Raw genomic sequence first — 576,716 nt, 5'->3', positions numbered from 1 at the left:
GAAAGAAGCAATAGAATAAGTGAGTCAACTGACTAATCTATCCATAGAAGTAATAACTAAGCCCCAAAAAACAAACCATGTGGAATATTATTCAGGAATAAAAAGAAATGAAACAACATCATGATTCTGAAAATTTTTATGCTGAGTGAAAGAGGCTATACTAAAAAGACGATACACTAGATGATTTCATTGATATAAAATTGCACCTACAAAATATAATCAATTGTAACAGAAAGTAGATCATTGGTTGCCTGGGTCCTGGGAATGGAGAGGCAGGGATTAGTAAGGGGCATAAGAAAACTTTTAGGGGGCTGGGGATGTGCCTCGAGCGGTAGCGCGCTCGCCTGGCAGGCGTGCGGCCTGGGTTCTATCCTCAGCACCACATACAAACAAAGATGTTGCGTCTGCCGAAAACTAAAAAAATAAATATTAAAAAAAAAATTCTCTCTCTCTCCCTCTCTCTCTCTCTCACACTCTCTCTTTAAAAAAAAAAAAAAGAAAAAACTTTTAGGGATGATGCATATGCTCAGTGACTTAATTGTCATGACAGTTTCACAGGTGTGTGTATAAATCAAAACTCATCATATTGCACATTTAAAATATGTGCCTTTTATCACATGTCAATAAAACTGAAAATGCAAAAACAGTATATTTTAGTTCTTTAATCAAGAAGAACTATCCTTTGAGTGCCCAACAATCAGCTGAACTGATTATTTTGATTCTCATTTTCCTTTGCCCTACCTCATCAAGATCTCAACAGAAGTAATCAAGTAAATACCCAATAAACTGGTTTTATGAAGTATATTTATGCTCATCATGATATAATTTAGGTTTTTATTTCAGGAACAAAAACGTATCATAACTATGATCAATAGACCTTTTGTCTTATAACCTATTTTACCAATTTCATTTTCTTCAGAAATACCTTACATTGTTTTATCATATTCAAAAGGCATCTAATATATATATATATATATATATATATATATATATATATATATATAATTTTTTTCTTTATTAATGAATCCTTTTACAATTTTCTCTGATCTCTTTTGAATTTTGATCCTGTATTTCAAAGGCTATGTACCCAACTCCCATCCTCCTCTCTCTGTAAGCTGATCTTAAAATCTGGTAAACAGGTTTTTTTCTTCCAACATCTAAGTCACTGATAAAATGATGAACACCAGGCCCTTGAAAGAAGATAAGGAAGAATTACCAAAGCTGTTTATTAAGAAAGCAACCTCTGTCATTTAAATCCTGAACTTTGCCCCAAGGTGGGGTCTCCTTCAAAAACACTGTCAATTCCTACTGGTTTTCCATCCAACCAACAAACTCAGTGAGTTCAGTGCCAAGGGATATGTCATAAACAGGAATAACTACTTAAAAGTGAGAAGAAACAGGAAATGTTGATCTTTGCTTGACATAAACCCAGATCAATTTTCTGCTTGGCATTCCTTCTGTGTAGGCTTCACCTTTTTTCCAGATGGTGCAGTGGCTTGTGTTTGGGCCATTCCCATGAACATTGTGATTTACTAGCTCACGTTCACACCCTAGTCAGTCTATAAGCTAGCATGTCAATGAATTGTCTTTCTTTTTTTAGATATGAAAATTATACATTTTCATTCCCTACTCTCATTCTTACTTTTAATAAATTATATGTGAAATCATCTTTCCCCAGTGAGCCTGGTGAAGGTATGCCGGTAATGTAAGCTGGATGTGCTGAAGTCCCAGGTACTAGGTTTAAGTCCTGGCCTTGAAGACATTAGAATTACTGATGGTTCTCAGAGCCTCAGCTTCTTTATCTGTAAAATGGGGCACATAATACCAACTTACATTTATTAAAACACAGGATTTTTTTTAAATACCTTTACTTTATTTTTGATGTGGTGCTGAGGATAGAACCCAGTGCCTTCCACATGCGAGGCGAGTGCTCTGCCACTGAGCTACAACCTCAGCCCTGTAACATAGGATTTTATTGATACCAACCTAGGCACATTAGGCAACTACTCTACCCATCCCTGGATTCTTAACTACATTGGTAGTTTTGCTTGTGTTTTTGGATTTGGCTTTGTTTGGAGCTTGGAGTTTTGTTCCTTCCTTGTTTCCAATTGGGTATGTCACTAAGCCTATGAGGTCTTGGTTGTAGAGAGGTCTAAATTTCCAATGCTGTACTAGTGATAATAACCTATGATGCTGTTGATCTAATTATACAAAAGACATCTGGGGCACGTTAGGCATTTCATTAATTGTGTTTTATCTAAGACCATGGGGAAGTCTGGTGGTTTCCTTGGAAATACCCAAGCTTAGAGATCTAGGTCATGGATTTTTTGCAGCTTTCTTACAGGGAAAAAGCCTGTGTCCTAGTGATTGAAAGTCTTATATTCAAGTCAGTTCTTGCATCCTTCTAATCACTTACTAGAAATCTAACTGGTACTGTATGGCCTTGAACACTGCAGCCCAGACTGAATAGGCTTTGCAGATAAGATGGCTTTCTATGTTTATTCTTATATCAGAATCTCTCCCTTTCTCTCCCCACCCTCTTCTCTCTTTTTTGTAGACTGGTCTACAATCATGATCTGCAGAGGATGGCAGGGCTGACCCATAATCTGCTGTATTATGATCTATGCATCTTTTCATTGTTAAAAAGAAGATCCTAAAATAAGCCAAGACAAGAGGGTGGAGCAGCTGTTGCATGCCAACGCAGGCTGTCTTATAAATGTGGACAGTTAAGGACCAGGAGAAGCCACCTTTTTTCATGGTTACCAATCAAACCGTCATAAATGACCATCCATACTCAATTTCAGAAAGTCTTCTGCAATGGAAGGAAGTCTATCAGACCACTTTACATTTGCAAACACTCACCACTGGACAGCAGCTCTCAGAGATCCAGAAAGATGGAAAACTCATTAGGCGCCTATTGAATTCAAGAGGAAATAGGCATTTCCCTCAGATCTGCAGGCCTAGAAGACGGGTTCCTTTTCATGTGTAAACACCAACTGCTCGTGGTCATTGTAGGTCTGCAAACAGGCCTGGAGCATCCTCCCATTCTCTTCTGGAGGGGAAGAAAAGAGAACAATTGGGTGAAACGTGGAAAGAGAAAAAAAGAAGGGCCCATACAATGCACTGATTTGGACATAATGTCCTTCAGTGAGTACATCTTGTGTAAAGCAGGGAAAAAGCTGTCTTGGTAAACAACTATCTAATCCCCTGAACTAAGTGGATTTTTTTCCATATTTTTATAGAGTGGCACATAATGGCAGGATTTGTTGTTACAAATTCATACATGCATATGATATGACAATATAATTTGGCCAATATCTTTTCCTAGTATTTCCCCTTTCTCTTCCCTCCTCCTTCCTCCCTACTGATCTCTCTTTGATTTTTGTGAGATCCCTCTACCATGCCTTTGTTTTCTTTTCTCCTCTCTAGCTTCCACATGTGGGAGAAAACATATGACCCTTGAATTTCTGAGTCTGGCTTATTTTGCTTAACATAATGTTCTTGTTTTCTATCCATTTTCCTGTAATTATTCTATCCATTTTCCTGTAAATGACATAAAACATTCTTTGTGGCTGAATAAAACTCCATTATGTATATATATATATCACATTTTCTTTATTCATTCATCCATCGCAGACTGATTCCATAGTTTCACAATTGTGAATTGTGCTCCTATAAACATGGGTATGCATGTATGCCTGTAGTATGCTGATTTTAATTCTTTAGGATAAATATCCAGGAGTGCTACAGTTAGGTCATATGGTGGTTCCACTCCTAGTCTTTTGAGGAAACTCCACATACTAATTTCCATAGTGGTTTTACTAATTTACAATCCCATTGGGTAGATTTTATATTTGCTTTTGTCTACTTGTCCAGGGTTGCTTAGTGAATCATACAGACCCACAGGACATTGTAAATCACTTCCTACTACATAGGGTATTCACACTCTCCCTGCATAAGAAAGAGACAGGCCCATCCTTCACCAGTGAGGGAGAGGAAGTTATTTGACATAGAGCACTCCAGACTCCCCTTTCCTTTGATATTCTGCCATTCCAAGATAGGCCCTCAGCAGGAAAACAGCCTGAAGGAGCCCAGGGAGCAATCAAGAAATGGGAGGAGTCTTAAAATGCTACCAGGCTGTTGGGGTTTGGTCTCTACAACAAAACAACAGGCTAAAAAGGGAAAGATATATTCAATTATAAGACTGTGGCTATGTTTACTTGACACCAAATCCTTGTTTTGACTGGCTTCCTTTCCCTTCTATTGAGCAGATATTTGACTAAATTGATCCACTGTGATTTTAGCATAGAAACAGCTTTAGAGTGGAATGTTCAGAGGGAGTCAAGTCATTGGAATTTGATGCCCAAAATTTATGCAATCAGATGAGAGGAGAGAGAGTTGCAACAGTTTATAGAAGGGCTAAAGCAAAACAGGGAAGAGTCCATGATGAAAATAGGAGTCTGAACTGCAAGGCTGGTGACCCAGTCTCAGTTTAGTTCATGCTGATCTTGTCTAGGTTAAAGTGCAGATTGACCTTATAATTTCAGAATTGTAGGGAGCTGGCAAGTCTTGCTCTAAGGAATTTTCCATTTCAGGTAAACAAGCTGTTGTTGTCTCAGGAGTGTTTCCTTTCAAATTTCTCTTATCTTTTACCATGGCCAGAGGGCAAAACAAAAGTGACCCTAAAGGGAAGCCAACAATAGAGCATGAAATCTGACTGTTGCCACCCTGATGCCCAGGCCTGCTCCCTATCCTTCCTTGCTGGGCCATTAGCACCATCAGTTCCTGGATTGAGTCTCTTTGACTATACCTCCAGTTCAGGGGAACTTTCCTAATCCTATTAGAAGAGTGATAGTTCAAAAATGATCATAATAGCTACACTCTACCATTATTATTATGAAACATCAAATCATGTCACTTCCCTGCTTTGAAATTCCCTTTGGCTGTCTCTGGCATGAGAATAAGATCCAAATGGCATGAGGCCTGTAAGTGGGGCCATTAGTTTTTCCTCCTTTTCTGCAACCCAGGAATCAGTCTCAGGTCTCCAGGGCATTCTCATTTGCTGCCCCTCAGCCATTTTTTTTTCATACTTTTTTTTTTCATACTTTTGTCTCTTAATTCCTCTCCTGGATGGCTCTCTCTTGTCCTAGCTCTACTTTTCCATCTCTTCAGTGAGGCTATCCCAGACTACCCTCCGACCTCCCACCCTACCCTATAGCACATTGCCTTGGCTTTCATCCTTCATGGTACTTGTTGCACTTAGTGATTTTCTACCTTAAATTTTATTCCAGAGGGCAGGAATCTGCCTGACTTTTTCAAGTTACATTTATTGAATGAATAAATGTCAGTATACACAAGCAAACAGTCTCTGACTGCCATCCTTCTATCCAAGAATCAGCTTAGAGGTCATCGATTCCTACAAACTTCTACTTTACATCCTCTTTCACCCTTCCCACACTGTTTCATCCATCTTCCTACCATCTAGGAGTTCTGGATGTATCTAGAGTAGTCCTTAACAGATTGAATTGTAGTTTCTCAAATCCTTTGAGCAACTTGATGGGGGGACTGTATCTTATTCATAATGTTGATCCCTAGCATATGCTCAGTCTATATGCCCAATAAATACTTGGTGAGTGTATAAATTAAATTAATGCATTGGTGAAAAGAATTTATTTGCATAGCCGATGGCCTATTTTCATTTCCAAAACACTTGTTTGGCTTATTCCTTTTTTTAAAAGTCAACCTCATATGTAAATATTATAAAAACAATAACTCTAAACAATTACAAATGTCTCTGCTAAATAATAAATATAGTGGAAGTTAAACACACATGCAAAATGTTACAGTTAACTAGTCTACATTTCCTATATGTGTATTCATGTACATGATTGCCCCCAACAAAACCTTTAAGTCTTGCATTAGACTTACCCTCTGTTGTTATCACTATATTCTAAGCATGAGCTTCTCATTGAATTTTCTTTTACCTGAATAAAAAATAGCTAGGAGATGTTCTTCTTTGATCTAAATACTGGTTCAGTTTCCCCCAAATCTATAATGCCATACTAATTTCATACTGATTTTAGATTTCAGAAATCTACTTCCCAGCCCACCAAAACTAAGAAATCTCTTTTCGATAATCTATTTTTCTAAAGGGTTTTTCTGAGAATCAGAAAACTTTTTATAAAGGGCCAGTGAATATTGTATGGTTTTCAGGTCATGCTATCTCTGTCACAACTACATATTCAACTCTGCCATTGAGACAGGAATGTAGCCAGAGACAACATGTAACCAAATGGGCATGACTGGGTGCCAAGAAAACATTTAACAAAAGAGGTGATGGGTTGGATTTGGTAGCTATTTGCCTTATTTAACCAAAAAATCCCATTCATGTAGATATTCTAATTACTTCCTTCCTATGGATGAAGAAATTGAAATTCAGAGGACTTGCAGAACTTGATCCAAGTGATAGAACCAACATGACAGTTCCAGAGCTGATACCCAAAGATTCAAGGAATAATCTAGGCATAAGGAGGTGCTCATCAACTGGAAAAGAGTGAGAAGGCAAAGATGACCACTAAGATGGGGCTGCAGATCTAGCTCAGTTGATAGAGTGCTTACCTTGCATGCACAAGGCCCTGAGTTCTAATCCCTAGTACTGTGAAAAAAAAAAAGAACACTAAGATGAGCTAGAAAGTTTCAAGGGCAAAACCAAGCATTTTTTTTTCTTTGCTATTTGGAGATGTGGAACATTCAAGTGCTTTAAAAGAAAAATAAATTTCCAATGTGCCTTAGATTTAGAGACAGTCTTGAGCTCTTGTCTGGCACCAAATTCTAAAAAGTCCCTGAACTTTCTGGGCCTGGAAATCTGGCCAAGGAGGGTTTCAGGGTAGGTGGCTGCCAGCATCTATGAGTACCTGCTCTGCACACTTAGTTGCATCTGATTCTCAGCATTTCCCTTCAGTCTTTATAGTGGTCTCCCCCAAAAAAGGAACTAGTTCAGATTTCTGCATGGACCACAGGGACATATCTGCTAAAAACATGTCAATCTGGATATGCCAGAGACAATAACTCCATTTGACCTTAGAGGGATTTTCCCCCATGATTCTTGTCTGCCTTTGTTTCAATACTACCAAACACATTCCCTACAATGTGTGATGTTAAAAATGTGTTATTGTTTTTATAATATTTACATATAAGGTTGACTTTTTAAAAAAGGAATAAGCCAAACAAGTCTTTTGGAAATGAAAATAGGCTATCGGCTATGCTAATAAGTTCTTTTCTCCAATGCATTAATTTAATTTACACACTCACCTAAAACCCAGAAACTAAAAAAGAAAACTAAACTAATCTAAACTAAAAATCACTTAAAGAACAAGGCACAATGGAGCTAAGTTGCTTTTGTAGTTATACATTCAACTGGGCTTAACTGAACAATCTTCTTCCTTCAACACAGAAATAAACACTATCTCTCTAAGCTAGGGCACACAATGTTGAAAATTTGTAGGATTCATGTTGAAATTTGTTTCTCTCTGTAATGATGGAGAAGGAAGGGAGGAAAGGAGAAAAAACATGGCCCTACTAACCCTTTGGATCCCCTATCACCTCTGACTCTATAACCTCAAACAAGTTACTTACTGTTTTTGTGTCTCAGTTTCCTCTCTGTAAGATGATCATAATGATACTGATATCAGTAACCGCACACCTCTGATCCCAGAAGCTCAGGAGGCTGAGGCAGGAGGATTGCAAATTCAAAGCCAGCCTCAGCAATTTAGTGAGGCCCTAAGCAACTTAGTGAGACCCTATCTCTAAATAAAAAAAAAAAAAAGGTTGGGGACATGGCTCAGTGGCTAAGTGCCCCTGGATCCTGGATTCAATTCCCAGTACCAAAAGGGGAAAAAAACTAACAAAACTTATAACATGTCATTCCTATGAGAGAGAAAGAGGCCTCTGGTAATTACGATCTGTTGATAAAAGGGAGTGTGAAATCAGAGTTGTTAGATCTGAAATACACCTGACTTTCCAGTCCCTCAATGTAAAAATAAGGAAACTGAGAGAAAAATATGTTAGTGACACAGCATTTAGATGCAAAGCTGAGTTGTCTTTATAAAGCTTTATCCTGAAGATTTTAGGATGTTTTTAAAAAGCATGTTTTCAACTGTGTGTTTTTATAATGGACAAACTTACTGCTGATTAATTTAGTAACATAAAAAATACCTTATAGAATGAGTTTTATAAACAGCTTCTCTGCACATATTTCTTTAAAAAATGATGCACAGTTGAGTGAAAAGCATCCAGCTTGTTCCTAGAGCAAGACAGATGAATTAGAAATGGTCCATTAGAGGCTGGTGTTGTGGCTCAGTGGTAGAGTGCTTGCCTAGCATGCACAAGGCACTGGGTTCGATCCTCAGCACCACATAAATGTAAAATGAAGATATTGTGTCCACCTAAAACTTAAGAATAAATATTAAAAAAAGAAATGGTCCCTGGGATAAATCTCATCTAATCAATTATTGCTTTATGATTACAAATTTGCACAATCTTTTAGAAGTATTTTTTAACCAATATCTATTAAATGTAAAGTGATTAAGTTTTTGCAATGATGAATTCCATTTCTGGGAATATATGCTATAGAACTTCTTGCATATGTGTACAGTACAAAGGTTTAAGGAAGCATTGTGAATTTTCCATAACTTAAAATACTCCTCCATACATCTCATTTTAATAGGTGTTTCATACCCCATCTTGTTGTATCTGATAACTGTCTTTGACTTGTATATTCAGTTTATTTCAAACTTTCTCTTACTGTATTTGGGTACTATGAAAATTCTTGGAAATTCTTGTAGGAAATGCTCATGCAGAATAGCTTATCTGAGGAGAGAAAAATGGTGAGTTGTATTTCTGAAACCAGAACACATACATCACACAGAGAAGAAAACAAAGGGCACAATTAGTAAGTTAATTTAAAAAACCAATACACACTGCATGGTATCCTCAGAAAACAGAGGGTAGCTCCAGGGCACTGAAAGCCACCCCTAATGAATAAAGGAATCATCCCAGGGCTGACAGAGTGTCATTCTAGCTGTTGATCTGTCAGAAGCTGATTCTGTGGTAATTTATGAAGAGAAAAATGTACCCCATAGCTCTCTCCCCTGGGAGAAGCACATCTGGAGAAATTACCATGCAGGAAATCTCATACATTCTTTGTCCAGGGTACAAAATAACAGAAACATAATGGGAGGGCTGCTTGTGGTATTTGTCACACAATATTCCCAACTTGAAGATTTTAATGAGACAAATGGAACAGAGGTTGACAAGTCATGGTAAACCTCTTACCACAGAGTTTCGAACATGTTCATGTTCCCCAGAATTGAATCCATAAGCAGACCCTATTAGTGGTGTTTCTGGGAATTGTACACTAGTAACAAAATAAATGTAAAATTCACTTTAGAACAAAAGCATCCATTGTAATCAGTGATGTTAAAAATGTGAGTTATTTTTAGAGGGAAACAGGAAATAAATGGGTCATTTTGGCTTGCACTATCAATTGCTCTCTTGGTGCCACAGAGACACACCCACCTAAAGAAGGGGGAGAAGGATGCCGATTATTGGAAAGCCAAAGTGTATGTAAGTAGCCAAAATGAATTTTGACATATAGATTAGTTAAGACAAATTTATCAACTCAATTTATTGATTCATCCATTGTATAGATATTTTATACCAGTATCTCCATATCAGTTTAGAAGTAAAATGTAAAAAATAGCAGAAAGAACTTTTAAACACAGGGTTATTTGTTATGTTAGTCAAACAAATCAAATTTTAGACAGGAGCTGTATTGTACTACAGTTTTCAGCAGGAAGGATTTACAGCTCGTAGCTTTAAGATAGTGAGTTTCTCCCTCCTTTTCTCTATTTGTTTGGTTGTCATGGACGTCGGTGTTTATGGGGAAATTCTGAATGCATTTGCTACAAGGAGCCATCTCTGATTTCTTAGACCAATGTTCTTCCAAAGTAAAAATAGCTGAGAGGGAGTGGATTTATTGAATGTGAGTTCAGCAATAGCACATTTAAAAAATATTAGATTCAAACAGAAAGATGTTTATTGGAGATTAAAAGCACCGTCTAAGTCATCAGGTAGAATATTTGAATTCTGTTCAAATGGATCTTATAATTTGAAAGTCTACCTGAAACCTTATAATTCTGAAAAGCATGTGAAGAATGACTTCCTGACACACCCAGCACAGCTAGGGATAGATGAAAATATGTGTGCAAATTATTGTCCAATGGCCCAAGCTGTCTCAGAGAGAATCAGGTTCTTCAGAATACTAACTGTACTTTCTGAGTGTAGATAAAAGGCAAAGAAGGGAGTCCCTGAACCCCACCCTGCTAAACCCAAACACTAGGGCGGAAAAGCACATGGCTGGGAGGTCGGACATCCTGGCTCCACTGTGGGAAAGTTACTTCATCTTTCTGGCTCTCAGTTTCCTTACTTGTAAAATGAAAGACAAACATCCCTTCTTTAAGACTCCTGTAAGAATTGAGATAGTGTGTAGCCGGAGTCAGCCCTGTGGTCTCTGCTCAATAGCAGGAACCTAGTTATTTCTGCTCAACCTCTGTGCCTCATCCAGGTTCCAGCAGCACCAGCCCCTAAGTGGCTCTGCACCAGTGCATTTGGTCAGTGAGACACTTGGAGTGCTGGTCTGTGTGTGCCTATGAACAATTTCAGCCCATCACTGCTTTGGAAACCCATCAGTACTCCCAAGTAGGTTTTCTTTTTCCTGAACCCTCGAACATGCTAGGCAAGTGCTCTACCACTGAGCAACATCTCCACCTACCCACCCACCCCACCTTGTTTTGAAATAGAGTCTCACTGTGTTGCCCAGGCTGATTAAGTGATCCTGACTCAAGTGATCCTCTTGCCTTAGTCTCCTGAGTAGCTAAAAATTTCTCATGTTTTAGCATAACATTATATGGAGTTACCTGACTGGTCCTTTTCTGTTTTTTTTTTTTTTTTCCATCCCATAAAAGACACTAATGACATTAGCACAGTTACCTTATGAATAATAATAGCTAAATGCATTCACTGCTTACTGTGTCAGGCATTGTAGTAGCTGTTTTACATGTTTGACCTCATTCATGCTATCAACAACTCTTTGAAATTAGCATCATTCTTATTTCAGAGATGAGAAAAATGAGTCTTGAAAAAGCGAATTCAGAAGGTGGGTTGGTGGTGCATATATGTAATCCCAGTGACTCTGGAGGTTGAGGCAGAAGGATCTCAAGTTCAAGGCCAGCCTCAACAGCTTAAACAGACCCTCAGCAACTTAGCTATCCCCTGTCTCAAAATAAAAAATAAAGAAGACTGGGGATGTAGTTCAGTAGTAAAGTACCCCTGCGTTCAGTTCCCAGTACAAAAATAATAATTAAAAAAATTTAAAAATAATAAAATAAAAACAGAAAGGAAGGAAGGAAAAAAAAGAGTGTACTCATGCAACTTCATCCAGCCAGAAAGCAGAAATATTGCCTTTGGAATCCAGGTCTGATATCAAACCTAACTTGCTTTTCCCTGTATCACACCACAACAAGAAAAAGGAGATGCTTAGAATGTTGGCAGTAGAAAGTACTTACCATGTGATCCAATCTCCTCTCTCTAAGGTTATGGGAGAAAATGCTATTTCTAGGCTGAGACAGAAAGTGGGACCTGATATAGGCAGAGAAAAGTAATGAATGGTGGGAGAGAGACATTCCAAGAAGACCTGGCTATGATCTTCCCCCTTGGAAATGCTGACCACTGAAGAGCAATTTTTCTATGGTATCCAGAATAAGTCAAAGACTAGTGAATAAAAATGACCTGACAAGAGCAATTTTCAATCCTCCTATGAATTGTATCACAGATGAGGCCCCAAAGGTTCAATCTAGCTGTGAAAGGCCAGGACAATATGCAATTAAGTGAGGCAATTGAGTAACCTCCCCCACAGAGAATGGATTCCCAAGCCTTCAGCATGAACTTCATCCAGAAAAAAATGAAAATGCTTATTGCCATTACTTGTCTCTGCCGGGGTCCTGCACCCCATCATAACAGGTGAGGGTCATGCCTTCTTTATTTTTCCCAGGCAATTTGCTCAAAATAGAATATTTTACACTGTCCTGCAATCCCCTACAAAAGGAACTTGGTCACCATGTTCCCTGGAGACCACAAAGGAAGCAAACTCTATGACCCACTAAACCTGAAATTAAAAGGAATTAAAGCAGGTCTGTTCTCTTTTCGCCTGTTTTACTTCCTTGTACACTACATCCCACCATGAGAAATGAGCTCATGGTTTCACTTCCAATGTAGTCAACAGGCTGAGCACCAAGGACACAGCACTGAAATAGAACCAAAGTCTGGAGGTGTGAAGGAGTCCTGCCAGGATTCACAACAATGAGGGTCCACTGGAGATTGACACATTATCTATAGTGCCATTAGTGTGTTTGAGTGCAGGGGTAACCTGCCTCTTATAGCTCCCTAACTATTGAATCAATGTAAATGTCAATAAATATTGACACTCATGGTAAATTCTCAACAGTGTCAGGCTTGAGATTTGAATTTGAAAGATAATTTAGAGAATACAAAATGTATATCTAATCCCTTTCCTGGAATAAGAAACCAAACTCTAGAAGTTAAACAATGGTGGAGTGAGAATACAGTAAATAGCACAGACTTTCATTGCTAGAAGAATGGTGTCTCCAGTATTTGGTAGGGCACATGGTAAACAAGTTGAAGACCTGGGATTTAGCTTGTCACAGTGGTGCACACCTGTAATCCCAGCTACTCTGGAGGCTGAGGCATGAGGATAGCAAGTTCAAGGCCAGCCTGGACAGCTTAGTGAGACTCTGTCTCAAAATAAAACAATAAATCGGGCTAGAGGTATTGCTGAGTTATAAAGCATCCCGGATTTAATATTCTGTACCACAAAAAAAGGAAAGAAATCATGAATTTACATCCATTCTGTTTAATCAAAATGGCTAACATTGATTTGGCATTTATATCACCAGGCACAATTCTACAGACTTCATATATTGCCTTAATTCTCACTACAACAACATAAGTGGTACCACTAAATGTGAGAAAACTGAAACATAGAGAAGTGAGTTAACTTAGTGAACTCACACCATATGATGAGGGAGCCCACCCTCTGTTCCCTAACCTGAAAAACCCCGTTGCTGAAAACAAAACTAGATAGTTGATTATTGATCCAATGAGATATCCAAGAAGTCTCTTCAGTTGTGCATTGCATTTTACATGTCAGAGCAGCCCCAAATGTTACTCATGCTAAGAAGGATACAGGTAGGTTATCATGCCTCCTGTCAAGCTCAAAATGTTCCTTACCAATCCCCTGGCTGACCCTCCAGGTGAGTTGGCTATACAGTTTTCATGGCATTTGTGGTGGAAGTTACATGACAAGAGAGACATGAACCAAATTCCTTTTTTAAAGGATTATACTGGCTTTCGTAGCCCCTGGCTGAGCGGTGACAACTAATACACGCTGTGGGGAGGTCCCTGGTGAGTGCTTATCCCTTTAAGCCGCTTTAATCTGCAGACAAGCAAAGAGCATACACAGGAATAAAGGAGATGTTGCATATTCAATAATATTATATCCAAAAGATATTCCTGAAATTAAAAAAAAGCTTTATCATATCTGCAGGAACAAGTGTTCACTTCTTTTCCCCTCATCGATTTCACTGTGCAGTCAAGGGTCTTGGCTTGTGTAACATGGAGGAACCAAGAATGCTGCTTCCTCATTACAGCACAAGATCCTGCAGCCCCCCAGGCATTATGAAAGAGCCTTCAGCTTCACAACAGGAAGTACAATCCGTGGCCAGTAAATAAAGCCTTTCCTTCCCTTTTAAGAGGTCTCAGAACTTCCTTATCCTCAGTTCCAAATCCTTTTACAGATGTTTACTTAGGAATTGGGATTTTTCTCTCCTTCTCTTAGCTCCTTCAGGGTAACCAAGCAGTGGCCTCAATGCTTCTTTCATGTTAAAAGTAAGCAAAAGGCAAAGCTACTGCATCCTTGTGCTCTCAGGAAAACCTTGACATCACAGGGAAAGAAAGAGACCCACTTAACCCTACCCTTCTTTTTTCTCTAAATATTTTGAGTTGTAATCTCTCAACATCACTTTGCCCTTGATTGGAATTTCCCTTTTCATTCAGCCCTGGCACACCCTGTTCAAGACCAAACCAGGGAGCCTGAATCAGGCAATAATATTTTGTGTGTACATCTCTGCAAACACAATAGAAACTGTAAAAGGAGCTCCGCAAATAGCTACTCTGGGTTGGCAACCACAATTCCTGCCAGGCAAATGAGGGGAAATACGAATTCATCTATGATTATACACACATGAAAAGAGGTGCAAAGGAGTCTCCTGGAAAACTATACAGCTGAAAAACATTTAATTCCTATGTCCAAGAAGGGCTGCTGGGACCATTTACCAGAAATGGATGGCCTTAAAACAACACTATTTTCCATCTTACAGCTCTGTAGATCAGAGGTCTGACATGAATCTCACTAGGTCAAGAGCATAATGTCAATAGGGCTGCATTCATTCCTTTGTTCAGGATCTTAGTGCCAATCCACTTCTTTGCCTTTTCCAGCCTCCATAGGCTGCCTGCATTCCTTGACTCGGGCCACCCTCCCTCCATCTTCGTTGCCAACAAGGCTAGGTCAGGTCTTTCCCATTGCTACCATCTCTCTTCCATAGTCACATCTTCCTTTTCCACATTTTTTTTGATACTGGAAATTTAACCCAGGGATGCTTTACCCCCGAGCTACAGCCTCAGTCCCTTTTAATTTTTATTTTGAGACAGGGTTTGACTAAGAGGATCTGTCTAAGTTGCTGAGGCTAGCTTTGAACTCAAGATCATCCTACTTCACCCTCCAGAGTCACTGGGGTTACAACTGGACCACCATGCCCCGCTTCCCTTTTCACTTTTTAAGGCTCCTTGCAATTACATTGCCACACCCAAATAGCTTAGGAGAGTCACCCTACTTTAAGGCCATCTGATTAGGAACTTTACTTCCATCTGCAACTTAAATTCCCCTTTGAGATACACACACACACATACACACATACTTTGTTTTCTTTTTTACTGCAACAAGACCCTTGCATTTATTAGGAATTCAAATGCAGGAAAACACTCTTTCATGACACATTAAGCAATATGAACAATGGCCATCATTTATCAAGTATTAGTATTCCATACAATGTATCCTACAGTCCTTTGCTGTTTGAATTCTTACTAGAGCCCTAAAAATGGGCAGGGCAGATGATAATATTTCTTCTACAGATGACAAAAATCTGAGGCTCAGAAGGATTAAGGCTCACTCATTTATTGAAGGTGCTCTGGCTTCCCCTCAGCTCTGAACCCACACTTTTTCCTGCCTTCTTAGCCTTCTGCCCTCACCTATGGAGGGCTGACTTCAGGCCTCTTGCCTCTGACATCACCATAGTCCTCCCCATCTGGATGTTCCTCGGTAGCACCTCCACTCTCAAAGTCTGGAATGGCTGGGGAGTGTTTATACGTGGAGAGTACTGTGAGAGACCAGAGTAGAAGAGTGTTGATTCTACATCTTGGCAAATCCTCGTGGGAAAGCTGAAGTTAAGCTTTGAATATGCTTACAGTGAATCCTGCCTGAAATCCTATAAGTCAACACTGCAAGTTCTTCCAACATCAACGGACACCTTGCTTTTGAACAGCACAGATTTCCATAATGTGTTAAGTCTTTCCTCCCCAGTGGGGACCCCATGTTCTTCTGGGACTGAGCTGAACCCGTGTGGAAGTCAGACCAGCCCATGTCCCTGCAACCATTTGGTCTGGGTTGGGAAAAGTGTACTCACTCCACAGCTCAAGCCTCTCCTACATTTGTAGTCAGTATCACTAGGTGGGAAAAGCACATACTTCATAGACACAAGTAAAATTAATGACCAACAAACTCAATGAATGATTTTCTATCTGGGCACTGGCATAGCATAGGTTTTTGGTGTTTTCTTGTGCTTTCAGCCTGAGAACATAGGTACTCTTTCTGTTAGTTCTGTGCTGTAAAATCAAGTAGTTCAACTAGCTACATGGTAAAGGAAAGATCAGGGGATTTCTTCTTAATGAACCCCAACTGCAAAACCTCCCCCATCCTGGCACACACACACACACACACACACACACACACACACACACAGAGATAATTTTTCCAGTGTTACAGTACTTCCCTTCATCATTTCTGGGGACTGGGACATTACCAAATTCTAAACATCCATGATCAACTCAGCACCCCACAGCATTTTTCCATTTCTATTAAAGTTCGATTGGGTGGAACTATTTATCAGTTTGCTGGACTACTGACCCTAGCCCACTACTCCACCTAGGAATGACTTTCTGATTTTACTGGATTCATACAAGTGTTTCCCCAGTGAGTCCCTGAGCAGAGAGAACTATGCCTGTCTTCCATAATCCCATAATCCCTTCATGAACCACTCTACTTCTGGGCATCCCATTGTAGTATGTATGCATTAGCCTTTCCAAAGAGACAGTGAACTGCTTGAGGACTTATTCAACATTATTCCTCAGAGTCTGTCTAACCAGGGCCCTTTAGAGAACAGATGCTTGGGAAAGTCTTTTAAACATCTACTCTACTCAAGTAGAGTTCATTAGAAAAAAGCATGCTACCCAATGCAATATGGCACCTTGGATTGGCTCTTGAAATAGAAGAGGCACATTAAGGGAAAAAATGGTGAAAACCAAATAATGTCTGGAGTACTACACCAATGTTTATTTCTTAGTTTTGACAAATGCACAGTAAAAATGTCAGATATTATCACTGGCAAAAGCTGGGTGAGGAGTGTATGGGAACTCTGTATTAGCAACTTTTCTGAAAATTTAAAATTATCTCAAAGCAAAACATTTATTCAAACAAACAACAAAAAAACATGCTATTTTGCTTTAAAGAAATTACAATGTTTTAAGATGAGTAAGTAATGCAATAAGAAAAATGGATTGAACTCTTCTCTGCCCCTCTCCTCCTCCTTTATCCCATAGGTTGGCTCATTCCAGAGAGTTATAAAATGGCTCCACTGGGGAAGGTCTACTTACATACAGCACATCTGGAAGTGTGGACCATTAAAAATACAAATGTTTTAGCTATTCAAAGTGGCAGTGAGAAGGGCCATTTAAATTAAAAGTGAAAAACATTTTTGTCTTTGCTTTCACAAACAGTGGTTTCCCAGCCAAAATCACAGTGTCATATTAAAATCTCTGGCCAGGGATAGTTGTGTTCCCCCCAGCTCTGCCCAAAGGCTCTAAACTCTGCTGAGCACACACACAAGTGTCTATCAGCACATGAGTCACAGGAGTCTTTTTCTGTGAAAAAGAGAATGTTTGTCTCCCTATTCCCTTCCCAAGGCTGGAAAGCTGTTATGTGGCTGGAGCTGATATAGGCTGAAAGAACTAATCTTTGTTTCCCTCCAATGGCTTATTTGGACTGTGGAAAATCTTTCTAGTAACTGATTAGAAAGTCACACCTCTGTTTGCAGCCTCTCTGGCTCAACATTAAACAAAAGAGACCCACAGAAATTCCCAGGATGAAGTACAACCTGCTGGTCTAGAACATTCCATTTGTCCTTCCTGAGAGTGTGGGGAGATTCCCTACTGTTCCAAGGTGAAGGAACATTTTGTCCAGTGGTAAAAAGATTTGACCCTGAAAAGAGTAAGGCAGCCCTAAAGAGTGGGCCAATGGGGCTGAGGATATAACTCAGTTGTTACAGTACTTGCCTAACAGGAGCAAGGCCTGGCAGGGACAGATTGTCCCCTTAGAAGTAAGATTTTAATTTTAAAAAATTATAATTGTTACCATTTCTCTCTGAGAAGAAACTGAGTTTCCAAAAGGACTTTAGAAGCCAGTGCTCCAAAGCTTAATCAGATCACAGTGTAGGGGCCTTGCTTTTCCCTCCTGAGCTGCCTTCTGAGTCTCCAGGGCTTGTGTTCACATGTTACAGTGGCAGTCAATGTTGTTGACAATGGGAAGTTGTGGTGAGCTAGCAAGTGGGCCCAAATGTAAAGTGCACTAGAAGGCGGACTTTGGAGCTTTGCAGGGCACATCTAAGATCTAAGCCGTCTTGCTCTCTTCATGCTGGTTATGCAATCTGTCCCACTCATTCATACTTGCTCCCTCCTTTTGGATGGCTCAGGCAGAGGCTCTCAACAGTGGACAGTGGCTGATAGAGGAAAAGCCCTGGCATGGTGCATGCTCTTTGCTATTTTTATTTCACAGCCAAGGACAAAACCTTTCATTTGCAGAAGCAGACTGAGTCACTCTTGCAGCCAAGATTAGCATACAGGAGTCTCAGTTTGCAATCTGGTTGGGGAAGGAGAAGCTTCCAAAATTACTTGTGCTGTGCTAACCCTTGCCCACTTCTCACCTTCCTGAGTTTTAGACACCAGTACCCCTTTTTCTTTAGCATATGTTGTGTGGCCTTCAATCTAGGAACTTTATCATTCTGGCCCTGGCTGCCAGCTAAAATAACCCCCAATCTGAGGCATCTGCCTTTGCCCAGATAATTATGTGCCTAACATTGTAATTCAGATTTGGCACTGGCATTTCATAACATTTTCTTTTTTTAATTTGGATTCTTCCAACGGAGGGGAGTAGGGCAATGGGGAAGCGAAGACAGAAAAATGCAAGCTTTAACTTTTACCTTTCTTTCTTGGTTGTACTAAGCAAACTGGAGCAGAGGTACCTAGACCCTCGATACTCAAAGTATGGTCCATGAACCAGCAAACTCAGCATCACCTGGAAGCTCATTAGAAGTGCAGAATCTCAGGCTCACCTAAACATCTTGAATCAGAATCTGCATTTTAACAAGACTCCCAAGTGACTCATGCACATTTAAAGGTGAAGATGCAGTGCTCCATTCCTAAATGTGTCACATCACTGGAAAGTGTGCTGAGTACAGTGTCATGCTCATGAATGCTTGCTTACTGACCACATGGTTGGTCGAGTCAACTCTAGACAAGTCTCACATCACCAATTGATAAATAAATCCTTCGTAAACCTCAGCTACCATTGTTACTGCTATTTACCCATAACAGTCCTTGCTTCCCTGAAGGTTTTATTAAAGGACAGCAGAAAAGACTTCTCCCTGGAGGAAGAAGGGGACCCAAAAGGTAGAATCCATGGAACGGGGAGGTCTTCCCTCTTTTATAGCTAAGGTCTTCTTTCAGCTTTCCCACACTCCTGTCTTTTGTTTCTCATTATCTTGCAGTGATAGAATGCAGGTGGGAAGGCCCAAAAGGTGGGAGATGGGTGGGCTGAAGGAGTAATCTGGGCAGGAAGGGCTTGGGGTGGCTTTTGATTAGCAATTCCCTGTTTGCTGTGAGCTGCTTCATTCTTTAGGATGGGTTCCAGGCCTTGGGGACATTAACATTTCAATTTCCCCAAGTGCTGCTCTGGTTTCCTGGACTCCATTCTCAATAATGGCCTCCATTTTCTTTATCTTACTCTATATTAGACCTGATTTACCTAACTACACTAACTACCTATCTTTAAATCTGTCTTCACCATTACCACTGCCATAAGCTAGTAAAGAAATAGTGTTTGAAATGCCAAATGTCTTCTTTGATATAAGGAGAGTAACTAAGATCAGAGTAGGGAGGAAGAGCAGGAGAAGAAGATTAACATTTAACAGGGATGAGAGGTGGGAGGGAAAGGGAGAGAGAAGGGAAATTGCATGGAAATGGAAGGAGACCCTCAGGGTTATACACTGGAGGGGGTAGAGAGAGAGGAGGGGAGAGGTGGGGAGGGGGGAGGGTGGAGGATGGGAAAGGCAGCGGAGCACAACAGACACTAGTATGGCAATATGTAAATCAATGGATGTGTAACTGATGTGATTCTGCAATCTGTGTATGGGGTGAAGGTGGGAGTTCATAACCCACTTGAATCAAAGTGTGGAATATGATATGTCAAGAAATTTGTAATGTTTTGAACAACCAACAATAAAAAATTTAAAAAAAAAAAAGAAATAGTGTTTGTCAACTCATTTTGTAGTTGTAAGAGAATCAGCAAAAAAATATTATAAAGGGAAGAAATGATAAACTGCAAAATCTGATGGCAACAACTCATCTTCAAGTATGGGCAAGCCTAGTTTTTGAGGCAAGGGTTGAAAAAGCACTGATATTTGGTCAGGAGAACTGAGTTCTTTTTCCTGGTGGGCCACTAGCCAGCTGGAGAATTCTGTGTCATTTATCTCATCCTTCAGGGCCTCAGTTGCTTCATCTGTAAAGAGGGGAAATGAATTCTGGACTTAACCTTTATAATCATAACTGGTATAAAATAACATGGATCTCCAGCCTCCCAGGCCTCCTCTAACCCCTTTACCCTATTTTACTTTTCTCCAAAGTGTTTATCAATATGCCTATCCTGTTGTGTATTTATTTGTTTTTCATGGCTCCTCACTAAAATGCAAGCTCCTTGGGGACAGGGACTCTGTATTTTAGTCACTGTGTATATCCCAAACCTGGACTGGTTCCAGGTATACAATGGACTGTTATGTCAGAATCAATCTTTCCCATCAATAATATTCCATGGGAGAATTATTGAGTATTTAAAAAAAAAAATAGTTTCCAGAACTTTCCAAATCCAAGGGAAAAGTCAACATTAGTTTTAATTCTTATTTATTTTATCTCAGCAATATCTCTTCATTCATCTCTATCCACCAGCATATTATGTTACTTTCTCCATAAAATCCTGCTTCCCTTGAACCCTTCCCCATAAATCAGTACGTCATATTTTCCTTAGATTCTTTCACATGACTAATGATGTTTTTAACTTTGCTATGTGCAGTCATATCCCCTTCCCTTATTTATCACTCTCTGAGAAACAGATGTTCTTCAGGGAGTTCAGTATTTAAACAAGAAAACTAACTTTTTTCTCTACCCACAAAAATCCAAGGAAAACTTGGAATGTCATTTATGGCAAATAAGTAATAACTTCTTTCAAAAAGCCAGATGCAAAGTTTGCAGATCTACAAAATCTTGACTTTTATAGACTCTTCATTTTATACAATGTATAAAAATCAGAGAACTAGCTTAAGACGAATATTTACAACTATGGAAATTCAGGAATGGCCAAAAAAGGAAAAAAATTCCACTGTAATATGGTTATGTTTTTCTTCATTAGTTCCTCCTGTTTAAATACTTAGCATTTCTCTCCATCTTTTCTTCAGACTCTCAAGCTACATTTCAGATCTCCCTGATTCCAATTGGTCTTTGTCTTTCATTTAAAGAAATGAAATAAAAAATGGGCTGGGGTTGTGGCTCAGTGGCAAAGCACTTGCCTAGCATGGGTGAGGCACTGGGTTCGAGTCTCAGCACCACATGTAAATAGATAAATTAAATTAAGGTCCATCAACAACTAAAAAAAAATTATTTAAAAAAATGAAAAAAACCTGATAAAAAATCATGCATATTATCACTTGTCTGGAGCGCATTTGTTAGTTGTGAATCCAAACTATCAGAATTGCAAACATATTATTTGGAGGCAATGAGCTCAGACTCTTGCCTTGGTAAGAGGCTATGTGAAACAATGGTAGTGCACTATCTGCTACCATTTCTGGCCTCACATTGTCATGCATTCCATCTCAAGTGTTACTCAGCCTACAGAACTGCTTCAGAGATGCTAGTGCGTATAAGCCCCAAACCTTTTTCTTTCTTAGAACTGGCTGATATTTTGTTTTGTTTTCTGTGCTGGAGATCAAATGTAGGGTCACACATGCTAAGCAGGTACTCTACCACTGAGCTCCATCTCCAGCCCTATTTTTGAAAGTCTTGAAGACTGTGAGCAAATCTCTTTGCCTCCAATGGCTCAGTATAAACCTCCATCCCAGAAATCACCCTGATATATGCAGATGTGGCAGCATTGGAAGAAGGTAGGTTGGCCAAAGGCCTACATGGATTCACGTGTCAACTTCTATTTCTCTTTGTTTAACAATGCTTCCCATGCTAGGTGGTAGGTTTGTTTCTCTCTCTCATTCTCTCCCTCCCTCCCTCTCCCACCTCTTTTTTTCTCTCTCTTTCATGGTGCTGGTGATTACACTTGTGCATAATAGACAAGTGCTCTACCACTGAGGTACATTCCAGCTTTCTCTCTTTTTTCTCTTCTTCTTATTCTTAACTTTTCTTTTTTTGGCAGTTGAGCTTTGAGCAGTGATGTGTTTTGTTCCAAAAGAGAGTTGTCAACAGAAAGAGAGTGCACATTACTCATCCAACCTCGGGGCTCTCTTTCTGTAGACTTCTTCTGCCCACTTACTGCTTCATATGAAAAGACATTTAAATTCAAAACTCACCAAGTCAGAACTGAAACAACATGGGTTTCAGTTCTCCTTATCCATTTGCCCTTCTTAAAAAATTAGAAAGGTTTCTTTGGAGATGTGCGTTCACTCCAAGCATTGAGGATGAGGAGTTAGGGGACAGTGCTGGAAGTCACCGTGACATGGTTTATCTATTCTTCATAGACCTATAGAGATGGAAAGAACCCTGAAAAGCTTGGAAAGAACCTAACCCAGTTACATCATTTACAAATGAGAAAATCAAAACCAGAGAGAATGACCTACCCAAAGTCACATGGCTAACTAGAAGCCAAGAGTAGACCCAAGAATCTTGGCTGCATTTGGGTGTGGTAACTATTGTATGTCTGAACTTGGAACTACAAATCCCCAGCAAAATCAGAGAAACATGCAATAAAAAAGCCTAAAGCCAGTGGAAAGACCCTGAATCCCCACTTACATTTGAAGAAGGCAGGATCTAGAGACAAAGCAGAGTTCTTGACAACACTTTCATGGAGATACTCATGTAATTCCCTACCAACTCTATGCAAGCATAGTTAGATTTATATTCAACATCTGAAAACATAAAGAATTGAAGTAGTCATGAGGCTTGGGAGCTCATGTGGAGTTCAGGTTCCAGGGTCATCGTCACTTGGATGAAGTCCCTTATAACCAGCTGCAAAGGAAGCATCAGTGATGTAACTGAGAGAAGAGGTATTCCAATGTCCGTATATTCAAAGCAAGCTAATGCCAGCCATATGTAAGAGTAAAGCATGAGGGGGTCAAAGGACAACTTTTGTGCTGAGAATTAATGTTTACGATAACTTGTTGACAAGATGGTTATAGAGACTGTGATGAAAAGACACTAGTAAAAAAAAACAATTGGCAGGCTGGGGTTGTACCTCAGTAGAGCACTTGCCTAGCTTGTGAGAGGCACTGGGTTCAATCCTCAGCACCACATAAAAATAAATAAATAAAATAAAAGTATTGTGTCCATCTACAACTAAAAAATATATTTTTTTAAATTGACAAGTAAAACTAAAGTACAGGTAGAAAAGATGTATAACAAGAACATCTTTTTTTCCCCTGGCTCTTCCAGAAATCAATGGGTCAGGCCTAGATCCCTTATCTATCCAATCAAGTGGTCCTGTTTCTCTCTCAAGAGTGGATCTTTGGAAACTATACTCTCACAAGAAAACCAAAGGATCCTCCAAGTTGAGAAAAGAGAAAGCAAAATAGACTTCAAAGAGCAAAGTCTACAAATTCGGAAAACTGTTGATCCATAAATATTTGGTCACATTCTCATAAAAACGGGGGAAAAAAAGAATGTGACTGAATATTTAAGAATAAACAGTTTTCCATATTTTAATTGATACAGAAAATCATAAAGATTGTACATTTTAATGGGGTACCATGTATTATTTTGCTACTTTACGTAATATTTGAGTCAGGTTATGTAGTCAGATTTTTTTTAGATGTAAATCAACTTATACTAAAATACAAAACAAGTAGCAACACCCAAATATTTATTTGAAAGGTCAGTGCAGTGTATCCTCCCTGCCCCCCCCCCAAAAAATCAAGAGAATGGACCAAACAATAAATGAACAATGAATTTCTGAAGCATTATGTGTGGCCAACCCTGAGAGAGAAAGGATGGCCTAATTCCCATCCTTTAAAACTAAACATGGGGAAGCAATTAGAAGACAATGCAAGGAGGCAACTAAATGGCTGAGTGAACACAACTGAAATTTTTTTACCTGTGGGTCTCAGACTCCTTAAGATATTCAGAGTTATAGCAAGGACTGAGATTCAATATTAGGAACTTTATTTCCCCTATTCCATGAATGTAATTCCTTAGCTAGAAGATCTTTTCTTTTCTAGTACAGTTCTGATTTCTAAAACATAGTTTTAATATCTTGCAGGAAGTCATAAAAAGATCAGGGTAGCAAAAGAAGCGTCACTCTTTTTAAAGTTAGGAACCATATACATAAACAATATAAATTCCACAAAAGGCCCAATCTTTGAAAAGGAGAATTTTTAATTCTTTAGCTAAATTCTTTGGATTCCTCTGATCACAAACGTTCAGCTGGTTTTAAATGTAGATTTAGTTAGGAAAGCAAATGGGCAAAGCAGGAAGAAAGAATCATGAAAATCTATACAAAAACTTTCTTTCCAGCTCAAATGAGAAGAAAATCTGATATTTTTCTACTGTACTAAATAATCCATTCATATAATACACATACTACATGAAGAATTCAGAAAGAGACATAGCTTTACAATGTTTGGGTCTTAATTTTCCAGTTCTAAAATGAGCAAAACATTGTCATATTCATCCTAGAGACAAGAAATATAGTTTAATTGAATTAATACATTTTATGAGACCCCTTGAAATGTTTAGTTATAAATGACCACAGAAACACAAATGACTAACAGGAAGTAACAGAGAGCTATGGTTACCTCACCACCATGATAGCTGAAAGCAGAATTCTCAATAGATACTTGACTCATAGAAGAAAAGGAAAGAAAACAGACCCAGGGCCATGAAGCACACCTGTATCCCAGCATCTTGGGAGGCTGAGGCAGGAGGATTGCAAGGCCAGCCTCAGCAACTTAGCTAGGACCTAATCAACTTAGTGAGACCCTGTGTCAAAATAAAAAAGTAGAAAGGGCTCAGGATTTGGCTCAGTAGTAGAGTGCCCCTGGGTTCAATTCCCAGTACCAAAAGGGAAAAAAAATTATAAATGTATGATCTTCTGACCTTCTCCCCAACTTAATCCTAGTAGTAAAAGTAGTACTACCAACCAAGGGTCTTGTTGTAATTCAGATCTAGCATTATCCTAAATAGAAGATGATTGGATTCAGTAAGAGTAGGATGAAGACTCGTTCATCAAGTGCTACATCACCATGTCTGGTGGTCTGGGACACAAAGGTCAATAAAGTACAACTTCAGTCTGCCTCAGAGCTGCCTCATGGTTTAATTTTGAAAATCTTTAGGGTACTGTAGTAAAGGAAAAAGAAAAAAAGGTCCTTTAGGGCTGGGGTTGTGGCTCAGAGGCACAGTGCTCGCCTACCATGCGTGAGGCACTGGGTTTGATCCTCAGCACCACATAAAAATAAAGATATCGTGTCCACCTATAACTAAAAAATAAAAATATTTCTTAAAAAGTCCTTTAAAATCAGAGGAAAAAAACTAAAATCACTTTATATTTTCTCATTCTAGGTGAAATCTTTTCAATCACTCAATTTTATGTTGTCTTTTTAAAAATCACATGCAGGTATTAGTATTGAGAGCTCTAATAACATAAGTCTGTGTATTAACCTCACATTCCTTTAAAGAGCTAGAACAAATGGATTTGAATCAGTGATATTTGAGCTGAAGCTTTGAAATTCATTATAAGTTGTTCTGGAAGTGATTTTCTTACTCTCTGGAGTTCTTGGTTTTTATTTGCATGTGTTTCTGCTCAGCTTACTGCTGCTGCCTGCTACAGAGGTCAGGAAGAGGAAACACAACCACATGGCTCCAGTCCCCACCATACTTGAGAAATGGCTGAGTGGGCTCCTGGAACAGGCTCCTGCTTCTAGAACACTGTAGGCTGGTCAAGCAGGTCATCATAGTTATATACAATGCTGCAATTTCAAACGCCAAATTTGATATTGTTTTGTTTTGTTTTCATTTCATAGACAAAGAACAGGCACTAAAACAGATACATTTCTTGACTGCAATTTTCAACCCTTTCTTAGCCAATCTTTAGAAGATTGTATGGTCAGGCGTTCCTGCTCCATCTGAAAAAACAAAACAAAACAGCAGTACAGAAGAGTACAAAAGGTTTCACTTCCTTTTCAACCTTTATTGAGCAGAAAAGAGCAATTTGAAACTGCTGTCGCTGGGGGAGTAGAGTCACTTCCTGGCTGCTTTTGTCAAAAGAGCCCCTGCTGCCTGACATGTCTTCAAATAGAATCAAGAAGCACAGTTTATTACACCTTTCACGGAAACATTTAAATAATGTGGGGTTTTGATTTAACATCTTTTCTCCAACATTCCAGGGACTCTCATGGCCAAAGGGCTGTTTAGGCATTGGTTAAAATGTATCTCTACATAAGGTATTCTGAGGCGTTTTAAGAATTACACCCAAGGACAAGCTACTTAAATTGTTCCAACGATTCTGAAATGTAAAATTAAATAGCATCAGAGTTCTCATGGAGTATTCTTCTTAGCAATGATACCACAACTGGTACAAATATATATTAGATTGGTTGCTACTTCAAGAAAAATGCCACAAGTATTCAGAAGGGGAGAGGCAGTTACAAAATACTAGTCATCAAATTAGAAGTTGATAACACAAGATATTTTCTCTCAGACCTTCTTAGCATAATTTGCAATTTGCACTGGCAATATGAACCCCCAGTCATGTCCACTACCACTTGTCTATTGCTGAATGCAATAGCTTCCTAGTTTTTAAAAAGATAAATCTTGAATGTAATCCTGAGCCTCAGATCAAATAAGGTATTTTATCCTATTTTGCCAGCGATGATTAAGAAGAAAGCAAGATGAATGGAATGGGGAAAATATAGCTGTCAAACGTTTAACGAGCAAAACACTCTACAGGAAGTGTGTAGGTGAAACCAAAAACTTGGTTCAGAGGTGAAAACTGCATCTGACTGATTGCAATTCTGCCTTCCTGGGAACAGTTGGCCCATTTGTTTTTTCCTCCAACAGACACAGAAATGACAGACGTAGGTCAGAGAGTTGACTTACTTCTCTTAGAAGCCTTTGGTTTGACTCTTGGTAAACTGGAATTGAGTTAACGACATGTGTTGAATTACCAACCAATTCAGTCTCACTCTTGTGCTTCTCTAAAATTAGACAACCTGTTCAATATTCTTGATTCACTTTTCTGGAAGATGAGAGAGGCATATGGCTGTCAATATGGCTTTGAACCATGTTAGTCCCAGGGTGTGTTATAGTCTCTGGAATAGGACTGCAAAAAAACTGGTCATTTGCATCTAATTTTTTTAATATTTATTTTTTTAGTTCTAATCTCCCCAGCACCACCATTTTTTAAAAAAAGTAATTTTTTTAGTTGTAATTGGACACAATACCTTTGTTTTAATTTATTTATTTGGTGCTGAGGATCAAACCCCGGGCCTTGCACATGCTAGGCGAGTGCTCTACTGCTGAGCTCCCAGCCTCTCATGTGCATCTTTTAGAGTATCTTTTACATAGTAGGTATGTGTATGGAATGAATGAACTATGCTTGTGGCCATGTACCCCAGCACCTCCAAATACATACACATGAATGAATGTGTGAATGAATAAAAATGAGGATAGATAATGAACCCATGTAAAGCCCACATAGGCTGAGTCTATATTTATTTCCACAATGTAAAACACCTGAATGTTTGCCTCCATTCTGCTATTTTCTATCATTATATAATAGTAAGAATGGAAATATTATTTTCAGGGATTCTGAGGTAAGGCAAGACACCATAGAGTCTCTTTTTTTCCACTATCCTCTAAAAACTTGTGAAAATCTCATGCAAAGTTTGATAAGATCTAGATCTGTCACTTTGGATGTTTTCCTAATATCTTGTATGAAATTGAGATTCAAAATGTTACTATATGTTTATGCATTAGCTCTCTTGCTGTCTCTCGCCCTTTCTCTCCAATATCTTTCACCTTTTCCATAAAGCTTTACAATAGGTAGCTTTTTGATTCACTCTCATAAAACTCCACTCCAGAACCCAAACTTTCGCTTTTCCCTGAATTCCAAGAAGATTGAATTATAGGAGCTACTGTACAACCCCTGCTCCTAGGAATTTTCCTTTCCAAGTCTCTGCAGACACCACCTACAGCCACATCAGGCACTCTGAAGAGGCTTTCTCAGCAGTCAGGCGCTCTGCCTATCACCAGGCAAGAAGTGTTGCTGGGGAATGAGATGACAATATATGGAGAAGACAAAAGCCTGCTCTGTGTGCATTTCTGCCTGCCCCATTGTTGTGAGCACGAGGCAACTGGGGCGTTACATTCTCTGCATATCAGGAAGTCTGTAATCAGGGGGAATTGTTTCTTTAAATTTCATGAGCAAATTTAGAGTGATGTTTTCTTTGAGGGTTGATTTCTTACATGGAGGTTTTTGTTTGCTTTTTTTCTCTTCCCCTTCATAGAAGAGATAGTGCAGGCTTTTAACTTGAAACTAGGAGGTAAATAAGAGATCTTTTTCAGTACAGAAACTACAGGTCCTAGATTTGATATTTGTATTTCTCCATTTGCTGTCCAATACTTTATCAAGATCATCACCAAGTGTTCTTACACGGTGATTTTCTCTGTTGGTTTCATATTAACAGGCCTTATCTGCAAGTGGGGAAGATGGGAGGGGCTGCTTGGGCAAACTAAATGTTTGTTAAGTGAAAATAATTTTGTGGGTAACACTAAAGGGAAAAAAAATCATTTGGTTAAGCAAAGGGTTTGCCTTTAAGAAGAAGATAATCAAGTCAATGAATTGAGTAATAATAATTAAGCAAGTACTTCTGTTCAGCTCTTAGTTCAACTAATATGTATGTAGTGCAGGTGCTTTCCCATACCCATGTTAAAGCACTGTTTCATGAACTAGGCATTTTTTTTTTTTTTTTTTTTTTTTTTTTTGGTATTAGGGATTGAACCCAGGGATACTTACCCACCGAGCCACACCCCCAGGCTTTTTTATTTTTTTATTTAGAGACAGTCTTGCTAAGTTACTTAAGGCCTGGCTAAGTTGCTAAGGCTGGCCTCAAACTTGCAATCCTCCTGCCTCAGCCTCCTAAGCCACTGGGATTTCAGGCATGCACCACTGTGCCTTACTGAACTAAGATTTTCTTAATCACCACAGGGTGATATAAAGCCAGAGTTTATTTACATTCTAATCTTCCCCATTCTGGCCTCGCTTTCTTGTAGTTCTAGTGATATTTAATAGTATTTTTTGTGTTGTATGAATAAAAAGCCTAAATGTATGAAAATGAAAATATCTGACTATTGATCACTTGTCAGTCACTGCACTCTACCATTAATAAATATAATTTTATTTAATCCTGGTGCCAGCCCAAAGTGGCAGGTGCTAGAATGCTAGAATGGTGCCAGAATCCCTTCCAGCGTACAGCTGAGAGCACAGAGGCCTAGAGAGGTGAATCCACTTGTACCATTGCATGGCCAGAAGGTGGGAGAGCTAAGATCTGAAGCTGGCTCCCTCTCACTCTTTTCTTGCCCATAAGGTGGTAGCCAAAATCCTAACAGGGTGCCTATAATCTCAGCTCTCTGGTATTATACCATGATTAGATTGTGTCATATCAGAAATGTGGTAGATGTCACTCCCTTGATTACAACCTACAGCAAGGTGGAAGGGATTTTGAAATGTAATTAAGGTCCCAAATCAGTTGACTGTAAGTAATCGAATGGGAGATTATCCTCTGTGGGCCTGATTTATTCAGTTGGACATCCTTTAAAAGAAGGCTTACATCTTCTCTGAGTCACAGAGACTCTCTCTCGTGCAGACCTTTAAGAAGCAAACATCATGGGGCTGGGGTTGTGGCTCAGTGGTAGAGTGCTTTCCTAGCATGTGTGAGGCACTGAGTTAGATCTCCAGCACCAAATAAAAATAAAATAAAGGTATTGTGTCCACCTACAAGTAAAAAATATATATCAATCATGAGTTCTAGAGCATCAAGGAACAGAATTCTGTCAATAACCACTCTAACATGGAAAAGGATCCCAAGCTTCTAGATAAGAATGCAGCCCCAGCTGATAGATCAACTGCAACCTCTTCAGACCCTGTGTCAAGGGTATAGCTGAGCCATTTGTAGAAACCTATTGCATAAAACTGTGAGATAATAAGTGTGTTATGTTAAGTCCCTAAGTTTGTGGTATTTTTTTACATAGCAATAAAAAATTTAGGCTGATACATGTACGCACTGTTAAATAATGAAACTATTGATGAAAAGCTTGAGCACACAAATATAAATAAATGTATTATGTATTTATAAATTATATATATGAGTTACTATACCAAGACATTATTTCAAAATAAAACATTAGACACATACATAATGTGGAAACAAAGGATGACAGTGATTCTTAGGCATATCCCCCCTCCATCACTAATGATTCTCTTCCATCCCGAGCCACTGGGATTACAAATGTGTGCCACCGTGCCTGGCCAGATTTTTATTTACCCTGTTCATATAGGATACTACATTATAACTGTTTTATAAGAAGCTATATTTAAGTTCCATGCTAGTCCATTGTCATTTTCTATGTCCTCACATTTCATCCTATGCCTCAGTTCCCCTGAAAATAGTTTTGTCTGTACCAGAAATCAGAAAACTGTTTCTGAAATGGGACATATAGTAAATTTTTTCTGTGGTCTCTGCCACAGCTACTCAATTCTGCCATTCTAACAAGAGGCAGCCTTAGACTAGCTATAAATGAATGAGTGTGGCACATGACAATAAAACTCTACTTTTGAACATGAAAATTAGAATTTCATATCTTTTTAACATGCCAAGAAATAGCATTTTTCTTTTGTTTTCCAGTCTATTAAAAATGTAAATACTATCAAAATGTGAAATATGATATATCAAGAACTATGTAATGTTTTTAACAACCAACAATAAAAATTATAAAAAAAATGTAAATACTATTCATAGGTCTCAGTTCAGAAAAAATCAGGCCCTTGGACCAGAGTTTGTTCACTCCTGGTTTATAGAAAGATGTTATCAGAGCCAACAGATTAGTTTTTCTCTTTTTTAGAATGAAAAGTTTTATGGATAAAAAATAGGGCTGGGATTGTGGCTCAGCAGTAGAGTGCTTGCCTTGTGTGTGTATGCCACTGGGTTTGATCCTCAGCACCACATAAAAATAAATAAAGATTTTGTGTCCATGTATAACTAAAAATTTTTAAAGAAAAAATTAGCAGTAGGTATAAAGATATGTGTTCTAAATGACCTTATAGGGGCCAGAGTCACAAATTAGGTCACATCTTCAAAAAAAGAGACTGATTTGAATTTGGCTTATGAAACTGTTTTTATTTTTGTTTCAGTACTGGGGATTGGACCCAGGAGTACTCTACCCTTGAGCTGTATTCCCAGCCCATTTTGTTTTTAATTTGAAACAGCATCTCACTAAGTTGCCCAGGTTGGCCTCGAACTTGCATTCCTCTGGCCTAAGCCACTCAAGTAGCTGAGTTTACACCAGCCTTTGTTCTTTATGTACATTTCATTCTGTACAATAAACTCAATTAACCAGAGTGCACCAGAAGACCCAGGTAGTACAATAATATCACCATAGAGTCCTTTGTATTATTTGACATAAATATGTCAATATTTTGAAAAATAACAGAATCATGAGATTTAATTGGTGGCAATCAGTTAAGATAACCAAACTAGGGGTGATCTAGCCATATTCAGACTTCTGTCAACTTAAAGGTAATCACAGGCAAACTCAAATGGCTGGTTTTTCTATATCCTCATTCATTGCTTTGAACATGAAATATACAGTGTTAATCTCTGACACAGCTGCCCATCACATCATATTGACATGTGTAAAACAATCAAGTCTAACATTCAGAGATCTAAAAGATTGTAGTGTTTGCATATTCTTGGAAAAGACATGTTTTTTACCCAATGGGAAACATGGCAGGTGGCAATGCCATTTCTCAGAGTCCCAATTCTTGAGCATTAAATTACTATATGTATGGTTTTGCCTTTTACAAACATCAAAAGGAAGAGAGAAGGGAGGAAGATGTGGATAATTGTTCTAGAATTAGATAGAAAATGTTTTCCTAACTTTGTATTGTCCTAATGAACTGTGAGGTCTTTGCACAGTGCTTAAATACACCATTTTATGTCATTGTATCCATTACGGTGTAATATGTTGATGGATAATGAAGAATTGGGAGTATCAACTTGGGCGGTCTAGCAAGAATTCATGATAAAGTAAATATAAGCTCTCTGGGGATATCTACCTTGAGGAATGTTCTTTTTAAAACTATTGTTTGTTTTAATCCAATAGGGCAGAGGGAAGATAAAAACTGAGAAGTAAACTCTATAAGGAGAAAGTACAAATATTAAGACTGGTGAATAGAAAAAGACAGATAGGGGAAAGACTGAAGATCAAGTTCAACTTTCAGACTGTTCTGGCAAAATTCTCATTAATAGGAAGGATTAAGACCTACCTGACCACAATTCTTTAGTTTAACCCAGACCCTACAAGAGACATATATTCTTTTGATATATGTCCTTATTGTGTTTCCAACTACAGTTTTATATTTTATTTTTCATCATATTAAAGTGATACGATTATGTGTGTGTGTATATCACCATATAATGTAGATGCAGGCATGATGTGTACAAATGTATATACATACAGACATACATGTATTTGGAAATATAAAGTAAAAAGGAGTATATACAACAAAAACCAAACCCACCACTCAAAGATAATTAATGCCTTTAGTTTTGAAAGAGAAGTGGGGTTAGGGAGTATTATTTTCATTATTACAACAACAACAGCAACAAAAAAAAAACTTCAACCTTTTTGAACTGGAAAAGTCAAATAAATAACTAACTAGTAAGATTTGGAAATTCAAATCCAAAAAGTTCATGACATGACCAAGACCACCCAGATTCTCACATATCCAGTGACAATAAGAAATCAGCCTTCTAACTCATAGTCCAGACCATAAAGGAAAAAAAAAATTCAAGCAATAACCCCTAAACAAGAACCATAATTTGTCACCAGCCCTGAAAAGCTTCAATTTGCAAAATACCAGCTTCTTTACAAAATGAGATCTAGACACCATAAAGAATCAGTAACTGAAGTTTTGTAGCTCTCTAATTACAGACAGGAATTTTACAAGTATACCCAGAGGTTCTGACATTGCTACCTTAATTTACAATGATTCTTTACTATTAATAGTCAAATGAAAGTTTTAATTATAATCAAGCAGGTCGTCACACAAAAAGGTAGTACTGCTCGCTCACCTTGAAGAGAACATGTGTTTTCAATTACTTTCTGGGGAACAGTGGACATTTATGCACACTGATTCAAACAGTATACATTTACACAGAATCTCTCTAGAAAAAGTAAGGGCTGAGACAATGACTATGGGATCAATCAGAATTAACAAATCCATGTCAAACCTACAGTCTTGACTTTCACTACCTTATACTCTAAACAGCCTGCCATCTCCAATTACAAATGGAAGACAGGTCTTTACTGTTAACAGTTCATCTGTGGAATCAAAGTATCTGAGGAATATTGAATTATGAAAACAATTCTATGTCAAATACGTTGATTAAAAGATATCATCTTTTTGTTGTCATTTAGCTTCTTTAAATAAACTTTATATTGGAATAACTTCATATTTACCAAAAAATTCAAAGTAGGACAGAGTTCCCAATTATCCCTTCCCCCTTTCCCACACTGTTAACATCTTACATTAACATGGTATATTTGTCATAACTAAGAAACCCACAATGGTACATTATTATTAACAAAAGTCAAGACTTGATTTCAATTTCACCAGTTTTTCCAATAAGCGTTCTCTTTCTGTGCCAGAATTTCTAGGATATCACATTGTATTTAATCATAATATCTCCTTAATCTCCAGAATTTCTTGTCTTTCTATATTTTTTCATGCTCTTGACAATTTTTAGTAGTATCGGGTGTTTTATAGAATGTCCCTCAATTCAGATTTGCCTGATGTGATTTTTTTTTCTCACCAGATCAGGGATGTGGTATTTTTTTTGGAAGGGATGACGTGGCTTTCTTGTCAAAACATATCAGAGGATACTCGATGACTACATGACATTGACGTTACACTTCATCACTTAATTAAGGGGATGTCTGCCAAGTTTCTCCACTCTAATATTACAATTTTTCCCTTGCATTTCCATAGTCAATTCTTTGGAAGAGAGTCACTAAATCTAGTTTATACTGGAGTGTATGTCAAAGGGATGAATCTCTCCCCATTAGAGGGGAGAATGTCTACATACATTATTTGTCTGCTGAGAGAGAAGACTTTTCAGGATGAGGGAAGACAAGTGTTGTCTAGTTGGGCATTTGGATAAGAAAAAGGAAAGGACATTTGTATATTTGTAAGCATTAGTCAATTTTGTTTCGTAAACAATGTCATTTATTGTAAAGGCTGATTTTCTTTAAATTAAAAGAATAATTGTGATGGCATTTTAGTTACCTCTTTACATTCCTTGTTTTAAGATATTTTAAGTGATGATATCTATGTCAGTAGAGGGGTTAAGTCCTCAAAAGGAACTTGGAAGAGATGCTTGGCAAGCCTTATTTTAAAGTATTACCACCATAACAGATATAAGAGATATAATTAACTTCAAGAACATGGATAATAGTAAAATACTTAAACAGTGATAAGCTTTGAGCACTTATTATCTTTCCTTTTAATACAATGTATTTCAACATAAGCTTATATTTATATATCTATGATATATATATATATATATATATATATATATATATATATAGAGAGAGAGAGAGAGAGAGAGAGAGAGATACAAATATACATGTATCTCTTTATCTCTATATATTTGTGTTTGTGTGTGTGGTACTGGGAATCAAGCCCAGGGCCTAGCACATGCCATGGAAACACTCATCCACTGAGCTAAACCCCAGCTCAGCTTATATAATTTTTAGAAGTGACTGTGTTTAACAACCAACCCTCATATTTCTGAAACACTTCACAAGCAGCTCTTGTCATTAGCACCATTATTAGAGTACAACTGTAGTGATTTGCATAAAATTGTTAATGGCTACTTCTGGAAAATGAGTTGGGAGGTCAGAGGAATTTTTTCCTTTAGTCTATTTTATATTGTTTATATTAAGTAAACTTATAATAGAAATTGTGTGAGGAAATAGGAAATTAAAATACATATTTATTTTTGCAGTTATTGGAGGTTAAACAAGAAACTAATAAAAAGTATTACCTAAAAAGAACAAGGAAAATCAGGCGAACGAGAAAGTACCTCTCATATCCTTTTGAGGTTTGAACTGTTACTGAATGAGGCCCATTTTGCCTCCCACACAGCATGTCTATTACTAAAATGACAGATTTTGTCAAAGAAAGTTTATTCATGACACACCAATCATGAGATAGGGTCCAAATCTCCTATCTGCTTCCCTGAGGGCAGGGTGTAGAGATATTTATGGAATAAAGAAAAAGGGTAATCTGAGGTATAAGGAAAGGTGATGGAGGCAGGGAAGATAAAGTAATTAGTGGTCTTTCTATTTCATGGCTCTTTGTAGGGCACATGTTCAGAAAAAAATGGTGGTGTTAGCATGATCTGAGGGGGAAGTTTTGTGCCCTCTCACATCACAAGGTCACCCACTGGATACCGATGCAGGCCCAAATGAAGAGTCAGTGGTTTCAACTGGTTTGAGAGGGATAAAAGAAGATTCCAAGTTTCTGAAAAACAACTCACATAATCATTACCATAAGGACCAGACATAAGAGGTGATATCAACAGCAAAGCTAATTGGGGGTATACTGCTTAGCTACATGACCTCTAAAATTGATGATAAAAGCAAGTAACTAAAAGCAAGCAAAGCTAGAGGGTATATTTAGGGTTTTCCTTGGTTTCAGAATCATATATATGTATTACGGTTAAAAATTTTTTCATAATTCCAAACACTCTTAAAAGATCAGGGCTGGGGATATAGCTCAGTTGTAGAGCATGTAATGAGGCCTTGGTTTCCACTGCCAGTATGGGAGGGGGAATCAGATGATTGTCCTGCAAAAGAAATCTAGAAGAAAGTTATTATTATTATTATTATTATTATTATTATTATTATTACATATTGCAGACTCTTCCTCTTTTGAGGACAAGTCTCCATTGAAATAGATTTTTTTTCCTGGTTTCCAAAACAAATTCATGGTCAGGGTGTCTTTAAAACAACTTTAGGGGCGAGTCATTGTTTAGGTATGTGGCCGTGTTAGCACTGGCCCCAAGATGCAGATAATATAAGGCAATTGTTATAAGCAAACAGCAGTATTTGGATGAAGACATTTTTTCCAGGTAGAAAATGGAAGAGGGCCAGGCATCCTTGAAGCTCTCTGCCTTTTTATTCCTCTCTTGGACTAGGGCTAGGAAGGTGTGTTTGACCAGTAGAACAGGTGGTGTTTGCTTGAGGCTTGCTGAAACACAGGCACTTGACTGAAGTCAAACTCACATTTCTGAAAGTCCCTTCTTGATTCTCAGAGACAGAGCAGAAGCCTTTTTCCTGTGGCACAGTTGCAAAAAAAAAAAAAAAAAACCTTGCTGAAGGCCACACCCAATTACTCCAGTTGTGTTTAGATTTCTTTCATAATGCAAGCATTCATTACCTAGCAGGAACCTAAGGAGGATCTGCCTCTACCAACCCCCAACACCTCATATCTTTGTTGGAACCCCACACAACTAATGACAAGCAATTTCTCTGACAGATCATGGAAGCTAAATAATATTTGTGGTTGATCAAAACTTATATTAAAGATCCAGTGTGATCTGAACATGCATGCTTTTTACACATATTTATCTATATTCTTTTTCTAAATTCACAACCATAACATGTGAGAATGTTGGTTGCAAATAAACCCCAATCTGTGTTGAAGATTAAAATAACAGCACAAACTGGCATCTTGAAAAAGACATTGAAAGTATTCCTTGTAACACGGTACCACTATAATGTTGAGTCCTTCAGCAGAACAAATCCACGGGCCTATATAAGCTATTTTTATTTTTATTATCATTAGTATATAATTTTGTGGGGTTTGGTGCTGAGGATTATTTCTCTTTAGTGATTTGTTTTGTCTTGTTCGTTTTTTATTCTCTTGTTTTTAATGCTGGCAAGATCAACTAAAATTGATTTCCTGAGACAGGGCCTATGGTTTGAAAACCATGTTCTAGGGTGTGGCCTGAAGCTGGGATGAGAAACAGAAGTTAAAATGGTAGTCAGCTGGGTGTTTTGGATACATCAGCTTCAAGTATTTTTTCTTAACTAAGCCTGGGCCTATGACCCAAAACCCTAACTCACCCTCATATCCTAATGAGACCCTATTTGGAACACTTGTGGCACAAAGAATGGTGGCAGGGGGCTGTCACAACTGGCCTTGGCCAAACCTAATGTCCAAGAAATTCTAGTGATACAAAGATGTCAACATGCATAGGTGTCAACCTCCAGGAGAGGAGAAAATAAATTCTAGCTGTTTCAAAGGAAGATGGTTAAAAAAAAAAAAGTCAGTTTCATTTGAGGCCGATGGTTCTTAAAATCTGGTAAATACAATTGACTTTGCCTCTTTCTAGTCTGAAGAATTCATTCTTTGCAATATGGATTGAAGACCTAAAAGGATTTCTGTTTTGCTATCTTTCTTTTCTACTGGAAAATTTTATGACCTATGACAGAAAAGATGCCCTGATAGGATGAAGGTTCAAAACAGTAGCTGCCAATGTTTGTTCTTGATGCATGCATGTATTTTTTATTTCAATTATAAAACAGAGCTTATAAAAAGCTGATTTTAAAAAGTCAGTGGAGGGCAGGGGTTGTGGCTCAGTGTTATAGCGCTCACCTGGCACATGTGAGGCACTGGGTTCAATTCGAGGCACCACATAAAAGTAAAATAAAGTATCACGTCCACCTACAACTAAAAAATATATATTTAAAAAAAGTCAGTGGAACTTTAGAGGAATACCTTAGCCATATGTACAGCCTTGAGAATTTATATTTTTTAATATATGAACTCACAGTGTTCTCACTTTCTGAGCTCAAGTTTCCAATACTTTTGACATTACAAATTGAAGGTTATATATTATAATATTTTCTTCAAAAAAATCCAATGTATATTCTTTCCTTACTTTATTTCTTTTTTGAGTTTTGGGATTGTCCTTTCATCTATTTATAATATATCTTTTTTTTCATATGGTATTTTTAACTCTCCTAAAGGACATTTCAAATTACTGTACCAGCACAATTGCTTTCTTCTATGATCACCTGTGACATTCCCTATAATCACAGGAAACATGTGACCAATCAGAAACCTTTGGTGTTCCTTCTGTTCCTTACCCCTTGTCTCCTAAGTTTTTCCACATTAGTCTTTAAATCATGGAGTAATTTTCTGATTACTGTGAAAAAGTGTCAATTATCTTCTCTCTTTCCACAAACCCACTTGTCCAGTAAAATGTCCCTGCCCATATTCTTGATCACCAGTTGACCACTTCAACCAGCCCCTCTCACACATAAAAGTAAGTCCATACCAAATCCCTAGAACTTGTGAATGTTAACTTATTTGAAAAAGAGTTTTGTTTTTTTTTCCCAGGTGTAATAAGTTAAAGAGCTTGAGATGAGACTATCCTGGGTTATGCAGGTAGGCCCTAAATCCAATACAAAGAACCCTTGCAAGAGACAGAGAAGACAGACAAGACCATCTGAAAGTGGAAGCAGACATTGAAGATATGTGGCCACAAGCTAAGAAATACCTGGAGGTACCTGAAACTGGAAGAGGCAAGGAAAGATTCTCCTCTAGATCCTTTGGAGGGACTGCGGCACTGCTGACACCTTGATAGCATGCTTTTGGTCTCCAGAACTTAGAGAACATAAATTCTGTTTCCATAAGCACCAAAGACTGTGATCATTTGTTCCAGCAGCCTTAACGAACCTAACACATGATTAAAGACCATATATTAATATACAAACCCTAGAAAAAAGCACTTCAAGCCTCAGAGAGCCCATACAAAATAATTTGAACCACTTCAAATCTATTAGCTCTCTGTCCATGTCAGTCTAAAAATGGTAGTAAGTGAACATGAAAAGTGTTTTTAATGTAAAGACATTACAAGCTCATCTTATTGACTAAGCCTAGAAATCCCAATATAAGCAAGATTTATGAGCTTCTGATAACAGCTTACTGTAACACTAATGATCTTAATCTGCTTTTTGATGACAAGTATGGACTGTTTCTTCCTTGCCCGACCTACACATGGCTACACTGCTGAACAGAAAGAGCCTACAAGCTGCCTCATGAGGACTAAATGATTTTAGCTCTGATATCTCACAGTTGCCTAAGGGCAATATTACAACTCCTTAACCAGGTGCAGCAGCCATTCACAGTCTGGTTCCAGTTCATCTCCAGCCCAATATCTTACCTGGCAAAAATAGAAGCTGGGTGAACAGTTGCTGGGTAAGTGAACCGAGGCAAGGCTTATGCTGAACATGGCTGTTCACCCATGCACATGCGCCTCTCACATCGAACTAAGGTCAGACCCAGGACTTATTTCTTTCCCTAGCAAGTAGGAAAGAGCCAGGCATGCAGTAGGTCTGCAATAAATATTTCAGAAGTAAAGAATGACTCTTTCCACTCTCCAAGCAAGTCATTGTTTTTTTTAAATTGTGCATTACAGTTGTACATAATGGTGGGATTTATTGTTACATATTCATACATGCACTTAGTATAATTATAATTTGGTCAATATCATTCCTCAGTATCTCTCCTTTCCCTTGCAAGTCATTGTTCTAAATAAAATCAACCACATGGTCTCTCTCTCTCTCTCTCTCTCTCTCTCTCTCTCTCACACACACACACACACACACACACCCATATCAGACAGACAGATATATATATCTCCTGTGAAATATTTGTTTCTAAATTGAGAGAAACACTATCATGAAGTCTCTGTGTAGTCAAAGGTAATCAGGCACTTACAGAGCTCAGTGTGGTAATGGGGAAAAACATAATTTCCTGTGGTTTGACAGTAATGTGACAGGAATAGTTCCCACTGCTTTGAATAGATCGTACACATAGCTTGTCCCTCTCCATTGACACATCAAGCCATTGAATCCTAATAAAGAAATGTGACCCTCACCCAGGCAGGTGCTATATTTAAGTATAACTTCATGTGGTCCTGACTTTGCTAGGTTCTCTGAGGAATTTCAAAATTGAGCAACCATTTCTGCTCCCCACAATCTTATGGTCTAACAGGAGAGAAAAGGTGAACAGGGGAAAGGTGAAGATTGAGAAATAAGTGTTTTTCCTGGAAATTCAACATCTAAATCACAAAATCCTAACAAATGATAGATTTTCCAAAGGCTATTAGTCCAGTTCATTCCAGGATCTTGGGCATTCCTCAGAAAGGATTGCGAAAAGATAACAGGCAAGAGTCATTTCCAATCTTTGAATGCTGATTAAATATTTTATTTCATTGTGAAGGATCAGTTGGTTTCCATTACATGTCACTCACTATTGAGCTTTGGGAGGATTTGAATGTAATCATTATTGATCCATGTGGAAAAATGTCCAAACTAAAGCAAAGAAAATATCTTAAAATTCTGAGAAATTCAAACCCCTTTAGGTTCATCATGTACCCTAAACACACAAAGAAATATTTTCTTAGCATTTTCCACGCTAGAGTTAGATGGAAAGCAGGGCTCACTGACACACATCTGTAATCCCAGCTACTGGAAGCTGAGGCAGGAGGATTGCAAGTTCAAAGTCAGCTTGGGCAACCTAGTGAGACTTTGTCTCAAAATAAAAAATAAAAAGAGCTGGGGGTGTAGACCCTCAGTGGTATAGCACCACGAGTTCTATCCCCAGTAACCCCTTCCAAAAATAAGGAGTGAGATGGAAAGGACATTTTCTAACTAATGTAGGATACACAAGAGCCAGGGACTGTGTCTTATTTGTAAGTATCTATCTGTGGCAAATAAAATACTTGGAATGTACTAGACAATCAATAAGCATTGGTAGAGTAAACTAATGATCCAGTGCTCTGGCTTAATAATATGAGAATACATAGTTTGCTCTAAGTATTGATTCAAAGTCAGCACAACCGAGGACAGTGGTGAGTTAGTGTTCAAAGCTCTTTATTTTAAAAAATATATTTTAAATTGTGCTGCATAGAATGATAGTCACATGTTCAGAGGCACCTCAAAACAAGAATGTTAAATGAAGTCTCCACCAGTCAAAGGGCAAAAAGTATGTATAAAACCATCATATGTGTCCATTACTATGAGAGGCACTTTTAGACATGAAACAATACATCATGTTTGTCGAACTGTGCCCTCAAAAGCCTCAGAAGCTTAGAGTAGGGATAGCACTTGCAAGACAATGTGACTAGAGATCTAAAACACTGTACAAATATCAAGGGAAATATAAACCAAATAAGTACAGGTTTTAGAAACATGTTTTCTTCTCAGTTTACTTCTTCCTACATCTGTGCCTTAAATTTATAATTTAGCCCTTTCTTGTTACATGCAAATAAAATATAGTTGAATTCCAAATTGGTATGTTTAATTCTCTTACTGCATTGTAAGCCATTCTTAAAAATGTAATCTAAAAAAAAAAGTGAGCATTTTGGGGAGTGGTGAGGAGGGTATTTTTCTTATTTTCTTGCTAAGCTGGAGAAGGCTACAAGGTAAATGAAGCATTAAGTGCCTTTAACCTTATTAATGTTTTGAGTTTACATTCTTGAACTAAGAGAGTCTCAAAGTCTTTTATTTTTAATTTTTGCTTGAAATATGACTTCCAAATGCAGAATTCTTCCTAGTAAGTATGAAAGTTGGCCCCATACATTTAGAAATAATTAAGAAATATATATTTTTGTGTTTTGAGGAATTAGATGCTTCTGTGAGGAATTAAATAGATCTCCCTCATGCACTTAAAGGGACAATACCTAACTGATTATAAGGGATGTAAGAGGTCCGAAAGAGCTGAGAGGCAGCCTGATGTTTGCAAGGCTTTTCAAGCCTGCCTGCCGACCACCCACTCCGCCCCCATGCACACTGAATCGTTGCACACAGCCCAAAAGCTGTGTTGTTCTGAAAGAATAAAAAAGCTTTAAGATTCCAGCCACTGAAAGACCGAAATTCACTGTTGTAATGGTTTGAGAATCTGTGAGATTTAAAAATGAAGACGGTTCTGTCCTAAAGCTGGTTTTAGTAAGCCTCTTGTTATTTTCTCTTGTTTTGTCTTTATCAATTCGAAATTTGCAGAAGTCTCAGACAAAACTGTGTGACCTTCAGCTCTTACTTAAGTTCCTTTGGCCTGTTTCCTCCAGGGTGGAAGATGCAGTAGTGAGGGTCTCCAAATGGAAGATTCTCTCATTCTAATGATAAACTTAATATTCCCTTTGTATCTGTGAAAAATACTGTCAACCCCTAGTTTTCAACTAGCAAGAGCATAAATTCCCACACTGATTCATAAATATCCCCAGCCCTTCTGGGAAGATTCTCCCTTGGGAAGAATAAAGAATCTCCCATCACATTAAAAAACAACAAACAGGCTCTCCTATCCCCCTACAGCAGTTAACTCCAACAGCCGATGACATAGGCAGAGGAGGCTGAATTTCACTGATCTCTCACACCAAGCAGCCAACATTCAGTCATTACTGGATTTCTAATCTTACTTTTTGTTTGCTGTTTTAGTTTTGTCCTCCCAGGAAAGAAAAGTCCTCTTTTCATCACTTGATCTCCTGAGTCATCCCTTTCCCTGAATGTTTTTAAACTGAGGAACACTGGAATTGTATTAATTTCTCAAAATCTTTTTTCATCTTTGCACTGTTTGAAAAATGCATGCAACAAAAACCTCTATGGGTCTGTCAGTGGCTTGGGCATTTTTCACTGGGCCTATATTCTGCCTTGTAGGTAAGAAAAGAAACTGCAAGCTTACAAGGCCAGCTTCATCTCCCTCCCGTTTTCTCCCCTTCAGCAGGCTGGGCCCTTCAGGTTGGCAGCAGCGATACATTCCCCCCCTTGCAACGCAAATAAGGGTTTCTAGCTGATGGTCTACTTGATTGTCTAAACCACAGGTACATGGTTTCCTGTGCATTTCTCAAAAGAAGTGTTAAGCAAAGGAAATGAATTTCAACCAAGTTAATAATGATCAAGAATTTGCCCCTCCCCACTTCCAAAGGGTATTTTCCTAAGTCAGCTTTTAGGGAGAAAAGGTTTGCCTTTGCATTTGCATTGTACATTTTAGCTTTGCTGATATTGAGTGAACTACTTTTTTTTTTTTTTTTTTTTTTTGTACTGGGGATCAAACCCAGGGGCGCTTTACTACTGAGCTCTATTCCCAGCCCTTTTTTTTTTTTTTTTTTTGGAGATAGGGTCTCACTAAGTTCCTGAGGCTGCCCTCAAGCCTGTGATCCTCCTGCCTCAGCCTCCGGAGAAGTTGGCATCACAGGCATGCATCACCGTGCCTGCCTACTATCATTCTTAAATGTTGTTTTGGTTTAATAAAATTGCTTTTAAAAACTCTGCACCTTTCCTTACAGAACCCAGGAACCCATTAAGGAGATTTAAGAACATTTTTTACCCCTAAAAAATTTATTCTTCATTTTCTTCTTGTATGTTTTGGCTTGGAGCAAATGGCGCAAATGAGGTCTTCACTTTTTCCCACCAGTTAAAATACTCTACTTCAGATGTTTGAGAAATTCTTCAGGTCTCCAAAAAGGCAAGACCTGGCTATCAGTCAATTCCCACTGAACTTTAAAGTTAGCACAAATGTCACGGGTGTCCTGCTTATGTCCTTTAAACTCAAACATTCATTACTCAAACCAAGAGGAAGTCCTTAATGGTTAATGCATTTACTTCACAAAAGCAACTTTAAATATTGGATTCTAATTCTAAAGTAGGTAATGAAGAAGCACATGTCACAAATTTATTTTTAAAGCAGCTGTTAAAATTCATTTTTTAGTCTCTTTACCTGATTGCTTAAATAGAATTTGCTCAATGCTAATAATTGGTTAAATAACCCAAGTTCATTTTGATACCTGAGGATGTGCTATAAATTGTCACCTTCCATCTTCTCAAGCATGGGAATAAGTTCAGGGCTGGCTTATTGAAGCCCATAAATATTTCAAACTGCATATATATTGCCAAGAACGCCCTCAAACTCCTGGGCTCAAGTGATCTTCCTCCTTCACCTTCCCGAGTAGCAGGGACAGAAGTACACTACCTTGTCTGGCTTGCAAATAAATTATTATTAAAGCTTTCATGTAACTCATACTAGGAATTTAATCAGCCCAAGAAAATGTTCTTCATTACTTAGTATACACAAGGCATTTCATGGTCCTGGGTGAAAGCCATATTTCTATGCTGTGAGGGAATTTACCAAATCCGCAGATATTTGTCACTTCTCAGAGGCAGGCCCCCCATTGCAAAGGTTTCTTAAGGTATCAAACCGCTCCCTTCAGACACCAAACAAGTCACACAAGCCAGGTTTTAAAACTTTTTATTTGCATATTAAAAAAATTGTGCATTCCAATAATTAAAATCATTTGAACAAAAAAAATGGCACTCTGATTAAACTGCATTTTACAGCCTGCAGGACACCTTGAAACAGCTTGGATCTTACTCTAGATTTCACCATCCTCCCACCCAATATCTTCCTTCACCAACATGCAAGTTCTTTTCTTTCTCTGCCAGCCAGACAGGCAGATGGGAGAGGCAGGCCTGGCCTTCGTTGTCAGTAGTTCTCGATTTTTTGATGTGAAAAGGGGCAGCACAGTCATTTAAACTTGATCCAACCTCTTTGCATCTTACAAAGTTAAACAGCTAAAAGAAGTAAAATAAGAAGGCAATGCTTGTGGAATGTACAGTGCATATTGGCGGTGCACGCCTCATTACGATTCGCCTGCTTGCTTCTCCTGTTCAATCGCTGTGACCGGAAAAAGACAAAAGAGAAAAAAAGATGGAGGCTAAGAGGACGCCATAAGAATCAATACTTTCATTTAAAACATTTTTGCATTTCACAAAAATTCTACAAGTGGTATGTAAATATTCCATAATAAAATAAAATATTTCTTTTAAATATATCAAATCAAAGTACATTTTAATAAATAAATGTATTTGTATATTAATATGGCAGGTTAAATATTCCATTATTAAATCACTAAAGCCCTGTGTTTGCTGGCTATAAACAATTTTTAATTAACCTTTCCAAACCACATTTATCATCATCAAACTGTCGGCTCCACCCCCGCACTCCCCCCCCCCCTTCTCCTTATCGCCCCTCCCATCCTCCTACCCGCCGCTCCCGCCCAGCCTTTTCGGAAGATGGGCGGAGGGTGCGAGCTTACTTTCTTTTGAAGGCAGAGGATTTTTCTCTTGCGTTTCTGTCTTCTTCAATTTCGACTTATCGAATTTCTCGATCTCAGCCATATCGGGTTTGTCAGACATGGTTTCGGAGGAAGCTGGAGGTACAAAGCCAAGAGGAAGACTGAGAAGGAGCCACCCACCCTCGCCTCTACCCGCTCAGCAATGCGCTTCTCCCCTCTAAGTTGCAGCCTGGAAACCCCCCCTCCCTCTTTCCTCGTCCATTCAGGACTAAAGGGATTCCTCTTTCTACAGGGAAAAAAAGATCCAAAAAAAAAGACCTCCCCCTCAATATTTCAAAACGTGGGGGAAGATGGCTTCAAGGCTGGATTTTTCCGAGTAATGGAATTGATCATTGCGGAATGGTAAATCAAAATCCCGTTGAACAAGTAGAGAATAACGAAGCCACTTCCAAGTTAAAATGGGGGAAAATCGAGTAAAAATCCTGAAAATGGAGCCAAGGTGGCAAAAATGTGTTTCCATTTTCTGGATGTGATCTCTCTCTAAAGATGCACGGGGTCTAGTTTTCCCCTCTCACAAAGGCTGCAGCTGCGAGCGTCGGACCACCGCCCTACGCGCTTCCTCTCTCGCGCTCAACAATGCAGCCAGCGGCTCACAAAGCTGCCTCCTCACCACCCCATAAATCAATCCTGATCTGCATTAGGGACAACTAAGCATCCTTTGCTCACACTCCTCTGTAAGAAGGACTTTCAAAATTTGACGATACAGCCCAGCCCACACTAAACCTGGACAGCCCAAGAAGGCATCGGAGGCTAGGGGGATACAGAATCGTTGAAGCTCAAGGCTCGGTAGAACGTGCGTTAGAACAAAGGATCGTTCTGTTTCTGAACTGAAAAGACAATACAGAATGCCTTTAAGGGGGAAAAAATTAAATTTCCCCCTGAACCTGCACGGCAAGACGCCGGATTTTGAGGGTTTAAAAAAAAAAAAAGTCAAGATCGCGTTCCTATTATCTAGCATCTGGAAGGGTTTAACATCCCCACGGTCCCCAAAACGACCTTCCCCCGGACTCGGATTTAGAAACGCCTTAATAGGGGTCGTAGATGAAGGGGTCGAGTGCTGGCGCCCAGCTGGAAGGGTCCCAAGGGACCAAGGAAGGGAAAAAAGGGCCCGGGGGCTCACCGGAGCAAGACGCCTGAACGAGAGAAGTCTGGTCTGCGAAGTGACCGCCGCCGAGTGTCGGGCGGGGCGCGGCGCACGCCACTATATTGGCGCTCCTATGTAAATGAGGTGATGTCACCCACGAGCCCGCTTAACTCTTTCGCGCCGCGTCTCCGGAAAGGCGTCCGGAGGCCTGTGGGGCGTTTGCCACCCTCCCCCACGCCACGCGCACGATGTTCACCCGCGCACCCTAATACAACGATAGCGGAAAAATAAAATGAGCAAATGCCCATCCTGCAAATCTTCTTTCATAATTTATTTTCCTCCCTTAAGTTTCATTATATCATAATGAATTTTTTCAACAACGGTCCTAACGGCTACGGCGGACTAGCGCGTGGTAACTAAGGACCCTGTTGGTACCTAGGGGTACAGGCATTCCTTTACCGTTAAACTGGCTTTGTTTGCTTCAAGACATCCTTAAGCTAGGGTGCCAGTGACCCTCACACAAGGACCTCGCCCGCTGCAGGGGTACGATCCTCTGACTCAGCTTTTAGACCACAGGAGGGCCTTGTCCCCACCCGGTCCTCTTTGTCTTCCTCGCCTGTGTTCTCCCTTGACTTGGGTGGAAAGTGAAGAAGCCTTAAAGGATTTTTTTTTTTTTTAAGTTTCATCGCTGTGGCATCCATATTTTTAATTGCTATGATTTTTGTGAGCACTCAAATCAAATAACCATAGTATATGCTGAGAACAAGGTAATTTGAAATTTTATAGAGTACAATGCCTCCCCCTTAAAAAGATAAGTCAAGTTCAAGCTCTGCTATTGACTTGCTGCCTGACAATGAGGAAGTTCTTTACTTTCCTGTTCCTTATTTTCATAAATTATAAAAGCGATTGCTAAGGAGGACCGTGTTGATTTCTGAAGACTACAGTCCCATTATTTCTAATATCCTCAGGTTAAATTAAAAGTTGAACTCTGTGTTTTGAAGGGGACATTTTCAGCACTTGGACATTTCCGAAGTGCATCTGGAAAATGGAAGATTTAGGTAGAGAAGAACAGCTTTCAAAATGGCACCTGTCTTTGTGAGTAGCAGTGACCCACTTGCTCCTGAAAATTAGTTAGAAATCCCATGTCCTGTGCCTGCAAATGGCTTGTGAAATGAAAAAGTCTCATTACTTATGAAAAGGCCTCCTTGTGATTATTTCTGAGATTCAAAGCAGTGTGCAAAATATTTCTTCTCCTTTTCTGTGTCCTGAGGAAATGTTTCAGAAATCCTGCGCTATTCACTTTTATGGTAGAGGCTTTGGTCTCACTGGGGATCAGCATCGATTATTATATAGACACTTAAATGTCACAGTAGGAACAGTTAGGACTTCCCCATTTCTTGTCTACTTGACTTCCCTTTTCCTGGGGAGGAAGGGGGTGGGGGTTGAGCAGGGCAGGTGACCGTCTGGTTCCCCAGTTAGTACTCTGCTAGGTGACTGGCTGCCTTCCTGCCCTCCAAAAGGGGCCCAGGACCTGTTTCTGTATGCATCAGATGTCACCTCTCTGGTAACACGTTCCTATCATCATTACCCTATGTTGACTGGCCTGGGAGTCTACTTCATTGTTGGAACACAGAAAAGATCGTACACAGTGACTTTTTGGCCTGTTCTACTGGCAGCTGCAGTCACCATTTCTGTCAGTCCTGTGATTCCATTTCCTCTCACCCAGCTGCTGTAGTAAATTCTGTTTTTCCTCCCCACGCTTCCTGAGAACAATGGAATGCCACTATCATCTCCTTGCTGCTTCTGCAAGGACTTTGCCTTAGGAAGGGCTACCCCTTACAGAAGCCACGTCTCCAAAAGAGATAGAGGAGCAGAAATTTGTACACATCTGGAGAAATTTTCTAGTTGGTTACAAACAGCCTTCCATTGTGTGTAGATATTGATAGAAAGAGGGCCAGTGGGTAGATAGAAAGGGAAAAAGGGAGGCAGCTTGCTGAAGTTGTAATTGGCCTTGACTTGCCAATCAGTAAAGGGAATGGAAAGGGAAGGGTGAGGTAAATAAAGGGAAATGCAGACGAAAGGAATACTCTTAAAAGTTGTGTGAATCTAATCATATTAATTAATTGTTCTGACCTGAATTTTCTCATCTGTAAGATGGGTTAATCTCAGTATTTACCTCCGTGGGTTGTGGGAGGATTTAGTGCTTGGGACAGTGTGAGGTTCTGTTAATTAATATTCTCTTTGTACCTTTATTATTATTTTGTGGTACTGGGGATCAAACCCAGGAGTGCTTTACCACTGAGCTACATTCCTAACCCTTTTTGTTGTATTTTGACACAGGGTCTCAATAAGTTACTATGGCTAGCCTTGAACTTACTATCCTCCTGCGTCAGCCTCCTGAGCAGCTAGAATTACAGGTGTGTGCCACTGTACTCGGCATATCATTATTATTATTTAGAATGGAAATTTGAGAAGAAAATAAAATAATGTATGTTTTGGTGTTTGGAATTAATTAAAAGTTTTAGATCTTCTTTCATAGAAATTTAGTATCCTATTATATAGTATTTCTACATAAATAATATATGGCTATATATTGTTTCTCTGATAAAGTATCAATAAAATGTGACCTTGTATTAGTTTTACTGCAAATAAAAAAAACAACATTCCTTGCTTGATGACTTCCAATAGTCGGTCTCCCAATGTAATAAGAGATTTACATTCATTTTCTTCTTTCATGCCCAACAAATGAGGAGAAATTTACAGATGGAGAAACTGAGGCTTCATCATTGGGATTACCCAACAGGTAGTCACTCTCTATTATTTTTGCTAAGGAACTCATAAAAGCCTCCACCTCTAGCCCCTGAGCCTATACCTGAGGACCACCAGAAAAATGGGAGAGGACAGGCTGCTGTTTTCCAAAATGCCTAGTAGATAACACTTGTTCAATAAGTATTTATTATACTGCTTTCAGTTGACTTTCTTAGGTAAGGAAGGTTCTTGAACCCGCCTCCTGAACCTGTGGCTTTAATAACCTTGCTTTCTTCTCTAGGGAGTTAAATCCACTTAGTATCCACATGCCAACCTTAGGGAAGCACCATTTATAAGTGAGTTAGGATGTGCTGGCCATAACCTTGGGTGGGAGTTTTAAATCCTTATTTGAAAGACAGAGACAGAGAGAGGCAAAAGAATTGCCTACTAACTAGGCTTTTTGGCACACACCTGTAATCCCAGCAGCTTGGGAGGCTGAGACAGGAGGATCATGAGTTCAAAGCCAGTCTCAGCAAAAGCAAGGAGCTAAGCAACTCAGTGAGATCCTGTCTCCAAAATACAAAAAAAAAAAGAATTGCCTAACAAAGGTACTTGGTGACTTCAGGTTGCACAATGTGCTCTGACTGCAGGGCTCATCAGGGAAAGATATAGGGAAAGACGAACAAGAGTCCATGTGGCAATTGCCCTGCCTTCCTGGGCTCAGGGCCTCAGCGCCCTATGAAAAATGTGCAACAGAACCCACATGGAAGGGTGGCCCCACCTTCAAGCCAGTGTCCCCTGGAATCAGGAAGAAGGGTTAGGAGACACTGTTTTATTTTGCTTTCCAGGGAGGGCTGAGGCCAGAGTTGGAGCTATTTTCAACTATAGGGAAATAGCCATTAAAGTCAGCATTCATGAAAATGATTTCTGTTATTTTTAACCTATTTCATTTCACGCACAGCACTTACCAGAACAAGAGGAGAAGGAAGAAGAAGAGGAATGGAAACACATGGGGACAACAGCAAATGTCCTAACTCTGAATTCTCAAGCCCAGGTCCCTTTGTCTGGGTTCAAGGCCTCCTAAGTCTCCCCCACCTGCCCACAGCCACATTCCCCTGGGAGCCCTGCAGTCTCCATCTGTTCTTTCTGGTCTCCTTTACAACACAGCCTCCTTCCACCAGCTGGAATCTAAATCCCCTTAAAAACACAGCCCGAGTCCCTGTTAATAACAGGGAGTGGAAAGAAGAAAGGAGGAAAAGGATATTTAGCGCACTGGCTAGATTTGTACCTGGGCTAAGCCCTTTTATACAATGTCTCAGTCAATTCTCATCCCGCACACTGTACTAATCTGATTTTATTGCTAAAGAAACTGAGGCTCAGAGAATTTAAGTGACTCGCTCTAGATCAAACTCCAGTTCTATTTTACAAGTCTCCATCCCTTCCACTGAGACCCATCTCTGCCTTCTGGTTAGCTGAAATAGGTCTTTCTCCAGGATTACCACCATGTCAGCTCCACGTTGTTCTCAGTACCCTGGAACAAAGGGTTCCCCTGTGAGTGTGAAAAAAATGACTGGAGATAACGGGGAAGCCAAGAAGAGTCCAAGAACACCCGGTCAAATGTTGAATGTGGTGCTGCAATTGTCCTGTTCCTGTTATTGATCTGATGGAATCTCAGAGCCAGTTTCCTTTCTGTGGCTGGAGTTCGCCTCGGCAACATCCCCTCCAAGTGGTTACTCAGCCTATAAACAGCCAAGGGATGATTTCAAAGGCAAAGAATATTTGAGTTATACAGGGGGCAATGAATCGCTCAGCTTAGCAGGGGCTTGCATAGGATGAGAGGTGACAGGGAATAATGTTGAGAGGCAGGCAGGGCCAGGTTGTAGAGTAATAATAATACCAATCAGGGCATAATTATAGCAGTGATAATAGCAAGCTTTTTTTTTTTTTTTTTTTAGTTCCTTCCACACACTGGGGAGCTTTCCAATGCAGGATCTCCCTAATCCTTACATAATGGAGGACAGAGGCACCTTTATTTTCCTCACTTTGAGATAAAGGAACCCTAGGGAGATTAAGCAACCTACCCAAGGCCACACAGTGACAGGGCTTGAACTCTGGCTGGTTTGGAATCTGCCTCCTTTAAATATTACATTTTTTTTCTAGAAGCCTACAGTCTGTCGACTTTATTCTATAGGCTTGATAGAATGAAACTATAGTCCATCTTCATAGATCATCCAGTTTAATGTCATTAAAAATTTAAAGCAGGACTGAGGGTGTAGCTCAGAGGTAGAGCACATGGTTAAAATGTTTGAGACCCTGAGTTCTATTCCCAAAAACAAAAAATGGGGGAAAAAGCCTTTAAAACATAGATACTATAATAACATATCATGTGCATCAAATATTTACTTGCCCCAATTTTCAAATTATTTCACAGAAATTCAATCTTGTCTTTTGGCCTCCTTCTACACAGACAATGCACTCAGATTAAAGGTATTTTTGTCATCTTGAACAGAGGTAGTTTCCTCACAATTTTTCACCATTTTAGTATTTTCCTCAGTAGTCATTCATATTTATTTCTATAATGTTTAAAAATCAGTGGGTCAAGTAAAGTCTTGAAAGGGAAGGCATTACATAGTTCTTTTTTTAATATTTATTTTTTAGTTGTAGTTGGACACGTTACCTTTATTTATTTATTTTTATGTGATGCTGGGTCTCGCACATGCTAGGTGAGTGCTCTACTGCTGAGCCACAACCCCGGTCCCCCAACAGTTTTCTTTTCTTTTTTTTTTTTTTGAGAGAGAGAGTTTTTAATATTTATTTTTTAGTTTTCGGTGGACACAACATCTTTATTTTATTTGTATATGGTGCTGAGGATCGAACCCACGCCCTGCGCATGCCAGGCGAGCGCGCTACCGCTTGAGCCACATCCCCAGCACCCCCCCAACAGTTTTCTGTGTTAAAAAATGATAAGCTTTTTATTCCATTGTAAAGTAGATGTATACTTAGGAAGTAACAAGTGTTCGTATATTTTAATGTACTTCTGTGGATGTCAAAACTTTTTTATAAAATATAATTCCCAGGTCATCAACAGAAGGTGGTAATGACATTATGGTAAGAAAATGGAAGTGCATGTAATAGATAATTGGTTCAAATATGAGGGGAAAACCTACGTAGGCTAAGAGCAACCTTTTGGGCTGACCCTGAGGTGCCTGACTTAGTGCTCTGTTGCCACCATCTTGATATTCTTCATAACTTTGAACAAAGGTTCTGCATTTCCCTTTTGCATAGTGTCCCCTGAGTTATGAAGTCAGATACTTCTTCTCAGATACTCCTTCACTGTGTGTGCCAGTGCCACTGGGTTCTCCTGGACCAAGAATGGGTCCATCTACTCATGTGCCCCTTCCTCTGATCACAGTGACCTCCCTCATCATGGCCACCAATGCTGCCCAGGTGTGGAAACATCCTTCTCTGCCTAGTTCAGTTGAGAATGTGGTGGCAATTTTCAAAAGGGCTTTTCATTAGGAAAATAAAGGAAAACACACTTAAAGCACAAAAACAAATGGGATTTGTAATCACACTAAAGTCTAAACGTGCATGCACTCTGGTGGCACAGCTTAAAGGCCACATGGTCTTGGTCCACTTCCCATCCCTAGCCCACATTGGAGGAGGCAAGGATACTGGATCAAGGTTCTCCAGCAGAGCTTGTGGTACCAATGCCAGTACTGGTGATTTTTCATCCCTTTCTCCATTTACTCTCCACTTGAGGCTTAACCTTGCTGACTCAGGACTGAGCTATGCCTGTGCACAGTGTGAACGCGCGCGTGCGCACACACACACACACACACACACACACACACACACGCACCCCTTGCTCCCCAGGAAATCCTGGTCTTTTGACCTGTGTGAGAAAGGAACTTCCCTGAATAACCTCCAGTGGTTCCTTTTCCCAGTTCTTGGATGCCTCATCCTGATTTTGCAGTGAGAAAGATTGTGAGCCTGCTTGAAAGGTTTCTGGGCTCCTCACTTTTAACCCCTTCCTTGTGCTGGAGGGTCAGTGTGGTTGTACACAATAGATGGATGGTTCAGCATCCAGCAAAGCTTCAATCTGTGCCCAGTTACCCTAGGAGCTGGTGACCTTTTTTCTAGGGCTCATGAGAAGTGCATACAGTAGCTCTCTTCTTTTCTGCCAGGTTATTATTATTTTTTTTCTGTCCAAGGGTTACCTGCTTACTTACACATCAGAATAGACTGGAATATACTAAGGCCAATGAAGGAGCAAGCTTTTTCCAGCATCTCTATCCATTTTCCCAGCTCCCTGCTGCCTATACTTACATGAGCCATCCCAGGGGAAGAATTCCAGCTTATAGATATTACCTTATATTTTGGAGTTTAATAATTCTTTATGTAATACAACTCATATTAATCTAGTGTTTGTGAACTTGGTCAAGACGTTTTCTCATCTATTATGTCGTTTTATCCTTAAAGGACCTTTGTGCAAATAAAGAGGCTAGGTAAGAGTATTTTGCAGAGGATGAAATTCCGCATAGAGAGGTTAAGAGAACTGCCCAAGGGTGGTCATTTGATTAACTGAGCCAAGACTACAAACCAAAACTCCTTGTTTTTAACTGTGGCTCCTCTTCCTTTGGGCATGGTTTTAGGTGCTAAAGCTCATGGTATTCATACTTCAGGAGGAAGACTGTACATCTAGGATGGGAGGGGGTCAAATTCAGTTGTTCATGAAGCTCAATCATCAATATTTTACCTAAATATAGAATGGTTTATCAATGCTGGAATTGTTCCCAAAGCTCAGCTAACAATAGTACACCTGATTTTGTTGTGGTAGTGGCAGTTGGTGGGGATAGTCACTCAAGCATCCATTTCTCAAATTTGAAATTGAATGCTTGGATTCCAAAGATGAAATTTCCTCACTCAGGAAAATGACTCTCTCTCTCTCTCTCTCTTTTTTTTTTTTTTTTACTACTTATGGTACTTGGCACAAAGAAATATCATATACTTGGACTTGAATCTTTTTGTTTTTCTACCTATATACAGACATGGACACAATTTTGGTTTGGGCCATGAAGAAGTGTTTTAGTGTCTGAATTTTATATTTTGCATTCTATGAGTATTTTGCACAAATACCTTACTTTTATAGCTAGAATACTGTATTTTGTTTTATGTAATACAGAATTTGGTTAGTCTTTGTTCCTTGTTCTTAGTAGGTAGCTTATAAACCCTCACAATTTCTCAAATGATTGGAGTAACATTTTTATTCATGGTGGGCTCTTTGGACTATGCCTGATTATTTATGATAATGAGTTGCTTTACTGGTGGATAGTTTATGCTAATAGGATGACTAGGATGTGAGGCTGGCTAGGCCAGAAAGACCAATTATGTGATTAGAGAGGTGGGACTTTAAGCCACATGATATCAGCTTAATCTCAGGGAAGGGAAGGGATGGGAAGGGGAGGGAAGGGGAGCTGGAGATAGAGTTCAACCATATAGCCAGTAATTTTTACCAATCATGCCTTTTTAATATGCTTCAATAAGAATTCATGACACCAAAGCTCAAATACATTTCTTTGTTTGACAATACTCTTTGAATATTGTCCCACTTTGATTCTGGGATATTAGCACAGCCCCCTGGATGACAGAAGCTTTGCACTTGGAATGCTCCCAGAGTACACCCTGTGCCTTTCTTCTTTGGGCTGATTCTGCTCTGTTTCATTTGCAACAATAAAACTGTAAGGGGAAGCATAACACTTTCCTGAGTTCTGTGAGTTGGTTTAGCAAATTATTAAACCTGAGGATGGTCATAGGAACCCTTGAATTTTTAGCCAGCTGGTCAGATGAGAGAGTTTTCCTGGGACCCTTGAAGTGTGACTGGTATCTGAAGTGAGGAAATCTTGGGGACTCTGTCCTTAACTTGTGAAGTTGGTCTTAACTCTGCATATTTACAGAATGAAAAAGTGAGGAAAAACTCATACTCCCATTTATTAACCAGTGCCAGATGCTTTGTATCATTTGCAATAATAATTGTTATTTGAATAAGACTCCAGAATCCAGAATAAATACCTTTATTGAAAGATATTAAACATTTATTAAAAGATCCCTGATGGTCCTGCTTATCTTTTATAGCATACATAAAAAGAATGCAACTCTGTTGATCCCTTATGCTTAGTTTAAAAAATAATCTTCATTTGTTCAACAAATACTTATTGAGCAACTAGTTTCTGGTAAGAGTGTTCTAGGAGCCAGGGATATCTTGATAAACAAAACTTCTGCTCTTAATGATATTACATTCTAGTGGGATAGAGAGGAAAAATACATATTTTTTTAAAATGAATAATGTGGATAGTATACTAGAACACGAATATGAAAAATTGAAGCAGGCAGAGGAGAAATAGCAGGAGTCTATATGTAGGAGCGGTGGTCCAGGTAGGCTCCATTGACAAAGTGACATCTGAAGCAAGACTCCAGGGAATGAAAAAGTGACATCTGGGGATGGCATGCCAGGGAGAGGTCATAACCAATGGCAAAGCCCTGAGCAAGGATCACATGCACAGCATGGCTGAAGTAAGGAGAGTAACAATGATCCAAAGATGCACAAGATATGATGTCAAATGGATAAAAATAACTTCATTAAAGTTTGGGATGGGTGGTATAAACATGAGGGACTTTGTAGGCCATTTTAAGAGCCTTGACCTTTCCTTTTTGTGTGAGTTAGGAAGTCTCTGGTAATTTGCAATGGGAGAAGTTCCATGATATGATTTAGGTTTGAAAGTGACCACTCTGGCTTTTGAGTTGAGAATAGACTAGAAGAAGGGAGAGTTCTTGGGTGGTGATTGCAAAGTTCAGGTGAAAGATGGACCCAGATGGGACAGTAGTGTAGGGATGAGTGGACAGATGCTGCATAGAATTTGAGAGTAGAGCCAAGTGGATTTGCTGACTTATAGGATTCATAGGGGAGAAGAAGTGAGTCAAGGATGACACCACAGATTATGGTCTTCCATGGAAGTAGGGAAGGCTGTTGGGGGGGGCACTCAGGTTTTGGGGGGTGGAAGTTTTGGAGCTTAATGGGACGTAAGACATTTGATTTGCCAGGAAAGCACAAGTAGACAGGTCAGGAAGGTTCTTTTTTTGTTTTTTTGTTTTTTTGGTTCTGGGGATTGGACTCAGGGCTCTCAACCACTAAGACACATCTCCAGCCCTATTTTAGTTAGAGATGGGTCTCACTGAGTTGCTTAGCACCTTGCTGTTGCTGAGGCTGTCTTTGAATTTGCAATCCTATAGGTGTGTGCCGTGCACCCACTCAGGAAGTATTTTAATGAAGATTTTTGTTTCTCTTCTTCCCATTCTTCCCACCTCCTCTCCCAAAGGCAACTAGGGGAAGAAGAGACACAACTTTCTATGCCCTTTACTTCTGGTGAGAACAAGAGCTATTAGGATGAGTGTCACTGCTTGACACCTACTGGGTCTTTCATGCATATCCGTTGGATGAAAGAGCTTTACATTATATACTAAGAGAAATTTGAAAGAAACAAAACCAAAACCAAACTGAATTATTCTGTGAACAAGAATGCTAAAACTGGGCTGGGGTTGTGGTAGAGTGCTTGCCTAGCATATTTGAGACACTGGGTTCAATTCTCAGCACCACATAAAAATAAATAAAAATAAAGATCCATTGACAACTAAATATATATATATATAAAGGTCCATCAACAACTAAAAAAATTTAAAAAAAAATGCTGAAACTTTGAAGATAGGGTGTAAACATGGGTGATAAGGAATGGAAGGACCAGTGCTTTGTGTCAGGAGAGAGGTACTATTTGCTTTTTGTTTTAAATTTCTACAACTTTAATATGTTGTTTCCTTTCTTAACTAGGACCCATTTTATTGTTTAATTTGTAATGTACACCATGGTTTGGAATTACCAGATTGTTTTTAAAAATTTACTTTGGCATAATTTCAAACTTAAGGAAAAACTGCACAAATATAACAATTAATTCCAGCAAGCTTTTCACTTGGATTCTCCAATTAATATTCTGTCACATTTTTTAAAATATGTATTTTTTTTTAGTTGTTGGTGGACACAATACCTTTATTTTATTTTTATGTGGTGCTGAGGATCAAACCCAGTGCCTCAAATGTGCCAGGCAAGTGGTCTACCACTGAGCCACAGCCACAGCCCACATTTGTTTTTTAATTCTACCTACCTAGTTACCTATTTTTTTCTAAACCATTTTAGGATAAGTTGTGAATACAACACATTTTTATCCCTGAACACTGAGTGTACATTTACTAAGAGCAAGGACATTCTCCAGGATGGCCTTGGTACAATTATCAGTGCCAGGAAATTTCCTTTTGCTGCAATACAGCTATCTAATCTAAAGATCTGCTTCCAATTTTGTCTATTGGTTTTGATAATATCCTTCCAACAGTTTTTTCTGGTCCAGATTCCAATCCAGGAGCATACATCACATTCAGTTGTCATTTCCTGTCAGTGTCTTTTAATTTAGAACTTCCTCAGCCTCTCTTGGTCTTCCATAAGGCTAATATTTTTTAAGACAGCCCAGTCGTTTTGTGGAATATCTTTCAATCTAGGTTTAACTGATGTTTCTTCATGATTCGATTTGGGCTTTCTCTTTTTGGCAGGCATACTCTGTTAGAGATGCTGTGACCTTCTCAGTGTTTTGCATCAGGAGGCACATGAGATGTTAGTTTGATCCATTATTGGGAATGTTAACTTTGATCACTTGATAAAGGTGTTATTTGCCAGGTTGCTACCCTAGAAAGCTTTTTTTTTTTTTTTTTTTTTGAGGCCTGCTCTTTAATATGTCTCTATTTTCTATGTGGCGTGGTTATTTCAGTTGTCTTTACAAAAAGCCCTTAGCTCAGTTATGAGGGGATTATTTGCAGCCTCCATAGAGTGAATTACTTTCCACAGCATGAGCAAATGCAAATGAGATTCCATGTGGAATGAAGGACACAGAGAAACCACATCAGCATCATCCTCACTTACCAGAAACTCAGCTGACATCTGAGAAACATCAGAGTATTTACCTTGCAAAAATCATTCCAAAGATTTTTTCACAAAGCAGACTCATTTTTTACTAAGCACTAGAGAAAGGGGCTGTTGATGACCTTTTCAGGGGAAATGAAAAACAACAGGGCTGATGTTTCAACCTACTCCCTGAGGCTGAGCATAGCAGGATGTCACTGTATCTAAAACACTGGGCCACAAAGTTGGAGGCATCCTTCTGCAGCACCGTGCCTCAGTGTTTATAGGCTCAATGGGTTTTCCGATAACCTGACAGGTAGTAGGAATTTGATTCACATCTGTTTTAGCTGAGGAGACTCTCCTTTCCTTTTAGCCTCCTGGGGGGATTGGGTCAAGCAGTTTGGGGGATCCTTGCCAAGAATTACAAGAAGAATGACCTATGGAGACCTTGCTAGAGTCAGGCACCACCCTGAGTGCTTCTGAATTCCCCTAGCCACCCTGTTGGCTGGGTGTAATAGACACTTCATTTTTTTGCAGAAAAAGAAACTGGGGCCCAGGGAAGTAGCATGCCCCAGGCAGCTCAACTAGTAAGTCCAACCATTTCATGCGACAGTCTCAAGTTTTATTTTCTAGCATTTTCACTTTCCCCTTCAAACACGGAGCAGCAAGTGAGGAGAAGGTGAGATCTCAGATACTATAAACATTAAATCAGCCATTGACAAAGTCAAAACAGCATATATACATATATAATTTATAATTATATATTACAGATAAATATATAGTATAGATAAATAAGTATATAAACATGTATGTTGCTCTGACGGGAAACACTATTGTTTGTAGTGATCAGTTGTATTGTTTTATTGCAGCCTCTCCAAACCCCCATGAACTTGGTCTTAAGGATGCTCATTTTATAGATGGATCAGCCAAGGCTCTAGGCATCATTGTTGGCAAGCAGTGGACTTGGGATTGTATCCAGTTCTATCTGGTTCCAAAGTCTGGGCCTCCAAGCCCCTCCTCACTGAGCCAGGATCCAGGCAGGAAGATGCCCCTGTAGGGTAGGCTTTCAAATGCAAATCAAACGAGGAGGCCCTCACTGTTCCTTTCAGACCAACAAAAATGAAAAGGTTGAGTAATGCCTGCCTTGGCCAGAATGCAGGGAAAGAAGAGTGAAAGCAGTTCTCACGTATCCTTGTTGGAAGTCTAAATTAGTGTGCACTTTTCAGAGGTACCAGGGGCATTGACAATCAAAAAGGCATTTCCAATTTAACCCAGTAGTGCCACTGTTTACATTTTATCAACAGCCTTACTTTAGACACTTATGCAAAGGTATGGATGTGCGTGTATGGACATGTTTGCAAATACGTATTTTCCCCCCATAGCACTGTAGATGGAGCGAAAGATAGAAGAAAGCAGAGTGTATATGTATATTTTGAGAATGGCAATTTGTAATTTGTTCTTTTTATATACACATGACAGTAGAGTGTATTTAGACATATTATACATACATGGAATATAACTGCCTATTCTTGTGGTTGTACATGATGTGGAGTTACACTGGTCATGAGGTGGAGTGTATAGTAATGAGGAGATTAAGTGCATGATAGAACATCAAACAATGGAAAACCATAGGGGCCTCAGAAAAAGATGAAGGCAGATTTATTCATGGTACTATATTATACTATGTCCGAAGTATATTCTCAAGTAGAAAAAAAGGGAACCTCATAAATAGTGTATGGCCTTCTCTGTAGAATTCAAATATAAGTCAGGTGTATAGAAACAATTTCCAGAAGGGAATTTTAAGAACTGTTAACTAGAGCTTACCTCTGGGGAAAGGGAATGGAAAATCCATTTTACAAAATGGACATTTTTTCCAGAGGCAGATATTCCTTTTCTATTGGTTTTAAATATTGTTTGTGTATGCTCCCATTCAAGCATCTTTTTAAAATATATTTCTTTTTATTGTAGCTGTACATGATACCTTAATTTAATTTATTTATTTTTATCTGGTGCTGAGGATCAAACCCAGTACTTCATACATGGGAAGCAAGCGCTCTACTACTGAGCCACAATCCCAGCCCTCAAGCATCTTTTCACAAAACCAACTCATAGGTGGTTGAGTGTGCCTTTGAAAGAAACAGAATGTGACCCTGGGTTCCTGGTTTCTTTAGGAAGAAAACACCTTTGGAAGGAAGTGAAACTCACCACCCAGACACAGGCCCCAGAGGCAGCCAGAGGAAGGGGACTTCCTGCTTATTTGCAACTGAAGGAACTTGTGTTTTTTTTTTTGGAAACAACGCCTTTATTTATTTATTTATTTTTATTGGTGCTGAGGATCCAACCCAGCGCCTCACAGGTGCTAGGCAAGCACTCTACTGCTGAGCCACAATTCCAGCCCAGAACGTGTGTTCTTAAATGGGCAGGAGGATGGTTATTTTCAAGTCTATCACTCTTACATCCTGAAATGAGGTTAACCCTGACAAGTCTGCAGCAGGCCCTCCTTGTACAATGCTACCTTGTACAATGCTCCCGCAACACACCAAATTTAGTCAGCCAGCCCCCATGCAGGCCCCGCTAAGGGACACCCTTCAACACAGCTGCTATGCATTGGATATTTTTCTGTAAAATGTAGGCAGGACACTACATTTTGGTGAACTTCATCATCTGTATTTTCAGCAGCTTAGGGAAGCTGCTCTTAGGATCATCTAGTGGTGTGTGTGAACATGACTGAATTATTCATGAGAGGGGTTTCTTTAAGTAGAAGCACCTGTAGCCAGGTTGAACCATTATAAAAGTGTATACTTATACAGATGTTAAATTTTTTATTTTGCTGATTGTTTGTGTCTGCTAGCTCATTCTTGTCTCCCCAAAGTTCTGAGGGTGACAGTGGGCAACCAGCTTCCCTCCTATACGTGAAGAAATGAGGCACATGGTAAGTGACTTGCCCAAGGTCTCTGGGCACTTAGTGAGGCCAGAACTGGGTCCCAAGACCAGCAGGGTGGCTTCTGGCCTGGTGCCCCAGTAGGGGAGGAGCTGTGGTTTCCTGAGGTTTCATCACCCCTCAGTGGACCGTTGATGTGGAAGTAACTTTCCACTGACTTTGCCTAGGCCTCCCTCAAGACTGAAGTGCCAATGGGACACTGAGGTGGGGGTGCTACAAGGGAGGGACACATATCGGTGGCAGATGGGGCAAGCCTAGAAAAACAGGTGATGCCAATCTCTGCTCCCATATTAGCCTCTGATTGTAGCCCATAATCCCTGTCCCTCAGACTTGCCTGACTTGTTCTCTGTACAGCATGGGGGATGGAGTCCCATGGGACAGAGAGTGGGGGAGGGGAACAAAGCACTTTCTCATCCCCTGTTCCCTTCCCATGTCTGTCAACTGCTTGTTTCCACACAAATGTTATTAGATAATCACTACACACAGAGGCAGAGGAGAGAAGCCTCATACAACCACTCTATAATCCCTACTGTTCCTGCCATAGCTGGCCTTGATTCTGATGCTCTCTGTCACAGAGAATTATGTAGGCTCCATCCATGCTTTGGTTCTCTGAGAGTGCCAAGTGAGCCTTAAAGGAATCCCATGTTCTCTCTTTTTCCTGCCATTCCCCACCATACCCTGAGACAGGGGTTGTTAGATTTAACCAATAAAAATGCAGGATGCCCGTTAAATTGGAATTTCAGGTAAATAACAAACCACCCTTTAGTATATCAAATGGAATATTTGAAACATTTCTATTGAAAAATATTTTATCTGAAATTGTAATTTAATGGAGAATCCTATATTTTCTGTGGCAACTCTACCCTGGAAGGGAAATCAGCTGGGTGGGGTGGTGCTCACCTGTAATCCCAACGGCTTCACTCTGCTTAAGAGACTGAGGGAGGATTGCAAGTTCAAAGTGAGCCTCAGCAATTTAGAGAGGCCCTAAGCAACTCAGCGAGATCCTGTCTCTAAATAAAATATAAGAAAAGACTGGTGATGTGGCTCAGTGGCCAAGCACCCCTGGGTTCAATCCCCAGTCCAAAAAGAGAGAGAAAACTTAGATCCTTTCAGAGTCCATTGCGACTTCAGTCCCACCCAAACATACCCCCCTACACACACTTCACACACTCACGTACCACCTACCTCAGCAAATCTGAGACCTCTAAGTTCTCCTTTGAGGGGTTCCCACTAGCCCAGGCCCAGTTAGAAAGGGGAAAAGAAAGAGGGGGTGGGAGGAGGAGAGGGAGTAGGGGGAAGTGAGGAGGAGAGGTATTGGGAGAGAGCTGCCTCTGGGAAGATGGCTTAGAGTTCTACCAAGTGGGCTTTGTGAACGACAAGCTTTAAAAGCAAATTGGGAGGGCTGGGGCTGGGGCTCAGCAGTACAGCGCTTGCCTACCACATGTGAGGCCCTGGGTTTGATCCTCAGCACCACATAAAAAATAAAATAAAGGTATTGTGTCCAACTACACTAAAAATAAATATTAAAAAGAAAAAAAAAGCAAACGGGAGACACCAACATGACAAAGGGACCTGGGAGTCTCTGAGTTGGTCCACCCAGCAAAAGCCTGTACTCAGACAAAGCAAGGCTCTGATATTCTTATGGTCACCCAAAAGCAGAGTTCAGAAGCAGGAGCAATGTCCACTAGGCTCCTTGGGATGCACACAGCTTTGGTGCCTCCTCCCCCTGCTCCTCATGGTATCATTCAGCAGAGACTTATTGAGTGTCCACTACTTGCCAGGCAATGTGCTAACACGACAGCATGGTAACTTCCCTTTTGGCAGCTTCACAATCAACTTGATTGAGGTTTATTTACATAAAACAAAATGCATTCATTTTAAGCATGTATTCAATGAATATTGAAAACTATGTACACTCACATATCCATCAGCCCCATACAGATGCAGAACACTTCCATCATCCAGAAGGTTCCTTGTCTCTCAGCCATTTTAGAGATTTGTGCTTTAAATGTTGGCTGGGTGAAGCTTTGACACTCTGAGGCAGGATGTAGGCCCCACACCCCCATGCTTTGGAAAGTCTTCCGTTGTGGTATTATTTGCCCTAGTTGCGGTCATTTGTTGCTGCCCTGTCTCCTCTCCCCATTGGGCTGGGTCTCCTCAGTGGCAGGTGAGGTCTTATTTCTTTTTGAATCTCCAGCACATAGCAATGTCAGCCCTGAATAAATGATGCTTCTTGAACAGATACTGAGGTGGCAGGGTTTGAACTCTGAATCACAAATAGTGGGAAAATTGTGTTTAATCTGGAGAGCTCCTCTTCAGAAACAGGTACAGACATGGGCTGCTTCCCCCTTCCTGTGGCCTCACTAACTCAGGCTTCTGATATTTAGCCAGATACCCTGTTTGTTATTAGCTACGTGGGAGGGAAAGCTCATAAGCCCTTCTTTCTAGATTTCTAGGGCAGTCATAAGGCAACACCCAACCTCTTATCTATGGGGTCTTCATTCTTCCTTGAAACTAAATAGATAGTCATGAAAATCATGATGATTTTATTTAGATGTTTGTGATCTTAAATGTCATTCAGGGTGATTGTAAAAATCTGGAAAGTTTGATAACAGCTATCATTTATAGCCCACTTATTCTATCCTAGAGATTGAGCTAAGCTTTTCTCATTTAATCTTCAGAACATGGTAACAATGTGTAATTGAGATAAGGTTTGGTTGCTCTGACTTCATGGTAGAAAATTGGATTACTTAACTTTTCCAAACTCATATTGCTGGTTAGTGAGAACTGGGATTTGAATGTAGGCAGCTGGGCTTGAGATGTCCTATCCCTCAGTCTCCTACTTAGTTGGAGAGAAGAATCTCAGAAAGACTTGGAAAATTTGTTTTCTTTCTCATTTTGTTTTGTTTTAATTGCACTGTTTGTTTCGTCCAGAGTTTACAATTGTCATTATTATATGATATAATTATATGCAAGGAACATAATCGGAAAGCTGATTATGCCTCTGCAAATTGGAAGGGAGTATTTAGGGAAAAAAGCCCAAATAGAGAAATGCCCAAGTTTATAGCCAGTAACAGCTGTTATTTTAGAAAGTTGCACCCGTTTCTTTTTCTCAAAGAGTTTTTACTACCTAAAGATTTGTACTCTGTAGTGTACTAAAAATATAGTCTGTATGTGATAACACACCAAGATAGGTCTGATGTCCCACCAAACAAAAGACTAGACCAGTAGGTATCATAAGCTTCTCTTTATACCCCCAATACTGTGTGTCCAGATTGTAATGCCAAACATCAACTCTACTTACACGTGGAAGCTGTTCTCTTGTTTCCCTTTCAGACTTTTGCTCTGCTGGGCCAGGGAGTGCTGGAGCAACAGTGTCCTCTAGGGAGTGCCCTGCCCTAGGCAGCTCTGCCCCACACTGCCCCCTAGGGTTACTTCACTGGCGAGGGCCCTGCCATGTCCTGCTTCAAAGCCTTCCAGCACCCCTCATCACTGGCAGTAAGTAATGGACCTCAGGTTGGCAGTCAGAGAGCACCACTGTGGGCAGCTAGGATTATCAACCAGCACATTCAGCTTCCTCCAAGTAACCAAACCCTCAGCCACCAGGGTTTATTATTCCTCCTTCACATTCCTCTACATGCCTACACCTCCAGTTATTCACACTGTTCCCTTGACCAGGAATGCATTAATCTCAATTCCAACTTCACAATGACCTTAAAAGACAGCTATTGTAGCACAGATGTTCAAGTAGAAGTCAAAGTGAACAAAGTGCCAGGATTTGTATGCTAATTCTGCTCAGGGCCAGGTTCATGGCTGTTCCTCCTATGCAGTGACATAGGGGCCTGTACTTAGGAGGGCTCTGGGCTTGGCTTAACATTCCACTGCTGCCATCTTGAAAAATCTTGATTTTTTTTTTTTTTTTTTTTTTGTGGTGTGGGGATCTTCAGCATGCTAAGGAAGTGCTCTACCACCGAGCCACACCCCAAAGCCCATCTCAATCATTTTTGAACAAGGTCACTAGGCTCACAAACTATGTAACTGCTTCCAATTCTGACACTGATGACTTGTATGACTATAAAATAACAGAGAAGGGCTTAGAACAGGGTCAGGCACATTGAACATGCTCCATAAATGGGAACTATCACTATCCTCATCTTGCACAGGAAGAACTACAGGCCCTGAGAGTTGATTAGCACCCCACAGCTGTCACATGATAGAAGCAGTGACGTGGTTCACTTTCACTTCCCGTGTGAATGTGAACTTTGCTATGTAGCCCTGGCTATTCTGAGCACGTGGTCACATCTGCTCTCAGTGTATTGTGTGGCAGTATTCAAAGCCTACTCATACTTCTTTTGTTCCTTTCTTCAGAAGTCTTAGATGTAAGCAGAGCACAGGGCTAGAATTTCTCACATTTGATAAATGAGAACAGTAAATAAGTGACTGGCCTAAAGGCCCAAATCCAATTATGAGCTTTGCTGAGACAAAGATGCCGACAGCAGAGTCTGAGGCTCCTGAACGCATACATCATGCCTGTCTCTGCAGTCTGAGCCAGAATCCCCCACCCTTGCATAAGACCATAGCAGATACACGCTGGTCTCTGGGGGAAGGCCACTTGTGCTAGCCAGTGGGAAGACAAGCAGTCTTGATCTTTCCTAAAGACCCCAGAATGCAGTGCAGAAGGGGGAGGGTGGCTCACACCACCATCGAGAGATGCTCTTGATTATTCTGCAGCTTTGACAGTTCTGCGCCATGAATCCTCGTGGTGATGAGGTGCAGTGCTATTGCTAATGTCAGCTTCCATTCATTCCTTAATTTATTCACATACTCCTATATTCAAAATCTGGCTATTTTGCTCTGATCTTGGGGAAAGCACTGTGCTGGTGGAAAGTGATGCAAAAATGACAAGAATATTCTGCCTGTCCTTAGGGATTAGGCAGAAGAGTGACAGGTATGCAAAGAATCGCAACCATATGGTAAGTGCTAAAAGCCAGGTGTTATGGGAACTCAGGAGACAGCAAAAGACCAGAAAGGGCAAGGAAAAGAAGAATCCCCCTGGAATTTGAGCTGAGACTTGAGCGAGGAGGAGACCTGACTGCCAGGGAGTTTCTTAGCACTGCTGTAACAAATCATCACTAATTTGGCTCAAACACCACACATTTATCATCTTACAGTTCTGTTATTCAGAAGTCTCACTGGGTCAAAGTCAAGGTGGTAGAGGACCTCTTACCTCTGGAGGCCCTAGAAGAGAATTTGTTTTCATGCCTTTCCTGATTCTGAAGACCATTTCTCATTCCTTGGCTCTGGACCTGCCTTCATCTTCAAAGCCAGCAATGTAGCATTTCTGTCTCCGTTCCTCTGCAGTTACATTTTTCTCCAACTCTCTCCTTTTAAAAACCTCTTCCAGTTTTAAGGACCCCTTCATTATATTGGGTATACCTGGATATTCCATAACAATTTCTCTCTTTTAAAGTCAGCTGACTAGCAATCCTAATCCCACCTGCAACCTAATCCCTTTTTGCTGAGTAACCAAAGATAGTCACAAATTTCCAGGAGTAGAATGCTGTCAGCCTTGGGGGGCTCTGTCTTGGTGCCTTACACCCATTTTATGGATTACTTGCTACATAACTGTGAGTGACTTACTCTGATCTCTCTGAGCTGGAGGACTCTCACCCCAAAAACACAAAAATAATATCCACCCTCTCATCTCACAGTGTTATCCTGAGAATTTCATGAGCTAGCATATGTAAAAATGCTTTAAAAATGGTAAAGCCCTATGTGAACATAAATGTTCCTATGAGGGGGAAAGGCAGGGGATATAATCTTTTCTGAGTGCCTGCTACACATTCTAGACAGGTTACTATACAACAGTTTGCTCCAGATGTTGCACATCTCTTCCGAAGTTCTCAGTGATGGCACACTGGTATCTGAAATCAGCCATGATGAGGGTATTTACAGCATGGAAATGGGCCAATACTACAAATCAGTGCTCCCCTCCCCTCACCAAACAGTTGTTAAACAGTTATTAGCACACTGTATGTTTATCCCAGTTATTTAAGAAAACCACCTGAAATGGCCTTTTATTCCTTTATAGTAGAGATAAGCAAAGTAAACCTCAGAGACAGTGATAAATGCACCTAAGATTACCCAGCTGGTGGGTGTTGCAGTAAGCCTGACCTAGCCCAAAGCTTCTGTCATCTTTCCACTCTATCCTCCCTACTATTAAATATTCCTCCAACTCTTCCTATCCTTGGGAGATATGGTGAGCCCAACTGTCCAAGAGAATTATGGGACATAACCACATGTTCAACTGTAACTGTCATGCTTAAAGCTGTCGGAAGGACCATTTTTTGGCTATATACATGACGTTTAATGGAGTTCACTGGGGTCACTGCTGACTTGCCCTAAATTATGTTTGAAGCCTTCCACTTCAGAGCTCAGGCAGCTCTGAAAAGGGGCATTCTCTGCCTTCAATTGGAGAAGTTTAAAGGCATTTGATATAAACAAATTGCTAGGTCACCAAAAGTCAAGTACCACATGACTTCCTCTTAGACAACCTGCAAGTGTTTGAAGGTAACCAAACACAAGTGCTTCATTCAGAAATGGATAAAGTAAATATCAGGTGGATACTATTGACCTTTGGGAACAGAGTTAATGGTGGCAATTTCAGAGGAAAAAAAACGACTTTGCTTTATACTCTATTTTATCTGGGCTCTTATTCTTCTAACTCAGTGCTAATGATTCTTAATAAGTTTTAGGTTTTATTTGTAATGTGCTCAAGGCATAAGGAACTTAAACTGGTTAGAGGTGTGAGGATTTAATTAACCCAGGATCAAAGATTACATGCCTAACAGTGGTTCTCAGCTTTGACTGCACCTGGGACTCACCTGGGGACCTCTCAGAACTCCAGCTGCCCAGACTGGATCCACACTAGGGGTAGGGGGACAAGGCATCAGTTAAGCATATTAAAGCTCTCAGGTGATTCTCAGCTTGCAGCCAAGGTCAAGACCACTAATGCAGTGTATTTGCCCTACTTCTCCTTTGTACTTCTATTTCTTGGATTTTCTGTTGTAGTAAAGAGTCTACTTGGGAAAAGCATTATACTGTATTCAGTTAGGGCAACAGGCCCTCACCCCACAGAGGTGAAAGGCCTCAGGGTGTTTCCTAGTAGGTGTTTCAGATAATAAGGATTCCCACACCTAGGAAACCAGTTCTCCCAGCTTCACTAGAAGTGACATCACCAGGAACCAATAAAAAACTTCCACTGCAGCTGCAGCTTACAAGTTAAGTTCTGAATTGATTCAACCTAGAAATTTCTGGATAGACTGTGCGGGGTTAGATTTCCAAGCAGCGCTCTTTCGTTGAGTCCAGTCTCTGATTTACAGTACATTCAGCGTTTTACCAGTTCTCTTGTTTCCACACATTTCCTCGGTGGTTGTGGTATTGGCAGAGGAGGATTTGAGTTCACAAGGCAGGTGCAGGTGAGGAGCCAGGTTTCAGAGAAAACAATGAAGATTCCACACCCTGAGCTCCTGCTGAGCCTAAAGCCAAAGTGAAGCTTTAGGTAGTCTGTTGCTGCCATCTAGTGGCAGTGATTGGTATTGAGTCGTGAGAGTTGCCAGGGTCCTGCTGTTTCTAAAGCCTGGAGGATCCATGCCCTTGCTCTATATTTTACTACCAATGATGTAGGCAGAAAGGAGCTCCCTTAAATATATCAGATGAGGTAAGTAGCACAGGGATATGCACATGTTTAGCAGTTTATTTTGTCCTTCTACCGTTTTATTGTGAATCTTAAATGAGCCTTCATATTCTGCGATCAGAAAATTATGATCATAGGTTCAGATTAGTGCCTAATTTAAAACTTCTGGCCATCAGAGGCTAGGAGGGTAGGTAACACTGTCCAGATAAGGAAGAGTGACAGAAATAGCAGAAGCTAACTGTTGCAGTTTAAAAGTTGATCAGCAGGTCTTTGCCTAAAGGTCTTCTCCACTGTCCTGGTGTGTTGCTCAAACAGACAGCATTAGAAAGGCTTTCATCTAGCTTTAAGATATGGCCCTCAGGAAACAAAGCTTAGAAACCTCTGTACCATTTGTACAATTTTGCCTGATATCACCTACCAAAGATGATATTCCACTTACCAAAGGTGATATTCTGTTTTCTGACAAGTAAATAATTTCCAGTTTGAGGAAATGTTGGAAAAGGATAAAATCAATTTGCTTAAATAAAGTTAACCCCCAAGTTGATACTCCATAGTTGTGGAAGAGCCATTAGGGGTTGGAAATCTTCTTCTCTGAGTACCTGGAACACATAACTTCTTAAATGCAGTGACTTGAGAGACTGAAGTACAAAGAAGATTTTGGAAAGAGTAATATATTGTGAATACTCTGTCTTTGCACAGTTAAAAGACAAAGGTTAATATGTGCATTATTTATATACCAAACAAATTTATCAGATCACTTTCCAGAATTCTCTTCCACAAGCTTTTATTAAACTACTTCTAAGATGTACTGTGTTTGGTACTCTTGGGGAATCCAGGCATGAGTAAACTGAAATCCCTGTTTCGAGGGATTTAAAATATTGTTGGAGAGGGAAACAAACCTATTATGACCAAGATAGAATACAGATGTGCCATGATACAGGAGCAAAGTGCTGTCAAATGCAGAGATGGAAACCAGGGATTTTGAACAGGGCATGTTGCTAATGTTGAAAACAATGCTTTGCAAAGTATGTTCCCCAACCAGAAACACCAGGCAACCTGTTACAGATGCAACTTGTCAGATATGACCAAGACTGTTTTCATGAGCCCTCCAGGTGAAGCATTCCAAAGTTTGAGAATCAACACTTCAAAAAGAAGATGATGTGGGACATAAAGAGGCATTCAAAAGTTTTTATAATGAGGGGAAGGTAGGAGGGCATTTATACTACACATCTCTTACATTTGCATTGTAATTTATGCCCTGTTATCTAATGCAACTTTTACTATGAAACATAGAAGGAAAGATCAAGTTTAGGTTTGGAGGCAAATAGAAATTGGAGGAAATCCTCACTCTGTCACAAAGCTGTGTAAGTGGGGGCAAGTCCTTTATCCTCCCAGAAGCTATTATCATCTGTAAATGGTAACAGTAATATTCTCTGTGAGGATTTTAGGTAAGGATTCCATACAAAGCAGAGTTGGTGCTCAGTAAATGACTGTTAATTCTACGTGTTATTTTTATTTTTATACACACCTACTGCCCATGAGAAAACCTGGGCTTGCTTGTGGGCATGAAACTGCCATTTGGAATCTTCTCAGTCCTGGTTGGTTTTATTACCGCCTAGTTTTCAATACAGATGGGGCTTCTATAAAGGCTATCATGCTGCTTATAGAGGGATCAGCACATCTGGGTTTACCATCTGTGTCTCTAAAGGGCTTCACTGGTTGGGTGTGGAAATGGCAGCTACTGAGGCAGAGACCCAGACCAGTAGTAACTGCATTTGGAACAGTATAGATGAGAGTTGCATATAAACACCAGTGAACTTCTCATTTTCTCCCCCAAACTAGCCACTTTGGAGAAGAGAGAGATATAAGTCCTCTATGTTTTCCCCAAGTTTGAAGGTAAAATAGGCTGCTTTGTATAACCAGTAGAGATTGGATATAAACTTGGACTTTAAAAATATAGTATGTTTTTTTTCTTATGTATACAATGTACAGCCTGCAGAAGGGGTGCTACTGTCATACAGTGGATCAAAGCCAGAAAAGCTGCCAAACAGACTAAAATGCACAGGACAGCCCCTCTTCCAGTCCCCAACAAAAAATAACCTAGTTGAGCCAGGTGTGGTGGCACAATCCTGTAATCCTAGTGACTTGGAGGCTGAGGAAGGAGGATCACAAGTTCAAGGCCACCCTCAGCAACTTAGTGAGGCCCTGTGTCTAAATAAAAAACAAAAAAGGCTGGGGATGTGGCTCAGATAGTAAAGTGCCCCTGGATTCAAACCCTAGTACCAAAATAAATAAATACATATGTATTTTTAAAAAGGACTGAGGGTATAGCTCAGTAATAGAGTATATCTGGGTTCAGTTGCCAGTACTTAAAAAAAAATCTAGTTGAAAATGTCAACATGTCAAAGTTGAGAAGCCCTGCCCTAAAATATCTCATCACTACTTTACCTCTACGTCAAAAACTCATCAAAGCTCAAGACCATTTCTCCTTGGGTTTGTCTGTTTCTAAAACTGATTCTTCATGTTCTTCTAAATCTTTTAGGATAAAACCTTTAGTGTTACCTTGAACCCACTCAGTCTCCAAGGTGTGTGGATTTTTGTCCCAAAACATATTTCTGATTCGTGTCTTTTCCCCCAAAATTCTTACCAGTCTAGTCAAATACTACTCTCCATTATAGTCTTTCCAGGATTGTCTCAATATGATTTGTACTCCTGGAGTTCAGGAACCTTGGATTTTCCTCTTTGAGTCCTCCCTGGCCAGCACAGTGCCTGGTGAGTGGAATGTATAGGAAGATCTATTTGGGACTACATAGGGAAAAAGATTTCTGGAGGAATATAAACACAAATTTCCAACATTTCACCAAAAATGTATGCAAAATATTTAAATGTATTTTAGTGTGTATGTTTATTAAGGAAAATTTTCTTTTAATTAAACATTCTTCATAAAGAAGGACCAATATGCTGAAATGTATTTTAAATATTTTTTTTAATTAAAAAAAATTTTTAGTTGTTGATAGACCTTTATTTATTTTACATGGTGCTGAGAATTGAACCCAGTGCCTCACACATGCCAGGCAAGTGCGCTACCACTGAGCCACAAACCACAGCCATGAAATGCATTTTTTAAACATGTTTCATAGAAGAAGAATCAATATGCTGGAATACATTTTCAACTTTATTTTGAATATTGTACTCAATCATCTTTATTATTCCTCCTCTCCATCTCTTCATTTGATTATATAGCATGCAAATAATAATTTCCTAGAGTGGTCATAGGTATTTTGTGGGCTCTTTAGCTGTGAAGTAGTTTATTTTCTGTTCCTTCCTTGCTGATTGAGACTTTTCTATTCCAGTCTCTCTTGACTGTGTGCTTACTCATACCCTTCCCAACTCTTTTGACTTCTCTTCCAGACCACCTCACTTCCAACTGCAGCTCATATACTGACTTCTCTAAAAGACATTTAACCTCTCCCTGTAGGATAAGCAGGAATTAGCTAAGTAAAGTTTGGAGGAAGAGGTCCCTCGGGGCAGTACAGTGTGAGTAGGTGCCGAAATGGGAGTTGGGTGTGTTCTCAGCACAAACTAAGGACTAGAGGTGAGGATGCTTAGAGAGGAGGCTGGAGGGGCAGGAGAATGGAAGTCATAGAGGGCCTTGTGGTTTTATTCAGATTTAAAACTGAATTCAGAAAAAGCCATACCTTTTACAAGAATCACTCTAGCTGCTGGAACTAAATTGAATGGACTAAAGTAGATACCAGGAAACCAGTGAGAGATGCATGTGGCTTGGATAAGGGGTGTTGATGGAGATGGAGGTGGAGTATAGAAGGAAGAAGAATTTAGGAGGTCAGATCAAATGTATTTGATATATACTTGGCTGTGGGGGAAAGAAGGAAGCATCAACAATGAGCTCCGGGTATGAGCAACTGCATTTGGGGCTTTCATGAAAATACACACATGATTCTTCATCATCTTTGCATTTCTGGTGGCATCATCATGAGATAACCAGAGAGAGCTCTTCCAAAAATAGTCCAGATATAATCTCAAAGGAGGGAAAGACTGAGGACATGAGAGATGAGTCTTTTCTCTCTACTTCTAGAAATGTGTTCCACGTAAGAAATAAAAATGGCTCAGATTATTAAAAACTTTCCAATGGCAACATTCTACTATTACAAGTGAGTTTTTTTGGTTTTGTTTTTCTGACTATTAGCTGTTGGATTTTAAATCCCAGTCCCTGCCCTTTGCACACTGAAAGGACATGTGTAAAAACTGGTTTTCATTTCAAGTCATTGGCACAGGAAATCCTGAATTGTTCTCCTCAGATTCAAAACACAACTATCCCTTGCCTTGTTCTATCAAGAACACAACATGATTGTTCAGTAAGATATGGAGTTTTACCAATTCCCTCTTTTCATTAAAGCACTCACAGTCAGAAATGAAAACATGGAAATCATGGATACTATAGTGGCTTCAAGTTCAAATATAATGACATTGGAAATCTGACCATAACACTAAAATCACTTTATTAATAACCAACAAGGAAATCACCTTTATTCTTCCAACAATCATAAGTAACTCTTCCATTCACAAAGGAATTTTAAATTTCCATGGAGTTCTGAGTAATTTATAAAAAGAAAAGCCATGGAGGTTGTTATGAGTTAAACTATGTCACCCCCAAATTACAGGTTGAAGTTCTAACTGCTAGTACTTCAGAATGTGACCTCATTTGGAAATAGAGTGGTTGCAAATGTAATTAGTTAAGATGAAATCACAGTGGAGTAGGGTGGAGAAGAGGAGAGAGACATGGAGGGAGGACACCCCTTGTGACAACAGAGGCAGAGATTGGAGTGATACATCTTCAACCTAAAGAATGCAGTAGACTGTTTGTAAACACCAGAAGCTAGAAGAGGTGAGAAAGATCTTCCTTATAGATTTCAAAGGAAGCATGGCCCTGTGGACATCTTGATTTTAGACTTTCAGCTTCCAGACAATAAACTTCAGTTGTCTTAGACCACTGATATTGTGGCATCACTTTCATTAATTTTTGCTCTGTTAGCAGAATACTGCTAAAGTACATGAGCTTCACATAGATTCTTAATTATCAATGCTACTGAAAAAAATTGACATTTTAATTTTACTGAAATAATTAGAGACCATAAGAAAGAACCTCTAGCAGAAAACAAATTAATATGGTATCAACAGAGATGTTACAGTCTGACAGCTTGTATCCCCTTAAATTCATAAGTTGAAAACCTAACCCTCAATGTGATGGTTACCAGAGGTGGGGCCCTTGGGAGGTAATTATATCACTAGTGTAGAACCCTCATGAATGAAATTAATGTCGTTATATTAGATACCCCAGAGTGTTCTCTCACCTTCTGTGCACCATGTGAGGTTACAAGGTGAAGTCAGCAGTCTACAATCAAAAAGAGGACCTTCAGCAAACCCAACCATGCTGGCCCTCTGATCTTGGCTTTCCAAACTTCAGAACTAAGAGAAACAAATTTCTATAGTTTGTAAGTCACCCAGTCTTTGGCATTTTACTATAGTTGTCCAAACTGACTAAGCGGAGGGATGGCTCCAACTGCCCCCTTATCATTCTTGTCTGTTCAATGGAATTATTGGGCCTTTCATTTATTTTTTATTTTGTTATTCTATTTTATTTTTTGATGCAGGAGGTTGAACCTAGGAGTGTTTTCCCACTGAACTACAATGCCAGTCCCTTTTATTTTGATTTTGAGGGAAGGCCTCACTAAGTTGCTGAGGTTGGCCTCAAACTTGTGATCCTCCTGCTTCAGTCTCCCAAGTTGCTGGCATTGTAGGCATGCACCACCACAGATTCAACTCAATCTTGCCTTTTTAAATTTTTATCCCCAGGCCACAACAAGCACAGCCATAAATATCTCCCTAAAAACTTACCATGGCAACAAAATAGGGTTCAATATGACAAAATTAAATTCTCTTTGGCAAACTTGTGTTGATTTTTACTTTGTCCATATTAGATAACATCGTGACATACTGTTTGGGTCAATTGCTTAGACATACACATTTAAAGATAACTCATCCTGCAAGATTAACAAAGAGGCTATTATATTTTAGGAAGAATGATGCAATGGAGGTGATTCTTCTTTTCATGCTGAAGGCCCTTTATTTTCTTATGCTTAGTTAAGGTCCAGTTATTCTCAAGTAGATTTCATAAGCTGATTCAAGATTCATACTGGATTGAGGGTGCAATGACCTGCTGTGCAGGAACTATGGGGCTAGTAGTAGTGGTGAGGAAGCCAAATGGCTTTATTTGGGAAGATTATGTAAAGGGTACCAACAGACACCTGATTTTATATTTTCTGAGTCTGAAATTAAGAAAGAATTAATTTCTGTATTAATAATTATCTTAATATAAAAATGGCTTTTCCTTTGATTTCTACTGATGATATTTTTTTCCAAAAAGAATTCTCAAAAACCCAGCATAGGTGTCAATTTCTTTTATAGTATAGCTTAATTTCCCTATTATATACATATCATACACTTGTCTTGTAAAATGAAGAAAGTTTAATCATTCATCTTAAGATTTACAGCAGTGGGAAATTAACAAATACTCCAAAAGCTTTCAATGTAGATGCATACTTTTTTAAAAAAAATGGTTAAGAAATAAAAGATACTAAAAACCTATCCACTTCAGCCTTTACATGACATCTAAACCTTAAAAGTCAAACATTATAGCCAATATCTCTAAAAGTTATTGTAAAAGAAAGGCTAATTCAATCATAGCATAATATAACCATGTAGCCATAACATTTATGATCAGTCTAATCAGAAACATTAATTAACAGTGCCATAAGTTCTTATATATTAAAAAGCAGGTGTTGTAGGCTGATTGCTAAGAGGCCACAATGATACATACCTCCTGGCATTCACAGTATGACCAAGATGGCAGGCTGGATGGTAGTCCAGGGGAAACTGTTGATGATTGTCTAAGTCAACCACTGATCTGTCATAGACTGATTTCCACAGACTGAGGTGATCACAGTCCCACCAGTTCTGCTGTTTTCCCTGGACTTCAGTGGTCATTCCCATGAAGCTGGTGGGATCTGTGGTTGACTTTTAACAAATAGAATATGGTCCAAGTATTGGGGTATCATTTCCCTGAATAGATCACACATAATTTAATGTCATTTAATTACACATGATTTAATGTCGCTAGCAACCCCTCTCTCTTGCTGGCATTGATGAAACCAGCTGCTTTGTGAAAGAGGTCCACCTGGCAGGTACCTGAGAGCAGCATTTGGTCAATAGTCCAGAAGAAATTGAATCCTGAAAATGACCACATAGATGTGAGCTTGAAAGTGGGTCCCAATCCCAGAGATGTCTGTAGCCCTGGCCAATTCTTGGAATGCTGCCTCTGAGAGACCTTGTGACAAAGGACCCAGTTAGGCTGCATCTGGTCTCTTGACTTCCAGGGACTATGAGATCACAAACATGGATTGTTTTAAGCCTCTAGGTTGTGTGGTAACTTGTTACACAGTAATAGATACCTAAGAGAGAAGGGTCATTGCCTTGAATTTTTATTATGGTGTCAAAACATGGCTTAACATCAGTTAGTATTGCCTAATGGAATCAACATACAGATTATTATATCGTGAGTCATTTTCAGTTAAGACTACATTTTTCAGACTTTGCCAAAACAAGCCTTCTGCCTTGGGGTTGTCAGGCCACTGGAGGATGGAGCTCTTGCAGATCCGCCGTCGCAGTCGCAAGTACTGAGAATGCTGTAGCACTGGCTCTAGCAGGATAAATATAATCACATCCATGTTCTCATCCATTAGCCTCTGTAATGCCAAGTAGAAAGCTGTTTTAAAATTCCAGCTTTTGGCATATTTTTTGGTTAAAATGAATATCGTTTTCTTGCTCTGGTTTATGCTGAGCATGAGGTTATCAATGATGGCCAACCCCGGGTCCCAGTCCCTCTCCTGTAGACAAAGGAGAACATTTTTCCCTTCACTCTCTTCAAGGTGGTAGCGCAGCTCATTGATTACCCAATCAGTAACAGAGGCATCTTTGGTGTCATAAGAAATGTAAGCATCATAGAAAGTTTGGGATGTGGAAAGAGTCCTGTAACCTTTGATCTTTGCAACACACATATGGTAGATAAACCAGACATCCCAGTAGAACAGGTGGTGAGCCAGGGCAGCCAGCATAACCATGGTAGTGATAAAGAATGTGAAGAAAAAGAGTATGGCTGCAATGGTATCTGAAACACATGTTGTCAGCTCTAGGCTCATAATGCTCTTCCCTCTCTGGTCCCCAGGACTGGCACAAATGACATCTATCAATCTAGGAATTGTGACATTTGGATTTTCATCTATCCAACTTCGAAAATCTCCAATGTCACAGGTACAGTCAAAAGGGTTTCTGCCTAGTTCCAAAAGAGCTAAATTGGTAGTGGTCTTTGTCTGAAGTGTGGATTTGTTGATCATTTTTATCAAGTTGAAACTTAAATCGAGGTGCACCAGATGGCTGGCTTCGGAAAAAAAGCCAGAGGGAAGGTGGGCAATCTTGTTCCGGCTCAGCAGCAGTGTCTGAAGAGAAGGTGTAGATTTAGATAGGCTGTTAGGTAAAGAGGACAGCTCGTTTCCACTTAAGTCAAGCAAGAGGAGATATGGAAGCTTCTGGAGTAGTGTCCAGTTAAAGAAATTTAACAGATTATTATTTATGTACAGTTCAGTGAGATTGTCTGGCAAGTTAAGGAATGCTTCATTTGGGATATTCTGGAGGTTATTAGAAGACAGGTGCAGCCGAGTCAGGTTCCTGAGACATTTAAAAATGGACCAGTACCTGTTGTCTTTGGTGTTCCACAAAAGGTCAAGGCGGTTTCCAGTGAAAACTAATTCCTTCAGGGACATGCTCTTCAGTTCCTTCTCCTCTGTTAAAGTATAAATGCTGTTGTAGCTCAGGTTCAAAACTTTGAGCTGTGTCAAATTTTGGATAAATCCTAGACGATGTGTTACCCCTGCTATTTTGAAATAGTGTGCATTATAGCTGAGATCTAGAACTTCCAGGTGGGACAGTTCACGGAGAGCATTGTTATCATCAAAGTCTAGTCTATTGTTGGTCAAATCCAAGTATTTGACCTGAGGCACAGCTAAAAATTCAGTTCCATTAAATACTTGGCCATTGCCATTGGCAGAGAGATTTAAACAGGCAATGTCACTGAAACCTTTGAATTGGTTTTTACCAATAAAGAAAATACTGTTTAAACTTAAATCCAAGGCTTTGCCATAACCAGTACATTGCGGCTTCATTAGAGAATTGGTGTTATGATAAAAATTTGAATGTGGGTCAAACTTGGCATCCATGGAGCGTCGTTTAATGGTATGACTTTGCAAAGAGGAACCATTTGTAGGAGTTTGCCTGATATCACTTACCAATGGTGATATTCTGTTTTCTGACAAGTAAATAATTTCCAGTTTGGGGAATCTTTGGAAAAGGGTAAAATCAATTTGCTTAATAAAGTTAATCCCCAAGTTGATAGTTCGAAGTTGTGGTAGAACCATTAGAGGTCGGAAATCTTCTTCTCTGAGTGTCTGGAACACATAACCTCTTAAATGCAGTGCCTTGAGAGACTGAAGTTTAGAGAAGTTTTTGGAAAGAGTAATATATTGTGAATATTCTGTCTTTACATAGTTAAAAGATAAATCGAGTATTTTTAAATTGGGCAGCTTTGTTAAAAATTCCCCAGAGGCCATTTCTTGCACTAAATAGTTGAATTCGAGATGCAACACTTTCAGGTAGTGCATATTGTCAAACCAGGTGGAAGGAACCTTCCGGAGGGAAGTGCTAGAGAGGTTTAGGTAGAGAAGCTGGGTCAGATTTTGAAAAGCAAGAGGATGTATCTCAATTGCGGCATTTCCATCACAAGGTGTACAAGGAAAAGGTGCATTGAAACATCTTGGACAGTTCCCACTTAAATCTAGTAATCTTAAATTTACCAATCCCTTGAAGTCTTCTTGACCTATAGTTTTGATCTTGGTGTTACTCAGATAAAGTTTTCGAAGGGAGTTGGGTAGTTTGGGTGGCACATGGATAAGAGTGTTGAAAGACAGTGACAGCACCTTCAAGTTTGTAAGGGATTCAAATGTCCCATCTTCAATGTAAAATGTTTCACTACAAACAAAATAGCAGTTCCAGCCCAAATAGAGACTTTCCAAGTTCATAAGTCCCAAAGTGTCATTCTTAGTTATTGAAATTATATTGTTTTGAATTAAACTAAGTTCTCTCAAAGACTCTGGCAAACCAGAGGGTATTCTCTCTAACTGGTTGTCTTCAAGCAGTAGCTCCTGTAGGTTTTTTAGATTGAGGAATGCTCCATCTGTAATATTCATGCCATTTTTATTCATATCAGGATTTTTATTATAGTGCTCTTGATTGGCATTGTGGTTTAGATTTATTTTAGTGACATATGGAAGCTCTGGAAACGATTCATTTGTTATGTGTGTGATGAAATTATCAGACAGGTCGAGTTCTGTCACATATTTGCCCACTGTTTGAGGAACTTCTTGCAGTTGACGGCTGTCACATTCTGCAATAATTGAGTTATTTTGCCTTTTCTCATCACAAGGATAGCTCCTGGAGTAATTCGATTCAGCAAAGAACTCACAGGAATCAGAGATAAGCAGGAAAAGGCAGATCAGAATCGAAGACCAGAAGGACATCTTTTCCTAAAGGAAAAATCAAAAGTAGAAACACAATTTTAGAATAGCAACATTTGCTGGGCATTTCATCATGAAATTAATAATTCTTCCTCACACTCGTATGAGTTTGAACTGGAAGTTCTCTTAAAAGTTAAATAAATTGCCTTAAATGAGGTTCCAAATGATTTTACTTGTTTACCGTGTTCAGCTTCAGGGTACTAAAAGCAGTTGAAAATAAAGTTATATGAGATTAAGGCAGTGAGAAGTTTTTGCAGATGCAATTATCAAGATGCCCCACTACCATATTGAGTCTCAGCTGAATCATGGCTCTGGTTCATATTAAGGCTATAGCATAGCACCTGTGTATTTATAGCATCAACCTGTTGACACAACTCTTGATGAAAATTTTCCAGCCTCAAAGGAGTGATCAGATCCAGTTTCTAATGTGATATCACCTAAGATACTCAAGACAGTATCATTGCCAACAATATCTCTTACTGGCATTTCCCACTATTTTTCCATACCTCTCTGATGATGATACACATCAAGTTCTCTTATCTCCACACAGGACTGGAAAGTGTACATCTTTGTGTGAGCACATGTGTGTGTGTGGGGGGGGGGGCTGGGGATTGAACTCACCAGGGCCTTGCACATGTGAGGCAAGAACTCTACCAACTGAGCTATATCCCCAGCCCAAAAGTGTACATCTTATGCTGATAAAAATAACAAAACAAAGTGCTAAAAACTTCCTCACCCATGTTAAGGCTCACAGGAGCACAATGAGGTAGGTTTCATTTATTATCCATATTCTGCAGATGAAGAAACAAACTCTGAGACTTAAATAACTTTCAGAAGGATGATACATTGTAGTACTGGGACTTGAGCCACTCTGATTCCCAAGTAGGTTTTTTGTTTGTTTGCCACAACTAGCCATCATGCTGCATGATTTTCTTTCGAAATCCTTATGCCATAACGGCCTCAAGTGTAAATAGCACTCAAAAAATGTTAATGGAACAACTACTACTCATATGTCCCTTTTCATGCAAATGGTGACATCAACAGCTATTTGCTAATTTTGAAACTTCTGGAAGACATGGTGCTTTATGCTTTCATGCATCTTCTGCAACACTCAGTAGAGTGCCTCAATGTTTGTGCACATTTCTTAAGATAGAAGAGCTGGAAGTATTACTTTTGGTAACTATTTGCAATGAGCAGATTAATGTGGTTTCATCAGAGGTTATGCTTAAGAGTACTCTAAAAATCTTATTTCACTGGACCTAGAGACCAACTTTACCAAAGTAGAATTTTCACTAAAGCCCAACTCAAGACTGTCTTTATTATGAGTTAAACCCAAAGTTCCTTCTTGTGAAATTCTCCTACAATTTAGGGTTGATGCAATAACACCCTTATACCCTGACTAGGTTACAAAAGATTTTTGATGTGGATGTTGATTATTCTGAGGGTCAATAATTACTGCCCACTTCAAACAGTCAAGGAAAAGCCAGCTCCTTATGAGATGAAAATTGAAATGAAGCAGAACTCTCAGATATTTCCAGACACATGAAGTTATTTTTCAAATACAGCAATATTGAGGTCAAAAGAATGTTTCAGTCAAAGGTAACAGCATATGCAAAGGCCCTGAGTATATCCCAGTGAGTTCCCTATGCGGTGCCTTTAGAGCAACCCTGGGATGGAAATCAAGGGAGTTGTAACATTGGCTGAGACAAAGTACATCAGGTTTCAAGTTTGAGAAGTTGGCTGAAGCTTGCATAGAACTGCTTACAACAGCAGAGTCCAGAGTAAGAGGAAGGACCAAGAGGATTGGGGTGGCACATAGCAGGGAACTAACAGATAATATTGCTGAGGTTCTCAGTATTTCCATATTGCCCCATTCAATGGTCATTTTCCAACCCTCATCTTAGCAAGCATATAAATGTAAAGGACTCAAAGGAAGCCAGGGATTTAAGACAAGAGGAGTGGATTCAAAACAATTATGTTTTTAGCCAGTTGTGGTGTGCACATCTGTAATCCCAGTGACTCAGGAGGCTGAGTCAGGAGAATCACAAGTTTGAGGTCAAACTCAGCAACTTAGAGAGACCCTGTCTCAAAATAAAAACCAAAGAAAGGACTAGAGACATAGCTCAGTGGTAAAGAACCTTGAATTAAATCCCTAGTACCAAATGTAAAAAATTATTTATTTAAATTTACAACTAAAAGTTGTATATATTTCTGATATATAGCAGGACATTTTGAAATATGTATATTGCTATGGTGGAATACCATGTAGCAATTACAAAGGATAAGACAATTCTATGTTTATTCACTAATTTAACAAACATTTATTAAATGTAAATTTTATTTCAGGATCTTTTTCATGCTAGAGATGCAGCAAATAACAAAACAAGTGAAAATGCCTGTCAATTTGGAATGGATGTTGAAAGATAGAATGTTCAATAGTGGAAAGTACCATGGATAAAAATTAAGATGGGAAAGAGGATGGTTATTAAAATGCCCCTCAATTGGACTTGTCTATTGTTTTTGTCAAAATCAGACTGGGGTCATGGGTTTAGGGGAGGAATATCATACTGGTGAAGTGCTCTCCTGTCTCAAGAATACATGCTATCAACCTGGCTTTCCCTGTTGATGTAGACCTTTATCATCAGACTGAGTTAATGTTTTTCAGATCCCTATTACAACTTTTGTCTATAAATTAATAAAACATTAGTTTTTAAAGAGGTCTATGGGGAACATGTCAGGGTAAGGACAGATTCCTGACCCTTCCCTTTGTCTGATAAAAATAGTACCACTGGTAGGTGAGACATCTTTAGGTGAATACTTCAGGGAGTCCAGAGGGCAGGGCAATTCTGTGTGGCCTCCCTAGCCTCTAAGTAAAGTCTCCACATTTAATTTCAAATATAATTCTCTGATACAAATCAGAACAATTGAGGAGAAAAACCTCTAGGGGCCGCTAGAGACCAAGAAAGGAGCCTTTTGAGATTCATGCAAAGTTTTCAGGATGAAAATAACCTCCCAGAGAGTTGGAAGTAACTTAAATTATGGGCCATGGAAATCAATAGAACACTCCACAAGAGATTTCTGAGTGAATAGCTTGAGGTTTCTAGTGTCACTCTTCCAAAAAAGATGACTGAGGTAAGAACATTAGTTGACAAACACCAATAACATGTACACTCATGGACAAGTACATGAATGGCAACAATGGAAAATAGTGAGCAGGTAACTAGCCAAGAAGTTGAGGAGAGCTGGGTTTGATGGCACACACCTGTAATCCCAGCCACTACAGAGGATGAGGCAGGAGGATCTTGAGTTCAAGGCCAGCTTCAGCAACTTAGCGAGACCCTGTTTCAAAAAATAAAAATAAAAAGAGTTTGGGGATGTGGCTCAGTAGTTAACCACCCCTGTGTTCAAACTCCAGTACTAAAAAAAAAAGAAGAAGAAGAAGAAGAAGTTAAGGAGAAATCACTGCTTGTTCAAGCCTTCACATTCCATTCCATTAAGGACCATGGAGTTGGTAGTGCTCATTTTCCTAGGTGCTCAGATGAAATCCAGGGGAGCACCATGTAACAATGCCCAGTAGAGTGAACCCCAGCTCATAACATCCATGTGGATCCTAGAGAGAGCAGAGCCCAAAGAGCCAGCAAGAGCTGTATTTCCTCAGCCAAGTTCTTCGTTTTGGCCACACCTATGCCTCCGACTACCAAAAGTCTCAGGTCCAAAAGGATATCAGTGGGAATCTGATCCCAGATGAAGTGAGAATTCACTCTTTCCCCCCTCCAGTGCTGGGGATGGAACACAGAGCCTCATACATGTTAGATTGGTGTTCTACCACTGAGCTACACCCCTAGCCTCAAAATTTGCTGTCCCTGTGGTATAACTAATAAATAAAAACCACCCAGCCTGGGAAAAGTGAAATGGAAACTATGCAAAGACAATAGAGAAAAAACTGCAACTATGCAAATAGAGAGAGAGAGAGAGAGAGGCTTCCAGCCAGCTTCCATTGGTTGAATATGGCAGCTGAATGCTCCCATTAAACCAAAAGTAAAGGAATAGAACCTACAAAGCAAAGAAAGCTGAAAGGAGACACCAGCAGTGTTTAAATATGTAAGAAGGTTAGGAAAATGGAAAGGAGACAGATGAGTAGTACATGACAGAGCAGACCAGAGAAGGCTAAAGTCTTTGGGCCAAGCTGAGAAAAGTCAATTTACCCCACAGAACCTTGGGAAGATGCAAGACCTGGAGGCAGCAGGCACCTTGGAGGTGACATGCCAGCTGGGGCTGAATGATGTCATAGTCTGTGTATGGAGCCCAATAGCCCTGCCTCAGCTCTGGGAACTCTGATATCTGTTGTCATCTGAACATTCCACTCCAGCATCCGAGACAGAAGATCAGAGGATCTCGCTTTGGGACAACAGAAAATCACAGTAGCAGGGCCAGGGTGAGGCAAAACATAGGGGAGCATTGAAAAACTTGATGATCAAGATGAATAGTCTTGGGCTGGGGATGTGGCTCAAGCGGTAGCACGGTAGCACGCTCACCTGGCATGCATGCCGCCCAGGTTCCATCCTCAGCACCACATACAAACAAAGATGTTGTGTCCGCCAAAAACTAAAAAAATAACTAAATATTAAAAAAAGATGAATAGTCTTTAAAAGAATGAAAATCTATAATGAACAAAAGATACATATTTTTTAAAAAGAGAGGACCTGACCCTGTACTTGCAAGACACTGCTTCGATTGCTCTCCCTCTGTCTGGCTCTTGTTCCAATAAAAATCTGTTTACTAAAATAAGTATGCATTCTGCGATTTTTTTAAAAAATATAGCATTAAAATATCATTAATCTTTTTTTGAAATGTAAAATTACTTATTCACATGTGTTTCATAAAAATGTAAGACACGTTTAAAAGTTTTTCAGAACCAAATGTTGTTTCAGTTCCATTACTCAGCTTTTTGGCTCACTTGTCTCTCCCTTAAATTTTGCACCTAAAATGAGTGCTTCGCTCTCTTCCTCTAGTCCTGGCCCTACATGGTAGCAGATGTCTCCAGATTACATTAGGCACAGCCTGATCAACAAGTGGACTCACAACCCTTATCCATGGTAAGCCTCATCAGGTGGGAGGCCCTGTTCTTACAACTGGAGCTTTAATCAACACTTTATTGGACCACCACTGCTATGAAATGGGCGGCACCAGGCACGAGCATGAAAAACAAAGATGGAAAGAGGCAAAAAGAAAACAATCAGAAGAGAAGCAGTTGGTGGAAGTAGGCCTTCTGACCCCAGGAGGGTGGTTTATTATTTCTTTTTTTTCTTTTTCTTTTCCTTTTTTTTTTTTTTTTTGGTACTGGGGATTGAACTCAGGGGCACTCAACCACTGAGCCACATCCTTAGCCCTGTTTCATATTTTATTTAGAGACAGGGTCTCACTGAGTTGCTTAATACCTCACTGTTGCTGAGACTGGCTTTGAACTTGTGATCTTCCTGTCTCAACCTCCCAAGCTGCTGGGATTACAAGCATGTGCCACTGTACCCAACTTGGCTTATTTTCTTAATACTATTTTTAACAGATTTTCAATCTCCTCTCTGCAATCGTGAAATCTTTAAAGGTCTGAGCACCACAAAAATTTTTCCTCCCATAATTTATTTGGCAGCAAAACCTGATCTGGCTGGGCATTGTGGCACACAACTGTATTTCCAGCAGCTTCGGAGGCTGAGGCAGTAGCACTGCAAAGCTCAAGGCAAGCCTCAGTAACTTAGTAAATAAATAAAAACTAGAAAATTCTGGGTATGTGATTCAGTGATAAAGCACCCCTGTGTTCAATCATCAGTACCCCCATAAAATGTTTAAGAAAATAAGATTGTTTGATGGAACACACTGGTGGACAAATTAAACCTACAAGAAAAGCCTTGTATACTGGCCATATCCATGAACACACTGCATGGAACTCCCTAGAGAGGATGACTAGGCCTGTGTGATTCACATATTTCAAAACAGAACCCATTTCTTTTTTTTTAAAGAATATGAATCATGAAAAAAAAATACCTGCTAACTTCTCTTCTCTCTGACATATAGAGTTGTTGCTACTGAGGAAGTGGTTTCACAGTGTTTTTTTTTTCCCTGTTTCCTGTACATCATCTGTCTTTGGTTGGGTCCATGGTCTACAACCCACCAATTCTCTCCTTCAGGTTCTGAAGGAACCAAGTAACACAAGGATAACAACCACTGTCAGTCCTAACCCAAATATTACATTTCAAATTGGACCCCATAGGACACTTAACATACATTTTAAAGACATCAGAGCAGTTTGAATAGCAGTTCAAAAAGTGTCCCTTATCTGAGGACTTGCTCCCTGAGGGTCAAAGTAAGCTGAGGGGCCATTCCCAGAACCCACCCTGAGGAGGGCCTTAGGTGGGGCAGAGACTAGGTGTGTGGACACAAAAGAAGCAGCACCCCCAGGTGAGACTGAAATAAATCTTACACAATCCACAGTGAATGGTAGGAGGGACCTAGTGCTACCTCCTGGATTATGCCATTTAAAAAAAAAATCTTGTCATAGCCCTTTGTAGGTTGCAGGCAGCAGCCATTTTGCAAAAAATGATTCCTTCCTTCTTCCTTCAAAGGCTTTCTTCAGGATTAGCTGGATTTCTCTTTGCCAGGGTATTATTTTCCTCAGACCATCTCCCTAGGTATACTTGTCTCTAGAGATGGTCCTACTGCTGGTGATGCAGACAGGATTTTATCATGCTACATGAAATTTACAATTAATAGTACATACTTTATTTTATCAATTCCAAATTTTATGGATTCACAAACAGCTTAGGAAGACAAAAGAAAATGTGACATTAAATATATCCATTATGGAAGAGATGGATCCTGATTTCACATACATAAAATATGAAAAATTATGCCATTTGCATCCCAGGAATATGGTAGGGAGTATAGTGGAGGGCTTTATCATGAGGCAAACATTGGGGAAAGTGCAAGTCATGCATTTTCTCATTCAATCCTTAAAAATCAATGAGGTGTGTGGTATCATAAGCCCCTACTTCACAGACATGGAAAGGGAGACTCAGAGAGGTTAATTTACCCAAAGTCACTCAGGTAGCAGAGCTTAAATCAAGCCTAGATCTACCTGAGTACTTAATGAATCAGGAACACTGGAATTGAGGGGCTAGTTTGAAGTGATCTGGTTTAAATTGTCAGTAGAGATATCACAGTCATATCTAGAATCTACAGGATTAAAAAGCTGGGCAGATTTTCCACCTTTCCTTTCTGCACTGATCAGGCTACCAGAGAGAACTTCCAGATTCTCACACATTCTGCAGAAGAACAGTAAATCCACTGATTTTATAGGTATGCACCAACTAGCAGCCATTTGTAACAATTTGTAAAGACAATACAGCTTGTATCTGCTAATGCCTATGTGGAATCACAGGTATGCATTTAAATTTACTCTGTCTTTACAGGTCTTGAATGGTCATCAATTGGAGCCAAGAGTTTAAAAATAACAAGTTCTTCAATTCCATTCAATAATTCATTTGAACTCAAAAGACAATCTTTTGAAAGGCACTCCCTGCCCCCAATGAACCTTTTAGACAACACTAAAATGCCCTTACAAATATTGTCCAACCCAATTTCAAAGACAACCATGGATCACAACCTCTTCCCCTCAAAGACACACCATGATCCTCTGTGAATCTAAGGTTTCCCATAGGACTGCCTCCTCTCTTATCAACTCTCCAGTTTTTAGAATTATTACATGAAAGGAGGAAAAGGTATGCTTGAAGGAAGAGAATGAACTCTATCAATTGCCCTCACCCTTATTCACAGTTTCAGCTTGTAAGATTAGTATGCCCAGAACTTTTATTTTGCTTTCTGAAATCAAACCAAGGTGGTTCTGTAATGAAAAGACCAAAAACTTCCTGGGGTTCTTCACTTTGGCTGCACACTGGAGATGACTGTGAATTTTAAAAGCTACAAATGCATAGACCCACCCTCAGAGATTCTGATTTTGTATGTCTGAGGTTCACCCTCAGCAGCAGGCCTTTGTAAAGTTCTCTGTGATTCTAAAATGTAGCATAAAGGTCCTTGACCTCCATGTACCATCAGAGGGAGCAAGATAGGCATTTTCCCAAGTTTAATTTGATTCTATTATTATTCCATATTTTGCTTTCTTATGATACAATTATATTGATCATCATAGTAACTTATCAAATAGAAATGGGATGATTTCAACTGCAATTTCATATCTGTCATTGGCTGACTTGGGCCACTACAGTCATTTTGTAAAGTGTAATAAAATTTTAGTGCAAAATTAATTCACCTTTAAGATCCATAATGGGCCAGGCACCGTGGCGCACACCTGTAATCCAGCAGCTCAGGAGGTGGAGGCAGGAGGATCATGAGTTCAAAGCCAGCCTCAGCAAAAGTGAGGTGCTAAGCAGTTCAATAAGACCCTGTCTCTAAAATACAAATTAAGGCTGGGGATTTGGCTCAGTGGTTGAGCACTCCTGAGTTCAATCCCTGGTACCAAAAAAAAAAAAAAAAAAAAAAAATCCATTATGGATGTTGAGAATAAACATTAACTTCAAGAAGACTTAAATATACATCAAATTGTTGAAAAATTGTTGCAAAACTCCAAGGACATAAATAAGCACTAAATGATAGAGAAAAAAGCATGTGGTAAATTTTGAATGAAGTTCTCTTGAAATCAGGTTCAATTGCTCTTAAATTTCATTAAATTTTCTATATCATCTTACAAGACTACTAAAGTTTTTCAATCTGAGAGTTTTTTTTTTTTAAAAACTCTATAATTTATTTATTCATGTGGTGGTGAAGATCAAACCCAGTGCCTCACAGGTGCTAGGCAAGCACTCTACCACTGAGCTACAAGCCAGGCCCTTAATCTGAGAGTTTTTGATAATACAAAACAGTATTATAGTTTTGATAATACACAAACTATGACTAGACACTGTAGAATAATAATTCTAGAAGTAGTAATGTTACTTTAAAACTTTGAACAAGAAAAGTAGCCATTAATATTGAACTTTAAGATTTTAGTAATTATATTAAGCACAGCTTCACTAGGCCTCTAGAAACTGATCCACACATGTGAAGGGAGTTTGTCTTTTTCTATAATATAGCAAGATAAAAATTTTTCTCTCCCTCTCTGACTCTTTTGTTCTAGAAGAGAATGTTGGCAGAAAGTAATATTCCAGTTCAATTTCTATCTTGGAATTGTCTTGTTTTCTTGTTCAAAACAATAAGATTATCACTGCATTCAACTTTCTGCATTACTCTTTAATTACTTTATATTAACATCCATACAAATTAAAGCCTTTTTGCCTCCATTCAGGGTTGTTATAATATTTTACCTTTTTATACTTATAAACAATCTATTACTTTCTGCGTTCCTATGAATAACCACCAACCCAGATCTCTGTGACAGAAATTCTATTTTGTTGGAAAGCTTTCATAAAATAATAGGCATGGTTTACCCCTTTTTGTTGATGCCTCTTCTAGTTTCTCACTCCACAACTTGAAGCAGCATCAGCTGGTTTCCTCTGTGCACTAGGCGTATGAAGAGAAGAAACTGGCTCACTTCCTGAAATGGCTCACTTTACCATCAGCAGAACAGAACATGTGGTTTGCAGAAGTTTATGTGGGAAGAAGGGAACTAGTGATTTCTTAACTCTTGCTAAATCATTTATTGACTGTGCTTTAAAATTTGGAAACTGAAATTGGGGAAAAAGTCATTTATAAAATTATATAAATAGAACCCAAATCAGATATAAACAGCACATTTTTTGTGAGTTGGTGTATATGTGTGTGTGTGCATGTATAGATGGGGAGTGGCTCAGAAGATCCTCACCCAAATGGTAATATAATTTTTTCTGGAGAGCAGATTTGGGGGAAAATGAGGGTGAGAAAATGGGAGAACTTTTTCATTGTAGTGAGAAAATTTTAGTTTTTTTTTTTTTTTTTTTTTTTTTGGTAGTGCTAAAATCATGACCACAAACAGAGCATGGTATTGCATGCCTGTAATCTTACAGGCTTAGGAGGCTGAGGCAGGAGGACCACAAATTCAAAGCCAGCCTCAACAACTTAGCAAAGTCCTAAGCAACTTAGTGAGACCTTGTCTCGAAATTTAAAAATAATAATAAAATAAAAAGGGTTGAGAATGTAGCTCAGTGGTTAATGCCTCCAGGTTCAATCCCTGGTACCAAAAACAAACAAACAAAAAATCAACCAACTTTATACTGAATTTATAAACTCATCTTTTGATGTGTAACTCACAGATGTAAGTATATAACCCAAGTATGGCTTCACCTTTCTTCCACATATTTACAAGACAGCACACAACACAGGTGGGTGTGGGTAACCCACCAGGCTATGGCTGCAAAGAGAGTCTTTCCCTTGAGTGACCTTGTACTTCCAGCACCTGGCATATAGTAAAAGTTCAATAATTATTCATTGAATGAATAAGTGAGTGAAGGGTTGATGAACTTTTATGAGGCTGAAGAATCTACTTTTCTTGATCTGGTCTGATAAGTGAATTTGACTTAAGACCCAGGGCCTCAGGTTTAATCAAGAACAGAAGTCAGCAAGCTGCAATGTTTGAGCCAACTCTGATCCACAAGTGAAAAAGAAATTTTATAGATGAACAATTGGCAATTGATCTGATGAAAAGGAACACTAAACTCCAATTAATTAAAATGTTGTCTCCTTCAAAAGTAATTCTATTCTTCCTGTTACTGGACACATACTAAAAGACTGCCTTCAATTATTTTTATTATATTTTAAATTTTTTAAATTAAGGAACTAAATTTGCTTTTCTGTTACTATGTAGGTGTATACATAACCAGAAATTTGCTTCTTGACCTGAGAAGCCTAAATATTTATTATCTGACCTTCTACGAAAAATGTACTGATCCCTGGCCAAAGGAACAATGTTTGGAATGAGATGTAATGTGTTTCACCTTGTTTTACACCCCCTGAATGGGAGAAAATTATGTTGGAGACAAGGTGGACAGGGGTTACACACACACACACACACACAGAGAGAGAGAGAGAGAGAGAGAGAGAGAGAGACAGACAGACAGACAGACAGACAGACTATGAAAAGCCTTATTATGAAGAATGCCTTTCAGAAGTCACAAAATTGCTTGGGTGGCCATTCCCAAAATTGACCTCTAATGACCCAAAACAAATCAAGATATGTTGCATAGTTTGGGGAGCAATTTCCATGACATCAGAGTGTAGCCTGGGTATTTATTTGTGGGCTAACCAAAAGTCTTTTTGATTGTGAGCTCAAAGACATCATCTGGCCACCTCTCAGTCTCTTGGTTTCCCTTGAAACATTTGCTCACAAATAAAGCAGAGAAAGTAAGTAAAAATTACTTCCAGTAGTGGACCGAGTGAGGCTTCTTGGGGCTAGAGTTTTTCAGTCTTTCTAGAAAAGCGAGAGTCTCATGTGCTGGCTTCTAGGCCACCAAGTGCCAGTCAATTGTAGAACAATCAGAGAATCTTATAAAATATGTTTATATATTTGTTATGTGTGTGTATACACATATGTATATATACACATACCATCTAGTGTCTATGCCAGGTGAACTTATAAAAATAAGCTAATTGTTTGCAACAAATGAGTTTTCATGGTTTCCCTTTCCCCCACTATCAGTACTATGGAAGGTGAAAATGAAAATGAAATTGGCAGCAGGCCAGGAAGGGCACTGTGAACCAAAAGTTCCATCCAGTGTGCAAAGCGGTCAGGTGATCTGAGCCTCTGCCCAAGCCCAGAAACTGCCCTTGGTGCCCAGGCCTACTTTGCCTGCCCTGCTCTGCCCTGTGAAGCACAAAGCTTTTAGGAATCTCCTGTGCCAATCTTCCCTTTTTCTCCCCATGCCATCTATGCTGTCACAGGTCTTTATTCCAAAATGGAGGGAAGAAGATCTACCAGATAGCATCCACATCCTAGATACCCACATCACCAGCAGATGAGTCTCTCTGAGCCTCGGTGTTCTCATCTCTTGAATGAAAATAACGTAATAATCATAGTACCTTTCTCATATAGTAGACTTGAGGATTAAATGTGTTCTCACTCATGGAACTCAGAAAAATATGTGGCACAAAGAAAGCATTCAATGAGTATAGCTGTTCTTCTTATTATACCTTTATCCTGTACTAATGCTCACAATTCCCAGCTTATGTCCTCGTCTTACTCTTCCGTCCTCACTCCTGGGTCCCTGTCCTTGTTTGTGCTTCAAAAACAAAATACCACAGACTGGGTAATTTATAAACAATAGAAATTAATTTATCACAGTTCTGGAGGCTGGGAAGGCCAAAATCAAGGGACCAGCAGGTTTGGTTACTTGGTGAGGTTGTTCTCTGCTTCCTAGTAGGTACCTTGTTGCTGCATCTTCTGGAGGGAGGGAGTAAACCCTGTATCCTCCTATAGTGGAAAGGATGGAAGGGGTGGACTTGAGCCTTTTTATAAGGCAGTAATCCATTGATGAGAAGGGAGCCCTTGGGGCCTAATACTGAAGCCCCCACTTCTTTGTACCGTTGCACTGGGAATTAAGTTTCAATGAGAATTTTGGAGGGGACACAAACACTTAAACCATAGAAGCTCCTTAACCCACTCTTCCCGAGCCCTCTCAGTCTTCACACGGACTCTAACTTCCACCCACTCTATTACACTCATCCCCAACCTCTGTTGGTTGTTTTCCATATGTGCTATTATTTTTCAATTGAAATAAAAGCTGAAGGTGATAGCCTATAAAACTTCTCAGTGCCCATTAGAAAATGATGACTCTCTGGATGAACTTGGTAGCTAACAACACTCTTCCTGTGGGTTAATATAGCTCCAAATCAGGGCATGGAGCTGGGCTTGCCTGGCCATATTGCCAAGTAGCCTTGTGCAGAGCCAACTGTGCAACTGTACATGGCGGTCCAGCTAAACCAAACTGAAGCCCATTTCACCATGATGAATGAGTCTGCCCCTTCCAATGGCAACTCTGGCTGCCTAAGTGCAGGGATAAGGCAAGGTATCCACAGTCTTGTACAGATTCCTTTTCTGAGTCCATCTTTATCAGGGTAATTATCTGAAAACCAGAGTCTTCTAAAAATTGTTATATTTTTCTGTATTTTCTCAAGTCAGTGTCTCCCAAATAATGGCCCAAGACACCTCCAAGAACCATAACAGGTTAAAACTGGAAGAGTCCTGTTATCTCATGGATGAGGGAATTGAAACCAAAGGTCAAGGGTGCAATAGTGGGAAAGTGAGTGTTGGAACTCTCACTGCTCAAGTTCTGCTCTTGTGTTCTTTCAGCTCCTCCCTATGTGACTGTCCTAAGTGAAAAGCCAGAAGTTATCAAGTGTTCAGTCAATGTGTTGAGCTGTCAAAGGAGACAGGCAATGAGTACCCCAGGGATGAGAACAAGCCAGAAAAAAGATAAGAGATTTTTCTAGAATGTAGCTCTCACCTCCTGTTTTTAAAAGTTCTTAGGATTTCCCCTGCTTTCAGGATAAAATCTAACCTATTTAGGAAAATGAAGAAGACCCTTCATGATGGGCTCTGGCTTTCTTTCCAGCTCTTGGAGAGACCAGTTCCCCTCCTCAGCCAGTACTATAGTCTTTGAAGTTGCTTTGCATTCTTCCTACCAAGTTGCACCCATGAATGTTCTGCCCCCATGCACACAGCCCCATTTCACTCCTCCATAAAAACTTGGCCTATTATGAAAGGATTGTGGCTACCACCATTTCTCATAGAAAGAAGCTGAAGCAAAAAGACATTTAAAAAAAGTCAGATTACATTGGCTCCAGAGTTTGTGCTCTTAACTTTTATATAATATCCCAACAACGTTAAATATGACAGGGACCTATAAAAAGTCACCTCATTTAGTCAGGAACAGTAGCACACATCCACAATCCCAGCAACTTGGCAGGCCGAGGTGGTGGGATCAACAAGTTCAAGGTCAGTCTGGGCAACTTAGTGAAATCCTGTCTCAAAACTTCAAAAAAGTCACCTAATTTGGCAAACAGAAGGTTACTAATAACATTCAAAAGTTGTTTTGACAGTGTGGTAGAATGAAGCCAGGTGATAGAAGGTTAAACAATAATGACAGCCCTTCTCACTCAGCACCAACCCCACCAACAACCACACAGAACTTCAGATTAACCTTTCCAAATTGTTGCAGCAATTACTATCATCTTAACTCAGACCATCACCATATTTATGAACCAGTGAGCTGGTGGCCAAGTTTCTCTCCAACATACATCAAATTTTTCCCCTTTCCCTCACAATATTCCTGGACTTGAAACCTGTTCAATTGATGTGACTGCTGTTTGCTCCTTGAGAGACCCCAAGTCTTATGCTTCCAAAACAGATGTCTTCCGCCTCCACTTGACCCTAACTCTGTAAATCATGGGGGTTTGCATTCTGTGATCTTGGGGGGCCTCTGTGGCCACAAGCATTTAGGACACAGCCTAACAGTGTCCTGCCCTTCTCTACTGGTACCTTCTCTAACCAGGTCCTTCTGGCAGATGTGAAATCAGAGTTCTCTCCCCAGGTTCCTGCCTAACTCTAAGCAATTTAAGATCAAATGGCATCCGTTGCACAGGGTACCTATCTAAGACTGAACCCATTTTTAATTCATGCTTATTTTTACTTGTTACTATAATCCCATTTTCAGAAGAACAAACAGGCATGCAAAGAATCAATAATATACCCCAATTCAGCAGCAAATCTGAGATTTGAACTGAAAGCTCTATTGCACTTGCCATACTGTGCTCTGGCTTCATTTTGGTGGGTCTGTCTTACATTCTTTTTTAGACTGTAAAAATTTTTGAGCCCGAGGGCTGTTTTAATTATCCAGGCCAGTCTTACACACTTATCATTTGGTAAATATTGGTGAAAATGAAAGGGTGATACAGAGAGGATGGTATTGATAGAATTAAGAAAAATTCTTATCTATAAAATATTCCTGATTGTAACATTTTACCTACATATTTATTACCCTTATGTGGTCCTAAACATCCAAATACAGGAATGTCTAACATATAATATGAAAGCCCTACAAATTCCACTCCACATGGATAATCATTATTAACAGTTTGGTGTATACGCTTCAAGATTTTTTTAATGTATATCCTGGCATACAGAAATGTACAGAATACTTTTGTACAAATGGGCTCATATAATATGTGCTGTTCTGTACCATGTTTTCCTATTTGGGGCACGCAGATCTGTCTTCTGTTGTTGTTGTTTAATGCAATGCAATATTCATTGTTACAGCTGTAAGATTTTATTTAATGAATCTCCTACTTACTGACATTTGTGTTTATACCAGTTTTTAAAAATTACAAGCAAGCTGCCACAAACATCTTTGGAGGGAAGATACTTTAAAAATCAGTGGGTTCAGGTGAGGAGGAAAAGCCAGCACAATGGAAAAGCTTGATTATACAGCAGATGGAATAAAACTGATGAAGCCTGTTTCCCCAGTGGAAGGAGAAAATGGTTATGGGGTAGGTGACATAGAACACATTTTGATGTAGACAGGAAGGAATTTGAGGAAGTGCCTATTGGAGGGCCTCAGATTTCTTGATGAGGTAGGAAATGTGGTGCGGTGTTTACTTGGAGGTTGGAATGAGAAACTGATGTGACTCCATTTTTGTGAAACCAGCCTCTACCTCAGAGCAAAGCCTGTCCAAGGAAGGGGGCGTGACCCCTGTCCTTGGAAAAACCGACAGAGTACTTCTAGGCAGATAGCCACCCTGCTGAGTTTTTTGTCTGCAAATAACAGGAGAGATCTGCTGCGCCAGGTGTCCCTGACTCAGTCAGGTTAGGTGAAGACCCATTGCAACTCCCTAGCAACCACCAATCAGCATGAGACAGAGAAATACCTGGGATGCCAGATGACCCTCCCAGTAGTTTATGGTGGTTGATAACACATTGGGAAACTATGTAGTTGAGCAGGTACAGCCCTCATGGCTTAAACCAATCAGTTCAAACGAATCCCCCTCTTGTACTAACCAATCACCCCTACCCAACTTGTTCCCACCAGTGAATGTGCTAATCATGTTTTAGAGTTGTTTTATGATTTTCCCGTGGTGTGTGATGATTTGCTAAGAGATGCTATGATGTATGTAAAGTCCCTGCCTTCCCCAAAGAGTGTATAAAACTGCTGCAAACCCTTGGCTCAGGGCCTGTCAGCGTCACCAGTTGCTGTGTGTGCACGGAGGACTGAGCTAGCTTGCAATAAACACCTCTTTGCTGCTTACATCAATTTCGGTCTTTGGTGGTCTTTTGGGGGTCCCGAACTCCAGCATATCAGGAAGGGTCAGTGCCATAGGCTGAAAATGCTTGGGAAGATTTTAGGAACAGCCAATCAATTCAAATATATGAAGACACTTTGAAAAGCACAAGAACAATCTGTTAGGTTTAAGGCCCAGGGCTCCATGTGTGGAGATGTAGTTTCTAGAAGGATAATTTCCATCATTTAGATTGTTACATGTTTCTTTCCTCTTTCCTTCTATTTATTTTAAATTACCTTTTTATTTTAGTTATAGGTGGACACAATATCTTTTATTTTTATGTGGTGCTGAGGATTGAACCCAGTGCCCCACACGTGCTAGGAGAGCGCTCTACCACTGAGCCACAACCCCAGCCCCTCCCTCCATTTCTTATTTTCAAATCTTCATATAACCATAAATGGTGCTTGAAGCATTGAATAAGGCCATTTTTGTTTCTTTTTTTCTGTATCGTGCCCCCAAGGAACTGTGGAACCACCTTCACGTGTCAGAAATGACTGGAAGATCTAGTTAAGGGCAAAGGAATTCCTAATCATCCTGCCACCAGATGGCACCAACGCCCAGTATTTCAGACTTCAAATTCAGCAGACAGATGATTTTTTTCATGATACAGGACAAAAATGAGTATAAGATTTTAAACTGTTGTAAAAGTTAGCAAAATATACACATTTACAAACGTTTTATTCTGATTTTAGAGCCAATTCATTTAACACAAGGCATGTTTAAAAAACATTTTATTGATAATTTGTTCTATGGATGTAAAAATGCTAAAGATTTAAGAGAAGCACCACTATGACACAATAATCTTTGGCTCCTCCAATTTTAAAATAGGTAGAGAATTTTAACTAAGTTCTAAGCTAGAGGGTAGTTTATTTTACAAGTGATATGTAATCAAGCTCAGAGATCTCAAAGTACAATCTAAATCTACATACTGAGAAAATAAAACTATATATATATATATATATATATATATATATATATATATATATATATGAAACAGAACTAGGTGGGAAATGTTCAAATACAAATGCAATATATCTGATGTTATTCTCAGTCCACCAACTCAAATGTGCAGAAAGGTGACCATATTTTCTATGACTTGGATTAATTTCTGTCTCTGAGCTTTCATCCTGCTTAACTCTCCAGAAGCCTCAGAAACTCAGTAGGTGGGGAGAGTGAAAGAGTCCTAGCCTGACAGGGTTTGAGCACAGTTTCTGGGTCTGATTGAAAAACCAGAGTGGTGGTGGTGGTGGTGAAAGGGTGGCACAACTGATTTCTTTTTCTCTTTCTTTTTCTTTTCTTTCTTTCTTTTTTTTGGTGGTTCTGTGGACTAAACCAAGAGATTCAACACAATTGATTTCTTAATTGGGCTTACTAATCCCACCTCTATGTAGAAACATTTTCTGCATTAAGTTGACAGTTTCCATCTTTTCTCAGTTCCAGCAGACCTCCTCAGCCTTCCTGGTACCTTCCTTCCCTTCTCTCTTCCTTTCTTTCTCCAAAATGGACACTTCCTGGAGACTCACCCCATTGATGTCATTTAGTATCTTTACTTCCACAAACCTACCTGTATTCCCCTAAGACCATTCAACCTTAAGAAGACAAAATCTAAATAACTTTCTTGCCCTGAACATGTCTCTTGAGACAACAAGTACAGAGCTTATAATCAGCTTGAATGGGAATGAAAGAAAAGGGAAAGAAAAGAGATGACATTTGACTCTGCCTTCCAGTGTCATCTCAGTGCATAAAGTTATGCATTATCTCTAGAGATTTTTATTTAAACTTAAAAGTTCATCTTTAGATTGCTTGGTAGGTTTTTCTTTAAAATGCAGATGTCAGGACTCTGCCTTCAGAGCTATTAATTGAGGAGTTCCAGGATAAGACCTAGAAATCGGCAGGTGAAGAATGAAGTTTGAGAACAACTGAGTAGGGCAAGATCAGTAGCATCAGCATTACCTTGACCCAACTTTTTGGAGATGCAAATTCTCAAGCTGTACTTCCAGATCCAGTGCATCAGAAAGTCTGAGGTGGGGACCTACAATCTAAGTTTTAACATTCACCGCTGGTGATTTTCATGCCTGCTTAAGCTTCAAAACCAATGGTAATAGAGCAATGGTTCTACAGCAGTGGTTCTCAAATTTGTGTGCCTATAAGAATTACCCTTGAGCTTTAAAATACAAAAGCTCAGGCCGAAGCCCAAACTAATGAAATCAGAACCTCCATGGTGAGGCCCAGGAATGAGTATTTTTGAAACTTCCCAGGTAATTTCAAAGTGCAGCCAAAATTAATAACCCCTGCAACAGGCGAGGAATTGCTATCTGAATCACTAGGACTGTCTCACAATAAATATACACTCCACTCTGGGATATTCTGGTATTATGCTCACCCTGAAAGATTCTGCAGTTGTAACCCTTGGGGACAAGGTTATCTTCTACCTGAGTGTTTGCATGAAGAAAAAAAATTGAAAACCAGGCCGGCCACAGTGATGCATGCCTGTAATCCCAGTAACCACTGGGAGATCATGAGTTCAAAGCCAGCCTCAGCAGCAAATTGAGGCACTAGGCAACTCAGTGAGATCCTGTCTCTAAAAAAAACAAAATAGGGCTGAGAATGTGGCTCAGTGGTAGAGTGCCCCTGAGTTCAATCCCTGGTACCCTCCCCAAAACAAATTGAAAAACCACAAATTTAGAGCAATATAGGTCAACTGCATTCCCACCACCATAACAAACAACTTATAAAAAGATTAAGATTTGCATACAGCAAACTACACTAGATATTCTTCTTTTATGAAAACCAAATAGTTACAAACATAGTTGCATTTGTTTTTGAACATGCATTTCCTGAGCAAAAGTATAAAATAACCAGGATACTTGAGAACTTAATAAAATCATACAATTTTAAATCTAGCAAGCATCTCAAAAATAGGAATGCAATCAGAGTTCTGATTTATGAGTTTGTAAATTGCACATTTTTTTTTTACAGATCCAACATGTTCAACCGTATGTGGTTCTTTCAAATCTTTAGAAGGTAATATATTTAAGGCACTCATGTAGCAAACCAGTTGTATAATGTCTGTTTTTTCTTTTCCTTCACTAGCAGATTTAAAGAATTGCCTATTCTGGGGTTCTTCAAACTAAATATTCCAGGGTACAGGAATTACCTGGAAACAAGGGCTCTTGTTCAAGTGCAGATTCTGACTCCATAGTTCTGAGGTGGGACCCAAGAATCTACATTGCTAACAAGCTCCCAGGGGATTCTGATGCTACTGTCTGGGGGCCACATTGAGTATTAAGGAACTAACTCACAGTCTTAGTTTCCCTACCTCCTACTCACCTTAATCTTTTCTCTCTACCAAATAGAACTTATTTTGGGGTCACCAGTAGCCTCCATTTCTCTAAATTAAATGGGCATGTTTTAATCCACATCCTTTTCTTAGCGGCATCCTTACTTCTTTGATTCCCAGACATAATTCTCCTGGGTTTATCTGTGCCCTTCCCCCACCCCACCCCCATTTTCCTCTTCAGGCTCATTCTCATCTACCCACTGTGAAAGATTAGAATTATTCAAATTTCAGTTCTGATCTTCTTCCCACTTTACTTTATATTCTGCCCTTAGGTCAGTGGTTCTCAACTCAGAAGAGGAGCTAGCTGTACTTTATTCCCCAAGGGACATTTGGCATTGTCTGGAAATATTTTGGATTGTCATAACTTGGGGAGGGGAGCATTCTTGGCATCTAATGGGTAGAGGCCAGTGTTGCTACTAAATATTCCAGGATACACAGGACAGCTCTACTCCTTCCCTGACTAAAGAATTTCTGTCCCCAACTGTCAATAGTGATTGAGCAGTGAAATTCTACCATAGAAAGGTACTTCTCAAACTATACTATGTCTGGGAATAACCTGAGCTTCTTGTTAAAATTCAAATTCTGATTTAGCAGGTCTGAGGTGGGGCCTGAGATTTTGCCTTCAAAACAAACCCACAGCAGGTGCTGATGTTGATGGTCAAGGACCACAGTTTGAGTAGTAAGGTCCTACCCAAGGTGCCTATTACTACCATTGCCACAGGAGATTCCAGCTCCATCTCGCCAGCTCAGTTTTCTTCCTTGAGCTCCATTGATTATGGACAACTACTTACTCAGCATCTCCAATTTGGTTATCTGAAGGCCCCCAAGTTCAAAATGACTAAGACATACTTGCTAGCTCCCACCCCCAAATGTGATCCTCCATCTCCATGTTATTGGCCATCCTCAGGGAAACCTACCTCTCCTGTTCCCCAGTTTGACTCAGTTCTTTGACTAATCACATGAAAATTATATATTCTTACAGAAAGTTCTTCCTTTCTTTTCTTTTCCTTCATAGAACTCTTGTCTCCCTCGATGTGATTATCTGATAATGGAACTCTAAATAATCTTTGGAAGGATAGGAAATATCTCTACTTTTGCCTACCTGTGTCTCCTCATCCTAAACACCATGCCTGGCACATGGTAGGCACACAATCAATATTTATTGACTGACTGAGTAAATGAATTAAAGAATGAATGAATGAATGCAGTTCCTCTCTGAATAATACATCTATATAAAGCAGAATACAAATTCCGTAGCTACATTTTGTATCATCTCATTGAGGTAAATAGGAAACTACAGAATTTAATCAATAATAATAAGTCTTATAAATGACACTCTTCTGGAAGGTAGATGCATGATGAGGGAAACCAGTAAACTTTGGTCTCTGCTCAAAAGAGAAGAGTCTTCCTTATCACATTAGTTCAAGCTTGGCATCATATTTTACTGACCTAATTTACCAGTATGAAAACTTAGTTGAGAATTTATTATTAATTTATTGTTGATTCAGAATGGTACTTTTGAGGGAATTTTCTCTTCTCCCTACATTTCAACATCCATCTCTGAAATGAGGAAGGAAGGGAATTTGTCCCTCTTCCCCAACCCTGTGCTTCTCATGAAACATGGAGTGACTTGGTGGATTTGTAACAGTAGGAGAAAGGGTTGCTGCTCTTCTTCACTCCAGTCCCCTGGCTCTTGTTCTCCTGGGACAGTCTGCCCATATGCACCCTCTCTTGGCTTCTGCTTTCATAGGTAAGCTCTCTGTGACAGAGAGCTTTCACTCTGGAGTGAAGTCTTACATTTCTCCTTTTCTATCTGTGACTGAGTGGGTCAACTCAATTGAATGGAGGGACTGGAGCGTTGCAAGATGACAATTGCAAGCTATGGACATCAAATTCCACAAATACTGGCTCTTAACTGCACTTGTCTCTACCACTCATATGGAGAGAGGTATAAGTAACCTGTTCCTTCAAACAACAATTCTGAAAGCTTCAGCCTTTCTAAGTGGAATTGTAAATTCCCAGGTGAACTTCACAAAGGCTGGACTTGGCACAACCTTGGAGGCCAGTGCTTCCCCTGGAGAGACAAACCGTGTCAATTGCATTATCAGAAGAAACCACCTGACAGTTGTTTATATAAAACTTGTTGTGGTCTCCCTCAACATAGCATTTTAAGAAAACAGGCTATATCTGGAAAAATTGAAACTCACTATAACAGTAGAGAAGACCAATTATACCCAGAATTAAAGGAAACAGCATGAAGTGGAGAAGAAAAGACCAGGAAAGCCTTAATTCTGATTCTCACAGGTAAGAAACTATCACTGAATTTTATGCAAACCAACATTTGGCACTACTTCATACTTTTGAATTTTCTTCTTCTTTTTGTGGTATTATAGGAAGATGCAGAACTGGAGAAATCTGGGAACTTGGATATCAACTAAAAGGGACTTTCCCCAGATAAATTTTAAGCAAGAAGTGGCCAGCATTTTTATGGTAGAATATTTGGAAAATAAAAAAAAATTATATAAAAAAAAGCTTACAGAGATGAGCTCTGGGTATCTGGGACATTTCTGGAAAGTTTAATGAACTTAAATCCAGAAAAAGCAAGAGTATATCAAGCAGTGTTTAAGAATATGTAATGTATGGAAGGACTAAATTAAGTGCTATCCTTTAAATTTAAAAAAAAATTATGTAATCTATGAACATAGTACTTGGAATGTTGAGCATAAATTTTATACACAGCAGAAATGGTTAGTAGGAAAAGATTACCAAATATTGTTTGCTAAAATAAAAAGATTAAAATAGTAACTGTATGAAGAACACATAATTATTCTCTTGAGATGATAAAATCGATTATCTAAAGCAATAAAATAAAAATAACAGAAGATAATCTTTATGGAGATCTTGGTAGATGTTATATCTTATGCTGAATACTTTTCGTGGATTTTCTCCCTTAGGTTTACAACTAACCTATGTAGAAGGTGGCATGGACTTCAGATATTCTAATACATGCACACAAACACAAATATATACATACTTGCATAACTACATATGCATATATACACAAACATATATGTACAGATACATATACAATTATATAATAAATATGTGGATACACACACACACACACACACATACAGTTTCAGCAAGTGAGCATTCCATCATCTTTGACTTGATTAACTTTTCAGGAAGCAGGCAGGAAACATCCAAGCATCAAGCCCATTCAGCTTGATCAAGCCCATCCCATTGTCATGAACTGGCACGGAGGAGGATGAAAAAGTTTGCTAACCCTCAGACACTGTCAAGCTACAGCAGGCTTCCAAAATGCCATTTCTAGAGTGGTGGGAGTTAGTGGTAGGAGAGGAGTGTTAATGATTGGATTGTTCAGAAATATGAGAGAGTGCACTCAAGAAGTGAAAATGAAAGAGGGGTTCTATTGATTCTCCAACACAGTTTAATATTGGGGGAGCATGTTCTGTAAAAAAAAAAAGGGAAAAGTGTTGTAGGGGAAAAGAGGGCCACTCATGTAGTTAACTTAGTTACTCATCTACATCTGTGTGGGCAAAGGGACATGCATGATCAGCTCCATCTTGAGACATCAAGCAAAAGCCTTGGAAATAAGTAGGAGAAACCAAACCTTGATGGTGTGTTGTCTTCACCCTTTTATGTTGTCTCCCCACAAGTCAACAATATTTAACACACACCCCTACTGTAATTATACACTGGATATATATGTTATTAATTTCTGTACTAATACACTGGATTTATGATAAAAATAGCCACAAACATATTTTTGAAAAGATGATTACATCTGTTCTTACACAGTATTTTCTTTCCAGATCCCACTTTGGAGACCCAGATAAGGTCTTAGAAGCAGAGCATCAGCACCCATGAAGGGCTTCACGTTCCACTAGATGGCACCCTGTGACATATAGGTAGAACCACATCTGGTATCTACTCATTCAGTAAGACATTTGGAAAAAATATGGTAAAAATATCCTTTCCCACCTTAATTGTAAGTAGTAGCTCCATTTATCAGGAATTATGGGACTGAGATTCAGTTACCCTGAATCTGCCCTTTTCTCTGCCTAAACCAGCACCAGTGTTTTTGTCCAGGTTATCTTCACATTTTAGCCTTGAACACAATTGCCAGACATACCTAAATTATATTCCCCCACCAAAGGTTTCCAGTGGGGAACAATTGGAGTTCAAGTGAAACTCTACTCCCTGGCAATGGACTACAAGCACCAAGGTTTATACACAGAAGGAAAAAGAATAATTGAACATACATTAAGGGATTGGTCTTCCAAAATTGCTTTGCAAGTGAGCTGCTTCATATATACCTGCACTAGTTTTAGAAATGTAGATTCCTGAGCCTAGTTATCAGAATCTCTGGTGTGGGGACTTGGAATCTACATGATTTCCAAGCTCCTTAGTTGATATCAGCTCCTGGTAGAATTCAAGATGCAATTGGACCTTTCGGACAAAGTTAGATCAATTCTTTAGTGTTATCACTTAGTTTCTCTGTGACCTTGGGCAGCTAATGCTCATTTTCTAATGCCCCTTCATCTCTGAGTTAACCCATCATGCTTAAGATGAAGGTACTGAAGATACTAGCCTCGTAGAGGTGATATGAAGATTTAATGGAATAAATTAAACATTTAATTTGCATTTGCTGCATAATATATGTGACTTCCCCCCACTCAATAACATTGTTGGGGTCCCAGAGACTTCATATTGCATCTGTCTTCCTAAAATCCTCCTCAGTTTCTCCTTGTCTGTCATTTCCTTTGTGGATCTGCTCTCATGAGTAGGAACCCAAATTGGGATTATTTTAAAATGCACCTCCCCATTCAAAATGTTCTTCTAGTGTCCAGTTTTCTTAGGTGACCTGTTCTGAAGAGTCGATCATCTCATAAAATAATCAACTAATGATTAAGTACACTGTGTTAGGATAATCCTTGACAGGCTATAAGTTAACTGAGAACTTTGGTTATGATGCCTCAATCCAAAGGCAACTACGTTGTGGCAAATTCAGTCCTAAAAATGAGAGACAGAAGCTGAAAGCTATTTTGTTTAATGCATAACACCAGGTATCTAAGTCCTGTGTATTGGGCCCCACTAGAACCTTGCCCAGAGATGTTATTCACAATCTCAGAGACAACAGCCGGACAACAGCCAAGCCCTAACTCCCAAAACAGCTTAAGAGATCTTAACAGTGTGGTCCCCCTGGACAATGGGCCTCAAATATGGGTTCATGTAGATGTTACTACAAAGTTTGCTCAAGATGTCAATTCATGCAATTCACTGTTACAAAAGTCCCTGGAATCTATATTCCACTGTGCTACCTTCACCGGTGATGTTAAGCCGTCATGTGTATCATGAAAGAGCAGTGTGGCATCCAAGTTGGCCATTTCTGTCTAGGTTTAGCCTTGGGAGTCATCACCAACCAGAAGAACATTAAGAGCCATTTGTTGTCTGTGGAAGAAACTGCCTTCCTCCCCCCGCCCAGTGGTGGGCACTAAGGGATATTTGAAAACTGCCACAAGGGCAGTAGGACTTCCTTTTTCCTCTCCAGATCCCACCAGACTGTTTCCAGAGGGTGCTTATTGTGAGATACTGTGACTCAAACCTCCACGGTCAGTTTAACTCTGTACACTTCTAAAACTTTTAATTAATATAAGTCATCAAGAAGGGGCAAGGATAAACATATGAAGAAATGAAATCACTGAAATGTCATGACAAACATGTGAGAAAAGAATTAAAATCTGAGATTAGGGCAATCCTCAAGGCAGAGCACCAGTTCATATCCAGTTTCTTACCTCCTATGCTTGAAAGTAGAAAAATATGAATTTGAATGTGGCAGAAAATCTAGCCAATGTCACCCAGGAAGTTTTCACCAAGCCAATTATAGAAGGTCATGCTCACTGAAGCAGGTGGGGATTTATTCTGTGTGTGTCAGGAAAGAGAGGTTTTAAACCAAAAGTACACACGTGACCACCTTTCCAAACAGAAGAATCCACCTGCAAGTATAGCTGCCTTCTTTTCATTCTTGTGCATTTCATGAGGCTTGCTGTGTGTATCTATAGCCAAAAAGAAACTGAGAGGGAAGGGGAGGAAAAAGGATGGTGGGAAAGAAAGAAAACATAGAACTGCACAAAAATGCCCTGTTATAATTCCATTCTCACCAGCATGGATGGCCCTTATGTCACCAGGGCTTTTTTCCTTACAATCTTTTTGTGGGCTTGGGACTTTTTCTCCAACATGATTCCCCTTCAATGTGTTGGTTGGTAAATAGGTTGGTTTCATGTTTTCTTCATTAGATTAACCCAATTAAATGGATTAATTTTCTGCTTGGTGTCCTTAAACTTTTGAGTCTCCTCAATCATGTTTGGTTGTTTTCCTCCCACACAGCTGGCTATTTATGTTTCAGATGCTGCAAATAAGTTCCCAATGTTCCTTAGGGCTTAGCACTCAACCTTTCATCAAATACAACTGGCAGCATGTCCCATAACTAACTGCTTCTGGGACCTGGCACCTCAAAATTCCAAGCAGGAGTGATTTCCCAAGTCAATCTTCTCTTCTTACTGAGCATGTGCAGATGAGGTATAGGAAAAACTCCAACCTCAGCTCCACCCCCATTTAATAATTGGACCATAAATAACTAGCAGGATGTGCATCCTGGATTTCTCATTTACCTGGATTAGGATGAAAAGGAAGTAAACAAAAGGCATGTTTTATGGAAGGGAAAAAGACCTCCTCAAAAGAAGAGTGTGTGTCCTTGTTACCTTTACCACAGCTTCCTAGGAGATTAAACAAGATGTCCACATTTTCAGATCACTACATCCCTTCATGTACTCTATACTCCATGACTACAATTGAGAGACCATCTGGACCTAAGAGGGTTCATACAGATATTACTGGAAGTAAACAGGATGCTGGGGCCCAGAGAACCTGAAATAGGCCTACAATCAAATTAATCTTTTCTCTCCCCTAAAAACTTTAGACACTTGTTTTGCTTTTCCCTCAACTGTAATATATGCCCTGCCCAACGTATCCCTTGGCTTGAATCCTAAAAATGTCTAAGTCTTGCTCAGGTGCAGCATTTATCCAAGCAGGAAGAACACACCTTTGCAGGCACAGAGTTGAAAGGACCTGGGGACCAAATATTGATGGTGGAGCAGGATTTATGGAAAAGTTAGGAGTCCCTTCTGGGGTAGAACCAACCAGAGGTGGGTCAGCAGAGAAGCTCTTTATTCTGAGCTTTATGGAGGGACCTAGGAGTCATGTTCTCTTGGAACCTTGAGGTGATGGCTTTTGATCAGAGCCATCCATGGACAGCTCCAGCCCCACAAAACTTCACAGAGGGCCCTCATTTAAAAGTGTGACTTGTCAAAGTCATAAAGGAATTAAACAAAAACCATGATTGGTATGCTCTTGGTTGTTTTCTCTGCATCAAACCACCGTACTTAACTTCATGTCAAAAGAAGCTGTGGTTTCTGAGTTGCCTTATTTTTTTTAATTTCCCTTCTTCTTAATCCATTTCAGAAGATGTTTAAATTGTCTTCAAGTGACTTATGATTTTATAAATCACCAAAATAGTTTAATCTTTATGACTTTATGTTTTAATAGTAGAAAATTTATAATGGCCCAAAGCCAACATTATCTTTGTTTTCACAAAAAAGGAAAATCTATTGAGCACAGCAAAGCTACTAGAAGCTATGAAATAGTTGACTCTAGCAACTTAATCACCTCTCTATCATTCCAAAAATTCCTTTGGGAATGTGTACTCCTATTAATCGATTAAATATCTTGTGCAAGTAATTCAGATACTATGATAATTTATATACTATACTATATTAATTCACATAGTATGCATTCATTTACAGTACAGCTTTTGGCATCTTCACATATGAGGAAAATGCAATTTCTTTAAGCTAATGCTCCAGGATTTGAATATATGCATGCTATTTTTCCAAATGGCACAGATAACTTTGTAGAAATTTTATTTTATAAAATAAAGCAAGTTGGCCAGATTTCAGATTTCAAACTTTGAACTCATGTGAATTTATACTCAGTTTGTCTTAAGAATGTTTTGATTCTTTTTGAAAATGAAACTTTTTCAATGTTAAGATTTATCAACCTCTGATTCTTCTTTTCCTGTCTTCAAAAATAAAAAGGAATTTGTATAGTTGTCAACCATCTAATTGTCATCTCTGATAACTATAAATACATGCCCTTTTCATCCTCTTTTGGGGTTTACCATCAAGACCACATAATATTGGTGCATCAAGTTTGCAGATACTTTTAAATATATAGTGTTAGTTAACAAAGTAGTTTGAAAGATCATTTGATGAGGCTAATTTACTTTGGATATAATATTTTGCAGTTCAGATAAAAGTACTTCACAAGTAAATTATCATCAAAGGTAAAGAACATCATTTTGCATAAAGGTAAATTGTTTTAATTATTTTTCCACCTATAGGTAGACCACGTTCATGGATAGTAATGATGTTTCTTTTTCCCTATGAAGCCCATCAACAGACCCAAGCTACAAGAACAAGAGACACAAAAGCAGTAACTGTCTGTGTGGTACCAACATTTGGTCTTCACAGAAGGGGTGCTAGCAAGCAATTTGTTGAGGAGTTAACTGGGTTTTTATTTCACTAAACTCACTCTGGTATAGTTTGGTATCATAGAGATTTAGTATTTTTACCTATTTCTGAACATACCAAAATCTTTTTAAAAAATGTTTTAGTTGTAGATGGATACAATACCTTTATTTTATTTATTTATTTATATGTGGTGCTGAGAATTGAACCCAGTGCCTCACACATGCTAGGCAAGTGCTCTACCACTGAACTACAGCCCCAGACCATATGCCAACTTCTTAAGGGTAGTAGTATGGTTCTTCTTAATTTCAAGATTGTGCATATATTTAATGATCATAATTGCAGGTGAATCAGAGCCTCATGTTCTCTCCTTGCCATCTGTCTTCCAAAAGTACTTTATACAAGAGTTGATATGAGAAGCTGAAATGTAAATGGAGATACAAAGAAAGAAGAAAGAAGACTTGATATATTACATAAATTCCATCTTTCCAACTTCTTTGTCATACATTGGTGACTTTCCTCCAACATAGGAAATTCTAATTCTTGGAGAATATCAAAGCAGTCTTGTGGTGAAAAATTAATGAGAAAATTCAGGCAACCAGGCACCTCCTGAGTAAGTTAGATAGTCACATTTTGAAAAAAAAAAACTAGGCTGTTTCCTTGAACATCTGACTATAGGACACATGATTGTCAGTGGTCAAAGCATTTTTCAGACATTGCCAGAAGTATGGGTGAGCCTGTGGATTTGTTGGCCACTCAAGGACAGAACTCCCACAGAGCCTCTTCCGGAGCTGGAGAAACTTGGACTTCTTAAGGGGCTTCTCAAGGAATATCAAGATAATCACATCTACTTTTTCATCCATGAGCCTCTGATGGGACAAGTAAAATGCTATCTTGAAATTTTCAGTCTTTGCGTACTTGTCCGTCATCACAAACACTGTCTTTTTGCTAAGCTGTATGCTCTGGGAAAGATTTTCCAGAACTGGCTGCCCTGGTAGCCAGTCTCTCTCCTCCAGACATAAATTAAAATGTTTCTCTCGTGGATCTTCTAATTGGGCCACCAACTCCTCAAAAACCCATTCTGTCACAGCTGGATCTTTAGTGTCATATACAATAAAAGCATCATAGCAAGAACCTGTTGATAGCAGACGCTGATACCCCCTTATCTTGGCCTTACAGAAATGGTAAAAATACCATACATCCCAGAAATAGAGGTGACTTGCTGTCATAACCACCATCAGAAAGAGAGCTGTAGATATGGAAAATGAGAACAGAATCAAGTTAGTGAGATCTAACTCACAGGTATACAGATCCAGAGAGACCACACTCTGGCCTTTGTGTGCTCCTGGCCCCACACAAGTCACTTCTGTGGCCAGGTAAGGAATAGTCACCTCTGTGTGATTAACCCACCAGACAAACCACACAGCATCACAGGTGCACAGAAATCGATTATGGTGCAAAAGCAACATCTGCAGATTGTTAAGGACATTTTCTGGGAAGCTAGTCTTCTGGATAACCTGAATTTTATTTGAACTGAGATCTAGATATCGCAACTGGAAAGCATCTTTTAGAAAATACTTTGTCAGGTGCCTGATTTGATTATTCTTAAGAATCAGTTTCTTGAGACTTTTGGAACAGTTGGATAATCTCTCTGGGACAGTCATCAATTGGTTGTGGCTGAGGTCCAAAATTTCCAGATTCTTCAGAAGATGGAGTCTTCCCCAGTTGAAAGATTTAAGCCTATTTTGGGCCAAGAAGAGAGTCTTTAGGTTTGGAGGCATACCATCAAAAACTCCAGGAGGCAAGAAACTCAGGGAATTTTTAGAGATGTCTAATTCCTCTAAGTTTATCAGATTCTTGAAGAATTGTAAGTATCTATTATCACCATCTCGCCATAAAACATCCAGGTGGTTTCCTCTGAATTCCAGAATTTGAAGAGATTCACTTTCCATGATCCTACTAGTGGAGGTAGAGATGCCATTGTTATTCATCATCAATCTCTTCAGAAACTTTAGGTTCTTGGTAAAGTTAAGCATGTGAGTAATTCCTTCTGATTGAAAATAATGGCTGTTGCTACTTAAGTCCAGAACTTCCAGTTTGTGAAGTTCCTCAAATGCAGTTGAATAGAGTAAATCAAGTCGATTGTTAGAGAAGTCTAAATATTTCAGTTCGACTAATGGTTGGAATTCACTGCCATTAAGAGTTTGGCCAATGTTATTTCCTGACAAGTTAAGGCATTTGAGAAAAGAAAGATGCTTAAAATCAGAAGACTTGATAAAAAATATACTATTTCTACTCAGGTCCAAGGTCTGCCCATACATGTGGCAATCCTCATTAAAAAGCAAGAAAGAAGGAGCCTCTCTGTTTTTGAACCTGCAACTCCTTGCAGACTCATCATATTTGAAATAATGGAATGTTTCAAGTACCTGGGGCCAAGGACTTTCTGCAAAACTTCTGGAGTTAGAGCAGAAGCCAACTTCTCCTGAAGGTGATATTTTATTCATTGAAAGGTCTATCACTTTCAATCCTTCGAACTGTTTAAATATACTAAGATTAGCGATTTTTATAAAGTTAGTGCCAAGATCAAGAACTTCAAGATGACGAAGATCACGTAATGGAGAGAGATTTCTGCTTGTCAGCTCTTTGAAGACATATCCTTGGATCCGCAGAATCTTTAGTTTTTTCAGAGAAGAAAATGCATCTGATAGATTTATAAATGCCTGATAGACCTGAAGTTCATAATTGAAAGACAGATCCAGTTGGATGAGGTTGGGGAGAAAATGCAAAAATTTGGCATCCCCAATTTCTTTGGCCAAGAAGTTTTGGGAAAGATCTAGTTCTTTAAGTTTCTTCATTTTTTGAAACCATGCTGGGGGCACATTCTGAAGAGAGTTACTGTGTAGATGTAAAACTTCTAATTCTGTTAATGCATCAAAAGCATTATCATGGATCTTTAGGGGGGAATTATTTTCACAAGGTGTGCAAGGAAATGGAACATTATAACAACGAGGGCAATTTCCACTTAGATCAAGAATTTGCAATTGGTGGAGGTTACTAAAATCATCTTTTTTGATTTCTGTAATGATGTTGTTGTAAAGATACAGTTCTATTAAATTAGATGGCAAAACAGTGGGGACAGCTGTGATGTTGTTATCTTTCAGGGAGAGCACTTTTAAATTTGTCAGGTTTAGGAAGGCATCTTTCTCAATTGAAAATGAAACATTACAAGGATTGCGATAATAACAGTTTTGGCCCAGGTAGAGCATTTCTATGCTGGCAAGTTCTGTTAAATTCTCTTTCATGATGGAGAAGATGTTGTTGGCCTCAAGGCTCAGAAGCTGTAAGCTGGGAGGAAGATCCTGAGGTATCTCTAGAAGCTGGTTTCCATCCAGGTAAAGGGATTTTAAATAAGTGAGTTTATTAAAGCTTTTAGGTTTAATCTGCAGCCTCCTGGTACACACATTGTTTTTTGGCCCCATTCGAGGAGGTATGCAATTGCATCTGAAATCAATCTCTATCAGATGGTCCAGCCTATGGAAGGAGTCTTGGGAGATGCTGGCTATGTGATTAATGGTGAGGGTGAGGTTGGTGGTGTTGGCAGGGATACCTTCAGGAATTTCTGTCAAATGCTTGTCTGTGCAGTCCACAGTCACTTGGTTCTTTGGAACGTCCAAAGTGACATCACAGGGCAAAGTTTTTGGAAACCATCTATCCCCAAGGAGTTTGGAAATTAGGATCATGTTTAAAAGGATAAGAAATTGTCTCTTCAATGTCCACATTGGAAACACCTGAAAATATAAAAAAAGAACAAACCATTGTTCTAAAATATGCTAGTAATCAGAATTTGAAAGTCCCATTTGTTACCTCTCTGTAAAATAAACAATTTAGATCTTGTTTTTAGCTATCTAAATAGCACACCTCGGGACAGTATTTGTCAATCACTGAGGTTTTCCATAATTTGGTCACATATTCAGTTTTGGGCACCTTAACTTTCTAGCAAAATATCTTTTATTGTGCAAAAGCAGACTTTTTTCTGATTTGTTGTTAAATAGAATACCACAACAAGAAGGAGTCAACAATTAGCTATCGAAGTCTTAAATTTGGGGGGGTCAAGGAATGTGAAAAATGCATATGCATCTGAAAAGAACCACACATTAAGATTTTAGTACAGGCTAGGGATGTAGCTCAGTGGTAAAATATTTGCCTAGTATGTGGGAGGCCCCGGGTTCCATCCCTAGCACGGGAAAAATAAAAGGACTTAAGTACAATTAATGTTTACTTGCTCACCATGCCCTGGTACACATTTCAAGAGACTTTCATAATATTCAAACCTCATAATACTCTAAATAAGAAAATATAAGAGATCCATTTTCCCTATATTACAAATTAAGGCACAGATTAGTAATATTAACTGGTTTTCCCAAGGTCACCCACTTAACAAATGGCATTTGATTATCAAATACACTCCTGCCATTTTGGCACTGCCTTACTGCCATTCTATAAACTGGTTCTTCTCATGGACTGTTTTTGGAAATAATTCCAGAAATCACCTCCAAAATGATTTGAGGATGAATTTTTTTTCCCAATCCATTAGGTTTACATTACATAAATTTACCTGGGTGATCCATAATTAGAGTAATATAATTGATCAAGTGGATACTTACAGGGGATAAGGGGGTCAGTCATAAAGGATTATGCTGAGATTATAAGCATAACCAAAAAATGGCAAAATGGGCAAAATGGGACACACAGGAATCTACCCTGAAAGATGATTCTTGGGCATTTAGGTTTAGCAGGAAAGACACTGCAACCCTGGAAAACTGAGCCTTAAATGGCAAGATGAGAAGCACTGAAGAACTTCGCTGATCAGCATATGAATTTCAAGTGGCCCTGCCTTAGAAGGAGGTTCAAACATGAACTTGTTGTCATATTTCAGGATTTCTATCAGTATTTTACTTTGAAATGCTGGTGTTAGTTTTACTAGTAATTATACATGGAACAATCCAGACTATGTTTCTACAGTAGGCTCTGGCTCAACTAATGATTTTGCACTCCCAATGGACAATCAATCATGTTGATATCTAATAAATCAAATTCCTACTTCCCTTAATTCCACTAAAAGGAGGTAAATAAGCAAAATTTACCCCAGCTTTCTTATTCTCCAATGCAATATAGCTCAGAAGGATCTCAAAATGGCTTTTGAACCCATCTTTACATGCAACCCACAAGTGCATTGAAGGTAAGGGAACAAAATTGTCCTCTTAACCTTTCACAACCCTGTCCTCTCTTCCACATCATTAAAACCATTCATCAATTACAGCTGACCTCCTCCATTACACTTCTCAACACCCTCCTTGCTTTCCCATTTTAGCTGACACAACACCAGCTGGGCCTTGGTCTACTCCAAAGCCTAGTCCCTATGCCCTCACTCTTCCAATCCACATTATCCATCCAGATTCCCAAACATTAATAAGTGATTGTCTTGCTGTGTAGTCTTTAAAATTATTTTCTTTTTCTGTTTTATTCTCACGTTTTATAGCATGAGCTTTTATCATGGATTCTAAGTCTTCCATAACTTTTCCCCTTGCCTCCTTGTCTAGGTCTATCTGATATAACTCCTGTACCAGCTTTTCTTACTGCTAAACCCAAGTTCACTGACTTTCAAGTCCCCCCACTTGCCATACTCTTTCCTACCTTCTTCATCCACCAGAATTATTTAAGGCTATGTTACTCTAACATGCAGATACCTGGGAATATATGGTAATGGGCCAGGGGATACAAGAAGACCTTAGATAAATATGGCACATCTTCCTAGAGCATCACAATTACTCAAACATACAGGGAAAGTGTTCACTACTCAGGGAGGAGAGGATGAGTCAAGATAGGAGGAAATATTTTAGAAGAGAGAAAGGAGAGAAGTAGAGTGAATGTTATGCATGGGCCTTGATTATAGGCTCCCAGGCCTTGGACCCCTACCCTGGCTATGCTTCTTTAAAAAGCATGATGGGTGCTTGGATCATACTATCTGAAGGCAATAGATACTGCTGCTGAGTGATATTGTGGTCCAGGGAGGCACGCTCTATTCCAGAGGAGCCCAACATGAATAAAGGACAATCATGAAACAGGTGCTCTCTTCCCAACCCATTCCCATGAACATATATGAGACCCTAGGTAGAAGTGGGAGTATACCTGAATTAACTGATTTAAAAACATTAAATGATTGAGCCAGTAATTACCAACCAAGCTTCCCAGGGTGTTTCTAGTTTAAGTACTTTTGTGATCAATTAAAATGGAGGCACTAAAGAAGTATTATTATAGAAAATAAAGTCACATCTTAACCAGTGGTGTGCAGATAAATGTTAAATGATTGGCCTTCCTTCTCCCCTGCCAGCAAAATGCTCTCAGTTGTCAAGTCCTGATTCATAGCATGTGTCAATGTCCATGGTGTAAATATTTTCACCATGGCCTATTTCAAGCTACTTGTGCAATGGGGAGAGATCACAGAATTGCTCTTGTAAAGCCTGTATGTACTGAGTGCATCATACCACTTGGTTTAACACACCTGACAATGACTGAAAGTTTTAGCTTTTACATACTGGTGTTATAAATTCAAGTGTAAAATTAATTAGAAAACTTTTACCACCTTCTAAATTTTCTCTTCACGTGTCTACTTTTTTGCTCATCTACTCCCACCTTTCTAATCCAAGTAGTCATTCAATTTTACCTGGACTCCTGCAGTAGACTCCAAATGGATCTCCCTGCTTCCCCTTCTCTAAAATTCATTCATTAATCACCATCAGAGCATTCTCTATAAACACAAATCCAATCAACTAAAATGACTTCCTAATTACACTCTGAATGAAATCCAAAGTTTTTTCCATTCTTTATTGTGTGTATATTCTGCTTCCAACCTACCTCTCTAACCTTGAACCAGCTTTCCCCTCTTTCAACACATATCAGCCATCTGGCCACCTCTTTTCATTTCTGCATTGGAACCAAGCTTGTAACCTTCTCAATCCTGATACTTGGTGTTCCCTCTTTTTGAGATTTTCTTTCTCCTTCTCTTCCCATGGCCAGGTCATTACCACCTCTTAGGTGTCTGCTCAGGTGACAATCTGCAGAGAAGAATTCCCTGACCAATTAATCTAAATAACCTCCCATGTAGTAGTAGTGATGATGATAGTAATAGTAGTGAACTTAGGCAGCATTTACCAGGCATCATTTTAAGTACTTTATATATACTAACTCATTTAATCCTCACAATAACCAAATGAGAGGGTTCTAATGGTTTTCAGTCGCTTATCCAAAACCTTTGTGTTTTGGATTTCAGATTTTTACTGATTTCAGAAGGTAACATGACACATATACCCTGTATATATAATACATATTGGGGCCCAGAGAGCAACTCAGATCATGACATATTGCTTTCAACTGAGTTAGGACACAACTTTCAGCTTTGGGATTTTGGAATTGTAAACCTGTGTGTCTTCATTATACAGATGAGTCAATTGAGACACAGAGAGGCATACATTGTATTATACTACATTGCTTTATTTCCTTCATACTACTTAGCACAGTCAGAAATTATCTTACTGATTTATAGGCTTATTCATTTAATGTTTATTCTGCAGGAGAATAATTCCCCTCAGAGAAGGTTCCTTCAGGTTATACTTCTGGAATCAACAGGAGTCTACAATGTAGAAAACCATTAATTCTTTTCAGACAAGATTCTGACACTTGTGTTATGTGTAGTTTAAATGTATGTTGTTCTTATTCCATTTGGTATTTTTTAATACTAACAATTACTTCTTTCTATTATCATCAGAGTTTAGCAATTGCAATATATTCCCAATACATTTTCCCCACTTGCCTCATAGTGACAGATTCTCCATTTTTAGTTGGGCATCCACCACTCTGTAAAATTATTATATTTCCCAGACTCCACTGCAGTTAAGTGTGAACCTATGACTAGGTCAATGAGATGTGAGAGAAAGTGAGGCATGCAATCTCTGGCACATGTCCTTAAACAATGGAGCTATTCCCCTTCCTCCCATCTACTTCCATGTGGCTTCTTATAATGTGGATGTTGTAGGCAGCCATCTTAGATGATGCAAATGAGGGAAACAAGTTAGGGATAGTGAAGCAACAAGGTGGATGATCCATAGTGTCCAGATCATTCCTGTGTGACCTCATAGAGCAGAATAGAAATAATGGTTCTGAATTACTGATTTCTAGGAGTTAATGATAAAGCAGAAAATAGTTATGGTACATCAATGCTAACTGGATTTTCATTGCACAAACACAAACCTAATAGTTTTTTAGTACCAGGAATTAAACCCAGAGGGTCTTAACCACTGAGTCACATTCCCAGCCTTTATTATTATTATTATTATTATTATTATTATTATTATTATTATTTAATTTTGAGACAAGTTCTCAACAAGTTGCTTAGGGCCTCACAAAGTTACTGAGGCTGGCTGGCTTTGAACTTGTGATCTTCCTACCTCAGCCTCCCAAGTAGCTAGAATTACAGGCATGCACCACCATGCTTGGCACACAATCATAATTTTAACCAATATAGAATTTGTAAATAAATTGCTGCCCATGAGAGAATCTAAATTATCTAATGTTGATTTCATCAGTCTATAAGCAAGAAAGACTCAGGTATTGGAGGATGGAAAGCTGATGGCCCATATTATACTATTGAAAGACACTTCATACACTATCACCTGGAAAATCTTGGAAGGCAGAACATATGCCAATTATAACTTTACTCTAGGAGAAATGGTTTGGCAATATTCATAATGATGGTTATGTGTTGGTAGCTTCTTGCTGTTTTTCAGCAGTCCTATGAGAAAAAATGAACTAGTGCTGAAGTTGGCCAGTCTTCAAAGAAGAACTGGAAGGAAACAGAACTTTGATAAAAGAGATTTTGTCTGCCTGCAGCCTGAACACTAAGTTGATTATGACTTTTTAAAATTTGAGGCCTGGTTAAGTTGAAAAAGCCAACTACTTTTTCCCAAACTAAGACAGATGTAATGGATAGAATCAAAGTAGCAGCCTTAGAGAAAATAAGCCTATGTCCACATGCATTTTTCAAGCACTTTCCATTAAGCATTTTCTAGCAGACATTAAAAGCCAGTCCAGGGCAAAAATCTGATTAAGAGTGTTACCTCCCCATTGACTTAGAGAGCCTCAGGATAGTTGATTAAATTGAAAGTGAGGAGCACAGAACCCAGAGAGCAGACAGAAAACAAAGTCTTTGCATTTGAAGTTCTCTAGAGCTGCTCTAATGTGATAGCCATTAGTCACATGTTGCTATTTAGTTTTAAATTAATTAAAAGTCAGTCTCTCAGTCACACTAACTCTATTTTAACTGCACAAAAGCCACATTAGGCTAGTGGTTACTGTATTGCAAGATACAGATACAGAATGTGTTCATCATCCCAGAAATTTCTGTTAGAGGTTTGTCGAGACCAAGAGTTGGCAAACTTTCTATATAAACATAATACTTTAGGTGAAATTGAGGATCTTATGGAGATACTTAGGTAGCTACGTAGAATGTAATTCTAATGTGATTCAAATTACAAGACCATCCTCAACTCAGTTCTTCAAAAATGGGTGGCAGAACAGATGTAGCCTGCAGGTCACAGTTTGCAGACCCCTGGTCTGGATCAAATTTTAGGCTAGGCTGTGTTAAACTTGTGCATAGACTTAACATAAAGAAAATTCAATCCAAGTCTACCAAGGAGAAGTGGGATTACCTGAAAAGCCTGTAAATCCATTCACATGTGGCTAATTTCAAAATCATTCACTCCTTCTCCCAATTCTAAGAGATATGTTCATTTTCAGTGAAGAAAGTGAAAAGCAGAGATGCTACAACACACCAAGGCAGTTTCCAGGTAATTCAAACACAGAGCCTTCCCTCCAGCCCTTCTACTGTGCTGTCTTCATCTCTCTACAGGCAAGGGACACTTCAGGTTCAGACACCTTATTTACACTTCATCATAATGCTACATAGTGAGTGCATGATCAGCATTTGCTGAGGAAATCAAAGCTTGAAACTTAAAAAAAAAATCCCATAGAAGTCCCATGTTAAACTATCATCACTAGAAAGATTTTTTTTTCTGAAGGTCAGATTTTATAAAGTGGATAAGGAGAGACTAGAAAGGACTGGGTCCTCTAAAGGAAGGGTTGAAGTGGAATTAGTGTCACAGAAGAAAAGCAGCTGGTGTCATTAGAAGGGTATGGGCAGTGGAGATCAGGGAAATTCCATCCTCACCCTTTTTCTCAGAAGTTCTATCCCTTCCATCCTGAACCACCAGTGGAAGTACAGGGTTTATTTGTCTCACCTGGGAACAGGCACAACCAGGACAAGGTTAGTCCTGTTCTATGCTCAATAGTTGAGCCCAAGCCCTTGGAATGTTATATGGCAAACAAGGTGTCTCTTAGCTCTCCTTGATGGCTGGGCTGAAAGACTGGGAATTGAAGATATCAACAAGTTAGCGTTCTAGGACTCATGTCAGGAGGAAGATCAACTGCAATGAGGAATTTGGGCTCTGATCAAGCAGGTGAAGGAGAAAATGAGCTCAGTGAACAAAGCCTTTCTAAACTTATTATTTAAAGAGAAAGATACCTTTGAGGCTTCCTAACTTAAGGGATCTTTTGGAGAGCATGGTTTCAAAATGTGAAATATTCCTTTATGCCAATGGAACTTTTTAAGTGTGGAAATTCCCCCTTTCCAACCAGCTTCAGACGTACTTAGCTTCAAATCATATTATTTTAAAATGTAAAAGTTCCATTCTGAGCCAGGTCTAATTTTTTAAGTGATGTAAACAATCCATGTAATTTTGTTTTGCCTGTTTTTTGGGTCAATGAGTGCCTAAAGTCATGCATCTTTTAGTAATTTGATTTGTAAAATAGCATAGTACACCATGACATAGGCCTGGCTTTGCTGATGAATCATAGCTAATTACACATGCAAATACACTGGGTAAATTTGGATGCTCAATTAGTGAACCAATTATGGTAGAAATGGGAGTGTGTAATTTTTGTATGCACAGGTGTTTCTATTCTCTTACTAAATCACATCATTTGTTAAACTGGAAAATGTAGAATTCAGATTGTGCGGCCTTCAATCGTGTGTGTGTGTGTGTGTGTGTGTGTGTGTATGTATGTGTGTGTGTTAGTATCAAAATAGTGACTTTTATTCCCTACTTATTGTATGCCAGGTATTAAGGCAGACACACTACTTCTATTGCATCACTGGTCTCTCACACTGAAATTGAAAAGGCATGTAAATATTCCTGTTTTACTGATGAGGAAGCACAGATCTGAGAGTCAATTTCAAACCAAGATTCAAACTTGGTTTTGACCCATCTATGTTCAAGTTGCCTGAGACAGTTAATGGCAAATGCCCATGGTATAATGTGGATCTGCAGTTTAGTCAATTTCCTTTTCAGTTAGTGATTCTTGGCACTTTGATATTTCTGTTTTGTCCTATTTTATAGGGGGTGTGGGGGGGCAGGGCTGTATGTTTTCATAATAAATTTTCCAAATATTAAAAAAGTGGTATTTATGTTTTGAGTAGAACTAAGTTGAAGGGAAAAAAGCAGAAACATTTTTCAGATGCTGTATTTCTTGTGAATTGTATCCTATGGACATAGGATATAGCTGTGCTACATTGGGGGCAATTTATGAATTTATATTCTTAAAGGCACCTTGAGCTTTACCTTCATAATAGGAAATTCTACCCTTATGTAATCATTCAACAAATAGAACTGGGAACCTACTCTGTGCAAGGTACTGTGTTAGACAAAGTAGGGGACTGGTGATGAGTCAGACCCCATTCCTACTCATTTACTAACCATGGCTGAGTCACCAGAAGCCCTGACTTTCTCTTGTGAACAGAACTTCCTCTGTTATCAGGAAAATATATGGTGAGACAATAACATTTAGTTATATCTAAATGTAATGCTGCTTGCCCACCCTGCAAACAAAAGCTTGAATAACTAAATCTTCAAAGTGGCAAAACCTGTTCATTCAGACGCACCATTTTGGTGGCAGGACTTGAGTTTGTATTTGAACTGAATTCTCCTGATTTTAGATCTATATTATATTTCCACCAGAATGTTTACAGTTGTAGAAATATGATTACCAACAGGAAGAAACATTAACCAAGATGTTCCGAACTTTGTGCTTTGCATACAGTATTTTTATCTTCAAAACTTTGCAAGCTTGTAAGAGATATATGGTTGTGATATCAGGAATGAGAAGGAGATGTATGTAACTGGAAACTAGTAGATGGCAAAAAACAAAAAATGAGGAAGTGAGGTCAATAGCTTGTGTCTTGTAACAAATTAGAGCCATGCCAGGATTCATCTGAATTCTCCTCGTTTATTTATTTTGGGAGTTATCAATCTTGTGAACAGTCAGGCCAGGGTTCAGCCTCTTAGAGCTACTGACCGAGTTCTTTTAAACCTTGCCTTTTTCATCTATAGACTATGGGGGTTGAACTAATGGGCCTGCAAAGTCCTTTCCTAGTGTGCAGACTCTATGACTGATTGTTGGCTTGGAGTTCCCTGAAACTTATCTACTGCAAATGCACAAGGTATAATGTGGATCTGCAGTTTAGTCAATGGGTCTTCATAGCCCCCCAGAACCTCAAACTACTGCCATTTCAAAATGGCCTAAGCAAAGTTTTAAACACCATTAATATCTTAAGGATTCCACAGAAGGGGAAAACAAGCAAATACAACTTTTGATAATATTAACTAAACATTATATGTCTTCAGGTAAGACTATTAGTTTGATTAAGCTCTCTGAAATAGTAAGAATGGGAAGAACTGGATAACAACCAATCAATTTGGCAGAATGGTTAAAAATGAGAAATCACCAATAGTGGGATATGAAATGTTCCCTAAGAAGAATGTGGTAGAGCTATAGGTGTTGACATGACAAGCTGTGTAAGACCTACTATGACTATAAAAATAAAGTGGATTTTAAAAGCAGTATCAAAATCATATGTAGCATATGATCAATTTATGTTGAATATATGTACATGTGTTTGTATTTGCAAAGAGAAGTGGAAGATTATTCAAGTGACCTTTAGCAGCAATTTCTTCTGGGGAATGGAATGAGGGATGCCTTTTCTGGGGGAAGAGGACTTCTACTTTCATGATATGTTGATGTTATTGAATTATTTGGTAACTAGGTTTGTGCTTTGTATGTCTCTCTAGGGGTTAATCAAGAACTTTGAATTAGGGAAGTTGCTTAAGTGATATTTATTTATACACTGAACTTCTACTAGGAATTTCCCTAACAGATTTCTCACCCAATATCCCCTTTTTGAGAGTTCTGAAATATTTCTAATCATAGGCTAATCTCTGTGAAGTGTAAAAATCATTGGTATCAAAGTCTCATTTTATAACAATAACAAAATTGAAGTACGATGGTGTAACACACTTTTTAAAAGGGAGAGACATCTTAGCCTGGCATGGTGGTACACACTGTCATCCCAGCGATTCAGAAGACGAGGTAGGAGGATCACAAGTTCAAGGCCAGCGGGGTAATTTGGTCAGACCCTATCTCAAAATAACAAAGGCTGGAAATGTAGCTTAGTGGTAGAGAATTTGCCTAGTGCATGCCAGGCCCTGGGTTCAATCTCCAGTATTGTAAATAAATAAATAAATAGTTTTTTAAAAATCATTTGCTTCTTACCATTTTAGCCTAATGGATTTAGTTTTCAAATGAAAAGAATATAATTACATCAAGTGGTTTTATGTATATTAGGAATTTAGCAGCTATTATGTATTACAACAGTCACCAAAGACCCTAAGATATTAAACATGTGACATTAAACCTTATTCCCTGTTTTCCATAAGTCACAGATTGGCAATTTTTTTCTACAAAGGGCAAGTTAGTAAATATTTTAGGCTTTGGAGGTTACACAGTCTCTCTCCCTATTTAATTCTTTGAGAAGTTGGCCATCAGAGTGCAAAAGCAGTTATAAACATATAAACAAGTATACAAATGATAAAACTATTTGTGGGAACTTTTTTTTAAAGTCTTCATTCATATACTTTGTATAATGATGTCCATTACATTCCACCATCCTTGCTAATTTGTGGGAACTTAAATTTGAATTTCATATAACTTTTAGGTATCATGAAATAGTAATTTTTCTTCATTATGTTTCAACCATTTAAAAACATAAAAAAAAACATTTTGTGGGCTGTACAAAAACAAATGGCAGGCTTGATATGACCCATAGGCCAGAGCTTGCCAGTCTTAATCCTAAGCTTTGATAAACTTCTGATGTCAAAATGTTCTATACTCAGGCTGTGAAGAGTCTGGTTGATTAATCTGTAATAATGTTTTTGATTTCAGCAAACCCTTCAAACTTCTTTTTTTTTTTTTTTGTACCAGGGATTGATCCCAGGGGTCCTTAATTACTAAGCCACATCCCCAGCTCTTTTTTATTTTTTATTTTGAGTCGGAGTCTCAGTAAGTTGTTTCAGTCCTTGCTACTTTGAATTTTTAAATAATTATTAATTTAGTAAATAGATAACCTTACTATCCCTTTATTTAGCCATAAAGAAATTAGCTATAGTTAAGGTAACTTAATATTTTTATTTTTAAAAATTTCTTAGCTTTAACATTTTGATATGTTTCCTTCTAATGTGTATTTCCCCATCCCTGCATCTATTTCACATAGTGAGAAACATTTTAGTAAGAGCCAGGGCTTTGTCAGTGGAAAGATTTGGTGTTAAATTCATATTCTACCTCATAAGAGCTGTCAGACTTTCATAAATAATTTTGCCTCATAAGACTCGTATTTCCTAACTGTAAAATGATCATAATACAGGGATTTTTTGGTGAAATTAAAATATGTAACACATTTATGTATGTGAAACATCTTCAAAGATGGTCTAACTTTTAGTAATCACCCAGCACTTATCTAAGATGTGCATTAAAACATCAGGAATACACAACAGTTACTGATTCTAGTTTGCTTTTTAAAATTAACATTATAACATGAATATTTTATTATGTCATTCAGTATCCTCTTAAAAATAGAATTTAAATGGTTACATATGATTCCTTTAATGGGTGGACCACAATGAATTAAGCCCTCCCCAACAAGGGACCTGAGATACATCCTTTGCCCTGCTGCATACACTGACTTGGTAAAATGGTTCACCACAAACCTGATCATTGCTTTGAGAAGAGTTTCTAGAAGTCAGATTTCCAGATTAAAGGATCTGACATGTCTATTAGTAAGGTTGAATATTTTCTCTGTGTTTTGGGGGCCTGGTATATTTATTCTTTTTTTTCTGTTTTGGTCCTGGGGATTGAACTCAGGAATACCCAACCACTGAGCCACATCCCCAGCCCTATGTTGTGTTTTATTTAGAGACAGGGTCTCACTGAGTTACTTAGCATCTCACTTTTGCTGAGGCTGGCTTTGAACTTGAGATTCTCCTGCCTCAGCCTCTAAAGCCACTGGAATTACAGGCACGTGCCTGCATGCCCAGCCTGTATATTTATTCTTTTGAAAATTATTTTTAATGTCTTTTTGTATAAGAGATATGCCAACTTCCCCTATTCTCTTAAATAGTAAGATCATAATCAAACCTACATTTATTGAGTGTCTGCTGGGTAAAAGTGCATGCCAGGCTTGATTTAAAAACTTAGAGACCTTGGGCCCCCCTTTCAAAGAATCAGGCTGCCCACATCCTCAAGCTCCTTACTCTTGTGAGGTCTCAGTTTCCTCATCTGTACCTCACAGGACTGCTTTGAGACTGAAACAGAAGCATGTATATCAAGCCCTTAGCATGATGCTTGATCTATACTAAATGGTCAAGAATGTGAGCTCTTTTGACTCTCATCACTACTATCATGCCATCCCTCAAGAGGCAAAGACAATTGTACGCACATGTGTGCAATAAAATAGACATCTGGGGTTCGAGGAAATGAAACTATAAGCAGTCATTTCCTTTGTAGCAGAATAGCCTCATGGTTAACGTTTCATGAGATCTTAGATACAAAATAAGCCCAAGAGCCAACATTCAGATCCAGAGGTTGCAGAGGGTTCCTGGTGAATACTCTTCATCACATCTAATTTGGATGAGAAAACAATTTAAGGAAAAGGCCACTAATGTCTCTTTCTTACTTAATTTTGGCATACCTGTTTGCTTATACTTGCATCATGCCACTTGCAGAGGACTTGAACAAATACATTTTTATTTGAACCTCACAATGGCTCTGAAGGCAATTGAGGAGGATATTCTAATGCTCATTTTATAATCAGAGAAATCAAGCTTCAGCAGCCTTGGTGATAGGCACAAGTTCCCCCAGATAGTGATTGGGAGAGCCAGTACTGACAAAGACTCTCCTTGACAAAACTTTAGTCAGTCTCTTCTAAGCCCAGAAGCCTCTAAGGACCATTCTATCCATCTTTGCATTGCCTGATTTGAGCAAGAATTCTTTTTTTTTTTTTTTTTTGAGAATCCTCCCCCATACCTTGGTTTGTGAGCACCTTTAGCATTTGATCAAATTCCTCATCCCCCACCATTCCCCAGGAAATGTCTGATCCCCCTGGCCTGCTTCCAGTAAGAATCTTTCCAGATCAATTTAACCAGAATCTCCTAATCCCTGAAGTTTCCTCTCAATAATTTTCCATCCCCTGACACCATTCTGCTCCCTGACTATAAATTCCCACTTATTCTTGCTATATTTGGAATTGAGTCTAGTTCTATACTGACTGAGGTCTCTCTTCCCCTGTTACAATAGTTCTGATAGTACCACTTTAACTATTTGCCAGCTCTTTTCTTTTTTAACAGCACCAAGCTTGGAGGTTGGTGGAATCTTAGTCCTATATTCATCCCACCCTGTCCTATCTATGTAGTCATTCAACCTACCATATGCTGCATGAAGCTCAAAGTAACTTCAGTGATTGGTATTGCTTCAAAGCTAAAAATGTAGGATGAAGAAATGAGATCTATAGAAGCCATGTCTCCAGTCCAAATATCTGCCCCTGCTCACTACAGCACACATATATAACTTTTGTAGGAAGTTGGACAGAGAAAGTGTTGATTAATCTGAAAATATGAAATGCTTTCCCAATTAACCTCTATTATGAAATATCACAAAACTGTTTTCCCCTGGGAAATAGCCAAAATACAATGTTAAGTATTATTCTTTCCAGCTGGTTTTAGTTCTTCCCCCAAAGATCACAGATAACAATTTTACAGATCTCTTGGCTTTCTTACCATTTTGAGTCTTCTTCCAAAATGGAATATAGAGGTCTGGTGGAAGAGGGAAGAGCATGAGAGGTACCAAGATCAGCCTGAGATGGACTCAATAGCATCAACTAAGATAAAAACAGACATTGAACTTGACATCACAAAGACACCAACATACTGTAGCCTAAAAACATGCTGTAAACATTGCTTTAAAATATGTTATTGAAAATAACCTATTAATAGTATTTATTTCCTCAAAGGTAAAAGAGAGACGAACTCCAGAAAACCATTTATAATGTTACTAAAAGTCTTTATCTTTGAATAATTGACATTTTAGACTACCACATTTTTGCTTTATATTCTAAAAACTGTTTGCATATGATTTGGGTTCCCTCTCTTTCCCTCCCCACTCCCTTATAGCAGTGCATACATCAACTTACTTAAATTATTCCAATTTGTTCCAATGCTTAAAATACTTTTCTTGATTGCATGGAGTGATTCTATATCTGGAGTCTTCTGAGATGAAGAGATAGGCAGGAGGAAACATAGAGTCACAGAGACTCTAGGCTGTCAGCCCTGGAGTTTCCAAGTGCAAAGATGATGTGGGAGGGGGGAGCAAGGAGGAGCATGACTATTTAAACCACCCAGACATGGGGTTTGCAGAACCACTAGGTTCCTCTTATTTCTACCACCATAATTGGGGAAATATTTCATCTAAGTCCAAACCACTGGTCAGACTAATATTTTCTTTTTTATAACAGAGTTTTTCAACTTTGGCAGTATTGATATTTTTGACCAGCTAATTCTTTTAGATTGCAGGGTGTTTGGCTGTATCCCTGCCATATACCCACTAGATACCATCAGCACTGCCTCCTTTCCTTTCCGTTGTGATAATCACAGATGTCTCTAGACATTGCAAAATATCCCCCAAGGGACAAAATACCACAGGTTGATAACCACCAGTTCTATAGATATCTCAGAGGCATGTCTAAATTTACCTCATGTTTTGGACCCAGCTGGAAGAGATGCTGGTTTTTAAGCTACTATTTGGTTCATTCACTTTAGTTTAAAAAAGGCCAGTCGTACTTGCATTTTAGTGTCAGATAAAGCCTTGCTTCTGAGACCATGGTCCCCAAGAGAATGATTCCTTTCTTAACTGATTATTAGAGCCTTTAGTAAGTAAAGCCAAGATACTGTAACTATATTTAAAGCTATTTAATCCACCTGTTCTGTCTGAAAAACATGGTAAATTCAGACTTTGGCATAGAAAACTCAGCTGATAATGACCAGGATCAATACACTGTGTTGAGAAGTTGCTGGTGCCCTAAATTGCCTGAAAAACTACTAGATACAATAATAACAGGGGCTGGGGTTGTGGTTCAGTGGTAGAGCACTTGCCTAGCATGGGAGAGGCCCTGGGTTTGGTCCTCAGCACCACATAAAAATAATAAATAAAATAAAGGTCTTGTGTCCATCTACAACTAAAATAAATAAATATTTAAAAAATAATAATAATAATAGGTAACATTTACTGAGGGTTTATTATGAGCCAGATACTATTATAGCTGCCTCATATGTATTAACATTTTAATTGAAAACAATGAAGTAAATATCTTATTACTCATTTTTAAAAATATTTTTTAGTTGTAGATGGACACGATACCATTACTTATTTATTTTTATGTGGTGCTGAGGATCTAACCCAGTGCTTCACCCATGCTAGGTGAGTGCTCTACCACTGAGCCCCAATCCCAACCTTTATTACCCATTTATTTTTACAAATACTGAAATTGATGCGGAAAGGATATTGAACTTCCCCTGGGTCACATAACAAGTGATACCCACATATGCATAAAAATCAAACACCTTGGGCTGGGGCTGGGGCTGGGGCTCAGTGGTAGAGTGCTTGCCTAGCATGTATGAGGCACTGAATTCAATTCTCAGCACTGCATATAAATAAATAAATAAAGGCCCATCAACAACTAAAAAAAATTAAAAATCAAACACCTCCTTATCAAAGAACTCTGCTATGCAAGTAATATGCAAAAATTAATAGTTTTCTTACATATAAATGGTAACTGACATAAAGAGGCCCTGGAAGGGGAGAGCCCATCCAGAACAGTAAAGTCAGAAATGCTTGAGAAGAAAATTGACAGGAAATGCAAGGTGGAAGAGGAAGCAGCTTCGCCTACCCAGTAGACTGCAAGTTGTGCCTTCTTTGCCAGCCCTCACCTTGTCCCAGCTCTGCCATCCTTCCCATCCTGCTCTGTGTCCCTGGAGGCTAAGCTATATGAACAACTGTTCCCAGCTCACTGCCTTCTGGTTGGGAGACCTGGGTTGGATATCTGAGTGCAGGGTCTCTCTCCCCCTGGCTGCCTCCCCCTGCCTGGTTGTGAATCCGCTGCAACTATTATCTAATGATGCTCTTGTTCAGTGATGCTTTATTTCCTGAATTCCAGTAATTGCTTTCCCCCCTTGCTGTTTTAGGCCTGGAGTCAGGAGGCTTTTCCCTAAAGTGCAACACCCTTTGTGATTTCCTTAGATCCTGTCTAAGTAATACAGTCACTTTGCTGAGCTCATCAATTTCTCATGTTAGTGTGACATCTGTTTCCTGTTTAGGCCCTGGAGCATGCAAAGACATAAATAAAGGAAGAGAAATATGCTGTTATTGGGAATAGGGGCCACAACATTGTAAAAAAATGGAAATTTTGCTTTGCTTGTAGATGTTGTGCAATCTCCATCAGATACCAATAGGATTTTTTAAGACACTTATCAGATGGATTTGAAACTGAGGGACATTTGGAAAATCAGTTGAGCTATTTTGTTTATTACAAAGACTGGGGCAATACTATCCATGAATGTCATCTCCTTGTGTATAATAAAAAGGTACATTACTGGTTCTTAGGAATTTAGCCTGACTGGGGCAAGAGAACAGACAGGTAATTTCTGAATGAAAAAGTACCAAGTGAAGGGTTTCTCTTCTAGATCTATAATGAATTATTATAATGATGTGTTGTCTAGAATGGTATAGAACCTAAAATTGGCTCATCAATACAATAGAGAAGTCAGAATTAAGTAAAAGCACATGTAGAGTATAAGAGATTATTCAAATAATGTTGGGCAACTGGCTTGAAATTAAAAAAAAAAACAACCCACCCTACCATCCAACCTTGTTTCTCATATTAAAATGAATTTCACATGGTTCAAAAATTTAAATATAACATGTTGAACTAAGACTGCTAGAAGAAACCCTAGATAAATGTTTTCATAATCTTGAAGTGTGAAATTTGTTCTAAGTTTGACAACAATAAATACAAAAAAACCACTGGCAACAACTTCAATGTCTTCAGGAAAACATTGAGAAAGTTGAATACATAAACATAAATCTTACTCATCTGTAACATGAGAGATGAGGCTGAGTGATGCTGAATGACAAGTAATGACACATCCAGGTTTTGTTTGCTAAGGTGCTGAGAGATCATGATACTATGCATTTAGCATATTGATTATGCTTTCTTGTATGGGTATTTATTCTTTATTCATATCTCCTAGTTTCCCAGTGATATTATGGATCCATTGAGTTAAGAACATGTTGTCTCCAGCATCCTGCTCACAGTAGGTGTTTAAGAAGTTGCTCATTATGACGATGAAAATAAAAGTGATCGTGGGCTGGGGTTGTGGCTCAGTGGTAGAGCACTCACCTAGCACAATCCTCAGCACTACATAAAAATAAATAAATAAAATAAGGTATTGTGTCTAACTACAACTAAAAAATAAATATTTAAAAAAAGAAAATAAAAGTGATCATGAAAATAAGAACATTTCAATCAATTAGACAGATTTTGAGAGGACGATCATTAGGCACATTAACCCATTGAAGTAATCAGTCATCTGACTGGGTTCACTAGTTGGTTGAATTAACTAGCATTTTTGTCAAGTGCAACTTTTCTAATAGTCAAACATCAACAAAGCCTCTGTTTTCTTATTCAAAAGATGTTAAGTCCTTACAAGCCAGGTGCCTTGGTACATACCTATAATCCCAGTGACTCAGGAGGTGGAGGTAGGAAGCTAGCCTTGGCAATTTAGTGAGACCCTATCACAAAATAAAAAGGACTGGGGATGTAGCTCAGCGGTACAGCGCCCTGAGTTCAAACCCCAGTAAGCCTTCCACCAAAAGAGACTAATTCCTTCTTAACTCAGTATGGTAAATTCATTAGCAGAGTGGATATTGATTTTCTAACTGATATTATATTATTCTATTTTTTAATTTTTTTGGAGTGCTGGGAATTGAACCCAGGGCCTTGTGCACACGAGGCAAATGCTGTACTACAAAGCCCGTCCCCACTGGCATCATTCTGTCTTGATTTCAATTACATTAATATCCTTGCTTTAAAAAGAAAAAAAGCTTCCTTTTTCTTCCCAACTTTTTATTTTGAAAATCTTCCAAAATATAGAAAATATGAAAGAATTACACAGTATAATCTGAACACTGGTTGTCCAAGTTCAACAACTGTTACCAGTGCGCTACATTGATTTTATCCTTTTACATGTGGATAGATACTTATATATTTTTCTTAATCATCTGAAATTCATAGACAACATGAAATTTTGCCCCTAAATACCTAAGGCAATATCTCCTAAAATGAGGATGACATCCAAGAGAACTAATAATTCATATAATCTCATCAATTCTGCATTCAAATTCCCCCAATTTGTCTCTAAAACATCTTTTATAACTTTTAAAATTATATTTATTTTTTTCTGATTCAGAAGCCTCTCAGAGTTCTGTGTTTTCTTTAAATCTTTGTTTATATGAAAACTTGTGAAAAAAAATACAATACCTTCAAAGTTAATTCTAAGCTCTGTGTCAAAAACATTCTCATGAATGGCAGACCTGTTTTCCCAGTAATGGACTGGACTGTTTTTATAAGTACAAAGAGGAGCCATATTATTCTAAAACAAAGCCTTAAGATTTTGAAACGTTAATTTATAAAAGTTGAAAAAAGTTAAAAATTAAACATACCATTGTCATTTAAAAGCTACAAGAAATTTCTATCTCCTTGGAGATCAAGGCACTGAAGTACGTTGTATTCTTTATTTCTTTCATTTTTCTTTCCCTTCCTCTCTGCAAAAAATTTTGATTGGGGTTTTTAGTTGGCAAATATAAGACAATATTTTTTAAAAGTTTTTCTTTAATTTTTATGGAAAATAATAGCCATGAGTTTAAAACTCTAAAATAGAAAAAAGAGAGGAAACAGAAATATAAAGAAAGAGGGAATTGATCAAATGGGGCTTTGGGGCAAACATAAAGTCCCTTTTTATTTTTCTCTGATTTCAATTACCTATTTCAATAGGTAATAAATATTCATGTAGTACTTAACTTTTATATAGAGATATGAAGATAGATACAGGGAGAGAGAGGGAGAGACACTATATCATGGTAGGAGCTCCAAGACCACCCTTGGTTTGGTGATTCACTAGGAGGAGTCACAAGTTTCAGCATATGATCCTACTCACAGCTACAATTTATTATAGTGAAAATATGCAATGGGCAAAGATGCCTGGGGTACTGGTTAGAGTGAAACCAAGCCCAGGCTTCCAAGAGTCTTCTCCTATGCAGTCACAAAGGATGGCCTTATTTCCTCCAGCAGCCCAGTTGAGAAAATACTCACAAAATGTTCTCTGATAGGGAAGATCATTAGAGATTCAGTACCTAGAATGTTTACTGAGGGCTGTCATGTAGGCTCCCTCTGCCTAGCACATTGCTTACACAGTTTAAGTACAGTGAACTACTCCTGACAGTTCTGGAAATGATGAGAACCACTCCTAAAGCCAAGTTCCCAGGCACCAGTCAAGGGCCAACCTTGCATGCAGACCTTTCTCATCACAACAGTCTCAGGCCTGCTATTAACTGTTGTTTTTTTAAATTTAGTTGTAGATGGACCCAATACCTTTATTTTATTTATTTTTATGTGGTACTGAGGATCGAACCCAGTGCCTCATATGTGCTAGGCAAGTGCTCTACCACTGAGCCACAACCCCAGTCCCACTGTTAACTGTTTTCTGTACAGACATGTACATACATATACACATGGATGCAAACATACATAGGTGAATATGTAGTAAAACATCTTCCACTCTCTTACCACCCAATCACACCCCATCCCCACAGGAAACCATTGTTATTTAGTTTCTTGCTTATTTTTGTAGAGTTTCTTTAGGCATACAAATCAATGAAAACACACTCTTATCACCTTTCTTCCCCCTAGAAGGGTATAATCTGTCAGTGTATACTTTGCTCTTCTCTTGCTTATTTTATTTGGAGTCACTTCCACACCTTCATTTTTGTTTCTCAAAGCTAGAATAGCTTTCATTATTTGGATATTCTGCAATTTACTTTACCTTTTTTCTATTAGAGACACTTGGGCTATTTGTGATCTTTAGGAGAAAAAGTGCTTACTACAATGACTAACTTTGGCCCTTTGAAGCCTTCTTCTGAAGAGTCTGTGTGGTTCCTATGAATTACCCCAGTCTGATTGATCCCACAGATCCCATGTGGTTGGCCAAGTCCTCTGCTATTAAGTTAGCTTGAGAAAAATCACTGGATGAAGAGGATAGAATTCTTCTATTTATCTTGTGAGAACAGGCCTCTTGTTGGCTGAGGTGCCTCATACTTTGGCTTCCCATCTCATTGAATTTTTTTCTTTCCCTTCAGGTAAAAATGAAGATAGGAAACAGTCCTTAGTGGGCAGGTAAGGTTTAGTGTAGGGTTGCCAAACTTAACAAATTGGGATATGTTTCCCTTGAAAAATCATTTGTTATTTATCTAAAATTTAAACTTAACTGGATGTCCTGTATTTTGTCCACCCTTCCTAGTGTAGTGCCATTTTTAGGTCCAAAGATTTAAACATTGAAAGACTACTTAGGGTGAAGTCTCTGAGATGAAAAGGAAGATCAGACTTGAGCTTTATCCAGAATGGTGACTGAATAAGGATATGGGTAGGGATGGAGTCCTAGGTTTGAGTCTCAGTTCTACCATTGGTCTCAGACACAGACATCTAAATGGGTCAGTAGAAGCAGCATGATATACACTTTTCCACAGCCGGAGAAATACCTTTTTACTGATGGTAAACTAAATAAAATCTTAATTCAAATTGCTGGATTCTACCTAATGCTGCATCCCCAACATGTGGAAATATTAGGTTTCCAGTTTCTTTCTACACAATTTGGGGGAGCCTGTAAATGAGAAGTAAGGATGAGTCCCAACGCTTCTACAATTTCTGCTGGCTATTTCCACTCTGAGATTCTGTAAGCCAGGGTCTGCTTGATGAAAAGGAAGCAGAACTTCAACCACAAGCCTCATGGGATTTTTATAACTAGTCTGAAATTTTAACCCCTTCAGTTAGATACAATTATGGATATTTTTAAAATAATGTGCTTTATTAGAAATTTGCAGGTACCTTGAGCCTGCTCTTTGTAAATGACATGTGGAAAAAGAACACAGCCTACATATTCCTTTATAGAGGGTATATTTTTAGCATTGTAAAGCCCCAGTGTCATAATTAGCCTTGTCTTTTGTTTCTCATTCCCTCTTTAAACTGAAACATGAAGCACTTCACTGCTTAATTTCTGTCTAAGTTTCATTTTACCAAGAAATGAAAGTGTTCTGCATATGTCCTTGAAAGGACATGCAAATTAATATAACAAAAACGTTCTTTTGTGCTGAAGGCTAGTCCTCAATACATACCAGAGTTCACCAAATGAGACTAAAGTTCATGATACTGATGCAAATAATCAAGTAGGTGACTTGGTTAAAAGGCTATATCTGTATGTAATGGTCTCTTGCTGTCTTGGAAACTCCAAAGCAGCTTTCCTAAGGTGGGCATTTACACAATCCATCTCACCATCTGGTCTCCATAGACCCATAAGTGATTTATCAGTATTAGGTATAGTGGAAGAGCACTTGCTCGGGATTTAAGAGATATGGCTAGCTAATAAAAATGTTAACTCACACCTGTTCATGCTATTAAAGTAAATCAAGATGGAGTCCAGGCCTGAAAAGCAGTTAGTCCTCAACCTTCCTTGATTTGTAAACACAGGTGAAACTTAAACCTTTTCTTGTAAACGCCTATATTTATGAATTATAGAACTTAAGCAGCCTAAAGCAGCCAATAAACTTAGCATTATATAGCTAAGGGCTTCCTAATGGTACAGACCCAATAAGGCAACTATATAAGTGTAACCAATCAAATAATTTCTTTACTTCTGTATCCATTCTATAAAAGCTCCCCAGTTGCTCCCTCATTGAGTTCCTGAACCACTTCTGGTTTGGAACTGCCTGATTCATAAATCATTGTTTCTTTTTTCCCACATAAACACTTTGAGAATTTTGTGCCTTGGTTTACTTTTTAAATAATGCCTTCATCCTGTTTATGATTTCATGGAGTTAGAGGCTCCATTAGTCCTAAAGCCTAAGAGTAAAATACCCACAAGGCAGCTATTTTCCCATAAGGAAGCTGATGTTCAAAGAATCTTAGATCTAGTAATGAACCAAACTGCATTACAACTCATGTCTTAATTCCATTGCCCCTGTTCTTTCTGACATCTATGCTGCCAGGACCTCAGCAATTTGAGTAGGTAAGAAAAAGTTCTTTTGAGTTTATGATTCTAAGGATTTCTTTTCCACAATCAATGCAACTATTCATATTAGATACTGTCATGTTTTGCTTATCTATTGCTGTGTGAAAAATTCTCCTAAAACTTATTGGTCTACAACAGCAACCATTTATTTGTTCATGATTCTTGAATTTGCTAGAGCTTTACTGGTCAGCTCTTCAGCTGGTCTCAGTTGGAGTCTCCCATGAGATTGTGATTGATGCCTTTTCTCCTGTCTACTGCTTCCATGCAGAAGGCTGGAAAGTTATGCCTCTTTCTTTTTCCACACAGCTACCTTGGGATTCTTTCCATGGTGGTTAGATCCTAAGTGGCAGCATTTCAAGAGAGATGAGCTCAAGTGCATCAGCATTTATGAAGTCTTTGTTTGTGTCTTTCTTGTTCACATCCTATTTATTGGCCACGACCAAAGTCAATATGAAAAGGCACTCAGCAGTGGCATGAATAATGGGAGGAATGGTTCATTAGGAACTATCAAAGTAACAATCCATCACTTGTAAAATGTAAAGATATTAGTATTTAAGTCAAGATCTGTCTTTTCCGATTCTTGGAAAGATATCAGACTTCAATATTACTTTAGAATACTACACAACCTCTGAAAATCACATTATTAGAATATCAAATGAAATAGAAAAAATATAATATGCTAAAAGTAAACCAAAAATAAAGTTCTAAAATAAATACTTGTTTGGATATCCATCATGCTTTTAGCCATTGTTATTGCTGTTTGTTTTCATTTCTTGTCCTTGTATTTATCAAAATTACATCAAGGAATACATATTATTTCATAATCAGTAATAAAGTGCTATTATAATTGAGGAAAATAAAAAATACTATTGCAACAATTGTTGATAGGTTAATAAGTTTTAGTACATCTATATAATAGATACATTGCTTATAGATTCTGTAAAGTATCTGTAGTTAATAGAATAAAGTTCTAATAAAAATGTACATACAACCATACCCCAGTATGTTTTTAAATTATCACATTGGAAAAAAAGGAAAAAACAGATTATCAATTCATATTGTTGGCCAGGATTTAGACACTTTAGGAGGGAGTACAAATTGATGAGCAAATAGATTAGAATGTAAAATAGGCCTTGTTTTAATAGAGGGATTCTGTTTGTAGGAATTCCAAGGAGAGAAAAAAATAATTCTCCAAAATGTAGGTTCTGACTTGTACTGGTTTGTGGTCTTAATGGTGGTGTCTTTTTCTCTTTATATCTTTCCACCAATCTTTATGCTTTCTAAATGTGATATCCCAAAGCTGATACACTGTCATGTTGAGAGGAGGCAGCAGAACTTGAGAGTTTGGCAGCCATGACCTGAGGTTCTCCATCTCAGTTTTTTTGGAAAAGGATCACTATGAAGTCCCTGATTCCTGGCATCCAAAGATTCTGATTTAACCACTCTTGGGTTTGGCTTGAGTATTTGACATTTTTAACACTGTCCACATGGTTCAAGTTGACAGCCAATTTTAAGACCACCAGGCATAGACAAAACTATCTTAACTGATCTGAATTCTAATCTGACTGGCTCACCTGTATTCTCCTTCTTGTCTGTAAACAAGTATTGACTGATTTCCAGGATCTGTTAACCTCTCAAGTTGGTAGTGTACTAGTACATATTCCCTTTTGCTCCCACAGGTTAAATTGTGTTCCCAGAGTCAGTTGTATTTGTTTCTAAACCTTTTAATGCCAGTTGTGTATTTTTAATTGTAATACTAGAGCTCCATTAAATAAGAGTATAAAAAGAAACAGCTGGATATTTTGGGAAAACAGTCAAAGTAAATTGCTTAAAATAGGAAAAAAAGCTATTATGAGCATTAATTTTAAGTGTCAACTTGCCTAGAACATGGTTGGTTGTTTGGTCAAACACTAGTCTAGGTATTACTATGAAGGTATTGTATAGAAGTGAATAATATTTACAGTCAGTAGGAGTTACTCTTGATAATGTGTGTGAGCTTTATCCAACCAGTTGAAAGCCTTAAGAACAAAAACCAAGGTTTCTCAGAGAAAAAGGAATTCTGCCTCAAGAACATAGAAACCCTGCCTGAGTTTCCATCCTGTCAACCCACCCTACACATTTCATATTCCACATTGTAACACCCATTGTTGCTTCAGTTTTCAGTGTACAGTTTGCCCTATAGATTTCATACTTGCCAGTTCCCATTACTCCTAAGAATAAATCTATGTATCTATATCATCTTTTATTGGTCTTGTATCTCCAAAGACCCTTGATTGATATAGCTACCAAATTAGATATATATAATTATAAAGGGGAAAATATCTGGAAGGATTTTGTAAGTTAGATCACTTTGGGGTATTTTTTAAAGTTCTTGCTCCCTTTTTAAAAAAGATCAAGATAAATAACTGCTAATGTATCCCAAGTATGGTTTCCTGAAGGCAGATAACTAAGGAATCTATATTCAAAGGGCCTTTGCCTTACATTAAAACAATTGATGAATATGATTGTCAAAGACTATAAAAGATTCATGCTTTCATCCTACTTGCCAGTTAATAAGTTAACTCACCAGAGTTGTCTGGAAGCTAGTAGAGTATAAGAGACTCCTGGCTAAAAGACAAATGACTTTAGTTCTTAATGGCACAGCAAACATCAGTTCCTTTGTTCCTCCTCACCCCACTTCCACAGAGTTCACCAGGTAGATGCTGTGCACATAGAAGGTTTGCACCACAGCTGGAGAACCTATGCTTAGAGAACTGAAACTTTTATAGTGGGCAGTAAGCAAATTTCCCTGAACTTCACCATAAGAAAGACATTATTAGAAATTATCTTTATTATACTAGACAGCAAACAAATCTGCCACCTGTGCCAGAGGGAAGATACTTTATCTTCCAACACTACCCACTATTTTCTGTACATTATACCAACATCTTTGATGAGTGTTTCTAGAATAAAGATAGTCAACGCCTCTGCTCACAAGAAATATGGAAATGCAAAAGACCCATGGAGAATTGTCACCTTGAAACAAGTTCACTGATGTATTCCAATTTAACATAAAATGATTAAGTTGCAGATTTGTATTTAAAAAAATTAACTCCCTGATTTAACTAATTGTGTTGTTTAACTGACCAATAGTGTTTTTAAACATGGTGTTAAATAAAAGAATATTAATTGGGGCTGGGGTTGTGGCTCAGCAGTAGAGCGCTCTCCTAATATGTGCAAGCCACTGGGTTCGATCCTCAGTACCACATAAAAATAAATAAATAAAATAAAGGTATTGTGTCCAACTAAACTTAAAAATATTTTTAAAAAAGGATATTGATCATTTTCTCTTGATTTTTATCTTCCCTCCTAAAGATACTATTCTCATATTACTAAAACATGAAATACTAAAATGGATTTACTTAAATATTAAGGTGTTTTTATTAACCTCCTTATTACAAGTGATTTAAATATTTTCAATTGCAACATTTTTAATAACTGCATTTTCACTAGTGGTATATTAATAATATAGAAGCATTACCTTATACATGTGTTCCAAGAACACCAGCATTACCTTTTTCTTCTCATTCAAGCAAAGCATTAGTAGCTACTGAAATATACTAGGCAACTAAAACAGCCCCTGACAATTATAACTGTCAGGTGAGTGAATACAAATATCAGATATTTTTAATCTAGGAATTGTGAAACTCTACATATTTCAGAAGCTTCTATTCTCTTCAAATGTCCACCAAGTTGACATAGTTTCTCAGCTAAATGCAAGATTTACAATTAAGCATGATTAAATTTGAGTGGAACTTACCAGAGTCTGAAGCTTTTTTGTCAGAGAAGGAAAGGATCTTCCCTGCACTATAACAGGAACCATCACACTAGCACCTAATGGATTTAACCATCAGGGCTGGTTTTCAACTTTCTCCTAAATTCCTGTTGATGCAGATGCTGCTAGTTCAGGACCACACTTCATAAATTACCATTATTTGTAAAAACCTCTATTACCTAGTGTTGTTATTTTGGATTGCTTGTTAGCATGACCATCTATAAGAAGACCAGAAGAATGCAGCAAGTAAAATAAAGAATTTGAAGGGTGGGAGGAAGTATGGGCGATAACTAAGTTAGCAGAAGTAAGAAGTCCAGGCTGTGATGGAAATTATTGTGCCATATTTTGCTCTTTTCTTACCCTGAGGTTTAGTGGTATGCTCCTTCATTGTTAGGAGCTAGCCACTAGAATCAATAGAAGCTTCTTGGTTTAGAGCAAACCTCCTCATGTGAAGAATCAAGAAGCCCATTTTCTAATCCCAGTTTGTCTCTAAGGAAGAGTGTGACCTTACTAAGACAGTCAATTCATCTCTTTGAGTCTTACTTTCCTTGTCTGTAAAATGAGATGTGAATCATTTAGCCATCAATGTTCTACCTAACTCCAAAATCTTATCAATTTCATGATCTTTGTCAGGAGAGGTAATGGGCTATGTGATTTGACCATGGACCACATTTGCCATCTTAGTGCATAAGATTTAAATTACCTATGCTGCCATGATTCATCTTCATTCTGGTCTCTCATAGTGGGATGAAAAAATAACTGAAGGGTCAGGTAACCTATTACCTGCATGCCACATCAAAAAATCTGCTTTCTCAAGATCTATGTTAAAGTCAGGCTAAATTTCAATCACCTCTTATAAGGCTGTTGTTAGCAGTATGTCAATTTCTTGATTTAAAGCGAAGAACAAGGGCTGAAACCATTCTTAGAGGAATTTGAGCAAACAATTCACTTACTCAAAGTCTTTCCTTTAAGGATGGGTGTTTGTGACCCTGCATAAAGAGGATAATGCAATTATTTCTATATAAATTTCATGTTATAATAAAACAGTGGTATTGAATTTTTTAAAAATAATATATGATTGCCATGTCTAATCCTTTGTATGCTAAAATGCTTTTCTATTTGTGATTAGGATAGAGGCCAACTTGAACCGACTCTATTTCTAATGGCAATCTTCTGGAAAGACGATTAAGGAAGAAAGTCCTGGTTAAAATATACCATGTTGTCAACTGAGGGCAGTTTTGTCCCAAGGGAGCATTGGCTTTGTTTGGTCATGCTTTTTGATTGTCACATTATCACAAATAAGGTTTGCGGACTGAGAACTGCTAGTGATGTGTATCCAGGAATGTCGCTAAGCATTCTAGAGTGTACAGGGCAGTCCCACAGCAAATATCCAGTCCATAATGTCAACAGCAGAGGGACTCTCCTCCAGGGGGAGGTATCTGACTCCAGGGAAAAGCTGGTTTGCACAGTCTTCCTTTTCATCAGTGATTTTAAAGGTGCATATTAATTCAGTTTTAGTATTAAAATATTTTTCCATAATTCATGGTCAGTCTTAGATTCAACGCAACACAATACTAGATTTAACACCTCTTGGCTAGTTTAGGAACCCCTCAGTGCACTGAAGGGCAAATGTCCAACAGCAAACATTCAGTGCTCTCCACCTGGACTCTGCCCTGAGGGCTTTACAGGCCATTTATAGCATTAAAGGTACCTGTGCTGAATGACCATGGAACATATCAGGTCTTGAACATATTCTCTAAGTGTTTCCCTGCAGCTGTGCAGCTTCTATAGTTGGTTGAAAACAGATATAAAAAGAACTATAATGGTGCAGGTCTTTGGCACATTGTTGAGCTTGACATAGATTAATCTGCTTTTCTTTTTCGTTCCTTTTCTTTCTTTCTTTTTTTTTAATCAGCACAAGGGCAGAGTCTTGTTCATGAGATTCCTTAGCCAACATGGTACTAGGAATCCAGAATTTTTTGTCTTACAAGCAAGGGAACTAAGGTGACCAAATATCCTAGTTTGCCCATGATTTCCTGGGATGTAGAATTTTCAGCGCTAAAATTGAGTCAAGTGTCAGGCAAACCCAAACAAGATGGTTACTTGATGAAGAAGTAACCAACCCACGTTTGCCTCATTGGAACCACAGCCTTCAGTTAGTAGAACAATTTCATCTGAATTTAGAGTAGATGCCATAGCCTATAAAATGCTCATGATTTGGGCAATAATTTTCCCCCTCACTTAGTCAGCATTTTCTGTGCTGTGATCAAAAGTCCAAACGAGAACAATTTTAGAGAAGGAAATATTTATTTGGTGCTTGTTGTCTGAGAGGTCTCAGTGCAGATGACCAACTCCATTGCTCTGGGTCTGAAATGGGGCAGTACATCATGGTAGAAGGGCATGGAGGAAGAATGCAGCTCAGGACATGGCAACCAGGAAGCAGAAGGAGAGAGAAAGAAAGAGTGAGAGCTCCCCTCACCACAGACAAAATATAAATGCCAAGGGCACTCCCCCAGAGACCAGTAGCTCCAGCCTCACCCTACCTATCTATAATTCCCATCCAGTTAATCTCTATCAGGAGATTAATGCACTGATTAGGTTAAAACTCTAATAACCCAATCATTTCACCTCTGAACTTTCTTGTATTGTCTCAACACATGAGCTTTTGGGGGACTCCTTATATCTAAACCATAACAGAGACACTCAGACTCAGAGAGATGTGGACATTTTACCCAAGGTCATACAGCATGCTAGTAGCATATCAGGAACTAGACTCCAGATTGCCACATTCCCAATTTAGGGTGCTTCCCACTGCATTCTTTTTTGTCTCCTCCTTCTCTTTTTATCATCCTCTTAAAATGTAAAGTAAGTTCAGTTGGCTTGTCTTTTGGCCACAGAACCCAGCTGTTGGAAGAGCGAAAACTGCTCTTCTGGTTTATATTGGGCATCACTTTTAGTTGTATTTCTGATGGGATGGTGAAAGAGAGCTAGAATAGAATTGGGTCATTGAATGGCCTCAATGGATCACCATCTGTGATCTGGGGACATTCACTTCTGTCATCTCTAAGCCCACTGCAAATATTTCCAAAATGGAATTATTTGTTATCACCTAAAGGCTAACACTGACTAAGGCAGTCATGTGCCAAGACCACATACCCCATCTAAAATGGCAGGTGACAGAATTGTTACCTTCTAGGTTTGACACCTAAAAAATGCAAGAAATTTGGTTTCTTTGTTCTTTACATTCTTTCCAAGGGGAGATTAAAGGTGCCACTCTAAAAGTTTAAGTTAATGTATAAATAGATGGGTTCATAGCACTTTACAGATAACATCTCATTTAATCCTCAACACCCCCATGAGGGAGGTAATATTATTATCCCCATTTATTTCACATACAGGGAAACTGAGGTACTGTATGAGGTTAAGTAACCTGCCCAAATTGTTGTTTTAAATCTGGCAAGTGGTAGAGTTTGTGTTCATGAACATTATGTTCTTCTAGAAGAGAAAATGGAGCTCCAAGACTGCAATAAAGTAAAGCATCCTGAATGTGGTCTTGGAAAGCAAGGGCAAGAAAAAAGTAGAGGGATGTGTTCCTGGGGGACAGAACCATAGATCAGTAATATAGATGACTGTAGTGAAAAGTAGGTGCTCTGTTGACTTTGACATGCAATTCAGATGAAGGATATGGTAGTATGTTTTAGGTCCTAGTTCCCATCTTCATTGGTTATCTTCATTCAAACACATCACATACTGAACAACCTGTGCTGTCCTGCTTCAGTCCATGCTGGAACTTGGCCATTAGGTTCTGGAAAATTCTGCTATGAAGTACCATCTATAATGCTGCTTCCTTCACAAAGCCCTTCCTGATCTCCCCAGCCTGATTCAATGCTCTGAAACTCTTTAGTATCCATCTTTCCCTTCCCCACTTAGCTTGCCTGGCTGTAGTTCAGCCGGTGGATTGGGTAGGAAGTGAAACACCTTCAGATGTAACTGAATTAGCAGGTAGAATTGTAAAGCATTTGTTTTTGGCTTTGATCTCTCCTTCATTTCCTTCCTTCTCTCTAGTACATTCTATATGTTCTGTATCACACCGTGATCAACTTTTGTTCAGACTGGTTGTTATTCTTCATATTTCACTGTGACTTTAAGACATCAGGTTGCTATTTGCAGTGTTATCCATACTTTGAAGCTGAGTTTCACTGGAGGAACTTAGCAACACTGAACAGGTGTGTATTCTCTGGGACAGAAACAGTTCTCAGTTGCTTCTGACATCAAAACACATGAATAACTTTTATGTGGCCTATCTTTAAGTTTGTTATGCTCCAATAGATGGGTATTGAACATCATTACTTCAATGCCTAAACACACTGTGCAATCTTTAAGGGGAATATCTATAATTACCAACTTAGATGCCTTATGTGGCATAGCTGTTATGCCTTAGGTTAAGAGATTACTAGGAAGTCCTTCACAAAGAAAACCATTCAAAATGGAGAAGAGCTGATTTCAAGTAACTTCAGGCTTTTGTTTCTGTAAATTGGGCTATACTTGTAAAGTAGCAAACACCTTCAGTACTGCATTAACCCAAAACTCTACCAAAATGATGCAAACTATGAAACAAAGTAGTCAGCAGGATTTTATTGAAATGTTTTAGTACACTGTAGGATCTTAAAATCCTAGATTCTAACCAATGCAAGCACTGCAAATGATACATTCATGAATCTAGTTGGCATCATATCTAATAAAGAACAGTTATCATGTGAACATCTATAAGTTGACTAGTATAATTTAAATTGGAGGCTAAACAACTTTGGTATATTCATATTTTGGTGGCTCCCCTTTTTGGCTAGATATATGCAAAGTTTACTCCCAATCAGGAGAGTTAGACAGGACTGATGCATTTTGGTGGTTTCATTTAAGTTTTCACACCATGAACAGCAAGGAATGAGAATGTTCTGGGATTAGGCTGTTCACAAGGCACTCTTCATCACTTCTGTCAACTGGAAACCACTGAATAGTTAAAACCTGTATTTCCACGGTGTAAAGTCAAGTCCAATCTAATTAGTTCATAAATGTATTCAGGAGTATTTTGAAATGCAAAAGTGGGGCTAAATAATGATAGTAACCATTTTTTATACCTGGAAATCATTATTAGAAAACTAGTTCTATAAATTCTTAAACTTTCAGTATCTTAGATAAAATGGTCACCTTTAAATCAACTGTCTTTAGTCAACACACCTGAACTTGCATACTTGTACGTTAAGCTGTCTACATAAGCATTTACAATTGTTTTCATTTCACACAAGCATAGAAATCCCATGGAATACAGATGTTAGACATTTATCAAAAAGGAAAATTCCAAAGCATCCATATAGGTTCTTTACCCATCTCCAGTCAACTCTTTCTAGACAGAGTCAATCTGCATTGCAGAGCTGACTTTTTATCAGGTTCCATCACTCTTTCTCAGAAACCATTTTAAGGTACAACAAAATGCTAGTTTCAGTAACAATTTAAATGATATTTTCTAACTACAACTTCTGCTGTCTTGAATTTTGAAATTCTAAAGACTGCTGTTCAAGTTTGTTAATGACTTAGGTTTGATTTTTCTACCTGAAGAATTTCTATCAGACCATTTATTTTCTATAAGTTTTAAGACTCAGCAGAGGAGGTTTTAATCTCCAGTTCCAATAAAACAGTGGACAAAAGATTCAGCAGAGGGGATTGTTTTTCTCATTACTAGGCTTTTTATGCAGGAGAATCCTGTTCTTTGGGGGATGATGAATTCAGTTGGTTGTCTACCGACATGCATATAATAAATTCAGAGAGTCAACACTTGGCTTCTGCCACAGAGATAGCAAGGCACTTCACTTAAGAGGATGTTATCAAGGGCCATTTATAGAGAAGGCATTCCTCCGTGAATTTTCCCTTCACAATCTTCACAATAATTTTTGAGCCACTTTTTGAACATGATTTTTACTTTCCATAGGCCTCTCCTGCACACATTTTTTTTTTTTTTGGTGTACCAGCTTTAGTTAAGATACTTGTTTGCCAGAGACCTACTACTTCCATGGGCAAAAGAACATTTACTCAAAGCTCATGTTTAAATAAACATTTGGTGGCACTCATAAAAAATTCACATTTATGTGTGTCAAAAGAAAATAATGATCAGCTTAGTAAATTTGAGGGAATTTAAGAGAGTCATCGATTTTAGTAGAAATCCTCAAGCAACATTACTGGAAAAAATACAAAGTGAAAGCTATGGATAAAAATATGGTGTAAAGAAACATAATGACAGGGATAGGGACACAAGGTACATCCTAAAGAATTATCTATCTGGGGTGGACAGAGGAGAGTATAAACATGACCCTGAGCTCAGCAACCACAACTCAAAATGGTTTATAAATTAGAACAATTGTAGAACATAATTTTGGAGTTTTGGGACATGGTATTTCAAGTGATAGTTATAATATCACTTAAAAGTGGTAATAAAAAATGATACAGAACTATATTGCCTTTGAAATGTCTAAGGTCTACCAAAAATCAACGTGTCAGTGGCCATCTTTAGCTAAATAAAATTTGGTCCAAAAGGGTAACAGTTAAGATGGTCTATTTAAAACCCAGAACACCATTTTTAAAGAAGGAAAAAAAAAATCAAAATTCTTGGTATTATAAATTTTCTAAGATTCACTCCAAAGTAAAGGGCTATACAGGGTTTTACCCAAATGTCCATAGGCATTATTGTTATATATTTACACAGAAGGCTTTAATGTGAAGTCACCTTTGGCAACCTCAAAATACATAAAAGATGAATTTCCACAATGGAATTTTATACTTGAAAGTTGTCGCCTCAAAATACTAAAAGAACAAAAGAAAACATCACCTATCAGAAGAAGTCAAGATGATAAAAACATTATTCATTTAAGATGGTTCACTTAAATACCAAATAACCACCACCTTTCCCCCAATAAACCAGAAAGAAATAGTCTTGGGCTTCAGAAGGGGAAGCAATGAATCTCAGAGTATACACAAATCTGATGCTTTTGCCAGTGATTAGCCTACCATTGCTTAGTCCTAACACTAAAAAAGCAAATAAATCAAGTGAGAAGTCTCAGGAGGCCTGCTCGACACTTCTCACTTTGCATTTACAGTGGCACATGGCTGAACAAATAAGACACGGATTCCCCATTGTGTGTCCTTCGGATTGCCTCGGCCAGGATCATTGAAATGTCAATCACCTGAACGCCAAAGAGAAAACAGAAGGGGAGGAGTTATAATTCTTTAAAAAATTAAAATCCAAAAAGTCTAGAAATGATTTCTTCAGTATACATCATGTGTTACTGTTAAAAGCTCCCACATCCATTTCTTTTGGGAAGGCAGATAGCTGTGGGATCTATCTTCACATTACAACCTGCTAAACCAAACCTGGAAGGAAGATTTTCAGTGCAGACATCTAAAGGATCTCCAGGACTGCTGTTAATCAGAGACATCCTTATCTTAGGAATTTGTTGTTGTTGTTTTACATTCTTTTAAAAAAATATTTGTTGTTTTTAGATATACATGATAGTAAGGACTGGGGATATAGCTCAGTTGGTAGTGTGCTTGCCTCGCATGCACAAGGCCCTAGGTTCAATCCCCAGCACCACCAAAAAAAAAAAAAAAAAAAAAAAATACACGATAGTAGAGTGTATATTGACATGTATACATGGAGTATAACTTATTCTAATTACGATCTCATTCTTGTGGTTGTACATGATATGGAGTTGTTTTAAAATTCATTTTACACAATCATCAATGGGAGTCTTTTTTCTCTGTTTCAGTAAAGGTGGTAGAAGCTTTTTCTTTCTCTCTGTGTGCCATTTCAGAGCACAATTAAATGTAATCATCTAATCCTGGGGTCAGCAAATTACGTTTTATGTAATGGACCAGAGTTAACATTTTTGGATGTACAGTCCAGATAGGCTACCACCATTGTAGTATGAAAGCAGCCATAGGTAATGTACGAATGAATGGATGTGGCTGTGATCAATAAAACTTCATTATAAAACAATGATTTGGCCTATGGCCACAGTTTGCCAACTCCTAAGTTATTCCACTAATGACACATTAAAATATAAGTAACCAACTGGGTGCGGGGGCAAATGCCCGTAATCCCAGAGGCTCTGGAGGCTGAGACAGGAGGGTTGTGAGTTCAAAGCCAGGCTCAGCAACAGCAAGGTGCTAAGCAACTCAGTGAGACCTTGTCTCTAAATAAAATATAAAATAGGGCGGGGGATGTGGTGGAGTGGTTGTGTGCCCCTGAGTTCAATCCCCAATTCCACCACCCTCCCCGCAAATACATATATATAAAAGCAACCAGTATTTTGACCATTTTCAAACTTACCTCCTTGTTTCAAATGAACTCTTTTTCTCTCTAATGGGTTAAAAATCATGAGGTAGATCAATCTGACCCACCTACACATTCTACTGAAGGGAACCCAGGCTCTGAGGAATTAAAGGACTTGCCAAGTTTCACAGAAACACAGAGGCAAAATGATGACTCAAAACCTTTAGATTGATTCCAGGCTACTTGGTGTCAGTGACAGCCAAGAGCTTTCAGTGGCCTGTGTGCCACTAAGTAGTTAGGAGGGATACAAAAGATCAAAGTGCCAAAGATCCTTAGTATAGTCTGCTGCTTTCCACTGCCTCCCTTGCTTTTTGATTATACTAAAATATTTATATAACTAAAGTTGCCACTTAAACCTTTAAGTATATAACAGAGTTATATTCCCAATGATGTGAAAAAATATTTCCATTATCTATTTTTAAAACCTTTTCATCATCCCAAATAAAAACTGTGGGCTGGGTGTAGTGGCCCACAACTGTAATTCTAGTGGCTTGGGAAACAGAGGCAGGAAGATTTCAAGTTCAAAGTCAGCCTCAGCAACATAATGGGGCCCTCAGCAACTTAGTGAGATCTTGCCTCAAAAAAAAAAAAAAAAAAAAAAAAATATATATATATATATATATATAAAGGGCAGGGATGTAGCTCAGTGGCTAAGCACCCTGTGTTCAATCCCTGGTACCAAAAGCCAACCAAACAAAAACAAAGAAATAAACAAACAAATAACAGAAAAATACCCCTGTGTACTCATTAAATGCTAACTCCCCAGCTACCCTCCTCCACTTTCTGGCAACCACCATTCCACTTTCTGTCTCTAACCATATTCCTATTGTAGGTACTTTATATAAGCAGAAACCTACAATATTCCTGCTTTGGTAACAGGCTTATTTCAGTTGACATGTTTTCGAGATTCATCCATGACATAAGATATGTCAGAATTTCCTTCCTTCTAGATCTAAATAATATTCCATTATAGCACTAGGCCACACTTTGGCTTTCTCTGTATCTACTGACGGACATTTGGGTGTTTCCACCTTTTGGCTATTGTGAATAGTGCTCCTATGATTATTCATATGTGAGTTTTTATTTGAACATGTTCCCAAATTTGGGGGATATACCTAGGGGTGGAACTATTTGGTACATAACTTCAGCACAGCCTGTTTTTCTATCGTGATTTTATTTATTTGCTATTTTTAAATAGTGGAACTGATCTCTGTTGACCCTGGCCTTTCTCAGAGATCTAAGGTGACTGAAACCCTGCTGTGCTGAGAAGCTGCAATCTCAGTGAGCACCTGCACTAGCAAGCAGTCACACAGAGAAGATTGGGTGTAATTTTTAGGAATCTAAAGCAGGTGCCTCATTGCTTGGTTCTGCCTGTGGGATAGTACCTGAATCTTGGAGCAGTGTTTCATCTTGTCCTCTTGTGGAATTGTGTTTGTGACAACAACAGCCTCAAAGGAAGCATTATTGATTCTGGATATAGCTGGCCCAGAGAAGATCCCATGAGTAAGGATAGCATAAACTTTAGTGGCCCCAGCTGAGAGCAGTCTGTAAAATGAAAGATAAAAGTCAAGTATATACAAATAGTCTTGAGATATTCTGCCTTAGTATCAGTGTTAAAAGCAAAATGTTTGTCACATAAAGGAAAAGATGTGACAAACTTCACTCACATTTACTAGCCAAAACTAGGATCTTTAAAGGTATGTGTTAGCAAAACACTTAGTGAGCTATCTCAGTGCATCTCAAGTCAGAGTGGCCACACTCCAAGTGCTCGACAGCCATGAGTGGCTGGCAAGGTCTCTGCACTGGACCATGCAAGTTTGCAGCCTCTGGAGACCCAAGCTGTCAAGGGAGCTGGATCAAAGGCAAAGTGAAGGAAACAAGGCACTGAAGAAGCCACAAAACTCTTTTCTTCTGTGCTCAGTTTCCAGGGAAGTACCTTCTCTGACCCTTTTAAAAATACACCTAAAGCTCAACCTGGAAAATGAAAAGGTCCATGGTTTCTTTTGTACCATAAAAAGAATAAAAACAAATGGACCTTGCCAGTCATAGTAGTGTATGCCTGTACTCTCAGCAACTCTAGAGGCTGAGGCAGGAGGACTGTAAGCAGCCTCAGTGATTAGTGAGACTCTATCTCAAAATACAAAATAAAAAGGGCTGGGATTGTAGCTCAGCACAGAGTATCACTGTGTTCAATCTCCAGTACCAAACAAATAAACAAACTGAACAACAACTATAAAACCAAATGGGCCTAGAATGTCCTTTGGTCTAAAATTCCACCACAAAGCATCATCAATAGTTAGGGAAAACAGGCTCAATTTTTAAAAACTGATGTTTTTTTTTTTCTTTTTTTAAGGAGATGTCCTCATGCTTTCCAAACTGCTCCCACGTACTTATCAGCAGCATGGCAGATGGTACCACATGTGTCAGCCATGTCATCCACGAGGATGGCCACGCGGTCCTTCACATCCCCCACCAGAACCATCCGGTCCACTTCATTTGCTTTCTTCCTCTCTTTGTGAATCAAAGCAAATTCCACATTCAACCTGTCTGCAATTGATGTGACCCTGTGCAAAGATGCAAAGGAACATGATAATACAGTCCATTTAGGAATTTGTTCTTCAGTGGATGTAGCTCAATGATAGAGCACTTGCCTAGGAGGTGTGATGCCCTGGGTTCCATCCCCAGCACACAAAAAAGAAAAAAAGACAATCTTTTCTTTGAAATTGTATTTTAGTAACATGGCAAGAAACTACAGTCAAGAATATGAAATGACTCAGGTTAAGCCAGCATACTCTGAGGTACACAATAAGCAATCCACAGGGAGAAATATGCTGATGAGAAACAAACCTCTGCCTTTGTGACAGCTGGTAATGAAGGTCAGGGCACCCTGACCACTGGATAAACTACTGGATAAGAAACTGATATTCAATTTTAGTACTGGGGGAGGGGGGTACATTTTTTAAATCATAGGCACAATTTAAAACAGGTTATATAGGAACTACCATTTGCTCCATTTGTGGAGCAGACAGCAGGGACAAAAGTACTGGTTAATACATCCATGTAATATGTAGGCTTATGAGAATGAGTTTTGTTCACTTAAGGCCTAAGAAGATTTGTAAACTATGAGTCCAGTCCCTCTGTACATTAAAGGCAAATGCTTCAAAGTCACTGGCTCAGGAGAAGCTGAGCTGGCAAGAGAAGGAGAAGGGCATAGGCCTGGATAGTTGGTGAACACAGTGCATTTTTGTATTTGCCCATGAAGATTAGACTTAAATGATGAAACATATTTCAAAACAATGCCATGGATATAACATAACACTTCAATTTCCTATTCCAGTTTTTAACATAACAGTCATTAGGCAACTCAGCTGAAAAATATTCATGGGATCAATTCATAGCCCACTCACCCCAATTTAGGATGCAGTGCATGGAGTATACACCTCCAGACATTATTTTTTAAGAACTGGTCCTAGTCATCATATCATCTTCAGACTGCAACAGGTAATGGACCTCCATGTGTGCTCCATGGGCAGAGTGGGCAATTCTCTGTTAAGAATCTACTTTCTGTCTCTATAGATTTACCTAGTCTGGGCTTTTTATATAAATAGAATATACTATATGTGTACTTTTCTGTCTGGTGTTTTTCTTAACATTATAGGGTTCATTCATGTTACAACATATATCAGTACTGATTTTATGGCTGAGTAAGATTCCATTGAAAGGATATAACCATTTTGCTTCTCCACTCATCTTCTGATGGACACCTGGGTTATTTCTACCATTTGGCTATGGTGAACAGTGTTGCTATGGACACTGAATTCCTTTCTCTGAGTCTTTTGGGCATAAACCCGGGAGTAGAGTTGCCAGAACATATGTAACTGTATATAACTTATTTGGTCAGTATTTTAACAGTTTCAAGGTACCTTTTCTAAATGTGAACAGAGAATGCAGCAACCTCTTTCAAACCTTCAGGCTTTCTCTCCACATTATAAAGCAAGGATATTTGCCATTGTAAGCAAGGGCCATATATGAAAATGAGACCTCAGGGAAGGCCTTCTTTATTCCATACAGACACATCTCTACTTCCAGATGACATTTTGGAGTTGCATTGTGGCACTCTGTCAGACTAGGTAGCCTGATTACCCTTCCAAGTGGAAACAATGCTAGATGACACTGTAAGCCAAGGAAACTATCTTTACAAATACATCATCAACTCAGAGGCAGACATCAGCAGAGGCAAAAAATGTAGAAGTAGGTGATTCTAAGAAGCTGGCAAGCAGCAAAGTGCTTCTTCTGAGGGCTTCTGAGAAACCCTAACAATCTTAAGCTTCCATTTTGCTGGCAGGGACCTGGCAGATGATGAGAGAATAAGCCTAGGGCTCAGCCAAGACTAAAGGTCTAACAAGAAACCCTTCTATTACATAGGGACATCACAGGCTCTTCTTTCATAGTAACAAACAATAAAAAATAAACCTGCTGCCCATCTGGAAATAGGAAGGATGCTTACCTATCTCAAACTCGATGCTGAGTAGAGAAGGTTAGCTCTTACTAGAGAGTTCAAAAGCACATTCTAGCTCTCGTGAGGGTTGCTTGTCCAAATTCCTATTATGTGTCTGATGAAAACCCTCAAGTGGAGAATTTAATTAAAAGTGAATATTGGGGGTAGTTCTCCAAGGGAGCTGGCAACAACACATGCACACCCTCTCAGAAGGATTACAATAATAAAATTCTAAGGAAATTGAGGGATTATAGAACACAGCCCAAAACACCCAAGTCAGCAAAATTGAGGGCCACCAGAAACAAGTGTCACCTAATTATAAAAACAAAGAATGAGATACTGGAATTAGATGAAAAGGAATATAAGTCGATTGTTTCGTTTTAAAGAAATAAAACAGAATCTTGGATAAGAACAAAAGGATGAAAAATAACATCCCATCAAGAAAAGAATGAATAGAAGAGAATTTTGGGAAATATTATATTTAAATTTTATTGAAATTAAAAATACAACATAAAATAGATGGAAAATATTCAAAATGAGAATGTGTGAATTGGAAGATGGAGATGAAGTCATTGTCCAGAATGCAGTAGAAGAGAGAAAAGATAAAAAAACACGAAAAAGATGCTAAGAGACATGAACAGCAGAGTAACAAGGTGACATGAATAAATGGAGTTCTAGAAAGAGAAAAAAGAACAAAGAAGTGAAAATATTTAAAGAGACAATAACTGAAAATTTCCCAGAACTATTGGAAGACACTAGTTCTCTGATCCAACAAACTCAACCAACGAATCCCCAAACAGTCATATGGAAGATCAAGAAATCAAAAAGGCAAAGGATAAAGATCAGTCACCTAAAAAGGAACAACAATCAAACTGGCATCCAAATTCTCAAATTCTACCAAGAAAGTCAAACTAGGATTCTATACCCAACAAAATTGTCTTTCTAGAACAAGGACAACCTAAAGATATTTTTGGTCGAATTATATACCTTGAGAATTAATTTCTAACATATGACTTAAAGATTGAAACTTAAGTAAAAGAAAAATTATACACTGAGATGTGGTAGGGAACAAAAGTAAGCAAATATATTGATTGATATGTGAACAGCTCTTAATAAATGTTGATTGCCTAAAACTGCAATGATAATGTCCAATTTGTGGAGAAGAAACAAAAGCTATACTAGGCAACAGCTTTAAAGTGCATAAGATTGTGGTCATAAATCCAAATGTTAATAATCATGTAACAGAAAAGGGAACAAACTTTCCAGTAAAACAGACTGTTTGTCATGAGAAGACACTAATTTTAGATTTCTCAAATCTTTAGAAGCAAAAGGAAGCATTACTAAGATGAAGTCCATGTTTCTGCTCCCCTTAAATTTTTTTTTCAAGCAGGAACCAAAATCACAGTAGCCCTAGTAGGCACCTTTAGTTTCTAAAGTTTCAATAGTTTCTTTACCTAAGGATTTCACTGAAAGAAAAAAAAATTTAATTCGAAGGTAGACAAAAACTTCATCCCATAATCACCTTCAAATATATACTACCAATCTACATGCCAATTTTACGAGAGACAAGTCATTTAAACTCAAATTAAGGAAAGCTTGTTTCTTAAAACATGAAAGAAGCTTCCTCAAGAAAGGATACTTGAATACCTTACACAAAATGTACATTGCATTATTTTTTTATTTATCTGTTTATTTAGTAAGGAACAGGAACAGTCCTGGTCCACAGAGCAGCTTGGGAAACACTGCCACTTGTGGCTGAAGTTCTAAGTCTGCAAAGACCAGGCACAACTTGCTTTCCCCTGTCTGCCAGGAGACTCCTGTCCTCATCAGCTTGTATACAGGCTGGGTTATGTAATAAATAGTTTTGGAACAACTATACCATTGGAAGGCACGGAGGCCTGTCTCAGACAGAAGTTGAACTATGGGGTTCTTGGTAGTGGGGGACATGGGACATCTAGATCTAGGTGAAGAGCTCCAGCAATATCAGGTACCCAGTAGTGATGTCAAAGATAGAAGATAAAATGAAAACATCCCTGCAAAAAGCCCTCTGGGTTACTATAACACTATTTCTTGAAAAAGCTACAGATAACTTTTCTTTCTTGGGTATATGATGGATACACAATACATATTCCTAAAATGAGGTTAAGACAACATGTCATGTTGAAATCTTAGGTGGGTAGAACTAGAACAAAAATATCATACTCTTAGATTTTGGTTTGTTATTTGGCAATTTTTACATTCTTTTGTGTGTGTGTGTGTGTATGTGTGTGTGTACCGATGTCAGGGGACAGACCAAGGAGGGACAGATACATGATAACACCAAATTGTTCAACATATTATCATTGATAGAGATGGGAGGTAGTCAAAGTTTTCTTCTAATTTTTCAAAAATTTTTTATAGAAAATGTTCAAAGATTACATAATCAGAAAAAAATCAAATATGAATTTAGTTTTTCTCACTTCCCTTGTCACTTTCAGGTTGATATTTACTATGTCAATAGGGGTGGGTCTGTTTCTTCAACCCAATCAAGCTTCAAAGACTACTCAAGAGTGACCTCCTGTGGAAATACTAAGCTTTACCTAGAAAGAGTTGGGCCTCAAAGCTTTTTCCAAAGCAACAAGCTCCAGTTGGACATATAGATATATTTTCTCTAGGGAAATATGCTTTTTGCATTATGCAAAGAAATCAGAGATAGTGACTACTGCATGGATTACTTGTTACCTGAAAGGTTGTTCTGGGGGGACTGTCAGTAGGAGAACAGTTCATTCTAGAACATGAGGAAGACACAATGATATATAGCTGTCACTTTGGGGAAAAGGGAGAGGAGGTAGCAAAAATTCCTACGCTGGCTTCTCCTGGGACAGAGAGTGGGGTGGATGAGTGGGGCTATTTGAAGGGATCTGAACAAAATGGAATCTCAAACCTGGCCATTTCCTCTGGTTAGTCTATTCTGTATTTAGGAGTTAGCAAACAGACAGAGGGGGCTTAGTATATAAAAAACATTACATTTCAAAACAATAGGAAAAGATGGGTTATGTAATAAATAGTTTTGGAACAACTATACAGTTGGTAGGAATGGGGGGTGTGAAAGAGTTGAGTTCTAATTTCATTCTTTTATTTTCTAGGGAATGGGGGGTGTGAAAGAGTTGAGTTCTATTTTTCCAAAATAAATTTCAGATAAAAAATTGCAACATTAAAAAAGAAAAAGGACCTGGGTATGGTGGCACATGCCTATAATGCCAGCCACTCAAGAGGCTGAGACAGGAAGATTGCAAGTTCAAGATCAGCCTTAGCAATTTGGCTAGACTCTAATCAGCTTGGCAAGACTCTGTCTTAAAATAAAAATTAAAAGGGCTGGGGGTGTGGCTCCGTGGTAAAGTGCCCTCGGGTTAAATACCTAGTGCCAAAAATAAAAAAAGGGAGCCCCCCAAACATACAAAATCATAGAAGAAAATTTTTTTAAGAGAAGGGCAAATGCTTTATAAACCCAGAAGCCATAATATGAAGAAAAGATAAATATGAGTGAATAGGAAGGTTTTAAATATCTCACAGAGAATAAAAATTAAAAAGAGGAAAGAAATGGAAAAACTTGGGGAAATATTTGCAACACAAAAAAGAAACAAAGCTGTGATCTCATATCCATGCAGAACTCTTAACAATCCATAGGCAAGGTCTCCAGCCATAAAGCCACAGGCAAAAGGTCTGAAGAGATCACTCAGGAATCTGCCATGCCACAAAGAGCATTTTCCGTCACCAGGAGACAGCAAACCCTGCTCACCAGATTTGTCAAGTAAAACTGTCTGATAATCCACTGTGTGAGCAAGGCTTGTAAAAAGTTACTGGCATCTGTACTTGATGGAATGCCTCTGAGTCTGTTTTGAATGACCACATTTTGGCACTGTCCATCAAGACTACAAAGGCTGGTACTCTCTGATTTGGCAATTCCACTTTCAGGAATGTATCCCACCTGTACCCATGCACTAAATGGCAAAGAAAGAGTAATGCTTAAGGAGTGTCCAAATTACAGCACCTACAAGTGGGTAACAGGGGACTGGCCACGGGAATTATAATGTATGCACATAAGGGAACATTACACAACTGTAAAAGAAAAAGCAGTCAAGCAGACCTTTTATACAACTCTGGAACTATCGCTAAACTATAGCAAGTATTTTTTTTAAAGCACAGTGACGAAGTATATATAGCACATTAACATTTGTATATAAGAAATAGGGGGAATATATGTTTGAATAACATCATTCTGGCATTGGAAAGAATAGTGGTGCTTAAAGAAGAGAGGTGTCACCTTTTGTACTATTTCAAGTTTTACTCACAGCAATTGTATTTTTTTTACCATATGTATAAAAATAGGGATGAGACAGGAAAGAAAAAGGCAATATAAATCTTTGGAATCTATTTGGGCTTAGTAGCCATCAAAGTTACATTTTTGGGTTAAAAAAAGAAATATACCAAACACAAAGGTCATATATTTTATGATCAATTGATACAAAAACTGAAGACATAGTTCCATAGAGACAGAAAGTGTATTAGTGGTAGCCAGGGGCTCAGGGGAGGAGCATCTGCTAATGGATATAAGGTTTACTTTTGGTGCAAGGAAAATGTTCCAGAATTAGACAGTGGCGATGTTTGCACAAATCTGTGACTATATTGACAGCACTCAACTGTATATGGAATAACTGTAGGTATTTGAATTACAATTTAATAGAGCTGTTATTATAAACCAAGGACAACTTATGCACCTGGACCCCTTGGCCTACTTCCTCACCCCAAACCAGTAGATCAGCAATATTTGAACGCAGATTCCATCATGTGACTTAAGTAAGTTTCCATGAAAACTGCAAGCATTTTCAGTAGAAGTGACTCTGAAAAGTTGCTCACATTTTTATTTAACTCTGATGAGATGGATGAAGGCATATGTGTGCCCATCATGTTTAACAAACCACATAACACGGTGCTGCTTTCCACACCATTGCTGTCCCTCTGAGGGCTTTGCAAACTAATTCTCTGTGCTATCATTTATATATTTGTGTCTCCTTCCTTTCCACAGCCACTTCCTGCAGCTGTCAGAGGCCCATCTCCAGCTGTATGGCACATTTCTTCCTCCTCTTCAGAGCTGGGAACTTAGGCAGCCGTTGGACAGACAGCTGAGAGCAGAACGAATGGGGCTCTTCTGAGAATCAGGTCCTACATTTCCTCACATGGGTGTTGTGACCACTTCCTGGGCCATTCCTAAGCTTTTAAGTGTGATTCTAGGTCCCCAGATGGGCTGCAGGTGGATGAGGGTGCCAAATGAGGGCCAGTCTTTTGTTTTGCTTTTTTTTTTTTTTTTTTTTTTTTTTTTTTTTTGGTTTTGGGGCTTGAAAGGGCCTCGTGCATGCTAGGCAAGCATCCTATATCCCCAGCCCCTGCATTTTAAAGTCCTCCTGTGACTTGATGCCCACTCGGCACTAGTCACACATACCTATTTGCCTCCTTGCTTTTGCACTGGGCTGGTGGGTAGAAGTGTCTCCTACCTCCTAACCTTATGGTGGCCCCTAAATGGGCACTACAACTCCATTCCACTTCTATTTTTCTTCCCACATTCCACTATCTTTTTCTTCTTAAATAGCTGCTGCAAGGGCTGGGGCTGCAGCTCAGTTGTAGAGCGCCCGCCTCGCAAGTGTGAGGTACTGGGTTCAATCCTCGGCACCACATAAAAGTAAATAAAGACATTGTGTCCAATTAAAAAAAAAAATAGCTGCTGCAAAGTTCTACAAGGCTACTCCCCAGCCTCAACACTATATCAGATCAGCATTCACTTATTGTTCTCGGCCTTGATTCTTAGCACCCTGTGTCCTCATGGCTCACTACTTCCTTGAGTCTCCTTTAAAACCCCTTCAGATTTGTTACTCAGCATAACTTTCTCTACTGGGAGTTTTTAGTACCTCATTGGATTTTATCTCTTCTTTCTCCTTACTTTTCTTCGAAACTTGCTCACTTGATTGCATTGTAATTGTTTTATCACCCCACATTACTGGCTGCCTGCCGCCCTATTGTCTGCATACACTGGGTCTGGGAGAATCATGTGTTCTTGGATTGCTGACTTTGGATCATCAAGCATCCATCTGGTCACGTTCACATTCAGTCGGGAGTGCTCATTGAGCAACTGGGAGTCTTCCTCTGCAGTAGCTCTGTAGCTTGAGGCCCATTTTCAGGGTTAACTTTTTTAGTATAGGGATTCCTGCACCTCAGGGAGAGTGGGTATTCCACTGTACATCTGCCTGTGGCATAGGCTTATGGTTTGATTCCTAATGGGGGACTATTTTCTGCTCCCATTAAAAGGCCCAGATTGCTAGCTAGAGTTCTGGCTTCTAGCTCCTTTCTTTATGGAGGCCCAAATATGAGCTTTCACAGCCAGGCCGCCAGCCTGCCTCTTCCCCTTCCAGCACCAGAAATGCAGTGTCAGCATCTTCTTTATTTCTGGGCCTCAGGTTTCTTGGTCTTCTTAAAAATTTTTTTCAACATAGGCTACCATTTCCAAGGTAGCTCCATCAATGGTGATGTTCATTAAAAGCCTTATTTCTCAATTAAGAGCATTATTTTTATAATCAGAAAATAACTTCAAAAAATAAAATACATCCATTTTTTGCTGAAAACAAATAAATATATACATATCATATGTGCCTTTTTAAAAATTTTCATGATGAAATGTTGTCAAAGAGGATACATTTCTGCTCTGAAAGTGAAGTCTGTGGTGTTCTTATTCTCATTTGCAAAATAAAGTGATAAATAATTTAAAGCATGATTCCTGGGACTGGGGTGTAGCTCAGTGATAAAGTACTTGCCTAGCATATGTTCTGATCCCCAGCAAGGTGCAGGGGCAGGGGGACATAGAGAAATATGGAAAGGAAAAAGCAATTTGCAAAAATGAGAAATCTGCATGGCTCTGCCTGTGAGTTACCTCTTGGCTCCCCCTGCATCCGGTGAAACAATGATACAGTTCTTCCACTCCGTGATATTCTCCCGAATCCACTGCAGAACTGCAGGCTCTGCATATAAGTTATCCACAGGAATATCAAAGAATCCCTAAGGGGAAAAATGAGTGTCACCTTGCAGGGTTTTATTTATTTTTTAAACAACTAATTGTCTTTATTGAATAACATTTGAATTTTTAATTCCAAAGAAATCATTATAATAGATTCACTTTTGTTAACAGAATCAAATCAATAGAGATATGTTACAGGGCATGTTTCAATCCAATCCAACTTCAAGACGTGATAAATCACTTAGGATGGCCTATCCTCTTTGTAGGGCAGTGGTGGGGGTGGGGAGGTTTGTTTTGTTTTAGCACCTATTACAAACCAAATACTTTATATTCATTATATATTGTAAAGTGGGCATGGTATAATGTGGTCTGTTTTCAGGATGAAGAAACTAAGTAATGTAGAGATTAAAATGCACATTATGATTCTGCCATTCTAATCATTTCTCAAAGGTGAGGTGGAATTATGTAGTATATACTCCAAGACACCATCTCCACTCCTCAAAACATAACTAGAGCCAAGGTGGTGCTAGAGACAGGAGATATCAACATCAAATTACATTTCTAGGTTCACAAAGGGAAAAAAATCCAGAGAGTAGCCATATATAAATTCAAACATGAATAATGCTACCTCCTAAAATTATTTAACTTAACAGAGTATTAAGACAAAACCCTTGGAAGAAAGAAAATTTTGATACCTGTATCTGAGAGGCATGCAGATCCATGGTGATGATATGATCAGCCCCAGCAACTGAGAGCATGTTAGCCACAAGTTTTGCAGAAATTGGAGCACGACTCTAAAAAAGAAAGACATAGGACTGGGGATGTAGCTCAGTGGTAGAGTGCTTGCCTAGCCTGTGTAAGGCCCTGGGTTCAAGTCCCAGCACTGCCAAAAAAAAAGACATGGATTCGATAGCGGGAAAAAAATGGAGAAAAATCAACAAAGCATAATAAGGAAAATAACACAAGTTGTGACAACAAAAGATCTATCCATACCATTTTGTTCACTGACTATTCAATATTTACATGAATCATTGTGAAACAACATGCTTAACACTGGGTATAGAAAACAAATGTCAAAGAAGCAAACAGATAGATCTATATACTATATGTATAATGTCACAATTTGTATTATTCAAATTGTAAGAAGTGACTAGACCTAAAATAAAAGGCACAGAATGAGAAATGACCACAGAAAGGACACAAAGTTTAAACAGGGTAGGCGTTAGAGGACCCATTGAGGAAAGTGCTTTTAAGACAAGGTGACAAAGGCAGGGAGAACAGTATTCTAGAAGGATACAATGGTATGCGTGAGATGGCTGAAGCCAAAGAGCTTCACACAGCCAGGGACTGAAAGAAGCCCAGTTATTAAAGAGGCATTCATGTACTGACAGCTGCAAACTACTGCTGTTACAAATTAAACAAAAACCAGGGGAAAGAAAGAACACTTTACGGTGATTGATAATTTAATATTTAGAGAAATAGACACACTGACATTATGTCTTTTTCAAAAAAACTTCTTTATAGTTTTAGTTTCCACATTATAAATTATGGACAATAAAACTGTCCACATTAAAAAAAAACTCAAGAAACTATACAGATATGATTGAAGAAGAGTTCAGCAATTTGCTGTGAACAATGGTATTCCTGTATAATACTAGCTATAAAAAAGAAAACAGAAGTTTAAAAAAGATTTCATTCAAAATAATAACAAATAAATAATCCTGTTAAACACACACACATACACAGTATATTCATGTAAAAACACACAGAGGAAAGAATTATATCAAAAGGTTAACAAAATATTTTTATTTTATCTAACACTATTCTGATTCTTAAAAGGAAATATGTATAATATTTTGTTTTATTTTTATATATATACGTATACATATATATGTTTGTGTATAAACTTAAAATGTAAAGAAAAGACTGAAACATCCTAAAATGTTAACAGTAGATTTTTTTAAAAAAAGGTGGAGAAAATGGAGAAATTTTTCTTTATTAAAAGCTTTTCAATCTTTCCTACTAACTATATCACAATTCATATTTTCATTGTTTAACTCTTCTATGCTATGTTCCACCTTGCCAGGATAATAAAAAGAACAAATTGGTCACTGTGACTTCTTTGTAATAGAATCTGATTCATAATGCTATCAATTTGGGACTCTTCTTCCATTTATAAGCAGCTGCTCTGGACTGAAAGTGTCCCTCTGAAATTCAGGTATTGCTAACATGATAACATTAAGCAGGAGGTCCTTTTAGAGACCATGAGGCCATGAGGGCTCCATTCTACCCTTTTTAATGTGATTAATGCCCTGATACAAGAAGTTTCCAGTTGTATCATGGGAGCTTGCCCTTCTGTCTTCCACCCTATAAAGACAAAGAATTCCTCCCTTTGGAGGATAGGATCCTCACCAGAAACCAAACAGCAGTGCCTTGGACTTCTAGGTCCTCGAACTGTGAGAAAATAAATTTCTGTTCTTTATAAATTACCTAGTCTGCCAGGTGTGGTAGTGCACACATGTAAACCCAGTGGCCCAGGAGGCTGAGTAACAGGATTGCAAGTTCAAAGCCAGCCTCAGTAACTTAGCAAGACCTGAAAGCTACTTAGTGAGGCCTGTCTCAAAAAAGGAGGGGGGCTGGGGATGTGGCTAAGTGGTTAAGTGTTCCTGAGTTCAATCCCTGGTACCTAAATAAATAAATAGAATTTACCAGTCTCTGGTGTTTTATTATGGCAGCACAAATAGACTAAGACACCAGCAAAAAGGATCTTCTCTCCCCTCAATGGCATCAAGCATTTCTTACTTCTGGAATCCAAACCATAGGGGTAACTTCTAAACTCAGATGTTCTGATTTCCTTCTTCAGCCCTTGTTTACAAATCTGGTTTTGTACTGTGTTTTGTAGTTTGGTTTGATACCCAACCAAATCATGCAGAAAGAGTGATTAACAAGTTAACTAACTTTATAGCCTATACAGAGAAAAAATTAGTATAGCATTTAAACAAAGTAGAGTAAAGGCACAGTAGCCAAAAATTAAAATGTTAGTCCCTCTAATGTAAAATGTATACAGGTGAAACATTTTTCAAGTCAGTCAAGTATTCTCAGGATTTTAAATTGTAGCATCAAATGCAACCCTGCTTTGAGGGAAATCTGACAAAAGTTTTAAGGAAATTACAAGATTGTAGAGATTTATATCAGTTAAAAATAAAAAACAATATTTTATTTTTAATTTTTTTTAGAGAGATTTTTTAATATTTATTTTTTAGCTTTCAGCAGACACAACATCTTTGTTTGTATGTGGTGCTGAGGATCAAACCTGGGCCGCATGCATGCCAGGCGAGCGCGCTACCGCTTGAGCCACATCCCCAGCCCCCAATATTTTATAATTGAAATAAAAACAAGACTTTAAAAGTGATTTTGAAAACAGAAAAAAAAAATTCCAAGCTGAAAGTCCTTCACCTCCTTCAGAAAGTAATTATTCCCTGTCTTACCCACAACCTATGGTTTTCACTAGTGAAGGGAACTAGCAATTATGGAATGTCTACTACGGCAGGAGACAGCAAACTATGCTCATAGGCTAATCCCACCTATAGCCTGTTTTTATACAGCCTGAGAGCTAAGGATTTTTTCATTTATAAATGGTTATGAAAAAAAAGAACAATATTTTGAGACGTTTGAAGATTATATAAAATTCATATCTCATTGTGCATAAAGAGATATGTCCACTTGTTTACATATTGGCTATGGCTGCATTCACACTAACATGGCAAAAGTTGAGCTGTTATAACAGAGACCAAATGGTCTATGAAGCCTAAAATATTTGACACTAGTTTCTTTTCAGAGGAAGTCTGCTCACTCCTATATTGTATACTAGGTGCTTTATCAATACTAGCTAATACTATCCTCAATCTACAGATGAGGAAACTAAAGATGCATAGTTTAAATACCTTTTACAAAGGACAAACTGAGTAAATAAACCTGAGTCCACTTCATTCCCAAGGAACAACCCAAATCTCAGACCAGTTTGCACCACATCTTGTACAATTAATATTATATAATCACTATATAGATGTGTCAGAAATAACGAAGCCAGAACAATTTATGTGTCTTGGCCACCTGCAAGTTCAGTTCAGAGGATAAAGATCTATACAGAGAATGGCTATATATCAGTCTTGCTTAGGGCAGTGTGGGTGGGCACTTCTTTTCTGGCATACTTAGTCATAGTGCCCCCTTTCAATCTCCATAGTGTCCTGGCTGGATGATCCAAGTCTCATCTCTTCTACTAGCAGTTAAGTTGAGAAAGAAATGTATTCAAATGGCCCCAAGTGGAAAACACATCTAAATATCCAACAACAGGAAAACTGGTAAAAAGCTGGTCAGATAATGCAGCTGCTCCACAAAACAGGTCCATTGGTTATTGGAAAGCTGTAGGGCTCTTCTTGTTAGCATAGTGGCTGGGAGCAGTACAGGCAATTGGAGCTACCACTTCCTGCACTTAAAGGGGCAGAGAATGGATGGCTAGTTTCTCTATTGCAAAGACTTCACTATGAATAAAAATAAGGTACAAATTGTGAAAAATACAACCTTGAAAAAAAGAGGCTACTTCAAGTCAGATACGTGCTTACAAAAAAATGTAGGAATCTCAATATTGGTATCAAAGAGGAACTTCATGTTTCCAATTTTTAAACAGTGGGATGGAGGCCTTGTCATGATAAAAGAAATAATTTACTGAGTTAAGAGACAATGTATCAAATATTTCAGCCAAATACAGGATGTAGAACTTACTGGAAATAGAAGGACTTCATTAAAATGGCTAAATGAGATGAGAATTTCCCAAATCTCTTGTCACATGGAATAGAAAAAGTGGCAGAAAATTAAGTCCTTTTTAACATGGACAAGGATAAAGATATTAAACAATCCTATCATAACACAAAGATGGGTGGAAGAGCTCACACTATACTGATGGGATGAAATTTAAAAATTGAAATTTAGCAGCCAAACTAACACATATAACTTCAGAATCCAGTTTAAAATAAAAGAAACTATATAAATAACCGGTGGGAGGACATGGCTTTACAGAAGCATGTGTGACCCAAAGTTTTGGTGAAGAGTTGGGGCCTAGCAGAGGATGGTTAAGTCAGGAGAAGGGATTGATGTGGATTTCTTGGAGTGGGTTAATTCTTACAAGAGTGGGTTATTATAAAAAGAATGGGCCTGGCCCCTCCCTGCTTTCTTGTTCCTTGCTCACACACATGCCCCTTTTGCATGTGGCTAGTTCCCTTTCCCCCTCTCCATGTTGTGACACAGACAGGAAGAACCTCACCAGGATGCCAGTGGCCATGCTGTTTGAACCTTTTGAGCTATCAGAATTATGAGTCAAATGAACACCTTAGCTTTATAAGCTACCCAATCGCAGATATTTTGTTATAGCAATGCAAAACTGATTAAGAAAAGCAATCAGTAATCTATTGCAGGGGTTGGCAAACTGGCTCATGGGCCAAATCTAGCCAGCCATTTGTTTTGATACTGCTTATACTAACTACTCTGTTGTTTGTGAGCAAATAATGCTTTTTATACGTTTATGTGGTTGAAAAAAAATCAAAAGAATAGTATTTTATAATGTGAATATGATGTGAAATTCACATTTCAGTGTCTACAAGTAAAGTTTTATTGGAACAGCCACATCTATTCATTTATATGTTGTCTGCTGTTGCTTTTGAGGCACAGAGTTCAGCAGCTGTAACAGGTATCGTTTATAGAAAAGTAGACTGGCCCTTCTAATCTAAGTAAGGTAAATCATCTCAAGTACTGAATGGAGTTCTGGATATCAAAGTTTTAGCAAGAAATTTGCTGATGAGCCATGTTCAACAGAAGGACCAGAAGTTATGATTATAGAGGTAGGGATTAAAATTCAGGAAGACCGTAGTATATGAATTCAGACTTATATAGTTTTTTTCCCAAATCTGCAGGGATCTTAAGTGCTGTTTGCACAAATTTTGTTGTTTTAGAAATGAAAAAATAGCTTAAGAGTTGATCCCTGTAGTGGGTCAAATGGCATCCCTGCAAAATTCACATCTACCCACAACTTCAGAATGTGACCTCATTTTGGAAATAGGGTCTTTGCAGATGTAACCAAGGTAAAAATTCAAGATGAGATCATTCTGGATTAAGGTAGATCCAAAATCCAATGACAGTATCCTTGCTAGAGACACAAAAGGACATACAGAGACATGGGGAAGAAGCTATGTGAAGACAGAGTCAGAGATTGGAGAGATGCTGCCACAAGCCAAGGCAATAAGGAACACCAGAGGCTTCCTTGACTCTTTCCGGTTTCTGGATTTCAGATTTGGGGTCTCCAGACCTGAAGGTGAATAAATTCCTGCTCTTTTAAGCCACTCTGTTCATGCTAAATTGTTAAGGAAGTCCTAACAAATGAATGCAATCTCAAAGTTCCCCATAAACTCCATCTCTGATATATCTTGAAGGATAAGACCTGGATTATTTTCTTCAGATTCTTCTAGAGACTTACAGTGCCTCCTCCAATGCTAATGTTGCTAAAAGAATAATTAACCAATATTAACTGTGTTCTTCTTGAAAGACTAGAAGGGGACAACAGTATTTTGCTAATTAAACTTTTTATTTGAGGAGAACTATAAATTTACATGCAGTTGTAAGGAGTAATGCACAAATCCTATAGACCTTTACTAGAGTCTTCCCAAAATAACGTTTTCCAAAAATACAGCACAACATTACAACCAGGATCCTGAAATTGATACAATCCGGTGATCTGATTTGGGTGTTCCTGTTTGACTTGGATTCCCTGAGTTATGTGTGTGTGTTTTTATGTGTGTGTGCATGTGTGCATATTCAGTTCTGTCCACCACAGAAACACAATGATTCTATCATAATAAGGAAAATAATGGTATTTTAATATCTGCAAAAACATGCTTTACCTGTTTTGATATCTATAAATAGTAACATTATGGTGAGTTCAAAGGCAAATCTGAAAAATAAGTAAGGATATGTATTTACATTATCATTAAAATAGAAAGCCAACATTTCCCAGATATTCCAATCAAGGCCACATGTGAGGAAACAATGGTGACCTAGAACAGGTTTCAAGGGTAGGACACACCTCTCCTACCTTGTCCTTTTTATCTTGTCGGGCATATGGAAAACATGGGATCACTGCAGTCACCCTGGATGATGAGGCAATCTTGCAGGCATTGATCATGATGAGCAGTTCCATCAGGTTGTCATTGATTTCTCCACAGCCACTCTGGATGATATAGACATCTTCCCCTCTCACACTTTCACCAATCTCGACGCTAGGAAAAGAAAAATGCCATTGATTAATAGTAAAGTATATCTGCATCTCAGAGGTCTCTGAGACTACCTCCAAGTTCAATGATCCACCAGGCCCAATCACAAGACTCAGCATATAGTCATATTCATTCTCTCTGATTTATTATAGGGAAAGGACACAGAACAAGATCAGTAAATGGGCAAAGTTCATGAAATGAAGTTGGAGGAAATGGGGTGAGATTCCAAGTGTTCTCCTAGAGAGGAATCACAGAAGGTGAGTTTAAGGTCTTTAGTAGCAAGTGGATACAACATGTACAAAGTGTTGTCTAGCATGGCACCACCTTAGAGACTCAAGGCCCAGGAGTTTACTGGGGGATGGTCATGAAGAGACATTGCCTAGTGAAAATCAAAATGCCAGACTCTACGCATTCAGCATCAGCTGCATTGTTTGCCAGTTGTTAACAGCTTAGTGAGCCTTTCTTATCAAGGAACAGTGGGAAGCTTCGCAAAATCTAAGTTCCTAGCTACCAACTGAGGGCCAACTTTGCAAGCAGGCCTTTTAAGCTTCCAGACCTAGTGTGATAACACTTCTCTGCAGAATACTATATTTAGTTTTAAGTTTTCTATTTTTATTAAAGTTATATATAAAAACAACTTTTAAAACTCACATTGTTGTGTAAGATTGATAATGGATAAATAGCCTGGAAGCAACCAATTTCGACATATTTACCAAGTCTCTGGCTAATATGTGAGTCTTGCTATGTCTTGATTATGATTGACTTCTTGCTATGGAAGATGAGGATTTAACTCTAATGTCCTCTGTCTCATCACATGGGTACAACCCTTCCCAAAACGTCATCGTCCCAATAAAGATCAATATTCAAACTCAAAACTGACCACTTCAATTGAACTGTATAAATGTTCTTCAGAGCTGAGCCATGCAGTAAACTTAAATCAACATTCATATTCTCCTGCCATGTACAACTTCTGTTTTGTTCTATTTTCCCTATAGGTAATGATCTTATCTTTCTTCTACTACTTTTTGAAATACTGAATTCAGATTCTATTCTGAACACTTCACTAACAATTTCAGTCTCCCAATGTCAAATGTTTCAAGTCCCATCTACATTTCATCATCCTGCATATGTTCCTTCTAGAGCTGGATGACCTGACTTATCTTCCTGTCTGTGCCCCACAGTCATCTGGGGATTCTCTTTGCCTCTGTCCTGCACTCAAATACCCACTTTCTGTATCCTCTTTTATGGTGTACTTCCTTGTTTGGCTGGTTGGTATGTATCCTCCACTAGTTTCTTTAGGAACAGTAAATAGGAGCTAAATTTTTAAATTGCATGTCTGAAAATTTCTGAAATTGCTGGTATAGAATTCTGAGTATTCAACATGAGAGTCAGCCCATCCCTGGTCTGTGCCCTCTGTGGAAAGAAAAGCAAAGTAGCCTCATGTGCTTTGGTAGTTCATTCACAGGGCACTGTGTAAGAATCAAGAATATAAACTGTTATTAGTGCTTGTTTTGAGCAGGCAAATTTGTTCCAATAATTGACATATTTGGAACAATTTGAGCATAATGAGAATTTTCTATTTGCTTACTATGCACAACCTCTTATCTTGAGATAGAATGCAGAAAACAGCACTAAGCCCAATTGAATGGAGTCCCTGAGAGATCCTTTAAGCATATACAAGCACATAACTCACAAGGGCAATGAGCCACATTTATCCCCATCTGGTGTCCCAACTTGCCTCCTTCTACCATTTCCTAATAACTCAAAAGCTGTAACCGTCTGAGACCACCAACAAAGGGAAGGTATTTTTCATCAGGAAGTGCCATGTTTCTTGTAGCAGTTATATATTTTTAGAATATGTAATACCTGTAAAAGTGGTTTATTGTTCATATTACATTACCATTTTTTCAAGTGTCATCAAAGAAGTTTTTGAATGTTATGCCCATCCTCATTTTTTCTCATAAGTCCTGTGGCTTTTGATTGCATGATTCATAGCATGGTAATTTTTAGAAACCCATATGTCATATTATAGCAGAACTAGATATAAGCAAATTCATCCAAAAATCAAATACAATGAACTTATAAGTGAGACACATGATTATCCTTCTCTCTTCTCTTGTTATCAGAAGCCAATTGTACCCAATAAAATTACTTTATTAGAAGAGCCAATTACAAATAATGACAATTTAAAAACAAATCAACATTTGAGATACTACATAGTCTATTCAAACAAACAGAAGCTTATATACAACTTCAAAGAGAATAATCAGAAGACAAAAATAAAGATGTTTAAGTTGATATTTCTGAAAATAAGTTTTGATATCATCCCATCTTGTTCTTGCATGCTCTCTGCTATAGCTATTATTGGTACACTCAGGATTAAAGAGACAGAAATAATTCAATGTGCATTTCCTTCTGTTTTGGGTTCTAACGGGTTAACATAACAGTGGAATATTACATAAACTGAAGGATGAACTTAATTTGGAATTCAAGTATTATATAGCTCAGTGGTTCACAAAATACAGCACACAGCCTATTTTTGTATGGTCCATGAGCTACAAATGGTGTGATAGAGTAATGACTGCCTCTCCTACCCCAAGAAATCTATGCCCTAATCCTCTGAATATGTTTGATTACCTGACAAAGGAGCTTGCATATTTGCAGATGGAATTAAGGATGCTAACAAGCTGATTTTAAAATAGGGAGATTATACTGGATTATTTAAATGGGTCCAATGTAATCACAAGGGTCCTTAAAAATAGAACAGAAAGACAAAAGAGTCAGAAAAAGAGTTGTTATGCCTGAAGCAGGATCAGAGAGATACTTTGTTGCTGGAAGAAGGGTTCAAGAGATAAGGAATGTGGGCTGCATCTAAGAAGAAAAGGAACAAATTTCCCTTGAGAACTTCAGGAGAGGATGCAGCCTTGCTGACCCACCATGGACTTCAAACATAAAGGTAAAATATAGGAACAATAGAGATTACATGTGGCCAGCAATGCCTAAAATATTTTAAATCTAGCCCTTTACAGAAAGTTTCCCGGCTCCTGGTCTAATGACTCTTGATCCCACAATATTAGACTTTTTGTCCTATTTTTTTTTTCTCACATAGGAACCTCAAACCTCACATGAGTCCAGGGAAAGACAGAGAATGTCATGGCACCATTTTTTCCAAAGATGATCCTGCTTCTACTCATAAAGATTATCACTCCTGATCCATACTCAAAGTCTTTAACAGCTTGTGGATAGAAGGCAGCATCACTTGCCATTCAGCCAGAAATCTTTTCAGACCCCAAATAAGAAGGCTGAAGAGCATAACTGACTCAACAACAGGCATAGTAACTGAAAGATGGCCACAGATTCCTTAACACTTTTCATGTCAAGGAGCAGGATCTCTATCCCCTTCTCTCAAATTTGGGAGGGCTCTGAGCTTGACCAACAGAATGTAACAGGACTGATGATGTACCAACTTGCAAGCCCAGGCCTTAACAGACTGGTAGCTACCACTTCCTGTCCTTTGAAATACCTCCTCTTGCCATCTAACTTCCATGCTAGAAGGGAGCTCAAGTGTCCCTGTGAAGAGGTTAATAGGAAGAGAAACTTAGGTTTCTAAGCTTCCAGACAAAAGCTAGTGTGAATTTATTAGCCATGTGAATCAGCTACCTTGGAAATGGCCTCCAGCCCTCATAGCCACTCTAGTTGCCACCATATGAAACAGAAACAAGCTTTCCTTGCTGAACCCTGCCCAAACTATAGATTTGTGAGCCAAATAAACAATTACTGGTTTAACTCCTTAATTTCTGGGGTGATCTGCTACATGGTAACCAGAACGTTGGGTCCCACAATACAGCTAAACACCCTGCTAGCACATTAACTGACTAGCGTAAAAAGTACAATAGAGACTCTAAAACTATGAATGTTGTCCTGGAAGTCATTGAAGGGTGTTGTGGTCTACAGTGTGGCTGGAGTAGACCTCCCTGCTCATCAGATTTCTGGTCCTGGCTCAGTGAGAGATGTGGGAAAAGGTTTCTTATGGGAATGGAATCAATTTTCTCTTCCTTTTGCCCTTCTGTTTCTCATTGCTAGGACCACTGTGAAAACCAGATCACTAGTATAGTACCTGGCACTGAGAGGGCTATTGGTAAAAATCAACCTCTGTACCTATACAGTTTGTGGGAAACAGCAAACTCAGAAATTTATTTTTTTTATATTCTACATATTAAAACATAAATGGGGCTGGGGTTGTAGCTCAGCGGTAGAGTGTTTGCCTAGCACGGTGAGGCCCTGGGTTCAATCCTCAGCACCACATAAAATAAACAAAATAAAGGTATTGTATACAATTAAAAAAATAAACATAAATAAAAACATAAAATGTAGCTATATAAGCAATTCTCAGAGTCTTCATGCTGAGTGGGTTTTGAGACCTTATGATTTCTAATTATCAAGCAGTGGTTTAATGGCACTCAAAATCAAATAAAAATTGAGTCTGCTTTATATTTAAAACAAATGCATGAACAATCATACTTGAATGTCTGAGTCTCACCCAACAGTCATTAAATATTTTTAGCAGAAATACAACATTGACTTAGCAATGAACTGATATAGATTAACCATGCTCTTTAGCAAAGGATTGTGCTGTTCTGAGATAACACGGAAGGGCAACATAATTGCTTTCAAAACCCACTTCATCCAGAAATTTCTCATTTATTTATATGACAACACTTTGTGAACAAAAACTATTACTCTTGGTGTTCTCAGAACTACTGAAACGTGAACAGGACTGGCAAATATTGCAATACTAAAACCCAGCTTTGTCCTCCACAGCCCTTGACCATCTTCCAGGTCATGTGCACTAAACTCTGCAAAGTGGAATTCTTTAGCCAGAGCTTTCTGGGCAGTAATACCACAGGCCACTCACTCACTACAAAGTCTCTTCACTTATATTACTGTCAGAGCCATGTAACTGGAATTCATCACCTGGATAAAGTCACAAAGGATTCACATATCAAAAATCAAATAAAAGCATCTTTGCCATCAATATTAATGTCACTCCTCACTAAGAATTTTTGCTTAACAAAAAGTCATCAAGATTTTTTCCCATGCTCTCTTCTAGAAATTTTAAAGCTTTAGAGTTTCATTTAGTTCTATGATCCATTCCAAGTTAATTTAATAGAATTAAATTTAATTTAATGGAAAGTATAAATGGAGGTTCCTTTTTTGTTCATCTGGCTGTCCAACTGTTTCAGCACCTTTTCTTAAAAGGATGAATTGGAAGTGGAACTCTGCCAAAGATATAAAAGTTATCTGTAACTGTGTACAGTTAACTAACTGTACTAGACATTTGAGGAGGGAGGGGGGAAATGAGACCAATTTGAAATTAGTGAAAACACTTTGTTGACTCAGGCAAAATGAAAAAAGGAGTCCCTCAGCCCAGTTTCTGAGGAGGGACACCACCTGACCAAAATGAGCAGAGGTGACCACTTGCGGACTTGAGAAATGGATGGAATTTATACCGAACTAGGGCCTTGCTGCTTTACACAGCAGATTTCCAGAACGACAAAGAAGATGAAAGTCCATCATCTTTGAGGCAGCCAAGTTAGAGGAAGCCTAGGGGAGCCCAGCACGTGCGTCCTGGAGTTCTTACAGTCTTTCGCAGCACAACTTCACCTGACTCTGGATAATGAAGTGCTAAGCACCCTGGCTGCTAGTGAGAGTCACCTGGGGACTTGGAAAAACACGGATCCTCAGTCCACCCATTGGATTAGAACCTCTGGGGCAGGCCCGGGAAACAGCGTCTGAAAGGTCTCCAGGTAAAACCAGCCAGGGCACCGGACGTGAGGGGAATCTCTCCACGCACAGGTCTGTAGTTCAGCCTTGCAGGGTCACAGAAACCAGGACAGGCAGACCCAGGGACATCCCTCCTCCTAGCCCTGCACAGATACAGTTCCCACCAGTTGTGCCCATTCTCTCTCCGATGGTCTGTGACCCCGCGATGTCGCCCTTCCGGACTGGGGAGTCAGGCTGAGCAGCGTGACTGGAAGGACCCTAAAGTCTAGGGGTCGACGGGTCGCGGGGCCCGAGACCGGGCCAGCGGAGGGACAGCCCGGACGTACGCAGGGACGCCCGGGTGGCCGCGGGTGCCCCTCCTAGACTTCTCTCCCTGGGCGCAGCCGCTATGGCTCAGAGGCCGCGTTGCCGCCGTCCCGCCCCGGAAGGGGGAGCGCGGCGCCCGGGGAGGTGGCTGGGGCACGCGTCGGTCCCTGTCCCGGACCGCAGCCGCGCTCGGAGCGCCCGCCAAAGCGCGTTCCCCACCTGGTCTCCTGGTTACTGAACTTCTTGGTGACCACCTTGCCCAGCTCCAGGCCCAGGCGGTCGGCCACACGCTGGGACAGGTCCTGGTGCGAGCTGCCGCTGAAAAGCACGATGTTGGGCATGGTGAGGCGTGGGATCCGAGGGGCGCGCAGCAAGAGCGACAGCGACAACTTCAGCGACAAGACGGCTGCTGCTGCGGGAGCGGGAAAGCGCGGCGGCTGGACCCAAAAGAGGGGCGGAGCAAAGGGGCGGAGCTGGAGGAGGAGCCGGGGACGCGGGAGAGAGTGAGAAGGAGCGGGCGTGGCAGGGCAGCTGGAGGGTGCCGGGAAGCTGAGACTGCCCACTGGGCCAGGCGGCAGGTTGTGAAGCCCTGGGTGGTCCTGAACCAATAAGGCGCTCTGGCTCCGTGGGAGAGCTCCCACCCCACACTTGACCTCTCTGACCTGCCTCACAGGGGAAGTCCGAAGAACCGGACTAACAGGGCACAGAGAAAATGAGCGAAGGGGCCACGGAGATGCCTTGAAGCAAAGAGCGACCTCCCAGTGTGGTGCGCCCCAAACCCAGTGCAGAACACTGGTGTTCTTCTCTAGCAGGAATATGCACACTCTGGCCGCGGGACGAACCCTCAGAGCTGCCTATGTTTGTTCCAGAGAGCTAAGCACTTTTGCACGTTATCTGATGGTAGCATACACCACCTTTGAATCCCAATTTAAAAGAAATGTTTCCCCATAGAAAGAATTCCTTTCTCTCATTAGTAGATGTGCACTACAAAAATAGTACTCAGATATTATTACACTTTGGATTTTGTCAATAAAACTGAAAATTGGTTTTCTGTCTCTTAAAAGTACCTGTAAAATATCTTCCCTTTTGCCTCTTGGTTCACAAAACTTTAAATATTTACCTTCCTGTCCTTAATAGTTAAATGTTGATCCTTGAACTATAGAGTTGTTCCATGTCCTCAAAAACCAGCGATATCCAGTCACCATTTGAACCCTGACCACAGGTGGAGGTGGAAAGATTTGCCTTGGATCAAAGCAAATCCCCTCAGATACCTCATTTTTAGGTAAATGTGGGTGTCCTTGGGCCAGCTATCAGGACCTCCTGGCGTTTGGATTCTCAAGAACCTAATCCCAGGATCATCAACCACCCAGATAGGCCCCCAGCCTCAGTCTCTTGACATCCCTGGAATCAGCACCTCCCTCACTTCTCTCCAGGCAGAAACCAGCCAGAATGTTTTCTCAAAAAGCTAATGCAGTACCAGAGCCAACCTTTGGGCATAAATCAACTGTAGGGGAAGGAATGTGTCCTGTTTCCATGGAGGCATGGGCACTAGTGATGCTGGTCACAGTTTTAACAATTCACTGAAGATAATTAAGTCTGATAGAGAAATGGCTGGGTTTTACAAACTTTGGCAAGAATTGGCTTTTTACCCATAGTGAAAGCCACCTGTAGTTGAGCTGTTGTCTAACTCAACTTCATATTATTGGGATTTAGGAGATTGTTGCAATTATCATATCACTTTGCAAAGTGGAATGCCTTACACATACAGTGATTCTTTTAAACATCTGAATGTTCCTGCTTACCAAAAAGTTGCCCAAAGCACCATTTCCAGTAGCATTTCTGCCCCTTTTTATTCTGCTTGTTATATGCCTTGTTATATTAAAAAAAAAAAAAAAAAAAAAACCTACCTGCTGTGTTCTATAATCTATGCACAGTAAGGCAGCACATAACCATGTTTTGGTCAATGATGGACCATAAATACAAAGGTAGTCACAAAAAATTATATTGCTTAGTGCTGTTGTAACTGTTAGTTCCTTTACACTCTATGATGCTCACACAAGGATGAAATCGCCTAATGATGTATTTCTAAGAGCACATTCCAGACGTTAAATGACACATGACTATGTATCATAATAAATCAGATTAAATTAAATTTGCATACTAAATTACCATATCAATGAGATTTATACTTATACTCAACCATATGTCTAAAATGTTTATTGAATGAGTCTGTTAATGTAATTATATTTAAACTCTGCCAATAAAGTTTACTACCCAGCAATATTACTGTAATTTTTGTTTTTAAAGTTTCACTTATGAACAAAATTGATTAATAATGGAATTCTTCTAAATATATATGTGTTCTACTCAGAGGGAAAGTGACTTTCTGTTGGTATAGTAGGGACATGGTTCTTTGATGACAAGGCCAGTGGATTTTAAATTAAAGCCCCTGGTCACTGGGCTGCTTAATGGATTGGGATTTGGATGCCAGTATTGAATTGTGACTCACCCATCCCATGACCTTGAAGTTGAAGCAATATCTGGGTTGGGGTAACTAAAAATGTGGTTTTTGTTTCAATGGTTTGATGACTTACTATGCTTAAGTTCTGAATGTAAACAAGGAAAAATACACCATTGCAATAGATGAGAATACTAATTGGGATCATCAAAAATCAACATGAGTAATGGACTGTAGAGAAAGCCATCATTGGGAAATCTACATGCTCAAAAGAATAGCTTTAGAAGATTCTGCATGAAAACGTTCTTTCCTAAGCCTCTTTTTCCTTGATTCACAGGAGCCAGTTTGTGCAGAAACCTTGATCTGGGTGGATTTCACAACTTCAGCACAGCTGATAGGCTGGGTAATTCTTTGTTGTAGGGCTGCCCAGTACACTGAAGGAAGCTTAGCAGCGTCCCTGGTCTCTATGAACTGCCAGTAGTGCCTCTCCACCAATTGTAGAATCCTAAGTATTCCCAAACATTGTCCAATATTTCCCAGGGGGAAAAATTAATCCAGGCTAAGAATCATTTGTGTGAATGAACCCCCAGCTCTTTCCTCTTCCAAGTGGACTTTCCCAAGGGACTGCTTGAGATTCCTCACAGCATAGCTGTGGGGGTCCAAGAAGGAGTGTTTCAAAAAGATGATTTTCAGAGAACAAGTGCCTATCAGCCTTCTGCTTTTATCTTGTGTGTTAATTATACCACTGGCCAAACAAATATATGGAAAAAATGTTCAACATCTCTGGCAATCAAGGAAATGCAAATCAAAAGTACACTAAGATTTCACCTCAGTCCAGTACCATTTTTTCAGGAACAAAAACAATAATGAACACTGGCAAGGATGTGGGGGAAAAGATACTCTCCATATATTGCTGGTAGGACAGCAGGCTGTTGCAAGCACTCTGGAAAGCATTATGGATATTCCTCAAAAAACTATGAATGAAACCACCACATGACTCAGCTATTCCACTCCTTGGTATTTATCCAAAGGATTAATATCAGCACAATATAGTGATGAACTCACCTCAATGCTTATAGCAACACAATTTACAATAGCCAAATTCTGGAATCAACCCAGATGTTCATCAATAGATGAATGGATTAAGAAATTGTAGTATATATACACAATGGAGTTTTACTCAATCATAATGAAAAATTTAATCATGGAATTTGCTGGTTAATGGATGGAAATGGAGAACATCATGCTAAGTGCTAAGTGCTAAGCCAGTCTCAGAAAGTCAAGGGTCAAATGTTTCTCTCATATATGGAAGCTACAGCAAAATAAAGAAAGGATGGAGGGGAGGATCAAATATCATAAAGATATAGGGACAATCAGTAGAGTAGAAGAAGGAGATCCAGAGGGAGAGAGGAGAAGTCAGTAAAGGGAGGAAATGCAGAATTAATTTTTAAAAATCATGATATGTGCATATATAAATATACCACAGGGAATTTTTCCTTTATGCATTAGTAGAAAGAACCAATCAAAAATTTAAAAAAATGAGCAAAAGGAAGATCAGCAGAGTAGAGGAAGGAGAGTGGGGGTGATTGAGGAGGAACAGAAAATCAGGGGGAACATGAACTGAAATCAAATTCCATGCATGTATGAATTTGTCAAGATGAACCAAACTACTGTGTACAACTATAATGCTCTACTAAGAAAAAGATCACCTGTAAATTTGACTTTGAGATTCCTAGGAGCTGGGACAGGGGTGGGAAGGACTCACAATGAACTATAAGATTAATATCTGTCAAATTAAAAACAGACAAGCTCTCTTGAAAAAAAATCTTACTGGCCAAAGTAATTCATATTGGCTAAGATCTGAGTCAGTGTGTTATGGGACAACATAAAAGCACAAATATGAGATCCACTAAAGGTCTGCCACAGTGCACTTATTTTTGAAGTAAATGTGGAGCTGTGGGAGCTCTGGGAAAACTGGGACATGTACTCAAAACTCAAGACTCAGAGGAGAAAAAGAACATATACTCTGGGTATATGGGATCTCTGATTTTGAGCATATTATAAAATCTTCATTCTTTTAGATAAAATGTGGAAAAGAATAAAATGATGAAATAATTTCCATTGTTGATGTCTGTCTTCATGTATAGGCATGAAATGGGAAAACAATGATTTGAATTTGTAGACAGTTCCACATCTTGAACTTCTCATTTCATTTAGGCAAGTTCTTTCCATGTAGTAAGAGCTCTAAATATTTGCTGAATGAATTTACTCTTTACTAGGGCTACAAAGTGGAAGAAAAGGCCCAAAGTCACACAGCTATTGAAAAGCAGCAAAAAAATAAGGCTGCAGGTCTTCTAGCTTGGTCTTTTCCTCTATAGAACAGTGCTATCCAAAAGACATCTAATGCAAGCAACATTTGTATTTTATATTGTTAATAGCCACATTTTTATTTTTATTTTTTATTTGTTTTAATTAGTTACACATGACAGTACAATGATCTTGACTTATCATACATTTGAATCAAATGAGGTATAATTTCTCATTCTTCTGAGTGCACATTTTAAAAAGAGTGTAACGAAACAGGTGCAGGTGATTTTAATAATCCACATTATTTAATCTAACACATTAATCCAACATGTAATTGGCATAAAATATTAAAGAGATATTTTGCATTCTTTTTTTGGCATCAAATCTGATGTATATTTTACACATATAGCACATTGTACTTTGGTCTTGCCATATTTGAAGTGCTCAACAGCCACATATGTTTTGTAGTTGCTCTATTAGAGCTAGAAGCTCTAGAACACTGGTTTCCAAGACTTATGCCAAGATGCCCCAACACATTCATTCTCTTATGTAATTCTACCAGGGATATGGCAAATAATTTGTGACTAATTATAAAATGCTAAAGCTTATAAACAAATCACTTTAAAAATAAGTTTAAGTGGACTCGATGTTACTCCATTATTAGTGGCATTTTCACACATAATCAAATAGTTTTTTCTGATTTTTATTTATATATCTTACCTTTTTATCTTCTACTGCTTAAAGAAAAATTCAGAAACAGGGAGGAGAGTATAATGAACACCCATACAACCATCACATAGATTTTGCAACCATCAAAAATTTTGCCAAAATTACTTCATTTATTTTTTGGAAATATTTTAGAGTAAATTGAAGATGTCATATATTCACATTTATACTCTTCAGCCTATATAAGGGCATCATAGTATAATCAAAAATTTATTTACAATTGATCAAAGATCTAAATGTAAGAACTAAAACTATATAACTCTTGGAGAAAAACATAGGTACAAATCTTCATGACTTTGGATTAGGCAATGCTTTTTAAAAAATATAACATCAAAAGCCCAAGTAGAAGCCACATAAACATATATAAACTGTACATCAAAATTTAAAAAAATATTGTGCTTCAAAGGATACCATCAAGAAAGTGAAAGACAACACAAAGAATGGGAGAAAATGTTTACTGATCATATATCTCATAATGGACTTGTATTACATTAATAAATGACAATTCAATAATATAAAATCAAATAACCCAATTCAAAAATTGGCAAAGGAGGCTGCACATGGATGTTGACAGCAGCTTTATTCATAATTGTCAAAACTTGGATGCAACCAAGGTGTCCTTTAGTAGCTGACTGGGTAAGGAAACAGTAATACATTGATACAAAGGAATACCATTCAGCGCTAAGAAGAAATGATCTATCAAGCCATGAAAAGACATGGAGGAAACTTAAAAACATATTACTAAGTGAAAGAAGTAAACCTGAGACGGCTCCATTCATATTGTATGATTCCAAGTATAAGATTCTAGAAAAGGCAAAACTACAGAGACACTAAAAATATCAGTGGATTTGAGGGGAAGGAGGGATGAATCAGTAGTACATAGAGGATTTTTAGTGCAGTAAAACTGTTCTGCATGCCACTATTATTGGTGGATACACATTATACATTCATCAAAAACAATAGAATGCACAACACCAAGAGTGAACCATAATATAAACTTTGGGTGTTGGGTGATAATGAGCGTCAATGGAAATTCATTGTAGCCTATGTACCACTCTGGTGTGGAATACTGATATGGTGGAGCTGAGCAGGTCTGAGATCAGGGGGGTTGTGGAAACTCTGTACTTTCTACTCAGTTTTGGCATGAATCTAAAACTTCTCTAAAACGTAAAGGTCTATTAAACAAAGAAAAAAATGTGGGCAACGAATGTGAACAGATATGTCTCCCAAAAGATATACAAATGGGCCAGGTGCAGTGGCTCATGCCTGTAATCCCAGTGGCTAGGAAGGCTGAGGCAGGAGGATTGTGAGTTCAAAGCCAGCCTCATCAATGGCAAGGTACTAAGCAACTCAGTGAGACTCTGTCTCAAAATAAAATACAAAATAGGGCTGGAGATGTGGCTCAGTGGTTGAGTGCCCCTGAGTTCAATCCCTGGTACCAAAATAAATAAATACATAAATAAAAGATATACAAATGGCTAATAAATGAAATGCTGGCAACCATATTGGCCCTCAGGCCAATCAAAACCACAATGAACTACCACTACATATTCACCATGATGGTAATAATCAAAAAGACAGATATTGCCAAATGGTTGTGAGAATGTGGAAAAGCTGGAGCCTGCTACATTGGTGACAGGAAGGTAACATGGTGAGGTGCTCTGAAAAACTACCTCAAGCAGGTAACATGGAGTCACCATATGAGCCAACAGTTTTGCTCAGAGGTATATTCCCTAAAGAACTGAAAACTGGTACTCAAATAGTTTACGAGAAGTTCTCAGCAGCATTATTCACAACAGACAAAAGCTGAGAAAACAACCCAGATGTCCGTCAACTGATGATTGAATAAACACAATATGGTATATACATTCAATAGAATATTATTCAGTAATAAAAAGAAATGGAGTTCAAATACATGTTACTACATGGATGAATCCTGAAAACATTGTGTTAAGTAAAAAAAAATCCTACACAAAACAACACATATTGCATGAGCTCATTTATATAAAATGTCTATAACAAGCAAATCTATAGAGTAAATTAAAGGGTGCTTATGTTTGGAGCATGAGAGTATGGAGGAATGTTGGGTGGGTGAAGGTTAAGGAGTGTGGAATTTCTTTTAGGGAGGTAATGAAATGTTATAAAATTGATTGTGGTGATGGTTGCACAACTCTGTGGATATATTAACAGCCATCAAATCTGATACTTTAAATGGGTGAATTGCATGGTACGTGAATTAAATCTAAATAAAACTTTTATTTTTCTAAACATCATTGCATTGGAGACCAAGATTTCAACACATGAGCCTTTGGGAGCCACTCCAGATCCAAACTGTAGTACTATCTTCCACAGAAAGCACACAGGCATCATTGGCTGATTTGGCTGATTCAAGATCTGGGGCAAGAATGGATGTGAAAGGAGCTAGGACATTTTTCTTTATGACTCTGATATCATGATCATATCCAACATTAACATGTCAAATTATTCTGCTATTAGTGATATTGAGATTGATCGCTGGTTTAAGGTGATTTTCTGATTCCTCCATGTATAAGGCTGTTTTTCTTTTTACCTTTGAAAAATGGGAAACTTCTAATTCTATCAATCCTTCCTGTCTAAAAAGATTAGCTGAAATTGTTCAGTATAGAACTACCCTTTAGCAGGCACAGTGGTGTACCCCGGCAATCCCAGCAACGCAGGAGGCTGAGGCAGGAGGATCACAAGTTCAAGGGCAGCCTCAGAAACTTAGTGAGGCCCTACACAACTTAGTGAGACCCTGTATCAAAATTTAAAAATGTAAAAAAGGGCAAAGTATATAGCTCAGTGGTATAGCACCCTTAGGTTCAATCACCAGCATGCCCGCTCCACACACACACACACACACACACACACACACACACGAGGTGGGGCCTAGTGGATGGTCATTAGGTCATTGAGGATGTATAAGAAGGTTGCTATAAAAGAATGAACCTGGCCACTCTCTGTGTGCTTTGGCTTCCTATCTGGCAACATGATCACTCATATACGCCCCATAATGATGTCATCTGCATGAGGTAATGCAACCAGCAGAACCCTTGCCCAAACCAGTGACACACTCTTTGGACTTTCAGACTCCAAAACTGGGAATGAAATAAACCTATTTTCTTTACAAAGTTATCCAGACTTAGGTATTTTATCATAGCAAATTAAAAGCAGACTAATTCATGGATAGGTGGATTTTCAGGAAGGAGGCAGAGTAATATTCTGATGAGAGGAACAATATAAAGTCATTGAAATTGGACTGAGCTTAACATTAGTATGAACCAATCTGATGGAAAATTGGAGAGTCTTAATTAAGTAAGGAACAATAAAATTAAGTTTCAGCAAATCTTCTAGAATAAGGTAGCTTTTAAGAGAAGAAATAATAATTTTGCATATGTATATAGTATTTACTATACAGAAAACATTCAAAATAATCTTATGAGATCAGTCTCATTATGATCAACCTCATCTCACATGTGTAGAGAAACTGAGGAACAGAGATATTGGGTAACTTGCCCAAGTCAACACGAGCCAGACAGTTCTTTGTTATGGCTCTCTCTTGCCTTCTACTTCACTCCACCACGTAAGTGAATGTGGTTGAAAAGAATTTCAATTTTAGATTAATGTGGTGTATAAAGAGTACCTCTCCTTCCTTCTGATAATGCTTTCTTCTTCTAAATAATTCCAGTAATGCAATTTTGATAAAGATTATTCCATCAAGCCAAAATTTTGGAATTCCTCCATGTATGTCCTTGGGCTTGCTTTCTTTTTCTTTCTTTCTTATGCTCTCCCTTCCTTCCTTTCCCTCTCTCCCTTACTTCTTTCTTTCTTTCTTTCTTTCCCTCCCTCCCTTCCTTCCTTCTTTTCCTTTCTTTTTTCTTTCCAATGCTGGGGATGCAATCTAGGGACTCACACATACTAGGCAAGAGCTCTACCACTGAGCTACATCCCAGTTCTGGATCCTGGACTTTCTTACCTTCACTCTTTTTATTTGTCTTCCTTGATGTCATCAAGGCCAGTGACTTAATCTTAAGCACTTACTTATAGAAGCTTAGACTTCTCCAGTAAGGGTCAGAGTTAAATAAACCTACTCCAGGGGCTGGCAATCTCTGGCCCAAGGTCTAAATCACATCTACAACCTGTTTTTATAAATCAATTTTTACATATTTATACACTCATTCATTTATATATTGTCTGTGTCTGCTCTTGTGATACCCAGAGTTGAAGGGTTGTGGTTGAGACACTGGCCTTCTGAACACACATTAGTATTTGGTCATTTCAAGGAAAAGCTGAACTTCTCCAATGGGAAGCATGATGCTCCACCTCCCAATAACCAGCTCTTTCCTGAATACATGGTGTCACCATCATCCAGCTGGTCAAGTCCAAAATGTGTGAATTACTCTTGACCGTGACTTGCCTCTCACCCTTCCCATTCCAAGACTGTTGGTTTTATTTGCCAAGTTTGGACCTCAAGTCTCCCTACCTTCTTCCATCTCCACGGCTTCCAGTCAGCCCTTACAGGGGCCTCCTCAGGGCATTCTTCCCAGGATCTTTGCCTCCCTCCCACCTCTTTCGACACAACAATCACAATGCTGTGTTTTTGTTTTTGTTTTTGTTTTTAACAATCAAAGTGAGTGAATCATCATCCCTGCACTCCAACTTCATGTGACCTTTCTGACTGACCTTCACGTCCTCTCAACCCCTTTCTAAAACACATAAAATCTCTCTGGCTATGGGCCCTCTGCACCTGACCTTCCTCTCTTGAGAAGCTCTTTCCATGGCTCCTCCATCATAGCCTCAGCTCTTTTGTTCTTTGAGTCAGTTTATAAATATCACTTCTTGAACCTCCCTATATATAATCACTCCCTTTCCTCCCCATTCCCACTCCAGCTTTTCTCTATCACATTGTTCTGTGTGCTGGTTGCCTTTATACCATTTATCTTCATTTATCTCTTTGTTGTCTTTTGTTGAATATTGACTGTCTTTTCCCATTAGTGACTAGAATATAAGCAACACTAGGCCAGGGATTGGGTCAGTCTTGATCACAGTTACATCCTAAGCCCATAAGCATGTTTGGCCAGAGAGTAAATATACTCAGCTTTGCAGGCCATAGGATCTCTGTTCCAAAGATTCAAGTCTGCAGCCGTAGCACAAATAAATGAATGGGTGTGGCTGTGTTCCAGTAAAACCTTATTTATGAATACTGAAATTTAAATTTCATTTAATTTTAATGTGCTATGAAATATTCTGCTTCTCATTATTATTTTATTCTTATTTATTATTATTCTTTTGTGGTTTCTTTCCTTCAACCACTTAGAGATGTAAAAACCATTCTTAGCTTGACGGCTATATAGAAATGGAGCAGGCAGGATTTGGCCAGCAGGCCATAAGCAGTTTGCCAATCCTTCATCTAGCATATTGTTTGGCAGATTCTCATATAAAAATCATAAAATATAAAGAAGGCATGCAGGCAAAAACTTTAAAAAATTAGAAGTGCTCTCCAACAAATGCTCCTTAAATTTGTTCTCAGAGAAGGCACAGTGCACAGTTAATTGGAAATGTGATTATTTTGCAATTGATGTGATCAAGGTAGACAGCAACAACAACAAAAAAACTGTTCAGCATTTGGCATCTTTCTGAAAACCCATGTCTCTTTATGCTGTACTCACAGAAATAATCTAGCTATAAGATAGGAATTAGCATCCAGTGACCTCTAGAAACTTCTTAGAGCAATGAGAAATAACTCCAAGAAAGCATGTCTTTCCAATCATTATATAATAAGGAACACACACACACACACACACACACACACAATAACAACCACCACCACCTTTCCAATTCTCCCCTCAGTTTCTTGTCTTTCTAGATTCTGAATTGGCTTGTTCTCTTCTTCTTTCCCCTCAGAATATTAAGCCTCCTTTCATTGGAAGAATAGCACCGAATTTAACAGTGTTTGCCTTCTTTGTTGTTGTTTTATTTATTATGTAGATCTTTAGACCATCATTCGCTGCTGTTCCCCAATCAGGTTATCAGGGCTATGATTCTGACATTATTTCTCCTTCTCCCATGTTCAGTATCTTTTGCTCCTCAGGTATCGGGAGTGCCGATGTAAATTATTTATCCTGCCTAATTAATTTAGCCATGGTCATGGGGAAACATTGAAATCGAAGCTTTCTCAATATTTTTTATACAGCTAATTTAAACAATTGTTTATTTAGAATAAGAGAAAATGAATAATTGTTGAAAACATTTTCCCCTCCAAATTACAGCTGTAAAGGAGGTAAGAATTTTGTATGTACTTTCTGAAGACTTATCATATATAATAAACTGATTCACAACCACAGTTTATTAAAAAAATTCCACAAATGCCTACACATGATAACAACTATCTCCACATTGATTTTCAAAAGCATGATGTGATTTTCTTAATCTTTTAAAAGAATAAATAATGTGACTTTATTCAGGCTTGAAAAAGCCTCAGCTCAAGTGTCTTTAGGGAAAAAGCCATGCTTAGTAAATGATTAATTTTCTTGGCATGGTTTCAAGGTCACACTGTCATAGGTGAGAGAAGGACTGGCCAGCCACCATCAGGAATTTTAGTTCTTGTACACTTCTCTCTGCTACTTAGACCTTCAGTTCCAGATTGCTTTAAATGAAGTCAATACAATACATTTAACAAACACCAGTATTGTATGAAACCCAAATAACAATAAATCATATCAATTTAACATAGAAAAAGTTTTCTTGTTGACTCATTCATTGATGAGACCACAAGAAAGGATCATGACTCCCTTATTATAGGTCAAGTTCCTTCTCAGAGAGTCACATTAACTCTGACAATAACCCTGTTGGGTATTGCTCCATTAGTACAGATAAGGAAACTGAGTCTCATAGGTTACCTAGCAAGTAAGGGGGGACAAGAATTGGAAGTCTTGTCTCCATTGTTTGTTTGTAAGTTGGATTTTTTAAAAATTTGAAACACAGATGATAATCACTCAGTCTTCAATGTTGGATAAGGAAATTTGTCCTTAGGGAACCAGTGGGATTCTAAACATCTCCAGACTTGATTTGGATTTTGCTCCTTATGACTATGGACTTTTTTTCTTTTCCAGGGTCCAATCCAGAATGCAAGATTTTTTTCTTTAATATTGTCATCAGAGAAGAGTTTTTAAAAGAATGGCATTTGTCTCAATGTATATTTCAAGGAATATTGCAACCCTATGGAAAACATACTCAAAGCCAAAATTGGGAAACCAGTGTCCAGCAGTTCTATTTTTTTTGGTCTGCATAGTGTTGTGGTTGTGTTGCAGCCTTTAATTTGAATGAGATGTTCACTTTCAAATGTGGAAGATTTCATACAAACACCAGACCTTTGACTTATCTTAAAAAATCAGATGATCTGGTAACACCAATCCTGCTTTTCCTCGTAGCCACAGTCGTCTGTCCCTGAACCTGGTCTGATATCTTTGACCTGGGTAGCATTCTGCCTCTGCCATCTACCCCAGCAATCTCTAGTTTAGCCCCATGGAGGCCATGTGTCAATTGTACTCTTTCGTCATGCCTGTGTTTGTGCTTTGCCATCCCATAGTCACCCCTCTCCATGGATCTAGTGACTCCTACAAGTGTCTGGTTTTGCTTGTGTGCTTCTAAGCCTTAGGACTTGTTTAAATTAGAGGGCAAATAGCTGCCTGTCTCCAATTATCCTGGGCCTGTAATGCAGCTCAGGACGTGCATGGGGCTGGAGAAATTTAATTATCCTGCTGTAGAGAGAGTGTGCTTTCACTGTTGTAGGAAATACACACACACACACACACACACACACACACACACACACTGCATATCAGATAGGTCTGGTAAAATGTTCTTAACATGGAGGCTATTCTTAAGCTCTTGATTCTGAACTAGCCTCACCAAAGCATTGCAGACAGGGGACAGAGATCTAAATGGTCAAAGGATTTGTGCTCCTCCTCGTGGCAAAGCATCTGCTGCCTTCTTTGTACATTTAGAGAATCAAAAAAAAAATCAACTTTAAAATGAATAATGCAACCTAAGAAAATAGGTAATATTGGAAATGTCGAAATTCAAATTTATGTGTCAGAAGTTGTTGGTTAGCAATATGACTTATAACCATGTAGCTTGAGATTTGCAGGGTTAGCTTAACTTCTAAAAAACTATTTATTTTAGAAATATATTTTCATTTTTTCCAGAAAAAGGTTTGTTGTATCATTATTGTTTTGGTATAATTTTGATCTTATTGTAGTTTTTCCTCAAGAATTTGAAGAAATTAAAGTATGGAAAGTATGTGGCATTCCTGGTTAAGCTATTGACTCAGTATTTTAACTTTCCAAAAGAGAATCTTCCAGTGAACTTGTTTTTCTAACAGTGAATGAAATTTAAGAATATATTACTTCTTGGTTATTTTAATGAATGTGCACTGTGATCATGTATTTTTAATTTTTATTTTCAGAAACAAACCCCAAAGGAGTGGTGTTTTGTAGTCTTGAATCAAAGATTACTGTATGCAAATGAAACATTCAACTGTCCTAATTAGTGTTTAAGGGCAGTTACACTTAAAAGATATGCATATTATTTCAAACGTATATTATTTCAAAGGAATATGTATGTATGTATGTATACATATATATACATAAACTGGGAAAAATTTTGCAAAGGGAAAAAAGTCATTTCTAGAAATTTTTCTTCCGTAGCCCCTGAACCTTTTCATAAAGAACAATTTCAATTGTGCCTGTTATTTAGAATGATGACTAACAATAAACCCAGTCATATAATTGCATATAATTGTTACCAAGTTTCTCCTGGAAAAAACAATTATTAAACTATACTCATTATATATGCCTATTACATATATTAAGCCCATATTATACATACTCTAAGCAATGTGTTAAGAGTTTGCATTATTTCAATTAATTTTCACAAAAGCTGAAGAGGTATGAATTAATACCCCCATTTTACAGATTAATCAATTGAAGGGCATAGAGGAAAAAGTAACTTGATCAAGGAGTGGTAAGTGGCAGAGATGTGATTTGAAATCAGGTGGGTTTGACCTCCCAATCCTATCAAGTGAATTACTGCACACACTGCCCCTGCTTATTGCTATGGATTTATAACCTATGATTCCTATGTATTTAAGAAAATAGGAAAAAATACATTCCTTTCTCTAACCACTCCTGCCATTGTCAAGACCAGGAAGCAGTGTTCAGGGGTCTCCTGCCTTCTGACCTAATCTCAAAGGCTTGGAGATAGAACTGCATATTTCCAATGTGTGTGGTTGTTCACTTTGTTTTGTTTTTATGATACTAAGAATGGGACCCAGGCTGTCACATATGCTAGGCAAGTGCTCTATGATTGAGCTACATCTGCAGCTCAATATATGTGTTTTAAAAGTTCTATTGATCTTCTTAGAGGAATTTGAGTCAGCCTCAAGATAAAAATCACCAAAATAAGCAAACTGAACATACTAATGCAAGATTAAAATGACCAAATGAATTTGGATGAATCACATTAGAAAGCCACGTTAGAGGAGAAAATTTGAAGCTCTAAACCTCTCTGAACTTCCAGGCAACCAAGGGAGGCTAAGAAGGAAATGTGGTCTTTATGATTCCTGGTGGTGGTGCAGAGAATAGCCCTCAGACTTAGGGATTCCAAAGATGGCTTTGGCATTGACTGCAGATCTGGTTGTATGAAGAAATGAAAGGACCATGGGCCATGATGAGTTTAGCCCCTCAGTCTTTAACACATTGTTTTTAAACATTTTTTGTAGATGGACACAATACCTTTATTTTATTTATTTATTTTTATGTGGTGCTGAGGATTGAACTCAGTGTCTCACATGTGCTAGGCAAGCGCTCTGCCACTGAGCTACAACCAGCCCTAACACATTCATTTTTGTGAGCTTTGTATTGAATAGGAGAACAAGCCTTCCAAGATCTGCCCTTCCCCTTCCAGAAGCTGCTGGGACCCCACTGTGGGGAAGCTTACCCTCACAGGCAAGCACACTGCAGAAACACAGAATTCATCAGATGCTTCAGAAGAGGTGAAAATTGTATTTGAATACAAGGGGAATCAGTGTTTGTGCAAAACATCAATGGCAAGTATGGCACTGAGGGTTTGTAAGAGGCCATGGTGTATGTTTGGCAGAGGGGACACTATGTTCTTTCTATTAACTGAGCTTTTCAGGTTTAGGGTAAAAGGCCTGAAGTTCTCTTGAATATAGATGAGCTGGGACAAATCTTTAAAAATAAATGTTCTCAGAGAAATTCTTTTAAATACCAGAAGAAATACTCTTTACATGACTGGAGATATGACATAGGACCAACATGAAGCCTTTCCAGGAGAATCAGCACTGGATTTAAAGGGATAACCATTAGGTCTGGCTGTGGGGTCTTCCCAGACTGAGCTGGTGCATCACCAGCATTCAGATTAGAAACACACATCAAGGCAGGCACCTCTATTTCTTCAGCAATACCTAACATCATAGCAGCCATACTTTATCACACAAATGAGGAGGTATGACTCACATCACTGTCCACATGATGTGTGCCCTCTGGGGTTCTTCAGTACACAATCTACACACCCATAACATCAACCCTGAGAGAGGGTCAGCTCTTTGGTTTCTGGAAAGTTTCTCTTTCTGTGGTATTGTGTGTTGGATAGACAAGTATAAAAATGTAGAGTCAATGACTTAAACAAATATTTGGGCATGCTTAGCCTCAATCCAAAAACAATTACTAGAAAAGATGAATGTAGAACTGAACTTTTAAATGCAATAATTTAAAATATAGACAGGGAGTTGTTATCCTAAGAAATTCTATGACAATTGTTTTTTCATAAAGAGAAAACAACTTTCACAAAGTAATAACCTCATGTAATTGGAACAATTTGTATTTTCTACATCCAATTTGCTTTAAATGAAGATCACTACAAGGTGTAGATCCCAGCTCTGTGAGTGAAAAGCACCAGTAGCATCTGAAGAATTCTCAGGAAATTTCAATCTAGGTCATAGGGTTGCCTCTGTTAAATAGTTTTTTGCATCTTTAAGGACAGCCTCCATTTCTTAAAAAGTACAGATAGTAAATCATTTAGGAGGCCATAGAGGGGAATCTTTAGGCTACCACATCCTTCATCAGTTTTCTTACCCCAGTACCCTAAGAAACCATATAATATAGGAAAGAAGAGCAGGCTTGCTATACAAACTTAGCTTTTAGACAATTCCCCAAGCTTTTGGGTCACCAATTTGCCATCCCTCTACAGAAATTTAGAACCACCAAGGAGACCATTGTACTTATTGTTTAGGAATTATACTTACTGCACAAGATTTAGCTGAGATATTCCATGCCAAAATGCTCTCATAAACTGTCAAGTGCCATGCTCATATATGATACCACTGCATGATGTAAATGCTAAATACTCCAGAATCCATGATCCCTATGTGTGGCTGAGCATTAGAATTATTTGGGAGCTTCAAAATACTGATGCATGGGCCACTCCCAGAGATTGTGATTTCATTGGTCTGAAACGTGGACTGGGTTTTAGAATGTTTCAAAGACCCCTGGGTGATTATAATATGCAGATTTTGGAATCACCCTTATAGTCCATTTTTCCCCTTTTTTCTCAAGGCAAGCCTGTTGTTGGTCCTTTTTGTCTGGATAATGATGGTGATGATGTTGATGGTGATGATGATGATGGTGAAGATAGCATCCATAGAATAATTTGCTATTCTTGCTCTTCTATGATTTTTCTTAGGAGAGATACATACTGATTTACAATGCATTGACAAAATAATTTATCAACAAATATTGTCAGATATGGTTATTTTTCATTTTGGGGGTGTCATATACCATATCCTGAAACTTTTGGTTGAACTACATGTCACTTTTGCATCAAATATTTTTGTACATATGCTTTGCATTAAGCATCTTTAAAAACTCAAATTACAAGGGTAAGAGATTTGAGTAGGGCAAATACTAGAATGTTCAAAGGAAATGTTATTAATTTGGCCACTAGATGGCAGAAATTTGTAAATTAAAATGAACATAAACCAAAGTCCATAATAAATCCAAACATTCTTACTACAAAATCAAATAACTGACTTCTAGGTGAGAGTGGGATGGGCTGAGGTCATATTTTAAGGGAGATGCAGTTGATATTTAATGACTGTTGGGTTTCTTTGTCTTCCCTCCACTTGGGCGGCTCTGCTGCTGTTAGGACCACCAACTCCACTTTGGCACATGCGCTCTCTGTTCCACTAGTTCCTCTGAGAATTCCAACTCTCCCTGTAACCAGGAAGGCCTGGGAGAGGAAATCAAATGACAGAAGGCCTGGGAGAGGAAATCAAATGACAGAACACATGGATTATGCCAATTCCAGATCAATTTATACAAGACAGAGTGAGTTTGTACCTTTTCTCAATCCATAGCTTCTTCCAGGCAGCAATACAACTAGTAGAACCAGGAGGAAAAGTGAGGTGTGCTGCTGGAGGATTTATGAGTCATGCCAACCTGATCAGACAAGGAAGCCATAGGTCTGGGCCACCCTCATCCAGTAAGTGTGCTGGCTTGGGGTATACAGACAACATTACCTGGGATTAGCATTGTTTCCAGATTTAAACTATTATAGAGATGTAAGATAAAGTTATTTAGAATCATTCTTGACTATTACCTGTCTGTGCTTGCAGGTGAATATTACTTCTTATGGTTTCTTTCAAAATTAATTTTTAGCCTCAGGGCATGTAGACTCTCTCCATAAGCCTGAGTCCTTGGGGAGACCACTCACTTTCTGGGTCTCAACTAAAATCCTCTCCCCCAACTTTTGGTCAATCAAGTTATTAATTGTAATTGCTCATCAGTAGCAATGACTCAAAGTTTTTTGATACAGTTTAGTGGAACAAAAGACCCCTCCCCCCATTGCAAACCCATCTGTCTCATTTATACTTTCCAATGGAGAAACAATCAGATTGAAATGATAACAATGGAATGTTACTTTGCAAGCATTTTTGGCCATAAACCCTTATAGCAGTAAGAATGGGGAAGATTACCAAAATCCATCTACTCCTTCCCAGGCCCGTGGCCACACATGGAAAAGTATTTAGAAGTTGATGAAAGTTACTGAGCATGTTACTAGTAAATCTCCCAATTATCTTCACACTTAGTCAGTTAGGTGTCACTGTTTGAGTTCTAGTCAGTGGAACTTGAGAAAAAGTTGCATTAAAAGTCACATATCCCTGCATGGCCCTTCCAGTTCCTGTCAGCTGGAATGATGACAGCAGTTTTTCTTGGATGTCGAATGTTGAATATGATAGAACTGCCTCCATCAGCCTAGGCCTCTGAATGATCACAAGGACCACAGCCCCTCTCATCCCTCCCCCAACTTGCATCCTCACCCACTTCTTTCACTTCAAAGTGTTATGTGAATCAGAAACAGTGTGAACCATTACATTTTTGGTTCTACTCTTTTTTTTTTTTTTTTTTTTTGGTGGGCTGGGGATTGAACCTACGGCCTTGGGCATGCAAGACAAGCACTCTACCAACTGAACTATAACACCAGCCCCTTGGTTCTACTCTTACAGCAGTTTAGGTTATAACAAAAGATACGGACAACTCATATTCAAATCAATCTCAGGTACCTTAAATCCTACCTTGGGGGAAATTATGGGCCCCTAATCAGCAATATTACATACTAGGGTTGATGACTGATAATAAGGTAGAGTCACATTTTACAACTGAAAGCAATTGAAAATCACATTCAAGTCAACATCGCACACTCAGAACAGACTCAAAACACTGTTTTTGATAAGTCTGGGAATTTCAGCTGCATAAAGGTTTTATGGTTCATGGATTTCATTGTAGAATGCTTAATTAGAATTTTCAGTGTACTCTAGTCACAGGTGAATTTTAATTCATGAATACTTTACTTTAGTAACTTTGTATGACTGACTAGATGGAAAGTTATTTAAATTTGATCATAGATTATTGAGAGATAGCAACATCGTGGTTGACGTGGATCTGAGCCAGAATGAATGGATTGGGTTATACTGCTAGACTTCCCACTATTCCTGGGTAGTGGATAAACTATATCATCTTCCTAAGCCCAAGTTTTCTTACTTGTAAAACAACACAATTGGAGATGCTCTTTTCCACCCTATTTTTTCTTTTAAATATTTTTTAGTTGTCAGTGGACCTTTATTTTGTTTATTTATATGCAGTGCTGAGAATTGAACCCAGTACCTCACACATGCTAGGCAAGTATATACCACTGAGCCACAACCCCAGCCCCTATAGTTACATTTTTAAAAATTAATTAATTTATTTTAATTAGGTATATATGACAGCAGAATGCATTTTGATTCATTGTACATAATTGCAGTACAACTTTACATTTCTATGGTTGTACATGATGCAGCGTCACTCCATATGGGCAGTCATACATGTACCTGGGGTACTGATGTCCATCTCATTCCACCCACCCTAACACATTAATGATTTGTTTTGTATTGCTGGGAATGGAACCACAGGGCCTTGCACATGTTAGGCAAGCATTGTACCAATGAGCCACACCCCAAGCCCACATTTTATGATTTTATAGTTATTCTTTTTTGTTTTTTCTTTTTCAAAATTTATGTTTTATTTCTATATATCAAACATTAATAGTTTAAAATGAGTTGGTGAATTTTTTTCTCTAAAGGACCAGATAGTAAATATATGAGGCTTTGTGGGCCATGCAGACTCTGTGGTAACTGCTTAACTCTGCCATTCCAGTGGGAAAGCAGCCATAGATAAGATAGATAAATAAATGGGTATAAATAGGGCTGAGGGTGTAACTCAGTAGTACAGTGCATGTTTAGCATGCATGAGGCTCCAGGTTCAATCCCCAGCACCACACACACACACACACACACACAAAAAGGGGGGGGAATATCTGCCTGTTAATAAAACTTAATTTACAAACATAGGCAGCTGGCTTGCTGGGCATAATTTTCTGATATCTCATCTAAAAGGCCAAATATCTTTCTTGTAAGGAACTATTGTGGTTATTATTGATAGTTTCCTATACTGTACCTTCCCACCCCTACTCCCTGCATCTTCTCTTTTTCCTCCCTGGATATAACTACTTTTGACTCTTTAATTTTTTTCTTAATTAAGCTTTGTATCTCTCAATGATACCATCTATGCCTACTCTGGTTTAACAAGACTTCCTAGTGACTCATTCAAGTTTGAGAAACATATTCCAGAGGATTTTCTCTGTTATATTATTGTAAATATATATTTAAGATATTATTTAAATATATGTTTGCTTTTCTCTTGAGCCCTGTACTTTCGTTACTAGCCCTGATTTTATCACCATTTCCGGAATTTATCTGCAACCGTGTCTTCCTCTTTCTTTTAGACTCCCTTGTTTGTGGGAGGGCGGGGGGCAGTAGTTTCCTGATGCACAGGAAACTACTGGTGCACAGGAAATACATTTGGAGGTTTTGCACATCTGAAAATGACTTAAGTGTACTTTTACACTTAAAATTTAGTGGGTAGTAGACTTACTGATTGGAAATTGTTTTCCTTCAAAAATGTAGGCTTGTTGCTTCTATTGTTTCTGTTCAAAAGGACAAAATTTCAAATCCTATTTGAGATTGTTTTTTCCCCACTTTTACTCTATGGGGTAATCTGTGAGATCCTCTTTTGTTGTGGCATGTGGTTCTATTTGCCTTCATTATATTAGTCACCCAAGGAACCTTACTAATCATGCTGTTCAAAATTGGGCTAGGTTCTTGAATTACTTCTGTGATTTCTTTCCCTTCATTTTTTTTTTCCTGTTTTCTCTTTCTGGAACTTTTCCCATCTAGTTTTTGGGCCTCCTGGAATGATACTTCTTATATTTTTTTTGAGTTTCATTTATTTTTGTCTTTCTGTTACTATCTGAGAAATTTCCCCAACTTTTTACTCTATTGAGTTTTTCCATTCATGTTCATATTAAATTTAACCATATGAAATTGGCAATGTTTGATTATTTTAAAATCTTCAAAATTGGCAATTTCTTGTGCATCAGACTGATATTTTTAATTTGTAAAACCTGCTCATTGTGTTAGTCAACTTTTCATCACTGTGACCAAAATACTTGACAACAACTTAGAGGAGGAAAAGTTTATTTAAACTCATGTCTTCCAGAGGTTTCAGTCCACACTTGGTGGGTTCCATTGATTTGGGCTTGAGGTGAAAAAGAACAGTATGGTGGAGGGCCATGATGGAGGAAAGCTGCTCAGTTTGAACACCTTACCTGCCTAGTAATCCATTCAAATTATTAATCCATCAAATTAATTAATTTACTAGTTAGGTTACAGCTCTCATAATCTAAACATTTTGCCTCTGAACATTCCTGCATCGCCACATGAGCTTTTGGGGGGAAACACCTCATATCTAAACTGTAACACTCATGTTTTCTGATTTTTCCCCCATTTTGATATCATTTAGTTCTAACTTCATGGAAGTAATATCTTCTCTGATCTTTCTGAGAATATATTAATGGCAGATGTTTTGTACATTTTCATCTTCCTATGTCTTTCTTCTCAGTTGTGTTTTACTACATAATTGTTTTGTTCTCTGCCTTTCATATTAGAAGTTTTCCTCAGATGATGATAATATCAATAATACCAGACATTTTTGTAGTGCTTATTGTCTGGTAGAAACTCTTTTAAATGCTTTATGTGTATAAACTTATTTCATCTTAGCAACAATCCTGTGTGGTAGGGGCTGCTATAGATATGAGCAAATGGAGGCTCAGATATCTAAGCTGTCTGTCAATATTTAAGATGCCACACCAAACAGAGGAACAGAAGCTCTGTGCCAGTAAGTGGGGCTTGTCTAATACGGGTTTCACTGAGAGTTACGGAGCTCCCTGGGTTGTCAGAATAATAGCCCCAAAGATGCCTACACCATAATCTCTGGAATCTGTGAATATGTTGCTTCACAAGTTAAAAGGGGACTTTGCACATTAGGAATTTGAGATGGGGAGAGTATTCTGGATCACTCAAGTGAGCCCTATGTGATCAAATGGGTCCTTGTAAGTGACAGGGGCAGCCAGGAGAGTAAGAATCAGAGACAAGATGATAATCAAAGCAGAGGTTGGGGAGATGTGGGGCCATAAGCTGAGGCAGTCTCTAGAATCTGGGAAAGGAAAAAAGATTCTTCATATCTGTGTCAATTTTGTACTGTTATAACAAAACATCTAAAGCTGGGAGCTTTATAAAGAAAACAGATTATTTAGCTCATGGTCCTAGAAGTTCAAGAGCATGGCATTGGCATCTGCTCTGCTCTGCTCTGGTGAGGGCCACTTAGCAAACAGCATGGCAAGGGCAGGATTGCATGTGGAAGAGATCACATGGCAACATAGGTAGCAAGAGACTGGGGAAGGGCCAAGTTCTCTCTAAAATAACTTGCTCTCATAGGACTTTCTGCAAGAGCAAGAAGATACTCCCATGAGAAAAGTATTACTTCTACTTACAAAACTAATCACCACCTCCTTTGGCTGGGGATGTTGCTCAGTGGTAGAGGGCTTGCCTAGCTCAAGGCCTTGGGTTCCTTCTCCAGTTCTGCAAAAGGAACAAAAGTCCTAATTACTTCCCAACATGTCCAGACTCTTAAAAATTCTACCATCTTTCAATGTTGCCACAGTGTGTGGGGGGGTAAGCTTCCTGCAGAAGAGCCTTTGGAGGACACACTATAATCAAACAGGTCATGACACTTTTCTAGATCCTTGAGAAGGAACACAGCTCTAATAACATCTTCATTTTATCCCAGAAAGATCCATTTCGAACTTCTGACCTCCAAAACTATAAAACAATAAATTCGTGTTATTTGAAACCACTCAGTTTGTGGTAATTTTTTCCAGCAGTAGGAACTAATACATGGCCCACTCTGTCACAAAAGCCCCATTATCATTTCACTTGGGTGGGTAGAATTTTCTAGAGAAGAATTCTCCAATCTCCTGACTGCATGCATATATGGATTTAACTTAAGGCTCCTGTTGTCATCACAGTCCCCTTACCCTTAACCATAGCTGCTTTATCTAAAGGTAGGAACCTCTATTATATATTGTCAATAGCACAGAACCTGACTTGTCCCCCAGGGTAGGAGAAAGGACATTATGTAATTGAAGGAGAGGATCAGTAGCATCAATTGTTTCAGCTACTTTTTTGTAAAATTCTATCTTAAATTAGTTTGCTAGAGCTGTTGTAATACAGTATCACAGACTTGGTGGCTTACCTGTTTATTTCTTCACAGTTCTGGAGACTAGAAATCCGACATAAAGGTGTTTCTAGACTTGGTTCCTTCTGAGGGCCCTGAGAGAGAACTCTGTTCTAGGCCTCTCTTCTTAGCTTCCTGATAACTACCTTCTTGTTTCTTCTCAATGTCTTCCCCCTGTCCAAGTCTATTCAAATTTCCTCTTCTTAAAGGACACCAGTTTTACTGGATTAGGGCACACCTTGATCAGCAATCCTACATTAATTACCTCTTTAAGAACCTTACTCTAAATATGGTCACAATCTGAGGATTTTCAATGTGTGAATTTTGGGAAAGAGGACAAAATTCAGCCCTAAACACCACTTTTATCTCCACTTCTACAGATAAATGGGGTGACCTATTTCTGAGCCTTTTGGGGGACCTGTAGGAAACAGGAAAATTATCATTGTTTCATGGTTTCTTCCCTTACAGGATTAGAATTTGTCTCCAGTTACCAAGTCAGTTCCCACTTGTCCTCCTGCCTTCCCACCTCCAACACTGTGATATTATATTCTCTTCTTCCATTTCCTTTGTCTGTGAGTATATACCTTAAAAATACATCACAAATCCTTTGCTTGAGGGGACTTTTGAATGGAGAAGAAATAACTACTGGATTTTAATGGCCCACATTTCACTGGAAGTCCTGGTTATTAAATTGGTATTTGTGTGTTTTAACTGAGACTAAAAGAAATTAAAAATTTGAAAATCAGATTTTTCAAATTTACATAGTATCCTTTGAAAGTGAGTCAAATTAGCTATAATATTCAGTATTCTTTAAGTATTTTAAAGAAATATAACAGAATATTTTTGAATTAGCACAAAATCGCTGTATTTGAATGATCTTTATTGCAATCTATATAGAAAGTGATGAAAGGGACTCATAGTAATTATCTGGAGAACATGTGGCAAGAAAATGTTGGATGTTTTAACCTCCATTTAAATGCTCAATTCATCCTAGCCTATGAGGAGTGCATTTTGAACTTAAATTCATTCTCACAAGTCCATCAACATGATGGTCTTCATAAAGATAAAATATTCCCAGAGGCAATACTGAGGTTCTTTTATGGACTAAGCTATAAGAAGGAAACAGGTGTTTCAAATGATCTTTCAGCCCAAATATCATCTCTTTATATTATCACAATATCACATGCTATTTGACAGTAATTTTAGGGCCTTTCACATTTTTTCAAAAAGATCCCAAATTCTTGGCTGAGAAAAATACTGCTCATACTCTAACGAGCCCCACTATTTCTTACACTTTTCATGAAGTGAAATGGTATTCTGTCTAGCTGAAAATAAACCCGACTCTTAATCTTTCTCAGATGCATGTATATATTTTACCACTTTCCCTCCCAAATCTCACATCCAAACCATGTATAATACCTAAAGTCATCCTTTAGGAACATTACTTTTGCAGAATACTCCTAGAGCAGTGATTCTCAAAGTCTGGCTCCTGGACAACAGCATCAGCACCACCAGGGAACTTGTTAGAAATGCAAATTCACCTAGAGAATCAGCAACTCTGGGGAAGGGTCCCAAAGTTTTAACAAACACTCCAGGGGATCATTTCACACACTCAAGTTGGACAAATTCTATCTTAGAGGACTCTGGGATAGATTGACTATTTCAGAACCTGGTATAGTTATCTGACATATTGAAGACATGCAATAAATTTTTCAGAGAAGGAACGTAAGAAATAGTCACTTAAGACACATGATAGTGGAAGATCCAGCTGATTGGGCATAATAAATCTTTAATCTTTATAAGGGATCAATAGAAGACTCCATCATGCAGATAGCTGATGACTCTTGCACAACTGTAGTTAAAGGCACTGTGTCACCTTTGCAAGCAAGTATCCTTTATATAGTGCTCTGTTGTGATAAATTAGCTTACTCTTAAGAAAAATGTGTCTCTGAAGAATTTTAAAAAATTATAATCCAAGATTTAACCTTTAGGTTTCACTGTCAGGAAATTTAAAGTTGTACAATAATTCTCTGCCCCCTTTGTCCTCTCCACATAGGTCTCTTTATTCTCTAATTACCTCATTGTGCCTTTTGCTTAATTGTGTGAGTGGCCTCAAAGCCCTTGGAAACAGGCAAGGTATAGATTTTAGATAATAAAGTGCACCAAGGGTGGCAAGCAGCCTGGAGGGCAGGGCCAGCTAGTAGAAACCATGATTAGAGAAGTGACCTTTGATCATTCGTGTTTGCAGTAAACACTGAGGAGAATGCAGTGTGCAGGGGCTGATATCAGTGAATTGCATTGAGAGCAGGTTGGAAAGACTCCAAAATATTTGGTGAGATGGGGGCTTAAGAGTAGGGGGGGGGGAAACAACATTGAGGGAATGGTAAACATGAGCTTCTGGAAAGATCTGATGTGCTCCTCTCTTTGATCAGCCAGAAAACATACTATAAAGCTTAGTGAAGCTTGTCTCTCCAGTTGGGCATGAGACTGGGCCCCTTCTGTGAGTAGATCACTTGTGGGTTCTTTATTTCCTATAGCAACATTAAAAGGAACTCATATCCTTGGTCTGGGACTGCTAGTACTTTTCTAGCAATTATGTACCATTCTGGTTGTGCTAACCAATCAGCAGGATAAAATAAGAGTTATGGAATACATCCAAAAACTCTATGCCTTGGGGCCCATCAAGAGCCATTGGAGATGAACTTCTTCATCCCTGGGTTCTAGTGAGAATGTAGTAGGAGGTGATACTAGGTGATTTCTGAAGCTAGTCATCAAAGGTGGCACAAGTATCACCTGGCTCTCTCCTTGGATCACACGTCTTTGGAAGCCATAAGAGGTTTAACTATCATGAGACAGAGATCATGTAGAAAGACCACAAAGAGAGAGAGTGGGATGTTTGAGGATGCTCATCTTGTCCAAGCTCCATCAGTTTGGGTCTTCCTAGCTCCAACAAATGTGAGAGTGAGAATCCTTTGATCCAGCCACAGCCACATGAGAAACATAAAAAAGGATCACCCAGCTGAGCCAGCCAGCACCCTAAGCCATGAGATAGAGAGAAATATTGAGTGCTCTTGTAAGGACCGACCTTGGTGTGGTTTGCTATGTAACAATAGATAACAGCCGTCTATCCTCTTCTCTTTCTATATCTTCATCCTTTCATTGGCTCACATATTTCTCATTACTCTTATGCTCTCAATCAGTGTAAAGGATGGTGTAGATCCTGTTAGCCCACCAACAGCCATTGATGCTACTGATGAACACTGGCTTGTTAAGGTCACTGATCACAGCCCTTGATATCCAGGAAGGTAGGCTTTTGCCCCAGTCCCATGACCTGAATCGGGGTTAGTCAAAAATCAACCATTAGCTAGGCTTGGTTTCATATGCCTATAATCCCAGCAGCTCAGGAGACTTAAGACAGGAGGATCACAAGTTGCCTCAAGAACTCAGTGAGGCCCTAAGCAACTCAGTGAGACCCTGTCTCTAGATAAAAATACAAAAAAGGGGCGGGGGGAACTAGGATGTGGCTCAGTGGTTAAGTGCCCTTGGGTTCAATCCCCAGTACAAAAACAAAAACAAAACAAAAAAAAAACAACAACAACAACAAAAAAACAAATAAAAAAACCCAACCATTAATTACTTTGGGGTAAGCATTTATTCCAGTTCTGGCTAATGAGATGAAAGAAGTTTGCTTAGGAGTTTCCTTTCTAATATAAAGAGCTTTAAATTTTTTTCAAAAGCTCTGTCAGGAATACTTTTGGACTGTCACCCATTCCCACTTGTTCCTGCTTGAAATATGGATGTTATGCCTGGAGGTTGCTCAGCATCTCAACCCCTAAGGCAAAGAGCCAACTTGCTAAGGATGCAGGAGCTGCAAGATAGGAAGAGCTTTGTTTCTCAACAGCATTATCATCCCACTTATCTACCTCTTCCAACCGCTTCCTTCTGTCTTTTTTGCTATGGGAGAAAAATAAATCCCATATGGCCACCACAGCATTCTGCCCAAATTTCCTTGAATATGCTTTATGGGTTCTGAGGGCTACTTCTCTAGTTTCTTTCTTTTTATTTTTGGTGGTTGTCGGGGACTGGGGATTGAACCCTGGGGGCACTTAACCACTAAGCCACATCCCCAGCCCTCTTTATTTATTTATTTATAAAAGTTTGAGACAGTGTCTCACTAGATTGCTTACAGCATCACTAAGTTGCTGAGCTGGCTTTGAACCTGTGATCCTCGTGCCTCAGCTTCCTGAGTCGCTGAGATTATAGGTATGTGACAGCATACCCGGTTACTTCTCTAGTTTTGATTCACATTGCTTCTTACTGTTCACGTCTGTGGTCTTCCTTTGAGGTCTGCTGAAAGGCCACTGAAGTAATAGTAGCCAGACAGCAAGATCCATCACAGCATACATCTTCCTTGGGAAGCTGCAGCTACGGAATGATTGATGGAGGCAGGAGAAGAAATGAATAGACTCCTTTTCCTCAAAATGGAACAAACTTGAAGGTTAAATAAACACCCCAGAAATCCCCAAGAGTATTCTGCTACTACACAACTAGAATGATAAATGGAATCTAGGCAGGTATCTCCAAAGTTGAAACTCTATTCTTCTTGCACTCTTTAATTGCAGACAATATAATGAAATAACCGGAATCTAAGGGTAAATTTGCTTGTGGATATCAGGATCAGATTTACACTTCCATATGTCCAATCACATTTGAGTTCTTGTCAATAATACATTCAATTTATGTATATTTTCAATAAAATATATTTTGTTTTTACAGTGCTGGGGATTGAACCCAGGCCTTGCACATGCTAGGCAAGCACTCTACCACTGGGCTACATCCCCAACTCAGCTACAATAAAATATTTTATGTTTGGTATTTCCTGTGTACATTGCACTATGTATTTTCTTCAATATCTTTTTTTCTTCTGTCCCCAATCCTCCCTACTCTCCAAACTATCCTTCTGACCTATCCCCATCCCTCATAAAGGCAAAAATTCTAGGAACAGCAGAATGGTGTAAGACTTGAAATGCCAGAATTTGCATTTTGGCTCTGTTTCTTCTGAACTGTGTGATTACTTAAATTTTTAAGCAATTTAATTTCTGTGCTACAGTTTCTATTAGGATCATAATAAAAGTATTGACCTAGTGTGACTGTTGTGAGACTGAGGGTTTTATTTATGTGCCCATAGCAGAATACATGGAACACAGTAAGCGCTCAATATGATCACTTTGAATATTATATTTTACCCAGATAGGTCAATGCCACCTTGGGTGGATATTGGAGTTTTCACCTGCAATTCTTTGTTCTTAGTAGTTTATGGATGTTATTTCATTTCCTTATACCCTTTAGTGTTTAGTATTGTTTATGAAAATTGTGATTTTTTTCTGCCTTTGTAAAATATTATTTCTTTCCCAATAATGCTTGAAAGAGTCTCTCTATGCCCCTGGAGCTCAGGAATATAATCAAAATACTGCTAGGCAAGTGCCTTTGATTTTTCTTAATCCCATCTAGACTGAGTCCTTTCAATCTGAAGACTTCTTTTTCTTCAGCCCAGGAAAATCATTTTTCCAATATTTCTTTAATTATCTACTTCACTATGGTTCTTTATTCCTGTTATTTAAGAGTAAACTAAGTAACTTACATTTTAGGTCCTCCCAATCTTTCTTCGTGTATTTCATCTTGTTCCTCATAAATTCTGTTTTGACATCCTTTTCCCAGAACTTTTTCATCTTGCCAAACTGAAACTCTGTACCTATTAGACAATTCACCCTTTACCCCAGCCCTTGAAAACCACCCTCCTACTCTACCCTCCTACTTTCTGTCTCTAAAAATTTGAGTACTCTAAATTATTCATAAAAGTAGAAGTATACAATATGTAATCTTTTGTGTCAGGCTTATTTCATTTAAAATAATGTCTTCAGGTTTCATCCATGTAGTAGCATGTGTTAGAATCCCATTTGTTTTTCAGGCTAAATAACATTCCACAGTATGGATATTCCAGATCATATTTATTCTTTGATCTGTCAATGGACATCTGTTATTTCCACCTTTTGCTTGTTGTAAAGAATGCTGTTATGATTTCAAGAATCAAATAGACCACTATACAATAATACTGGGTAACTTTAACATGCCTCTGCCACCACTGGATGGATCCTCCAAACAAAAACTAAATACAGAAGCTACAGAAGGAAAAAATACAATTGATAATTTAGACTTAAACAGACATGTATAGAACATTCATCCATCAATGTCTGAATACACTTTCTTCTCAGCAGCACACAGATCCTTCTCGAATATAGATCATGTTATTATGTAAGTTATCACATATGTGAGCATACAATTATAGTATTTCCTTAATATATTTTTTAGCATCTGTAGGGTTATTTTGATAGGTCCCTTTCAATAGATATTAATTTTTGTGTTCTTGCTTTTTCCTTGATTAGACTTGATTTTTATCAAATTTTAGCTACATTATTTCTTTTCTATTTTATATATTTCTGCTCCTACTCTTTTTTCCTTTCTACTACATAATTTGAAAATAATTTGATTGTTATTCTAGCTTCTTTCTGATACAAGTTTTTAAGCTATTAATGTTCATATGAGTACTATTCCATCCCAGAGAACCTGGTGTTTTATTTTTTAAATATTTTTTAGTTGTAATTCGACACAATGCCTTTATTTTATTTATTTAATATTTATTTAGTTGTAGATGAACACACAGTATTTTTATTTATTTTTATGTAGTGCTGAGGATTGAGCCAGTGCCTCACACATGCAAGGCAAGCACTTTACCACTGAGCCATAGCCTCAGCCCCTTTTTTTCACGTGGTGCTGAGGATCGAACCCATGGCCTCACAAATGCTAGGTGAGCAATCCACCGCTGAGCCACATCCCAAGTCAGGGATCCTGATATTTTAAGCTTTTATTATCATTTAGTTCAAAGCACTTTTCATTTACTTTTCTTGTGCTTTCTTTCTTGACCTGCAAGATATTTATAAGTGTGCCTTTTAATTTTGAAATAGTTGATATGTGGGGGTAGGGTTCTATTTGTCTTAAGGTGATTGATTTCCAATGTAATAAATCATGCAGAAAACAGATTTAATTTTTTTTTAAAAGTAACGGGAATGCTTTTTATATTGATTTTATTGGTTACATATGCCAAAACTGATCAAATTGCATACTTCAAATATGTGCGCTTTTTTTTGGTGAGAATTGAACCCAGGGGCACTTAATCACTGAGACTCCTTTTTTGTATTTTATGAGAGACAGGGTCTACACTGAGTTGCTTAGAGCCCTATTAAGTTGCTGAGGCTGGCTTTGAACTCATGATACTCCAGCCTCAGCCTCCCAAGCTGCTGGGATCACAAGTGTGTGCCACTGTGCCTAGCTCAAACATGTGCATTTTATTGTACTTCAATTTTACCTCAATAAAGATGAAAAAAAGAATGCTGCTATGAATATTAGTATATGATGTTAAAATCCCTGACTTTAATTTTGGGGGCATATACTGAGAAGCGGAATTGCTGAATAAGGTAATTCTATGTATAATGTTTTTAGGAACTTCCATAGTATTTTCCACAGTGGCTACAGGATTTTAGGTTCCCATCAGCAACACACAAGGATTCCAGTTTATTCACATTCTTGCCAACACTTGTTATCTTCTGGGATTTTTCTTTCTTTCTTTCTTTCTTTTTTTTTTTTTTTTTGCTATTTTTCCTGTGTTTTGGAACACTAGCCATGCAAATTGGTGTGAAGTGGTATCTCACTGTGGTTTTGATTTGTATTTCATTAATTGCAAGGCACTGTTAGTATACTTACTTTGAAGCAATTAATCCTGTTCTTATTGGCTCTCATTGCCTCTTCTATTTTACATATTGATTTTATTTATTTAATCATTGAATGTTTATATACTCACTATGTGTAGTGAACATAATAGCAATGAAAAAACTCACACTCCTCTTTTAAAACTTGGAAATCATTTGTTTTGATTTTAGCTTCAGAAAGTCTCTTTCTAATGCTAAAATTGAATTTGAGTCTCTCGTTTTCTTTTTTTGCACAGTGGTAATATTTGAAATCATGAGAAATAATGACAAATAATAAATATATTATCCATTATTATTCACTAAAAGTTGCCTGTTCTAGGGTTTCCATTTGAGCTCCCTCTCCCTGCATATTGAGTTTCATTTGCTGAGAGATCACCTAATTGCAGTGTTCCTCCAGGTATGGTAAAATTAATTCTCAGACCCTAAGGTAGGCTAGTAGGTGAGCTTTCTACTCACCGCTCTTCCCAGTTGCCACTGTTTACAGCCTTTTTGTTTATTATTTATTTATTATCTTCATCTCAGGGATAGGAGTAACTAGGCCTACTTGAGCACCCACTGGTTTTTTGGGAGCAGAAAGTATCAGTGGCCTCCTAGGTAAATACATGCACAGGAAGATAACACACTTCCCAGGAGGGATTCATGCATCAGCAACGCCAGAAGATTTAGTCCCTATATTACTTCTACACTCCTTATTAGAATATATTGTGTACATTCCATTCTTGTTAAAGAAAATATGTATGAAATGTTTGCAAAGCTTGCTCCAAAACTGAAACCTTTTGGTGATTTCAAAATTTAACCTGTTTTATACGTACAAGTTCTTCTAGTCTCACATTTTTGGGTTGGGGGAGGTGATATTTGAACCATAGCCACTTGTGGGGTAGAAAATGGATAGAAAAAGCAATGTTAGAAGTTATTAAAAACAGCTACCACACAAGTTTTAATTTAGCAACCGGGAATGGAAGTGGTGTAACTGGAAGTGGCATAATCAGAGGGGCCTCCACTGGGGGGTTTAGTGTGTACTTGCAGCATCCTACGATGGTTAATTTTGTATGTCAATGACACTTGGCCACAGGGTGCCCAGATATTTGGCCAAACATTATTTGGGGTATACTTTTATTTTTTTGTATAAAGTAGATATTTAAATGGGTAGACAGAGTAAGTCAGAAAACCCTACATAATGTGGGTGAGCCACATTCAATTAGTTGAAGACCTCAATAGAATAAAAAGGCTAACCCTCCTTCCATAGGTAATTCTACCACCTGACAGTCTTCAATTGGATATCAACTCTTTTTTTGTTCTATAGCACCCTACCTAATGGCTTTTGAATTCAAACTGGTACATTGACTGCTGGTTTTGGCTTGCCAACCTCTATAATCATATGAGCCAATTCCTCATAATAAACCTTTTTGTATATATTTACACATCTTACTGATGCCGTGGCGCTACAAAATGATACCTAACACAATTCTCTCCAGAGAATTGAAATTCTGTTTTTGGTCAGGCAGCTTCATCTTCTGCTTCTTGGTCCAATTAGAAAATAATGTTTCCTCTAGGACAGCAGATTCTCCCTCCCTTTAAAAAATAGGTTGAAGTTCCTCTATTTTTCCCATTCCCCACCCCCGCCCCACTGTGGGTCAGTATCCACTTATCAGAGAGAACATTCAGCCTTTGGTTTTGGGGGACTGGCTAACTTCAATCAGCATGGCATTCTCCAACTCCATCCATTTACCTGCAAATGCCATAATTTTATTTTGTTTTAATGCTGAATAATATTCCATTGTGTATATATACCACAGTTTCTTTATCCATTTATCTATTGGAGGGCATCTAGGTTGCTTCCACAGTTTAACTGTTGTGAATTGAGTTGCTATGAACACTGATGTGGCTGAGTTACTATAGTATGCTGATTTTAAATGCGGAGGGAAGACAAGGAGGGGAGGGGCATGGGGGCAGGAAAGATGGTGGAATGAGATAGACACAATTACCCAAGGTATATGGTGCAATGCTACATTGTGTATAAACAGAGAAATGAAAAGTTATGCTGCAATTGCGTATAATGAATCAAAATGCATTCTGATGTCATATATACCTAATTAGAATAAATAAATTAATGATTAAAATAGGTTGAAAAATCACTCTGAAATGAAAGAATGAGTATGCTTATAAATTATATATTTGTACCATTCCACCAATATATCTAATATATCACATATATTTACATGTAAATTGCATAAATGGGCCACTTCATTAATATAGGGACTGGGTTATAAAAAGATGGAAAAAAAGCCCAAACAGTTTTCTTTTACTCCATTAAATTGTCTTGCAATGCCCCTAGAGAGCTTGCACCCCACTTTTCAGAACACTAGCTTAGAGGTCCCTGCCCAATCTGACACCTTGGATGCTCTCAGGCTCTGTCAGCATGCTAGAAAGTTCCAGAGAGGAAATTAAATGGGAAATGGGAGAACAAGGTACTCAGGGTCTCCAGTTGACACCATCATCTTATCTCTTTATAGTCCACTTATTAGTTTAGCTCAAAGTGTTCCAAAGCTTGTTGAAGTGAGAAACAGGCCTGTGTCTGCCTGCCTTCCTTCCTTCCTTTTTAAAATAACTTTTTTGGTGATTATGGTGTTTAGCTATTTTGAGAAACTGCTGGACTAGACTAGGTTGTTTTTGTTCACTTTTGCAAATGCTCACAGCTTAATAGGAATGAATCCAAGCTGCATTTTTTTTCAGGGAAGTTAAAAATAAAACAGGAAACAAATGTTGGTCTGGGTCCAAAAAAGTCTGAGAAGAAATAATTTTATGACAGGTATAAGTTACGTTTTTTCTTTGATTTTGCTTTTTCTTCTTTCTGGGTTTAGCACTACAAATCTCAAATTTTACTGAGATTAAGATTTTTACACTTTCCCAGCTGCTCAGGAAAATCATGAACATGAATGATATTACACTGTCGCTCTTGACTATGGCAGTATGTGTGTATTTATATATTTTCCAAATTTGAATATCTAGGCATTGCCACAAAAGTAAGCAACATTTATATCTATAATTTAGGCATATGTAATTAATTTGTGTATTTATTATAACAATTACCTAGCAGACAATAATAAATTGGCCTAAAATAATTTATGATATTTCAGCAACGTTCCAACACACTAAATAATGTATCTTGAGGAAGACAGAGCTTTATCTGCTTTTCACAAAGGTGTCATTTGGACTAATGGCAGTCTAGTAGTGACAGGGTTATTTAAGTGGTTATGTTCTGGCTACTTCTGCTATCAACTTCTAAGCCCTTGTTCCTGGAACACCCTCCAAATGCTATATTCCCTCTAAGCAGTGTTATGACAAGTCCTATTAATTTACTTGACAACTATTTATTGAGGTACTCTGTGGTGCTTGCCCACTGTTCTATTGGGTTGTCCCTGCTTTATGTAGAAGGCAAAACTGTACATGCTTCTTCAAGACTCCATTAAAAGCCCTCCAATCCCATCTAGAGCTGAGCTGAGAACTCTGCCTGATGTATTCCTTCTTTTCCTCCTTTGCAATCACTCAGTTTCTAGAAAGTAAAAATCATAAGGCACCAGGTGTGATGTGCAGCTCTTACATGATTCCCACTTTTTTTTCAATCTTATCAATTCAATCATGTATTCTCAATTTGCATCATGAAAATCAAAGCACATGGTCATTTTGATCTTCATTAAACCTAAGGAATCTAGGGCTCAGAGTTGTTAAGTGATCTCTTGAAAATAGCATATGTGGGATTTGATCCCAAGTCTCTATGGTTCCCGAGAATATAGTGTTAGGGCTCACTGGTCCCTGACAAGGAACAACCCTAACCACTCTGCCAACTGAAGTGTTAGGGTTCTTGTAGTTTATTAAGAAGCAGAACTGGCTGCCAGAACCCAGGCCCCAGCCCAGCACTGCCCCACTGACTGGAAGACCCAAGCCAGACCCCAGCCCCAGCCCCAGGACTGCCCTGTCAATGACTGGCAGATCTACTCAGAAGCCAGGCCTACCCTACCTCCATCTTGGGACACTGCAATCATCGCCATAGCCCTCCCATGCAATAGCCTCCACCTTGGATCAACAGATAGGGCTTAGAAGCAGCTGCATCTCTGAACAGACAGCCTGCCCATTCAGCCTCATCTTTGAAAGTGTTTGCATCCATCCTGGAACACCCCCACTGCTATTTTGAGTTATCACCACCACCTTTAGTTGCATTTATCATGGGACACCAGCCAGGGTCTGGAAGCCCAATACCAAGGTGAGGTACAGGTAACCTGTAGGGACACTATAAGATTATAAGGTAGAAATTGTAATACCTCAGATTTGCACTGCAAGAAAGGAAGATATATAGACAATATGAAAAAACAAGAGAGGAAAGTACCCCCCAAAATCCAAGATACCACAATCATAGAATCCGTGGACAGTGCAGTTGATGAAATGTCATAGAAGGAGTTCAGAATGTGCATAATTAAAATGATCTATGAATTAAAGAATGACCTAAGTGAGCAAAATACATGCAACATTGGTCACTCCAACAAAAAGATAAGGGAGCAAATAAGGGAACCATTGATCACACCGAGAAAGAGAAAAAGGAGCAAATATAGGTAGCAAAAGATTACTTCAAGAAAGAGAATAGAGATTCTAAAAAAAATCAGAAATCCTTGAAATGAAGGAAATGATAAATGAAATAAAAAACTCAAAAGAAAGCATTACCAACAGACTTAATCATTTGGAAGACCAAACATCAGATAATGAAGACAAAATATACAATCTTGAAAATAAAGTTGACCACACAGTGAAGATGGTAAAAAAAAAACCATGAAAAGAACATCCAAGAATTATGGGATAACATAAAAAAAACAAATATAAGATTTATTGGGACAGAGGAAGGTACAGAGATTCAAACCAAAGGAATGCATATTCTCTTCAATGAAATAATATTAGAAGATTTCCCAAACATGAAGAATGAGTTGGAAAATCAAATACTAGCAGCTTATAGGACACCAACTGTACAAAATTACAACAGATCTACACCAAGATACATTATAATGAAAATGCCTAGCATACAGAGTAAGGATAGAATTTTAAAAGCCACAAGAGAAAGGAATCTGATTATAGAGGGGAACCAATTAGGATCTCTGCAGATTTTTCAACCTAGACCCTGAAAGCTAGAAGATCCTGGAACAACATATACCAAGCTCTGAAAAAAAAATGGATGCCAACCAAGAATCTTATATCCAGAAAAATTAAGCTTTAGATTTGATGATAAAATAAAAACCTTCAATGGTAAACAAAAGTTAAAAGAATTTACAACTAGAAAGCCTGCACTATAGAATATCCTTGGCAAAATATTCCATGAGGAGGAAATGAAAATCAGCAAGGGGAGGTATTACACTAAAGGAAAAACCAACAAAAGAGAAACCAACTTAAGTTAAATAATGAGAAATAAACAAAAATGACCGGGAACACAAATCATGTCTCAATAATAACCCTGAATGTTAATGGCCTAAACCCTCCAATCAAAAGACACAGACTGGCAAAATGGAAAAACAACAACAACAAAAAACAATATGCTGCTTTCAAGAGACTCATCTCATAGGAAAATACATCCACAAGCTGAAGGTGAAAAACATACCACTCACATGAACTGTAGAAACAAGCAGGGGTTTCCATCCTCATACCAAATAAAGTAGACTTCAAGCCAAAGCTAATCAAAAGGGATAAAGGAGAACATTTCATACTGCTCAAGAGAACTATACATCAACAAGATATAACAATTATAAATATGTATGTTCTGAATAATGGAGCATCTACATTCATCAAACAAACTCTTTTCAAGTTCAAGAATCAAATAGACCACAACACAATAATTTTAGGTGACTTTAACACACCTCTTTCAACACTGGGTAGATCTTCCAAACAACAGCTAAACGAAGAAACTGTAGAACTTAATAATACAATCAATAACTTAGACTTAATAGACATATATAGAATATTTCATCCCATCAACAAATGAATACACTTTCTTCTCAGCAGCACATGGTTCCTTCTCTAAAATAGACCATATACTATGCCACGAAGCAACTCTTAGCAAATATATAAAAGTAGAGATACTAACCTGCATTTTATCAGATCATAATGGAGTGAAATTAGAAATCAACGATAAAATAAAAAATAGAAGCTACTCCAACTGGAGACTAAATAATATACTATTGAATGAACAATGGGTTGCAGAAGACATCAAAGAGGAGAGTAAAAAATTCTTAGAGGTAAATGAGAACACTGACACAACATGTCAAAATCTCTGGGACACTCTGAAGTTAGTACTAAGAGGAAAGTTCATTGCATGGAGTTCATTCCTTAAAAGAAGAAAAAGCCAACAAATAAATGATCTAACATTACATCTCAAGGCCCTAGAAAAAGAAGAACAAACCAACAACAAAAGCAGCAGAAGACAGGAAATAATTAAAATCAGAGCTGAAATCAATGAAATTGAAACAAAAGAAACAAGTGGAAAAGTTGACAAAACAAAAAGTTGGTTCTTTGAAAAAATAAATAAAATTGATAAGCCCTTAGCCATGTCTATGAAGAAAAGGAGAGAGAAAACTGAAACTAACATCTGTGATGAAAAAGGAAATATCATGATGAACACTACAGAAATACAGAAGATAATTAGAAATTATTTTGAAAATTTGTACTCCAATAAAATAAAAAAATATCAAAGGCATCAAAAAATTTCTAGAGTCATATGATTTGCCCAAACTGTGTCAGGATGATAGACACAAGTTAAACAGATCAATTTCAAGCAATTAAATAGAAGATGGCATCAGAAGTCTACCAACCAAGAAAAAAACCCAAGACCAGATGAATACACAGCTGAGTTCTACAAGATCTTCAAAGAAGAACTAATACCAATACTCTCCAAATTATTTCATGAAATAGAAAAAGAGGGAACACTTATTCTATTCTATCCAAACTCATTCTCTAAGGCCAATATCACCCTGATTGCAAAACCAGACAAAGAAACAAAGAAAGAAAACTTCATACCCATATTGCTAATGAACATAGATGCAAAAATTCTCAATAAATTCTGGCAAATTGAATACAAAAACGTATCAAAAAGATAGTACACCACAATCAAGTGGGGTTCATTTCAGGGATGCAAGGTTGGTTCAACATATGGAAATCAATAAATATAATCCATCTCATCAATAAACTTAAAGATAAGAACCATATGATCATCTCAATAGACTCAGAGAAAGCATTTGACAAAATACAGCACCCCTTTATGTTCAAAACACTAGAAAAACTAGGGATAACAGGAACATATCTCAACATTGTAAAAGCTGTCTAGGCTGAGCCCCAGGCTCACATTATTCTAAATGGAGAAAAATTGAAAGCATTTCCTCTAAAAACTGGAACAAGACAGGGATGCCCTCTTTCGCCAATTCTATTTAACATAGTTCTTGAAACACCGGCCAGAGCAATTAGACAGATGAAAAAAATTAAAAGGATATAATTAGGAAAAGAAGAACTCAAATTATCACTATTTGTCGACGACATGTTTGTATACCTAGAGGACCCAAAAAATTCCACCAGAAAACTTTTATAACTAATAAATTCAGCAAAGTAGCAGGTTATAAAATCAATACCCATAAATCAAAGGCGTTTCTGTACATGAGTGAAAAATCCTCTGAAAAAGAAAGTAGGAAAACCACCCCATTTACAATAGCCTCAAAGAAAACAAACTTGGGAATAAACTTAACAAAAGAGGTGAAAGACCTCTACAACAAAAACTACAGAACACTAAAGAAAGAAATTGAAGAAGACCTTAGAAGATGGGAAGATCTCCCTTGTTCTTGTATAGGTAGAATTATTATTGTCAAAATGACCATATTATCAAAAGCACTATACAGATTGAATGCAACTCCAATCAAAATCCCAATGACATTCCTCATAGAAGTAGAAAAAGCAATCATGAAATTCATCTGCAAAAATAAGAGACCCAGAATAGGCAAAACAATCCTTAGCAAGTAGAGTGAAGCAGGTGGCATCACTATACCAAAACTTAAACTATACTACAGAGCAATAGTAATGAAAACAGCATGGTATTGGCACCAAAACAGACTGGTAGACCAATGGTACAGCCAATCTGGAAAGCAGTATGGAGAGTCCTTGGAAAACTGGAAGTGAAATCACCATTTGTCCCAGCTATCCCACTCCTTAGTCTATACCCAAAGGACTTAAAAACAGCATACTACGGGGACACAGCCACATCGATGTTTATAGCAGCACAATTCACAATAGCTAAACTGGGAAACCAACCTAGATGACCTTCAGTAGATGAATGGATAAATGTATATATAAATATAATATATATAATATATAAATGTATAAATGTATATATACACAATGGAATATTACTCAGCATTAAAAGAGAATAAAGTGACATTTGCAGGTAAATGAATGGAGTTGGAGAATATAATGCTAAGTGAAGTTAGCCAATCCCCCAAAACTAAATGCCAAATGTTTTCTCTGATTTAAGGATGCTGATTCATAATGGGGTTGGAAGAGCATGGGAGGATTAGATGAACTCTAGATAGGTCAGAGAGGAAGAAGGGGAAGGAAAGAGCCATGGGGATAGGAAAGATGGTGGAATGAGATGGACATCATTATCCAAAGTACATGAATGAAGACAAGAATGGTGTGACTCTACTTTGTGCACAGACAGAGATATGAAAAATTGTGCTCTATATGTGTAATATGAATTGTAATGTATTCTGCTGTCATATATAATTAGAATAAAAAATAAATTTAAAAAAGAAAAATGAAATCAACCCTTCTCTCTCACTCTGCACAAAACTCAAATAGAAATGGATCAAAGACATAAGAATTAGATATAAGAATTAGAAACTTTTCAACTGCTAGAAGAAAACATAGGGTCAACACCATTATATAGGTGCTGGTACCAACTTCTGTAACAAGACCCCAAAGTATAAGATAAAACCAAGAATTAATAAGTGGGATACCATCAAACTAAAAAGCTTCTTCACAGCAAAAGAAATGATTAAGAGCATGAAGAGAGAGCCTACAGAATGGGAGAAAATCTTGTCCAGATACTCCTCTGATAGGAAATTAATATGCAGAATATGCAAAAACCTAGCATGCACACACACAGCAAAACCAAAAATCTCAATCAATAAATGGGGAAAAGAACTAAGCAGAAACTTCTCAAAAATAAGAAACACAAATGGCTAAAAAATATATGAAAAATGTTCCAAATCTCTAGCAATCAGGGAAATGCAAATCAAAACTACACTAAAATTTCACTTCACTCCAATCAGGATGACAATGATCAAGAATATGAACAACTGGCCAGATGCAGTGGCACATGCCTGTAATCTCAGTGGCTCAGGAGGCTGAGGTAGGAGGATTGTGAATTCAAAACCAGCCTCAGCAAGATAAGGTGATAAGCAGCTCAGTGTGACACTGTCTGTAAATTTTAAAAAATACAAAAAAGGGCTGGGGAGGTGTCCTGGTGGTTAAACGCCCCTGGGTTCAATCCCTGGTACAAAGAAGAAGGAGGAGGAGGAGGAGGAGGAGGAGGAGGAGGAGGAGGAGGAGGAGAAGAAGAAGAAGAAGAAGAAGGAGAAGAAGAAGAAGAATACAAACAACCATCAATGATGGTTACATTGTGTGGAAAAAGATACACTTGCACTTTGTTCATTGGACTGCAGACTAGTACCACCACTCTGGAAAGCAGTATGGAAATTCCTCAAAAATCTTGGGATGGAACCACCATATGACCCAGTTATCCCACTCCTTGGTATTTTCCCGAAAGATCTAAAATCAGCATACTACAGTAATATAGCTACTTCAATGTTCATAGCAGCACAATTCACAATAGCTAAATTATGGAATTAACCCAGATGCCCATCAATAGATAAACAGATTAAGAAATTGTGCTTATGTATATATTCAGCCATATAAAAGAATAAAATTATGGCATTTGTCAGTAAATGGATAGCAATGGAGAATATCATGCTAAGTGAAATTTGCCAAACTCAGAAACTCAAAGGTTTAAAGTTCTCTGTCATATGTGGAAGCTATAGTAAAATAAAGGAAAGGGGGAAGGAAGGATAGGATAGTATAATGAACCAATCAAATTTAGATCAATTGATGAGCAAATGAAAGTCTAGTAGAGGAAGGAGAATGGGAGAGGGCAGGGAGGATGGATGGAAAGAGGGGAGGGAAAAATGAGGAGGTTATGAACTGAAATAGATTTCCATGCATATATGAATTTGTTGGCATGATAAACTACATAGTATGTATACTACATAGAACTAATATGTACAAGGATAAAACTCGAATAAAAAATTATAGTCCAATTAAGTCGCCACAAGATTTAGTATGCCAGCTTCAAGTATTGCTAAATTTGTTAAACATACTTTTGGCATCCAAAAATTCATAAATTGCATAGAAATTTCTATGTATTTGACTAGAGAAATGCAAATCAAAACTACTCTAAGATTTCATATTACTCCTGGCAATCATCAAGAATACAGGCAACAATAAATGTTGGCAAGGATGTGGGAAAAAAGGCACACTCATACGTTGCTGGTGGGACTGTAAATTGATGCAACCACTATGGAAATCAGTATGGAGATTCCTCAGAAAACTGGGAATGGAACTACCATTTGACCCAGCTATCCCACTCCTTGGTTTATACCCAAAGGACTTAAAATCAGCATACTACTGTGATATAGCCACATCAATGTTTATAGCAGTTCAATTAACAATAGCTAGACCATGATACCAACTTAGGTATCCCTCAATAGATGAATGGATAAAGAAAATGTGGTATATATACTCAATGGAATATTACTCAGCTTTAAAGAAGACTAAATTATGGCATTTGCCAGTAAATGGTTAGGGTTGGAGAATATCATGCTAAGCAAAATAAGCCAATCCCACAAAACCAAAGGCCAAATGTTTTCTCCAATATGCGGATACTGATTCACAATAAGGTGGGGGAGCACTAGGGAAGAATAGCATTTCCTTAGATTAGGTAGAGGGAAGTGATGGGAGGGTAGGGGAGGGGATGTGGGGATAGGAAAGATAGTAGAAGGAAACAGACATTATTTCTGTATGTATATATGTGACTACATGACCAATATGATTCTACAACATGTATACTCAGAAAAATGAAAAATTATTCCCCATCTATGTATGATATATCAAAGTACATAAATGCATTCTACTATCATGTATAACTAATTAAAACAAAAAAAAAATAAAGAAGAAAGGCCTTAAGGAACTTAGCAAGACCCTATCTCAAAAATATAAAAAAGGGTAGGAATGTGGCTCATTGATTAAGTACCTCTGGTTTAAATCCCCAGTACCCCCCAAAACACACACACACACACACACACACATACAGACACACGTGCGCGCGCACACACACACGAGATACATTTCATTTTAAAACATGAAGCACCAATTAAAAAAAAAAACTATAAATAAATGGAAGAAAGACCAGAAGAGTAGGGAAAAGAGAATAGGGGGAGGGATGAGGAAGTGAAAGAAGGAGCACTGGGGACTGAAGTGTAGCAAATTATATTTAATGCATGTAGATTCTGTCAAAATGATTCCCAATATTATGCACAACTGTAATGCACTAACAAAACATTTAAACAATAAAATATAAATGTATATTTAATGTGGGATATAGGTGATTTTTAAAAACTTACACATTTTACTATGAAAAATTTTGAACATATAGCAAAGTTGAAAGATGGGTACCCTGATCCCAGAGTTAGTCAGCTTTTGATAGATATGGCCAAAATACCTGACAAGAACTTAGAAGAACAGTTTATTTTTGGCTCATGGTTTCAGAGATTTGGTCCATGTTTGGCTGACTACATTGTTCTGGGCCTGAGAGGCAGATGATCCTGGTGGAAAGGCATGACAAAAGAAAGCTGCTCGGCTCATGGTGGCCATGTCCCCAGTGAGCTACTTCCTCCAGTCTACAGTTACCTGCCTACAGTTACCACCAAGTAGTTCATTAAAATTATTAACCCATTGAATTAATCAATCCACTGATGAGGTTACAGCTCTCAAAATCTAATCATTTCAACTCTGAACTGCTTGAACACAGGAGCTTTTCATGGCCCATTAAAGGTCCATACCATAACAATCCCCCATACAAACATTACCATTATTGAAAAATTAATAACATTTTGTCAGATTTACTTTATCTGTTTGTCAAGCCATCTATCAATACTTTTCTACATTTTTTTTGGCTGAAACTTTTGAAAGTTGTAGACATTATGTCATCCCTTGTCTCTTAATAAGGACATATTTTATATAATCACAATAATATTATCACACTGAAGAAAATTAATAATGGCCAGATATGATATAATATATAGTCCATATCTGAAGCTCAATAATTGTTCCTTGTATCAGTTGTCTTTTGCTGTATAAAAGACATTCTAAAAATTTTGCCCCTCCATACACCAACTATGTACTTATATGGAGATTATTTAGATCAGCAGTGTAATCTGAGCTTGACTAGGCAGTTCTGGTTTCCATAGGATCCCCTCATTTAGTTGTGGCTAGCTGCAGGTCAGTTGAGCCATTATCAGCTAAGCTTTTAAAGGCAAATGGGCCAAGTCTCATCTCTCCTGGCAGATTGGTCTGAAATTTCATGTTTCCTAACTATGGAGTTTGAGGGCCAGCCTTATCCATGGTCACCTCTCTTTCCTGGGCCTCCAGCCCTATTTTTCCATTCACTTCATTACTTCATTACCTCAGTTATCCTTGTGAAAATCCCACAGATCTGAAAAACAGACCTGACTTGTTGGTACCACATCTTTAGCCAATCTATGTTCTAGCTGGTTTTCCTTCCTTTGTCAGCCTTTGAACCTTTTGGCAACTGCTTCTGGCCTTACGCAATGCATGGACAAGGAGGCAGTGTTCCTAACAGTCACCAACTCTGCCTATGCAGACCGAGTGGTGAAACCCCACCCCACAGACTATCAAGGCCAACTACCTCCTCTTAGTTCCTGGGGTTCAGTTGACTCATTGGGGTAATTGAAAGTACCCTCATTAACCCTACATTCCTACCTCTACAGCTTGGCTTCAGACTTTTCTATTCCTTCTTCCTCTCTGCATATTCCTCATTCTGGAGACAGCTGTCAGATAGCTTGTGGCCTCTCTATGATGTAGTAAGCAAGGAGGTGAGCAGAGGAATTTTTGGTGGACTCTAGTGAGAGATATTAGTCAACACTTGAATTTTTCTGGTGGAAAAAGATGAATTTCTGTCCTTCATACCTTCCCCATATCCTTGGGTCAAAGACCAGAGGCATGTTTTTGTGTCTACTGCTTCCCTTTTCTTGGGCCCCTGGGCAGGTTCACAATCCTCTCTGACCTGTAGAGTCATTTCTTCAGATGCGAAGTGGGCTATCCATAGAATTCTTCAGAGAACTTAAGGAAGACATTGAAATGAAAACACTGTGTAATTCCTGAAAATCTGTAAAGACTAGTAAATTTCAGGGAAAGAACAAGAACTGAAGAAATCTGTTCACTTTGAAGCCAAGAACAAAGGAATGACTTAGGGAGCCCCCCCCCCTTTTTCCCCTAAGTGTTCATGAAAACCACCCCAACAAGCCTTTTGCCTGGCTTATGACATGGGTAAGAGCAAACTTCCCTTTGGTGATAGACTGTCACAGCCTCTGCAAATGTGTTTATTTTATAAACCCTGAAAATAACAATTTCTTTTTATTTATTAGGGCTTTTATATCAGAAATTCTTTGAAACACATCTATTAATTAATATGTCATGTGAAAACTATAAAGTAGGAATTATAATATCCCTAGATTTCAGATAAAGGAAGATGAGGCACCTAAACATTAGGTGCCTCACCCAAGTCACAGCTATGACTCAGCAGAACTGGGAAAAGGACAAATAGATATTTATTATTATACTAACCAGCAAAATGATTCTAACTAAAAAATAAAATCTAGGGTTGGGGTTGTGGCTCAGTGGTAGAGTGCTTGCCTAGCACATGCAAGGTCCTAGGTTCTATCTTCAGCACCACATAAAAATAAAACAAAGGTATTGGGTCCAACTACAACTAAATAAACAAAATATCAAAAAACAAATAGAATCTAAAAAACAAACATCTAAGCTCAAAAGGTTTCATTTATTAATGAAAACTTACAATAATAAAAGACCTGCTTTATTTATAAAAGCAAGACTCTGTTAGGAACACTGTACTTAAGAAAACTTGTGCTAAAGAGCAGTAGTAAAAATATTTACCTGCATAATTAATTCTACATTTCATTAAATCTGAAAATTAAAAAAAAATCATTCACAGCTCAGCAGCCCAACCAATGTATTGCTCTCTGGAGAGCCATATTAAGCATTGAATTATGCATCTTTCATTCCCAACACTACTTGGGTGGGTGTTCTAGTCTAATGTTACTTCAAAGGAGCTAAAGTGATCAAATTAGCATAAATTCAGGACCTAAAGAACTATTGGAGCCCAGATATTACTTTTGTTCATTCAACAGTAACATTTAATGAGTGCTTGCCATTTGCTATTTACTAGGGGTAACTCTTATTGTTTGAGAATAAACATAATTAAGACTCATCCCTGCCCTCAAGGGGCATTGTATCACTCAGGAGTAAAGTTCCTGTAAGATAGGAGCTCAGAGTTGCCTGGGGCCTGGTGATGAGCTCTGCTAGGTCCAAGGAGCAGGGCCTATTTGGCTGAATCTTGAAGTACAGATATTGAGGATATGGAGAAACTGAGGTTGGGGAGGTTCAGTAACTTCCCAGTGGGTGTAAATTCCAAGTTCAAGATTCAGGATTAGAACTCAGATCTTTGTGCTTCTGTTCCAGAGCCCTTTTCTCTTTACAGTGTTGGGAAGATTCTTAATATAATGGGTCACCAACTGACTTTCAGATGACAGATGGTTCCAAGGTGCTCTGATGTGCTCATGTGCAAATGTTTGGACTCTGATAACTGTGGGTAAATTGATCATTGATTGTGGTGGTTTCAGCATGATAGGTACAGTGGATATTCCCATTGTGTGGTGCTGGGCTAAGCAGCAGTGGCAGCTTTACCTGAGAACTTGCAGCAATGCAGAATCCCCAGCTCCATCCCAGGAACACTTGGGAAGGATATTACCAACTGTGCTTCAACACAGCTCTTCAGGTAATTCTGGTGGAGGTAAATTTTGAGAACTGCTGTCTTAGAGAAATTGAGAAAGTGTAACTTTCACATTTGCTTGCTTGTTGTGCAGGTGCCCAGATGTTGTAGCTATAATTCATGCATTTGGCAGGGGGTACTAGGCACTTGCTACTCCACATGTGGTTGATGGACCAAAAGCACCACATTATTTGGGAGCTTCTGAAAAATTCATGGTCTCAGGTTTACCCCTGACCTTGTGGATCAGAATGTGAATTTTCATACATACACATACACACACACACACACACACACACACACACCACACACACAAATTATATGCACATTAAAGTTGGAGATGCATTGGATTAGATAACATCTAATTCCGAAGTTCAAGTTCTATATTCCTGTCAGTTTCAATTTGGTCACAGATCTAATTATATTAAACATTTTAAAAAATATAATCCCCCTACAATGGTTGTTTCATCACTATGTCAATACATAAAGAAAATCCTAGGGCCAGGCACAGTGGTTCATACCTGCAATCCCAGTGACTGGGGAGGTTGAGACAGGAAGATAGCAAGTTTCAGGCCTGGGCAATTCAGTGAGAACCTGTCTCAAAATTAAAAAATAAAATGGTCTGGGGATATATTTCAGGGGTAAAGTGCCCTGGGTTCAATCCCCATTACCAGAAACAAAAAAAAAAAAAAAACCTAACAAAAATGGGAAAAAACCCAAGTGCTTAGAATTTCAAGTCCAGTTTTTTTTAAAATACGCTTACTTTAGTGCTTGTTGTATGCCAGTTATTATCCTAAGCTTCAGGAATACAAATATAAATTATATGCAGATACTCCACCAAGCAGAACAGATAAACAGCAATACCACCACCAAAATCTCCAAATTAAGACTGTAACAGAAACATTAACAAGACAGCTCAGGGGGGGAAGTGTTACTTTTGAATGGGGTTGGAGACCATAGCCATGGTCTAAACATACAATAGAGTATTATTCAGTAATCAAATGGAGTAAACTAAACTTCTGATTCATGCTAGGACAAGGATGATCCTTGTTTTAGTTAGCTCTTTCTTTTCTATAACCAAAGGACCCAGAAAGAACAATTTTAGAAGGGAAAATGTTTATTTGGCACTCATAGTTTCAGAGGTCTCAGTCCAGAGATGGCCGACTCCCTTGCTCTGGTTGGAGGTGAAGCGAACATCATGGTGGACGGGTGTGAAGGAGGAGAACAGCTCAGGTCATGACAACCAGGAAGCAGAGAGAGACTGCTCTACTCACCGAGGACAAAACAAACAAACAAACAAACAAACAAAAAATCCAAAGGTACCCCCCCATGACCCAGCTTCTCCAGACACATGTACCTGCTTATAGTTACCACCCAGTTAATCCCTATCAGTGAATTAATGCATTGATTAGGTAAAGGCTTTCATAACTCAGTCATTTCACCTCTAAACTTTCTTGCATTGACTAACATATGAACAGTTGGGGGAGACCTCAGATCTAAAATTTAACAGCCCTAGAAAATATGATGCTAAGTCAAAGAAGTGAGTAACAAAAGGTCACACATTGCATTACTCCTTTTACATAAACTGACTAGAACAGGGAAATCTAGAGACAGAAAATAGATTAGTGGTTACCTAAGGGTAGGTACGATGGGAAAAGTGGTGGAGGGCTACCTGGGGAGGTGATCTATGAGGGGTGATTTCAAAGATGAATAGAACTGAGGCTGGAGTTATAGCTCAGTGGTAGAGCACTTGCCTAGCATGTGTGAGGCACTGGGTTCAATCCTCAGCACTGCATATAAATAAATAAAATAAAAGATCCATTTACAACTAAAAATATTTTTTAAAAAATGAAGAGGACTTCATTAGTTAAACAAAGGTTGGAATGGCATACCCGACAGAGGGGCTCCTTTGATGAAAGACACAGAGACAGAAAACAGTTTGGAGTGTTCCATGAGAACTGAAGAAGAGTTTTAAGCACGGGAAGTGCAGTCAAGTTTGCATTTCAGAAAGATCACTTTGATGCAGTGACATCACCCACAAAATCTGGGTTCCTTGCACAGTAAAAAGAAGCCCTTGCTTCTACCAGAAAAGGTACTTCTTTCTTTCTGACAAGCAGATGATGGAAGCCTGGAAGGAGGTAGGAAGGAAGAGAGAATTTTTAAAAACTATGCTTTCACAAAAACCTGTAAGTGGATTTAAAAAAACATAACTTTTTTTTTGAGATATAATTCACATGCCATACAATTTATTCAGTTACAGTATACGATTTGATCATTTTTAGTATTTTTATAGAGTTGTGCATCTACCACCACATCTATTTTAGGATGTTTCACTAACTCTGGAATGAAACCCCACATTCCTTTACTCTTGCTTGCCACTTTCCCCAAGAAGGATCTGCCCATAAGCTTTAGACAAGCTCCTTGGACACAAGAAGTTGAGTGGTTTTATTATCTCCCCAAGGCAAACAAAATCAGCAATGGACATCCACCTATAACTATTACCTCATTTATAGAACATTTATGGGAAAGTCTCCATCTACTTCCTAATTGCATCATTAAAACAGCAAGCAGGAGCAATTTCCAGAGAGATTTCTCACAGAATGTGTGATGCTTGCAGAATATGTATGTCTGCATAAATTGCAAAACATGTATAATATGTATAAATTGTCTTCTAGAAAAGATGTATACAGAGGCTGGGGTTGTGTTCAGTAGTAGAGCACTCACCTAGCACAGGTAAGATACTGGGTTTGATCCTCAGCACTACATAAAGATAATAAAGTAATTATGTCCATCTACAACTAAAAATATTTTTAAAAAAGAAAAGATGCATACAGATCTTGGCAGAACTTATGTTCATTAGAAAGTCTCAGTTTTCTAATCACATTTGTATATATGAAAAAGGCAAAATATGTGTTGAATGTTAAGGGTACTGCAGGTCTAAAAAGGAATTTGGGTAATGGGTTTCTCAATGGCAGTTGTACTGACATTTTGGGCTAGATAATTTTTGGGTGGACACCGTCTGGATTTTAAGATTCTTAGCAGTATTCCTGGCCTTTACCCACTAGATATCAGTGGCATCTCCTCAGTTCATGGCAATAAAAAATATCTCTAGATATTGCCAAAGTTGCTCCTGGTGGGCAAGACTGCCTCTAGTTGACAGAACGACTTGGCTAAGGATTTCTAAGTGACAATTCTTGCTGTGTCTTTCTAACTAACCCAGAGGGGAGCACTGCCTCTGGGATGGGCAGAGTCTGGTTGGTAAAAATCTATAAGAGTGGATTGAAGATCTGAGGAGAGCAGTAGACAGGCTTAATGAGTTTGATAGAACCAAGTGAATCAGGGGGCCAAGTCAGCCTTCCTATGTGTCTGACTCATTCAACTGAATATTAAATATAAGCAATATATCAAAGGATTCAATGATGATATTGTAAACAACACTATATATGACATCTTTATTTCTCCTTTCTCTTAGCAGATTATTTACAAGTGCCCCAATTCTGGTCTTTTGTGGCTGAATCCTAGGACAGAATACCTTCTTTAATGCTCAGGTAGCTGGCTGTGTATATATTGCTTCATGTGAGAAAGTCCACATAGGGGTGTGTGTTTAGGTATGGGTGTTGAAGAACCTTGTATAGAAGTCTTAGGAACCAGTGGAACTTCTTGCTGATTCAGAAGTAAGTTGCAGAGAGGTTAATTAATGCTCAAAGTCTCACAGTCACATAGCTAATAAGCTGAAGAGACAAGGTTCAGACCCAGGCAGTCTGGTTTCAGAGGCCTAGTTCTTAATTGCCAGACTGTACTTCCCACCGTGGATCTCTCTCTCTCTCTCTCTCTCTCTCTCTCTCTCTCTCTCTCTCTCTCTCTCTCCCTCTCTCTCTCTCACTAATTGCACCATTCAATCATTCTGGTAATCTCATTCGTAAGTGTAGTTGTGATTTTACCACTCTCCTCACTTTGATATGCTCAGGTTGCCCATAAGGAACTCTTGGTAGTCATTGTGAAATATTTTAAAAAAACATTCTCCTTTAGGTATCTGCTATAGAAGAGTCTTTCAAGGATCAGAATCCTGGAGAGTCTAAACATTTAACTTGGGGACTACCTAATTCCTAGTCCAACTTCCCTTGTTGGCTCACCCATAAGAACCAACAAGGCTCTTAACTTCATAAGAATTAATTTTGGATAAAATAACCTACAATAATAATAGCAAATGAAAGAGAGCTCAAAATTTTGATTCACTAGTTCAAGATCATTCAGTGTGGTACCCAGGTTACAAGACGACTTTCCATGACTTGCCTCCTAAAAGTCATGCCTTTATGGATGTCTCATTGGTACTATATCAGGGTTGGTCCATGAACCCAAAAGAACACAACTGCTAAGACTATGTGTTTTTGTTTGTTTTCCGATGCTATAACAGAATACCTGAGACTGGGTCATTTATAATGAGAACAAAAATTTGATGAGGACCTACCTACTGCATCATCACATGGCAAAAAGCAGAGCAAGAAAGGAAAAGGAGGGGGCAGAACTTCTCCTTTTATAAAGAACCCACTCCTAATATAATGACTCTGAAGAAGAATTGAGCCCTCATCTTAGCTATCTCCATTTTGCCCCTCTGACTTGATCTCTATCTTTGTCTCTGCCTTTTTCTCTTTCTGAGTCACTTTCTCCTTCTCACCTTATCTCAGATTTCAGGAACAATGTGCCCTGCAGACTTATACCCTATGACTAAATGGAGGCTGCTTCCCAAGTGGGAGCAATCATCTCCTGAGGAAAACCAAATTGCCTGCTCAAGCAACAACAAATTCCCACTGCCAGCAGAACCTGCCAGAAGCAGACCTAATTCTTCCCCTATAGAACCCAGAGCTCTTGTCAGTGACCTGAAACAGAGCTTAGTGTGTTACTCTCACCGATTCCCAGTGGGACCACACTAGATAAATTTATTTCTTACATTCACCTCCACTTTTCTCCTATTTTAGTAATTGGTGTAAGTGGCTGAATCTGGTCTGTTGAGACACCCAGAGTGAGGCTCTGGGCCTAGGACTCTAGTAACAAATTCATCCTAATTAATAAACATTAATTCATTAATGAGGGCAGAACTGTCATGACCTAAACTTTTCTTAAAATCCCACCTCTAAACATCTCAGGATTGGAGGTCAAGTTTCCAATATACCAGCTCTATAGGACACATTCAAGCCATAACACTAGGACAGAGATGACATTGCCTTTTTCTTTGTGAAGTTAAGAAAGCTTATGCTTCAGGAACCCTTGTTTCCATAGGTCTATTCCTAAGCCCTTGTAAAGAATCTTAGTAATGTGTTTGAAAGGTCATGGATTTTTTATAAAAAATTACAGGAAGAATACATTTCAACAGGATTTGGTTAAAATAGGTGTCTGTTTCCTTTCTGACATCCCCTCTGTTACTCTTTCCCTCTTTTCTACTGTAAACATTTTTGAGAAATGTTTAAGTGGAAGATAAATCAGGAATATACTTACTCTAGACATAGTGGGATATATTTACATGATTGCTTCTATGGGCTGTTCAGCTATTGCTTGTCACCATAGTGTGGGAAGAGCTCCGAGGAATGTCTCTGATATCATGGGTCAAAAGTTCCCATCCCTGGTAATAGGAATGAAAGCAAGCCTAAGAATATGAACACACACAAAGCTTTAATTGGGAGTTTTACCTCCAGGAGAGGGGAGATAGCACTGAGGAGGAGAAAATTCAAGATGACCTCCCCCAACAAAGAAAGGATATAGTCTTTTAATGAGCAGTTAGGGTGTGAAAGGTTCTAATATTTTTTGTAGCAATTTCTAAAGGAATTTCTCATGGAAAGCTATTATTGCCATCCTGTAGCTTGTGTTTTTGGTTGATCTGATTAGGAACAGGGGGGTGAGAAAGGCATCTTCCCAACATAAAGAGAGTGAGGAAGTAGGAAAAGACTTTGGAGAGTAGGGATAATGAATTAAGGCCCAAGAGTTAATGATATCTCCTGGAATCACCCTACACCTGGTGTTTATGCTTCCTCAATTAAGAATAGGAGAGTTAGGAAAGGCACATTACATACATTGTTAGAGTAGGGGAGTGGGAAAAGACCTTTAGTAACAGATTATGAATTAAGGCCCCAGAGTTTATCCACCATTTTGTCCTGTTATGGTCCCTTACTATTTTACTTCTATCACCCACTGAGTTGACTTGACAAGAAATTGTAGCTTTATCTCAATATAGATATGTCCTATTGTAACCAGAACCCAAAGTATATGAATAGTAGAGATAAAAAGCTTAAAATACCAGCTTGAAATAGCCAGAAGCTAGTCCGGAAAAATTCTTCTAATTATTCCAATGTGTAAAAATTTAAGCAGGAGAATTGGTTCTCATTTTTAACTACTCAAAATAGAAATTCCGTCCTGTCACAAATAAACTATACTTTACAATTTTATTTCTCAGTGATCTGACTTGAAATATTGACAAGGAAACAACAAAATTCATAATATGCTACCACAATGAAGACATTAACCACTAACCAGTTAATGAATGTTGTCAATGCAAAACATTTAATATTAGTCACTGCATAAGAATTCTCAAAATACCCTCAAATCTTAGTTTATAGCTGAAAAACCTTGATAGAAGTTTTCCCGAAGTTCACAATTCTAAAAATTCACTTGACCTTAATAGTGATGTGTTGCATGTCTGAAAGAAGTTTTTCTAAGCTATGGAGAGGCAATTAAAGAATATAAACACAATGGACAAATAGGCATTATTACCAATTAATCTAGGAGTTATTTAACACAAATAACTGACATTTTATGAATTTTTATGTTTGTCTTATTTGTCAACTTCTTAACTGGTTTTTGTTATAATTTATTTCTCATCATAAATAACATAAATAATGCATGCTTGCTTCTTTTTCTCTCTCCTCTTCCCTCTTCCTTCCTTCCTTCCCTCCCTCCCTCCCTCTCCCTCTCTTCATTCTGAGGATTGAATGCAGGGGTGCTCTATCATTTACCTACATCTCCAACCCTTTTAATTTTATTTTAAAACAAGTTCTTGCTAATTGCCTCTCAAGTAGTTGGGATTACAGACATGCACCACTGCACCCAGCTACTTTTGTTTTTTCTGTTTTCAATCATTTTCATTCAGAGGACCCCCACCAACTGTATAAGTTTCAGGCCTCTAAACCTGGATCCACCATCATGAACAGACTTGGACAGCTTTTCCCAGGTCAACAGAGAAGACTATCAGTGGTGGGTTTCCTTAGCTCTAGCCTGGTGAAGACCATACTCCTAAGGGAATGTGGTACTTGTCAATATCTGTGCTGGAGCTCTCCAGGAATCCTCTGCTGCCACTTTCCCTCTCAGCTCATCTTATCTCCCAGTCTCCCCACCCCCCAATATCATTCTGACACCTTTCACCAAAAACGATTAAAGCAGTTTACCAGTCTGATTGGACTACTCCATTGGAAATAAGATATTTGGAAGGTCACTTAGGGCCACAGGGCCTCTTTCTAGTTATTAAGCAGAGAAACAAAAACCTAGGCAGACAAGGCAATGGTTCGGTAAAGGTGTTCTTTTGTAAAAAGAAATCTACATCTATCAACATAAGTAAACAGCAAATGCAGATAGAGGCTCATCTTCTCTGTCCTCTCCACCTTCCTTTAGCCTGGGTGGATCCTTTGACGCAAAAAAAGAGATTGGGGGTTGACAGCTTACCCAGAGATAACCACAGGTGGGTGTTGCAAGAGATACTTCATCTGCATAATAAGACAGACCTTGCTTACTGTGCATATTTTCCCCCAAGCATCCAGATTGTGCCTCCTCCCTTCTGACCAGAAGCCCAATTTCAATCCCTTTAACCTTTTTGTAAGGCTCAACTCTTTTGCCTATGTTACGCTCGAATTCGGGGACCCCCCAAAGACCACCAGAGACCAAGATCGATGTAAACAGCAAAGAAGTGTTTATTGCAAGCTAGCTCACTCCAAGCCCAGGGTTTGCAGCAGTTTTATACATTCTTTGGAGAAGGCAGGGGCCCCCACATACATCATAGCATCCCTTAGCAAATCATCACACACCGCGGGAAAATCAAATAACAACTCTAAAACATGATTAGCACATTCACTGGCGGGAACAAGTTGGGTAGGGGTGATTGGTCAGTTCAAAAGGGGTATTCATTTGAACTGATTGGTTTAAGCCAAGAGGGGTGTTCCTGCTGAACTACATGGTTTCCCAACACGTTATCAACCACCATAAACTACTGGGAAGGTCATCTGGCATCCCAGGTATTTCTCTATCTCATGCTGATTGGTGGCTGCTAGGGGGTTGCTATGGTTCCGCATCTAGCCTGACTGAGTCAGGGACACCTGGAGCAGCAGATCTCTCCTGTTATTTGTAGATAAACAACTTAGCAGGGTGGGAATGTGCCTAGGAGTGCTCTGTAGGTCTTTCCAAGGACAAAGGTGATGTCCCTTCCTTGGACAGGCTTTGCTCTGAGGTAGAGGCTGGTCTTTCACCTCCTTTGAGTCTGATCTTTTCATGCCTTAGACATATAATAAAGCTTGTAAGTTCTTTTTCCTGTTTTCTATCTTCAGTCACTTTCATGTAGATTAAAAGTGTTAAAACTTTAGAGGGTAAAGAGTAACTTTAAAACTTCCCTATATCTGAAATTAACAGAGTCATTCTTTCATGGGAGAAGAGGTTTTTCCAAAGAAAGATCTTAGGAGTTTCCAGAAAGAAGAGAAAACTTGACTCACAACCAGTGAGGTCCTTGGTGTAAGTGATGGAGAAGAATTTCATCATATTCCAGTCAGAGGCAAAGACAGTGTCTTATTTAGGTAAAGGAGGATGCAGGCAGTCTAGAGAGTGAGACATGATGTTTGGGGGTACCCAGCTCTTCTTTTAAAGGAAACTTGGTGTAAGTGATGGAGAAGAATTTCATCATATTCCAGTCAGAGGCAAAGACAGTGTCTTATTTAGGAAAAGGAGGATGCAGGCAGTCTAGAGAGTAAGACATGATGTTTGGGGGTACCCAGCTCTTCTTTTAAAGGAAACTTGGTGAGGGGTGAGTATGAAAAGGTATACAGGTGTTTTAGTCAGTTTTTTTCATTACTATGACACAACTACCCAACAAGAACAACTTAGAGGATCAGTTTCAGAGGTTTCAGTTCACAGATTTCTGACTCTGTTAAACCATGATGCAAAGAAAAGACCACTGACTCCAATTTTAAATCAAATTAAAGCAAGCTTATAATTCCAACTAGCTGAGACTGTTCCTTTCCTGAAATCCATGGGATAGAAGACAATATTCCAACTCTCTAGGAGCACAGCTTTATAGCACAGAAAGTTGCAAAAAGGTGGGGGGTGTCTTGAGAATTTACAGATAACAGAATTTTGACAAGCATAATAAAAAGGCAGGTAGTAGGTTAGTGGTATAAATGGTTCAGCACTTAGGGAGTAAATTTAGATCCCAACATCAGAATTTATGAGACACCATTAGGGTTTCAGAGAGGGTTGTTCTCTGGTCAGGGAAAGCCAGAATTTATGAGGCGCCACTAAGGTTTCAGAGAGGGTTGTTATTTGGTGATGGTTGTTATCTAGGCATGGGTGAGTTCAAGGCACCGGAAGGCATTCCAAGCAAGTTTAAAACATGAAAATATGGCCAGGCCAAATAGAAATCCTAATATTTTACAGAAAACAGAAATGAATCTTTTATAACTTTTGACAAGATAGCTCCTGATCTTAAGAGGGAATTAGGCTGGATTTATCAGACTCCATTGCTCCAGGTCCAAGGTGAGGCAGTACAGTGCAGGGGAATGGCCCAGCAGATGGAAGCTGCTCAGCCATTTGTGGAGTCAGGAAGCATAGAGGAAAACCACAGGGAGATGCACCCTCCCAGGCATGCCCCCAGTGACCCACCTCCTCCAGCCATGCCCTACTTGCATACAGTTAGCCCATTCAAACTAGGATGGACCAATTGAGTTACCACTCTCAAAATATAATCATTTCACCTATGAATATTCATGCATTAACAGCAAGTTTAGGGGATACCTCACATCCAAACCATAGGATTCCATCCCTAGTCCTCAAAGCTCAACTTCATCTCACAATGCAAAATGCATTTAATTTAGTTCATCTCCAAGAGTCCAATGGTCTTAACAGTTTTATCATTGACAATTCCCAATTCTCCTCTGAGACTCAAGGCAAACTCTTGTTGGTGAGCTCCTGTAAAAGTAAAAACCAAGTGTGTGTGTGTGTGTGTGTGTGTGTGTGTATGTGTATGTGTATAGTATATATGTATGTGTGTGTGTGTATGTATGTATGTATGTATGTGTGTATATATATCTCCAATAAGGAGTGGCACAGAGTAAACCTTTCCATTCCAAAAGGGAGGAATAGGCATATAGAAAGAAGGGATGGGGCCAAAACAAGACCAAAACCCAGCCAAGCAAACAGGTCTCCTAACTCCATGTATAGCATCTAGGACACATGGCTGTGAAATGTGCTCTCCAAAGGGCTTAGGAAGCCCTGCCCCTTTAGCCTGGCCAGTTGCAGTGCACATGGACTTTTTTTTTTTTTTTTTTTTGTCTGAACTTCTCTGCAGCCAGCAGCTTTTCTTGCCGGACAGTCCACATTAATGGCATCTCAGTTCCTGAGATCTCCATTACAGTTTTGCCTTCTCTATCAGTTTCACCCATTGCCTTCTCAGGGGAAGCTCACAGGGGCTACAAACCTGCTACACTTTACCTGGCTTTCCAGACCTTCCTTTGATATCTTGGTGGAAGCCTCCATGACCCCCTAACTCCTGCATTCCTGCAGAACCAGCACCACATGGATGATGTCAAGGTCTACCAATATCTTGAGCAATATCCAAGACTCCTGGGACTATGGCTGTAGCAGCCTCTGAGTGCCTAAGCAGCTGAAGACAATGAAAAAACGTGTTATTCTTCCTTATAGTCTCTTCTTAAAGGAATTAGTACTTTTATACCTTGGAGCCTGGCATGGGCATGTTCTTGCCAATTCCTGAGATGCTCTCTAGCCATCTTTCCCTTTGTTTTGTGTAAAATAATTAGCATCTCTTTAGTGGCTGTAATCACTTCAACAACCACAGATTCCTAGTCCCTAATTTTATGTACTTTTCTGGGCAAATTGCAAGTTTTTCAAATCTATCTGTTCTGATTTCTGCTCCTGATTATCACAGTAAATATGGCTAAAAGCTGCCAGCAATATTCATGACATTGCCCAAATTCTGTGCTGCCTTAAAATTTCCTCTGCCAAATTTCCTCTGTCCATCACCTTTAAATAAAGCCTCACAGAAAGTTAAGCTGTGCATCCAACATTATTATGCTTTTCCAGCTTTTATATCTAAACTTTTCAAAATTCCTCCTAAAATTCAGTTCCAAAGGCTTCTGAACCAATATTCAGGTTAGTCACAGCACCAACCTCATTTCTTGGTACAAATTTCTGTTGTAGTCCGAATTATTATTTCTATGACCAAAATAACTGACAAGAGCAACTTATAGGAGGAAAAGTTTACTTGGAGGTTCTTGGTTTTAGAGGTCTCAGTACATGGACACTTGACAAGGTATGACAGCACATCATAGGTGAAGAGCCCAGCAGAGGAAAGCTGTTCAGCTCATGGTGGGATCAGGAAGCAGATAAAAAGAAAAGGGAGGGGAAGGGGCCAAAGGAGCATTGCACCCGCCCAGAGCACACTCCTGTGACCCACATACTCCAGCCATGCCCTACCTACCTTCAATTATCACTTACTCAGTCCATTTAAATTAGGATAGACTAATTAGGTTACAACTATCATAATACAATGTTTAACCTCTGAATATTCCCATGTTAACAGGAGCATTGGCAGGATACATCAATATTCAAAGCATAATGGTAGGAAGGATATTAGTCTGGTGATCTCAAAAGATGGGTTCTGGTGGTCTGCTCAGTCTCATTCTCAGGACACTCAGATTGACATGGCCTTTATTATCTGATCAATATATGGTGCTGGAAAGTCGTAAATTCTGGGCACAATATCATATTTATCTTTGTTTAATCTATTTGCTGGGGCATTAATTAATAGGGCATAGGTATACTTATAGATTTCCCAGGAATTTGGGGAGTAACAGGTCTACAAGGTAGACAGGCTTGGGAAGAGACAGGCCTGGGATACTATACAGAACTTCTGAATTAAAATTTTTTCCTTGTCTTCCTTTATGTCTCCTCTCTACTATATTTTTATTCCTTCTACCTCAATTACAGGGTTTGGGATAGAAATGATCACACAGAGATATGAAATATTTCAGTGTCAGTGCTTTGATTATGCCAAATTGTTCATAATAGTTATTACCTAGAGTGATAGTGACTTAGGAAAGAAGGAATAGGCAGAACAGGATAAAGGGAATAGTCACAAATCTAAAACCCCCTAATTAGACTTGTTTTCCCCAAGACCTGTTTTTTATTCCCCCCAGGCCTGTCACTCCAAAAGTTTGGAGAAATCTACAAATCTTATTGTTACTGTGAATCCACTCATCTGTGAAAATTATCTCATTTTGGTTAAAGCTTAAGTACACTGTTAGCCCACACAATGTGTTTTTAGATTAGATGAAACAAAGGGAGATGTATTTTAAGAAACTTACTCCATGTATGTATGTCAAAATATATTCTACTGTCACATATAACTAAAAAGAATAAATTTTTTTTAAAAAAGAAACCTATAATATAGGCACATTCTAAACATCATGTATATGGAAGAGACAATGTTAACCTGAAGATCCTGAAAGATCTTCATACCACCATACCACCATCAAGGTCTGGATTTCAAGCTCAAACAACTGAGTTCAGCAGGCTGATGCTGTTCCCACATGCCTTCCCATGCCCAACCCCCCAAAATTTATTTTTAAAAGAGCCTATGAAACAAAAAGTGTTTCTCACTCTTCACATAGACTGTATTCTGCTATGAGAATGCATGCATCTTCTCCTTTTAATATCTAATAAAGCTATTCCTCTTTGCTGACACATCCTTAAAATCTGATACATCATTAAATTATTTTCTGTGACATGTTGAGAACCTGAGGTGTCTGAATGAAGGTCTCCTGTGCTTCTGGGAAGAACTTTCGGCCCTTTTATCATGACATTAGGCTTACATGTTAGCATCTACATCATTTTTTTTAACTTTCTGGATTGTTAATAATATATCTATATTCAGTTTTATAAGATTCTTGAAGTAATTTTGACTAAGAGTATTATGGGGCCTTGTCTCATTAGCTTGACTGTTTGACTGTTCTCTAATAGTTGTTGTATTTTGGCCAATTGGACTAATTAATAAAATGACTCAAGGGATTATAAAATCATCAGCTATAATCGTATGTGTAGCTACATCAAATTAAATCTGAAAATTAAGTTTTGTGAGACTGAACTTTGATGTGTTTTGAACTAAATGCATTCTGCATACAATGAGTGATATAAGAAACTTTCTGAGAAATTTAGCAATTTTCCTGGAAAAACTCATTTAAAATTATAATTACAAATTCAAGATGCATTGATCAAATTTCAATCATTATGATACTTTTAATTTGTGCTGACTTATGTGTTGCCACGGGCACTTATGAACTCTATTCTGCCTTCTGTACTATATTTTCAAAGACAGATAAAAATACCTTTCTGGGTTCAGTTATTCTTTCCCTTATGCCATTTTATTTAAGATACTTTCAAGTGTGATTTAGTAATAGGTTTACATGTTTAACTGTATAATTATAACACCTTGTTTCATATCCATTTGCTTTAATAGTATGAATATTAACTAATAGAAAAATAATGGTATAGAGTAATCCTTTACTCATAACAACATGAATGGGTGATATATACAGGCTAGGTTTCTCTTTTAGAATTGCAATTTAGTCCCAGAATTATAATTTTTATGTAAAGAATCTGAAAATAAAATGGTAATTTCACACCATCAAACATTAGAGAATGCAGTTGATATGAATTGTTTTATTTCCTTTGACCCTCATCAGTTCTGGTTATAGAGGGATAAACTTAATAGTAATTAACCATAATTGGGCTCCTTATGTGCCCAACTGGTAATGTAGGATTTTTCTTTTTCATTAATGTCTTGGGTTTTCCTGGGAGTTCTTAGTTCACCAACAGTTTGCCTAGAAGGCATGACACCCATCATATTCTTCTGCCTCAGTTTATCCTTGTGATCTCCATCCTATGAGGTGGCAGAGAGCACCTCTGCCTTTCATAATGTCCACAATCATCACAGTGGAATCTGTGTCATGACCAGGAGTATGTCCTGTAGAAGTGGGCCAGAGACAAAATGTATATAACCTAGAAGTGATGCAAATCCATAACCCCAGTTTGTCACCCTTTAACATCTAAGCCTCTACATGTGCTGTTTGTCCAATAGGATCTGACAAGAGACTCGATGTTGAAGAAATTGCCAACACCTAGGTTCATAAATAAGAGTAGATTCTACCTAATAAAGACCTATGTATGAATGGTGAAACTCTAAAGTAAATAAAAGAGAATGTGAGAGAATATATTTCTCATGAAGAATTGAAAATGCCTTTTAAACACAACTCACATGAAAATAAATGTACCAATCATTAACCTTCTGACTTATTATTCTTATTTTCATACTAACACTTTCTATTTTATAAGGGAAATTATATACAAAGTTTACAAATGATGGATTGGGAGTAGATATTTGCAATATCCCAACCAGTGAGTGCCATACATCTAAATGCACAAAAGCTTACAAATCAACATAGAAAAATAGAAAATTCAATTGAAAATTTGGAAAAAGACATTAATAATAATTACAAGAAAGATCCAAATAGTCAATTACCATATAAAATAGGTACCATTTGGCAATAATGAAAATTAAAACAATAAAGAAATATAAATCCATCAATAGGCAAAGTCAGAAATTTGTATGATGTGGATTTTTGGTGATCTACGTAAATTAACATCCTATGAGAGTGTAGACAAGGTACTCATACCTTGTGATTCAGTATCTATGAGTGTGAGTGTGTGTGTGTGTGTTTTATAGGAGTGTGTATGAGGATGTTCACTTCAGAATTACTGCAGGAGTTGAAGATCATCTAGGTATCCCACTCATGAGAAACAGACAAATAAAGGCAGGATCACATGCTATGGAATTTTATAAAGTCATTGGTAACCAAAATCTGATCATAGAGTCCACAGAGCAATAGGGAACCTATTTTCCACTAATAACAATGTGAAGATAAAAAAATATAACTATAGGGCTGGGGTTGTGGCTCAAGTGGTAGAACACTCGCCTAGCATGCATGAGGTTTGCTCAATCCTCAGCACCACATAAAAATAAAGGTACTGTGTCCACCTACAACTAATATATTTCTACACACACACACAACAATTAGAACAGGATCTATCATATGGTACCATGTACATTAAGTTATGTTCTATGTACACAAAAGTGTAATACAGTTTTCTTCAAAGCTGTGTTATTTTCAGATGATGGATCTCCTGAGTTGATCACCTAATTTCTTCCCTTCCATTCCCTTTTCTTCCTTTCTCTCCACTCCCCTCTTGCATCTCTTTGTTTGAATTATCCAGGTCGTGTATATATTAGTATAAACCCACTACAAACATTTACTTATACTGTAGTCATGTTGTCATGAAGAGGAACTGTTAGGTCCCTAGGCCAAAGTAACTCCATTTTGAAAATCAGCACCTGCCCACCCAGGCAGGACCTTCACGTTAGGCCCACCCTGAAAGAGTCCCTAATTACCAAAACCACAGCAAAGGTAACAAGTAACAATCACAGGACCAGATTGGTTATTTTTTAACTACTCCATTGTACTTGACTATATAGTTAAGAGGTTTTGTCCAGCAGGCTGCTGTGCCTTGCAGAAGGGCAGCCTGGCAGATATTTTATTCAATAAACTTTTGCTTGAACTCAGAGATGTGTCTCTCATGGATATTTGTGCCAGATACCCTAACAGGAACAAAATGACTTCTTTAAAAAATTCAAGGGGCAGGGGTTGTGGCTCAGTGGTAGAGAACTTGCCTAGCATGCATGAGGCACTGGGTTCGATCCCTGGCACCACATAAAAATAAACAACAAATAAGTTCCTTGGGGCTGGGGTTGTGGCTTAAGTGGTATTGTATTTCTCTGCATCTCTATATCTACATCTCTTGACTTCTCTCTGTATATATAAAATTAGCCTACTTGCTTCAGTAGCCTGCTTGGACGGACACCTCAGATACCAAGAAACTGACTACCAGAGGAAGAACATTCAGAGCAATGTAGGCAACCTGCTTGGATTACTTTCACTGCTCTTGTAATCACCATAAAAGTTTGGGTCTGACCAGAGGGGAATAATATCTAGTAAAGTTAAAGAAGAGCTATCTATTTTTCAAATTCCAAACTTAGGCATACACTCTGAAGGCATTCACATATGTATACAAAAGGCCAGGTACAAGAACATTCACTACAGCATTAAAAATAGTAAAATATTGTGAATAGCTTATATGTCTATTAATAGAAGATAAATTTAATATGAAATACACTATTGTCAATCAATGAAAATAAATGAATGTGAGCTATACCTATCAAAGGTAAAAATCTTGAAAAACTAATATTGAATAATGAAATCTTAGAAGGATATGTACAGTATAATTTAGATAAAGTATTAAAACATGCCTAACAATATTATACATTGTAAGGAACATGTAATTATGTAGTATGTATTTGAAGAACAGCTTGGAACTACAAAAACAACAGCAGCAACAACAAAAACAAAAAACAAAATAACAACAAAAGCAGAAAAAAAAACAAAAACAAAACAGGTTGATGATTTCTGAGGAGGGAAAGAGGAATGTTGTAGTGGGGAGGGTATTCTAACTCTGTCTCTCTGCATTTCTGAAAAACTAGGATCCAAAGCAATATGGTTAGGTGCTAGGATCTGACAAGGCTGGGTAGTAGGTATATGAGAATTTATTTTAGAATATTATAGAGAATAATATATGCTTCAACTGTGCCATATTAAAATCACAATATCAACAGAATACTTGCTAAAGTAGAGATAGGAAGAAAGTTACCTGTTTATGTATGTTTATATCATGTTAGGATACTTGCATAAATTCCACTGGTCACATCATAACTAAAATCATAAAAATAACAAACCACAGCTCTGCATGTGCTAAATAGGATTTTTTAATGAAAATAACATAGCTGATATCTCTGAACTACTATGTGTGATTATCTGCCTAATGGTTTGCTGTCTTAAATGAATACTAGATAATGGCTACTGAGAAAACAGAAAAAGCAATAATAGAAGGAAAGCAATCTAGAAATGAAGAAAGACATAAACTTCAGAAGGAAACAATCCATTAAATTCCAGGCAGAAAGAATGAGAGAAAAATCCAGAATTATACACAACCTTGTGAAATTAAGATTATGCATAAACAGAAGTGCATCTTTTTCAGGGGGCTCTAATGAAACAAGAAAAACTTAACAAATTGCTACTAATATATTCTGGGTAATGACATCCAGGTTCTCAAGGCATGTGATTTTGAATCTGGAATCCCACATGCAGCCAAATTATCAATTAAAACATATGGGTAAAGTAATTTTCAGATATGCAATAACTTAGAAATGTTACATTCTACATAATCTTTATGAGAAAATTCCTCTATATAGTACTAGGTGCAGGAAACTGTGAGGTTTATTCTGAGAAAGCTGGGAAGGGAAGTCCTAGGATGGTATTTATACAGACAAAAACAGGTTCATACTGGAAAAGGAAGTCAAAAGGCTTTGGCAGGGATGACTGTCTCCAGGAAGAGCTGATTTCTTCTTCCCGCCTGGGAAAAAATAATTTATTATACAAAAATTAGTATATAGGAAGAATGTTTGTGTCAGTACTTGATTAGTGAAGGGCTTTAACTGCTCAATTTACCCCACATTCTAAAGCAGCACCTTTTCCCAATGTTGGTGGCCTAGTGAAACCCATACACTTTCATGACATTTGTCTTCTTTTGCAGAGATGATTTCTTAAAGCATACAAAACACCTGAGATGCTGGATCATGTTGAGGCTTTGGGGGAAGCACATGTGACCCATTAAAGATGGCTAAAGGTTTTTTTCTCACCCATGTAATTCTTTTTCTTACCCATGAAAGATGGAGAGTAGTTCTCCTGTTTTTCCCATTTTTTTTTAAATTTTAAATTTTGTTTTAAATCTAATTTTAATTAATTTTACATTTAAAAGCTAATACAATTCAGTGTTCTTCTACATCTTTATTGGTACATTACAGCTGTACGTCATGGTGGGATTTGTTGTTACATATTCATACATGCACAACATGTAACAATTTGGCCAATATCACTCCCCACTATTTATCCTTTCCCTTTCCTACTTCCTGTCCTGTCCTCTTTATTCTATTGCTCTCCTTTGATTCCCCCCCCCCCCGCCATATTTCTTTCCTTTTACCTAAGTTCCACATATGAGACAAATTATACAACACTTCTGAGTTTTGCTTATTTTACTTAACATAATGTTCACAAGTTCAATCCATTTCCCTGCAAATGACATAATTTCAGGGTCTTTTTCTTAAAGAGCTTTACATTATACCGAGTAGTTGGGCTTATCCTGAGAAACTCATACATGCACGGAAATTGATTTCAGTTCATGACTCACCCCCTTTTCCCTCCCCTTTTTACCTTTCATTCTACCTCCCATCCTCAATCTCCTCTCCCATTCACCTTCCTCTTTTCTAATACATGAGCAAAACGCAGTCTAGTAATTTATATTGAATTGGTTCTTTATGTTATCCTGTCCTTCTCTTCCCCTTTCCTTTATTTTATTCTAGCTTCCATATATGAGACAAAACATTCAAACTTTGAGTTTCTGAGTTTGGCTCACTTCACTTATTCTTCATTTCCATCCATTTACTGGCAACTACCATAATTTCATTCTTTTGGTGGTTCAGTAGAACTACATTTTGTGTGTGTGTGTGTGTGTGTATACACAACAATTTCTTAATCCATTCATTTATTGATGGGCATCTGGGTTGATTCCATAATTTAGCTATTGTGAATTGTACTGCTATAAACATTGAGGTGGCTGTATCACTATACTATGCCGATTTTAGATTTTGGGGGAAAACACCAAGGAGTGGAATAGCTGGGCCATATGGTAGTTCCATCCTCAGATTTTTGAGGAATCTCCACACTGCTTTCCAGAGTGGTGTTGCTAGTATTAGTTCACTGAATGCTTTAATAATTTTTTAAAATAATATTTTTTGGTATTTTCATCCACCTCACTATCAGCAGGATCCTTTGTTGGGGGATTGTGAATTTTGGGCAGAGATTTGTTTGCCTGTTTCATCATGTTTTTCAGAGGTCTGGGACTTATACATCAATTGAGGTGGATTCCCCAACCTCCTTTTTTTTTTGCATTTATACTTTTTGTGTGTAATTATCTTATTTGTACTGGAACTTCTCTGTTTTTGATGTATGATTAGATGCCAAGGGATAGGACCTGTGTTCCCTCTTTGAATGGTTCCTCCTTGCATCCTTATTGTTGGTTTGGGGCTTTTGTCTCACTTTGAGTTGGAGAAACATCAGGGAATATTTAGTTCATCAGCAGAGTCTCTAACCTGTGACTTTTAGTGTTCCTGTAGGTTTCCAGTACCTCACAGAATGGGGTGAATTGGCCAACAGCAACAACCACTGAAAACAACAAAACAATACAAAGTTCCTACTTCAAGTCTTACTGGATTGGTGGGATCAGCAATTGTCAACAGTAAAACAATAACCATGAGCTGGATTTGGCTTTAAAGCAAACAGCAGGTGTCAACTATATCATCCATTGCAATAATGATTGTATTATCATTAATGGTGGGGGCAATAGTTATTAAACCAATTAGTCCTGAAAGATGGTGTTTTAGTCAAGTTTTTCACTGCTGTAACTTAAGGACCCAACAAGAACAATTGTAGAGGAGGAAAAGTTTATTTGAGAACTCATGGTTTCAGAGGTCTCAGTGCATGAACAGCAGGCTCCATTTTTCAGGTTAGGAGAACATCATGGCCAAAGAGTGTGGCAGAGGGAAACATGGTGATCAGGAAGCAGAGAGAAAGAGGTCTCCACCTGCCAGATACAAATATATACCCTAAAGCCACGCCCTCAATTCCCATCTCCTTCAGCCACACCCCACCTGTCTTCAATTATCACTCAGTTAATCCCTATCAGGTGATTAATTGACTAATTGGATTAAGACCCTCACAGCCCAATCATTTTTCCTGTAACCCTTCTTACATTGTCTCACGCATGAGCTTTTTGGGGGACACTTCACATCCAAACCATAACAGATGGTAAAAATACAGTTAATTAGGGGAAAATGAAATGGGTTGGGGAATTAGAAAAGACTTTACAATTATGAAACATGAACAGAGACAATGTAGAAGAAAGTATCAAGTAATGTTTATATGAAGGGAGGGGAAAAATTGAAGAAGCAAGGTATTAGAACAGAGGGAGAGAGGGTAATAGCATCTGGCCATTAGTAGGAGAAGATAAGAGAGAAAGAGAAAGATGAGAAATAAACAAATGACAATAATACCAAACTAAACCAAAATATGCCATCCAAAAACCTGAACCCTCAAAAGACAATACTAGGAAAAATAATTACATTAAAAATGCTAAAAACGAGAGAAAAAGAAACAAATAAGTGTGTGTGTGTGTGTGTGTGTGTGTGGCCTTAAACCAATCAACACAGCAAGAATTCACACAAATACATGCACACTCTGCCCCATATACTTTCACAGAGAAAAAAATAAATACAAATAATGAATAAATACTAGAAACATTCAAAATCTTAGTGAAGAATGAAGGAATCTTCTCCACTGAGGTGGTCAGAATAGTTGACCAGATTGGGTGGTCACTTTCTATGTTCAACAGACTTTCCAGTTCTTGAGTTATGTACTATTAGAAAGAGCAAGGGGTGGTGGTTGTTAACCACTTCTTGTTTGTGTGTTGTTCTCTGAGCTGCCTGTTGTAGTAGCCTAAGGTTGAAGTTGTTTCATATAAGACTCAGTCAGCTTCCCTTCTCACTTATATGAAGTGGGATGGGTTAGGATATATTCTCAGTTGGCATATTGTCCATTAGGATCAGTTTGGTGTACCCTCAGGATACCAATGCTGCAGCTTTCTGTGAGGGGACTTCCAGCAAGTGGGAATGAGGTCTAATGGGGCCACAGGTCTAATCAGGCTTTGTTGATTTGGGCCTTCTTTGGAGAGACTTGATTGAACCACCTCTAGGGGTAGACAGTAGCTGATTTCTTCTGTGAGTTTGTTTCTCAGAAGCCTCCCAGGAAAGTCAAAGTTGGTCAGTGGGGCTGGTCTTGCATTCACTGCTGCCAAGAACACAGCCTTCCTGGGCTTAGTCCCTGAGTATATTCACCCAGCCCACTCAGACTCCCTGTCTGCTTAATCTGGTCACCATGTGAGCTGCTAGACACAAAGGTGAAGTTTGCCCTTCCAACTGAAATTCCCCTGAATACAGTCTACTATGAACCTGTTTCACTCATGTTCCATCATGCACGGCCTAGGTCACTTGATAGGTGCCTGCTGGAATATTGTGGCCATGTTTTTTCTTTTTCTTTTCCTCCCTCCCTCCCTCTTTCTTCCTTTCCTTTCCCTTTCTCTCTCTCTCTCTCTCTCTCTCTCTCTCTCTCTCTCTCTCTCTCTCTCTTTCTTTCTTTCCTGATCTCCCACTTTCCTGATCTCCCAGTTGTGGCAGTCACTGCAGTGGTGTACTTGCCCCATGTCACTGTAGTGGTGCTCTTGCCTCAGTTCTTTGTTACCAGTTGAGATACAGAGTGTGTTTTTCAAGCACCAACACTCAGTGCAGCCTCTAGATCAGCTAATATTGGGGAGTATTTTTGAACTTGGCTTTGTCTGCATCATCATTTTGTTCATCTTTCTCTGTGTGTGGTGAATCTGCATTAGTGGTGCCTGTGGGGCGTCCATGTCAGCTCCAGTGTCTTCTCTCTTCTTTATTGTACCCAAATTTCTGAGTCCCTGAGTGTACAATATTAAGTTTTAGTGATTTCCCTCTTTCACCCACCTCTCTCAGAAGCTGTACACCAGCTGTTTTAGTCTCATGCAACAGTGTAGCTTGGAATGCAGCTTTTCTCTACTGCACCATCTTCTGTGTCCTCTCTCTTCTTCTTGAATTGGGTCTGGCCTGGTGACTCAGGTGACAAGTGGAGAGTCACTATGAATGCCTTTCCAATCAAAGTTTTTGCCTGGTTGCCTTGGAATGCTTATGCTTAGAAGCCAGTAAACATGTAAGAAGTGCTGCTATCTCCAGAAAACCATGCTGGAAGAAGCACAAGCCTCATGGAAGTCACCTGTAAGACTAGGCTTATCAACCTCAGCTGGGTTTCCTTCCCTAATAATTGCTACCTACATGAGAAGTCCTGTTGAAACCCAGTCAATCTTTAAGTGGACTCAGTCATCCTTTGATAATAACTGTGTAAAGGACTGCAAGTAAGAACCACCCAGCTGAGCCCATTCCTGAACCCAGGAGAGATAATATCAAATAATTCTTTATGTTTCTATACTTTGGGGTAGTCTTTATTTATTTTTGTTGTTTTTATGGTTCTGGGGATAAAATACAGGTCCTTTAGCATACTGGGTAAATGCTGTACCACTGAGCTACACCCTCAGCCCCCTGGGGTGGTTTTTAATGCAGTACATATGCAGAACAGCATCTTTGAATTTTGTCAGTAAAAAGAAAGAAAAACCTGTAGAAACTCCAGGAAAAAAAATTAAACAACCTATAAAGTATTTCTTCAGAGTAGATGTGATTCAAATTGTGTTCCCTCTACTTACTTTTGTCTTGTGAAAGTTCTTCCCTTGATGTCTTATGATGATGAAATTCCAATATCATAGGAGCTCTCTTAAATATGCATGTAGCCTGTAGTAATTTCTTTTAGAAATATTAATCATCGCCTATCTGAATGGATTTTGATTTTTATAGCATGTTTTAACCAATTTCAGTTATAAGACAATATTCAATGCAAGAAAGTCATGGTGCTTAAATTGTATTCATTGTTAATCATTCAACACAGTAGTACTTAAACTTGAGTGTGCATTAAAACCACCTGTATGACTTTTTAAACCACAGATTGCTGGCCTCCACTCCAGAGTGTCTGATTGAGTAGGTCTGGAAGTTGCATTTCTACCAAGTTTCTAAGAGATGCTGATATTCTCTGTCCAAGGGCCATGTTTTGAGAATAACCAACTTAAGATATACTGAATTCACAGTGAACTTTTTCTTCTTCCATGCCTAGGGTTTTTGTTTTTGTTTTACCCTGTAGAAGAGTTCTGGATAATTTCCTCCAGAGCTTTGAGAAAGCAGTTGACCATGCTGTATCTCCAGGCTGTAGTGGTTTACAAAGTTTTGATCCTTAAACACCATGGAAAATATTGCTTTTAATAACACTATTAATGATGTAGATTGGAAGATGCTGATGGCCTAAGATAGAGGAGTAAGTAAAGAAGTGATAGGGTGGAGGGAAGGAAAGGCTGGGGGAACAAAGAGCTTCACTTCTTATAGGTGGGGAATCAAGGAGACTGTCTAAATATGATTGAACCAGAAACAGCAATGTACTTATAATATTTAAAGCTAAATAAATGCCAAGAATAGAACTTAATAATATCCCTATCAAACATTGGTTAGGGAAGGAGAAGGAAATGTGATGAGTAACATATGTAAGTGAATTCCTTATTTTCAAGTGGTAGTTGATAAAAACCATTATATACAAAGTTAGCAAGTCAAAATATTGGATTAATCACAACTATGGACAAAACCACTAGAAAACTAAAAATAAAAGCCAGGGCTGAGGCCCATTGGTAGAGTACCTGCTTAGCATGCAGAAGAGGAGACCCTGAGTTTAATCCCAGCACCACCAAAACAAAAACAACAACAAACCTGATCCGACAGGTTTATCACCTGGAACTGGAACTAAGGGTGAGAAGTTTGGGGTGGAAGATGGTACCTTTTTGTTGTAAGTTCTTCGGTGGAATTTAATTTTTTAAAAAAGACATGTGTGTATTCTTTTGATTAAAAGCAGTAAAGCCAGCTACTTGACTAAAAGTTACTGAACAAATTTGCAATTCATGTATTGGAACTCATGAGTTCAAATCTTGAGTTTGACTAGCATCTGTGATTTTGGGCAAGTGATTTGGAGTCTCTAACCTCAATTTACTTTCTTAAAAATTGGGAAGATAATAGTAGTTTCTTGTAGATTCTTCTATGAAATAGGTGCAGTAATTATGCATGAAGATCATTTAGCACAGTACCTGAATAAATGTTGACTACTATTACTACTGTTACTGCTGCTGCTGCTATTATAACCACACTGATAACAGATTGGAGATTGAATTCACAGAAGTGGGAGGCATAGGCAGAATGGGGGCAGGAAAACAACTGTGGTCCCTACATGTATTTCTGGGTGATGCAATATTCTATATTTGTTTACATATTGTACAACTATGTGTATGGGGGTTGTGTTTGCCTTACTGTCCCTTTCTCAGAAATCCTAAAGAAGGGGTACTCCAGTAAATCTGATCCAATAATACAGTTTTTGTAGCTTTGGAAAATAAATGGAGAGAATAAAGGAGCATGAAATCTATAAAGAAATGATTTCTATTCCATACACATCTTTGCTGGATGATGCATGAAGGCAACAGCAACTTTTTAAGGTAATGTGGCCAGGAGTTTCAAGTGGGGCCTATTGGGGAGTTGAACTTGAATGCACAGGCTCTGTTGACAGATGGATAGCTTAGGAGCAAGTGACCTGAGCTATCCTTATTCTCCTGCCCATAAACACTTCAGAAAGGTAAGAAGAAGAAAAGGTGATATGTAATGCTGGTTAAAGGTCATCATCTCTAGCAATTAATCTGCCAGTTGTATTATTCAGTTTAACCTGATCCTGAAGTTAACTCTAAAATGAGTATAATGAAAAAAGTGGTCTTACCACAAAAAAGCTTACCAATGAATTTGGCACTAATAAAATCCTGACTTACACAGATCAGTACATCATAACTATTGACATTTCCATTCCCAGAGCAACATGGCATATTAAAAGAGAAATACATCTAGAGAATGGGCTTGGACCAGGACAGACAAAGGCTTCCCACGTGGCCTTTAATGACTCACATTAGGGTTGTATTTCTACACAGAAGCAATGTCACCACAATTTCTTTTGTCTAGAGGAATATATGATCTGTTGAGTTTGTAGTTGAGGGAAAGGTCTTGGTGGGAATGGCAAATAGACCCCAAAGTGGTTTTCATGATTCTTTCCCTGTGGTGTTCATGTCCTAGACAATTCTCTCTTTCTGAGGGTGGGCAGGACTTGTGATGTGCTTCTAAACAATATCAGTATGGCAAAGGAGAAGAAATTTTGAAGATACATTTAAGGTCTCAAATCTGTTAATTTTTAGATAATCAAAAGGAAGATTATCCTACGTGCACCTGACTTGATCAGATGAAAATCCTTAAAAGGAGGGATCCTCTTTGAGATCAGATTCTCCTTCTGGGCTTGATAAAATAAGCAGCCATAGTGGACATGCCTTAGAGAACTATGGGCAGCCTCCAGTCTCCAACCAGCAAAATGCCATGAGCTCAGTCATATAGTTGCAAGGAAATAAGTTCTTCCAAAAACATGAATAAACTTGGAAGCAGATTCATCCTAAGCCAAGACTTCGGATGGAAATAAAGCCCAACCAAAACATTAGTTGCTACCTTATGGGGCCCTTATACTACACACAAACACACACACACACACACACACACACATTAGGCAGAATGTATTGGTCCACACCTGAATGAACTTGGGAGTAGTTTTGAAATTCAACCAAGAATAAGTTGGGTCCAAGAACAGGTAGAAAGAGGAAGACAGAGCAGAGCAAAGCTAAGGCCCTGAATTGGGGCCTGTTGTGGTTTCAGACTGTGTTAGGAAGGAAGTGTTTTAGGAAACAGAATGCTCTGTTGGCTGTTAGTCCACTTTTTGCCACAAGGCTTCTTATTTTCTAATACACTTGCCAATAATTTTCAAATTAACGTGTAGGAAAAATTTACAGCAGATGTTCAAATCTTGAGGAAGGAATAGTTGTCCACATAAATCATGCCTCATCATATAAGGCATAGCTGAAAACAAGTGTGTTTGAGTCTTTCTGTGTGTGTGTGTGTGTTTGCATTTTTGAGGAGGTGATCAGTTGTCTTTTGATCTAGAACTTACTAAGGGCCATGAAAGGATTTTGGTAAGTCAAACTTCTGCTCAAATGAGGGAATCTTTATTTTCTACTGCCTTTATTACATATACCATTTAAATGTGTTCAGCAGGTTGGTGTGAAATGGTTGTCATGTATGATAACTGATCAGGGTTAGTTTCTTTCTCTCAAATCTAGACAAAGCCCTGACTTATATAGTCTCTTCCTCTGAAGCCTTTCAATTTCCTTCTTAGAACTTATAATTTATAATTATTCTGTTTTTCTCTAATTTAAAAAATCTGTTTGCCCACTAAAACTGTATTGTATAATATGGCAGCCAATAGCCTCATGTGGGTATTTAAACTAAATTATATAAACACTCAGTTCCTTAGTCACACTGGTCATATTGAAAATACCCTGTTGTCACATATTATTATTTGCTATTATATTGAGCATTACAGATTTTGGAATTTTCCATAGTTACAGAAAATTCTATTGGATAATGCCAAATGCTATTTTATCACTCATTTTATTTATTTAATTACTTGTGCGTGTGTGTGTGGGGGGGAATCAAATATTACACACACTAAGCAAATGCTCTACCACTGAGTCCCAGCCCCAGGCCGGGGTTTTAGACCTTCCAAACAGCTTAGTACACGCAATCATTATTTGTGGTTCTGATACGCATGGTTTTCAATTACTATGATTTAACTAATCACCAGTCCCCAACAAAATGGTCTAAATTTCAGTTACTGTGATATGTTAACTGAGTAATTTTGTAAAATACACACTTTCTTGTTAGTTCTTCAGTCCCAGAACTACTATATAAATAAAATATGTGCCTGATGGTGAGCAACCAATCACGTCACTTCTTTCAAAGGATACCAGCCATTGCTCACTGAGCATCTAATGTTCAGCTCATGCACAGACAGCAGAGCAGATAGTTGTGCTGCCTTCTTTTTTGCAAAGAAACAAAAAGGGATGATGCCTGAAATTGAATTAAAATCCAGTGTCAGCAGAGTAATCAAATATGTAGCTGACAGTAGGGATGAGAGTGTCTTCATCTGAGACTATAGATGTATAGCCAGTGAGATGCAGTGAAAATGAATGTATTGACGCAAATTAGGAGTCACTATGATGGAAAGATGAAGCTGTCTCAGAGAAAGTGACAGTGGAAAAAAATACAATGTGGCACATTAAAAGAACTCTCAGAGATATTTCCCAAGATTAAAAGCACAAATGATAAAATGCTGGAAGAGGATTCAAATTTAGAAAGAGGTGTGACAGGGGCAGGGGATGGAGCTCAGTGGGAGAGTGCTTGCTTAGCATGCATGAAGCCCTGGGTTCTATCTCCAGCACTGCAAAAAATAAAACAATGTATAGAAAAGAGTATATCAATTTGCCAAATCATAGAATAGATGATTGTCTATATTTTAAATTATACAGTAAATAAAAGCAAGCACTGTTTAAACTACTCTCTTGTTAAGTTTTTACAAAAAAGACTCATTTTAATTCTCAAGGTTTCCAATATTTTAAATTATTTTGTATTAGATAAACATCCAGTTCACTATACCTTCCCATGTCCCTGTATATTTGTAACTGACAATAAAAGAGTATTTAAATTTTTGAGAAAAATTATTGTAGGTCATGGAACAGCTGTAATTTTTTTCTCATTGATTAGTAAGATCAATCTGCAGTTGTGTCACACATGATCAGTTTTCTAGTCCTGCACTATCATGAAAAGGAGGACTGTTTGTAATTCTTTTTTTTTTAAAGTATTTTTTTAGTTGCTAATGGACCTTTATTTTTATTCATTTATTCATATGTGGTGCTGAGAAACCCATTGCCTCACACATGCTAGGCAAGTGCTCTACCACTGAGCCACAACACCAGCCCAACTGTTAGTAACTCTGACTCACTCTGAACTCCTCTTTTCTTGGGTAATGGCACGGGTTTTTTCCATCCTAGAATGGGCGAGTGCCCATCTTTGGCAGTGACCATGTCAATCATATTCATCCTTGTACCTGCCTTCAGCACTTAGCATGATATTTGCCAGATTAGGAAGTTATTAATAACTATTGAATGAATGAATAGACTCATCCTGCCTCTTCAAGTAGTAGACAAAAAGGAGTCATTTATCATTAATGAAAGCTCAAGATAGGCATCAGGTACTAATCAAAATGAAAACAGTAGAAATAGTACTTGATTGGAGACTATCAAGAAAGTTCAGCTCTTGAACTTCTTATCCCATGTCTATCTACTAGCAAAAGCTAATTCTTCCTGTAGTTGTGAATAATGATACCACAATGGAACAGAATTTTGGTCCAGACTGTAGAGAGAAAAATGAAAATGAACAAGAAGAATAAAAACAAAACAAATACAAGGCTTTAAAATTAATGTGTAAAAGAAAATTGAGATGCAATTCTAAATGTGGCGGAAAGTTCAGCTGAAGTCAGCAGGCTAATTTCATAAGCTACTTGGGATAATTGATTATTTCTTTCAGTGATGCAGAATTTAATTCATTCCATTATTTTGTGAGGCAACACTGTTTGATAGACACAGATTGTTTTCCATGAATTTCCTATGTGTAGGCTTTGAAATTAGGATGAGATAGGTAGGCTAGAGAGTAACTGGAATAAGCAAAAAGTATTCAGTTTAGCGAGAGTCAAATTGTTAAGAATAAAAATTCAGTTCAAAAGGTAAGATTACTACTCTCTGATTTTTCAAAACTGAGCAGGTATTGCTACAATGGTATATTATACCTAAATTTTTTTCATAGTTTTTAGAATGGAAGAGGATAAAGTATCACTAAAGCCCTCCACAAAGCCAAATTTAAATCTGAAGAGGGAGGGAGAGGGAGAAGGAAAGAGAGAGAAAGAGAGAGAGAGAGAGAGAGAGAGAGAGAGAGAGAGAGAGGTGTCAAAATTGACCCCTTTCAAAGTAAAGTCAAAATCACATTAGATAAAACCAATTTTAATATTCATATGTATTGGTCCCCATGAAGATTTCTTTTCTTCAGTGATAGGGATGGAGATCAGTAAGAACATAGATTCTTACTCTAATGCTCATGGACATTTGCTTTTTTTTTTTTGTTGTTCAATTTCAAAAATCTTTAACACAGGACTGAGGATGCAGTTAAGTGGTAGAGTACTTGCCTAGCATGCCCTCTGCCCTGAGCATTGCAAAAAAACCCAAGATTTAAAAACCCCCAAAATGCAAGGAAGAGTAGTTAACAGAATCTCAATGAACAATAAACAGTTCAAGAGAGCAAACTACCTCCATTACCAAATCAAAACTAATGTAAACAGGGCTGGGGAAAATCACTTGCTTAGCATTCAGCATGCACAAGGCCCTGGCCCTGGGTTTGAGTCCCAGCACACCCCCAACAGATCAAAAACAAAAACAAAAAGGGATCCAGGCATAAGAAATTAGAGCAACATTCTGAGTAGTTCAGAAAATAGCATTCAGATAATTAACACCTGGCATTTAAATACATGAAAGTGGAACATAAACAAATGAAGAGTGTCTTTCTAAGACATATCATGTTGAAAGATTAAAGTCATAGCAAAAGAAATTGAGTCATTATAGTGTTGCTGCAGCTGGTGATTTCAAGTTTTATTTGTATTCATTTTTCTGGAAAATAATCTTTTGTGATTAGACTGATTCCTATTGGTCCTAGAATCAGTAGAGTATGTTTTAATTTTAATATAGTAAGAAATTGCTTTAAATGTTGGATTTCACTAGAAGCTGAATGCCATCATGGTTGTTCATCTGAACAGTCTCTCTTTCCACATCAGTTATATTCTTTCTGGACAATTCTTTCCACCTACATGAAGTATGATGGGATGAAATGAGACTCAGGCAGAAAGGCAAATGTGGTCAGATCAACTCTGAGTTCAAAGTTAAACTCATAAATAGATAAGATAATAATATCAACACTAATATATGTAAAGAATAGCATTGAAAAAGAATGCCGCAAGTTGTAGACAATGACTTTCTCTGGTGGTTTGGTTATAGGGGACTTTCACTTCCTCTATCATTTATTTCTGTACTCTTTATTGAATAATATTAAGGAATTCTTAACTTTTCAAATGTAAAAAATGATATTATATTTGTACAAAAGTTTTTATCTATAGGAAATTCTTACTGAAATATTCATGGATTAAAAATGCTATAATGTCTGAACTTTGCTCCTAAATCATATAGTACAGAAAGAGGTGAGTAGAATAGAGAAGTAAAACTGGACAGCTGTTGGTGTCTGATGAATCCATATTGATTCCTTGAATGATAATGTCTACTTTGTATATGTTTGAAAGTTTTACGATGAGAGATTAATAAAAATGGTAGGTGACACACTTGAAAATAGGCTGGGGACTAAATGCAAAGAACTCCAGTGCAAGGAGGTTTTGTTCTCCTGTTTAGTGCTCTCCAAACCTTAGTGAATGCGATCCTACCTGCGACAATATTTTTGCATGCATGCACCAGGCATATGCTTAGTTATTTATTCATTCATTTATTTATTTAAAATTTTGTACATGTACCACTGTACTATTATGCCATTATAAAACATACATAAACATAAAAAAGCTAGATAAAAATAAACACAAATATTCGTTCTAATATGTTCTTCCTATACTCTAGTGGACCTGGACCCCAGTTAGGAGCCCCATGCTCAAAGAAGGAGTGGGGGGCCCTTGAGGTTTTCCAAGTCGTAAAGAATTTGTTTATAAGAAACAGAAACTTACTGGAGCAGCCATAGGTAATGGGAGATTGATTAGAAAGACCCAGAGCTATTTCCCTGAGGCTTCTCAAAGAACTGGAATTGACTAGGAAGTTGTTCTAACTACAAATGCGATTTGAACAAGGGTCATCATTTCCTTGTACACTTTTTTTATATATATGCAATTCACATAATGTGTTCTGCACACAGGATACAATATGCATATAAAACAAACATTCCCCCACATATTATCTTGGGCAATATATTTAACACAATAATTATGCTGATTATAATATCTAACATTGAGTACTTATTCTCTGCCAGATATTGTGGTAAGAACTTTACATACATAATTTTACTTAAAACTGTGACAACCCTATGGAAATAGATCTTATTATTGATTTCCATATTACTAAGAGGAAATTGAGACTTAGAAAAAAATAGCTTTCCAAAGATGAAAGGGCTAGAAAATGGCAGAACCAAAATTTAAGTAAAGATGTTTTTGATCCCAAAACCCATATGCTTAACTACTAAACCAGAAAGAATTAATGATAGTGTCCAAACCATAAGATTGTTCTGAAGATTAAATGAGATAATATATATGATAATGTATAGCACATTGTCTGACATAGAACACACATCCTATTAATGTTAGTATTTTAGTACACAGAATATTTACTAGGATTTTCCACAGTAAACACCACAATATCTCTCAATATCAAAACACCAATATTTATAATTATAATGAAATAATGTTTTATTATTGAATTAAACATTATTTATAATAACACAGGCCTAAATTCCTTTCATTTTCTGCCATCTATAAACATGTGGTGTGGCTTTTGTTGTTGAGTCTCTGTGGAATGGCTCAGTAGAGAGAGATAGCAATCATGGATTGTGTTATGACTCCTCCCCAGTAGGCTACAAAATGGAAATATTTGTACTGGGTATTCTGTCATATTCCAAGGAGCCACTTACATAAATAAGAGTGTGTATAGTTTGAACACTGAGAGACCCAGGAAATACATATGTACAAAATCAATTTTAATTTATGAATTGCAGAGTTTGTATCCATTTGTTTTGACCTATAGATATATTTTTAGAGAGATGATAGTTCTGCAAACATCTTTGAATTCCATTGGTTTCACCTGAAATGGTCAAATTTATCACTTCTGCAGTTTTGTTTGCTTTCAGATTTCTTATTTCTATCAGCCAATCCAGATTAAATACTTTTTTTTTCTTTTTTTGGTGCTGGGGATTGAACCCAGGGCCTTGTGCATGTTAGACAAATACCAGAGTAAGTACGTACTTAATAAATACTTTATTATTTATTTAATCATGGCTTCTACTATTAGAGTAGCCGTCTCTCCTTGGTTTTCTGGAGCATTCCAGATTTGAAATTCTGTCCCGGTATTAGGCTGATTGGCAATCTTGACCCCTGTAGAGGAGGTGCTATGCACAGCCCTGCTGAGAGCTGAAATGTGTCTCACTCACAGGCGCTACTGTGTGGTCTGGTTTACATTACTGAGTCTGTGCTTACTTTTCATGACCATTTTTTTTGTAATTTTGCAAATACTTTACCAAATGACCTGTGACTCTAAATAAAATTTTGAGCTTCATGGATGAATCAGGGTGAGGGGAAGATAGTCTTTGGTTTATGTATTTTGACATTTAGTCAAAGCAGAACTTGTTATTCACTACAGTATTCAATTTTGGCATTATTGATTCCATTCATTTTGTGCAATTAGATAATCCATAATTCTACCTAGGAACATGCCCATCATTTTCTCCGTTCTTCTATATGGGATTTTTTTTTTTTTTTAATTCTAGAAGCACTGTGAAGAGCATTTGTGTTGACACAGCAGAATCCACCCCCCCCATCTGCAGCCCAAATAGCATAAACCAAAATTAAATATGTGGGATTGTTGGAAGAAAGCATCCAATAACCAAACACTATGAGCAAAAAATTAATTTATTATATATATTCTATAGTAATTTATAATAGCTTCTCGAATTTTAAATGTCTTTTCGCTATTTCCAATGCTTAAAAATCATAATTTTAAAACATAAGTACTGTTTATATACATTGTGATTTCTTTTCTATTTTTGCTTTTGGTTTTTACTTCTAGATATGAACGATATGGTCCCCAAGTATCTGCTTGGAAGGAGAGGGGATAGGATTCTTGTTTTGTTCTAACATGGTAGAATTTAAAATTTCACATCATATACTTGGAGTTTTGGCTATATGAAAAATAGCCAAATGTCATCACTTTCTCGTATATTTCTTTTACGTGTATATATATGTATAATATAAACAGAATACATTTGATAAGGACGTTTCAACATTTCATCAATGTAACTTTTATCTCCTATTTTATATAAAATAACAAAATATACAGAGAGAAGAAAGGAGACATCTGTTCATCGTACACATAAAGTAAATAAAAGTTCATGTATGGCTTTGCAAAGGTAGATTATGACGTGACTTTCATATTTATTTATTTATTTATTTATTTATTTATTTAAAAGCATCTTGAGAGAACGTGTTAGTGTGCTTACTAGAGCGGCCATGGTGGTTGAATGTCGTGTTGAGAGTCCAATATTAGGATCCCCAGTGGTCTTTCCAGTGGCTGCCTCTGCAGCTTTCAGGAGACATATGTAGTTTATGACCACTTCATCAATCTTTGCTACAATTTCCTGCCGTTGTGTTTCTGAGTTCACGACTTTAACTAATCGCATGCAAGCTTCTGTTAGGCAACAGAGCACTTGAAAGCTGGAAGTCATAGCTAGAAGCATCTCCTCTGGACTTTTCTCGGCCATCGCCATTTTCCTACAGGCACTTCCCAACTGTCTGGACTCGATGGATAACAGTTGCTTGTACTGAGAAAGTGTAAGGTCATATGTTTCAGGGCGTGACTCCTCTCTCTTCCCCTTAGTTGCCCTGACAAGGCAAAGCAGCTCATTGGCATCATTTTGGGCTGCAAGGAACCCATCAGGCATTGTGTATGTGCTCTCCTTTAGTGCACTTATTCTTGCAATCCGGGCATCAAAAGCCAGATTGCTGAAGTCCAAGTCATCTGGGCCATTCAGGTCTTCTGACCAGACTTTCAGCACTGACCCTCTGGTTAGCTCCCCTCCTTTCTTCCAAATCCCAACAGCCAGGGATGGACTGGTTGGTACTGGCATGGCGTGAGTCATCTGGGGTGGATAGAGGCAAGAGACCCGAAGGGTGGCCTCTCCCTCCTCTTCTTCTTCATCACCATCTTCATCCTGCCCTCGGTTAAGGAAACAGTAGCTGAAAGGTCCTCGGCATCTCCAACTGCTACCCTCCATCTTCCGCAAGGGTAATGTTCTATACTGCTTTGAGTCTTTGTGAACCACTGGGGACCTTTTATGAAACTTCCCCTCGGGGCTAAAGTGCATTGAGCTTTGGGAAAAACTCTTGGTGAGCTTCTTCCCCAGAGGGAGTTCTGCTCGCCTTTCTGAACCGGCCTCCTGTGCTTCTGTGATACCTGGATACTTCAAGCTGACCGCACCCTTGGTTCTCTCTCGGAAGGTCTCCAATGCTATGGATCCTGAGAGGATACTACTGCTATGCCTGAGAGCCCTCTGGCTGGGGGGTGTCCTGAGGCTCCCCCCTCTCAGATCTGGTGGCCGCCAGCTCACAGACTCTCCATATGCCTGATTTGCTTGGGAGAAATCATTAGGGTCTTGATTTGGAATTGGCACCTTTGATTCCGAGTGAATGTTTGATGGTAGCAGGATGGGATCAACTTCAGGATGTTGAGACCAAGCTGAAGGCATGCCTCCTCGTCTCTCCTTCCCAGGCTCTGTCAAAGCTACACTAGGGGTAGTAGAAAAACAGAGAGATTCATTAAGCATCTCCTGGGTAGCCATTTTCCCAACATCTCTACATGATGTCTGTCATTTCCCAAGGATGCATTATAGAAGACCTGCCATATGTTAGGGCCATCCTGTTTTCCAAAGACTAACTCCTGATAACTCATAACTGATTTCCATTTCAATGAAGAGCAAAAAATACTTGGAATCTGTCATTTCTGGAACTACTAGTTCATTGGAAATTGTCTAACAATCACAAACATTTTCCAGGAGAGAATGGTATTTCATGAACCCCCTTGCTTCCAATAAACCTATTGAAGTTTAGAAACATACTTAGAAAATATACATTTTGTTTCTAGATTATTGAAACATAAAATATTTAAGTTTCATTTCAAAGGAGTTGGATTTTTCTGGAATTGGCATCAGTTACCTTTTTAAAAATAATTCATTAATGCAAATTAATTCATCTAACCTTTCTAAGAGGACAGAATGAGGTTTGAGGTTTGCCTGGTATAGGGTCTAAAGTCAAGACAGTGGGAAAGTTGTTCAAGTTTTCTTAAGAAAAGCTCTCATGTGAAGAAGAGCAAGAGGTAACTTAGTTAAAAACTCTCCATAAACCATGAAGGATTAAAGAGTGTGTTTCAATTAATTTAGAGGTAAAGATATGGTTGGGTAACTGGGCATAGTGGTGCATGCCTGTAATCCCAGCAGCTCTGGAGGCTGAGGTGGGGGTGGGTCTCAAGTTCAAGGCCAGACTCAGCAATTTAGTGAGGCCCTAAGCAACTTAGTGAGACCTTGCCTAAAAATTAAAAGGCAGGAGAATGGAGACCTGGCTCTATATTTAAGGACCCTTGTACCCAGTACTAAAAAATACCCAGTACCAAAAAAAAAATGCAGTTGTGTGATGGGAATTAGGTATCATTTACAGGTTAGTTTACACAGGTAAGCATGGCCAATGGTAGATTTTGTAAAAATAGAAAAGTTGTAAGAGTTAAAAAGGTGTTTTTAAGAACAGGAATATAAACTAACCTATATATCTATTGACCAATATGGAAAAGACACTACTGATATAACTTGAAACAAGAAAGTATAAAGGAGCATCTGCTTTTGCTACCTGATGGCCAGCCATGTGTATTGATGAGAGACATATGTGTTCACTATGTGGAAAGCAGAACAGTGAAGGTAGGTACAGAATGTAGCTAGATTCTTGGTTCTACCTGTGTCTAGATTTTATTATTTGGGGGAAAATAAAGCAACTCATCATGCATACCCCCCAAATCTTCCTAACTGTGGTATACCAGATACTTCAGAATATTCCTTTAGGGGAATTGTCCAGAGAAGGAAAGAATCTGTAAATTTCCTGGAAGGCAAATGATCTCTCAGAACCCCTCCAGTCTCTCTAATATTCTTCTCTGTTATCCTTCTTTGTCTCTCAGTAACAAAATGGGAAAACTGGAAATGAGATATCTTGAGAAGGAAATCAAATTGTTGTATGACTCAAATCAATACTATCTTATAACCAAAAGTTATACTGGGCCCTGCTAAAAGTCTGCATTTAGAATTTAGAAAACAAATAGTGCTCCATCAAATTCTTAAAGGAAGAGTAGAACAAATTATAAAGAGCAAATTCCATTTTCACTCTTGTTCCAGACCTAGAAACTTAACAGTTTATTCACTACCAGGGGGATCAAGGATTGCTATTTAACGTTTCTATGGCCATTTTTGGCTACCTTTGACCTTTCAGATGTTGTATTTTTAGGTTTGTTATAAATATGGTTTACATGGTCCTGGTGTGTATTGCAAAGCACTAAATCCATCATTGCTGTACCTGTGGTTTCCTTAATTTTGGGGAGCCGATGGCATCCATCTCTCAAAGTGCCAAACAAGGGATCGGCATTAATGGCTGTGTGCAGAGCAGGCACTGTCATCCGCGGACACATCCCTTCTGCCTGTGGGTGCAGTTCCTTAAAGTTGGCTCCATGGTTGGGAAGGCCAGTGGCTCTCTCCTCTGAAGGAATATAACTTACGCCTTTCCCAGAAGCATCTGGAATCAAGTGCTTTCCCATGGAGGGGCAGAGGGGCGACTCCACAGGAGTGGCACAGGCACTGCCGCTGCTGCCTGGACCACAGCCTGTGTCCACTGAAGAGCCTTGAGAGCTCTGTAGAGAAAAATGGCCCTCACTCTGCAGGGATGACATCCGCTTGGCCAAGTGGTAATCACAAAGGCGGGCCACACCCTCTTCCGCCTCTGGAAGCTTGGAGGAATGGTCACAGGTGGGTGAGTCAGCATCCTCTGGGTTATCTAAGTCTTTGGCTGAAGACACACAGGCCACATCTGTTAAGAAGCGGTCCCCTTGGCCAAGTCCTGAAACATCATTCACTTCTCCATCAAGAGCCCCTTCCTCTTTCCCTTCGGCCTCCCTTGCCCCAAGACCAGAAGGTCTGGGAAAGGCTTGCCCAGCTGCTGCTTCCAGTCCACCTTTCTCTGTGACCCCACCTTCAGGGGCCACATACCATCTTTGGCTGTCCTTGCGAAAGGCAGTTCTCTCTAGATTAAAAGTGCTGAGGTGTTGACTGTCCCTCGAAGACACAGTACCAAATTTCCCTTTGGCGTCCTCTTCCATCTCTGTCGTTTTGGTTCCCTGCTGTTTTTTTCCTGGCATGTTTCCACTTGTGGGGACTCTCCCCTCCCCCTCAGCCAGCTTGCTTTTCCTTTTGCTGGTGCATGAATATGCCACAGACCCCATGTGCAGTTTACTAAAATAGTCAGTGACCGACTTGGTCTCCATGGTTTCAGGCTCCATCTCCATGTGGTCTGAGTGAAGTATCTGCTTGGAAGGCACAACTTTGGACGGAAGGTCGGTCACTGGGCGAGCAGCCAGGCTGTGGGAGGACTTTGGAGGCAAGGCCCCTGCAGGAGCTTTGGAGGTGGGAAACTCTGTCTGCTCTTCTGCGAGGGGGTGGTAGCCTTCATGAGTGGCCAAGAACATGCGGGAGAGGCTCTCTGACTGCTTTTGTGCTGCGGCCAGTTCAGAACTCTCAGTCATTTCAGAAGAATTAGTTTCATTGCCCGAGTCTGACGAAGACTCAGGACTATAAGCCCGCAAGATGGCTACACCTGCATGCCGTAAAAAACAAGAAGCAATTAATGGATGTATCAGAGGCACTTGGAGACATGTAAGAAAATGGGACTCATTATTCTTTAAAAAAACAAAAACAAAAACAAGTTTTTCCCTTTTCAGTAAGGACTCTGAATTTATTGCACAGTTGTTCCAGAAATGGGGGTGGGGGACGTGCCATATGGTTTAAAAATAACAAAGAAAGCACATACACACACAAAAAAAACCCCATGATGGTAGTTCAGCATATTTATGAAATGGGACAATGCGTGAAATGGAGAATACCACGTAACAGGACTCCAAAGACAAATGGCTCGAAAGGATGGAATGACACAGTTATCAGTGAATAAATGTAACAATCGTGAAAGAACCTGAATTGTCACTGGTCTGCTGTTCTTCTGAAACAGATAGAGCTTCTAGAGCTTCCAGCGTGGAAACGACAGCGTTATCCAATCCCTTCTCGCACTTTCCCTCAGCACTAGTGGGCACAGCATCGATGAGGGACACGGGGATCTCATCGTTTTGCAGGCTGCTGCCTTGCTCCTTGTCTTCACGGAAGGACATTGCCTGGCTCTGAGTGTCCTCCTCATCAGAACTGTCTCTAAAGCCAGGTGGGGGTGCAGCAATGGCCATGTTCAAGGAACGTAACAGGAAGTCATCCTCATTGTCATCGCCTTCCGGAGGAGGCAGGGACGTGAGGTCAATGATGTCATCACTTGACCCAGACATATTGAGGATGGCTGGCTGGTTCATCTCGCCCACCACAAGGTCCTCCTCACAGCTTACCTCATCCTCGTCCTCTGCATCATCAGTGTTTTCTGCATAACAGATGTCATGCAAGAGGGGCTCCTCTATTCCCTCAGGGGCCTCGAAATTTTTCACATCACCTATGTTTGCATAAACAGAATTTGCCACAAACTGGATGCTCTCTGTGTCTGGAGCGAGATCCAGGTTCTTCATGTCATTGGCACTGCTGATGTAGAGATTCTTCTGCTTCTCCAGCATTTCTGGACTCTCATCTAACAGTCTCTCATAGCCAAGAGTTGGGGGACTCATACCATCATCCAAGGCAAGATCTCCAAAAATAAAGGACACTTTAGCTCCTCTCGGAGATTCCTGTGCTTTCTTTAAAGTTTCTGGTCCTGAGAGGGTCATCAGGGACCGCTGGGCTAGACTTCTGTAGTCTGCCTCACAGGGAGCATCACCAGGCTGTGTCAACTGCTGGTTAAGTTCATCTGGATTATAGGTGTTGTCTATATACAAGTGCCGGTGGTCCTTTGAACACATGGTGCTGTCTGTAATCTCAACTGTCTTCTGTTTTGAATCTATATATGTTATCTGAGCTTCTTGTTCCCCTTCGCCAATGAAGGTGGTCATTTGAGGCATACAGTTCCAATCTGGGCCAAGGAGGTTAGGCTTTCCTTTATTTTCAGCTCCTAAAGAGAAAGAATCATGCAAAGACACATTACTGTAATATATATATATATATATATATATATATATACATATATATTTTGGTGGGAGGGCTTTATCTGTGTTTCTTAATTTAATGGCTTATAGCATCACTGTATAAATATAATTATTTTACTTTCCAAATAACAGTACTGCCCAATGTAAGCTCCAGGTGCAAGGATTCCTTGGTTAGGAGAATCACCACTAACAAAAGTGATATATACATATATATACATATATATACATATATATACACACACACACATATCAGTTATATATCTATATCTTTATATATAATTGCTATATTATTATTAGAAGACCTTATTTACATATATGAATATAAATATACAACGTGCCTTTTACACAGCTGATAGGTGATATTTCAATAGGCTATTATTCTAGAAAACAAATTGTTCTTTTCTCTGTAAAGTGAGATCTAACAGTCTTCACTTTGTGGTGGAAGATATTGGACTTTTTTCTCATTGAGTTAATAGAAGGTCAAGGATCTTCATACTTCCTAGAAAGTTAAAATAAATATTGTACCTCTACCTTCAGCCTATTTATATCCTACTGAATGTAATATATTCATGTACAAATGTCAGCATGAATCGCTATATGTATGTGTGTATATAAAGAGTATATAATGTTTAAGGTGGAGCACATTCACAAGTAATGTATGTCTCTCTGCCATTTCTAAGTGTAGTTAATATTTAGAGTGACTTTAATTTTTGTTCTTGTCAGGGACCCATGAAGATTTGTTTGATGTTCATCATGAATTAAAATTGTAATACACTAATTAAATATTATTGTTTTGTTTGCTCTTCAAGGGTCTTTAAATATGGAATTTTTAAGTGAAGATTAGCTCTGATATTTAACAAGATGGGGAATTTGGGTTATTCTGTGATTATTGCTTTGTAGATTCTAGAAGCAACCTTTTGACCAAAATTTAGGACCCTTCCATTTTTCCATCTGTTCCCTCAAATTGCCACTTGGCCCAGTTTGGGTGATACTGTCATCATATGTATAAGACATACAGAAAATAAAATTGGTTTTACTAAAGGAATTTTTGCTCCCCCCAAATTATACAATAGACTTCATGCTGAACACTGTTCAGAGTCATTTTACTAAATATATATATTCATAAATAGCAAGTAAAAGATATAATTTTGAAGACATTTAATTATATACTAGCCACAATTACATCTTACCTTATAATCAATATACTGCATGGGAGTTCAACATAATTTATCAACTATGAAAATTTAGGTTATGATGGGTTCTGTGGGTGTGTACATGTGTGTATATGTGTTTGTGGGGGTGGGATGTTGAGGAATACTTGTAACAGCTAAGTTTAGACCAGGTGTTGGCAATGTTTTCCATAAATGGAGGGCTAGAGAGTAAATATTTTAGTTTTTGGAAGCCAACTGTTTCAGTACAGCAACAACTAAACTCTGATGTTTTAACATGAAAATTGCTATAGGTGATACATAAACAAATGGGAGGGATTATGAGCTGAGTGGGTGGCACCCCCCAAATGTGTCCACACTATGATCTTATTTGGAAAAAGAGTTTTGCAGATTATTTCAAGGATTTTGAGGCAAGATCATCCTGAATTATCTGTTTGGGCACTAAATCCAATGGTGAGTGCCCTTGTGGTAGTAGGAGATTTGGACCACACCAAGAAGAGGTGAAGATCATGTGAAGATCATGTGAAGACAGAGGCCAAGGCTGGAAATGTGCAGTCACATGGAATGCTGACAGCCATCAGAAGTGGGAAAGGCAAGGAAGGATCCTCCTCTAATTCCTTTGGAGTGAGTACTGCTGACACTTTGATTTTGGCCTTCTGGCCTCCAAAACTGGGAGGGATTTATGTTGTTTTGGCCACCAGATTTGTGATAATTTGTTACAGAGACTTTAGAAAAGTGATACAATGTGTGTAGTTAAATTCTAATAAAATTTTATTTGTAATAACAACTCATGGTTTAGACCAACAAAAACACTGAACAGACCAGAAAGCTAAAAGCAAGTTAATGATATTTATTCAGAGCCCCCTGAAGCCCAGAGATACAAAGGTATGGTGTCAGGGATTTTGAAAATGCTTAAAGGTATATTTTAAAGATGGAGGAAGATAAATGGAGGCTTACAGTTCCTTATTAGAGATCTTAACTAAGGTCTATCTCAGTTTGTAATGAGAAGAAAATACATGCTCAATTTTAGCTTCCTTCCAGAAGGGTATAGTTATTTGGCTTCCTGGAATGACGGTGGAGACATGGAAGGATCTGGGGTGAGAACTTAGATCTGTTCTGTGGCTTAGCCTCCAGTGGACCAGGGATGAACTGATCTTACCAGACTTTACTCCTGATATTTCTCAAATCTCAGGAAATCTGTGGCAGTTTCTAAAGAGAAGATGTGCTTGTAGCCACTATAGGTACTAAGTCCCAGACTGCTGCTCACCTGAGGTCTACCTGTTTTGTTTTGGGATGTGCTATCTCTCCTTTATCCACCCTACCCTTTCTCAGAGTGGAGAAAGGTATTTGGAGCATTTTCCTCACCCTAGAAGAAATCACTGAGAGGCTGAGGCTCCATTTTTCCTCCATACTAAAAATACATTTTTAAAAAATATTTTCTTAGTTGTCAATGGACTTTATTTATATGTGGTGCTGAGAATTGAACCCACTGCCTCACACATGATAGGCAAGTGCTCTACCACTGAGCCACAACCCCAGCCCAGTTATAATATTTTTGCAACTAAGTTTGCCTCTCAGTTTCACAACACATTTACATTGTAGATGGCTATAAATTGGATAGAAGTGAGACCCTTATTGCTGTAACCATTTTTAGAATGGAGATTTGGTCTTTTCCCCATACCCATACAATTTAGCAGTCCATGGTGAAAAGGTTTTAGTGTCAAGATAAACATTGATTAGAAAATAAAAAAAAAAACCAAAGCTGGGTTTTCAATGTGAAAGGATTATTTTAAGTTGCTGAACTGTTCTTCAGAATTTCAAGATCATTGCTGAATTGCTCTAAATCTCTTTGCTCAATGAAATTGTGAGGTTATAAAAATATGTGTGCAAACACTATGTACACTTACTGCCTCCTTTTTGTTCTTTACCTTTCTCTAATTATTTTTAGTCATGTGTGTCTTTCTAGGATTTCTTTGCTCCATCTTCCATCTTCCTCTCCCTTCTATATTTCTATAACTTTCATCCTCAATTTTTACACCATTTTTTTCACTATCATCTAATAGAATTAGTAATAGAACTAGTGAGCATCATATTAGGTGTTGTACATATATTTTTTTCTAACACTTACCTTGCAAACTAAGTTTTCAATATCAGTTATACAAATGAGAAAACCCAAACCTAGAGTAATTTGAAAATACACACACTCTGAGGTGGGGTTGGATTAAACCTTGGATTTATCTGACTGGAAGTCATAATTGCCTTCTAACTCACTGTCATCTCTCTTTTTCTCTGCCTTCCCATTTTCTATGACTACAAATGCTTTAAGTTACCAAGCCGTTATAATAAATTACATGTGAGTCTATGCGCATGTCTATGAATCTGCATGTTACAATATATTTGTGGAATAAAGACATGTTTTCTTCTCAGTTTAAAAAGAAGAGAGAGTTTTCCTTCCCCCCTTCTCTCAGAAATGGTGACAGAAATTTGTTTTTAAGAATTTCTTCTCTTTTAGAAGAAATACTATTTATAGAACTCCTGAGTATAATTTTTTCATGTGTTGGTGGCTTGGCCTTGAATGGTGGTATCCATTAGCCACATTTACTGAAAATCCACTGTAGATAGAGGAGAATGCTCAAATACTTAAAAAAAATTCCTAAAATAAATGAAAAACGCCCTCAAAGAAAGAATCAATTTATTATTTTTGGCCCTCCTTGTCCTCATTTTGTGTCCTGTCAAGAGGTTATATTGAAGTATTTGACATCTTTATCATCTTGATGCTCCTATTATGGATCTAAAATGGCTGCCAGAGCAGAATAAGTTCCTTCTACAATCCCTGAGTCCAAGTTCTGGGTAGGACCTACCTCCTCCTGCTGGAAAAGCTTCCTGAGTCTGGGAAAATTTTGACTACAGGAAGGAGGATCCCAGGCAGGTGGGTCTAAGACATCTTAAGGAATGAGTAGCCCTAGAATAGGGGACTCACAATCATTAGTTGGGTATTCTGTTATTAGTTCTCTGTGTCCTGGCCACTGTAAGAGTGAGGCAATACAAATGCAGCCGTAACAACACACCTGAAATTTACAAGTGCCATAATAAATGTGATAGGGAATCAGCATTTTTTAAAATTAGACAATGTTAGCAATATTTGAATGCTTTTGTATTGTCTGGACATAACTTTTTCTATGTGATCAATTTTAACTCTTTAAGTGACATCTTCTTATTATTGTCAGGTGAGGTCTGGAAACCACAGTGGTGGTGAAGGAGTCACTGCTTCATTAGTTTAGAAAGAATATACCTGTGTCCTGGGTCCCTGCATTTTTCTTGTTGGCCATGTTAAATATCGACCTCCTGGAATCTACCAGCAGCCTGTAGTATCCAGCTGTCAAGCAGGCCAGGTTCATGGCATCTGAGGATTCCATCAGGAGTGTGATGGGCTGCACAAAAAAGATGTTTTGGTCAAAGCCATCCTCCTCAATAACCTCCCTCAAGTGGCAACAGCTGCATTTACACTCATGAAATAGAGAAGAAGTTATTGAGCAAAAACTGCATTGGAGAAATGTGAATGGGAAGAAAAAGTCAGGGATAACACAAAGTGCCTTAGTGAAAAACATTTAGGATATATCACTTAAAAAATCTGGACATTTATGATCTCTTCATGGTCAGATTAGAATAAAAACAACAGCAACAACAAAAAAATTGATTTTCTTCTCAAATAGTTAACATTTTAACTATTTATGTTAGTTATAAGTTACATCCATGACAAGAAGTGAATTCACAATGTGAAAATCAGCAGAAGTTTTAAGTTTGGGGTTCATGGTGAAAATTAGTGTTAAAGAGAAGATTAAAAATCAAGTGGAAATTTCTGACGAGACTGAATGAAATACAGAAGACAATAAGAAAGTATTCTGAAAATTTATACTCTAGTAAAATAGAAAACCTCAAAGACACTGACAAATTTCTAGAGGTATATGATCAACCCAAACTGAGTCAAGAGGACATACACAATTTAAACAGATCAATTTCAAGCAAGGAAATAGAAGACACCATCAAAAGCAAAAAAAAAAAAAAAAAAAAAAAAAAAAAGCCCAGGACTAGATGGATTTACAGCTGAGCTCTATAAATCTACAAAGAATTAATACCAATACTTCTCAAATTATTCTGTGAAATAGAAAAGGAAGGAATCCTTCCAAACTCATTCTACGAAGCTTGTATTATCCTAATACCAAAACCAGGAAGAGACACATCAAAGAAAGAAAATTTCAGACCAATATCCCTGATGAACATTGATGCAAAAATTCAATAAAATTCCAGCTTAATTGCATACAAAAACATATTAAAAAATAGTGCACCATGATCAAGTGGGGTTCATTTCAGGGATGCAAGGTTGGCTCAACATATGGAAATCAATAAATATAATTTATCACATCAATAGACTTAAAGATAAGAACCATATGATTATATCAATTGAAACAGTGAATGCATTTGACAAAATATAGTACTATTTCCTGTGAAAAACTAGGGATAGTAGGAACATACTCCAACATTGTAAAAGCTATCTATGCTAAACCCAAGCCCAACATCATTTTAAATGGTGAAAAATTGGAAGCATTCCCTCTAAAACCTGAAATAACACAGGGATACCCTCTTTCACCACTTCTATTAAATACAGTCCTTGAAACTGTGGCCAGACAATTAGACAGATGAAAGAAATTGAAGGGATATGAATAGGAAAAGAAGAACTCAAACTCTCATTATTTGCTGATGACATACCTAGAGGATTGAAAACACTCTACCAGAAAACTTCTAGAATTAATGAATTAGCAAAGTAGCAGGATATAAAATCAATACTTATAAATCAAATGCATTTGTATATATCAATGATGAATCCTATGAAATTAGGACAACTACCCCATTCACAATAGCCTCAAAAAAAAAAAAAATACTTGGGAATCAACTTAACAAAAGAGGTGAAAGACCTATATAATGAAACTACAGAACACTAAAGAAAGAAATTGAAGAAAACCTTAGAAGATGGAAAGATCTCCCATGCTCTAGAATAGGCAAAATTAATATTGTCAAAATGGCCGTACTACCCAAAGTGCTATACAGATTCAATGAAATTTCAATTAAAATCCCATTGTCATTCCTTATAGAGATAGAAAAAGCAATTATGAGGGCTGGGGTTGTAGCTCAGTGATAGAGTGCTTGCCTACCATGTGTGAGGCACTGGATTCGACCCTCAACACCACATAAAAATGAATAAAGTAAAGGTTTGTGTCCATCTACAACTTAAATTTTTTTTTTAAAAAGCCATCATGAAATTCATTTGGAAAAATAAGATACCCAGAATAGCCAAATAAATCCTTAGCAAGAAGAGTAAAGCAGGAGGCATCACAATACCAGATCTTAAACTACACTACAAAGCTATAGTAAGAAAAATGGCATGGTACTTGCACCAAAATAGACATGTGGACCAATGGGACAGAATAGAAGGCACAGAGAAAAAAACCACACAAATACAGTTATCTCATATTAGACAGAGGAGCCCAAAACATACTTTGGAGCCAAAAAACATACATTTTTTTCTTCAACAAATGGTGCTGGGAGGACTATAAATCCAAAACCCTATCTCTCACCTTGGACAAAACTCAACTCAAAGTGAATCAAGGACCTAGGAATTAGACCAGAGACCCTGTGCCTAATGGAGGAAAAAGTAGGCCCAAATCTGCATCACACTGGATTAGGCCCTGACTTCCTTAATAAGACTCCTAAAGTGTAAGAAATAAAATCAAGAATTAATAAATGGGCTGGACTCAAACTAAAAAAAACTTCTTCTCAGCAAAAGAAACAATCAATGGGTTGAAGAGAGAGTCTACGTTTTGGGAGCAGAATTTTGCCACACACATGTTTGATGGAACACTAATCTCCAGGATATATAAAGAACTCAAAATACTTAACACGGAAAAAACAAACAACCCCATCAATAAGTGGGCTAAGGAGCTGAACAGACACTTCTCAGAAGAAGATATACATTCGATCAACAAATATATGAAAAATGTTCAACATCTCTAGTAACTAGAGAAATGCAAATCAAACTACTCCAAGATTTCATCTCACGCCAGTCAGAATGGCAGTTTTCAAGAATACAGACAACAATTGGCGAGGATGTGGGGAAAAAGGCACACTCATACATTGTTGGTGGGACTGCAAATTGGTACAACCAATCTAGAAAGAAGTATGGAGATTCCTTGGAACCACCATTTGACCCAGCTATCCCACTCCTTGGTCTACACCCAAAGGACTTAAAATCAGCATACTATAGTAACACAGCCACATTAATGTTTATAGCAGCTCAATTCACAAACTATGGAAGCAACCTAGATGCCCTTCAATAGATGAATGGATAAAAAATTGTGGTATACATACACAATGGAATATTACTCAGTATTAAAAGAGAATAAAATTATGGCACTTGCAGGTAAATGGATGGAGTTGGAGAATATCATGCTAAGTGAAGTAAGCCAATCCCAAAAAACCCAAGGCCAAATGTTCTCTCTGATTAAGTGGATGCTGATCCATAATGGGCGGAAGCATGGGAAAAATGGAGGAATTTTGATGGGACAAAGGGGAGGGAGGGGCCAGGAGAGGTCATAGGGGCAAGGAAGGAAAGATGGTAGAATGAGATGGAGATCAGTAACCTAAGTACATGTATGACTGCACATATGGTTGTACACTGTGTACAACCAGAGAAATGAAAATTTGTGCTGCAGTTGTGTACAATGAATTAAAATGCATTCTGCTGTTACATATCCTAATTAAAATAAATAAATTAATTAATAATAAAAAAGACTAAAAACTGTCAAAGATATCTAGGAAAAGGATACTTCTGAAAGAAATGGTACATGTACAGGAAGGTTAACTAGAACTGAGAGTTGAGAAAAGACCTTGATAAAACTTTCTGGAAACCAATGATATTATATAATTGGACATGTATCTTGGGTGTTCAGGGAAGGAAATGTTGATAGAGAATTTTTTTTTAGTTAGGAAGAGTGTGTTCTTGTGGAAAGCGAAAGAAACTGGGAGAGAAATAAGGGAGCAACATAAAGCAGACATGAAGAGAGGAAGAAACAGGTCTCTACTGTCACTCCCAGGAATAGGATACTGGTCATGCTCAATGTCCCTGATTGGTAGAATAGAAATTCCCATCCAAAGAACCTGTACTACTTGTTGAACTATCTTTCCCTCAACTATAGTTGTGGTCTCCCCTCAATCTTGAAGCTATACTACCATTATTCAATACAAAGCAGGACACCATTAGTAGGGTCTCACCATTCATTTCTATTTAGATTAATGCTGATTAGCAGACCTATAATGACCACATTCAGTTCATTCTTCTGCCCTTTTCTCATTATGGGGTTATTTCCCTCAGTATCATTAGTCATGGACTAGGATAGACATTCCAAATCCATCCTTACACTTGTAAATTGCCATGAAGTCAACTGGAGTCCTCTAGATTCAGCCCATGAAATCCTATGGGGCATAGATAACATGTCCTAGTTCCATATTCTCTTTCCTGACCATTTGTTCCTGTTGCAGAGTGTACTGATATATCCTGATTTGCTCTAGAAACCCTTTCCCATAGCTTCCGTTATTCTTGATCCACTCTTCCCAGACCACACTGGTGGTAGTGTGGGCATGGTTGGGTCTTCTCTGACCATCTTCAGAGCATCCCTGCTAGCTGATGCTGTCTCTTTTGTGGAGGCCCTGTCTCCTTTTGGGTCTAGTGCTTTTTCTCCATAGAAACATTAGATAGATTAACATAGGCAAAATCCAATGACTCAAATTTACTGGAAGAAGAAGGGGGTGGGAAAGGAGACCTGGATTGTTTTCTGCTGATTTCTGATAAGGGGAGTAGAGTTTAGCCCTTTGTAGACAACCTCGGATGGCTGTTTTAAATAGAATGACCATGACATTCCTAGAAGCAAGATGTTTAGTCAGTACCAATTTCTACAGCATGAGAAGACAAACTAAAATACCTATCTTTTCCAAAAGAACGATCACATATGGTCCCAACTTAATGAAAGGGAATAGGACTTTTGAATAAAGTTAGGGAAAAGAATCTCCCTGACTCTGAGTGAATCATACATTCTAGAAAGTTGGGAAAAATCTCCCCTAGTCTCTGCCTATGGCTCAGTATTATAAAATAAGAGGGACCTAGAAATGAGATAGCTTGCTTTCTCATGTATAGATAAAGAAATGAAGCCCAGAGAAGCATAGCAAATTGCCCCCAAATCACAGCAGACTGAAGTCTCAGGCCTGAGTGGGATGGGTTTTCCTGCACCTCAGAGCATTGCTGAGACTCTGCACACATTAACTTCTCTGCTTTGTAAATGCCAGAAGTGTTGCCAGAAATGAAATGTTTAAACCAAGGTCATATGTCAACATTTGAAAGGCTTACCTTCACATCTAGCACATGGAGCTCCACCCTCACCAAGTTCTCCTCTTCAGTAAACATTTCGATCCTGTTGACATGGCTGAAGTCAGCTAAAAGTGCCACCAGATTGGTTTTGGTATTTATGACATGGCTTATGCCATACCGTGGCCCAACCAGGAGAGTCACTTCTGAACGCTTTTCTGCCTGCTGAGAAGAGATGGTGACAAAATATTTTAAAACTCACACTTTCTGAAGCACCATGCAAAGTTGAACCTGAGAGCCTGTTTTTATAAGATTATATTTTCTTTTTTATTTAGAGAGAGAGAGACAGAATTTTTTAAAATTTATTTTTTAGTTTTCGGTGGACACAACATCTTTATTTTTATGTGGTGCTGAGAATTGAACCCAGGCCGCACGCATGCCAGGCAAGCGCATTACCACTTGAGCCACATCCCCAGCCCTAAGATTATATTTTCTTTAGAAAGTACGTCTGGGTCACATTGTACTACATCATCCAATGAGAAGAACCAGATATACGATCACATTGAAGCTCTTGTAAATTATGAATAATATATAAAGAAAATGTTATCATAACACAATAAATTCATAATCACAAAAGGTTTTTTTTTTTTTTTTTTTTTTTTTTTTTTAGAAATGAGGTTTGTGGCTTCTCTCTTTTTAGTGTCAAAGAAACTTCTGGCTCAATGATTTAAAATGCAGCTGTTGTTAGAGCCCTTTGATTCTCCTGTTTCTTCACATTTCTTTTTCTAGGGCATTCTGCAATGGCATTATCTAGTTTAACATTTTTTTTTCAGATATTTTCAGACAGTGGTGAAGTCAATTAGAAATGAAGGCTGGAAAATATTCATAGCTGATTTGCTTTTGCTTCAGGGGCAGCTCATTGAAGACAGCCTCTGCAGTGATATTTTATGGACCTCTATAGCTTCTGATAAAAAGCAAGAAAGCAGAAATTACCACTAACGTTGCCTTGAACACACGGCCCCCATACAGTCGCAGGTCACTGAGGAACTTGAGATAGTGAACCTTGGCTTGTAGTGCAGAGAGCTGAAGAGAGAAAAGGAAACTAACTTGTTGACTCCATTGGGTGTGAGTCCATTTGGGCTAGAGACCAACTATAAACAAGGGACAAACTAGAAGAACAATTTCTTGCTGGGGAGATGGAGTATGACAAGACCCTTCTTTAGGAAGGAGAGTAAATTGCTATGTATTTGGTTTCCTGATGATAGATTGCAACATGGCATCAAGATTCAAATCTTAATTCATTTGAGAGAAATGCATGGGGAACTCACGAGTATGGGTATGTGGGCTGAGATGTTTGACAAGTGAGAACAAGTTCATAAAATGTTCCATTGAAACATCTGCCCATTGGGAAGTTTCAAGAGGCGAGTGGTGCTTTCCAATTGCAACTAAGGACAAAGGTGGACTGCACACAAATTCTCCCACAGCACAGGAGACTCACCTGTATGTAGTTTGTGGGAGCTGTTTAGAATACGCACCTGGAATCTATGCAAAGCCTTTTAAACAGGCTCTTACACCTCCCCTCTCAAGTTTCTTCTGGTCTTTGCAAATTTACAGGGAAAGTGAACTTTCTGAACTCCAATCATTGTGGAAATGTTTGAACTTGCTATATAAGTCCTTGTTTGGTTAATTCAACTCTGAGAATCTGTTGAGTTTCATGAATGAATTACAAATGAAATTTTATCCAGATAAAGTTTATCTTTATAAAGACTTAATGGAGGTCCACACATCATTAAAAAAAGTATTTCGATTAAAAACACGTCCATGTTTCATACTGAATGTGCCAGGAATGTTTATTAAGGGTGAAATTTTCCAACAAGGCTTAGATGATCTTTCAGTAGCAATGCCTATTAAATTCTGTTTCACTTGAAGGTACTATCCTTTATGTAATTGTTATTTAGTGCCATTTATTATTGTTATTGTTGTTATTATTATTATTATTATTATTACTATTATTTTGTGGTACTGGGTATTGAACTCAGGGACTCACACATGCTAGGGAAGTGCTCACCATTGAAGTACATTCCCAGCCCTTTTAAAATTTCGATTTTGAGACAGGGTCTTGCTAATTTGCAGAGGCTGACCTGTAACTTGTTATCCTCTTGCTTCAGCCTCTCAAGTAACTGAGATTATAAGCATGTGCCACTGTATCTGGCTAACTCATCTTACTTTTTTACAAAAACTCAACATGCTTTGCAAATTTTGAAAGCAAGCCACTTGTTATAGAAAAGCTTAGCATTATAGAAGGACAGTGATACATACAGAAATGGATAGAACTTATATTAGTTCCTAAATTATTATAATGCAAATGGGTCAGACTTTAAAAAAAATATCAAATCAACTAGTAGAAATTAGCTTTGGGCAAATCAGAATGGAAATTTAAAAAAAATCTTGACCCAGGGCATTCCACTATATTCTTAAAGCTGAATGTTCACTGCGATGGGACAAACATACTCCCATGAACTGTAAGTGAAAGGAGGCTGAGAGTGTGTTGAACCTGATTACACATTAAAAAATGTTACGGGGCAGGGAGAAAGGAATAGAAATAATGTGCCTTAACTAGTAAAATGACTTAGAATCTGATATTAAGATCAAAGAATTATCTACATGGACCATGATATACATGAGAGTCATATAAGTTTCTATAGCCAATATCAATTGGAAAGTGTTCTTAGGTTGTTAGGCTTCTCCCTATTTTATATGCCAATAATTCAAGTCTCCTTCTCTTTCTGGTTATTGGAATCATTTTTAAAAAATTATTTACAAACCATACCTTTCTTTTCTGACCAACAGTATATTTTAAAAAGTCTTCTGTGTTTCTCCTACTTAATAAAAACAAATACAAAAGTTTTAACACTAATGATGAGTGACAGAAATAATTTTATCTTCCTTCTAAAAGTAGGATTTAATCCAATAGTTGTCAGTAGGGGTGATTTTGTTCCCTAGGGCACAATTGGCAATGTATGGAGACATTTTTCTTTGTCGCAATTAGGGGAGGGGTGAAAATGGCATCTGGTAGGTAGAGACCACAATGCCCAGGACAGCTTCCCTTCCCCCTGTGACAAAGAATGAACTGTTACAGATATCAATTATGTTACAGTAGATATATACAGATTTAAAAAGGGCCCCTTTTGGGCTGCTATACACTTAAGCTGGTCTGAACAGTAAGCAAGAACATGAAGGAAATGCAGAATTATCTTACAGTTCTATTGTCTAATCACAAGGTCTCAGAGGCCATGCAAGGTAGGCTCGTGAATGTACACGTCTTGTACAATAAGGGATTTCTAACTTGTAGGAAGTACACAGGTTTCCATAAGGATATTTGTTTTTCATTAGTCTTAGAAAACGTTAATGATTTTTTAAGTTATAGAGTGTTACTGCCTTCTGAAAATATGGGGGCTAATTTTAAACATTTAAAAAAATGCATGCAAACCTCCCTCTTCAAAATCTATTTTCTATTAAGATGCAAATGTGATACCTTTTTACCCGGTGGTACCAAGTTTTGATTTGCTTTGACAAGGTGTGAAAGTGCTTTCTTTATGTTCTTCTCTTTCATGCTTTGCAGCACAGCAGAGGGAAGAAAAGTCTCTAATCCCCATTCTTTCCTGCAAGAAAAAGCATATCTTTAATTTCACATTCCTGTGATGATTAGTTATCTAAGACAAAATGGCACTCTGATGTTTGTTGGAACAAATGAACTCTTGGTAGGGCAGGGAAGCAACTTTTAATTTACATCCAGGAAACATACTATTTGATCATTAATACATATGTTTGCATTTTAAAAGAAACCTATTCCTTACTCTCCAGAAAGAATGCTAAGAAGGCATATGGGGACCAATAGAAATTGAAGAGGCACTCTGTCCAACCCATTTCTGGAGATTAATTCACATGTCCAAGTTTATTCTTTCAATACCTGTTTCTATCCATTTATTTGTTTATTCCCATTCTCACATCTCCCTGTCTGCCCACATTTTCTCTCTTTCTCCTTCTTCTCTTAGAAGAATGGTTGCAATTTCTTCATGCCCCAAAGCATCTTCTTTGCCATTATCCCTCATCAGTGGCTCATTTTCTAGAAACTCACAGTTCTTTTATCCCAGTCAATTCATGTGTAACTCCTTCCATCAATATCTCTTATGCAGGGGGCAGGTTATGACCCTCAAGTATGTTGATACTTACAGGAAGTATACATCTATCATGGATATGGATATATAAGAAAAAAAGCAGCACATAGGACTGGGTAAATATATTTTTGGCCAAACCCCCAGCAATCGTTAAATCCTCTTCTAAGAAGATTCCATATTTGAATGCTTAGAAACCTATACTGATTGTTTGTGGGCCCAACCAGTGTCATCTAAATTATAAAGAGCTTCAAGAAGATTCTGTTATTTCTCCCTTTCCAGATCCTCTCTGAAGAAGGGTAAGAAGAAATCAGCATACCTCAGGAATGCAACCCCATCAGTGTTTACAGCAGCTCAATTTACAACAGCTAAGCTATGGAGGCAACCTAGGTGCCCTTCCATAGATGAATGGATAAAGAAAATGTTGGATATATACACAATGGAATATTACTCAGTCATAAAGGAGAATAAAATTATGTCATTTTCTGGTAAATGAATGGAACTGAAGACTATCATCCTAAGTGAAATAAACTCATCTCTAAAATCAAAGTTTGAATGTTTTCTCTGATATGCAGAAACTAATTTAAAATAAGGGGGTATAAAAGACCAGAATAGAAGTAAGATCAGAGGAGTAGAAAAAGGGGAATGAAGGGAAGAGAGAAGGAATGGCATAGGAAAAGTGAGTGGAGTGAATCTGACTTTACTTTCACATGTACATATAGGAATATAGCACAGTGACTCTCACCCTCACATACGTTCATAAGACACTAGTTAGAAAAAAAGTTGTAAGTAAATAGCACAAAGATAGATAGATTTATTGTCATGTATAACTAAAAAGAACCAATAAAAATAGAAAAAATCCAACCTTCCCCCAGTTGACCATTCATGTTCTTTGTTAAAGATGCAATTATTTGTGATCACTATATTTTTTCTTCTTCCTCAACTTGTACTTATTATTTTAATTCATTATTTGGCACTCTTGTGGGTGATATTTTAGTTCTACTTTTATCATTAATTAATTAATTTACTTTGGTACTGGGGATGGAACTCAGGGCTTCATGCATGCTAGATAAGTACTCTACCACTGAGCTATAGCCCCAGCCTGGAATTATTACTTTAAATAACTACTTTTCATATCTTTATGTCTTATCTTTACAATCAGACCACAAGTTCCTTGATGCTCAATGAATATTTGTTGAATAAAGGAATTGATGATGACACTATTGTAGAATCTGCAAGATTCTTAGTCAAGCTAGTTATCTTTGAGAGGTTTTTGACTCTACAACCTGGGAAAATGTTCAACCTGGGAAAATGTGGCTACAAGAGAGTAGGAACAGAAATGCATCTTAATTGTGTGAAGATCTGCTCAGGTTGTGCAGGTCACCTTTTCAAATGGCAGCCAGTTTCATTGGTCTCTAAGAACTTCAGAAAGGGGAGTGGAAAAAGGTGTGAATGTGTCCAGCTGCGTTTGAGACCTCTCTGTGAGCTGTACCTCTCTCAGGCTAGAGTCACTGCAGGTGTGTGGCAAGGGAAAAAGAGAGAAACCGTCTGGGAGGAGTGGTTTGAGACTCTAACTGAATATGAGGGTTTGTCTCTAGGCATCAATGGGTGAATTGAGAGTTGCCAGAACAGTAGCACTGAAGACAGAAAATTGGAGTTCAAATACTTTTCAACACAAGTTCATGAGAAAAGCCATTTTCCCCCCAGGTGGGTTAACCTGGCATCATGTTATTTTATAGTCAGCCCATGGGAGGCTTCTTTGGAAGGTGAGATTATTGTTAGTTTGTCCATCTCTTAGAGGTGGGGACAGGGAGAAACTCAAGGCAACTTTAAGCGTTACATGGAGATGGGGTTTTGGCCTGGTCATGAACTCTGAAATATGAGTGTTCCAGTTTCTTAGCATAAAGAACTGCCAGCACGAAGTAAGTTGGGGTTGATTTAGGCTTTTGAATCACCTCCAGGGAGACACAGAGCTCCCTTTTAAAGGATGACCCTTAAATAGACTCACTTATATAGACTCATCAACTGAGGGCAATACATACTGTCTTTTTTCTAAGACAAGGGGATCTTCCCCTGGCTGAAAAAGTCTATGGAAGCAGTTGAATGGAAGACTAAGCAAGAGAAGGCATTCATAACAAGATATGATTCACAAAGTAAAGTTGGTTTGGGGCATCCTTTCAACCTCAGTTTTCACTACAAATACCATGCTTCCCAATTATGGCATTGCTTTTTTTTTAAAAAAATTATTTATTTGTAGATGAATTCACCGTATCTTTATTTATTTTTATGTGGTACTGAGGATCGAACCCAGTGCCTCACACATGTAAGGCAAGCACTTTACCACTGAGCTACAGCCCCAGCCCGGCATTACTTTTGATACTGCATTTTGACCATCTCAAGTGATCTCAGGTTATGCAGACACTTTGCAAACACAGGTGCCTTAAGCCATCATGCAAACTGTTGCACAACAAAGGGTCCCCTTGCCCCTTCCAATGAATGGCCCTATGACTTGGGCAAATTACATAATCATTCTATGCCTCAGTTTGCTCATCTCTAAAATGAACCTAAAATCCCACTGCAACTATAGGGACATTGTGAGAATTAAACAAGTTAATGCTTGAAAGGCACTGAGATTAAAGCTTGGCTTGGAACCAAATCCTTTTAGGAATTTTTAAATGTACACTTCATTTTAAATGTGACCCTCATTTTAACTACAATTTTTAAAGACAGATTATATAAGTAATGGATCTCTTCCACTACATCAGGGACATGATATTCATACATTTGCCTCTGGTTAACAAATGCTCTGCTACAAGCAAGATCAATTTTGGAAATAAAGATCAAAAATACACTGAGGTGTTAAGGAGGCAGCATCTCTGTCTCTGAAATGACGCTGAGAGCCAACACTTACTCGATGTATTTGAGCGATATTTTCTGCGTCTGCTTGGTGGTAACTGTTGCGATGTACATTTGTAAGGCGGCCAGCCGCAGGGCTATGTCGTATTTCAGCTCCGGACCAAATCGCTCCTGAACCACATCGTTACAGCTCTGCGAAGAGACCAGCAGAGGGCGCAGCTCGTCAGAGAATGGGCCGCCCCGCTTTGCCTTAGAGGAACAGGTGACACGCATTTCCCCCAGCGTTTTCAACCCTCACTTCAAAGGCAAGGAGGCTAAAAGTGGAAACATTTCCACCGTGCTGCTTGGAACCGCGTCAGTATTTAACTGCACGCACAAACACAGAGACCACACAAAACATTTAACATTCATCGACAAGCTGTTATTTAAATATTTAGCTTTTTGTAAAAATAATTAGGATTTTAGGAATGAAATTTCCAAACACAGGTGCTGCAGCTGAACACGCGAAGCACTGATAGCATAATATGGCTTTTGGAGTTAGGCTGTCAGAGTTGGAATTCTAGGCTCCTAATTTGTTCTTCCATTTCCTAGGGGGTGTGAACTCGGGCAAGTGTCCCCTCTTATAAAGAGGGGGAAAAGCATCAAGAGTCATAGGGTTGTGTTGAGGATTACCTAAATTAATGTAAAGCCATTAGAACTTAGCTGGTAAATTGTAAACGCTCTTACAGATTAACTACTGTCATCAACAACATTCCTCTCTGCCTTCTCTCTTTCTGTCAATCCAGAGCAGCTTCAGGGAGGCAGAATTAGTAAAGTGACTGGGTTGGCAGCTCTGGACTTCTACTCAACTGTTCTGCAGTCCCAGCTTTGCCAATGGCTACCTGTGTGTGAAACCTTGCCCTGTTAGCGTGTACGCCTGTGGCTTCAGTTAACTCATCTGTGCAATGGGGATTCACACCAACTGCCTCATGGGAGCAGTTCAAGCATTCAATATGTGTCCAGTGGCACACTCTAAATGGCAGTTATTCAAATTTTCCATTCATTTGAATGCCCTGCTACTTCAAAAGTGTAACTCTGTGGGAGTCATTCCTCATCTTCAGGTGTTAGTTTGTACATCTGTAAAATGGAGAACACCTAACTCACAGGATCTGTTGTAAAGATCAAATTAAAGGGTGACTGAGAGTGTGTTATCAAGTGCAAAGTCCTGTATGACCACAAGACTTAGATCTTAAAAGAGTAGGGTTCTCATTCATTAGGAACAAAGCAGTGAGCTAAATGTTGACCAAATCACAGCATTGCTTAAGTATGATTTGCATATGTTTACTTATTTTTGTTATGGGAACCTGGGTTCTTGTGCTAAAGAATATATTTAACCCTTTTTAAAACATCCTTCTTTTCCTTATTCTTTGCCTTGTCCCAAAAGGATTTCAAATGGAAACCTACATCAGGAGTTGTTTGTCTCCTCTCAAGAGAAGTACATTTTAATCACTTCATATATTGATTTTTTAGAGAGAGAGAGAGAGAGAGAGATAGAGAGAGAGAGAGAGAGGAGAGAGAGAGATTGATTTTTAATATTTATTTTTAGTTTTCGGCAGACACAACATCTTTGTTTGTATGTGGTGCTGAGGATTGAACCCGGGCCGCACGCATGCCAGGCGAGCGCGCTACCGCTTGAGCCACATCCCCAGCCCCTTATATATTGATTTTACTACAATGGGAACATGTACCACTGTATGGCTTCCGCATACAATGTTGACACCTTGCATACTTAACCCATGCTGTGCTGGCCCTGTATGCTGCACACTCTATCCACCTGTGATGTATGCATGTCTTCTGGCCTGTTGCTTTACTGTTAAGTGTGAACCCACATTTTGTTACCCTTCCACCCCTAGTGTGCTCTTTGACCTTTGTTTCCTGATAAAATCTTAAAGCTACCTGGAATGCAGGGGACCCCTTGTTGGAAGGGAGTCTGTCATGAGACAAAAGCAAGGGAGTTTAAGTTAGGGAAGTCTCTGAAAGCAATCCCAAGGTACCATTTTTTTTTTCTTTTTGGTACCAGGGATTAAATCTAAAGGTGTTTGACTACTGAACCACATCCTTAGCCTGTTTAATGTTTTATTTTGAGACAGCATCTTGCTAAGTTGCTTCAGGCCTTCCTAAGTTGCTGAGGCTGGCTTTGAACTTGCAATCTTCCTGCCTTAGCCTCCCAAGTCACTGGGATTACAGGTATGCACTACCTAGCCTGACTGCCATTTTGTTTTGCTAGATTGGGTTTACCAATTATTTCCAAGTGCTCAGGATTGTTCCTATGGGGTCCAAGGGAGTAACAGACTAGATAGGGTGATTTTACAGAGTCCCATGAAAGATAGGAATAAGGAAACCACTTGGCACAGTGCCAGGTGCGTGAAGAATTTTTTTTTTTTTTTAGATAAACCATTTGATAAATCACTTTCTTCAATGACTGCTATCACATAATAGATCTGAAGCAGATGATTTTTGTACAGAATCCAGAGACAAAATCTTAGGTTTGATGCCAGGCTATGTCAGCTACTAATCAAATGACCTCGAAAATGGCATTTCATTTTTCTTGAGTCTCAATTTTCTTATGTGAAAAATGGTCAAACTTTCAACAACAACTAACTTGAGAATTAACAATTAAATCACAAGGCTGTCATGATGCCTGTAAGAATGCTTAATAGTGGAACATGCTTTATAAAAAATGAATCATCACTATTACTTCTCCCAAGAGTTGTGGCTGAGATCATTTTCCTTATCCCTGTTTTACTCTGTATTTAACCAGACTTTTGGGTGAATTTTTTTGACAAAGTAGTTAGTCAATTATATAAATAGTTCAGAGGGATCCTTGAGAATTATTGTGAAATCTGAATTATATATATATATGTGTGTGTGTGTGTGTGTGTGTGTGTATCATTCTTTTATTACTCTTAAGTATATTACTTAAAATACAGTTATACAAGTGAATGGCAATCACTGTTTTGCTAAATAGAGGTCTTTGGGCCTATGAAATGTTCATTTGTAATTAATGTTAGGTGTTAAAAAGTAAACCAATGCTATTAAAGTGTTTGAAAACATTTTGGAGCCTCTTAGGTCACATCTTGTTTACTAATTGGTGTACCAATCTTTTTCTTAATACATAGGAGACAGGAAAACGTCAGCATAGCCCATCATAATTATGAATTAGAATAATCTGGATTAATAGTTTACTGTTAATACACATGCTAAAATCTGTTAAAGGTCTTAAGGCCCATTAATAACTAGGAGATTCATAGATATCATCACTCTCTAAATCTGTTTTCATCAGCATGCCTCAACTAGTCAATGGTGACTATTCTTGTTAGGAGACTGTTAAATAAAATTGATTTTGTTTTTCTATAGTGACATACATTGTTTCTGCTTACTCTTTGATTCTCTAGGTTAATTTCATTGCACCTTTTTAGTATCTTAAAATCAACATCACACAGGCACCACTTTGCAAACCTGTTTTCTTATATCAGACAGATATATTATTTTAGGTACACCACACATTCTGTGATATGGGCATTTCAACGTAGAGAGTCTGAGGCAAATAAAATTTCATTTCCTATTCTCAGTGGAGGATATATAAGATGATAACAGCTTTATTGTGGTCTCTATTGCCTAATATATGTGGTTGTCCATCTTCCCTGCTGGCTACTCCTTGAAGAGGTAGCTAATCCACCACCTACACAGCACAAAAGGTGGGAAAGCAGAAACATTGGTCTTTTTCTGCTTGTCCCTAGGCAAGATCTCCAGACAGCTTTTCCCATTCTGAGACAAGTCCCACAGGTATAAAAGATGTGTCTTTTGAGTAAGAAATATCTCCATGCATTAAATTCGAGCAAACACACCTTAATAGAATCAGGTTTAAGGTGTTCCTTGTCTACTTAAGAGGAAACACAAGCATGTTATTCTTTTATAAATATAATGTACTTGTTGTGTTTAAACAGAAGTAGAGTCAAATGGATTTAAAGCACCATCCTGCAATCAGGATGCATGTATAACTATAGAAAATAATCATCAAATGTATCTGTCTATAGCTATAGCGTGACTGGCACCTGTAACTACTTATTTGCAACTAATGAGCTAATAAATGAAGCACATGGTCTTAACTGGAGTGGTGGGCCCTGTGTTGGTTCTCAGCAGGAATATGGGGAAGATGCAGTAATGGATCAGCTGAGAATCAGGCTTTGTTTCATGCAGTCATGTCTGGGTTCCCTGGCCTGTTAGGGAACAGGGGACATCATTGACAAGTAAAGGGTCCAGGTGACCAAGTTTAACATTTAAAAACTTAAAACATGACAGTCTCACTGTTTCGAGTGGAAAATCCAGAATACATTTTTTTTTCTTGATAAACAGAGTATGAATTGAACAGGATTTGATGCATCCTAAGTGTTCAGGGTCATCTTCATGAATATCAATCATCTTATTGAGCCATAAATACCACAGTCTCTTCTAAAGACCACTGAGGTAGTGAAAGTTTAACTGGCCTTACCCTGAGGGCTCCCATGTGCTAAAATGTTCTCCTTCTTTTATTTTCTGACTTCATTTCTGATCTCTAGGGCTTATTATCACTTTACTTTATGTGATAATTTCTAACTTCTAAAATCTATCTTGTCTATCTCTCTTCTATGTTCTCTCTTCTCCCTATCCAACTTCTGAGGATTCCAAAAGCTTTGAAATACATCCAATACATGTGTAACAACTACTCAGAGTTAACAAACGTTTGTTTGTTATTGGAAATTTAAGTGAGAGTAATAGGATATGGTTATAGAAAAACATAGAATCATCTCCTAAATATCAAATTGAGTAAATTTCTTTTGGGACAAACTGTGCCAGATACTCATTCCTGGAAGTTTTTGCTTTTGGGAGAATTATATCCTAGAATCAAATATCAGATAGATGGTCTAGAAAGGATATTATTTTCTTAAAGTTCTATTAACTAAAAACTAATAATTCCAGTATAATAAATATCACAATATTTCAGAGCAATCTAAGCACCAAATAAGTGCATGAGTAGATACATAAATAAAGGAGAAGGGGAAAATATTTCTTACAGTAACATGCAAATTAATAGATGAAGAAGAAATTATGGAATTAGGCACATCATTTTCTACCATTATAATACTAATAGATTCAGGAAAGAATCATCAATTAATACTAAAATAGTAGGTAAAAATTTGATGAGATACAGGATAATAAGAGTTGCACAGTGACTCCACAAATTAGTTATTAATTACAAAAGGAAAAGTAGTAACTTTGGGAAGGAAAATTTTTAGAATACCACCTAAGAGTTAGACTTGATAATAAGGGGATAAACCACCATCATGTACTTCCTGATGTGATGCATTGAAGAGGACACAGTCACTCATCTTATTCTTTCCAAAATATATAACCTCAATGTAATCATAAAAACATACCAGAGAAGCCAAAATTGATAGATTTCTACAAAATATCTGATCAGTACACCTCAAGACTCTCAAGGTCATAAAAGTCAAAGAATGGCTAAGGAATGTTCCAGAGACAGGGAGATTAGAGAGAAATGATAACTAGATGCAAAATGAGATCCTTCTGTGAATTTTGATCCAAATAAAAATTGATATAAAGAACCTTTGGGGGACAATAGGCATAATTTGGATACAAACTACAGATGAGATAATGTAAATAACATCAATGTTAAATTTCTTGATTTTGTGAATTGTGCAATGATCATATAAAAAATCATTTAGGTTACTAGAAAATGTACACTGTATTTAGAAGTAAACACACTTGATTTTGGTAACTACCTTTCATGTCATTTAGAAAAAAAAAAGTGTGTGTATTTTCCTATGGAGAGAGAGACAGGGAACATACACCCACACTAATAAATATGGTAAAATGTTAATCATTGCTGAACCTGAGTGGAAAATATAGATGACTACTTTTACAACTTTTTAGGATGAGGACTAACAGGAAAAGATCTCCCCAAAAATAACTCAAGGAGAAAAAGTTAATTTATCCCACAACCTTCGTATAAACCATGCTAAATTTTTCACATACCTGAACATAGAGATACTCAAAAGCAACTGGATCTCTCCTTAACAGGTCAATTGGATCCTTTGGGACAAAGCTAATTCGGAAAAGACACCTCATCTTATGGGAACAGGGCCTCTGTGTCACCTGGAAGAATAAACCCATCACACAAGAACCTTTCAGTGCCATCTGAGAGATGACTAAGGGACAGAGAAGCAAAGTTAACTTTCTTTCCACACTAGAGTAGTCAAAAGTTCTTTTAGTATTTATCATGGATACTCATTCCCTGAAAACTGCATCTTACCTTGTGACTTAGGTTGGGTTTCCCAGAAGCAGGCCTGGAGATGAGGGCTTCCATGCAAGGGACTTATTAAGGAACTGATCCCAGGAAAGCCCCGTATATGGGGGTGGGGGGAAGCAGGTCAAGATAGGAGAAAATATAGTCCTTTGTCGGATCATATGAATTCAAACAAATATTTACATTAAACCACTTTTTACCCCACTCAGAAATTGTAATAATTACATCACATTGATTTCCAAGATATGTAGTTGGTTTGTTTCAGGATATTTAAATAAATTTTCTTAAGTTTTGGTTACCTAGTACCAGAAGAGATTTAAAAAAAAAAATCTTTATTCAATAAATCAGCATGACACATTCCTTGAAGCCCATGAAGTAGACATAAGTTTAGAGAAAAAGTATAAATGGTAAGATAGAGTTGTGGGGCTTTTGTTAGACTCATAGTAACTGGCTATCTGTCCGCATCCCCTTGTAACTTTTTGCTACAGGCTAAAAGATATTTCCTGAAAATACCTGTGACCATCTGACAGCACCAGGCAAACCTGAATAACTAGGGAGTTACCTATCCTCAGATGCAGCTCACCAACAATAGCAGATCATACAGTGGTAGACAAATGCCCCAGCTACCTCACCCATTGGGTGGGATACTTCTGACATGTATTTTATACTCTCTCCCATAGTTCCCCAGTTGGAGTGAGTTGTCTGCAGTAGAAACTGATTTGATGATATAGTCCTTATTGACTTCCCAATTGTTTCCATTCCCTTCCTCATTCCTCCTCCAGAATTTCCCAAGATCTCCTTCTAAATAAACCACATGCACTCCAATTCTTGTTAAGCTCTGCTTCTCAGATGCAGGTATTGAGCTTCCAGTAGATGGATTCTGTTTATCAGGGATTGTTACTTTATAATAAGGCACAAAATAGTTCAATTTCCAAGAATGCTTTAGCATAGGTCAAAATAATAAACAATCATTAGAAACGATTTAATATATGTATGGGTTGATTTAAATCTGATATAAATAATAGGTCAAGTTTTGAGAAGAATATAAACCAATACAAATGGCAACTTTCCAATTCATTACCTCCAATTGGACTAAATCAAGAGAATCAGGGATTATTTGCAGGACTCATTGTGTGGGAAACCAGTTTTTAATTATGACACAAACAAGAAGCACTTTAGTGTGATGGTACTTTCTGTCCATCCATCTATCTGGTGGTATCTTGATGCTTCAGTTCCTGGTATCCTCTCATTACCTCTCTCTAAAGTTCCATCATCACTGAACTCTTGCATGTAAGAGGAATTTGTTGAAATTTCTTGGATATTCAACAAAGGACTCCTCTCGTGTGGAATTACAGACAAATGAGGATGCTATGCTGAATTCAGCAGCCAAGCAGTCTGCTTGTCTCCCCAGAGAACAGATGGGGGTGGCATCTTGGTAACCAGGAACTGGGACACATTGGTAGATCACATATTTATAGCGGGCAGGACTGGGGCAGAGATTTTAGGCTTCCTAAAATAATTTTAATTATGTATCCAAAATTTAAGACAACTAAATTTGATTTTTACTTAATGTACATAATCTCAGAAATCATTTCTTTTTAATGATTTCAAGAGATCAATGATCAAAATAGGGGAACAAATCATTGTAATAATATAAAATATAATTCTACAGAGCTGTATTGCCAACAAGTAGCTGCTGAGTCTTTGATGAGTCTGTTTGGGAGATCAACTGGTGGTCCATGAAAGATTGACAAAAAGGGAATCATCCTTCTTGAGGGGTAAAATGCCTCCTGAATGCCAGCGGTCCCTTCAGTGAGAACACAGGGGATGCAGTTACTACATTGATTGAAAGGATTAAAGGAAGGGACATTCTGAGACTACAAGCTTGGCTCTGCTCTTACCAGCAACATCAACACTTGAGAGTATAATTTCACAGACCTGAGTAAGTGTCTCCTGTTCATGAAGTAAGAGCAGCTTGGTGCCAGCCCCTTCCGTCCTCTGCTCCAGCATGAGGGAGAAGTGCTCGATGCCTTTGATGGAGAGCTTCTCTTGAAGGGTTAAGATGACATCCTTACAGAGGAAATAATGACATAATGAGATCAAAATCAAAGGTTCCCCTTTTTGGAGTCTATCATGACTGGAAAGTATTATATTTTTAGGCTTTACATCTTGAAATTGCATATCTTTGGTTGATTCTGAAATTTAATGCTTCAAAAAAGTACACAAGTGAGGCCTTCCTTCTCTTAGTCTTTTCCTGGTCTCCCAAGTACCCAACATCTTTGTGGAGTTCAAGACCTAGAGGTACATAGCTGTAGGAGGAGCTTACCTACCAAGTCATGTCTTAAATTAGAAAGGGTGTCAATAGATGGTGTAATGTAGTTAGTTCAAATCTCCTTCTATATGAAGTAGTTATTAAACCAGCTTTGAAAGTGGTCTACTTCAGGGGTATAGCCTGAATGCCAAATCTACCACTTGTTTTTGTAAATAAAGTTTTACTGGGACACAGCCATGACTATTTCTTTGTTATCTATACTGCTTTCACACATCGTATCAACAGAGTTGAGTAATAGCTCATGAAGCTTGAAATATTTGTTATCTGGCCCTTTACAGAATGAGCTGGCACCTGGTCTACCTTTCTGCACAAGGAATATGGAAAAGGTGAGGAAAATAGACTTTGAAGATAGTCTGGTTTCTTTTTTAAAAATATATTTTAGTTGTAGTTGGACACAATATCTTTATTCATTTTTATGTGGTGCTGAGGACTGAACCCAGTGCCTCACACGTACGAGGCGGGTGCTCTACCTCTGAGCTATGGCCCCAGCCCGGAGATAGTCTGCTTTTTAATTGCAGCTCTACTTCTTATTAGCTGTGCATCTTTGGGCAAGTTTTTTAATTTATAAGTATCTTAGTTTCCCTATCTGTAATCTGGGGATGATTATAATGACTTCCTTGGAATGGATATGAGAATTAAATGAGTTCATATGTAGAACACATTTATTAAAACACTGTTTGGCACAGAGTTAGGGAACCATAATTGTATACATTTATTTTACATCTCTGTGGAAGGGGGAATGGACAAGCTCTGTCAGTAATCATTTGTAGTATTAAACATTTATGATCAGAAAGGTATTCCATATAGAAATATACACACATTTGCTGCAAGGAAAAAATGAATCTTTTTAATCTTTATTTTTTTCATGTTATTGAAAATTAGGTAATTATCTCTCATCAAGAAAACTTATATTCAGATGCTAAATTCCTGTATAGCAGTTGTTTTCAACCAGAGAAAATATTGTCCCATAGTGACATTTGGAAATTTCTGGAGACATTTTTTGGTTGTCACAATTGGGCTGAGGATGCTAATGGAATCAAATGTATAGAGACCAGGAATGCTTCTAAACATCTTATAATACACAGGACAGTCCTATAGCAAAGAAATATCTAGTTTAAAATCCCAATAGTGTCAAGATAGAGAAACCTGTCATACATAAAGTTTTCTTTTACTGACTTTTCTGATGTTTGATTCTTCTCTGTGGCCCTTTTAAAATTTCTCCAGGCCCTCTTAAAACAAAATTCCCATATCCAAATAAATATGAAATAACACATCCCAATACTATTATAACTATAATGCACCAAAAATATATGGAAAAAATCCCCATATCCACCATACATGCCCCAAACAAAAACTGTTCAGTAGAAATGCCTTGACTATGCTGAATTTCACCAAAAAGTTTTCTGCTTCATAATTTCTGCACAAGGCCCAGTAAAGAGAAAAATAAAACCAGGCTTTCTTTGTATGGCAACATATACTTTATAAAACCATCTCCCCAACCACTAGGGAGGACACTAAAAATTGATAGCTATAATTTTTTCCTATTATAACTCTGTAGCAAGAATTTTAGCAATTTTTATTAAACAGTGTTATATTCCTTTCATAACTGTACTATTTCTATTTTACGCCTACTAGCCACTGTCTATTGTGATAATAAAGCTGTTAGGTGCAAGATAAGATAAGTTTGATTTGATGTGAACTCTGCATTGCTCCCTGTCTTCTCATTGTCATTGGCAGTCCTTGGGGAGATCAAACTCAGTCTAGTGTGGGTTCCTATAATAAAGACACCAGAGGGAATTAACAACAGAGCTTTCTTAAATTTAGATTTGTTTCTGTTAAGATATCCATCAAAGTCTTTACCTATAGCTTCAGGTGGGGTAGGGATTTCAGTGGTAAGGAACTGACTTGTTGGTAACCAAAAAAGGCCATGGTATTAGAGTTGTAATATATAGCTATATGGGTTACTTTAGAGGTCTGCAAACCATGGCCCTTGGGCCCAATCAGGACATACCCATTTGTTCACATATCATCTCTGCATTAACAGATTAACCTTGCCTAAACAAAGATGTGGCCCTTTGCTTCCATTCATGGGAAGTAACTTCTCAATCTTTGGAATGTCCTGCCTGACAGGAGTATTTTTGTTTAACCTGGGCCCTGGGCTATACCACTTGATCTATGCTAACAACTGTATTTATGGTAGGGGCCTTTGGCCATGCAATATCAGCTTGACCTTTTGAAGGGCTGGACATTAAGGTCACCCAGGTTTGTTTACATGGCCAACCCCCAATAAAAACTCTGGACACCAAGGTTCAAGTGAGCTTCATTGGTTGACAGTACTTCGTGCACATTGTCACACATAATTTCTGGAATAATCGAGCATTGTGAGCATGAATCCATTAGGGGATAACTCCTGGAAGCTCTCTCAATCCTTTAAGTGAAATATTAAACCTGAGGGTGGTCTTGAGGATTTCCCAAACCTACCTGTCTATGGCTATTTTCCTTATGCAAAGACAGGATTAAATAGTTGAACAATCAAATGAGTCACAAAGCCTAAAATATTTATTATTTTGTCTTTTGCAGGAAAAATTTGTCAATCAATAATAAGATTAACATCACACTATAAATTGGTATTGAATAGGAAAGAGGAAAATGACTTTTTCAGTGATCACCATTTAAAATTAGCAGTCTTGTATGACGGAAGTTAAAATCATTTGGAATGATTGAAAGATGACTTAATGCTCCAACATCAATCTACTAATATTGTCTATTCTATTGCCTACTAAATAACCACGTGTTTAAAGCAATTCAAGACAAGCTGCTTGCTGGTATCATGGCAATAAAAATTCAAAGTGAGCCTTTTCAGAAATCCTTCCACATGTGAGGTCTATGCTGATTAATTTAAAAAAAATAGAATTAGGGATTGACTACTGACAGACATTTTTAAACCAGAGTCGATATTCTCTTGATAGAGTATTGTACAGATTATCATTAGGTAGTTTTGCATCTCCATAAAATCTTTTTTACTGTGCCATTTGAAGAAAGCCTATTTTAGGCTGATGAAGCATTAGGGAGCAATCCATTTCTGAACACACTTTTGTCCAATAATAAAAAAAAAAAAGAATATGCATTTTTCTTTTCCAGGAAGGAAACGTGAGGAAAAATAGGTGTACACTTTGCTATAATAGCTATTATGTAAAATTCACCCGTGGCTCTGAAATCATAGGATTGCTTTGTGACACTTCCTTTCTACCACTTCTCCTAAGAAGCATGCTTCATTTCTGACTTTTTATGCATTATTCCCATGAAATTGGTTACAGCAATTAAAAGTAACTGTAATCTTTACATTATTCTACTCCTTGTTTTTGCTGGACACCAAAGTAGCAGATATTCAATTAGCAGCTAACATCTTAATCTTCTTGGTGGCTGACATTACTGAGAAATCATGCTGGCTTTGGGCAGGGTGCCAAACCTTCTTGGTGACAGTCACACTATTTTAATTAATTTGCAGTTGCATTAAAATGACTAGCCTTAGTGTTTCTTCACTGGGAGCATATTACATTGTTTCACAACAACAAGGGGGTTTTACAAAAGGGCAGAACCTTCTTATTTTAAGCTTTTTGTTTTTGTTTGATTTTAAATATTCATGGGGGCTGGGGTTGTGTCTCAGCGGTAGAGCGCTCACCTTGCAAGTGCAAGGCCCTGGGTTCGATCCTCAGCACCACATAAAAATAAATAAATGAATAAAATAAAGTTATTAAAAAATTAAATATTCATATGTGACCTTATATGGGAGCAAGTAACACATTCATAGGAATAAAGGGATAATTCTGAAAGAAGGTGTTGCCATTCTGGCATTACAGTGCGAATCATTCACTCTGTACCTGGCACTGCCTAGGTACAGATGTTAGTAGGTCATCTTACCTTGATGGAGGTGCTGCAGTCAAAGCGGAATGATTTGGTCTGCCCATTTTCCAGATAGACTTTCAAAACATTTGGCATAAAAAGAAGTGAATTGTCCTTAACAGTTTCCTGTTTAATAACAGAAAAGGGGTGGGAAGGTTGCAGGTCAGTCAAATTAGGAATCTACTATGGCCAGTGGCAACACATATCTATACAGTCTATTTTAATCACAAAATAAAAAAACTGATACTCATTGGAAAATACAAATAACAATGATCCCTTTTTAATTGAGTTTCAGTGTTAGAAAGTACAAGCAAGCCCAGGTTTCTGCAGGGCAGGATGAATTGAACAGAACAAGGACCGGTAGGGATGCTGTGTGATATAATGCAGTTGGTGCCTGGCAGTGGTCATGATGGTGACTCACAAGCATTAATGAGTTTGAAGTGCAAAGTTGTGTGTGAAACTATATTTTAAACTCAAAAGGAAAAATATAAGGAATGGATTAGTGTGTTAGAGTCAAACATTGAGTCTATAATGAACAGATCACAATTTAGAAATACCTTGAAAAGAGATGGCACTTTGAAATACAACCAAAAGAAATGTATGCTTCCAGATGTTTTCTTTAATTTGAAGTCGTGAGAGAGAGAAAAGAGGGAGGAGGAGGCATGTATGTGTGAGTTCTATGAGTCCTAGGGGTGAACTGAGTTATGAACATGTAGTTGGCTACCAAGTTCACAGGGGCTGAGGGGGACTCAGCAAACATAAAACCATAAGGACCTTGGTTTGAAGATTGTGGGAACTACAGACAAGATTCTCAAACATTTGCCAGTAACTTACAGTCCCAGTAAATGCAACCCCTTCCTTTCACATGCCTGTTTCTTTCTCTGCCTTTCCTGTCTACTTCCATGGACTTCCCACATGACTTTCCTGCAACCCAATTTATTGAGTAAATCTGGATCCACATCCAGGTGGAATGGCACCCTGTAACCAGGAAGAGTGGGGGTAGACTAGGCATGAAGAGGTCACAAAGGCTGAGGAACAGACATGGGACGGAAGGTCCAGCATCCATAAGCCTGTGGCAAGGCAATGGAGGTTAAGAATGTCTGGCCCTCAGAACTGTCTTCATACACCAGCTAACTTTTATGAGCCCTATTATGTCCGGAGATTAATTGACATTTGCTACAACAGCTTCTAGAATCATATTCCTTCTATAAATGCCCAATCTCAAGCTCAGAAACTCTGGGAAAAAAGGTAATTTTCAGATGACCTTCTGAGAGATGTACTGATTGCTTTGTTCCTTCCATCCTTCAACTGGGACAGATTGTTGTGAATAGATAATATAAGGTAACCCTGTATCCAGAATGATGGGGATTCATCAAGTAAGCAGAACCGAACATGCTCACAGGGCAGCAGAAAATGCTCACAGTGCACACAGTGACAGCCTCAGGCCCTTTTCCATAAGTGTCACAATAGTCTTGACAGATTGACCAGTTAACTCCCTGGCATCTATATAAATTGACTAGAAGACTCATAAGTGCCTTGCCCAGGATGTGCAGGCCTACATCTTCCATTTCCGATCCAGTACCAACCTCAGGGAACAGTTTGTGACCAATAACAAAATATCACAAATGAGATATTATCATTGTGAATTTATTTAAACAATGCTAACAGCAACAACAAAATTCAACAACAAAATCTGGCATTTCCAAGACACCCCCCCTCCCGCTGTCCCCAAATATTAGTACCTTGGACAAAAGATTTGTAAAAGCTACACTATTTTCTTTGGGAAAAATTGAAACTAAAATATCCTACTGATGTTTGCATGATTCATTTTGAAGATCAATGGAATGCTTGTGCAGTCATGCTTTCTATTAAGACCTATTTAACGGGGATCTGAGCAATATTTCCTTAGTTCTGGTTGCATATATAAAACCTTTCCATCGTTTTAATTTTTTTTTGCTATTTTATAAGTTCAAAGATCATAAATTTTTGATAAGGGAAAAAATAATACTTTTCTCAAAATACACAATAGTCTATTGTGTGGAATAATGCTTAGTTGGCCCAATAGGAAGAAATCAGTGAATGTCTCAAAGAGGACTGTTTTACCCAATATGAATGAGGCATGTCAGTGCACACAGATCAGATAAACTCTGGTGCAAAGCAGAGAGGACTCTCACCCTAAATATGTTCTAGGAAACATTGAATTATCACATATTCTAGCTATGTTAAGGGGCCTGAGTTACAACCTGGTGACCTATTAAGCTCTTCACATTCCTGAGATTCAACACGCCTGTGAAAAACAACAACTAGTTTTGATTGATCATTCTAGTCAAATTACTGGCGTTGCTTAAATGCTAAGCTCCTACCTCTGTGACCCTCTCAGTCACAAAGCAGATGACTCTAAACTCACCGACACTTGGCCGTTGATGATTACCTCCTCAGAGAATCGCACTTTGACAGGATTGGACTTTAATCTTGCCTTTTTTGCAGCACTAATAAATGCTGATTTGGGAGACTAGAAGGAAAGAAAATATTTTATCTGGTTACTGATAACATAATGTGAACCATGTAACAATTGTTTTTCATCTTCATCCTCCAAGAAATGTAATACTTTTGCTAAAATGTAGAATATTTGGTACATTCCCAACTTAAAGAAGAAATACAAATTTTGAATGTAATTGAAATCCTGTCATGCCCATAAACTAATAAGTCGGATTTAGTCACCAGACCAGAAATATGAAAAGCATGTTCCATGTTGTTACTGAGAACATTTCTAAGGAGCTTTTAAAATGACAGCAGTGAAAGTACATAAACCCTAATTCTTTTTTATTAATTTTTTTTGAATTTATAAATGACAGCAGAATGCATTACAATTCATATTACACATATAGAGTATATTTTTTCATATGTCTGGTTGTATACAAAGTATATTCACACCAATTCATGTCTTCATACATATACTTTAGATAATAACGTCCATCACATTCCACCATCATTTCTAACCCCATGCAGGAGGCATCACTATACCAGACCTTAAACTCTACTACAGAGCAATAGTAACAAAAACAGCATGGTATTGGCACCAAAACAGACCAGTAGACCAATGGTACAGAATAGAGGACACAGAGACTAACCCACATAATTACAGTTATCTTATATTAGACAAAGGTGCCAAAAACATGCATTGGAGGAAAGATAGCCTCTTCAACAAATGGTGCTGGGAAAACTGGAAATCCATATGCAACAAAATGAAATTAAGCCCCTATCTATCATCATGCATAAAACTCAAACTCAAAATGGATCAAGGACCTAGGAATAAAACCAGAGACCCTGTGTCTAATAGAAAAAAAAAAGTAGGCCCTAATCTCCATCAAGTGGGATTAGGCCCAAACTTCCTTAAAAAGACTCCTATAGTGCAAGAATTAAAATCAAGAATCAATAAATGGGATGGGTTCAAACTAAAAAGTTTCTTCTCAGCAAAATAAACAATCTGTGAGGTAAATAGAGAGCCTACATCTTAGGAGCAAATTTTTACCACACACACACACACATCAGATAGAGCACTAATCTCTAGGGTATATAAAGGACTCAAAAAGCTAAGCACCAAAAAAACAAATAACCCAATCAATATATGGGCCAAGGACCTGAACAGACACTTCTCAGAAGAGGATATACAATCAATTAACAAATATATGAAAAATGTTCATCATCTCTAGCAATTAGAGAAATGCAAATCAAAACTACTCTAAGATTTCATCTCACGCCAGTCAGAGTGGCAGCTATTATGAAGACAAACAACAAGTGTTGGTGAGGATGTGGGGAAAAAGGTACATTCATACACTGCTGGCGGGACTGCAAATTGGTACAGCCAATATGGGAAGCAGTATGGAGATTTCTTGGAAAATTGGGAATGGAACCACCATTTGACCCAGCTCTCCCTCTCCTTGGTCTATATCCAAAGGACTTAAAAACAGCATATTACAGGGACACAGCCATATCAATGTTTATAGCAGCACAATTCACAATAATTAAACTGTGGGACCAACCTAGATGCCCTTCAATAGATGAATGGATAAAAAATGTGGCATGTATACACAATGGAATATTACTAAGCAATAAAAGAGAACAAAATCATGGTATTTGCAGGTAGATAGATGGAATTAGAGAAGATACTGTTAAGTGAATTTAGACAATCCCCCCCAAAAAAAACAAATGCCAAATGTTTTCTCTGATATAAGGAGGCTGATTCATAGTGGGGGTAGGGAAAGGGGGGCATAGGAGGAATAGACATAAACCCTACTTCTAATACAGAGCCCTGTGTACAATGTGGAAGATGAGGTGGTGGTCAAATCTAATATTGGGTTTTTGATGACTTGCTCATTAATCATCTATTTTAATGAGGTAGAGAAGAACCTCTCAAAGTTCAATATTCCCATTGTTATTCATATTTAGAATATATGGGCATGTGAGCAAGCAAGTACACACTCACACACATTCACACACACACAGACACACACAAGCACTCATGATGTTTTATGTATCTGCACACTGAGTTTCAGCCTCTTTTTGGTAACCCGTGATCTATGATACTATTGGGCAGGGTATGAAGGAGATTTTAACTTAGAATTGAAAATTGAATTAAAATTTTGCCTTATAGGTGATTCTTTCTCTTCTTTTACTGGAAAGAGCGGCTGAGTGACACACTTCTCTCTCAGAAATTGCCAGTGGAGTGGAAGAACCTATTTAGAAGGGTGCTGGGATCGGGGGATTCTTTGCTGTATGATTTTGATAAAGTTGCTTAATTTGAGAATCATTCTTATCATATAATTTTAATGACACCTAAAGGGAAGGGAATTCACCTCTAATAGATGTCTACTATGTTACCAGCATCATTTGTCTATTTTTTAAAAGAGTTACTTTCTTTTACAGAACCTAATAAAGAGGTAAATATTTAGCTATGAATCATATAAACTAAAATGGTCAAATATTGGCAACTGCCTAGAGTTCAGGCTAGTGTTTTTCATGCTATATAGTTCCAAGACATCAAGACTGATGCATAATGAATTCTATTAATTGACTCTAGAATCAACACAGAGGTTGAATCTTCTGTGTATTTTATTAATCTCAAGGCACAAACACCTGTTAGGGTGACCCATACTTTGGATTTCATGTAAAATGAAAAAAAAAAGTATTCACATTCTTGTCCAATACAAGTAGTATACAATCAATTAAATTAAAACCAATCATGATAATATGGATAGATAAAATGTAGTATGTCCATGCAATGAAATATTGTTCAGTCATAAAAAAGAATAATATACTGACACATGATATTACATGGATGAGCCTTGGAAATGTGATTATGAGTGAAAGAAGTCACTCATAAAAGACTGTATATTATATAGTTCCATTTATGTAAAATATTCAGAATAAGAAAATTCCATAGAAACAAAGTAGATTAGTAGTTGCCAGGAGCAGGGAGAGGAGAGACTGGGGAATGATCACTTTAATGGATACCAGGTTTCCTTTAGGGGTAGTGAAAAAGTTATGGAACCATTATTGAATGGCAATGTTATACAACATTATGAATATACTTAATGTCATTGAATAGCACACTTTAAAATGGCCAAGTTTATGTTATATGTATTTCACTACAATAAAAAGCCAGCCACTGATGAAAAAACATGATAAAATGTGTATGTGGTGTGTGTGTGTGTGTGTGTGTGTGTGTATTCTTGTGTGTAGTTTTTGCCTTAATACTAGGATAATCCTAATATTTGTAAAGATATCCTCTATACCTATACAACTCCCAACATTTGCTATGACTACTGTCTTAAAAGACTGGATGAATGGATGGTTTAGTTCTCCAGAACTTAACTGATCCACCTATGAAAGACATTTTAAGAGAATGGCTGCTGTCTTAAAAAAACAAAATCAAAATAGTGGTGGTACAAACCTGTAATCCCAGCTATTCAGGAGGCTAAGAAAGGAGGATCATAAGTTCAAGTCCAACCTTGGTAACTTAGTGAGACCCTATCTCAAAATAAAATTCAAAAATTTCTGGGTATGTAACCCAGTGGTATAGCACTCCTGGGTTTAATTCCCACTATTACAATAAACAAATAAACAAAATAAAAACAAAAACAAAAAAAAACCCAAAAATTAAACCCCCCAAACCAAAAGAACTCTGAATGGGTGTTCCCTCAAAAGAACCCATCTTTAAACATGCTCAAGTTTTAGAAGTCCTACTACAGAGCTTAAGTGATATGACAGTGGTGTTCTCATCAGTATCTGTGTAATTATAGGCCAAGTTTAGTGATGATTAACGAGCAAATCATACAGTGGGGAGTTCATTTGCTTTTGATATGCCATTTTTTAGCTGAAGGGAAAACATTATTCTCCCTTAATGATTTTAAGCAGGCAGTATTTACTTTGGCCCAACAAGTGAAGCGCCTGTAATAAAGCTACCCAGAACAGACACTACTAATTAGATGAGATGTTTCAATGCAGTAATACCTACTTTTCCAGCATTGTTTGGGAATGAAATATTTCACATGTGTTCAAGGTTTTAGACACTGAACTTTACTCCTCTGTGTATTCTGTTTTTTTTCAAAAAATATTTTACCACATTTTCTAGAATGTTCTACAGAATTCTTTGTGTCAATAAAAAAAGTATGTTTTCTGGGTATGGTGGAACACACCTGTAATCCCAACAGCTTGGGAGGATGAGGCAGGAGGATCGCTGATTCAAAGCCAGCCTCAGCAATTTAGGGCGACTATAAGGAGTCTTGAAATAGAAAATAAAAAGGGTTAGGCAAGTGGCTCAGTGATTAAGCACCCCTAGGTTCAATCCTGATTTTTAAAAATATGTATATTTAACGGAACTTAGTTTTTGGATGAAATAATTTCGTATAATTTTAGAATGCAGTGATGTTCCTAGGGGTCATGGAAGTACATAGGTTTATTTCTTCGTAGAGTAAATGACTCCAGTAAATGACTCAAGTAGAACTTGCCAAGCTGGGGATTCTCTGTCTTCTCTGTAGGTATAACATGCCATCTCTGGTAGCCTCATTACTGTATTTATTTACTATGCCCTACTGACAAACATGGTAATCTATGAAGAACAGAAAAGACACTACTAGATGGCCAAGGCTGTTAAATAAATATTAGTTTATATATAATTTGAAATTAACTGAGCTTTGATAAAAGTCTAATAGTTCACAAGTTCATTTTTCTTGTTCTGGATTCATGACTGTTTCATATATTCAATTTACATTTAAAAAATACTTTTTGAAAATAAAAACATAAACTCTCTGAAGGCTACTTAATGAGAATCAACAAAGTAATGGCTTACTTTACTGGCCAGAGATACTGATGGAATGTGTAGTGTAAACTACAGTTTGAACTCAATTTTCTTTGTTACTCAAAAAACAAAACAAAACAAAACAAAAACAAACAAACAAAAAAAAAAACACAAGGTGCACCACTCAAAAACCTGGTGAATTAATTCTTTGCAATTTATAGGTGCTTATTATAACAATTTCTTATCCTGTGGTGGAAATGATGATGATTTTCATTTAGAATAATCAAATTCTTCTGCTGTTAATTGTAAGATTAGTAGGCCATTAATTAAATCTTGTACCCTTTTCCAAATTTGCTTTGGCTAAGATGGTCACAATAGAGGGTGGTATTGCTCCTGATGTTGTCAGATGCTCTTAGAAGTAACTAGAATATAGTTTGAAAAATTACATAAATAAGATTGATTCCTGAAACTGAAGTGTAAGTTCTTGAACTTGTAGTCCTGTAGCTCTATGATACTTCTTATACAACAGACATTGAGTGAAACATTTGGTAAGGATAACCCTACAGTTATCAATGGGTAACTTAGTTTTGAGTCCCCACAAAGCAAACTTTAAGACAAGGACTACCAAGCAGGTAGGTAATTTGGGAAGTGCTCAATGGTAGAGCACTTGTTAGTATGCTTGAGGCCCTAGATTCAATACATAGCACCAAACACACACACACACACACACACACACACACACACACACAAACACACACACACCATCCTGGAAAAATACTACTAAATACAGAGATTTACACACAACAATTTAATCTGCAGAATTATTTATAATAGTAAAACATTAAGGACAGTGTGAAGGGCCCAATGATAGTGGCTTAGTTGAGTTAACAGTTCAAGGTAACATTTTGCAGCCAGTTAAAAGAATCTTATAAAGATTTGCTGATGACATGCAAAAATGCTTATGAAATACTAAGTAAAAGAAGCAAGATACAATTGAGCATCTAATATGATATTGGCTACCAATAAGGCATAGAAAAAAGAGATTGGAAGGAGATAGTTTGAAATGTTTACACTTGGTTGCCCCTGAGAAAAAGTTTTACTGATTTTTAATTTTTTAAAAATTTTTCTGCTTCAGAATTTTCTTCTGTATTTCTACATTTATTTCCTAGAGAGAACAGTAAAAATGTAGGGTGAGAGAGTCATTCATAATACTTTTAAAAAATTATCAAGAAATTTCATGGATCCTTAGACTTTTGCCAGGTCCCCTTGACCTGGGCCTTCCTGGAGATAGATTTCTGTGGCTGGATAAATATTGGTTCTCTTGTCTTTACTGGACCTTATAATTCAGAAGAAATGCAAGTAACATAAAAAGTGCTAGTGTGCAAGTTGCAAAATAAATTAAAATGTTAATTTTTATTGTCTATAATAAAAGTAGAATTTATGAATTATCTCTTGGTCTGCTTTGTCATCTGTTTCTGTATGTCAATCCTGGTTGCCAAAAGGATACTTAGCAAATAAAAGAAACCCAATATTTTAAAGAAACAATTTTCTGGTAGGAAAATCCAAACATAAGCATACAAATAAAAAATTGCAGTCTTTTCTCCCATTTTTCCTCTTGTCCATATCTAATGTGTCTATTGAAATAATTTCAGAGTATGAATTCCCACAATTCAGAGAAGAGAAAGGTCATATATGACTAGAAGAAGACAAGACTTTAGGAGGAACAGTGGTTCTCAACTGGGGGCAATTCCCTTTTCATGGAACTTTTGGCAATGTCTCAAGGCATGTTTGGTTGTCAGAACTGGGGAAAAGGGTGCTGTTAGCATTTGATGCGTAGAGGTCAAGGATGCTGCTAAATATTGTACATGACAGTCCCACAACAGAGAATTTCCAGTATGACCTACTACAAAAATAATTTGGTTTAGAATAAAAATGGTTCTAGTCTTGCATTTCTAATAGATTATAAATTAGGGACAGAGAATTCCAGAAAAACAATGTAAACTTGAAGTTCCACCAGTGATTTATAATCACTTGCTTACTACTTACAATAGACATTTACATTGGCTTTACCAAAATGTATTTTCCTGCAACCTACAAATTACGAAGTATGGATAGATTTGAAGTAGGTGACAATGACGATTTGGTTAAATAAAACAATCTGAAAACAGCCCATCTGTACTTTATATTAAAGCATACAGTAGGAATCACAGAATCATGAGATGGTAGCAAAAGGGAGCCCTTGGAAATAATATGATCTTAACCAATTCTCATATAGATAAGGGACTGAAAGTTCTGGACAGCTATGAAAATCACTAGACAATAAATTATGTCATCCAGGACATATATTAAAAAAACCTCTTAGTTCCATCTCTTTTACTGAATTTAAACATGTGCATTTGAATTTGAGGCTTCTGGATCTGAAAGAACCAAGATTTGAGATCTAGTACCAGTAATATTATATTATAATTTATTGTCTGGGTTAGTTCTGTTTGTGGTCTTATCAGAATTCTGAATACATTTTTTTTTCTACCTAAAATGCCTAGACTGGGCTGGGGATGTGGCTCAAGCAATAACGCGCTTGCCTGGCATGCGCGGGGCGCTGGGTTCCATCCTCAGCACCACATACAAATAAAATAAAGATGTGATGTTCACCGAAAACTAAAAAATAAATATTAAAAAATTCTTTCTCTCTCTCTCTCTCTCTCTCTCTTTAAAAAAAATGCCTAGCCCACTGCTCTCAGGAAAATTTTGGGATGGGAGAGGAGAAGTGCTCCAATTCTATGGTGAAGGAAGTAGAAGACTAAGCAGGTTGGAATCTTTGCCCCTCCATGTGAAGGGCAAACAAACGTACTGATTGATGATAATCATTTTGGGAGAAATCTGAAAGAATTTGCCTTAGTATTTTTTGTTTAACTGACAATTATAAAATTCACAAGTAACAGCAAGTCTATAGAAATAGAAAGTAAATTAGTGGTTGCCTGGAACTGAGCGTGGGAACTGGGATTAATTGTAAGTGGGAACAGGGATCTTATTGGGTTGATGAAAACTTCCTGAAACCAGACTGTGGTGATGGTTGCATACTTTAGTAAATTTTGTAAAATCTATTGAATTATACTCTTAAAATGGTTGAATCCTATGGTAAGCAAATTATACCATGATCATTGTTTTTTTAAAATCATGGGAACTAAATTCAGTATGATTTTAATCTCTTTCCATCCTCAGAACCAAGGTAGCTGAAATCAAATTCAGACAAATCATATTTCCTCGAGGACCACCTTTAAAGCAGGCAAAATATCCAGTTATTTACCAACTTATTTAGACATAGATAAGAATAAAACTTGTTCTTCAAATTCCTACAATTAGATATTCCCATAAGACTTGTGATTCTTAAGCCGGAAACCACAGTCTTGAGTTTGGTGTTATTTCTAGATGCGAGAATTTCATAGGGCTGAATAGCTGATTGTCTTTCAAGATATTTAGGAAACACATAACTTTCTTTCCTCTCCAATAGATGGCTTTGCTAATGCGGAGTACAAAGTACAAATACTCAAGAATTCCGAGTCTGCACTGTGAATGCATGTTATTTTTCTCTGCTGTTATTCATTGTCATGACTTCTGTAAAGTGGGTGGGGAGACTAGAATCCCGAGATCATTCAGTGGCACTTTTACTCACAGAACACTTACAGGGTAAGGCTGAATGACAGTGAGGAGTATTGATTCTTTGCAGCTTCTGTAAGAGAGAGAAACAAACATATTTACAAAATGCACAGAGCCTGGACTCAAACAGTGACAGTTTTCTTTGTAAATGAAATGTGTGATGTGTTGGCCAATGTTTCTTAGGCTCTCAGGGCAGAGTAAATCAAACAGCTCAGAAGAGGGCTTTCAGACCACAGAGAAAACCAAAATCAAGTGTTTGCCGAGTGTAACAAACTGTCCAATTGAAAGCTTCCTAGGCGGATTACATTGGGCAATATTATCTGTGCTGCCGAACAGCAGGACCCTAAAATAAGACTTGGCGAGGGAAGAACGGTTTTAGAAGCATCAACTCAATCAGTCTCTACGCTTTTTGCTGCTCTCAGAATTGATTCTCCCCTTCTGATTTTCCTTTAGCCTGCTTTTCTTTGCCGCTTAAAATTTTCTGTACTTTTCTGCAAGGGGAAGGGATTTTAAAAATTCTGTCAACTTGGGGAACATAATTATCTTCTCAGGGTCAGCATTACGAAAGATAAATGTCATTGGAGGTTGCTTATGTAAAAACAGCATCCCAGCAAACATCCCTCCACACACCGTTCAGCTCTGTACGTCCAGTGCCAAGGACCCTGAGCTGATAAGTATTTCAGACAGGCACCAATTGGGAAATATTGCTCACAACAGGGAACCCTTCATAGTAAAGCAGAATAATGTCATATAATGGTTTATTTAATTTCCTCCAAGTAACCCAAACCTTCCAAATGACTCAAACCCTGGAGAAAAATCACATTATGGGTTGTAATATTTTTCTTCCTTCCTTTCTTTGTTCTTTTGTATCGTAAGTAAGAGAAAGGTCAGTTGCCATTTTGTTGAAGAGGAGCTGACTTTTTTTACTTTAGGCTGTAATTAATTACCTGCTTTTGTGATTTATTGCCTGAATGATAGAGGCAAAGGGATCTGTTGTAATTCTGTTCTTTTGAGAAAAGTCATTGCAGATCGTACCTCCCTCACTGATTTGTGGCTTCACCTACTCATCCTGGCTATTTGGACCATGAACTACTGATTTGTCAAAGGTGATGTGAATCTTGAGGTAGAGAGTGAGGTACAGGAGGAGAGGGATGAATAGGGCAGGAAAAGAACTAGAACTATAAATCCAGAAAGAACCAGGACACGTAGGCTGATAGGGATACTGCAGCAGGTAGATAGCATACTGTTGACAGTGGCCCAGCTTCTCTCACAAGTTCTTAGTTTTCAAGACTGACAGAGAGCCCAATAACTGCAGTAGACAGAGCAACAGTATAATCAAATGTAGTTTCAGTGGGTAAGATAAGGATCGTGCCCTGCTGGTGGGCACATGTGTAGACACATGGAGCAGTTTGAGGAGCAATCTGGCATCACCAGGTCAACATCACTGTCAAAACACTGTTATCCAGCCAGTCTACTCTAGCTTTACTTCACAAAGAAATTCTTCCACTATGCTTTAAGGGGATATGGATATTCCCTGCAATAGAATGTGTTGGGGTGAGGGGTTGAAGGGAAGTTGGGTGTCCATCTCTGAGACAGCAGATAGGAGACAAATATGCAGAAAGCAACATAAACAGAAGCAAAGTACTGTTCCCTAGTTTCCACTCTTCACAGGAAATAATAAACATTGAGGAAATAAGAAATGTGACACAGCCCCACAGCATAAAGAATCTGTGAGTATGGCAGCCATGTCAATGAACTTGTCTGCCCTGCCTGGCTTGTTCTGTCCAAATTTGCTCTCACAGCCCTCAGTAGCAGTCCTGGGAACTCAGCCTCTGGGACCAGCTGATGGGACTGAGTGTTGAAAATGAGCCAATCAAATTTTCTCTCTCCAGAATTACTATTAAGAGACACAGAGACTAAGAGAGTTGGGAGCCAAGACACATTTGTGGCAGAGCATCTGAGTAAAGGATGCAGATGCCAGTAGTCCTTGGAACAGTTCTAATTCCCACCATTCCTGAGGGCTGGTTGTTCACTGTTCCATTAGAAATAAAATAATTGATGTAAAATTTCTCAGTATGATATCTATCATCATTCTGGGAACAAGCTTTTACTTCTGTTTTCTCTCATCTGTAAGTACTTAATCATCACCTGCCAGACAAGAAGAATTAATTCCATAGTGCTTCAGATCCCTTAGGATTCCTAACTCAATCCTAGGAAGAAAAAAAAGATCAAAGCCATATGTGTTTATATGTTAAAGGATGCCAAAATGGATTTAGACAGATTCAGCTGAGGTCCCATGCTGATAGATGCCAATCATCTCCACATGCTAAAGAAAGGTGCTGGATGATGTTCCAAGGGGGTGTTGAAAAGGAGAATTTGTAATCCTTAACCCCTTATTCACCTTCAGTCTGATTCATGACTTAATTTAAAATTGAAAAAAGGAAACAGGGAGAAGCTGGCAGAAGTAGCATATGCCTGAAGAGTAGAGGCTACATGTGTGAAATCACTATCCTTCCACTCAGCCAGGCACAAAGTGTGATTCCTGGGGTAAGATGTGCAAGAAATGTTACCCTGGGATCATTTCGCAAAGGCCTCCTGATCAACTAAACTTCTTCCAGGGGTGAAAGGGCATTAGCCAAAAGATGGCTAAGCTGAGGAATACTGGGCATAACCAGGCCTTGGGTTCTATCTGACTTGATGGGGCTGCAATTGGAGCAACTCAGCAGAGAAATCTTCTGGAAATATACAGACGCACTTACAAGGGGAAGAATCAACCATCATTATGTTGCATGAATAGAGGAAACCAATGCTAGATTATATTGGTTTCAATAAGTGAAAACTTTATTGAGAGAAAACTCTCACCACCCTGGCCCCATTTCAATCTGAAAGAGCTAAGGCTAGAGAAGAATGTTGGAAACTAGAGAAAGCATTGACAATGCCCCTTAACCCACTGCAAACCTGAAGGAAAACCTGGGGCAAGGGACAAATTTGTGGAGTTGGAAGTTTAACTATTCCATGACAATTGAACATTTTAATTAGATTATAAATTATTGTAATCACAAGGGTACAAGTGACTGGAGAATTTTTCTGAGCATGCTGAATACATTTCTGGGATCAACCTGAGATTTTGTTAAGGGTTACAAATGACCATAGGGAGCTATTATAAATGATTAACAGGGGTAGGGGAAGTACAGTTTCCTTCTGATTGTGCCCTCTGTGGTATGCTGGCTACCTTATTCCGATCTCTCTTTACTTATATAGACTTGAATAGATCATATTCTTTGAGTTCAAATAGTCCTTGACCAAAAGTCTTTGATCCTAGGAAGAAACAATAAAAAGGTTAAACACAAGAATGATGAATAAGGCTCAGAATAAATCATGAGGTGGTGGAGTGGGCAAGAGAATGAATGGACCCATAAAACAGAGGGACAAGAGTAATTTTCTATCAAATGATGCTCAGTGGCAACATATTTATTTGTTTACTTTTGGAAAAGGAAGCTGATATTCACAGTTATAGTGCAGTAGCTGTTAGGAGCAGATGAGCCCCTGGAGAAGGACTATTGCTACTCATCATAGATGTTGGTAATCATAGATACTGTATTAGCAAATTACTATAAACTTTGTAGCTTAAAACCATACAAATTTACTACCTTTCATTTCTGGAGGTCAGAAATGTAAGATAGTAAATTGGGTTTTGCTGAGCTAAAATCAAGTTGCTAGCAGGGCTGTATTCATTCTGGAGCCCTTTTCAACTTCTAGTGATTGCCTGTGTTCCTTGGAGAATGGCCCCTCCCTAACCATCAGTACAGCATCTTCAAACCTCTCCCTGACTCTTTTTCACTGACAAAGATCCTTGTGATTAATTAGTCCTCCCTGGAATCTAAGATAACCACCCCATCATTAACTTCACTACATCTACAAAGTCAGAGACTCTAGAAATTGAGAACATCTTTGGGGGGGGGTCATTATTCTCCTGCCACAGATGTGAGCTTTATTAGTTATTGAGTGCTGCATAACAAATCATCACAAACTTAGAGGCTTAAAGCAACACCCATTTATTATCTACATTTGATGTGGGTTAGAAATATAAGCATGGCTTAGCTTAGTCATCCTTTTCAAGTTCTCTGATGAGGCTTCAAACAAAATGTTGGCCAAGGCTGGGGCCTCATTTGAGAGTTTGATTGGGAAGGATCTACTTCCAAGTTCACTTCCATAATTTCTGGTAGAATTAAATTCCTCTTTAGGCTTTTGGACTGAGGATCTCAGTTCCTTTTAGGCTTTTGGATTGAGGATCTTCAGTAGTTGGCTTAGGTCCACCCTCAGTTCCTTGCCATGTGGGTCTTTTAACACTGCCACTTAGCTTCATTAAAGCTGGCAAAAGGGAGAGTCTTCAGGCATGGTGGAAGTTAGAATCCTATGTAAGAGGGGGGAAGGAAGATGGCGGCGAGGGGAGTGCATTGTCCCCGTGTGCTGCTTCACTGTGTGGGAGTATGACAAGTCAGGACGGCTAAAGGATATCTTGTTAGGAATTTCCAGCAATAGTGGGGTGCTCCGGAACCTGGAGGAAGGATTTCCATCGCACGAGGATCAGCTACGGGGACTCAAACGCGAGAGGTTTGTCGCACGGAGGGTAACACTGCTTATTCAGCAAATCGCCCCGCGGCTAGAATCTGCAGCGTGCGCTGGGATAGAGACGCAGGGTTACAGCGCTGCAGTTTCTGCCAGCCGCGCAAGCACCGTACTCAGGGCTGAATTCTGGGTTCGAGACGGGGGAAGGAAGCGGTCCATCTCGGTTCTCCACACCGGTCAGACCACAGAGGAGGCCAGCAGACACCATGTTGGTAAACTGACGTCACCACCCCTGTTTTTGACTGACCGCAGCTCATTCAGCCATAGAACAGGTAATTTCAGGCTGCAATTCGCCTGCGGCTTGCAGACAGATTGCTAGGGCTCAGCGCCTGGGTGCTTCTTAGAACCTGATCTTATCAGAGTGAATACCGAGCGCGGGGCGGCCGAGTTCCAGCTCCCGGAACTGCCCTGGCCCAGGGCTGCGGAGCCCGCGGGGACTGCTTCTTGGACCCTGCTCCTACCAGGGCATACAACAAGCACTAAGCAGTCGAATTACGGCTCCCGGAACTGAGCCCGCGGGGACTGCTTCTTGGAGCTTACATTTATAGGAGCTTACACCGAGCACGGAGCGGCCGAGTTCCGGCTCCTGGAACTTCCCTGGCCCGGGGCTAGGAGCCCGCGGAAACTGCTTCTCGGTCCGGGTCCTGCTGAGGGCCGGTCAGGACTCACCCGGTGCTTTGGTTGCCCGGCAAGGGGAACGAAATGCTGCCATTCGCATAGGATACCAACATGGCAGAGACCAGATGTCGGCAGAAAGCGGCGGAGGAGGGAACTTCATCAATACCAGTGGTGACATAAGCAGTTGGTCTCCTGGTAGGGGGGGTGAGGCACAGTCACCCGAGTCTCCTCAATTTGTCGTCGAGCCAGAGGGAAGGAGCCGGGCCGCCGCCAGCGCCCGGAGCAGGCCCAGCGGCTCGCCAGCGTGGTGACCGCGTGACCCCAATTGGAGAGGGGGCGGAGCGGAGCCGCCACCCGCAACCGCAAGGTGGGCAGACCCGCGACCCAGTGGTACATGGGCGTGGTAGGAGGGGCAGGGCAGAGCCGCGGTTCGCGCTGTGACGAAAGAGCGTGCAAGGTAAACAGACCTGTGACAGCCTGGCGGGTCAGGCCCAGTGGCCTGCCAGTGTGGTACACACGTCACCCCAACTGGAGTAGGGGCAGAGCAGATCCTTCTCCCACGCCCGGATCAGGCCCTGCCGGGGTGGTGGTCACGTGACCCCAATTGGAGTGGGGGCGGAGCGGAACCGCCACCCGTCCCCGCAGGGTGAGCAGACCAGTGATCAACCTGCAGATCAGGCCCAGGGGTCCGCAGGCGGGGTACAAACACCACCCTAATTGGAGTAGTGGCAGAGCAGAGTTGCCGCCCGTGCCAGGAACAGGCCCAGCGTCCTGCAGGCGGGGTAGTCACGACACCCCAATTGGAGTAGGGGCAGAGCAGAGCCTCCACCCGTGCACGAAAGGTGGGCAGATCTGCGACCGACCAGCGGGACAGGCCCAGTGGCCTGCCGGTACGACAGACACGTCACCCCATTTGCAGTAGGGGCAGAGTAGAGCCGCTGCCCGCGCCTGCAGGGTAGGCAAACCTGCAACCGACCGGCGGATCAGGCCAGGTGGCCTGCCGGCGTGGTACACTCGTCACCCCAATTGGAGTAGGGGCAGAACAGAGCTGCCGCCAGCTCCCAGAACAGGCCCAGTGACCTGCCGGCATGGTAGCCACGACACCCCAATTGGAATAAGGAGAGAGCAGAGCCGCCGCCCGCACCTGCAGGAAAGATACGCAAGCAGTATGAAAAGACAAGGAAAGAAAGGACCACAAGCAATGCAGGTCAACGCAACTTTAGAAGAGGTAACAGCTGCAGCAGATGGAATGTCAGATAAAGAATTCAGGATATACATGCTTCAGATGATCTGGAGTATCAAGGAAGACATTAAACAGCAAAATCAGACAATGAAAGATCACTTTGACAACGAATTACGCAAACAAATCCAGGAAGCAAAGGATCAACTATACAGGGAGATAGAGGTTATAAAAAACAAACAAACAGAAATCCTAGAAATGCAGGAAGCAATAAACCAACTTAAAAACTCAATTGAGAATACTACCAGCAGAGTAGAACACTTAGAAGATAGAACATCAGACAATGAAGACAAAGTATTTCAACTGGAAAAGAACATAGACAGCTCAGCAAGACTGTTAAGAAACCATGAGCAGAACATCCAAGAAATATGGGATAACATTAAGAGACCAAACTTAAGAGTCATTGGGATACAGGAAGGTACAGAGCTCCAAACCAAAGGAATGAGAAGTCTATTCAATGAAATAATACAAGAAAACTTCCCAGACTTGAAGAATGACACAGAATCCCAAATCCTAGAAGCCTACAGGACGCCGAATGTGCAAAATCATAAGAGATCCACACCTAGACACATTATAATGAAGATGCCCAACATACAGAATAAGGAGAGAATTTTAAAAGCTACAAGAGAAAGGAAGCAGATTACATTTAGGGGTAAGCCAATCAGGATAACAGCTGATCTTTCAACACAGACTCTGAAAGCTAGAAGATCCTGGAATAACATATTTCAAACACTGAAAGAAAATGGGTTCCAACCAAGAATTGTGTATCCAGCGAAATTAAGCTTCAGGATGGAGGATGAAATTAAAACCTTCCACGATAAACAAAAGTTTAAAGAATTCGCAGCTAGAAAACCATCTCTTCAAAACATCCTCGCCAAAGCATTACAGGAAGAGGAAATGGAAAATAACAATGAAAACCAACAGTGGGAGGTAGGACAATAAAGGGGGGGGGGAATAATCAAAGAGGAAAACAAACCATGTTTAGTAACAGAAATAAACAAATATGGCTGGAAGAACAACCCATATCTCAATAATAACCCTAAATGTTAATGGCTTAAACTCACCAATTAAGAGACACAGGCTAGTAGAATGGATCACAAAACAAGACCCAACAATATGCTGCCTACAGGAGACGCATTTGATAGGAAAAGACATACATAGGCTGAAGGTGAAAGGTTGGGAAAAATCATATCACTCATATGGACTTCGGAAACAAGCAGGAGTGTCCATACTCATATCAAATAAAATAGATTTCAAGCCAAAGTTAATCAAAAGGGATAAAGAGGGACACTACATACTGCTTAAGGGAACCATACACCAACAAGACATAACAATCATAAATATTTATGCCCCAAACAATGGTGCAGCTATGTTCGTCAAACAAACTCTTCTCAAGTTCAAGAGTCTAATAGACCACCATACCATAATCATGGGAGACTTCAACACACCTCTCTCGCCACTGGACAGATCTTCCAAACAAAAGTTGAATAAGGAAACTATAGAACTCAATAACACTATTAATAACCTAGACCTAATTGACATATATAGAATATACCACCCAACATCAAGCAGTTACACTTTTTTCTCAGCAGCACATGGATCCTTCTCAAAAATAGATCATATATTATGTCACAGGGCAACTCTTAGACAATATAAAGGAGTAGAGATAATACCATGCATCTTATCTGATCATAATGGAATGAAACTGAAAATCAACGATAAAAGAAGGAAGGAAAAAGCATACATCACTTGGAGAATGAACAATAGGTTACTGAATGATCAATGGGTTATAGAAGACATCAAGAAGGAAATTAAAAAATTCTTAGAGATAAATGAAAACACAGACACAACATATCGGAATCTATGGGACACATTGAAAGCAGTTCTAAGAGGAAAATTCATTGCTTGGAGTTCATTCCTTAAAAAAAGAAAAAACCAACAAATAAATGATCTCATACTTCATCTCAAAATCCTTGAAAAAGAAGAGCAAAACAACAGCAAAAGAAGTAGAAGGCAAGAAATAATTAAAATCAGAGCTGAAATTAATGAAATTGAAACAAAAGAAACAATTGAAAAAATTGACAAAACTAAAAGTTGGTTCTTTGAAAAAATAAACAAAATCGACAGACCCTTAGCGATGCTAGCAAAGAGAAGAAGAGAGAGAACTCAAATTACTAGCATATGGGATGAAAAAGGCAATATCACAACAGACACTTCAGAAATACAGAAGATAATCAAAAACTATTTTGAATCCTTATACTCCAACAAATTAGAAGATAGTGAAGGCATAGATAAATTTCTTAAGTCATATGATCTGCCCAGATTGAGTCAGGAGGATATAGAAAACCTAAACAGACCAATATCAATTGAGGAAATAGAAGAAACCATAAAAAGACTACCAACTAAGAAAAGCCCAGGTCCAGATGGGTATACAGCAGAATTTTACAAAACCTTTAAAGAAGAACTAATACCAATACTTTTCAAGCTACTTCAGGAAATAGAAAAGGAGGGAGAACTTCCAAATTCATTCTATGAGGCCAACATCACCCTGATACCTAAACCAGACAAAGACACTTCAAAGAAAGAAAACTACAGACCAATATCTCTAATGAACCTAGATGCAAAAATCCTCAATAAAATTCTGGCGAATCGGATACAAAAACATATCAAAAAAATTGTACACCATGATCAAGTAGGATTCATCCCTGGGATGCAAGGCTGGTTCAATATACGGAAATCAATAAATGTTATTCACCACATCAATAGACTTAAAAATAAGAACCATATGATCATCTCGATAGATGCGGAAAAAGCATTTGACAAAGTACAGCATCCCTTTATGTTCAAAACTCTAGAAAAACTAGGGATAACAGGAACATACCTCAATATTGTAAAAGCAATCTATGCTAAGCCTCAGGCTAGCATCATTCTGAATGGAGAAAAACTGAAGGCATTCCCTCTAAAATCTGGAACTAGACAGGGATGCCCTCTCTCTCCACTTCTGTTCAACATAGTTCTCGAAACACTGGCCAGAGCAATTAGACAGACGAAAGAAATTAAAGGCATAAAAATAGGAAAAGAAGAACTTAAATTATCACTATTTGCAGATGATATGATTCTATACCTAGCAGACCCAAAAGGCTCTACAAAGAAACTATTAGAGCTAATAAATGAATTCAGCAAAGTGGCAGGATATAAAATCAACACGCATAAATCAAAGGCATTCCTGTATATCAGCGACAAATCCTTTGAAATGGAAATGAGGACAACCACTCCATTCAAAATATCTTCAAAAAAAATAAAATACTTGGGAATCAACCTAACAAAAGAGGTGAAAGACTTATACAATGAAAACTACAGAACCCTAAAGAGAGAAATAGAAGAAGATCTTAGAAGATGGAAAAATATACCCTGTTCATGGATAGGCAGAACTAACATCATCAAAATGGCGATATTACCAAAAGTTCTCTATAGGTTTAATGCAATGCCAATCAAAATCCCAATGGCATTTCTTGTAGAAATAGAGAAAGCAATCATGAAATTCATATGGAAAAACAAAAGACCCAGAATAGCAAAAACAATGCTAAGCAGGAAGTGTGAATCAGGCGGTATAGCGGTACCAGACTTCAAACTATACTACAGAGCAATAGTAACAAAAACAGCATGGTACTGGTACCAAAACAGGCGGGAGGACCAATGGTACAGAATAGAGGACACAGAAACCAATCCACAAAACTACAACTATCTTATATTTGATAAAGGGGCTAAAAGCATGCAATGGAGGAAGGATAGCATCTTCAACAAATGGTGCTGGGAAAACTGGAAATCCATATGCAACAAAATGAAACTGAATCCCTTTCTCTCGCCATGTACAAAAGTTAATTCAAAATGGATCAAGGAGCTTGATATCAAATCAGAGACATGGCGTCTGATAGAAGAAAAAGTTGGCTACGATCTACAGTCGGTGGGGTCGGGCTCCAAATTCCTCAATAGGACACCCATAGCACAAAAGTTAATAACTAGAATCAACAAATGGGACTTACTCAAACTAAAAAGTTTTTTCTCAGCAAAAGAAACAATAAGAGAGGTAAATAGGGAGTCTACACCCTGGGAACAAATCTTTACTCCTCACACTTCAGATAGAGCCCTAATATCCAGAGTATACAAAGAACTCAAAAAATTAGACAATAAGAAAACAAACAACCCAATCAACAAATGGGCCAAGGACCTGAACAGACACTTCTCAGAGGAGGACATACAGTCAATCAACAAGTACATGAAAAAATGCTCAACATCTCTAGCTGTCAGAGAAATGCAAATCAAAACCACCCTAAGATACCATCTCACTCCAGTAAGATTGGCAGCCATTAGGAAGTCAAACAACAACAAGTGCTGGCGAGGATGTGGGGAAACGGGTACACTCGTACATTGCTGGTGGGACTGCAGATTGGTGCAGCCAATTTGGAAAGCAGTATGGAGATTTCTTGGAAAGCTGGGAATGGAGCCACCATTTGACCCAGCTATTCCCCTTCTTGGTCTATTCCCTAAAGACCTAAAAAGAGCATGCTACAGGGACACTGCTACATCGATGTTCATAGCAGCACAGTTCACAATAGCAAGACTGTGGAACCAACCTAGATGCCCTTCAATAGACGAATGGATAAAAAAAATGTGGCATTTATACACAATGGAGTATTACTCTGCATTAAAAAATGACAAAATCATAGAATTTACAGGGAAATGGATGGCATTAGAGCAGATTATGCTAAGTGAAGCTAGCCAATCCCTAAAAAACAAATGCCAAATGTCTTCTTTGATATAAGGAGAGTAACTAAGAACAGTGTAGGGACGAAGAACAGCAGAAGAAGATTAACATTTAACAGGGATGAGAGGTGGGAGGGAAAGGGAGAGAGAAGGAAAATTGCATGGTAATGGAAGGAGACCCTCAGGGTTATACAGTGGAGGAGGTAGAGAGAGAGGAGGGGAGGGGAGGGGAGAGGTGGGGAGGGGGGAGGGTGGAGGATGGGAAAGGCAGTGGAGCACAACAGACACTAGTATGGCAATTTGTAAATCAATGGATGTGTAACTGATGTGATTCTGCAATCTGTGTATGGGGTGAAGGTGGGAGTTCATAACCCACTTGAATCAAAGTGTGGAATATGATATGTCAAGAAATTTGTAATGTTTTGAACAACCCACAATAAAAAAATTAAAAAAAAAAAAAAGAATCCTATGTAATATAATCAGGGAAGTGATGTGCCATCACCCATGCTATATTCTATTGATTATAAGCAAATTACAGGCCACAGCAATATTAAAAGAGATAGACCACCCCAAGCTATGAATAAAAGGTAGCAGGGATTTTGGGATCTATCTTCTATTCTGTCTGCTATACTGGTAAAGAGGGACTTGTAACCAAGTTACCTATAAGCACCTCAAAAGTAATGTCTCCCTATGACTTCATCCTACACAGAATTTTTTCTTCTGCCAACAGTTTCAAGAAGCAGCTCAGCATACCTTGTTAGCAGGAAATGGGAAATATTTTTCAAAATATGCCTATTGTATTTAGTCTTTGTGTCTATGGTAATGGTTTGTCAATTGATTGAAACATAACAGATTGATTTCTAATTTTATGATTTAAAGATTGAAGTCATCTGAATTGAAATAAAATATTCCAAATTGATGTTTATCATTAGAACTAGAGACATGCTTTTCTGTTTTCTCTCATCTGCAGTTATTTAATTTTAACCTGCCAAACAAGAAAGTTTAACTCCATAATCTTTTGGATCTTTTAGAATTCATAACCCTAACTTCCTAGGAGGAAAAAATAGATCTAAGCCATTTTAAAATAGCTTCAACAGAAAGATTAAAATCAGGAATGAAAGATGCCACATTCAAGCAAACAGATAACCTCTTTTTAGGAAGGCCTGAAATAGCTAGAGGCCTTTAAAAATCCAGTTAGAATTACATTTAGAGAAGTATTTCATAATAAATTCCAAGTAAAGTTTTTACTTTTGAGGAATATTTTCAAATTTCAAGTCCAACATTTTTTAAATGGCTGAGTTGGTTATAAACATAATTTTGATTTCTGAATCACAATACTGACCTGCTGGGGGAGATCTAGTTTCACCTACTCTAAACTGTTCCTGCCAAATTTGCCTTCATTCCTATTTCTTCATTTTTTATATTTATTTTTTAGTTTTAGGTGGACACAATGTCTTTATCTTTATTTTATTTTTATGTGGTGCTGAGGATCAAACCCAGTGCCTCACACATGCTAGGCAAACGCTCTACCATTGAGCCACCACCCCAGCCCCCTATCTCTTCATTTCTGTGATAAGGTTTTATCTCATCCTTCCTTAAAACATGTTTGGGACACCCAGCTTGCATGGTTTGGTACCACATTCTATTGCATAATTTCACTGGATGTAATTCTATTGATGCAAGCAAACTATATGAAAAAGACATTCATATTTTAATGAGGTCTAGTCTTACATATTAAAATCTCCACACTTTTTTTTATTGTTGCTGGGGATGGAACCTAGAATGTCATACATTCAAGGCAAGTGCTCTACCAGTGAACTACATTCCTAGCTCTAAAATCTCTTTTACAATGAAGCTAAAGCTGGTATTCTCTATTTCATAGAGCAGCATGGTTTAGCACTTTTCTTTAACTGACTTTTCCATTTTATATTTATAACATTTTAATATAGCAATATATAATCATATTAGCATGTGCTACAATATTATTTCCCTTCAATACCAACTGATTATATTCCTTGATCAACTCAGAGATTGATATGAATTTAATAAGAGTTGTGAAGGGAACTGAGATTATTCCAGAGATTGATAAAATGAAACAAAATAAAAAAATCAAACAACAAAAATATATAGGAAGATATTTTGTGACAAAATTCAAGAGTTTTACTAAAAAATAAGTCCAAATAAGTTAACTATAGGATTTTAAACTTCTAAAGTAGAAGAAAATAATCATTCTGTGAACACTGAAAGGTTAGGATTTAAAAGACAAATAAAAAGAAAATTCAGGGCTACATATGGAAAGAGTTTGTAAACTGTAAAATGACATTCTAACATAACTCAAGAGACTGCTGTATAGTATTTTTGTTTTGATACTAAATAAAGTGGTAAGGCACATTGAAAAAGGGTTTGAACACTTACTTCTAAGGTAAATATGTGCATGCATAAGATTATTCTTGTACTTCACAGTTTTTCAAAGTGATTAAAAATAATTTTTTTCTGCAAACTAGTGCATGTAGCCCTTAACCTCTCTGCTTGTGGGCAGCCACTGTTGATGGAAATAAGAACTGATTAGTAGCATTTCTCCATTGACTCTGTTCTGAAGGGCCTTTCCTTAATCCTAGGGTGTTTAGTTATGAGGCCATTTGTTTGCCTTCTTTTTTCTCTTCCTATTTGAATCTAGAGATGTGAAAAGAACACCAAGATTTTTCTGACCTGGTAACCAATCATAACATAGTTTCAGCCTCGTCAGTCACTAGCAAAGCTGGAGGATGTAGTGTTGCCCTTCAGTTTCAGAAAAGTCACCACAGGACCATACTTGGAATGGGGTTTAATGTTTCATCTAGTTGACCTTTGCAACACTATGAATAGATATTTTAATTATCCATTGAATCAATTCCTAACAGGTACTGAAGCCATTTGTTTGAGAGAATGGAAATGTCCAGCAAATGACCAAGCAGTCAGAAAAGGTCAACATATAATGGCTAAGTGTGATCTGTCATGGACTAGATGAAGCATTTATGCTCTGCTCATTGCTTCAGAAACTTGTCTCTACCCTGATACCTGCAAAGAAGAGAAATAGGATTATTTGTCATTCTCACCAATGTTCATGGGATGCTATGGAAGAATACAGGCAAAATGAAGTCACCATAGTCATCAGGGAAACAGACATAAAGGAGATGGATTAAGGAAGAAGAAATTAAGGAAAGCTCCTTATTAAGCAATATATTAAAGAGTTCATTCTGAAAAACTGGATGATTGCATTGTTTATCTTTTTTTCATTTGTGATACAAAGACTCCAAATATGGCCTTCAATTAGCCAAACCTCCTAGTATTTACACCTCTATGTAGTCTGTTACTAGCATTCACACCTTTTTTGTAATCCTTTGACTCAATTTTGACAAAAGGAATATTGTAGAAATGACACTGCTTGACTTCCAGGCCTCAGTCAGAATTCTAGATGTCTTGCAGCATGTACCTGAATATCTTAGAATGCTAAATTTGAGGGAAGTCAGCTACCATGTAAATATTCCAACAACCTTTCAATATCCACATGTTTAGAAGAAGCTAGCCATGTGGAGAAACAGAGGGAGGTGTGCCTGACTAACCCCAGATATGTCAGCTTTCCAAGTCCAGGCCACAACATATGAGTGAAGAAGCCCTCTTTAATGTCTGGTACAATTGAGTCATCAGATGGCTCCAGCCACAGTTGTCATTTTACTGCAGCCATATAAGAGACCCCAGTGAGAACCATCTGGATGAGACCAGTCAACCCACAGAACAATGAGGGATAATAAATTATTTTATTAAGCCATTATTTACATCTGTTAGTAATAGATAGATATAAGATCATCCCCCCATAAAGAATTTGAAGACTATTTTTTAAACAGGCATTCAAAGAATAAAATGGGTTGAATATTACTCATCCATAAATAAGAATGACTTTACGACATTTGCCAATAAATAGAGGGACCTGGAGACTATTATGCTATGTGAAATAAGCCAATCCCCCAAAACCAAGATTGAATGTTTTCTCTGATATGTGGATGCTAATCTCCAACAAAAAGGGGAATAGAAATTCAGTGGATTAGACAAAGGGGAAAGGTGAAGGGAAGGGTGGGGGATGAGAATAGGAAAATGAGTAGAATGAATTGTATATAACTTTCTTATGTTCATATTTGAATATATCACAGTGAATATCAACATTGTGTATATCCAAAAGACTGGGACCCTAATCTAAATAAGATATATTCTATGCTTGAATAAATATATCAAAATAGATTCTACTGTCATATATAACTAAGAAGAACCAATACAATTTTTAAAAATTGAAAATATCTCCCTTATCCAGGAAGGGAAAATGTCCAGCATAACAACTTCTTAGTATATTGTAATTGTTTTTTTTAATAATTATTTTATTTATTTTTATGTGGTGCTAAGGATGAAACCCAGTACCTCACACATGCTAGGCAAGCACTCTACCATTGAGCTACAACCCCAGCCTAGTACATTGTAATTGTGACCTGCACTAACACACACACACACACACCCACCCCCCCACACACAAAATACAACAAAATAACATAAACAACCCAACCAAAAGAAAAAAAGAAATAAAGAAACCAAAAATAATATTGTCTTATATTAGCTTGTGCTGAAGTGTAGGAGATGATACTCTTTCTTCTGGTAATAGGGTTAGCACAATTCTAACATTACTTTTGAACTTTATGGTGATTGGTGTGGAAAGGAAAAAAAAAAAACTAATAAACTTAGGAGAGAGAAGAGGATCCGGTCAGCATTTTGGACTAAAAATGCTTCATTCACTACAAAGAATAAATTGTAGAGCACTATTGTAAAATACATATTTGAATTTTAAAGAGAAAGAATTAAAGTACATTATAATTTGCATACAACTTGAATAAAAGTAAAGGAAGACCCAGAATTCTTTGATGTCTAATCCACATTTTACATGAAGGTATTTTAGGCTTAGGTTGAGATTGTCTTTGTGATGAATATTAAGTTAGTAAGGTTAAATCCATATAACTGACATAGTGATTATCAAAATTAATATTTTGGTCAAATTGTATCATTTCAACACTTTATTTATCTACTTTATTGTATTTTTTAAGCCTTCACAATAAAATTTCAGGTATGATGCTAAATTTGGAAATGGTTGCTAAAAATTTTATTTTCATATGACATCTCTTTTTGTTTTGATCTAATTACTTTGTTCACTAAATTAATTTTTTGATGAATGTTGTCTTTGGCCTTTGAACTACCTGTTTAATAGATGAAAATGGCACTTATATATAAGACTTATAAAAAGAAGCAAGATCTCTTGGGGTAATATTTCAATCTATAAAATTATATATATATATACACACACACACACACACATATATATATATATATATATATATATAATTCACTGTGATATATTCATATATGTACACTACTGTAGAATGAAAGCTTATTCTTAATAGCACTTCTTATGAATGATGTTGGAAGGAAGTGACATAACAAACTAAAAGCACAAAAAATACTAAAAATGAAGGAAGGGAGAAAGGAATGAAGAAAGGAAGGGAGAAAGGTTAGAAAATAATATGGTGGATGGTTTTTCCTGGACACTGCCATGGATGAAGATGTACCAAGTCTAACCAGGTTACCCATTTGTGTCCCAGTGATGGGAAATCCAGCCAGGGTTTAAAACAAAATATGGAGAAAAATGGAGTGGTTATTGAGAAAGAGCCAAAAGGCTTCTTTAATAATGAGAAAGTGCATTTTATTTTCAGCTCCTTTGCTAAAATGTCTAAAACTTTTACAAGAATGCTATTTTATTTTCATCACCTAGGATAAGCTTTCCATAGTTAATGCCTTTCCTTCCCACTCTATGCATGTTACCAGTACTGGACACAGGTTTAAAGATTAGCAGTTACTAACTAGCAAGTTGCCGGCCCCATCTTTGGGGACAACATATAGCATATTTATAAATTTCAGTGCATGATAATTGTTATGATGTTTACTGAAGGGATCTTCATTCCCAGTCCTTTGAACACACATCATTACTAGGAGATAACTTTAAATAATATGATTTAAATTCTTCACTATCTCAGAGGCTTCCCTATTCTGACAATCTGACCAAAGATGTTGCTACAGGAAACCCAGGTTTTGACTGCACAATGTGGGCCATTTTCCTTCTTCATAGCACACATTCCCTTTAAGTTTAACTGGAAATAAATCCTTTGCCCTTCAGATTTCATGGATTTTCAGAGCAGTGGTGATCACAGATATACACTTGATGGTGTACAGAGCAGAGATACAAAAAATTAGCAATTGTTGCAGTTTATCCAACTGGTAAAGGTGAGTTGAATGAAGGGGCTCTGTTTTTGGGAGCCAGATCCAAGAATCAATAAATGGAATGGAATCAAACTACAAAGTTTCTTCTTGGCAAAAGAAACAATCTATGAGGTGAATAGAGAGCCTACATTCTTGGAACAATTTTTTACCCCTTACACATCAGATAGAGCACTAATCTCTAGAGCATATAAAGAACTCTAAAAGCTAAGCAACAACAACAAAAAACCCAAACAAACAAACAAATAACCCAATCAACAAATGGGCCAAGGACCTGAACAGACACTTCTCAGAAGAGGATATACAATCAATCAACAAATTAATGAAAAAATGCTCACCATCTCTAGCAATCAGAGAAATGCAAATCAAAACTACTCTAAGATACTACCTCTCTCCAGTCAGAATGGCAACTATTATGAAGACAAACAACAATAAGTGTTGGCGGGGATGTGTGGGAAAAAGGTACACTCATATATTGCTGGTAGGACTACAAATTGGTGCAGCCAATATGGAAAGCAGTATGGAGATTCCTTGGAAAACTGGGAATGGAAACATCATTTGACCCAGACTTCTTTTAAATTTAAGAAATTCCACTTAGAAATCTATCCTTTTTATGCAGCTTTTCTCATTGCTGTGACTGAAAGACCTGACAAGAACATTTTTAGAGGAGGAAAAGTTTATTTGGGACTCACTATTTCAGAGATCTCAGTCCATAGATGGCCAACTCCATTGCTCTGAGTCTGAGATGAGGCAGCACATCAAAGCAAAAGGATGTGGAGGAGGAAAGCAACTCAGGACTTGGCAACAAGGAAGCAGAGAGAGTGCTCACTAGGGACAAAATATATACACCAAAGGCATGTCCCCAATGACCTATCTCTTCCAGTCACGCCCTACCTGCCTACAGTTACTTCCCAGTTAATCACTATCAGTGGATTAATATAATACTTAGGCTGTTATAACCCAATCATTTTACCTGTGATCTTTTTTGCATTGTCTCACATGTGACCTTCTAGGGAACACCTCTTATCCAAACCATAACACAATCTGAAGGCTGCAGGTCACTTTTGTGAGATCCAGAAGTTCTGTTAATAATTATTCAACCAACCAAACTTTTAAGTATAATGTATATGCAGAAAAGTGCACAATTCTAAAGTGTACAGCTCATTAAATTTTATAAACTGAACACATATGTGGTAGGTAACCCCAAGATGGCTCCCAATAATTTGTACCTTGTGGTATTCAGATTGCACATAGTTCCTCCCCTTCACTGTGGGCTGGACTTTTTTTTCCAGATTTTTAGTGGTGCATAATTGTACACAATGATGGGATCTCTTTTTACATATTCATACATGTATACAATATAAAAATATGTCACAAATGATAAGATGTTATATCCAAGGTTATGTTATGAAAAGTATGGATCCTATATTCTGTGCTCACTTCTTATTACACTTTTGATCATTTGCTCTGAAGGAAATCAAAAATTATGTGGTGAATAGTATTTTGGGTAAGCCAACAGGGCAAGGGACCAAGGTAGGCCCTGGTCAATAGTCAGTGAGAACTGAATTCTCTCTGAACTGAACACATGAATGAACTTGGAAACAGATTACTTCCCAGTTGAGCCTCGGACAAGACCACAGCCTCAGACAACACCTCAATTGCAGCCATGTAAGAGACTTTGAGCCAGAGACACACAGGTAAGCTGTACTGTTTCCTGACCCACAGGGAATATGAGATAATAAACGTCTGTTGTATTAAACTGCTAAGTTTTGAGGTAATTTATTATGCAGAAATAGATAAGTAGGATCCAGATAAAGAAGCAGAATATTACCAGTATCAGAGAAACCCCTTTGGGATATACCTGCCAAGGATAACCACTATTATGATTTCTAACACCATGGAATAGTGTCACTTCATCTGAAACATCATATGAATGTTATTATAGTGTATGAATTATTTTTTGACTCAGAATTATTTTTGAGATTCATTCTAACAGTTATGTGCAGTTGTTGATCATTTATTCTCATTGATATAATATCCATTATATGAATGTACCACAGTTTATTTATCAATTTTATCATTGATAGACATTTGAGTAATTTCTAGTTTGGGTTGTTAAATAGTGCTACTATAAATAGTCTTATATTTGATTTTGGGTGAATATAACTATGCATTTATGTTTCCTAGATGCCTAGGAGTGGAAAGGTAGGTCATAGGGTATGCATGTGTTCAGCCAATAACCCTGTTTTATTTAGCTACACAATTTCTTCCCAATCCTGGAACATGTGTATCTCTAATTGTATAATCTCTAATACCCTTTCTTTACCTTACTCTTTTATTATTCTTAATGTCTTTACTGAGTCCCTTTGATTTTGATAGCTACTACAACAAGTTGCAGTCCATCAATACTTGCACACTTATCTTTGGATGCATGTGGAGATAAATGCTATTATGACTGAAAGACATCATGCTGAACAAACAATCAATTCACGTTTCATAAATAAGGGATTGGAGAAGATGTTTTTAAGTTACATAAAAAGTAACTAAAGCTTATAAGCTGAAAGTGTAAGAAAATTATTAACAGCCTAAAGTATTGGTGTGCAGGTGGTTATAGTCTATGCTTATCATGAACAGTCAGGAAAGGAAAAGAGTAAGCCACATCAGCTCATCCATTTCTGGCTGCTTTGACATATTTCCACTATGAAAGCTTTCTTTCCATATTTATTTTGCCTGTCTATGTTTTTGAGTATATGTTACTTGATGAGATAAATATCAAACAGCTTTCTAATTGGCTCAGGCATCTAAAGAAGTCTCTAGACCTATGTTTATTTCCATTTAAATTCATTAAATGAAATAAAATTAAATCCCAGGATGGGGATACAGCTCAGTTAGTAGAGTGCTTGCCTTGCATGCATAAGGCCCTGGGTTCAATCTCCAGCACCACACACACACAAATTAAATCCCATTCCTCAGTTGCACTTGTCATATTTTAAGTGCTTAAAAATTATATATATATATATATATATATATATATATATATATATATATATATATATGGCTGGGGAGGTGGCTCAAGTGGTAACGCGCTCGCCTGGCATGTGTGGGGTGCTGGGTTTGATCCTCAGCACTACATAAAAATAAAATAAATATGTTGTGTCCACCGAAAACTAAAAATAAATATTAAAAATTCTCTCTCTCTCTCTTAAAAAATTATATATATATATATATATATATATATATATATATATATATGTGTATATGTGTGTGTGTGTGTGTGTGTGTGTATGAATGAAAGAGGGGGATTCCCTATCCTATCATCATTGAATTATTTGTGGGACAATGCTACCATAGATGCTCATCTAGCGATACTGCCCCAAGAAATAAATAACAAGATGATCTTTTCCCTTGTTCCAATGGGGGCAGTTTTGTCAGTTGCATCATATTGTTGGAATGTACATAGCAACAGAAATGACATTCAATGAAAGAAACTGTGCTAAACAATACTTAAATCAGCCCATTCTTTTAGGAAAAAAGACTTTACTAGTTTCTCCCTAAAATTAATAAATGCTGCATTAAATAAATACACAAATAAAATAATGTAATTTCTAAAGATTTCAAACACAGCTGTTTCAAGATTTCCCCAAATGTACTCTCCTGTGTCTGAGCAGATGCAAAACTAGTATTGCTACTGTTTACCACGCATCATACTTTAACCTATGCTGCCTAATCCAAACCTCCTGGTAACCCAGTAAAGAAGGTGCTGTCACTCTCATATGGTGATGAGAAAACTTAGGTTCAGACAGATGAATTCAATAATTTCAGTTTAAAGTTCAGTAACTTGCATAATTAACATGGACCTGTGCTTTTCTGACTCTAAGATTGTGTCCTTAATCATTAAGTTGTGTGGAATTCAGAAATGGTTCCAGAAACATAGAACTTAGAAAGCACAAGGGTGGCATTATGGCAGACTTGGTAATACTCCCAAGGTGATATGTATTATTAATATTTAAAAGGAGCTTCTGTTTCTCATACTCATTTATGCTTGCAACATTCCTGTAAAGTGGCTATTATTAGCCTCATTTTGCCAAGAGGATACTGAACTCAAAGATGCTGAGGACTTTGTCCAAAGCCCCCAAAGCTATTAAGAGGTAGAATTTTGACTTCCATTTCATGCCTCTCTAATACACTAAATTATGCTTCAGATTCACAAAAGTGTGTACACACACACACACACACACACGAGTAGATCTATATACATAAGCACATCTGTATGAAATTAAATAGATATGTTCATGTTTTTTCTGTATGTATTCGTATGTCTACTGTATTTTCCATTCCTTTCTTCTACTTTTTTTTTTTTTTTTTTGCTGTGGAGATCTTCTTTTCACCAGCATCATATTTGTATTTCTCAAATGGGCATAATCATGGCTGACATATTTGAGTGCTGCCTTCCAGACATGATATATCTGAATCAAGGACATATTGAGAAAAACAGATAGGAGATAAAATTAAACAGAAGAAATTGCCATTAACCAACGAAGTCTGTGAAAGTTTACAGAAGTTTGTATGGTATGAACAAGGATTTACAAAAAGAGGTTCTACTCTCCTCTCTGCTCCAGCATTAATTAGCTGTGTGAGTTAGGAGGATCACATAATTCAATTTGACTTCATTGTTTGGATATGGAAAAAGAGGGAGTTTAGAATAAATAACTGGGTCCCTTGTGAGATAAGAACACATGCAGTGGGCAGAGACCTGGATACGCCTATGTCCTTTCAAAAAAAAAAAAAAAAAAAACCCTCTACTGATTTCTGTACTGGAATTGTAGGTTAGGTTTCTGTTGAACAAAGAGTTCTATGGCAAAGAGAAAATATAAAAATGAATGGACAAAATTATTGCTATTGTTGCTTCAAGTATCAATAGAACTTAGCCTGCAATTCTTAATCCCTTTATGAATTTCCATGGTTTCTACCATCTTCTTCTAAATTTCTTTTCTCAATGAAAAGCAAAGATATAAAAGTTTTATTATGTTTGATTGCTTTTATATTCCTTACTTTTTAAGAATGGCAATAATACTGCTTGATATTTTTATTGAAAAGTTGAACATTTCAGTATAATCACATCATTGTATGAAATAGGTAATAACTATTGTTCTCATTTTACTAATAAGGAAACAAGGTTGAGTAACATTAAAAACTTTTTTGAAAAAAAGTTTCATAGGGGCTGGGGATGTGGCTCAAGCGGTAGCGCGCTCGCCTGGCATGCGTGCGGCCCGGGTTCGATCCTCAGCACCACATACAAAGAAAGATGTTGTGTCCGCCGAAAACTAAAAAATAAATATTAAAATTCTCTCTCTCTCTCTCTCTTAAAAAAAAGTTTCATAGCTAAAAAGTGGTAGAACAGGGTCCAAACAACTCCTGAGTTCACATTTTAACCATGTAAGACAGAGTCAAAGTTCTTCAACTTTTCCTGTAGCCACACACTTTTATGTAGTTTTGCAATCTCCCACTAAAGGTGGAGTTTACTTGCCTGACTCTAGTCTTTGACTCTGTCCAATGTCTTGCTTTGGCCAATGGAAGAGATATGGAAATGATAGTTTACCAGTTTAGAGCCTCATTTTTAGAGGGCTTGCATGTTCCTGTTTGTTGTCTGAAGCTCTGTACTACCAAGTACATCTCTCTGGTCTAAACAGGATGAGGGACATAAGAAGTATCTTTCAGGCAAGTCTAGCCAAGAACAGCAGAGCTACCCCATCCAGTTTGTAGGCTCATGAGGAAGAAGCACTTCCAGATACAAAAGGATAAATAGTGTATGATTCCACTTATAAGAAATATTTGGAATTGGCAGATTCATAGGGACAGAAAATTGATTAGAGCTTACAGGGTGCTCAGAGAAGAGGAGAGTAATTGCTTAATGGAGTTTCTATTTGAGAAATGTAGTTTTGAAAATAGTGGTGATGGCTGTACAATATGATGAATATAATTAATGCCACTGAATTATACTTAAAATGGTTAAAATGGATATTTTAATATATTTATTTTACCACAATGGATATAATATTCACTAAGCCAGTAAGTTCTTGTGGTTATTTGTTATAATAGCTGACTAATAAAGAGTCTAATTATAGGGTAGCTATTATATAAAGGGAGAGATTTCATGTAACACTAAATATGAGTAAGAGATGAAAGGGGAGAAATGTAAGATTCAACATCTGGCCCACTGAATGAAATCTGTCTATGTTAAAAATAAATTGAGTAGTGGGCCAAGGAAGGAACTGATTGTTGGGGCAATAAGAAGGGATCATTTGCCAGTGACTCATGCCATTTCAGGGTCATTCCCACAGGAGGCTTTGTTGTTATTGGATATGTGAAATGACTAGAAGAATTTAGTGAGCTGGAAACATTTCTGATATGTTCAAAGTTTTGAAGCCAATACAAATTTGGAGGCTGAAAGACTGGAAGAGATTAGAAAGAGACAGGTAGTGTCATCTGCCAAGTTGAAGCAGTTAGAAAGAATAGTTCATGTCCCAAGTCAATTAAAAAAATCACATTCTTATGCAATTCAAATCAATTTGCCTTGACAGTTGCTTTCCATTTTCCTTTTAGTTTGGAAGATATTTATGTTTGATTCTGTTCTTTTTCAGAATTCACTTCACCTTCTGTTCAGTAATCCTGCAGTGCTCCCACAATACAGGGTTTTAATATATTTTTAACTGATAAAATTAAACAGAGGGCCAGAGACTGTAATGGAATATGTGGCACAATCACAAATGGGAGGTGGCAGTTGAAGTCTTTGTTATATATATGTTGAGGGGCTGAAATTGTTCAAGCAATGAGGTGTTAGCTGAAAGTCTCAGCAGTAAGAGATATGACTGCAAAATGAAAATAATAATGATGATGATGGTGATGATGATGGTAATAGCAGGCCTGTTCAGAGGACTATTGTGAGAACCAATTTTAGATGGGTGAACTGTTGTTAGTATCTTGGAAGGAAGATATTATGTAAATTCCACTTCTTTCTCTTTTCATTATTTTTCCTTGAAGACTGCTAAAAAAGATCCTAGTGGGTGGATAAGAGCAAGAATTGAGAGAGGAAAGAGAGAAAATAATTCAAGGAAGCAAGGAATAGCTCATTTAAAGCATTTCTTGGCCACTGCATTTGTTTTAAACTTCATCTACCTAGACACATAACTTTATAGCAGGTAGATGGATGGTAAGGATGGCTTCTCACTCTTGTCCAGAAGTATATAGGTTTTATGTCTATACTTGCAAATGGAACCCTCTCCTTCTTTTTGATGTAGCTTTTGCCTTCACTTCTATCACTGACCTGAATTTTAGCATGCATAGAGAATACCCTACCAACATAACTATAAATGCCTGTTCTCAAGGGTGGGTGCTAATATTGAATGCTCTAAATGAATTAGCATGCAAATGCCTGTATGTGCAACAGTTGTTTTAAATTAAGCATTTCTGAAGACAAGGCTGAATATTAGTTTGTTCAAAGTTATAGTGAGAGCCCTTGAATTCTTATCTTCAACTCCATACATATGAGTTCAAGGTAAGACGAAACAAGAAGCCTATGGCTTTCATGAAAACCTATACATCATTTTTCAAATTAATTCACTCAATAACTATACTTGATGAAAATAACTTTTTAGTAAGAAGTGGAGTATCTCTTGTTTCCTTTCTTTCCAGAACATTTGAAGCAATTTTAATCTTACTGAGGTGTTAATGTTGATCAAGTCACATCCCTTCTCAAAATACTTCAGTGATTTCCAAATGCATCTTAGCTTCAAGTAAGATATCCTAATCTTTTTCTTCCAATAGACAACACCCTTAGTAACTCCATACTCACCTCACTTTATGTTCACCTACACTTTAAAGACCACTGGAATTATTCATCAAATATTTACAAGCCCTACTATGCATCAAAAACTGTTCTAGACTCTGTGGATAAAACAGAAAACAATCCCTGAAAATCTGTGGTCACCGTTATACAGAATCACCTGGGACATAGGAGCCAGAGTAGAGGCCTTGAATTCAAACTTCCAGAGCTTCTGCATTTTCATCTGGGAATATGCTTGGAAAATCTCCTTACACCTTCTAGCCATATGTGTTTTTATCCAGAAGATGCAGAAATTGAAACAGACCCCAAATTACACAGGTTTCGCCTAGAAACTCAAATCTTCTTACCTTTCTGGTTGATGAGTCCTCTACATCATTCAAGCTATTTTGTGCAATGTCATACTATGATCTGGATGTATGATTTGGATGTTCCCTAAATTCCATGTGTTTGAAGCTTGGTCTCCAGTGGGGCAGACTAGAAGTGGTAGAACCTTCAAAAGGTCAAGTCTAGTGGAAGGTAATTAGGTCATGTGGGCCTCACATTTTTGACTAGATCAATGTTGTCTCACAATTATCAGTTGTTATAAAGCTAGGCCATTACATGGCTTGGTCCTTTGGTCTTGTGTGCACATGGCAAGTTCCCTTTTCTGCTTTTCCACCACGTTGTGATGCAACCAAGGAGGTCTTCACAAGACCCCAGCACCATTCTTTTTGATCCTTTCAGCCACCAGAAACATGAGCCAAATAAACTTTTCTTTATAAAGTACTCCAGCTTCAGCTACTTTGTTATAGCAACACAAAATGCCCTAAGACAGTCATTTTCTGAAACTTCCTGTTACTTTTTCTTCAACAAATGGTTCTACACCCTCCTTCTTCAGAATACTGTTCAGGAATTACTTCTGTGACATCTTTCCTCATTATCCCATCTGCCTCCAGAGCTACCTATCAATATTCAAAGATAGCTCTCATGGGCATATGGAAGAAAAGACCTTGATTCTTCTTAAAAAAAATGAGAGAACTGGGGCTGGGGTTGAGACTCAGTGATAGAGCACTTGCCTCGCATGTGTGGGGTACTGTGTTCGATCCTCAGCACCATATAAATAAATAAAATGAATGTTAAAAAAAAGAAATGAGAGAACAAATTGAGAAAAGAGAGAAACAGGTTGTCTGTTTATCCAGATTAATATGGCTTGGACCATTTCTTTTCTTTGTAATGCTGGAGATTGATTTAGGGCCTCATGCATCTCAGGTAAGTGCTCTACCACTAAGCTACACCCCTAGCCCACTTGAATCATTTTTATGAGAAGACTACTCTGGCAATGATTCAATACAAGAAGAATATGAGATAATCAGGATCTATGAGAGGCCAACTAAAGACATTCTTAGAGGAACTACCAGTATAAGATCATTTAGTTCCTATATACTGTAAGCTAGGCACTGTGAAGAGTACTTCACACCTAATATTTCTCATATACTCCTCCAAACATATTAGGAATGTCGGTATTATTTCTATTTAGAGATGAAAATGCAGAAGCTCTGGAAGTTTGAACTCAATGTGTCAGATATTTTAAAACAAATCCTCATTTACCAAACTCCTGCTGCAGTAGGAGGAGACTTACTATAGACCTAGTGACAGAACCAACCTTTGGGCACAATCCGGGTCTGGCTTGGCAGGAATAAGTAGAAGAGCATATGGGAGGGTGTCATATCAGCCCTGAACCATGGCTTTATAAATGCTGGTGCCTGCTGTTGTTGTTAATAAACCAGTGCTAATTATTGACAATTAGTAATTACTATTACTAATTCCTGTCCCTGAAGCTCTGAGAGGAAGCATCCCAGAAGACACAGTGGAGAGTCTAGCCTAGTGATGGAGTTGGCTCATTTCATGCTGCATAAAGAACTTCTCCTTTCCCTCCTCCCATGCTTGCTGCATATTCTTGGAGCATCTGTATGAGCCTACAAAAATCCATGAGGTTCTGAGAATAACTTCTGAAGAAGCTGATATGACGCTCTAGACTGCTCTCAGCCATGACTCAGAGAACCCTAGGGTGGGGTACTGGATTACAAAACAGATTCCTAAAGTAGGATCTTGACACTTGGCCACGTTGGCAGTATGACTTCCCAGGATAGAATTTTGTCTCATAAGTCTGACAATCACTTTCTCTCAGGCCTTGTAAAAATCATATAACATTGTCTCTTACTCAGGGTGTGTGTCTTGATCTTACAGGTCCATGAGGAAAGTGATAAGGGAATTTTAGGAGCAATGTGGGTTCCTAACATGAGAGCTATGCAAACTTCCATTTATTATTTATCACCTATGACATCAGCCTGGGTCACAGTGCTTCACCCTCATCATTTCTAATCTTTATGATAATTATGCAAGTTAGCTTTCATTATGTCCACTTTATACATGAGGAAACAGGCTCTCTTTGAAGATTAAGCATCCTTTCCAAGGCCACACAACTCATTTGAGTAAGAGGCAAGAGTCCAACCCAGGCCATGTGCACTAGTGTTCTTCCCTCTGTTCACTTTGAAGTCATTTTTAGTATTCAAAGTTCCAATACCCCAAGGTTCTACCTTTCTTGATTGATCCATTAGAGATGTTCACTAAAAGTATGTGTTGTATTAGTTTTTATGAGTTCCAAAGTACGTTCACATATTGATTACTTTAATCTGCATAATGACACTGAAAGGTAACTATCACCTCTTTCATTTGGTAGTTCATTTAACTGAAGCACAGAGAGACTAAGTAATTTCCCACTTCATTTGGCAGGGAAGATCTGATAGTTGCAAAGCAGAGATACTACAGATATCTTGGAAACACAGCACCAAAAAGAGTAACTGCGGTTTGTGGTACACAGGAGGAGGATTGGCAGAGAATCATAAAGAAGTCAGCCTTTAAGCGAGCTCCTGATGGATTGGTGAGAGCTGGATGAGAAAAGTGGTTTCCAGGAATAGTGGTAAAAAAGGATTACAGGCAGGAAAACATTGGGTATGCTTAAGGAAAAGTATGTTTCAGAAATTAGGATCTAAGATGTGTGATGAATGACTACTGAAGCAGAGGGGTCCTGAGAGAAAGCAGTCCCAGAAAGATGGAGAAGAGTTGAGGAAGACTCCATTGCTGTAAATAATTCTGGTAAGCACAACTCTTCAGTAATGGAGCCATGACAAAGGGAAAGGATGCTGTCAGTGGAGCATATCCTACAGAAACTACTTTTCTGCTTATGAAATCAACTGGAGTTACAGGTGAAATTTTAACTGGATGAGTGTGGTTAGTACTTTGGTAGGTATCATAGCAAGGAAGGCTCTATGTTACCTGTTACCACTATTAGAATTTAGAAAAAAAAGACTTTAATGTTTTAGAAGCAGAAGAGACATAAGAATAAAGGTTTTCAAAACCAGCCTAATTTGGATCTTATTCATTCATTCCTATTTTTTCATTCAATAAATATTTTGGTAAATAGAATCATGGTAGGCTATAGGGATGTGAAGAACATCACAGGTTTCCTGTCCTCAAGAAGTCCATCATTTAGACTGAGATAAACAGATCATTACAATGACAGTATAATATGGAAGGCTGCAGCAGTACATGGTGGTATGAAAGGAGAACGGGTCCACTCTCCCTAGGATGTATGTGAGGAAATTTACACTTAGTGAAGTACTTACAAAGTAGGAGATGCTTCAATGATTCTTAAAGGATAAAGGAGGAGTTTAGCAAATGGTCAAGGAAATGAAGACACTAGGAACACGAATTTCAAATAAAACAAGGCAGGAAACAATGCAGTACACTTGGGGTTGCTGGTAATTTGGTAACACCATACTAGAGGATGGCGGGGTGTGCAATTGACAAGGCAGCTTAGGAAATATCACAGCAGGCTTTGATTCTAGGCTAGGTGTACGTACTTTATTTCAGACAACAGTGTTGAGGTAGGTTCTTTAAACTAGATATAGTTTCATTTTTTAAAGTTCACCAGCTAGGTGCTGGGGTTGTGGCTCAGTGGTAGAGTGCTCGCCTAGCACGTGTAGGGCCCTGGGTTAGATTCTCAGCACCACATAAAAATAAATAAAATAAAGGTATTGTGTCCATCTACAACTAAAAAAATAAATAATTTTTTAAAAAGTTCACTCAGCCAATAGTGCATATAGATTTCAGGTATATGGGAAAATGGTGACTCAGTGAAGAGGTCCTTGCCATACTGAGGTGTGATGGAATGATACCTTAAAGTAAAGATGCAGAAATGAGGATAAAGAAAATGAGAGATGAAAGAACAATTTAAAGGAGAGATCAAAGAATGAAACCTGGGAAAGATCTCAAAGGAAACAATGGTTCCATCCTTGCCATCCAAAGCAGTTGTGAGTCCTGAAATGGAGGAATCAGATGACTATTGATTTTCCTCTTCAGCACTAGTGGCTTGGATTGGGTAGGTGAAAAGAAAGTACTTGAGGACTGTGGGTTTGTGGGCAGTAATGGAAAAAAGATAAGGGAGATAGGTGGCACATGATTTCAATGGGAGAGCCATGCAAAGGCTGTGTCTTGAGTGACAGGGAGAGAAACTGGGGTGAAATCAAAGATAAAGGTCAATGAACATAGGGCAGAGCTCAGAGAGGAGGGAGTTGGGATATTGGGAGTATATGATGTTAGAGAATGGTCAGTTCTGGTGTTATACAGGTTGGGGATGTGGAGATGTGAGTGCTTTCCTAAAATAAAATGATTGAAAAGGTGCCTAGAATTGAGGAGATGAATAAACTGAGAAGGTAAGTTCACCCATGTGGATATTTGCATGTTGATATTCATCTAGAGTGTCACAGAGGACTTGGAAGGTGCTGAATCTCCAATACATTTGGAGAATCTGAGGTGATGTTGTTGCAGGGCATCAGTAATAAACAGGAATAAATGTTGTTATACTGGGATAAAAGAATATGGCCTATAAATTAATAATGAGAAGCCAGGAGAATGCCAATATTACCTCTTGACCCTGTGATGTAAGTGACATAAGATGGAGTCAGCCTTCTTTCAAGATTATTATAAGGAAGGGTCAGGTTTCAGAACTTAGTAGGGAAGTTAAATGTTAAGGTGATAACATTTGCAATAGAGTAAGAATTCTAGGACATGCAGTGGAAATGGTTGGTTAGGAGGTATGGCAGACAATTGCTCTTCTCTCTTCTAATTGCCTGAGAGTTAATTCTGCCTGTTGAAGTCTACCCTGGCCATATGTATCCAACTAAAAGTGCTAGGGAACTACCTCTTAGAACAGCCTTTACTCAATACCTGATTGGAGTTGGAGTATAAATATTCAAACTCAGTCAACCCTCAGTTGAATAACTGAGGCATGTGTTCAACACTGATCCTGGAGTTCCCAAAGAAAATAAAGCTCCAGTTGTCCATAGTGGTTTGATAATTCGCCCTCTATTGATTGTTTTCCCTCTCACACTCACCTCCCCATTTCATGACTGGTGTTTCCTGGGAGTATTTCCCAAATCTACTAGATACACACAAATCCTTGTCTTAGAGTTGGCTTGGGGGAAACCAAACATAAAACAGAGTGGCCACAGGCAAAGTGATAAGTCACTGAGAAAGAAGAACCAGGTATCAAAGAGATGCATATCAGAGAATATGTATGCCCAAAGGCCTTATATTTAGAGTGGTATCCAAGAATGAAAATGTGAGAGGCACAGAGAAAATTAAGTAAATGGAACCCATGTGCAATGTTGCTCTGGAACGGGAAGTAGTTATGACTACGAGGTATTCCTTAATGATGTTTGCCAGTACCTCTCAATTCATGTGTATCAGATTTGGAGCAATGTGGAGCTCTGCTGGAATTGAACTTGTACTTGAATGTCAAAAACAAGACAGTGATAAAGTCTATAAACTCTTGTTTCAATTGGTAATATTCATCTGCATATTAGGGGACAGGAGACAGTATAAGCAGAGAAAGCTATTTTTAATGTTGTCAAGGGATAAAAATGATGGCCTCAAAGAAGCTTCAATTCAAGGATGGCACATGCATAGGCTTATAAACAGCTCCAGGACAGAATTTAACTTCTTTCTGGAAGGTACAAATCAGGTTAAGGAAGAATAGGTACATAGTTCAAACACAGCTATTTTGAAATGACACTTCAAATCTCAGAAAACCTAACTATGCTCTAATCCTCTCTGAAAGCTGACAGATTTTCAGTCAACCTTGATAATATTTTCATTGAGGGAAAGAGGTTGTGGGATTTATACTAAATTTCTAAAGTGTGCTTTTCCTGTTTGAATTTAGCCTCAACCTAGGAAATTTATTTATAAACTGATCAGTGGCTATACTTCATCCATGGCAAGGCAGAGAGAAATCCTGTTTTCTGCTCTATTGGGAAATACTGCTTTGAACACAGACTTGGGCCACACTAACCCTGCAACTGAATTTTGAGAACTTCCTGTTTTATTTTAATAGAGTTTATAGCTGGAGTTTAATGTGACTAAAGGAAAAAAGAAAGTGCTTCACTCCAAAAAGCTATTCAATTACTTCATGAAAAACTATATAAAGATCAGTTTTAAAAAACATATATACATTGATGTTAAAATCAAAGAGTGTTATAATTTATATAATTGGTGTTTGCCAAAAGTTCATATATAAGACAATGCAAGAAAACTTACAGGTGAAATAATTGGGTCATGAGAGCCTTAAGCTAATTGGTATGTTAATCCCATGACATGGATTAACTGGGTGGTAACTGTAGGCAAATAGGGTGTGGCTGGATGAGTCAGGCCACTGGGGATATGCCTTTGAGGTATATATTTTATCCCTGGGGAGGATCTCCTCCCCCCCTACACTTCTCCTTCTCCTTTTTGGTGGCCATGCCCTGACCTGTTTTCTACCACTCCCTTCTTCTTCTTGGTGGTCATGTCCTGACCTGCTTTCTTCCATCACACTGTTCTACCATGAAGTTATGCCTCACTGCAAGCCCCAATGAATGAAACTAGCCATCTATGGACTGAAACCTCTGAAACCATGAGCCTCCAAATAAACTTTTCCTCCTCTACAATTGTTTTGGTTGGGTCATTTTAGTCACAGCAGTGAAAAAGCTGACTAAAACAGAAATTGGTACCTAGGAGTGGGATTGTTGCTGTGACTAACCTGACTATGTGGTTCAGGAGCTTTTGGAACTTTTTGGAATCTGTGGGAAGAATTTTGGAAAGTTTAATGATGCAAGCTGGAAAAGCTTTAGTATGTGGTAAGTGGACCTTAATTGTCAATTCTTATGGGAGCCCAGAAGACCAGAATGCTGATAGGATTGTGGGCCGTAAAAGCCAGTCTCAACAGGGTTTAGAGGGAAAGGAGGACTGTATTGGTAATTGGACTAGAGGTCATTTGTATTTTGTTCTGGCTAATAAATTTCCTGCATTTTCCCCATTCCCTGACATTTTCTGTGAGGTTGAATCTAAAGGCACTGGACTTCTTGATCTGGTAGAAGAAATTTCCAGGCAGTATAGTATTGAGGCAGTGGCATGGATATTGCTGGTGGTTCTTAGTCAAGTTTATTGTGGTAATCAGGAGGAGAAAGCAAAGCAGAAAGATTTGAAACACTTGCAGTGGGGGGTGTGGCTAGGAAGATTTTTCACCATGTTCAGCTACTGAGGCACTCAGAGGCTACTGTAACCATGCTCCCTGGAGGCTTGGCCACTACTCAAGATGGTGGCAGATCTTGGTGTAAACCACGTGGTGCTCATTCTGCAGGAAAACAGGATGTTGGAGTTAGGATATCATGGAGGCTTCCATTGAGATTTCAAAGGAAAGATTTGGAAGCCAGGCAAAGGGCAGCAAGGTTGGAGTCCCTGCAGGCAGACCCTGAGAGGTCCATGTGCGAAGATGGGAAGAGGAAGCTGAAGCTGCAGTGGAGATCCTGAAGATTAAGGAATGCCAGTACAATGGGATGTCTCCTGAGGAAAGCTTCAGGAATTGATCAGAGACAAGCCAAGAGAGATGCCATGTGGTCTGCATCCAGCAAAGACATAGGGATGAAGCTACACAAGCACTTTGGAGAGAACATCAGGATGCTGTGTGCCCCAGATACTGGACAGGAAACTACAAGACTTATTTTCCCAGCTGGATTTCAGTCTTGCTTTGATTCCATCCCTTCTTTCTTTGCCCCCATTTCTCCCTTATGGAGTGAAAATGTTTGCTCTGTACCTTTATATATTGGATATATGTAACTTGCTTTTGATTTTTACAGGTGCTCATGTTGAGAGTTTGCCTTAAGTATTGGACTTAGACATTTGATAGTCCTGGAACTGGTAAGTCTATGAGGACTCTTGAAAATTGACTAAATGCATTTTGTATTGCAAGATATACATGAGCTTTTGGGGGTCAGGGGTGGGATGTTATGGTTTAGATAACAGGTGTCCCCCAAAAAGCTCATGTGTAAGCTAATGCAAGAAAGTTTTGAGGTGAAATGAATGGGTTGTGAGAGTCTTAACATAATCAGCATGTTAGTCCCCTGATACGGATTAACTGGGAGCTAACTGTAGGCAGGCAGGTTATGGCTGGAGGAGGTAGGTCATTGGGGGTATGCCTTTGGGGTATACATTTTGTTATTAGGGAGGAACATAGTACCCCCCTGTGCTTCTTGGTGGCCATGTCCTGACCTGCTTTCCTCCATCACACTGTTCTACTATGATGTTCTGCCTCACCGCAGGCTCCCATAAATGGAGTTGGCCCTCTATGGACTGAGACCTCTGAAACCATAAGCCCCCAAGTAAACATTTCTTCCTCTAATTGTTCTTGTAAGGTATTTTAGACACAGAAGCAAAAAAGCTGACTAAAAAACAAAGCAAGGAAACCAAACAGAAGTGGTGAAATAGCATATGCCCCATAAAACTGTTGGGGGAATTCTGGGAAAAAACAGGTGAAATAGTCAATTTGCATATTTAACAACCCACTTTATATGTTTTTCTGTTATTCACATGCAATGTATTTGTGTAGACCAATTGCTATCTGTTAAGAATAGGAATAAATGCCCTCCATATAAATCCCCAGAAATGATTATATGTGTGTGGTACTTGGAGCTTGAATTTGAAAACTGGCTAGTTGGGTTGTCCTTTAGTTTCTAAGTTGTGCCAGGATTTGGGCTGGGGCTGATGCTTAAGAAGACTTGTGTTGGGGTGGTCTGTAACCTGTGGCTTGATATTGCATTCACTCTGGATGGAGTAGTGGGGTCACTAGGAGAAACCTCTTTCTGCCCTCTCAGCTACCTAGATGGGAAGGTAAACCTAAGCAGAAGGTCTTGTTCAGCCTTGGGGCCCTCAGAGCCACTCCGTCCAGTCTACGGCTAACAACACTGGAATCTCCTCATTTCAAATCAGGACCTAAGAAATGTGGGTGGGTGGACCCTTCACAGCTGCCAGATGTTATGGTCATAGCAACAGCCCACAACTATTTTAAGCCTTGTATTGTATGTCCACAAAGATGCCTTTGCATAACATAAGGCAGTACATGTTTAATTTATATTTGAAAGAGTTTAATCAATGGTCTGAAATATTTGCTTCTTTGAAAAAAAGAGCTCAAATTTAGCTTATGCATAATACAAATTATACACAAACTTCATAAAATGTAAAGACAAGGCAACACAATTGCAAGCATGTCTGCCTAAAATAGACAATTTTAACCATTTGTTTGTGGCCCATTATGAAACTGCTCCAAATATTGGAAGTGAGAAAATTTAGTGTTGGTCGTTTTGTGTTCATTAAGAGTGTAACCCATGTGATAATCCTGTGAGAGACCATGAAGTTCATCGAAAAAGCATGAAGACTTAGTTTCTAAGGCAGGATCCAGGACTTTAAAACACAGAACTCTAATCATCTTAACTTATTTACTCACCTCTTCTAATCATGGGCTCATCATGCCTAGCACATAGGGACTGTCTAATAAATACACAATGGATACATTTCATCTCTTTGAGCCTTAATTTTGTCATAACTAAAACAGGACTAACAATGCAGCCATGTGCTATATAATGATATTTTGGTCAACAATGGACTATGTATACGACATTGGTCACATAAGATTATTTCACTAAGTGGTGTCTGAACTGTCTTAGTTTATGTAATTATACTCTATGATATTTGCATAATGACAAAATCATCATTAATAACTTAATGATGCATTTCTCAGAAGACGTCTCCAGCATTAAGCAATGCATGATTGTACTTGCTTTAGAGGATTGCCATGATGATTAAATATGCCAAACACCCCAAAGACGTACCTAAGACTCAGACATTTTCTTTGTGTTTGAATTTCTTTTATATAGATATAATCTTTTTTTTAAAAAGTAGGATTTCTGTGACTTGTTTTTTAATTTATTTTTTAGTTGTAGTTGGACACAATACCTTTATTTTATTTATTTTTATGTGGTGCTGGGGATTGAACCCAGGGCCTTGCACGAGCTAGGCGAGTGCTCTACCGCTGAACCACAACACCAGCCCTAGATATAGTCTTAACAGATAGGATAATTTCTTAAAGACACCATTCATTCTTTTAAATAATATTGCAGAGGCTGATGATCAGAACACTCAAAACATTCAGACTACTTTGGTTGTATATTTATAATTTGAGTTAAAGATTAAAAAAGCATACTGTCCTTTTTACAGCAACTATCTTTTTTCTAGTTAAATTAATTCACTCTCAAGACCTTTCTCTAGAGATAATTCTCAGTGAATATGAAATGTTTGACTAGAAACAAACATTGAACTTAGGTATAGGTAGTCTCCAATTTTTGATTTGGTAATTGTCTGGAAAATGAAAGAACTTGAGCTTCTCAGGTACCTTGTTTACTTAAAATATTCTTGAGGACTCCAGCATGTCCTGATGGCCACAGGAGGAAAAAGGCACATGCAAGGAACAGAGCATAAGCACCAGGTACAGTCAGTAGATAACACACAGACTGATCCAGGATGTTCTCTTTCTTAGCATGCAGCACCCATGCTCAGTTCTGTGTTCAAGAAATACACTTGGGGTGGGGATACAGCTTATTTGGTAGAGTTCTTGTCTTGCATGCAAAAGGTCATGGGTTCAATCCTCAGCACCACAAAAAAGGAAGAAAAGAAAAGAAATACACTCAAGGTACTCAGTCTGTTTTGCCTGAACACATGGAGCTGGCACAGTAAGCCAAAGGGCATTCCCTAACCTGTGACAATCTTATAAACACAATACCTCTCCCTCTCATGGTTTATGGATCCTCATCTCAGGGTGAGCTGAACCTAAGACAGTGAATAAATGCTTAATGATGAAAATTTGGCATTCTCTGTATAGATTATAATTTCAATCCCACCTTTTGTGGTCATAATTTGGGCAAATATTTTGCAGAAAGTATACATAAACTTGATTGTAAACATGCCTAGCTTACTTGAAAAGCTTAACTCAATGCCATTCATTCAACAACTTCTGAACTAGGAAGAGTAGGGGAAGAAAATTCCAAGAAATATTTGGAGATCATAAATAAATAAGAAATACACCAGATTACAAATATAACCTCCCATGTCAAGGCCATACTGGGAACATTTTGCCTATATCAAAATATATTGAAATAACCATCATTAATAAGGATCATTCTATTAAAAGGATGACTGGAAATGTTCTTTTAAACCAAAGAAATGCCAATCTGCATTAGTCTTACATAAAGATTTCTGAGCATAGAGGTAATTACAGCTTGACAGATGCCTAAAATAGCCTTGATTCTATGTTTCTTTTTCAATCTAGAGGTGGGCAGATACCACCCTGGTGCCTCTCTGAATTACAGCTTATAAAACTTGGAAGAAAAAAATCAAATCTATTGAATTTTAATGGTAAGAGTATATAAGCCCTTCAAGTGCCTTCCTCTTCCCCTCCTCTTCTTACTATCCTTTAAACAATTGAAGTCTTAAGTTTTCTTCTCCAATAGTAATTGCTAGAATGTGTGTGTGTGTGTTGAAAACGTTGCTGCATGGTTTTCACGTGATCTAGAACAATGGTTTCCAGTTCATCTTCTCACTTGTCACCTTTGACTCTGGGCTCTGCTATTTACTGGCTACATAACTCTGGGAAAATACTACACATCGTTGAGCTTCTGCATCCTCACTTTTAAAATGAAGAAGACCATTTCTATGAACCTCTTATTTTGAGAAGGTGAAGTACACTCTTTACTCACATATATTAATCACTGAAGAAATTACAGAATGAAATAATACTGGCAGAGACAAGGCCTCTAATAGATCAAATATTTTTTCATATTACCCTATAAGTAGACACTTCACAGGAACTTTTTTATCTAGGTTTTGTTTAATGTCCACAAGTATAAAATTCTCAATGTTTAAAACAAATCATATGTACATCATATTTGCTTTCAATGAAACAAAAATTGCTTTGTTTTCAATGGAATAGGTAAGTTTTATTATTCCATAATAGATGATTGTTTGTTGATTTAAAATCAAGTCATATATAAGCTTGTGAGAATTACCACTTGCTTATGTTGTCTGCTAGAGTGCTGGATATTTAAGGTACAAAATGATCATAAGAGAGACTGAATATTTGTAACTAATTATTCAGATCAAAACTTTTTGAAAAAATCTGTACCTACTGCATGATGATGGGAAATTGAAAAAATACTTTTCAATTTCTTTGAGCACTCTCTTAAAAAGATAGGAAGCAACCAGGCACAGTGACCATATCTGTAATTTTAGCAACTTGGGAGGAGGATCATAAGTTCAAGGGCAGCTTCAGTAACTTAGTGCCATCTAGTCACAAAATAAAGAATAAAATGGGCTGGGGTGGGGATGAAGCTCAGTGGTAGAGCATGCCTGGGTTAAATCCCCAGTACTACAATAGAGAGAAGAAGGAAGAGGAGGAGAGAGGAAGAAGAAGAGAAAGAGAAAGCTACTAGGGTAGCAGTCAAAACCTATGGACAATACCAGCAAAACTAGGTGGTGAGATATTCCCATGAACACCAAAGTATGAGCTGATGGAATCAAACCCTGACTCTATGTGGGATGAAATGAAGGGGAGGGAAAGCAGCTTCTAATTATTCCAAGACTGGGAAACTCCTAAATTGCTGATAGTCTCTCAAAAGAGATAGGAAATTCTTATCCTGGAATCTGCAAGAGAATGAAATGCAGACATCTATAATACTCAGTATAATAGCCATAGAAGTGGAAGAGTGGCTAATGCTCTACAGGAGACAAGCAGCACCCTTGTCTTGGGTGGTCTATTGTGACAATGTGGGCATTATCTATCAACAAATGAAGAAGAAATAATAAAGTTTGAGAAAATCAGTTAGGTAACTCCTTGACTTATATGTAGCAATATTAATAATACTAATTGGGAATGAAGAGACTAGTTCAAGTCAAATGTTCAGAAAGAGAGCAAAAAGAGTTAAGAAGATGGGCTGGAGTTGTAGCTCAGTGGTAGAGCACTTGCCTTGCACATGTGAAGCACTGGGCTTGATTCTCAGCATGACATGAAAATCAAAATTAAAAAAAAGGTTAAAAAAGAGTTAAGGGATTACTCAGCAAATTTCAATAATGTTCATAGTAGTAAACCAATTGACAATAGCTAGGGGAAGAAAAGGCGGATATATATATATATATATATATATATATATATATATATATATATATCAGGGAATTTAAGCCATTATATAAAGGCATTCATATATTGACAACCATTAGAATAAAAATATACATTTTTCCAAATTTCTAAAAGGGATACATACATACGTAAGTATACACATAATCTTACCTACCCATATTTTTTCCATAAGTGTATAAAAACATAAGACAGTGGGAGCTAAGATATACAGTAAAGTGAAAAAATCAACTTGAATAAAAGTGTGTCTAGTCTACCACTATTTCTAAGAATGGTGAGGGATTAGATTACCATATTAAATAATAGAAAATGGTCTTGGAGGGTGTATCTCAGTGGTAAAACTCATATTTAGCATGAGGCTATGGGTTCAATCCCAGGAACCAAAAATCAAAACAAAAAATACAAAGGAAGAATGATCTATTAAATAAAATTTAAAAATAAGTATTGTGTACTGGGGAGAAAATAGAGTGGAGAGAAAAAGGAAAGAATCTATACTTGTTTGAATGTACATTTTGCAGATTTGACTTAGGAATCATGTACATACACATAATTCTAAAACCCAGTTAAAATTTTAAAAGTATTTGCTAAACGTTGCATGTAAAATGAAATAAAGAACATACATATCCACTTGGTGGAATGATTATAGTTACATATAATTTTAAAAACAAAATTAAATTAGAAAGCTATATCCAAGAATTCTATGTAAAATGAAATTATTACAGTTGTGAATCTAGATAGTGGCATAGTAACACACAGAGGAATTATCCCAAGTGATTTTGAAAGAGTAACTTGAATATCCTTGTGGGATATGCCATAATGCCAAAGAGAACTACAATACAAATATCTTATAATGTATTTAGTAATCAGGTTATTTTCAGTAGTGTTGCTGTTTGGGGACTGTTGTGTGGGTAGTATGGGATAAAATTGAAAGATTATGGCAGTGTCACTGAGAGGAGTTTGAGAACATATAGATAATATTTAATATAGGTGAGGTTACATAAAACTCTTTGTCCTAAAATTGAATCAGTCACATCAGTATGATATTATGATACATTTTATCTTCAAACAATGTACACAAATATCATAGTTCTCTCCTTATCAATGTACACACTAGCATCCTGATTCCTAAATACCATTTCCCACTAAAAGGGATCAGGGATCCTTGGAGAAATTACTGATTCCAGATTTGGGGCAATAAACATATAAATTGAATCTTGAGCATCTTTCATATAAAAAAGCCAAGACATTAACAAAGATGATTTGGGTTACATTGAAAGAACTCAACAGCCTACTTGAATAGGCTTCTGCTTACCAAAGATGTGACAAGTTGAGCTTTAATGAGTATATGATATCCAATATACTTGAATCCATGCATTTATTACATTTATTATAATGATACTTTGCAAAAACATTTTTCTTCTTCTTTGGCAATGCCATTTTTGCAGTACATTGTTTTGGAAACTGGCAAATAAAGTGACAGAGTCAAGTATTTGTTCTTCAAATAGTTATTCAGTTAATAATTAAAGAATAAATGATGGAATTAGATAATCACTCTTTTGCAATCACTAATGAATTAACAGATGCTGGCAAAGAGTATCAATAGCTGCTTATATAAATAAAAGAGACACCCAGTTATCATATATCTCTTGAGGATAAAAATACACAGCATCTTCCAGAAGGCAATGCATTTAACTCTTACAAGAAATATGGGAAGACAGAAGAATATGTGAAATAACACTAAAAGATGTAATTAGCAAAATTCAGGCTCTAAAAACCAATCTCTATAAAACAATGATTTTTTACAAACAATATAAAGTGTTCAGGTTGAAAGACAATAATAGGGATGGAAAGAAAAACTATAAATTAACATAGTCTTAAAAGTCATATCAACAAATCACATTATATAGACTTTATTTGGATCTTGACTTAAATATACTGTAATAATAAATTATTTTATGAAACCATAGAGGAAATTTGAAAACTGAATATTTGATAACTTATTAATTTGTATTAATTTGTATGATATAATAATGGTAACGTGGGGTTTTATTTATTTATTTTTAAATTTTTATTGTTGGTTGTTCAAAACATTACATAGTTCTTGATATATCATATTTCACACATTTGATTCAAGTGGGTTATGAACTCCCATTTTTACCCTGTGGGTTTTATTTTTTATAAAGAATTCTTATCCTTTAGAGACATGCACTGAATTATTATAGATGAAATGATGTGATGTCTGGGGTCTACTTCAGTATCACTTAAGTATGGTATATGGAGTATGGTATATGGTCACAAGTTGATGATTTTTGAAGCTGGGTGATTGGAACATGAGGTGACCTCACTGTTCTCTATACTTATGATTCTGTCAACAATTATCCATAATGAAATGTTTCTAGAGCAACCTATAGTCTCAAATGACCATTTGTAGTGGCAGAAATTTCCTTTGTTTTGACTATGACTCAGTTCATTCTTTTAATAATGGCCATGAGATTTCCTTTGCAAAACTAACCTCCACGATGATGCTTAGATATTGAAAATCCCAGTGGGTCAAACCCCATCATTCCTTCTAGGGGCAGGCGCGAGATCTGGACCTGGCTGCCTGTAATAGTTAATTTTGGGTATCAACTTGACTGGGGTAAGAACTGGTAAGCCACTATTTGTAAGTGTATCTGGAAGGGTATTTCCAGAGAACCCAGATGAAACAAGAAAGAAAGAATTTTCTCTCTGTCTCTGGATCTCCTTCTAAAGGAGTATATGTTTTCTTCTCCTGTTGCCTTAGGACATCAGTCTTCAGATTCTTTTTTTTTTTTTTTTTTACAAGTTTTTAAATAAGAAATGAATAAAGCTGGATTTTTCCCCACAATCAAAATACAGAACAAATGGAAAAATTATAATATTTAAACTTCACAAGTCTGAGTCTCCACAAATAATATAGCCAACTTTTACATTTTTGAAAGCCCTTCTTTATACATTCTATCTTCTTCATCTTGGTTCCAAGTTTTATCATTCCCAATTATGCCAATTCCGTTGTTATTTAAACAGAAAAATTGAACACTTTGATCATGGCATTTTATTGCTCTTTTATCACTGGCCATAAATCTCCCCACCAACACACACAATTGTGGACTATATACAAGTAAAATGTAGCCATGGAGGGCTATAAACAATTGGCAGGAAAATAGTATCTTTTCAGCCGAACCCTGAATTTAAATATTGGTTAATAACATATCAAGTGCTCATTATGTGCTGTTCTAAACATTTACATACATCAATCTTTTAATCCTTAAAACAGCTCCATCTTCAGATTCTTTTGTCTTTGGACTCTGGAACGTACACCAGCAACCTTCTAGGGACTCAGAGGCCTTTGGCCTCGGACTGGAAACTATGCCCTTTTCTTGGTTCTGAGGCTTCTGGCTTCTTGAACTGAACAAGGCTACAGATTTTCTGGCTTACCATCTTGCAGATGACCTATTGTGGAGTTTTTCTGTCTTTGTGATCATGTGAGCCAGTTCTCTTCATTCTGATTCTCTGGGGAACATGTTCCACCCTCTGGGTGGCAGTGATTTTTTCAGTCCTCATACTCAGCTAATGAAAGCTCTGTTTGGGAAGGCTGATTGGATTGACTGGAAAATGGTGGCCTTTCATCTTCTTGGTAGCACACCAATCCAGAGATCTTGCACAATCTTAACACTCCTTGGAGAGATATATCCTGGAAAAATGGCCAACACTGGAAAGTGATCTGAGCCAATGGTGGACAAAGCCTTCCTGACACATTGTGTTTGATATCTAAATTTCCTGTGCCTCAACAGCTCCACCTCACATTGTTTTTAGTTCTGCTAGCTGGTAAATTGCTCTTTTGCTTAAGCCATTTTGAAATGGTGTCTCTTTTACATCAGCTTGAAAGGCTCTTACTAGTCACAGCTAATCTACTTTTGAGACATACTGTATATCTGAGAGCCCAATGAGAAAGACTTTATGGAGAAAAGAAAACAAATTACAGGGGAAGGCTACTTTTAAGGGCCTCTTACATATTGCATTACTTTGTCAAATAATGAAAATCATGGCTTATTGTGCTTAAGAAACATAATACATGCAGGAAATTAAAGGGGGCAAGAAACATGTTTTCTAAAAATGTTTTGCACTTTTAGAAGTGTTCCCAAAACTTTATATTTTTTTATTATAAATCCCAAGAGAGGTTTCCTTTGTTATTGTATTTGGTTATTCAATTTTAAAATTATCAAGCTCCAAGTTACCCAGGTACCCTGAAGTGCTCTACAAGAAAGAACATTCCAAACATTATTTCTAGAATTCAGAGTGAGCTGATACTGTTGATTGTATTCAATGAAGAACAGCCTGTTTCACCTCTAATATCCTTGACTTAACATTAAATATAAACGAAAACACCCTGGGGTAGAGTTTTAGAGCATGTGATGAAAATTTAGCTCTGACATGCTTCTTAAAGAATCCAAGAATGCTCAGTCCCAAAGCAATCCCATTTATTAGACACAGAGATGTGGACTGTTTTGTTAATAAAAGTATAAATAGAACAGCAACAGGGAGCTAAAAGGGAAAGAAGGATGTTTAACAGTGATAAGTCCTGACATACAGGAAAAATAACAAATCTTTTTGTTTCTGGGTCCTAGAATTGGTAACAAGTTTCCCTTTAGTTTTTAAAGTTTGAAATAAACTTTTTTTTAAAAAGCAAAGATATTGATATAAAATTGAAATCTTACTTGGAATAATTGTATATTGCAATTGTTTCTGTCTAATGACAAGATGTACAGTTTGTGTACCTTCCTGGCTAACATTTTATACCTCTCTAACTAGAGAAATGAGTCTATCTTTTATTTTTTATGTTGTTATAAAATGACTTATTAACTGCTTTTTAATGTGTACTACATGGTGGTATATAATTTGATGCATATAATAAGGACTGATTTAAAATATTCAGAATAAGCAAAAATGTTGAACTATAAGTGAAGTCTTATTTGTAATAAGACCAATTTGATAGATATAAGCTCTTGTGTATGTGGAATAAAAATAAACTGTAGAGTAGAAAGGGGCATTAAAGGAAGTCCTTACTTTCCATGCTTCTGCATTTTATCCACATTGAAACAAAACTACATAATATACAGAATTTTTACTTCATAAACTAGTTATACAAAGTATACTGTTTCTTTACTTTTTTAAATAATACACCTCTACTCTCAGTTTATGTCTAGTAGGTGAGTGAAAACTACAGTTCAATCTGGGAGACTTTTCTCCTTGTCTGGGACATATGTGTTTCCTAGGAAAGTTACTCAGCTCTTACATCCAGGAAGGGTCTTCTGGTGATTAATCTCTACCAGTAACTTCATACTTACCCATTTATTGTCAAAGGTCCCTGGAAGGGCACAACTGGAAGTTAATTTAGACCTTTAACAACACATTGAGAGCCTCTCTCCTTGAAGTGCCTCTGGAGATGAGACTAGTTTATTTCCTCATAGATCCCCTTATTATCCCTCTATTAAGTTCCTCTTAGCCACAGTGGCAGAATGGTGTAAGTGCAAGACGTGGTAGAGTACACCAGTATCCCAGGTACTCCAGAGGCTGAAGCAGGAAGATCAAAAGCCCAAGACCAGCCTCTATAACTTAGCAAGATCTCAACTCAAAATTTTTAAAAAATTAAAGGCTGGAGATGTAACTCAGTGGTAGACTATTTACCTACTATGTGTGAGGCTCAGGTTCAATCCTTGGTATCACCAGAAATTTTAAAAAATGAAGTCAACAGAAAGTACATATACAGTCACATATTAGGCTTACCTTCTGACCCCATCAAATATTGCTCAACTGAGTTTGAGCAAATTTCAGAATTAGTAGCATAGTATAGAGACCTATACATAGTCAGCACTTATCTAATTCTGTTTCTTCAACTGTAAATGAGGCCAATTACCCCCACTCAGAGAGATGTGCAAGGAGTTGGTCTACATTGCCCCGAGTAGAGTTTAATAAATGATGGCTGCTTCCTTTTCTCATTTTTAAAGAATTCAGTTCAAGTACCTCTTTCAGCAGCTTCTGACTGCATGAGAAAACAAGCTAGCAAAGGAGTAGCAAGGGAGTACAAAATCCCTGTTTGTTCAAAGAATACTCTCCTGCCTCATCCTGCAGACTTACAAGCCAATACATTTTATAGATCCCATTTATAACTAAAATCCACTGTCTTACCATTTAGTTTGTAAACATGGTAGTCTCTGATATTTCACCATCTGGGTTCCCAGCAGGGAGAAGGCAGATATTGATTATTGCTACCTCCTGCTCCCTGCTCCAATGCTTGGGAACAAGGACAGGAATTGCCTCATTAACTTCCTCCTATCTTTTCAACAGCTCCTGGATATTCTGCCATCTTTGAACAGTCCCATTCACCAGGGAGCCATTTATCTCTAGGAAATGAAAACTTTATCCTTTTTAGTAAAAATGGAGATGTGTCTACTATCAATCATGGTATGCTTAAGCTGGAAAAATTATGCAACAATCATCTCCAGTCATTCTCAATGGGGTAGAGGCCTTCCCAATAATTAGAGAGTACCACCAAGATTTTAGTGAATAGGGTCACAGATGTAAAATGTCCTTCCATTTAAAGCACATATGTACACTGAAGAATGGTCTCTCATAGAATGTCTATAATGCTTCCTCCAACCATTTAGAGGATGAAGACTCTGAAGCTGTTATATGTCTAAATTGACAGAGCTGGTTGGGAAATTCAGGGTGTAGAACCTCATTTTTTTCTCTCCAAGATGCAAGTCTCTTCCAAGCTCCCCCATCATAACAATACGGGGTGTGAGGAGATTATAATATGGAAACTGGTTCAGAGAGAAGAAGGATGTTTATCTGCAAGTTCACATGTAAATGACATACATAAGGCAATAAATAATCCTTAAAACCCCACACTAAAGGCCAAGAAACACTGCAGTTTCCCAGGGAGAAGACAGGTTACTGAGTTTAATGCAAAATTAGAGTTCAGTGGACATACATGTTACTCTGGTTATGCCAGGTGTATGATCTGACACTGGATTAAGGCAGTATGAGAGCAGCTTAATTCCAGAATGATGATTTGAACATCTTATCAAACACTTCATTTCATAAACGGAGCCTAAAGTGATTTGAAGAGGTTGAGAACAATGGAGCTAGTAAAAGTGAGGCAGATGGAGATCATATAATGAATGACAATGATGAAGTGATAGAGATGTTTAGAACATATGTTATATCAAGGCTAAAATCAAGACATGCACAAACACAAGACAAGCAATGGGCCTACTTCAGGTATAATGGCTGAAAAGTTGATAAATTCATTTAGATTTGATTCCAAAAATGATAAAATAAGTTATAGTAATCTTTTTCAAGGTGAGTAGTTTTACATTCAATGATTCTTTCTGCAAACAGTTATTCCTTTCCAATTTCATGCTGAGCATTGGAGTAGGCATGAAGGCAAACATAATAAATAAAACAGGATCAGTTTAGAGCCTGGTTACGTACTTGGCAAACCTGCTTCCACCACTGCCTGGGCACTCAGTTAGAATACATTTAACTTCATGAGCAGTTAGATTCATCCACTGGCTGGCTTCTTACCAATGGAAGGGGAGTGGAAATGCTGTATAGTCCTTCCACGAAACCCTTCCATGTGTCCTTGTATTCTCTTCCTCTTCCCCAGTTCGACAGGGACAAACTGGAAGCTATATGTTAAAGATATCAGAGCCACACGATGGAGAGAATCTGAGTTGAGCCTTTGTACTACACTCTGAGGGAGAGATGTCCATCTATCAGGAACATTCATTATGGACTATTTGTTATTGACAATCTCCTATTGTGATTGAACTTTTGCCTAGTTTTGGGTTTGTTAACAGCTGGTATTGCTCTAATATTGGTCCTTTTCATTAAGAAAAACACAGAATTGTGACAAAGAAAAACAAATTTTCAATTGATAACACTGTGTGGTATAGATTATAATAAAGGTGTATATACTTCTCAGTGGTTAAAACTTTGGAAACACTTTTCTTTTTAGGGAGGATAAGTGGGCAATAAGAAAAATCTAAGATATTTATTTATTTATTTGCTTTCTTATCATTTTATCCTGTCTCTGTACTTTATAAAATAAATTTTAGGTAACCTGAGAAGAAGCAATATTTGCTTTATCTTTATTATTATTTCTAGTAAAAATCCTCTGCTTCATTCTCTGTTTTTATGTCCTATTATCTTCAAGTCAGGTTACTCTAAGTTTCAGTGGTTTAGGGCAGAGGTCAGCAAATAAGGCCTATGGGATAAATCTGTTCCTCTTACCTTCCTGTTTTTGTAAATAAAATTTTATTGGAATAAAGCCACAACCATTTATTTATGTATCATCCAAGGCTGGTTTTTGTGCTCAATGGCAGAACTGAGCTTTTGTGGCAGAGACCATATGGCTTGCAAATCTTCAAATATTTACTATCTGATCCTTTACAGAGAAAGGTCTGTTGATCCCTGATTTAGGTCATTCCTAACCTAATTTCAACCCTAGCAGGGCACATGTCAATAGCCCTGAATCTTTCCATACCCCTTCACCCATATAACAGAACACTGAGATCCCTTTTATTTGTCACCATGCTGTTACACTTCTACATACCTACATGGTCCCCAAAGTCAAGCTCATCACCAAATTCTGATTTCTAACACCTCAAGTATGAGCCCTGGGCACCTTTGCAAATCCTATCTTAGGCCTTTTTAATCATTCCTTCATCCTAAAAGTCTAGATTTCTGCCTAGATTCCTCTCTTTGCTTTGATTGGGTACCTATGTTTCTGCTCAAGCCCCCTACCTTGCAATTTCAAGAGCAATAATGACAGCCTCTCATAGGACCTAACTGACTACAAGTCACAAAGTGCTCTCACATACATTATCTCATTTTATCCTTAGACAAAGGCTGAGAAGTGAGAAATCTTAGTCACTTTGTGTGTGTGTGTGTGTGGTGCTGGGGATTGAACCCAGGGCTTTGTGCATGTGTGGAAGGTACTCTACCAACTGAGCTATATCCCCAGCCCTTTTAGTCACTTTTATAGACTAAGAGACTAAGATCCTGAGACTGAAGCAATTTTCTCACTATCATTTAGGAATGGAGATGAAGCTGATGACAACTTTGATAAAGACAATAATAATTCAGATTTATTAAGAGGTGTTCATGCTCTGCTAAAAGCTTTATTCACTGCAGTTTACTAATTCTTTATATAAATTTATAGGTAGGCCTTCATTGTATAGATGAAGTAACTGAGGATTATATACATTAAGTTCTTTGTCTAAGATCACACATAGTCCATGCATTGCAGAGGTAGGATTGATATTTTCCTGATTTCTATAGGAATATATAGCAGGATGATATTTGAAATACTCACCAAAGTTGTCTTTCAATCCCATGCCCCTCTTTTTATTTTTCTGTGCTTGAGCATTTCTATTTCTTTGCCCATTTGGACAGTTAGACCATTAATCAACACTTACTGCCTCAGCACAGCATTGTTACAGAAGAAAGTATAGGAATATCTAGGTTCTAGAAACTCTTGATAAAGCTAGGAAAATATCCAATAAATAAGAGTTAAATTTACTCTTCTCCATAAAAGGGTCTATTCTAGAGATGAGGGAAATAGGGTAACTCTTAAGAGCAAGCAAAAAGGCAAAGACTTGCAGGTGTAGGTGGTAAGGCAGTCATGTTCCCTGGCTTTTAAGAGCTGATTTTTCAGGAAGAACTAATTGGGAACCCCCAGATAGCCTTGTGAAATGAAAGAGCATGGCAACCTTTGACTTTTCCTAGTCAGAAATCTGAGAATGTGACAAGATTCTGGATGGATTAAGTCCCGGATATTATGCTGTCTCAATATGGCTTAGAAGTGACAAATGCACCCAAGATGGCAGTGAAATGGCTAAGGAAGGATTGACAGTGGTGAAACAAGGGATGGCACAATGTCTCCATGCCTATGTGAGTGATCAAAGACACATCAGATGAGCACAAAGATAACTTGGTGAATGTTGGTGAGACGGATGATGTCACTCAGGAGAAAATACACTTCATTTTGTTTAATACCTCCTTTTATTAAACCAAACCCACTAAATGCAGACTTAGCACTGAAGAAAATGGGATGAACTGATCCTATGCTGGAATGAGGATTTGAAATAAATATTGGATTATTATAGATAATAGATAAAAATGAGATACTTCTTACACATCAGAGCATGTGGCCTGTGAGTCTTTCCCACCACAACCACTCACTGTGTTACCTGTAAAACTGGGGTTCTGGCTCTGAGTTCCTGAGACCCTCCTATTAAACTTCTTTCAGGAATGAAGCTTATACTTTGGTTATAGGCATGCTCTGACTATAGGGAAAAAATGTGCATCTTCACCAAAATAATCATTGTTTCTTTTGCCTTTTCAGCTACTTAGAGAAAGGGCAGGTAATCATCCATAAATTTGTAGTTCCAAAATATAACAGAACATGGCATAGGTCCAATAATTATCTCCTTTTTTTCTTAATATATGTAAGGTGTTAAGATATTCAGTAGTGTCAACCATATGAGATCACTGAAAACATGCCCTAGTTTAAATTTGTTCTGGTTCTTCAAACATCGACATTCATTTTCCACACGAGTTGCATAAAAGCATCTATAATAATGAAGAGATTTAATGAGTGAGTGGGAGATGGTCATTAACAAAATCTAGGCACATTAAAATAATCTGAGTGAAGCCATTTTCTTATTAATTTTCATCATTATATGTCCTTATAACTTTTATGAACTATAAACTTAAATCCCTTTTTCTACTTTATCCTTATTAGAATTTTGTCATATTTTCCATTTTCTGGAATTGGTGATCTCTTTCTTTCCAGGCTCTGTAATTCACAATTGTCAGAAAACATCTATATTGCAAGTGTGTATTAGTTGAGACCAAAATTTACAGTGTCAGCATACCACAAAGCTGTTTCTTTTGTGTTTTCACTGAAATTGCTTGCTGGTCTTACTTTTTAATAAGGCCTTATTATATTATACATCATCATGCATATTTTATGGGCTGGATATTCTATAGATGTTCTTCACTTTGTTATTTTACTAATTAAGCAGCACTGTACTTCACCTAAGTCCAGCTGAAATTAGGCAGGAAGGTGACCTTCTTAATGTACTCTTCTGTAGATACAATGCTCCTAGAACATGATGTGATTTGACTTTCCATTATAATCCTGATGAGGAGGGACTGATAAAAAGACAGATGTTCTGAGATCTAATTTTTAGAGGGATCCCTCCAAATATTCTTTTTTTTTCTTAATAGTCTTGCTAATCTCCCACTGTCTGCAACACTGAGTACTCCCTATTCCTGAGCACTCCCTATTAAAATCAAGGTAATTGTTTGACAAACCTGGAATAGGAGAAAAGCTATTTTTGTATAACAAAAATGGATTGTGTATATGGGTCACATGAGATAAGACTCAGATTATAGAGCCCAATTATAGATGTGCCATTTGCTAAGGCTACCATGTAAGGATTTAATATGCCAGAGAGTCAGGCCTGCCACCTGAATGTATTTGGTTCTGCCTTTTAAAAATTGTCCTCCTTGGTCTTGGGCTCCACAAGTGTTTTACAACCCTCATTCTGGAATCCAGTGCTCCTCAGAAGGTACTTTTGTCCACAAATGATTGCCAAATTGTTGTTTCTGTGAGAAATACCAAGAAGGCACTTCTCATTCTTCCACCTTGCTATTGTCATTAAGTTGCCACCCATTATTATTTCTCATTACAGTTACTTTCTTACTGGAAGAGCTCTACTGCTCCCTGGAAAAGCTCTTCAATTCAAGGATATTAGTATAGAAGGAGTGACATCTGGAAAACATGGGCAACTTTTTGCCTATAAATGGCCATAGCTATAGTACCACTCATCCATTAGATTAGCAGAGAAAGCAGAGGGAGAGAAAGCAGAGGGAGCGTTGGTTAGCATCCATATAACAAAGGATGGTAGAGGGGAGAATAGTCTGTAGTATGACCTTTGTATTTTCTTATTATGGAATATACAACTCTACTTCCACTGTGTTGGAAAGGTTAAGACTGAGTTGGTTATGTGCTTGGCTCTTCAATGTGACCTTCTGGTACTGGGGAAGGTGGAGGAAGGAAGACAGCATTAAAAAAGAGTCTGCTGCCAGGGTGATAAAAATGGGACTAGCTTCGGGGGGGGGGGTTGAGGACCATCCTTATGTTGTATGCAGAACTTTGTATACATGAGTTTTTCTGGGTGGAGGGAGGAGTCCATGGCGTTTATTAGATTCACAAATGGATCTTTAATCCAAAAAGGCAAATGTACCCAGTCTAATGAAAGCCAGTAGACTTATATTGCTGCCTTGCAGAACAAAAAAAAAATTGAGGTTTTGTGGTTCAGGACAGCCACTAAGACAATAGATTTTCCATATCTGCAGGTTGGAAAGTGAGTATTTATTAGGAAGGTTTGAGATTTCCAGGAACAAAGGAATAATCTATTTTACAACCCCTTTCCCATATAAACACCTGCCCTTCCATTCAGTATTGAAGGCTATTCTTTGCCATCATCACTGCATTCTTTAACCCATCTATCCACCCCCCACCAAACTTTTCTACCAAGTAGTATCCTCCTCATCAGCTCTGCACAATCACAAATATAGTGTAATAAATAAGAAGTCTCTTCCATGAGGGCAGGAATCATGCCTTATATATCTATTTACACATGCTTAGTATGCCTTACATGAGCTACATAGTTTTTGCTTAAAAACTGTTGATGTGCAATGAATTTAATTGAGTTGGCTAGCCAGGGGGTTTAAGGCATGATTCATAATGTTTCTATGAGCAATTATACTGTATACTTTTAAACAATAAAATGTGGGAGATTGTTTTTAAGTTAATTTGTCTAATTGTGAAAAGCCAAAGAAAATTACCCTTAGATTCTTCTAAAGAAGGATATAGTGATTTGCAAAGAGCATGGATTCTTCAAAGATTTTTCTCCTCAACCACTACAAAGTATGAGTTAGAATTAACAACTTAGAGAACTATGAAATGAACGGAACTCATCTAATTTCAGTGCAGCAATTATAGCTCTTTTTGAGATTGCATAAAAAATGTGGTTACTATAGCAGTAAATTGGTCTCCAAGAAACTCTTTAATTTTCTAAAGAAAATAATAAATGTCTATAGTCAAACAACCAAATGATAAGGAAAATAATCCACAAAGAAATGTAAATGTATCTGGAAACAAAAAAAAAAAATGATCCATGAGAAAATACTGCATTGGAGAAAAAAGAACAAAACAAGACTAAACCACTTAGGCAAGCAAAGGGATGCCAATTTTTAAAGAGAGAATTTTACAGTGTTATTAAAATGATGAGTGTTTTTCTGAATTTCCTTAGTGGCTTAGGGAATGGGATACTTTATTAACCAGAAGGGGCATTTATCTTGTGTAAGATATAGACATTAAAACACATATTGGCTGAGGAGCCCAGTAAAAAGGGAATTATTTTACAAGAGCTAAAATTTTAGGTTACTACACATTATGGAAGACATATGACTACATTTATCAGAAAGCACAGGAAAGTTTTCTAATGTCTAAATATTTTCATTAATGAGAACAAAACACTATTTCAAATTTTTGTCTTAATGAGTTTGAAGGTATTGGTTAGCACTGTGCCATTGTACTTAAATTTATTTGGTTAAAATAAAGTACCTCATTACTTTAGATTTGTTTGGTTAAAGTAAAGTACCTCATTACTTTTATAAAGATAAATTTATTGTTCTGAGATTAAAAGAGAACATGTTTTAGGATTACATGTTTATCATTTCTATAGTATCAAGCCTATGTCTATGTTTATCACCAGAAAAATTCTTTGAAAATTGCAGTTCTTCTATGTTTTCAATGTGGGGGCTTGTCTGTTTTCAGGACAATTTTAGTTGAAGTCATTATTCATAGTAGCCTTGAATGTAAGTTCTCTGAAGGCTGAGATCTGTTTCATTGATGCTAGTATAACCAGTGCCTGGCTCTATGTCCTATATATAGAAGAACATAAAAATGTTTGATAAAGAAGTGAAATAAAATAAACGTTTTCTGAGGCATGGATTCATTAGTGGATATTAAGATTTATAGAATTTATAGGTGAAGGAAAACTTGTATGAACCCATATAAGTCCATAGTTTTCAAAAGAGTATTCTTCAGAGCCATTTTATAATTTTTTTTTTTTTTTTTTTTTATCAAGGACCTCCTATAATCCAGGTATTATCCTGGGTAACAGCAGGGAGCAACATGGACAAGGACTCTATTCTCATGGAATTTAAAATTTGGGTCAATTGATTCTATAACATCAAGCTATATTCTTCATTTAAACTGTGTCTTTGTCATATATCCATGAGATATCTGCAAAGAAACACTCATATTACATTCTAAAATGAGCTACAATTAATTGGATCCCCCAAAACTTTCTAAGAGGAGGCATGATGTGCTCTGCTAATTCCATCCACCACCCTCTATCTCATATCCTCTACTTCCTCAGTCTTTACAAACAAGACTAGGGAAGAATGTGAGACAGAATCATGGGGTTGGCAAAATGGCTGTGACCTGGTGAAACTTTACTTTTTGTTTTCTGTGAAAAGGACAATTAGGTACCTTGAGTAGCTGGTCTTGCAAATACCTTAGCCAGGAGATTTGATCAGGAAAACTAACAGTAAGACAGGAAAAGATCTGAAGATAGACCTCCAATTGATGGTCCTATGCAGTGGGGTGGCTTCTCCAAGTGGCTATGCTTTATATCACAAAAAATTCATATTTGGCATGTGATAGCCAACATGTAGGTACCAGCAACATGAAGGGAGTCAGCAGCCAGTGTTAATTTGAGGAGCAACACAGTCTACCAAGAGAGGGCCCTAACAGAAAGTAGTTTCTCTGATTTCCCCACTCAACTTCCACCATTGAGGAGCTGGTCCTTGAGAAGAGAAAGACATTTTTTTTGTCCTGTAGTATCTCATTGTCTTAGTCAGGTTTCTGTCACTGTGATGATACATTTGAGGGGGGACTTTAAAAGGAAAGATTTATTTTGGCTCATGATTTCAGAGGTTTCAGTCCATGGGTGCCTGGCCCCATTGCTTTGGACTTGGGGTGGCACAGTATATCATGGCAGGAGCACATGGTAGAGAGGATCCTTGTAGTCAGGAAGCAAAGAGAGAGGAATAGGCAAGAAAAAATTCTCTTCAAAGGCATGTCTCCAGTGACCTAACTTCCTTCCCCTAGGTCTGACCTTCTAATAGTGCCATAGGCAGAGGACAAAAAATTTAGTATGAGCATTTGGGGGGCATTTAAAATGTAAACTGTAACTTTTATGATGTTTAAATAGGAGGTGGTGAAGGAAAATTTAGCAGATTTAACTCCCACCCCGACTCTGCAGTCATTGGGTTGAATCTGACTTGTAGAGAAAGGAGGGGATAAAAATTAAATGGCATAAAGTTGGAGTTTCAAACTGGACTTTAGCAAGTGAAAGAATATATAGGTTCTGCCTTAGATGGTGTCAGTGTACAGGAAAGAAGAATATAATAGTTCCTGAATAAAGGCAATTGCGGAGAAAAATAGACTCATTTCAAATTTCTGCCTTTCACTGAGTTGAAATTTCTCAATAAGTGCACAGGTGGATGTACAGAAGGGTGGACTGTTAGATATAGAAAATGAAGGAAAGGAAAACTGAGGATGGCTTTCAGATTCCTGTCCTAGATTATGGTTCTACTGGCAAATTCATAGTATAGGTGGGATGGGTGGAATAGTGTGATAATAGATAGCAAAAGTGAATTTAGGTCCCTTGAAGAAGATTGCCTCTTGGTCATCATGGAATCCTTTGAGCCTTGTCAACTATTTGTTTTTACTGGTGTCTTGAGGTGAGGAAGGTGGTATTTTAGGTTGCTGTGACAAAAATACCTGGCAAGAATCATTGAGAGAAGGAAAAGTTTATCTTGAGCTCATGGTCTCAGAAGTTCAGTTCATGGTTGGTTGACTCTGAGTTGATACACAGCATCATGTTGGAAGGGCATGGAGAAAGCAAGCTACTCTTCTCTAAGTGGCCATGGAGCAGAGAGAAGGAGAAGGGGACACAGGGAAGATCAACCATTCCAGGGCATGCTCTAAGTTTCCCACCTCTTCCAGCCATGCCCCACCTGCCTACAGTTACAACCCAGTGAGTCCTTTCAAACTAACATGGACTGATTAAGTTACAGCTCTCACATTTCAATCATTAACAGTCTTGCATGTTAACACAGGAGCTTTTGGGGGGTACCTCATATCTAAACCACAACAAGTGGACAAATGGCTAGGGATTTTATGGCTTCATGAATGATAAAAAGCATATTTTCTTGTTCTTTGCACCTTGGAATATCATGACCAAGCACAAGGGAAAAACCCTTCAAACTTGGAGAAAGAATAAGGAAAGAACAAAAAATTATTCATTGGATCAATATATCTCATGCTTCTACCAGTTAAAGACTTTGTGTGGGTTAAGAAGTTATTCTTGTTTCTTTTTGTCATTCCTTGGCTTTTGTTTCTGTTGGCATAGGAAATTGTAAGCCTCAGCTGCCCTGAGTTTATTCCATTCTCTCTAGTTCTGGTCGGGTCATTTTCTTACAATTCTCCCCAGTGACCTGACTTTTCATCAGGGAGAACAAAGAAAAGAAAGGAGATAGGAACAAGAGGCTATGCTTCCAAAGCTACTACTGAGGAAAAAAGCCACGTTTGTGTGATTTTCCTCACCAGGGTCCCCTCACCTACTAACTCTCCTTTTTTGCTATTAATATCTTATACAATATCACAAGGGTCTCCATATGTCTTTGTTATTAGAAGAACACTTCTCAAACAGAACTTTCAGGGCATGGCTATAAAAGAATACGAAAAGCATGCATGTTCTCAATTTCAGTCCATTTAAAACACCACCATCACTTTATCAAACATTTGGAAATTATGCAATAATCAAAAATTCATTATGAGAGAAATTCTCTCTATATATTATTTGGGGTTTTGGTCTTCATTAGGCTTAACCAAAGAAAATACAATATAATTAGATTATTCTCTAAGTGTTGGCATTTTTTTTCCTAGAGGTCCTGATAGTATTTTATATTTTGTAGGGCACAGAGTCTCTTCTCAATTCTGATATTATAGGGAGAAAGCATCCTTAGATGATATGTAAATGAATGGGTGAAACTATATTTATGAATTCTGAAACTTGAACTTCAAATGATTTATGTGTCACAAAATATCATTCTTATATTTTTTTCTTACTTTTAAAAATGGTAAAAGCTGTTCTTGGCTCACAGGCTTTGAAAAAACTTGTGGCAGGCTGGATTTGGACTTGAGCTACTTGCCATCCCCTCTTTTAATTGGTTCATTTATTCCATTACATATAAAGTCCTATAGGGAATGCTTTGTTTTCAGAGATGCCATTTTCTTTCACAATGTGTTAAACCAGAAGGAAAAGAAAAATTCTTGAAGAAAAAAAAAAAGAAAACATCTTTCTAAGTGCCCCAGGTAAGATTGCTAGGAAATGATCACACTTTTAGATAGCTTTTCTGCATCCTGTCCTGCAGCAGGCAATTCAGTCACAGCAAACCCAAACTCAGATATATTATTTCTTCTATCATTCTCCTAGCACAGAAATCAATAGGACTGATCACAGAGGTGTGTGCCTAGGGAAAAACAAAATGTGACTTCTGCCATTAGGCCCAAACATGGCACTTCAGGATGCAAGCCAACAAAAGGCTCAGAGCCTGCCTGGATGAGGAGTGTCCCTGCTGACACCCACATACCTCTCAAGATGGAAGTGACCCTAAATAGTAACACTACAACTCCTTCCCAAAGGCTCTCAAATCCAAAATCTTTTCCTGTTCTTGTATTTCCAGTCTTCAGAAATTGGAACGATTCCCAAGTCTTATTCCTGATGCAAGGTGAATATAACTTAAGTCCCAGTGCTTTTTCCTATGTGATAGCATCCTTTGGAGATCTGGATACCCTTTGAGTATAGGCACAAACTTTCAAGCCAACTGAGAAGGTTCCATTATATCAGGTCCTGACTAGAGTGACTATCTTACTCCCTTTGGGTTGCTTATAAAAAGTACCCTAGACTGGGTAACTTATAAATAATATAAATTTATTTCTCATATTTCAGGAAGCTAGGAAGTCCCAGATCAAGTCACCAGCACATTCAGAGTGGGTGAAGGCCCCATGCCTCATAGATAACACCTTCTTGCTGTGTTCTCATGTGGCTGAAGAGGTAAGGCAACTCCCACCTCTTTCATAAAGGTGCTAATCCCATACCTGAGGACTCCACTCTCTTGAGTTAATCACTTCCTCAAAGATTTAAATCGGTAATAGGTATTAGATTGCACAATTTGAATTGGGAAGAGGGGATACTAACATTCAGACCATGGTAGGTACCAACCATTTCAGGGCTAAAGGAGTTTTTCCAGGATGTGGGCTTTTCTATTGCTAAAACTGGGATGGTTAGTCATCCTAAAAATGAGTCCGCTCACTTTCTATTTCCCCATCTTCTTACTCTTCTTTAAATTCTTCCAAGTATGCTTGATCATCCATGACTACTTTGTGAAGTAGAAACTATCCTGAGTTTGGGCAAGAAAATTTCTGCAGAAGACCCTAAAAATACTCCACTTAACGTTTTTCCCAAAGTACAGAGGTACTTTTTGCTATGAGTGAGCATACATATTAGATCATAAATATTCAGTTTCAAGTGTTCTGATAGCTTTAGCTTCCACTCTAATCTTGCTTGAAAAGATCAGTTTATAAAAGACAAATGCCACACCTTCTTATACCTCAACACCCCCGTAGCATAAGTAGATCTGTTCATATGATAGAACCATCTTCATTGGAAAATTTATAGACTTCTCTTGCTCTAAATTCACTGACAAAGTGCAACTCCAGAGTGAGGTTTTAAAGGAATTTTTTGCTAATATTTTTAAATCACTCAAAACACATTTTTGGTGCCCAATTAAGAATACCACATAACAAACTACTTATATCCACAATAAAACTGAACTAATAAACCAAACACATTTCTTTACCTTTTGTAGCTTTGACCTAATTATCCTAATTATTCTTTTGCCTCAGCTGATAATCTCAAAATTCAGTAATGAATCAGTCAAGTATGAAAAATCAGTGAACTGTATGTGTATGTTTGTGTATCCATGGAATTATGTATATAAAATTACTCATCATCATTTAATGCTGAATTTAGGCATTGCATGTTGATCTCCCTGATTATGAAAAAAAAAATCAACGTGTTAGTAATTCTGGAAGAAAAATATGCAACCTTTGGATGTAGAAATCGAAATAGGAGTAATAAAAATTTGAGCAGAAACATGCAGATCCTCAATGTTAAGAGAGTGGACAATTAAGCATTCTGTGCTAATGGAGCATGTGTTTTTATATTAGTATCACCAGCATTTTTAATAAAGTGCATATGTAATCTGGTGTTTCTGATTATAAATAAGTCCATAGGAATCTCTTGCATTTCCAAATGAGGCCTCAGAGCTGTGTAGCAGCTTCATGACAGGATGAAGTAAATGAGTCACCTACCTGACCAGGTCGATGACCCGCTCCCTGGGTGCAGCACTGACTGGCTCATCATTAATCATTACAATCTGATCTCCTGGGATCAGTTTGCCTTCTGAGGGGCCACCTGAAAACACACAAGAGTAAAATCCAGTTGAGAAGAACATTGGCAAGCCATCCAAAATCCCCTCTATCCATTATGATTCACTGTGAGCAGGTGGTGACATCAGCCAAGACAAAACCCAATCACACCTGGGTGTTCTTTGGATAAGTCTGAGATCATAAGCTACATCCTGACCAATTAAATCAGAAACTTTTGCAGTGAGACTCATGCATCCACATTTTCTAAAAACTTCATGGGCCAGATGGAGACTTAGGTTCCCAGCACTTCGCACACTTTAATATGCTTATGAATGACTTGTGGATCATGTTACCGTACAAGGGTGCAGGATGAGATCATGCATTTCTCCCAGGTTCTCAGCAGCTGTTAATGCTGGTCAAAAGGCTTATGAGTATCAAGGTTTTTAGAAGAAGGTAGTTTCCCAACAGGTAGCCAAACAGCTGTGTTGCCTGCAGCCAAAGCTGCAACAACCTGGGCACAACTGGATTTAAACAACATTGTATTTATTTGCTCATTTTGAGTAGGGAGATAGCACTTTGTGGGAAATCACAAGGCATCTCAATCATAGGGTGTTAGAGAGGACTTATTAGAAGATTTGACTTTGTGTTAGGTGCTGTTGGGGCAGGTTCAAGGAAGTGGGGTGCTGTCCTTGGATCAGCAGCTAATGGAAAGCAGAAGTGATTCTGTGATGAACATCTTAATAATTGCCTGCCAGGTAAGATGAAGGAAGCAGAACTAGGTTATGATTGATTAACAACAGTCATTCATATCAGCTGACAGAGGGTCATAGTTGGTCATGCTTGTGGTTTGGACTGTGCTTGGATGTTTGTGTCTGTACTCACATATCAGTACAAGGAGTCTTGTTTTTGTCTTGGTTCATCAGAGCCAGAATGGCCCTGTCTGGTGATATTTGGTGACACTGTTCATGTTCAACAGAATAAGCCAGGCCCAGCTATGAGGGCCTCTGAGAGCTTCTGGAAGTCAGAGGCTGTTTTTCTTTCAGTTAGGTTTCCAACGAGGGAGTAGGAAATTAATGTGGGTTGATTTGTTGTGTAGCTGGCAATGAGCTGTTTTGCCTGATACCCTCACTGAATATTATGATTTCTTCCATACAGTGAGACAACCGAGTTTCACATATGTAGAAAAAAACGGCATGAAGGTAGGACTGGATCTCAGTTTGCGTCTGTAGAATTCTGTCAAAATGGTCAATGTCACTTTTGAACTTGTCCTCACAATTCAAAACCTGGTAACTGCCATGTCTCTTAACAGGCAAATTAAAAGCCACATCTGTGTGAAGCACAATCTGTATTTAAATAAAAACCCAAAACAATTATTTGGATTATTCTCACATGTCTAGATAGATGCAATTACCTTCCAAATATTGATATAGTACTATGTGGCACTATTATTTGAATTCTCTTTACAAAAGTCTGGCACTGGGTGACAGGGAGCCGAAATGTTATCTTTCAAATAATATCACCATTACTTTGTTCAGTAATTGAAATGAACACTTCATGCCCAGAACAAAGAACTGAAGCCATTCAGTTGTCCTCTACCCACACAGGCACTTGACATATGTGTTACTCAAACTGTACTATAAATTTGTCTTTCTGGGGAGTAAGAAAGTAGAGAAACCTTAATATGTACCCATATCAGTGATAGAAAATATTCATTTCACAGATCTGGGAATTGAGTTCCAGTATTTGCAAACATATGGAATCTAGAGAAATCACTTGACAAACTTATTGTAACTATTGGACTGTGTGCAAACAGTCACACTAATTCAGTAAAAAAATGGGTAGAAATCAAATGCAGATAAAATACAGAAAAGTTTTCAAAATAACTGGTGGTGAAAAGGATGTTTGAAGGATGGATATTAATTATTCTTATGAGAAAACATTCATCAATAGGACATAATGTTACATTTGACCCATACATATTGATCCAATAGAAATATTCTTATTTAATCAAGCAACTTGAATCAAGAATTCTGGTGAAATAACACACAGTCCTTTCCAATATATAAAACAGTGGCACTCTTCAGATAATTGTCTCATCCTTTTTACTCTGAAGACTGGGCTTTCAGGTATAGAAATTCTGGTCACTGCACAGAAAACACTTGGGACTGTAGTAGAGCCATTTTTGTGATAGGCAGAGCTTATTTGACCAACATTTTCACTCATACAAATGACTGGAAGTAGTATTCTTTGACCTCAGTTTTCACATTTTTTCTACTCTTTTCAAAACTGTCTAATAGTTGACGTTAGTGAAGGTAAGGAGAGTTGAGGGAAAAGGAGAGAAGAGGTTGAGGGAAAAGTGAGACAATACAAAAAAAGTGAAAAACAAAATTATAATCTCCACAGCTCCTGGGAGGACTCAAACTTCAGAGAATCTCATTACCAACAATGTTAAACTATCTCAATAGTATAAAATTGCATGTCAAATACGAGCCCTCTTAGAAAAAACTATGTGTGCACATATACATACACACACGTTAAATATATAATGGATAATATATTTGTGTTTTTGTGTTTACAGAATTATGCCTATTATACATATTCTCTATGTCTATGTGAATAGCAGTTATGTCTTGGTAGCAGGAATTGACATTTTTTTACTCTCATTTATATACTATTTACATTTTTTTCTACAAAGCCCATATATTATTTTATTATAATAAAAAGCAATAAATCTACTTTAAGAATAAAATTCTCAGTTTATCAAGCTCAAGTGTTAAGCAATACTTAACAGCACAAGTCAGAAGGGGTTGATTGTATTTGTGGTGCATGCCTGGGGAATATTATGTCAAAATATTAAAAAGTTAAAATTTAATCAAATTCTAAAATCTATACCAGCTCGCTAGTTGACTTGAGTTTCTCATAATTGACAGACTCAACTGGCCAAATATTTGAGAGTTCAGTAATAATAATGATGATGATGATAATGATAATAATAACAATAATAATAATAATAATAATACAGTTATGGAATAAGTATGTCCTTAGCACTCTTCTAACTTATTGCATCCTCTCTATAGCTCTGTAAGTTACATACTACTGTGGTCCCCATAATACAGATGATATAGAGAAGTTACATCAAACTGAAAAGCAGGGAATTACCATGGAAGATAAAAAGTCTAATAAGGGGTAGAGGCCAGAGTCAAACTTGGGCAATTTAATATCAGAATCTGTACACATAAGTGTACTTTACTATTGAATTCTGTTACAATTTGCAAAATTCTGGAGAACAATGACAGAGAATTTTCTTTTGTCTGAAAATAAAACCCAATTTAAATCCATTACAATAAGTACATAAATATATATAATAAGTGAAACATAAAAGCACATTGTTCCTAGAAAGGCAAAGTCAGCTCACTTTAGGCAATTACATCACAGTCTGTTGTATTCAACTGGGTTGGTAGTGGAACATCTGTATACTCTAATATGAATGATTGAGATAAATCTAATAATTATCATATAGAATTTGAGAGATTTGTATTAGTCAGCATCTTCTGTATAACAAAGCACTCCAAAACTCAGTACGTGTCCAATAATCATTTCCTCTCATGCTTGTGGGACTTTAGGATACCCATAGACTGGCTGATTTAGGTCAGGGTCAGCTGAGAAGTTCTGCTTCAAAGTGAAAATCAGGCTATACTTAGCTCCAGGCTGCAGTCTTGTTGGGTGCCAGCCTCAGTGTTCATTTTGGGGATCAGGCTGAAGGGACAGATGCCACCTGAGGAAGACTCTTCTAATGTCCATAGAAGATGCCCAAGAAACAAGTTACACAGAATGAGCAAATCTCAAGCCTTTGCTTATGTCACCTTCCTAATGTCATTGGCCAAAGTCAGTCCCTTGGTCCAGCCCAAGAGCAATGGGATAGAATATATTCTGCCTCCAATGAGAAGGGAGAGGAGTACATTTTTGTAAAGCAATTGAACTACCCCCAAAACTTAGTTGTACTACAACTCAAACACTACTTTCTGCTTTTTTTTTTCATTAAAGAATTCATCAGTACAAAGCCTACTTCTTATTGTTTACATTTACATGTTAAGAAGTGCATCATTTCCATAGTTACAAATGATGGATCAGTATTTTTCCTGAATCAAATGATTTGATGGATTTGACAGTTTAAAACTTAGTTTGAGAGATATTTTTGACCTTTTGGTACTCTGCAGGTATTGGGAAAACCCATCTAGCATCACAGCCTGGACACAGGAAACTTGAACAGCAGTCATCCTAGCAATGTGTGGCAGATAGTTCTAGGAGAAGGAGTGGGGTTGCATCCTTACCTGGTGTTACTGAGCGAACGACCACTGGTTTTTCACTCCCTGCCACAAAACCAAAACCCAGCACAGGGTCTCTCCTCATCTCCACCTTCCGGGGAGCTGGAGGGATGATTTGGCAGCTTTCTAACCGAGGGTCGTCAAATGGAATTGCTTGTGTCATGTGACTGTAGAAAAAAGAACATACAAGAGAAAGGAGGCATCAATGTATATATTTGGCATTGGTCTTGCAATCACATGCTTTCTTTTTTTGTATTTTATTTATTTTTTTATTAGTTGCTCATGACAATACAATGATCTTGACATATCATACATTTGAATCAAATGGGTAAAATTTCTCATTTTTCCAAGTGTACAGGTTGCAGAATCACATTGGTTATATGGCCACGTATATACATACAACAATACTAGTGTCTATTTTATTCTGTGACTCAAAATAGGGTAGGGAGGAAGAGCATGAGAAGATGATTACCACTAAATAGGGAAGAGAGGTGGGAGGGAATGGGAGGGAGAAGGGGAATTGCATGGAAGATAGAAGGAGACCCTCATAGTTATACAAAATACATGTACGGTGATGTGAGGGGGAAGGAAAAAAAGAAAGTAGTGTGTCACATTAGATTGGGTAGAGAGAGGTGATGGGAGGGGAGGGGAGGGGAAGGGGGAATAGGAAGGGCAGCAGAACAATCACATGCTTTCTAGTTTTAAAACCTATTCTGGTACAGAGTGTAAAAGATCCAGAGAGACCCATACTCATGTCTCTTTCAAGACTCCTTGTTGTTCCTTGAAAACCCTTAGCTCATTTCTGCTTTAGGCCTTCACAAGGACTGTTCCCCCCAAACTGGAATGCTTGTTCTGCAGATGTCTATATGGCTCATCCTCAATTCTTTCAATCCTTTGCTTACATACATAGCACCTTCTTACAGAGGACTCTGCTGTATAATATTTTTTAATGGCCACCCTGCTCCCCCAATCCCATTTACCCTCTTCTAGTTTTCCCCCACAGCACTAATTATCTGTGAATGTGCTGTGGAATATATTCATTTTTTATTATACCTTCATTTTATTTATTTATTTTTATGTGGTGCTGAGGATGAAACCCAGGGCCTTGCACATGCTAGGTGAAGCACTCTACCACTTAGCCACAACCCCAGCCCAAACATTTATTTTTATGTTTATCTTTATTGTTTTGCTCTCCACACTAGAATGGAAATCCCAGGAGGGCAATGACCTTAGTTTTTTAACATTTTTTTTAAGACCTTTATTTTATTCATTTATACGCAGTGCTGAGAATCGAACCCAAGGCCTCACACGTGTTAGGCAAGTGCTCTAACACTGAGCCACAATCCCAGCCCAAGGAACTTAATTTTATTCACTGGGTTCTCTCAGGTACCTAGAAGACCTGGTACATAGTAGATTCTCAATAAATAATTGAATTAATACATACAGAGAAGCATATTTCTCTGTGGAAAATTATCAAGTTATAGCAGATCTGAGAAACTGCCTCACAGGACTATGGACATTTAGCAGGTAACATGTATGGCTCTGGCCTCAGTGAAATTGAAGTAATGTAGATTATTGTGGTGGTGACAAGTCATCCTGGTGCCAAATACTTTCCCCCATTGAAAGGAGTTGCAAATTTAGCTTTTGGAATTTACTCTCTGGGAAGATTTTTGAGTGATTTAGATGAGTCATTTCATTAACATCTCAATTTCTGAAGTCTTATCAATAATCCACAATTGAAATTTGTATAGTATTCAAAAATTTTCAAAATGCTTTTGATTCACGAAATAACCTTGAGAACAAGGGAGCAGAGCAGACATTTTTATCTGCATTTTTCCCATAAGAAAACTGAGATCAAAATCACAGCTTATTGTTGTTCTGGGGCCATGGCTGATATGGCAGAGTGTCAGGTCAAAGACCAACCGCCAAGACTTCTAATGAAGTCTTCATCACGAACATTGTCCAAGGAAGCCTTCTTTGGGGGGAAGATTTATTAATTTGAACACTAGAAATCTGCTTAGAGTAATGTAAGCTGAGATTATTTCAATGACATGGGCTTAATTCAATTTTTTCTCTCTAATCTTCAATAAGTAAAAGAAGATCATTTTAAAATACCACAGATGATGCTATTCTATATGCCATCTGGACAACATATTGTTCAAATGTAATAAAGAAAGACAGGGAAAGAGGAATCCTGTTGTCCTTCTGTGTAATTAATAAGAGTTAAGTAAGATCAATGAAAGCCCTCTAGGAACTGTCCTTTGGGTATATATCACTGTCAAGAAAAATAAAAGTTTATAATCCCTTTTAAACAGAGAGAAAATATCATTTCAATTAGCTGATTGTGATCTAGAACACTAGATAAAACAGGACTAGCTGGTTGTATGCCCTGTGCTACCATGCATTTGTTACCTTAATTCATCCTTAAAAACTCTCCTATGATGGAACTATTCAACCCGACCCACCCCTCTGAAAATACTAAGAGAAGAAAATAACTGAACTGAGGTCAGTTCTTCTCAGGTGAAAGTCAGGTTTGATTCACGCTAGGTCTTCATATTTTAAGTGTCTGCACAAGGCCAGCTCCATAATTTGCAGGGATGGTGCAAAATGAAAAGCTGGGCCCTCCCTCTTTTCATTTCCTGATTAAGAATTTCAAGAGGCCCAACATGGTGGCTCAAGTCTGTAATCTCAGAGACTCCAGAGGCTGAAGCAGAAGGATTGCAAGTTTGAGGTCAACCTCATTACGTTAGTGAGACCCTTGGCCAATTAGCAAGACCCTGTCTCAACATTAAAAAAAAAAAAATCAAAATAAAAAAGATTGGGGATATAGCTCGGTGGTAAAGTGCCCCAGGGATCAAGTCCTAATAATCCCCCCCTAACTCACAAAAAAATCATTAAATCTAGCTCAAGGTCCTGTGTGACTACACTGGTCAAATGCCCATGAATCTGTCCCTGGTAGCATGCCATCCTCAATGTCCTATCATGATTCTAGAAAAGTCTTGGCTCAGAGTGGAAGTTTTAGAGTCAAAGGGGAGAAGCTGTTTAGTATGAAATTGCAGGTATTTGTCTGGATCAAGAGATTGAACATGGCTCCTAAGTGGGGCCCATGCTTGTGGCAGGTGAAAGGAAGTGGGAGAAGATCTCGTGAAGAGGCCTGGTGGTCAGGGGGAAGAATTCAGTCCCTGAGGAAGGATGCAAAACCAATACAGAATGAGTCTCAGTGACCAGGGCAGGAGCTTCAGACAGGGCCCCCTGCAGGGAGGAACTGAAACCCAGGGAAAAGTTAGGGAAGCCAGGGCTGGGGACCAGGACACAAGAAAGACCTCTGATTCTCCTACATTGGGCCTCATTAGACAGAAACTTGACCTCATGACATTGAGCCATCCCAGACCTGAAACAGTTATGGGTGGCTGCATCTGGAGGAGAGTGGGGACACCTAAGCATGATGGACATGTCAGATTCTCTTGTCTCCTGTGAAAGAAAGCACCATCTCAGAGCATACCATTCTAGTGCCACATCTGAAAACAATCCTCTACTTTTATCCCTATATGGAACAAAGGAAAGAAGGAAAAAAGGGAAAGAAGTAGGGAGTGAAGAAGAAAGGAAGGAGGATCCACATTTTTGGATCCTGGCCCTGAGTTCTGAGTTTTCACCATAATCCACTCAAGAAACTGGTAAAGGTCTTTGTAGCTAAGGAATTTGCTAATGGTCACATGTGCCATGGGACAAAAGAAGGCTTAATTCTCACTTCCAAGCACAGAAAGGGACTAAAGAAGTCTCTCCTCCTGCTTCTGCCAGATCTATGACAAGCTTACAGCAGCATTTCCCTAACTTTGCTGCATATTGGAATCACCTGGGGAGCAATAAAACATCCTAATGCCTGGGGTACACCATATCAGAATATATGGGCAAGGCCAGGGAGAGGACTAGGATCAATGTTTCACAGATCTCCAGGTAATTTCAAAGTGCAGCAAGGTTTGAGGACTACTCACCTTCCCAGCAAAGTGTGGGTTATAGTGCATCTTCTAGATGACAGAAAAAGAAGGTACAAATAATTTCCCCTGATTACCTCCTGGAGCCAATGTAAATTAAAGTATTAAAAACATCTGTAGCTTGATTAGCCTCTTTCTACTACCCAATAAATAGTATCTAATATTTTAATGCAGCATTCATTAAATAACTATTACATTAGTATAATATAATAATAAAACATGACATTATTAACCATTAATTTCATGCTAAGCATTGTTTGTTCTAAATGCTTGCCATATGCTAGTTTGCTTAATCCTCCAAACTGACTCCATAATACACCCCTTTATTAATTTAGTCAATTTATTAAATGCACACTGAGTTTTCTGTTCTGGGAATATAAGAGGAAAGAAAGCAGACAAAAAATAAAACATCCACTCTAATATTCAGAGACAGAGAATAAACTGATTAATTAGTAAAATATGTGGTATATCAGGTCATTATAAGTACTAAGGAGAAAATTAGCACAGGGAGGAAGGATAGACAGCTGATGAGGGAGGGGGCTACCATGTTGTATCAGGAGCTGGGGGAGGAGCCCTTACAACAGAGGGGCAACAAATTGCAAAGGTCCTAAGGACCAACATGCTGGTGAGAGCATGCCTCACAACAGCCAACATACTCATGGGTCCATTCTTGCTGAGAATGGGTAGTGCAGGAAGAAGATTCCAGAGTAGTAGAAATTAGTATGGGGTGGGGTACAGTTTGGAGGCAGTGAGGAGAGTAGTAAAGAAGTGACAAAGGAGACACACAGGTCACACAGGCTCCTGGAAGGATTTGGTGTTTTGTTCTAAAACAGGAAACCATTGGAAAGTTCTGGATGGAAGTAATAGAATCTAACTGCTAGGCTGAGAACAGAAAAGAGGGGACACTGATAGGAACAAGGAGAGCATTTTGAGGCCCACTGCATCAATCCTGACAAAAGATCATGATGGCTTGGACAAGGTTGAGAAAGACAGGGGTGGCATAAATTCTTGGGCTCTGAATAGATTTGGAGGCCATTGTGGTAGAGCAGGTTGGGATTCCTACGCTGGAACCTTTTTACTGAACATACCTGTTCTCAGTGAGGATAGACTTGTGAGTATGTTGGCTGACCTATCTGCAGTAATCTACAGGAGACATTTTCTTTTCTGGGAGGCAGCACTTTCTGGTTTACTCAAGAAACAAATGACTAGGTATGGGGTGAACATGAGCTGACATGGTTGTTCAAATGAGACTTTGGAGCTAGACTGCCTGCATTTGAGTTCTGGTTCCACCATTTTCTGGTGATGTGACCCACACAAATTATTTCATCATTCTGTGCCTCAGTTTCATCATTAGGAAAATGATGTTAGTAATTGTATAAAATGCTTAACATAGTTGTGAAAAACATCTGGCACACAGTAAGCACTCAAAAATAATTGGCTATTATTTTTTATCTCTGGAGATCAATGACTAGAAAAGAATCAGTTTCAGATGTCATGAACTTATTCAATCTTACTAGATGAAAACAAACTGAATGTTTTGCATACTTGCAGCCCAACTGTCTCATTAAAATGCCGCAGGAATCTTAGGTAAGCTCTGAGGCTTTCAACTAAAAAAAAATCATATCAAATGCATTGACACAATAAATACAAATATAATTTGACATTCACAAGGCAATGCTCTACCAGAACACAAAAGAATAAAAAAGAAGGTAGAATAAATAAATAAAATAAAATCCAGGCTCTCTAGTGACTGAATCACTGTTCATAAGTTTCCCTTGGCCATGCCCCCTGATTACTAAGTGACCATTGGGTACAGGGCCGAGGAGCATGCCTATTCTGTGGGGATAATGAGAAGCACTAGTTTTGTTCTATAATGAGGTGTAAGGCAGGCACAGGCCCTTTTACCTTTGATGCTGCCATCCTCTGTATTGTTAGTCATATATTGGCCCATGTCCCTTCATTGTTATTTTCCCATCCAAATAAGGACAGAAACATAATCAAATGTGCATTTTAACTGCTTGTTCTAGCTCTTTAGTTTTTGTTAATTATTATTTTATTCTCTTAACTTTACTTGAACATTGACCATAACCTCCTGATCATTTTCTTGTTCACAGATTTTCAGAATAAATCATCCCAAAATAAACAACTTTTGGCTCTTTCCAGTATAAATCGGTTAATACTAAAATGTTTCCCTATGAAACATGGTTTTGTCCTTTGTACCAAGATGAGCACCTTTGGGCCATATACTTGCAATGTTTTGTGTAAGGGTGCTTGAGTTCTTTTGGATGAGCTGAAAAAGTAACATCTTTTTACCTGCTGAATATTCTTCACTGAATTCTGGAGATTACAGAATGTTACTGATGTGCTACATACACCTCCATCCTCTGTTCCCATCCCAACATTCTCCAATGAATACATAAACATAATATAGTCTAGGAATCTATGACCTGAAACTACAGAGTATTACTGAGTTGGGAAAAATGTGTCCAATTAAGATCAACTGAAAAATATTCCTATTTCCAATAAATTTAATTTCCAAATAAATAATGGTAGTCCTGCTGTCTAACCCCCTATAATGAAAGCAAAATGGTTTCCTTGAACTCTTGAAGCCTTTCTTCCTCAGCAGAAATAAAAGGCTGATACATCCTATGTATCACAAAGGGTTACTCTGATTGGAAGAAAGCACACTGTAAGAAAACCTAAAGTCATTCCTGATTTTGATATGCTCATTAGAGTCAGCAAGTTCCCTTCAGGAGTATGTGCTGAGTGGGAAGAATCTAGAAGACAGAACCAAATTTAGAACCACCTTTTTGATTCCCTTGTCTTAGGTGAGATGCATTTGCCAGGGCTCAAAACAAAAGTTGACTATATGTAACACCTGACTTGTTTTCTGAAAGCCTGAGCTATCTGGTGGAGGTGGAAAGAGTGGAAGACTCCAGTGATGTGACAAAAACTTCAAAAAAAAAAAAAATCCAGCATGGTCATATGTCTAGCAAGGCATCAAGAAACATAAGTTGAGCCTAAAGAAATGGTAGAGTTGGTGAACTATGATGCAGCCTCAGAACAGGGTGTGGGAGGGCATCATAGGAGTGGGTAATGTGGATTGAATCTCAATGCCTTCTAGGATTTCTACTCTTCAAGATTTCCAGGACTATTGAATATTCAACATGCTTACATTTAAATGGCCAACCAGTAGTAGTTTTCTGACACACACATAGTTATTTAAAGAAAAATATTTATATGAGGTACATGAGAAAACAGAAGCAGAATCAATGAGGGAAGGGAGAAGAAGCGAGTTGGAAGAAGTTATTAAACTTGGAGAGAGATCATACTGTGGAGGCATCCCTGCTAATGAGGATCCTAAGCATTCCCTGTGTCTGGAACTGCTTCCTGCCACTGATTTCCATCAGGCAAAGAGGCTTGGCCCCTTGATATTTCCATTCTTACATCCATACAATCCCATCACTCTTACCATATATATGTTTTTATGTATGTATACACACACACACACACACACACACACACAGTGGGGATTGAACCCAGGGATGCTCAATCCTTGAGCCATATACCCAGCCTTTTTTTATTTTGAGGCAGGGTCTTACTGAGTTGCTTAGGGGCCTCATTAGGTTTCTGAGACTGACCTCAAATTTGTGATTCTCCTGACTTAGTTTCCCAAGCTGCTGGGATTACAAGCATGCACCGTGTGCCTACACCTGGCATGAGTTACCTTTTATTTGCATATAAGTAACTGCAATAATGGGTTTTCACCTCACATAACTTAGTGGGCCTCACAATTTTTACCTTCACAAATATGCAAGTTGTAGGTTCAGAAGGACTTAGCCTTCACTAATCAATTCCACAGACCGCTGTCAGTCAATTCCCACAACACATCAGAAGCATTTAAAGATTTTAAACTGTTTAGACAAGCTTGGAAACTTACATGGCATTTGAAAAGTCAAGAGAATACAGAATGATTAACCTTAAAATCACAAAATGTTTAGAGAAATCTTGTTGGAGAATTTTAGGAAGCTTTGAAATAAAAGGGCTTCTCCTAAATGGGTAGACTAAATATGAAAAGTTCAGTTTTCTCCAAAACAATTTATAGATTTAATGTCATCCAATAAAGATATCTCAACAGCCCTTTTTAAGTAATTAAATAAAGATAATTCTGAATTTTATATGATAATATAAAGGAACAATATGAACAAGAAAAATCTGATTTTTTCTCCTACAACATACTAGAACCTACTCTAAAATGACAATTCTTAGAATGCTATGATACTGGCACAGACATAGAAACATATATGACAATAGAGTGGCACCCTTTTTTAAAAAAAATTGTTTGGTACCGGGATTAAACTCCGGGCCACTTAACCACTGAGCCACATCCCTAGTCCATAGATATGATGAGACAGGGTCTTGCTAAGTTGCTGAGGCTGGCTTTGAACTTGCAATCCTGCCTCAGCCTCCTGAGCCACTGGAATTACAGATGTATGCCACTGCACCTGGTTGGTGTAGCAGCTTTGACTAGAACAAAACAAGTCTTCCTGCTAAATTTAGAGACAGCTGCCCTCCTGAAAGAATTCACTACAAATTATGGCAGCAAAGAAACCCAAGTGCTTTCACTTGTCAACAAGGTGGTTCCTTCTGAACCAAAACTACTAGAGTAGCTATGAAAATCTTTTGTTCTACATACAAGTTGTTGGCTACCTGAGACAATGAGCCAAAAGAGTCGTCTCTTCAGGGTGAAGGAGATATTATAATAGTGAGAAAGTAACAAGTTTATTTTCCCCAAAAAACTTGGATTTTGGTAAAAATGTAGGGAAGCAGATGTTTGGATATAACAATCATGTGATTGTCTTACTGAAAATTATGCAAATATGTTCAGATAAAACTGAAGTCTTTGAAAATTGGGAAATTAATTTTTCTAACCTGTTTAATATAAGTCTTCCAAATGAAGTAATCCAGTGGATTGTGAACTCATTTATTAAATACAGGGAGATTCAGTATCTTCCATGTAAAAACAGTTGGCTGACATCAAAGAAGATGGAAACTTCCCAGGTGAATTTCAATAAAACCCTCTGTATAGATGGGACTGAAAAACAGTATTTTTATGCCAAGTATGGTGGCACATGTCTGTAATCCCAACTACTCTGGAAGGTGAGTCAGGAGGATCATAAATTGCCAGCCTCAGCAACTTAGTGGGACCCTGTCTCCAAATTAAAAAAGGAGTGACAGTGTAATTCAGTTGTAGAGTACCTGCTTACCATGTGTGAGGCTCTGAGTTCAATTCCTAGCATCATCATCATCATCATCATCATCATCATCATCATAATAATAACAACAACAACAACAACTGAACTTGCAACTAGAACTTCACATTTTTATTCAATGAAGTGATAAACCAAGGTGTTAAAAATAAATAAACATCCTCTATTAATTTGTTGTCATTTAAATATTAAATAATTCTTAATGCTGCAGTGATACAAAAATATGTAAAAGTGACAAAAATGTATGTTTCACCTTCATTTCATCTTATTTTAATACTACATTTAATGTTTTTAGATAAGCCCTATACTATCAATAATACAGTATTTATAGCAGTACACACATATATAAATAATATAAATTATGAATAAATTATATAAAATCATAAACAAACTAATACATGTTTGGGGTTAATGTGTTCAAAACATTTTTATAATAAGGTTATAAAAACTAAATACATAAAAATTTCTGTTGTATATACTCCAGTGGGTTCCTGATTTATTGTGTGAGCCCTAAGAGAGTTTTACATATTCAAACATGATGGATAGAATCATTGATATTACAAAGCTCACTACAGCTCTTGAAAACCCTAGCTCTCACATTCAGAAATCTTCAGTGGCATTTTTAGAAATCTGAAAACAAAGATGGAGTACTGAGGGGACATGATGAATTTCCATCCTGCTTGTCTAATCCCACTCGAGCAAGTGAAATGAAACAGACTGGCCCCAGGTTTGAGTGACTAAGGGACAGACAGACTGATGGTTCTTACACATGCTTTTGCTTTGGGCTCCAATAGATTGAACCCTTTGGGGTTAAAAATCCAATCACTCCAAACCTTTCTAAAGTGTCAACATCTGTTGCTCACAGAGCATGAAGTATTGCATTGCTAGGCAGACATTTTCTTCTTGATTGATTGCCCTTATTTTATTTTTTGTTCCTGCAGGAGAATGCATTTTTGAGTAAAATACTTATAACAATGAGTGAAGCCTTTCTCAAACATGTTAACATCATCATGTTAACATAGGTCTGAGAGTTTGTCTCCACTAAACTGGATTCTATTCATATATTAGGGCAGCAGTTAGGGGGAGGATTGAAGACATAAGAGGTCCTTTCCCCATTCCAAGAGGCTTTTGTATGTCCCCCTAGTCTACTTATATTCTTTGAAGATTTATATTATAATTTCATACTTGTAAAGTAAAAGAATCCCATGGTTTTGGTAAATGCACACAATAAGAGTATGTGACACAGAAATTCTAAGAACAAAAACATGAATTGATTTGGGTCAGAGATAGTTTTAGAGTTGACTGACCACACTTTGTACATTTCATAATTTATATAATCTTTACACAAAGCATTTTTAAAAAGTGATTAATTGATATGGGTTCAGTTCAAAAACTTAAAACTTTTGATGGAAGTTAAAAGGGGCTGGTAAGAAAATCACAGAATCAAAGTTTTGAGCTAATAGGTATGTTGTAATTAAGAACTTACGATGTCTCAACCTTTTCTATACTAACATAGCCCTTACCTAAAAATTGAGTTTCCTATCTAGAGTTCATCTAATAGGATAAAGTAGTGGGAGGGGAAGGGAAGGGGCATGAGGGTAGAAAAGACGGTGGAATGAGATGGACATCATTACCCTAAGTATATGTATGAAGACATGGATGGTGTGAATATTCTTTGTGTACAACCAGACATGAAAAAATGCACTCTGTATGTGTAATATGAATTGTAATGCATTCTGCTGTCATATATAACAAATTAGAATAAAAAATTAAAAAAAATAATTACCTTAGACCTAAAACTATATTATTGCCCAACTTCATATCTCTTTTCTGTTTCGAGTTTATTTGTGTTTCCCCTGTTTTACGTGACGTGCACCTGAACTAGACTTTACTTGCACTTCCATTCCATATCCATTTCCCAGCTCCTTTCTCTGTTCCTTGCCCTCCAAGTGTCACTTCTATGGATAGAGAGTCACATAGAAGTCCCACGTTGGTTTCAAACATGGGAGGTGCTGACGAAGAAAATGAGGGTGGGAAGAGAGAGAAATCAGGTATTCACTCCTCCTTTCCTTTCCTTGCTTTGATTCAAATTGCTCCATACAGCATTACTGCTTTCTTTGCCCTTGAGTCCTGATGGAGCTAACAGGGGTCAGCTGTTGCCAGTCCCTGGTGCCTTAGTGACTTGTTGATCCTTATCTGTTCCCACAGTTGCTTATTTCCTGACAGGATTCTGAATCACTTGCTGTACCTCTTTCTTCCATGAAACAACTTAATAGATCCCATGAAATAAAAATTGCCACTAAGATGCACTGAAGGAGTGTCCTGGAAGGTCAATCCAGCCCATGGAAAATGAATGGGGGACCAGGAAAAACTTCACACAATAATTGCTTTATGGTGAGTCTGGAGAAGTGCAACGGTAACTACCATGTGAATAAGGAAGAGCATGCCATTTCAATCCAAGGGAACAGCAAACACAGCCATAGAGGCATAAAAGAAACTGCTGTTTGGAAAACACTGCCATTTGTTGGGTATTATGGGGGAGTTAGGAGAGAGAACACTAGCAAGGAGAAATGAGGTTAGAGAGGATATCCATGAGCCATGTCAGAATGCTGTCTCTTATTAGTTATATACCCTTTATATAAACAAGAAGTCATCCTTACTAGAAAACTCACAGATGCTAAAATCTATCAGATTAGAATCCAGTATGCAATGAGTGAGACAATAAAAATCCTGAAATTCTCTCTTCATTTTATAGGAGCCCAAAGTGGAATATCTTAGAAAATAAGGTTAATAGAGTTCTTCAATATAAAATCAAATACACATAGTGTCAATTTTATTTATGAGTCAGAACACTATTCACTTTAAGGATCACAGTTCAAAAGACCACAGGGTTGATATAGAACCCAGGCTGACACATTTTCTAGTCATGCTTTCAGCTTTAGAAAATGAGATGCAGTAAATCAAGGATCTATTAGGGCTTGTATAAATTAACGTCTAAAATAGGTTCCATTAATTCACGATCAAATGTATCCTTCAAGGACTCAGTTCTATTTGCCAATACCACTACTGAAACCATTTACACAATTAGTCTTTTATCAACAGTCAGTTCATCCAGCCAGAGAGATTTTTGTCATTGTTAAAGACGATGAGTTTGGAGCCTACAAAATGCTTATTGACTGTGACTTGTGAATCTAATTTTGTAGGATCTAAAAGGGCAAGATGTTTGTCAGTTTCCCTAAAGCTGCAAAATCCCTACAGCTAGGCTGGTAATCAATTACATTAATTGAGTTCAGTTCAATGTGTTTAAGAGATGACTTTTATGTTAATGACACTCTAATGTGTAGGAGGCAATAATAATCAAGTTCACATCCTTGGGCTGAATGAGATGCTGAGAAGAGCTGGAAGCTCTCAACGTTACCTCATACCACCAACCCCAGGTGTGCATTACTCTCTAGCATTGGGGGTCAGAAAGCAATACCCCAAAGTATGACACTTCAGCATGCTGAGTACTTTGAACTGAAGGACATTAGAAGGCCTCAGAAGTAAAGTATTTTTCTGACTTCCTGCCCTCCTTTTCTCCCTCACAGTAAGCCATAATAACTAGAATTCCTCTTATCAAAGTGGGTCATAAAACCAGAACCCTTCTTCCCCAAAGGTAGCCAAAAAACCTAAAAATATTATTATAACCTCTGCACCTTTCTGTGTAGGAGCTGGCCATAAAAATTTCTCTGACCTACTTTGTCTGATAGTAGGTCATAGACCCTTATTTCACAAAGGGTCCTACCCTATACCTAGGAAGAAGGAATGCTGCTGAGAGACCAAGGAGAATTGGAAGAGAGAGGCCTTAGTAGGTTTCTTTATTTCTTTTCCTACTCAAGAAACACTCAAGCTTAGATGGAGATTTTTTTGGTAATTAAAAATTAAAAAGACAAGTAATATAGACAACATTAAATACCCAGGATTGTATGCTTTTTGAAAATAATCAGTATATATGGTGTGATATTTATGTGAGTTTAAAGTAGTATGAATTGAATTCTAGGGGAGACTATAAGGGACTTCATATATCAGTACAGAAATCTGTTCCTAGAGAATAAATTGGTATTACCATGTCACAAAGTTATTTAGTAGTAAGCCCAAGCTTGTATTCTCAACCCTGAGTTACTGGGTAGGACTCAGGAGCAAAGACCTTCAGATCATGTCAATGGCCCTTCCATGACAGATGTGTACTCCAAGGGCTGTGGGTGTGACTCAGTGGTAGAGCACATGCTTAGCATGAGTGATAGTCTAGGTTCAATTCCTGGCACTGAAACCAAAAATAAACAAAAAATGGTACACTCCATTTGGGAGCCAGAGGTGCTGGCAATCAAGGGAAACATGGGCTGGGAGGAAACCAGATCGTGTAGTTGTCTAGATCCCATTCAAGCAGAGAAGACCTTCAATTTCTGTAGAGAGAAGATACTAGTCAAAGAATTGCCAGTATCTTCCAAGATAATACATTTCCCACCATTGATCATCATTTCAAAATAAAAATAATGAAAAAAATTAAAGAAAGTGGAACAATGTTTTGTTTTCCATAATATTTATTTATATACTATTCTCTTAAAAATATTTCATGTTACAGTTCCAATTCATCTGATAACCTAAATCATACTGCATTTATCATACTGAAATTTTTACTTATTCCAGCATTATCTAGGAATGTAAGTTTTTAATAGGCATTTCAGGAGATTTTGGTACAGGACCAAGGACCACATTTTGAAAAGCACTGGATCAGTGAAAGACATCCAGGGAAAGAGCTCAAGAGAGGAAATAGGTATCTAATACCTAGCTGGACACTGTGATACACACCTGTAATCCCAAGCTACTCAGTTGGCTGGGGCAAGGGAATCACAAGTTCCAGGCCAATCTCAGAATGTTAGTGAGACCCTGTCTCAATATTTTTTAAGGGCCACAGACGTAGTTCTGTGGTAGAGTGCTTGCCTAGCATATGTAAAATCTTGGGTTCAACCACTGCTATTTCAAAGCAGATATCCAATGCCCATATATCCACTATTTGCAGCTATTCTCACCGCACAGCTGGCTGGAGTGATGACCTCTAACATTAGCATGAATCAAGACCATTGTCAAGGATTGGAAAGCATATAGATTAGAGAGGCACATTTCAAAATTCTGTTGCTCTGTTCAGAATTGATGTACCATCATCTCACAGAGCAAACAGCTCTTCATCATTTTGTCTTGCTGTGGCAACTCCAGCACAGACTGAAGCTGAGACTTGGGAACATTTCTACCTGAATATCTTGTAGTCCAAACTAAGCTTATTTTATGGATCCTTAACTATAGCAATTTGCATTTACCTTTTGACTTACTAAGAGAATTTTAAGAAATTTTTACTTTATTTTATATTATTAGATTCATTTGGATAAGCTCAAAATAGCTCAAACTTTCTGATGCCATGAATGCTTAATAGCATATTGAAATTTTAAAGCACTCAATTATTTTCCAGAATAATTAACATGTGTCACCAGTATCCATTTTACAAGATGCAGATTTCTTATGATCATAATTGATGTTTAACAAAATATGGAACATAGGCATTTTCAGTGACATATATTTAGCAATTTTATGTATGTCTAATTAACTTGTCACAATAGTATTCATTTAACTCAATTTAAGGGCTGAAAACTACTTTCAGCCTTTATTAGTGTGACACTTATTTTCTGGGCCACACAAACCATCAGGAAAACAAATCAAATACCCTGGATGAAATTCTGGAGATTTTGGCCAGGCACATTGGTGCACACTTGTAATCTCAGTGATTTGGGCAACTGAGGGAGGAAGATCACTAGTTTGATGTCAGCCTCAGCAACTTAGTAAGACCTTGTCTCAAAATAAAAAAAAAATGAAATGGATTGGGGATGTAGTTCAGTGATAAAGCACCTCTTAGTTCAATCCCTAGTAGCAATAACTAAATAAAGAAGGAAAGAAAGAAAGAAATGAATGAATAAATCTGGAGACTTTACCCCTATTCTACTTCTTTTTTCATTTTCTTTTTGGTGTTTCTGGGGATAGAACCAAGGGCCTTGCACATGCTAGGCAAGTACAGCATGCATACCCAGCCCCGACATCTTCACATTTAAAAACAAAACAACAAAAAAGGACATTACCATATATACCTAATTAAAATAAATAAATTAATTAATAAAAATATTTTAAAAGGACATTACAACTTTATACTGCTCTCTCTTCCACACAGTGATTTCTATTTCTTTCATTAATTATTGAGGCTAAGGTATAGCTTGGTAGTAGAACAAGTACTTAGCATGTGTGAGGGCCTCAGTACAATAATAATTATAATTCTTGTTGATTTTATCTAATTTTAAATCACATTATCAAGCACTGAGCTAAACCCTGAAGAAAAGAACCATCACCTTAACAGTAGCTTCTGTTACTAACATTCACTGAACTTACCAAGAATTGCTCTCAATTATTTATGTGTAGTGCAACATTCATTTTAACAATGAACCTACTAAGTGGGTATCATCCTTATTTTTATTTATAGTTGAGGGCACTGAGGAACAAAGTATTAATATAACCAGCCTGTGGACAGTTAGTAATTGGAAATGAGGTGAGCGCCCACTGAATTATTACAGTATAGAATAAGATAGTCTCTAAAATACACTGATAAATGGTGTAATGAAACAGACGTGGTCCATAAATAAAGCATTAGGAAATTCAAAACCCAGAGAAAGGATAAACTGTTGTTTAAAATGGGGATTAACTGGACTGGAGGTATAGTTCAGAGGTATAGTATTTACTTAGCATGCATGAAGCCCTGGGATCCATCCCCAGCACCACATAGACAGATGATAGGTAGGTAGATGGGTAGATGATAGATACATAGATTATTTTTTAAAAAGGAGGTTAACTGAATAGCTATTTGGAATAACTATTTTAAAATTCAACACACCATGCACAAGTTACAGATTACATATAAAACATTTAAGGTATGAAAGCACTAGAAGAAAATATTAAAGAATACATTTAGAGTCTTGGGGTAGGAAGGGCATTTCTAAGTTAAATTCAGGAAGATGAGGCAGGAGGAACACAAGGTGAAGGCCAGCCTTGGCAACTTAGCGAGAACCAACCTCAAAATAAAATATTAAAAAGGCTAGAGATGTAGCTTAGTGGTAATGTTCTCATGGGTTCAATCCCGAGTACTGCAAAAATGAAACAAAACAAAAAATCCTCAATAAGATCCAATATACAGTTAATAGTAATTTCTAAAACAGAAAAGAGGAAGCAATTATCTGAAAAATGAATCTTACAAGTTCTTGAGTTGAATGACCAAAGAACTCAGTCTAAGAACCTTCAGACTGACAATAAAAGTATCTTCACATCTGGATGCATCACAATGAAATTTTAATTCACCAAATATATTATCCTTAAAGGTATAGATAGAAAAGACATATGGAGAATAAAGGAAGGAGAATCAGATCATGATCAACTACAGGACCTGGAGGCCCCCAAACAATGTATCTTGCCTAAAACATTCTGTGCAAAATTTTTAAAACTAGATTTCTTTGTGAAGTAAGAGGGCAGAATAAAGATATTTCCATATAGACAAAGATTTAGAAAGTTCACAGTCAACACATTTTTTGAAGCAAGTTATCTGAGGATGTTCTCCAACAAAATGAAGAAAGTAAAAGGTGTGGGATCAAGAATGCAATGGACCTAACAGGGGAGGAGAAGAAAGTGGTACAACAGGGTACCAGTTTTGTAAGAGACCTAGGAAGTCAAGGAGCCATGTTGGAGCAAGAGGAAGAGCAGAGGAGGAACACAACTAGGATAGAAGATAATTCTAAAGATTTGACTCTGCACTTGAGAAAGACAAACCATTTAATACAGGAAATACAAGGAGGGAAATGAAAAGCTGTCAAAGATAGAAAAACAAAAAGACTTTACATTAGTGGAACTATCATCAAAAATGGTTACCTGTACAATGAATAATATTTTATTGACACTAAAATAAAAATTATCAAAGTTTAGAATCAACCTATAGGTAAGGTACAAAAAACTTATGATGGTTTCAGGGCATTTGCAAATGTTTTCAACTTTTAAATTATTAAAGACAAGATATGGCAGATAAAGCTTGGGAAAGAAAAGGATAAGGCAAGGGAAATAAGAATGTTACATTGATTATATTTTCATCTTACTAAATGGAATTACTAGAATCAAAATATGCTATTTACAGTAGAATAAAAAATAAAACTGTAATCCATCATTTATAATCATAAAGATAACTGGCAGTTATAGAATTACACTGGAGAAAGAGGAGTATATAGGGACAGAAAGTGGTTCCTTTTTCTTACCCATCAAAGGATCATGGGGAACACTCCCGTAACAAAAGACAGATAACAAGAGAAAAGCACCATAGATTTATTAAATCAAATTTTAGGTGTCATAGAGTCTTCAGGAAGGAATACTCAAAGACACAGGGAGAACTGTATTTTTAAGCTCAGGTTTGATGAAGAGTGGACTGTCACAGAAATATGATTGCACAAAATGTTTGTTTTTTTTCAGTACTGAGAACTGAACTCAGGGGTGATCTATCACTGAGTTATGTCCCTAGCCCTATTTATTTATTTATTTAAAGACAGGACCTCACTAAGTTGCTGAGACTGGGCTCAAACTTTTGATCCTCCTGTCTCAGCCTCTTGAGTTGCTAGGATTACAGGCATATGCCATTAGGTTTTCATCTAATGGGAATAGGCTGAATGTCTCTTGGGATTGTTCTTGGCCTCTATGTAGCATTCCTCTTCTCCTAGGTATGGGGCAGAACCCTTCCGGACTGGGAGTCTTCAAGAGACAAGGGATGGAGTGAGCTTTCTATGTTTCAAAACTTGCTTTGAACTTTCTATGTTTCATAACTTGCTTTGAAGGAGTGGGGTTCTAGTTTCTGTGACTTCCTTGGTATTAGGGTCTGTAAACAAGTCAAGACGGCACCTGACATTTTGCCAGAGGGAGTGGTTTGTGAAGTAACGCCAGTGAGCCATTAAGTTTTTTTTTTTTTTTTCCCAAGACCAGTTTTAGGTTTGTAGCAAAACTGGGCAGAAAGTACAGAGATTTCCCATATATCCTAGTTCCCACGCAGGCACAGCCTCCTCCACTATCAACATCCTGTTCCAGACTATTACATTTGTTACAATCAATGAACCCACATTGATACATCCTTATCCTCTAAAGTTAGAGTTTACCTTAGGGTTCACTCTTGGTGTTATATATTCTTTGTGTTTCCACTAACGACCCACATCCACTATTAGATACGCAATAGTTTCACTGCCTAAAAATTCTCCTGGTTCTTCCTCTTTATCCCTCTACCCCAAACCCCTGGCAACCACTAATATTTTTACTGTCTCCATAGTTTTGTCTTTTCTAGGATGTCATAAAGTTGGAATTATAGAGTTTGTAGCCTTTCATATCCATATCTTTCATTTAGTGACATGCATTTAGTGCTCCTCTGTCTTTTTGTGACTTAATAGCACATTTCTTTTTAGTGCAGAATACTACTACTCCATTGTCTGGATGTACACTAGTTTATTTTTCAACTCATTTACTGGTGGACATTTAGGCTGCTTCCAAGTTCTTAGCAGTTGTGAATAAAGCTTGTATAAACACCAAAAAAAAAAAAGTGTGGAGATTCCTTATTGGTTGACTGCTGTATCTAGTTTGTGTTAATTAAGATAAGCTGTGTGGAATGTATATATACCCCTCCTGTCCTACAATAAACGGCTCCAACTCCTGCTGTATCAAGTACACAAATTGCTCGTCACCCGCCGGCTATTTTGCTGCAGCCAGACTGCGGCACCTTGGGGAAGAAGAAATCTATTTTTTTATCACTCACTATGGGAGAGAAAGAGAGGATGGAGACAGAAGAATAAAAGAAGGGCAGAAAGACTTTGCTTTCTGAGGTCCTTCCAATCTCCTTTAGTTCAAAGTTCTCAGCATATCAGGGTACCATACTTTGGGGTATCACATTCTGAGCCCCCAAAAGCACAAGAAGGAGGTAGAGAATGCTACAACTGGCCTAGATTTATCTAGAAAAATAAACAATCACAAAATAAGGTCTCAAACTGGTAACACAAATTTAAACACATTATTAGATCAGAAGTTGGAAAACTTTTTGTGCAAATGGCCACTCAGAGTTTGCCTGCCATATAGTCACTGTCACTACTATTCAACTCTGTCATTATAGCACTAATGTGTTCATAGATAACAGATAAAGAATGAACATGGAGGGGCTGAGGGCATAGCTCAATGGTAGATTTTAGAACTAAGTGCTTAGCATGTGTAAAACTCTAGGTTCTATCCCCAGCACAAAAACAAAAATGAAACAAACAAAAAGTAAACATGGCTGACCAATAAATCTTTATTTACAAAAGCAGGCAGAGGACCTCAGATAGAGCATTAATCTCCAGGACATATAAAGAACTCAAGAAACTCATTACAAAAAAAAAAATAATAATAACCCAATCAATAAATGGGCTAAGGAACTGAACAGATACCTCACAGAAGAAGAAATACGATTGATCAACAAATATATGAAAAAATGTTCAATGTCTCTAGTAATTACAAAATGCAAATCAAAACTACTCTAAGATTCCATCTCACTCCAGTCAGAATGGCAATTATCAAGAATACAAGCAACAATAAATGTTGGCCAGGATGTGGGGAAAAGGTATACATTGCTGATGGGGCTGCAAATTGGTATAACCATTATGAAAAGCAGTGTGGAGATTCCTCAGAAAACTTGGAATGGAACCATCATTGGACCCAATTATCCCACTCCTTGGTTTATACCCAAAGGAAAATCAGCATACTATTGTGACACAGCCACATCAATGTTTATAGAAGCTCAATTCACAATAGCTAAACTATGGAACAAATTTAGATGCACTTCAACAGATGAATAGTTAAAGTATATATACTGTATATATACACAATGGAATATTATTCAACCTTAAAGAAGAATGAAACTATGGCATTTGCAGGCAAATGAATGAAGCTGGAGTATAACATTGCTAAGTGAAATAAGCCAATCTCAAAGAACCAAAGACTGAATGTTTTCTTTCATATGCCAATGCTAATTCACAATAATATAAATTATTATTTATATTATTATATATATAATATAAATTATTATTATTATAATAAAAATATAATATAATATAAAAAATATAAAATATAAAGTAGTGCTAGGGAAGAATAGAGGGACTTTGCATTATGCAGAGGGGAGTGAAGGGAAGGGAGAGGATAGAGGGTACATTTATGATTACATGGCTGGTATGATTCTACATCATGTACAACCAGAAGAATGAGAAGTTATACTCCATTTATGTATGATGTGTCAAAATGCATTCTACTGTCATGTATAAACAATTAGAATAAATTTAAAAAACAACAGGCAGAGGAGCCTGAGTAGTGGTGCATGCCTATAATTGCAACTCCTGGGGAGGCTGAGGCAGAAGGATTGCAATTTCAAGGATAGCCTCAAATAAAAAATAAAAAAAAAAGGTCTGGGGATATTGAGCTGTGGTAGAATACCTCTGGATTCAATCCTCAATACTGTAAGACAAACAAAAAACCCTATTTTTAAAAAAATTCAATTTAACAATTTTTCATGGGCGTTTACAAAGAATTCTAGACATGCTATGCCCCAGTTGAATAAACTTTAGAATCTTTGTTTTCGTTTTTAGGTTGGCATAGTCAACTTTGTTTTATTTTATTAGAAGAAATGAACAGGCTATAAATCAAGACTATAAATCAGGATTAGAAACTTTTGCAAGGCTCATTTTAGGCTTTAGAATTGCATGATGAAAACAAGTCTTCTCATTCGGGTATTTGAAAAACTATCCTAAAAGCTTTTAAACATATTTTTAAGGCAACAGTCAGAGTGTAATGTTGATGATTGGTACTTTTTAAAACTTGTGAGCAATATCTATTAACATTGAAGAGGAAATCCTATTAAAGTGTCCAGTTATTCTTGAATTTAAGACATTGCCTTCTGTTCTAAAATGTAAAATGTAAAAAGAAAGAAAGAGAATTCCCAAGAGGATTTAGCCTTGGAAATGAATTGCTTGTTTGTATTTCTTTACTCACATATCAGATGAAGTAAAAGGAGAGAAATAAACTTTTGTGGTTTCACTTTACAGAAAGCCTCATTCCACTGGAGCATAACCACATTTCATCATTTAATTATAAATAGTCTCCTGATAATCATGCAAAGTTGACTTTCATTATGTCTCAAATTTAGAGCTAAAAATTGTGGATTTCATAGGTAGAGGGAATCAGCTGATGAATTTTTGCTACAGAGCTTTGCAATGTTAATTACAACAATGAAATGAGAGCGGAGGGTGAAGGAAAGCAAACAAAGTGTATGGTAGAAACATCTGGAAAAAATCTAACTCTTCTTTTCTGAAAATGGCAGACTTGAAATGTTATGCCTTTAAGTGTTATTTTATGGGCATTATAAAATCATGCACAATTAAGGAACAAATTAAGCATGGAAAGGCCACAATTTACTTTTCAAAGGCATATGTCAGGATGTGTAAAATATATAAAAAGTATATGAAGTGAAGGTTGGATAGACAGAGTTTAAGCACTTGTCTTCTGTAGAAATCAGATTTAGAGGTTTACAGATAGTAATAATATAATTGCTAATACATTTGTGTGTGTGTGTGTGTGTGTGTGTGTGTGTGTGTGAGAGAGAGAGAGAGAGAGAGAGAGAGAGAGAGAGAGAGAGAGAGAGAGAGAGATTGGGTTACATTTTCAGTTTATTTTGAGACAGGGTCTCACTAAGTTGCCCAGGGTGGCTTCAAATTTGCAATCCTCCTGCCTGGGCCTCCCTGGGATTACAGGCATGTGCCACCATGCCTGGCTAATTGCTAATACTTTCTATGTTACATGAAATGATAAACCTTTTCTCTGTGTGACTATTATTGCTAAACAGAATGTAATCACCTTCTGTATTTAATTTCAGATATATTAAAATCTGAGATAGTTCACACCTGGAAGTGGTTTCTCTCCCCACAGGGTTTTTCTTGAATTCTGAAAATTTGTTAGGGATTAACTGAATAAATAGTCGCTTGATCTCTGAGGAAGACATTAATCGTGTTTCTACATTCGTGAATATTATCACTTGACAACCAAAGCTCCAAATGAAACACCTGGTTTGGGCCTAAAGAAAAAAAAATCAAGTTAGTTATAAGCCTCATTTAAAATAAACTGTATGAATTTTTTTCAAAGATTCTATGATGCAAACCTTTCAAATATTAGTGACCCTAAAATGTCTATCTACATTACAAGAATATTCTGATGATATTCAGAAACCAATTTATTTCATTGTGTCTTCAAGCAAATATTAGGAAAATATTGGCTTAGGAAATACTTTATTCTATAAAAACTGAAGATAAATCATGATTTCTAAACACCTTTAGAGGATTCATAAGAGAACATTCTGGTGGGAAGATGTTTTAAAGCATACAACTTTTCTTTAAAGATATATGTATGTATACCAACACATACAAACACACACACACACACATTTGAAATGAACAGAAAAGATACTTTAAATTAAGAGGCATTTAAAATATAATGATAAGCAACTGATGCTTTCAGCAAGTTGACATTAATTATGGAGTGAGATATTTCATTACAAAATAGGCCCACTGAATTGAAAATATTTTGACTTGTCCATATTATACAAAATCATCTGGATTAATTCTAGGCAGAAAGAAAGCAAAGCAAGGTGAAATGGGAAATATTGTTTTCAATTTAGATAGTCACAGACATGGACCACAAGTCCTAATCATTAACAACATTGTGGGGTGTGTTGTTAACATGTTACTTATTAGATTCTTACTTTATACCCAAAGGAAACAAATCCTGGGCACTGGCATTTTGAACTTTGTGACGATATCGCCATCATTTAACAATTCCCTTAATTACTGTCGTTTTTCACCACTGAACTCAAATTAAAGACAAGAATTCCATAGACCAAGCCAGAATGTTTTTTTTTAAGCATTCAGCTTGATGTATACTCAATAAGATAAACACAGTTACTCTATGACTCAGAAATTCCACTCCTAGGTAAATTCTAAAAATAACCGAAAACAGGTATTCAAACAAAAAAATTGCACATTAACATTGATTATAACACTATTTGTGAGATCTCAAATATCCATTAGTGAATGAATGGATAACAAATTGTGGGATATACATACTTACACACATGTGCGCGCACACACACACACAATGGAATTGTATTCAGCCATAAAAATGAAGAATGTACTGATACATATATGCTACAACAACATGGTTGAACCTTAAAAACATCATGCTCAGTTAAAGAAGCCAGATGTGAAAGGTCACATATTGTATGATTCCATTTATGTGAAATATCCAGAAGAGGTAAATTCATAGAGACAAAGTACATCAGTGCTTGCAGAGGCTGTAGGGACAGGGAATGGGGATTGACTGTTTAATGATTATAGTTTGTTTTTAGGGTAATGAAAATGTTCTAGAACTAGATAGTGGTGATAGTTGCAAAACATTATGAATATACTCAACATCTCTAATGGTAAACTTTATGTTATATGTATCTTACTACAATAAAAAAGACATTAAAATAATTTCCTTTTGAAGGGCTAATTTTCTCTCTGAATCTTCTTCCTCCCCTTCTCTGATCCTATGCAGCACTGCCTTAGAGTACAGATGATCTTAAAAGGAAATGAAAGCTTCCTTGCAAGATACAAGTATTACATTTCCTGAATCATTACTCCCATGATCTTTTCCAAGGAAGGGGTTGAAGAGAAGAAGAGGGAGGCAGCATACTTATTAAGGAAGAAATGAAGAATAAGAAAGATTCACTTAATCCCACCTGCTAGGTGAAGGTTTTGTAATAATGCCTTGGGCAGGTTTTTGATATATAGTGTTGACGATCCTGAGCAAAAGATCTTTTACTGCAGAATTAGCTTTTGATTCTCAGACTCCTGCTATCAATGAGCAGAATCTGACCAAAGCCAGTCTCCACTCTGCAATCAACTTTTGGCTCTGGCAACATGGTGGAGTAGATAGGTCACAGCATACAGCTTTGTCACTAGCTAGCATCTGGTCTTTAGTTTCTCATCCCATAATGCAGCAAATATGACTTGAATGCCTCTAAAGTACAAGACTCTTCCTGAAGTACAAATATATGCCAATACACAGATCATTTATTTTGAGAGTCGTGTATGTTCCAGACACTATCCATATATTATTCCCAATCTTCACCACCTAAATTTAGAGACATAAATATCCCCCATTTTCAGAAGAAATAGTTACAGGACAGAGAATAAAATGTTTTTATCCTTGATAAATTACAGTTCAGTGAGGGCTGATAAATGTATTCATAATTTAATACATTTTGGAATATTACAAGCCATGGAATCATAGATTCCTTGCCCTAGAAGGGTTTTGAGTGATCAGAATGCAAACCCTTGACAGGTGACCATATGGAACATAGTGACTTGCCTAGGGTCAAGAACATAATGAAGATTCAGAGGAATGAGGTGCTCACTGGGTACTGAGACCTTGACAAAGTTTATTTGAGGAGCCAGCATAGGAAAATCTTCTGGAAAGGTGGTGGGAGAGAAGCAAGGTAGGTGAAGCAAAAGCAAAGACCAGAAGAACAGGGAGTGACTCTGGCAATGAGAATGGAGTAAGACTAAATCTAAAAAGCCATGATGTTCTCAGTGTTCTGCTCCCATAGTCCAAGAATCCTGTTATCATTTCCCTACATCCTGCCTTTTGGGGAGAAATCCCAACAGCCAGTACCGTGGATCTGGGTTGGCTGATCATACTGGCAGCCAGAACCTGCTTTATCTGTATGCACAGAGAACTGGAGACATTTGACTAACAAGGAAAGGGACCTTTAGGCATGGAATGGGGCAGAGTTATTCTAGCTTCTTGTCTCTAGAGATGAAGCCAACCAGGATTCATGTTCTTTACTGTTCACTGAGCACTTCTAATATGTTTTCACATGTACGGTTCAGAAGTCATTCACAGATTCAAGTTGGATGCGGAGAATGAGGGACACTCCTCCTTTGACTTTCTTCTTTCAGTGATTTCTCCCTTTATTGCCAGCATGACCCAAACTCTGTCCCCTTGTTCTTCACATCAAAGGACTACAGGTTTCCTTTTGGAATGTTAGCTATTTGACATGGGGCCAACTGTGATAGGCTAGAAGTCATAAAAACTAGTAAGTAAAATGATTTCTTGTCATGTCTTTCTTCTACCCATCAATTCTGCCACTGAACCTGTTTATTTCTCTTTACTTCCCAATGCCTGGGGGTAGGTAATCACTTATTATGTCTTCTTATTTTATGTAAGAAGATCAGTCTAGTAGGAAATTTCTGTATGTTTTGGTTTTGCCATACTGAAAGCAAAAATTCATATTTATTTTTTTTAATATGTAATTTGAACTTTTTACCTATTCCAATGACTTTCCTGCTAGGGGAATGAAGTTTTTATTTATTTTCCAAAGACATTTTAATCCTATTTTAACATCTTCTCTCCTTTGAACCTCATGTTTTTTCTGACCTATAACAAGAAAACATTTTGAGTTTTCAATTTGTTTCCTGGGATATTTTTAAAAGTGGAATGAAACATTCATGAAAGATACTGGATTCCACTTTCTGCCCAGTAAAAATTTCAAGAAGGGCTGGCATGGTGGTACACACCTATAATCCCAGAGACTTGGAGGCAGAAGCAAGAAGCTTGCAAGTTCGAGACAATTTAGCTTGGGCAATTTAGTGAGATGCTATCTCAAAATAATGAAGAAAAAAAAGGGCTGGGGATGTATCACACTGGAAGAGAGCTCCTGGATTCAATCCCTAGTAACACACAGACACACACACACACACACAGACACACACACACACACACACACACACACATATACACAGAATTCAGAGGAGGCACTAACTCAGTAAACAGCTTCTAATAGACAAAAACTCATTTTTGTCTATAAAATGCTGATTTTTGAAAGCAAAACATCAGAAGCACTATTTATAACAATGAAGATACAGAAGTGCTAAACATCAATTTCCAGACTCAATAGATAATACCCAGTTGAGTTCCCAACCCATTATCACTTCACATGGGCTCCACTGGGGAACCACAGGATTGGGAGATAGGGTCAGAATGAGGTTGCCTCTGAGGCTGAAACTACTCAAAACAAAGAATTATGCATCTTCCAATGTAACTCTTTGGTAGATGACTTTGAAATGTGTCCCTGATGAGACTAGAGTCTGCAGTCTAATCCAATTAAGAAAACTAAGATGTTCTCAAGGGCTATAAAATACTCAATTGCATTGTAACAAGTCTGAGACAATTGTATCATTATAAAATTGGAAGGGTGATCTGAACGGTGTCTAGGAAAGGTAGAAAGGAAAATCAGATTTTGAGACTTTGGTCATCACTGTCAATATTTTATCTATTATAGAGTTAGTTATATTGGTTCACTAAAGTCAGGTTTCATGTGTTAGGATAGGGGATGTCTCAACAGGATTTCTATATATGAAATATTCTACACATGTGTTAGCTTTTTGGCAATCTGATTAACACCTGAGAAAAACAACTTAAAGGAGGAAAATTTTATTTTGGCTCATGATCTCAGAGGTTTTAGTCCATGACCATCAGCTGGCTCTAAGGCCAAAGCATTATGGATGCCTGGAAGGAGAGAGAGAGAAAGAGGGAGGGAGGAAGGAAAGGGCCAGGGACAAAATACAGTCCCTATCATAGGACCCTAGTGACCTACTTCCTCCAACCATGCCCACCTGCCTACAGTTTTTGCCACCACCCATTAGTCCACTCAATTATCAATACATTGAATGGATTGATCCACTGATGGTGTGAGAGCCCTTGTGATCCACTAATTTCCTAACAACCTCACCTCTTAAGCTTCCTGCATTGGGGACCAAGACTTCAACACATGAGACTTTGAGGGACATTCCAGATTCAAACCATAACACCATAACTATTCAATTTATTTTCTTTGAACTTAATGCTTATTGAATAGTTTATTTTCTTTTAGTTTTCTTTTATCCTATAACTTTAATTTTCCCAATACCTGGATCGAAGATAGGAATATTCAATTCCTCTAGAAAGTTATACTTTCCATTATGAATGAATAAATAATATATGATTTTTTGTGGGGTGTTGGGGGATTTGTTGGAAACTTGGGCCCCAAATTCACATATGGATGACATTTGGAGGTGGGGCTTTTAGGAGGTAATTAGGGTTAGATGAGATCATAAGGATAGGGCTCCAAGATGGGATTAATGGCTTCATAAGAGGAGAAAGAGAGTCCTGAGTGACACACCCCTACCCTCTCACCCTGTGGTAACTTCTGACAATTTATGATCCAGGAAGAGGGCCCTCACAACATGCTGGCTCTTTGACCTTGGACTTGTCAGCCTCTAAAACTGTGAGCTAAATAAACTCGTGTGTGTGTGTGTGTGTATGTATAATTTTTTCCTTGATACCAGGGATTGAACCCAGAAGTGCTTAACCACTGAGTCACATCCCCAGCCCCTGTTATTTTATATTTTGAGATAAGTTCTCTCTAAATTGCTTAGGACCTCACTAAGTTGCTGAATCTGGACTTGAAATTGGGTTCCTCCTGTCTCAGCTTCCCAAGTGGCTAGGATTACAGGCATGCCCCACCACATCTCACTAATAAACCTGTATTCTTTAAAAAATTACCTAGTCTCAGATATTCTGTTATAGCAATATAAAAAACAGGCTAAGATATAAGAGCACCTAACACAAAGGCTGGAATACATAGTTATAGATTAAAACTACAATGTCATCTCTCACTGATAACTAATAAACATTTACTGGCCACATCTACACAAAGCTTTTGTCTCTGTGGGACTAGAATGAATAAGATGTGATTCTTTTCCTCAGGAGGCTTAGCATTCAGTAGGTATCCTAAGACAGGTCCATAGATTTATAATTTAATAAGAATCAGAGACTTAAAGTGACAGCTAACATGGAATTCAGGCATTCCTGGTCCCTCAAAGATGTCTGGCCAACCCAAGTGACAGGCTTAGCTTATTAAACTTGCCTCAGAGTCAATGTCTACTCCTACACATTTTCTTACTGCTAATAAATGGTTGACTATTTCAGATTCTGTGATCTTTGTTTCCTTTTTCATTCCTAAGTGATGTGCTAATGATGATTTCTAAGTTTTTAATGCACTTGTAGCAATGGATTACCATAGGGTATGGAAGATCCCCAGTGATGCACCTCCATATACCATCCCAAAGGCACCCTGTGAGAAGAGCATTTAGAATTTCTTGCCATTACTATTAATCTGCCTCCTGCAACCCTGACAGGATTTGATTTTCTTGCTTGAATTCCCACAAGAGCGCCTGAGGGTGCTGTTGTGAAGGAAGAGACTGATAGGTTTCCTGTTTCACAAATGTTAGCCTTGCAGGCCTTAAGCAGTGGAGAATGTGGTTTGGTACAAACAAAAATTCCCCCAGACAGAGGAAGGTCTTCTGTGTCATCAAACATCCAGGCATGGCTTGGGCATCTGCATTAATGTGAGCTCTATTCAGAATAAGAATCTTTTTTTGTAATGTTTCTTCTGCAACTCCACTATGATTAATTAGAAGTCTAGATTGAAGCTCATTTTCTTATTTTAGTTTCATTAAAAAACTTCATCCAACTTGAAGTCAAAACTCCTCTTTTATTATGAGGAGCATCTAACTGTAGCCTATTTTAACTCCAAACATGGCTGTGAGCAAAAAAGAAAGTTTTTTTTTTTTTTTTTTTTTTAATACACAGAGCTTTTGTAAACAGATGTCAAGGAATTTGGGTTCTCATAATCAAATGAGGTTTTGGAACATGTAGGGCCCTTACCCTGGGGTCAATCCAGCCTAGAAAGCTGGGTATGTATGCATGTATATGCTTTGTATTGAATTTCCATTGCTGCTCAGATAAATTGCTATAAGTTTAGTTGCTTTAAACAACACAGATTTGTTATTTTATGGTTCTGGAGGTCAGAAGTTTGAAATGGGTCTTACTAGGCTAGAATCATATTTTTGGCAGGGCTGGTTTCTTTTGGAAGGCTCTAGTACTGAATATTTTTTCTGTTTTTTCCTTAGCCTCTAGAGGCTATCCACATTTTTTTTTGACTCATGGTCACCTTCCATCTTCCAAGTCAGCAATGGAAGAATGACTTACAGTAATTTCTGAGAGTCCAAGATAAAATATTATTTTCATTTCTTTGAGCCTTCAAGTAATCATGTATATTGGTTAAACTCTCTATGAATGGCTTCACTTGAGGTCCACCTTGACCTATCATTTCCAGCAGGGGAATTGATCTGATGGTAAAGGCAGGCAGACAGGCAAGGGACTGGGTGTTCTCTTGGGAAATCAGAGCTTTTTTTAATGAATTAGTGGAAGGGGAAGACATACAAAAGCTGTCAGGAAAGGAGATTTGTCTTTATAGATATTCCTGTTTAATGAGTAATCTCAAGAGATAAGAGTGTCAGAAGAGAAAACTAATTTTTAATGTGGCATTTTATGGGGTTTAAGATGTTAATGAATCCCAGTTCTGAGTCTTATATCTACCTTTCAATGTGTATTGAAAATGTTTCTCCATGTAAAAGACTCCACTGAGTTTAGTTGATCCTTTCATTTTCGTACACACCCAATAGAATATTCTCAGTTTTTAGAACATCACTTCTTAAACTTCTGGTCTCAGAACTTCATTACATGCTTAAGAATTATTGAAGGTCTCAAATATCCTTTGTTTATAATGACTTTTATCTATTGATATTACCATGCTGGAAATTAAAACTGAGAAGTTTCCAAAACTCCTTATTAATTCATTAAAATAGCAATAATAATAAACCCATTCTCTTTTCAAATAAGCAACACATTTATAAAATAATTATATTTCCCCAAACAAACACATCTGTTTTAAAGAACTTTTTAATTTTTTTCAAATTAAAGAGATCTTGCAAATCTCTTTAATGTCTGGCTTGATAGAAGACAGCTGGATCCTAACACCTGCTTCCACATTCTGTCTCTTGCAAGACTACATGCCCAGAAAATGCCCTTGTACCCTTATGAGAGAGTGAGAGTGAGAAGGGCAATCAAAATTTTAGGAACACAGTGACAACAGTTTTGACATTGCTTCCCCCTCCCCCATGGGTCCTCAGGACTCTTGGGGTTCTTTCATCATACTCTGAGAACTACTGCTCTGGAATTGGTACTATAGGGATCCCAGTTAAATGACAAATTTATGGATGCCAGGGAAAATGTGCTTGGGCTGGAGTCAGAGGAAAAATTGTCTTTAAAAGAGCAGTTTTATTTCATAATTCCATAGTGCCACTGTCAGTGAAGTTAGTTTTTGAAACTGTAAGAAGCAGGGACAGTTTTGGGAGCCTGGTCTCCCAAGCAGTGTTGGACAGGCTGGTCCTGCCCTCTTTCTCTCTAAGATTCCCTCTACAGATGTCTACTATATTTTTAATCTTCATTTTGTTCTGAGAGTTTAGAACTAGAAGAGTTTTTGTAAAATAGCTATTAACTATTGCATTAAGAACAAAAGTCAATTTTCATTTTTAAGTCCTTTTTAATAAGTAAAACAGGCAGAACACTATTATGCTTTAGAGGCATAAGTCAAAGCACTTGATCAGTATTCCTTTTGAAAATTGGTTGGACTTGGCTTCTAAATTACATTAAAACTAACTTCAAATGTTTTATTTTGTTCTACCTCAAATACTAGATACCGCTGAGGGTGAATCAAAGTTTGAATAACTTGTAACATTTCATGTAGAAAATGAATGGCAAACTACCCACTCTTAGGAAGCTCCAAGGCAGTGGTTCTCAATGGAACAATTTTTCCCCTTAGTGTCCATTTGGTACTGTCTGGAAACATTGCTGGTTGTCATAACTGAGGATGAGTGTGCTACTGGCATGTAGTGGTAGAAGCCTGGAATGCTGCCAAATATCCTATAATGCACAGGATAACTCCACAACAAAAGCATCTGGCTTCAAATGTCAACAGGGTCATGAATGAAAAACCCTGCCTTGGAGAATGACTTTACATTTAATTTTCATCTTAAAACATTGGTATGTCTTTTTCTTAGGGGCAGCATTTATTTTGCTCTCTTAAATGCAAACAATCTCCTCTCTATCCATCATGTATTTTAAGCAATTTATATTACCTTGATGTGATTGATTACCTTGTAAGTTTATATAGTATAAGTTCTGGTCTTAAAACTGAGTAAATTATAAGCACAGCTCAACATGTTATTTGAAAACAGGATCCCATATTTATCTGAGAATCAATGGGTTAATAGAAGTTTTTTTTTAAAAAAGTAATAGTAAACAAACTAGGGTCTTTCATTGTTGGAGAAATCATCAGAGGCTTTCAAAGTCTAGTACATACCATATACCTCCCAAAGGGGAATATAACAAATGTCATTTAGGGAACAGGGACTCTTTCTTTTTATAGTGCTGGGGATGGAACCCAGGGCTTTCCTGCATGCTGCCAGACAAGTGTTCTACCAATGAGCTACAACCTTAGTCTAGGGACTCTAATCTTTAGGAAAACCTTTGAGTTCCAGTATCTTCAGGAACTCACTCAGTGAGTTCTGTTTTTGAAATATGACACACAATTTCAGAATTTCATGCTAACTAAAAACCCAATGAATTTTACTATTTTATTTTTTCTTACTATTTTCTTCCATTTAGAAAATATTCCCATTGTTTAAAAGAAATTGAAATAAGATCACCATTATTTTATGCCAATGTTCAATGTTGACCACACAAAATGATCCTTTTTGAAACAAATCAAAGCTGTGGTGACCCCGTGATTAAGCAATTTTTACTACCACAATGTGATTACCTTCTAAGTTTAGAGCTGTGAAATTTTCAACCAAGTGAACAATAATAATTAGGAAACACCTTTTCAAAGTCCTCCAAATCTATACACATTTATCATATCATTTTATTCTAGACTAGACATAATTGGTTAGAGGGGGAAGAGTCTAGAAGAGATGCCTCACTGAAAGGAAAAGGAGGCCAGAGTTCTCTACTAGAGCACTGCAGAAAAGCCAGAATGTGGCGTGATCATTGCCAATTACAGAGTGGAATTAAAATTTATCATCTACAATTATGAGACAGAATTACTGTTCTGAGCTGTAATCTCCAATTACTAAGACACAGTTAATCAAGATGGAAAGCCTGAAATGGCTCACAAGAGGAAGGGGGAAACAGGCTAGAAAGGAGAGGGGAAACTCCACTCCTTGTTAAGTTCCCATTAAGCCACTGTCGTGTTACAGTCATGTAAATGCACATTTGACAAAAAAATTACTCACAGCCCATACTACATTTAGTATGCCAAATGCTTAAACAGTTTTTTAAAAAAAATTGCTGTCATAGCAACACCTATCTGCAAATACCATAATATGTTTTATATGCAAGTTAATAAGGGCTTTCTTGTGATCATTTGTGTAGCTCTCCTTTAATTATTTCACAGGCATGCTTGGCTGAAGAGTGAAATTATTCCTTGTGGGAGAAAAGAGTTTAGTAGTTCAATATTAAGGTCAGCCTTAATGACTGGGTAGAGTATCTTGACCTTAGAGTTTAGGTTCGGATTCAGATTTCTTACAAGACATTTAATACAAAAGTAACATTTATTTTTATTTATGAAGATAATAGCATTTTTATGTTTTATAGCACAATGCTGGATAAAAATCGTGCTGAGCATACATACTGTCTAATATGTAAAGTTCAGGGAGATGTGAATTCTGTCTTTTCAGGGAGATTAGGAACTGGATGCTTCCCTGAGGCAATGGTGCAGTGGAAAGGTCAGGAGCTTTACCTTGAGATGCTCTGGCTCAAATTCTAGCCTTGCCTCAGGCAAGTGGCTTCACCCAAAGACAATTGTTGGAAAATCTACAGGTGCCCAACTGAGATAACAATGTAAAAGTGCTAGGCCAACTACAAAGTGCTATTCAATTTTAAAATGTTATCTAGTATATGAGTATAAATTAAGAGTATATAGCAAACACTCAAAGAGAGAGATATCCAAACCATTTAAATGTACTCAGTGTATGGTATGGGCCACATTTGAAGTCTTTTTATAAGCCACCTCTGATTTGAACCTAAGGCAGATGGAAGGCAGAGCAATACCACATTACTATGCAAGAATTGATTGGATTTATATTAGGAAATAAACAAGGGAGATTGTTTTATGCCACTTAATAGGAAGAATACTTTTAAATACAAACACTGGAGGTACTAGGGTTAGGGGAGTGTGTCTGTGACTGAGTTGACTCTGCCCTCAGCAGAGGGAAGGAACCTTGGCTTTCCTTCATTGTCTTTTCCATTAGACAAAGGGGCAAGGAATGGAGTATCAGCTGCAAAGAGGACTCCTGGCTATGGCAGGGAGGAAGACTGATAGGCAGGGAGTCTTTCTCCCTAGGTGGGATAGCTAAGCTACAAGGGCCCTTGTTTACAGGTAGTTAAAGAGGGCAGGGCATGGTAACCAACACCTGTGATTCCAGCTACTAAGGAGGCTGAGGCAGTTAAGAGAGTTCCTGTCTCTAAATAAATAAGTAAATAAATGGACTGGGGATTTAGCTCAATGGTAGAGCACTCCTGGGTTCAATGCCCAGTTCCAAAAGAGAGAGTGAAAGGAGCAAGGGAGGGAGGGAAGGAGAAAAAAAGCAAGGGAGGGAGCAAGAGAGGAAGGAAGGAAGGGAAAGAGGAAGGAAGAAAGGGAGAGAGGAAGGAAGGAAGGGAGACAGGGAGAGAGGGAGGGAGGGAGGAAAGGAAGGCAGGAAGAATCAATGAATTGTCCTGGGTGGAGTCCTCAATCCCAAGGACTGGCTGTGTGATATTCCTTAGCATTTCTGTACCTTGGTTTTTCATTAATGAAATAGGGATAATTTCTACCTGGTGGGTTGTGATGGGGATTTGATTCATGTTTAATGGAAAGCTCCTGGAATAAACTCTATACATAGTAGTATTTAATCTACTTTAGTGAGTTTAGGTAGTTCTTGTGATCTATAAATTTTGATAATTTTTACCTATTTTCCCTTGAAATATTTTCACCTTTCAAATTATGGAAAATTTAACTATTTTAATTTTTCCTTTCTGAAATTCATTCAGAGACATAATCATTGGAATTTTAGTCCTATAATGGAATAAACAGAGGTTTGGGGGTCAGACAGTCATATTCCCACTGGGATCCAGATGTTCACCCTGTGTGGAGTTGAGTAAACTGTTTGATTTTGTTTATATCTTGTTTGTTTAAGTGAATGTCACATGAGATTTAAATGTATCAGAACTATAAAATACCAAGAAGGTATTTGGCATACAGTAGGCATTCAGGAAGTGACATTTGCCTCCCTTGATTATCAGGACAACATCATATGACATCCTCACATTAACTGCCCTCTGATTCTCAATCAACCAAAGAAAATAAACCAGCCCTGGCAGTAAGCACTGGGCCTGGGCTTTCAAGATGACAGGGAGATTCCATTGCTCTACCACTGAGCAGAGTGATTGTCACCAAGTTTCTGGTCTTTCCTAGATCATACTCTCTTTTAAACCAGGAAAACATGATGTTCTTGATGCAATGTCATGAATGCAGCAGCCTTTGAAACACATTCACAAATACTCCTGGATCAATCAAAACTGAGTCAAGAGAAAAAAGTCTCCTTCAATGGAAAACTGTGCATTGCTCAAGGAACACTTGTCATCTGATTCTGATTCTATAGTATCTATTTTATAACCCTGGCAGTTACAGGTAACTGATAGCTAAGAAAACAATTCTTGTTGATAGATGTGCAAATTCCCGCTTATAAAATCTGGGCATGGTGATGCATGCCTGTAATTCTAACAATGTGGCAGGCCTAGGAGGGAGGATCATGAGTTCAAAGCCAGCTAGAGCAACTTAGTGAGGCCCTAGGTTACTTAGTGAGTAACCTGTCTCAAAATAAAAAGTAAAAAGGGCTGGGGATGTGGCTCAGTGGTTAAGTGCCTATATGTTCAATCTCTAGTAACAAATAAAACAACCACCACCACCACCTTCCCCCATAATTCTGTCTTATCTTGTGAGGTTCAATTTATCCCCCATTCTCACTATAGAGGAAGCTAGTGTTGCCTCTATTTGCACATTCCTCACTGTTCCTTGGCTTCTCCTTTGGACTGCTGAGAGCCCTGTAGCAGTTTCTTCATTAATGAGTAAAAATCTTTGATATGGGTTCATTTTATGTATGTGAGGACTCATGATTTTACCTAGTTTTAAAAATTTAACAAGTATTTTATACTTGTTTTGAAATAACAAGTGCCTACTATGTGCCTAATATTATATGAGGCACTCCTATAGATAGATGAATATGTTATGTTAGTTCTAAAACTTAAGACATAGTAAAATTTCTCTAGCACATTTACTATTGCACAACTCTTTCCATTGATTCCTTTTATGTTTCAATGAAATTTCCATGTCATTAGACCAAGAGAAAAAAATACCTGAACAAATTATGTTATTTTACAAATATAAATTCTAAAAGCTAACAAAAACACAATGAAAATTAAGAGTGTGGCTTTAAAAAATAACTCTTTTCAAGTTTCCTACTGAATTTCTTAGTTTTTAAAATATTTTTTATTTGTAGAAGGGCATAATACCTTTATTTAGATTAGTTTTTTTTTAAATGTGTTGCTGGGGATAGAACCCAGTGCCTCACGTGTGCTAGGCAAGTGCTCTACTACTGAGCCACAACCCTAGCCCTCTTACAGGTTTTTAATAGTAAATAAAAAGATTGCTTTCCATTGATTTAGGTGAATAGAATAATTTTCATTTTTCTGATTAATAACCTGAGCCATATGGAAAAATTTAAGTAGATTAAGATGCAAATACTATAACAAATTTAAAAGTCCAACTGAGAAAATATCTCTAATATGTATTACTAACAATAGGCTAAATTTCTTGCGATATTCTCTCTCTCTCTTTTTTTTTTTTTGAGGTGCTGGGGTGGAACTCAGGGTCTCATGCAGCAAGAAATTATCTTACTGCCTAAGAACTAAGAGAAAAAGTTTGAATTCTGGGTTTCCTGACTATTTGCTTAAAACATTGTAATATTAATTACAAATATGCTTTAGCATAATGAATTATCTTTACTGAAATTTGGTTTATCTACCTTTTCCTTTGATACATTCTGAAATTTCACTCTCCATTAAACTTTTTATATATTTGAAAATTAGATGTGATTTTGTAGACCATGAAATTCTGAAATGTGCCTCTTTCTTAAAGATAAATAATATTGAATACTCTCTGTCACAGACTAGGAATCCAATAATTTAATACTTTTCATTGCTAATTTATAATCATAGAGCAGCTTTCTAATATTATGGAAGTAAAACATACTTTTGGAGAAAATTTCAAATTGTTAGGGAAGACTATAAAATAGAAAAATAAGGGTCTTACCTCAGTTTCCCAAACCCCAATTCATTTCCCTGAAGATGTGATACCCATTTCTTTTTAAAATATTTTTATTTTTTAGTTGTAGTTGGACACAATGTCTTTATTTTATTTATTTTTATGTGGTGCTGAGGATCAAACCTTGGGCCTTGCAGGTGCTAGGCGAGTGCTCTACCACTGAGCCACAACCCCAGCCCATGATACCCATTTCTAGTGGTTCTTTACAAGAATACTTTAATATATATAAAAATTACATTCATCTATCATATCAGTTAAAATTACTTAAATCACACTCAATGGAATTCTGTGCAGCATTTAAAAATAATTAGAGAGGACTTGAGAATTGCTCAGCAGTAGAGTGCTTGCCTAGAATGCATGAGACCCTGGGTTCCACCCCAGCACCAGGAAGGAAGGAAGGAAGGAAGGAAGGGAGGGAGGGAGGGAGGGAGGGAGGGATGAAGGAAGGAGGAAAAATACAGCAAGAGATTTAGCTTATTGCTAGTCATACATATTGGAGATATTTCCTCAGTTGGACTTCTAAATTTGTTATGGTATTTGCATCTTAATCTACTTAAATTTTGAAATAATTATTCTTAATTGGAATGGGTTTTGTCAGTTTAAAGTTTATGAAGCATGACAAGTCTCTTAGATGATGCTTAGTAGAAAATAAATTGAACTATGGAACTGAAAGTTAAAAGACTCTGAAATGCAAGGTATTACTGATAGCACATAGTTTCTTTCTCTCCCCGCCTCCTCTCTTCTGTACTGGGGTTGAACCCAAGGGTGCTTTACCAATGAACAGCATACTCAGTCCTTTTAATTTTTAATTTGGAGACAGGGTCTTGCTAAATTCCTTAGGACCTCAGTAAGTTGCTGAGGCTGGCTTTGAACTTGTGATCTTCCTGCCTCAGACTCCCTAGTCACTGGCATTACAGGTATGTGCCACAATGCCCAGCATATAGTACCTTTCTGTGTCTGTCATTCTGCTTACTATATACTGATGTGGCTATCTTAAGCTTTTCCTACACTAATATCTTCTAGTCAAACAAAAATAGGGGGTGTGCATGCAGATTCAAGGCTATTTTCTCAAAAGCACTGAACCCTGGCTGCCTCTGGGAAGTAATCAAAAGTCCTCCCCTTTTCATGGTTCTCCTCATTAGACTTCTTTTTGTCTATTTTTGTTCTTTAAAATAAACTGTTCTAGAAATATTGATAATTATTTAAATATACATTATTGAATTGCTCTGGCAATGGTCAAGGGTATGTAGTTATTATTAAAAACTTAAATTATCTATATAATATCCCTGGTTAAAAACTTCTGTCAGCTCAAAGTACATATACCTTGAAAAAGTCCAGTGTTCTCTGTGTAGTGTACAAGACTATTCAGAATCTGCTCCAAACTGTCTTCTCCACCATCATCCTGCCTAGCCACTCAATAGGATTTGTGGTCTCCAATCCCAATGCCCAAGACTGGTCATGGGCTTGTCCATTTATGCTGGCTCCTCTTTTCCTAAAGTCTTTGGTTTATCTGCAGAGAGTAAACTGCTCACCACATAAGCATCACCTCAATCTTTTCAAACTTCTCCATTCCTACTCATTTCTCTAGTTCTGCATTGGACATCTATTGCAATTATCTTCTTGCACCTGGGTCCCCTCTATGAGATAACAACCTCTTCAGCAGACGAAACATTGGTTATTCATTTTTAATTGCACCTCCTAATTGATTAAGGAATGGGTGAATGTGCAGGGAAATTTTACTCTTTTCCCTCTGAAGTTTCAATAATTTTACTTTGTGAAATGAACTGACAATGGATAGATTAACAGAGAAAAAGAACATTTAATTTTATTATGAGCCTAAACACAGGAGTCCCTCAATTTTCATATGATACTCAAAGAAGGTCAAGATGGCTGAACTTTATATGGAGCTAAACAGAGGCAGGGACTTAGGTTTCTAAGAAGGGAGGAACAGGCTATGGGAGGTTAGGGACAGAGATGTGCAACCAGAAAAGTTTTTCTTGTTATATAGATAAAGTCTCTCCGTAACAGCCAACCATGACAATCTTGATCTAGGCCAGGTGTAAGACTCAATCTCTTCCTGTAGAAATATCCCTCTGAGGGAGAAAGGGGGATATCAGATAGAGAAGCCTCTTTACATTAGCTGGCTCTGTACTTTACTAATGTAGATTTCCTTTAGAGATGCAAATTTCATAACAATAAAGCAGCCTTTTGGAATAAATCCTGCATCTCTGATATCCATCTTGAAATATGCCAAAAGAAATATATTTTGGCTTGGTTTGTTTGGGGATCCCACAAAGGTATGCATGCATGCATGAATGAATGGTTACATACAGCTAGGATTTTACATTTTATTTACTTAGAATTTCAATTCCATGCCACAGAAATATCACAAAAGGATACTGATATTTCACTTTAAATAAAATTCTTATCTTAAATCCAAATGGCTCTGGTACAACCAGCAGTGGAGGGCTCTTGGAAAAGGAATGTTGTGCTAATCTGTTGCCCCTTGAATCCTGAGGTGGAGAGGTCTACCTTCCTCCTCAGAAACCCCAAACAGGAGGACTACAGTTGTCATTACTGTAATAACTCAGACAATGAAAATCACCAGCAGTTCAGAATGTGGCAGCTCATGATAGAAACTAGTTGAGGGAGGAAATTTTAATGTAGAAAAAAATAATGTGCTTCCGTCTCAGTCTAGGAAAAGAAGAAAACATGTAATAACTTATGTATCTTTATGGGAAGATTATGTTGAAATGGAAAGAAGGAAAGCAGCACTGATTTCTACTTTCTATCAGTGAATTTTCAGCTATAACCAAGACTAAAGTATCTTTATATTGCAAGTAAGTAGAGAAAGGCAGTTTTCTAATTTCCAAGAGGGGAGTTGCAAGGGCTAGGTTGGTGTGTGATCTTGAGAAATAACATTTTAGGCTACTTTTAAAATGATCTCCAAATAGTCTTCAAACAAAAATGTTCTCCAAAGAGTCACAGTTCCTAGATCCAAAGAATACTGGGCAGTTATTAATACAATATTCTATGTAAAATAACCCACTATCCTATCTCTAAGACAAAGGTAGAATAGACTTCTGGTACATAATTTCTTAGGCATTCTCATCTCCTTCAAGTTTTAGAAATTCAAGACAATTCATTTTAGTTCTTTTAAAATTTTCTTTAAATTCAATGGGGAATAGGTTTCTTCTGCCTTTGCTGCATTTCTTTTTAACATCCACTCTTTTTTAAAAAAAATTTTTAGTTGTAGGCAGACACAATACCTTTATTATTTATTTGTTTTTTATGTGGTACTGAGGATCGAACCCACTGCCTCACACATGCAAGGCAAATGCTTTACCAACTGAACTACAACCCCAGCCCCGCTTTGCTTCATTTCTTTTGATTCAATGAAAATATTTACACAATAGAAAATTCATATATTTAAATTGTGATATCAGACTACTTGTGATATTATTAAGTAAACTTTGCAATAAAATGTAAGTATATTGTCAGGAATGGTGGTGCACACCTGTAATCCCAGTGATTCAGGAGGCTGAAGCAGGAAGATTGCAAGCTTGAGGCTAGTCCCAGCAATTTAGTGAAGTCTTAAGCAACTTACTGAGACCCTCTCTCAAAAATAAAAAAATAAAAAAGGCTGGGGATGTAGCCCAGTGGTAAAGCTTCCTAGGTTCAACCCCCAATATTAAGATTATAAGCAAGCATATTAATATCGAGGATTCAAGAAATGATCATGATTTATAAGGAGTATCAGAAGTAATGTTTCTTTGTCATTACATCATCATCAGTACATGCCATCAACATGACTTATTGCTAATGATGTTAATCTTAGTCAGCTAGCTAGGGTGGTCTTCACCAGCCTTCTCTATTGTAAAGTTATATTTTTATCCTTACACACTCTTTGGAAGCCAAATCACAAAGTGCAACTTACACTCAACAAGGGGAAGGAAGTAGCTGCATGAGTTATAAGAAATTCCATAAGGAAGATTAGTCTCCAACCATTTAAATCATTTATTTATATCAGTATGGATTCATATATACTTAATTTTTTTCATTGAGTTATAATCTAAGTCTATGCTACTATTTTGTTACTCAAATTCCAGGTTTGGCCATTGGAAATTCTTTGAGGTTGGCTTTTGTGTCCCTCTTACACATTACCCCCTCTTTTTTTTCAACATTTAATTACTTCCTACGAGATACTGCAGACTGATCTTGTATTTTCCCTGTTCTGGCCACACAATCAGATGTTTCTCCAAGTTGCTCTGTTTCCTTTCATGGGAGAATGGTACAACTCCTTAAATTTAATAGGGGCTTTAATGGGAGCCAGATGCCTTAACCTGAAAGTTGATCCCACTTATTGATTCCACTTATAATGATTTATAAAGTATAAAACTCGCTTGTTATACTTAATAAGTACCAGTTATTGAATTAAATACTAAATTGTGAAACTGTAGGTTGTGAGAACAGAGTCATTGTGGGGGAAATACTGCAATTATGTAGCATCAATCTTCAGAAATAGTTCTTTATGGAACACATTAACACATGATAACAAATGATTGAAGAATTCTTTTATGCCAGATGAAATAAACTCTACCAGGCCCATGTTCCATCACTTACAATTATTTTACCACAAAATAGAAATTTGAGCCATTTATATTTTAAAGACTATAATCCAATTAATCTCTGGTCATGCAAAAGTTTGAAGCATCCCAATCCGGAGAATCAATCCCTTGTAGAGTGCTATGGACTGAATGTTGTGTTCTACCAATCGTAAGCTTTCATATGTCGAAGCTTAATTTCCATTGTGATAGCATTTGGTGGGGGGTCTTTAGGAGGTAATTAGGCTTGAGGGTGAAGCCCTGATGAACATGATTAATTCTGAAAAGAGGAGGCATGGGAGAGTTTGCTGCTTCTCTCTTCTCCTTTCCATGTGAGGACACAATGAGAAGATGGCCATCTACAAATGAAGAGATGGGCCCTCACTAGACACCAGATTTGCTGGCACATTGATCTTGGACTTTCTAGCCCCACAAACTAGGAGAAACAAATGTTTATTGTTTTCCTCTTTTCTTTGTAAGTGGCATTAGGGATCTAATCCAGTACTTTGTACTTGGTAGGCAAGTGCTTTACAACCAAGCCACATCCCTAGTACCTAATGTTTATTATTTAAACTATCCAGTCTATTATATTTGCTATCACATTCTGAACTAGGACATAAAAGAAGTGTTAGATGTCTAACCACCATTTTGATGATATGCTGTTATTAACTCAGTTCCTAACCATGCCTAACAATACTTAAAAATGCAGTTTATACCAGTGGGTCTCAACCCAACTGTAAAGATTCAATGAAGTTAGAAGTATTCAGGAAGCATTCCAGACCAATCAGCACTGTGGAAAAAGCCAAGTTCCATTGGCTTCCTGTGAGCAGCTAAAGATGTGTCAAGAAGTACTGCTCCTTGAATATTTTTATGTTTCTGCATGGTCAGACCTTTCAAAGCAAAAAACTCTGGCACTTTGAATAAGAGATGAATAGACAGGCATGTTGGTGAATGCCTGTATTTCCAGCTACTCTAAGAGCTAAAGCAGGAGGATTGCAAGGTCAAGTCCAATTTCAACAACTGAGTAAGATCCTGCCTTAAAATAAAATAAGGATGTTGAATGCAGCTCAGTGGCAGAGTGCTTGTCTATCATGTGCAAAACCCTGGGTTCAATCCCCAGTACCAAAACAAACAAAAAAACAAAACATGAATGAATAGCAAACCTACAAACTGAGACCTTGGCAGTGATGTGCAATCTTAGATCTCCCTATAGCCCTATGTTTATATTCCAGAGTGGTGAGCTACAGACTTTTCCCTCTCGTCTCTAGACAGGACTTCTTTACATTTCAGAGCAATGTTTACCATCTTTTCCTCCAGAGGTGAGGATGTATAGATATACCAGTCATTCCTAAATAAGTTTGAGGTTTCATAATGTTATAATTTAGATATTAGGTGTCCCCCAAAAGCTCATGTTTGAGACAATGCAAGTATGTTTAAAGGCAAAATGACTGGGTTATGAGGGCCTTAATCCAATCAATGAATTAATCCCCTTATTGGGATTAATGGAGTGGTGTAGCTTGAGAAGGTGGGTCATTGGGGGTGTACTCTTGGGGTTTATATTTTGTCTGTGAGGAGAATTTCTCTCTTTCTCTCTCTCTTTCCCCCTTCCTTCCTCCCTCCCTCCCTCCCTCCACCTCCCTTCCTCTTTCCCTACTTCTTGGTGCCATGTTCCTAGCTGCCTTCCTCCACCACACACTTCCACCATGATGTTCTGTGCCCCAAGTAATGGAGTCACCCATCCATGGACTGAGATCTCTGAAAATTTGAGTCCCCAAATCAACTTTTCCTCTTCTAATCATCCTTGTCATGAGTTGTTTTTTTTTATTTCAGCAGCATAAAAAGCTAACTAAAACACATAAATCCAGGGTTCTCCTCTATAGTTCAAAGCTCCTTTATGCAGGCAGGTACATCTGGATCAGACTAAGTTGCTCCCAAAAGGAACTGTGGCTTTTGGAAAAGGTTCTCTGTGAACAACTGGCATCTGACTCAGACATCTGGATTGTGTACTTTGTATGTATGCACAAGTATATACATAATTGTGAGAAGCTGATTTGTTACTGTGAAAGTAGGGTAACATCTCAGACTCTTCATAATGTGACTCAGCATTTGAGACGAGAGCCGGTGCTCCAAGGACACCAGAGTTATGCTTGTTACCATGAGCATTCACTGGTTTGATGATATTGCTTTTGTCTGGTATTTCCCTGATTTGTTTATGCCCATACTGTACCTGTTGTTAAAATATTATGAATACTGCCCCAATTAGAAACACCAAATATACTGAGTTCCAAGATTTACAGAGAAAAAAACTGTTAACAAAAAACAGACTACATTTATTTTTTCCTAGAGAAGCTTCATGAAAGATTTTGGTCAAATCTGTGCTTTCAATGGTGTTGCACTGTCTCAGCATGCAAGGGCAGTCCACAGAGTGTGGGTTTATGAGTTTTCAAGTCAATTTCCTGAGTTTCATTCTATTTCCTCTTTCAACTAACACCATTTGAGAAGAATGAGAGAATTAATCATAACATTTTGTACTTCTTTTGCACATTTTTTTTCCTCCCAAGGAGCTAAAATTACTTCGCACTGAGTTCCATAGGGATTGTGAGAAAGAAGTGTCTAAGGTGGATAGACTGTTGATATTTTCATAATTGTCTACATGGGGGACATAACGCCAAAGATGATGTTTGCTATGGCCAGCACCAGGAAGCAAAAGTATGGATAAATTGACTGAATATCATAGTACAGAGTATACAAAAAGGCTGACTATATCATATGGATTAGTTCCTACTTTTCTTTGTAGAAAGTAAGAGGAAATCCTCATAAGATAGGAACTCAAGAAAAAAAGTAGGGTTTTGTTTGATTTTTGTTTTTGTTTTGGTAGTAGGATTTGAACACAGGCACATTGCCACTGAGCTATATCCCCAGCCCTTTTTATTTTTAAATTTGAGACAGGGTCTCACTAAAGTTACTGACATTGGCCTCAAACTTGTGATTATCCTGCCTTAACCTCCCCACCCACTGGAATTACAGGCATGCATCACTGCACCTGGCTAAGAAAATAGTACTTTTAAATTACAGATAGGTTATGATTTATTTTCAGACCTCTCTAGAGAACAACTAAACTCCACTTCTGTTTTATTTTATTTATTTATTTATTTTGCTAATGTGACCAAAAGACCTGACAAAAACAATTAGAGGAGAAAAGTTTGAGAGCTCACTGTTTTAGAAGTCTCAATCCATACATGGCTGGCTACATTTCTCAGAACTTGAGGTATAGCAGGACACCATGTTGGAAGTGTGTGTGTGGGGAAAGCAGCGGGGAACATGGCATCAGGAAGTAGAAAGAGACTTTCCTCACCATGGACAAAATGTATGCCCCCAAAGCATGACCCCACTGATCCACTTCCTCCTTCCACATCCTACTCACCTACAGTCCCTATGAGGGGATTAATGCACTGATTAGGTTAAAACCCATAACCCAATCATTTTCACTCCAAAGTTTCTAACATTATCTTACACATGAGCTTTTGGGGGACATCTAATATCTAAACCATAAGAACCTCCTCCCCCACATATACAGCTTCATCTAAGCAAGATGTAGATTTTGAAACCTAAATCATGCATATCAAACACTAATGGAAAATTAGAGTGGAATCCCTTGAGCAATTATCATTTTGTGTATTCAAGAAACAGAATTGACCATGGGTCATATTTGATAAATGAATGCAGGATGAGCATCTGTAACTTTAGATTGGTTGATATCTATCACAGAAATAAAGTCCTTCTAGTTTCCACATTACTGTTACAATTAAACATGTTTTCTCACTCCATTTGGGTTGTTGATTATTCAGCATTATTCACAAATCTGTGGCTTGCTTTCTTGTTTTTATTATCTTCAAATAAAAAGTGGCATTTAGCAAGTTGTTCAGGATTCCCTTTGCTTTTTTTAAAAAAAAATAATTTAATTGTAGTTGGACACAATACCTTCATTTTACTTATTTTTATGTGGTGTTAAGGTTCGAACCCAGTATCTTGTACATGCTAGGCAAGCACTTTACTGCTCAGCCACAACCTCAGGCCTTCCCTTTGCTTTTGATCTTCACTGTATCTTTACAGATCATTCTCTGGTCTGTGGCTAATAGCATGCACTGAGAGTCAAGAGTCATTCTTTTGCTCAAAGGTTTCCAAGTTAACCATTCTTAACCTGGAACCCAAGTTCACCATTTCTAACCTGGAACCCAAGTGTCATCAGTAGCTTTAGTGTGTAATGTTTTAATATGCAAAATAATATACAAAATTCTATATGCATACTCTAGGTGTAGGATAAGTGTCACCAGATTCTCCAAAGGGGTCTGGTACCCAAAGTGGTAATTCTTGCTCTAAATAAGTATTTATCAGCCTTTATTTCTTTATTTTTTTTTAGTTGCCAATGGATTTTTTACTTTATTTATATGTGGTGCTGAGGATCGAACCCAGGGCCTCACACATGCCAGGCAAAGGCTCTTCCACTGAGCCACAACCCCAGTCCTATTTCTTTGTTTTATTTTATTTTCATGGGTTTATTTTTCTAGCCATGGGGATGAACTCAGTGTCTTCAGCATGCAAGGCAAGTGCTCTACCACTGAACTATACTCCCAACTCCCTCAAATTCATCTGCCTTACATCTGGCCAATCATCATATCCCACCAGCCTTGGCCACATAATTGTTGTATGCAGGACAAAATAAAAATGCAGGACAATTTGTTTAAAAGATAATAGAAATTTCAACATGATGATAGCAGAGGGTTAAAACAAGTGATGGAGCCTTCTAAGTGCAAGTGACTGGACTGGATACCCACACAAGAGGCTGACCCCTACAGCCACAGTCAGTGGCTCACAAAAGACACATAAAGCAATTGACATGACTGTCAGACCTATACTTTGAGTAGGGTTATTGAGAAAGAGAAGCTTTCTTGCTACCAGTTCCAAAGCTTGCAAGGTGCCAGCCTGAAACTATTGATGCCTAAGAGCCTGACTTGAAATGAAGACAAAGGAAACCAGAGCTTTGAGGAAGATCAGAAGTCATAAGTCCTGGGATGGCACTGTAGCTCAGTGGTGTAGTGCTTGCCTAACACATATGAAGCCTAGGTTCCATCCCCAGGACACACACACACACACACACTCACACTCACACTCACACACACAGTAGTTACTGAGTCCTAATGACATTGTTGGAGCTGCTGGGTACAGCTCCATCCCTTTATATAAGCCAACAAAGTCCAATTTATGCTTAAGCCAGTTTAAGTCAAAGTTTCTGTCACTGGCAACCAGAAGAGTTGGAATAACAAAAATTTTGTCACAGGGTTGTTGAGAGGATGGAAATAACAGTTATTGTTACAGATAAATATTAACTATTATAATGATCTTTTCTTCACATACAAAACTTTGTCAATCTTTTGTATTTCATATGCATTATACACTATAGTTAGTTTATGACAACTAGATTTTGTGCTTTTTGAGAATAAAGATTATTTTAAAAATCTTTTAGGTCCTAGAATAGTGTCTTTTATAGAATAGATGCTAATATATAACTGCGATTGTGTTTTAAAAAAATCACATGAATTAATTGCTTATTTGGTACCTTGCAGGAAAGTTATAGGTAAGTGTGTTTAAAATATATAATATCACTTGACAGAGGCAGAAAATTTTTGAGGGGAACTATAAGTTTGAAGTTTGTAATTTATTATAACTTGTAGCTAAATAACTTTTCTAGGGAATATACATTCAAGGGATTCAATGGGAAAATGTTTTTGTGCTACTGGAGATGGAATTCAGGGCCTCACACATGCTAGGCAAAAACTCTATCACAGAGCTACATCCCCAGACGTATTTACTTTTTATTTTGAGATAGGGTCTTGCTAAGTTGCTGAGACTAGCCTCAAACTTGCCATCTTTCTGCCTTAGTCTCCTAAGTAGCTGGATTACAGGTGAGTGACACTACTCCCCACCACCCAGCTAAAATTTTCTTGATTGTAAATAATATAATGAAATTTATTAGTCCTCAATTGGTCAGCAAGTAGAAATATCTAGACATATTTTTAGACATTCGAATTTGCTGACTTCCTCAAAGTCTGAGAAAAGCAAAAATAAGTAAGACCCACAATTTCCATATGATGGATAAATTAGTGTTAGAACTCTCAAAAAAGGTGAGGAAAGGTGAAAACACAGGAACAACTCCTACTCTGAAATTCTGGGAAATGGTAAAAAGTATATACACAAAAATTATCACCTAAATGCATGTTATGTCATATTTTTAACAATGCAGTAATACTTTATTGAGAATTACTGGTTATAAAAAAACATTTGAAGCTAAGGATATTTAATTTTTTTTCAACTTGAAAATTTTACCTAATTTTCCTGTTAGGCTAGTAATATTTTCCAAAAGTTACTTCCATGCTTTTGTGTGTGTGTGTGTGTGTGTGTGTGTGTGTGTGTGTTTATTTTTTAAGGGATGGGGATGGAACCCAGGACCTTGTGCATGCTGGGAAAGTGCTCTACCACTACGCTACATCCCCATTCTGATTATTTTCATTCTTAAAGAAATCACACAGTATTTATATTTTTATTAAAATTAAGAATTATCATCATGAAGTCAAATTGCTGTAAATTGTAGCTAATATCCCTCTTTTAATATCACTCAAGTGAATGACTTTTTGGTTTCTCCTAAATTCTCTCTTGCTGGCTCCCTTTCTCCTCCATCAATCCTGGCTCTTCGTTTTTGCTTTTCCCTGAGGTATTAATGCTATAGTATACAGTTTTGGAAACTCTAAGATAAATAAACTTTAAAAGAGAAATATATATTTGAATAATGGATTTTTGTTGTTGTCATTATTGTTATTTTTGTGGTCCAAGGGATGGACCTGGGACATCAAGCATGCTAAGCACACAGTATTGCTGAGTTATATCCCCAGCCCTGAATAAAGGTTTTGAACAAGGGTAAAATAGTAATTATGGAATCACAAGCCTTTATATTTAAAAGAGAATACTTCCCAAGTGTGTGTATACTGTCTGATATTTTATCCTGAGTTAAATCAATATTTTTTCGGTAAATGTTGAAAAAGTGTCACAAATTACTACTAGATGAATTCTTTCACTTTCCAAACTCAATAAATCATCTATTTGAATGCACTCTGTAATTGCAAAGCATTTGCAAAAGAAAACTCTTTTATTTCCTCTCTGAAAAAAATCTTGGGTTTCCAGGACTGAAAACTGAAAATAGGGAGGGCATAGAAAATGGAGTAGACATTTTTATTCTTCACAGAATAAAATCTAATTTGAAGACATCAACTTTCTCTTTCTTAAATTGACAATTTAAAATAATCGCTCAACCAAGCAAAAGTCACAAGTCCTCCATGCCACACAATTTTCTGTAACTAAATGTTCATTTAAAGAAGGTGAATTTTTTCTCAAATAAGTTATTCAACGTGGGTAACATTCATGTGCTAATCAGGAAAATCTTTTGCCACTTTTTGAAGCCTTCCATATTCTTGCTAACTTTCAATTTTACATACTCCTTGCCACAAGCCATTCTTTTTACTGCTCCAATATTTATATCGGCCTTTTATTTAATCAAATATACTACTGATTTGCTAGAAGGTATATTTATTTCTAAATCAGTTACCAATGAAACATTTTCTAGCCTAAATTTGGGATGGTATAGGGTAAGCAGCACAAGTAACTTTTGGGGGCTCAGGAATTATCTTGGGTAATGGGTAGATAAATTTTGGCATTTTGAATTTGAAAAGTCTGATGCTTAGCTGATTCCCCCAATGCAAATTTAACTCCTAATTCAAATGTGGACATCAATATGAAATTTGAGAAAAACACCTAAAAATAGTGGCATGACCTGAACTTAACCTGTTTACTCTTGCGTGTTCTTTTGCTTAAGGCTTTCCTGTTCTGAATGAGCTCATTTAGTAACTAACACTGAGGGTTCCTGAAACATTGCTTTTGCTTAGCCTTCTGATGCATATGGAAAAAAAAAAATTCTGTGCTTTCCCCCCATGCTATCTTCTGAAAGCAAAATGGCTTTTGAAAAGGGTTGACATCTATCAATGTATAACAGGCATCATTTAGGAAATATAGTTTATATTTTAAAGTCAGATCATTTCCTGGGGATATGCCTTGAATTAAAAAGCACAAAGTGTCTGTTATCATTGTAACTTATAGTTGCAGAGACAGATCATAGACATTGCTACTGTTTTGTTGACAAAAAGACAACTTCGGTCATCCAAATGTCTGTAGGCCATTTTCTTTTCTTTTTCTTTTATCAATGACTTGTTAAACATAACCCTGTTCTTTTTCAGTTCCAGAGAACGTACCCTTAACTGTTTTTTTTTAAAGGGAAAAGCATATGACAGTTTTGCATGAGCAATCAACCTTGTGAGGATCAAATGAAACAAGTATAGGTTCACTGCAACCCATGAAGGGATGTACAGATGGTAGCTGTTATTATCATGCATGAATGATTTAGTTGGTAACTTTGGGGGACAATGTGCAAAGTTGTCCTATTGTTCAAGCCTATATACAAGATGTGGTAGCAAGAGACTTACTCTTTGGGATCTTTCAGACATTCAAATCCTGTTTTTACCATATATTAACTATATAACTCTGGTTGACTTAATTTCTCTCAATCTGTTGTCTCATTCCTAAAAAGGGGACAAATAATGCCTAATTCAGAAGATGTTGTTAAAATTAAATGTTATACAACCATATCTATAGAAGGCTTCCAATGATTATTTGTTGCCTTCTCCTTCCAAGACCAGCTTTCTTCTGAATAGGTAAAATCCCTCTTGCATGAGAGCAAAACTGGGATGTGGGCAGTAGCCAGAAGCTCAGGGTCTCACCTGAATAGGGAAGGATAAGTATTCACTTAACACTTGGAACGAATCAGAGAGATGGAAGGCTGGTAGGTATAGGATTGGAGAAATGTCCATTTTATTCTAAGATTTGGTAGAGATTTTCAAGTGCTATATTTTCAACATATTCCAATGGTGATAATTAAGTGAACATTTTGGGAAGCCAAGATGGTTTCATTTGGGTCTACCATCTATGGTCATTTGAGCGTTAATAGATCTTAACCATAATTATTTTGTACTTTTGCTGTAACAACCAAAGAGTGTCTTAAAACAACATGTGTATTGTTTCAGGATTCTCTGCTAATATAGTCATCAGACTGAAATTAAGTTTTTGGCTACACTCTGGAGGTTCTTATCAGGAGTTTGGAGTCCTCATTTAAGCTTAATGTTTTCTGGTAAGATTTAGTTCCTTGTGGCTATCAGAATGAGAACCTCAGTTCTTAGATGTCACCCCTCTCCATAGCATATACAACACAGCTTTTTGTTTCTCTGAATTCAGCTGAAGGGTTTCTGCTACTTGGAATCTCCTTACAGGGGCATATCTGACTAGGTCAGGCTCATCCAAGATAAGCTCTGTTTTGATTACATTAATGTTAATTGAATTGGGCTTTAATTATATCTGCAATATTTCTTACTTTGTCATCTTAGCTAACAACAATCATAGAATGATATCCATTACATTCAAGGTCCTGCCCACATTCAACCAGAGGGGATTGTACATCAGAGGCAGGAATCTTAAAGGCTGTCTCTGAATTCTTTCTCCCAAATATATTAAAATAGAATACTTAACTTGACATAAAATGGGGAAAAACTTTGTATTTCATGAAAGTTTTTTTCCAGTACTGGGGATTGAACCAAGGGATACTCTATCACTAAGATATATCCTTAACACTTTTTATTTTTTATTTTGAGACAGGGTCTCGAAGTTGCCTAGGCTGGACTTGGACTTAAAATCTTCCTGCTTTGGCTTCCTAAATAGCTGGGATTACAGATATGGTTGATCATAACCAGATTATAATGAAAGTTTATATGGTAACTTTTAGATATAAATTTTATGATTTCTAATTATAGTTAGCATTACATTTAATTAATACTCAGTTTCAAGCCATTTAGAATATACTCCAGATATTTTAGTGGGATAACAGAATCTTGTTTTGTTTCATCTGAAAATTTTTGAGGTAGGATAAAAGAAATAATAGGTAAAAAGGAGACATAAAGGAAGGACAAGAAATTAGGATTTTTAACTTAGAAGTGCCACATTTTTTCCAGGCCTATCACTCCTTAAGCCTGTCTCCCTTATAGACCTGTTACTCCCCATATTTCTGGGAAATCTGTAAATCTACTATGCCCTATTAATTAACCTTATGATAACTAGATTAACCAAAGAGAGATATGCTATCTTAAGGAACCTGTAATTGAGGGGACTTTCCAGCACTGTCTATTGATCAGATAATGAAGACCATGCCAGCCTGAGGATCCTGAGAATGACCAGACTACCAGAACATATCTTGAGATCACCAGACAGATATCATTCCTACATACCTTCTTCTTTTCCTTTAAAAGAAAAGTCAGGAAACCCTAAACCATCTCTCTCACTCTTGAGATAGTCCACAAGATCCCTTGAATCCATATTTCTTGCTTTACCCCCTAATATTTCTCTCTTTCCCCCCTCTTCTTTCCTCCCTCCATCCCACATTCTCCCTTGAATGTGTATCTACTTATTTTTTCTCTTTTTAGTACCAGGGATTGAATTCAGGGGCACTTGATCACTGAGCCACATCCCCAGCCCTTTATTTAAAGGCAGGGTTCCACTGCATTGCTTAGTACCTCGCTGTTGCTGAGGCTGGCTTTGAACTCGCAATCCTCCTGCCTCTGCCTCCCGAGCCGCTGGGATTACAGGTGTGCATCACCGTGCCTGGCTGTGTATCTAGTTCTTAAATAAACCTTTGTCTATTTCTTTGGCACAGTTGAAATTGTTTTCCCTCATGTAAGCCAAGGACCCCACTGGTCCTGAGTCAAGTTCTCCCATCTTTCTTGGAACTCCTCAGACCCTTCTTTGGAGACATCTCTACATTCTTTTCTCCCATGACAAAATGAATAGTTTTGAAGTACTTTGCAGAAAAATGTGCTTTGTTTGACCTGAGGGATTATCTCCTAAAGATAGGGCCTTCTCTGCCTATAAGTACCTACTTTTTTTTTCTCTTTCACTTACTGACTTTTGGTGGTCAAAGGTCATTTAGCTAGTGCAAATTCTGAAAAAAGGTAAATGCTTTTGAATCAGTTGGTCCTAAGATTTCTCAATATAATTTTTGCAATATGCCTCAATTTCATTTTTAATAATTGTAAGAGAAGGAATAATATGCATTTTATTGAATTTATATATCCCCTGTGAAAATGTATACACACACACACGCTCGTGTGTGTGTGTGTGTGTGTGTGTGTATGAAGTCTTCTGATATCCATAATAACAGAAAGTCCAGTTTAAATAAAGCAGGGAAAGAGAATTTTTGAGTTAGGTGAGCTAATAATAAACACAGTAGAAAATACACAGGGGCCAGAAATCCACTCTGACACTCAACAATTCACCAATTATGTGGGAGCTGAAGGTGGAGGTGAAGGCTCATTGTTAGGATGATAATATTATAGAATTCTGGTATATTTCCCCCCTAAAGCCAAGGGGCAAAGAAAAGTTATGAGACACAGTTTAAAAATAAAGGAGGAAAGTAATCTGGATGTAGATTTGGAGCCAAAATAAGATAAAGGGATCCATAGGAAGATAAAATAGAGGGACCCATTGAGCTAGTGGTATGGCTTGGGACCAACTGTCCTCTAAAATAGGGCCCTTCTGACATTTTGGTGTACCTTCCACAAGAAGAAATATATTTTCCTTTCTGATTTCCTATGTATATATACATACCTTGCTCTCTGTATTAGGGATTGAACCCAGGTACTCACACATGCTGAACAGGTACTCTATCACTGAGCCATATCCCTAGCCATCTAGTATGTATGTGTATATCTATATTTATTTGTTTTCAAAAATATTATCTATACTAAATGTCATGCACTTTATTTTCTACTTTAACCTAGGTCACCTTTGAAAATGCTTGTTGTGACTTACTGAATTGATTTTCTGAGTCACCAACAGGTAAAAACAGTGAGCCAGACATCCTAGTGAATGAGGAGTCTTTGGAAATCTCTCTGAATGTGAACCACCACCATGTGTATTTCAGTGGCTCCTGAATGTATTAGTGGGCCACGCTTTGGAGATTAGCTATAGATACCAAGAAAAACTCCATACCATCCCTAATTTGGCAGTGATGCTGGATAATGAAATTATGTTCCCATATTACAAAAGTTTGTATAAAACACATAGGTAGAATTTCTTATATTTTTGATATAAAAATAAACACAAATTAAAGCATGATATTAAATATAATTATACATACATGTACATGTAATTTGTTCCTTATAGGCAGTACATTCTTAAAAGCAGAGCTGACTACTTGCCAACTTCCAAAATCTGCTTTTATGTTGTGAATGTCTTTTGATTTACAAATACAAATGCAAGTGTACATTCACAACAAGGGGAAAAAATCCCTCCAAATAATCCCTTCACTTTTTTCCTAAGATGTAAAATTATGAAACATGGCTTGACATTTCATAGCTCAAAATTTTCTATACAAAAGTCTCGCCCTCATAGCTTCTTATGTCAGGTCACTAATTCTTTCAGAGAATCACCTCAGAATGTTACCATCATAGAGAAATGTGCTTTGCAAAATATTGGAAAGCTGTAGTCAAGAGACATTTTTTTTCAAGAATACAGACATTTGTAAGCAACCTCTTAAATGGAAAAATATGGAATGTGAATGTCCTTCTAGAATGCTGACATTGCCTGTATACAAAAATGGATATGCTGCCCTAAGACTTGAACTACATAGAACTAGAATGACTTAATCATTTCTTTTTGTTTTAGGATAGTAGGAATTGAACCCAGAGGCACTCTACCACTAAGCTACATCTCATCCCTTGCCGCAGTCTGGCTGGGCACAAAATCACAAGCCACTCACAGCCTTGTAGATTCAAACAGCAACTCTTTATTCTCAAACTGTCACCGGCACTCTACACACACGTTCTGGGAAAATCTCCACACCTCCACCGGGCTCTGTATCCCAAATACTCTCTGAATCCCGTGAGAACTCAATGGGAACTCAAGGAGCAGGGCGGGCACCTGAGGGCGCCTGAGGCAGCAGGATACGCCCTATTCCTAGCAGGATACACTCTAAACCTGGACCCACCCCAATCCAGCAGGATCCTCCCTAAACCCAGATCCACCCTGGTCCTTGAGCAGGGTCACCTTTCTCAAACATTTATGCAATGTCACTGCAAATGACCTGGGTCCAAGGCAAGCCCATTTCCACAATGGAGAGTCTTCCCTCTAAGCAACATTGGGTAGGCTGACAAAGAAATTGCCATGCGTCATTCCTACTTGGCAATGGCTCTCAGCAATCCTTCTCTTCTGTTATTTTTATTTTGATACAGAGTCTTGCTAAATTGCAGAGGTTGACACTGAACTTGCAATCTTCCTGCATCAGCCTCCTGAGTAGCTGGGATTACAAGTGTGTGCCACTGCATCCAGCTAATATATTTTTTTTTCTTTTTACGTTTTGGTACCAAGAATTTAACCCAGAGGCACTTAACCACTGAGCCTCATCCCCAGCCCTTTTTTATTTTATTTAGAGATAGGGTCTCGCTGAGTTGCTTAGGGCCTCACTAAATTAATTGATGAGGCTAGCATTGAACTTGTAGTCCTCCTGCTTCAACCTCCCAAGCCACTGGGATTATAGGCATGTGCCACTGCACCCAGCCTAATGTTTTACTTTTTCTTTTTTATTTTATTTATTTATTTTTGCATTATAAATTATGGTATAATGGTGTATTAAGAATTGTAATGCAAAAATAAATAATCTTTTCTTTAAGTCCACCATAGTGTTGAGTTTTTAAAAATGAAGTTTTAAGAAAACATGGAAAAATACAACCACATAATTTTATATATTTGCCATAGGTGTTTCATATTCTTGGCTACAAGAATAGCTGTGCTTTGTAGAATGCTTGCCCAACATTCATGAGGCCCTAGGTTCAATTCCCAGCATAAGTCATGTTGTATAGATGGCTAGATATTCCTCCACACTGGATTAAATAAAGGTTAGTACACTATTACCTACCCATAGCAAATATATATATATTTATGAGAAGCATTGTTTTCCTTTGTGATGCCCATTCATAAGTGGGTGCCTTTATCTACTTTCTGCTGCAATAACTAAATACAACAGAGTAGGTATTTTATAAAGAGAAGAGGTTCATTTAGCTTGGGATGTGGCTTAGGGGTAGAGTGCTTGCCTAACATGTCAGAGGCTTTGGATGAAAAGAGGGGGGAAAATCTTATTTGGCTCACAGTTCTTGAAGTCTATGAGCACAGCACTGACATTTGCTTGGCTACTTGTGAGGGTACCACATGGTGAGACAGTGCAAGCAAGCCAGAAAGAGCTGCTTTTATACACTCCCTTGATAACTCTTCAATCCACTAATCGATTAATCCACAAATGGATGAATACATTCATGAGGGCTAAACCTTCATGACCCAAACACCTCATAACAGACCCACCTGGTCCTAATTCTTAATACCTCACAATGGGGGATAAAATTTCAGCATGAATTTTGGTTGGGCATTCAAACCATAGAACCAGGCAGGACAAAGTAATAAGCCCTAGTAAGACTATAGCTTTCATAGAGCTGGTGTTTCATGCCATACAGCAACACTGGGGCCTGTGCATACAGTGCCACATCCGACTTTGGGTGGGATAGGAGTAAGTACCTGGGTTAAGTATAAAGGAGTTGAAAGCCGCATGGAGAGGAACAGAGAAGCAAAATGCTACAGGGAATATGTTGTTGCAGTTACAAATAATGGAAAAAAATATATATGAATATATACAGATCTCACAAAATCAGTGCTGCATATTGTTATATAGTGTAGGATAAGTCCAGAAACAACCCATATGTCCATTAGTATTCTTTGCAGCTGTAAAACAGAGTGAGAACTACTTTTATATATCCTTGGGGAGCGATTGCCAGAATTTATTGTGAAATGAAAAAGCAAAGCATATTTTGTATGCTACTATTTATTTACAAAAGGGATGTATATACAGGCATATACATACCTATATTGAAAAATAATGAGATGATACAAAGTTTAAAAATAAAAAATAAACTAAAATTTTGTCTATGGGGAAGAGACTAAACAAGGTGAAGAGGACAGGGAGAAATGTCAGTCTTTTCTGAGTAAATCTCATTTTGTATATTTCACTTCAGAAACAAGTAAATATTTTAAATAGTTATAGAGCAAGATTAAATTAAAAAAAGACATTCTATAAATCAAACTAAAGGTGAAGGTGAAAGGATAAAAGAAATTGAAATTAAAATGTAAAGGACCAGGTTTTGTAAAGTTTCTGAACTGCACTCAGAACCTGAAATTCCTGTGGCAGTTAAGACAATTCCCGGAACTGCCCATTAGATATGTGTCGAAATCTCCCCCCCCCCCCATCACTTAGTTGCTTAACAACCTGGACCCTGTGCAGCTCGGCACATAGGCACCTCAGGGACCAAACCAATCAGTTTAAATGCATCCCCCTCCTTAGGACTGACCTATCACTCTCGCCCGACCTGTTCCCGCCAATGAATGTGCTAATCATGTCTGAGAGTTGTTGTTTGATTTTCCTGTGCCTCATGATGATTTGCTCTGATGTATGCAAAGCCCCCGCCCTCCCCAAAAAGTGTACTTAAGCACTGCTTAACCCCTGCTCGGGGCTCTTGGCCTCTCTCCCTTCTTGAGTGAGCACGGAGCCCCAGCGTGCTGGTTCTTCAATAACCCCCCTTTTGCTATTGCATGAGTCGGTCTCTTGGTGGTCTCTTCCTCCGTCGTTCGCTGGTCCCTTACAAAGGAAAAGAACCTAACCATCAATTGAGCTACTGACATTAGTGTAAAGAAAGGAAACATTTCAAGTAAATTTAAATCACAGCAATTTAATTAAAATTACGAATGGAATATATTCTAAGGACAAGAGAACTGTAAAACATATTTGTTTAATTGTTTCCAGTATATTTTGTAGGTGGTTTTAGTATTATCATTTTGAGACTGTGTATGAATTATGGGATAAAGCTAAAGAATACTTATACTGGTGCTGTTAGATATGGTAACATAGATACTTATGTAAGACCAACGAGGTTATTAAAAAATCCTGTAGTTCTGAATTGAAAGTATGAAATTGTGATGCAGTTTATCTTAAAAAATACATATTTCCTAACTCTGCTTACTCACAAGAACTATGCCTATCCCAGGTGTAATGAAAACTCCTATTAAAATCCTAACCCCCAAATTTTGGATTTACATACCCAACCAGGCAGGGCTTCTTGTAGAAATGGCTGACCTAGGGTCTGGGATAAGTAATGTAAAAATGACCTGATATATCTTGTTATACCAGAAAGAAAATTAATAGTAACACAAGAAAATGTGAATCATTGGGTGCTGGGGATGTGGCTTAGTCGCAGAGTACTTGCCTGACATGTCTGAGGCCCTGCATTTGACCCCTAGCACTGGAAGCAGGGTGGGGGGGGGGAGGTACAGAGAGAGAATGTCATGAGAAAATGTCATTGGTTTCCTTTTGGGGATGTTAGGAAACCAAGTCATTATTTTGATAACTGGGGCATAAATGAAAGCCTATAACAGATAGTTGATGAGAAGAAGTTTGTCCTTATGGAAATGCTTCAGTTAATTTATGCATTTGGAATGACAGAATTAGGATATCACCATTTCCCATCACCTATTGAATTAATATTTAAGCAAGGATCATCAGTGGCTATTAACATTATACCCATAGAAAAATCATGTGCCTCCAAATGTAAGTACTCCATATTACCAATGAAATATTCTCCTCCTTAAAAAACAAAATTAACTGGAACTTAATCAAATATCCAGATCTAACCACCAATTTCCAGAAAGTATAGTATAATGGGAACATGTACCACCATGGGTATATGATAAACAATATCCAGAAAATAGGCAAACTCATAGAGTAAATGAAATATTTTTCTACACATACATTAAAGCAAAATTCTAGAGATAAGAAGAGATTTGAGAGACACATCAATCAACTGCTATTTATGGCTCTCATTTGGACACTAATTTATCCAAACTACAAAATAATTCCTGAAATCATTGGGAGAAACTTAACCCAGACTGGATATTTGGTGGTATTTAGAAATTACTATCTTTCTTGTGTATGATAATGGTACTATCATTAAATAGTTTGGATCTATAGATACAGATCTACACATCTGATATGATGTTTTGAGCTTTGCTTCAAGAAACCTAGGTGGGAGTGAAGTATGGGGCATAAATGAGCTAAAGACTAGACACGAGTTAATTATTGAAACTGCATGATGGGCATATACGAGCTCATTGTACTTTTCTCTCATTGTGTACGTGGTTTATCCCTCCAGTTTTTCAAAGTAAAATGTTATTTCTAATACTATAGAAATTAATGAAAAATAAGAAACACATATGTAAATATTATTTACATGATAAATTATGAAAATATGCTCACAAAATAATACATATTTCACAAGAACACATAGGAATAAAATGAATAATCAGGAAACATAATATTTCCCAAGGAGAGAAAAAAAACATTTAGCACATATACATATATTCACATAAATACAAACTTATTGTATATACATATATTGTATATATTCATATATATATATATATATATATATATACAATATAAAGAGGACATAATATATTTATGTATTTATGTGAACATATATATACTTTATTCATCCATGCTTATACATAGTATAAAAGAGAACAAATACACCCAGATATATGTAGATCCATATATGAACATGTATATCAGGAGGAAGTCTTACAAGAATCAAAAATTGTAAAGTTCTAGTAATTTAGGAATATTATCAAATCAATCTTTTTCATCCACGATCCAAAGAAAAATACAAGTGTGCATATAGAGAACAGTTTTTTTTTTCTTTTGCTACCTCATTTGGCTCAGAAAATAAATACTTTTTTAAATAAATGGGTTGGAAAAGTGCTTTCAAAACTGAAGCTTCAAACATAGTACTGTATTTCTTGTACTTGTCATGCTATTATGAAATATTCAATAGGAGTATACCTCAGTGAATCCAAAATAACTTATTCCACTTTCTGCTATGAAAAATACCAGATTTTTTTATTCATGAGTTTTATGCTTCAAGAAGATGCTAACATTTTTAAAGTCATTAAGAATCAATCAGTCTATTGATTTTTTTTCACTTTGGCTTGGTTAATTTCCATACCCAACAAAGAAACCTAGAATACTAATAGAATTTTTGTCTACCAATTTTAATTAATTTAATTATAGTTTTAGACTCATGTGTCTAAAGCCCTGATCTTTACACAAGCAATCCACACCTTTTCAATGTATAACTATACCTAATTACTTTCCCTGTTAGGAAGGTGTATCTCCAAGTCCCAAAGTGTCTACTTAGGAAATAAATAAACACAATCTTTGAATCTAACTAAAATGTACCCTATTACATATGCAAATATTTAAGCTAGAATAACAAAAAAATCATAGGTTCTGGTTTTAAGAAATACAAATCTCACTAACTTTATGCATTAGATGCCATCAGTGTCTTCTATAATATACCTATCACTTGACTATCTAGACATATTTTATGTTAAAATGATAGACTGGGGAGATAGCAATGGGTATTGCTAAATTAAAAATGGTTATGTTGCCCAAAGGTTTTGGAAAATGCTGAACTGAGAGCATGAATAAGCTCTTCTTTATTCAGACAAATAATACTAATGAGCATTGTGATTCTCCAAAGAAAGGAAGAAAGTAAGCCATAGTTTTTCTAGAAACAATTTCCTTTCATAGAGCTTTGTATTGGACTAATGTTTGGTAAAACACAGTTTGGGAAATGCTATTGGCACCTGGATACTGCCAACAACAGCAGCATGAACCACATTAAGTCTTTTTGTAGCTCTGATTCAGAACTTTCATTTTCTGAAACAGATGTAGCAATTGGCAAATTTACAGAAAAAAAATACTACCATCTATGAAGACACACTCTGGGCTTCTGTATTAAAGAACTCTTATACAAAATATAAACTTGTTTTGAGAACTAATCAAGAAAAAGTACATTGACTTCAGCTATAGATTTTAAAGGAAGATGACCTAAAATTTGAATAATGTAATTTTATGAGAAATTAAAACAATCACTATCAGTAAAAGAAAAAGAATATCTCAGTGTGTACATTTTAAGAATATAATTCATAAAACAAATGACACATTTTACTCTGAAGAACTTTCAAAGGAGAGTCTAGGATGTTAGTACTTCTGAACTGGCCCAGAAATGGAGACCTCTGGGGAGATAACTAGATCTTTACCTTGATGCCATAAACCCATCTGATGGAATACTTGCTTACATAGACACACTTTTTGCTAGAAGTGATGGCTATTCTATAGAATAATGTATGAAATCTTAAGAATATGAACATTTTCATAAGAAAACTTATTTATTAGTTGTAACTCCATTCTCCTAACTCTGCAAATGATATTCCTGAGGACAGAGGGGAAATTAGGAAGTTTTTCAAAAAAGTAGTTTTGCAAAAATAAATAAATTAAAATAAAATAGGGCTTCTTCTTCTTTGTTTCCCCCCTTATGTTGGGGATCAATCCCAAGACCTCATGAACACAATAACACTGAGCTCCATCCCCAACCCCAGCCTAGGCTTCTGAGAAAACCTGTCTTCATAAATAGCTACTCTACTGGAACTATCTGAGGTATTGGGCCATCTTGCTAAGAAACTCATGATGAAAGATCAAGCCCCATTAGATATCTGGGCCCTATTTTCTTCCTTCACCAACTCAAATTTTACCTCCAAGTACAGGTTTATCTATAGCCAACTACTTCCCTAACCCATGCCTGCCTGACTTTATTAAAACCTATATCTCAGGAGGCTAAGGAAGATTGCAAATTCCAGGTCAGCCTGGGTAATTTAGTGAAATCCTATCTGAAAAAGGAAAATTAAGAACAAGGGTTGGAGATGTAGTTCAGTGTTAGAATACCCCTGGGTTCAATCACCAGTACCACAAGAGAAAAAGAAAACATAAATAAAATGAAATAAACCCTATACCCATTGCCTAGCCCAACAAACCAACACGCAATCTTGTCTACTTCACCTTCAATTGGTGACTGCCATGCTCTCCACAAGATGCTCAGTACCCTACCAGTTCCATGAAACTCAGTTTTCAATCAGTTCACAGAAAGGTGGAAAGAATGTGGAAAAGCGTTTCTGTGCCTTAGTGACAGTTTTTAAGGAAAGCCAAGGAATAGTAGAGAGTCGAATTCTGAACTGGATGACATTGTGTTACCATATTGCTAGACAGCTGAGAAGCACAATTTCAGTAGAACTAGATAGGATGCCAAACTTTAGCATTTAGCAGCTATGTAATTTAGGACAAGTAAACTTTTCTGAGCCTCAGTGCTCATAAAGCATTAAGTTACCATATTGTAGTGAAAGAAGTGCAAAAATATAAAAGCACAATATAGATGGCTGGGTTTGTACACTGGTAAAAGAAGGCCCTTGTAAAAACTTTTTAAAGAATTATAAAATACCTTATAAAATCTTGTTCATTTAAAATCACTTCCACCCTTCCTATAATGCCTAGATATCCATGAGAATACTTCGTGTCTAACTAAGATTTGAGGAAGTCTAACTAAGATTTGTTCATTTTCAGACATCTTGTTCTTCAATAAAAATATACTAGGACAGTATAACCCATGAGGAAAGTTTTCATGCAAGGATATTTACATCAAGAATCTAATAGCTGGCCATGGTGGTGCATGCCTATAATCCACTGGCTCAGGAGGCTGAGGCAGGAGGATTGCAAGTTCAAAGCTGGCCCCAGCAGCAACTTAGCAAGGCCCTAAGCAATTTAGTGAGACCCTGTCTCAAAATGAAAAATAAAAAAGTGCTGCAGATGTGGCTTAGTGATATAAAAAAGAATCAAAATAATGATGTGACAAAAAAATCTTAAAAGAGTACATTTCCTTCAAATTTAAAATCAATAGGAAAATAAAGATGTTTAGATATAAATTAAATTTATACTTACATAGTGTGCCTTCTAAATTTCTTGTATGTATCATTGATCGTTTTTAGTTCTCCAGAGAGATTTACAACTAGAGGTCATTAAAATGGACATAATAGAGTTAGAACCTCAAATCCTAGAAGCTTTCATTAAATGTGTATTTATTTGTACCACTTATAATCCCTTATATTCTTTGACAGATTTACCTAACCTGTGCCACTTTATTTAGTTTTTATTAAATTAGTTAAATGATTTTTTATTAAGTTGGTTATTGCAAAAAGCCATATCTGATCATTGCAGAGAAGATGGGAAATAGAGGTTTTCTTTTTTTTTTTTTTTAATCGCTTCTTTTCCTTCAGCCCATGGTTAGTTGTTTAGGATATTTTTTGCCAGCATTTTTTTATGTTTAAATATTTGCATGTATTAGTAGATAGTACTTCTTTTTTGATAGTACTTCTTATATACTTTTTATACCTTATCGCTATGTCATAAATATTTTATCTTAATATTTTCAGCCTGAAAGTACCTATAGATAACGTGTACATAAATAGGCATGATTGTGTTCCAATGTGACTTTATTTATGGACACTTAAGTTTACATTTCATCATTCTTCACCTGCCATAAAATATTCTTCTTCTCTCCAACAATCTTTTAAAAATTGTAAAAATAGCTTTACCTCTGAGCCATACAATACCAGGTGGTGCACTGTGGATTGCTGATCCCTGCATTATAGCACAAAGAACATGGCTCTGGAGCTGGATCATTTGAGTTGAATTGGTAATCCTGTTGCTAGCATTGTGACCTTGGGCAAGTTGATATTTCTGTGCCTCAGTTCCTCAACTGTAGAAGGAGGAAGCACTACTCTGTAGAACTGTTGAGGGGGTACTTAATACTTAATAAGTACTTAATAAACATTTACTGTGATTATTGGCCTTTTCATATTTATATATAAACCCCACCGTGGCTGTACATGTTGGGTACCAGTATTTTGTGGAGGAGGATGTGATGAGTGGCATAGAAGCTTTGCTGAATCCAACTCCATGGGGTTTGTTGGTTGGAGTCTGCCACTTGTGCTACTTTGGTAACAAGATTGAGATTATTGGATCATATATATTCCTGCATGGAAAAATATGGAAAAGTCCACTACATTTCTAAATACAACTAAATTATATGCTGAGTCAGTAACTTTTGGGGGCAGGCCTAGAATTTTGCCATCATGTTCCACATTATTTATTTGGAAAAGTTCATTCTATGTTCCAATTTTTTGTTTATAAACCAATAATTGGAAAATGCTCTGGTCATAAGACAGAGTACTGTAGAGCTGTATAAGACAATAGGAATAAAAGCAGTTTTCAAGAAATAAAAGGTCTCACAATTTGGGACATAATATATTTCACTTGATAATGGCTATCATAAAACAAACATTCATTAGAAAATGATATGCCAAAATTTGGACCACTCTTCCATTGACATATTGAAAGTGCCACTCAAAATGATGGTTTTAAATGGCATTGTTTACCAGTTGCTTTTTTTTTTCCAGCTGTGACTAGCAGTGGTTTTAAGTAGTTCAGCTCAATAAAGACAAGTTAAATGACTCACTGATAATTAGGGAGTTTTCATTTCTATGTTCTAGATGTGCCACTGATTGGGACTCATACTTAGCTTTTCAAATTTCCTTTAAGGCATTGGAGCCCTAAACTGGAAAGAATACTTTAATAAAGGGTTGGCCCATGACTTGAAGTGCTGAAATTGAACTCCATGCCATTTCCTCCTCCTCCCTCTCTATTTCCTTGCAGTTCACCATTAAATATCATTATTGCGCTCTTTCCAAAATAAACTGAAATATGTGAGTCTGTAGCTTAAACCCCAGTCTGTGGGCTCATTAAAATAACATGCAGAGTTCATCCCCCTTGCCTGGAAATATGTGCTACACAGTTTCCAAGGGAGTTATGTCCGTGTGAATTAAATTTGGAAATCTGTGGAGTTTTTCCTTTTTGTACTTGGTTCACAGAGACTGCCCTAGGGCACATACCATCCTGAGAGACTTTGATATATCTGACACTTTGGTCCTGATGATAGGGAGACATAAAGGAGAAAAGTACTCATTCTTCAGCTGCTGTACAGGCAATGATTGAATTTGATGGAGCCATGGAGAACATCTCTAGAATAAACAAAATTCTGTGATTCAGTGTGCTAATATAAAGGCCTGAAAGTTGGTATGACAAGGTAGACAGCCAGGTAGAGAATTCAATTGGGTCAGATATAAATATTCAAGAGCATGGTAGGTCCTGAGAATATGAAAAAAGCAATATTTTACCAAGTTCAAAGATCTTAAAATTATACAGAAAGAGCATTTATACTTACACAAAACTATGCAAAATTCAGTAATTTGGGTATGGTTTGCCATTTTGTTTTGAACAAGAAGAAAGGATTAGATATTACGCATAATTAAACTCCAGAAAGCTGGGTTGTATGAGCACACCTCTGGAAAGCTATGGGTTTACCAATCACCCACTATGGTTCCTTCTCTCTTCCTTTTTTCATATTGGGTAGGTTTAAGAGATGGTCAGAAAAGCTCAGATATTCTTAAAATTCATTTTTTATTAGTTGTGATTATTGTCTTTAATGGCAAATTGTATCTATAAACATCCTTGTGAGAAATTCTTCTTAAAAATTTGTATAAAGATAAAAACTCTTTATCTCCTGAATCTTCTGGACTTTATTTCTGATGACAGGTGTTCCGTTGGTTCATATTTTCTGATTTACTGTGGCTTTCTGGAAGCTCAATATTAAACATAAAGTTCAGTTCCAGGCATTATCCTAGCTTTCTGCCATGTTTACCTTCTGGAGATAATTAGGAGACTTTATTATATCCATAGCCATTTATTGGGTTGGAATTCATCCTAAATACTTCTCAGATAAGTGCAAAATATAATGATATTTCAATATACTACAGGTTCATTTTAATTTCTCTAGAATTTACCTGTGAATCAGTTACATTATTCCCCATGTTTTTTGACTATTGGGTTCCTCTCTAGTTCAAAGAAATCATACAGTATAGACCTGAAAAAATATTCTGTCTTCCTACAATAGTCATTCTGTCTCAAAGGGGAAAATGGACTACATTTAGTTTACTCTGCACCAGGCAATGAGCTAAATATTTACACATCTTGAGTCCCTTTAGCTTTGTGTCTATACTCTATGTCAGGGGTCAGCAAACTTTTTCTGAAAAAGGCCAGATAGTAAATATTTTAGGTTTTGTGGTTTATGCTGTAACAAAACTCCATTGTGATACAGAGGCAGAGACAATATGTAAACAAATGGGCATGGTTGTGTGTCAATAAAACTTCACTAATATAAACAAGCTGACAGCTAGATTTGGCCTGTGGTCTGTAGTGTGTTGATTCCTGTTCTAAATGAAGTACAATTTCACCCATCTTTCAGATAAGAAAAGTAATTCTAAGAGAAGTTAAATGATTTGGCTAAAGTTCTACCAAGAGTAAATGTGAAGCTGATATTTGGATCTTAGTATCTGAACCTTATTTGATTCCCAATACCCTTCTCTATTGAGTCATGCTGCTCTCAGAGGTCAAGTATTTGAGCGTCAGTTTCCTGTTCTACCAACCAGAAGATCTGAACTCAGATGGCCTTTACTATCTCTTTCTCACTCAGCAAGTTTTTACATGTTTTGTGCTGTGGACATCTTTGAGTCTAACAAGGCCACTTTTAAGAATAAACTTCATAAATGCATAAAATAAAATACACAATATTACAAAGGAAAGCAATTCCATTAACATACAGTTTTCAAAAAACATTTGAAGGCTATAGAAGGTTTCTGAACTTCAATACTACTGACACTTTGGACTGGACAATTGTTTATTTTTTGGTGGTGGTGGGGTGTCCTGTGCACTGTAAGATGTTTTCAGCATCCTTTCCCACTGCTCACTAGAGGTCAATAAAACTCCCTTCCCTAAATGTATCAACCAAAAATGTGTCCTTACATTGCCAAATGTGCTGTGTGGGGTAAAATCCTTCTAACCAAGAGCCACTGGGCTATAGTAATAAATGTACTCCTCCATGCATGTTCAGTGATAAGATATAGTTAATAGTCTCAATAACATCAAAACTTTGAAGTAGTGGTAAGCATCAATGATATTTGATACCCACTAAAAGTAGAATATGACTGTTTCAGTCAGCTTTTTGCTCCTGTAATCAAAGGACCTGACAAGAACAATTTTAGAGGAGCAAAAGTTTATTTTGAGCTCACAGTTTCAAAGGTCTCAGTCAATAGATAGTCAACTCCATTCCTTAGGACCCAAGGTGAGGTAAAACATCATGAGAGAGGTGTGTGGCAGAGGAAAGCAGCTGGAAATATGGCACTGAGAAGTAGAGAGAGAGAGAGTGTTCCACTCACTGGGGACAAAATATAAACCCCAAAGGCATGCCTCCATAACCTACATTGTCCATCCAAACCCTAACTGCCTACAGTTATCATCCAGTTTATTCCTATCAGGGGATCAATTCACTGATTAGGTTAAGGCTCTCATTATGCAATCTTTTCACCTTTAAGCTTTCTTGCATTGTTTCACACATGAGCTTTTTGGGGAGGCCACACATCTAAACCATGACAATGACATAACATCTATTTGTGTTTTCTAACTGGTAAGAAAATCACAGGTACTGTCCAGTATATTGCTTATATTCCTGATTGAAAAAAAAAATTCTCACTAACAGTTTGAGTTTAGATAAAGATAAAAATAAACCCCCTCTAATAGAAGTTCATGAATTCTGAATTCTATCCACAGAGTTCTTGGAGATCCACGAGCCTCATATTAGGAAGCTCTAGTTTAAATACATAATAAAGATGTGAGGCTAAGTTAGCCTTTACTTAATTTTAACAGACCACAGAGATCATCTAAACTTAATGTACTATTTTAAAACTGATAAAGCCTGGGCTGAGACAGGGAAAGTGATTTCTTCAAGGTCATATAATTGTTCAGCAGGAAGCATAAAGCTTGAGCTACCTTGTTTCCAGATAAGACATCATTCCCCAGTGGCCCATGATGAACACTTTTCTCATCTGTTTGTGCTGACACATTGCTGACCTCCAAAACACTGTAACTTCTTGAATCCCAATTTCTTACTAAAATGTTAAGACTTGATCCCTGACCTCTGAACCTTAATTGATTGTGAATTTTTGAAGACCTTAAAGAACAAGAGACTGCAGACTAAACTTAAGATCTGTAAACAAAGCATTAGGTGAAGAAACAATGAGGGAAGGCAGAAAGGAGTGTTGCAAAGGTCATATCTGACGGCTTCATTAAGGAACTGAATGAGGTGGAAATAAGCATGTTAGAGCTACTCTCAGATATTGTTATTAAGTTGGAAGAGTTGAAAGTACCAGAGAAGGAATAGATAATCTAAAAACACCCAAGGAAGCTATGAAAATGAGCAGGAGGTAAATGAAAATTTGGATTGGAAGACATAATATTGGAAAACAGTTGACAGCCTATCAACAACAGTGACATCAGCCAAGTCACCAATATTGAGTGATACCTTAAGGTCTTTGACACTCAAAGTGTGGTCCATGAATCAGTAGCATAAATATTGCCTGGACTCTTGTCAGAAATACAGAATCTTGGACTGGGAATGTGGCTCATTGGTAGAGCATATGCCTAGCATGTGCAAGACCCTGGGTTCCATCCCTAGCACTGAAAAAAGAAAACAAAACAAAAATAAACACAGAATTTTATGCAAACCTGTAATTTCAGCAACTCAGGAGGCTGAGGCAGGTAGAATACAAGTTCAAGACTAGCCTGGGCAACTTAGCAAGAGCCTGTCTCAAAATCAAAATCAAGGGCTGGGAATATAGCTTAGTGTTATAGTACAACTGAGTTTACCCAGTAACACAAAACAACAACAAGAAAAAAGAAAATAAATACAGAATCTCAAGCCCCACTCCAAATTTCAAACTTGGAATCCACATTTTAAATATATGCACAGATAGTATAATTTTTTTCAATATTATTTCTGTTTGTCAGTGCCAGAGATCTAATCTAGGGCCTAAACAGATGCTAGGCAAGCCCTTTAACACTAAGCTACCCCTTCAGCCCCTTGGATGGTGCATGTTGAACTTTGAGAAGCATTGCCTTGAAATATGATGTCAAGAGGTATGGTTGTAACATGGGAAGAAAGGTTACTATAGGATATGCAAGGACAGAACTTTTTGATTTGAGCTTCTGGAGTGAAAATCAGCATTCCCATGTCCTTTACTAAAATCAAAGGAATGCTGAATGACTCCATTGGACAGACTGGTAGCTGCTTAGTATAATGTTTTTAAACAAAATACTGAAAAATCTAATAGGTTTCAAAAATCTTAATATGATTTACATAAAGAATTATTTTTGTTTTCTGAAGAAATCATTCTTTCTTGAATTTTTTTGAATTGGATAAAATAACAAATTGCCACTGAGAAATAACAAAGCAATGGATTACCATAAAGAAGAAACCTGGGATAATTTTCTAATTGCTCTCCTAGTTCTTTCTACTCTCACTAGAGCCCCCTGAGGGTCTTATTACTTCCTTCTGTTTATTATCTTTTCTGTCCCCCAAACTGATTTCTCTTCTGTATTTTCTTGGATGATTTATAATATTATCCATACTTCTATCCAACTATCTAGCCACACACATATTCACCCATCCATCTATATACCATCCATCCGTCCATCCATCATCTATGTATTCATTCATCTCTCTATCCACTTGTTAATTTAGGGAATACCAACCAAGTCTTAGGAATCACTAAAATCAGAATTGAGATTCTGAAAACAAATAAGACATACTCATTCTTTTAAGAGACTTTTATTCTCCTGAGGTAGAAATTCCAGAGAAATCTTTGGCTCTTCCACATCCTTCCCTCATTTCTCACAACATTTTCTTGGATCTGATAACCTTGTAAATTTCAGACCTAAAAAATATGCTGATTTAAAACTCTATCTGAATGGCCTTTGTTTGCCTGAATCTTATTTTACATCATAAATCATTCTCCTTGAAATATTTTCTTAGCCTCCTATCTACTATCTCCAGTAACAATTTCACCTGGCCTCTATAGTTCTTCCCCCTAACCGCTTTGGTACTGGGGATTGAACACTGGGTAATTTACCACTGAGATATATCTTATTTTTTATTTTGAGACAGGGTCTTGCTAAATTGCTGAGAATCTCACTAATATGTTGAGGCTGGCCTTGAACTTGTTGTAATCCTCCTGCTTCAGACTTCTGAGTCACTGGTACTACAGGAGTACACCACTATGCCTGGCACCATAATCCATTTCTAAGGCATGCATTTCACCACATTATTCTACTTGAAGTCATCTCTCTACATTTATATGATGAAACCCAAACTCGATGGCATGGCATTCATGTTCCTTTCCCTAATGACTCCAATGCATCTTTCTAGACTCATTTCATAACAACAATTTCCTGTCCCATACCACAACCTTAACATTCTAGTAATATTATACCACCAGTGTTCCTAGCATGTATCATACTGCATCACATTTCTATGCCTTTCATCTTTTGTGTGTGTTTTATGCTTGGAAAGCCATTTCTACTTACTTCATTTCTTAAGAACCATTTCCAATATCATTTTTTTTCCCTGGGAACACTGTTGTGAAAAAAGAAGAGTGTTACAGAAGTTCCAACAAAAGTATGGTCTGAATATTTGTGCCCCTCATTCATGTTGAAATCGTAACCTCCAAGGTGATGGTTATTAGGAGGTAGGCCCTATATTAGATCATGAGAGTGCTACCTCATGGGATTATTGCTTTTATAAAAGATGCTCCAGAGAGCTAGTTGACTCCCTTCATCATGTCTGAGCACAGCTAAAAGGTGCTGTCTATGAACCAGGAAATGAGCTCTCACCAGGCTCCAAATTTGCTAGTTTCTTGATCTTAGACTTTCTAGCCTCCAGCAACTGTGAGAAATAAATTTCTGTTATTTATAAGCTACCTGGTTTATTTTTTGTTATAGTAGCCCAAATGGGGCAAGCCACATTAAGTTTGAGCTTAACTGTGAAACTTCATTCTTATCTTTGTTTATAAACAAAAGCATCCATCTTTTTCATGTTCTTATTTGGTTTTGAATCTGTCTGTACTATATGATTTTTCCATATTTTTCCTATTTCTCATGCTACTTTCTACAACATTTGGCATATAGTAAATTAGTCAATAAATTCCTGATCACTGATTGGTTGATTGGCAATTATAGAAGGGTTTTTAAATGTCAGAAGTTATTGCGTGAGAGAACATTTCAATTTCCCCTGATAAGCCAAAAGGACTTCTTATACTTTAAAATTTCCTTGGAATGAAAATTTGATAAGCTTTGTCTAATGTCTTAGGAAAAATTCCAACCATGACACCTGTGTTACTCAGCTTTGTATCACTATGACCAAAATATCTCTCCAGAACAACTTAGAAGAGAAAGAGTTTATTTTGGCTCATGTTTCCAGAGATTTAGTTCATGATCAGTTGATTCCATTGCTCTGGGTCCAAGGTGAGGCAGGGCATCATGGATAAAGTGCATGGTGGAGGAGCACTGCTCTATTCATGGTAGCCAGGAAGGAGAGGGATGGGGAGGGAGAGAGAGAAGTGGAGAGGGAGAGGGAGAGAGGGAGGGAGGGAGGGAGGGAGGGGGAGAGAGAGGGGGAGGGGGGGAGAGAGAGAGAGAGCGAGAGAGCAAGTGAGCAAGAGCTAGGGAGATAATGGACAGATATAGTCCAAGCCATGACCCCAGTGACCTACTTCTTCCACCCGTGTGCCACCTGCCTACAGTTACCACCCAATCAGTTCATTCAAACTAGGATGGACTGATTAGGTTAAAACTCTGGTTAATCATTACACCTTTGAATATTCTAGCATCAACAGAGGAGCTTTGTGGCAATACCTCATATCCAAACCATAATAGCATGTCATTTCTGTAAGGAAGTTTTACTAGTAGAATACAAAACCTGAGGGCTGGGGTGGTGGCTCAAGTGGTAAAGCGCTCACCTAGTACGTGTGAAGCACTGGGTTTGAATCTCAGCACCGCACAAAAATAAAATAAAGGTATTGTGTCCACCTAAGACTGAAAAATAAATATTAAAAAAAGAATACAACACTTGAAAATAGCACGTGCATTGTGGTGGATGAATTCCAGATAGTTAGGAACTTACATTTGCATAGATATTTTTATATATATTGACCAAGAACAGATTATACTTTCTGACTATATCTACTTGCCATGTGCATGCTGAAAACAAGAAAAGGATATTTATCCCGAGTGGAGGAGTTCTTGGGAATGCCAAGCAAAATATACCAGCCAACCAAACAATAGACCAAAGCCACCCAGATTCCAAGGGCAAGGTGATTCACTTATGTTTCACAAAGACGGAACACAAAAGGTCAACTGCAACTCAGATCTCTGATATTGGGTAAGAGCCTTAAATCCAAAGGATTAACAAAGATCATTTACAGTAACAGAAGCAGTGCCAATAAAATAAACAGAAATGTAAATTAATATGGGATTAAATGAGACTAAAAACTAGCTGACATGAATGGAAAAACCTCTAGTGAGTTCTGTAGGCGAGGACTCAGCCAGAAAGATGCCATTAGCCTGGCACTTTCCAGTAACTGAAAAATCAGTAACAGCTTTAATTAAGCACTGTGAGAAATGTGGGCCTGCCACAGTCATTCAACCAGTATCTGTCCCTCAGGAGACATTCTGATTATGAGTTTACAATCTCAAAGTCAAAATGATCAATTAAAGCCACTCTTAAGGGATTGCTTAACTATATTTACCCTGGTTTCCAAATTTTGATCTTGGTTATATGGTAACTCATGAAACTGACTGGATATAGCATGTGAAGATAGACTGTAGATAAGAAATATCACTCTTTCTTACTTTTTTTATTTCTAATTCTAGGACTGAGACTCCTGCGAATCTCAGGAGCAGCAGTTACAACTGAATATGTTGTGAAATACGGAGTGTCACCTGTGAGTAATTCCTCTTGATGATATGTATGATGATGCACAAGACAACAATATTCTAAAACATAACACATTTTTTTTGGCTTAGTGGAAAATCAGACTGTTTTCTCATATAAAATCTTCTGGAAATTTAAAACCTTTCTGTTGTCACCCATCCATTATCTCTCTTGGAAACACAGGATGCTTCCTCAGTTAGGATTTCCAAGATGCTGTCAAAGGCACTTTTAATGCTCATTTGACCACCAGATGGCTGCTACTCAAGCAAGAGGAAGATTTAGAGAATGTGTTATAAAGGTTGGCACTGAAGGGCAGAGGGAAAATGATTCACAGGGAAACGTGTGATGAGTGGAACTGACATGAGGATTACTCTCAAGTCCTTTAGCAATGGACTTCTCTCAAGTCAGTAGTTTCTGCACCCCATAAGCTGCTAACAAGGGCACTTGCCCTACGGGGCTCTTTGTGCCTGAAGAAGCAAACCTATGCACGGATTAAGAATAATACCTCTGGGAAGGATGTCACTGTAGGCTCCTGTCACTCTGGCTGCTCCAGACTTTAGGAGAAAGCATTAGTATCCAAGGTGCTTAAAATTAAAATTCAGGGCAGATGATGGCTAATGTCAGACTGCACCCAGCTTTTGCTGTTAGGAGAGTGACACATACGGACTATACTTTGATGAATTGGTCACACTAAAGGAACTAACCTGCCAGGAAGCCTGCACAGGGCTCCGTGCTTGTGGGGATTGTTAATCAGTGCTGCTCCCACAAGGAGACATTTTCAAGGCCCTTAAATTTTAAATTACCTCCCCTGTAGTACTCTCAGACTAAGAAATTAGCACAAAATGTTTGAGGAAATAAAAAGAAATGTTTTACCCAGAATATATAAGGAATGCTTAAAACTTATTAACACAGAGATAAATGACCCAATTTTAAAATGGGCAAAATATTTGACAACGGATTTGATTAGCTATTTCCCCAATGAAGATATAAAAAGAGTTAAAAGGCATATGGAAAGATCTTCAACATCATTAGCCATCTGAGAAATGGAAATCAAAACCACATTGAGGGGCTGGGGATGTAGCTCAGTTGTAGAGTGCTTGCCTCGCATGTGCAAGGCCCTGGGTTCAATCTCTAGGACTGCAAAAAACAAAACAAAACAAAACCACATTGAGAAACCAATTCACTCTCATTAGAATGGCTATAACTAAAAGGACAGATGTGAAGCGATTGGAACACTCAGACATTGCTGGTGGGAATGTAAAACGGAAAAGAGTGGGGAATTTTTTTTTAACAAAGTAAAATGTAGGACTGCCTCAAAATTCAGCAATTCTACTCCTAAATATCTACACAAGAGAAATAAAGCCAAATATTCACACACAAAGACTCATGTACATGAACACTTAAGTAGTGGAAAAAATAGAAATGTCCATTATCTGATGAGCAGATAAGCAAAACGTAGTCCATCCATACAGTGTAATATTATTCATCCATGAAGAGAAACAAAATACTAAATCATGCTACAAGTATAGAGCATGTTGCAAGGATCATGGGGTTTAGAAAACTGGTGCAAATTGCCCAGACCACAAACATACTGAATACACAGCAATTAGATTGCAAGGCAGTCAGGTCTGCAAGGAGGTATCATGGTTTGGATCCAGAGACTGAGGAACTGATGGTTCAAAGACTTCACCTTCCACCATGATGAGACCCACATGAATAAGTGGAAGGGAGACTGCACATATGTTTATAGGATGGCAGATTGGTAGGTGGGCAGAAAAGAAGGGAAGGGAGGAATCTTTGATACCTACCAGAATATTTTACTATTAAATGTAGTTGTCTGGTTAAAGGTATTATACCTTTTAAAAAATACAAATACCCCTGAAGAAATGTTGCATTGGCTCCTCAGTCAGATGCTAGCATGGCCAACTCCATCAGACCCATTCCACAATGCAGGTTTTTATTGGAGAAGAATGAGGGGGCCACGGGGATGATGGTGTAGAGAAAGTAGACAAGATCAAGATCAAATATAGTAAATCTAGACATTGATTCATGGCTGCCATACCCATTCCCCCTCCCCCTCCCCTCCCCTCCCCCCCCTCCTCCTCTTCCTCTTCTTTCTCCTTTTGGCAGTACCCAGGTTCTCATGCATGTTGGGCACATGCTCTCCACTGAGCTCTACCTCCAGCCATTTTTCTATTTTATTTTGATACAGCGTCTTGATAAGTTTCCCAGGCTGGCCTCAAAATTGTGATCCTCCTGCCTCAGCCTCCTGAGTAACTGGGATTACAGGCATGTGCCAGGAATTAGAACTTTGTGCATTTCAAAGTGACAGGTATCAGGGAAGGAGAGCACACATTATCTTTTCCAAGATATCAGTCACACAGACAATGTTTGACATAAAATCCATTTGTAGAGTCTGCTCCCTTGCTTGTTCTCCTTTCCCTTCTCTTCCTAAGAGAATAATGATAAAGACAGCAATAATGATAAAACTAACACTTCAATACTTCCTATTATAAATCCTTTATTAGTATTTACCCCTCTTACAAGTCAATTGAGAAGGTGCTACTATTATCTTCCCTTTACATAAGAGTAAAGCAATGCAGGAAGGTTAGGCAGCTTGGTCAACCACAGGCAACTGGAATTTGGGACAGAAGATTCAAATCCAGGCATCCTAGCTCTGGAGCTCACACTCTTAATCACCTTAGCTTTCCTTTAGGTTAGCTTTTACTTCACAGAAAATAAGAAACCCGGCTTTAACATTATTTGACATTACTTTCCTATAAATGCAACCAGCTAGAACACAATAATTAAGCATTGGAAATGAGAGGGGAGAATGAAAACCAAAGGAGTGAACATCAAGGAAGCACACAGCCCTTGCACTAAACTTCCGCCTCCATCATTTCAGGAGAACCCATAAGACCCTGGCTTAGAACCTGCTAACCTTTGTTTTATATACAATTCTAAGAAGCATAGGAAACTGGTTTCCTGGTCATTATCAGATTATAAAGTATAAATTAAGAGTGAAACAGGATGTAGGATAGTTTGGAAAGGGGCTGCTATTAGAACATTTAAAGTCCAAAGCTATGTCAGGAGACAGAGTTTACTGTAAGGGACTCTCACAATTTAGAATACAAAAGAAAGGAAAAGAAAATGACAATACCCCCCCCCCCAAAAAAAAAAAAACAGGTAAATAGGAAAAGCAGAGTGATACTACTCAGAGGGGGGACCAAAACTAACCCTTACTCCTTCACCTTGAATGTGCCTCATAATGGTGGCTTAAGAGAGCAGAGAAAGGGAACTGAAAATTGGATATTAGGAAATCTTGCCATTAAAATAATTGCTATAATAAAATTCTAGAATTTATAAATTGTAATTTACCAGAATGATGACAGTTTGGTTTTGTGAAGAGTTAGACAAGTCCTCTAATACATGCATTAGTGGCATCACTAGGGATTTCTACCTAGTCCTTCATAGCTCTGTCCACTAAATGGCCCTTTGACTCTGCTTGGAAATTTCACCTGGGAGAATTGCAATTCAAATGCACTGCCACCCAATCAGATGTGGCTTTTATCACAAGGCACTCCATACTGAGGCTCCTGCAAACAGATATAAAGGATGTGCTGGCCAAGTGGCCAAATGGGGATTAAAATCTACTCCTTTTACAAAAAGGGGAGTTCTTCTCTGAAATTTAACAGAGATGCCACTATCTGGGTCAAAATGATCCAAATGTTTTTTTTTTTTTTCCTTAGAAGTAGAAGTCATTATACAGTGGCCCCCCCTGTGGGGAGATACAGTCCAAGACACCTAGTGGCTGGTTGAAACCACAGGTAGTACCAAACCCTATAAATACTATTTTTTCCTACACATACATATGTATAAAGCCTAATTTAATAAATTGAAACAGTAAGAAATTAATAATAACTAATAATAATGTAGGACAGTTATAATAATATACCACAATCAAAGTTATTTAAAATTTATGAATCCTTTATTTGTGGAATTTTCCATTTAATATTTTTGGAGGGTAATTGACTGTAACTGAAACTGTGGAAAGTAAGACTGAACTATGTGCAAAGATATTTGGACTAAAATTTAAAGGCTGTCAAAATACACTTGACTGAATCTTCCTGCAATTTCTTATTTTCATTTTAAAACAGATCATCACTCTTCTATAGCCTCATGCTATTTCAATGAACTTCACTTTTTCCCAAGCCAGTTTTCTTTTCCTCTTTCTCCAGAGATCCTGCCAAACATGTTTCTTACAGGCATTTGTATGTTTCCTTGACTTTATCCTCTTCTGCTTCTTATTGTTCAGCTTCATCTCCAGTCTCTCTCTCCCCCAGGGTCGTTCCCTGACCCTGAAAATCTTTAAACCCACATTTTGAATACTTGCTTCAATCATTTACATAATGATACTCTGTCCAATGACTGGAAAATAAAGCCTTTAAGAAATATATCATTCAGAAGACAGTTCTAGTCTACTAAATATTTAAGTTAGAAAAAAGGTACTGCTAAAGGTGAATAAAAATAGAAGAACAATTGCTTAGCAACATGACAGAAGTTTAACCTAACTCTATAAATCATGCCTGTAGAGTTGAAGGCATATATTTAATTTCCAATAATGGTAGGGGTAGGAGGAAGAGTCATTATCTTTAATATTTAATGGTGTGCTATCCTATATTGCCTAAGTGTTCTATGGCAACCAAGATATTATAACACTCCACTGCACAAGGGAATAATAAAAGAGATTTCACAAACTTCCAAATGCCTTGTTGCAAGTAAGGTTGAGGATTTTGAGCAAACATGCCAGTTGAGGGTCATCTCATTATAGGTAATGAAATAAAAAACACACTAATGAAAGTGAACCAGGAAAAATTAAGAAGAAAAATAATTGCTAACATAAAAAGGCATTTAGAGAGGTTATCTACCCAAGGGATCTTCAAACTACTATCCCTGGGCCAAATCTTACCTGCCACCTGTGAACTAAGAATGTTTTTGGCTGTGCTGGGGATTGAACCTAAGGCCATTTGAGTCACATCCCCAGTTGGGTTTTTATACTTTCAAATGGTTAAAAATGAAAACATGGGCTGTGGCTGGGGCTGGGGCTCAGTGGTGGAGCATTTGCCTAGCACACATTACACACACATCCTCAGTACCATATAAGAATAAATAAATAAAATAAAGATGTTGTGTCCATCTACAACTAAAAAAAACAATTAAAAAACATAAAAGGAAAATATTGTATGATACTTAAAATTGTTATGAAATTCAAATTTAAGTGTCTGTAAAGTTTTATAGGAATATAACCATGCTCATCCATTTACATAAGATCTCTGCCTACTTTCATTACACAATGGTAGAGCTGAAGAGTTGCAATGGAGACCATATGGCACACAAAGACCATAATATTTACTATCTGTTTTTTTACAGAAACAGTTTGTGATCCCTGGTTCCACTGGGAAACCACCTTTCTCCTAAGTGATCTAGGTAGGATTGATTTAGTTTCCACTTTAAGGGTAGGCCCTAGCTGGCTTAAGCTGATTAGCAACTCCTATCCCCTCTGCCTATAGGGATTAGTTTAGGTATGCTATGATCCAATTTTTGTAGTAACTACTGCAATTACATAAATCATCTTTAAGTTTGCACACACTCTTTAAAATGAATAACTCTCTAATATTACAAAAACACTCCTCTACATCTCCACTTTCACTATTTTATATTATGAATGTCATGAATCATATCTTTGTTTTTCTTTTTCTGCAATACTAGGGATGGAACCCAGGGCTTTGCACATGTGAGGCAGGCACTTTCCACTGAGCAACATCCACAGCCTTTTTACAAATTTGTTTTAAGACATGGTATTGCTAAGTTGCTGAGGCTGGTCTTGAATGTGTTACCTTTTTCCTTCAGACTCTTGGGCTGTTGAGATTACAGGGGTGTACCATTGTGCCCATCAGATTACATCTTTCTATATTATATATTCATTAACATAGATTTATGGTTATTTTTACATTTTTATTATTTCAATTGTACACATAGATCAAAAGTGAATAAGTGCACAAAAATACATGAATATAGGCTTCTATAACTGTAAATACATAATTTATCTTTACTGGAGAAGAGCTGTGACTCTAGCAGAAGTCTTTGTACTGTAATTTATGTGCTTTAGTACTCTATGCCACTTGTTTCAGGAATACATCGCACTCATATGACTCCTACAAAGATAACTTCATTACATCTTGAATTCTGGAAATCTGATAAACAGTTACACTAGCGTGAATCAATGATTAGGCTTTGATGAATCTTGGGGTCTTAAGTATAATCTTACATAAATACCTAAATTCTGGTAATGAAATCTTTTAGTTAAGAAGATATTTTTAACTCTCTGATTTGTGTATCAGCATTTCCCCTAACAATCTACTGAATATATTTTTTCACAAATGGGCATATTCATATGTATGGCATACATATCTCTATGTAAATATCTATTAACCAAATACTAATTGATCACATGCTATTGCTAAGGCAATAGCCTAGGCAGTGCAAACCAATTGTCGTTGATCTCCTTTGTCTCCTACAGGTGAATAGTCATGAAAATCTATTAATTTTTGAACTAAAAGTAAATGGTCTCATCATATTTACACTCCTGAATCCTTTACATCATTTGGTGGGTTTTAACTAGAAATATCAGCTTGATAGTTTGGGGAACTAAAATTTAAATGTTGAACTAAATAAACCAGCTGAAGAAACTTCAGAAGGAATTTCACGTGAGCTTGGTGCTAAAGAAGGGGCATAGTGACATGGATGCTGAGAGAACAGAACATCAACAAAAAGAGTTGGGGACCTTTATGTAGCAGCTTTATAAAAGTCCATGAGGATAATAAGCAGAATTTCTTCAAAACATGATGGACAATTAACTTTTTGAAAGTATAATAGGGCTGTTTCTCTGTAGAACATTAGTAAGAGGAAGTTGCTATGTAATTTTCACCTCCCTAATAATTATTTGCACTTGACTTCAGCATTCCATTGTGGCTAGGCTGCCCCGTTGCTATCATTTCCTGTCCCTCCATCACCCTCCCAGGAAGGTGCTAGTTGGAGGTTGGGAACAGCTGCAAGTGCTGTGATCAACAGATCTCCTCCACGTGAGAACCCATCAAAAGGAAGAGGGGAATAATGACACTTTCATATTAAAAGTTCTACTTCTCTGGTGGACTTCAACAATGTTGTTCTTAGAATACCCTTTAAAGGTAGGTCATACGTGTCAGAGCTATATAAGAACTACATACCAAGAGAAGACACATCATAGAGTTTTCTGGCAACAAATAGGACAACACATAGCTCTGAGGTCCATTTTTAGCTCAGCCATTTCACCAAACTCTGCCCTAGTTCCTTTCAAAGATAAAACGTGGCAGCTCTCCATTTCATGGGAGGGATTTGGAAATTTATCAGGTAATTAAAAATATGAGAATGAGCTCAAATGCATGATGCTCTAGAGCAGGGGCCAGCAAACAACTACAGTCCATGGGTCAAATCCAGCCCAAAGTCTGTTTTTGTATATAGTTTTATTGGAAGACATCCAAATCCATTTGTTTATATATTTCCTGCAACTGCTTTAATACTACAGTGGCAGAGTTGCATTGTGTTGAGTCACAACAGAGATCACATCCCTTCCAAAGCCTAAAATATTTACTATGTGTCAGTTTCAAAAAGGTTTGCTGACCTGACCTAGAGAATTAAGAGGTGGGGTTGCACATGGAGAAAAGTGTACATCTTTTCATGAGAAGACCCATCCTTGACAGGGCATGAACATTATTTTCAAACATTTTTTTAGTTGTAGTTGGACACAATATCTTTCTTTATTTTTATGAGCTGCTGAGGATCGAACCCTGTGCCTCACACATGTAAGGCGGGCGCTCTACCACTGAGCTATAGCCCCAGCCCTGCATGAAAATTACTTTCTGAGGGATTCAACAGCTGGAAGCAATTGTTTATTTTCTAGGACTTTATTGAGAAAGCCAAGTTTTTTTTTTTTTTTTTAAGTTAAGGGATGAGAGCTAAAGGCCAATTTGTTTTTAACACAAGTGGCCTTATAAGAAGCATGAATGACCAAGGAATCCTGTCATATCCTTTCTTACTCATGTACCTGTTTGTATTGGCTAATCACGCACACTGAAACCGACTATAAAGAAGGAGAGGACAAGACAAGGCAGCCCAGAATTGCTTTTCCTTTCATTTCTTCTTTACTCATCAGTAAGCCAAAGGGAGGGAATGTTCATAGAATGTGCTTGTATCAAGTATAATCAAAACAGATGAGTTAGTTTTGTGCACCATTTCTTCTATTCTGGGAAGAATGAAAGCATACACATGCAAGAGCTCTGAATTAGTTACAGTGCTCTTACACTTGTATCTATAGCCTGCATTGCACAATGAAAGGATGATCATCAGTAAAATTCATATTAATAATTGACATTTTCAACTTTTATTTAGAATGACATTAACTAGCAAATAAAGCACTGTATTATATGTTGATAGACCACAGAAAAAAGGAAAACTTTCACATTTTCATACCTTTACTAGTACTTTTATCTTGATTTTGAACAAGGGGTCTGCATTCTCATTTGGTAGTGGTCAGGAAAATTATGTAGCCATTTGTGTATGCTCAGCACTGTTCTTTAGTACCTAACAGCCTTCTTTGAGAGTTTCAATGTCAACTGCTATTGCCAATCCTGTGTTCTTGGAGGAGTTAAATGGCATGGTCTTATGCAACTGCCTGACATGGGTACTCTTGACTCAGAATGAGCTGAGTGTCCACTGGCATGAAAAGTACTACCACCTCTTATCATCCTTGCAATTGAAGGGGCACTTTTTTTTTGCCAGAACTTGGCCATTAATAATGAGGCTTTATTCAAGTTTTAAGAGATGCTATAGGATAGGGCTTGGCAGGAATTACTCTTTCCTACTCTTTAATGGACCACAGAAAGGTACTTCTGTCCAGCCCTCTTTTTTCAGTTGCTCACCTTCTCCTTTTAAGCAGGAGGACAGACAATAATGGAAAGACACCTGTCACAAAAGTGATTCTGTACCCTCTTAAGTTCAGCCAATTGGTCTGCCAGCAACACCCACTCATCCCACTTGGCATTTGGCACAGGCTAGAATTTCTGCTAGCTTTAGGCAATGACATCAAAATTGCTCTCTGCAAGGGTTGGCTCAATCCAGAAAGAGGAGGTTCAAAGGTGATGCAAAAGAATCAAGGGTGGCAGGTAGCCCCAAGCTAGTATTTCAATTACAGGCTGTGATGGAAACCTGGTCTTCCAGGTGCTTCTTTCTTGCACAGGTTGGCCACCCCTATGATTCCAAATGGACTCTGTGACCCACCTCAGGTACATCCCTGTGGCTGCATACATAACAGGAGAAGAAAGAGGTGACTCAGGGCATGAGCTAATCTGTTGCCCACAGCTCGATCCAAATGTACATGTCCCAACTCTGTTGTAGTTAAGTGGCCCAAGAATTTCAAATAATTAAAACCCCACCAGATTCTTTGACCTGTTCAACAAATAAGCTGGCATTTTAGGTATTTGTCCTTGAGTGAAGGCCACATTAAGTAAAGCAGCAAAGTTTCAAAAAGAAATGCACAGGGAAAATGATAGCCTGTGATATGGGAGAAGTCTGCACAGCTCCTTGTGCTCTATGCCAAGTTAGACCTGGAATGACAGTGTCATTTCAGAGCCTTCCTGTTAAAAGCCTTTCCATCAACTCTGCAAACTTAACCTTCAGCTGGAAGCAGTGATTATTAACTCAGCAGATAGGTGCTTTGTCAGATTCAAAACAAAACAAATCTGCTCCAATGAAGGGAATAAACAGCTCCTAATGTTCAGCTTGGGGAGCATCTGCATTAACTGACATAATTACCTTTCATTTTGTGTAATGATATTATCATGTTTACTTTGTTTTCCCCATTCCAAAATTATAATATACCTTCCTCCCCTGGACTGGATGCTTGAAATCCTAAGAAACTTGTTGAAAACTTGCTCTTGCAATGAGATGACCCTTCATTTTTCATGCATAATTTATTGTATGCACTTGGAAGCAATATAATTTATTTAAGAATTCTTTATCAGAATCACGAAAAATGAAGCAAACTGCCCCTTCTCTAACAAAGCTAGATCTTAACTCTTTGGATATTTAAAATTTAAAAAAAAAACAAAAACAGAGCAACCTACAAATAGATCTGTCTTATTTCCTTCATGGGTACAACTTTTAATTTCCACAGAGACCTCCAGGATTTTGTTACCAGAAACAAAGGGTAACAACTTGTGTAATCTCTCAAATCCATTTGTCCTTTGTTGGATGTGTATTCAAAGTGTGGGCTTGATAAAATAGGAAATTGACATCTGCTTCCAATTAAAAAATACCACAGGAATGCAAGCACAATATCCACATCTACTTTACAACTTAACTCTTCTTGATTTTTTTTTTTTATTTTTAGAGTAAGTGAAAAAATAGTTTAAGGGAATTCATCAAAGAGTAGTAGAAAAAGACACTAATCCACAAAATAATCCTAAGAGTCTTATAAAATCTTGGAATTAAAATCAAGGAAAAAATAACTTTAAGAATATACCCAGAACTGCCACATAATGTTTGAAGATAGTCAATTACTTTTTACCCCTTTGGGACATTTGAATTAGACTAAGTGAAGTTTATAGCGGGAATACTTGGGGCTCACATGGAAGCATGAGGTAAGGCTTCTCTAATTTCTACAGTGACATCCTATCTCCTTCACTTGACCATCTTCTGCTGTGGTTTATAAGAAGTGTGTGTGTGTGTGTATGGGGGGGTGAGCAGAGTGCATAAACTACGTGTATTATTCAGATTATTCTCTTCTGGAGAAAGATGAACCAAAAATAAATTTCACATTGATCAAAGAATAGACCAGCTGATGGGAATGGCTAAACTACTTCAAAGTTTGGCCAAGTCCATACTGGAGAACAAAGTAGAAGTTTCCACATCTCATTACCATCTCTACTATGCAGGTTTTGAAATTGAATTCTTGTGCATTAAGGAGATAGTAGCTCAGTTTAATTGCCCACCATGGGAATTGCTGATAGAACAATAGAATGGCATGTCTTGTCAAATACACATGCAGGGATAATTTTTACATATACAGGGTGAAGTTGGCTAGAAAGCCAGAAGGCCAGGAAAATAAATGTCTCTAAAATTTGTACTTGAAAAATCATGTGGTTTGGATATGACCCACTAGTTTCCTCTCCTATCATACATTTTTATCCACAGATTCCAACTTAGCTCATCATAATCCTCCATCTTTCTGGCTAGAATTTTTTTAAAAAATATTTTTATTTTTTCTTTTTAGTTATAAATGATAGTAGAATGTATTTTGACATATCACACACACTTGGAGTATAATTTCCCCTTCTTGTGGTTGTACATGATGTGGAGTTATATTGATCATGAATTCATATATGAACATAGGAAAGTTATGTGTGATTCATTCTACTGTCCTTCCCATTCCCATCCCCCCCATTCACCCCTGTCCAATCTGGTGAACCTCCACTTTCCAACCCACATTGTGTGTTAGTATCCACTTATTGGAGAAAACATTCGGCCTTTGGTTTATTGGAATTAGCTTATTTCATTTAGCATGATAGTCTGCAGTTCCATCTATTTACTGGCAAATTCCATAATTTCATTCTTTTTTATGGATCAGTAATATTCCATTGTGTGTATGTATCACAGTTTCTTTATCCACTCATCTATTCAAGGGAACCTAGGTTGGTTCCATAGCTTAGCTATTGTGAATTGAGCTGCTATGAACATTGATGTGGTCACATCACTATAGTATACTGATTTTAAGTCCTTTGGGCATATGTCGAGGAGTAGGATAACTGGGTCAAATGGGGGTTCCATTCCAAGTGTTCTGAGTAATCTCCATACTGCTTTCCAGAGTGGTTGCACCAATTCAAAGTCCCACAAAAATTGTATGAGTATACCTCCCCAATGCCCCATCCTCATCTGGCTAGCATTTTAATACTTATTTTGCTTAGGCTTTAATTCTTTCCTTCTGTATACAAAACCCCAAAGTTTCAGATTTATGAATACCGAGTTTTGCACTCCAACCCACACAAACAAACATGTTCTGACTCCATTAAATTAAAAATTGAAAATTTAAACAATATTCTGTATTTCTGTCTTTTTCTTCTTCTTTTTTTTTTCATTACTGGAGATTGAACCTAGGGGAGCTCTACTGCTGAGCTACTCTTATTTTTTATTGTGTCTTACTAGGTTGCTGAGACTGGCCTCAGATTTGTGATCCTCCTGTTTCAGCTTCCTGAGTTGTGGGGATTACTGCACTATTGTGCCTGGTATATTTTATATTTCTAAAGAGGTTAAAATAGACATTGGTCAGTTAAGAATGATGTTTGACCTCTCTGCAGTGTTAAGTCCATGGCAATGGCCTTCATTCCTGCCCTCCTTTCTAAACATATTGAATTAATTTTTGTTGGAGGCCTCCACTGTATCCAAAACATAGTCTATTATTGTACTTATCACTTCTACTGCACTCTAAGTTCCTTAAAACTAGGAACCTGTCTTACCTATCTTGCTATCTTCAGTATTTAGTGGCACTCAATATATGCTGAGTATGGCTAAGAAGAGCATCTAAAGGAAGCATAAGACCAGACAACTAGGCTGATCCGGTACAGATCTAAGAATTCTGAATGGAGAATTCTGAGTGGGTACAGGTGGAGGTGAGTTGAGCTGAGTGCACATTAACTGGGATGAGTAACTAGTGGTGGGAGTCAAAGTTATGGAAAACAGGGGGATTCAATTCCATAACAGAAAAAAAAGAACCGAGCCCTTGGAGTCTAAAGATGTGGGTCAAAACACTGGAATGAAAAAATAAGATATAGATATCTTAATTCCTGTGAATCACAATATTTTCTACCAAGGAAGAGTCCTCTATGTGTCTTAAGTACCTCATAGGAAAATTGTCAAGATTAAATGAAATCTTATGCCTTGTAATAATTTTTGTAACTTTGGCAGTGTGGTATATAAATTGAGTTATCTTGTTTTATCCAAACCAGAACCCTTTGAGAGCAAGAGGAAGTACTATCAATAAATAACTTCAGAACAGTACTCACAAACCAGAACTCTTCTGGGTTAACTTGGTTATATGCTCACTTATCTATATCATTTATATCTATATTCTAAATCCATTTATATCTACAACTATATCTGTGTATCTATACACATCTATATCAATATCTATGTCAGTGTCTATATTCTATATCTATATGTATGTCTACATCTATATCTATATCCATATTTATATCTGTAGTTCTATCTATTCCCATTTCCTTCTACATTTACTGTTTACTGATGCTGTTATTATCATCATCCCAGAGTTTCTCATTTTGTTTCCCTTCATTTCTCTTTCCAACCATCTCTACCTCTCTTAACCATTTCTCATCAGGATACCCTTTCCTGAGACTCTTTCCTTTCCTTATAGTTTCTCTCTTCCCACCTGTCTTCCTCCTTTCCCCCTACTCTATCTCTTAACTGTTAATAATAAGAATGGAGAAACTTGTATTTTTTATCTATCATGTGTCTTAAACAATATTCTCTGTTCCTTAGAACATCATCAACAACAAACAACTCTACTTCAAGTAGAGGAAGAGGAACATGGGGAGGGAGGAAGGAAGGGAGAGAGGAGGCCCTGGGGACTGAAATGGAGCAAATTAAATTCCATGCATATATAACTATAATGCACTAATAAAAGCATTAAAAATCTCTAGTTCATATTTCTCTAAGCATACCAACAAGTTGTCCTTCCTTAATGAGGAATCTAGTGAAGTTGGACAAGCAGTGGATTGTGATTGTGCACACGTGTCACTCTGGGAATTAGCCAGAGTCTCAGTTTTATCATCTGGAAAATGGGGATAACCATTCTTGCATTGCAGACAAATAAATGAGCTTGCATGAAGAGAAGTGCTTCAGAGCAGCAATCATAACTCTTCATTGGAATCACCTGGATGAAGTTCTGAGACTTTCACAGGCTCTACCTCACACTAAAGGACCAAGCTGTTTTACTGCTCCTAGGTATATTCCAATATTCAGCCAAGGTTGAAAACCACTAGTCTGTAAATTATACAACATTATACAAATGTAAAACAACATGTATGTTTATATCCTTACTTTTAAAAAACCCTATGGATCAGTAACTCCTTAAAAGAAAACAGGTTACCTAGACCTACTCTAAATAATTGGGGATGAAAAGGGGCAGATAAAATTTTAACATATTTCAACTATTCTGGGCCATGTTCAGAAAGACTCATGATGATGGGATAATCTTATTATTTAGCTATTAGACTGTAACTTTGAACACATGAAGCCTGAGTCTTCCCATAGCCTTTTCAGCTACTCAGAAATAGTTGTACCTCCATCAAAATAATTGTCTAATGTAGGTATCATCTACATCCCAAGACAATATTAAAACATCTAATTTCTTTCAAAAATAACATGAAAAGAGTAAAAAATTAAATGCAAAGGTTCTGATTACTAACCATAGATTAGTTTTCAAATTTTATTTTTAACTTCTAAAACTAATGAGTAGAGAAATACCGTATATTACAACCCTGGACAACCCAGAAACTCTGATAATTAGAGTATCTCTTTATAATGGACATTACACAGTAGGTAAGGAAAACATGAATGATTCTCATTATTTATAAAACTCATTAGTAATAAAAAATGAACAAACACTTTCCAAGGAAGTACTATCCTTTATACCTTAAAACTTTCTGAGATGACTATAGAAACTTACTTTTCAAGTAAAAAGAAACTACACAGATTTGGAAAAAATGACATTGGTGACTTTGGTGTTAAAACTTGTCATTTAGTAATCAATTCATGTTTTTCATGTTGATGATTTGTTTTTATATGTTAAACAGCTGGCATTGGGCCAGTATCAATGTTATATTGCTACCTGGCATGTTGTTTAAAGATGTCAGTGATGCTAATGAAAATAGAGCTAGCTAGGGTTCCCATAACCTCTAGTCAATTGGTCTCAGTTTATGTTTTTACCTATTGATCTAATGGCCTGGGATGTACAGGAACCCAACTCTAAACAAGAGAAAAGAGAAATTCATGTTAATCAAAGAAGTCTGAGACATAAATTTATAATCCATGTCTTAAAAATTACATTTCTTTGGCAAAATTTTTTATTGATTTGTGTGAAAGAATATAGGTCATCTTAACTGAGCCAATTGTATAAATTCACAGTCATATTATAAAATAGATGGTACAATATGATATCAAAATGTTGTCTTAATAGCAGCAGAAGGGGCTTGGGCAAATTGTAAGAAATGAACAATCCAAAATGTGGAGTATAAGCCAAACTATTGGACTTTCTACCAGTCTTTGAATTTTCTAGTCAATTCTGCTCCAACTGCCATTTCCATTGTAGAAAAGACTTGAAGAGCCAGAAGACCATTTCTCTTATGCCTCCCAGAATGGGTCATGTTCAAGGGCAACTTGGGTTTTCCTGGGATAGATCCTGTAGGCAAGTCCCTCAGCAACTTGCTCTGCAGGAATTCTGGGAAAGGGGAGAAATTTGGGCTGTAGAGACTATGAAGCTGTTCACCACACTCACATGTATTTTTTGTCTGGCTATTGTTCCAACAATCCTCACTTGTAGCTAGGGTAGGAAATGCAAAAGACCAAATCCCCCCAAAACAATCTGGCAGACATTTTTACAAAAATGACCTCCCACTTCAAGGTGATCCTATGTTTGTTAATCAGTCCACAGTCAGCTTGGCTGCAACAAAGAATGTAGCCTGTGATGGAGACAGATATTTTCCCCCTTGGCCTCCAATCTCTGCTCAATTACAATTGGGCTTGAGCCCACTATGCTTCCTGATTTTAAATCTGTTTTACTAATTTCTTGTAATTAGGAATATTTCACTTAGGTTGGAGAAAACAGCAGGTTGAACCCTTGCCGTTTTGAGAAATGCAATATAAATGCTCTTCTCATAAAACTGGAGAAAAAAAGAGCACTTCAGACACTGTGAAAAACAGTTTGGTGGTTCCTTCAAAATCTAAACATAGAATTTAACATTGACCTGTGATTTCATTTGACCCATAAATTCTACTCCTAGTTATATACTGAAAACAATTGAAAGCAGGGTCCTAACAGTTGTGTGTGGAGTGTTGTTGTTGAGGATGGAGCCCAGAGTCTTGCACATGCTAAGCACATACTGTACCACTGAGCTATGCTCTCAGACTGCCAAACAAATACTTGTGCATCAATGGCATTATATCACTACTTCCAACAGCCAACAAGTAGAAACAACCTAAATGTCTTTCAGTATATAAATGAGTAAACAAAAATGTGACCTATCTCTATAATGGGATATGATTCAGCCTTAAAAAGGAGTGATTCTGACACATGCTACAACATTGGTAAGACGTGAAAACATTATTCAAAATGAAATAAAACAAACACAAAAGGACAGATATTGTATGATTTCACTTATATGAGTAACCAAGAATAAGTAAACTCAAATATAGAAATCAGAATAGAAGATACCAGAAATAGGAAGAGGGAGAAATGGATAATTATTGTTTAGTGGATACCAAATTTCTGTTTGGGATGATGAGTTCTGGAAATGGACAGTGCGAATTAATTGCACAACATTGTGGGTGTACTTATTACCACTAAATTATAAATCTACAGTGGCTACAATTGTAAATCACATTATATATATTCATATGTATATATTCACTTAACAGTTTTTAAAATGCTACAAAAAATCCCAAATCTAAGCCAATATTAGGGTGAGAAATTTACAAAAGTACATGTAATGCACATAGTCCTTTTGCTGTTTTTTCTAGTTCCAGATATTACAGTAGCATTCTTCTCTTGACCATTTCTAGAAAACATTCAAAATGACACTATTTCATGTCAAAATTAAGTTATTACTTTTAGACAATGAATATACTGACTTAATGTTTAATAATGGACACTGTTTCCCTGAGCCAGAATTACTACACTACATAATGAATTGTTCCTCTAAGACGCAGTCTGCCCAAGAGCAAAGCAACCCAATGCCACAAGATACAGAATGTATAGAAGATCAAATGCCTCAGTCCCTACTTGAAGTATATTCATTCTCCTGTGCAAATCAAAACAAGAGAAGTCCATTAGCCAAGGATTTCATTCATCATGCCAACTTTTACACCTACTTGATGAAGTAGTCTCGCCCATCTCGGTTTGTCATCATCTCCCATCCATAGGGTGGCACCTGGTTCAAGCCCCAGGTTCCTGAGGGAGGTGGCCAGCCTGAAGACTTCGTCCTGTGGCTGCAAAAGAAAAAAAGGATTATCACAACTGACTCATAAATATATCTTTTGAGACAAATTGCAGAAGAATACCCGATTTACTCCTCTAAATTGAGGGATATTTCCTCAATTGATTAATTGGATAATTATAAAGAATATTTTTTATGTCATGTACCATGCTAGGCATTTTCTATGTGGTATTTCAGTTTCCACAGGGGCTCTGTGAAGCATAAGCACATTTATACATTTTAGAGATAAGGAAACAATAAATGGGCCAGAAAGTTTAAGCATTTGAAGACATACAAGCCAATTTTGAACAAAAGTTCTGCAACTTCCATCACATTAAGCATCCCTGAAACCAAACATGAGGAATATTTGGTCCCATAATTAGATTTGACAATATTATATAAATACACATGAAAATAAATTTTTGTGCTCTTAAACAACAAAACAAAACAAACAAAAACAATCTCCAAGCCTCAGTTTCTTGGATTCCTATGACCAAAATACAGACTCATGCTAACCACACTCCAGGCTAAATGAGCTATTCATAAACATTAGACAAACTCACAATTTTAAATTACAACCAAAATCCACACATCATTCTTCACAAATTCCCCAGTGCACAACCTTAATTTGACTCATCAGTAAAATGAAAGTGTCATTAAAGAAAATTTCCTTTAAATCTGTTTTTTACCAAAAGTAAGAGAAGGGGAGAAGTAACTCCTTATGACAAGCAGTTATGATGGGTAGCACTGCAGAGCCACAGTCCATAACTAGAATCCTAAAGCCAGTTTCTGGAACATCATTGAATCATAGCCTGGCTTCTTCAACCCAGGACCTGAGAAATTCTTGTCTTCCAATAATTGTCCAACACTACTTCAGAGCTTCACCATGCTTTTGGAAGGAAGTAATCAATTCCATTTTAGGATTGATCAACATCCCTCATCACTTTGTCCTTTAGGCTGTGGAGAAGTTATTCACTGTATAGCCTCTAACATCCTCTCATGGTTCCAAATCCCAGAATGATATAACTAAAGCAGGCAGAGAGAAGGCAGTGATGACATTTTCCTGGACTCACAATCAGTGTCTCAATAGCTGCTCAAGAGCACTTTACAATGAGAAAGAAGAACCCCTCTGATTAGATAAAAGTAGAGCAAGTGCCACTGGCCTGAGGATGGACTGCAGTTGTCACCTGCCTCCTTGGTTCGGCCCTCTTGCACGAGGTACAACTTGCAAAATGTAATGTATTTGCTTTCATGCAGCCTGTGGCAACTACCTAAACCAGGATTCTTAACCCTTTTGTGAAGAGGGAGACATTAAGTCAATAGAATACTGGGCAACTCCTTCCCTCAACCCACTTGGCCCTCTCATATACCCATCTGGCCATAACCCAAAATTTCTTCAGAAACAGAAGTCTGTTTCCTGTAAGTTTTCTGCAGAGGAAGTATTTTGCATAATTTCAACCAACTCCACTGCTTTTGTTTTAACTTCATTTCAGTTTTGCTACATCCTTCATAAAGTGTTCACCAATTTGATACAGGTCTGTAAATTTAGAATGCCACCATAGGCTTATTTCTTGTCTGTTGATATTAAAAGAAAAACATGGCTACTGCTTTTGGTTCTTTTACTTGCATAAAAGTCAGCAGTGGCCATTTCCTAGGGTGTTTTTTTTTTAATGTGCTGCTTTCCTGCAATGAGAGAACACATGAGTTTGTCACCCTGAGGTACTACACACACACACACAAAAAAAAAAAAAAAAAACAAAAAAAAAACCCACACCACTTTCTCCACAACTGCAGAGATCATATTTAGAATGCTTTCTAAGATGGTGCCAAGGAAACAAGTTCTTAGAGGCATGAATACAGTCTGTTCTGTTATTAAAAACTTTTTCCAAAAGCAAGAGTACCATTAGAAGTGGCACAAAGACTGTTGTTAGGAGTGAAAGGAGGAGGCCTGTGCAGAGAATACAATAATTTATTCTGGATTCTTAAATTATGTATTGTATTAGAAAGGTAATCTTCCTCATAGAGGGCTAACTTATTAAAAACAATAAACTGTCTTTCTTTTCCTTCAACCATTTTTTCCTCCCTGAAATCTTAATTACTGAAGGAAACACAAGGCTTCCTAATATAACTTCCATATAAAATATAGCATTATAATAAAGAACTGGAGGAAACCCATTTTACTATACATGACATTCTGTCCTGTACAGTATGTTCAGGAAGGGGCAAGCAACAGTTCAGCAAGATGTTTTCAAGTAAAGCTTTCTTTTTTAAAAAATCACCAAATGAAATGCTAATGCTGGAAAACCACATAAATACTAATTGAGCTTAGTCTAGGCCAAGAGGCATCAGGTGATAAAAAACAAATGATTTGAATATTAAGATCAATAAAAGAACATATATCTGCCTGTCAATGTGTCAAAATGAAATGTATAGGTCTGAAAATGCTTAGTAGAATTTGGCAAATTAAAAGTGCAAGTACAACAAAAATAACATCCTTCAAAAGTATCTATCCATAATGTCTTAAGAAAATTCAAGGATATAGGCCATAATTGTGAAGGGATCTGGCTCCTGTTTCTATGAAGTATGATTACTGGAAGTCTAGCCATCAACAATATCCAGCCTTGGAAATCCAGTGGTTTCCTCCCTGCTTACTGGGGAGATGCTTCAGGGACTTCCTTTTCCTGCTCTCACCTCTGGTGTTGCCCCAAACTCTTTAATATTCTCAAATGTCCCCATCCCATCACTGCTGAACAACATTTTCTACCCAGAATATTAATCCTATATAGAATTAATGGGTTAAGAGTGGTCCCTTGCAGAGTAGCAGTGAGGCCAACACATGTAAAAGCAAAGCTCTTGGTTGCTTTGCTTTAGCACCCCTTCAGATATGGAAATGATACTCAATTCCTTAGGATAGCCCAGGAACTGTTATGATGACACTATTCTAAAAGCTCTTCATTTTTGGCAATAATGCCAAACCTACATGCCAGTGTGAGATACTTGCCTTTTTATTTCCTGTCCATTTCTTAGGGAGCCCATTCTGAATTCTTGAGCTGAGCCACTGTAAAAGTTTCCCTCTTTGAATGAGGTCTTACTTTTCTTGTCTAAGAACCTGCCAGCCTCAAGATTCCTCATGAACACCTCTGTGGAGCCCGAACACTCTCATAAGTAATACCCTGGCTGTTCTTTTCAGCTGTGTTACTGAGGACGGTATGCAGGCTGGCCCCACTGAGAACATTTGCAAGGTGGTCTTCCAGCCTAGGGCTGCTAAATGTAAAACAATAAATACAGGACACTCAGTCTCCAATTTGAGTTCTCCATAAGCAACATTTTTAAAGCATGTCACATATACTATTTGGGCAAAACTGATGCCCACTGGAGTTTTAGAACCACTGGATTAGAACCAGCTTCCCTTTAACTGAGGCTCTGCCATCTATTTTCCATGATATTAAGCACTTTATTTAACCTCTCTAACCTCCTCAGAACCAGATACTCCTCTGTCAAATGGTGATAATAGGACTCATATCATTGGAAGAATATTAAGCGAGTTTTGAAAGAATTTTGTACGATTCCCAGACATATACGCTTGAAAGTCTTTGATAAATATCTACCTACAAATTAAAAAATATAATACTGGGGGGGGTGTTGTGCAAATATAATTGACTGTAATCCATCCTCAGAATAGAAAGAAGGTGAAAGGCTCATTCATCTATGCTTTTCCAGTCTGGCAAGGTCTAGAAGGGGCTGAACCAAGCAGTCACACCTTCTCATAAGGCTAGAAGTTGATGAGTTCAGCCCATCTCAAGGCAGAAGGAATATCAGGAAGTTTTTTTTTTTTTTTTAACAAAAAACCAGGAATCCCAAGTCTGTGATCCAGAGTACAGAGGGTCATTTTCCACTTTTCTCGGGCAAGGCTTTGAGAGTCCTTGCAATTGTGATGTTCTGCAACTTCTATCTGAGATCATGGCTGTGTGAACCACTTTTGAACACTTAGCTCAGCCTTAAAAATAGCGACCTACATTGTCAGAGCTATTTAAATCACTCCAGAAACTCATAACAACTGACTGAACTGGTTTGCAACTTTGTGCTTCACTCATCTATTGTTTGCAACAGGCTAAAACCATCCTGGACAAGATAGATCTTCCTACTTTATATGAAATGAGAGCAGCTATGAACCTACAGGCACAGTTGCAGAAGTATTTGTGTTGAGATCATTGGTGGAAGTGCTCCATGATTTCCTCCTCTATGCCTACCCCTAAGTCCTGCACCAAATCTTAATGGCAAATCTGCCATAGGAGAAAACAGGCTTTTGGAAATGCCTGCAGGCCTCTACAGTGATCTGACTTTCCTTAGAAGTAACTCAGTATCTGAAAAAGTGATGCTGCCAAAATAGACCTGTAGACCAATGGCACAGAATAGAAGACACAGATATAAACCCACATAAATACAGTTATCTCATACTAGACAAAGGTGCCAAAAACATGCATTGGAGAAAAGATAGCCTCTTCAACAAATGGTACTGGGAGAACTAGAATTCCATATGCAGCAAAATGAAAATAAACCCCCATCTCTCACCATGCACAAAACTAAACTCAAAGTGGATCAAGGACCTAGGAATTATTCCAGAGACCCTGCACCTAATAGAGGAAAAAGTAGGCCCAATCATCATCACGTTGGATTAGGCCCCGACTTCCTTAATAAGTTTCCTAAAGTGCAAGAAATAAAATCAAGAATTAATAAATGGGATGAACTCAAACTAAAAGGCTTCTACACAGCAAAAGAAACAATCAATGAGGTGAAGAGAAAGCCTACATTTTGGGAGCAAATTTTTGCCTTACATACATTAGACAGAGCACTGATCTCAAATATATATAAAGAACACAAAAAACTCAACACCCAGAAAACAAACAACCCAATCAATAAATGGGCAAAGGAGCTGAATAGACACTTGTCAGAAGAAGATATACATTCTATAAACAAATATATGAAAAAATGTTCAACATATCTAGCAATTAGAGAAATGCAAATCAAAACTACTCTAAGATTTCATCTCATGCCAGTCAGAATGGCAGATATCAAGAATACAGACAACAATAAATGTTAGTGAGGATGTGGGGGGAAAGGCACACTCATACATTGCTGGTGGGACTGCAAATTGGTGCAATCAATCTGGAAAGAAGTATGGAGATTCCTTAGAAAACTTGGAATGGAACCACCATTTGACCAGCTATCCCACTCTTCAGTCTAAACTCAAAGGACATAAAATCAGCATACTATAGTAATGCAGCCACATCAATGTTCATAGCAGCTTAATTCATAGTAGCTAAACTGTGGAAGCAACCTAGATATCCTTCAATAGATGAATGGATAAAGAAACTGTGGTATATATACACAATGGAATATTACTCAGCATTAAAAGAGAATAAAATTATGGCACTTGCAGGTAAATGGATGGAGTTGAAGAATATCATTCTAAGTTAAGTAAGGCAATTCCCAAAAACCAAAGGTGGAATGTTCTCTCTGATAAGTGGATGCTGATGCATAATGGTGGGGAGTGGGAAAAATTGAGGAACTTTGATGGAGCAAAGGGGAGGGATGGGTTAGAAGGGAGTATGGGGACCAAAAGGATGGAAGAATGAGATGGACATCATTACCCTAGGTACATGTATGACTGCATATATGGTGCGACTCTATATCATGTACAACTAGAGAAGTGAAAAGTTGTGATGCAATTATGTACAATGAATCAAAATGCATTCTGCTGTCATATATACCTAATTAGAATTAATTAATTAATTAAAAAGAAAAATGGATGCTGTAGGGGAGAAGAATGTGAGATCAACTTCTACATTCCTGACTCAGATTCAAATTTTGCCACTTACTATATTTGTGACCCTGGGCAAATTACTCTAAACTCCATACTTTATTTTCATCACCTATCAAGTGGAGTTATTCTAACTCAACATTTCCATTTGGGGTGACTTTGCCCTCAAAGAACACTTAGCAATGTCTGGAGATATTTTTAGTGGTCTCAAGTGGGGGAATGGAAATGTGTGCTTCTGGGGTTTAGTGGATAGAGGCCAGGAATGCTGCTAAACATCCTACATTGCATGGGACAGTTCCATGCACACACAAAAAAAATGATCCAGCCAAAATGGTAATAGTGCCAAGTTGTATTATACCCTGCTTTGCTCACACAGCTTTTCATGAGAAAGTAAGGTTATGACTATACAAAGTTTAGCCCTGTATTTGGCAGAGTAGGGGCTCAAAAAATATTACTTGAAAACAAGGACAAAAGCATTCTCAATGTTTCCACTTACATCCTAATTATGGTAAGCACCATGTGTCTTTATATCAGAAAGAATGAGTTAAAATCCCAGCTCTGTCACTTAATAGCTTGGTCTTTCTGTATTTTGGTTTTATGTATAAAGTGGAAATAACAATATCCAGATCACAGTGATGCTATAAGACAAATGAGATATTCAAAGCCCTAAAGTACAAAGCTTGGCTTATTTATAACAGTCTCATCAAATGGTATATAAAAAGTAGTTGTAATAGTAATGAGAGTAACATTTGCGTTTGACCTAACCGTTTAACCAGCATTTCTACATCCACACTTTCTTTTGATACCCACAGGCCTGCCTCAGAATGCAACAGGTACCTTCTAAAGCATTATTGTTTCTGTTTTAAATATGAAGAAGCTAAGAATCAGAGAGAATATATAACTTACACAATAGGGGCAGCAATCTACTTGGAAGGGAGACTAGATCCTTTACCAGACACTGTGCTTTCCATAGATTGTATTAGACACAGAAATGTGTGGAAGAGGCAAGAGCCCTACAGCCTAGGCAAGGCTCCTGCTAGAAAAATGTCCAGACTGAACCCTGGAGCTTCCTACTCCAAACTTCATAATTCTCACACCGTGTAGCAATTAAGTATAACACCAACATACAAGCTTTCTTAGATACTTCATAATATTTTGGAACCAGTAACCAGAATCAAGTTGTATTCTTTGAGACTCAGTGTGGGGAAGTGAATTATCATGTTCATTTCAGATATGAGAAAAACCAAAGCTACATATACTCAATTATTCATCCTTGACATTGAATGACACTATACAAATCCAACAAATTAAAACATGACCCAGAATTTGATCATTCTTATTTTGTTGGACTCAAAGAGATTATTTTCAGAATGACCCTTGATTGTATAGTGTTACAAAATGAAAATCATTTTCTCATTTATTTTGCTCTAAATGGTGGTAGGGTCACAGGCCCTGAAACCCTAAAGATACCTAAAGGTATATTCAAATAGTATTTTGCATTTGCAAACTGATGGTGTTCTAGATATCTCCTGGGTTGACTGCAATGTGGATTAAAGTAAAGGAAGTAAAGAGGGACTGAGGAAAATGAGCCACAGTCAATGTTTCTGGGTGAATTTTAAAAGTTCCAAGTTTTTCTGAAAATCATGTTCTTTTTGTGTCTAGCTTGGTATGCCCCATTGTAGTTAGAGAGGGGTCCTTGACATGATGTTCTGGGAGCCCTGTCCTATAAAGTTTCTTGTCTCTAGAATCAGTAAGGAATTTATTTACCAGGTTCTAGTCAATCATGCTGACCACTCAAAGAAATGTTCTGAATTAAGTTTCATTCTCTTATATCTCAGAACATAACTTTATTCTTTAAGTTAGACTTCAGCAATGGTAGTCAAAATATTTTTTTCCTTATATGAGAGGTAACAACTGTCCATACCACCACCTTTATTAGCAGGTTTCGGGTATAGGTGCATGTGAAGAAAGCTATGCCAATAGGGTAAATAAAACTTCAAAGCCATACAGACAGAAGAATAATCCCACCAACCATATTAAAGATTTCAGGACAGGCAAATACAGAAAAGGGAGAAGCAAACAGTTAAAAACTACTTTAAATACCAATGTCAAGCTTATTAAAGCAGAAATATATTAATTACAAAATCACTTAGTCAAACAGAGATGTATTATGAGTCAAGAATTTAACTATGGTAAATGATATTTAAGTATGTGTGTGTGTGTGTGTGTGTGTGTGTGTGTGTGTGAATCTGTGTAGTAGATATACTTATCCATATATATATATATATATATATACATATATATATATATATATATATATATATATACACACACACACACACACACACATATAATATATGTAAGTATGTGTGTGTATATATGTATGTATGTGTGTGTGTGCATATATATATGTATATATATGTGTGTGTGCGTAAGTATACACACACACACACACACATACTGGGGATTGGACCCAGGGATTTGCTCATACTAAGCAAATGTGCAACCACTGAGTTACAAACTACCCCTGAATGTATATTTTAACAATCAAATTTAAACATCTTTTTGGTTTATTTTCATCTTCTTCATTATATGATTTATCAACCTACACAATAAAACTAATTTTGTGATGATACATCTGTGAGTTTCAACACAACCCTCTCACAGCCTGTTGAATTAGTTATGTTTCCTAGTTAGGAATCAGGGAGAATTACTAGAAGTAATTCTGGGTTAACTGGTTCTCCTCCTCAAAGTTTGTACATATAAATTTAAGCCTCATTTTGTGTATGATCCTATGACAGATGACAGATGTCTTGAAGATCTGAGGTCATGTATCTAGGCTACCCAAACATCACACACAGGGGTTGCCCTTAAAGTCAGATATAGCTCTGACTTAAATTACATTTTTTTCAAAATGCATTTGTATCTTTTAGCTCTTTGAATTCTTCAACTCTGTATACTTGGAAAGACAATTATAATTGGCCCTGTATTGTTGAGGAGAACAGAACAGCCAGGTTTTATTGCTCAAAGAACTAAATGTGGGAACAGTTGACAGATCAGGTCTTGATCTCCATTTGCTTGACTGCTGTTGCACCTGCTCATGAGTTCATAGTTGTGCCTCCCAAATAAACAAACAATTCCAAGTGGCTAACATGAACTGGGCACACACCCTGAGGAGGCAGTGACCATGTCTTCTTCATTTTTCCATGCTGTTACTCAGAGTAATGCCAGGTACATAACTGATGCTCAAATGTAAATTGAAATAATAAATGAAATCAAGGTACATGAAGGTACTGGCACAGAATCTCAGGCATTAAAATTGTAGCCTTCTGCTTTCAGGTGGGCAAAAGCATGGGCGTGGGGACAATGCCATTCGTTAATAACTGCTGTTAGGCAGGACTATTTTAGGTAGTTTCATGGGTTATTTCTTTTTACTCACAACGGCTCAGCAAGGAGGGTTGTTGACAACTCATTCAACAATAGAATACCATTTGGTCATTAAATCAAAGTTGTAGATGAAAACAGTCACAGGATGCATTGTTAAATGAACAAAGTTTTTATTAAAACAGTGTGCACAATATGATTAACTTTGCAAACAAACCAAAAACCTATACATAGAGAAAAATGGTCTGGGAGGATGGGTCTATAGTGGCTATCACTGGGTTATAAGATTGTGGTGTTTTAAAAATTGTCTGCTTTTTCATATATTATTTCCTATAATGAGCATGCATTATTTTTATCACTATAATTTCTTTTAAACAATAGAAACTAGGAAAGGGCTATGACTCCCTGTGGATTCTTAGTGGAATCACTGGAGAAATTATAGAGAAGTAGTGGAACTTTGAAAACACACAGTTTTGGTGTGCCTGTATGGAAATGTGCATTGCTATTTATTGCATCTTGACTATCCTCTATTTAGGAGTTTGTCCTTTAACCTAGGTATTCATTAGTATAGGAGGGATTAAATAAAGTATTATAAAAGCAAACAATAGAATGCAATGCAGCTGTAAAATAAGAAAGGGATTTCTTTATGTAATGATATGGAAAGATTCTGAAGATATGCTAATTATATTTTAAAAGGGAAGATATAGGGGCTTGGGATATAGCTCAGTAGTAAGAAGACTTGGCTAGAATGTGCAAAGGTCTGGATTCAGTTCCCACTACAAGGAGAAGGAGGAGAAGGAGAAGGAGAAGGGGAAGGGGAAGGGGAAGGGGAAGGGGAAGGGGAAGGGGAAGGGGAAGGGGAAGGGGAAGGGGAAGGGGAAGGGGAAGGGGAAGGGGAAGGAGAGGGGAAAGTGGAAAGAGGAAGAGGAGAAGGAGGAAGGGGGAGGAGGAGGAGGAAGGAGAAATAGAGAGATACCCAGTTTTCTACTATTTGTGCAAAAGCAAGGGATGAATCAGGGAGAAGAAATAAGGCCAAACCATGAAATCTTGATTCAGATAGTACTGCATTTGAACATTGGCTCTACTAATTAACATCCATATAAATTTATGTAGGTTCCCTTTTCTCATCAAAACATCAGTTTTCTTCTCTGAGTATTAGGGACAATACTAACCACCTTGTTGGATTTTTGTAAGGACTCCCCAAATTGGGTGATCAAATTTGGTTGCTATTGTTATTATTTACACACATGTAACAAACATTGTCTAGTTTGTGCCACATGCTGTCTAGGTGCTTGACATGTATCAGTGAACAAAACAAAACATAGAACACCAAAACCCCTGATGCAGAAAATAAACACAATCACCGAGACCTTCTTTTCTAGATTAGTATTGTTCTAATTTTATATAACAATATTCTGCTGCTTTAAAACAATCTCACCTGACATCATTCTCTGGACACACATTTTCTATGTTCCTAACTCCATACCTCAGTTCACGTTATTTCCTTTGGCTAAAACATTCTCCTCATCCACACCAATTCCCCATACTTCTCCATCACTTCAAAATTGACCCATCTTCCTACACTCTTATCAAAAACTATCACCTGCATAAAGTAGCTTCCAAATACTCCACAATTAGTACCTTGCTTTCTTATAGTCATGGGCAACTATTGTATGCACCTTTCTGGAAACATCTACTTTGTATAATTTCTAATAACTGTGTGTATTCAAGTCTTTCAAGATTATAAGCTTCTGGAGACATCATAGCATTAAGAGAAACATCCCCACTTGATGCACTTAGTCGATGCTTAATAAACATTTATTTCTGAATATATTCATTGCAACTTGAACTCTTCTCATTAGCCTTACCACATTGAAGTAGTAATTACTTATCTATTATATCCTCCAGCCAATTGGTATTTCATTAAGGACAAGAACAAGTCTTATCTTTATATGCCTGGTAGATATACTGAGCTGACACATAAATTGTCCTGTTAAGTTTGGTTTAACCAAGGAACACAAAATTGCACAGAAATAATTTTTTGTCATTGTTTTTGGAAGGGTAACCTAAATACCTGGAATTACAACATAGCCCTAGAACATTACTTGCTGTTAACAAATGGTTGGGTGGATATATGTCTCTGCATGGTGAAAATGTACAGACAGACATGGGAACTCTCATGACTCCTAGGTTTCCAACCCTCTCCTTTGAGTTTGACAATGACCACCAAGTCTGTACTTTGAAATAAATGGATTCAAAACCACTACTACTGTTTACATCAACGTTGAGTACAGCATTTAGTACCTGCAGACTGTTTAATAACAGTACCCTTTGAACAAGTGAATGAATGAATAGCTCTCATTTGGGGGCATCCTCCAAAAGGAGTCATATGACAATGAACAGGCAGGTCCAGGTTTTCAAAGCCAGCACTGTGCTCAACAGGAACTTGTTGCCTCATCATCCTAGGAGTTTTTGAAAAGATAAAATAGAAATTTGAAGGTTCCAAAACAAAATCAGTGTGTAAGTCTAAACCTAAATGATGTTAGATTTTTAAGCCTTCATTAGTTTCCTTGATGTAAAGTTGCTTTCATTTCTCTAGCTTAAGTAGGATGTGACTCTTCCCTGAGGATAAGCTTATTGTCCTGACCATGATTCCTTGTTTCCCCTTTTTCATTTTTTTCCCTGGAAATACTAGGCTGGAGACTGAATCCACAGGTTCTTTAATATTAAGCTACATCTCAGCTATTTAAAAATTATTTTTTGAGATAGAGTCTCACTAAGTCACTGAGGCAGGCCTTGACCTTGTAATCCTCCTGCCTCAGCTTTCCGAGTTGCCGGGATTATAGGAGCACACTACCATACCTGGCCTGTTTACGCTTCTTATTTGGAGAAATTTTAATCATATAGAAAAGTTGAAATATGAGTCTAACAAACATCACTGTACTATTTACCCACACCAATGGTTCTCTGCAGGGGCAATTCTGCCCCCCAGTGATCTTTTGACATCTGCAGATGTTCTTGGCTGTCACTACTAGCAGGGAGGAATGGCCTGCAGCGAGTAGAGATTAGGGATGCTACTAAATATCCCACAATGTACAGATCAGCCTCAACACAAAGAATCACCCTGCCCTAAATATCAATAGTGCAGAGGATAAAAAACATTGACATCCTATACATCTCCTTGCCTAAGGGCTATAATGCAGACTGAGAGCTCTCTTTTCCCTCTTCCAAACACCTAGGTTTATCAATTGTTAATATGTTGCAACATTTATCTTTTTCCCCTCATTCCCTATCTCTGTTTGTGCTTATAAATCTTTACTTGAAACATTTGATATTAAGTCATAGATACCATGAAATGTTTCCCTCAAATTCTGCAGCATCAATCTCATAAAAAGACATTCTCCTTTAAAACTACAAAACAATATCACATTAAGTGTATTTAATGTTGATATAATAACATTATCTAATGTATAGTCCACATTCAAATCTCTCCAATTATCCTAATAGTGTCCTTTAAAAAATCTTTGTTTGATTCAGTATCCATTAGACTTTATGTTTTGCATTTACTTGTCCTGTCTCATTATTCAACTGTGTTTTCAAAATGCAAAGCTGTCATTGAAGCCAGAATTAGACAGGAAGTCAGTATAGATAGGTAATCAAGTCAGGTCAGATCAAAAAGGCCAATGTAAGTGAGTCCAGGAAGTTGGGGACTGCCCCCTGAGGGATTGATATACCTTCTGAGCCCTTCTCCACTCTATCAAGATAACCTGCCCCTGCACCAACCTGTTGCTAAGGTAACCTCTCCCAGGAATTGCCCCTCCCTACAGGGAGTTATAAAGTTGTTAATTAATGTGTCATGGGCTGCTTCATTCTGCCTTTCCCCTGTCCATCTGCTTCTCACTTTTTGGCCATCCCATCGAGCATCTCCTGGGCCTAGTCAAGTACACAGGAAAGAGAGAGATAAGGGGAAGAGAGCAGGAGAACAAAGGAAGCCTAGGACATATAAAAAGGCAGAACACCCTCACTTCTTGGGATACCAGCTATGGCCCCCTTCTCCCTCCTGGGAGAAATCTATGTTACCCCTTTTTAAATAAATCTTGCTTTATATGCTTGCCTCAGTGTGCTTCTCTAATGTTATACTTCAAAATGTGAGGGAGCAGGACTCATCACCCATAACTGGTGGTATCATCATAAGCTTTAAACTTTAGAAAGATGATATAGTTCTTCCCTGCAAATCTCAGCAATAATGACCAATATTTGTAAACTATGTCATAAAGTCTATTCAAATATGACTCCTATAATTCAAGCAGTGTCTATTGATGGTAGTTGTCTAACAGCTACTGTTTGTTAACTGAGCTGACACACGAAATGTGAGAACTTTATATGCAAATACCATGGTAATTGTGGGTAGTAGGGATATGGCAGAAAAGGTTCAAAAGTTCCTGCTTGGAATGATCAGAAGACAGAGATCAAGATGGGAATATGAGCTAATAATTATTTAACAATAAGAAAGCAGGACAAACTGTTCCTAGAATTTATGATGAGGAAATGTGTCAGTGGATAACAGAGAGGACCCCCACGTTCTGGTGGATAGAGGAAGGAAGTGGGACAGACAAGAAAGAACAGCAACAGCACAAAGCAGGCACCAGAACATGGGTTTTAACATCAAAGAACATTCTATCCTGGTTAGAAAGCTTCTCACCAATGTTTCAATATGCCAGGAGCCCAAGGCACATCCAGAATGGGATGTTAACATTTGTTAATGAATGCCAGACACTAACCTATCCTTTTTATTCTTCTTTCTTTCATAAAAGATCTGAGGTGGCGAATGAATCTCTCAAAATGACAGTTTGATTTTACTGATGACCAGGGAGAAGACTGACTTATTTTGATTAAGTCAAGATTCAGAGTAGGAATGTAGGCACTGTAAGGGCCAAATATTTCTCTACCTAGATAGGCCTTTCTTGTCAATCAGCAAGGATTCATTGAACAATGACCCCTGTTTTCAAGGTTCTGTGGTCTGTCCTGTATGTGATATAGCAACCCTATCTCTACGTCCCCATTTTTATGGGCTATATTGCAGTCTGAGAGCTCTTTTTTCTCTCTTCCAAACACCTAATGCCCTCATAACACTACACTCATTCATTCACTGAAAACATTTTATTGAGGACTTTTGTGCGAGTTATTGTGCAGTACTAGAGATATGAGAAGCAGACAAGTTACTTTCCTTCATGGAACTTATAACATTGTTGAGGAAGGCAGGGATCATGATTTACCCAACCTGGACCTTGTCCTGGTTCTGGGTTGTTTCCTGAACCCTGAGCTTTATTTAAACTCCTGCTCTGGGAATTTCACAGAGTAGGCATTGGGAGACAGGAAAATCTGCCTTGCATTTCTCGAATTATTCCCACACAGACCACTTCTTAACCCATACCAATCATTAAATACTTCCCCCCCTTCATTGGGGGCCTAGTCTTTTGCTTTTAGCTGTAATATGAAGCTAGAATATGCTTTCAGGATCCACCAAATACATCATGTCATAGAACTTGATAGTGATTGTAGAATTAATGAAACACAACATTGCTTGAATATGCCAAATGGCCTAATCTAATTTTCAAATGTGTTTTTAAATCACTTTTGCAATCACTCATCAATTTGAGAGATATCATTCATCTTCACATTTCACTTCTCTATAGATGACTTATAACCTAATATTGCTACTCACCAAGCATACTCAAAACTAATTGGCTTTTCAATGAACATGTATATAAAAAATTAAAACATTTTTCCCATGTAGCTATCTATGTAAAAATTACATTTTCACTATTCTTGGGAACGTGCTCATGTTTTGATAATTTTTAATTTTTTGTAGATTACAATATAAAGTATTTGCTTATCTGGACTGCAATTCACTCAATCTTCTTGGCCTTGCTTAATGACTTTCATAATCCTAAGTTAAAAGTGTATTTATTTAATAGTTATCTCCTATTCCATTAAGCTTTTTTTCTGAGTAAGAGAATTAAAATGTTACTTATAAATTATCTTTGATTAGGTACATAAAGGAATAAAAAGGGAGGAATTGTTAAAAAAAGAAGGAAGTGGAGAGAGAGGGGAAGGAACTGATATAACTGTGTATATACTTTTGTGAACAAAATGGAAATAGATGAAAAAACACTGGCTTAGGAGTTAGAGGCTGAGTTCTAAGTACACCATTTATAGTGGAGTTCAGCAGACTTTTTCTGTAAAGAGCCAGAGAATAAATATTTTCAGATTTACAGGCCATAATGTCTCTGTTGCAAATACTCAAACCTACCATTGAATCAAAAGTGGCTGCAAACAACATGTAAACTAACAAACATGGCTCTTTCAAATAAAACTTTATTTACAAAAACATCTATATTCAGCTTTCAAGCCATAGTTTTCTGAACTCTGATTTATAGTGTCGCCTTGGGAAAGTCATTATATTTCTGTTCCTCATTTACCTTATTCATGGAATGAAGGCATTAGACGACATGATTTTTGAAGTCCCTTCAAATTCCAAAATGCCACCTTCATCATTTAAACAGGTCTCCTTTTCAAAGGAAATACTCTTTAATAGGATTGGAAGAGACCCAGATACACAAATTCTGCAATACAATTTTTTCACTGAGGTAACAATTACCACTCACAGAAAATGAATAAGATTCCTATTTACCATAGCATTTGATCCAAAGATAGTACATTGTAGCTCAGCTCATCCCATACCTGAATATTTATAGCAAGTTTTAAATCTCTGAACCATTGATCTTCTCTTACAAATAGGGCGTTATTTGGATGAATGGTATCTCAAATATGGAACATACTCAGTTCCAAACCATAATGGAAAAACCCATTGTAGTGGCTGCTTTCCAAAATTCAAATCAAGAATTTTTTTCAGCTGGGAGAAACAAATGGGACCAGAAACTAATATATGCTTTCAAATATCATGTTATAAAGTGGTTTTACTATCAAGAGGTATGATGCCAAATAATGTTCATCATTGTTTTAGCCTTACTTGGGTTTTATCTAATTACCAAAGACTTGATTTTCCTATCTTAAATATGCCTACTTTTTATCCCAAACATGCCTGAGATTGGTTTGCTATCTCTGTGTCTGCTGGAAACTCTCTTATTTTTACTGCTGAATTATAATCCCTTAAGCACAGGTGTTTATAGAAAACCTGCTGATATTCTTAACAAAGTGTGGTAGAGAGTTACAGCATACTTAGTTATGCCTGTATGCACTGGTGTTAAATGTATCATCTGTTTCACTTCCCTAGAGTTAGAGTATCTATGTGATATTGTAACAGGTTATATATAATGTAAACAAAACATATAAACCTAGTGTGCTTTATTTTTTATCTAATTCTAGGAAGATTTCTAGTGGCTTTTCATTTAGAATTGCTTAATACAGAGATTCACACCTTCATTTCCACATTTACATGACTGTTGCCTCTTCTTATTACAAACCTGAATTCATCATGCAGTTCCATGGCATCTCATAATTTTCCAGAACTATTACTATAAAGGAACAAATGTATACTTGATACTAAGTGCAGAAATTAAAATGATTTTTTAATACTCTCAGTCTAGATATCAAAGGAAATGTATTATTTCACTAGATTTCTCAATATCTGCACATTTCCAAGATCATAAAAAATGTATAAGAATAGAGAGTACAAAAAGCCTCATAAGGGATACAAATATATACACTGGAAAATAGATATCTATCATTCAGAGCTTCCTCCTCCTCCTCTTCTTCTTTCCTCTCCCTCCTCCCAACATTCCCCCTGTCATCTTTAAACAACTGTGAAGATCATAGTGACAAAATATATTCTAAGGATTATGTAGGAATTTTCCTATCATGATTGAAGCCAGTTTGCAGATGCTTCCCATCCAATATCACCTTCCTTTTATTTATGTTTATTTTGTTCATTTGAAAATCCTTATGTTGAGCAACATTTTTTTTATACCACGGATGGAACCCAGGAGTGCTTAACCATTGAGCCACATCCCCAACTCTTTTTATAGTTTATTTTGAGACAGGGTTTCACTGAGTTGCTTAGGGCCTTGCTAAGTTGTTGAGGCTGCTTTCAAACCCATGATTGTCCTGCTTCAGCCTACAGAGCCACTGGGACTATAGGTGTGTACCACACACCCAGCCATCCTTGAGCAACATTTAATGGGTAGAACTATGACAGATAAACAGAGATGACAAACTTTTGTCCTCAAAGAACGAACAGTCTAAATAAAAATTGAGGGAACAAGTGATGCTGAGAATGCACTAAAAATGTAAGGATGTCTCCTTGCTCCATATAAGGAAAACTGAATTATGGCCTGTGTCTTTAGAAAAATCTGGAAGAGCTGGCCTCATCTCAGACTCTGGAGGTGAAAGAGAAGGCCCACATTAAAAATATAATTTTCACAATTTCCCATTGTGGCCTGACATTTCCATAACAATTTTGATAACAATTATATGTATATGGCAATCATAATAAAAACTAAAAGAAGATAAATGGTGCCGTTAGTAATAATATTAGGTTTCCGTTGTTTTCATCCACCTTCCCCAGCTTCCATTTGGAGTTTATTCATATTTTGCATTCCATCTGCTCCAAATATGGGCATATTATCGCTGAACAAATAAAAATTCAGAATTCCCTTGCCTTAGCTCAAGTAAGAGCCACAAGTCAGCTCTGTTACCTTTTATGTCCAAACATAATCCTTTTGTAAATCAGGACAAAACACCATCATGTATTTTTCCAAGATCTGTCATAGAGACAAAATGAGCTGAAAACACTAGGAAGGCAATAAGCTCTCAATATTTCTACATCATGGAGTAATTATTTCCACAGCAAGGAACACATTTATTTACAAAGTGTACAGACTTACTTGGTAAAGGGAATGAGCTATATTGTAACCATGTGTGACATGCTAAGTTTTTATTAGACAAGTTCTAAAAATCTCCTCCTCCAACTGACAATAATAATATATCTGCAGCTGTGAATGTTTCCAGGAAAGAGATTTTAGCAACTAGCTGATACATTTATTAGAAAAGTGCTGAAAAGCCTTTTATAATGAAAAGCGCCCCTTACAGCAGGGCTTCTCCATTTAGTCTGCACAGGAATCATCTAAGCATTATTAAAAATGTAGGTTCTAGCTGCGTGCAGTGGTGTACACCTATAATCCCAGCTACTCCGTATGCTGAGGCAGGAGGATAGCAAGTTCAAGGCCAAGCTGGGCAATTTACCAAGGCCCTGTCTCAAAACTTAAAACAACAAACAAACAAATAAATAAATGTGCTAGGGATGTAGCTCAGGTAGAACATTTGCCTAGTATGTACAAGGACCTGGGTTTAATCCCCAGTACTACAAAAAACAAAACAAAATGCAGGTTCTGATTAAACAGGCCTAAGGTAGGGATCAAGATACTGGGATTACTAATTAATTCCCAGGGAATGTTGATGCTGCTGGCCCAAGGACCACATCCTGAGTAACAGGCCTTCACATGTTCTTTTTCTTCTCCCCATTAACAAGCCTTTTTATTGTTGTCTTTTTTTGTTTTTTAGTTTAATGTCCAAATGGTCCTGCTTCCATGAATGGTCAAGACCAAGAGAAAAGGAAGGGGAACCAGCTAGTACAGGGTGGGATCATCTCCACAATATTCCATTTATACAGAGAACTAAACAGATCAGCACAGTCAGTATTGTGGATAAAAGTTAGCAGGATGGGACAAGGAGCAGGGATGTGGGGAGTAGGAGTGTCCTTTAAAAAAGATAGCCCCCACCCCAAACCTGGTGCCTAGGGAGGGCTTGGTCTGCTTCAACCCAAGAGGAATCAGAAGATCAAAAGCAGTTTGGGAAGGCCAGGGCAGTCAGGGATGGAGGGAGGGGAAAACTCCAAAGGATCAGAGGGCTGTTTGGCAACTGGGGTAAAGGGAATGCCTTCCCTCTGCTGGGATCCCCCAGCCCCTCCAGTCTGGAATAAAGGAGACAGCCTGTAACACCCTAGTGCAGGTCTGGGGCTGCCAGATGTTCCATGCAGGGAACTGGAGGAGGTTCATAAAGGTTTGCCCTCCAGAGAGATGAAGGCACAGTCTGCCAGTTTTTCAGCCAGGGTGAAGTGATCTTTGACCTCCTCGTAGCAGTTTTCTTTAATTCATGCTTGATCCCTGTCAGCTTCTTCTTCTTTTTTTTTTTTAAATTTTTTATTGTTGGCTGTTCAAAACATTACATAGTTCTTGATATATCATATTTCACACTTTGATTCAAGTGGGTTATGAGCTCCCATTTTTACCCCATATACAGATTGCAGAATCACATCAGTTACACATCCATTGATTTACATATTGCCATACTAGTGTCTGTTGTGTTCTGCTGCCTTTCCTATCCTCTACTATCCCCCCTCCCCTCCCCTCCCCTCCCCTCCCCTCTTCTCTCTCTGCCCCCTCTACTGTCATTCATTTCTCCCCCTTGTATTATTTTTCCCTTTCCCCTCACTTTCTCTTGTATGTACTTTTGTATAACCCTGAGGGTCTCCTTCCATTTCCATGCAATTTCCCTTCTCTCTCCCTTTCCCTCCCACCTCTCATCCCTGTTTAATGTTAATCTTCTTCTCAAGCTTCTTCTTGATGGCATTCTTGGAACTGGCGTTTTGCTCTGAAGGGGTGCAGACTCATGGGCCCGGAATATAAACACCAGGTCTTCCTTCTTGCTCTCCTTGGTCTTGTAGGTTGCGTCACAGAGGTCATAGCAGCAGTCCTCGTCAGCAAGCATCATAACAAAGGTGGTATAGGGCTCATCTACAGTCTGACTCACATCACCTACCAGGATCTCCTTGCTCTCCTCCAGGATGATGTTCTTCTTGTTCTCACTCAGGCAGAAGAGCACCACCTTCTTGCATTTCTTCATTTCTTCTGGCATCAAAGACTTGTGTACCTTCATGTCATTGAACACCTTGATGATACCAATGGAGACAGTCACACCAGAAGCTATGTTTCTAGAAGCGAAAGAAAGATAGCAAGGAGAGCTAGCCAACATGAGAGCCACCATAGCTGCTGCCAGGATCCAACTTCTTCACATGTTCTTGAAACAGCCTGTGAACCATGGCTGCTGGAGATTTTAGCTTGGGCTTCCCAGATGCGTGGCAGTTGACAGGTATTTGTGAGGCCTATGAAACTGCCCTGACAGGGTTTGTCAGGATGGATATTAAGGCCCACTCCTTACCTGGCACTGATCTTGGGAGATTCAGGTCAAAGAATCCATGAGAATTCATTTGAGCAGGTAAAACAAGACAAAACAAAGTATGTCTCCTGAATATTAAGGGCCCTTCATATTTATGGTTATCTCAGGTTTTTAATGCATAACCATCATGACCACCCTTTAACTGGAGTGCTAATTTACTTCCTTTCAGCATTAACATAGAGCTTCCATTATGGTCTAGAATCAAAGGGTCCCCTTCTCTTCTTGGGACACCATTGATGACACCATTGGAGACAGTCACACCAGAAGCTATGTTTCTAGAAGTGAAAGGAAGATGGCAAGGAGAGCTAGCCAACATGAGAGCCACCATAGCTGCTACCAGGATCCAACTTCTTCACATGTTCTTGAAACAGCATGTGAACCATGACTGCTGGAGATTTCAGCTTGGAGTTCCCAGATGGGTGGATCCCGGAGGGGAACACTCCAAAGGATCGGAGGGCTGTTTGGCAACTGGGGTAAAGGGAATGCCTTCCCTCTGCTGGGATCCCCCAGCCCCTCCAGTCTGGAATAAAGGAGACAGCCTGCAACACCCTAGTGCAGGTCTGGGGCTGCCAGATGTTCTCACTCAGGCAGAAGAGCACCACCTTCTTGCATTTCTTCACTTCTTCTGGAATCAAAGACTGTGTAGAAGCTCTATTAGTATCTGCAACTCCAAAATGATAAATGAGACTAGTCTTGGGGCTGGAGTTGTGGCTCAGCAGTAGAGCACTTGCCTCATATGTGTGAGGCACTGGGTTCGATTCCTAGCACCACATATAAATAAGCAAATAAAATAAAGGTCCATCAACAACTAAAAAATATTTTAAAAAAGAATAGTCTTTATTAATCTTTAACAGTGGCTTTGGACCTTTAGAAAAGCAGATGAAAAGCTCAGTGAAAATTTCCCGAAGTCCCTATTCTATTCTTAATATCTTAGAATTCATCTAAACCCTGTTAAGAACTGAAAATGACCACTTGGCCTCAATATTTAAGGAACCTATATAAAAGCTGATGACAGAATACTAATATCCATAAAACAATTTGGCAACAACTAAGAACAAACTTCATTGAAAATAGGTATGCCAACAGAAACATTGTGCATCCTGTTAGAACCAATTTTTATACTTCTTCCCTCACAAAGGTTTGACTCAAGCATTCAGTAATGATGTCTCCTCCCTGCATTCCCAAGCCAGTGGTCAGAAAACTATAATCCATGAGCTTGGCCTGCTACCTGATTTTTGTAAGTGAGATTTTATTGGAACATAACCATGCGCATTCATTTAAGTATTGTCTATTACTTCTTTCACACAAAAATGGCAGAGTTGTGTAGTGTGACAGAGCACATACAGGTTGCAAAGTCTAAAATATTTACCATCTCAACCTTTACAGAAAAAGTTTGCCAACTCTTGTTCTACAGTAATAAGTACCTTCTTCACAGTATCTCTATTGCACCTTATATTACAATCAACTGTAGATAAGTAGATAGATTGATGGGTGCACCAGGACTACTTGGTTGCACCACCATTGGAGGGGTTCTTATTAACTTTATACTGTAAGTGACCCTAGTTCTCTTATGAGGTGTTAAGCCTCCCTACTCATCTATGTATCACTACCATAGGGATTCATGTCAACTTGGAGTCCAATGAACAGAGCTGAATCAAACTGAACTCTGGAGTTTTTCTAGGGCAATAATGGAGCCATGATATTTAGGACAGTGAAATTTCCGAGAGCAATAAGCAAATATCTGATTAAACCTGTAACTAAATTAGCAGAAACCAAATGGTTCTTTTGGCAGCAAAACAAAAGTGGCTCTTACAGCCATTTTGTTTGACAGGATTTTACAAGAGGTTCCACAATGAATTGCAGCCATAAAATACTTGATATTAGCATTACTAATCCTTGGTGAATCTTTCCTTCCAAGCCATAGCAGAGATAAAGAGCACACTCCCTGCCCTTTCTAGCATATACAACCCAGAGGCTCAGTCATTAGCATGCCAGCTTAAGGGCTGTGTATTTCTCCGGCTCCAGCAAATCATTCCTCTGATATTGTATAGTCTCACCTGAACTCCAAGGACCCAGTAGGAAAATGAGGCAGTGATTGCATTTTGTGAACAAATAACTTTTCTCTTTATTTTAAAAATTCTTCCCTTATATTCATCAATTTTTAAGAATGGAATAAAAATATATACCTTCTGTCATTGCCTCTGGAAAGGAGACTAATTCAGATCCTTTTCTAATTATATTTATCCATTGTATATTCTAATTTTCACAATTTGATTCATTTACTATCATTCTACCAGTCTCCAGAATTCCATATTTTGTAATTGTGCCCTGTACACCCATAAGAGTTCTAGTAGTTGCTAAGACAATAGAAGAAATGTGTTCAGGGAGGTTAGTATTTTTCCATTTAAAATTAATTTATTTGACATTAATATTTTGGATATAACAATTTTACTTGAATCCCCCACTAAAAATCTGAAATTTTTAATTTTGCCCATGCTCAGATTTTATATTTGAAATTTATATATAAATTTAGAGGATGTTTTAACAATTTGGATTAAAAAAGAAAAATAAGTGTGATGTTTAAATTTAGTTTATTCCACTTTAGGCATGGGTAAAAACTTATTCAGTAAAAATTATGTACTTTGTAAATGATCTTATCAGCCTAAATTAATGAAATTTCCCTAAGCCACACAAAATGGACCTTGATTTCATGAGTGATGAAAATGTAAGTCTTCTAATAAAAGGTCTGCATCTACACCAAAATGTCACTCTAGCATAACAAGTAACCATATTTTGTTTATAGGAGATAATGGGGTGTGAACGTTACATATAGGCTGACTTGGTGTCCACAAACTTTTGGTAATTCCAATAATTAGCTTTGTTGTGTCTGTTCCTCTGTGTAGCCTACAGCTCCTGTAGGATAACTGACATTGTCTACCCATCCTTTAAAACACTGATTACACTTTCATCTCCTTCCTGATGCTTCTGTGCTGTAGTCCAACCCACCCAGAAGTTTCTGAACTACTATAGTTCTTGAAGCTCACAGTTCCACTTGGTTGTCCCCAAACAACTCAAAATCAACATGTCTGAAACTGAACACAAGCTTATTCCCCCAAACCTACTTCTCCCCCTAGCTTTCTTGTCCCAAAAAATGGTTGCCCTGTATTGCAAGAGAGGATACAAAGAATCCCATGCATTTTCTGGAAGATGCTTCCTTCTGTAATCTGTTGAGTGTTTGAGTTTATTAGTTCTTCAAGCCCAGAAGATGTCTCCAATGCTCCCATGTCCGTTTATTTTCCAAGCTAACTTTTTATTCTTCTGGCTTAATCATCCTCCAAGAAACTTTCTACCAACAGGCTCTGTCCAACATGTTAGTCACTTACTAGATGTGGTTAATGAACACTTGGAATGTGGCAATTCTGAATTGAGATATGCTATAAATGTGAAATATACACCAAATTTCAAAAACTTAGCAGGAAAAAAGAATGTAAGACATCTAATTTTTATAAATTGATTATATGTTGAAATGATAATATATTGGATAGTATGGGTTAAAGAAAATACAATAAAAGTAAATTGCATCAGTTTAATTTTTTAATATAACTACCAGAAAATTTTAAATAATGTGGTTTTGCATTATAATTTTGTAAGACTGTGCTGCTCCGTAACCTGGGGACAGGGTTTGGTGTTCCTCCCACAGATATTTTTACAACTGCCATTCTTTTTGTTAATTTGGCATGTAATTTGTGTATCTCTCCTGGGCTCTATTGGCTGCCTGAACAGTGAATTTGATATCTTGTTCAAGATTACACCCACATCTGATGCAAAGTATGAATTCTCATGTTTGCTAAAAGAACCAAAGAACTACACAGAGAATTAGAAGACCAGAGTTGAAGTCACCTTACATCCCTAGGCTATAGCCAAAGATGAGGGTTAAACTAGGTAGTCTCTAGAAGCCCTTATAGTTTCATTGACTACAAATATCTAACATGGATACTTAAATGAGTGTTATGGTTTGGATTTAGAATGTCTCTCAAAGACTCATGCATTGAAGGCTTGGTCCCCAATGCAGTAAAGTTCACAGGTGGGACTTTCAGGAAATGACTGAATCCTGATTAATCCACTGATGGATTCATAGCTGAATGGACTACTGGAAGTAGTAGAAACTAGGTGGTATAACCTAATTGAAAGCAGTGGGTCCTTGGGGGTGAGTCCTTGGGGACTCTATCTTGACACAGGCCCCCCTCCTTCTCAGAAACAGTGAAGCCAGTCAACTATGAACTGTGAACTATGAACTGACACCTCCGACACCATGAGCCAAAATAAATCTTTCTTCCTTTAAGTTGTTTTTCTCAGGTATTTTGTCACAGAGATGAAAAGCCAACTAACACAATATGTCACTTCTTGGGCTATGTATGTAGCTCAGTGTGGAGTACCTGCCTAGTATATACAAGGCCCTGGTTTTGGTCCCAGAACTGAAAAAACAAACAAACAAACAAACAAAATCAACCAACCAAATAATAAATAGTCACTTCTTCCTCATCAGGTTTCAGTTTTGTCAGTATGAAAAAAAAATCTCATATTTTCTTTGTTATCTTTCTCAGGACTCTGTACATACCTTAAAAGTGATTATTAATTAATTCAACAAATGAAAAGCTAAAAACAATTATTCACAAGTATGTTAGACAGATTTCCATCACTATAACAAATAATCAAGATAATCAACTTACAAAATTAAAGGAGTATTTCAGCTCACAGTTTTGGAGGTTTTAGTCCATGATTGGTTGGTCCCTTTGCTTTGGGCCTGTGGCCATATATCATGGCAGAAGTATATGGTGGAGCAAACTCACCTCATGGCAGGGAAGTAAAAAAGAGAAAGAGGAAGGGGCTGGTGTCCCACTATCCCCTTCAAGGACACACTCCCTATGACTTGAAAATCTCCCAGTTGGCCCCATTTTTTAAAGGTTCCACCACCTCCCAATTATGCTAAACTGGGGACCAAATCTTTAACACAGGGGCCTCTGGGGTACATCTCCTATCCAAATTATAGCAACAAGTTTCACAAGGTGGGTCTGATGAAAATTAGTATTTAACTTAGTTGACTCTTCAAAACATTGGTGGGGTAGGGGTATAGGTGGAGAGAGGGAGTGACTTCTCTGAATCATGATAGTAGAAGAGCTGGATATAGAAGGGCTGGCAAGCTCCCTATAAATGGGTAAATTCACATGCAACATCACTGGGAAGCTTCCAAGGAAGCCAATATCCAGGATCCTCTCTGTTTTCTCCTTCATCCTCCAGGCAATAGGGAGTAAGCAAAAGGGACTGCCCCCAAAGTTCCGAACAATGTCTTAAGATGCCAAATCATCTGTCTGGATATTAAAATTCTTCTCATAAAAAGCACAATGTTAATTTATATCTACAAAAAGCAAGTACAAAACTGACCAACTGTTAAGTTTATTTAGTGAAAATCCACACCAGACCACATAATTGTTCTTAGATAATTTTTAACTTAAAAATAATCTCAAACAGCACAGGAACCAACATTTGCAGGCTAATAGTCTGTATTAGTTCTACTGCTCTGATAAATGTTTCTAATGTGGACTACTGATGTCATTAAGATCATTTGCCTATTTGTAGAGAGGAAGCTGGCCATCAACTATGATGCACAAGACAAGGAGAGCTGCTTTATTCTCAGCACAGGTGAATGAGTTGAAAAAGAAGGGGTACTGCATACAGGAAGCATAATAAACTTCTGCTGTAGGCTGCAAAAGCCACAATTACCATTTTCTCTCAGTGATAGCCAATATCTTAGGGCAGAAAAAAATCTCTTCTGGAAGACAGAAGAGTCAAAAATGCAAAGACCTATTGGAAATTTTGCTTTTCCTTCTTAGTTTCTTTCTTTTCTTTTCTCTCTTTCTTCTTTTTAAAATGTAGCCTGCCTGAAGCTTCTATTCTGGAACTTCTCTGATCACCCCTGGAGAATTCAATGTCCTCTCAAAGGTTTTTGTTGTGTTTTTCTTCTTACCCACCACTAGCCTTCCTCTGATTCTGGGATTTTGGCCATGTGTCCTTGAAGCCAATCTCTGTTTATATAATTGTTCTAATTTCTGTCTTGCAATTACTTTTTTCCGTATTTTCTTTTTAAAATCTCACTCTCATTCCATTTCTTTTTCATCTCTCTCCCTAGGAAAATTTCTCTTTCTGGCAGGCTCCTCTTGTTCTCTTTGGCAGTATTTCATAGAGGCACAAATAGTCATAATGATAAAAATGTGCACTTGTAGAGGGGCTCACCCAAGGAAATTAAACTATTCTGCAGACATTATCCCATCAATTTTCGCTAAATCCTACAAAGGAAGGACCCATTTCACAATAGTATAGCAGAGGGTTAAGATAGATGCATTCTGAGCCTTAAAAAACTGAAAGCATACAGTCATTCATCATAGTAAGTCCAACCTCCTGGATTTGACTTCTCCCTTCCATTCCTTCCGGGCCTCATCCTTAATTTTCACCCAATGCAGAAAGATGACTTTCATCTCCTTTGACTAATTTCTTCCTATAAATATAGTCTTAAGAGTGCTGCTGTCCCAAGATGAAGAGGCATGAGAAGAAAAAAAAAAAACATCAATTGGTTTATGTTCTATTTTTAATTTCCATCTGCTTCATATGCTTTCTTGTATTCCTTCGAGATCCCTGTAAATATTCCACTTTTTTCCACTCCTAAATAATGGTCTTACATAGATCTCACTGATGGCATTTGATAACATTATGACTGAATGAAATTTGGGCCACACCTTTCTCTTTCCCTACCCCATTTAATAGATAAGGTAACTGATCCTCAAAAATATCCATATGTTACTGAGCTAGTTCAGCATCCAAATTAGCTTTATAGGCTAGGTCTTCAGATTTCTCAGTCTATATTTATAATTTTTGACAGAACTTCATAATAATAATCTAAACAAGTAATAATAACAACAACAATCTAAACAACTCTATAAGGTTATTATTCCTATCCACCTTCCACAGAAGAGGAAACTGCTAGATTATTTGCCCAAAGTAATGTAAGTAAATGATGGAACCAGCAATTAAACCTAGGTTTATCTAATTGAAATCATGGGCCTACATATGTTTTTGTTTAAACTGCTTCTCTCTTGACATGCTGACAAAAAGCATTGGCACCTCTTCCATCTCTCCTTTCACCCAGGTTGGGTTTCTCAGTGTCTGCCATTATCTGTGGGTACCTGACTTTGGAATGCTCCTTTAATCTGACATCTTAGCCTACTATAGAGACCCCCTTCTTCCTGTGAGCAGCAAGTATCTACTAAGGGACCCAGCATGCACATCATTTCACTTTAAACTTAGAATACATGTCTCCAATAGTCATCACAGAGTTTCCTTCACATTTTCTCTGAACCAGGTGTTGCCAAGGGCACAGTGGAAGCTGAGGGTCTTGAGACACTTTTCTGTGTTACCTGTCCTACCTTACCATAGCCTATTATGTACTTCGACTTTTCAGGAGTTTTCCTAGGGCAGGAATCCTAAAACTATCTTAGGATTCTATGGGGGATGTAAATGTACATTTAGTTATTTATATCTCTGCTTGGAAGTAGAAAAACAAAACAAAACAGAACACCGACAGTCCCTTAAGATCATTTGGGTCCTTTTGATCTATATAAATTCAGTATCAAATTCACTTTGTGGATAGCACATCAACTAATTAGAGTATTTAATAGGTATATATACCAATTATAAAATTCTACTCTGTAAAACATGCAATAAATATTTGTCAACAAATAACTACAACATTAACTCTTTAGTTGCTAAGTATGAGCTATTCTCCTTAATAATACCACTATTCAACATATGGTCCCTAATCTCAAGGAACTTTCAATATTAATAATACATTATTGTATTCAATGAATCTGCTGGAACCAACCCAACTGAAAAGACTGATGTCTGCCTAACACCTCTTCTCACACACCCAGCATGGACAACGTCCAACGGATTTATAGTCAAAACTGCAGTTTATTAAATTCTGAGAGGAGATCCCAGGATAAACCAATGCATTCCTTGCTCCACAACCAGAGTTCTCAAGCTCCATGCTGAGCCCACAACATAATATTTATTTGCAATGAGTCTTCTTTTCAGCACTTACAAGTTATAATCATTATATGTGGAGAAAGAAAAGGGTGATTCCTTTAAGAATTTTGATACATACAGTTAGCTTTCACAGTGCCTTCTGCTATCTCTCGAGTAGTTTTCAGTACAGGTAAAACTGAATTTATTGCAAACCTAGCTTCTCACCATAAGGGATGCCAGATAGATTAACTTGACATCACTGACTCCCAGGATTCATCATCATGAACACAGTGTCTGTGGGCAATTTATTTTGGCAGCTTACCAATTGCTAGTGGCAAATCTTTTTTTTTAATATTGAGGAATATAATATAGAGGTTTTCAGTTTTTACTGCATAATTTCTTATCTCTGTTCTGAAGTTCAAATTTTGTATAGCTGTTGTGTTTTTCCCAGTCCTGGGGATTGAACCCAGAGACTCGCATGCTTGCTAGGCAAGAGTTCCACTACTGAATTATATCCCCATCCTTTTTGTAGGGGATACCAGGGATTGAACTCAGGGGCACCCAACCACTAAGCCACATCCCCAGCCCTATTTTGTGTTTTATTTAGAGACAGGGTCTCACTGAGTTGCTAAGCACCTTACTGTTGCTGAGGCTGGCTTTGAACTCACAATCCTCCTGCCTCAACCTACCAAGCCTCTGGGATTATAGACATACACCACTGTGCCCAGCTCCCCATCCCTTTTTATGTTTCATTTTGAGATAGGGTCTCACTAAAGTTGTTGAGGCTGGCTTTGAACTTGCCATCCTTCTGCCTTGGCCTCATGAGTAGCAGAAGATGTGCACCACTATGCCTGGTTCTGACATAGCTGTAAGTGGCAGGGCAACTGTATGGGTTGGGAAGCCCTGCTCTAGGGTAAGGATGTGAAAAAATGGATGTAATGGGTAGCTGAGTGTCAGGAAGATGTGAGGTTGAGTCTGGGCTCTTAACAGACTTTGGCACATACTTAATCTTTACTTTCCTGTTTCAAAATGAAAAGTACATTTCTCCTTCAGTTGTGGGTGACTTAGATGAGGAAACCAATGCCAAATACCAGGACCAGAATCCTACCACTCAACTGCAGGGAGAACCCCCTGGTTTGATGAACCAGTCACTCCTCAACCATGCTTATTGCCAATTACAAGTAAAGGATATGTTTTAGGTGGAGTTCCCCTCCATGAAAATACAACAGCAAGTATTACAGATTCACTATCCTCAAATCTTACACCAGGGCCCCAAAACTAGCAAAGCAAATCTGCTGCTCATTTATGCTTCTGGCTTTGTTTAAATTCTCATCCCTGCTTTAAGAACTGCCAAATCAAATCAACCTTTTCCCCTGACTATTCCAAACCCATTTGTATCACTCCTTCTCTGGTAAGTCTTTTCTAATTTGTTCCTGTTATCCAGTCGCCTAACCTCACGATTGAGTCCATTCCATGTGCTTTACTGAAGTTCTTTCAACTACATTAGTCTTACTTCAGTTGTTTTCTGTGGGTGCAGGTTTCATGCTTCTTATTGTATCTATCCTTGCTCCATTAGTTATAAGCACTTTATAAACAAGCTTGTGTTTCTTAATTGTTAGCATCTTTCCTTAGGGTGGAATGTGGTTTGTTACGGAGCATGGCTCCAGCTTAAGCACTGATATGACCACTCCCAATAAGCATCTCTTCTGGTAGTCTGAGCAGAGTCAGCTCAGGTCCTGAACTATTCACAGAAACAAGTCAAAATAAGTTGAGGGCAATTTTTGTGAACGTTCATGTGCTGATTTGAGTGTTTTAATTTGGAAGAACAGAAGCTTTGCTAAAGGGAAGTACAGGAGAAAAGTTGCCACGAACAAAATATCAACAGGGGAGGGAAGTTTTCAACTAATTTTCTCTGGAACCATATGCCATAATATATTAGATATGTTGTAATGTTTGTTGCTCAAATAGAAGGAAGGAGGGATGGATGGACAGATGAGTGGAAACACAGATGGACATATGCTAGAAGTAGCCAGTGAAAGGACACAGAAGCTAGATTTCTCAATTTGTTTTCAGTAGTACAACAGAGTGACCAAAAATTTTGATGAGGAAGAAAAACTTTATAACATGACAGAAGTAGAAGATACATTTCACAGCTTCAGGGAAGGATGTCTGAATGAGAGATATTATTTACTCAGATTGATCTTCTTATACATGGTCTCAGGAAAATATTTTATTTTCCCAAGGGAATTTTTGGGACACTTTTCTACCCCATTGTTTTTTATTATTACATTTGAAATAAAAACAAAAGACTACAATCATACTAGATTTTTAAAAAGCATGTTTATGTTCATCCACAAATATAATTAATTTATGTTCAATGCATAGAAGCCTAGCCACAAAGACTTTAGGCCAGTTTGTCCTTTTTGCTAAAAGAAAAACATCATAGTTATTGTAGTCAATTAGCAATGTTAAGGAATAATTCAGTTCTTCTTATGCAAATGCAATTCAATGGATAGGGTGGTACAGAGGCAAGAATTGGGTCTTAAATGTTCCCAAACATGAGCCCATTAGTGGCTATAACTACATTTATTTATTAGGAAAAAAATGGCATTTTCAACATTATTATATGGGGAGGAAAATAAAGAATATATAGATGTTACCACAATTTTCAGTTGTGTTTAAACAGAAGGCTAGTCTAAGAATCATGCCTTCTCAGAGACAGTGATTTTTACCAATAATTAAGAGACTCTGAAGAGAAGGATGTGTTCATACCTACACTGATTTTAATGGTGTCTCCACTCTGATTGGCTCTTTGTTAGTGTTTTAGTCAGTTTTTTCATTGCTGTGACCAAAATACCTGACAAGAACAATTAGAGAAGAAAAAGTTGATATGGGAGCTCTTGGTTTCAGAGGTCTCAGTCCATACATGGTTGATTCCATTTCTCAGGGCCAAGGTAAGGTAGGGCATCATGGTGGAAGTGTGTGGTGGAGGAAAGTAGCTTAGTACATGAACATCAGGAAGTAGAGAGTATGTTCCTCACCAGGACAAAATGTAAACCCCAAAGGCATGCCCCCAAGAACCCACCTCCTCCTTCTACATCCTATATGCCTACAGTTACCACTCAGTTAATGCCTCTCAGGGGATTAATGCACTGATTAGGTTAATGCTCACATAACCCAACCATTTCACCTCTAAATCTTCTTGCATTGTCTTACACATGAGCTTTTGGGGGACACCTCATATCCTAAATATAACAATTGGATTTTGCAACAATGGTATCTTGTAATATTTGTATCTTGCAATACAGATTTCCCTATACAAACTGTTTTCATACCTGTCATTCCATCTAATCCTAATCATTGTACTTAGGGAAGTAAATTAATATTTTTGTTTCGGAGATGATAACTGAATGGTCCACATTAAATGGCTGATAGTTTTTGTCTGTTAAGAGCAAACAGTCCACATAATCTCATATCAACTATCTGAGTGAATAGCCTCCTGATAATAGATGAAACATTTTTTAACTTAACAGATGACTTCATATTTCTCTACCTAGGGTATCTGATTATAAGCCAATGATGGATAATTCATTTGAAATAACTTCAAAGATTTTACTCTTCTCCTCATTAGCCTTATTTTATAGTTGCCTTTGAAATGCTCATCACCTTGCTTCATCTTGAGTATCTGCCAGTGCTTACCTTCAAGAAGGTAATTATAAAAAGAAAAAGTCAAGCACAACCTAAAACATTATGACTTCCTGAGAAGAGTATTTCACTTTGCATAGAGATATAGTTTGTCAAGATAATTAATAGATGGAAGGGAAGATGGAAGCAAGGAAGGAAAAATAAATATGCTAGTGTAAAATATCCAAATTACTGGAGTTCTATTCTTTGATTTTTCAGAGATGACCAGAATTTTAGTCCCGGAACACTATACCCAATGTCCAGGTCTTTCTAAGCAAATGAAACAACTCAGTTTCATTTTAAGGTAGGAAAGAACCATGGTTGTTTAAAAAATCACTTTTCACAATTGATTATTTTTAGAAGGAATCAAAGCATTCTGAATTTTTTTTTTCTAATTTGCAATGCAGTTTTCATTGGGACAGAGAAAATATTAAAGAACTTAAATTTGATCATTCTCATATACAACATATCTTGTACAGTTTGAAAGTGGCACAACAAAACATATTTATGATTCTCCTTTCTTTGAAAGATCAATAAGAGCTTTTAGGACAGTTCATGCTCTATGAACATCTTTCCAAAAATTTCTCTGTGTTGTAAAGGTTATAAAAGAACAGACACCTACCTGCCTGATCCAGGCTATCCTAGTGACTCATGCTTGGATCTCATGGTAAGTAGTGATGATGTGGCTAGAATATTTCCTCCACTTGGATCCCAATTCAGGGTATGTCTGTCACTTGTAAACTTTAAGTCATGTATACAGAAGAACAGACAAGTTTTTTTTTTTGTTTGTTTGTTTGTTTTAAGGGATTGAACCCAGGGGTGCTTTTGTAGTTTTTCTTTAAGTTGCTGACTTTGGCCTTGAACACGTGATCTTCTGCCTCATCCTCCTAAGTAGCTAGAATTACAGGCATGCACCATCAAGCCTGGCACAAGGTGTTTCTTAAAGCTAAATAATTTTACCTCAATGAAGTTTCCTTTCTACATGAACTTCTATCACCTTGATTCTTCATATGGCTTGAATATAAGCACATAATGAGCTTTGAGTGTCAGGCACTTTGTCTTCCTTCTGGTGTAACCCTAACAATGGTAACCACAGCTTGGCATATGACACTTTCCTACATGTGCCTTTGTTAAATTTTCATTTTAAACAACTTTGCTGGTAGTTTTTTGCTGAGTTTACAGATATCTCTTTTGTATTCTGTTCAAAAATACTTCTCTTATGAAAGTACAATTTGTTCTAGCTCTTTGATACCATCACTAGTATACAGCTGGATCCATTTGTTTATTTCTGACAACAAATATTATTCAAATTTGCTAGAAATAAAGTGGGGCAAATCCTCCTTTGATTTATTCAATACACTGTGATGTAAATCATACACATCCCAAAAGACAAATATGATGTGTGGGATAACTCTAGTAAATGGGATTTCTCACTAATCCACAAAAATTCATTAATTCTCACAATTCAGTGATTCACATCTCAACTCATTTTATTTTAGACATTCCCTTTCCAGATGATTATCATTTAAACTCTGTGCCCTGTGCAAAGCAGACCTTTTCATGAAGAGATTGGAAAAGTACCAATAAATTAGAAATCAGTACCCTGAAACCATGATGAAAACCAGGAGCTCCTCTGTTCCACTTTTGATCTTGTTTTTATGGGAGTAGCTCTAATTTAGTGTCAATTTAAGCCCTTCATTTGCTGTAAAATCAAATCCCTCCAGGAGACATAACCCATAGAAAGGATCTTATGTAGAACAGCATGCATGTTTTCCTTCCTCCTTGTTTGCATTAAACTGGAACAAATTAACTTAATGTTGCATGAAAATAAGTGAAGTGTCATCTTAATTAAAAGACAGAAGTGCTATATCCTTTGGCTGAGCCTTAAAATGCATTTCCTATTCCTTAAGAGTGGATAATTTTTCCTGATGGTTCATAAACTAGAATCTTATCTTAATCCATTTTGATAGGTTGGACTGGGCATATTTGTGCTGTGGACCAGCTACTCATCATATTGAGAATGAAGCCACCATTATTTTGACAATTTCCCAGGTCCGAGGCTGGTCCAACAGCTATAGGCAGTTAAAATATCAGAGAGGTCTCCTACTGAAATGCAATAGAACAATTGTTAAGAAATTCGATCTACATATTGTAGGGTCGGGCTCCAAATTCCTTAATAGGACACCCATAGCACAAAAGTTGATAACAAGAATCAACAAATGGGACTTACTTAAACTGAAAAGTTTTCTCTCAGCAAGAGAAACAATAAAAGAGGTAAATAGGGAGCCTACATCATGGGAACAAATTTTTACTCCTCACACTTCAGATAGAGCCCTAATATCCAGAGTATACAAAGAACTCAAAAAATTAAACAATAAGAAAACAAATAACCCAATCAACAAATGGGCCAAAGACCTGAACAGACACTTCTCAGAGGAGGACATACAATCAATCAACAAGTACATGAAAAAATGCTCACCATCTCTAGCAGTCAGAGAAATGCAAATCAAAACCACCCTAAGATACCATCTCACTCCAGTAAGATTGGCAGCCATTATGAAGTCAAACAACAACAAGTGCTGGAGAGGATGTGGGGAAAAGGGTACTCTTGTACATTGCAAACTGGTGCGGCCAATCTGGAAAGCAGTATGGAGATTCCTGGGAAAGCTGGGAATGGAACCACCATTTGACCCAGCTATTGCCCTTCTTGGACTATTCCCTGAAGACCTTAAAAGAGCGCACTACAGGGATACTGCCACATCGATGTTCATAGCAGCACAATTCACAATTGCTAGACTGTGGAACCAACCCAGATGCCCTTCAATAGATGAATGGATAAAAAAAATGTGACATTTATACACCATGGAGTATTATGCAGCACTAAAAAATGACAAAATCATAGAATTTGCAGGGAAATGGATGGCACTAGAGCAGATTATGCTTAGTGAAGCTAGCCAATTCCTAAAAAACAAATACCAAATGTCTTCTTTGATATAATGAGAGCAACTAAGAACAGAGCAGGGAGGAAGAGCAGGAAGAAAAGATTAACATTAAACAGATACATGAGGTGGGAGGAAAAGGGAGAGAAAAGGGAAATTGCATAGTAATGGAGGGAGACCCTCATTGTTATACAAAATTACATATAAGAGGTTGTGAGGGGAATGGGAAAATAAACAAGGAGAGAAATGAATTACAGTGGATGGGGTAGAGAGAGAAGATGGGAGGGGAGGGAGGGGGGATAGTAGAGGATAGGAAAGGTAGCAGAATACAACAGTTACTAATAGGGCATTATGTAAAAATGTGGATGTGTAACCGATGTGATTCTGCAATCTGTATTTGGGGTAAAATTGGGAGTTCATAACCAACTTGAATCTAATGTATGAAATATGATATGTCAAGAGCTTTATAATGTTTTGAACAACCAATAAAAAAAATAAATTAAAATAAATAAATAAATAAAAATAAATGGTCACTTCCTTAGGAGATACCACCTAATCCTGTGCTTTATCAAAATACTGTGGGTTTCATTCTTTGAACCTTTGAGGTAGAGGTGAAATAAGGTCTTCATCTGCAAAGCTATTTTGAAAACTTGATTAACAAGCTCTGTTACATGGACACAAATTGACCTAGTACAATGGACCATGGGTCAGAGGTAAAGCTGTCATGTAACTACTTGAACCACTGAGGACTATGATGGCAAATGCCTTTTTTTTTAAGAGAACATAAGGATGGTAAGCCTAGGAAGTCAAAATGAGAACAGTTGTCTGTTCACTGGTATTTCCAACAACTGCCTTTGGGCTGTAGAATTAATGTCTTGGAGGAAGCAACCAAGCATGCATGCATATAACAAGCACACATATAAGTTTCTGTAGCAAAACACACACACACACACACACACACACACACACACACCTCCCAGTTGGGGAGACTGATACATGTCTACATTCAGGAACAGAAAATGTGTGAAGCTAAGTAGAATTCTGCAAAAATGGTTCAAATATATTAACACTGAAAAAAAAAAAAAAAAACATCTGAATGCTCCTTAAACTGATTTTACCTTTCCCAATATGCCACCCAAGTTTCCTCTTGCTCAATTCTGGCCATCCCTTTCTTTGCCCTTCCTTTAGGAAGGAGGAATTATTCTGAAAATTGATTTTACATTCACTGCACATTCCATTAATCATGGTCTTTAGACAGTTGCACAGACTGGATTTTCTGTGTCCCTCACTAACAAGAGGTTTTTACTCTCCTTTCTTCATCTGTAATTTGAACACTGAAAACATTCAAATATGGATGTTCTTTTGACTCTTATTAGGTTATAAAGAAACCAATGAGTTTTCAAAGATCACAGAAGAGAGGAGTAAGAGCAGACCATAGGCAGAAAAACTTTAGGGAGAGAGAGAAATCAAGAAGAAAAATAGGAAAATCTCAGGCCCAGTAAATGAAGACCATGAAGGCATTTGGGAGGCAAAATAATTTCTTAATCACATGGTGCAAAAGTATGATGATTATGCATTTGGTTTTTCATTTGCAGGTATTTCTATGGGGAGCAAAATCAACACTGGAAAATATATTAGCTCTGATTTTTCCTGGCATCACATTTTATGTTCCTGTTTATTCTCATTAGCATTTCTGAGAATGTAAACCAAAAACCTTTTTGTGAGATAAAGGGTTATAATCTAACTTTTAATGTTCCATTGTATTAGTGGAATTTATATTTACAAATTCAAATATACTCAGAATGAAAATATGCTTTCACTATTCTTGCTTTCCTCCCTTTCCAACAGTGGTCATTATCTCTTTAGGGAATAAAAGTCAGGATAAAGTACTCAGGAGAATCTAACTTCAAAGTGTTTTACAGATACCTAAAACTTTTTAGGAAGAAAATTCAGTTGCACAGTGGTCTTTCTTAAGAAGTAAAGGAATAGGGCAGGGAAGTTGATAGCTCTACTCAAGCATGGAGCCCAGGTTCCAATCTAATGAAACTTATCCACACTCTACATTCTTCCTACACTTCCAAATAGATGTGACAGTTTGCATTGACAATAATACTTTTGTTGATAGAAGTTATTATTTACAATAAATATTATTTTTCTTATTTTTTCCTGTTCTCAATAGTAACCTACAATAATTGTGCATTCTAGGCACTGCATTTATTGTTCAATTGATCCTTTCATTCAATTTTAAAGCTTACAACTTTCCCAAAAAATGCTTATTAAAACCTGTGTTTTCACATATTAAAAGTATAGCATCGGGGGCTGGGGTTGTGGCTCTGGGATAGAGCACTTGCCTGGCATGTGTGAGGCACTGGGTTTGATTCTCAGCACCACATATAAATAAATGAATAAAATAAAGATCCATAAACAACTAAAAAATACATATAAAAAGTATAGCATCAAACATGATTCAATCAAACTTATAAAACCTAATTCAAAATCTAGCAAAACATCTGTTTTGAGGCACAGAGAACAGTGAAACGCTGAGTGTTTCCTAAGCAATGGCATTGAACATTCATTTTAAGGTCTGGGCAGACTTCTGTTCTAGACTGTTTTATAATAAAATCCAGTCTCACTTACATTGTTTGTCACCAAGATGTTTGGCCCTGCTAAAGGTGCAAGCCAAGTAGTCATCAGGACATTAACCCACAGAATGAAATATTATCAGGGACCATCTTACCAGATCTTTTTTTTTTTTTTTTTTAGTACCTGGGATTGAATCCAGGGGCACTTAACCACTGAGCCAAATCCCCAGATCTTTTTAATATTTTACTTAGAGACAGGGTTTCATTGAGTCCCTTAGGGCCTCACTAAATTATAGGGGCTGGCTTATGAACTTATGATCCTCCTGTTTCAGCCTCATGAGTCACTGGGATTACAGTTGTGTGCCACTGCACCTGGTCCACCAAGTCCTTCTTTTCAACCAGCAACTCTAAAAGTGAAAACTGCTCCTAGTTAGGATCATGTAATTTTTCCAAATCAATAATATTTGTCATTCCTATGCAACAGAGTCAAAAGGATGTTAACAATGAAATAATCACTGCATGCTTTTCAACCAGAGATAGTGTGGACAGAATTTGTGCCTTAATATGAAAGTTTGAATATGTGAATATATGTTCTAACACTGGGTTCCTCAGATTATAACTTGCATTTTTCAGATGCAATAACTTGAAAGATACGTTACTCACATAGATTCAGAACACCCTCTAACTTCTGGGAAAAAATATAGTACATTTAATGAAATGAGTGGTTTTTACCCACAGTGGACTATATGGTGAATATAGACCATTTACTTACATTTTGGGTAGTTTTAAAGGAGTGTGGGGCTGAGGTTGTGGCTCAGTGGTAGAGTGCTTGCCTCGCAAGTGCAAGGCCCTGGGTTCGATCCTCAGCACCACATAAAAATTGTTGAGAGCCACAGCCAAAGGGGCCCCAGCAAACTTCCAGCTGCCAGCTGATGATTGGCTCACAGCAGCCCCAGCAAACTTCTAGCTGCCAACTGATTGGCTCCTCTGCGGTGATGCTCATTGGGCTGTTTCCCCGCCCTTTCAGACCACGGAGCTGCTCATTGGGGGACTTTTTTTGGATCCGCCCACGCGACCCAGCCAATCTGCCTCAAGAGCAGGAGGAGTGGGGGAGGTGGAGAGGCTTGTGGGAAGCTGGTGGTGGCAGTTGGGCTCTGAGGGTTTTCCTGAAGAGCTGTGTGGTGCAGTGTGTGTGTTCTAAAAATAAAGTTCGTTTCTTTTGACAAGTGGCTCCTGAATTGTGCCCAGCCAGACTGCGGCAAAAAAATAAATAAATAAAATGAAATTATTGTGTACAACTATTAAAAATATTTTAAAGATAAAGGAGTGCACTCTGTTTCGAATTTGATTTTGGCTCTATGGATCTGTCTACTCTACATGACCTGTACCTCTAGTCCCCACGTTGCATTGTAGCATCTAATCCACATGTCTCTCTCACATACAGTTCAGTTTCAAAGTATCTCTTAAAAGTGGACATGATGGCCCACACCTGTAATCTCAGCTATGTAGGGGAGGCTGAGGTGGGAGGATCACTTGAGACCACATGTTTCAGACCAGCCTGAGCAACATGACCTTATGTCAAACAAAATGAAGCAAAACAAAGGTATCTCATAATTGGATTCTGAAAATAGCTATATCTGTGTACATAAGCATTGATAATAAACATTTAAAGCAACATCAAAGGGTGAATTGTTTTAAACCCCATAGAGCTTACCCTTGCTATCCTGTACATACCGCGATTTAGGAGATCTTGGTTAGAAAAAGGCACCTCTCAGTGCTGTCTCTTAGCCTTTGGCAGTGAATAACTGTTCCTATGTGGTCAAATTGTTAAGTTTATTTTGAAAAATTAACTTCAAAGAAAATCTCTTTGTGGGTGCATATGAAACTCTCAAAACTCCTATAAATAGATGGCTAAGGTAACCAAAACTTTTTGGTTGATGTTAAATGGATAAAGATAAAGTCTTATTGTTGGTCAAAGGAAATAAATATTGGTAGGTGAGAAGAGGTTAGTCCTTATGGAATAATAGTCCTGTAGAGGCTGCTTTAATATCTCCTTGTCAACCAACATGTGCTAGTGCATAGCTATAGCAGACAGTTGTATGTTCACCAGTGGTATTACCTTATGAGGTCTAACTGAAAGGTCTCCCCATTTTTTCTGTCTTTGAGCTTTCTTTTAAGTTGTTTAAATGGAGTCAAGGTGCCAATGGGAAACCTTTGGGAAGGGGTCATGAATACATATTCCAGCTTTTGTGCTTCAGAAGGACAAATCTGAGTAAGTTCTACACTAGGGGTAAGCAAACATTTTCTTAATAGGCCACATATATTTTGAGATACTTTCTAGGTCATATGATCTCTGTCACAACTATTCAACTCTACCATTGAGCACAAGAGCAGTCATAGCTAATACTTAAACAAATGGGTTTGGATATGATACAATAAAATTTTACTAACAGCTGGTCAGGTTTGGCCCATAGGACACATTTTTGTGGAAGTTTTTCCTACATGATTTTTTAGAAATTCCTTAGTGGGTTTGAGGCCTAGTAGTGACACACTGTTAAACTACACAATCTTTTTGTTTTGCTTTTCTTTCTTCTCTCACATTTTCCACTTCCTTTCTCCTGGAATCACCTCTCAAATACACTATCTATAAATTTGACTATAACTACATTTAGCCACTAATGCAATTGACACACAGCAGTCACAGGCACCCAATGCAACAAGCACTCAATGTCTGATGGCAGAAGTAATAAAGGAAGCATGCATGAAAAAAATGAGATCCATTCTATGTTGGCATTATTGCCCTGGTAGTAATTGATACTTATCAGAAGATGATGATTAAGATAAAGCTATAACTTCAGAACTTGGGTTCATTCTACTGTTAGAATAAACTGCATAACTTTTATGTTCCATATTCCATAATCATCATTTACATAAGAAAAACTGTGTTGCAAAGTAACATATCTGGCTCGTGAGGAGCTTCAAGCTAGGGAATAGAGTGCTGGTGAGTAAATAACTGTCCCAACCTGATTCCAAGCTGTGTGCAATTCAATAAGTCTCTTCTGTCTTCCTAGAAGACTGCTAAGAGTTGGTCTACACACACATTCAAGATTTAATAAACAGGGACAATGTGGGTAGCCCTGTTTATAAGAAGGGAACCCTGGAGTGGCAGCCTCTGAGGAGGCTTCTTAATGATTTCTCCAATTTTTCTCACTTCATCAAATTCATGGATAGAATTCCTATTTTTGTGTGTGTTCTTCGTGGATAGAAGATGCTTTAGGGCTTAATCCTATCCACTGTCTCTTGGCTTACAATACTAGCAACATGGTAGAAGAGAATATATTAACTCTTCCTTTGGTAGTTGCTACATATGATCCTAATAGATTTGATTTTCTAATAAATATGTATTTGGATAAAATACATTACTCATTGAAACCCAGATGTGACAGTGTTCTGGGTAGGGTGTGTATGTGTGTGTGTGAGTGTGCATGTGTGTGCGCATGCGGGCGTGTGCTAAGAATCAAACCAAGAGCCTTACACATGCTAGGCAAGCTCTACCACTGAGCTACATAGCAGGCCTAAACACTAGTTTAAAGAATGTCTCTGTCTATTTAGGTTTATTGAATAATGGGAATATGAAAAGTGGGCAAATATTTGACTATTTTCTCTAAGGGTATTTAAAGATCTGTAACAGTATAAAGTAGGTAATGATGAGTTACTAATCCTATGGTCAAATATAAGGATCTCAACTAGAGCAGAGTCCATAAATTCCCCAAAGGTTCAGTATTTAACTTTCCACACGAAACAATAAAAAAATTAAAAAGTATGTTATTCATTCTGTTACTCTCTAGGAAAATAGTCACCTGGTTTATATTTGATGACTAATGGGGTTAATTCTTATTTTCTTCTAATTATTATGTTTCTTCCTCACATTTCATTTATTCATTCATTCATAAAATTTAAAAACTCTCTATTATCTACAATACACTTTGGTTTGAAACACTGTATTCATTATAAGTCCCTATGTTCAGATTTATTTCCTTACTTCATTGGAGTCAGGCTTGGGAAAATATGAGTGGAAGTGACAAAATACTTCTTAATAAAAATCTGTACATATTATCAGGTGTTTCTACTTTCCTTCTGTTTTCTTTTAGCTGATTCTCAAAAGGAAAACAGCATGGTCGAAAACTACAGGTATTCCACAATGACTTTGGCAACAATGATAGGCAAACCTTTGTTACAGTAAGCCACTGAAGTACCTGGGATTTTTTTTGCTACCCTGACATAATTCAGTCACAGGGCTCAAAGATTAAACAGATATGGATTTCGTACTCAAAAAGTTTTAGTAAAATTTATACAACAAAAAGACCTATTGCATATAATGTGGGTTTGTAGTATGGACAGTGGTTAAGAGTACAGATTTTAGAGTCAGATAGCCTGGGTTTGAAATGCCTATTCCCATTTGAGTTGAACAAACACAAACAGATTATTCAAGATTGCTCGGCCTTACAGATATAGTTCTTAACTTGCTAGGTTGGTGGGAGGAATAACTGAGATAACATTACAAGGTATATTGCACAAGAAAAAATAGTTTGCATATAGTAAGTGCTTCATCCAAATTATGAAAAAGTGAAAATTATTTAGGGAACACACCATGACACTATGGCTTCATACTTTCATGAAATAAACTTTCTTGTTCTTCTTAATCCTTGGACTGAGAGATAGCAAAGATTGAGAAACTTTTAGAAAGAAAACAGTGTCCAGAGTACTGAGTTGTAACTCCCTATAGTACCACAAGGAATTTGCCTTATTTACAAATATTTGAAAGTTCTTTTCCTCCTATCAAAATTTTTACATTCTACAAAACCTCATTTTCCTTAAATGCAAAATGAGGAATATGCAAGTTACATACATATAACACATATCTTGTTTTGTGGAAAAAACAAAGAGATAGGGACCAGGTTTGGCTACCAATAAAGTTACATGAATGACAACAGGCAAGGTCAGCAGAAATGCTCCGTCAACTAGCCGAATCAAGAGAAACAATATATTGTGATGCTTCTAAACCATTAAGTTTTGGTGCAATTTTTTGGACAGTGAATGATTAACTAATTGACTTAAACTCTCTGAGTCCAGTGAGATGGGGATCTTCAAGAGCACCTCCATAATTTGTGATTAACTAGGAGGACTCACTGGCCTCAATACATGTTCATTCTCATAGCTAAGATTTATGAGAGCAATAGTGTAAAGAATATTTTGGAGGAATCTGTATAAGCTTTCTGTGTTCTGTCCATCTCAGGAAAAATCACTTAGAGTGCATTCTTTTCTTAGCAACAAAAACTCAGGAACGTGTGTGTACTGTTTTTGCCCAAGGTAAACCAATAGAGACTCACACTCAAGGTTTTTATTGTGCTAGTCATGCACATACCCTTTGCCAAGCAATTTCTCAAATTCTAGACTCCCAGAAGGAAAGCAGGTATTCACTAAATATCATACCATCTGTATAGAACATTGAAGTGCAACAAACAAGTCTTATTATCTAATAACGGAGGGAATATTTTGAGAGTCAAATTTCCATGCAACAGCCAAGAACCAACCTTGAAAGCAGGCCCTTCTAAAAGAAGCAGTTTCAGGGTTGCTGAATTGCTGAATATCCAGTTTCTTTGAAGAAGTATCTTCACTGTTTTCTAGGTTTGCTCTGAGGATTAAAAGAGATGGTGGCACAGCACTTTGCAGTGCGTGCTGTAAAATGTACAGAATCACCATCCTCAGAAATAACTATCATCTTTACTGCGTCTTGCAGAGTTCTTTAATGCAGTTCACATCACATCATCACTTATGTGATGCCTTTTCATTTGCCGAAAGGAACTACAGAGCAGTGGTTAAATATATTTCCTAGGAAGTTGAATCCTGGCTCAACCATTTAGCCACCATGTTGGCAAGTTATTTAAGCTGCCCATTCCTACATTAGTAATCTCTAGTATGGAGATAATAATATTATCTACAGCACATATAGTATTCATGAGGATTAAATGAGAGAGAATTCAATAAAGTACTTAGTGCATTGCCTGGCAGAGAGTAAATGTCCATACACTTTCATAATGGAGCACTACTCTCATTGCCAAATGCTTTTAATTTGGATCTTTTCCTTCATGGCCCATTGAGTGAGAAACATGACAATCAACAATCATTCTTAGAGGGTCAGTAGTCTAATGAACAGGGTTTTTCTTCTCTATGGTGTGCCAACTGCCCACCTTCTTCCCAGTGTCCCTGTACATTCCCACTAGAAAATTAATGTTCTTCAAGATTGTGTCAGCATCTTCTATTGACTCAGGGAACAAATAAAACATGCTTGTTTTGTCAAAAAACAGCTGCAAAACCAACTAAGCTGTGATTTCAAATAGTGAAAGAGTTTACTGACTAACAATCTATAGGATTTTGATGGATTCCTCTCTCAGGGTGGCTGAGTTTTGTTTCTGAAGCTCTTAAAAATTATGTAGTTCAGGAATTCCTTCAGCAAAGCCAAGTGTCTGGAAAGCCACAAGTGGGGTCAAAATCCAGCACTGTCAGCGCTGACCTGGAGGGAATCTGATGAATGACAATTTCTCATCCTGCACCTGGGGTGGAGAGATGTAACCTTGAAAGTATCCAAATCCATTTCATTGTAGGGACAGTCTATACAGTGAGAAGCTTTGGTTCAAACTCCAAAGCATAAATAAAATATACTCTGGAGGCAAGTGACATATATATTTGCTTACCTATTACAACTGAAACATGCTTACAAAATGCAAATATAGCAGAAAACATCCATAGTTATTTAAGAAACTCACAAAAATTGTTTAAATCTATACAGAAAGAGTGATTTTTTACTTAAGATAAATCCCCTCTTTGAATTCAAGTTCAAGAAGGAATCTGTGGGTTTCTTTCCTTCTTTTATCCTATACTGGGGATTGAACTCATTGTCACTCTAGCACTGAGCTACAGCCACAGCCCTTTTTATTTTTTTGAGATAGAGCCTCATTAATTTTTTGAGGCTGGCCTTGAATTTGCAATCTTCCTATCTCTGTCTCCCAAGTTACTGAGATTACAGGTGGTGTGATGATTATTGTTTATGTTTATTTCCCTTTTAGAGAGGGGGGGGATTTGGGAGGGGGGCAAGTAATAAGCAGTGGTGTGCTGATAAACTGATTTGAAAAGGAAACAAATAAACAAAACAAATAAAACCAGCATGACTTGTAGTGTTTGTTGATTTACATGGTGTAAATGTTTACATCATGGCCAATTTCATGTTACTAATGATTTATTGGCTCTCCCAAACTGGTAGCAGTTGGCTCTAGCATCAATAAATGAAGTCACTGAGAGGGAGGAAGGGAAGGACAGGGGAAGACGCAGGGAGAGAAAAGGAATAAGAAAGGAAGAGAGGAGAAAGACAGGGTGAGAGATTTGAGTAGTCACATTATCATGTATTGTTTTAGTTCTTACTATATGCTTGGAACTGACAGTGATTATTTTAAATTAATCTACCTATTGTTCTATAATATATATTATTCTATTACTTGATGTCCATTTGAAAATAAGAAAATCCAGGTATAGTAAGTTAACTAACGTGCTTGAAAGCACATGACCACTTTGTGGTAGGATAAAAATGAGGCTTTCTTATATACTCCTGTGCTTTCTTTTCAAATGAGAAAGTTACTCTCAAAGCATTAAGAACAAATCCAGACACTTTGATGTAAGCTCACATCATCATCCCTTAGCCTGACTTGGTCCAGTGATGTCCTAAGCCACTGTTTATTTTTTCTTGCATCGTGCAATTGCAATTACTGTACAACAATTGGTGCTGCATTCCAAGCATGAGCTACCCACAAAGCTATAAAAGAAGCTCAAGGTCCTTTGTGGAGTCTAAGAAATGTTTTATCTTCCACAGGCAACTTGGATGCAATTTAAATAAATGATGGATACTTAACATTCTGGGCACTAGGCCTCTTTTTTTCTGTTTAAAATTAACTTTATTAATACCAATGTCAATTATTTTCCTTTCTTCTAGTCCCACTCATGAGCTAGCTCAGAACCATGTAACCTTGAGCCATGTTTCCAAAGGAGGTAAAACTAAGAACAGTAACATAATAAGGACAGGTAGGTCACTTTTGGTAATGACACACAAAATTAACAGGCCTCTTAAAATTAGTCTCTCATTTTATACTGTACACAAGATCATCACTATTTTGTTAAACTACAACTATTTAATTGGTTCTGTAAAACCTTATATTTCCAGTACTATTTACTAGATCTAGAGAATGAAGCTATTCTGAACATATAGGGCAATGATCCTGAAAAATGCCAATCATGCCAGGTAGAGCTAATAGTGCATTCCATTAGTGAGAGAAGCTGAGGAGGGTAGGCATATATTTTTTTAAAAAATTGGAACAATTTTAGATTGAAGAAAAGTTGCAGGATAACACAAATAGTTTATGTTTATCTTTTACCCAGATTTCCATAGTATGCTTATCAAAACTGAACAATATGTTTTATGCGTTACTATTAATTTAACTCCAGTCTCCATTCTAATTTTACTAATGACCTTGTAGTAACTGTTAATCAAATAAAATGATAATGTATATAATGTTATAGACTTTGTAAGTTGTTTCACTTTATGAACATTCCTCTAGGGTCTTCACCAACTCTGAGATAGAAGGTTAGTGATATCTCACTGAAAAAATGAGCAAGCAGTTGCTTCATTAAGTTTGGTCTAATACTTAAAGCTACAAAAACCTGGCTTCCTAATACCAAATCTCATGCTTTCATTTATCCTATTGAACTTTATTGTATGAGGAATAAAAAGGCTTTTTAAATTGAACTGGATGGATCAACACAGAGTGATGAATAAGAAACTTCAACAAAGCTCAAATCTAGGTTCTTTTTTTAGAACCCATCACTGAAATGTCTAGGAAAAAAATCTCCCCAAATGGGGTTGCTTCTATGTTGGTGGTACTAGTTTTCATCATCAAAAAGTTATTTTCCTTTGCAAAAACACCCTCCAGCAATTCATGGACATTCAATATTCTTTGCAGTCCATGATCATGTGATTATGCTTAATTGCATTATGGAATCTTGCAGTGCTGTGAAATTCTTCCAAAAATCTCGTTGCTTTCAATGCATGCATGACTTTTACAAAAAATTATAGACCAAGGAATATCTTCTTAGTTTAGAAAATAGGAATTTGTCAGATTTTTTTAAAAGTAACACTTCAATATTTGTTGTTGTTGACTTTTTTGCTTAATATTTTCCTTTCTCATTCTAACCACTGAAATTTGCTTGATTCTTAAGCTTAGGTTTCCTTTCCTTCTCTCTTTCCAGCCGAGGCCCATAACAGAAGCCATATAACTGCTGGAGAACAATCTAGCTCCTTCTTTTTTTTTTTTTTTAATTTTTTATTGTTGGCTGTTCAAAACATTACATAGTACTTGATATATCATATTTCACAATTTGATTCAAGTGGGTTATGAGCTCCCATTTTTACCCCATATACAGATTGCAGAATCACATCAGTTACACATCCATTGATTTACATATTGCCATACTAGTGTCTGTTGTATTCTGCTGCCTTTCCTATCCTCTACTATCCCCCCTCCCCTCCCCTCCCCTCCCCTCTTCTCTCTCTGCCCCCTCTACTGACATTCGTTTGTCCCCCTTGTATTATTTTTCCCCTTCCCCTCCCTTCCTCTTGTATGTACTTTTGTATAACTCTGAGGGTCTCCTTCCGTTTCCATGCATTTTCCCTTCTCTCTCCCTTTCCCTCCCACCTCTCATCCCTGTTTAATGTTAATCTTCTTCTCATGCTCTTCGACCCTACTCTGTTCTTAGTTACTCTCCTTATATCAAAGAAGACATTTGGCATTTGTTTTTTAGGGATTGGCTAGCTTCACTTAGCATAATCTGCTCTAATGCCATCCATTTCCCTGTAAATTCTATGATTTTGTCATTTTTTAATGCAGAGTAATACTCCCTTGTGTATAAATGCCACATTTTTTTTATCCATTCATCCATTGAAGGGCATCTAGGTTGGTTCCACAGTCTAGCTATTGTGAATTGTGCTGCTATGAACATCGATGTAGCAGTGTCCCTGTAGCATGCTCTATTTAGGTCTTTAGGGAATAGACCGAGAAGGGGAATAGCTGGGTCAAATGGTGGCTCCATTCCCAGCTTTCCAAGAAATCTCCATACTGCTTTCCAAATTGGCTGCACCAATTTGCAGTCCCACCAGCAATGTACAAGTGTACCCTTTTCCCCACATCCTCGCCAGCACTTGTTGTTGTTTGACTTCATAATGGCTGCCAATCTAACTGGAGTGAGATGGTATCTTAGGGTGGTTTTGATTTGCATTTCTCTGACTTCTAGCTCCTTCTTAATAACTTCACCTGTGGAACACAAAGGTGTGGCACTCATCATGGTGCAGTTGAGGAAGAACCCAGAAATTCCACCTTGTACCTTCATGGGGATATGCCAACATAGACCTCAGTCTGTGTCCTTTTCAGGGACCACATATTTCCCTTAACATTTATTGCTGCAAATATTTTTAGTTTTTCATTATTGATACTTCTTCTTAAAAAAATTCTAGTGGGAAAAACAATGGACCACAAGTCATTTAGCTTTCTATAGTAGTTTATTCAGGGATGACAAGTTATGGCTAAATGCCACAACTCTCTCTTGAGCCTGGCTTCCCTTAAAGAGCCTGTGGCAGACATTGTTAATGGATCACAACGCCTTTCCCTCTGAGCTCCAGTCCAAGAAAGAATGCCCATCAATACATTACTCAACAATAGGGGTTGGCATGAATGATGAAATCTATTCACCATTTCCTAAACAAGGGGTCTGTACAGCTCTATCTCATATTAAAATCTCGTGAGCCTTTTCCCCTGTGGTCATAGTAAGTCTCTAAAAGCTAGGGAATGATCATCCTCTTTTGACTAACAATCAAATCAAAGGAAGAGAAAATGTTACCACTTAAGGATTCCAAACTATTTCTGCAAAGAAGATGACAAACGAAAATGTTTTAAATTCCTATGGTTAGTGGGGGATTTGGAGGTCATACTCTTCCTTTCAACTCATAGTGGGCCCTTCAATGGGTTTCTAGATTTGTTGTAAGTCAGTATGACTAAATAATGTCATTCTTTTTAAAAAAATATTTTAATCTTTCCAAATATTCAATTCTCACTGGATTCTAAAAAAATACAGCTTACTGATGCATCACTGACATTTCATGGAAAAGAGAAGCTCATTGATTGATTTATGTCTGGAAGCACAACTCATTTAGAATGTTAATATTCACATAGAAACTTATGTATCTAAAGATTGACTTTTAGCTAAGCTGATACTAATGTATATTTTGAATATTCTAAGAAGACATAACAAAAAATAGTTTTCCTCTGCCTTTTCTCTTCAGCTTCCCTGGAGAAGTAGCAAATCTGTTCACAAAAAGCATTCCTATGCTAGATTCATTTTATCTGTATTTACAAAGTAAAATGTACAGAAATAACAACTAAAACTTCATGATAACACAGAGAAATAAAATTTGAAGAACAATCTATTGGTTTCATATGTTGATATGTTGGCTCAAGGAACTGTGGAATATTAAAAAGTCAGAGGTATAAATAAAATCATAAACCAGGTAGATCATAAAAAGTGGTTATTATATATCAGAAATCAAAGTTCTGCTAATTTTTAGATGTCTACATCCTTAGTTTCAAAAGTCACCTTCTTTCACTTTATTGTGACATGTAAGGGGGGCTTAATATGTGATACCGAATAAATGAAGGAACAATAGCATATGGCACTGAAGGTTGTCAAATGGGAAATCAAAACTTCTATAACCTGCTCTGTGGTCCTTGACATCAAAATGGATGACACGCTAAAAAGTGAACTCATGGGCTTATTGTCATCTTTGCTACCGCCATCAAAATCCAAAAATATTTATAATTACCATGAAAGACTGATGCTTTTAAAAGATATTAAAAGGGCTGTTCCTCATTAAATACCTTAGGTAAATTATTAATTTCAAAAGTGAACAAACAAAAACAACATAAAAGTTAAAACCAAACCAAAAGCAACCTTGTTTTCTATTACTGACCCAGAATTGTAGCTGTTTTGTTTTAAAAGTGTGCCTATTTTTTTTTTTAGAAGGTCTTACAGTTTAGACAATTATCAAGGCCTAACTCTCTCCTTTACTTGCTTAATTTGCTTTCCTCACTGTAGGGAATTTTGAAAAAAACATGAGATAAACACAAAATCTTAAAATGTGTTAAACACTTAACAAATCATTGACCAGTAGTAAGTTTCTTTACTATTTGTTTCTAAGTTTGCAATGACAAAAATATGGAGTATTTTATTTTGGTTTACTTTTTTGTGTTTTTTAATGATAGTCACATTAAATAATTATACTTTTTGGATGTTCTACTCTACCTTCTGTAGTCAAAATCAAAAGTAGAAATAATTATGTCCATGCTGGGCTGGAAGCCTGGCCCTTGCCATTCAGAGATCCCCAACAGCGGCTGTCAAACATTCATCACGTCTGACCAGACAGTCAGCACAACTTGGAAGGCAGTTTAGAGGTGGTAATTCACCAAACTACAGGAAGCCCTCACAGCAGTGCATTTTTAGAACCAGCAATTTTAGCCTCATCAGTGGTAATTTACAAGCGATTTAATGGTGCTGAATCATGGGCCTGTTTCAACATTTATGAGTGGACATAAAAAGTTATGACAATTTCACAGTATAAAATGAATGTTAATACTAAAAATAGGTTTGCTTTTAACTGATATTTAATTTGTGAGAAGTCCTATTTTTAAAAAATTGGGTGGAGGCACACTTCTTCCTTAAAACACAGGTCCTATGGGAGAGAGATTATAACAGCTGATAGAGAACAGAAGGAGATTAAAGTTCAGGGCACTGACAATATAAACCACTGCCATGTTGGGAAATTGGCTGTTGGTGGTTATAGGAGCTGTTTCCTGCTGATCATGGTAAAGTTTCCTAATCATGTTTGCTTTCCTCATCTACTTGTTAAAAAAAAAAAAAGATGTCAAGATGGTATTCATGGCCATGAATATGTTGTAGATATGAAACAGAAATTATTCCATAGGTTATAATGCAATAATTGGCAAAGTAGATATATATCCAATTCTATCCTTTCATGGTAAGGGTCATCCTTTCAGTAATACAAGCCCTTGTTGGTCTGGATTTTTAAATTTGGGTACTGATTCTGGTTGACATAGTTATCCCTGTAGAGAGAGGCAAAAGGACTCAGCAGAGGAGATAATACTTTACTGAGAATTCTGTAATATCTATTCTCACTGAATCCATATAATGCCTCTTGATAATTGATGGGACATGATAGAGGGCTAGTGGAAAAAGAAGAGAGAAATAATAGAGCTGCCCATGAGAAAGTTTAAATTAATCAGTTAACTAGTAAGCCCAGATCCTAGAAAAAGATGGAAAATTCATTCAACATGCCATCACTTGGAACCAAAATAGAAACAGAGAAGAGGAAAGTAAATAGAATTCTCCCCTCCCCTCCCCTCCCCTCCCTCCCCTCCCACACACACACACACACACACACACACACACACTCACACTCACACACACACACACACACACATATCCCTAAAGCTATCAGTATTGGGAAGAACAAGTAATGAAGAATTTAAAAAAAATGCTTTTAATGTTATGTAAGCATTGACTGTGTGAACAGTCTGAAAACTTTAGAGACCAGTGAAAATAAATATATGATAATGTTTAAATTGATATTTTCCCTGTTTTGTCTCATAAGCATATTCTTATATTCATAGAAATAGATATCAATCAAAATTTATGGTATGCATGCATGTCTTTGTCCCTTTCTTTCAAGATCATAACCTCTGAAAATTCTCTACACTATTCTGTTAACAATAATTTAAAAAATATAGTTTGGAATATACATAATCAAGGAGGGAAAAGATCTCTACAATGAAAACTATAGAGTACTAAAGAAATAAATTAGATAAGACCATAAAAATGGAAAGATCTCTCATATTCTTGGATAGACAGAATTAATGTTGTCAAAATGGCTATATTATCAAACGCAATATACATATTCAATGCAACCTACATCAAAATACCAATAATAACACTCTTTACAAAACTAGGAAAAAAACAGTCTTAAAGTTAATTTGGAAGAATAAAATACCCAGAGTAGCCAAAGCAAGAAGATTGATGCTGGAGGCATCACAATATTTGATCTCAAATTATACCACAGAGCTGTAGTAACAAAACAGTATGGTACTGGCACCAAAACAGACAAGAAAACAAAGAGAATAGAATAGATGAAGTCACTTGATACTCATCAAAGGTCCCAAAATCATATGTTGGAGAAAGGACAAACAGTGCTGGGAAAAGTATATATCCATATATAAAAGAATTAAATTATATCCCTACCTCTTACTCACATAAAACCAATTCAAAGTAGATCAAAGACCTAGAAATTGGAAAAGAAACTTTACAATTGCTAGGAGTAAACACAGAGTAAACACAAGAACATATTAATGAAGGCACTGACTCCCTTAACAAGATCCCTAAAGGTCAAAAAATAAAACCAAGAATCAATAAGTGGGAAAGCATAAAATTAAAAAGCTTCTGTACAGTGAAGGAAACAAGATCATGAAGAGACAGCCTACAGAATGGGAGGAAATCCTTACAAGCCACTCCTCTGACAGGGGATTAATATTCAGAATATATAAAGAACTCAAAAAAACCTAACACCAAAAAAATAACAATAACTTATTCAATAAATGAGCAAAAGAACTAAGCATATATATTTGAAAAGAAGAAATACAAATGGCCAACAAATATATAAAAAAAAATATTCAACTTCTCTGGAAACTAGGGAAATACAAATGAAAACTACATTGAGATTTCATCTCACTTCAGTTAAGATGGCAATCATAAATAATACAAATCGTAATAAATGCTGGCAAGAAGGTGGGGGAAAACGTATACTCATGCATTGTTGGTGGAGAGTGAAAATTAGTGCAACCACCCTGGAAAGCAGTATGGAGATTCCTCAAAAAAACTAGAAATAGAGCAACCATATGATCTAGCTATCCCACTCTTTGGTATTTATCCAAAAGAACTAAAATCTGCATACCATAATGATACAGGCACAACAATGTTTACAGCAGCACAATTCACAATGACACGTTATGGAATCAGCCCAGGTGCCCATCAACACATGAATGGGTAAAGAAAATGCTATATATACACAATAGAGTTTATACATAGTCATAAAGAAAAATGAAATTATGGCAATTTCTGGTAAATGGATGAAACTAGAGCACATCAGGTTAAGCGAAATAAGCCAACTTATTTGTATAAGTCAAAGGCCAAGTGTTTTCTCTCATATGTGGAATCTAGAGCAAATGTGGAAAAAAGGGAACATCCTATAAAAATAGAGGGGAGATGAGTGGAGAAGAGGAAAGGGATTGAGGGGAAGGGAGAAGGGATGAAAAAAGGGATAAACTAAGGAATAAAATTGATCAAATTATCCTGTGCATTTATATGAATGCACCACAGTGAATTCCACATTTATGTACATCTGTGAAGCACCAATTAAAAAACAATAAATTGGGAGAGGGAGCATAGGTGGAATAGATGAACTGTAGATAGGGCAGAGGGGTTGGAGGGGAAGGGAGGGGGCATGGGGTAATTAATGATGGTGGAATGTGATGATCATTATTATCCAAACTACAGGTATGAAGACATGACTTGGTGTGAATATTCTTTGTATACAACCAGAGATATGAAAAATTGTGCTCTATATGTGTAATAAGAATTGTAATGCATTCTGCTGTCATATATAAATAAAAAAAAATAAATTAAGAGATGGAAGGGCAGTAAAGTAGAGGAAGGAAAATGGAGAGAAGGGAAAGAGGAAGTATTAGGGATTTAAATGGAGCAGATTATATTCCATGTGTTTTTGAAAAATCAAAATAAATTCCACTACTATGTGTAACTATAATACACTAATAAAAACATTTGAAATATAAGAATTGACTGTGTGAACAGTCTGAGAATTGTAGAGACAAATAAAGATATAACATATTTAAGAAGACATTTCCTTGTTTATGTCCCGTGAATGTCTTTTTATATTCATAGAAATAGAAAACAATCACAATTCATGTTATCATTGACTATCTCTATAATGCCTTTATTCCATTCCTTTCCTTCAAGACCACATGCTCTAAACATTCCTCTCCATTGTCTTTCCAAACAAACAGGCAGAAAATGTATCTATAGGAAAAGAAAGTTAGAGAACCCATGAAAGACTCATGGAAGTTCTTCAACCACTTTCCAAACACAACCAGATACTGTGTGACTAAGAATTAATCATCATGATTTATCTATTTATTTGATGGGGGTGGAGGGTGGTATTCCAGTTCTAAGCACTACAAGGAAAAGAGCACAAAATTTCTGGTCTCTTTGGATCAGGTGGGCCTCAAAGAGCAAATTTGAATGAAGACTAGAAAGAAAAGGAATGAGCTATGCAAACACTAGGGGGAAGAAGTTTTAGTTCAGATGAGAAGTTGGTTTGCATGTGACACATGAAACTGGAATCACCAGTAGGAAATGATGTCTGGGAGGAGAGTCCAGGTCCTAGAGGGCCTTGTTGGCTGGCTATTCATTGTAAGGACAATGTTGGTCTTTTTTTTTTTTTTTTTTCTGAATGAGATGGGAAACTACTGACTTAATGCACTCTCTGGATTTTATATCTCTCCTTTACTTGAATAATTGCTCATAATTTATCATATTCAATAGATATTTTCATTGATTTAGTGGAAATTATTCCGAGCAAAGAAGGCCCCTACCAAACATCCTATCTCAATTTTATAGACTGGTAAATTATTTTGGCAAATATATGACAGACATTGCTAGTTTCTACCTAATAGTCACCTTTCCTTCTTCCTTAGTAAAATAACCCATATTTAATTAAAAATGTCAGCACGTGTAGCTAAAATGTTACATTTCCAGCATTGGAGCTCACTGAGGCTATGTGATTAAGTTCTTGACAATTATGTTGCTTTGAAATTGCTGAGTGAGACCTCTGTGAAATTTGCTTAAAACTGGGAGATCTTCTGTCCTTACTTACTCATTTCTTTATCCTTCTTTTCCTACTCTTTGAAATGTAGGAGTCAATGCTGGGATTCATAGGCCATCTTGGAACATGAAGTGAACTTTAGGTTGTAAGCAATTTACTACAACTGCAGAACAATAAGGTCCCTTTGGTAACTGTGCAGTCTTCATCTAGCTAAATTTTGACTTCTTTTATAGGAGACATAAACTCTTTTAACTTCATTATTGATTATTATTATTATTAGTAGTAGTAGTAGTAGTAGTAGTAGTAGTAGCAGCAGCAGCAGCAGCAGCAGCAGTAGTAGTTTTCTATTACATGTAGTAGAACCCAACCCTGAGGAGACAGTTAGGGTGTTTCATTCTTATGTCTTCCTTTAGTATTTCTTTATTTTTAAAAAGTCACTCATTTGGCTTATAAACAATATATACCTATCTGCTCAAATAAGCAACCTGAATTTAGAAAATCTCATCATATGGAAAAAAAGGAAAGTCAGTGCAAATAAACAGCACTGCCTATAAATAAGGATATCATGCATATTGAACCAAGGAAGTAGAATATAAAATGCAGATGAGAGACTAATCATTTGAGCTGATCATACTCAGAGAAAGCAGCAAGCTTTATCTTACACACAAGATGCCTGTAGAATGATTATAAAAGATGTTGGCCAAAAATAAAGTACTATATACTCATTGCAGGAAAAAAAACTACGTATTTCACCAACTTAAAAGAGAATTATTTGATGTGAAATTCCTCTCATTTTCCCACCCCTTAAAACATAAGCAAAAAGGTTCATACTTCAGAACCCATTTGATCTGTGTACTCTTTATTTCATTTGTCAAAATAGATCAAATAAAATCCTCTGATCTTTTCACAGGCCTGTGGAGAATCAGATCAAATAACAGGTTTAGAAGCCCTCTAAATAAATGAAAAGCATTGTTTTTAACAGTGGCATAATTTGCATCAGTATTATATTTTGTTGCATTACTCCATTATTTTAAGAAAAATGTTTCTGGTTTATTTTCTAAGTCTAGCCATTCTGGTTATCCAATTTCAATTCCTAAGAAATGGCAATGTTATTTTCTATTTTGAAAGCACTTATCAACTTCCTAAGCAATTTGAGATGTACTACTCTGTCAAATACAATAATGTTGAGAGATAGGGTTGTTAAAATGATTATTCTTAATACCTGAAGATAGTGAGGATCAAAAAGTTTGAGTAATTTGTCCACAGTTACCCAGGTGGGAAGATAGGAGGGAAGTTTTAGAAGTGGTTTTTCCGATTGTGAAATCCACTGTTTGTTTATCCTATGATTTTCTCTCCAAAGAGAGAGCAGATGGATGACCACAGTTTGGCTAACAGAGGTATTGTACAAATCTCTTAACTCAGAATTTCAAATAGCATGATCGACTTGTGGATTTCTTCATATATGAACATATATTATGCAAGTATGAAATAGTCAGGGAATGACTACAAGTTTTGTAATCAAGCTAGCTGAGTATCACAGAAAAATAAATTTCTGAGCATATGTAGGATGTCCAAGCAGGGTCTTAAACAACCAATCAGAAGAGATGCCAACTTCGTACATGCTGAACATGGAGTGATTGATGGAAACTACATAGGGCCAGTAGCACTACTCAATGGGAAAAAAGCTGGTTTGAGATCATATCTGTCTTCCTATACTCATTAAACAAAGTATGTTTAATCATTAACATATCAGTTGAAAACCAAACAAATAGATGTTAAGTGCTCGAATAGAAACATCTTTATTTTAATTCATGTGAACTATGATCACTCTACCTCCAGTGAAGACAACAATAATTCTTATTAGTTTCTCTTGCACAAAAAAACAAGCAAATCGATTTTCGTGGATAATTTAATATTTCCTAGGCATATGCCAGTGTTATTTTCTTTCCAGCCAAAGGTTTCTTAACTCAATCAATGGCATAAATAATACAACTCACAAGGACCAAAACTATATTTATTAGTCTTGAATTTGCCTAGCCTGCACTGCACATTTTTAGTATTTTTTTATTGAAAGGAAAACAGCTCATTTTATTTGCTTCTGGACCAAAAATAAGGGTGGTTGGTTTTGTTTGTTTACTATTTGCTTGTCATTTGTTGTGGTTTTGTTTTCTATTTAAATCCCATGATTCTTTTATTAGTCAACAACATGAATCCTCAAGAACAAATTTTTATTCTTCTCAGATCTGAAGGTAGTTACCACTAAAATAGAGGACAAAGTTCTAAAGAATGCATAGGTCATTTCATTTATCAGGAACAGTAACAATACATTTTAAGAGAGCTTTATTTTGTTTAGAACAACAAAATGCTTCCACTTTGATTAACTGAGTACACAAACGCTCAATCATTCTCTAAACGTGCAGAGTCAGAGGATTTTAAGGAGATTCAAGCAATAGTTGCTGCATGAAACTAATTACCATTCTACAAATATCCCCTTTGTTTACAAGGACAGTCCTTCTACAAGGACAGTTACCACCCATGACATCTAAACCCAAATCATGTTTCCTAGAAAAGTTGAAAGTAGGATTTATGTTAAGACAGCTCCATAGTGTAAAAGAAATAATTGAAAGCAACACCACATTTATTTGATGAGATAAAATAGAAATGAAAGAGAGTGATGTTAAGGGAACTTAGCAGAGGGATGATGCTGATTTTTATATGTTATTTTGATAATTAACCACAAATATGCAGTAGATCCTAGAGGTTGTGTATTATCTTTATTTATTTAATAGAATTTTACCAAGAATATGTGCAGACTGTAATTTATGTAGGTATTTCACATGTAAGTAAACAGAACAAGGTCCTGGATCCATGATAAAGTTATGCTATAAAATGATCATCTAATCCGGGGCTGGGGTTGTGGCTCAGTGGTAGAGCATTGCCTAGCACATGCAAGGCCCTGGGTTTGATCCTCAGCACCACATAAAAATAAAGATATTATGTCTAACTAAAAAATAAATATTTTAAATTTTTTGTGGTGCTGGGGATTGAACCCAGGGCCTTGTGCATGCAAGGCAAGCACTCTACCAACTGAACTACATCCCCAACCCCTAAAAAATAAATATTTTTAAAAAATGATCATCTAATCATTGTGACTGCAGAACAATATAAGTATTAAAAGATTAAAAAAAAACTCATGCTAAGCGAAGTAAGCCAATCACAAAACAAACAAACAAAGGTCGAATGTTCTCTCTGATAAGTGGATACTGATACATAATGGGGGGCATGGGAAGAATGGAGGACCTTTAATTGGTCAAAGGGTGGGGTGGAGCATGGGTGAAGGAAAGATGGTGGAATGAGATGAACATCATTACCCTAGGTTAATGTGTGACCACACATGTGATGTAACTCTACACTGTATACAACCAAAGAAATGAAAAGTTGTGCTGCAATTGTGTACAATGAATCAAAATGCATTCTGCTGCTCTATATACCTAATTTGAATAAATAAATAAATATATTTTAAAAATATAAAAATGATAAACTGCATTGATTCCATCTAACTCAGAAAAGTTACTGAAGGGGACATTCTTTTTGTAGGCATGCTGCTTATAAACTGCTTATTCTTACTTGAAATTCATTTAAAAAGATGTACAGCATTTCTTTCATTACTTTAGACTGGTGGTTCTCAACTCCCCCTAGAGGACAAATTGGCAATACCTGGTAATATTTTTGTTTTCCATGCCTAGGGTGTGAGAAGCAGTGCTGACAACACCTAGCATTAAGGTCAGAAATGCTGCTAAACTAAACATTCTATGTGCACAGGGAAGTTCCCCAGAGCAAAAACTTGCCCCAAAATGTCAACAGTGCCAAGGTAGAGAAATTTTGCTTTGGTCATTCATGATGCTCCCCTGTTGGCTTCCCCCTCATTATTGATATAGGACTGGGGTGCTCATTTAGTGATGTTAAACTGCAGAAGCCTACTCAGAGACTCCTTTGGATATAGTCTTTGGCTCTAGGAGTCCACGGGACCTGACAGGCTTAGAGGCAAAGAGCTATCCACTACATTTTTCCATGGGAGCATTACAGCACAATGGGCAAGATAAAGTTGGCAATGCAGAATTGCTATGAGCTCCTCAGCACAGTTGGTATTCCTGACCTTCAACTACCAAAAGCCATGAGTGCTCTGTGTCATTGGGACAGCTATATCGTGTTCACAGTCAACTTCCAAACACACCCAGAAAAAAGCAGAACCACCGCTGGTAAGGGAATTGTGAGGTTCACAAGTCCAGGTCAAAGGCTTATGAGAGTTGGTTCAGCCTTCCCTGACTCATTCAACCTCTTTGATTATCTTCTTTCCATTTAAGGAACATTTATTTCCTATTCTGGACACTTGAGGCATCTCAAATTTTCCCAAAATGTACAGAATAGACAATGTTTTTCAAAATTTCATTACTTCAGTATAGCAAAATTTTAATGATTAGTGGGTGATAGCTATCATTAGAAAATTCAATCGACTAAAATAGCAAGCAATATTGTTCATCACAAATACTAACTATGAATTTTGTTCAATATTGCTTGTTCTATAAACATGTATATATGCATGTCCTGAAATGTGGATCAAAAGAGATTAAAAAAATCAAAAGTCAAAGGAGACTAAAACTCATTAGTCTAATACATGTACAGGGGAATAACAGAACATTTTCTAAATGCTGAAACAAAAGAATCATCAAACCAGAATTCTATAGCCATTTAAAATATCTTCCAGGCTACAAAGAGTAATAAAGATGAGTGTTCAGCGATTTAAATGAATAAAAAAGCTGCATTTTTTATGAAAAAATAAAATAAAATATCTTCCAGGAATGAAGAAGCTATCAATATATTCAGTAAATACATTTGAATAATATGCATAATAATAACTGAAATGTACAGTTTTTATTTTGTCCAGGTAGATATATGATTCAGCTGAAAATTCTTTTCATTATTCAATATCATTAAAATTACTATTACTTCTTTTAAAGATTATTGAAATATCTCATTGAAAATATCACAAATTATCACCATCTTCTTTGAGACTACATAAACAGAGTTGGTTTGCAAAATACAGTAGTATCTCTCTGTAATATTCCAAAAATGAATATGCTATTTATAGAGATTCAACTTTTCAGATATCTTTTGCAGAATATTTTGGTGCCTTGTGAAAAATAAAATGAATAATTGTAATAATAAATGAAGATCAAAGTATCTCTTGGAACATATCAGGGCAGATTTGTTCAATTAAAAGGAAGAAAGTGGAAAAAAACTCATTAGTCAGCCATCTCCCGTCTCCATCCCATCCCTGAGAGTAACAATGCTTACAATTCCCCTTACCCTCTTCTATTTCTATCTCATCCTTGGGTTTACAGACTCAAATCACATAATTAGTAAGATATCCAATCCATTGAACAATGCTGGGGATAAATTACCTCTCATTTTTATTTTGCAAGTAAGAGATGCTGTTAAACACAAGAACATATGAGATCTGCTCATGCTTACTTTATGAGATACAGCTTAAAAATCCTTTAAGCAAAGCCAACATGTACTGTTGAAAAGTTGCTAGTGGTTATAGCCAGAATATTATCTAAAAGAGGGCAAGAAATGCTATGTCAGCCATTAAATACTTTTTATAATAAAAATAATGGATAACAACACTAATTACCCCACTCATCAACAGCTCCATATTCATATTACTATACCTTTGTAGGTGCCCTAAGTACACAAACTTGGATTCAACTCCCATTTCAATGCTACCTCTTATTAGCTGCTGACCCTGGGTGCATTACTAATGCTCCCCGAGTAACAGTTTTATGTGATATAAAATAGGCCTGTAAAGACTATATAATTTTCAGATATGTTAGGACTGGAGAGGATGTACCTAAAAGGTACTAGGAGAGTATTTTACATATCTTTGGCATTCAACAAATGATTTATTATTCCCAAATCTTTTTTGTTTGCATATTTTCCCTTCTATGATTATAATGTTTTCAACTGGAGTTATTCCATTAACATTTATTTTTAAAGCCCCGCAGGTGGAGCAGGTGACATAGTATGAAAATCTCTGTCAATACCCTCAATCTTGAGTGCACATTGAAGTCACCTGGAGGACTTGTTAAAACACATTTTCTGACTCATTTGATGTAGGGAGAAGTAAGTTGCTAAGACAGGATAATCAGAGAACTCCCAAAGTACAGGAAACAGGTATTCTGTTGTCATAACCATTTTGAGTCAAACTTGGGTTGGGATGATTGTTTCTTGAATGAGTGTAATACATAGGAATGTAAGATAAAACTCTACCATTAAGTCCTAAGAACCTCACTGCCTCATAGGAATATAAAAAATACAAACACCATGTCTCCATTTTCTAACAAAGTAGCAAAAGTTGTTCTGTTGTTGTCCTCATAGGGAAATTACTTCGTAGCTGTGGTTTATGGTCCTCTTTGCACAGAGTTTACTAACCCCTTTATTCCCAGTTGTCAACAAATACACAGATTCACCAAAATTAACGAGGGATATAATTATTTTTTTACTTGGGCAAGAAATTTCCTTTCATCACCTTTTTATTTTTCCTGTTCCTTATAAAAACCTCAGCCTTAGGAAAGAGATGCACTTATCACTGCATAAGTTATTTTCCTCTCTGCTTTAGGAATAACTCTTATGTTTACCTATACCATAATAGTCATCTGTCTCCCTCAAATCAGGGAATGGGCAGAATAATATAGAGGGAGTTAGGTTGTATTCTATGCCACACTGTGGAAATAGGAAAACAAAATCATAGACAGGAAATCAGAACTTGAAACAACCAGGTAAGTGCAAGATAAATTAGAAGTGCCAAGATGAGTATTAGGCCAATTCCCGGAAAATGAAGAAATGATACACCTATCAATGTAGGTTGAAGTCCCTCAAAGCCTAACTCACCAGATTACACTTCTCTGGAAAGTCCAAACTTGTATGATGAATGGGCTTGGAGAGTAGGTGTGTATTTACTCCCCCACCAAAACCCAAAACATCTGTGTTCTATATTTATTTTGTCAGCATAATCAATAGTGCTAGAAGGCACAAAGAAGCTAGCCCTAAGAAGAATCAAAACCTAATTAAACCACACTTTCATTTGATTCTGTTTCTACAAAGCTTAGTCTATCTTAGTCTTCAAATATAACCTTATTATATGTTCAAAACCCAGAAGCTAGCAGCTATTTTGATTTTTAAAATATTTTGGTGTCTGACATTGAACTCAGGCGTGTTTAAACACTGAGCCACATTCCCAGCCCATTTTTAATTTTTTTATTCAGCAATAGGGTCTTGCTAAGTTGTTTAGGGCCTCACTAAGTTGCCAGTGTTGGCTTTGGACTTGTGATCCTCTTGCCTCAGCCTCCTGATTATAGGCATGTACCACCATGCCTGGATAACAGCTATTTTTCACCATGAATTAGGCCCATACTGTCTACTATGGTAGGCCCTAGTCCCATGTAGCATTTAAGTCTGAAATGTAGCCAGTTTGAATTGAAACGGATCATGCATATAAAATATATGCTGGATTTTGAAGAGTTTGTATAATTAAAAGAATAAAATATTACACTAATTTTAAAAATGCTGATATGGGAAAATAATTTGAATAGTTCAGGTTCATAAATGCATTATTAAAATTGTATTAAATTGTTTCTTTTTACCTTTCTTAATTTGTCTACTACAAAAGTTATAGTTATATATGTACTTGCATTATGTTTTTAATTATAGATTTATTGATATATAATTTAAATACCATACAATTTGCCATTTTAAAGTTTACAACTCAGCAGTTTTTATTATACTCACAGAGTTGTGAAAGCATTATAATTTTCTATTGTTAGAACATTTTCATCAAACAAAAAATAACCCTAAACACATTAGCAGTCACTCCCTATTCTTTCCTCCCTTCATAGTCTTGGAAACCACTAATCTAATTTATGTCTCTTTGGATTTGCCTATTCTGAACATTTATGACAAATAAAATGATACAATTTTTGTCTTTTGCAATTGGCTTACTTCACTTCTCATCATGCCTTGTTTTAAACCCATTTGTAGCACACACTTCACTCCTTTTTATGGGTGAATAATATTTCATTGTATAGATATAACATATTTTGTTTATCAATTCACCTGTTAATGGGTATCTGTATTGTTTCTCCTTTTTGTCTATTATGAATAATGATGCCATGAACAATCATATACAAGGTTTTGGTTGGACATATATTATTTCTCTTGGGTGTAATAATCAGGAGTGAAACTGCTAGATCATCTAAAAATTCCATGTGTAACTTTTTTTTAAATTTTAGCTGTATTTGGACACAATATCTTTATTTATTTTTATGTGGTGCTGAGGATTGAACCCAGTGCCTCATACATGTGAGGCGGGCGCTCTACCACTGAGCCCCAGCCCCAGCCCCCATGTGTAACATTTTAAGGACCAGCCAGCCAGACTGTTCTATGAGATGGCTACACCATTTTATATTTCCACCATTGAGGTTTCCAAAATCTCTATACTCCCACCAACACTTATTTACTGACTTTCTAATGCTATGAATCCTAAGGAATGTGAAGTGGTATCCTACTGTGTTTTTGAGCATATTACATTTTTATTGGACATTTTGAATTGAATGATCTTTACAAAGGAGTTACAAGGATTTAGATTTGTCAAATACACAGAGAAAATTTGGCTGTATTACTTGTAAATTAGAATGTTAGTTTCCTTTCTCTTCATTTCTCCTCCTAAAGTCTGATGTATCTCCATGGCATTGTCCACAGTGAAGCTGTGTCCAGCGAGCAGGGGGTTCCCTTAACAATGCAGGGCACATTCCATGTCATGTATAGAAAGTGATTGGATTTGTATAGTAGGTCAGGAAAAATAGACAGGACTGCCTACAGCCAAAACAAATGGCCCTGTGACTCTAGCCACCCAAAGACTTGGAAGATAAAATTCTAGACACATTTAGAACTATATATTTTATTGTTCATATTTATTACCTGAACTGAGAAAATGGTTCTAGTGAAAGGAGGTACTATTAATAATTTTGCTGGGACTATAGACATAATCCAAGGTGGCCTTGGCAAACTTTGACATATGGTTACCATTCCTACATCCATTTGTGACACAGTAGTTGGGAAGTTCTGCACTAGAAAGCTATGGATCTCTGGAAGGAATTCTTTACACTATGTTTGGAAACATCCCAACTACCGAGTTTTTGTGGCCAAAGATACTGAGGAGCTATATGTTCCCAAACCATTTAGATGAGAAAACAGCTGTGCCTATTGGTCAGTCTAAAAATTCATGGTTCCATTAAAATAATAATCTTCATAAATGGAACTTCCTGAAATGAGTGTTCTCAACAATTAAAGACATGCTATCTTCACTGTGTCAGCCTTTCAACCTGGGAAGGAGGGCCCAGACACATTGGATCAATTCCATTTTGTCCCTTTCTTACTCAGTTTGCCTTTTTAACTTTTTTTTAAATTTCCTCTTCTGAGACACTTTCTTCTGCAGTCACCTTGGATTCCAGGAACAACAGGCATGGTTGATAAGCATTTTATGACATGGAACCAAAACTACTCCCAAGTAACAGGGAGCCTCACAGAACAGATGACATCATGAGAGTGCCCTCCCAAACTGGAGCAATCATCTCATGATGGGAACCAAATCATCCCCTCAAATGAGGATAACCTTCCCAGAGCCTCACAGAACCAGTACTGAGATAATGATCAATCAAACCATCACCTGACCAGGATGATTTACTCTGCCAGCTATGCAAACCCTGTAGCTGTGCAAGCCCTTAATCCTTACCTTATTCACCTTTTCAATAAAACCTCAAAGTTTCTGTCAGTCTCTTGAAGACACCCCTTTGGTCACTGTACCTGTGTATCTGTTCTTCCTCATGTGGCCATGCTGATTAAAAGCTCATTTCCTGTCTTTTACCACTGCTTATCTCTTTGATTGGCACATTGGACTGGGTAGCTAAGCCTGGTCTGTTGGAATCTCCAGGGCTAGGTCTTTTTCCAAGGACTCCAGTAATACTGGTGGCCTACAGAAATAGTTTTTCACTGAGTTGAGAGACCTTGTTCTATACTTTGTCCCTACAGAATTCATTTTTCCCCCAAATGCTCAGTCCTCAAAAATAAATCCTCCCTTGTATCTTGCCAAAGACTCTTTTCCTCTCCCCCAGCTTCTCAGTTTGCTCCTTTTTACTTCTGAATAATGCACAAGGCAGTGGCAGAATGCCCTGCTCCATTCGACTATCATTTTGCATCCTGGCAGTCTCATGCATGAATGAGGGGGAGTGAGTGTGATACTAGAGAAACCTTTTGTCGTGAAGGTATTATTTGAAGGAGAAGGAAGGAAAAATAAAACAAATGAAATAAATGATTTCAAGAGACATGTTCTTTTCTAATTGTGTATTTAACTGTTTTTAATTTTAATATTTAGAGTTTTATAGGCCAAGCAGCTCATGCAGCCTCCTGGGGAAACTTCCACTAAATTACAGGGTTTTTTCAATGTGCAATTTTGGCATCAGTCTAAGGCCATTCAACTACTCACCATGAGTTTTTCGACAAAGCCACATAGCATTTCATGGACTTCCAAATTATGCCCTGTAGGTTTCCCATGATATGCCCTTCAGGAATGGTGACTATATTGGCTGGGCTATCAAAAGCATAGTCAAGAGGACACTGCTCTGCAGGGGTTGCCTGCTGTCTGGATTTAAGGAAATTTCATCAAATTCACCGATCCATGCAAATAAAACATAGAGAAGATACTATCTTAACCTCTGCCATGAGTGTTAGAATCTGGTAAAGAATTATGGGAAGAATTAGGACATTAACCATCTGGGCAAATGGAGTCCACTATATCCACTATCTCTTCACTGAGAACCCTGGCTCCAGGGCCCCTCAGTTTGTTATTATCAATGATACATGGTCTTTATAGTTCTTAGAGCACTATAATAAATACGATGGCACTCTTCCCAGTTTCCTTAGATCCTTTCCCTATTGTTTCTGTTGCTTCCTTTCCAGCCCTCTTCGCTGCCCCACCAGAGTACTTTCCTTTTCCATGACTTGCACGTGCAGATATTCTTTCAGTGGCTGCCCTAGGACCCTCAGACCTGCTTGGATCTACTTTGCCAATTACTGGAGAGAGCCAGAAGTACCCATTAACCAATAATGAAAGGGGCAAGGAATAACAAAGCCCAGCTTCCCCACCTGTGATTGAGATACACCTGCAGTGCATCTCACATTCCAGGACCTTCTGAGGGTTCAGGATAAAGCTTTATTTTGCTGCTAAGCAAAATTTCCCTGCAGTTGTACCACTGCATGGTTTCTTCCTCTCCTCCCCTGTCTTACTCTCCCTACTGCCTTATTGGTCACAGTCAACCCTGGGAGCAGATCCTAAGTAGAACTTTTCAATACAAATCTTCACATCAGGTTGCCTTATAATATATTCTTTACTGTAGGGTTAAAAATAAAATATAGAACATCCAGTTAAACTTGAATTCTACATGCACAAGAGACTACTTAATATGCATTGCATATCTAAAATTCAAAGGTAAGTGGGTATATCCTGTATTTTTTTCTAAATCTGGCCACCCTATCTTTAGACCCACATAGCAACCTTTTGAAATAATTATTTCTATTGTACAGATTTAAAAAAAAAACTTAGAGAAATATAGTGACATTTCAAAGGTCATACAAGAGCTGGTAGTTTTCTGACTCCTACTTAGAACCTTTTATGTTGTTTTTTTGTTTGTTTGTGTTATTCTTTTGGTTATATTTTGCTTTGCCTAATCTTCTTAGAACTCTGTACTTTTCAACCTCCCTGTGGAAAAAAACAAGTTGTCAAAGTAGCTTCAACTAAGGTTGCAGTGTCCAATCACCATTTGGCATCTTGAACCAACTTAAAACATGGCATTTTAACAAATGAGGCCTGAATAGGGAAATATAAATTGTTCACAGAAGAAACAACTCTCCTGCTGACTGGTGACTTTCTCCTGCCTCTTGTCCACTGTAAGTGACCATTTGCTTGGTCTTTGAATATAACTGGACATAAATTTCAAGGGTTATAAAGAAAATACATTGCAATGAGCTCTGGACCTCACCAGTTCTGAATGTAATAATAAAACAGTTCAAGTTATATCACAACACCATGGGCTCTAGCTTGTTTCCATTGGAAATGACACAGAGTAGCAGTCACCAGCTGTGGCTTTCAGGACCATCACATGCAGGTTCAAATGTTAGTACTTACTAGGTAGATAATATTGAGCCTGGCTAAGTGTTAAAAATTGTGAAAGATCTGAGACTTGACCCTACTTACAAGCTAATATATTATTCTACCACAGTTTCATGGATCCTTACAGAAGACAAAAGACTCCTAGGCCATAGATAAAGGAATTTATTACTTACAGCAATAGCTAGAGCTAGAGTATTAGCATTAGTGCCACTACTAGAGCCCCAATTCCCACTTGAGGACACAAAGGTTCAGGTGACACCAAAAAACAATATAAGAATTTCTACCATAGAGAACCTGAATCTTTCAAAATGGACAGTAAACCTGTTTGAACTTTGTCCTAAAGGGAGATGCTATCTTTATTATACTAAATAACAAACAGCCCTGCCTTTGTTCTGGATGCAGTCACTATCTACACTAATTAAGTTTGTTCACTACACAAATAACCTTGAATGATGGTTCCAAGAAAGGCTGTCAGTGCTTCTATTCACAAGACATGTAGAAATCTGAGAGACACATGGAGAACGGTTTCCTGGAACTCAGCCTTGGTTTCCTCATCCACAAAATAGGATAATAGGGGCCGGGGATGTGGCTCAAGCGGTAGCACACTCTCCTGGCATGCATGCGGCCCGGGTTCGATCCTCAGCACCACATACAAACAAAGATGTAGTGTCCGCCAAAAACTAAAAAATAAAAACATTAAAATATTCTCTCTTTCTTTAAAAAAATAGGATAATTGTTTCTTATGCAGTTCCTCCTTACTTTCTGTTTAGAAAAATTCCTTTGTTCTGAATACTTCTATTTCTTGCCTTCTCTACAACAGTTGTATAATTCCATGTGACTAATGGCAGCTATAGAAGGAGAAAGAGCCTTGGGTGTGGCATCAGAATCCTGGTTTTTGCCTCTCCTTCATTAAGCCAATACGCATTGTATATCTGCCACTTATAAGGCTCTGTGTGTTGCTCTCAATTAAGTTCAGGCTGTCTGGCGTAATCTAACCTGAAATACATCTTGAATCTGAGGCTTCCTTTATGCTAAAATAAGAACACCAATACTTTCTCCACATTGCTATTAGGAATGATGAGATAGGAAAGATAAGCCACTTTTGAAATTATAAAGTGATATATTCATTCAATTTTCCCCTAATACTATCTTTTCAGTAAGAGCCTGGCATATAACCCTATGAATCTAGTAGTTCCCAAACATTATTACTAGACTACAATATTTAATGAACAAGGAGGTAAAACAATTTTACACCCAAACTCAAATTGCACAAAGAATGAAAGAGAAATTAAGGTCACTTTATTAATATTCTGTTCTTGGATTTCTAATTTCACAAAGCATTTGTGTGCTGTGTCTGCTGAAGCTGACTTTTTAAACTTTACAAAAAACAGCAGGAATACTTTCCCTCATAAGGTCATCGGAAGACCTTTTGTGGATTGGATTGCTGATACACTCAGTTGTTAAATAATGTAGCTGGATATAATCCAAATAGCTTTTAATTCCTTTTAGGGCTGGACAAATTACAAAATAATAAATATCTAAAGGCCAGAGGCAATTTTGATTTATCTACTTCTTTATTTTCTAGGTTTAGTTGAAAAATGGATAGAAGTATCCACATACTATTTTCATTAGTAATATTCGATGCTTGATCTGAAACAAAATTCCCAAAACAAAATTTTATTATTTCTTGAAATTACAAGTCACCAAAGGACTTTGAATGTGTAACATCACAGGTTTCTTAGTAAATCCTTAGAGAATAAACTCATAAGAAAAATTCACTTGAGTCTCAGGTTCTACACAACAAACTTTCTGAACTCTAATGTATCTGAAAATATCTCTATTTTATTATTACTCTTGAATGATAGTTTGGCATTTCAGTTGATTTTCTCCTGAGAACTTTTTTGTTTTATTCAGCACTTCAAAGGTGTTACTCCATTGTCTTCTGTAATTTACGCTGTGATGAGAAATCTGATATTGTTCTCTCTCCATCTATGTCTCCGCCTTTGCCTCATTTCCTTTCATGGTGCTCTTATTATACTTGTTTAAAGTTTCGCTGTCTTAGGATTGTAAAGAAAGGGGCAATGTTTTTATTATTATCAGGTACCATACTAGTCAAAGTAATCACTACACAGTTAGAATTTGTGTGAAAATTCTGCCAGTGGCTAATGACAAGATCAACATATAATAATCAATGAGACCACAAATTCCACTTCCTATCCAGGTAGAATATGCAATAAGAAAAAAGATTCTATTTACATTAGTAAGAAAAACTATAAAATATTTTGGCATAAATATAATAAAAATGTAAACTATGAAGAAAATATATATGAAGAATTATATATGGAGTAAAGTATAAAATGCCATAGATGGAAATGAAAGTTCCCAATAATTGTAGCAGCACACTCTGATCCAGATTGAGTAGGATGACCCAGTGAAGGAGCCAATCCATCAAGTTAATTTTCACTATAATCTCATTCAAAATCTAAGAAAGATTTCTATGGGTGCATGGCTAAAAATACTAAAATTAGCATGGGTAAGTAATGGAAGAATAGCAACAACAATTTTTAAAAAGCAAACTTTGAATAGAAGCTTCATATTTGTACCCAAAGTAAAGCATGAATGCCTTAAACTTGTGAGTATTCCCCAGCTTCCATTATTTTTCTTCTCCACTGTGTAGCTATCATGAGCTTAGGGGATTCACCTCAACACCAGGAGTGATCCTGATTGGTGTAAACCTATCAAGTCTAAGTCCATTCTTTCATTCCTGCCTGTTGATGATTTAAGAAGCCAGGTTCCAAGCCAAATAGGACCTGGTTGGAGTACCTGAGTCCACATAGGCTGGTTCAGGATAAAGACATCTGATATAATTCAAGCCAATCAAACTGGAGGGAAAGTTTTCTAGGAGCTTCTAGAAGAATCATACTACATGGAAAGTTTCAAGCACAGATGCCTTCTCTTCCTCTCATGCTTTCCTTCATGGACACATGGACAAATTGTGCTTCCATCTTGATATCAGAGTGAGGATAAAGGCTGCATTAAGAGGACAGCAGGGCCAAGACCATCACAAGGAAATGGTAACTCAATCACTATGGTAAGCCAACTCTAAGACTCTTTATTTTAATTTAGGGAATTTGCAATTTGACAAAATTATCCTTGTGGATATGACAGGAGTTAAATATTCACCACGAGGGTTTCCTAAATAAAAATTTCTCACAAATTTAAAACATGTCTTGATTTATACAAATTAAAGCCAAGCATGAAAGAAGCATGCTCATGTGGAAAATAATTGATGTCAGATAATTCAAGGGCTGAAGGGCACAGGTCTACCATGACTTCAGAGCTTTTCCATTAGCCATGTCGTTTAGCCACTCTCCTGCACTCTCTCCCCATCTGCAATACTCTGCTCCTAAATACTGTATTTTCTTACTTCCAAGCTTTTTACAACACTTGTTAGATTGTACTGATCAGGAAGAACTCATCTTTTCTTCTATATATAAAGTCATGTACTTATCTTAATAACACAGTTGATATTTCACCCTACTTACAAATATTTTCCTGGTTTTTCCAGGCTACCAATTTCCTTTCTTGAAACTGCCATCTAAGGTTGACATCACTTAATTGGCAACTGAATATGTATTGCCAAGTGGTCATTCTTCTGCAATTGCTGACATCTTTTATTGCTTCTAAATTTCTCAGATATTTGTCATCTTTCCAAATAGGTTATAAGTGATTTGGGGACAAGAAGTAAGCCATACCTTTATGGTCCCTCATACTTTGAACACAGTAAGCTTTCAGAAAATATTCTTGATTGAACTGGATTTCTGATCATGCTTCTTGAACCATCTGATTCATCTTGTTATTTAATATCTTCAGCTCTGATTCCAGTCCTGGCCACTTTGAACTTGTGTCCAAATTGTACAACCTGTTCACTCCTCTTTGATCTGTTAACTCAGAAGATGGAGCTGTGAATTTTGGCCAACCTCTGAAGAGTAATATCTCCCTAGCAGCAAGAGGCCAATTCAATCTCTACGTTTTCAGATCCTTAGAAATCATTTGTAACCTGGGGCACTGTTGTGTCCATGGAGGAGAGGAGATGACAATCTACAGGCTGTATTTATAGCTTAATCCTATCCATTTCCTTTCCATGTCAGCAGAAATAGATTGCTTTATGCTCTGTACTGTTCTGTTCTGCCTGTGACTTTGTTTACAAAAACAAACTCCAAGATAATAAAACCTTTCTCTGTTCCTGAAAGCTTAGCTAGCAATTCAACACTGATTTTAATACTGACAACTACCATTGCTCAAAAGGTTAAGACATAAAACTTTAAAGGACTATTTAGGATACCAAATTATATTCATAACTCAGTGTGTACCCTGAAATCCTTCTTTTAGAAATATTATCCTCACTAAACTCTATAGCTACTTCTCACACTCTATAGCAGAAAAATATAGTTCATTTTCTTTTTATAAAACTGTAGTTAATAGGAGTTAACTAAACCCAGAGCTTGAAAAAGACTAAACACCAGATTTTTAAAACCTTACTTAATCACTAAGTGCTCATTCACAACCAAGCATTTCAATGTGGGATTAAATTGTTTAAAACATTATTTTAAAATTTCATTTGTAAAATCTCTATATCCTACATTTAAATGTGATTTATAGAATAAGTAGGTATTTGGTTATATTTTTAAGGTAATCACAAACTTTCTAATATGGGGAGCAAAATAAGAATGGGGCTATTTCTAAAAGAATAAATTGTCTTATTTAAGAGAGAAAATATTCACTAGAAATGGAATAAAATATTTGTGCTTTCATTTGTCTATAATAAACAGTATTCTTTTATACTTTCACTTCACTGCATCTTTTCCACTGTTCATGTAACCTTTTGCTTTAGCACACTTGTTCTCAATTGGGGGCTATTTGGCCACCCAAGGACATTATACATTTGTCTGTATATAATTTAAAATAATCTTGATAACATATAATAAAGAACATTAAAATACATGTGATAAACTAGGATAAACTGTAACAAATTTGAAGATACTGAGTTGATCACATCATATACAAAGAATATTTACAAATCAATATGAAAAATTCTAAAACCCTGACTAAAATGAAGATGATGAGTAGTCATTCACAAAACAAAGAAATATAAACAGTTGATAAACATATTAAAACAATTCAGTCTCACTAGGAATCAAGTAACTACAAGTATGATCCTGATTTTCTCTTATCAAACTGGAAAGCACTATGATACAAGAGTAATTCCCCCTTGTCCATAGAGAATACAAGTGAAGACTCCCAGCCAATGCCTAAAATAAAACATAATACATTTTTTTTTGCAGTATTGGGCATGGAACCCAGGGTATCACACATGCTAGACAAGTATTCTACCACTGAACTACACTCCCAGTCCTTTTTATTTCTTATTTGAGACAGGATCTTGCTAAGTTGCCCAGGGTGACCTTGAACTTGTGATCCTTCTGATTTGCTTCCTGAGTAGCTGGGATAACAGCTGTGCACCACTATGTTGGGCTCATTTATCTTTTCTTTTAAAGATACTTGGAAAAACTAGGGATTAAACATGCACACATGTGTGCACGTACACATACACATACACACACACACACTAAAGAGAGAAAACATGGTTCCTAATTAGGAAACCAATGAATCATGAATCTTTAGGAGTCCCAAGGCCATTGTGATTCAGGCCTGCAAAGAAATTGTTCTAGGTGGGATCAAGAGAGAGGAGGACTTTGATAAGATGGTATCAAGGAGAGGCTAGTTGAGATAATATCCTTATATTAACAAATCAAGCATCAAGAGAAACACTATTTGTTTATATAATAACAAAAGTTTAAGCATATTGTTTAAAATCCTAAATAACTGAAGGAAGAATTATGAGTGGATCTCTAACTATATTAGGAAGATATTTTTTGCAGAAGCAACTACACATGTGAAGGCTCAAAATTGAGACCATCTAATAATGGAGGAACTGAATTAAGTTCTACATGTCAAAAGCTTGGAATACAAAAGAGGACATTATTACACACACAAGTTATTCATTAGCATCTATTTATTAAGGAAGAAAGAATTTTTTAGTGTGAACCTCAAGGAGGGTTACATTAACATTTATTTCAAAAGCCTATTATTTTTGTGAAAAGTATATATTCAACAAGTATCTATTGGATATCTACTACATTGCAGACACCATGAAGATTCAGCCCTGAAGAAAACAGGCACTATTCCAGTTCTATTTTTGCTTATAGATTGATTTGTGGACGAGAAAGAAAATAAACTAATAAATACATGGTATTAGTAGATAGCCTTTTAAGATGGCTGCCAACAATTTCTACCTACAATGTGATAACAATTTCTTTGTGTAATCCACAGCCTTCGGGTATGAGTTAAATTTACTCTTTGCTTCCAATGATAAAATTCAACTGAAGTGATGGATTTTCAGTTCTGAGATTAGGTTTTAATGACTGTGGCTTTTATCTTGCTGGAAGTCTCTCTTGGTATCTTGCTTGCTCACCTTAATGAAGCCATGATTCAGGATGCTCCATGGAGAAGCCAATATAACAAGAATCTGAAGGCCCACAACAAGAAAGGACTGATGCCCTCAGTCCAACAATGATGGAGGAATTGAATCCTGCCAACAGCCACTTGAGTGACCTTGGAAGCAGATGTAGCTACAGTTGACATGAATGTGGCCTGGTCGATATCTTGATCCCAGTATTTTTTGAGATACTGAGCTAGAGAGCTGAGCTAAGTTACACCCAAATTCCTGACCCACAGAAACTGCAATGATAAATTTTTGTTGTTTTAATGGCTGCATTTCAGAGTAATGTGTCTATACAACAATGGAAAACTAAGACAGGCTAATTTGAATGTTAAGTACTATGGAGAAAAAACTTAAAGAGGATAAGGAGATTAGTGGGAGCTATATTAGAAGTGGGGCTCCAAGTTTTTAAAGAAGGCTCAATGAAGGTCTCTTTGAGAAGGAGACACTTGAGGTAGAGCTGAGGAGTGTGTAGGCATATGCCATGATCATATCTAGAGGACGTGTGTTCTAAGAGGGAACAGCCAGTGCAGAGGCCTGAAGGAAACATGGGCTTGAAATGTTCATTCTGGCAAAGATCAGTCTAAAACAAATTTAGAGATCTTAGTGATATAGGGCAGGGAGGGGCACTTTATTTCTTCCCAGACTGGTTCTCTCTGGAAGTTGCTAATTACATGTTGTGTCTCATTTAGCTTGAGGTCAACAGTTTCTCCTGGGCAGAATTTGAATCCTCAGCAAGGAGAATATAGTAGACCCATCAAAACACAATTGACACATTCTTAAAGGTATTGCCTTTTTGTATTTAAAATGAACCTGTGTGGCTGAGAATTTAGCTTAGTTGGTAGAGTGTTGTGCAAGGCCCTCGATTTAATACTTGGTATCAAACACACACACAAACACACAAATGATGAAGTAGTTAAAAGGAACTTGTGTGAATTAGAGTGAAAACTACTTCTTAAGATGAAACAAATTTAGTAAATAAGGCAACAATATTGCATAGTCAAAATGTTCAACCATGGTGATTCTTACAGAAGATTTTGGGTATAACAACCTTACATAATAATTCTCAAACATGCTAAAAGGTAAGAATTACTGAGTGAGAAGAAGAAGGTATCTCAAGGACTGAATAGGCCCTTGAGAGAGCCATGAAATCCCATGGAGAATGCAGGTGCATGGAAAATTCTTGACTGTTTCTATTTACCTACTGGGTTTACTCTGTTTGCTTTAATTAAACATTAATGCAAACATAGTGCATGCTACTATTTTTATGAGAACTGTGTCAAACACAAGACACTGCCCTAGCACACAGTAGGTAGTCAATAAATGCTTGACGGGTTTGAGTCTAAATCTCACTTAAATAGACTCATATTCATTTGTTATGCAAAAAGTTGCTGAGAAGAACATGACCACTTATTTCCTCTATTGAAACTGCCATCAGATGTCATATACATGCCCTTTGATACTGATATCATGATTCATGTATATTCATATGAGATATATCCAATTTTTGTCTATAATGATTTCTGTTTTTCCTCTCCTAGATTCCTTGAGAGCACAGGACACATCCAACTCATATATGCACTTCTAAAGTCCTTCATATTACTTGGCACTTAGTGGGTTTTTACTAAAGTTTGCATATTTATGAGTAATGAGTAAATGGATTGAAGATACATTCCTATAAGCCGAAGAGAAAACTATGTCTCTACTAAATACAATGTTTAAGATGCAATTTGATTTTTAACTCAAGGGGAAGATTGAATTTCTCTGTGCAATTTGAATATAAATACTCCTCTGAACCCTGAATGTTACTCAAATTTTAGTCTGGAAAACTAATAGCAGCAGTCAAGTGCTTCTGATAATGTTTTCCATCTTTAAAAATACTTCAATAATGTCACTTTCTTCCTAAAGACAAAGTCGCATGTGTGGAAGATGTTAGAAAATAATGCTTAACAAATTCAAAGATGAATCAGAAAGGCTGAATATAAATGTACTGGTCATAAAACAAAAATATGAAACTCAAAAGGGCAATTCATTAATGAGACAGAGGGTTTAGCAACAACTTATTCTCTAGCTGGTCATTTGGAACCATCAATTTCCAGCTACTAGTGAAAGTGTCCTTGGCACCAGAATAGGTAAAAATAATCATTAAGAGAAATATTATTTGTCTTTTAGAGAGCTATCTTCCAAAAGAAATATCATTTATCCATTCATTGAACACATATTAATTGAGCACCTATGGGCAAGAAATTCTGCTGACAAATAAGATGATGTTTCTCTCAAGTCTTGATAATGTGGTTTGGGAGACTAATGTATAAACAAACAAGAGTATTATAAAGAGAAAGCAGGGTTAACTGCCAAGAGTTAATTCCAATCTGAACATGAAATTTAGAAGATGGATATTGTTTCCTGAAAGTCACATTCAGTACGGGTTTTAATGGAGCTGTTAAAGTACACACCACATTTTGAGAAGGGCAACTGATTTGATGTGGAAAGAATATGGAATTGATTATGATGAAATTATGGAAAATCAGATGGTAAGAAGAAAAATCTTTAGTTTTGTTGCATGTCAATGTACTCCATCAATTTAGCTCTGTGAGGTAGGTATAAGAAAACAATTATCAACATAGAGTCATGGGATGCAAAAAAGGGAATTAGTCATATTTTCAAGATGTTGGAGAAAAGATATTATATTTGAAAATTATGTAAAAGTATAAGAAGAAACAGAGGATGATTTTTATGGTTTGGATGTGAGGTGTCCTGCTAAACCTCACATGTGAGACAATGCAAGAAGGTTCAGAGGAGAAATGATTGGGTTGTAAGAGTCTTAACCCAGTCAGTGATTTAATCTCCTGATAGGGACTAACTGAGTGGTACCTGAAGTGGCAGGGTGTGGTTGGAGGAGGTGGGAATTGGGGTGTGGCTATTGGGTATATAGCCACACTCTTCCACCATGATGTCCTGCCTCACCTCAAGCCCCAAGGAGTGGAAATGGCCTTCTATGGACTAAGACCTCTGAAACTATGAGACCTCAAATAATCTTTTCCTTTTTTGTAGTCGTTCTGGTCAGGTCATTTAGTCACAGCAGGAAAAAAAAAACCTGACTAAAACAACTATCTTCTCAACACTGGAACAACTGTATCTCAAATTACAGAAATGAATTGGGAGGAAATCTAAATGAACTTAGCAGAGAGGATAAAAGTTTGAAACTAGGTGCTTTGGGTAAGGAGGTGGGATGTTAATAGGGGAAGCATGCGTTATATTTCTATGGAACCCCAGAAAATTTTGGCAGTCTAAGGTACCAGTTATACTCAAAGGAAGGATGATGCTAAGGCTGAAAAGAGGGACTTTGACAATCATTAAAATGAGATTTATTTGGCTGGGCCACACCCCTATTGAGGGTAGTCAAACAACCATTCTGCCTCAACCAAAGGAGATGCCAGGAGGTTTTTCCACATAAGAAATTGAAACTGAGGTAGAGAGGTTGTAGACAGGTCAAACAGAGAAGGAACGAGAACTGAATAGAGAAGACTCGTGTGAAAATCTATATACTGGCTAGGGAGTAACCAGTGTCCTTCCTTCCATGTTTTAGATGGTTTCCAGCCAGGCTTCTTATGAGCTGACATACCCCACCCTTGTTCCATTGATATGGGCAGCAGATTGGGGATACTTCCCTAGAGAAATGGAAATGCTTCAGAGAAAAGAACTGCCAATAGTAATATTTGGGGTGTCCAATTAGATAGTTGACTGTTTACCCAATCACCTCATAGGGGAGTCTGAGTCCACAAGTACTAATCTTGGACATGGATACTATGAGCAGTCCTTTCCCTCCTTGATTTTCAGTAGGAACAATCAAGGACCATGTGACATTTGGGGGAAAATTACAATTGAATGATAAGAAAAAACAAAAAAAAAATATGAAAAAAATTAAAGGAATCTGAGGATCAGAAGAAACAGAGACAAAGGAACAGAAAACAACTTCAAAGATACCATAAATATTCAGAATATTTTATAGCCATGTGCTCTTTCTTCATGAAGTATTATAGGATGTGTACCATCAAAAAGAGGGAATAAACTCTAAGCAGAAGATTCAAGAAGAACAGGTTCCAGCAGAATTAAAAGAAACAAAGGCAATTTATAGGATGATGATGGTCTTCAATTGAAACTTTGGAGTAGGCCCACAGAAAAGACATCCAAGATTGGAGGAAGAGGTTTGGGAAATCCAGGGGGATGGCTGAGGTTGTATGTAGACTTTTCCAGTCAAAACAAAAAAACATATAACCAAAGAAACTACAAAGCAATAATACACACTACAGTATTATTTTGATACTGTAAATATTGTATCAATATTTACAGTATCAAAATAATAAAAATATACCACATGGATTTTTAATAGGTGAAATATAATTAAAATAGAGAAATGAGCTGAAATCTTTCTCTATCAGAATATGAAATTCATAGATAATGTCTAAAATTGGATGAATAAAATATGCATTACTTAAAATATGTTTCTAAATAACAGAATAAATAAGCTAATAGGGTTCAACATATTTGCTTCTGGAGGCCAGGGCAAGCTAGGGGAAAGGAGGGAATGGACTTTGGTTCCATGTCATGGACTTTTTGCACAGACTTTTAAAACTATTTGTAAATAAATAAATAAATAAATAGCATGTTTCTCCAGACAGGAACTTACACAGACCACTCTTTTTGGCATCTGTCACCTCCACTGGTTTTTAGGGACAGCATCTAGATCGATGGTGGCTTCAACATGTGGGGATAGCAAGCCCTTGGCATCATCCCAGGGATCAGTGTCATCATTTGCTGCCTTGTGTCTTGGATCTTCCCCTTGAAGCCCCCCCCCAAAACCATACCATGTGTTTATTCATTTTTTCTATCATTATTCTGTTTCTGGTCTTCCCCTTACTTTTCTCTGTTGTATGATTCCACCATCATTCACCTTATCCAGTGTCTCTCGTTTGAGCTCTTTGCACAGATCAAGTCTAGCAAAGAAGACAGACATATGCACTGGATCACATCTTGATTTTGGCTAGCAAACTTCTAACTGCTTGATTGTTTTTTTTTTTTTTTTATCCTAGAGAGTTAGAGAGATGAGAATACAACTTAGGGAGACAAAGGACTCACTCCAAATATGAAATTCTGTGCTAAGGAGATAGAACATTTTATTTTATATTCATTCTTTAATTATAGGTGGACACAATATCTTTATTTTATTTTATGTGGTGCTGAGGATCAAACCCAGTGCCTCATGCATGTTAGGTGAGCACTCTACCTCTGAGCTACAACCCCAGCCCAGAACATTCTTAAATATGCAATTATATAAAGTCCTGGAGGATGAATTTCCACAACCAGTTAATTACACTTTGCATCAAAACAAAATTAGGTTTTAAGGTATTTAAATATAAGTAAGTATCTATGTACATACATAATAATCAAAAATGTTTGACATTGTGCTTTCAAAGTGCCAAACATTGTCCTAAGCACTTTGCATATATCAATTTAGTTAATCTCACCATCCTATCTAAAATGCAAGGGCTATCATTATACCTATTTTTCAGAGATTAGGGAGATAAGAGTTATGAAACTTGCTTAAGGTTGCACAGCTATTAACAGAGCCAGGATTCTAACCAAGTTAAAAAACACAAACTTGAGCTGAGGGCATGGCTCAGAAGTAGAGCACTTGCCTAGCATGTGTGAGGCACTGGGTTCCATCCCCAGCATCATAAACAAAACATAACCCCATAAACTCTATAGCTAGAAGCCTCAAGGACTGAGGGCACTGACACTTCAAGTCAAGATTTGAATGAATGCTAGAAAAGCACAACCTGAGAGATGGCTTCTGGTCTTCTTCTGGTTTGTGTGAATACACTGATAGGATGATCCTCATGAGCAAGCACCAATCTGTGATTATGGAAGAGATGACAGACTACTTTATCACTCCTTTAGCTTTCTTACTCTGTGGTATATTTCTTTGTTTTTCTTTTGTTTTGGGTGGCTACTTTCTCCTAAGGCCTATCAAAGGTAGAGAAGGGTGGGCGGCACACAGAGGTCCATCTTCAAGTTAGCACCTCTGATGAGAAAGAATAAAAAGGTCTTATACAAAACAAGTCTGTCCACATTAGCTCAAATTAGATCACTGATCTCAGGGTCTATCCTTCTCTTTGTATGTAACTTTCTCATTACATTGTTAATCCATGGTCAACTGTCAGTACTCATCTCTAAGATGAAGAGGCTGCTACTAATCATTCCTCAGGCCTCATACAGCTCTAGGAGTAGAAGATTCTGGGACCACTAGGGCACTGCTCAGTCATTGTATCCATGGATGACCAAGATCAATACACTTTAGGGGGAGGTATTATCTTGTTTCTATAATGTGTCCCTGCTGACACCACATTAGAACACACAAATAGAAAACTTAACTCCATATTCCTTTCAAAAATAGGGACCAATCATCCTAGCCTGGGAGCCTCAGTCTTTCTCAAGAGACATTGAAGGTCAACATGGGTTTTCAAATAAATATGCTCAATTCACATTCCTAATTTGAAAATGACTTCCTAAAATTTTTAATGGTTTATTACATACAGAAAATTACCTGCTACTGAGAACATAAAACATTACATGTCACAAAATACTTCAAATCTTCATAAGAGAATTCTATTGCCCAAGAGCATTGATTTATATATATATATATACACACACACACGTGTGTGTGTGTGTGTGTGTATGTGTAGTGTTCTACTTTTTCTAATGGCATCTGCAGGGCTCACACCCTCACAAATCAAAGCAAAATAAATTTCAGAGGAATTTAAGAGTAGAAAGGAGGAAGGAAAACCACCACACTATGCAGGCAAAACCATAGTGCACTAGGACATTGGGTTTCTCTTCCTCATGACTCATGACATTTGGGGCTAGAGAAGTCTTTGTTGTCAAGAACTGTGCTATGCATTGTAGGATCCCTGGCCTTGAGCCCCAGTAGCTCCAACCCACCCTCTGCTGTGACAATCAAAATGTTTCCAGACACTGCTAAGTCTCTTGCTGGGGCAAAATGCCTCCATTTGAAAATCACTGTGGAAGATACAAAGAATATACCAGTTTTTATCTGATAAGAAAGTAAAATTGGAATTTAAAAATTTGTTAATCTATAATGTAATGTTCACAGATTCATCCAAAGATGACAGGGAACATAGTTTAGCCAGCAAAGAATGCAGAGAAAACTAGGGAGAGTGCCTTTCCACATGTATTAACTAATTATTTTCATACCAGGGATTGAGCCCAGCCATGCTTAACCACTGAGCAACATCCTCAGCCCTTTTTATTTTTATTTTTTATTTTGAGACAGGGTCTCCCTAAGTTGCTTAGGGCCTTGCTAAGTTGCTGAGATGGCTTTCAATTTGAGATCCTCCTGCCTAGGCCTCCTGAGCTGCTGGGATTATGGGCATGTACCATCACGCCCAGCTTCCACATGTAAATTTTGTTTGTTTTGCTTTCACTACCAAAGGAGAGAAGGAACAAAAGCACAACTCTGGTTGGCTGGCAATTTCTTATAACTTTAAAAATAGCTCTGACAGGTAGATGAAAGAATTCATGGAATACAAAGCAAAAATACTGAGGCAGAAGGTAGCATTTCTTTGAGGAATGTGGTCTGTCTCACAAAATAAAGGCATGGAAAAAAGATGAAGTACAAATACAAGCTCAGTAGATAAGTCTGCCTAGCAAAGAAAGAAAGGCTCTAGGTGTTTTTTTATTTATTCTGTCTTTCTGAATTGTGGCAGAACTAGTGACTGATTATTATAAGGTGCTTAGGAATATTGTTTGCCCAAGAAATATTTTTATTGATTTAGCATAACTACACATATTTATAGAGTACAGTGTGCTAATTTGCTACATGTATACAATGTATAATGATCAACTCTGGTAATCAGCATTTCCCTCTCCTCAAATATTTCTCATTTCTTTGTACTGAGAACCTTTGAAGTCTTCTAAGAATATTTTTAAAAAGAGGATCTTCATGCATTCAGCATATAGAAGACACCCCTTGGGAAAAAATAAAAACAGAATTACTAAGGAATTTGCAGTAAGGCTGTCTTTAAAGAAGCAAAAACATTATATGAGCTGCACTGTCTTTTTCCCAGTATAGGTGAAGCTTAAATTATTATTTCTAGTTGTAATTTGTATAACACTTGTAGTCAGAGATGCTCAGAAAACTTTGAGATAATTTAAAAATGTTAAGAGCTTTGATATGTTTTCTTGGTGTGATAAATGACATGATTATTTTCCAGAAGGAGAGGCTAAGGCATTAGGGGAATACACAATCAGTAATTGTTTAGACAGTAAGTCTGACCTGAACTCTGAACTTCAGACAGGCCTTGATCCTCACTACTCAGTGGGGTCTCTGGATCAGCAGCATCTGTGTTGACCAGGAACTCAGCAGAAATGCAGAAGTTCAGGGCCCATCCAGACCTACTTAATCAGAATCTACATTTTAATAAGATCCTCAGGTAATAATGTTTATTAAATTTGAGATGCACTGCTCTGGACATTTCAAGTTTATCTTTTAAGATCATAACTTACCAAAGCTTTTATGACAATCCAGAAAAATACTTTTTGAACATGTTCTGTTGAAAGTTTCTTAGAAAATATGGTGAGCGGGATCTTTTAAAATGAGGCTCTGGATAGTCCAGGAATGGCATATTATATATGAAAAGTGACAATAGAAAACAAAACAGACCTATAAGAACAATGACTGAGTGAAGATGTTCTTTCAAGGAAGAGTATTCCTAGGTGGATAATTAACATGAGGTAGCAGAAAATACAATGAAGTAGAAAAAAGGAGCATACTGCAGTCTCAAAGTAGAACTGTTCTGTGATCAGTTACTGTACCCAAGGTACATGCTGCTTATTATTTCCTCATAGTAACATGTTTTAATTCGTCCACACAAACATAAAATGCTATGCTAGTATGTTAGTATTAACAATAATCAACAAATAGTCAAAACCCAAAGATGGCCTCTTAAACTGAAAGGCCATGATGCATTTTATTTTGAAAACTTCTCTTTCTTTTTTTAAAAAATATTTTTTAAGTGGTCCATCAGTCTGCCATTTGAGACGATTAGGCACAGGAAGATTCATTAGGCTTGCAGTCCCCAGATGTAAACACTACTGGTTGAGATTTCTCTTATTTTAAAATCATACAAGGTTCAATGTACAAGGGTAAAGAGCATGGATAGATAGCAGACATTTAGTGCTATAAATGAAAAACAATGTTATGTAATTAAAAAGGCAATTGTATAAATCTTTTAAAATATGATAAAAATAAATCTAGTCACTGAATTGCAGAGAAAGTATTTCAGTTATATTGATGGGGTTGTTTTTCCTTGTAGCCTGATTTTTTCCCCTACTTTAGTAACAATAATACTGTAACAGGAAATATATCAAAAAAAGGTAGAAGCTTAGAAGCTTAAAGCCCGTAATCCCTATGGTGGCAGCCAAAAACATAATTAAGGAAAAACACTCACTTAAGTTTTTCTTCCCTTTAAAAACTAATCTCATTTTTTTCAAGACCCTGGGGAGGAACTACAATTTGGGGTCAAATTTTGAACAATGTTGGATTACTGCTAACCAGACCCCATGACCCTATTAAGATCAAAATCATATACCAATAGATTTCAGGAGTAGGAATTTTTAAAAGGTGTTTTGCACTCCCAAAGCCAGAAAATAATCCTTTCACACAAGGACATCGGGAACACTAGGTTATTGCCTTTAGACTTTGCTTTTGGAAACCTACTGAGTTTCCACAGGCAGGATATGAAATACCCAGCTGTTAAGAATAACCCTTTCCTTTAAAAGTTCAGCTCAGTTTGAACAAACATGACATATATAGGTCTATTGTCCTTCCTTCTCTCCAGTAAACAACAGTGCTCATAAAAAAAAAATGTTGCATCTTTCCCATTTTTGGGCCTAATCTGCTTTTGAAAAAGTCTAAGCATGAGGGAAAAAAAGAGTAGTTGCTCAAATCTCTTAGCAGTTAATCACCTTCATCAATAATAGATCAAACAAAAAACTAGGAGAGCTACTTTTAGAGTGAAATTGGTATAACTACTTCCTACATTTGTAAAACCCTGTTTTTACATTTGTTTCTCAGTTATTTACATATTTTTCTTTCTTACAAAAATGCAAGACCTTTTTCAAACTCTTTTGGGAATTAATGCTGGGACTCTTCCCTAACCCTTTATAATCCTGTCAAATAATTCTTAAAGTTAATATTTACTTGAGTTCCTACTGTACATTGGGTACTGCATTTGCAGTATTGTCTGTAATTCTTAAAATATCCATGAAAAACAGATATTATTTCTCCCATTTTTCAGATGAGTAAGTTGGTATTGAAGGAAGTGAATGGAATAAGAGGAAAAGACTTCATACTTAGGTTAGGCTTCATACTCCACATGTCAAAACTGTCAGTCCATCCCTAACATCCTGCATAATAACTGTTTCTAGAAGATGGTCAATAAACATTTCTTGAACCAATATGACTTGTAGCCCATGGTCTTCTTTGGTAAGAAAAGAAGTTGTGAGTCCTTCAATGGAAAAATACTATAACAGATGTAGGAGCTGGTGGTCATGTACTCTTTTCTTTTTAAAAGAAGCAAGGTCAGAATCATGACCACTTACAAGTTCCATGATTAAGGACTTTAAATTATAGTTTTAGAAAAGAAATATTTTCCATACATACCTACATCTCAAGGATTCAAAGGAATAAGACCTTAAGAAATTGTAAGTATTTAAGAAAACAAATGTCTGATGAGTTCCTAAAAGAGTGGTAAAAAAGAGGAAATAGGGAAGAATGTAAAGGGAGTGAGGATACATAGGAAAATGTGCAAAGAAAGAAGCAGAATCCCTTTGTTACACTGTCCATATTTACCTCCCATTGCTTTCCTTATGTGATAAACTAGGAAATCAGCCTTTTAATGAAAAAGATAGAAAAAGGTTTTTACGTCCATTGCAAATATTTTACTTTTTGACAAACCAAAGGTTATCATGGGAGCCTTTTCCTTCATATCGCCTTACCTACCAGTTATTATTGTACTAGAGTATATGTCCTATGATACACTCTACACTCTACAGTTTCATTTGCTCACTGATGTAACTATTGTTAAATAAAAAGACCATATTTATAATAAAGATTTTGATTTTTTAATTAATTAATTAGTTTGTATTTAGGATTGAACCCAGGGGTACTTAACTACTGAGCCAGATCCTCAGCACTTTTTATGTTTTGATACAGTTGCTTAGGGCCTTAGCAAATTGTTGAAGCTGGCTTTGAACTCGCAACCCTTCTGTCTCAGCTTCCTGAGCCACTGGAATTCAGGTATACATCACTCTGCCTGGTTAGTAAGATTTTTTATAAGTGAAGGTCACTTTTGGTGGTACATTCATCTTAGGACAATGTTTTTTTTTTTTTTTTAATCAAATCACCATTCCGTATAACCTACCCTTCTTATATTTAGATAGAAGTTTTCAACTTGTCAACCTGTTGCTAACTCCCACCCACCCAGGACACAAGTGTTCTTTCTTATGGCTTTCCTCTATGGCAGTCAGTAGAATTATACCTAGGAGTAAGAATAATTATAAATACTATTGTCTATTAGCATTCCTTTACTGTAATAAGTACCTGACATAATCAACTTAATAAGAGAAAAGCTTTACTGTGGCTCGTGGTTGCAGAGCTTTCGGTACATAGCAAGTTGGCTCCATTGCTTTTGGGCCTCTGACAAGGCAGCATGCTATGGTAGGGGACACATGGTGAAATAAAGTTGCTCATCTCATGGTGGCCAGGAAGTGAAAGAGAGGAAGAAAGAGTCTCACAATCCCCTTTGAGGGCACACCCCCAGAAACCTAAGACTTTTCCATCAGACCTCCTAAAGGCTCCACCACCTCCCAATAGTTCCCAATAGGGAACTAAGTCATTAACACCTGGGCCTTTGGGGAATGTTCCAGAGTCAAACTATAGTAGCTATATTTTTGTAGGCACTCAAATTACTGTTTTTTTGTGCTCAAGCCACTCTGTGATTATTTGACTTGGGAAAGTCAGTAGATTCTGTTCACCTTTAATGTAAAAGATAAATTTAAAAATACATAAACTTCCTTATTTGACAAATAGGTATCAAGAGAACTGCTTGAGTGACAGAGCTAGAAATTGTTGTGAGAATTCCATGACAAATAAAGAGAAGAGGCTGCTGCCCTCTTAAAGGTCATACCAAACAAGCAATTACATGTGTGGATTGACAAATGCCATCACAGAGCACACATGGGGTGTTACAGAAGGTCAGATGTGGGGATGAAGGTAGTTAAAATGGAAGTGGGTAGTTAGGAAAGGCTTCCCTGGAGGAACGAAATCACATCTGGAATATAAACAGCTAGTGTGAGTTAACCAGGGCAGCATGTATTTGAGGTAGGCAGATGTGGGTAGGAAGGGGGCAGGGATGATGGCTCAGAATGAAAAGTCAGCATGTGTGAGGGGTTAAAGAGAGAAGTGTGACAGCATGAAAGCATTTGTAGCTGGCCCAGTATACAGAGGGATAGGAGAGATGAAGCAGGTGAGGAATGTGTTTGTAGGGAAGGGTTTCATGTTCTAAGGCCTTGAAGAAATAAATAATGAAATTATGAGGTTTGTACCTTATGAGGATGACTTTCATGCCATTGTACAAACTAGAGTAGCAAAGAGCCAGTTAGGAGACTTTTGTTCAGAGGAGAGGGGATGGGGGTCCTTGTGGGGCAGTGTTATTAGTCAGAGAAATGTATACAATTTTGTGGATTCAGGAGGTACATAATGCTTGGATACTATGAAGGAAGGACAGTGAAGACTTAAGTAAAAAGAAAGACTGAAGAAAAACTTCTGTCTTGGGCAACTAGACAAAGGATGGGTCAAGGAAATGGAGACAAAGGAGCAGGTGGAATGGAGATGTGTTAAGTTCAGTTCAGGATGGGTTAAAACTGTAGTGCTGGTGGAATATAAAAATAGAGGTGTTCCTACCTCTATTTAGGTAGGAAGTGTCACAAAAAGATCTGGGCTGAACACTGCTATCACTAATCTAGAGATGGTAATAGAGAACAAAGACGCAGAGAGATCATTCAGGGAGCATGGAAGGAGGTGAGGTTTCCCCAAGGTCACTAACATTTAAGGGAGGTCAGAGGAAGAAAAGTCCATGAAGAAGAAGGGTTGGATGTGGACATAAGTAAATGGATAGGTTTGAAGCAGTAGGTTAAGAGACTTCTCATCTAATGTATTTGACTTTCTCTAGAAAATAGGATCATGAGGTAGGAGAAAAGGGTCAGAGATTTAAGAAGCATGGAAATATTTGGGGGTGGATTATTAAGTCATCTTTTCTTATTAAGAAATCCAAAGAATAGTCTTCTTGGATAAATATATCTCATGATACGCATATCAAAAAGGTATCTGGTGTTACAGAAATTATGGGGCCTTCTGAAAAACTGAAATTCACACAGACATATTTTAGAAGAAGCAAGCAACTAAATGCAGCACCTATTCCTTTCTAGAGGAAAGCTGAAGAAGGGGTGGCTATTTGTAGCTATCTGTAAGCTAGCAATAATGGTATTATCACAGGATGCAGCAAGAGAGTTACATGATTGTCTGAGTTCAACAGCATTTTCTTCTCTGCATATCTCAACCTTGTCACATAGAAACAAATATTGTTTACAAGCAGAAACATTGATGGATGCTTGAATCCATGAGCCATCAGCTCCACCTAATAGACCTCACTCACCCAATTTCTGCTTTTTCCTATACCAGACACAATTCTACAAGCCTTCTCCTTGGTGACAATCAAGGAATCAAACTCAATAACCAAGGGAGCAGCCAAGGGTGGTGTGTAGAACCACTCCTCTATCCTTTTTGGAGTGGATTTGAATTTTACAGTGTTTTATTACAGTAGGGATTCTTAACCTTTTCTGTACTATGAACTCCTCTGGCAGAAGCCTATGAACCTCTTCTCAGAACACTGTTTTTCAACAAGTAAAATAAAATACATAGAATTAAAAAGACAAGTAATTGCACTGCAACATAGTTATCCACATATTTCTAAAACCAAATTTATAATATAAAAGCATGTATGTGTCTCTGTTAATACATTACATAGAAAGATCTAGTAATATTTTAAAGTGCTACTAGTGCCTGAAACAGTGGTGTCTGCTGGTGACAAAAACAGCAACTTATAAGCTAATGGTAAGTCAGCCCTATAAAGAGATAAGTGGAACACACTGAAGAGATTAGAGTACGCATCCCTGCTAGGAAACAGAGGAGTGTCAGTGAGGTAGAAATAGCCTCCTGGAAGAGACACTATCTGTGCTGAGACTTGAAGGTGTTTTCCTTATCAATAAATTCAATTAAACTGTTTCAACTAAGCAAGGATAGTCTCTAGCTGACTAAAGAAAGAGATTAGGCAAAAATGAGTGAAAACTGAGACATTTCTTTCTGGTATTCCCAAGGCAAAGAACTAAAATAACATAACAAAAACACAGGACAAATATTTTTCAATTTTAACAAGCTGGATAACATTTTTATTTTTTCCTTGCTCACAAGGGAGACAAACCAACTTTTTCATATGTCCCATCTCCAAAGAAGCAATAGGATAAATAAAGGAGAGTTATAAGACACCAGTTAAAATCACCTCAGACCATTTTTTTTTTTTTTTGAAAATCAGAACTTAGAATTTAGGCCCAGGAAAAATTTATCTTGGATAACATTCCAAAACTATTAAGGTGGTAAAATCATATAGAAATCTAAAAGGTACTGATTGTTACTGCTGCAAATAAGAGAACAAGAGGGCTGTGGGTAAAATGTAGATCCCTGCCTTCAAAAGCTGTATTTTACAAGCTGCTAATTAGGTTAGTAGCACCTCCTTGCTACTGGAGTGAAAGGAGAAACTGAATAGGGAAGCTAGGCATGGTAGGAAATCCATCATCACTCCCACCCAGAACAGAGTTTCTAAGGAGGAGAGAATTGCTTTGTTACCCTTACTAAATCACCAGAAAAGGAAAAAAGAAAGGAGGGAGAGAAAAGAAGAAGAAAAGGGGGAGGAAGGAAGAGACAGAAGGGGAGGGGACAAATACAAGAAAGAAAAAATAAATAAGAATGAAAGATATAGTAGAGCAGAGCAAAGAAGGATGATTAAGTCATAAGGAAAATAAGAAAGCCAGGCAGGGAAGTAAATATTCAGAACAGAATAGATGCTCAGTAAATAGTAGCATTCTCTTAATACCCAGCTCTTTGCATTTCATCACTCTGACAGACTAGATTGTTCCCTTTAAAATTATATATGTTGCTCAAAGGTCTCACATTTTCATGAAGAATTCTAAATAATTAGCAAATTTCTTGAAAGCCCTGTGTCTGCCAATAATTGTGAATAATACAAATAGACCATAGACTTGAAATGAGAAAAATCACCAGTAAACAGCAGTGTTAGGAACATGCTTCAAAGTGAAAGAATAAACTATTCTCAGGAGATAATGGCCAACAGTCCTTCAACTCCTGATCAATGGAAACAGCAAATTTTGCTACATGATTAATAAACCAAGAAGACTATGGATACATCTGCATACAATGCTAGGAGTTATGACCAAACATGATGTAGGAAAAAATTCATCTCATATTTTTAACAATACATACTATTATGATATATAAGCAGAAATTTGGCATTATTCGTAAAAATTTAGTATTGGAGAGAATGTTAGTAATCACTCTTATCCTCTTATGATTGTAGTCCAGACTTAAATGGTAAAGGAGGTAGAAAAGCTTAAAGGGGTGTAGGGAGACAAATTCTGGGTTAAAATCCTTTAATCAGATTTTTTTCCAAATATATTAATTTAGTCACATTGCTTGCCTCACACTAAGAACTAAAGAAACAAGAATTTTTCCAATTGGGGAGAGTGGATGGAGGAGGTGAAGGTCATAGGACTCAGAAATATCTGTAATGAAGCAAAATATACTGCTCAGCAGTATTTTTCTGATACGACTTCAGCTACCCACAGAGATGCTCAGAAGGGCTGCACTTATAGTGAAGCCCCCTTATTCTCAGGATCTACGTATGTCCACAATAATTCTAATGAGAGACACCACCTGCATTTCAATCCTGTTTTAAAACTGGGTTAAACCAAGGGTCAAATGTGTCATGGAGAACAGTTTAGCTGGAGTACTCGGGCCTGATGCATCAAGAAGACCCTCAGCACCCTCCTCCCCTTTGCATACTTGCCATCTAAATTAAGAGGTTAGCAGCAGCCTGAAACTTATACAATTTCTTTCATGGAGTCATCTAAAGGACCACTAGGAAGGCTCTCCAATCTCATCTTCCATAAAACAAAAACTCTACCATGTAGTCTTGAGGCTTTCAATACAATCTGGCACTCTGTGTAGAAAGAGAACTATGGAGTCAGACAGACATCTGTTTGAAGAATTCAAAAGTCTCTCCAGTCTTATAGCCAACTTGGAGAAATGATTTAATCTCTTTGTGGTGTGGGGGAAGATGTGATAAGTAAAGCACCAACATAAGGTTCAGAATGTGAATTCTCTTTGTATTGGAGTTTCTCCATTGTTTGGGGATCCCTCTTCTCTAAAATCCCAAGCTGCAATGAAAAATTTCAGGACCTGTATATACCCATAGCTCTCTAAAACCTGAGACAAGTAGCACCTCGGTTTTCAGAATTCCCTATGCTTTCTGTAAAAAATATATATCCCAAGAATCTCCATAATGACACAAAGTATTTTGAGGATAGCATCATTATTACACTGAGATTTAATTATTTTTGTGTAACCTTGGGATCAAATAATATAACAAAGTGATTCTATTTTAGCCGAGAAATAGCATCTCTTTCTTTTCATAAAAGGCTTTTTAAGTATTTCAATAAATCTTTTACTTAAATAAGATCAAATTTCATGTTGAATCAATGATAGGCTTTTAAACTGTAATCTGCAGAATATAGACAACCTCAATATTGAAAACAGGTAGATAAAAGTTGCATCAATAGCAATCTGTTAACAAATCCTGATGTGTTGCATGGGTAGGATTAGCAAGGACCTATCTGATTCACTGTACAGGAATACTAATGTAGAAGGTAGAAGCAATGCATATTAAATTATCAGTAAATGTTTTTGAAATAAACATTTTTTTGAAGTGCTTGGGATCAAACCCAGAACTCATTCACTCTAGGCATGTGCTCTACCACTGAGCAATATCTCTAACCCCAGAAATAATTTTTCACGGAAACAACATTTAATTCTTTTTACTTAGCCAAGATATACTCACAAAACTGCTGAAACCCCTATTTATAGCCATACAGACCAATGTCGATTTAACAGGAAAGGCTATCTCACAAACAATAAATCCATAGCCCTATGGGTTTTAATTAAAAGACATTTATCACCAAGACACTAAATGCATTTGAAAGAAATAGAAGACCAAAATATCACTTTTTAGATTGTCGACAATTCTGGAGGATTGTTGGCTGGGAGAGCTGATCCTGCAAATAGCACCAGATTTAAAAACAACCCTCTAAGTGTTTTAATTGGTGGGTATACCAGGTCCTCAAAAAGAAGAATCTGCATATTTAAAAGCTGCCACACAATGTTCCAGAGACCAAGGCTATATAACACACTCTTTGCACGTGGGACCTGACATTTTTGTTAGAAAAGTAACTAAATGTACAGACAACTGGGCCCATTTTCTATACTAGAACAGAATCTCCACTAGAGAAGAAAATTCCTTGCACCCCTTTGCTAAGCTCCGGAAGTATTTATTTGGTGTAAAGAGCAGTTTCAAAGACCAGACTCAGTAGATGTGGGTTCAAACTCCACCTCTGCCACTTCTGTGCCTCTCTGTGTTCTCCCTCAAGCTTTGGCATTTATGAAATACCTCATGGGCTTTAAGAAGGAATCTCAGTCATCAGAGCAGCTGAAGGCAGTAATCAATTATATAGGCCACAGAAGCCACATGACATCAAATATACATATAGAGTTTTTGAAAAAATATTAGTGCTTTAGAGTTATACATAATAGTGAGGGTCATTAAATTTAATCATACATGCATGGAAAATAATTTGCTCCATTTTAGTCCCCAGTACTTCCTGTTTCCTTCTCCTCCTCCTTCCCTCTGATCCCCTTATTCTACTCTATTGGTCTTCTATTTATTTACTAAGTTATTTATTTTTAATTGGTACATTATAGCTACATATAAAATTGACATGCATTGTGATATATTCATACATAGCATAATTTGGTCAAAATCACTTGCCAGTTCTTGCCCTTTTCCTCTGCTCCTCCCTCCCCTTGGGTCCCCAGCTTCAATTCTACTGATCTCTCTTCTATTTTGTCAAAATCCCCTGTTTAAATTCCCTTTTACTCTCTAGCTTCCACATAGGAGAAAACACTTGACCCTTGACTTTTTGAGTCTGGCTTATTTCACTTAGCATGATTTTATTTTGAAATTTTCAATCTCTTGTGTGGCTAAACTCCATTGTGTCTATATAACACATTTTATTTATCCATTATCTAGTGATGGGGACCTAGTTTGTTCCATAACTTGGCTATTGTGGATTGCTGCTATAAAATTTGGCATGTATAGATCACTGAAGTATGCTGATTTTTGTTCTTTTGGATAAATACCAAGAAGTGGGATAGCTAGGTCATCATATAGATCTTTTATTGTGTGTAAGATAGTTAGTTCAGACAATGGGCAATGGGGTAGGTGATGGGGTGGAAGAAGTGACTAAGATATAGAAGACAGATCTGCCTCCAGGAAATTGTAGATTCATTAGGGAGAAATGACTTAGCCACATTAAATTATTACACACTGTGCTTATCTTTGAATCACATGTAAAGACAAGAAAAATATTAAGATTTATCACAAAGTCTTACACGATGAATCATATGGTTGAAATTAGGCCGAAGTGGTCTGTGAACCAAGTTGCACATAAATTGAGTCTTTCAAAAGGATGTGGTAAAGAGACTCATAGTTTTTTACTTAGCAGACATTTTTCCCCTTTTCCCTAATAACATCCCCCAGATTTTTCCCCTGGGGATGAACTTGCCTGGGTAAAAGACTCTAGTCCCCAGTGAGCCTCCCTTCAAGTCAGTGGCATAGAGTGAGCTGCAGGCCTCACGCATTTTGTCTTTTCTGGCTTCTTCCCTTTCTGCCTGGACATGATGTGTGGAGCTTACTAGGTCATTTGGACCATGCAGTGACCTTAACAATGATGCTATATGCTAAGGATCAATGGCAGAGTGGAGAAGTTGCGAAGATCTCTGATGGACTATGGAACCATATATTGAAATGTGAGTACTTAGCTCTGCACAAGATGCACATTTTCCACACTTGAACGTTTTAAAAATATGGATGAGTGGTGTTATAGATCACTGTCCACAAAGCCAAAGTTTGTCCTACGCAGGTGTGAACAATATACTCAATGCTGTTTATGTTGTCTTCAACTCAATTATGTCTAATACTGATACTATACCTGTCAAGTTTAAATCTCATTTAAAATGTCTTCCAAAAGATCACATCATGATTCAGTATTGAAATGGAAAGTTACTGGTGCACAATAACGTATGGAAAAAGAGCAGTGTGGCATGAATTTTATATTAGGAAAGCAAATATTCAGTATTGAAGAAGTGAAGACATTGTCACATTTTCTAGCAAAGGGACATATGTTTTCAGGACAGAAGAAAGGAAAACAACTACATGAGAGGATGAAGCTGTGCTATATTGTGCTACTAAGATACTTACAAAAGCATTACCTGTCCCAGGCCAAAGTAGGAAAATTCTAGTGTCAAAATTTGCAGAGTGGGTATCAGTAATTCAGAAGAAAACCTCACGGACAATAGTGGAAATTCCTAAGACATGCAGTTGTATGCACATTTGTATGAACAGTTGTATGAACAACTGTTGTATGAACAAGTGTGATTCTGAGCCCAAAAGGCATCCAGAAAAGATTCTGAATGTTAGTAAGATTTGGGAATACAACAGCCCACTTATTTTGCTTACATATTCATTCTTATATGTTGTCAGAAGTGATACATGATTTCTAAAAATCTAGGTGAGTCTAAAAGAACTCTGAGTGAATCTAAAAGAGTCAACGGAGGTAGAGAAGAAAAATGTAAAATCAGTTCTGTAGGTCAGCAATAAGATGAAACAGTCTGATGAAGGAAATAAGGAAGGAAGACACCTTACACTGCAATATTTAAGTGGTACTTATTGGAGAAAATTGCTTCAGCAAAATTATAAGCTAAATAGCCTTTAGCCAGAGTTGGGGTTTAAGAAAAGAAAATTTTCCTACAATGGGGCTAAAAGTAAGACCATTTTAGGGGATTGTATGTAGGATCAATTTTGAGAGTCTTGAAATTGACATTTTAGCTGCTATTTGCAGCTAGTAGCTTTTTTCTTTCATTTTTCCTTTATGCCTATCATAAAATGAGCAAAGACAGAATTGCAAGTTATGGGTGTAAAGTGGTTCTCTCTTGGAAACCAAGTTTGCTGCACACCATGGAATATGATGTGGTGGTCAGAAAAGAACCAATTAGAAGTGCACAAAGCGACATGAATGGATCTTAAAATCCGAGCGCTTGGAAAAAAACATGCACCATGAAACATATGGCACAATAAAATATGTGCAATTGAAATAAATGTGCTAAAAGCATTAATATTTGTTTGAAAAAACAAGTACATACAGGGATATCCATGCCAAATTTGGTAGAATAATTACCTGATTATATAAACTGGAGTGGCATAGAGGTTAAAAGGGAATGGATGAGTTTTTCATTCAACTACATGAAGAAGTCTTTAAATACCAGTGATGATAATGTGTCAGAAACTAATAAAATAATTAACCGACTTGAGGCTCCTGACCATGGGAAAAGTTTCTGCTTAAATTGGATGTTCAAGCTGGCATTGTGGTAAGACTTCATGAAGATATTTTAAAGCTCTGTTTTTCTAAAATTCAAGAGAGGAAAACAGAAGTGATGTCATATTTTATAGGTCTACTATATACGTGAGAAAGGAGGAAGAGGTTTAGTGAACACCAATGAACTTAATAAGCACCTTTTAAAATTAATATTTACTATAATTCAAAGGTAATACTACTCAGTGTCTTTTTTAATGCAGAAAAAAGTAACTGAAATGCCATTATACTGAATGATCATTCTTTAAATATGGTTTTCATTTCATGGGTTGATTCCCTCAGTAAAATTGAAAAACGTAAAACTAATTAGTTTTAACCGAATGTATTTAAAAATCTTTTCTATTTGACCAGTAAAATATTCTTCTGCATTTCATTAATATGGATGTATTCAAATTTCATTCCTTCTGTTAATTTATTTTTAGCAAGTTAGACTGTGGGATAACCTCATAGGAGTAAACTTCAGAAATGTGTTCTATGTTTTCTTCTTCCCTGCACCATCTAATTTCAACTTCAGAATTTCTTCAAAGTTCTATTGTCAATAATCAATGAACATATTCAAATGACACTCATTTCCACCAAATTTGATCTTCAAATTGAGAGTGGTGTACACAAATCAGATTAGCAACTAGAAATGCTCATTTCTTTTAGCTGGGGAAAAAAATTGCATCAACAGAATAAATATCCATCTACCTTATACCAGTTTCTTAATTTGGTACTACTGAGATTTTGAACAGGATGACACTTTGTTGTCAGGGGGATGTCCTGTGCATTGTCAGATATAGCAGCATTTTTAACATCTGTTCTGTAGATGTCAGTAGCAACATGTCCCCAACAATGCCTCCAGGAAAAGGGTAAAATTACCTCGTGAGAACCACTATTACAATGGAAAAAATGAAGGGCTATATTGAAATAGACTGGAGAACAAGGATTGGGACATATTGGTTTTACCAGTATTCAGCAATGTTTTGCTGATGATAAATGGTTTGAGCATCTACTACATGCCTTGTGTTGCAGGATATACTTGTTATATTATGTCATTACAAACATGTTTTACAGCATCAACTAGGTATTGATAGCTCACTGCATTATCTCTATCTCCTTCTTCTAGTAAGAGACCCCTAATATTTTGCCTTGGAGACAAACTCACCATTGGTCACATTGAAGGTGAGTTTTACACAAGTCAAGGTGTTGCACTTTTTACTAGCCAAGGGGTGGATACTCTCTCTCCAATAGAATGAAAGATAGGGAAAATAGCAGACATCATTCATCTTCCTGAAAAATCCCTTCAAAGTCTTTCTGAGTTGCTGCCTCTCAGTCCTTACAACTGGCCCACATCCTTGTCTCTCCTGATAGCTATCTCCTTTGAATTCTTTGATTGCCTTCATATCTTTCCAATAATTTCCTATTTGGCCAAATTAGCCAGTTTGTACTCTTTTTTCTTTGCAATCAACTACCATTTGGGGGTCATAAATTGGAACAGGTGCTATGTTAATGACATGTCTTGTGTTTGCTTACTCTTGCTCTATATGTATTGATTTAATGCCCAGTGAGTAGCAGGCTGTCTCCTTGTCATGGGATAGTGAAGCAAGGTTGTGGAGCACATACTCTTCATTCAGGCTGCTGTGGACATCTTCTGGAGAATTTTTTTAAGAAACCAATGCCTAGATAGGCCTTTCCCCCCACCACAAGATTTTGATTCAGTGGGCTGAAGTGAGGCCTGGGTATCATTCTATTTTTTTCTCAACAAAGTACAAATGAAAACTTATTATGTAAAGAGTAGTGTCTTGGACATTTAGTCTGAAATCCGGAATAGAAAAATAAAAGTAATTACATTTTAATGAACTGAAAACTAGATGTCATCCCATTATAATTTTTGAAGGTTCTACAGAGAATGACAATATGTAACCAGGATTATATCTCATTATGCCAGAGTGTGGATTGGCAAACTATAACCTGTGTACACTTAATCCACCTTACTGTCCATATGTATAAATAAAGCTTTATTGGGATGCTGACCTATCCATTCCTTTACATATTACATATAGCTACTTTTATGCTATAATAGCAAAGGTGAATGGCTGTGACATAGATTGTATGTTCTGCAAAGCCAAGAATGTTTACTATATGGGCATTCACAGAAAGTCTACTGACCCCTGAATTACCTTATTTAATACTCATACTAGTCTCATGAGTAACAATATCAATAACTAATAAATATTGAGCATTTATTATGTGCTAAGTGTTACATTTACTGCCTCAAGTACTTTATTTCATTTATAGTGCTCAACAACTACCTATCAAGAAAGGTATTATTGGAATACAGATAAGGAAACTGAGGCAAGGTAAAGTGTCTTTGTATGATCATATAACTTGTAGTTGGTAGAGCCAGTACTGAAATTCAGTTCTGAGTCTCCAATTCTGTGGTAGTTGCTTGCCTTTCTGTGTAGTGAAGTCTAAGGTCAATTGCAGAGCCTAGCACAACCAATGCCATATTTAGTTACTTTCAAGCTGTGCTAGGTAGAATAACAGTCTCCAAAGCTGTCTATGTCCTAATTTCTGAACTTGTAAATATGGTATCTCACATAGTAAAAGGGACTTTGCCAATGTGATTAAGTTAAGTATTTTGGGATTGAGAGATTATTTTGGATTACACAGGTGGGACCAATGTCATCACAAGATCCTGAGAAGTGAAAGAGGGAGACAGAAGAATCAGGGTCAGGGGAGGAAATGTGATGATAGAAGAAGAGATTAGAGTGATCTGGAGCTACAAGGCAAGGAACACTGGTAGCCTCTTAAAGTTGGATTATTTTCATTTTCTTTTTGTAGGACTAAGGATTGAACACAGAAACTTATTCACACTAGGGAAGCACTCTACCACTGAGTGTTTTCCCCAACACTGGGGGTTGGATAACATGAGAAGACGTACTCTCTTCTAGAGCTTCCAGGAACCAACCCTGTTGAAATTTTGATTTTATCCCAGTGAATCCACTTTGGACTTCTGATTTTTAAAAGAGTAAGATAATCAATTCATGTGGTTTTAAGGCTGTAAGTTTGTGGTATTTGTTACAGCACCCATGGGGAACTAAAACAAGGCCATATTTTATTTAACACTGGCCATGCTTTAATATTCAGACAATGGCAGCAGCAGATAAACGAATTTTAATTCAAGCTAGTAAGTCAAGATTCCTAGAGCACTTATGCACAGTTTGGTGGGATTTGAATAGAGAAATAACTCTGAGTTCAGTGTCTACCTTCAAACTGGAAAAGAAGCATTCTGATATTGATTGCCCACATCTTTTGTGCTGGTGTCAGCACATCTTCCCTGAAGGCAGATACTAGCTGACCCAGCTGGGTTGGAGGGCAAATAAGATGCACTGCCCTGAGCACAAGAGACTGTGGTGAGGAGATTATTATACACACACACACACACACACACACACACACACACACACATTTTACAGAGTAGGCTTTCCTCTAATTGAATTTTTCCCCTCTAGCATCCAAAGATAATTTTTAGATTTCCAGATATATTATTGCCATCACCCTCTACTTTGGTAAAAGATATCTTTGTGACTTCAGAGATCATTAAAAACTTTACCTATGGGCATAATTATATAAGGATGCCTTGAAATACAAGACAGAATATTTCCTGAAAAGCTGTGTGTGTCTGAATACATTAGTCCAATCTAGGGTTTTTCACCCTTAGAGCCATTGACATTTTGGGCCAGATCATTCTTTTTTGGTGGGGCTGTGCTATGTAATGTAGGCTGTTTAGCAGCACCCTTGGCCTCTACCCACTAGATGCCAGTAGTGCTCTTTTCCTCTAGTTGTGACAACCCAAAATATTAGTAGACATTGCCAGACATCCTTTGGGGGTAGAGGATAAATTTGCTCCTAGTTGAGGATTACAAGCATACTCAAAGTTGAGCCTTACTTTTTAGTTTCCTTTTTAGTCTCCTCCCTTCATGCTATTATGTTATTTTACTTCACTCATTATTCACCAGATTCCCTCTCCCCACATCTAAAATAAATAAATGAAAGAACAAGTGGCATTGGATAAATAATATTGCGAAAGTAGGTTCTCTAGACAAGTATATAGAACACTCTTGGCTGTCTCTGTAGCACTCTTTAGTTCTTAGATTCTTATTTCCAGGTTTTTTTTTTTTTTTTTTTTTTTTTTTTTTTTGTTAGAACTGGGGATTGAATTCAAGGGCACTCAATCACTGAGCCACATCCACAGCCCTATTTGGTATTTTATTTAGAGACAGGGTCTCACTGAGTTTCTTAGTGCCTCACTGTTGCTGACACTGGCTTTAACTCAAGATCTTCCTGCCTCAGCCTCCCGAGCTGCTGAGATTACATGCGAGTACCACCTCACCTGGCTTATTTCCAGTATTTTAAGAAAATTTTTTTGTAAATAAAATTTAATTATTCACATGCTTTTAGTCACTGATATATTAATTCCTGAACAGTAAGAGGTGCAAATAAGTTCCTTGGTGCATATTTTAATTCTTCATTATGCTTCTAATTTCATATTAAGAAGGGAGACAGAACTTTGGTCCAAGATGGATTGTACCTGCTGTTTCCATATGCTTTGTTCCCATCAAATTCTGTTCAGAATTTAAGGAATGACTCCAATGTGGTTCTTTGAGAAAACTTTTTTTGATTGCCTCTCCAATCCTTCTTTCTATGGTTCCCCCTTGATCTTCTACAGCAATTATTTTACTCTGTCTTTTGTTAGTTTAGTTGTTCACACATCTATCAATCTCACCCTAGGAGATCCTTGCCCCTAGAGGGGTTAGCTCCCTGCAAATAAGTGGTTCTCAACAATAACCATGCATTGAAATCAATTGGAAAGCTTCTAAAAATATAAACACCTGGGCCCCATCTCCAGAGTTTATGATTTAATTGGTTTAGGCTGCTAATCATCTGAGTTGAACAATACCATTTAAACTGGGCATTGACACATTACTGACTACAGGTCAAATCCAGTAGCTACCTGCCTTCATAAAGAAAGTGTTTTCCCCCCTTTGGAACATAGCCACATTCATTTCATGTTATCTGGGGCTGATTCTGTGGTACAATGGCAGAGTTAAGTAGCTGAGTAGCTACAGAGACTGTCTGGTTGGCAAAGCGGAAAATATTTTCTATCTGTTCTTATATAGAAATAGTTTTCAGAATCCTGCTTTAAATTACTGAAGCTAACAGAGGAATAACTTAAGATAAAAAAGATCATATTTACCCCACACATTATTTTCTGGTTGTAAGAAGAAACACATAGAGTGCAACAAAAATATCAAGCTTTCATCACCTGAACCCAGTGGCGGAACAAAGAGAAATTATGTTTGTCCAGTTGTGAAATAAGATGTGATACCCAACATCACCCCTGAGGGAAGCTTTCCCAAAAGGTTTATTTGGAATTTGCTCAGACCTTTAATTCTATCTTCCTATAACAGATGGTTACATAGGTGATGAAAGAAAAAAACTTAAGCAAGACAACAACAAAGTAATTAGAAAATTCCAGTAGTTGATATATTCTACAAGACCTGACTTCTTCAATAAGTCATCAACACTAAATAAAAGGCAGACAGCTATTCTAGATCAAAAGAGACACAAAAAATATTGTAACCAAGAGAAGCATGGGCAATTTGGGGAATGTGCTTTGGGGGACAATTGGGAAAGTTTGAATGAATTGGGTATTACATGATTTGAAGGCATTATTAATTTAGATAGGTATATGTAAGAAAATGTCTCTATTTCATGCAATTGTGGGGTGATGTACTTAGGGTACATAGTCATTACTCTTGTAATTTGTATATATTTTTTTCTTTTTTGGTGCTGGTAAATGAGCCCATAGTCTCACACATGCTAGGCAAGTGCTCTACCACTGAGCAAGACACCTAGCCCTTGTAACTTATTCTAAAATTCTTCCTCAAAATGTAGCACAGATATGGAAAAACATTAATGATTGTTAAATCTATATTATGAGTATGTGGAGTAAGCAGATAGGCATTATTGTACTACTTTTTTGCCTTTTTGTATGTTCAAAATGCCTACAATGAAACCTCTAAAAAAGATTATACTTGGCCACACCAGCTGCACAAATAGTATTTGGTTGAGTTGGAGGCAGGTTTACACTTCCTGAGACACTAACAAATAACTCGTCAGAGAAACACAGCCAAGGATGGTCAAGTTTGTGATCTAACTGAGAGAAACAAGACACGAACTAGAGGAAGCTTGAAGGTTCCAGAAGGTTTGAGGGTGAATAGCCAGAGTAAAGCAGAGAGCATCCATTCTGTAGGCGTGTTGTATGATTGCTGTGCTGCTGTCCAATTCTGAGGGGACCTATGTTATTCATGTATTCAACATGAATTCACTGAATACCCACAACCTGTTTGTGGTACTGGGAGAGAGCAGTCAACAAGATATACATGGCTGTCAGGGAGATTACACACTTAGATGCAGTGGCGGGAAGAGTGGGCAGGTGATAAATAAGCAAGCCAATAAATGAGAACGTCCCTGGTGCTAAAAGCCATCAGGAAAGCAAAGCAGTGTGATTGGACTGAGTTAATAGTGTAGGAACTACTGGAGAATGACTTTAGATAGAGTGGTCAGGACATAGGAATTTCCTGAGACCTGAATAAGGAAATTTGAGGGAAGAAGTGTTCTAAAGAAAATAGAAGTATAAAGACCCTGAAGCAGAAATGAGTTTCATGGGTTGATGTGTTGCAAAACAAACACTCTCCTGTCCATTCACAAGGCACCAATGCATTCATTAAGGCAGAGGCCTTAATCATATCCCCAAAGGCCCCATATTAGTACTGACACAATGGGAATGAATTCCAATACATGAATTTTTGGGATATTCAGATCATAGCATTGGTGGACCTTGGTTACTAATGGTATTCATCAAATAAAAGGGGCAGATTCTGGAATGATATAAATGAATAGGATGATGGAAAGCAATGAGGGAGAGAGAGGAAACATGGATGACTCCTTGGGGTTTTGCCTAGGGTCTGTGGTGGTAAAATTTACTGGAATAGGGTAGCCTTCTTGATCTCATAAGCAAGTGGTTTTGTTCTAGAACTTAGGGATCTTATTCATGACTTAGGGGCTTTTGATTTCTTCTGTTTCCACTTTCTGGAGAATTTCTTCTCTCTGATTTCTGTAGACAAGGCTATTCTGAGATACTACTTATTCAGAGAGTTCTGTCCTGACTACTTGATCTGCTTTCTTGGGATGGTACTCAGTACATGGTGCACAGGAACTTCAGGAGGTGGCATTTGTGACATTATCATCAAAGGTGCTGATTATTCTTAGCCTAGCCAGTATTCTACTTCTCCTTCTCTGCTTTTTCCTTCTTCCTGACCACCTTGGGAATCTGACCTTTTACTTCCTCAGCAGAGGCTTTAACTCTAAGTGCTTGCAAAGTGTTAGATCCTCCACTCCAATGCCCAGGGTAACTTCATACTCCAAAGCTATGCCTACCCAAGATACAAACTGAATTTGCTATTAACTCCACACTTGTATTTAAGCAACGTGAGGGCAACAGCTCTGACTGACTCATTTTATCTCCCACAGTATCTAATATACTACTTTGTAAATAAATAAACACATAAACACGATTTTGCAAATGAGCTATTTTGGGGAATGGATGAATCTGTAAATATTGGAGCCATTAGATTTCAGATTTATTGTGGTATCACATGAATCATTATTATGTATAAGAAATATGCATACGATACCATATTCAAAAGCCAACTGACATTTTTATAAAACCAATTTTCTTTAATCATCATCTGTCCCAATTTAACTAACATATCCAACTTATGTTAGATATTTATTCATCTTTTCTTCTTTCCACATTTATCTCTGGCACATTTGGTCCTCCCAAAGACAGGGAGAGTGTTGGAAGATAAGAATAACTAGGAAAATCTGGAACATGATGAAAACCAGAAATGGGAAAAATACAAGCCAAAAACTATTAGAAGCAACTGTCCTCAGACTGTCCTCACTCAACCTTCCATGAGCTGCCAAAATAAACCAGCATCTGCATGAAGAATTATATTCTCCATCTATCAGAGAGGAAAGGAGATAGGGCAGAAGGGCGAGAGAGAAAAAGAGAGGGAAGTGTGAAGGAAGAAAGGGGAGGGAAGGAGGAAATGGGAGGGGAAGGAGAGAGAAAGGAGGAGGAAGAGCAAGTACATTTAACTCTTTTCTCAAGTATTACCAAGATTAAAGGACATAATATCAACTGATGAGTTGATTTTGACTGCATTTAACTTGCTCATTTTCTCTAAAAAAATTGTATGAACATGCATCTTGAACATTAGATTAGCTTCTAATGATAGATCATCTTCAGCTAAGATCTGGCTTAAGCTAAAAGACATGCAATTTAGTTATTAAATTCTTATTACATTCCTCTGACAAAAGATGAGAATTAACCATTTCTATGAGGCTTGCTAAAAATGGAATTATGAAATTTTTAGTTTTAGGAGTCTGTGCGGTTTAACTGGTTATAACATCAGTTCCAAGGGCTGTATTGAAACCAGTGTCATCTCAAAATCTTTCATGTCCTTAAACTATCAAAACAGAAGCAGTAATAAAACAAACTCTAATTAAACAAAATGGACCCTTTTGCGAACTTGATATTTGGCCTGAACTTGTTTGAAAGGCAAACTGGATATCAAATTGAATGGGAATCATACAAATTAAAGTGGCAGCTTGGCATCCATCCTAGGTTGAAAAGGATATTAAAAAATCTCAAGAAGTAAAATATGCAAGAAAGTAATGTTCTCAAAACCATACTTTGTGGTTGTGAAATGCTGGTTTCTAATGTTTTTCTTTTAAACCAAGTGAACTTGATTCATATATGATGAGGTACTTGCTACATTCAAACATGTAGTGACATCCAGGGGCGGGGGAGTCATTAAAATTATTACTCCTCATGTAATTTTAGGCTTAGCACTCTGCCAGTTGGCATTTTCTCTCTGCTTTAGGCAGATTTCCCAAAAGGATACAGTGGTTGCCCATTTTCTAATCAAAAAGCCATCCTGGTAAATTAAATATGACAAATATGAAGAAGCAGATGGCTCAACTTACTTTCTAAAAATCTCATTGAAGGTTAATGTTCCTAATTATTTTACATGAACTCATCTCATCTAACTATGGATGCAGGGCACTAATATTTCACCCTCAAAAGAAATAGGTTTATAAACCAATGAAGCATGGGTAGTAAGTATGCCCCCTGCCTGAGGAATCAGAAGCAAGAACAAATATTTACACTGAGTTCATCTTAAGGCCACTTTGCCAAAGAATACCTTTTAGGTGAATATTTGAGAAACTGATGTGGGGCAATATTATTATACTTAAGAAATACCCAGGAGAGCTGTGTGGTTATGCACAGATGAAAAGCAAATTCTCTCTAGCCCAACATACCTCTTTCTATTAAATGGAGTGTTGCAACATAAATATTTGTGAAATAGTTTTAGTTTCCATACTCTTTTCACATTTTGTCCTTGAGGTTCTTGTAACATGCTTTAATTAAAAAAAAAACTCTACACAGCAAACATCTACAACTAACTTTATCTACAATTTCATTTCTATCTCTAGATCTATATCAACATTCACATCTTCATTTCACATCAATACCACATACACATCTATATAAAAGATACTGTATCTGGAAGATTCCTAAGAACTCAACACACAACAGTGAAAAATATCAACATGAACTTTGCCTTCTTCATGGAACTTATGGCCTAGAAGGTGATTCAACAAGCACAGAGTACAATAAGCACTAAAACAAAAGCAATAACATTACAGTGGAGATTCACATATGAGGATCAGCTGGTTCAGGCTTAGCTGCTAAGGAAAGCCATAGGTGAGCCCAGGATGCTGTCTCTACTGAGATACAGAGGGAGTTGGAGAAAATGGGATCCTCTAGAGGCTGGGCTGTGCTTCCAATAGAACTGCTAGCTAGAAAGAAAAAGGGAATATCATACGTATCTCATACACAATAAATCCACAAGATGCTAACTATAAAAAATTAAAAGTAAATATCAGAGGATGAAGGTAACAAGAGAAAGGAGGAGGGGAAGGAAAGGGGAAGTATTGGGGAATGAATTAGAGCTAATTATATTCCATGCTTTCATAATTATGTCAAAATGAGTTCTAATGTCACATATAACTAAAAAGAACCAATAGAAAAAAATTAAAACACAGCCTAAATCACCAGCAGATATTCTTGTAAAGTAGTTGCCACAAATAGGCAAAACTAATTTGAGGGGATAGATTTTTATTTTTCCTGTCATTTGGAAATAGTACTCCTGCCCTGGATTACGTCTTTTAAACAAAATAAGCTTTCTGAACCTGGTCCGATAGTAACAAAAATGGAGGAAATGACTTTTTAGGACTACCTGACATAAAGAGTATATGGCCTAATAACTTGGATGCTCATCAGATCCTTCAAATGAACTTTAGCTACAGGGACACTTCTATAAGCTCAGAAAGCACAAAAATAACACCAAGAGTATGATCCACAGCCCAGAACCACACACACATGTGGAAACAAATTATTATCCTTGCTGCACAACCCCACACCCACATACACCTAATTCCTCTCATCCCTGGAAATCAGGGGAAGGAGCAAGTAATGAATTTTTAGTTCATGTGGAATTCTAAGATGGCATTTTTCTCCATATGACACTGGATAGATCTAATTCTCTCCCAAAGGAATTACATTTTGAGAATAAAGTTGTTTCCCCTTTCCTTAGTTTTGCTTCCCATGATTGTAGTTACTTATAGCCAACTGCAGTCTGAAAATAGTAAATGGGAAATTCCAGAAATAAACAATCTATAAGTTCTAAATTTCACACCATTTTGAGTAATATGATGAAGTTGCATATCAGACCACCATGTCTGTGGGACATGAATCATCCCTTTGTCCAGTGTATCCACCCTGTATGTACTACCTACACATTCGTCACTTAGTAACTATATAGATTTTCAAATTGACTATAGTGATATCACAATAATTACATTTCAGTAACCCATATTTTACTTAATAATGGCTTAATGAAGTATTGAGAATTTGTGGAGAGAGAGAGTGAGTGAGTGAGAGGGAGATTGAGAGAGAGAAAAAGAGAGAGAATGAGAATAGTCACATAACATTTTTAGTGTTACAATTGTTTTATTTTATTATTAGTTTTTGTTAATCTCTTACTGTGCCTAATTTATAAATTAAACATTACTATAGGTATATATGTACAGAAACAAAAATAGCATATGTAGGGATTGGTAATATCTGTGGTTTCAGGCATCCACTAAAGAACTTGGAACATATCCTCCATGGAAAAAGGGGACTACTCTATGTTGTAAATTGATTTTGACACATAATGTAATCATAAAAGGATCACACATTTACTCCATCTCTTGGTTACTAAAATATAACAGAGGTAAACATGCAATTCTACTTTTCTTACATTTTAATTCTGAGAAAAAATCAGTTTAATAATTGATACACACTTAGTAAATAAGTTAAAAATGGAATTTTTTTTTTGTAAAAGGTTATCTAACTTGTAAGGAGGACAGATCCCTAGTTACTGGAGAATCATCAACAAATGATGCTCCATGGCCCCTTGTTTCCTATTTTCTGTCCTTATTATAAGAATAAGCTTGTTCTATTTGACAAATATCTACACATACATATTTTTAATTCATTTAGCAAATATTTATTGACTATGGTGTTGCTCTAGCTGCTAGGGATACAGCATAGAACAAAACAGACATACTTCCTTGTCCTCATGGAGTTTACATTTTATCACATTATGTTATCATTGTGAATAGCAACCAAACTACCAGTCATTTATATAGGACTTGGCACTTTTGTAGAAGCACTCATATTACTCCAATCCTCACTAGAGAAATACTGCAGAATGACATCAGAGCCAGTAATTGGCAGAAAAGAGAGGAGAGAAGCTATTATTTTCAAAGTCTCTCCTGGTCTATGCCCACCTAAGTCATAACCTAGAAAGAGATAACTAGATACTTATGTATTTCGCACACAAAATAAATAAATCAATATCCTCCATCATACATCCATCATACAGAGATAAGATTTTTTATTTCCTTGCTATAATAAAAATATGACCTCTGTGTCCATTATACAGAAGTATATTGTTTAAACAATGGAAATCTACTCTTTCATTGTAATTTGAAATCAGTTTAGCATGCTTTTTATTTGATATCTATAGCTTATCTTCTTTACTCATGTTGCTTTAATTCCACTAAGGCTTCAGCTGATTGTTGTTCCCCACAGTGCATTTCCTAAAACATGGTCCATAGAAGCCTAGTTCAGAGGGTTGTAAATTTGTTTATAAATCTGTATAATTTTTTTCAAATTAAAAGGTTTTGAGAAACATGGCTAAACTTGGTGTTGCAGGTTTTGGAAGATGTTATGCGACTTGTGGGTGGGGTCCTGGGACACTGTTCCAGATCCTTTGCATTCCTTAGGATGATGAATTTGGTTGTATCAGGGTGAAGGACCAAGAGACAATCCATCTGTCAAAACCAACGGGTACAGCAGGGAATGCTTGGTAGGTATGTCCTACTCACACTATTTAATGCATGAGTGTCTGTGAACTCCCAAGAGCTAGTACTGGTTTTGGATTTCTCAGTCTGTATAAAATAACTCTTAGTCAGTTTATAAACATGAATCCATAAGATAGAAAATAAATCAGCAAATGTAAGGATTATGCTTATGTTAGTAATAAAATAAATAAGGATTTCCATGTATGATATAATTTTCTTTTATAAATTAGCAAGGATAAAAAATTCAATGTTGGCAAAAAGGCAATAAAATTTCTTACAAATTGATTTTATCAGTGAAAGAATGGAAACCCTTTACAAAGTAAATAGAAAACACACATATATTATGTGTAGGTGTCTACTTGTGTGTGTATCCTAAAACTGTTTATACATTTATTTTATTTTATTTAGTTATAGATGGACCCAATACCTTTATTTTGTTTATTTATTTATATGCAGTGCTGAGAATTGAACCCAGTACTTCACACATGCTAGGCAAGCACTCCACCACTGAGCCACAATCCCAGCCCCTGTTTATTCCTTTTTTATCTAGTGATTTTTCAAGAAATTTACCTCTCACCTCAAAAATATTTAATCATACACATAGTTATATCTCATTTAAGTATTTTATATAAGCAAAATTTGGAAGAAACTTAAATGTCCAATTGTGGATTAATGATTAAACAAAATATGGAACATTCATTAATGGAATACTCAAAAATCATTACAAAATATTTTATAATATATTGATGAACAAATGCCTATAACTAAACATTAACTTTAAAAAACAGAAAACAAAATTGACTTTACAGTTTGAGTGTGATTATTTTTTCCCAAACATAGGTAAAACCCCAAAAGTAAGAAATATACCAAAAACTAACAGTGATTTTGCTTGGACAATGAGATGTTTGTATTAATGTTTTCTTTATTTCTTCTCTTGGCTTTTCTGTTATTGTGATGTCTTCAATGCACAAAAGTGACTTCCATGCATATTAATAAATATCTATAATTATTTTAGTTTTGTCTACCTATTAGCCAGGTATGAGTGCTATCAAAAGTAATCCTATAACAGACTCCTGAGAAGACTTGTAAACAGTACAGTTCCTGCTACTGAATAAGAAAACATGTCACTGATAAGTCATTAGCCAAATGATAATGACAATCACAGGCCAGCTTTTAGAAGCATGCATAGGTTTTATGAATTCTTTGCTTTTAAAATGGTTATCTATCTAACAAAATAATGTAGAATTGTTGTTGGACAAGCCACCCAACCAGGAACTACTTTTCCCACCCTCCCTTGGATCTGGAGAAGACATGTGACTGCATTCTGGGCAGCATAATGTGGACAAAATCATTTGCACCAATTCCAGGCATAGTCCATAAAATCCTCCTGAGCTTTCCCTTTCCCCATAAGTCAGCTGAATATCAATGACCAGGGTGAATCTAGAAACCACACATTTTGAAGATGGTAGAGGTTCTGTCAGCTTTGGTGCTTGAAGGACTTGAGTTGATCAAATACTTAACAATCCCCCTTTCCCAAGTAACTGGTTGAACTTTATGTTTATGATACATAAATGTCTACCACTTAAAGTTACAGAGATTTTAGAGTATACTTGTTATAGATACTAATGTTGCCTTAAACAATATCCCATTATTTTTCACAGAATATGTCATTCAATTCTGCTATTTATGTGGGATATCATAATACAAATATTGATTTGAATATTATTTTCATACATGAACATCAAAATATATGTGAAACAGACAAAACTGAAAACATTTCTTAACTTTAAAAAGCTCTCAAATTGCTACCTCAGTCTAATCCCTCAAATTTCATACTCTTACAAAAACACAGTCTTTATCATTCTGTGATTAAAACAAGATATAAAGACATTTAGTAAAATATGCAGCCATTATTACAGCCAAGGCAAAAGAGGGCTCTATAGCCTCAAACTCTCAAGGGACATTATGTCAAAGAAGTGTAAAGAGATAAAAAAAAATTTATATTTTCCAGTAATATGAATAAAAACCTACCAATAACATCCTTAGAAGCATGATAAAAATTATCAAGTTCATCTTTAATTGGATGAATACATGGAAATGAATTGTGTGAAATATTTGCTAGTTGTAATGGTTTATAATATAATCCTTGCAGTGAAAAACTAAAACAACAACATCAACAACAAACAGGTATAGGCCAAACTTTATGGCCTTTGTATCCTCAAAGGAATTTATTTTTGTTCTCCAGATCAAGGAGGTCCTCTGGAAATATCTAGTTGAAGGTCTACCTACCTTACAGTCTACCATCTCTCAGTTTTCAAAGAAGCCTCTTGGGAACTAATTAATCTGCCAGTATGCTTATCAATAGAGCTTAACTAATTCTACATTATGCCTCACACAAGCAGCTGGAAGCTATAATTGTTATTGGTCAGTGCCCAGTACCTACACCAACAGATGTCTGTTGGTTAAATCTGTCAATACAGCCAGATAAATAGGGAATTTCAAGCTTTAGATGTGATGAGCTAGATCCAGACTTCTCCGAGCCTGGATCTGGAAATGCCAACCAACAATACTCGGGAAGTACTAGGCCTGCCTGAAAATCTGTCAGTTTTAAGCTAGTACTTGAGACCCAAATGCCAAATACCACACGTGTGTAACATTCACCCTCACCCCCAAATCTTTACAAAGGGCTACTTTGTACCATATATTGGCCATAAATCAGTGTGCTGAGCACAAATAAATGCAAACTTGGGGACGAAAACAATGTAAACACTGCAACTCTTTCAGGCCATTCTACACATGATAATTGGATGGATGAAACAATGACTATCTAGTCCCATTCCAGAGAGAAAAGCAGGAAGAAGGGTGGAAGGAAGGGAGAAAAGAAGGAAAGAAGGAATGAGTGAGCAAGTCAATGAGAGGGAAAAAAAGGATTGGCCCTAACAGGTACTGATCATCTTTGATATAATTATTCAATTGTCCAAATAGGTCAGAGAAGAGCAACTAACATTTATTTTTGGTGGTACTAGGGATTAAACTCAGGGTTGTTTTCCCATTGAGCTATGTGCCCAGCCCTTTTTAACTTTTCATTTGAGATAGGGTCTCACTAATCTGCTGAGGCTGGCCTCAAACTTGAGATTCTCGGGTCTCAACCTCCTGAGTCACTGGGATTATAGTGCTGTGTCACTGTGCCCCATGGAACCATCACTTTAAAAAAACATGATTAGGAGCTATATCTAAAAATACTTTTTTTGAAGTTCCATTAAACAAATATGTAAATAAAAAGAGAAAAGTTGAGGACTGGGGATGTAGCTCATAGAGTACTTGCCTAGTGTAGATGGGGCTCTGGGATCCATCCTTAACAACAAGAAAAATTCTGTAAAAAGTAAAAAGTTCATAAGGGGGAAAAGAAGTTACAGGGTGAAGTCCAACATAAACATCACTTGACCTTGCAGAAGAGTCATCAGTTTCATTATCCTAAATATTATTTAAATTCCCTCAATTCACCATCTCTCCACTTCAATGGAGATGTTTGACCCCTTCTTACCCTGAAATTCTGATTCTACTGTAAATCTCTCTTATTTAACAGGTTGTAACTTTTAATTCTGACAGTTGTCACTCAGTGATAGCAAAATGAGCAGGTCATGGCATTTTGATATTGACATCAACACTATTGCTTATTATTATCACACATATATGGTGATTGCACTTCAAGTTTTTACAGGATGGCTACAAATATCTTTCTTTCATAAGTAGTCAAGTGTCTAAGATTTTTTTAAAGGCTCTAATTTTTAAAAATGCATCTGTTAGACCTGTAGGGAAATATTTTATTACCTCGTACTCCCTCAGGGGTGAAAATGCTGTTTTGACAAATGGATTTCTTGAGAAAAAATTATGTGCAAATTCCCAGTGTTTCTGAAGACAGACATTAGTCAAAAGGCAATGTCTTCTGACATTTTCCTGAAAAGCCAGGCATATTTGTTCTAAACACAGCAGCAACAACAAAAATGCTCTTGCTTTAAAAAGCAGATTGAATGGGGCTTCTGTGCATATAGCCCATTTATAATAGACATTAGTGGAATATAATGACTCTTTAAAAATGAACAGTTCTTTCCATTTTAGCTCAATACCTAATTCACTGTTTTCCAGCACATAGGGCAAGATAGACCAAGAGGGGAGTGAAGGGAGGAGAGGGGATGGGGGGTAGGAAGGATAGTAAAATGACTTGGTAATAATTACCCTATGTGCATATATGATTACACGACCAGTGTGACACTACATTATGTATAACCAGAAGAATGAGAAGTTATACTCCATTTATATGTGATCTATCAAAATCTATTCTACTGTCATGTTTAACCAATTAGAACAAATTTTTAAAAATTACCACTAAGGTCAAGAAAATCCTTTTAAGGAAAAATGAATGAAAAGTAAAGATAATGAAAGATATTTTTTAAATCTTGCTTTCTTCTGGAAACAACAGGAAAAAAAAGGAGTAGCATGGATGTGTTAAATACACAGAATAATAGGATTGCCAGGTAAAATACAGACCATCCAGTTAAATCATGATTCCATATAAACATCCAAGTCATCTGCTATGTTTTTTATTTTTAAATCTTGCAATTCTAATAGTGATCTCTTTTTAAAATTAATTACTTATTTATTCTAATTTGTTATATATGACAGCAGAATGCATTTTGATTCATTATACACATATACAGCACAATTTTTCATATCTGGTTGTATACAAAGTAGAGTCACACCATTGTGTGTTCATACATGTACTTAGCGTAATGATGTCCATCTCATTCCATCATCTTTCCTACCCCCATAACCCCTCTCTTCTCTTCCATTCCCTTTGCCCTATCTAAAGTTTCCTCCCATGTTCCTCCTACCCTGTCCTCAATATGGATCAGCATCCTCATATAAGAGAAAACATTTGGAATTTGTTTTTTGGGAATTGGCTTGCTTAGCATAATATTCTCCTACTCCATCCATTTACTTGCAAATACCTTGATTTTATTCTCTTTTAATGCTGAGTAAAATCCCATTGTGTATACATTCCATAGTTTCTTTATCCATTCATCTACTGAAGGGCATCTAGGTTGGCTCCACAATTTAGCTATTGTGAATTGTGCTGCTATAAACATTGATGTGGCTGCATCACTATAGTATGCTGTTTTTAAATCCTTTGGGAATAAACCAAAAAGTGAGATAGCTGGATCAAATGGTGGTTCCATTCCCAGTTTTCCAAGGAATCTCCATACTGCTTTCCAGATTGGTTGCACCCAATTTGCAGTCCCACCAGCAATGTATGAGTGTGCCTTTTCCCCCCACATCATCACCAACACTTATTGTTGTTTGTATTCTTAATAGCAGCCATTCTGACTGGAGTGAAATGAAATCTAAGTATAGTTTTGATTTGCATTTCTCTAATTACTACAGATGTTGAACATTTTTTGATTGATTATATACCATCTTCTGAGAAGTGTCTGTTCAGTTCCCTGCCCCATTTATTGACTGGATTATTTGGGGGTTTTTGTGTTTTTTTTTTTTTTTTGGTATTAAGATTTTTGAGTTCTTTATATATCCTAGAGATTTAGTGCTCTATCTGATGTGGGTATGGTAAAAATTTTCTCCCATTCTGTAGGCTCTCTATTCACCTCACTGATTGTTTCTTTTGCTGAGAAGGAGCTTTTTAGCTTGAATCCATCCTATTTTTTGATTCTTGATTTTATTTCTTGCACTATAGGAATCTTGTTAAGGAACTTGGAGCCTAATCTGACATAATGAAGATTTGGGACTACTTTGTTTTTCTATTAGGTGCAGGGTCTCTGGTTTAATTCCTAGGTCCTTGATCCACTTTGAGTTGAGTGTTGTGTACAGTGAGAGATATGGGCTTTATTTCATTTTGCTATATATGGATTTCCTGTTCTCCCAGCACCATTTGTTGAAGAGGCTATCTTTTCTCCAGTATATGTTTTTGGCACTGTTGTCTAATATATATGTTGTCTCTGTGTCCTCTACTCTGTACCATTGATCTACAAGTCTATTTTGGTGCCAATACCATGCTGTTTTGATACTATTGCTCTGTAGTATAGTTTAAGGTCTGGTATAGTGATGCCATCTGCTTCACTCTTCTTGCTAAGGATAGCTGTGGCTATTCTGGGTCTCTTATTTTTTCAGATGAATTTCTCTAATAGTGATCTTTTATTTTTCCTTCAGAATTAAAGAAATCATGGCACAGTGTGATAAAGGTAGAAGACCTACTGAAGATATTTCCAAAGTTTCCAAATAGGATTTTCAGTTCCTGCACTCCAAACCATTAATGCCACCTGTTCACAACTCATCATTTTTTTTAATTCCTAAGTTTTTGTTTTCAAAAAGTGAAGTATGTATATACTGAAATGGAACCAAAAATAATTATCTAAAATCTTTTACCATATCTAGACATAGTTTTTATTAAATGGTATGGTATTATCTTCAAGATATGGGAAGCAGAAAGCAAATAACAGAAACACTTATATCTGAATTGAAAATTTATAGACTCAGGAAGAAAAGAAGAGGCTCTGTCCAAGATGACAGCCATTAGCTAGCCACATGAGACCCCTTAAGTTTAAATTAATTAAAATGAAATAAAATTAAAATTATAGGTGCTTAGCTGCACAGCTCCATTAATTTCAAGCACTTAGTAGCCACATGTGGCTATTAGTACAGATTTCTGTTATTGCAGAAAGGTTTATTAGACAGGGTTGGTTTAGAATCTATCAGGACCCTACTTAGAATTATGCAAACTCATGCAGTTGAGATAGAGGTACAAACAGCACTTTCCATGCCTTGCCAAGTCTCAAGATAATACTATTCTCAGTCAGAATTTTTGTTTTGGCCATTCTGTAGTTGGGGAAACCCCTGGGCACCTGCTCTGTCCAAATGCTCACCAGTGCTTAAGATGTTCACCTAGCTGGCTTTAAATATACTTATAACAAAGTAATATGAGGAAGGACAAAGCCCTGGTGCAGAAGTCAAATGACCTGGACTTCCTGTGAGCACTCCACCACCCCATCAGTTACTTCCCCGCTTTGTACAGCAGTTTCCTCATTTCTAAAATGAGAACCTGATATTAGATGATTTTTCAAATGCTATGATTCTCTGTGTGGACAGCATTGAGAAACTAGAGTCTGAGTGAGATAGAGCAAATATTGATAATAACTAGTAATACTCCAATCCTAATTTGCTTCTGATCATCACTGAATGCTGATGAGTTGTACAAGGGCAGTGTATCACTCTGTGGACTCATTTTTCATAGATGGCTACAGGTTGCAATAACTTCTGTCCAGGACATTGCCCTGGAGAAGCTATTTCTCTCTTTCTTGACAGCAAAGCGACCTTAAATGTCAGGAGCCTGATTTGTGTTATGCTCTTCTCCCCTTCTCCATTTTCAATTGCATGAATAAGTGAGGAGTGGGGGTGTGTAACTCTTTAGTAGGGATAGTAATCTCTTGGGGATTTTCCTTATTAAATGAATTTGCAACTTTTAAAAAGTTGTCTGTGAGAAGCCCATGCTTCAAAGTTTAAAAGAGTCTCAACTCTAAATTAAAGGGTTTGAATTGAGCATCACATCTAGGCCTTCTGTTTCAAAAGACAGACTCTAGTTCTTCCCATGCTAATCTGGAAACCTCAGAGGAGGCTGAACTACAAAGAGTCAGTGAGGTAGATGGGAGAATAAATTTGAGGTGATTTCCATCAGCACTTTTGAATACATTTTAAAATACTTTCTGAGCCAGGACATGGAAATCACAAAAGTGTAAGCAAGAAGAAAACAGGAGAGGATTTCTCAAAGATATATAAGATTTAAATATTGGCCCCTAAAAGTTCAACATTGAGTTGGAGTGTCTCACCACAGATTTCCCACCCCCCACACCAATGATAAACATAATAAGGTAATGTCAGACTTAGCTTCATCCCACCTGAGAAATATAGCCATAAACAAAGCTCTAGGCCTTTGAGGGACACCAATTTTCAGATTTATCTGAAATGAGGAGGTCCCAAAGGTGATCGTTAAGGCTCATTTCACTATTGTGCCACCATAGGGTGATGGACAAAAGAACTCTGAAAGCAAAATTAACGATTTGTTGCATTATCTGAGTACATTGAATATTCTAAAGAGTACAAGTAACATAGATTATTAACCACTGAGGGAAAATTCCTACATTTTTCTAAAAGGCAAAGAACTGATAGCAAAAGTGATAATCTCACAAGCAAATATTTAGTATAAGGTACAGCTTTTGAGAAACTTACAAAAAGGCAAAAAAAAAGGATCATGGCCAGATAAATAGAAAAACTTCATGTCTTGAATATTAACAAATTATTTATAGTTCACAGAGTTTTCCTCTTTTTTTCCTGTTAAAGTTCATACTCACTCTACTATGCCATTGACAGATTGTGTCATCAGATTGAAAAAAAATAAAATCAAAATGGCACTGAGTTTTGGCAACCACCTTTGATTCCCTGCATGATTTTATTCTGTCACAAAGTTAAGGCTCAACATTGTAGCTCAGATATTTATATTAACGACATTAAGAATGTTCTAGAAAGTCTAGAAAGTACAACAATGAGGTTGGTAATTTACCAGACACCATTTTGGATTTGACTTCTGTTGAAGTCACAATTTCATTAATTCCCAATGGAATTAGAAACAGATGAACCCATGATTAAATCTCAGCAAGTCATTCATACTAGGTGTAAAATATTAAATTAGTAATTGTTCTTAGTGGAAATCTATAAAATGGGAATGAGATTGATTATGCTACAAGGGTTTGTGAGAAATAGTAAATGAGAAAACATATGATAGTATCAGCACAAGTTGAGTGTTTACCAAGGGTCTCTGTACCATTATTAATTATATAAAATAATAGCACTCTTCACATTTCAGAGATCCTTTCTTGCTTAAAACGTCCATACATTCACTAGAATATATTTTTTCAATTTTATTTTATTGTAAATAACAATTTATAGTTATATATTTATGAAGTATAAAGTGATAATGGTGATTTTTGAGTAGTATGTGGAATAATTAATTCAAGCTAATTAACATACCCATCACCTGAAACAATCCACTGATGTTATTGAAAATGGAAGAATTTCCTTTTATTAAAGAGTGAATGTGCATGAATACCACATTTCCTTTATCCATTCATCTATGCTAGTCATTTAGATTGATCCCATAACCTGGCTAGTATGACTTATGCTATAATCAACACAGGAGGGCCGAAAATCTTATTGTCACAGTGGCAACTGAGGGTTCTATTGGTGGTTACACCACTCACCCACAAACAAGGACAGTGGTGCTGATGTACTAAAGCCATTAACTAAGACAAATCTACTATATACTTGGGGAAGAATAGAAGGGGAGAGAAGGGATAGAAAATACTTCATGATCTCAGAATTTGCTTACTATCATACCATAGTGCTCATCTAGTCCTCAGAGACTTAGCAGGAAAAAAAAAAAAAAAAAAGAAAAAACAGATGGAAGTTCCTGAAATGATGCAAGTACATCAAATTAGAAACAGTAGCATTATTATTATCATTTTTATTAAATCTCATAAATAAGAGAGATTCCCTACAAGATACTGATCTATGATTAATTCATTTAATTGTTTTTTTCTTATTTACCTGATTTAAACTTCTCTCGTAAGTCATGACACCTTATTAAAAAGCTTTCTTCATAGACATAATTTTCCTTCCTGCCTCTAAGTAAGATTCATTTCACTTTATAATCAATAAGCCTCATGTTCCATTGTGCATCTTTCAGGTAGTTGCTTTCACATTATCTGTCTTAGAATTTCCTAGGGGCTTAGATTTAATGCTGCAAAATAGAAATGAACAGCCTTTAATCATTAGGTCTGTCTGAAATGATGTTAACCCAAGTTTAATGTACCTGGGCCCCCAGGGATATTTATGGGATCCAAAACACTGAAAAATATTTATTAAGGTTTCATTTGCAAATTTTGTTACTAAAAAGCTTCCTGATATCATTAGACATTCATCTCACATGGAAACAAAGAAAGGATGGCTTCCCTATTGTTTTATGATGTTTTTAACCTGGTAATTAAAAGAACAGAGCAAACCACGAACACACAGTTAAAACTAAATACAGTACAGCAAAATAGCCTCCAATAAAATTTTTAAAAGCTTTCTTTTATGTCTTACTTGCCAATAATTGCATGTTTTGATCCCTTTCTAGTATAAATCCTAAATCTCAGCAAATGTTTTTCTTCTTGTATGGATAATTAGAAGAAAAACAATTTGTCTGTAATGATTCTTTAGAGGTGGCCTCCCTTCTCCCATGCTCTACCTCATCAGAATAACTGCATGTCTTTACTACGACTTTCTTTCTTGATGACAAGTTTCTTGCCCTTTTCTTTATTCAGCACCATCTTCATTTATTACTGTTGATGAAAAGACTTTGTCCCATGAGCCACACCCCTCTCTTCCATTCTCCATTGCCACCCCGTTGTAGCCTGTGACATATTAGGTAAATACATAAGAACTGCTAGGCCTTTCATCCAAAGAGGATGATGAGTTGGCTACCATAAAGCAAGCAGAGAAGGAGATAATTCATTCTGGTTCTTTTTATTTCCTCAAAGCATACAGACTACTAGATAAAGTGTTAACTGATTAAACAAGTAGTTAGCCATAACACACAGAATCTGGGAAGGTTAGGGAGACCCCCAAATGCTTTGAGGAGCCCATCTATCAAAATTTAAGATGCAATCACAAGAACTGAAAAAAGCCCCTGCTAATTAATCCTTCCAAACACTTCCATCCTTGACTGCTCATAGATTTCCTTCCATACACCCACTGTAAAAACCATCTAGGCTATATTTGGGTGCCAACTCTCCCAAATTATTCTCCCTCACATAATTTTCCAGGGAAATGGGTTGGTGCTTTGTACTTCGTCATCTGTCAGGGTCGTTTCTTTTGGTGGCAACTTTAGCTGCACTGAGCTCCTTCTAGATGCTATGAGATTTAACTCTGAAAACCTGACTTCTCTCTGAAGGGGTGGGATTTGTTTCCAATTATGAGGAAAATGCTGATGCTGTTCATATGACTTCCTAAGGAAGGTTTTGATTCCACTGAACTTGAAAGTCATCAAGTTCTATGAAAAAAAGAAGAGGTGGATCATGTCAAAACTCACCTGAAAGCAGAGTCCCACTTCTTTGTGTACATTCCAAATTTCTGGAAGGGCTGTCATAGAAATGATTATAAAGTCCTTGGATTGCAAATTGGAGGAAGTATTTAGAGAAAAACAAGGTACCATTCTAAACTCCCTTGGACTGCTTTTTCAAAAATGACTCTCTTTGTATTTGGACTGCCTTACTTATAGTCTAAGGTGAAGATTGCTATCTGTCATTCTAACTTAGTGCCAAATATGCTCACTTTAAGAACATCTTTGGTTCTTCTTTTTCCTTGTTGTTAGTTACATGTTAATATACTTTTTTAAGAAAATTTGCCAATCTCTTGTTATACACATATTTTTGAAATGTGTGCTTTTTTATATAGTTTAGTTCCCTCTCTGAATTAATATGTGAGGGGCAACATTTTGTTGTTGGGCTTTCTTATTACAGGATCATTTTATTATAAGTTCAAGTCAATTTATTTTTTATTTTGTAAAATATTTATTTTTTAGTTGTAGTTGGACACAATACCTTTATTTTATTTATTTATTTTTATGTGGTGCTGAGGATCGAACCCAGGGCTTTGCATGTGCTAGGGGAGTGCTCTACCACTGAGCCACAATCCCATCCCAGTTCAAGTCAATTTAAATATCAACCTTGTAACAAATTGTGCCAGATAATTAAAGAACTGACTAAAGTCCTTGGTGTTACTGAATAAGGACTGAATTTGTAGCAACATTAAATTGTCAGGCAGCAGGTAAGAAAGTGGTCTCTCTAAAGCTACTCCATGTTTTCATCAAATAGTTGATTATATTCTTTAAATTAACTAGTCCTATAGTCTCATCTGATCACAATGAAATTCTTCACTTATGACCTTGAAGGTCATGTACAGTTTCATTAATATCCAATAGATGTTAGCTGACTTGCCAAGGCAACACCCTCTGACTTTGAGTCTTTCTACTTCATGATGGTTCAACAATGGTTACAGAAACAACTCTGAAACCTTGACTTGCAATTGGGAAACTTATCATAAGAAACAAAACAGACTGATTCAAACTACTCTGGAAAGCTTTTTCAAAACATGGGAGGATAAGATAGATGAACTATCTGAAAGTCTACCTAAAAGTCTCTCTGAAACCTTAGCAGGGCTGCTGATTTTCTGGCACTTAAATAGACTGGAAGAATGGGGCACCACAGATTTCAAAGCATGTTCTGAGGAACACTGGTGCATAACATAAATTACCTCCCAATTAATAAGTTCTAGAGAAGCTGAATATTGTATCTTTCTTTTGGAGAGGTACACAGTACAGGAAAAACTCTGAGATGTTCTTTGTAAACATACCTTCTAATCATTCTTTACTCTAGAATTTTAAAAATCATCTGATTTTTGTACCGTGTTTTCCTGTAATATCCTTTGCAATGAATATTCCATTTTAGACACAACATTCTAAGAATGAAAATGAACTGAGAGTTCTAGCACCCCCTCCCTATGACTCTGGATATAGCTTCACATCTCTAAAGCCCTCTTTCCTCCCATTACAGAATACAGGGATTCACCAAATGGTTACCAAGAGTTTTTTTAGGCCTAACATTGCTTTCCTTTAAATTCTGTATTAATGATGATGACATTGAGAATACAAGTTTAAGATCAAATTCTATGATGCTGTAAATAGGATTTTTATGTTGTTACATTTAATACTGTATCAACATGTTGCTTCTTGTGATCCCAACAACCTGTTTTTCCCATTTTTAGGGTTGACATAATGGAGACAGTTTAGCATCTTCATATAACATGCCAAGGCTCTGAGTTAGAAACAATTCTACCCTCAGTTCTGCCACTGAGCTGTGTGACCTTAGGCCAGTCATTTAACATCCCCAGATTTCAACAGCTTCACCTTTAATTTAAGCGGGTTGAACTGAATGACCTCTCATGTCTCCTTCTGAGATAACATTTTATGACATGAGGCCCAGTGGACTTCTTAAATAAAGACAAGGATGTGTGAGTGCTGTGTCTCTGCTTTTGCAACTTGTCATTGACCCCATTGATTATTTACTGTCAAGGCCTTGATTAGAAATGTAGTTTCTAATTAAAATATTGTTCCAAAGAGGATACAGGAGCAAATTTTCTGGCATCATTAACATTCATTCATTCATCAATTCAGCCATCACATATTAAAAACCTAATATATGTCAGGTGTTGTGCTGAACTTGGTCTCCACAAATGAGTAAAACAAACCCCTACCTCCAAGAAGCTCAGGGTTCAAGGGAAAACAGAAAAATAACAAAAGTCATTGCAAAAACAATATGATGTGGATTTTATCTGAGATCAGAATTTTTCAACCTCGACACTTTTGAGAGAGGTAGAGCCAAATGTCTCTTGATGGGGACCACCCAGTTTAATGTGGGATGTATAGCAGCATCCTCGGGTTTTAGCCACTAGATGCCAGTAGCATCCCCACCAGATGTGAGGACAAAAATGTCTCCAGACATTTCCTTTGTATCTTCTAGGGGAGGGGTAGCAAAATCACCCTTGTTGGAGAACCACTAGTTTTAGCATATCCTCATACTCTTATGGAATTTTGTATCTATGTTCAATGCCCTAAATTAGAATGACTATAAAATTTTAATAATGATAAATCATGACCTACATTTTTGGCAATAATTTCAACTAAAAAATATTTAGCAAGTACCTTCACGGGTTTAAGATAGTACATTATTCAGCAAGGGAGTTATATGTTTTGGAGTATAGGGAATTGAATCCAGGGCCTTGTACATGCTAGGCATGTTCTCCGACACTGAGCTATATCCCTAGCCCTTTAAAAAAAATTATTTTCAGCAGGGTTTTTCTAAGATGCCCAGGCTGGCCCCAAACTTGGTATCTTCCTGCCTGAGCCTCCCAAACAGTTGGGATCACAGACATGGGCCACTGTACCTGGCTTATTCAGTTAGAATTTTTAAAATAATTAGTATGAAATAATTTGCTTTCTTCCAAAGTTTATAATCTTGTTTGGGGCAGGGGTGGAGCACAGCATACAAATAATACCAGTCATGTAGAGAAAGTTCCAGAGTAGGATAGCCTTTCAGGGATTACTTTGTGTAAACTTCTGGTATAGGTCCTCCATTTTGCAGATCTTCCTTCCATGATCCATCTGTCCAGACCATACCTCTGGGTCACTGTATAAGTAGCACATTTACAATTCAATTGCTACCAAGACAGTCCCAATTTTCTGGAAGGTTTATTTTTGTTTTTACCTGTCCGAGATTTTATTAGCAGGACCATAGTGGCCAGTCGCAGAAGAGAAAGGAGGAGAGAGAGAGAGAGAGAGAGAGAGAGAGAGAGAGAGAGAGAGAAAGAAGAGAAGAGAAGAGAAGAGAAAGGTTTTTGCCTTGCTATCCAGCTGTTTGTCATTCTACAGACGGGTTCAAGTTCCTTTTTTTTTAGTGTCTATTTGCTAACTTCTATGAATGTGAAATAATTTTCGTATCTTGTAACTGGGCATGATTTCTTTGAAAAATAAGCACGTAATAAAGTAGAGCAGATAAAATGAGTACATCTTCACAACTATGTGAGAACACTTTTTCTATAGCTTTAGTTCAATCTTGAGCAAGCTTAGCCTGCCTAAAAGCTGCAATACTAATAGAAGCATGCTTCCTGCCTCTCACTTTTATGGTTTCCATCTGAAGGGTGAGAAAGCATCCTTACTCTCTCTAGAATTGACGGGCTTCTGGAAGGAGAGGGTTCAAATGGTTTTCAAGTCTAAACACAGAGAAATTATAGGTCCTGTTGCTCTCTGCACTGGTTGTAATGACCTTGAGCATTATTCGCTAACTCTGTGACCCATGTTTTGCAGCCCACGGGCGTGTCCTGTCTTGCTTTCACTCCAGCTGATAACTGCAGATGTCACACAGGACACTGGAATCCTGTAACCTCAAATTATTGGGATGGAATCCCTGAAGTCCAGATGGAACATGTTCTTCTTAGGTGGAGGACTCCAGAGAACAGAGCAAGGGTCCACCAGTAAGGTAAGCTGGTCTTAGAGACAAAAGCCCCTATAGTCATCTGTGGAACTCACCCAAGCTCATTTGCTAGCTATGTGTCAGCATTTTTCTGAATCATCTTGGATAAATTGCATTACCTCTCTGTCTCAGTGTCATCTCAACTGTGGAGTGGAGATAGTGTACTCTCTCTATTTCCCTCTGGCATCCTGATAATTAGATAATGTCCAAGAAACACTCTGAGCTCTTCACAAAAGGCTGCTCTGTAAATACAAGATATCACAATTGCTTTGATAAATCACATTAGGAAATAAATCAAGCACAGACATCCATGAATTGCAGTGTCACAGAACTCTTCCCAGCTGTTTTAACAGGTTGGACCCTCAAAGAGCAGAAACTTTCAGGCCCAGTGGGGCTCTGGGCAACTTTCATGAACAGATCAAATACTTGCTTTAGTTCAAGTAAAAGAGTCCACATGACAGAAACTAAATGACTTATTATCCCTCCTTTCTGTGAAGCCATATATACTCTAATTAAAGGTAAGAAGATAATCAAATTTAGATTTCTTTGAAAAAAAATAACTGGAATGAATCTTCTTGTGCTATGCCTTTTCAACTTGCCCTTTTCTAAACTCAGTACTCACTCTGCAAAACTATATTTCTGAAAACTTAGTAACATATATTATATGCATTTGCTATTTACTTTGATATTTTGCTATAAAATATTCCATAAAACTAGGTTTATACCTTTAAAAAATCACTATAAAATTACTTCTTGGAAGAATTTAACAAGCACATTAAACAAGAAATTAAACAAACAAATTAAAAAGAATGGCAAAGGTATATACTTTAATAGGCTCAAAATGAAGAATATGGCATCAATCAAAATTGCTTTTCCTACCAACTCTCCACACAGTTGTTCCTAGTGCCAGCATGGAACTTACTAAAAGTGACTTCTTCCGATACCATTTTTCCCCAAGAATTTGCATTCTCTTTTTTGTCCCTGTCCTTTTCTTTTCCTGTCCTCTCATCTTCAGATTAAATGCATACTTTCTGGCATGAAAACAAGGATCTGCACATCATGCTAGGATGAATCTTGAAGTAATCACCAGCATTGTTTCTAAAATGAAATGCTATTGAATGATCCACACTTTAGTATAACCTCTTCTTTTTGAGAACCAGTATTTACATGCTAAGAATGCTTTCCTCTATTCCAAGTCTTGCTACCCCTAATGCTTCCCCTAACAAATTACACTATTCCCAATCTAATAACCTTTTGGAAAAAAGTCTTCTGTGAGAATACATATACATGGGTGTTTATCAATAAAAAGGATGCATGTGTGTATGTATTTTGTATACTTTTAGGAAATCACAAATTATCATTAAGCATCTATTCAATGTGTTAATTGAAACACATATTCAGTAGATTCAATTGCATAAGGTGACAAAAGAAAATATCAGAAAGATCCAAAGAGCAATATACTGATTTTTAAATCGCAACTTATATGAACAATTATTAGAAACAATGAACTCCCACTGCCCATATTCCCATGTTACTGCATTTCAGCTCCCTGAGGGCAAATCCAATACCTGGTTTAATTAAAAACCTATCCTTGTATTTTTAATGCAGCTTGTAAAAGAGCTCAGAGAGCTGGACAAGAGATTTACTAGGTACAAGTTATGTTTATGGTCACAAATTCATCAGTTACTTGCATGGAACACACATTGCCAAAAGACTTTGTTTACTTTAGAAAGTTTTAAATGCAACATCTGTAAAAATGATTTACAAAGATGGTACTAAGTTTCACAAAGCAGCTGACATATTTTAAATGAGAAGCCTCTCTTCCAGATTCTCCCCTAAGGAGGCATGATGGTGACTCCATGTCTTCAGAAAGGAATAAAAGGCAAATGCCATATTTTCCAGTGCTTTTGTGCACCCCTCCCCAAAGCCATTTCTTTACTAGATTTTGGAAAAACAAACAGAAAATCAAAACACAGAATGAATTCTTGCTATAAGATTTCACCCAATAGAACTCAGAGGTGGCCAGGAGTACTCATTCATTTCTGTGGTCAAAACTTTTCACCATGATTCCCACACTTGGTTTCAGGGATAGAAGTACAACAATCAAGTCCAGAGTCCTTGGGGCCTAGAAGAGATATCATCGTGTATAAAAGAAACTTCTGAAAATATACTGTAAGTCAGCAGCAAGTCAAAATCTCTCCCTTTCTCCTACCAATCAATCAGCCAAGAAAAGCTAATGACTGTATCATTCCCCCCAAGTGAAACGTAACTTGTTCTGCCCCCACACGATCAGCACCCCTCAGTGTCCAAGTTCCTACACACGGCACACACACACTTCATGGTTTACCTTTTAATTACTGGATTCTGTCAAGGGTCCTTCCTAATGTATCCAGCAGGAATACAAGATGAGGCATGCTCTTCACCCCCAAGTGGCATCTGACTCCACTCCATGCAATCATTCAATGCAGTATGGATGAATGGGCCAAGTTCAGGTTCACTGCCCTACAGTGTCTTTATTCCTCATAGCACATGACTGGAGAATGAGTGAGCACTGCAGCTGTTGATGCTCTGCTCCCTTTAAAACTAATTGAAAAGCATGTTGCAAAAAGCCCTCTACAGGCTCTCTCTCTCTTACCCTTGCTGTGACAAAATTAAAGCTACAGCATTAAAAAAGAACAAAAGAAAAAATACAATATAAACTGCCTCTCCAGAGGAGCTTTCTCTTCCAGCAAAACATTAGCCATGGCAAGTTAGGGGACAACATGTGAAGCCACATATGAAGCCTTGAACTTTAGTGCCCAAAAGAGCCTGGGGAAAAGTGCATGGGCACCTGTGCCATGCAGGCATCAGCCGCCCTATCGGTGCCTCTTTGCAACGTACCTTAGGTGTGCACTGAGGCCAGCAAATAAACATCCAATAAACAGCAGAGAACACGGCTGGCCGCTTAACCTTGCTCCTAGCCTTCAAAGATGCCAAACTGCTCTGTTTGCTCAGGACTCTCCTTTTACCAACATTCAATTTGAATGAGCCAGTGCAAACGCACCGCTCATCTGCTCCTGAGAACAGGATGCATTTATGTGAAACACGAGGAGAATGCCTAATGCTGAGGCATCCTCTGCATTCCCAGGAGCTTTTATTACAGGGCTAGCTTACATTTCACTGCCAGCACCCACTGCACTTCTGCAAGCATCGCCACTTCCAGTCAACATCCCATCTGTACACTTCCACACACCTGCAATGTTGTGATTGTCTTGTGTAAGAGAAGCACCTTCTGTGAGTTCCCATCTGCAACCGGGGATCCTCCTGGTGATCCTGATATTGGCTGAGCTGACTGTCATGTTCCCTTTTCTCTTTCAATCAGCAATTTTCCAGACTGGAAAAAATGATCACTGGATGCACTGTGGTGTGTCAGCTTTATGCTAAGAGGTAACTGCTCTTTGGTCCTTTATGAGAAATGAGTCCAGGAAAACAGGGCACATTGGCTTTAATTCACCTTTGATATATGACATTAGATAATATTTAAAAACTTAATAGAAACTCACTGTCCAAAATGTGTGTGATGTTATATAACATAATGACATGTGGCTACCACGCCACCACCAACATCCCCATCTGATTAAAATGACCTGTTACCAGTAGTGAAAGAAAGCAGTTCTCTTGGTACATTTAATTTTACATTTTCCCCTCACATGCAGTTCACAGTTGACAGACTTGCAAAGAAAACATTGTTATGGTAGTTTTTTCTTCCCTCCTTAAAATTGTCCCTACTGTCTAGCAGGTTTAGGCACTAAATTTGCATGGCTGTGTTGCAGTATGTGTTCTTGTGTTCAGACAGTCAGGCAGAGTCTTGGGGTGGGCTGGGTGGGCCTTTTCCAAATTTCCAAATTGTGTCTCATAACCTTGAATTGGGGAAATATGCATTTGGATATAACAGGAAGAGTTTTCCTGAGAATTTCTTCCTGGGGGGAGAGATGACAGGTTATGAGAGCCTCTAGGAG

The 576,716-nt window shown here is 37.6% G+C and overlaps 5 protein-coding genes across 8 annotated transcripts; all 5 read right to left on the bottom strand.

Moving 5' to 3' along the window:
* Positions 1 to 44,585: 44,585 nt before the first annotated feature.
* Tmsb4x (thymosin beta 4 X-linked) lies at positions 44,586 to 46,703 on the bottom strand. The gene is made up of 3 exons (XM_027946487.2): positions 46,609 to 46,703; positions 45,450 to 45,563; positions 44,586 to 45,028 (listed from the first exon to the last, which is right to left on the bottom strand). The coding sequence occupies exons 2-3, from the start codon at positions 45,547 to 45,549 to the stop codon at positions 44,994 to 44,996; spliced, it is 135 nt and encodes a 44-aa protein (XP_027802288.1). The 5' UTR covers positions 45,550 to 45,563; positions 46,609 to 46,703; the 3' UTR covers positions 44,586 to 44,993.
* Positions 46,704 to 72,109: 25,406 nt separating this feature from the next.
* On the bottom strand, positions 72,110 to 89,232 carry Tlr8 (toll like receptor 8). 2 transcript variants are annotated; one of them, XM_071606040.1, is made up of 4 exons: positions 89,153 to 89,232; positions 87,979 to 88,178; positions 82,921 to 82,997; positions 72,110 to 79,667 (listed from the first exon to the last, which is right to left on the bottom strand). In XM_071606040.1, the coding sequence occupies exon 4, from the start codon at positions 79,659 to 79,661 to the stop codon at positions 76,548 to 76,550; it is 3,114 nt and encodes a 1,037-aa protein (XP_071462141.1). In that variant the 5' UTR covers positions 79,662 to 79,667; positions 82,921 to 82,997; positions 87,979 to 88,178; positions 89,153 to 89,232; the 3' UTR covers positions 72,110 to 76,547. The 2 variants fall into 2 exon arrangements, with proteins under 2 accessions (XP_071462141.1, XP_071462142.1); XM_071606041.1 differs by having other exon boundaries at positions 87,979 to 88,117; positions 89,153 to 89,225.
* Positions 89,233 to 105,230: 15,998 nt separating this feature from the next.
* On the bottom strand, positions 105,231 to 125,756 carry Tlr7 (toll like receptor 7). 3 transcript variants are annotated; one of them, XM_027946514.2, is made up of 3 exons: positions 125,605 to 125,756; positions 125,192 to 125,292; positions 105,231 to 111,706 (listed from the first exon to the last, which is right to left on the bottom strand). In XM_027946514.2, the coding sequence occupies exons 2-3, from the start codon at positions 125,192 to 125,194 to the stop codon at positions 108,566 to 108,568; spliced, it is 3,144 nt and encodes a 1,047-aa protein (XP_027802315.2). In that variant the 5' UTR covers positions 125,195 to 125,292; positions 125,605 to 125,756; the 3' UTR covers positions 105,231 to 108,565. The 3 variants fall into 3 exon arrangements, with proteins under 3 accessions (XP_027802315.2, XP_027802316.2, XP_027802317.2); XM_027946515.2 differs by having other exon boundaries at positions 125,192 to 125,227; XM_027946516.2 differs by lacking the exon at positions 125,192 to 125,292.
* Positions 125,757 to 142,238: 16,482 nt separating this feature from the next.
* Prps2 (phosphoribosyl pyrophosphate synthetase 2) lies at positions 142,239 to 171,399 on the bottom strand. Its single transcript, XM_027946499.2, has 7 exons — positions 171,167 to 171,399; positions 164,680 to 164,863; positions 158,234 to 158,332; positions 157,455 to 157,579; positions 148,389 to 148,562; positions 147,384 to 147,543; positions 142,239 to 144,850 (listed from the first exon to the last, which is right to left on the bottom strand). Exons 1-7 carry the CDS (start codon positions 171,286 to 171,288, stop codon positions 144,758 to 144,760), a joined length of 957 nt encoding a protein of 318 aa, XP_027802300.1. The 5' UTR covers positions 171,289 to 171,399; the 3' UTR covers positions 142,239 to 144,757.
* Positions 171,400 to 251,237: 79,838 nt separating this feature from the next.
* Positions 251,238 to 481,996, bottom strand: Frmpd4 (FERM and PDZ domain containing 4). Its single transcript, XM_027946511.2, has 19 exons — positions 481,979 to 481,996; positions 472,017 to 472,120; positions 470,054 to 470,467; positions 450,148 to 450,264; positions 360,340 to 360,500; positions 355,952 to 356,054; positions 297,331 to 297,376; positions 288,754 to 288,858; positions 286,365 to 286,472; positions 282,050 to 282,181; positions 279,841 to 279,960; positions 273,821 to 273,957; positions 270,270 to 270,396; positions 267,728 to 267,817; positions 266,777 to 266,959; positions 261,614 to 261,752; positions 256,054 to 257,118; positions 254,392 to 255,681; positions 251,238 to 252,562 (listed from the first exon to the last, which is right to left on the bottom strand). Exons 1-19 carry the CDS (start codon positions 481,994 to 481,996, stop codon positions 251,238 to 251,240), a joined length of 5,784 nt encoding a protein of 1,927 aa, XP_027802312.2.
* Positions 481,997 to 576,716: the final 94,720 nt, after the last annotated feature.

This window comes from Marmota flaviventris, chromosome X (genome assembly GCF_047511675.1).
Source record: "Marmota flaviventris isolate mMarFla1 chromosome X, mMarFla1.hap1, whole genome shotgun sequence".
NCBI lineage: Eukaryota > Metazoa > Chordata > Mammalia > Rodentia > Sciuridae > Marmota > Marmota flaviventris.
This window is presented reverse-complemented; position numbering and strand designations above follow the sequence as displayed.

What these genes read in the sequence shown, in the direction of transcription:
- Tmsb4x (XM_027946487.2), bottom strand. Translation starts at nt 45,549, where the DNA reads ATGTCTGACAAACCCGATATGGCTGAGATCGAGAAATTCGATAAGTCG. An exon ending in TCCTCTGCCTTCAAAAGAAA is followed by an intron (nt 45,029 to 45,449) that starts GTAAGCTCGCAC and finishes TTCCGGTCACAG; the next exon opens with CGATTGAACAGGAGAAGCAA.
- Tlr8 (XM_071606040.1), bottom strand. Translation starts at nt 79,661, where the DNA reads ATGTCCTTCTGGTCTTCGATTCTGATCTGCCTTTTCCTGCTTATCTCT.
- Prps2 (XM_027946499.2), bottom strand. Translation starts at nt 171,288, where the DNA reads ATGCCCAACATCGTGCTTTTCAGCGGCAGCTCGCACCAGGACCTGTCC. An exon ending in TTCAGTAACCAGGAGACCAG is followed by an intron (nt 164,864 to 171,166) that starts GTGGGGAACGCG and finishes TTCTTTTCCTAG; the next exon opens with CGTCGAGATTGGTGAAAGTG. An exon ending in TGCATGCCTCTCAGATACAG is followed by an intron (nt 157,580 to 158,233) that starts GTATCAAAATTT and finishes TTTTCCCCTTAG; the next exon opens with GGATTCTTTGATATTCCTGT.
- Frmpd4 (XM_027946511.2), bottom strand. An exon ending in TGCAGGGACCCAGGACACAG is followed by an intron (nt 257,119 to 261,613) that starts GTATATTCTTTC and finishes CTTTCTCTTTAG; the next exon opens with GAGCTGAAAATAAAGGAAAG. An exon ending in CAAAATTAAGGAAACCACAG is followed by an intron (nt 252,563 to 254,391) that starts GTACAGCAATGA and finishes CCCCTAGTGTAG; the next exon opens with CTTTGACAGAGCCTGGGAAG.